The sequence below is a fragment of the Serinus canaria genome, chromosome 2 (assembly GCF_022539315.1).
Source record: "Serinus canaria isolate serCan28SL12 chromosome 2, serCan2020, whole genome shotgun sequence".
Lineage (NCBI taxonomy): Eukaryota > Metazoa > Chordata > Aves > Passeriformes > Fringillidae > Serinus > Serinus canaria.
In genome coordinates this window covers 63,831,019-64,407,734 of record NC_066315.1, presented here as the reverse complement: position 1 = coordinate 64,407,734, position 576,716 = coordinate 63,831,019, and the positions used below count along the sequence as shown (strand labels likewise).

The 576,716-nt window shown below is 41.2% G+C and overlaps 4 protein-coding genes and 1 long non-coding RNA gene across 11 annotated transcripts; 1 reads left to right on the top strand and 4 right to left on the bottom strand.

Annotated features, from left to right (window-relative positions):
• The first annotated feature begins 132,756 nt into the window (after positions 1-132,756).
• PHACTR1 (phosphatase and actin regulator 1) lies at positions 132,757-434,820 on the top strand. Of its 2 annotated transcripts, XM_050970747.1 has the most exons (17): positions 132,757-132,817; positions 143,995-144,141; positions 145,770-145,916; positions 150,480-150,499; positions 160,664-160,745; positions 312,484-312,648; positions 357,898-357,978; positions 364,585-364,764; positions 365,795-366,001; positions 376,099-376,429; positions 383,917-384,125; positions 385,793-385,949; positions 412,819-412,874; positions 417,719-417,780; positions 424,224-424,364; positions 427,665-427,741; positions 429,876-434,820. In XM_050970747.1, exons 1-17 carry the CDS (start codon positions 132,757-132,759, stop codon positions 429,889-429,891), a joined length of 2,139 nt encoding a protein of 712 aa, XP_050826704.1. In that variant the 3' UTR covers positions 429,892-434,820. The 2 variants fall into 2 exon arrangements, with proteins under 2 accessions (XP_050826704.1, XP_050826705.1); XM_050970748.1 differs by lacking the exons at positions 132,757-132,817; positions 143,995-144,141; positions 145,770-145,916; ... (1 more) ...; positions 160,664-160,745; positions 365,795-366,001 and adding an exon at positions 287,148-287,332 and having other exon boundaries at positions 429,876-434,818.
• Positions 371,081-374,321, bottom strand: LOC127059223 (uncharacterized). The gene is made up of 2 exons (XR_007776843.1): positions 374,192-374,321; positions 371,081-371,893 (listed from the first exon to the last, which is right to left on the bottom strand). It is a non-coding gene; the product is annotated as an uncharacterized LOC127059223 (long non-coding RNA).
• Positions 434,821-439,435: 4,615 nt separating the features above from the next.
• TBC1D7 (TBC1 domain family member 7) lies at positions 439,436-457,269 on the bottom strand. Its single transcript, XM_009087629.4, has 9 exons — positions 457,122-457,269; positions 455,611-455,800; positions 455,035-455,158; positions 454,284-454,364; positions 451,269-451,456; positions 449,539-449,676; positions 447,787-447,932; positions 440,500-440,629; positions 439,436-439,692 (listed from the first exon to the last, which is right to left on the bottom strand). Exons 3-9 carry the CDS (start codon positions 455,144-455,146, stop codon positions 439,606-439,608), a joined length of 882 nt encoding a protein of 293 aa, XP_009085877.1. The 5' UTR covers positions 455,147-455,158; positions 455,611-455,800; positions 457,122-457,269; the 3' UTR covers positions 439,436-439,605.
• A 10,494-nt stretch (positions 457,270-467,763) lies between these two features.
• GFOD1 (glucose-fructose oxidoreductase domain containing 1) lies at positions 467,764-545,763 on the bottom strand. 5 transcript variants are annotated; one of them, XM_050970749.1, is made up of 3 exons: positions 523,113-523,310; positions 522,390-522,497; positions 467,764-475,210 (listed from the first exon to the last, which is right to left on the bottom strand). In XM_050970749.1, exon 3 carries the CDS (start codon positions 475,152-475,154, stop codon positions 474,291-474,293), a length of 864 nt encoding a protein of 287 aa, XP_050826706.1. In that variant the 5' UTR covers positions 475,155-475,210; positions 522,390-522,497; positions 523,113-523,310; the 3' UTR covers positions 467,764-474,290. The 5 variants fall into 5 exon arrangements, with proteins under 5 accessions (XP_050826706.1, XP_018776701.1, XP_030088209.1 ...); XM_018921156.3 differs by lacking the exons at positions 522,390-522,497; positions 523,113-523,310 and adding an exon at positions 545,713-545,763; XM_030232349.2 differs by lacking the exons at positions 522,390-522,497; positions 523,113-523,310 and adding an exon at positions 537,915-538,494.
• Positions 545,764-568,297: 22,534 nt separating this feature from the next.
• Positions 568,298-573,971, bottom strand: LOC103813884 (transmembrane protein 14C-like). 2 transcript variants are annotated; one of them, XM_009087293.4, is made up of 5 exons: positions 573,808-573,971; positions 573,612-573,695; positions 570,991-571,092; positions 569,053-569,140; positions 568,298-568,869 (listed from the first exon to the last, which is right to left on the bottom strand). In XM_009087293.4, the coding sequence occupies exons 2-5, from the start codon at positions 573,685-573,687 to the stop codon at positions 568,812-568,814; spliced, it is 324 nt and encodes a 107-aa protein (XP_009085541.1). In that variant the 5' UTR covers positions 573,688-573,695; positions 573,808-573,971; the 3' UTR covers positions 568,298-568,811. The 2 variants fall into 2 exon arrangements, with proteins under 2 accessions (XP_009085541.1, XP_018776518.1); XM_018920973.3 differs by having other exon boundaries at positions 573,804-573,962.
• Positions 573,972-576,716: the final 2,745 nt, after the last annotated feature.

Genomic DNA, 576,716 nt, shown 5'->3' with positions numbered 1-576,716 from the left:
CAAGCAAGTAGTTGAGACGCTGCTTCTCACTCAGCCAAAGTGGCAGGCGAGCAGCTGGTGTGGGATGCTCCTGATAGTGAAGGGGCTGCACATCAACATCTCCATCCCAGTTGTTCCTGTTTTCTCTCCTAGGAAAGACTGTGGGAAGAGGATCAATTCTGGGAGTGGGGGAGCATTGCAGCAATGTCTGGACTGTTATTAAGGCTGGTTATTTGGTTTTTTATGTGGCTGGCCTAAATGATGCTGTGGATGGGCTTTAGTAGCCCAAATTCCTGGCTATCTGCTTAAGAGATTCTTGAGAGACCATCCTAAAAATAAACCTGTTCCTTCTAAGGTTTACTCTGTTCATGCCTGGAGTCAAAAGCTGGCTTCTATTCTCCTTTCCTTCCCAGTAAGCTGCATCTGCTGCTTGCTCATGCTGCAGCTTTGTGCAGCGATGGGCACTCTCTGGCCTTTGGGTGTGCCATGGGTTCAGCTTGGTCCCCAGGGTAGTGCAAAGTAAGAGCCTGAGCCTCGATGCAAAGAGCATGAAGGGGTAAGTTGCCCTGATGTCAGGGGCTTGCAGGCTCTGGGAAGAGTGGCAGGAGATGTTTCATGCTGCCCAGCTGGCTTCAGGGACCCAGTGGTGTGCAGCAAGGGTGAAGGCTGCTTCTGCATGCCACTCTTCCCCCGCTTTGCCTTGTGGCATGGGAGCATAAACTGCAGCTTACCCTGGTTTGCATTAATGAGCTAGGCTGAAAAAGCGGAGTTCAGCAGTCTGTTTGTCTCATTGAACAAGCAACAGGGAACATGAAGCATTTTATCTTAACTCTGGCTCACATACAAGTACCAGGGTCTGTCCCAGAGGTTTGCTCCTTCTCAAAGCTCTGTGTGAGAGAGAGATTCAGTAATTTAGGCTGGAGTCCCTGGTGAGAAAAGAGAGGCATAATATGTGCTGGGATTTTTGGCACCGAACACAGAGCAGTGTAAAAGTACATTCTTACTTATAATAAACGACCTGAGTGAAAAAATATTCTACCTGAAGCCAAAGGAAACATTGTGCTGACTGCAGAGGCAAGGCTGCAGAGTCAAAGCTCTTGGTCTTCTAACTAGACCTAACCTTGGTGCTCTGAAAAAGGGAACCTTTCATGACCATGATCTACCTCCTTTTTAAGTGAGAGGTTCTTCTAATCCAGGATGAAATTTGAGAGGCATAAAAAGAAGTGTATAGGGAAGAGGGACACCACTTTCCAGTGTGGCCCAAAATACACCTGACATATGACTGAAATTCCATCTCACACCAAGAGCAAGGAAAAGCTCCATTCCTGAGCTGTTATCAAAGAGTATCTGCCCCCTCTGATATTTCCTGGGTTCAGTATGGCCATTTCTGGAATTGGAAAAAGTTTCACAGGAAAAAGACAACTATTCTCCAAAATTAGGCTTGCTGCACTTATTTTTATTCAATGCTGACTGTAATTCTTTCTTTCTCAGCTGGTTTATTTTCATTTTCTCTGGATAAAGGCTGTTTTGACTATAGATCAAAACAAGGTATACAATAAAACAAAGCTTTGACGTGTGAGTCAGGCTTCAAGTCAGGAAAATACTACAATGCTACTGAAATTCTTTCCATCTTATCTACATAATTCTGACCTAATTTTTCCAGAAATGGCAACCCTAATCTGTACCACATTATCATGAACTGCCCCCAAATAATTCCTGCAGGATGTCCTAATGCTGCCTATAGAAGTTACCAAATACCAACCTCTTTGTTCTTGTTTCCTTACATTAGGATAAATTTAGCCACCACAACACATTTCTATATTTACAAACACAGAATGACTGGATAAACCACTGTTTGAATGCTATCTGGTGTTTACTCTTTTCACACTCAACTGTTTGCCTCTGTGTATATAAAACCATATCAATTTTTACTTGGCCTGCATCAAGGCACTATTATTAGGCTCCTTGGGTAGAAATCCAGCTCCCATCCTCAGCCAATGTCTTTATTTAATGTACTGTTCTTCCTTCGTGACCTAGGAAACAAAAGGACTGACTTTTTGATTAATTAGAGGAGAATGCTTGGAAGCTGTGGTGCTAAGTGTAAGTATGCAGAGAGACAGAAAGCTGCAGATAAAGTACAAAGATAGTGGCAAGATCGTTTTTCCTGAGGTAAACATCGTGCAAACGGCATTTCAGAACCTTAGCCAGAATGGGTGTTCATGTCTTTCTTTATTTTATATCTCTGATCAAATCTGAGCTAGGTGAAAAATGGTAGGGAAGCCTATTTTGCTCAATATGGTTAAACAATCAGTTGGTATGTCTTAGTGCCTGGGACAGGCTCCTCTGCTCTGATCAGGTCAAGGAGACCTGACTTCTCCATGAAGTCCACTGGGCCAGCCAGCCAGCCAACAATTCCCTCAGCTTTAGAGGCATCACTTCTGGCAGTGCAAATGAGAGCAGAATTTGACCCAGAAAGGCTTCCTTCTTCCTGGTGTTGCCATGCTGGGGACAAACAGACACTGGTTTGCTGATGCTAGCACAGGCCTTTAGTGGCTCTTGGTTTTCTCGGACTGGGTTTGGATGGGTTTTGTTATTGTTTGGTTGGTTTTTTTTTTTTTCCTCCCTGTAAGCATTTGATAGTAATAAATTAGATAAATATCACTTTGGTAAGCGATAGGGCAGTTTGCCTCTGGCTCAAAAAAGCTGCATTCAGAAATGGATGAGCCCTGTGGAGTTTGTGGTTTCATTGACTCCTCCAGCTATTTTGGGGGCTACAGAATTATTTAGTTCATCAACTGTAATTCAAGCCCACACGGTTGTTGTTGTGTTTTTCTCTCCAAGGAAAGAAAGTAAAAAAAACAACCCTAAAACGAACTTTTTTCCTAGCTAAAGGAAAAATGTATGTTTGTGCCAGTCACCAGAAACAAATCTGACTTCTAATCTGGTAAGAATAAAGCAGCACTGTATTTTTGGTCATATAGGTTTGATTTACATTCTCCTCTGCTTTCTCCATCTCTTTTCCCAAACACAATTTAACCCAGGACTTGATGAAGTATCCATCATGAAAAAGAAAAAGGAGTGCTCTAAGGATTTCTTGTGCAGAGGCAGCTGTGTGTATTGAATGTTTTGATGGGCAAGATCTTCTCCTCTTGTCATCGTATCTTCCTGTCAATCCTACTGTTGCAAGAGATTGTTTGTCTTTTGTTTCTTATTTTAATCTTCTCTTATTTCTAACAGGAGTATAAAGCAGTGATATTCACAAACTAGACAGCAAACTAAAGTGGGCAGAGAAGTTGGACAAATGGTGTGTGGCTTATTCTTATGAGAAACGTGCAGGCCTTTAAGGTGTGTATCTGCCTGTGGGAGGATTTCCCTCGAGCAGCATAAACAAGCACAGAACCAGAACCGTGACATTGTACATCCTGGAGAGGTGCCTTGAGAGGGCCCTGTGGGTTTTCCCCTTGTGATTGTACCTCTCATGCCACCTCAGAGGAGACTTTCTTTCCTTGCTCATGGGCTGCCCAGCACATCCATCAGGCAGTTCACCTAATTATGCAGCAGGAATGAAAGAGCCCATGCTGCTGAGAGGAGGGATCAATGCTGGGCTGATCAGAGCCCGCCACGCTCAATGCTGCTGCCAGTGTGCCTTTTGGGGGACAGGAGACAGGGGGGCTGCTGTCACAAGCCTCACCAGCAGCCCTGATCTGGAAACATAAACCTCCTGTCCCACACGGCTGCAGGTTCACCATGGGGGCTGCTTTGCCTTGCCAGCTGCTCTTTCCACGGGCACCATCTCAAAATGACCCCAGTGGTCTTATCAGTACCTCACAGCAGATTTATTTGAGAAAGCATCTCAGCTGGGAGTGCTGTCCATTCATCTCGGCTTCTTTATGGATGGACTTAACTGGCCTTATTCAGGAGGGTTTGGAGGAACAGCACTGACTTCGCCAGCTGAAATGTTTTATTGTATCAGCCATGTAGCAATAGCCTACAGCTATGAAATCCACAGACACCTCAGCACACATCCATGTTTCTTCCATGTTTTCATAAGAAGGACATTTTCTTAGTTTTCCCAGAAATTTTAATCCACTATCTTTCTAAAATCTTATGGCTTTTCCTGAGGACTTGGCCTGCTGTTTTTCCTTCTGGGTCTCTGCTAACCATTATGTCATTCTCGGTACACATCCAGCTGGACACTTTGCAGCTATGTGCTTTCCAATGGCTTCCAAATGTGCATTAAAGCTGTTAATTTAATTTTACTTCACCCTTAGTCTGCTTCATCCTGAGCACAAGGACGTCTTTCACCTGACTGAAAAGCAAATTGTTCGTGAGCACCGTCCTTTGCCCTGAATTGGCAATAGACTATAGATTGCTGCTTCTGGTGTTGACCCTTTAGGCAAGTCAAAAAGTTGGCTAGATATTAATACACAGTAAAAAAATTTATTCTTTGAACTAACCACTTTCTGCCGAGTAATTACTTTTCTCCAAAGATGTTTCTATAAATGTCTATACATGCACAGGGTTCAACTTTCTAAGCAAACTGAAGTCTTGCCTTTATTTTTGTTGACACAAGCCTTTCTGTACTGTCCCTGTTCCCAAATACAACTTTTGTGAGCTGCTTATGACAGGAGCTGGTTTTTTAGCCTGTGTTCTGTGAACATTCGAAGAACCATGACATGTGATTAAGGGATGCAAGTTCATATGTGCTTTAAAACACATATGTGAAATTCCTGGAACAGTTTGCACTTCCACTGGATATTCTTTGGCGGCCCACATTATAAATTAACTAAACTGGTGGTTATACATAGAAAGTAGATTGGGAAAAAAAGCTGCAAAATGAAGCTGTCAGCATAGGAAAGTGCAGGATTGAGTCCCACCACAAAGCAAATAAGAGAGGTACTGTTCTTAAAAGAATGTGATTGTATAAATACATTATCAGATGTACGTGATCAGGTACATCAGGGGAAATTCAAGGCATTTACCAGCCTGGCATGTGTGCTTGTAGGCTGCAAATGTGTTCACATGCAACACAGGCTATTGCAATGAAGGTCTTTTCAATGTTGTACAACACATTTTGGAGCTACTCCCCATTGTCAGAAAAGTCCAGAATCAAAGGGCTCTCTGCCTTGATGTCTGTCTTTTTTATTGCCACTTAAACTATCAGAGTTCTCGTCAGTATAGCCAAATTCCGTAGGTGCCCTTGCAAAGGATGCTTTGCAAAGTGTGCAGCTGCTCTTAGCACCTGCACCGGGCACTGCTACATAGAATGGTTGCTTTTGCTCAGGCTTCTCATCTGTTCAAATCAGCTCTTGCTGTTAACATGGGATTATTTTTACCATGAGGTCTGCAAGGCGAGAGTATATTTGCCCTCAGTTTTCCCTCTCTGGATGGACAGCACAGTTGGGAAGCTCTGAATGGTTTATGGGTTAATTAAAGACAGACCACAGGTTTTGGTTGGGTTTTTTATCTTTTTTCCTTATTTTTTCTGCATTCCAGTTCATTTAGCTGCTCTGCAGGGATTTGACAGGGACATTGTTAAGGAGACAAAGAACCTGTGGCTGGGGTGACATTAGTGTGCTAAGAGAGGCCTCCTTTTCAGCAGAGTGCCCAACCAAATTGGATCAGGTATCGGAAAGACTGATGGAACACTGGAGGACATGAAATATTTAGCAATTGAGTGACCTGCACATCCTACCTGGCCCTGGCTACAGCTACAACTTTGCAAGGGAGCTGATGCAGAACTAGCCTTCTCTCTCCACCTGACAAGCTCAAACATCTGATAAATTACCAGAACTAATTGTTGCCTGACAAGCCTTTGATCCCTGGAAGAGTCAATTTATAAATGATGAGCTCTTTTTACATGCCACCGCTGATGAAGCTGTTGAAATAGCTATAAAATCAATAATCCCTGCTGTCTGGCTATCCTTTAGTTTTCTTCCATTTATTCAAGAGGCAGTTCAAAGTGTCTGCAAATGCTCATTTCCGTCTCTTCCCAGCACCCTGCCCAGAGAACGTCAGGCATTGCTGCAGAAATGAGGTTTGGGAAGGGGAGATGGAAAGCATCTGAGAAGCAGGTCAGTCTAGATGAACACTGAGTAGGAAGTAGGACAGTACCCAGATCTTACTCTCAGCCCCTTGGGATAGTCTCTCCAGGAAGAGCAAGGTGGGAAACTTCTGGATGATAAGCAGCATGGTAGGAAATGGCAGCATCTTAAAGGTGGCAGTGGAATAGAAATCACACTTATGGCTCCGAGTGTCCAACCTCTACAGGGAGCCTAGCTGGCATGTTTCTGAGGATATACTGCCTCTGCCAGAGACAGAGTTCCCCACTGCCAGCACACATGTTCTTCACCTGCTGCCATCTGATTACAGCACAGCAGAGAGCTGGGGTACAAAATTCTGCTATGGCCTCAGCTGCATGTGGCCAAAGGTGGCCAGAGTCCAGCGTACTCAGCAATGATTTTACTTTATGGTCGTGTTCAGTGCAAAGCTGGCTCTGCTGACCCGCAGGAACAAGTCAATGTTTACCCAAATAGAGTCCTTATAGACAGGACCTCATGTACAGAATCTGGTCCTAGACCTGTTCTGCAAGAGCATGTCATGAGCACCACATGATGGAGAATCCTATGAAATCTCATCCTGGGGCTATTAGAGTAGGTTGCAGATGCTTTTACAGCAGACCCCTTTACAGAGCAGTCAGGATGCTCCAGAGCTCACATTTCTCTTGTGCAACCATTTGACAGCTTCTTTTTTATTTCTGATGAGAACCACTAACCAGACTAAAGGGTTTAGAAGCAGATATATTCTCAGATTAGCGTCCAATAAGATGCAATGAGGGTGGAGCAAAGGAGGGTACAGCAAAGGACAGGTACAGGCAGTCTAATTTTATGAGAAATGGTTAAGTGCAAAAGTCTAGGGGATCTTCTCTAAGGAAATGAGATTGTTCCCAAGACATTATGCCCTGTGTAAATGATAAAAGAAGTGGGTATGAGCTCAGAGGACAGGTTGATATGGAGAGGCCAGAAATAGGATGGTGGGAAAAATATGCAAGAATCATCTACTGGCAATCCTCATGGAGTAGCATTTGAGAGATGAAACCATACTAAACAGAGGGAAAGAGGGAAATGTATTCAGTATCTAATTTGCTTAAGAGAATACAAAATTCTCACAGAAGAATAGCAGGACAGTTATTTACCAATTGTTTCCCTATAGATAAATAGCAAACTTCTGATATGTTCCTTGAGGCAAGCAGGAAGAAGATGCACTGTATGAGAGCTGTACAATAAACTGAAGGTGTGGTAAAGAAAATAGCATAAAGGAAGCTCTTGGGAGGAGAAGCTCATCATCTTAAGCTGAGTTCCTTGAACAGTCCTAATTACCACGAATCAACTCTAGGTTATCCTGAGGAGGTAGCAAATCAGAGGGAAGAAAGAAGAGGGTGGAAGCTAGGCTGAGGAGAATTTGATTCCCATGAAATGTTGAATGAGGCTAGCTCCTGCAGCCTGGCCTGCTACCTTCAGATAGCTGGGATGACTCAAGAGGAAGAGATTACCAGTTTCAACTATCATACTGACAAAAGAAAAAAAATAAATTCTTTGTGCTCTTTTCTGACTTAGTCAGCTGTTGAAAAACTTCTCACACCCAGATGTTATTTATATCTCTTCCAGGACAACTTTTCATTGGGAAATCTTCTCTGAAAAAAAGAAAGGGGAAGCGTAGGCAAACTCAAGGAAAATTTCAATAATAGAATTACCAAAAAGGAGAATTTGAGTGTAGTTAAAAAGGATGTAGAAACAGCACTGAGGCTATTGGTTTCAATAGTTTTGGAGTGCATGCCAGGATCTCACTGTAGATCAGTTCTCACTGTACTCACTCCCAGTTTGAAGAAACCTTGTGAATGCATTCCATGTGTGACTCCCTTTAGAAAGCTGGATCATTTAGACAGCACTGGCATTCCTTCACAGAGCTGGTCTAAGACTATTTCTCAGTTTGAGTTTGACTGTTGAGAAAGTCAGGAGGGGTCAGCTGAAGTTTCTTTATGTTATATCAGACATATAGAAAGGAACAGGTCCCAGCCCACAGAGCTCTACCCTGAAATCCACAGGTGACATCAGTGAATAGCTATGCCATCTTTGAGCCAGGTGGGCACTGAGTCAAACCTAATGAGTGGCTTTCTGTGCTGGAGAGAGAGAACAAAGTTGTGCAATGGGGCTACCCTGATTTGCACTGATTTCTCAGAAATGTTTGACAGCAGAGGGAACTGCCTGATGCAAAAAAAACCCTACTGTAATGGCAAAAAATATGTTCTCCTTGGGTCTCTAATATTCACAGCCAATCATATGTGAGATGTGTGTCTATTGTTCCTTTGGGTAAGCTGAAATATTGTTTTTCTCTTTACTGGATCAAGATATAGGTATCTTCTAAATTGATTTTGACCTTTCCCTGCAGAATAAAACAAGGGAGAGGAAAATAACCTCTCTTTTGTACTCTATGAACAACTACACACAAACTTTTGTTGACTTGTCTCCTAATCCAGACCTGTATCCTGCTGCAAAGATGGAGCCAGCTTAGCTTATCTCCTCTTTTATTAATGAACAGATTTACCTGGCAGAGGTGCTGCTCTCAAGTTAGCTCGTGTTTGTGTTTCACAGCATTGCAATGGCGCAAAAAGCTCTGCTGAGGAACAGGGAACTCTGCTGCTCCTTGTTGGGAGTTTTTGTTGGAAAGGCTGAGGCAGCATCTGGGGACTTGAATGAAGAGTGACCGTAAGGATGGCACTGGCTAGAAGTGACTTTACTGGTCCAGCATCAGCTTCCAATACATCCTGGGTAAGTGGTGGCAACTAAAAGCAGCAGAAGGTGGTTAGAGGGATAAAAGACATGGTCAGAATTCATACCCAAGCAGCCCAGCTCCTGCAATGTTTGATACCATGGGTAAGAGCAGAAGAAAGAAGTAGACAGAGATGGTGTGGAAGCTGCAGACTGTGACTCCAGCTGTGTTATGAGATGTCCAAGGTACCTGAGGGACATGATGGCAGTAAATGATGGAACTAAGGCATGTGCCCCTGTTGTATTCTTCAAGCCCAATTGACATCAGCGAGACTTAGGCCTGTGCAAAATAACATCACAGAAGGCTTTTCATATGGCCTTCAAGAATTCATTTAGCTGGGGCACAAAATCATGGGGAGAGCTAGACAGACCCAGTCCCAGCGTTCATTGCTCCCACTGAAATGCAAAATTGCTAAGAATTTATGTCACTTTTTCCCAGCTGCTGGTACCAAGCCTTGCATACTTGACTGAGTAATGCCAACATTTTTTCAGTGTTGTTACATGTCTGTTTCCAAGTTTATTGATTTATCTTTCAAGAACCTAATTCTGCAAACACACTCAGTTTTCCATTCAATTCCAGATACTAACAAGTGAGAGGGATAGTTAAATTGAAAGGGAGATTTCAGTCTTCAGCCTTGGCCCCTAAATGCTTGCAGTGACACCTCAGATGCATATAATCATTTTCTTTTTCTGGTAATATTTCAGTCAAAAAATCTATTTTGGACTAATTTTCTTGACAAATCTGATTTCAAGTTCTCATTCTTCCCCTGTGGTTTCCCTGGGTTGTGTCACAAAAGACACACTTCCCTGTGTCATTTTGCATTCAGACATAAGTGAAAACTGATGTGCACAGCTGAGTGAGCTGAAACACCTCTGTGCTGCACCTCCAACATGCAGCACTGTTAAGGGAGAGAGAGAACTGGTGGGAAATGGGCACTATCATAAAAGAAAGATTTCAGTACCACAGCCCTTAATTTGGAACAAAGTAATGCTGACATAAGACATAAAAATATTTTCCATTGTGAATCAGGTGTCTTGGCCGAGCCTGGAAAGAACTGAATTCTTTCTCTCTTTATGTTTGAAAATGAAAAAATGCGCCGTTATCAGGACTTGACATAAAAATAGACGCATTTTATTTAATGTGTCAGCTCTCGCTTCTTTTACAGCTCTGCAGAATTCTGAGTGTGTTTTTTCTGACTTGCTAACTAAGTTTCCAGTGCAAATGAGTTACAACTCAAGGACTTGATATTCAAGGCTTCTAAAATTTTGCAATTTTGTGGTATATGAATGCACCATCTGTTCTTCCTAATAAGTAGCTATTTTAAAATTATATTTTGTATGGTTTCTGCTGTCCTTTGATGGAGAGTCTATGAAACAGCTTAGTAAATTCTGACACATCAGACAGAAATAACTTCAAAAGAGTATTGATGCATGTTTCTCTCCAAACACAGGAGTATTCAGTCACATTGATTTATTCATATTGTGTGTTGCTTAGCAGATATTGACACATTTACAAGGCACAGAATTCATTTTCAGTGGTTTATTTAACAGAACTGGTGCATGATTTCAAATAAAATACTTGTATTAGGTATTTGATCTTCTAGGGAAATAATTTTTTTTTTAAAAAAAAGATGCCTCAAAATTTGGGTTCCAAAACACTTTTTTGATTTTTTTAATGAAATGGAAAAAACAGGCCTTTGTCTACCCAGACACCCTCCTATGTCATTAGTTTCCTCTACATTCTTTTGTTCTCATTTTCCTCTTTGTTTCCAGTCATTAAATGGTTAAATGTGGGGAGAAGAGAAGAGAAGAGGAAGAAAAGTTGAGAACAGAGAAAGGAGAAGATTTTCATTCCTGGTTTGTTGTTAAAAATAGGACAGCTCGTTACTATTATCATCTCCCTTGTTGCAATTACTGGTGTAGCAACAGCAAGTTGTTAGAGAACTGATAGGAAAAAGTCACTGTATTGCTACCATGCCTCAAGGACTCTACTCCTATTTTAGGCTGCCTTGATAATTTTACCTAAATAGGTAAGTTTGATTTGAAATAGCTGTGCAGCTTTTTGAAGAATTCAATTTTCAGAGAAAATTAGACAAACTAAGGATTCAGTCTTACCTCTCCCTTTTTCTCAGCTGGCTGCACCTCTCTCTTTCAGTCTTTGGGAAGGCACAATTGCTCCCCTACTACATCCTTCATCTTGTGCCTTGTCCATCTGTTTGGGATAGAGTTAACAAATACATGGCAGCTGGATTCCACATGGAGGGAAATTCCTTGCACTCAGGTCCTCAGGGACACCAACAATCAGCTGAGCTGCAGGTAGCCCACCACACCAGGGATGGGACCTGCCCAGGTCGCTCTTTGGGGGTGTCAGAGGAATGGGAAGTGTGTGGAGGAATAAACTGACAGAGCTCAGAGAACTGGAGAAGTGAGGCAGGGGTGCAACACACCCATCCACACATCCAGCTGCAGCACTGATGGGAACCAGAGAGGAGGAACTTGGGAAAATCAGGGCACAGAGCATCTGTCTTTCTCCAGCTTGCCTGGAATATGCAATTTCCTACTCAGCCTGCCATTTCACATCTGGGACTTTTTCACAGTGTTCTTTTCAAAAGGAAACAGGTCTGGCCCTCAAGGAGACTTACCACAGTCCAGCTGCAAGTGCTCCCCTCTAGCTGGTGTCTCCCTCTGTCTCTCTCTCCCCCTCTCTTTTTCTCTCTTCCAGCTACACATCTCTTGGTTTTAATGAACTGAAGCCATAACAAAGTCCAGACAACACAAGGGCAATTCAGTACTGGGTTTCTTTCAACAGTGCTAATTCCTCTGGCCTTTACAGGGGCATTGAACCAGAAACACACCAAATGGGTAGAGGGTAAAACAACCCAAACAAACAAGTAGGGGAAACAAACTGGAAGGTTAAAGAAAAGATAATCTGTGCCTATTCTTGGGAATGTAGAGTGTTTTCTTCCATCTCAATTCACCCCATAGCCAGGCAGGTCAGGACTGCTAGTACTGGGTAGCTCACCTATGAAAACAAATATTCTCTTGTTGGATAAAGTGCCACACTGTTGATATTCAATGCCTTTTCAGTTTTAAGGCTCTCCAGAACAAGTAAAAATCAACCAGGCTAATTAGGATGTGCAAGTCTTTTATCTTGGTTGTGTTTTGTTTACTAATGTACATATAAGAAAGCAGGACCTCCAGGAGGATGCAAGAATATGAGACTGAGAGAGAGAGAGAGAGAGAAGAGGAGACGAGCATGTGAATGTGCAGCAGGCAAATAAATGTGTCTATGTGAGCAACAGAGACCAAGGAGGCATTCCTTATCATTGAAGATATGTTAGAAGATTTGTTCTTTTAAAGAATGACCAGGATGAGACTACCCATTAAGAAATAAGGGTAACAGGGCATTTAACTTCGATGACTCATTCTACTGAGCTGTATAAATCATGTTGCCTGTGCAAGACTTAATCTGGAAATGATGGAGCTAACAGATAAGAACACAAATCAGCAGCTTCTGCAAAGTGACACTCAGGACTGTAGATTTCCTTCCCAGCTGGAAGTCCAGCACACCAAGTGACACTGCATGTGCTCTGTCTTATCCAGAGGAAAAACGCCACCCAACACAGCACATGTTGAGGTACAGCAGCTACCGTGCTCTATCTGCCTGTGTGCAGCAGCTCCTGGCTCCCACCAAATCCAAAGCTGACCAGAGGCTGGGAAATAAAAGCCATGCCTTATGGACACCAGTTGCAAAATACAGTGACTCACATAATGCTGGCCCTGCTGGGTGCTGCTCAAAATCTGGCCAGCCTTTGGCAGCCCTGTGGCAGGTTGCCTGCTGCTGCAGGGCATTATCTTCAGGCTACCCATAATTTTTGGACAAGGACTGACTCAGTGTTCAGATATGCCTCTGTAATCTGTAGGAAATCTGTCTTGCCTGAGATCATCCACGCAGGCTGCACAGTCTGACAAAGAGCTCTTGGGGCAACAGTTTAACTCTCTCAGTTCAGCTGAGACCCAACATAGTATCATGTGAGGAAATTATTTCTAATGCCCCTCCTGGGTTTCCATTGTACTTTCCTGCCAAAAGAGGGATCTTCTGGGTGTACAGGCAGAGATTGCTGTGTAAAGATCGTCAGTTTTTTGGAAAACAGCACAATTCTTCACTGGTGAAAAGTCCTAGTCTCCTTCCCTGGACATAGTCCAAATTTATCTGGACACAATCCTTAATATCATGCTCTAGGAGACTCTGCCAAAGCAGGGAGGTTGGTCTAGGTGACCTCCAGTGGTCCCTTCCAACCTTGCCCATTCTGTGACTCTTTGACTACAAGATTGCCTATGGACTCTTTTATAAGCCTCTAAATCCAGGGAGCCTACATGCAAAACTGTAGGATACAAAAAACTAAAATCACTTTATTGCAGTGCAAGACTACAGCTCAACAAGGGCTCCGATTTCACAGGCAGGAAGATTCATTGATGCCACTTAATTCATTTCTGAAAGGCATGCACTGACCAAGAAAAACCCAAAACCCTCAAAAAATAGGAAGGAAGCGCTTTTTCTAGAATGAAATACACTGCTTTGATGCACCTGAAATTGGTAGGAAAAAGTCAATCAGAGTGCAGAGAATCACCAAGGCAAAACAGGATCCTTGTACTTACTGAGCAAAGCAAACCAAGATGTCTACTGCTTTGTTTCTAGCAGTGAGTGTTTTTTACATTGATAAAATCTTTATTCAAGGCCTATGCCAGAACTGTGACCTCCATGACACTCCAGTTTTACACATTGTGTACTGACAGAGGTCTGCACTAGCAGGGTGAAAAAATAAAGCTTTACTTGCACAGCCACAAGTTCCTACACAGCTGGCTCAGATGGATGGTACCACAAAAACCAAAGGGCCCGGCGAGGGAGACTCAGACGTGTTTCTCTTCACTGTTTCTCCAGAATGTGTTTGATGACCATGTCCCAGATGTGTTTCTACTGAAACACTGGGGCTGGTTGAAGGCCCAGCTCTTTCCTTGCCTCTTGCTGTCTGAAGTGAAGCTGACAAATTCACCATGCCAATCAGGGGAGCTGCAGGGCTGCTTACTGTCAGGACAGGCAAGCGCAGGTTTGGGATGTGCTGGGAAGACAACTCCTAACAACTTCCTCCAATCAGGAGCCTCAAACCCAAAACTCTTCTTGTTTAGGAAGTGAGGACGTATAGCTTTTGTTTTTATTTCCTTTATTATGCAACAGAGATCTGATTCTCCACTAAAAAATCCCCAATTTTACTTTGTTGAAATGCTGCTGTGAAATGGAAACCAACACTGTCAAGAAGATGCACAGAGCATGTACCTAAGCACAAACACATGCATAAATACATTTGCATGCATTTATAGATAGTTATTTGCATGCATATATATATATATATATTATATATATATATATAAATAGATTTATATATATTTATTTTTATATATATGAGTGTGTGAGTGTATATTTCCGTTCTGTAGAAAACCTGGCAGAATTGCAGTATCAGCTAAGCTCACACCTGGCCCACACTCAAAGAGGCTGTTTGTGTTCTGCACCACAAACATGGTAAGAATGCTTTCACCTTCCTGTGTCCAAGCTGGGTTTATTCTTGCAGAAAATACACACATGAAAAACAGAGGCAGAGAAGAAATATGAAAGAACGGAAACAAGATGTTAATTGGGAGAATGGGGATTTGCATGGTTGGCACCCTTCTGGGGCCTCATGACTGCTTTTTTAACCTCCTAATTTTTTTCCCCCCTAAACTGTTGTTATTTCAGCACAAAAGCTCAGTCTGGGCCCTATTAATGACATTGAGCAATTTTGGCTCTGCTTGAACTTCAAATTCTTCACCGGAGGAATTTCGCTCTTTTGCAGAAATGACAAAAAGTCATTCTTGATCAAGGATACAAGTTTCAGCAAATGGAGGTGGGAGTATTATCCAGTGTGAATGGCAAATATGAGAGCCTTGCACACCATCAGAGCTCTGCTGTCATTCTGATCTGTTGCCTTGCTTCTGAGAAAAGTGTTATCTGTCAATAGGTACCTCGGCTACCTTGTTGGCCTCACCTGTGTGGCTGAAACAGCTGCTCTATGTGATCTTCTGCAAGAAAACAGAACATATGTTGAGGGGTTTTTTTTGCTACTTTGCCAGAAACTGAGACTTTTCACCAGCTAACAGTCCCTCCCAAAAAATGTCAGCCTCAATTTCCTTGTGGATAGCTTATGCATACAATCAGGGAACTAGTCAAAGTTTTCTAGTTCTCTGTTTCACCCCCTGAGTAGCCTCTATTCTATTCCAAACTACACCAGCTAGCCAATCCCTCTGCTACTACTTTTCCAGGTATTTTGACACTTTCAAAAATATCTCTTTCTTCCCTATGAAAAGAAGAAAAGGCTCACAATGTAGACATTTCTACTTCCTCCTTGGGGGATTCCCTCATTTTAAGAAGGTTCCCAGAAAACTGCTTTCTTAGCTGGTGTTGCAAGAAAAGCCTTATGGTGCAAAAATAAAAGTGGAGAAGCAAAGGTTGGATCCTTCTTCTCTGTTTCTGGATTTTAATGCAAGAGGTCCACAGTCAATGATTCAGACATCACTTTGTATGATTTTTTAAATTTATATTTGTAATTTTTATTTGCATCACTTTGTATGATTTTTTTAATTTGTATTTGTAATTTTTATTTGCATCACCTTGTATGATATTTATTTGTATGTTTTTTAGTCTTTTAACTAACCTTTGCCTTTCAGTAATTAAAATAAAAAATAAAAGTCAAATTCTTTGTCTGACACACGTGATTTGCTAATCTGGGAAGTATTTGTGACTGTCATGTATGATCTCAGCAAACTGCCTTGGGGAGAGCTACCTGAAGTTATTATGCTGGGTCTTGCACAGGTAAAGAGCCAGCTCTGCTCTCTGTGGGAGGTCTGAAATGTGTTGACTCAAAATCGTGATGCAATAGCCTTGAGGAGGAGCAGAAAGCACCCTGCTTGCCTCCACCCCCCTGCTGTCACCCAGATCAGGTTCCACTCGGACAGCTGAATCCAGAAAGAAAGACATGCAGGTACCCTCAGAGCAATGGGAACAAATGCTATTAGCTGGGACAGCCTGAATTTGAGGTGAGCTTTTTTGCCTACACCCATGATAAAAAGTCTCTGGTTCCCTGGGTTTTTCTGTGCTGCTTCCAAAGTGACACAGATGACACGTGGGTACAGGCTGACTGCCTGTCATTGCACATGGTGACTTATGCTGAATGGGATGTGGTAGCTAAACTGCCTCCCTGCTTTAACAGAGTAACAGGAAGGACTTTTTCCAGCTGAACTTTCTAGGGGAAGCTTGGTATATATGGGTAAAACATGACTGCTTGAGTTGATTTGACATTTAGCCTAAACCCCAACACAATCCTAAGGGGGCCCTGAATAGCACTGCAGTTCTGCTGCCTTCACTCACAGATCACCCTCAAGGCAAGTAATGAGACATCAGCAACAGCAAGAAGCAGTGAGGATCCATTCTGGGTTGTATTTTACCTGAAAGATGGCAATAAAAGAAGGACATGAACTTGTCTTGTGCAGTTAGTTAAATCACTCATGTGGCCAGCAGCAAATTTTCAGGGGAAATGTGCAGAACAAGAAAAGCCCACAGCTGTCTGCCTCCTATGCTGGGATACTTCTACTTTCAATCAATTCAGTTTATAGTGACATAGCAGGATTGATTTCCAATTTTTTTTTTTTAATTTTTATTTGTGAATTACTTTCTCCCTTTGTCTGTCACAAATTCTAGAGTGGTAAAGAGCTCTAGAGCTTGGTTATGCTTGTGCAAGAGAAATACATTCTTTTATTTGTCTTAAAACTTCTGCTTGGTAAATGGTGTAATATCTGGTAGTGTGTCAGATACAACCTTGTCAGGAAGTTTTTTATGGTGGTTGAGACATCATAGATCATTTTTCCAAGTTCTACCCTCAGATCTGCAAAATCTCAACGTGGTTTTGTCATCAGCAGAGTGCATGGTGAATGCCTGAAGTCAGTTTGTTAGTGTGCACACACACAGCTCTACATGCTACACTCCCAGGTGAAGGAAGAAACAAACCCCATTGTATAGTAAATGTAGTGTAGAGGTGATCACAGACAGTGCCTTGCCCAAAGTAATTCCCTGCATGAATTCCTCCTCTGAGCTGCTCCTCCACTGTGCTTTGGAGCCTGGATATGTTGAGATTAATTTCTTTTCCTGGCAGACAACAGGATTGAGCCCACACCTGAGAGGTTTTGGAAAGGTAAGAAGAGGCAACTTTGCTGAAGTGAGTGCTGTGCTCTGAAAAAGTGTTATTCCTTGTACATGGACATCACTGGCACTAAGCACACTGGTTGATAGCTTGTCAAATACCAGACAGGTGCAACCACAGCTGGTTAGAAAAGTTACAAAATACAAAAGTGACTGAGACAGCTCCATTAACTGTTACGCACTAGAAACTTAGAGTAGCTAGGTTAGGGAGTCCAGTGATAGCTCAGCACAGCAAAATATTTGCAGCAGGTGGAGGGGACCCTTGTGCCTAGGCAGAGACAAATATTGCCATTAACATTAGCGCAGCGGCACTTGTGACTTGCAGGGTGCCTGTCCTCACTTTGAAAATTGCCAGTGCCTCATGCACCAGGGCTAGGGAAAGAGTGGTGAGTGACAGCTGATTTCTATGTTCCTATCTTGTCAGACATGATTCTGAGTGCCTAAATTTATATCTTTTATTTGTGCTGCCCATGCAACACTTACCTCTCTGGAGAGAGGGAAGGAGTGCCCACGTTTATTAAAGGTCAATTCCACGGCCCATAAAGACAACACGTGTACTCAGCCATCCCCTCACTGGTATTTCCAGGACCTCCTGCAGCAGAGTTCATCAGAAAGTTTTATGCTGGAGGACAGGGAGCACTGCATTGAGGCTCTGTGCTCTCAGGCTAAGCTGCTCCTCACTAGAAAGGAGGAGTGGTGCCGACAGGGCTGGTTTCCCAGCTGCTGAAATGCAGAGCTTTGCCAGTTTGCATAGGAAGAGAAGACCAGCCAGGTCCCTGTCATCACAAACAAGTCAAGCAGTAAATGTTTAATCTCAACAGGGCCCTAGAGCATCACCTCCACATGCCACTGACTGTTAGAGGCTTCAAAATAGTTTCCTAATACCCTCTGACAAACTAAGACCTACAGTAAAGACTGAGAGCCCGTGCAAACAATGTGAAGGGAGGAGACGCATGGGAAGCCCACATCCAGAAATAATGATGCAGAAGGAAAGTGTTACTTAAAAGTCTGAAAGGGCCCTAGGAAGCAGATCATAGCTTACACACTACAGAAGAAAGCAATATTCCTCTCCCAGCATGGTCTTCCTTGGCCCCCAATAAAGTATTTGGCTTAATCCAGGTACCATGAACAATATGCAAAACACTGATGTTTCTTTCAAAAGAGTGTCTGTCAACAGGTGGCACTTGCAGCAAAGCACTGCCCAAAGGTCCTTTCTGGGACTTGGTTCAGTACCTCCCCACACACACTCAGGACCTTGACTGCAGAGCAGCAGCTGGGGACCTGCACACTGTGCAGCAGGAGGCATCTCTCCATCAGACTGGTCCCAGCTTATAAAGAACCTCTCCCATGTCAGCTAAAATAGCATTCCTACAAGGCTCCCCTCATCTGCAGGGGCAATCTTGTGTTGGAACAAGCAAATAATGGGAAAGGTCTTCCCTTGACTCCTGTGCCCTCTGCCTCATTTCTGTGCTCAGTCTTTTTCTCAGCCAGCCAGGGCCGAAGTAAGTTAACCAAGGGAATGGGATGCACTCTGTGCCCAACCACAGCCATCCTCTTCACCAACCCCTGTCCCTAATGCAGCACCTATGGGGAAAAGAGACACAGACACAGAGCTGATACATTTCTTTTTAAGAATAATCAAAAAGATTAAGCATTTCACAGTGTTATCTACAAAATGCCCGAGCTGGGGGAAAGTTTCAAGTAGTACTTTTTGTCTTTTTGGGTGTAAAGAGAGAGAACAAGCATTCCATTTTTTCCTGCATTCACAGGCCATCTAGATTATCTTGTAGGCCCTGCCTTACAACTTCAGCCTTGGCTACAGCTCTCCCAGATCCCAGTGATGGTCCAGCTAAAGCCTTGGAGACAGAAGGCAGGGGATTGACATCACCTGCCATAGCTGGTGTTTAACATTTGCTTCATTCAGCCCCTACTAACCCCCCTGCCTGCCTTTTTGAGGATACTGGGAATTGTATATACTTCACTTCTGCTCAAGGGTGAGGAGTCAGCCATCCCCAGCCCACCATGTTTTTAAAACCATGGGGTTTTAAAAAGCAAGCAAGCTTTTACCATGCAGTGTTGCTGTGGAATTAGGATCTTTACTCCAATTGAACACAAAGGGAAGCTGAGGCACAGTGGAAGCGTTTATTTTAATGGATGTCTGTTTGCCTAGTGAAGCCTGCCTTATCTTATTCCAGGTTTGACCTAAAGTTCTTATAATGGTGGGTTTTCAAAGTATGCTGGTATCTAGAGGCCAGAGGGAAAAAAAAGCTGATCAGTGGCAAGTTCGGAATGGAAGCTGAAAATCCTTTAAAAGATGCTTTTTTGTCTTTGAAGGGATCTTTGCAGCAATCTTTGTTTCAGACAATTTATAGCACTTTCACAAGGCTGAGCATTTTTGGAAATGTCTTGCTACCTTACAGAAGTGACATTCCCACCTTTGCTGTAAAACAGCAGAGAGGATCCTTAGAACACTGAATCCCCGGGGACATCTTGTCACAGAGCACAGTCTGAGAGAAGGTATCCCTTTGCTCCATATCCATATGGACAATAGGTTATGTTAAAGCACAAGCCATTTTTTTCTCTTAGTTGACTGCTTTTTCAAATTTTAGACTGACCTATATTAAGGAAAGAAAAATTTTAAAAAGTCAAACCACAAAAGCTGGCACACTATCAGTTATAAATAATTCAGAACAAATCTGCATAATTATACTAAAACCATTACTCCTCAAACAAAAATAGGATCAAAAAAGGTAGGTCTGTCTGATCATATTCTATCACAATGACTCTCTGTAGCACATCTTGTACTACAAGTTCTCTCAAATGCATTTTTCAGCGTACTTTATCCAGTGTGCTTTGTCATTTTTTTGATAATTTACTGGTTCATTCCAAGACCTTTCTTTCATCTTTTAATATATATGTGAATCTCCTGGATAAAGGCAAATCACTATTAGATCATCATCTGTCTCCACATCATGAAAGTAAATTCCTTGCCAATGCCAGCATTAGTTTTCCACAAGCCATTAATCCAAAAAGCTTAGAAAAGGTCAGTTTTTAAGCTAATAGTACAAAACCAACATAATATAACATTCAGATAGAAAGTTTAGGAAGTCTCTCTTGCAACTTAATTTAAATCCCCTGTAAACCAAAATGTCTGGATAAAGCCCACAAAAGATTAAAGACACTGGAGGACCTGATTTTCTAACCCATTGCATTTTCTATCCCTGTGCAAATCCCCACAAATCTTTGCCTCTTTGAAGTCACTAGCAAATCTCTTGGTCTTTTCAATAGTACTTACAACTTCACTTCTGGTAATTACATCAGCCTGCCACTGTGGAACATCACTCCTGGGAAATGTTAATAATATAAAGCTGGCCACTGCCAGATCCTCTTTGTACCAAAAGCCATTTAATTTAAGCAGTTTTTCTCTTTTCCTTGTTAAAGACATGAGGATGTTACAGGCTTCACAGTTGCGCAAATTGTTTCAGAAAGGGGCAGGCTGATCCTTTTAATAGGAGTTTGAACCCTTACAATATGTTTCAGAGACCAGAGCATGCCTAGGCAGTCACCCCTGAATGGATCTTTCTTCTCCAAGGTATGGCTTTTCTCATACTCTTGGGCTTGCTTTGCCTCCTTCTGTGCACCCTCTTGGCTCAGCAGTAACTGGAACAAAAACAGGGGAAGAAAGTAGGTGACCTTCTATCAGCACCTGGGCACCCTGATAAATCTTTCCTTCATCAGTTCCTTCAAGCTAATATTATGCAATGGCAGGTGATGTTGGCTAAGGAGCTAATGCTCATCCAGGGGTACTTCCCATTGCTCACTTAATGAAAGGCCATCTTCTCGTGTCAGCTCGATGGAAAAGGAAAGGGAAACACCAGAGGAAAAATGAGCTGCAAGGGAGGGAAACACAGTGTTAAGTCCCCTGGTTTGGCTGATAAAATTTTCAAGCAAAATATTCCAAGCATTGTGAGTTGGGGTTTTTTTGTTTGCTTGCTTGTTATATTTCTCCATTAAATTTAGATACAGTCACAAATGCATAAAGGAAAATCAAGCAAAATTAAAGACAAGGTTTCACTAAACTTTTGAGGTTTCTGGTAAGAATCTTCAGTTGCAAACACTAAACTCTTCCCCATCTGTACCATCAAGCTGTTGTCCAAGATGGAATTCACTGTAATCCCATTGCTGAAGGTTGCCCAGAGGCTATCTTCTCCAGTAACAATGTGCCTTCTTCTTTAAAGTGGCACGTTTTTGTGGCCTGGCAGGTTGCTAAAGCAAAAAGCTTCTTGTGCGCTGGAGGCTGCTTTTACTCTCGCTATTGCAATTCCTTTTCTTTATGGGGGAACTGTTGACAGAGCAGCTGATAAGGCAAAGCCCAGATGATGATCTAGGTCTTGACAGATAAGATCAACAGGTTTGTTGTCTCAACCGAGGCGCTGTTTATCCAGTACAATGGTGGGCTAATTTCACTGGCACGGGCTCCATGCTAATGCCCTGCCATAAAGGAATTATTACAATTCCACCTGAAAGCCAGGGCTGCTCCTCCCTCTCCCCTCTCCCTCCTGCCATTCCTCTCCTCCCTGCCAGGTAAATTCAGCTGGAATGCCAGATGCAGAGATCGAGGCTTTGTAGTTTGCTTTGACCCAAACGGATTTGCTTGGAATATTAAAATGATGCCAGTCTGGCACTGTACCACCTGCAGGAACTCCTCAGTGGACAAGAACCTCTCTTTGTCAAACTTAAGGAGTATCATTCACGAGGCATCAGGAAAAGTACATTGTGATACACTAATATAATTTGAAGCTAGAATTACCCTCAATTACACATTAAATCACATGTTATTCCAACACTTTTGATGATTTTACAGTGGATGTAGGCTTTGCTGCTGAAGGTAAAATCTGGCCTGTTTTCTTCTCTTTAATCCCAAACACAATCTCTTGGGAACTGCAAATCATTTGCATGTCTGCATGACAAAGAATTATTACACAGAAGAGATTATTAACAGCATCGCTTCATAATTCTCATTTGAATCACTCAATTAGTTTTGCTTCCAGGTGCTAAATGAGGGCTTTGCCAGAAAGGAAAAAGTGTTTCCTAATTTATTACCAGAAAGCATTTGCTACATTATGCCAATTCTCTTATTAAAATATTCTTTGATGAGTGTTTGTAATTTCTTCACTTTTTCCAAAGACCCCTTCCTCCCTAAAACTGTTGGTGCAAGATGAGGTCTGCTCCCCAAGGGCCTCCCTCACACCTCTCCATCACATTGCTCTGAGATTTATGTCCTTGGCGATAATCTCAGAAAGATGCTCACCTCTTAATCTCAGCTTCAGAAACACTTCTGAAGCAACATCCAATCATCCCATCAGCAGTGAAATCAGTTAGGAAGTAGCTGCTGGAAAGGGATGAATATGTAGAGATGCTTTCTGTTACAGTAATCAGAGTTGAAAGGAAAGCATGAATAGCTTGCTGAGGAGATGAATTTGCATTTTCTTCATGAAGCCCCTATGAAAGGTATCTGTGCTTCTTTCTAATGTTTGTGTTGCACAAACACTTTAGTGATAAAGAGTTTTGTACCCACACAACCCAAGGTTTGGTGTACCAGCCTCAACACTACTCCTCCTGTCCAAAGAGGCTTAAGGGGAGAGAGGGAAAGTATCAGCCCCTCAGTGATCTATCCTGCCGGAGGGCACTGGGGTTCCAGCCACGTTGGTGGCCAGTGCCAGCTCTGGAAAAGGTACAGCAGTGAGTTATGTATAATCTTGTAGTCTTTGAGGCTACACTGAGTACAGGGGACAATTGTTTGGGCAAGTGCCCCAACAGGTGAGGTGCAGCTCTTCTGTTTCCACTGCTGTGTCCATTCTTGTACAGTTCATGCTAAAAGCAGCAGCCTAATTTTGCAGCCATATGGGAATTATGTCCTTTTTCTTGTATCATCCTGTTTCAGGTTCTGTGAGGCATAATTTTTTTAAACTCTTAAGATAAGAGGTAAAGAATTCTTGTTACTGAATGATTATCATTAATGCTTTTTAATTTATTTATAGAAATATTTAGCAGTAACTTCTGGTAAACCATTTCCCTTCCTTTTTATAACAAAAAAATGGAGATGAAGTCTGCCTATGCTAACAATCGCAAGGGTCAGCTGAGTTGGTTTTCTGTAATAAACATTGTTAACTGAAAACTTAGACTTCTTTTATTTATCAGACTGAGTCAGAACTTTAAAGCAGAAACTAGCTTTGAAGTGGGGCCCAAAGTAAAGAAGAAAAGCACAACAAAACCTTTAATGTTTTATCTGCAGGTTTGCTGACCAAATCCATCTGCTTTATTTGACAACTGATAAAGACTGGCAGGTGCTCTAATGAGATGGTTTTGGCTGCACTTGCAGATCATCCTTTCGAAACCCGCAGCAATGTCACTCTCCAAATAGCTGAAAGACATGATTGACCTCAATGTCAAATGTGTCAGTGGATGTGTGCAGGACCATTCTTGTGGGTTCGTGTAAAACACCCTCCCGCACCCCTCTCGTGGTGCCTTGCTGACCCCTGCTCCTGTCTGCCCTGCAGTTTGGGGTTTTTTCCTTCTTCCATTTTGGGTCTGGCCTTTTCCACAACAGGAATTCAACAGCAACAGCCAGCATCTGAATGAAAACTTGGAAAATGGTCATATCACCCCCTGGCCTGTTCCACAAGGGGAGAAAGGAGCTGGCCAGTCCCCTTCTCTCCAGGTGCTGCTTTACTCAAACAACAGAGTTTGTCATTTAAAAGGAAAGATTTAGGGAAAGAGGTGGCATAAAATCACAGGTCCCCAAGAATAATTGAGACTGGAAGGAATCTCTGAAGGTCATCTGCCCTGTCCTTTGATCAAAGCAGGCCCAGTTTCAAAGTTAATATTTTCAGTATCAATATTGTCTGAGAGCAAAATGTGCACCTTCATCTCTCTGCTTTGTAGGTACCAGCTGGGAATGTCGTTTCTTTCTCATAAACTAAGAGAACAGAATAATCAGGTTAAAATTAGAGCAAGAGTTCCACTTTGTATCTATCTTTTCAGCTTCTATTTTTGACTTGAAGAAGGACTTTTGTGCCCAGACACTTGTTTGCTTTTTAAGATGTATCAGCGAGTCTGAAACATATATTACCCCCTCCTGCAAATCTTGCTGGTATTCTTAGACTTTCCCAGCAAGAACATTATCTTCCGTGAAGTTTTGACTCAGCAGTGTCCACAGAATTTTTGTCCCTGAGATTACATATGAATTATCTCAAACAAGCTGCTGAAGCTGTTATTCAAATAAGCAGACAAATCCAAGAATCAACAGTGCTATCTGAAGGCTTACATGGTACAGAAATTAAAAGAGAAAACTGAAGCAGAATAGCCTGTGCAAAATCAGTGATTCTTTATTTTTAACATAGTTGAAATTCATTTGTCCCTGTTATCCACCCCCTTTTTTGCTGCTAAAGTTGACAATGTCTTTGGTTTGTCGTTCCAAGTGAGGGGTGGGGGGAAATTAGGAGGGCAGGCTAAAAGAAACAGGATTGGGCAGGGATGTCAGTAGGAAGATGTGCTTTGTGTAAAGTTCACTGATCTTAATTATGGTAAAAGATTAAGGGACATTGCTTCATTTTAATTCCTATACTGACAGTTCCCTATTAAAAGTTAAACAGCTGACACAAAAGCAATGCAATCTTCTTCAAATTAGTCTTCACAACCAAAAATAAAACAGGAAAACCTTGTCAATTGTTATTTTTTTTTACTGGGTGTATTATGGGAAGCCTAGAGTAGAGATTTTGCTATACAGTCCAGCTGTTCCTGACATAACTAGGCACATACACCAGATTTTTCACTGCACTATAATCTTGCTCTGTTGAATCAAGTCAGAAACTTAAAAAAGCTCCAACCGTATCACCCTGAGCAATCCTTGACCTTCAAAATTACATTTTCAAATGCTTGGGGAAAGAAAAAAACTAGGATGAGCTGTTCAGGCTGCTCTGAAAGGAATGCAGATTCCATCAGTGTCCATTTGCATCAGTCAGTGGAAATGACCCCAAAAAAATGTTCTCAGAACTAATTCCTCGAGCTTCACTTACTGGATTAACCACACTTTTTCCTGGTGCCATGCTACTATTGGTTATAATTTAGGCTGGTAGATCCATTGTGGACAGTCCATCGTCCAAACAGGTCATAGTGTGACCACAAGAAAAATAACAGATGGGAGAAAGGACTTGTTATTGGCATTTATAGACGGGGACACGAGGCACAAATGGAGATTAGTGTATTGAGGGACAGTTTGTGATGGATTACAAAAATCAAAGAATTAAACAGCTTTGTGTACTGTAATCCCAACCTCCAGAGCTTTGCCTTGTGCCTTGCACTGGGAGTAGCTCAAGGAGCATCTGCCCTTGGAGAGAAGACAAAGCTCCTCCTCAGCCACAGATCTTCCCTCAAGATGACACCTCTTGAAATATCTCATCACAAAAGTGTGAACATCAGCAAGGAAAACGCTTTTGGGGCTTAAGCAGGCCAATAGAGCAGGTGACCTGCAAGTTCACAGAAGGATTGTCAAATAGTGTTTCATTGCCTGTTTCTCTAGCCTCTGCTCCTTCCTCTCCTTTTTGCTCTACTTCTCCCCAGCTAATGCTAATGGGGAGGTTTAGATAGAAGAAACAGGAAAATTATTGTTATTTTTCAGAATAAGGCTGCAGAATTTAGGGAGCTTCTAATTTGAAGAGCAAGCAGGGGAATGGAACTTCTTCCCTTAATTTCCCCTCCCACATATTAAATTTCAATATGCCAAATAAGTGGAAAACTTACAATGCAAGTCAGTTATGATCCTGAAGGACAAGAGAGAACAAAATACCTTGCTGTTCCTGGAAAACCTAAGTCTGAGGGCCAGATAACCCTAAAAACTTCCACTAAGCCATTTGAGTTGTCACATTCAATGTCTAGAAAACTCTTCATCCATGAGGAGAAGAAAACTCCTATCCAGGAAAAATAATTCATCTCAGACAAAGATGGCAACTAATGTGGAAATGAGTGTCTGGAATCCCACCACAATAAAAGTGTGATTATAATGCTATGGCTTTAAGATCTATGAATATGATCATAGACCGTATTTGTTCAAACAATGGTTGGACAAATTGTGTTCTTCCCTTCAGATTGTTGGCTTACAAATCTGTGGCAGGACATTACTGTTTTGTGAATAAAAGACTGAGGTGCTAACCACTTGCAGTGAGCAGGAGGCACAGGCACAGTGCACAGCCACTACCCAGTCACAGACCTTCCTTCAGCAAACACAGCCGGGGCTGAAAGAACTCACTGCAGATCCCACTGATGGTTCCAGCACTGATACAGACTCTAAATGCTGTCCTGGTGATGACTGCACTGCCACAACTGACCTTACTAAATACAGGGGCTGTATTTGATGTGGCTGTCAATAAATACTGTGTGCCCTACTGACAGAACCATGATACCAGCCAGTTGTTAGTTAGTCTTACTTTTCATCTAAAGATGGCAGTGTGCTAAACCTCACATCTGTTAAGTTTGTGAGATACTCTTCTATTTTATATAAAAGCTGTGTTTTAGGAGAATTAGGCTCAACAATCCAGCTGTAACTCAAGAGCAAGAAAATTATAGGCCATGTAAACTTTTATCCGAACAAACAGGCAAACCAAATAAACCTCCTTTTCTTTAACTGAGTAATCAAACTGCAGAAAGAAGTGATAACAGAGTAAAGGTAGCAGAAGAAAAGGTGGCTGCTAAATAATACCTTGTCAAACAAAGAAGGAGACCTGTGAGTGGCTACACTGGAGTTAGGAGAATTGGATGAACAAGTTTGCACACATATATGGAGGAGTAATGTGAACGGTGGTGAGGGCCATTTGCTTTGATGTCTACTGGAACCCTGAACAAAAAGCAAAACAAACAAGAGATGCCAATCTGAATTTCCATACCCCGAAGTAACCTGTTACTATATGATTTGAGCCTTCTGTGGTGTAATTCTGGCAGTAATTACATAGGAACAGCACTTGTGGTAGCGTCAGGACAAATATTGCCTCCATTAGGTCTTGAACAAACATGAATCAAGAAGTGTAGGTGTTCTCCAACTTACTGTGTCCACATAGCACCAGTTCATTGATTTTATTGGGTGCTATGGGCACCCAACCATTTGGGAAACTCTGTGTTTTGAATGCCCTCTGCTGGTCCTTCCTGCTGCAGGAGCCCATCCTTGGGAACCCTCTGTGGTCCCAGAGGGCCATGGAGCAAAGAGAGGGAGAGTTAGCCAGAGCCCAGTGCCAGCTCAGCCACCTCACTGAAGGCACCACGGAGAGGGTAGGGGGCTCAGTCTTGCTTAAAGAAGTTATAGCTGGCTTGCAGTGATTTTTAATAATTCATTAAATGTTTGCATTCATTAAATTTTTTGGAATGTGATTTGTCATAGAGGAGGGCTAAACTCTGACTGGAAGGAGGAGGGGCAAGAGGGGGAAATGCTGTGGGCTGCATCTGAATGTGTCCAGCCCTGGTATTTACTCCTACACCCCCTTGTGTCATTCACCTTGCAGCAATTCTCCTTGGATTTCGTACAGCTCCAATTTAAAGCTTATGCCAGCAAAATTAGCATTTTTGGGGCAAGAAACATTCTCAGTGAAATCTGCTCCTCTCTGGGTTGCACTTGTGTGCAAAGGCACACCCAGCCTGGCTTGGTGCTGCATGCTGGGCATCTTTACTGCACAAAGAAACCAAACCATCCAGGGAAGATGTGCTCAAAGCTTGGACACGGGCATAGCCTTCTAAGCTTTTCAGAGCTGGCCCTATCGACTCCTTCCAGTAGCAGATGCAAAATCAGGCTGTATATTTTAACAATTAACAGCAGTGATAGAAGTCTGCAAGTTCTAAGTTATTTCTAAGTTAATGTAGCTGCTGAAATAAAGTTTGTAAACTAGACCTCTGTTGTTCCATCTGTTTTTTGATCTGATGACTATCTTAATATAGTAATCAGCAACAAGCAGGAGGGTGTGTTAGCATGTTACATTTGTTAGCATTGCTACAGGCGAGAAAATACTTGAACTTTGTGAAAAGAAGCAAAACCAAAACAATAGAGTAAGATCAAAGTGGAATCTCTGATGATTTTTCTTTCGCAGAGAGTTTCCTTCTTTTCCATCTCACATTTTCTGAGAAGTTTCTGCTCTTGGAGGTCACCCTTGGGTATTTTTTATGGAAAGGACAACATTGAAATATCAGCAGAAGCATTAAAGCAATACCCAAAAATCACTTAATATAGACCTGAGGACAAAACTTCTGCCCCAATCAACACCAGTTGTCCCCCTTAGCTTGTTTTGCACACAGGAGCTCCAGTTGTGGAGCCAGTGAGGCAGAAATCGCTCAGCAGGAAAGGCATGTGAGGCATGGGCACTGGAGCCGTGCGTACTGGAGAGCTTTGCTGACGGTTCAATTTTTTTTCTTTGTTCAGGTACTGTACAAATGATTCAAATTTGAAGGAGAGATCACTTCCCAGCCCTGCCTGCTCCTTAGCAAAGCTGATCAATCCAGAAAAGCCACAATTTCCACTAAAGCCAGTTGTTTCCATGCATCTGGACTGGGTGTGTAATCATTCTGAGATTGGGCTCAAAGGCAAATGTGGTCACAAAATCAGTGGATCCTGAGTACCATGCACTAACCATCAAAGCTCTTGATTTTGCTGGAAAAGTGGAACCAGTAAACAGAACTATGTAAAAAAATTTAAGGCAGAAGAAATTGATGGCACTTGTAACTGGGATGCTGACTGGGCAAGAGGAAATCAAAGCTCTTTTTTCTCTGTTCTTGGCTTTACACAAAGGGGAGTCATTCTACTTCTGTGCACCAAACAGGTGCTTTTCTAAAAATGTATACAACAAAACTGTCCCCTTCTGGAAAGGGCATGGAAATTTGCTGAGGAGGCCAGTAGCTAAATGCTAAAGGAGATTATGACTATACAGCAATCTGAGGGCAGGACTTGAGCTGATGCCCTGGGAAACAAAAAATGTGATTGGCCCCATATTTCAGGTCAAAACGTTTGAATGGCTAAATAGCAAATACTTAAGTGCCCACAAGTACTTTCAAATGAGCTGCCATCTCAGAAGCTACAAAGCAAACAACCCCAGTAAAATTAAAGGAAGGACACATTACAGAGTCCAGCAATCTGGTCAAACTATTCTGGAGAGGGCAAGGTAAAAATCAATTAAGTAGGCTGTTAATTACAAGGTGCATGCTTAACTCCAGATACAAAATAATGACGATGGAGCAGTAAATATAGTCCATGTGTGGGCCCTGAGCAGCACCCAGACCAGGTGAGTCACATTGTACCATGCCACAGAAGGTCTTCAGATCAGTGTGGCTGCCAGTAAGAGACCAACCAGTCAAGTTTGTCGACAGTAGCTTTGCCTAAAAAGTGGAGCCTGTTATAGGCAACTCCTGCCCCCTCAACTCTCTGATGACAGAATAGGATGAGCTGGGAGGGACCCACAAGGACCATTAAGTCCAGCTCCTGGCCCTGCACAGCCCCGTGGTGGGCTGCAGTTCTCATGTATCCCAAAGCTTTTCCATGGTCTCTGAAGAGCCAAAAAGGTTGGAAGTGCATTTCTATTGACCAGAGGGAGTTACTTGACATAGGCTGGGATGGAGGAGATGGTGGTGGTTGTTGTTCTGCTATGGATGGAAACACAGGGCTTGAGGGGATGTACCCAGGAATGGGAGTTGTAAAGATGGGAGTCATCCTGGTGCTCCTGTAATGGAAGTGATGGCTGGAAGCCTTGCACATAGCATGGCTCAATTTGTGGTTTCACCTGCATGTCTGCAGGCCTGCATCTGCGTGTTGGAGCTAATGACCACAGTCAGCTCTGATTTACAGAGAACTGATACAGTTTCTTGGCTCTTCCTAAGCTAAAAATGCAGGTTTTGCCTGAGCAAAGCTGTAATTTCTGTGTGCTGTGAAGACTGTAGGAGAACCCTAAGATACAGAGACCATAGAAAACTATATTCTTTCCTACTTTCTACAGGCATTTCCTCTGGTTAATTCAAATTAACATTAGGAAATTTTTTCTTTCCCATCCCTATCACTTATGTGTTTGACTAAAGTATACTGCAAGTTAAAATTATTTCATTCAACTATGACCTAAAAATAATGAATCTCCCCAATATTTCATCACAGAGTTAATCTGAAATTTGTCTTCTAAAATCTCATTGTCTTACTGAGTATCACGGTGAGGTTTCGATTCTCTTGTTAAAATATAGTTGCTAGTACCTGCCATCAGTTTAACTTTTCACAGAATGGGTCAGGGTGGAAGGGACCTCAGAGGGGTCACCTGGTCCAACCTTCTGCTCAAGCAGGGTCATTCTAAAGCACATGGCACAGGATTGCATCCAGACAGTTCTGGAGTCTCTCCACTAAGGGACACCCCAAACCCCCCTTGGGCAGCCACTTCCAGGGCTTGGTCACCTACCCCCAGCCTGCACTGGCACCCAGGGTTATTCCTCCCCAGGTAGAGGAGCCTGACTTCCCCTTTGTTGAACTTCAGACATTTCTTCTCTGCCCGTCTCTCTTTTACAACTTTCTGCTCAGAAATCCTTTATTTCAGAGTTCATTTTAATTGCAGTCTGAGGTTACCTGACAATTGTTGCTAGACTTGTCCTGGCACTGACACAAAGGCCCCACCTCTGGCTGAGGTATGAGACAAAATACAGTAATTCCTAATTCCATTGCAATGGGCTCATGTGAAAATGGTACTGGGGCCTTTTTGCAAGCTTTGGCAAAACATGAGCTCTATGAGTAGGAAAGTCTTGTCTTTTGCCTCTCTTTTGGAATAATATAGTGGAAGGCTTCAGAAAGAGAGAGGGAAAGCACTGTACTGTATTGCAACGTCTGTTTCTTTTATCACTCACAAGGGAAAACCTATATTCACGTGTTGGGGTGCCTAAGGTCACCTCAAAATGAATTAAAAATGATAAATCAACTTGACTTCCCGCAGCCTTTTGACTGCAAGTGTATTTTTGTGGCAGGCAGGCAGACTAGAGGCTCCATTTTTCAGGGTCTTTTCCTTTGCTTCTAGTTAAAACCTGTTTTCCCTTCTCTGGGCTCAATACCTGAGGTGTTACCTGCTGCCCACAAAAAAAAAAAAAAAAAAGTGGATCTTGACTAACCCATCATCATACCTGGAGCCTTAGTAGGGCATTCTCCTGATTCTCAGAAAATCCAAAAATCTCTCTTCTCTCATGTTCCAAATTGTGATAAATAAAATGTAGGTATGTTGCTTGGAAGACAGTAAGCACAGAAAATGATATTTTGTCCTTTTAATGCAGCTTGACATCTCAGCCATTAAAACACCCTTTGGTTGCATATTTTCAGGCTTTGAGCCTCACTGTGAGGGCAAAAAACTCAATTTTCATTTTGAAGTTCAATTAGCACTTTGAAAATAGCATCATAGAATAAGCTGAGGTGGAAGGGAACCAGGATCATAGGTTCCAGCTCCTGGTCCTGCCATGGACAACCCCAAGAACTGCAGCATGTGTATGAGAGCATTGTCCAAACAACACTGACCCCAAGTTTTAATGAAAAATAGCTCCACAAGTATTGTGCAACTTCATAGGATCATTGCAGCCTGTGAGACTGGCTATTTGTATCACAGTCAAAATACCTTCAAGTGCAATATGGGCCCTTCAAACCTACCCACCACTAACCTGTGGGTAGTTTTCATGCTTTTTGCATTGTGTGCTGGGTAGAAGACAGAGAAAGTTTAGGAAACGTTATTGCTTCATGCAATATCTTAATACCCATCTACCACCCACTGTGCCTATCTAATGCACTATCTACCACTTAGCAGAGCCTGATATTGCACAATAACAAAATTTAACAGCAGTTTGGAAGAAGAAAAATAACTTCTCATCTCATGAGTAGGCCTCAGTCTCTCCCCTCCCTCTGCCAGGCAGATCCACTTAAGCCCTGATTGCTCTGCCAGGTTTGAGGTGTTCATTTCTTGTTGATTTATGCTTGTGATTCCTGGACTGATCCGCTCTGATATGCTTTGCATCATCTCTGGAAAGCTAAGGCTTTGTTTTCCCAAGTCACTTGTATTCCCTCAGATGTCAACTGATTTCAGCAGAATAGCATCTGCATGGCTGAAACAATGCCGTGTACAACTGGCAAAAACTAAATTAGGCCATGCAAATGAACCCCTGTGCAGTTGGGTTTATTGTTTATGCTTACAGCTGCCCTGATAAACCATAGGTGTCGGTTGTTCCAAAATTAAGCATAATACTTTGCTCCAGGTAGCAACTTGACGTAAAAAGGCTTGGCAGGTGATTAGTTAATAATATCATTTAATCTGCTTCAGTAATTTACATATTGTCAGCAGCTGAAAAAGTGTCTATTCAAAGTAGCTGCTCTAAGGATGCTTAATGTCTTGTGGACTGCCTTCGAGATCTACAGATGAAAGTTAGGTGGTACTACAATTATTATTGTTGTGTCATAAAATCTGGGTGTATACTACAACATATTTTCTATGAGTACTCATTTGAATCTGGACTTTAAACAGGATGTTCTAGCCAACTTGTGTTTCTTTCAAGCTTGCTTTCAAAACTTTTGCTGATTGGTAACTTTGCAGGGTATATATTTTGAGTCTGAGTTCCGCAAGCATTTGCTGTGTAAGTCCAGCAGCTGAGGTGACTGGGTTGCATGGCCAGAAAACAGCAGCAACATCGCACAAAGTGTGACAGAGCAGAGGAAGGTTGGTCTTTACACAGTGATGAAGTAGCTAACAAACAGGGGTGTCACTTATCTGGTGAGCTTTCCAGTCAGAAGCAAACCTGAGAGCCTCTCCTAGATTAAAGCTGGGCAATCTTTGCTTGCCAATATTTGTTAGACTGCCCCACTGATGAGCTGTGGCTGCTGTTCTTCCTGGAGCACAGCTCCTATGCGTTGCCTCAGCTCCCCATCGTGCTTTGTGCTTTGCATGACTAGGAAAGAGGATCCCGGTCTGTTCAGCAAAGCATTTCTAGTCCTGCACATGCAAACAGGGTAAGACATCATAATTAGTCACATATTTCAAGTCTTTTGCTCTTTAGGGCAACAAAGTCTCCATGGAGAAACCACAAGGGCTTGGCTAGAGCCAAAGAGCTGTGTTTACTGGATATACACAAACGTAGGAGGCTAGAAACCTGCACTGATGAGCTGGTTGGTTTCTGGCATCTTCAGCCACAAAGAGCTGTGGAAAGTCCAACAGACCATTTAAAGGCAGAGCACATGAGTAAGAATGTTATGTATGGGGCTGTACTGGCATTTTTGAAACCCATAGGAGGAGGACACCAACATAATTTAGTCCCATTTTGAAGCTCCACTGTGTTTCCATCATGATACAAAGCAGGTACCTCATAAGCACCCAGAGAGTCTGACACAGTTTCCACTAGAAATGGTTGCCCTGTTCTTACCCAATAATACAAGTCTGCCACAGAAAACCCTCACTGCTCCCTCTTGTACAAACTGTTTGCCTTCCTCCTGTTGTTTCTATTGTTCTGACCTGAACGACCTGAACAGCTCTAAATGGGTAATGATGCTGTGGGAAAACACTGCACTGGGAATGGATGGTTGTGTGCAGGTGCCCCTTCGTAGCTGGATCCAGGAGTGGGCGAGCATTCAGCTCTGCTTTTAGGGCTGTTCTTAAGGTATGTACAGCTGAATGCAATCTGTGTGCTGCAACAATATGTAGAGTAACAGAACACACACACTGCAATTGCAGCATGGGAATTGTTCTGGATGCCCAAGCTATCTGGGAAGGCTCTGCAGGCTGGGGAAGCTGGATGTGGAGCAACGACCAAACCTCAGCAGAAGAACCACCTCAGTGGTGCTGCAGGTACAGGGCTACTTCCTCATCACTTCAAGTTGTCCCATGGGTCAAGTCAAGCCCTGACAATGAGAAAGCGTGTTCCAAGGCTGATGGATGTGTGGAGGAGAGCATGAAAATGCACATGGCACAACAACCCTGTGCAGTCTGGCTTAAGAGCAATGTGAGGAAGAAGCTGGGCTTGCACTGAGCAATGATTCTCCAGGGAACACTCTGTGATGTGTCTCTAATGATGGCTGGAAGGTGAAGGCATCTGTAGCCTACACCCCACCCTGAGAATTCCCCCTGCCTCCTGGGCCCTTCCCTTTCTGTCCACAGAGGCTGTTGGAGCCTCCTAGTAATGAAAACTCAAGGTCTATCAAGTTGAAATGAGCACAACAAGGCAAAGAGGATGCCTCAGTGCTTACTCCTCTCTGTGGCTCTTTGGACTGTGGCTGACTTTGTGAAGGAGCCTCACTGTTCCAGGAAACCAAAAACTGTTTATGTGAGAGGAGAAAAAAAATATGCCAGTAAAGGATTAAAGATTTAATAATCATAAAGGAAAATATGCTCTGTAATGAAGTATCAACACCAATTGACTCGTTTCTCAGATTTGACAATTGCCAGGTGTTCTGCAGCAGTATGATCTGCACCTGCCCCTGTTGTTTCTGTAGCACCTAGGTGCTCTCCTCCCTACCAACCTGCCTCCTGCCTTGAAAATTCCCCCTGAGAAAGGTGGGAGTATTTCATGTTTGGTATGTTGTCATGGAACCAGAAACCCCTTTGGGCAGATAGTTGTCATATTTTCCTGTTTGCACAAGCGCGGGAGTGCGCCTCGGCTGCTTTCTCCAGGGATCTGGTGGACATCTGGGGCTGTGCATGGGCAGGAATCTGCATGGGGGTCCCCCCTGCCCACCCCACACTCCCTGGTCCTAAGGACTCGGCAAACCTGGATCTGGACCAGCCCTCCAAAGACCTGTGTGTGCCTGCTGTACCTTGGCCTGGTCTAAGCTCTCCCACAGAGAGTGTGACTCTTTCTCCGAGGCCAGTGTGTGTGCTGAGCTTCTGAGGGGAACAGGCACGCGGTTTGGGGGTCTCCTCAGTCCCAGAGGGGTTGTAGGGGGAATAGTGCCTTGCTGCTGGTGCTGCAGCTGGTGTTTAGGAGTGACTGTGGCTTCAGTCTCAGAAGTGTATTCGTATTCCGAATGTCCTTCACATTCAAAAAATTAATCTTTCTGATTATACACAAATGTCCTTTCTTTCTGGCACTGACTTCTGCCTACAGACTCTAAGCATTTCTGACACTTTTCATAGAGTTTTCCCCCTTCTATCCCTGCTTCTGTTAAACTTTCCATCAGCTCTATTTTGCCCCAAGGTGCTGAAGCATGGATAAGAAAGAGTAAGGAAAGAAGCTGATGCTGAGTCTGGATTTGGTTGATTGCACAGCTATAGTAGTCCTGTCTTCTGGCAAATTTCCTTACATAACTTGTCTTTGCTCAGATATAATCTCCTGCTCCAGGGCTGATGCTTTCCCCCAGCACAGTACACCCCCTGTGCTCCAGCACACTGACATCCATACATGCTGGTCTACCACAGCCTGGAAGAAGAAACTGTCGTTCCTAGGACACTGTAGGTCACTGTTCCTAGAAGCTGAGGGTGAGGTCAGACAGCAGGGCAAAGCAAACATCAGTGTAGGGGCTGTGTCCCTGTCTTTCTCCCTCCCAGCAACGCAATTTAATTCCTCCTCTGCCCCAGCTTCGGCACGTGTGTCCCTGCACGGGCTTACTCAGCCTCCTAGACTGTCCATGGGTTGTTTCCCCCACTCCTGGGGTTAGTTTCCTGCTGGTTCCCTGGCTTGAATTGGTTTATTGGCCTGCCAGCTGCACAGCAGTGCCAACAGGGAGGGGAGGTGGGCTGGGGTGCATTCCCCCCCAGTCCCGTGGCGTCTGCAAGCCTCGGTATCGGCCCAGCCTTGCCATCTCACCACACCCTCAGACAGAAAAGCAAAGGACACTTCAGCTATTCCCAAGCTAGATGTCTGCAGAGATAACAACAATAGACAATAAGAGCTGTGTACTGCGCACAAGCATTTTTGGCAGATAGCAGCAATTCGGATATTGGTGTCTGAAGAGCAGTGCTAGGTCTGGCTGCAATTGCAAACCCACCGACACAGAGGCATGCATACCTAAGTGCCTTTTCCCCCACCCTTTGCTTTCTGTTGCACTTTACCTTGATGGATAGGGAACTGTCTGAATTAATTGCATCCTATTATCATAAAGGTGGTTACTTCATAACTGCTGGTAATTACCCTTTTGAAATATGCTTCTGAAAGATTGGCACATCTGTTACAATTACAGCTCCTTCCATCACTGCATTTCAAAAATACGTGTATATATTCAAATTGGGGTTTGAAATCAGATTAATTGCTGTATTCTTGAGCCCTGGCCCTCTATTCAGAGAGATACATATGTTCTCAGAGATGTATTTATAAGGAATAAACCTTCCTAGTAAAAACCCAGCTTATCCTTTTACTCTCTTCTTTCCTTCCTGAGCTGGACTGAGTCTAGACTTTCAGAAGTACAAGTTTAAGCAAGATTCAACTAAACTTCTCTAAGTGAATGTAGCAGTAAATGGGATTATGGTTAACAGAGAAGCTAAGTCTGTCTAGGTTTTTGGGGGCACAAAGATTGCCACAGAAGTAGTCAGTTCCTACAAAGATACAAACTGCAAAGAAGTTAGTTCCTACAAACTGCAGTGACTTTTTTAGAGTCCATAAAAATTGGAGCACCCAATAATTTCATTGGCAAGTTCAAGGCTGGATATTCTCTCTCTCTCTCTCCTTGGTTCAGGGAACATAATAAATGGGTAATCTTATTTCTGTTCAGCAGGACGTTTATTTTCAGTAGTGCCAAATGAAAAAAGACTTTACCCTGTGAAGGGTTCTAAGGTGTTTGAGTACATTATGATTTGCAGTTTGGAGTCTCTCCTGTAATGAGCTGAGTTCATGCTTGATTCCAAGGGGCATAAGTCCAAATTTGATTCTCATTTAATATAAATAGTTAAAGCTAAGTTCCAAAAACTTAAGCATCTGTGGGATGAACTTCCTTCACAATTTTCACAAACAGTAAAGTCTCCACAAGTGCTGGGTGTCTGCTCCTGGCAGAGCTGTGTGGCACAGGCACTCTTTAAAAGAATAAATAGGGCTTTATGGCCTATTCTTGGCAATCAGCTGCCAGCTTGGGGAGTCACCTGGCCACCCTGCATGTAGTGCTTCTAGCGGGTTATGGGACAATAAAATACAGCTTGTTATTAAAAGGCTAAAGTCATGATCTGATCTTTTTGAGAGCCTGCCCAAATTGTCCATAATCTTCTGTTTATCAACTATTGCTAAAGTTCATTTATTTATAACCATGACAAATAACCCCCATGTACATTCCTCCAGTGATTTATTGTGCAATTGTTTTGCATTCCTGAAACGTAAAACAAACCATCAAAGTGAGGCAAGATGCAAGATATTAATTTTTAAGAAACAAACAGAGGAGAATAATTCCTTGAAATGGACAATGCAAAACGTAAACCAGCTGCTCATACAGCATGATAAGATTTAAACTGAAAAGTTACAGTTCTGATGAGCTCTCCATGAGAAGTGCAAGCTGTTCCATTGTAGAATAGATAATGGTTATGCCACCTCATCACAATGTACTTAGGTCTCCAATAATTCATCATCTGCTGTAAAGACTGGCCTGTTGCTGGGCAGCCTGGCTCTAGAGCCTGTGTCCCTCACTGACCTGTAGCTGCAGAAAGTGACTCATGTACCCTGAGCCCAGCTTGCTTTAGGGAACAAGAGGGCTGGATCTGGTCTTTTGGGAGTAATATCAATGGTCCTGTCTATCTAATCTCTATTTCTCCATCGTCTGCTCCTGTAACAGTATGTGCACCAGGAAGCTGAGCTGCAATGAGCATACCATAGGAAACACATGGATGTTGGACTCCTACCTCCCAAGGTCTTGGGAGACACGTAAGGCTGGGCTTGCCCAAAGTGTGTCTAGTGTGCAAGGACATGGTGTTTTCTTTACTGCCTCTGCTTATCCTGTTTGTCACAAACAGACTCACGAGACAAGGGAAAGCCCTCCACCTTTTGCATTTAAGTGAGAGCATTGCATTCACCCATGGTCCACCAGTGCCCTGCACTGACAGATTCATCTAAGACAGGGTTGGGACTTTCTTCATAAGTACTAATTTTGGGAACCTTTGAATTAGGGTGACTCTCTCAATCAGAGCTACGTTTTTTGACCAATATTCTATATGGATCTACATCAGATGTTGTATGGGCTGCACACTTACGTGGTCTCCTGGGTAAGCCAGGTCCCGACCACAGGGACAAGTGAGCAAGCAGGTGGTACTGATTGTACCATTGGTTTGCTCAGCTCCACCAGGCTGCAGCAGAGCCCTGGCACACTGGGAAACCTGCTGGGGTTGTTGAGATCTACCTGCGAGCTCCTGGGTTTGTGGCCACTTTGCATCAGGCTCCAAATGAAATTTTTATTGTACTGTCAGGTGCCTTCTCTGGAAAGTTCACCCAGCAGCTTTACCCTTGAGTGGCCCTTTTCTGAAGTGTCTCTTTTGTTTGACTTGCAGGACCTTGGTCTTGTAACCTATACTCCTCTGTCAGGCTGGTGGAGATTGGTCAGAAGCCAAGTGCAGGACACACCTAAGCATCTGCTGGCAAATACAGTCACACACCCATATGAAAATGCACATGAACAGGCTCATTGTGAACACAGACAGGTATTTTCCTAGAAGTCAGGCAAAACCCAATTGTCATTCTCTGCCCACCCTTGCTATTGCGAGCAGAGCCAGCTCCTCAGAGTTCAGGAAGCCCCTAGTGAAAGTGTCCCTGAGTAAAACAAATTAAATGGCTGGCTAACATTAAAGTAATCAAGCTTCATCTCAGCAAGAGCTGAAACAATGTACAGGGCTCTAACATTACTGGAATCTGTGAAACGAGCATGCTGTTTCTTGGTTGTTTTGTTCTGGTTAATACCAATTGTTTAGAAAAGAAAATTCTTCTCAAAAAGGAAATCAAGAGCATTTCTCCAACCCTACCGTTGCTGCAATAACAGGAAGCAAAATTCACATATACAGAGCTTGGCAGATAAGAGCTGAATGGCAGCTTGTTTTTTATAGCTGGTGGCAAGGAATCCAAAAGAAAATCAAATCTCTTGCCCTTCTAATTCACAGTGAGCAGAGCTCGGAGTCTCCTGGGACTCGTGCAGACAGCAGGGTGGATTTACCTAGGGATGAGAGCTGCAGGAGACCTTTCTGGCAAGACTGGCAAGACAGCTCTGAGACAAACAGCTCATGATCATGGTTGGCAGCTGGTAGCAACACCCACACAGGGTGACCTAGGCACTCACAGAGGGAAGGCAAGAGTGGCTCTGAGCAGCTGCATGTGCCTCACCCAGGGGCTCCTCCAGCTTATTATCTCTTGTTTTTTCTGACATGATGTCACAAAATCAGAGGAGGGGAATTTTTATCTGACTGGCTGCAGGAAAAGTTGCAATCCTAGTAGCCTGTCTGCTTGTTGCCTTGGCAGGAAGGTCAGCCAAGAAAATCTTCTTCCCTCGTGTGGCAAAACCCAGCAGCACCTCCTTCTCTGCAACTGGCATCCCACAGCTGACCTCAGCTGAGAGATAAAGGTTTTTGCAGGAGCAGGGCAGGGAGTAGCTGAGGGTGATGCTGGAGTTTGGGTTTTTGGGACAAATGCAACAGCTGCATGGCTCTACCAATGCTGTCAGCAGCAAAGTAATTAATAGACTTATCACTTACGTGTCTTTGGGGGGTTCAAAGTATGTTGTCCCTGTTAGGACACTCACACTTCTTAGGTGATTTCAGCTATCTGCAGAGTCAGGACAAAGGTGTTCTGTTCATGGTTTATATGTATAAATTTTGGATGAGAAAAATTAGAGTTTATGATGTTAGAGCCGCATTTCTACAGTACACCAAAGTTTTATTCCACAACTCTCCCTGTAAGGGGCTGCACAATGCCTGGCAGTTTTTCTTCAGGCTGCTGTGTCTTGTCGCCTTCTTACATTTTCCATCTCATTTCTTAAGTTTGTAAGCAATGTTTTGTTCCACATTCCCATTCTCAGAGCCTGGAATATTACCAGTGGATTTCATTTAATCCTTTCTTTTCACCTAGTCTGAGGGCTAATCCAGGTTTCTGACAGCACGTTATTGTCAGCTGATGCTGGCACCACTGAAGTGCACACGTCTGAGGCAGGGCTTGCTCGTGGCTGGTACCATTTGCTCTCTGTGTATGATACCATGTCAGTGAAAGAAATGCAAGATTACATCTTTAGCAGTGAAAACCAAAGCGTTTTAAACAACTGAAATGCACTCTGACCACTGTGCCTTCTGAGGCTGTAATAGTGCAGGAATCCTTGAATGAGGCCTCTGCAAATAGAGACCTGTAGGAGCTCAGGGTTTCTGCCCCAAAGAATTTACTATTTAAGAAATAATGTACTTCTGTAATGTATGTGTCTCACCCAAAGGTCCAATCACACAAGATATTTTAAAGGCTGAAATTAAGCCTGATGGGGCAGCTTTATTAAATGATTAGTCTGTTGCTGCCTTTAGGCTGGGCTGCATTGCAGACATGTTTGCTGGCTTAAGTGCTTTGAACCAGTTTGCCTGTCTTGACACAGCAGAAAAAGCCTACTGTTTTTTTCAGGGGGTGGTGGAATACTTTGAATAACATCCATTGAGCTGGGATTCCTGTCCATATGAATTGCACAGGGTAAAAAACTTGTCTGTATTTAGAGTGGGCTCTGTGTGTGTATGTATATATATGTATGTACACACAAACTGGCAGCTCCCTGTGACTGGCCCAGACTCTGTGTTCTGTCCACTTGCCCCCTGCACCTCCAGTTTCCTCTGCAGTGTCTTCTGCACTGTTTGATGTGTTTCCCACCTGGGAATGCACCTTTTACCTACTCTTCATTCACCACCAAGGGATAAAATGTTTTTTCTCCCTGATGGACCACAGAAACAAGCTCCACTGAAATGCAGCAATATTGTCACAAGCAGCTTTGCTACTAAAGTTAGGAGTGCAGTACATCTTCGACCACTTGTGAAATGATGGCCAATACTCTGCTTAACACCTGGGTCATCTGAATTTATATCAGGTGGATTGTAGCTCAGAAAGCTGTTTGTTGCTGTGGCACATGGCTGAGCAATTCTTACCACATCTTATCAGGGAAATATCTACAGCCAGGACATTTAGTTGCTGTTGCTTTCTTTTTGAGTTAACTGGAAAATATGTCATCTTTAAATAATCTCTAGGAAGTGCCTGAGTTGGTAGTATTGTTTGTGGAAGGCAGCCACCGCAAATGTTTGGCATTTCCAGTTTGTATTTGTATTGCTCGTGTATGGAATGTGAGAGGTGTATGTGCAAGCTGCCATAGCAAATTGAGGCACAGCGATCTGTACCCCCAGTGTTTTCTGGGAACACACTGAGTTTAAATAGATTTTCACACAGTTGACTCTCTAGCTACCTCCAGCAAAAACTCAAGAAAAATATGAAATGAGCACAAATCCCCACCTCAGGGCTCAGCACACAATTTCAGACCAATACCTGTCTTCTAGTGAATTGTTCTTCTAGAGTAACCGGTTTTTACTCATAGAATGATAGAATGATTTGGGCTGGAAGGGACCCCACAGATTCCAACCCCCCTTGCCATGGGCAGGGACACCTTCCACTAGATCAGGTTGCTCAGGGCTCTATCTAACCTGGCCTTTAACTTCCAGAGATGAGGCATCCGTGACTTCTCTGGGCAACCTGTTCCAGTGCTTCACCATCCTCCAAGAATTTTTTGAATACCCCATCAAAACTGAACTTCTTGTACAATGCCAGCTCTCTCAGTCTGTCTTCATAGGAGAGATGCTCCAGCCCTCTCAGCATCTCTGTGGCCCTCCCATGGGCTTGTTCCAGCAGATCCAGTCCTTCTTGTGCTGGGGGTCTCAGAGCCAGGCAGAGCAACATGGTACATGCTCCTTGCTGTGTGACAGGTGACTGTAAGCTTCAAATGACACCTTCACTGAGACAAGTGCGACTGACTTTTACAGGTCAGGGAGGCTAAAACCTGCCTGGAACTGAGTCACTGAGTCTGTGATGATGCATAAGGTGAGCAAGTGAGCAAGACCCACCATGCTGAGAGATCTCAGCCAAAAAATTCAGGAGTTGACAAGGCCAGAAAACGCTGTTCCATGACAAAAAAATCTCAATTAACAAATCATTGGAAGCTTTCATAGTGCCCAGTTTAATAGAATTTAAAGATGAGAAAGGATTAAGCGAAAAACAGGAAGCATCCTGCAAGAATTTCCCCCAGAGCGATGTGGGCGAGGGAATGAAGAGAGAGGGGGAGCCCAGATGTGTTTGCAGTTGTGGAATGCGTGCCTCTGAGGGGTGGTGCAGCTCCCCAGCCCTCTCCCACTCCTGCAATGCACACCAGCACTGCTGGGAGAACCCAGGGCACACTGAGGAGCAGGTGGGCAGACTGCCTTGGATTCATGAGTCACTGAGATGCATTTTCTCTTATGTCATTCTTTTCCCCTCTCCACCCCCTGCAAAAAACCTCTCCTCTGCAACTCCAAAAGAAAGGCCCTGATTTCTGAGCAGCCTCTGCAAGAGGTGGGATTTTCAGAGCAATGCTCAGAAGCAACAGAACTGAGAAGGAAATACCTTTTATAAAATAAAATATTTTACTGACCTATTTGAAATCATCTTGGTGACAGCACAGCTATTCAGAAAAAAAAAAAAAAAGGAAGTCGTGCCTTTCTTCATGAACCAAATTAGCATTTTTATTTGAAGCATAAAACATTGATGAGAAACAACATCTGTACATATAAAAGGTAGTTCACCAGGGAAAACAAGTGTATTGCTTAAATAGGGAAGCTTGACAGAGAATAAGTTATCAAAGCACAATGATGCTTGAAAAATGCCAGGAGAATGAAAATAGTTTTCTTCAACAGAAGTGGAATTATGATTCTCCTGAGCCACAGAATGTAATAATACAAAGTAAATCATTCCCTCCCTTTTCATACAGGCTCTTTTCACTGCCAAAAAGAGACAACTGTGCTATGGACAGGAGAAAATAATTATTCTGTGAAACTCTGAATATCACTTTGTCTCTAGACATCAACTTGAAATTGCTGTATCAAAGAAGAGTCATACTAACATCTTTTGAATTAATGACCTTGAATCTTGTGACCCTACTGTAGTCCCAAAATAGACAAGTGCATTTTTTTTTTAATTCCCAAAGTGAGAGTGTTGTTACAAAAGTGGTGTGGCAGCTATACACATGGTTCCAAAAGTACAGGAATGAGCAGAATTGCCCTTGTGAACTTGGGACTGTAACTGGCATATCAGTAGGAAAAGGAAAGGGGAAGTGTTTGAATTCTCTTCCCAGCCACTAAAATACTGGAAAACAATGTTAATTCTCTATTATACTAACGTGTTAGAGGCATGGAAAAGACTCAGTTTAAGAACAGCAGCATAGACAAGGGGGCCAGACCTTGAAACACAGGCCACCACTTTTTGCCTGTGTTTGCCAAAAAGTGGTGCAGTCCAGTTTCTTGTCTGTTCCCTCAGCACCTGTAGGTCCTGTTACTCTGTTAAACTGAGTGAGTTTGTGGGGGTTTTTAGTGTTTATCTTTGAAATACCCCTTAAGACAGATGTGTTAGCCTCTACAGGGAACAGGGAAAACACAGACAAAAGGAGTCCTCTAAGGTGAAGGAGAGAAGTTTTTGTTGTGGAATCAAAAACTGAACCTGTATCTACCATGTTTCCAGCCACTGTCTCACCTGATGAATTTCCTCTCCTTTCTCCATTTCTTCCCTTCTTTCAGCAGTTTTTCTTTCCATGTAGTGGTGGGAACTGGGAGCGTTTCTGGTTTCGGCAAGCCTTGAGGAGAAAGCAAAGGTCTGAACTCTGTGAAATGGGTCTGGGCACACTAAATATCCAGGATGTGCCCAGCTCCTTCACACATATACCTTTGATACAGCCTGGGATGCATGCCACAACAAAATAACATGGGAATGTCAGCAAAGGATAGAAGTAATTACTCAAACTCTCCCCTTACCTTCCCCCCTCATCAAAAATATACTCTCACACATTTTAATAGACATAAGTTAATTTTTCTCCACCTAGCAAAATTGTTTTGTTGATTGAAATGACAAAAAGGAGCAAAATATTTGGTGCAAAATGGAAAAATTTGAGGTACTGTAGTAGAAAAGCAAAATATCTCTGCACTGACATAATCCGCTGTTGTGAACTGCAGGGTCCATGTTTCACCCCACAGTCCTTCTTATGCTTCTTGTGAGGCACCACAGCACACAGCCTCAGTTAAGGTGACCTTAGTCAAAATGCCAGTAAGGAGTTAAAATCCTTCATTATTTTCATCTTTTTTTTTTTTTTTTTGGGGGGGGTGGTGAGAAATAAAGGAAAATTGCCAAGGCTTTTTTAACAATTTCCAAGTGAACAGATTTTCAGTAAAAAAAAAAAAAAAAAAATGCTTTGAGTGACTTTCATGAGAAAAAAAAAATCCTATATTTTGTAACCAAAACTTCCTCCTCTACCTCCATCAGATAATGTTTGTGGTCACTTTTAGCTGAAGGGAACTTCCCATTCCCAATACCCCAGCTGAAAGGCAAGTTGATATCAAAGTGAGGTTTTGTTTATTCAGAGATGTCAGGATCAGGCTATAAGTCTGCAGAAACAAGAGACCCTACTACTTTTTTACTTGTAGATCTGCAACTGATGGGTGTTCAGCCTCCAGGAGTTTAGATGACTGAGATAAGGTTTCAGATAAACATCCAAATGTTTAGATTTTTATCTAACCCAAAGCTCTGAACCTTTAAAGGATTACCCACCTCCAGGGATAATCCTGTAGTGATTTCAACACCTGTACTGAGTCAAAGTGAGTTCAGAGTGTCCTGGCCACGAGAAATGGTTCAAGCCCCCATCCTACCACTTGTTTTGGATAGCTAAAACAGTCTGTTTCAGATCTGAACACAATTGTTGGGCACTGTGATTTTAAATCACAGGATACCTCCAAATAGTCATCAATAGGATCACTTCTTACCAAAGAAAAACAACAGGTGACACCCTACTTCTGTGGCCTACAGAGCAGATATGCCCTGAATATTTTTACATTTAATCAGAAGCCTCATAGCTTAACAGATATTTTAACAAGCTGCTTTTCTGTCAGCATTCTGCTTCGGAGGAGGGCTTTGCTGCCCTCTCTTGCAGCTATGGTGGAAATGTGCTCAAGTTGGCAGAGAGCAAAGCTCCACTGTAGGTTAGTGTGACTGGTCCTGCAGGCACAGAGATATGCCTGTGCAGAGATAAACCTGCTCCCAGGTAAAGAACAAGATATCTCACGAGTGGCCTTCTCCCACTGTTACCACAAGAGGGTTAGACACTCTTAGAGGGAGCCTTTTTGATCCAGTTCCAGCACTCACACAGAGCAGAGCCCACAGCAGGATAAGATGGGCACTCCTCTTCTTCCCAGGCATCAGCTTGCCCAGGTGTCCTGAGGAGCAATTGGACTTTGTGCTTCATTCAGGCTTCTCCTAAATGCCACATAACTCTTACCAAGAGAGTTACTAGAACTCTTTGTAAATCTGACAAATTATTCTGGGTTTGGTTTTGGTTTCAGATGCTGAAATCCTGCTTCACGAGGCATCGGGAACAGGGAGGAAACACAAACAATTATGTGAAACACTTTATACATACCTGTGCATAGGCACCATGGATACATGGATGTCACACATTATTGCACCATGGATCTAAAAGTGCTTTGCAAGCACTAACTGAGAATGCCACAAAAATCTCCTTCTCTTTAATGAAAAGCAAATTTTTAAAAAATTAAAGAAAAAACCAATGGGTGTTATTGTGACAACAAAATTATAGACAGAACATGATCTTCCCTGAGGCTTTTGGCAAAGGCTTTAGCCTTATTCAGCCTGAGTCCCCTGTTAACCTGAAAGGAAGACAGAGTTTTTTAATAGAAGGATTGCTCAGTACACTGAACTGTTTGGTTTGGGTTTTTCTTTTTTTCTAAATCTAAGCAAGATAAAGAGGGCCACTCTTCTTCATTTAAGAAGTTTGTGTGCCGTAAATTAGCATATCTCTGAAAGCAACCACTGACTTTGATCACTCTCCTGAAGTACAACGGTATTTAAGGAAAAGCTGATCTTATTTTAATCACTGGTTCTTCAGCTCACCTCTGTAATTAGAAGGAAAGCTTGCCTCAACAGTGCTCAGGTGGAATGCACAGGAAACATATGATTAAATGGTGATTCTAAGTTTAGCATTTCACTTCCACAAAGCAAAACTAGTATCAGGTGTAAATGTTTTCCATAAAGGAACATTGGAAAGATGAATTAACAACATCCTATGTAGTATGCGAAGACAAAGGACAAAAGAAAAGCCTGTTGGGATCTTGTGGTTGCATTCAGCAGGGCGAGACTTTCAACCCTCCGTTTTCACACTGGGTCTTCTCTACAGATTTCATTTGACAGTCATGGTGAGGTGAGTTTCAGAGCACTTTATCAATAAGGAAAACAAGAACAGATTTGGTTTGCTTTCCTCTGCCTCCCCTATCTGGATCAGCCTGAAATAGAAGCTTCTCTGTCCTGCTGTGCATCCTACTGTTTGGTAACTTCAGACAAATGTTTTTAACAGAGTTCTGGTGATTATGGTCTCCTTAATGTGTTGTAAATCCCTGGAAGTGGAGGAGGATGTTTTCCTGGAGAGAACAAACTTGTTTTTCCTTTTAAATAAAACTGTTCTTTTGTAACTATGTAGATCTGGCCACTGGCAAGCAGACCTCTGCAAATGTATGTGTTAGAACTTAGGAAAAATTAAGATACCTTGCACCAAAAGGCTAGCATGTCATTTATGTAAAGATAATGGTCTGTGGATTGTTTTCATCCACATTATTGTTGACATCACAGAATACCTACTGTTTGCATCTCTGGTTCATTGTTTATTTCCCCACCATTCCAGGAAAACTTCCTTCTGGTAGGAATTTAGCAAATGTAAGGGCAGAAGTTGCTTGATGAACAGGAGCACTGCTTTCTTTACATTGCATTCTAGGCAACCAAAATTCAGCTAAGGGTTCCCTGCAGTTTTTTCAGTTTCTTCAGTGAATGCATTCCATTTCTCAGTGATATTCTCACCAGCCTTTTCCACCCTACAATTTCATGTCAAGTGAAGTAGAACCCAGTGTGTGCCATTTGAAGCATGCAAAAGTCCAGAGAACTCAATATTTAGCCATTCACAGCTCTCCTTTCTGAAACTGAGTGAAGTCTTGCCTCATGTTTGCAATTGTAGCTGAAAGGATCATGAAAAAAAGGGAACTGTTCTAAAGTGGATTTTAGAGGCTATGCTACAAAATAGGACACACATGGAGCCAGGCTTTCTTGAATGTGACAGATATTTAAGTCTGCAACATTTTCTTTTACTACTGAAAGGAATAAAATATGCAGTCTCAGAAAATTATGGTTGGACCATGATAGTGGTCTCCAATGGCAAAGCACTGGTAAGAAATTTAATACTAGGTTTTTTCCCACCTCTTTTCAAATCCAGTTTCGAGTAGAAAGTGTTATTAACAGTAAATTCACTGAACAATTATTTATACATTTGATAGATCACTTGATATTTCTAGGGAAATCCAGAGAAAAATTTATAATTTTCTTTGACTCAGAAGTTCTGGGCTAGATGCAGAAGCTACCTGATCTGAGGGAAGAGCTTGAGTACATAGCATATACACCAGATAACTGGGTTTAAAATTTAATGTAGATTAAGTTCTGTTTTTCAGAATAGTTTCTTCTTTTCTTGATTTCTAATTTTGATGTTGGCGTGACAATTTATTTTGAAGACAAGAATCTTTATAAAATTCCCCTCAATTCCATTTATTTTCATTTGCAGAAGAGTTAACTGGGGGTCAGAATGCCCCTGCAGTGCCTGACTCCAGGACAAGGGCGGTCAGCCTGAGATTACAGCATGGGAAAGGGAGGAAGAAAGAACCCCTTGAGTCCAGAGAAGGAGGAGGAACAACTTCCCCCTTACCACCTCTCTGACTCTTCATTTTATTGTGCCCTGAATCTCGTGAAATCATGAAGCTACATCAGCCAGGTGCCTCCCTGAAAGGGCTGGAGATACTGGGTCTGGTCTGCAAGGTAAGGTAGCAGGAATTTACCTGAAAATGCCATGAAACAACACAGCAAACATACATATTTTAGACCTGACAAACCAAGCCTCAGGCTTTGTGGTGAACAGGTTTGGAGGATAAAGTTGACTATTGTTGTCACATGGGTATTTATTACCCAGTGAAACTTCTATAGCTGTTCATTGCATAAGAATGGTTATTTTAAACCTGTCAGTTGGCAGGGACCAAGCACCCCAATGATTGCATTGCTGCAGCATGTTCTTTAGCTGACATTTAACTGAGGGGATTTTTTAGTAAATGCGATTTTTATTTCTGTTTCACTCTGGCTGTTTATAAATTGTGTTACTGCCTGTTGCTCAGACAAGGACAGACATAGCAATGTAAACACTTCTATTCACCCATAATTGATAAATGATAATCATTTTTGCACACCAGTCAGGAAAATCTAAGCTTTCCAGTGCAAAGTATTAAGAAAGTTGCTTTGATACCTGCAGTTCCTTGGCAACCATCATTGAAATGTTTTGATATATAGAACATCACATTTTGTAGATGAGTAACAGGAGCCTCAGAAAGGCCAGTCTTGATTTTTCATTCTCCCAGGCTGAACAGCCAAAGCAAATACAAATGCCACTCTTGTTCAGAAAGGATGTTTGCAGGGCACTTACCTTGCTGACCTGTCTCCTGTGTCATTTGAGTGTAAGAGAACAGCTTACACTTGACCAATTACACATTTTTAGAGCGCTTATAAGGCAACAAGAAGTAAATAAAATCTTGAAAAATAGGTGCAGCTGTAACTTCCTCATTTCCAACTACTGAAGCCAGCACACCAGCCACCTGCACCAGTCTGACAACACTCAGCTCCTCGTACTATGAATGAATTCCAAAACATTCCAACACAGGGGACAGGAAGAGAGGAGAATAGGGAAACAGACAGGAATGGGAGGAAGAGAAGAGTAACAATGCAGAGCTTTGAAAAGGTAGGCTGGACCCCAGTGTAACTTCAAACAGCACAGAGCTGCCCCAATGGCCCAGCAGCCAGCAGGTTTTCCTAATGACTCTGCATTGTGTTGGAGTGGCTGCTGCTGCTGCCACACAGCCATGCTGCTGAAGGCTCCAGGGAATTACCTTGGTATTTAATTTGTTGTTATGAAAACAGTGAGTTTCACTGCAGCAAGAATAGTTTCTTCCCAAACAGTTACCAGAATCCTATTGTTGTTCTCCTTTGGGTTGACCTTTTTGATGGTTTTGCGATTATAATGATTTTCCCGGCTTTGCTATCCTGATTTATATTGTGTCAGGAATTCAGAAGGGGGAAAAGCAGCACATCTCAGGCAGAAGTTCTGATAAATGAAGGAGTTTAAAGAATTAATTTTTTTCAAATGGAATTGTGATGGGAAGAGCAAAATTTTCCTTGCTTTAAGCATTTTACTTGTATATGGCCAATATAAATACAGTGTTCGGTTTCAGCTGCACTATCACGCTGTTACCACAAAAGCTATTCAATTATAGAGTTTTTTAGATTACATTAAGAGCAAATACTACTCCTTTTAGAGTTTAAAGGCTGTGAAAATAATTTTCAGGTCTGTTCTCCTGTGTCTATACAGATTCAGAGTTTAATTTCCAAGAGTGCCCAAGACAGTGGCAATCTTAGGAAGGTGTTTCCCTGGCTGGCCCAGAAATCAAATTATTGTAAAGCTATCTGGCTGCAAAGTATGTCACCAGGTCAGCTGCATGAGCTCCCTCTTGCCCTCTGTTACTGGCCCGTGACACTGGCATGAGGAAGTGTGTGACTGGGTCTCCATCTCATTCAGCCCATGTTCCTTGTCATGTTTTAGAAAGCCTTGTGTGACATCCAATACACAAGCAGCAAGCAATAAGCTGTCCATTAACTAAGATTTGTGCAAATCTATGATGCTCTTTTGAAAATCAATTGTGATAACAAAATAATATGAAATTATTCTTGCATTTCCTACAATAAATGCTCTTTATTGCAGGTAGTTGACTCTATTTGAGGTAACATTTGCATACAAAACTATGCACCACTGTGATAAGATAACATAGTCATTATGATGTTATTTACTGTGCTGATACAATATGCTGGCTCAGCTTCCTGCACATTACTTTTCCTTTACCACTTATGTCTGTGCATAAAAAACACCCAAACAACAAAACCCAGAAATGTACTGATTATTTTTTTAAAAATTTGCATATAAAACTGTCCTCCACAAAGGTTACATTTTAATTGACATTTCTTATCTACAAGGACATACTTTTCTACAATAAGGGCAGTGTGCCATAAGCTACTTATGAAAGTCCTACTAGGAGACAATTATTTTCATTATTTTATATATATATTAAGATTAGAATACTGCTAAAAACATGCTATCCACTTCAGAAGTACAAAAGAACTCTCCATCCTACACCGAGTTCTGGCAAGAGAGCTTACAATCCAGAGACAAGGCCAGCAGGGAATTGAAGAAATATGCAGGAGCTGGGAGAGCAGTGGGGCTTTGAGAAAACACAGACACAGTCTTGAATACAATTTATTAGGGTCTATATAAAGAAATTATAGAATTAACCTGTCTACTGTATGTATTCTGTTCTTAAATGACATTACCGTAAGTGAAAAGGCAAACGTTAATTGCTGGTTTGTCACCTCGTCTTCCAGAACTGGTGACATTTTGACATATTCCCCTAAACAACAGAAATAGCTTTACAGCTATTTCTATTTCTTTCTAGAGAAAGAAGCTCTTACAGAGTCTTTCTTTCTTTCTTGAGTTTTACATGTAGTGGCCATGTGGGCTGTGCCTGCAGCCCCCGCGAAGAAGGACTTCATGTGCCCCATTACAGATTTGGTTTTTAGTTTGTTATCAAAGGTACCAAGTCACATAATTCTCTTTTTTTTTTCCACAGGATTATTTGCAAGGACATTTTCAGTAGTAGGTTTCAGCATAAGACAGGCAAATAGTTCAAGAAGGGCAAGGTCCTGCTGCATTTTAATGAAAGAGTCCAAACTCCACTTGGAGAGCCCACAGAACTGTGCTCTCCCTCGTTTGTTATTTCACTACTATCTCCTTGGCAGCACCATCTAATGAACATCCTTGCTGTGCAGCTGGGGATAACTCAGCAAATTTCTACTTGAGGAATATCAAAATCCAGACAGAGTTGAAATATTGCTGAGAGAGAAAGAGGATGTTAACATAAAATCTGGAAAATTATTCCAATGCTGGAAAAGAGTATTTCTGTCTTTTTCCTTCTCCTTTGCCCTCCCCTGGCTTGCCTGAAACCCACACTGAGCATGGTTGTTTGCTTATTTTAGACTCCTGGAATTTAAGTTCATGTACTGGAAAGTGAGAATGGCTTTATGGAGCCGTGACTCATTCCAATACACAGAAGAAGGTAACACTTTCACCAGCCCTCTGGCCTCACTCAAAGTCCATTTTTTGAGGGTGGTCATGCAATCAACATCTTGGAGGAAAGACTTGGATCCCTCCTGCCAGACCCAGACAGGTGGGCATTGACCCAACCAAACCTCTTCTGGCAAAAGGCTCCATCCTGCAGGACCACTGAGACCTCAGGCTTTGATGAGGTAAATGGTGAGACTAAACCAAACGCTACCCTTCCCAATGGCCTTTTGAATGCTGCCCTTTGCCAGTCAGAAAGGGCCCAAAACACTGTTGGAGGAGGAGGCTACTCTATTGTTGCCAAACAAAACGTTCTTAGGATTTTGGTAAGATTTCTGAGAAAGGATTTTTCTTGTTACAGAAATGTCTTCTTAACACTTTGCAAAGTGACTGTCAGACAGAGCACTGCCTTAATTTTCAGGTTTTTCACCATTTCCTTCCTGTGTGCCCACTGGCACATGGAGAAGGCAGATGCAGATGATCTCCTTAAATATCAGGTGCCACAAGAGGATCAAAGCAGGAGATAGGAAGCTCTTCCCACCACCCTTCACTGTCCTTCAGCCGGGCTTTCTGTACAGCAGTGCACAAGTTAAATGAGATGGGGGAAAGCCAATTGCTTGAGATTGCACAGGTGGGAAAGAGAAGCAAACCCAAACCCCCAGCCCAGCCTGCTGCTTATGTTTTCCTCCCTGTGTGCCAGCACTCAGCTTAGGAGCTGCTCAGCTGCATGGTTGAAGACAAGAGTTATCTTTCAGTTGTGTGTTTGTACAGCACCTAACACAATGAAGCCCTTCTCCTCGACTGCAGCTTGGAAATATTATCACAACACAAATAGTAAATAGTAATCAGGTCAAAGATAGCACTGAATTAAACCAGAGCAATACTCCTGCTGAAGGCCAAAAGGTACACAGTGCCAGCTCAGGCAACTGGCTCTCCAAACTGAAAGAGAACATTCCTCCACAGTAAAATAAACACTATTCTTTTTTTCTCTTGTGCTAGATAAAGCATTGTGTGTTTCTGATAAATCCATATGGTTTGCTTACTTGCAGAGGAAAACATGAAGAACAACAATTCTCCAGATTTCTTCCTCAGAAGTTGCATTATCAATAAATGCCTGTGATATCAGTCGGGCTCTTTAGCCCACACATCCGGCCAGTATCTTAATTGCAACAACTCCACGTCCCAAAAAGTCAATGCAGTGATATACAAGGGACCTGATTCCAACCCCTAACCTCTCAGAGCCCGGAAAGTCTCTCAGCATTCCTGCAAACTTACATAAGAGAGAAGGAGCAGATAACATTGTATGCTTGCAATTAAACATGCAGGATGCTTGTGCCCTCTTGCAGAAAGGAGTGAAAGAATGGCCTCTAAGGAAGTTGTTCTGAATTAGAAAATGGCCTTACAACTGAAGAATTTGGAGTGCAAGACCAAGGACCCATGGGATTGTCTGAATTGTTTTTTTCAAGTCTCCAAAATTACTTCATTGCACTTTTTTCTACAGTCTATGACAAGCTAAAGCCTACTGAATAAACAGACAAAATACTGTTTTTATATATGCTGAGCTAGGCCTTAATAGCAGCATTATATTAATTGGATAGAGGACAGACCTGCCTTATTCTCAAGTGGATAAGGAAATTCTCTTCACTTAAAATGTTTCCTTTAATTTAATTTGTCTTTAGAATTGGGAACTACAGACTAGAACTGGTAAGCCAGGGAGGTCTGACTTGGAATCCTGGGAGGGTGGTAGATGGTCCCACACCCACAAAGGGAAAGTCACCTTTAGAGAAGGGAACCCCTGTATCTGCATCTTTGGGAGGGTGTTGGTAGCAGGAGGATGAAAGCAATCCTATTTCTATAATTTTCAAAACATCTGAATTTTCAGAAGCCATTTACAAGATGCCACCCTGAAGGCTGTTGAAGAAATTCACTGGCCAGAGGATCACAGTCAGCAGTGAACAGTCCCCAGGAATGGCTGCTGTCTTCATTGAGAATAAAGAGGAGACAAGGGAGTGAACAATAAAAAGTGCAAGTTTTCAGGCAATAGTAAGCATTTCTCAACAAAAAAAGGCCATGCCTGGCTTGAAAAGACCATATAAGTGTACCAAAAAAAGGGCAGGAGAAGTCTAGATAGGTAAATGATGTGATGCACCTTCGGAGAAATAATCTAAACTATGAGGCTAAACTCTTGTAGTTCCAGTGCAGGAAAGAGACCTCAACATCATCAGTGACAGCTCTTGGAGATCATCTGCTCAGTGTGCAGTGGGGTCCAGAAGAGCCAGCAAAGCACTGGCCATCGTAAGGAGGGGTATGGATAATGAGAGAAGGAGAGTTATTTTCCTGCTACAGAAAACTGCTGCAGTGACATTCCCTGGAGCACCTTGTGGAGCTCTGCATCTCAAGGAGGATGTGGCAGAACTAGATAAGATCCAGAGAAGGGCAAGGAAAACAAGTTCAGATACTGCTGATTGAATGACAGATTACGAAGAGGGACTAAAAGACTGGAAATTCTTCAATCTAGAGAGAAGAAAGGTCAGGGTGTGAGAGAGGAGATGGTAAAAACTTATACAATCATAAAGGTGGTGGTTTGGGCAAAGGGTTATTTACCAAATTCCTTAATGCTGGAACTAGGGGGTGCTTGGTGAAATTTTGCACATCTGGTAACTCTTCAGTACTGGATTCAATGGGAGCAACCAGCGCCATTTCCTGTCAGGTGAGCATGGTTTACTCCCCTTCCACTTGTTTTTTGCTTCCAGTTACCATGTAGTTAGCAACAAGAGCTACAGGTGACTATTTCTCTGTCTGCTTGCAGCCAGACTGACTTCCTTTGGGGTCATGTGAGTATAAAAAAATTCAAAGTTTGGTTTATTGTTTTTCAAGATTAAGGGAGGTAGAAAGGTGTCAAGTGGCTGACATGCAGCAGCACAGTTATATCCTGGCCTTGTATCAAAGACTTTCTGTTCAGGAGCAAGGGAGAAGTGTTGCTGCACTCAGGTGCCCTTTTGGTTACATTTTCTTGTAATTGATTTTCATGTGTTCATGCCACTGAATTTCATGGTTATGCAAAAGAATAAAGAAGTGAGATGGCATTGCCACATTTCAGTTAGTTGTGAAGGTAATTAATTCTCAATTGTTATTTGAGAAATTTTTGGAAGGAGTTAGGGTGAGGGTGATCTTGGAAGTTTAGTAAGGGTCAAATAATGATAGAGTTTGGTATGGGGGAATACCAGCCTCCACCTCCGAATGTAAAATTCACCTTGGAGTTTTCCCTAGGGCTGTAGCTTTACTCTATTTTTGGTCATCTTTGAGAGTGTTACTAGCACCCAGAGTGACTCCTGCTTGTTGGTGCAGTCCTGGGATGCTCTCATTGTGTGGGGCACCTTATAGTGTAATTCTGCAATTCTCGCATCCTCCCTGTGAAAAGAAATCAAGGGTTGGATTAAAATGCTATTAGAGGCAGGAGGAGGATACTTTGAGTGTCATTTCAGTGCAACAAAATATGTGTATCTAGTTTTGATCAGTCTATGTCTACTGTTAGTAAATGGAAGTATTGCTAGCTTGAAAAGGTTGATTAGCCTACAGGACAGCACTGAGGTTTGTTAAGTCTCAGTCAGCAGAAAGTGGTATCAATGTGGTCAGATCTCCTTCTGAAGGAGAAGAGTTTGATATTTAATTTTCAAGCAGAGAAATTTTTTCCCACTTGTCCTCTAGACAAAGTAATCTTTACCATTATGAAATATTGTCACAGCAGAAGGCAGCAAGTTTTTGAATTTAAATATGCCAAAAATTTGCAATAATTTAGATTTGCTCTATGGTCAATGTTGAGATCTCCTTTCTAGTTACAGTGGCTTGAAAATGTATTAATGATTTCATATTTTTTGTGCTTTATTGTTGTTATTAAGGGTTGGACCTTGTTACCACTGAGGAATCTGCAAACCATTAAGAAAAAGGAATGAAAAGCTTTTTGTTGTTGTTGCTTAAAATAGTCCAATCCTTTGTCATATGAGCAGTGTATCTGGGCCATATATATAAAAATGAGACAAAATAGAAGATTAAACATGCTGACTACCAGGACCGTTCTGAAGGTTTGTAGGAAATGTAGGACAGGCAGATTTGTGGGTTCCATTAAGCCTTTAGTTTTTACACTTCTGGAATTCTAAGAGATACTTCTAGTAGTTGTTAAGAAGGAATTTGCTTCTTCCTGGCAGTTACTCTGATCTACCAGGTGTGTGTGGTCTCTTCCCTTTCTGAGGTTGCCCTTTTGTTCTGACTCCTTTAGCAAAAAAAAAAAAAAAAAAAAAAAGAAAAAAAAAGAGGCAGCTGGACAGCTTTAGTCTGTTAAATAGTCCACATTACTTACAGAGCTACTCTCCTCACTGACCCTTAACAGTTTAGTAGTTATGAACTCTAAGAGGCTCAGTCCTAATCTCCTGTCTTCAAAGAAGCCAGAGCTGCTGCAGAATGTGGCCCTTTGATTGTGGCTTTCCCTGAATTTTAGAAGCCCACCTTTGTTAGCTGGTCAGTTCCATTCTTTTATCTAGATGATGACAACAGTAAAATTAATGTAAATTGCTACACTCGTCCAGGGGCTTTCATTGCTCCTGGATGCTTTGCTCTCCTCTTGGCGTGGGTTCTCTCAAACAGCATGTTAATAGCAGATTGCTACCTAAGGGACAAAACGTTCAGGATCCCTGGATGTGCAGCCAGACTAAATATGCTGGCCAAGGAGTGCTCTGGCTCAAGAGAATGTCTCTTGTGTCTTTTCTCTGAACTGAAAAAAAGTTTCTTTGCATCATGCAAGTGATGTGAAGAAACTGCCTTGACATGGGCTTCGGGGGCTGTCTTTCTGTAATCTGCACAGGTGTCAAGGCTGGACCCAGAGAAAGCTTGTTTTGTAGCAAAACCAGTAATTTTCAGCAAGAAAGAGCAGTTGGGCTGGTGCTCTCTCTTGGGTTTTGGTTTTTCTTCTCCAGGGATTGTAGTGTTCTGTCACAGTTTCACATGGGCACTGCTCTCTGGACTTAAAGCACTGAGAATTGTGGGCATGGTCATGAACCTGGACTGATTCAAAGAACATGCACAATCCTGATATTTAAGGGTTCTGAATTTGACCCTTTCCTATGGCTCTAAGGTGCATGTGAGTATTCCTGGGGCATACAAAGGATGTTCTGGCCTGCTGGGTCTGAGAGCTCTGTACCACAGAATACTTTTCACCCTGGGCTGAAAATTGGACTAAAAACATAAACTCCAGCTTTCCTAGAGGTTTTGTTGCTCTTTTCCACTTCAACAACAACCATCAGGCAACACAAGAATGTTCACTCTCATTGTTCTCTGGACAAGTGGCTAAGATGTCAGCTTTCAAAACCACTTAAAACAACAAACAAACAAAACCCCAAACACACAAACATAGGAAAATAAGGGGGGGGGGGGCAGGGCAGGGGGTGCAGGGGGTGGGAGAAGAGGGAAAAGAGGATCACACAGTCAAGTTATCTGGACTCCAAAACTGGGGACCAAGGCATTAGCTCTTGGTTATGGTCTGCACTGGAATCACACATGGACGCTGCTGTGCTCCTGTCTCCTGGAGCACCAGTGATGCACATCAGCCTTGTGGCTCCCATCAGGCGTCTGCACAAACACTGGCAGCTGCTGTCAGGAAAGGCTTGCAGGATCAAGCTGCAAATGCCTGTGTAGGGCTTCTGTGCACTTGAAAACCAGGACTTGATTGTGCGACATTCCTTTGTATCCTGTACTCTCTGCTTGACCTTTCTTCCGTGTTTTCCATGTGACTGACAACCCTTCAAAACACAAAGCAACAGGATAGTGCTGGATGGTGGGAGGAAACATTGCCATCAGTCTGGGATATCATTATTGAAACAGCTTCAAGTTATCAACAGCTTCAAGGGAGAAAAATGCTGATATTTGTTTTTTGCCTTGCATACTATTCCCCATTCATTAATCGGTTTCTTGACTCTCTGACCCACTTTCCTGCAATAATAGTTACATGGAAATCCTCATATTTCTTATCCTGGTGTCTGGGCTGAAGTTTTTCAGCTCTGTTTGCTGGCTAACCCTTCCAAGATGCTTCTGACTGTAACTAGACAAAATCTTTCCTTCCTAAATGTTTGGGAACCACGTCCCAGTCTTTATTTTTTACTGCCTTTATTCTTTAGTCGTCACAGCTGCTAGAAGAACTAAAACATACTTATGGAGAGAGTACTTCATTTTGCTGAAGTCTTAGGGAACATAGCGGTGACAGAGTATCCAATCCCTGTCTCAAAGCTCATCACACTAATTATCTATATAAAACCCCACCAAAAGCAGTTTTACTGTTGTAATTAGTGTCCCCAAGCCTGCCATTTAGCTAATAATCACAGCGTTTTGCAAACACTCTTTAATTACATTCTCAGCAGCCTGGTCTCTTTAATTTTGCTGTTCTGACATAGTCCTACAATAGCCACTGTTTTTTAATAAGGTAATTAGTAGCCACATTTTAGCCTTGTATAAACTGATAGAGAGATTGCATTCAGAAGCTGTCTGTTTAAACACTGCAAAAGTGGTAGAGAGAGAGAAATTAGGTCTGCATCTGATTCCTTCAATTTTATTTTGACAGCTATGGTAATCCTGCTTTTTGATGCTCTAAGTTCACCTAGGGCTGTCCCCAGTGCTTCCATATGGTACCAGGCTCCTGCTTGCCCTCCCCTTCTAGTGCCTTGCTACACTTTTGTTCCATCCTTTGCACCATCTCTAGTGGTTGTGAAGCCAGTTCTAAAGTACTGAAAGAAGAGCAGTTTTCAGTTAACTCCAAAGCATTGAGTGAGCTGGAATGACCTAGCCAGGGGATGAGCATGCTCCCCTTGGTTTGAAGGGGTGACACACCATCAGATGACAGTCAGGACCATCTAAAGCATCTCTCTCAATTCAGAAATTCCAAGAATTAGCTTTTTCAGGAGCACAGTGATACCTTCACCTATGTCCCTAGAAAATCCTGTTCTTTAACATAAAAGGATTTTATTTGTCGTATTGGATGTTGAAAACTGTGGAGGTGTCTACAACCTGCCCATCAGGTTCCAGTAGCTTGATACAAGCATAGGTGAGAGGGTGGGCTGTCAAAAATAAAATCACAATTACATGCCTTGCCTTCCTGTGATATCCAATAAAATCATGGTCTGACTGGCACTTAAAATTTTTAAAACCTTTATCGTGGAACCTCAGTGGTGGCAGCAAGCTCAGTTTTTAATAACTACAACATGTAGTGCCTTAAAATCAAGGCTCAAATTCCAGTCACTGGCAGGCAGCATTCAAATGGCAGGGGGGAAGAAGGGAAATTATTATTTGCAAAGATGTGAATTATATATTTGAAGATTACAAAAAGGAAACACTGTGGAAGTAACAATTTTTGAAACAGACCTTTAGGCAAGAATCACATACTGGTTTTCCCTTTAAAAAAATACAGTGCATTATCTCTAAAGACTCTAAGATATAAATGTGTGAAGCTGACTGGCAAGGAACTAGTAGTAAGTCAGTTGTAAACCAGCTAGTGAGAGACAAAGTTAAGCTCCAATAGAATGTGCTGGAAAGGTGATGGTCCCTCTTGTAACAGTGAATTCTCAACTGTCTGCACTCAAACAGTACTTTTGGCTACATGTGAAATAATCTAAACCCTACTGACTGTCTTTTACTTCTTGAATAAGCTTCTGTACGATGATGTTTTTATTTAAAAGTGGACCTTGTGCCTATATTCTGCTTCTGTTCCCAGAATCTGATATTTCTCTTGCTACACAGTCTGACACAGATTCCCAGAATCTGATATTTCTCTCGTTACTCAGTTTGACACAGGGTCTTCAACCCTGTGGTGACAACAGACTATAGCTGAGACCTTACCCAAAGCAAGGCCATGGGCCCTTCAAGCTCACAGATTTGTGCAAGTATCAGGCGTAATCTTGACCTGTATATTTTGTGATCTCACAGTGGAGATGACAAGGGCAAAGAAATGCCTTAAAGGCCTAAAAGACTTAACATGATGCTAACAGTGTGTGTAAATTTTCTAGCCTTCAGTATTGACAGGCTGGATGGGAGCAGAAAACTCTGCTTCCCAAATGCTGCACAACAGCCAAAAACTCTTGTAATGGTCAAAAAGTAAACTGGAAAGCCTTGGAAGAGTACATGAGTGTGCTGGAAGAGAGAGTGCATCAGCCAAAAACTCTTGGAAAAAGTTAGGCTAGGGAGTGATGACATGATGATAGCAATATAAATAAGTGAAAGGAAATTGCATGAAAGAAAGGAAGAGAGTTATCTGGATTATCTAGAAAGTGGCTGCACAGATTTTAGCCTAAAATTAAAAATGGAAAAAGAATGAGGCTAGACAGAAGGAAAAAAATTCACAACCTTGAGCATGCCCAGAATAGATTGTCAGACAGCAGAGGCAATGACATGGGTGGGTGAGACCAGATAGGATAAGACAATAGAAATAATAAAGCAAGGAAACAGCCCCTTTGGTGTGAGCAACTGGAGTGGATGACCCAATTTGTGTTTTTCCAGGTCTGGCTGGCTATATATAGTCGAAGGGAGGCAGTAAACAAAGCTCATGCACTGGTCAGTGGTGGGTGGCTACGATGGCACACGAAGTTAAGCTTCCCATGCCTCTGCCTGGAGAGAAGTTTAATGGGGACATGGCTGTGAGGGAGCATCACCACCCCCCGCTTGCCAGAGGCCAGGCTGCACAGAGTTCCATGAAATGGAAAAGATGTGAGCTATCAACCAAAGCTGTGGCTCTCAAATCTTCCAGGCTTTTGGAAATTTCGAGCTACAGCTGAAAGAGTTGTTCTTGGAGGCCTAGGTTGCCTTGAACTGGCCAAGTCTGTTATTTACAGGTTCATCATCCTTGGACCAAGTTCATTGTTTTTCTCGTGCCTTTCAAATCTTTTCACCTCTCTCCATCTCCAGGGTGATAACATGGATTGTGCACCTTGGCATGTGATACTAATGCAGCAGCATCAGGCTCACTAGTATAATTTTGACACAAAAAAATCACATCTGCACCTTCTTCTGTTTTGTTTTATACTCCCTACAGTGGAATGAGAAAGAATAATATGAGAAAATGAAGGTTATGAGAAGCATGAATTTGCCATGCTTCTTTTTCTGGTTTGCTCATGATGTCAGTGTTTGGGAATTGTTTTTCTATTTTTTTTACCCTGAAATATGCATCAATGCAATCTCAAAATGCTTCAGAAGAAGGACATCAAAGGCAAATATCCATTAGAGGACCCGTTGGCCCTCTCTGTTTGCTCTGCATGAGAATTTTTTGTTTAATTTTGTAGTGATAGGCCCACACTTGGCTGGAACAAACCTTTAAAGGAAGTGTCCCTAAATATGCCTTCAGGTCTGTTCTCTCAGCCCAGACAGGAAGACAGATCCTGAAATTCTCCTTCTTGCAAAGAAAGGGGTCTGCATTTCTAAGCCAGCGAGTCACTTTTCCCTTACTTGGCGTTCGGTGAGCGCTTGGGAGAGCTGCAGTTACATGCCAGAGACATACCAAAAGGGAGGTAGGAAGGAAGATTTTGAAGTCTTGCCAAATCCTGTGCATTGTTACGCACCGAGGCGCTCCCTGCACACGCCTTGGGTGGTGGATATTGGTGGGCAAGCGTTCAGGTGGTGACCATGCGTGGAAACACCGACCCTGTCCCCCTAAGAAAGGCATTGAGAGTTTCTGGTTTACTCTCATGTGGACACTGTAGATTTGGAGAAATTTTTCAGGACAGCAAAAAATACCAAACCAAAACAACTGAGGGCTATCTGCAAACCCTGAGGAGGGAAGAAGCTGAAAAGGTGACAAATGCTTCCTTAAAATCAGAAATTAGAAGGACTCAATGTCATGACACCAGGTCAAAAGTTGCTGGGTTTGGGTAATGAGGGAGGAAATGCTGCAGTCTTTGTTTGAGAGCCAAGTGCAGGGAAAGAAATTTTGCAAATTCCTAGAAAATGAGAATTCCACAAAAAATTCAAAACTGAAACAGGGTATCCAGGAAAAGTTTAAACCTCCTTTGAACAGTTGTATATAAACTCCAAGATATCCAGTAGAGAGCAAGGATTCCTAGGGCCTCTGGTCTCCTAGTAGTGGGCAGCCCAGTAATGACCTGCCCTGGAGCAGGGATCCCTGCAGCCTTCAGCTCCCCTGTGTTTTGTTGCTCACCCAGCAGGAAACACCTCTGGGACCCAGTCCTGCCTGTGCTTTATCAGAAGTTTGTCAAACAGAACCATTTCCTGAAGACGTTTTCTCTCTGAATTGCCCTCTTCCAATTTGTTTCACTGGAAAATTCCTAACGTGCCCTAGCTGCTGTCCAAGGACACTGGAAGAAACTAAAAGGTAGCAAGTTCAAAGCTGAAAAAGGGACTATTTTCGCCTGCGTGATATAATTCAACTGTGGGTCTCATTCCTGCAGGCTGTCACGGAGGTCAGGAGTTTATCAAGATTCAGAAAGGGCTGGGAATGCATACTGCTGCTGAGCCTATTTGTAATTCTCTTATGTAATCCTACAAAAGTAGGTGTGGGAAGGCTGCTTAGGTTGAGACCTTCATTGATATCTCATCTTATAATGGGAAGAAGCGTAATTGTGTAACATGCAGGTATGAACTGCAGAGGCAATTTCTTGAGGGTCCCCCACACACATTCAACAAGTTTTGTTGCTGGTATTACAAGTGCAACTATACCATTTTACTGGAATCTCATCCTGATTTGATGGGAGAGGTTTTAATTAAGCCTCCTTATAAAATGTTAAGCCTCATCTTTGAATCATTGAAGGTGTTAAATATGAGAGTTTACTTTCTTGATGTTCTAAGTTGCCTTGAATCCCATTGGAAATGTGTAGGAAGCAAGGATAATTTTCCTTGTAGTGGTTTGGGCCCATTTTGTTGCCACAAAGGAGATGGGGAATGGTCAGCAAAGGTTTTTGGGGTGTCAAATCTGCATAGGGCATTTGCGGGTACAGTAGGTCCCAGGAAGGGAGGGGAGTCTGTAGGAGGAGCTGGATGTTTGGGAGATGACTCTTCAAATTCCTGAACTGCAAAGACATGGTCTGGGTTTTATGCTGACAGATACTGCTGCCTTGCTAATTTTGCTGGGTGGGTAGTGTCTGTGCTTCTAGCATTAAAAAAAGAAAAATCACCTTTGGGTGTGATTCATCTCATCTAATTTTAGCCATTTAAGTCTAGGTCTAGTCATCCAGAGTCCCCATATTCTCAGCAGAGAGAGCGAAGTCTGTCTATAGGGCAATTCATCCCTCTTGTCTCTGATATCTGTCATAAAATGGATTGAATCATTCCCAGAAGAGCTCATCCTTTTCCACTGACTGCAGTGGGAGCCCAGACACACCAGATCATGCCAGTTGCCTAATGCTGAGATACTGCTGTAAAGTGAGATAAATCTCCCTCCCTGGGTAGCTGTACTCATGCTAGCAACAACAAAAGCCTAAATAAACCTGGTTTTAATTAACAAAATAAAAGGCTTGTGTACCAGAGGGAGGAGGTTGCCTTCAAAGGTACTCAGCTGAAGTCAGCAAGGTGCTACAGCATAGACTTTGTCTACTTCTCTCTTTAGAAAAGCAAGTAGCATCAGACAGAGTCTGCCCCAAAGTTTTCATGCTTTTTTTTTCCTGCTGTATCTGTTAGCCAAATAAAAGAGATTGGGTCTGCCTATAAACTTTCCCTGCTTCTTGTCCTCAAACCATAGAGGTAGCTAAAAAGACACTGTTACCTTGCTCCAAGATGATCCTGGGTGAAGAATTTGTGTTAGGCATGTAATGAGATAAACTCGTGTTTTTAACACAGATGCTTGTCTACTGGACCCTTGAGCCAGTAGGACTGCTCATACCTTGTAAAATTAAAATGTGCTTTAGCATCTCATAGCAGCCCTCCATTTCATCTGAAAATTAAAACCTTTGTGACTTTTTCATTTGAAAATGAATTTGTGTAACTTCTTCCATTTGAAGAGGTTACGCACATGCGGAAGAGGCAATTTGTATGCAAATCTTTTTCCAGAACTCTGGAAGCTTGTCTGATAAGAAAATCATAGGAAGCACAAATGAATGACAACAACAAAAAAAAGTATGGGACAATATTACTCATACAATGACTTTGTTGTTTAAAGCCGGGGAAAAAAAACCCCAGCAAAACCTCAGAGGAGAAGCATGAAGGGAATTTCTGTATTTCGCAAATCCCCTGTTTTGGGTGCTATTGTAAAAATGTTTGTCATCTGGGAGGCTTCTTATGCTTAGGTAGATGCTCATTGTCCTTCTATGGAAATATACAGTAGGTTGTGCAAATATAGGCCATGAGGAGACATCCGTCTCCCACCAGCAGGGAATGTGGGTGTGGAACACGTCAGGCCCCAGCCCAGCCCCTCTGGGGCACTGCCCTTGCACGGCCGGAGAACAATAACCACTGGAACATGCCAAGAGACCTCCTTTGAGGAGGGAAGAAAGGAGAAAGAAGAGGGGGGGAAAAAGTTAAATAAATCTTAGCACAGACTGCAATCTTCCAGTGCGTTGTTCGGCGCTATTTCTGGAGAACAAAGGCACGTGGGGACAGGGACACGGGCGTGGCGTTCTCGCACTTGCTCTGGACTCTGGCTGCAGCAGGCAGAGATCATAAATCAAGAAATCATGGTGACTCAGGTGCCTGCTGAGGGTGAATCGTCCTCCCTCTGACCTGTCTTGGTGGGGTCAGCTCCCTGAGCTGTGAGAAAGCGGAGGGCTGGAAACAGAGCTCTTTTAGGGAGCGTGTGGTGGAGAGACTGAGAAATCAGCAGTGGAACTGAAGCTCAGTAACATCTCAAAATGTCCATATGCTTGCTGCCATGTCTCTCTGTTTTGCTGGCCCTCTTGCTCAGATTTCACGTGCACCAAAGTGCTGTGGCGTGTTTCCCTGCTGTGTGTGGCATGTGTGCACCCCCACGCAGGGAGGTGTGCGTGTGCTCCCCGTGCTGGGCTCTGGAACAAACACCTCCTGCCATGGCTTCTTGACTATTGCAAGACTGGATGCTTTCCTATAACATATGGGCCTTCCTCTTCTTAAACACAATAATTCAGGGTCAGGCAGAGGGACCACTGCACTAACCCAACCTTTGGCATCTGTGAGGATTGAACCAGTGCTGTGTTCCGTGTGGCACAGCTGCTGGATATTGGCAGTGTGCTCTGACAGCCAGGACTGCAGTGATGGGGGAAACACCACCTGGTTTGATCCATGGGATCTTATCAGAGGCAGTAGAGAGGAGGGAAAATAGGTCACCAGAAAGGATCTGTTAGTGTGGGAGCTGGGCAATGATGCTAGCTGTTATTTTAAACATGGTTTGTCTGACTCTTGGGCCTCACATCACTGCTTGGTAATGGACACAAGTAGTGGGTTTGATATTTTCAGGCATTGGACACTGCCTGACTGCAGTGACTGCCAATGCTGCAACCCTGGAAAAATCAGTGCAGCCATTGAGCTGTTGATAATGTTTGCCCATGGGCACTCATGCCCGAAAAACATTTCGCTTTTGACAGATGTCACTCAGCCACAACAAACAGACATTGCTTTCTGGTTTTTTCTCCAGTTTCCCCAGGAGAACATTCAGTGGAAGCAACTAAACTGGCTTCCTGTAGCTCTGGGTTTGTACGTCAGATTTAAGCAAATGCAGTGTGAATAAAGTTATTTTCCAGTGTAGATCTTAACTACCACTTTTTCCTATGACCTAAAGATAATTGTATCATAGGTATGACTTTAGTTTACATTTGATTTAAAAGAAAGCTAGTAATGCAGAGGCTTGTTCTAAATGGCAAATCTGAAAAGCTGTGTTTAAAGGAAGAAAAAAAACATTGAAGAAATAGACTGGAGTACAGACAAAGATGATTTCTTACTAGATTTACTTATAACTGTTGTACTGCTGTAAGCATAGGGTAAGGAGTGATATCTGGAACCAGGGATCAACACATCCTTCTGCATGCTGAACCTCTGGCTGGTTGGCTGCATTTGGGCAGGGAGTGGAAGGAGAAATATGAACTGTGCCCAGGATTGGTGTGTTTCACTCACTGTATCTAGTAAGTGTTATTTAATGTAGAAATGAGCCAAAAACACTGCTCCTGGTGCATCAGGTCAGGTTACAAAGCCTAGGAATAGCACGTAGGAGGGATTTCTGGGGCACACCTTAGGTGCCAGCAGCTGTTTTTCATATCGGGGACTACCTGAGTCTGCTTGGCAGAAGGAGAGCTCAGCTGTGGGGGAGTTTGGTTTTGGTGGTTTTGGGGTTGTTTTTGTTGTTTCCCAACTGGAGGTTGAATTGCATGCCAGGAGAAAGATGAGTTGGGCTAGTCAGAAAACACAAGGAAATAGCATTCAAAATTTCATCCTTTTAGAAGCAAAGTGATAAGTATCTGCCAGCTCCAGACAGAAATCTGCTTTTTCATTTCTGGCTCCAGCTCACCTGTGGCTGTGGAGGGAGCAGGGGCTTAGCGGGGCCCTCTCATCAGCTGGTAAGGAGAGGATCTGCTCTGGCACCTGCACAGCTTCATTGACAGGGTAGTCAGGCTCCTTGGTTCTCTCCAGGGACTGCACCCTGCCTTCCTTCATTCCCCAGGTTCTTTGGAGTTTCATCTTACTCTGCTAGTTCTACTTGATGTCTCTGTTGATCCTTCTTTTTCCAAACTCTCCAACTTGACAAACCACAGTGAGAGTTTTGGGAGAAAGAGTTGGACAAAAATACACTGACCCCCGGGCTTGCACATTTATTTAACACTTGCTTTTGAGGCATGCAACCTGCTGACACCCTTCAGAGTGAGTGAATGCCTTTCTCCTGTGCTGGCTGGCAGCCTGGAATGAAGAAGCCACCTTGCCTGGGGGGACACCCATGGCTCTGACTGACAGATCCCCACACAGCCAGCTTCGGCTGCTGCACGGCAATTTGGGACAAACACAAGGGACACCTGCTCTTAGATGGGAGGGATGGGATGGGGGTCCCCATGTGACTGGGTTATGGAAGCAGCGAGCAGCCATGGGGAGCTGGCCATGGGAAGCCAGCAGCAGGCTGCCCAGCTTGAAAAACATTCAAAGTCCACCAGATCCTCACTGGCAGCTGGAGTTCAGCACAGGCATGAAAAGGCCTCCAGCCAAAAGAAAGCACAGCCCAGATGTGAAACAGCTATCATTGCCTGACTTCACCAATTAAATTGGGGCCACTCTCCTATTCATTTGCTTGTTTGTTTATTTTGGGAGGGCAACTTCTTTGTTGTATTCTGTAGCTGTAATTTGATTTGTCCTAGCTTTTCGTGTGCTGTTGAGACAAGCTGAGTGGAAATTCCAGTTACATGCTTTCATTTGTTCCCCCTTGGCATGCAGGCTACGGGAACAGGGCTATGGGCCCATTGGCCTATGTGTCATTAATCTTCTGGGAACAATGAAAAGAGAGCATTTGAATGTGTCTTGGCTCTTCCGGCAGGCTCTCTCTGAAGGACTTCTCCTTTATGTGGTAAGAATAACAAAACAAGGAAAAAAAGGGGAGAACAACAATAAAAGAAATCCTTCAGAGGAGAGTGCATGTGTCCCTGGGTGTCCATCAGCCTCGCTGGATGGGGCTTCATCCCAATACAAGGAATGAAAGTCCATCATCACAGCAAGGGGCAGAGGTGAGGGCTCCCATTCAGGCATTCAGAACCCAAAAAAACTGAATAGATGCAGCTTTTGATGAAGAGTTGTGTATGTAGATAACTGTGCCCTTCCCCTAAAAATGTCCTGGAGGCAAGGCAGAAAGGCTCTATCTGCAAACAGGTGGGTTGCAGCTCATCATGGCTTGTGTTGGAGAACAACCATTAACCTTAGCAGATGAATAAAGAGCTGTGGATTTTGTCTACCTGGAATTTATTCTCTGACACAAAGTTTCTCCCAACGTTCTTCTGGAGGCTCTGGATGTTCATGGCTTAGATGGATGTACTGTTCACTGGATAAAAGACTGGCTGGATGGTTGGGTCCAGAGGGTGGTGGTGAATGGGATTACATCCAGCTGGTGACTGTCACAAGTGGTATCCCCCAAGACTGTGTGGGGGGCCAGCCCTGTTTAATAATTTAACATTGATCTGGATGAGGGAATCAAGTGTACCCTCAGTCAGTTCACAGATGACATGAAGTCAGGCAGGAGTGTTGATCTGCTGGAGGGCAGGAAGGCTCTGTGGAAAGATCTGGACAGGCTGGATTGATGGGCTGAGGCCAATGGTATGAGGTTCAGTAAGGTCACAACAACCTGCCCTGCACTCAAGTCTTGGGCAGAGTGTCTGGAAAGCTGCCAGGAGGAAAAGGGCTTGGGGGCGCAGGTTAACAGTGGCCCAACAGGAGCCAACTTGTGCCCAGGTGGCCAGAAAGGCCAATGGCATCCTGCATATCTGAAAGTCCTGGATCAGGACCAGGACAATTATAATCCTTCTCACTAGTACTCAGCAGTGGTGAGGCCACACCTCAACTGCTGTGCTCAGTTCTGGGCCCCTCGCTACAAGAAGGACATTGAGGGGCTGGAGCATGCCCAGAGAAAGGCAACAAAGCTGGGGAAGGGTCTGGAGCACAAGTCCTATAAGGAGTAGCTGAGGGAGCTGGGGGCGTTTAACCTGGAGAAAAGGAGGCTCAGGGGGGACCTGACCATTCTCTATAATTGCCTTAAAGGAGGCTGTAGCCAGGTAGGGGATGGTCTCTTCTGCCAGGTAACAAATGAAAGGACCAGAAATGGCTTCAAGTTGCACCTGGGAGATCTAGATTCAATATTAGGAAAAATCTTTTCATGGAAAGCATAGTCCAGCATTGGACCGACCACCCGAGGGAGTGAGGGAATCACCATCCCTGGATGTATGTAAAGGGCATGTATATAGATATGGCACTTGGGGACATGGTTTAGTGGTGGACTTGGAAATGCTGTGGTTGGACTCAGTGATCCCAGGGGTCTTCCCCAACTGAAATGATTCTATGCTGTATAGCTGCACATAGGATTTCCCTGCCCTCGCTGCCCCTAACTCATCACACTCGGTTACCTCTCCCATGTGCTCTGTGGTACAGGGTTGCTGTTTGCTTCAACAGTTCCGGGGCTGAATTCACAGGGAGTCAACCAGAACAAGACCTCTAGGACCATGGATTCACCAGGCACTCACAACTTCACTGCCTGAAGAGTTGCTTCCCCACAAAACTGGGGTTTGAGGCACTGTGTGCTAACTTTCCTCTGCAAGTCCATGAATCTTAGCTCATCACTTAGGATAAGGACTTCCAGACTTTCTGCAAAGACTGGTTTCTGAGGAAACCTTGGGGTGTTGATTATAGGACTGAGCGGGCAGCAAGAATTCCATTTTGTGAAATATTTCAAGGTGTTGACACTCGTGTCAAAGTGCAATAAAACCAAGACTCTCTCAATTGCTTTTGCCAAAAATAAAATAAAAATAATAATATGGGGAAAGAAAGGAAAAAAAGAAAAGTACGCACTGCACAATAACCAGCAGCTCAGACTTCACTTGAGAAGTGGTCATTAATCTGGAAGAGGAAGAGCACTCCTTCCACCAGCCCACTCACCATCCTAGGGTGTGCCTCCCTAGGCTAGAGGTTCTTTACTGCACCCAAGGAAAAAAAATGCTTTCTGTGTTCTTCATCAAAAGCAAGCAAAAAACAATAGGTCTCTAAGGAAAGCCTTGGTTTTAATCTACTGCCTTTTCCAAGAAAACTCCCCCTCCTTTTCTTAATCTCCCTTGCCATCTCCAGTTATAACATTCTTTTCGCCTGTTCTCCACCACGCAAAGAATCACAGCAGATCTGGCGCTCTTGAAATTCCTTTTTTTTTTTTTCCAGTAGGGGAAAAAATAATCAGAATTTCAAAAGTATACTAAGAATATTTTGGTGTTCAGATTCCCTGTAAGCAGTGTGTGCCAGTGAACATTAAATTTCTCCTAATCCTGCAGTGGATTAGTAGTGAGCTTCAAGCAAATAACCTTTTCTGGAAAGCTCATGTACAAGCAGGGTTCATCAGGGAGGTAATTTTAAGGTTTTCCCAAGATTTTGGTGGACCTTTTTGAGAGTCAAAGTTAGTAAGTGGTCTGCAAGACAACCTTCAATGGGTTTGTGTATTGTAGTCTGGGTGCTCTGGGAGTGTATTTGCTCTAGCATAAATAGTAAATATTACTGATAAGGAAATAGTAACTAATATGTGCCAGAGATTTAATCGCATGTTATTGGAATTTTCACCCATGAAACAATTAAAGGATTAGACCTTATGAACTGATACTGCCTCACTGAATGGTGCATGAGAAATTTTGTTCAGAGGGGAACTGCTGGGAAAATACCAATTTATGTGTCAGCAGGAAAGCTGGAAAACATAAGTATCTCAAAATAAAAAATGAATGACTTGACAGAAATATGTATTTTTAGGAAAACGGTCATTCATGTGCTCTGCAGATTTAAAATTAATGATGGGATTTTCATTTTATCAGAATTAAAACACTACAGCTTCACAAAGAGAAATCTCATTAGTGAAGCTGCATATCTGAAAGTTCACAGTGAAAGGGCAGCTGCTAAAAAAATCCCTTCTATTTTATCATATCAGTAAGAAGCCAGAAAAAAAAAATCTTTTAAATTCAGTTTAAAGTTTCTTAGGAATTGAACTCAAACACAGTATTTTAGTCGTGCTGTTAAAATGTTCTGAAGAAAATTGGCAGTTTTGGTTCTATCAAGGAAATAAGGTGAAGAGTCCTACTCATGGCCATCAAGTTTTTCACAGGAGCCAGCTTGCAGTTGGAAAAGGACCCCCTCTACAATAAATCTTTCCCTTCCCTTTTCCCCGTTTCCCAGTGAAAGGGGGAGAACCAAGGAGAGGACCTAGCCCAGCGTGGGGCTGTTGGCACCCACCATCATCTCTGGTGCCAGAGTCACACAGGGCAAGAGCCTCTGTGTCTGGAAGAACCTTAGCAGTAGTGATGGTGGCTGAATTGAAGATCTCCCCCCAGTCTATCACCTCCACCTCGTTTTTTGCGGTTTTCTGGAATGTCCAAGCCCTGACAGATCCAGTTGAATCTCATGGTCTGTTTTAGCACCAGATTTAAATCCCTTACTGCCAGCTTTGCAGTGAAGGGTTGGAACAAGGCTTTTTGCCTGCAGTATAAACAGTCAATTGATTTTCTGGGTATGGGAGCTTCTCCTGGTAATTCCCTTTCCCATCAAAATCTTTAGGCAAGGATGGCCATTCCTCATGCCCTTCCATAAGCAACCTCTCAAGAGCTAAAATTTAGCTCTATAAAAAACAGCAGTTCTCAGATAATAGTGCAACCAGGCTTACAGTTTCCTTTTGTTCCTCCCTGCCTTCCTTTCATCCAACTCTGGTATTTCATCTAGCATTCAGCTTGGAAAGCTTTAGGCAGGGCTCCTTCCTTTGTTGTGTGTTTGCACACCTCACACAGACTGGGAAGACCAGAATCATGACTTTGATACTCCTGAAAAACAATTCATTATGCACACACACACACAAACCCCCACCAACAGAAAAATGAGGATTTGTTGGTATTTGAGCTGCCCCTGGCATCCCCAACCTCCCCATGCGGTCCCCAGCTGTGTGCTGATGAGGTTTGGCCCTACAGGTCTGGGAAGAGGTTATCCGGCTTTGGGAAAGTCAGTTAAATCTCAGAGTGTCTCAGCTCCCCAAAGATCTTTTAACTGTGCTTTATGAACTGTTTTCCTGTTTGTGGCAGTGGAGGCACCGTGTGCCAGCTGCCTCAGAGACAAGACACAGTGAGGTTAAACACAGATATCTACTAGGAACTAAATGCAATGGTCCTGCTGCTGTATGATGAGATTTTTCCATCATTCAAGGCTCAGGAGAGTCTGTTAGTGTGTGTGATGTCTGTATGTATTATGTATGGTTTTGAATGAATTCTAAGTACATTCATGTACATATTTTGCATCCCTAATGCTTTATTGATATAATTCATCTCATTGTTTCAGTGACTTCATGTTTCTCTTGTAACTACACCACATGAGGAAATAATTTTGCCTGGTAAATAAGGTCACAAACAGAGAATCTTTTATTTTCTTAGTATTATCAGAGGAGGGCAGAATGGTTTGAAAGGAATGCAGCAGCTTGGAAACAGAAGAATGCTGCTTTTATTTTTTTGCAGGTGTCAGTGTGCATGGGGGAATAGTTGTTAGCAAGAATTTTTGGAATAAATTAACACCTTCCAGAAATACCTTGGGCCTCAGACCAGCAAAGCAATTAAACATGTGCTCAGGTTGGAACACTGCCTATTTTGCAAGTCACTTATGTTCATAATGTTAAACAGAGGCTTAATTACTGTGCAAGATCATACAAAAGCAGAGCTGCAAAGGACCTCAAGAGAGGATCTACAGCAGCCCTGACAGCTGTTTCACTAGCAGTCCTCCAATGACAGGGTTTGTACAGCCTCCTCTGGTACCTTGTTCCAACTATCTTTCAAATGAGAAAGCTTTGAGTTTTATTTTGGGGTTTGGGTTTTGGTTTTCATCCTTTTTTTTTTTCCCTATTCCCCCCAGGCTGCTAGCTCAAAATATCTTTGTGTAAAATAAACAAAACTCTCCTCAACACGGAGAACAACTAAGCTCTTTTCTTCCTTCTTGCATGCTGCAGGACTGACAGCATCTCTCTTGTTTTCCCCAATCCTGTTTCTGTACTGAACAAAGATGGATTCTCCAACCTTCACTTGGACAATGTGTTTTTCCCATCACATACCATCACCATTGCTCCCTTATGAACTTGCTGGGGAATTGATCTCATTTTAAGCAGGGAGCCAAGCTGATGTCTTACCAGTGTCTTTAATTTTTCTCTTTTTAATTTTTTATACACACAGAGCAAGCCAGTTTCCTCGTGTTTCACATCCAGCCCTCTTACTGATACACCTTGAAAAAAAATTCACCTTGTTTTTTGCGTGCACATTGAGTTTCTGGTCCTCTGTATCCCCAAGATCACTTCTTGGTGTGCTGACCCTTCTTTGCTTATTTGGTCTACTTTATCTGGCAATCAAAAATACCTCACCTTTGCTGAATTTGAAGCTGCAGATTTGAGCTCCCTCCTCAGTTTGTATCATCCTCTAGCTTTGCAGCTAGTTCTGCAAGAGCAGAGCTCACTGTCAGTCCCAGCCTCTGATGAATAAGGTGAAGAGGGAAGAGACTAGGATAAGTGCAGGAAGGACTTCCTTAAATGTCATCCTGCCCTGAGAGTGAATGATTGACACCTGGTCTCCAAGTGCAGTTTTTGACACAGTAGCATGTTCAAGGGAATGTGATTTCACCAAGATCATATTTTCCTCTTTTACCTCTCAGAACATGGTGTTGAAAAATGGCATCCTGCCTCTTTTTTAATTACTGGGCTACTTACCAAGTAAATTGGTCTGACATGCCATGTTATTAAAAATAAAAAAAATAGTCAAAAACTCTGCACTGGCTGATATTTGTCAACATATTGTTCTCTTGGGGTTATAACTCGGTCATTTAATTATTCATTCTATTATCTTTCCATTTATCAGAGTTAGGCAGATTAGTTTTGAATTCCCTGGCTCCTTTTTCCTTTCTTTAAAGACAGGTCCTCTCTCTGCCATCTTCCAGCCCTCTGGGACATCCCCCTTAAACCTAGAGTTCTTGCAGATAATCACTAATAGCTTAGTCTGCTCTGGTGAGTTCCTTAATTACACTAGTGTGACTTTCATCAAACCTTTTAGACTTGAAAACATTATCTTTCTAAAACTTGTTTGGGTATCTTTTTTCTTTTTTCTTTTTGGCTTTGGCCTTTATGATTGCTAAATCAATTTCACAGTTAACTTTTTACAAAGATTTAAACAGCCTTCTTTCTTTCAGCTGTAATTTCTCCTCTTTATCCAAGAAGTGATGAGTGTTCCTGTGTTGTCTGGTTGCTTCTGGGTATCTGGGAGGCTTTCATACCACCTCCTGGTTGCTATTCATTTTGTATTTACATGCTTGTGCTATTCCTCTATGTTCATTCACCAGCACAAGTCTGTGCTTCCACTTCTGCACTAACTTTCTTGATAACCTTTCCTTCTTATGGCAATCTTCCATAAGGTGTTGCTGCTGTCCTCTTCAACTATACGTGCTCTTCTCTGCAATTCACACTGCTTTCCAAATGTGGCTGTCCAAATGTAGGCTTGAGTACTGTCCCCCAGAATTTCCTCCAATGAGACCTGACTTACCACTTCTACAGGTGGCCATTTAGTGGTTTTCACTCTTTTCAAGAATGTAAGCATTTTGTGACCATCATCATCCCCCGGCCTTGCATTTTAAAGCTTGAATTCAATTCCTGCCTGCTCAGTGGCACCAAGACTAAAGTATGCACCGCTGCCCCAGACAAGCACTTTCCTTACTTGGAAACAGGCTTTTTTCTATAGTATTTAGAGAACACAATGAACTATGTCCAGCACTCTTTGATTAATTACTCATCTAAAATTTCCCCATCATCAAGCCTTTACTTGCCTAGAGATTTGCAGTAACCTCTGCCTGGTTCTGTCTCTGCGGGTGCTGCCTTGTACACCGAGGTCAGGCTCGGCGCTATTGGTTTCATTATGGGATGCAGGAGTCTGTAAATTAAACCTTTTATGGGGCAATTACACCTCCAACATCTTGTTGATCAGGTACCTTCAAGTATGAAGCAGGGTATTGCTGATGCTTTAGTTCCCCGTTGTGGCAAAGACTGCAAAGCACTGAGGCATCTGTTGATGGCCAGGTGCCTGCTGAGCAGCCCATCAGCTTTTTGTTTGTCAAATGTGCAATTGTGTGCACTCACTCACATGGACTTCTCTGTAAAAACAAAATGTTTGTAATGTTTGGCAGTCCTGAATACACCAGGCAGGTACTGTCTTGGTGTTGTCTGGAAACATGAAACCCCTCCACGGATAGTAAATAAATCAGAGAGTCATTAATAATCTCATCCAGAGCATAAACTGATTAAACTGCCAAGGGTGTACCTTCAGTTACATCTTCTGCGGTTGGACTTCTGTCCAATGCTTTTTTTTTTCCTATATGCAGGGAAATGAAAAGGTGAGTAAGGGGGAGAGAGGTGTGATCCTCCCTGACCTCTGCTCTTGCCTTGTGCAGATGTTGCTGTGAGTATCTCTCTGTTCTTGCAGACATGTGGACCCTCAGGCAGGAGCAAAGGCTTTCTCCAAAGACAGGCAGTGTTCCACCTGAGCAGGGAGGGGACCACTGAGCTCCCACTGTCCTGGCTGACCTAAACATGACTGCAGTTTTACCCAGTAGCTGTTCTTAAAGCACTTCTCTTTTGCATACTTTGCTTGTTTGATCTTCTGAAGCGAATGCTGGCAACTCTGCCTTGTCCAGCCAAGGCTGCTGGCCCCATGCAAATCCTTGGAGTCCTGGATGGCTTTATCACAACTCTCCCTGCTCCTGTTTAATGAGTGCCATGGTTACAAGCACCATTAGACTGATGATATTCACATGCAGGAAACAATGCAGGGAAAACAGGATTTGCACGGCTCCGGCTGCACTGCCCCAAGAATTGCAGGAAGTGATTGTACTTTATGAAACCGTCTGTGCTCCGCTAGATTGTCTATAGCTTTTAAGGTCAAGCCGTAGCACACCGCGTTTGAAATGCCCTTTGTAATAATGAGGACTGTTTATGAGCCGTGGTACAGGCTGTATTGTTTACCCTGGGCCGTGGTTAAAAGGTGCTATAATTCAGCCTGTTTTGCAGGATGGCACGGGGAATCTATCATGGGCCTTTCTGGCATGGGCTTGGGCAGGGTTCAAAGGAGGAATGTCCATCATGTCATCTGAAGTATCCCCCGGCATGTAGAAAGTCACGCAGCACGCGCGGCCGCCTGCCGCCATGCAAAGCCAACAAAAGAGCCAGGGGGAAATCGGGAGGGCCTGTCAGGGACCTGGGACATGGCTCTGGGCACTTCCCTCAGCAGCCCAGCTGCCCCCTTGAAGCAGGGAGTGGCACGAGCTACACAATGAATGTGCTCAACCCGTGCAGAAGAGCAGAGCAGTGATATAGGGCAGTCACCACCCCTGCCAGCTAAGTGGGAAAGTTCTGGGAAGCAGCCATTAATTCAGGGTCTGTTCTCTCCTAATTCCCTGACCCTTTAAATTGCATGAGTGCTGGCCTGTGCCGAGGCAGGTCCATGCAACAGGGCTGTGAACAATGTCATTCTGCAAAGTGTGCCTTAAATTCAGGTCTGACTTCATCAGTAAGGAGACATCTTGGAGGACTTTGCAGTCAAGATGTGATATGCTCATGAGAGGGAAGGAGGGAGCATCCAGCAGGTGTTGGAAGAGGAATAGGGGACACACAGCTGAAATCCTTCAAGGGGTTGGTGTTTTGCTAGCAGGAGTCTGTGCTGTGGGTGTAGAGAATCCCAGACCACTGCATGGGGGGCATGAAACCAGTCCCTGCAGGAGCTGATGAAAAGCCTTAGTATGCTCTTTCTCTGGTTCACCCCCTCGTTCCCCGTGATCATGATCACAAGAAAGAATTTATCCCCTTCCCAAGACATAGCTGGGCTCTAAAATAGGTAAATTGCTTGAAATGTTTAGTGACCTAAACTAAGTTGTCTGCTCTTGGTCCAGTTCAGTTTGCTGTTTCTGCCTCCCAGGGAAGATCTCCTGGCCTCAGAAAAAGGAAAATACTTTGCTCAGGTAGGCTAAATCTACTCTCCCTCCAGGCAGTAAGGAGCCAGTCAGGCATCCTGAAGTACAGTGTTGTTTTCAAATAAATAAAACTTGAGAAGTTAAGGGAACAAAAAATTAACATTTGAAGAAGATGCTGAGGGGTAAAATGCTTGTCTTTGATAGACATCTTTCATGTAGGGGGATACAGCCTGGGTAAATGAAGGCAGTATAGAAGGTAATCTTATCCCCAATGAGTTGCAGCTGGACCAATTACTAAAGATTAGAAGCAGGTGTGATCTTAACAAGCCACACCTGTAGCCAATAAGCACAAGTGGTATAAAAGAGTGGATTGGTGGGAACTGGAGTCAGATGACTGCTGCAAGCACCAGGAGCTGCTAGTGCTTAGAGGAGCTGCCTGTGAGAAACATCAAGGAGGTAAGAAGCTCTGGTGATATGAAATCTTTGCACTGTAATGACATTAGAACTTATGCTAGCTAAGACAACAAATGGTGATCCTGATGTGATTTGGGACTAAACTATATTGCCCTGTGGATTTGGGATGATCTGTGGATTTGGGACTAAACCATACAACTCCGTGAATTCAGGAAAACAGGATTTGACTATACAACCCCGTGGATTTGGGGAAACAGGATTAGAATAATAAACTATTGACAAAATATATAAATTAGAGCTATTGGTGTTTGTTAAATATGAGTGTAGAAGACCTTGAAGTTAATTGCTTTGTAAACTGGGAAAAGCTATTGAACTGAACTAACATTTAGAAATATATATCTGTGCTGTAATATGCTGTTTGAACACTTGTATAACCCTTATTTGTACATTTCATTTAAAACTATGTCATAATGTTAATTTATTTGAATATGTACTTCTGGAAATGTTGCAACTCTGTTAAAAGAAAAGTGGGGGAATTGTAGGGGGGTACAGTATGGGTAAATGAAGGTGGTGTAGAAGGTAATCTTATCCCCCAATGAGTTGCAGCTGGACCAATTACTAAAGATTAGAAGCAGGCCTGATCTTAACAAGCCACACCTGTAGCCAATAAGAACAAGTGGTATAAAAGAGTGGATTGGGGGATCTGGAGTCAGGAGTCAGATGACTGCTGCAAGGACCAGGAACAGTCAGTGCTTAGAGGAGCTGCTAGCGAGAAACATCAAGGAGGTATGAAGCTCTGGTGATATGAAATCCTTGCACTACAATGATGTTAGAACTCATGTGAAGGCAACACTTTCACATTCCCTCTTGCTGCTCTTGTGAGCACTTTCACTCATTTTCTCCACCTGTTGAATCTGGACATTAATTAACCCCATTCAGAGCAGAGTCTTGATTAGGACAGAGTGCTTGCACAGGAGTGTGTTTGCAAGGCTCTAGCTGGGCCTTGCTGTCTTCATTGCAAGATCACTAGTAGCTCCTGCTCCTGAGAAAGAGGTAGGCAGAGGAAAGCACCTACCACAGGCACCAGCACTTTACATACCAGTTTGGCAAAATCCTTTGGTGCAGGCAGTATTCCCTAAGGAGAGAAAGATCTTGGCATCTGCTGCACTCTTTGCAAATCTCCTTGCATCCTCCCTCTCCAAGACCTTCTCTATGGCTCTTCATGTCCAGAAAAATGTAACAGATTCTTTCACTTCTTTTTCCCAATTCTAGTACTTTGTGGCACTGACACTTTTAAGGAGCCCCCCACCAGTCGGTATATATTGAGAAGGAGCTACAGATCTGGACACCACTGGACTATGATAACACCCAAGTGCTGGGAGATATGAGCTCCTAAGAAATCTAAGGGATAGATACCTCAAAGTTTGGGAAGGGGATTGGAGAGTAGTGGCACACATTAAAATAAGTGGGAACCAAAGGTTCTGCAAAGAAGCATTACTCACTTTAAAAAAATCTTGGCATTCATACATCTAGTGTGAGCAAGCATCGGGACTTGAGCTTGTTTTTATTTTTTAACAGCTAGTTGTGGTTAAATTGTTAGATGCTGTTTGGACACAGCACACCATGCCCTCCAGGCTATGTAAAGCAGACAATGAAGAGGTGGACAAAGCAAATCTTTAAAAAGAAAAAAAAATATATACTTTTCTGGGTTCACTTGCATGTGTAGGTTTAGTCGTGAGTGAGCTCTGCTGTACGAAGGAGAAATGCTCAGCTCCTTGCTGGTAGAGCCCCATTTCTACTTAGCCACTGGCTGTCTTTTGGCAGGCACTGAAGAGTTTTGACACCCCAGCATTGTTCATTACAGCAGCTTTTGGGTTTATCAGATGTGATCACTTGCTCCATTTCCTATTGGTTTTCTTCCTGGAAAACTGGAAGTGTGTACCCAGGAAGATGATTAGTGCATTCCTAGAGTGAAAATACAAAACTTATGAGGTTGAGAAATGCTTCTGAGCATGCTGTACATGTGAGTAATGAGGAGAGTGACTTCCAGAAAGCAGCAGAGCAGCTGTCTTTATTTGAAACTTGGGTCTTAGACATTCTTTTTTTCGCTTGATTGCTTTTGCCTGTATTTTAGGTCACACAAGTACATAGGACAAACGTGTGCTAAAACATGGCACTCCCACCCTAAGAGCGTTCTGCAGCCAGTGTTTAATGGCTTGATCCTGTGCAGGAGTTCGCAAACTCTGGCCTACACTAGGTGCACCACTGTTGTTATGATAAATCTGAAATCCCAGGAGCATAGTAGTGGATGCAGACTAGGAGCAAACCATCATGACAAACATCATGATTGCTGTCTGGTTGTCTGTTCATAAAAAGGTCTGATCTTTTCCTCTGTTCGTCCCCTTTGTCCCATCCACAGGGTGAGAAAATTGCCGGTCACCCTTTTCATCACACATTCCCATCCCATCACCCTCCCAGGCAGACAGTGCAGGGACATCCAAAGCTGTAGCTGATGAGTAGATCTTGCTGGCTGATCTGTAGTTCCTACCAGCCACCAGAGCATGGCTCTCTGGAGAACATAAAGTTAAAAAAAAAAAAAAAAGCCAACCTCAGAGCAACCTGACATAAAATACACAGGAAACTTTTGACCAGTTTGGCTCCCTGCTTATAACAACAGCTTTTAAGAACTCTGCTTTACTGGCAATCAAGACTAATACCAAGGTCAGCAGATCATAACCCCTTATTAAATGATAAATATTTGCCTACATAACCTGAGCACAGCTTGTATGACTGGGAAAGGAAGCTAACTTCCACCGAAAGATGTTTGTTTGTTTGTTTATTTGTTTGTAACAAGTGGCTAACACTGGTACCAGTAAGAGCCTGTGCTAACACCCCTAACTACAAGGCTCAGTTTTCCAGTGGAATGCACTTTGTTGCTGTCACAGACAGAGCTGGTTGCCTCTGAAAATCAGCCAGTTCTAATGAGATGCTTACCTAATTCAAGAGCTTCATTCTTTCAAAGCTCTGATTTTCTTTTCTTACAGAATTTAGAGTAATTCAAGCAATTTTAATTTTAAAATGTAAAATTCAGAGTAATATGTTTATGGTTTCAATCTCTTGCCAACTATTTCTTTTCTACTGTTTTTAATTTTTATTATTGTTTCTTATTGTTAATTGTTGTATTTCAATCAGCACTTAAACCTCTAGGGTGTTATGCAATCTCATTCCTGCCAACCCTGGCTTTTCATAAATCTTCTGTGGTGTTATTTTAAATATTATTAAGAATTTGGGGTACTTTTTAACTTATGTTCTGACTTTCCAGGCTCTTGGGTACATTCATGTGGCACTTCCAGGCTTTTCCCTATATCTGTGCAGGCATCTTTTCTCTAAAGGGAAGCTAAATACCCCTCAGTCCCAAGAGCCCAGAGGCTGGGCTTTTAATTAGGCCGTGAACTATTTCCCCACTCACAGTTAAAGCTGGCAATATTGTAGACAATCCAGAAGAGATCAGACCAAATTGAAAAAACATCCTGTAACGTTGAGATGTATTTGCACTTAAACTGCTCTGCAAAGTGCTCGGGTCCCCAGCACAGCGCTTAAAATAAATAAATAACCAGGAAGGGAGGTATTTTTAAGACCTGGCAGGAGTGAAAGTGCTTTTCTCTGTCTTTTATGTGAACAGTTTGCACAGCAGACAAAAAAAGAAAAACCCACCAAAAAACCAAAATCCAAAACCAACCTAACAAAAACAAACTAAAGAAAAAAAAAGTAAAGAAATGGCTGCTAAAACAATCATTTACCTAAGATTCCTCCAACATGAAAGTTTGTGTGTATTTTTAATCAAAGTGTGTGGATGGCTTTAAATAAACTTGAAAGGTTGAAATCCTCTACTGCCAGTATATATCCCTCTGGCTTAACAAGAAAATCCCTAAAGTATGTTTGTTGACAGACTAGTAACAATTGCAGAGTTAATACTGTTATTTGCCACCACCACCCTTTTCTTTTCTTCCTCCTTTTTCCATTGATGGTCTTAAAAGCCTTTACCATATGTATTTTATTTGCTCATTGATTCACCCCAACTCTTGTTTAATCCCAAACAAGGGTAAATGAACAGTTTCTTTTTCATTATGATGGTGTGGGGATTTTTTTGGGTTTTTGTTGTTTTTGGGGAGGTTTGTTTGGTTTGGTTTTGTTGGGTTTTGAGGTTTTTTTTTTTTTTTTTTTTTGCAGGTACTGTTTGTTTGGAGATTGGGGGGCCTGGGGAAAAGGGGCATTTGAAGCATGTCTCCTAGGACTCCTTATTAAAGGATGGCAGTTTCTTATCACTTCTCATCACACAGCTGTGGCCTCTTAATTCCTGTTGTTTCTCAATATGCATTCTTTAAGCATTTCCATGTTGACAGTGATATAATTTGTGGCATGCCCTCCCCCCTTTCCCTTTCTGTTTTCATCTTATCTGATTTGTTGTTGCAATTTTTTTTTTTTTGGCTTGAGCTTTTTCTCTGAACTTGCAGGGAGCTATTTTTAAGTTTTACAAAGTTTTAAAACGGAAGAGAAATAAAAATGAGGTCTGGGTGGAAGAATAAGCAGCAGATTTGGGGAATGCTGGCAGGCAAGAACAGTATGGACTCTGGCTGCTTTTCAAGGAGGACAGGCCTGGTCGTAAATGGCTACTTTTAAGACCAAAATGCAGTGCAAATAGTAGAGCAATTCCAACAGTTCTGAAAACTGGAGGTGGTAAGGTTAAGTGACATAAGAAGTGTATAAAACAGAGGCTCAGAGGACAGACAGCAGCTAGCAACTCCAGCCCAGCAGGGCTCAGACTTCCTTGGAGAGCAAAGCCTCATGGAAATAGGGCTGGCAAACCACAACAGAGAACAAGAGACACAGCAGGAGGGCTAATGAGCTCCCACCTGACACAAAACATGACATTTCCTCCATAGGTGGCTAAACCAGACCTAGGTGCTGGAGCTGCATGATCATTTAACTGGAAAAGAAGACCCTGAAGAGGTGGTAGTCATGGCTAGCACACATCAGTACTCATGGATTAGAGTATCCTTAGCATCCTCCTTGGTCCTCTTCAGCTGAATGAAAAATTGCTGCTATGATTTGCACACAAGGCTGAGAGATGGGCTTTGGAGGTCACAGATTTGTGCTCAAACACAGACTTAATACCCAGTGCCAAGTGTCTGGGATAGTCATGGCAGCTGTTCAGTTAGGGGAAGGAAGCCCCAGGAAGGACACTAATGCTGCAGAACCTTTCAAAGCAAGGGAAGAGGGCAATTTTTCTCTAGGACTGGAAATTTTCCTCCCTCCAGTACTCTGGGAGCTGTTCACCCTTGGAGCTTGGTTCGCATGCAGTTTCTCACCAGCACCACATGGACATTTTGGAGAGTTCTGCAACATCCCTGGTAGGTTATTTTCCTCTTTTTAGTAACTGGTAATGGTTTTAGGAATGGCAAAACTCTCACCTCACCTATTTCTCAGCGTGTGTTCTCCCTCCATACTGCATAGTGCTCACCATGACTCAGTATGAACAGTGGGACTAAGAAAATAAGAGAATGGGGGACCACGAGGAATATAAAAAATGACAGATCAGTTTCTATTATTAAATTAGTGATTCTTGAATAAAAAATAACAAAAATAATCGTTTTCCCCCAAAACTACCTGGTGTTCCTGCAAGCCAGCACAAAAACAATCTGCAGTAGAGCCAATAAAGCTGCTAAAGAAAGCACCCACAGAACGTTTCAGACAAAATAAGGAAGAGTTTTCAATGGCCAAGACATTACAGCACCATCTGAAATTCCCTAATGTGCCTGTCCTTAGAAGGTCAGCGTGAAGAATTAACTGCACAACAGAAACAAACAGGCACACAGAGAAAGGGAGTGACTTGGTGCTTTTGCATTGTGTTCCCGCAGCGTCCCCGTTTTCCTTGGCTTTGCTGATGTTTTCCTTCCTTCTAGGCATTGCTACTCAACTGTGGGGCAGAAGTAGAGCATTTGCCCTCTTGGTGGTCTAGGCTTGCTTGTCTTGCTGGAGTATGGAGCCTTGATTTTTGGTGGGATATCTTCCTTCTTTCCTGCAATTTAGTGACTGAATTCATTCTTTTGAACATCCCAGTGTGACTCAGTCCTGTGATAGGACTAATAAAAATAGAGAAGATCCAGATAACCTGAGAGTGGGCCTGTGCATGTTGATGTTCAGGTTAGTTTTGCTGACACCTTCAATGGGTTACAAGGCAAGCTGAAGACCAGGCTGATGATTATTGTTACCCCAGGCCTTTGCTCTTGCCTTGGCATATTTTCCCTTGTCAGTCCTTCAAGTGTCCTGCTGCTAGAGCCTGGGTTTGCACTGTGAAAACAGAGCAGGGGCTGTAGCTGGGTGACACAGGGATGGCATTGGAGGAAGGAAGAGAAAATTGCATCTCATACATTAAGAAACCTAAGAGTGGCAACTTACATGTATTTAGCCTATGGTACCCAGGCTAAAACTCAATGTGCCTTTGTTTCGTTGCAGGGTTTTTTTGAGAGTTTTCCATTTGAAAACTGCAATACCTCATAGTCAAGGGATTAGGTCCTTGCTTCCAATTTCCTTGACTGTAAAAACCAGATAAAACTATTAGACTGTTTTCTTTGCTGTTCTTGTTACTCTAGACTGATCTCTAAACCTGATATGTCATAGAATTGTATAATGTTACCAAGGAAAAGGGCCTTGGGAGATCTTCCACAGCATCCCTCTGAAATGGGTATTTTTCTACACATTTCACAGAGTTTCTAGGTCAGTTTTCAGTACTCTTCAGTGGTTTTTATTCAGTAAACAGTGCTGAGGTTGCTCCTCACAGACTATATATCTCAGCCTTTTGTCATTCTTCTTGCTCATCTCTGTTTCCAGACCACCTCATCTCTATTCTCCCTGAAGTACAGCTTCCAGGACCAGACCTCATGTCTAGGCTGAGGCCTCAGCAGCATTTGATGGGGTTAGGCTTAAGGAGATTAATATATTGAGTGCCATGGGAAGCTGGATCCAAGGGATCCCCTGGGATGCTGTTACTGCCCCTTTTCCTCCCCCTTGGTACTCATACTTTGGAGAAAAATCCTCCAGGCTTATTAAACATGCAGAGGTGCAGGCTTCAGGATGCTTGTCTAGAAGGCTATGGCCAATTGCTAGTACTCATAAAATGCCAGCTAACCTCATAAGAATCTAGTTGGTTTGGGTTTTTTATGCTTGAGCTTCTGCTGGAGAAGTCTGGATTTTGTTCACATCCACCTGGGCCTGACAACACAGGTCTCCTCCAAGCAGATCCCGCACCTCAGCCATGCCAAGACTTGTAGACCAAGCACTGCCCTGTCTCATTTTACAGGCTGAAAGGCTGTTTTCAGGTGTCCTCTGAATTGTATCTTTTTTCCTTAAACTTTTTGTCTTTTTTCCTTATTTCTCAATCATTTATTGTCAAGACATGTGAGCACAGAGAGATTCCTCTCTCCAAAATGTATCCTTATGACAAAAAAGGACACAGCAGTATAAAGTGTACTGAACTACATTGCCCCAGACACGGGTTTAACCTCTGTCACTACAAGATGTTAGCTCCCCATGTACCATCCAATGTTCAGTCAAGTCATGCAAGCATCAGCTTTCCTGTGAATGTTTTAGAAAGCTGAAAACCAGGATAAAGACCATTGCTGCCAAGTGTGGTTAAAAAGAGATGTTTATATCCTTGAGGGACAAAGCTGAGGCCACATAGTTTTGGATGATTAAATGGCCTTGGTATCTTGTTGACTTCAGGAAAGCCTATTCCTAGGCAGTCTGTTTTGAGCGGGGTTTCAGGGTGGTGAGGACTTTTTAGGACTTAAAGCCGAGGTCATTGGCAGGAGGCTGGACTAACAGGGAGTCCTGGATTGAACAGGTCAGGCTGGCTTGGGGCCTGGCAGAGATTCCTGCAGCATGCCAGGAAGGGCCATCCTGGTGGCACAGCATGCCCCAACCCGTGTCCCCACAGTGCTAAATACCAAACCAGGAGGCACCACGGTACCTGGGTGACCTGCCAGTCACACCATGGTGTGCAACTCCACACCCATGGGGATGGGGCCGTGGGGTGAACTTCCCTGACATTTGTGAAAAGTGTGAAGGTGTTTTTTCTAGACATTAAGGGAAGCAGGTCTCATAACTGAGAGAAACAAGCACCTGCAATATTCCTCTAGGTTCAGGCCGGGCAATTTGAGCTGCTTCACTGTAAAGTGCCCTGAACAACAGCGATATTTTGTCAACTTATTGCTCAGTAGTGACTTCACTTTTTCTGTTGCACCAAGATGTGTATACTGAATTATAATTAGATAATCTATCTATTTTTAAAAATTTATTTGGTTTGTTTATTTTATGTGCTCCAATTTATTTTTCCAGCAGAGTGCATTTGCAGTTGAAGCTCGGCAGGTGTCCAGTTTTTCTTGTTGCCCACAAACTTGGAAACCTAATATTTGACCTGAACTTTTTTCATCAGAGCAACTTTGCTGTTATTATTCGCAATTTTGTATTTCCTTACATACTAGTTCCCAACTATGAACAGGGGGATTTTTTTCCCCAGGAATTCTTGGTTTGCTGGGCACAGTCTGGCGCTAAGCTGAGGTGCTGGTGCCCTCTACTGAGCAATGCTGACAGTCAAGAAAAAAGTGTGTGTTTCAGCAGTTCATTGCTGCTGTGACCATCACCCTCTCGAGCTTGCACTCTTTTTGCGTTTCTATCAAATTTGAAGGATTAAGAAACAGGGGCCTGCACAGGGAGATTGCCCAGAGAATTGCTAGTCCATGTGAGTGGGATATTGCACAAGGGGCAGGAGCTGTTTAACCTCAAATTGGCCAAGATGCTACCAGACAAGGCTAAGATTAGGCATCTTGTGTATCATCTGGACAAGTCATGTTTACAGGTCACTCTGAGACTGGTGAAGCTGGTCTCACAGCTCTCAGGCTAGGATGAGAGGTTTGTGAGAAAAATCAAGAGAGAAATGAGAAGGACCGTGTAATCCGAGGCACAGCTGCCTCCTAGTGACAGTCTATACCACACATAGAAAGTGGCATTAACAAGGCAGAGAGAGATTTGCTCCTCTGTTTCTCGTTCATTTTTAATCAGCACTTCCTAGTGCCTAAACACTTAAGTCTCAATTTTGTGTCATAATATAACTTTATTCTTAGACATCCTGAAACATTCCTGGGACAACAAAAGTAACAAGCATAATACAAATCTGCCTTCTGAATAATTTTATGACCTATTTGTCTAAGAGGATGAGAATAATACACAATTCCAGACATTCCAGCCTATTATACTCTCTCTGTACTGTAATTACTGCAATGTCAGGATGTTTTGTTCTACACTGAGCCTGGCTGATGGTCACATTTACTTACTTACAGACACTGTTTGGTTTTGACAGGGATTTCAAACTAGAACAAACCTAAATCAATGGGAGACTGCTTATGCAGTGACTGTTGAAGTGACATCCGTGAAAAACAGCTGACAAAGTAAATGTACATAATGCATTGAAACTAGCACGTTTTCTACAATGCACTTAGGTTAGCTGCGTGGCTGGGTTAAAAACTGCCTCTTCTGAATATGGATCTCCTCAGCAAATCCAGTCATGATCCTCCCTGTCAAAACACAAGCAAGCGGAGTCTGCAAGTGGAGGAGGAGAATTTTGGCAGAGTTTGGAAAAATTTCAAACCCGACACTAAACTGGCAAAATCTTCAAGTTCAAGAATTACAAAAACACCTTTTGTACAGAAGTTGCAGTATTTTTTAAAAAGCAAGGTCAGTATCTACCTACCTAGCTTCTTTCATAGCGAAAAAGGTAGGATGTTCAAGTCCTGGTAATGTAAGGAAAACTGCAGTACTCAGATGACTCAGTTGGATTCAGCTATAGGCATGCCTGTTTGTGTAAAAGCAATGAAAGCATTTTAGATATTTGAGAAAAGCATGCCTATAAATAGCAACACAATTTTTGCTACAGATGGGCAGAAACTCCAGCCCATCAACTCCACATTTCATGCTTTGGGGCATTTGACATCCAAGTCTGACGTTTGCATCATTAGAATGTTTAGAGTCCACCTACACAAAATTGTAAAACATGCAATTTTCAGCAGACGTTACTTAAGTCACATCTTTTCTCTCCCTGTTCCCCTGCCTCCCCCCCTTCTCCCCGCTTCTGCTGTTCAATCCTATAGATTCTCACAGAAACTTCTTTTTATAGACTCTCTTTATTAGAGCACTATCCCTGCTAAGGGCTTCTATGAAATTGTCTATTAGACTGTAACCACCTACAGTCCCTGTGGTATCCTGTTAGATTTTCAAAGTTGATTTTATACAAGTTTCTCAGTGAGTACATTTTAAATGTCAAATTATAACTTTAAGTCTGTGTTAGTATAAATAGTAATTTCATCCCCTTCCTTCCAGCTTGTGGAGGAAACTTTTCCTTCCTTCTGCACACACAACCTCCACAAGCTGTCTGATGTTTCCTGTCATAGTTCACAGGGAAATTTCTCTTTTGAGAGATGCAAACCATTTTAAAAAATCAGCAATAAAAGGAGATTTTAGAAAGTTACTATTATATAAGGGAAGCTGAACTATTATGTAAGAGTGCGCTGTGGAAAGGAGGAAGTGCAAAGTGTTCTGCAAACTTAACTCCTCAAAGGCCTGACAGATGATTATATCCTTGAGCTTGTCTGTTTTTTCCAAGAGTACCAAGTTGATGAAAAGTATCATCTTAGTCTGCATTTGTTTCCTCAGACACTGGTGAGGCACAGTGGCGCTGCCACTGCATTCATGACTTGTATTACGGCTAGAAGGTGTTCCAGCTCTGTGGTGCTGTTGTGGTGAGGTAATTTTAGCAGACAAGGTTAGGGACTCCTATATTTTTAAACAACAAGCCAGATCAATACTGACCTCTATTCCTCTCTGTTCATACAGTCCCTTCAAGTTGGTGTTCGTGTGATAACTTACAGAAACTCTCTTGCAATCTGAAAGCAGTATCTAGAGCTCTCTCACTGTGAGTCTTCCAGCTGCTCTGTGGATGTTCCACTTGGTCAAAAACTGAAGCAGGACTCCGGGAGAATCATTCTCTTCCTTACACAGCCTTCCTATCTATCTCCATGGAAGTAAGTAAAAGCATTGTGCTGAAATTGCCTGCCTTGGTCTTTGCTTTAATCTGACCCTGATTTTGCTTGTTTGGGGTTTATGATGTGCATACTTCACATGCAGTATTATATGCTGGATTTACAGATCACATGCACAGAAAATGCAGAGTGAAAGAAGACTCCCAGTTCTTTCTTAAGATTCAGGCAAGAAAATCCTCCACAGTGTGAACCACAGGAGTTCTGTTCTTGGATTAATCCTTTCCCAGTGTATTAGGACAAGCATTTAAGGTTCAATGCTGTTGATGTGACCACAGAAGTATTCTTGTTACTACATGCAAACACTGGGTTTATACTGCCCTCTTCTGTAGTACATTGAAAGTGAAAACAGAATTAAGCCCAGGAATGGCTCTATGAAACTAAATCTTACTTAGTACAAAGGTTCCTTCTATGGCAGTTTTTCCCTCCAGGTCAGATTTTCCTTCTGATTTCTATTTGTGAAAACATTGCCCTTAGACAGAACGTAACATTCCATGTTCCTTTTTTCCTTTTTAGTTGGCCTTTGCCAATAGCTCTTCTGCAGAGTAGGTGTTACTTCTTAAAATACCACAGTTACGTAAAGCCTGATTGATATGAGCTAAGGTGGGCAGAAAAAAAGTTATCAAAACCTGACTGTTTGAAAGAGAAGAATGTATTTTTGTTTAAAGCAGTGGGAGGGCATAATTACCTGTGCTGAGGATGGGAAAGATTTGAGCTCACGTTGCTGACATGAAGGGTGTATAGAGAGCAGACTTCCCTCTTTATGTGCTCTCCTGCACCCAGAGGCATCCACCCCACAGCAGGAGGGCTTTGTGAAATCCCGCTGCAGCCACAATGTAACACCACGCTGTTTATCCAGAGACCACGAGTGGTCACACTTATAAAGGTCTCTGGATCTGTTGGCATTGAAGGAGGGTACCACTCCTACCCAAGAGAGGCACAGCAAATCACTGTGGGGCTGCTCTGTGTCCTGCCAGGCTTCCCCCACACGGCCCCAAACTGGCCTGGAAGGGGGTTTGCCTCTCTGACCCTTGTACAAAGAGGCAAATGGGATGAGGACTTCATGGAAGTCTCCCAGATCTGAAGTTGCTGGAGAGTAGGGTAAAACCAAAAAAAAAGCTACAGTGACACCTCAACACCTAGAATGTTTTTTTGTGTTCAAAGCACACTTCCTGTCAAGGGAGAGGAGAGGAGCTGGAAAGATATTAAATAAAGACAGGTGCAAATTTCCACCTTTTTTTTTTTTTTTAGGGGATTTTGTTTGGATTTACCATTAAGTTTGAAGGGTAGCTCTAAAGACCCTCCTTCAAATCCCTAAGCCAGCTATTTGCAGTTTTTAATTCTTTTGAAACCGTGGGAATCCTGTTTTTGCAGTGTCTCCACTGAGCTGTCATGCCTTCAGCAGCTGTACAGAGGTGGTTTTGGCCACAGAGAGCTCTGTTTTAGTTCTGTGATTGGGTCTTTCCATGCAACTTCATTAACTTCAATCTATCAAGAAGCTGTTTTGCTCACTCAGTAAATTCTAGCAGAGCCAGAAGGACTTGCACATTGCAGCATATTGCAGCTCTGAGAAATATTGGAGATGGTCTTCAGAGAAAGAAATCCAATAAAAGGGCCTCTTTGCTGAACAAGTTATTTTAAGACACGTTTTCACATCTTAATGATCCTTCAATTACCAGCTTCCTCACCAATAATGAAAACTGCAGAAGCAATCCAATTTGCAGTAGTGCTACTTTTTTTGTAATTTTGCTTTATAACCAATATTCTCACAAAGAAATAACAAAGCAGTGATGCTGCAGCACAGCTGTTATTGATGTTGGTCTGTACGTGTGTATACATGTGTCAGTCTTTCCAAATCCTTTGTCAACCATTTAGCTGGAGGAAGGGTATACTTTCAAGCATTACTTCAGTCTCTGATATTCCAGTGGCTTTACTGATGCCAACATTTGTTCTGCTGTTTTGTTCCTGAGTTGAAAATACATGTAGTAATTTATCAATTTGTCAGCAAAGATTTCAGCTGGAGGGTTAGCAGGTCTTTTGCTTCTCTCTTTTCTCCTGCACTGAAGACCTTTCCAAAGTACTATGGAAAATTGGAAAATTCTATTAAGGACCTGCAATACATATTCTTTGGACCTGCTTAGCTCTGCTTTTAATGAATTCCTTTTTTAAAAAGTCAGTTTTAGCAACATGTTTTTCACAGGGATTCCCTTGCAAATTGCTCATACACTGTCATCATATTTTTCAAGTTAAATTCAGGTTTCTGTAATGTCATTCTCATCACATTTCCTAGAGAATGTAAATTCTCTTTTGTTCTACTTGGAAGCCAACAAAAATTCCTTTGAAAAGTGAGTTCAAGAAGCAAAGTTCAGCTATAGGTACAACCTTTGTCAAAGTCCAGATGTGGTGCAGTTGGATGCTCATTCCAATAGCTTTGGTGGCAGAGATGACCAGATGTCACTTGGAAATTACAAGGCAGCTGCAACCAGCCAGTCAAGGTCTTGCTCATGTTGAGGTGGCAGGGAAGAGTGTTTGGCCCTCGTGGTCTGTGGCTACTTTTTCTCAACCAGTCTATCTGCTCTGAGAGCTCCAGCCCTGCAGGCAATAAGATTGAAGGGCTGGTAAGGACCTGCTGGTTAAGTTCAGAGGAAGAATGGGATCTCTCTTATGGCGAGGATCCGAGCTGCAGTGCTCTCTCTCTGCAGGGCCAAGCCCCCGACCAGCGCAGCACTCCAGAAAATTCAAGGTATAAACAAGTTTTCACTGTTATTGACCAAAGCACAGTATTTTTCTCCACTGGGAGCCAAAGCTCACTGAGAGCTCCCACTCTGTTTGCGGTGAAAGAAGGGCTTTCACAATAGAAAGGCTCAACAGAAGCAGTTGCTACGTGGGAGGATATTGAAAACAGTGATTGGCATCACACTTTCTTTCTTCTGTCTCATCTATTGTTTGAACCCCAAGAATTGCAGGGACATGGCTGCTCTTGTGACGAAGTCTATTATCTTCTTCTCTTTCTCTTATTTCCCCCACTTCGGTCATTAAGGTTTGAAGAATAACTTGAAGTAATCACGGTGGTGGCAGAGGGGTTGTATTTCCCAGCCCTTCACACTATCACAAGCGTACACCTACATCTCGTGGGCTTCAAACCTGCAGCTGCATCTAGCACACCCCACACCAAGGGCCCTGTGGCCACTCTGCCTCAGCACAGGACAGGGAAAGGTGAGCTATTCCTGTTCTGGGGGTTCATGGCTCACTGCATGTGCCCTGTGGCTCCTTGGGCATTAGGCCAAGGAGCCACATTAGAGTCCTTGCAACATGCCCTGCAGTGCCAGCGCCTGCAACTCTGGACTGATTCCAGCTGATCATACAGATGTACTCCAACTCTGTCCATGAAACACAGTCCATGGGATTGTGCTGGGGAAGAAATCTCTGCTTGAGGGGAAGAAATCTCTGCTTGTTATTTAACTGGCACAGGACAAGTGCCTCATTTATTTTCCAGAGGAGACAGGGACCATAACCCCTCTGTCATGCCACAGCAAATATTGTCTGACCCAAAACGTCAGAACTCCTTGCCTGGAATTTAGGGTAAAGCCATGGGTATGGCTCTTAGAGGCTCCCCAGGCTAAGACATCCTCCTCCTTTATTTCACATCATTGTGAAAACAGAATTAGGGCCCTTTTTGCAACCAATACCTTTTGTTGGCACTTGCTGAAAGATTTGTCTAAAACTTGGCAGTAGTTAAATCCAGTTGCAGTGATAGCAAGAAAAACTATGGCTGCAAAGCTGAGAGTCGTGCAATTCCTCTTCTCTTTGCCAAAGGCAGGCCTGGGAATCTGTGACCAACATCATGCAGAGAATCACATTTTCTCGTGCCCTTGAGAGGGAAACAATTGCTAATGGATCTTGTGCTTTAGCAGCATCTCTCTACCTGCTGAGGTTTCCAGGCATGTAGGCAGAGAAGCAAGCATGTGGAAACCTTTTGTACATTGAAAGAGAACACAGAAGAATGAGAGCCAGAAAGTTATGAGAAAAGAACTCTTAACCTCTGACTTCTGAAACCCTGAAGAAAGAAATTGGACAATAAATGCCAAGGTAATCAAGGAGGCTGAATGCATGATTTTCCAAAGCAAGGGAACTGCACTGGGTAGGGATAAACCTCATCATGTATTTCTGCATGTCTGCATGTGTTTGCTGAGGGGAGAAAGATTTTGAAACTGTTCTGGGATTATGCGTTGTTCTTTATTATAATTACTGGTGCTACAGCAGTGCCTAGCAACTCTAACAAAGTATCAGGGTCTTATTGCAGAAGTTATTGTGTGAAGGAAGAATAAAAAAAATTACTGTCTTAGGCATTTCAGGCAGGAAAGAGTATGAAATGAGCACCCAGATTGGTAGTGTGTCAGCAAGTTTTAAAATATGAGCCCTGTGAGATATAAAATATGTGAAAACCAAAGGTTGGCTTTCATATATTTAACTAATAAGAGGAGTCATGAGGAGATCCTAAGCAAGGAAAAAGAAATTAGGAAGCATTAGACCAGCAGCAAGGGAAATGTCTGAGGCTATTTTTAAAATCCTTGAAGACACCTCTCAGAAGAAATAAGGCAAATTTTACTGTGGGGAGAAAATCCTAGTATTAAGCACTGAAAATATTATTCCCACCTCCATTCCTCATGTTCATATATTTTCTAGCAATCTGGACAAGGTGTATCCATGCCATTTTCCATCTACTTAATATCTAATTGTCACTGGACTATTGATCTCCTGCCTGGCAGTGAGTGGTTACTAAAGACAACATACAAATCATGTAGGGTACTTTGCAATCTTTGTTTGGCTTCAGGATATTTCCAAGTTTTAATTTATTTTTTTTTTACCATAGCGCTCTCAGTGGTTCACCATCACTCACCCCTCTGGCTTACTTTTCCCATCTTATCAAAGAGAAACTTCAGCGGTGAGCTGAAGCCACATCATTTTTTCCACAACTCTGCTGTTCCCCAGCTAGGGCAAATATTTCTGGAGATCAATAATTTTTTTTTTGTGGTCATATTTTCAGTCTTGTTGCTCTTCAGTGTACTTCCTTTTCTGCTTAGTGCTTTGCTGAAGCCTTTGTCACAAAACTAATGCCCTGATTAATCGATATGTAATAAGACTGAGCTGCTTCCAGAGATAAGGGGGGAAATCCCAAGGAAAATCTTTAGCATGCTTCTTTTTAAAAGTCTCTAAGGCCCTCAGCCTCATAAAAGTGCATGGGGGTAATTAAAGCACTTTCCAAAGAGCAAGTGTCAGAGGAATGCATTTTTCCTCTTCGTCTTGATCGTGAGTAACAGATGTTTACTCAGTTCACAACATGACATGAAAATCCATCCCTTGTAGACAAGGCTGTGAGGTAGAGGAGGTTGGGTCCTGTGGTCAAATAATTGCACAGGTGAAGCACAGCCTTTGCAGAAATCAGGAAAATCAATCATCAGAAAAAGATTATGAAGATTCATTTGACTGATGTTGCATTCCTTTGGACCAGATATGGTACAGAGGAGGAGACCTAGCTGAGACCAGGAAAACAGAATTATTCATGGTTGCTACTTCTCACATGAGGAGACTCAAAAGTTATTCAACCCCTGTTTGACTATTCTCCAAGGCTCATGATTTTTTTAGTCCTAAAGTGATACCCACCAAAGTCACATGCCTCTCAGGCTGCAGAGGCCCTGTCCATCCATAGGCTAGTACTAGCCCATTTCCCTCATGCCCTTGGCAGACTTACTGTATCATAATGCATAGGTGCCACCATTTAATACAGACATTGCTGTCTGGTTTTCAACCTGGTCAGTCTAGGTTGAGCTCCTGGAAGGAGGGACATTCCAAGGCCATAGGTGGTGCTCTCATGTGGATCACTGTCTTGTCTGCTTTTAGTCCTTGACAAGGAAGGACCCACAACTATGAAAAGATTTGCAGTCATGAAGGAATCCAACACCTCAGAGCTGTTAAAAAGTTCAGTCCTTGCTGAAACAAAGAGATGGGCAAAAGTTTTTCTGAGTGTCTTGTGAAAGTGCCTCTCCTCAGCCACCCCCAGATCTGAGACGGAAGAACTCAGACCGAGCTAGGAACACGGCTGTTCCCAGCACTCTAGAGAGATACCTTGAGCTGTTTCACTGTGTCCCAAAATAGAAAAATACACATACACAGCTGACATCTAAACACTTACTGCCTCTGTATGCAGTGCATTCACCATAGTTCAATTCTGTACTAAACCACTTTAAAATGTTCATTATGTGGGAGAGGATAAAGCAGGGAGAGCACAACCTTATTCAAGAGCATAAATAGGTTTCTCTGGCAACCATCACAAGCTGCATTACATAGTAACTAAGTGTAGAAGTATCTATATTTAGGTTCTGGGTCTGCTATTGACCTGTCTTTTTTGCTGTAGAAAATTAGCACATATCTCTGCATCTAGTTTGGGGGAATTCACCCATCCACTGCCGGCGAGGTAGAGATGATGGCTTTGAAATTTGAAACCCCATGACTGAACTAATTTTCTTTCCCTTTTTATGTTTGGGGTTTTGTGCATTTCCAGTTCTTCTGTGTTTTTAGCCTGCTCCAGACTTAGCAATTTAATTTTTTTTCAGCTGTGTCTTCACTGGGCAACAGATGCCCTCAGCCTGAAGATGCATGTGGGCAAGCAGAGATCATAGAAAGGTTTGGATTGGAAGGAACCTTAATGATCACCTTGTTCCACCTGCCTGCTGTGAACAGGAACACTTTTCACCAGAGCAGGTTGCTCAGACCCTCATCCAGCCTGGCCTGGAAGATGCAGTGTGCCACAGTGGTCTTCACAAGCTGAGCAGTTTGGAGACTTCCACCATGTGGAAGCCTTAGAGGACCTGGAACTGTTCATTCTATTAATAGCCCATGAGCCCAAGCACAAAAAGGACAGCTTCTGATTCCCATTCAATGACCTCTGAAATACAGAGCCTGGGTCCTTCAGTGTCTGGAAACACTTCAGCCAAAGAATGGAAGTCAGATGTGTGTTTACTGAACGTGCCCAGCACCACTGTAGGTGCTTAATGTGTGGAGAAAGGGTAACAGCTCCATTTATACCTTGGTAGCTTGGACTCCATGAACCACAAGGGATCTGTAACCACTATTTTCAAAATGTCCATGGAATCTGGGAGTGCAAATAGTTGCTAGAGAGTGATAATGATCTTTCAAAAGGCTCCCAGCTTCCAGCAAAATGATTCCATTTCAGCACCTGAAATAATGCTATCTAAATTCACCAGTCCCTTTTCTGAAAGTGTTGGTTTTCTACATAACACAGTGGCATCAAAAAGAATAACACCCAAGGGAGCTAAAAATAATTCTGAAATATTCTGGAAGAAATTAGTTATGAGGAACTGTTCCTTTTGGTTTTGTAACTTTTACTGTTTATATCTTTCCTTAATACCACTTGATTTCTGTGGTCATCCTTTCCCCCACCTTACCATAGAGAGATAATTACAGCAGGTATTCTTAGAAAAGGAACAATGAAACTAATTATTACAAATCACATCGAAAGAACAAGATGTCATATTTCCAAAAATTAAAAAGTAATGCACATACGCTGCAGGGAATATTCCACAAACAGTAACTAAAGACAATAACAACTCTGTTTATACACATTTGGCAGGTGTATATCAAATAATAGTGATGGCTTGACATCCAGAGATTAGCTCATGGATTCATTATCCTTTGAATGAATCTAATGTTTTTAAAATTACTAGGTCGAGTCTCAGTCTGACATAGGAGTTATGTAAGTCTTCTTTCAAGAGCCAGCCTATATGAAGTGCTTTCTATTTCCCCATATTTTTTTTCATGGATTATTTGGCAGATCTCTGTGGGAAATGGCAACAATTTTACAGTCCACAAAATAAGATTGGTGCCATAAATAAATTGTGGTGCCATCTTTGGCATAGGATGGCACCACAATTTATTTATTTATTGCTGAAGCCAATAGAAATGTTTTATATGAACCCAAAGGGTTATTTTAAGTCCTAACTTAGTCCACACCTTCTTCTCAAAATCAAATTTGTAAGGAAATTGGTGAGAGGAGGACTGAATGAGGGGACAAGAAGCTGGTTGGAAAACCCTCTGAACCCTCAGGTTCTAAGGGTGGTGATTATGGGTCTGAAGGGCAAATGGCAGTCCCTTCCTTGTAGAGTACCTCAGAGGTCCCTACCAGCGCCAGTATTGTCTGTATAAGGACCTGGCTAAGGGGAATGGGTGTTCTCTCTGCAGGTTTTAATGCAATGTCAGAACAGGAGGGCAGTCAATATGCTGGAGATCAGGCTGGAGAAATGGGCCAAGGTGAACTTTGTGAAGTTCAACCAAGGGAAGCACCAAGCCCTGCCCTGGTGAGAAGTAACCCCATGCACAGGACAGGCTGAGCTCTGAAAGGAAAGCAGTTTTGCAGGTAAGACCTGGAGGTCCTGGTGAACATCAAACTGAACATGAACCAGCAATGCATCTTTGCAGCAAGGAAGGCCAACTGCATGGCAGGCTGCATTAGCAAGAATGATGACATGATTATTTCCCTGTCCTCTGCAGTTGAGAGACCACAGCTGAGGCGTTATATTCACTTTTGGCCTCTGAAGTACAGGAAAAACATTGACAACCTGGAGCCAGTCTAGCAGAGAGCCACCAGAAGTTTTGAGCACATATTGTAGGAGGAAAAGCTGAGAGAACTGGGCATGTTCAGCCAAAAGGGGAGAGGGTAAGGGTGAGACCTCCTGTCTGCAAATATAGAACAAGGCTCTTCTTGGAACTGCGTGCTCTAAGGACAGGAGGCAGCAGACACAAGCTGAAACATGGGAAATTTTAACGTATTTAAGGAAAACATTTTGTGACTCTGCAACTCTTCCTCTTTCCTCAGCTAGCCTGCTGGGAAACCAGTCCCTTCTCCTAGACACCAGCCAGCTGTAATAACATGAATTATAAATTTACTTACCTGATATCTGGATTCAGGAAAAAAACTACAAAACTTCAGCACTGACCAGACAGCCTTGACAAGAACAAAATTCCTTCCCTGAATCCCAAACAACCATCAGAAAGGCATCAGACCTAATCTCTCCCTAATTACAAAGAGGAAGGGCAAGAGCTCTTCATCTGACTACAAAATGGTACCCAAAGACAGGTTAAAATGCCCAGATGCTTTCAGAGGAAGACAGGGGATGCTTCCAGGTCTGCGTTCCTTTCCTCCTGATGGGCTGTTCCAAAAGGCTTCTGACACAGCCACGTGTCCAACCCACTGCAGCCACCAAAGGCTGAGTTGTCAAAGGAGACAGGAGAACGACAAGACACAAGTTATTATTTTCTACTCATTGCTGAGACAAAATTTCATCCTGATCTTCAGAGTTCTGTAGCCTGAAAGACAAAGTCAAGAGCAAAAAGTAATTTTTTTATTCCTTCAAGACAGCATTGGCTAAACTGGAACTTTCTCCCCCCCTCCCCAACCAAAAAATGCATGCAGAAAACCAAGGTTTTTGTTGGCCAAAAGTTCAAAGTCAAGGGGAAAAATTCAGCCAGCTATTTGCTTCCCAGTCTAGGACTAGGCTGCATTACAAGTGTTTAGGCAACTGATGCTAAGTGGGCTAGGGTTGGCTGTTACTACTGCTTACAGCAGTGGGGGTTTGGAGCTTGTGAGAGACCAACAACATAACAAGCAGATGAAATGTGTGGACTGTTGCCTATAGAGCACCAACATCTTTATAAAAGAAACATCTTTTTTAGGCTTTACATCAGTTCTGTCATAGACTTCCAATAATAAATCGTCCCTCCCCTGCCTTGCTAACATGTCAGCCCAAGCATCAATATGTAGGCTTAAGTCACTTAAAAATGCTGATTCCAAAAGGCTTATTAGTTTACAAAAAAAAAAAATTAACAAAGAGATTAAATTAAACTATATGTTTCCATTCCTTTTAAGAACATACACATCTAATTCTTGCCTCCACTTGGAAAGGGAAAAAAATAAATCAAGAACATCTCCCTTGAATTCCCTCCAAAAGCAATCAGGTAAGAGCTAGCTAACAAATATTCTTAGTTGAATTAAACCAGCTATCACACCTTTAAAAATAAAGTGCACAATAAATTAAACTGTCAATAAGAGATTTATACATGCTATTTTTCATATTATCCCACAAATATCTTGTGAGAGGCTTATATAATAAGGGGTAATTCTGTATAACATTGGAGCTTTTTATCTGCTTTTTTCCTCTGCCTGAGAGGGATGGATGAACCTGAGAGTGGTGCAAAGAAATTAACTGCATGTTTTAAATTATCACTGTCTCTTAATCAAATTATGACATTTTATTAGCTTTTTAATGAAGATCTAGTCAAGAAAAGTAAGGACATAGGAAATCCTAATAGCAGACTTAGATATTTCAAAAGAGAAATCACCAAAACCATTCTGCTGTTGTGTCTTGCAGACCACTGGAGCAAGATCATCCAGCAATTAATACCACAGACATCATCATGAGGGGCTTAGGGTCTTAACCCTTTAATGCTGATCTTACAGCATAAGTTTTTTTGAGGAAACAGGGATGAAAAAAATAAAGGTTCTCCTTTTGGAGAAATTGTGGTTTGATAGCTGGATATATAGGTATCACTCAGAGCTTTGAAGAGAAAGCAGGGAAAAGATGCAGGGCACTTCTCCAGACCAAGCTGAATGCCCACAACTGGTACTTAACACATTCCTCAGGGGGATTGCAGGAAGGTTTTATGCTGTCTTGTAAAGACAGGTGTACAGAAGTGCCTGCAGGGTTTTTTCAAAGCCTGAACAACTTCTCTTATATACTAAGCTGCTGCTTTTGACAAGTTCCAAATCGTTAAAAATGAAACAAGAGTGATAAAACACAACCGGCATATGGTCACGACCCCTGTCACAGCCCCTGCTCCAGGGAGGCTGCACATCGAGCCTCCGCCTACTGCACAGAGGAGCCAGAGATGAGTCAGCTTCACAGCTTCAGAAGCCCTTGGGAGACCAGCCTGGTTAAAATCACTGCATTCCCACAGTATCCACTTTCTTTGCCAGGTTAGAAAATGCAGGAGTCTGAGATTTCAGTTAAACCATTGACAGTAAGGAATTAATCACCTTTTATGTTTGAAGCTACCCTGTAGCCTGCTTGACATCCTGTACCCTCACTACTGTTCCGCAGTAGTTTTCTGCTGTTATTCACTCCCTTCTCACTCTTCAGGGTGAAGCACTAAGGGGGAGACAATGTAGGAGTGGAGGGGTGATTGTGCTTGCTGCACTGAACAACCCTTACCAGAGACTAGCCAGACTGTGATTAGATTCATCCTGAACACAGTTTGACTCTGAAAGGATTACTGTGTAGCTGAGAAGACGTTTTCCTGAATTCCTGTCACATCTTTAAAGAAGTGCCATGTAAGAGGAGGACTGGTCAATGGTCTATACATACTGCACTGGCAGACAAACTTTTTTTGCAGATTTTTTTATAGTGGCTGAAATGCTGCTGTCTCTGTGCCCAACTGCAGCTCCTTCCCTCAGGACTTATCCAGCCGACTGACTAAAGTGGGAGTAACTACCAGGGGACAGGGGTGGGCGCCAGCAGTCTGGGATAGAGAGGAGGGCTGTGGGAGAGGGAGCGGGGCTTGGAGAAGGTGCAAAGGCATGGGACTCCAGGCTGGGCTCTTCCTCCATGGCACCCCACCATGGTAAGGGTTGCTCTGGTTGCAGCTGCCTCTAGAGGGCTCATTGCCTTGTAGGAGAAACAGCAGCCTTTGTTCTCGCCTCTGAAAAGTACTCCATGCATCTCATTCTTTTTCAATCTCCCCTTTATTTCCCCTCAGATCCCCGGGGGCTTGACCTCAGAAGCAGAGGCGCGGTGTCTGAGGGGTCTGTATGCCTGCACTGCCACCACCAGTGTACAGCAGGCACTCCCACCAGGGAGGCTGTAGGGATTTGCTCCCTGTCCACCTCCTGCCTCCCCTTTTCATCCTTCAGCTCTCCAAAAGTTTAAGGTCTTAAATGCTGCACTCCAGTGCACTCAAAGGCTGACAAACATCTGCTCATACCAGCACTTCTTCTGCAGAGCTAAGGCAAGTGTGTGCTGTGATTCTTTGTTCTGCTCCTCAAGATGGGCTGACACAAAAGCGTAGGGTTCCAAGACCAGTGCCACAACCAGGTCTCACATCTGAACAAAATTTCTGATCAGAAAAAGGAGAAGCCCAGACAGAATTTGTACTTAATTAATCCCCTGCTTTCTGATGGCTTTCTCGACTGAAGGACCTCTATTTCCAGACATGTGGAAGATATTAAGGACTGGCTTGTTTCTCAAGGATCAGTTGCTAAGTATGTACTGCATATTTTTAAAGCCTTTTTTTTTTTCCTGTGGGAAGGAACTACACCTGCAAGGCAAACTGTAACCATGCTGCTTTAACACTGTTAGCTCTGTTTAGTCATTCTTGTGACTTTCTTTGTGAACTACACTGCATTTGTCAGTTTTAGATTTCATCTGCAGTTGTGTTGCCCATTTTTTTAGCTTTATCTTACTGCAGGATAACTTTGCAAAGCAAGCAACTTAAAATCTGAAGCCCTTTGTTTTGCCTAAATTTTATAAGCTTCACAAGCCTCTGGAGCTCATCTGCATTTGGTTTAGACTAGTCAAATGAGATGATCTCATCTCACTGTCCTGCACCTCCTTACAAGGAGCTTTTGCCATTTGCTGCCAGAGGCAACAAAAGGGGTCTTCTTGGCAAGTTTGAAACGGGGACAGGGCATCAGTCCCCCAAAAGGCCACATGGTTTAGCAGTGGTGCAGAAATCCTCAGCAAGTCCAGGCCATGAATGTCAAAAGCTGAGTCTGATAGCACAAGTTTGCCAGCATGTCCTTACAGCAAACTGATCTTCCACTTCTGTGAGGAGGGATCTCCACCTGCCCTTCATCCCAGGGTGTATACCCTGTTCCCTCAGGAATATCACTGGTTGGGCTCATTTGTCTTCTCTTTCCAAGGAATGGGAAGAGCTTCTGACAAAGAACAGTCCCTGCAGTGAGGAATGAAGATGAGACCGTGGCTGCTGAGGTTCAGTTCTCTGGCGTGAATCAGTGAACGCTGTGCACAACGACAGTATAGAAAGTCTTTATTGAAGAAAGAGTATGAATCAAAGGAACAGACAAAAAAACAAACACCAATCATCAGAAAGGGAACAAACATTTGACTCGGCAGTGCTGTGTGCCAATTGTCCCAGCAAACAACAGGAGACTGTCATGTTGTTGATGGTATTTTGTCACAATTATGTGCAATTTGCTTACAATGTTGTTCAGCACAGATAAAATAATTATCACTCTTTACTTGGCTTCTTTCTGCAGAATGACTGTTTCAGTCCTGAAATAGTCCTTTTAATCTGTGCTCCTCTGTGCCTCCGTGGTGAGAAGGTGAATATTTGTATGGACATAAGCAACTGGACTGTGTATTTCAGAGGCTGCCAGATTGATTTCACGCATTATTGAAGGATTAATTCTCTGGGGACTGCTCACAATTGCTTTGGTGCCCTTGATTGATAAACTTTGTCTTGTGGCTCCATGCTTTGGAAAGCCAATTTGCTTGTATACTGCCAATGATTATTCACTCATTATTTTTATTAGGGAACCACACACAGGCCTCTCCTGAAAAGCTATCCTAGAGGTGCTATATGAACATGAAGCTTTATGCCACAAAGGTTTTTCTGGTGTCTAAGAGGTGAACAAGATCACTCAGGAGTTTCAGCTGCTGCAGAGCAAAAAGAAGGATTCTTTCTGTAAATGGTGCTTTTTATTTGCACAGTGCTCTTAGGCAGACACATCTCTTGAGAGAGTAGAGAGCAATGCTGTAAAGTCCTCATAAGATAGAACACCTTTCTCCTTTGGGACCATTTGGGATCAGTCTAGATATTTATGAGATAATCTCTGCTTCTCTGCCTCATTTCATCTCAGCATCTGGAGATGCCATCAAGCTGTCAGGAATGTGATGTTCGCTGTGATTTCAGAACATTGTGTTGACTTCCACTGCTTGAAAAGAAAGCTCTACTCAGTCATGGTAAGTTTTCTTGTAGAGGCTCTACTGATTGGGAAAAAAAAAAAAAAGAAAAAAAAAGGAAGAACAAAGTTCTTTGGATAAAAAGAGACAGTTTTGGCTTCCACAGACTTGTCACTATGTTCCAGCACAACTCACTGTAACTGCCTGGAACAAAGAAGGTACAAGGACAGTTGATGTTCTCCTGCTAAAACTCCTCTTCCTGCTCCATTCTCCATCATATTCTGCCTGCAGGGTAAAAGCAGGGATCTGGCCAGAGCATGACTTTGTGCTGTGATTTGGGGTCAGCTCTGACCCTGCAGAGTATTTGCACCTTTCCAGTGGTGCATGGAGGACTGGAGGTGGGCTGCACACTTCAGCTACCCTAGAAGTTGCCTTACTCTGTGATGAAAGCCAAATTCAACAGAAAAGAGGAGAGTCAGTCCTGACCTGAGAAAGTGTGCACATCCCAGGCTGCCAAACCTGCCTAGCCAGCAGCCCATCAGGATTCACTGAACTCAGGGTTTCTCGAGCGAGGTGCTGCAGAATTCATTCCAGTATATGAAACCCCTCACCAGCTTGGCTTAGGGTTACCCAGGTACCCCAGTGCTTATTCACAGTCACTTCCACTTTGAATTGCTTTAAGATTCAAATGCTGTGATCACATCCCACAGCTTTCAATGGATTTCAATGGCCTCAGTCTTCCCACCTGGCTCAGGATGAAATTTTTAATGAAGTCTTAATAGAATTGACCCATCCTGGAGAACCGGTTTATTGCAAAACTGGCTCTTTCATGTTAAAATGAATTATGCAGCCACGAAGATAATTCATATATAAATAGCATACCAAAATAGTCAGACATTTCCTCTGTGTGTTTTTGATTTCACAATTAATTGAGCATTCATCATTCTTTCCCCTTTAAATGGCATCAGGAAAATACTGTATAGCTTAAAAGAATTCCAGGGGGATAATGAGACCTGTACTATGTTATGTTCCTGCTAGTGGTGGGCTTTGAGATTATAACCACCAGCTGAGTTTTCATTGCTCTGTTTCAAGACAAAAGACCTATGGAAAACAATTTGTTTTGTGGCATACCCTTTGTCATAAAAAGAATGCATGAACCCATGTATGGACCAGTTTCCTGTCAAAGAATATGTACTGTCTTACCGCTTACATTTCAGTCTCCTGGTCCCAAAGCTTGCAAGTGTCTGCAGAATGTCCCTTTTTTTTATTAGCCTATCAAAACAAGATGCAGAAGAGTGGCTTTCACAGAAATAGGTCAGTTTACAAGCTTTCAGTATAATGCGAGCTGCTTTAATAAAATACTACAGCAGTGATTTTGTTCCTTCAGCCTTCATAATTCTTTGGATCAGCTGTTAAGACTGTATTAAAGTCACCACCAAAACAGTGTTCTAGCTGCTGAAATAGCTAAAGAAACCTTCTTCAAAACCCATTCTCACATGCCTGATTAGTAAATTCAGTTTTACAGCCTAACTAGATAAACTTCATTACTGTGAATATAAACTCAGAAATCAATTTAGTTGCCAAGTAGAATATAAGCCAAGTTATTGGTACAGTTCATAAAATAAATAGCTTCCAGTAATGCACCAAAGCCTTTTCCCTTCTCCTGGTGGCTGAAATGTTAAAACAGAAACAATGAGCTTTGAAAAGGTTCCTTTCTGGCCCCACATTTATTAAGGGTGGTGGAGTTAAGCTTTCTGTAGCCAGCTCAGTTCCCTTTCCCTGATGGAAATTCTGAGTTTGGTGCAGAGAAACCACTTGGAAAAAAGGGGTTTGGGTAATTTCATCTCAGTATTTCAATGAGACTAAGTTGGGAAAAATATACATTTACTGATTTTTCCTAGAAATGTCTCAGTGTTAAATATATCTATTGGTACCTAGGGTCACTGTAGGTAAAATTTGCTACATTTAGTTCGTGTGTTTGTATGTATATATTTTATATATATAAATAAAACATATATGAACAAATGTATTTGTTAGCTGCTCCTCTATCAGAGGCTCACCTTCCATTTCTGTAGGCTAAAGATGATAGTTAATACTATACAATAAGGAAATCATATTCACTTGGAATTCTAGACATCATCCTAAAACTTATGGATATGATAAATGCAAAATGCTGGGTAGTGTTCTGCTTACATTTCAGAGAGCAAAGCTTTAATTTTTAATGCTGCAGAAGTGCTCTTTATCACTGTCTTCCATCTCTTCAGCATATCAGCATTTCATGCATGTTGCTAAAACAGTTGCCCAAGGTGCTGCTGAACATCTGGATCACTCTCTTTTTCCATGAGGCAGGATTAAATGTGCTCATCCCCAAAAATAAATGTTCTATTTGATGCTAAAAGGGAAGTGAAAGTTTCCTAAACACTTTAAAATTTTGCTTTGAATTTGTATAACAGGGTAGAATTTCCAGTTCCTTCAGCCAGAGAAGCTGATGTCCTCTTCCAGAAACTGCTTGGTGGGCTGTCTCCAGAGGCCAACACTTTTCTCCCTGGCAAAACAAAGTGTGAGCACCTAGGATACAATTATTTCCACTTCAAGGAAGAAGTGTTTTATACAAGCTCTCTGCTTAGAACAACATTTAGTCACTGGTAAACCCTACAGTGAGTCAATGGTCCAATAATGGATGGGTCAGACGGTCCAGATGCCTTAAAAAACAGTAATAAATCACTTGGATAAGAAAAAAAAGGGGAAAAAGGCAGTAAATGGACTGTGTTCTGAGTGTTAACACAAGTATACTTAAAATAACACCATCTTACACAAAATAGTATGATCCAAGGTGTTTCACAACTACACTCAAATTTTGGGCATAGCTCTGCTGGCACCTGGCATTTTTTCTGCAAAAATTGCTTGCCAAAAATATGCTCCCACTTTGCTGAGTTTCCCCATCCCTGAAAAAACAACTGTGTGTCCCTTGCATACATATGTTGTAAAAGAGTACAAGCCAGTTACAAACCACTCTCTACCAAGTGTCAGACCTGAGACATTTCTATTTTTGTATACAAAAGCTATTACAGACCATCTGCAAAGTGTTTTTTTAGTTTCTGTAAGATTTTTAAGTATTATTCAGCACAGACTTGCTAGACTGTCTCTTTCCCACTAATCTTTGTTGCAAAGAGAATCAAGTCAGGTCAGAGGCAAAGCATTCTGCATACTGGGAAGGCACAACCACATGTTCTGCATGGCCTGGCCTCCTGGTGCCAGGTGGAGTGGCTCACCCATAGGAAGAGGACAAAAGTGCAGCAATGAAATCCATCAGGCCAGGGCAGCAGACGCATTTTGCAGATTTTTGTCTTCATATTCAGTCTCCAAGCTTTTCAGTACATTGCCTAACAGGAATAACTCTGTGTATAGAATACCCTTGGGACAGGAAAGAACAGGCATGCTTGCACAGGGAACCTTTTCATAGCACTTTAAAGCTTCCATCAGAAATATTTGACTCAACACATCAAAATGATTTAACTGGGTGTTGGTAAATTATTTGACCCACAAATACCGACCAATGAAAAATGCCTGGCTTTGTCTGCATACTCTCATCCTGACACATATCAACAGGTAGTAAACTATTTTACTCCTGTTTTCACTTCAACAAATGTCCCTTAGAGCATCATTTTAGCTCTTTCAAAAGAACCACTTAGAGTAGATATCTGAAAGTAACTTTATGACTATAAAAGCTTCATTAACTCAGACTTGATTCACATCAACATTTCAAAAGGGAGTCCCTTTTCACTTTCAAATGTTCTTCCAGTCTATCAAATTTTACATCACTCTCAAAGGCTGGCTCTAAGTCAACAGCTTAATTTCCCAAGTCAAGTAGCAGTACGTTCACTTATGCTACTGTATGGTGGCAGTTTGTAAAGCCCTATATTTAAAAGGGTATAGACAAAAATTTGACAATAAGTTGTCCCTGAATACTAAGCACAAGCGAACACATACACAGAGACAGAGAAGGAAAGCATTTTGCAAATAATAGGATTGAAAGCAATAAACACTCTTAGCATTCATGCCCATTTGAAAGGACAGATGGAGCTGTTTGGGCCTATCAGGTCAATAATCCACAAACTAAGAAGGATTTATGTGATAGACCATAATGGCTTAAATTCACTTTGAGAGGGAAGGTTACAATAGCTTGGAACAATGCTCAGTATATTCAGGGGCCTGATGTGATAAATAAGAATTAACACAGTTATTTAAAAATCAAATGAACAGGTGAAATAATGGGTTTTTAAATGCTCTTTTCCAGATCTTCAAACTGCCTAAGCTTTAATACCAGATGTCACAACAGTGAGTCAGAGGCAGGCTGGCAGAGCAGCCTTTCCCCGGGGAGCAGTGCAGGGCCCAACCTCCCTTCTTTTCCCAACTTGAGAAAACCAAATGTTCAACCTTGGGATACAATGGGAAGATGCTTATTGCATATGTTTTTGTCTTTCTCCCTTAGTTGACCTCTCAGCAATCCCTGACCTTTCAGGTCTCACCTGAGAGAAGCAGCACAACCTCAGCTTAAAGGAGGCTGCTCAGCTGCTGATTTCCAAAGGAAAGGGGCAATGGTTTCCACCTGGTCAGAGTGGATCGTCCTTACCTAGCTTGTTACAGGAGCAGGGTGGGCAGGGTTTTTGAAGATTTTGCTTCTTCTGTTTGCTTGTCAGTTTGGCAGCTTGATCCTGGGTTAGGCAAATGTGTGACAGAGATTTCATGTGTTCCTTTCTGACCAAGCAGGAGTACAACTTCTTGGGTGCACTATGAATTGAATTAATGAGGTAGGCATTTATTTTATTGTTATATCTGGGTGTTATTATGAGTTAAAGCCCTCTTCTACTTTGCTGGGTAGTCATCTGTTTCTGTATTCTCTTCTGAAGGGCTTTTCCTGCTTACAGATTCTTGGCTGTGGCCTCCTTAGATTTTCCTACCCCATTTCTTAAATTTTATTTATTCTTCAATTTTTTTTTTACTTCAAACTACACAACATATTTGAAAACTTCTATACTGCAGTCAGGTCAGCAGTAGTTTCCTTTCTTTCTGTGGTCATGCAATAGTTGTTATGACTGTGTTTGTCAATATTGTTACAAGGCACTAGCTGTAGAAGGCTTGCCCTTCCAAGCTAACAAAATAGGTATATTATTTGTGTTTAAAAGCTAGGGTAGTATGAGGAGTACAACCCACACCTCTAACAATGAGGCAGTTCTCCTCCTGCAGGATAGTGGGAAGGTTCTCCTGCATTCTGTTTGAACCAGTCATTTCAATTTTCAACCCAGAGAGCAAAGCTCAAAGTACTTCTCTCCCTCCTGCTGCTGAGTAAAGTTAACTGGGTGTTGTCTGAGGCACAGGGATACTCGGGATCCCATTGTGCATCCTATTGAAATTGATGAACAGTTGCAGAAACAACAGAAAAGCCCCAAGGAATGCTGTGAGCTGCTCACCACACATTCATATTGCTCCTTCTCAAGTTTTGCCTGCAGCCCTGGAAAGCACATGGTTAAACACACTGAGCCACAGTTTTCCCTTTCTTTCAAGTTCAAAAGACTTACACCCACCAGCAGCAGCAATTTGTGGGAGCTGAAGAAAGGAAGGGTGCTAGGAGTTAACTGCTTGGGCTTGGTTGTGTGTGCTTGTTCCCCTGACGTGTGAAATGTATCTGTATGTATAAGATATAAGCAGCTTGGAACATGGAGAGGGTTTTTAATTGAAATGTGTTCTTTCGTTAATATATGTGTATGCAAATGGAGCCTAGTCTGTTCTGAAATGTGTTTGAGCTAGAGAAAAATGAAGCCCTGGACTTCAGTGTGAATTTGATTGTTTATTCTATTTGTATACAGTAAGGCTGGAGGGGGATGGGGAAATAATGGTAATTTAATTGACCAGATGCTTTCTGTAAGGATGATAGCCCATTTTTAAATGTTTGTTCTATTGTTTTTTATGCAGTCCTTGTTTCTGTGTCTTTTGATGAACAATAATACCTGTTTAGGAAGATGGCAGGGAAAGAACCTTTCAGGTGTCCAAGAGAATTTATGTTGCTTCCAAACACTGAAGTTTGGTAGATGTTGCTTTATTTTTTCTCTCTGCTGAACAAAAGGTCGGGAGCAGCATCTTTGAATGTATGAAGCTTCTCCTCAGTTTCTAACACGCTGTCATTCTTCTTCCATTGAGTAGTGAAGACAAGTCCCACATAGAAAAGTTGAAGAGAAGAAAGGGTTGGAGAGCTTTAGCAGTTCAGCATACCTGGCATTCATAGTTATTCAGTGGAGAATCTGAGCAGGTATTTAACTTAGCATCAGAATTAAAGGCATGTTTAAATAATCTTTTAAACTGGGTCCAGGATTACAGCTGAATATGAAGAAGGTTTTCTGACAGACATAGGAAGAAGAAGAGGTGATTTTAATTTGACATGATGAATATTTAAACAGAAAATCATAGAATTAGGGACTAAAAAGAGCCACTTGTGGTTAAGAGTTGTCTTGATTGGTCTGAAATAAGGGGATACATTCAATTTGAGTTTTCTGAATAATTTTAAAATACATTTTGCTAGTAATTTTAATGTGCTTGAAAAGCAAAATAACCCCACTATCAAAAATATCAAAGTACTGTGTTTTTTAACTTTTTTGCATGTATGTCATACACCCCTGATCCCAGTGAAAGCTATTTTTAAGAATAAACATTTTGGTAAAATTGGCCCAAATTAAAAAAAAAATAAAAATCTGTAACTCCATATAGAATCTTTCTCATTTCAAAGAAAAATTTTGTCCAGCTATGATTTGGATGTTGCAGGAGCACTTTATACCTCCATAACCTACTGCCCTGCACATTCCTTCAAATGTCAGGGTTCTTGCTGGCTTAGAAATGTTATTCCAGCAAATGGATAACTGTGAGTGAGCAGAGTAGCAAGAGAGGCAGTGTGTCAGCAGTAAGGCATCAGTCTGTGATGGAGCTGTTCGTCATGTACTAGTGTGGTGATGAACACAGAAGTCTGGATAAGGCTGAAGGTCAAATTTCTGATATGTGCAAGGGGTACAAGTTCATTGGCTGTGGGAGACTGAACATCACTATGCAGGCAAAAGGGTCTTGTGATGAGTTAAGTTCCAAGAAGCAATGACAGAAATATGAAAAGTTCTCAGGGGAACTACTGACCCCACTGAACCAGCCAGGACCTTTGCCATATGATGTACTCCACTCCTTTCTCTGTGTTATAAGATCCAGGGTACCTTGGGGTTTCCATGTCAAAGTCTGCCTCACAGTTGTAAACTGAATAGGAACTTACCTGGGCATGTGCTCTGTTTTCCTCTTCGCCTGAGTTGACTCCCCTGCCCAAGCACAGGCTTTTTCATTCAGAAGCTCAGCTATGAGGGATGTCAAACTTCATCATTTCATAAGAGCTCCCTGTCTGGGTCACAAAGAGATAAAATATTCTGAGATACTATAGTAGAATGCCATCTCCCTAGTGGTTAGGAACTGTGGAACATGAATCTCCTTCCTGCCCCTGTGCAGGATTCCCCAGGTGGTCTTGCTCCATAGGGAAATCTTCTACAGTTCCAGGTCAATAGCGAGGAACTGAACTCCTGTTGATTATCTCATATTTATGACTGCACTCAAAAATTCCATATGTGGGGGGCAGATTATTTTAATCATTAAACTTTAAGCTGCTGTTTATAACAACAAGAGCTAGCTACATCTGGTGCCTCTAAGCTCAGTCCCTTCATGCAAGGGTTCGTGTCTTCACTTGCTGCAGAATATTAATATTTCCATGCCCTCTGAGCCAAATGCTGTGGTACTTCATGAGTCCCTCAGACTGCAGGCACCTGCAGATGTCCTAAAACAATATCACTGGTAGAGAGGAAAACAAGTAGAGAAAATTGACTTTAGGTGTTTTTCCTTGCCAGAATTTTTTTTTCTCTGCAAGGTGTCAAGGGGGCAGGGTGATAGAAGTTCCCTTCAACAGTTGACCCTCTGTGACAACCCACTTGACTTTACAGCATATTATTTTATGAATCCTTTGCATAGTCACTGCAGTTGTTTTAATCTCAGCACTCAAACTGACCAAAAATATTCCAGCAGCTTGCCTGGAGCCCAGAAAAAGGCTCTCCACAGCTGAGAATTCAGGTTTTATCACAAGCTGACCTGAGGGTGTTTATCAGTGGGTAGCTTGTGTTTAATAAGTATTTCAGGCTTTGTCTGTGCCTTCTAATTAAATCAAGCCAACATAATCATACAATCAGCATCATAAAAATGAGGTCAACGTACACTACTCATAAATTATCACAAAGCATCTGTCACATGCTTAATCTGCTTTTTAAAGTAGGGGGCTGCCTTTGCTTAAGCTTGTGTCTTAAGCTACTGCTTTAGCCCCTGGTTGTTTGACAGTGTGTGATAGGAAGGCAAGATTACTTATGCTTGTATGTACAATATGCAGTGTAGAAGCAGCTGACTCACTATCAAGCAGGATCTCTAAACAAGTTGTTTTAATGTTGGAACTGAAAAAATAGGCTCCACATTAGCAGCCCTTCACATTTTTAAGGATAGAGCAGAGGTGGGGATTAAGGAATTGCTCGCTCTTTGGTCTGCAATTGTCATATAGCATTTTAGGACATAGAATTCTCTGTGTTGCTGGACTCAGTACATGTCTCTTCTCCTCAAAGTAAACAGTACAATTTCCCCCTTTACTTTGTTTTCTGCAGCCATGGTAAAGACAAAGTGCTGGGAAAAACTGTGTTTTATGTTGCATGCACTGTTAAGAGAGAAGAAGACGTAAAAACCCTGTGTCTGTCAACCTTTTGCCTTTGTACCTGCATGAGCTACCAAAACCTTGGAGATAAACACTTGTAGAATATAGAATACCAGTTCTTTCTCCTCCGAAGTCCAGTGATGACACAGAATAGCAAAAAAAGCTTTCAGTCCAGCCTCAAGCTCATGTGCTAAAATGTGGCTCTTGGAACAGCTGCAGGAAGGGATAATAACTGAGGTGGTCATTGTTGCAACCAACACTTTGGGCAATGCCTCTTGCTCTAAGCAGTCTAGCTCAGGCTGATCAGCCACTGGAGAGTAATGCATTTCCTCAGCTGTCCTGGTTGGGCCATCACAAACATCTGAACCAGCCCCCTTAACAAGTAGCCAAGAAAGCATCAGTTAGATCACACCCATTTGTCCTTTGCATACCACCATGAGTACAAGTGGAGAGCCAATTTTAATTAAGGGTGTCATTTTAGGATACTTCTTTGGTGTCCCAAACACTGTCTAACCATAATGAGTCTGTTCTTTCTGGTGAATGGCACTATCACTTTAGCTTCATATCACCTTCATTGTCCAAGCCTGATTCCCCTGAGGGCATACATCAGTGCTCTACAACGAAACAGGATCAAGCAAAATGTTACCAGAACTGGGAATTGCTATGTTCACAGTAATACTTCTTGTACTCAAATAATATTCTTCTTTAACAGTAGAAAAAGCAGGCAGCCAGATTCTAAAAAGGCTGTGACAATGGACCTGTCAGTCACCTCAACATTTTTATTCTGATAAAATGAGTTTGTTCAAATCTTCTAGGGACTTCTTTCACTGCAGTTGCATATATTTGCATAGTGATTCTCAGATAAGTGCATGCCAATAGCCACTTCTGTGAACAGATGTTGACAGAAGTATCAACAGAAGTATCAGAGGTACGTGAACAACGATGTCTTTTTGCATGCACAGAGAGAAATGCATAATCGAGTAGTATGCTGGAAATTTGTTAGTTCTGCCTTCCAACATGTCTATCAAGTCCCTGCATGCTAATCAGCCTTTGCAAAAGTATTGATGCTTCGCAGTAATATCAAGCAAGAATTTAGAATAAGCAAGGGAGAAGAGATGTGCTACAGTAATACTGTTAATAGAGACAACGTATGCATATTTTATGGCATCTTTTTTAAAGAAAAGAAACATTCAATTTAAAGTGCTGTATTTGTCAAACAGTGCAGTGGTTGAATGTGTTCTTAGCTGTTACCATAACAATAATGTAACAAATATTGAAATAATTACCTAAAACTTCAGTTGGTATAGGCTGTTTTAATAATAAGTGTCAATGAATCCACTTGGCTATCTAAATCTCCCTGAATGTTGGTGTTATCAAGATGAAGCCCATGAAACAGGGAAGCTTAGTAGAGAGCTGTCACAGGCCAGGATAATAGAATGGAAAAGAGAACAAATTTTAAATAAAGTCTCAGCATACTTCATGCAATAAAAATACTTGTTAGCTAAAAACTAGTGATAACCTACTTTGCTGATGATAAAAGCAAAGAAGGCATATGTTTCCAGATATTAATATATTTTTCAGGCCAAAATGAAATTATGCAGCATGTAACCCAAACTCAGAATCAAACTCAAACTCAGGGAAGGGAAATGCATTTAATTCTCTCTGTTTCTGTTCCTCCTGTTATTCTGAACTAAGTGAAGAGTGGTATTCCAGCAATAGCTCAGTTTCTATAACTAAATACAAAATATGAGATGCACTTAGACTATGATTTTTTTTTTCAGGTTTCTATTGTGACTAATGGGAAATCTATTCACTTTAATTTTTTATTTCTCATTGCTGTTGTTTTTTTTTTTTTTAAGGTTGACCATATCTAGCATTCTCTGAACTTCTTTGTTTCATCCGAGTATATGATACTGGAAATTTTGTTTCTTCTCTTTTGGTTTTGATTTGTGAACAAAAAATCAATTTTTCCATTCCTAGAAACAGTTTAGTAGCATTTTCTTCTTTTTTTCTACATGGCAAATCATTTGAAGCAGACCCTTGCTCCTCTGGAACTCTTTTATTTCTGAAGAGAAGTAGAAGACTTGATGAGAGCACGCTAAAAAGGAAGTAGAAGGGCAAAAAAGAAGAGGCAGGGAAAATTAGATATTCAGTTGTCAGGTCCAGAAGTCCTGTCCTGATGGTTAACTTAACTACTCCAAACATATATTGAGAGTTGCCAGCAGAGGAAACCTTTTGATAGTGGCTGTAAGGCATATTTTTTTAATGTTAAAATGGGTTTCCACATGACACTCTGAATGCTTGTCTGAATTTTTGTCCCAGTTTGCCAGTCTTGGTATTTTGGGGGTGAGAAGGAAGGAGGTATGCACAGTCACAAAAAATTCAAAGGTATAAAATCCCAGTTTGCTTTTTCCCCCCTTTTACTAAAAATTATAGGACCCATTTACAAATATGCTTGCTGTAGATGAACAACAAATTTGCCTAGAAGTCATAGCTAAAGAAGAAAAATAGAGTGAATTGTCACTTTGCTAGAGTGGGTCTGCCCCTACTTCACTATGGGTCTGGCTAACAATTATGTATTTGTGAGAGCCTAAACCTGAAATGCCCTGTGGTTTCTCTTGCAGTTCTCTACATGGAGATCTCTTGAATTTCCTACTAGCAGACAGAGAGTGTTAAAGGTTTTCTCTCTGGTTCTTTATTATGGGCATTTTTTATGATACAGGTACACATTGTTGTCACAAAATCTTACTAGAAGCTGCACTTCACATAAAATTTATCAACCTAATTGTTTCACAGCATGCCTTCCTATTTCAGAAAATTTCTCCAGGAGTAATTTCTATCACTCTTTGTGCAAGAATTTAACGCAGGCTGAAATTTTTTTCTTAGTGACTTTGACCTCTTTCAGAGATGCAAGATTCCCTTGATACTGCTGTAGAAATGTCATTACCAACATTAGATTTCAGTCCATGTTCTTCTTTCTAACTACTTGGGGTTTCAAGACTCTTCCTGTATTTGAAAAGAAGAAGATTGGATTTGGCCATAGAGATTTTGAAAATTTTTCCTTTAACATGATTGTTCATACTGGGTACCACCATTTATTGTAATACCTGAACAAACCTTGAATACCTTGATTTTCTTTCCAATCACTGTGGATTGCCCACTCAGTAAGAGGCTGACAGGCTTTGACAGCATTTATGAGCTTGTAGTTGGCACAGTTGCAAAAAAAAAAAAAAAAAAAAAAAAGAAATCTTTGAGGTCTTGTAATTATATAGGTGCTAACTCATTAATTGCTGAGAATATTATACAGTGAGCTGGCTTGTTTGTGAGATGCTTAGCAATAACTATGGCATAGGCTTAAAGCAGAATCCCAAAAAATTAACTTAGTGACCTTAGCAACTCTGTTGCTGTCATTAAATTACCCCAGTGATTTTGTTCTGTAAAACAATTCTTGTTCTTCTAGGTTTTATAGGACTGGCTTTCATACTTAACACCAAATGCAGTGATGGATAAATGTGCTAGATTGTTTAGTAAAATAATTGCAAAACATTCAGACTGATGATGTAAGCTTTTAGGTCTTGAAGTTTATAGAGTTGCAACATCTTCCTCTGCCAGGGCTCTTATAAATATTCTGCATTTTAGTATATTCAAAGTGCAGCAGTCTGCATCCTTACAGGCATTCAGTCTCATTTACATGGTCTGAGTATCATTTACATGTTCTGAGTATCAATTCAGTTTGTTTAGTCACTTTTCTTTAGAGAAAGAAAATCTCTATATTTTCTTTATATGCGATTCTTTATAGGAGAGATTTGGTAAATGGAGTTGTAGCTAGAGGACTGTTTATCTGACTCAGCCACATATTAGATGAAGCAAGTTGCATCAAGAGAAGGCAAAATAAGCACCTGAGTCTACATAATATAAGAAACAGCTAGAAGGAAAACACAACAAACTACAGAGGAAAAGATGCATGAAGGAGACCTTGAGCCTTTGGCCATAAACATAGTCTGACAGTACCAGGGATTTAGGGGAATCACAAGGACAGTAACTTACCTGCAGGTTTCTCATCCCTGTTGTTTCTGGTTGCCCCTTTAGTAATTTTGTTCTAATAAGCAGAGGACTAAACAGTCAAGAACAGAGCTAAAGTCATCTTAAGACTTGCTGAAGGTGCTAAAACAAGATATGCTTAGCTTGGGGTACAGTGAGTCTGAGCTGGCTGATGTCAGGGAGTGACATTTAGTAGATTCTACTAAAAATATGTGTGTATTCAGTATTTTTAACTGATTAAAAAGCAGGGTTTCAGAAGTCTGATCTCTGGAACTATTTCTCCAATAAACCTATTTTTCTTTTAATAAAAATAAAGTCACTTTTTGGCAGGGCTCTCTATAACCAATTGACAAGTCTATTTAAGTCTGCTTCCCAAAGTTTTATTTTTGTATCCTATTTGTCACCAGCTAATGAGCAGTGCAAAGTATCAGTTGCTGAAGCATGTGGTTTGAACAGCACTGGACTCACTGGGCACTGATTATTAAAACAGAAGTTAGTTGGTAAAGCTCCAAGAATCTGCTGAAACGTGGTTTTGAGTGTTGTTAGAACCACTTCCACATGTTTGCCTATGAATCAAAGGAGACATCATTACTGTCTCTTCAACTACGTTTTTAAAATATACCCTTGGGCCTTTGCCAGGTGTTGTGCTTAGTGATAGTGAGAAAATAACAAGCTGATTAAAACTCTGGTCTTTTATGGTCTATTTATTGGGGGGTTTTAACCTAGCATTTAAAAGCTCCATGTGTGATTTTAGAACTCCATGCACACAGGAAAGAAGTGATCCTGACACAGAGCTGATAATTGAATGTAAGAAGCAAAATGTAAAAATGAGAAAGAAGGAAGAAGCACTGATAGCATCACATAGAGAGACTTTTTTTGTTTGTTAAGATAAATGCTAAGGTAGACATGTTTGTTTGTTTAAGAAAGCAAAAGGAAATTTTGTAACAATAGATGAAAAATAGAACCATGAGGTAACTGAAGGGCAGATTGGTGAAAGTGGAAAACTTTATCTGAAAATCTTGCAGGGCAATAGTGGAAGAAGTGGTATGCTTGAAGGAAATAAACTAGTCAAACACCCATTTTTCTAAGTACCGTCCTAAGCTCATCCTTGTTCTGAAGAACAGTGGAAGTAGATATGACTGAAGTGAGTGCTGCAATGAATAAGAGTTCGGCTGAAGTTTGTAAAGGTCTCATCAAATTGCCACTGCACCCTATGCATCTTCCTGCTCAAACCTGGGATTATTAAAGACTCCTTTGTAACTAAAAGAAGAAGCATTTTGCCTATTACAATGCAAGTGGTGCTTTAGACTAGGTAAATACTTCCTGGTTCTTAACGTGATATTTAAGACCGCAATTCCCATTTCACATTTTATAATTTAGGTATTAATCTTTGACTCATCCCTGACATTCTCCTTCACACCTACAAGTACTTTGGTGTACAGTATGTTTTGGAATTTAACAAAATTAGATATATTGCACTTTTCCAGAGAATGACTAGAGATAGAGTACTTTTTTCCAAACCTAGCCAAGTTAAAAAAAACCACTTCTGCATCCTTAGCAAGACCATGTGTGTCAGGGCAGATATTACACCCTATCGCATTGGACAGGAATTAACTGTGCAAATAGGTTAAAAATGTTTCTCCTATCACTAAATTTTATTTTAATACCTTTCTTGTGTGTGCATCTCTGTATATGTATGTATCTTCTCCCTGAAGAAGTTTTATGCTACAAGTATTTCAGATAGGGACTGTTCCGCCTTATCTATTTCATGGATGAGCTCTCTGTATTTCAGGATCTCTCCCAGTATTTCCTAGCCTTATTTGGTGACCTGTAAGACATAGATCAGACAAAGAAATGTCTCATTCTGTTTTTCTTTTCCAAATTGATTGTATATTTGCTAGTGGAAATCCAAGAAATTTAAATGCTGTGCAGCACATCAACAGCATCTGGTTTGGGAACCAGATGCTGACATTGGCATCCTCCTAATGTGCCACTGCACTTATGTCATAGCTGCTAACCCCTGCTGTAAAGCAGAGGTGGATGTGTGGCAGAGATCAAGATTTCAAACACATTGTCCTACCTGTAATTTGGGTTCCATTCTCTGTGTGCTGGAGCCAGAACAACTATGTCCTGAGGAAATAGCTCTCTGTGCATTTATGCTACTGGCCTTTAGCTTGATGGTTTTTGTCTGCTTGCTTTTTCCCTCCTCATCATCACAAGTTAGTGTCCAAAATCTCGTGTTGTTGGGTCTTTGTGCATGAAGGAACAACTGAATCTAAAAAATTGCAGAAAGGATGAAATGTAAAAAAATTAATCTCAGAAGAACACTGACAATGAAAAAAGTCTTGACAAGGGGGTGAAAGTTGGTGTGGATATACCTTACTAAAATGTATGGAGCACTTAGGTATTGTGCCGGTGAGTTGAAACAATGGCAAGGCACAGAAAGACTGCCCTGCTGCCCCACTAATAGTAATGGTCTGTCCTTTAATCGTGCTCTCTGTTATTCCCCTGTTTGCTTCCATGGAGCAAGGAAGCTCTTCTTCTATCAGCTTTTGCTTCTGATTTCAATGCAGAAATATTTAGATGGTAAATTTTTTCAAGCAGGGACTGTTTCTTCATTGCCTGACACAGTGGGACTTTTGAGTCATGATTGCAGACATTAGGGAATCAGGCAAATTATGAGGAAGAATGGTAATGGAATAGCACAAATTGTAAATGATTTATTTCCTGAAGATTGTTTAAAGCAGATGTACACAATGCTTAGTTGAATCTCTCAGCAAAATCCAGATCTGCAATAGAATAGAGGAATGAATAGAGGAATGAAATGCAGCTGGGATGGAGCTGTCCCTTCTAACCACAGGAGAAAGAATGCATTCAGTTAATTACATCTTAGATATATGATCTTCTCAATCCCAGGTCACGACTGGGCTCCTTCTCCCAGCCAGCTCTAGGTTTAGACAGGGCAGAGTTTCACAGCATAGCAAACTGCTGGGGAGGAAGACAGCAGCAGTGGATACAGAACTCTTTGCCAGAGCTGTTTCAGTTGTTTGCTTTGCCAAGCTGCTGCTGCCAGGGAGTTTCAGTTCCTTCCAGAAGCAGCAGTTGCTGCCTCTCTAATTGCCCCAGAAGCAGTGGAGACACAAGTTCAGCTTCTGTGGCAGAAGAAAACCCAGTGCCCCAAAAGCCACTTTTGGCTGCCACTCTTGGGAGCAGCAGCATTTGCTGCTGCCTTGCAAGGGGGCAACTCAAGCCACTCTCTATTTCTCTGGCCAAGTTTCAGCTTTTAACAGGCTCAGAGTATTTATTAGTCACTCCAATCTGAACACACATTTATTTGGTTACTGTGGAATAAATAATCTTTTTCCAAGGGGGAAGGGTGGATCTTACCACTGTGATTGCCTGTCCTCTTTTAGTCCTACCTTATCCCTTTGGAGTCTACTGCTGAATCTTGGACTCACCACTTTTTCCACCATTCACCAGCTTCATTTAGTGAATGTGATTTAAAGGGACAAATTTAAGTGGTCATTTTTTCAGAGAGAAAAGGTGACAAGAAGTCTATGACTAGAAGATGGGAATTTATGTATTACAGAAACACACATGAGCTGTTGGAGCAAAAAATTCATGGATATGAAAAGGAAGGACATCTTATTGGAATAATAATTGTAATAGTCCTGTCATGCACCTAGGGAGGAATAACCCCATGCATCAGCATAAGTTAAGGATTGATCTACTGGAAAGCAGCTCTGCAGAGAAGGACCTGGTGGACAACAACAAGCTGTCCATGAGCCAGCAGTATGTCCTTGTGGCCAAGAAGACCATTGGTATCCTGAGGTGTGTTAGGAAGAGCATTGCCAGCAGGTCAACAGAGGTGATCCTTCCACTTTACTCAGCCCTAGTGAGGCCACATCTGGAGTACCATGTCCAGTTCTGGGCTCCTCAGGACAAGAAAGACATGGAACTCCTGGAGTGAATCCAGTGGAGAGTTTTAAGGATGCTTAGGGGACTGGAGCGCCTCTTCTATGAAGAAACACTGAGAGAGCTGGGCCCTGTTTATCTGGGAGAAGAGATGACTCCAGATGGAAACAGGGGAAGTTTTACTTCAATATGAGGAAAAAAAACCTCTTTACTTTAAAGGTGATAGTCGAATCTCAGTCTCTGGAGATACTCAAAACCTGTCTGGATATGATCCTGTGCAATGTGCTTCAGCCAGGAGTTTGGACAAGATTTTTGTGACACAAGTAGGCTTTTCTTTTTATACCAATTATAACAATATATGGTTTTGTCACAATTCTCCAGGGGATTGGGAAATCCAGTGGATTATTACTTAGTGAAAAATCTTTGCAGAAGACAGGTCTTGTATACAGAGTGCTTGAGGGGCCAGACAAATAGTTATTTTAAGCTTCTAAATGTATTTCTTCATTATGAAGATGGTGATCAACCATGTTCTCCAAGTGTTCTCACATTTCAGAGTCTCATGGTGGCTTTCTAGTCACCTACAGAGGACTAGAATTCTCCCTTCGGCAAAGTAGCTGAATACATTATTTCTACGTGACATATTCTAGTTACACCATCTTCCTCAATTATTCATGATATGCATAAGAGGAAAAAAAGGGAGAAAATTACAACTTGCATCAGAACAATTGGGAGATTTTAAGGAAAGAAATTCTAATCATAAAGATCTTGTAACACTAGGAAGACATACCAGGGAGGTTGTGCTGTCCTTCAAGGGAAGATTTAAACTGTAGGTTAGAGAAACACCAGTGAAGAATGAGCTTGGTAAAGTTATTTCTGCTGTGGTGCACAGGGATTAGTGAATTTTTTGAGTCTCCTTCTGCCTGGCATTTCTATGAACCTGGGCTTTTGTTGTTGTTTGCTGTGTGTTTATTGATCTATCCCAGTATACTCTTTCCCATTTAAACTGCAATTCTGCATTAAGTACTGCCTTTTTCCTGAAGAGCACACTACATATCTCTTTTATTAAACACACACTATCTGTATGTTCCAGTCCTCACTTCCTCAGGATGTTAGAGTTGTTTCCAGCAAGTTGTGTTTTCTTATAGGCTCCAGGCATTGAGAGAAAAATTCCAGCCTAGAAGCAAACTTCTGTATAACTAAAAAAATGTTAATGTCTCCCAATATGCAGTATTCTCATGGGGCTTGCAGAAGATGGGCATAAAACCCAGACTGATTTCAGTAGTGCCAGCATTTGCCTAGAGGAGCCCATCATACACATTAGAGATGTTATATGCTATAGATACTGTTCAACTAGTCCATTTCATTAGGGATGCTCTAATTCAGTTATACTTCATATCTTATTTTCATGCTAAACCATGTACAGAGCATTTTTACAAGGGCATGTAGTTCTAGGACAAAGGAGAACTACAAATCAAAAGAGTGTGGGTTTAGACATGATTGCAGGAAGAAATGCTAGTTTTTTAGGGAGGTGAAGCACTGGAACAGGTTGCCCAGAGAAGCTGCGTATGCTCCATCCCTGGAAATGTTAGAGGACAGATTGGATGGGACTTTGAACACCCTGGTTTACAGGAAGGTGTCCCTCCCATGGCAGGGGAGTTGGAACTAGATGATTTTAAGGTCCCTTCCAGCCCAAACCATGCTAGGATAGAGTCTCCCTTATTTCTACACCAGACCAGTCATTCTCGTTTGTTCCGAGACCCACTGAAGCCTCACGGGGAGTTGCAGATGTTGAACCACCACAAAGAAGATTCTCACTAAAGACTTTGGTCCTGTGGACTCTTAGTAGAAGAAGTAAGAAGTGGAAGACAGGATTACTCTGAAGTAACCTCTGGAGTAATTGGTGTTTGTTGGCCACTGAGTACATACAGAGCTCAGGGAGAATAGCTTCCCAGCTGAAGTATCTCCTTAGGTGTGAGAAACTGGAGCAGGAGAAGGAGTGGTGGTGGCTCAATTCAAACTGCACTTGTCTCCCTGGTCAAGTCCTGATGATAAGAAATTTATTGTTGTATGATTTTGTGGAAAGTTTTTCATAGAACTCTGTGATAAAGTGTGTTCCTTACATGGTTCATGGGCAGAAGCCCTTTTTAACATAATACTAGAACAATTTGAATACCAAATACTTCCCACAGTTGGTGAATTTCAGTTTAGAACCTGTTTCAAAACAGAGATTGGTTTTATCTGTGCATTTTACATCTTGGAGTGAACTTCTTATATTCCTGTATCTACACAGGTGAGAAATAGATGCCAAATAAGAAATACATGGGAAAATCTGCATCACAGGGTTACAGGCAGGTTTTTATAGCATCCTTCACTATTCACTCCATATAGCAGTTGTCTCCTCCTTTCTCTAAACTCTATCCTATTCCTTTTGGGCACATTGCTCTTTCTACCTACCCACCACTTGTAGTTCCAGATAGAAAACTAAAGTTAAAAGGAATTGACCGTGCCTTTACAAGGTCCAATCCCTGAATCATTGTCTAAGCAGCTCCTTTACTGGAAAAGTTTCTGGTTAGACCTTCATCTAATTAAACCATGTTAGAAGGCTACAGGTATTTTTCAATGGTCTATGACTGCCAAAAGACTAGCACAAGGAATGTGAAAGAGAGCTGATTTAGAGGAAGCAGCTGGTACTGCTTTTAGTCAACATTGTAATGCTGCTGTGCCCACTTACCTCCTCTGCTGAAGTTGTTTCCTTTGCACATTCTTTTTGAGGGAGCTTGGGTTGTTTAGCCTGGAGAAATGGAGGCTTGAGGACACCTTATTGCTTTCTAAAATTGCCTGAAAGGAAATTGTAGCAAGGTGGGTGTCAATCTCTTCTCCCAAGCATATAGCAACAGGAGAAGATGAAATGGCCTTAAGCTCCACCAAAGGAGGTTCAGGTTAGACATCAGGAACAATTTCTTCACTAAAGTGGTGGCAAAGCTTTGGAAGAGACTGCCCAGTGAGGTGGTAGGCTCACCATCCCTGGAGATGTTCAAGAAATATCTAGACATGGAACTTGGTGCTATAGTTTAGTTCAAGTGGTGGCGTTCAATCAAAGGTTGGACTCAATGACCTTGGAGGTCTTTTCCAACCTTGATGATTCTATAATTCTAAAAGAAATACTGTAAAAAGCATTATCCTAAGTAAATTGGTCTCACTTTCTTCTTCATGCTGGGTATCTTTAAGAGGCATAAAATTCTGCATAACTTTTAATGTTTTCTCTAAATCTACTACTTTTTATAAAGATACTCAGCCTAGCCTGCAGGTGATACCTGTCCTTGCCAACTGGTGATTGTTGCAAGACCTCTTGCTTGCAGAGAACTATGATAAAGGATATAAGAACTCAGGCCACAGCAGAGCTACCCTGTCTCTTGAGTTTAATGAAATGGATCCCTTACACACTTGAAATCACTACTTGAGATGCCTGGCAGACATTCTGATAACCTAGGAGTTTCTGTTAGTTTTTGTAACAATGACAGAGACAGTGTATTAGCACACAATAGCTCTCTTCTTGCCTGACTAATTTATAAAAGTATTTATAAATTTATATGTGGATCTATATATTTACATTTCTTTAAAGCTGGCCTACTTGAAATTGAGATGGCTTTTTGTGCATGTCTGACTATTTCAAAGGAGGTAACAGAATTAAGTTATTACCTAGTATCCTTGCATTTAATAATGATTTTACTGCATGGTGTTCAGCTCTGAAACCAGTATAGATAAAAGCTGTAAGGAATAGTGAACAAGTCAGATGATCTGGACAACCAAATAACTGTAAGCATGTTCTCTGTTACAGAAAAGAGAACTGTTCATAACACAGAGCTGTAAGCAATGGATACATCCCTCCCTTCTGAAAAGGAGATTAAAGAAATCTACATTACTTCTATGTTTGCATTATTTTTATTTCAATATTTTAAGCCCCAAGCTCAAGCTGACTTTAAGTAACTTCTAAAGCTGTAAGGGGCTAGGCAGAGGGAGGATTTCCAGACTGCTTCATAACTTTAAAAGCTATTTCTATGACAGGGATTGGAGCCTGCAAAAATGTTAAATACTGTCACTTTTTCTGGTTTAATAATCAATGCTTGATTTCTCCTCTCCCTCCTTCTTTTCCAAAGACATTGTAAGTTTTAATACTGGGCATTCCAAGACTACAAATATTACTGTTTAGACAAGATATTTTTGGCCTTTGCTAATTTTCACCATTGCTTTTTCAAAATCAATATTTTTTAATTGGTCACTTGAGCTTTTTTCAGTGACGTTGAACCTCTGATGCATGTCACTTCAAAAGCATTTTCCAAATATTGTAGGCGTCATGGAGCAATTTTAGCATAAAAAGAAGGGTATAACTAGAGATGGCGGGGGAGCAAATTACATTTTGTATATATAGTATTAAATGCTTCCATTAGTTGCCATAGGGATGGGCAGAAGTTGGTCTGAAATGACAGCTTTTCTGATGCTTGATGTGTTTAAAAGGAAAACACTGGGGGGAGGGGGGTTTATTGTTATTATTACCCTGGGGTACTTTTATAGGGGAAGGGGAAATATTAAAGTCGTAATTCTCAAAAAAGATCCTTGGTGTCTACATTAGCAGACCAGGCATCATCTTCACCTCTGCAGAGACACTGACCTCTACAAAACATGCATGTTTGTAGCTTCAGGGCTGTAATTCCACAGCCGCTCAGAGCTTCTCATTTCCTTTTGCAACACAGCAGCTATAACCACAACCCCTCCTCCTGAGCAGTGACTGTAAATCTGCTGCAGTCGTAACCCGTCCTGCAATTACTGCTGCACACACTCTTATTACAACAGGACCAGAGTGAGATCTGCTTGTCACACCAGGCTTTTTGATTTGCTCACTCTAACGTCCACTAGGCTCAGCTACTGGAAATCACCTGCAAGCAAGCCCTGGGTTTACAGCTACAATTTGAACTTCCATGTGATTGTGTCAAAAAGAGGTGCAAGTCACATATCTCAGTGTGTGTTTTAAACCTGCAGCCATTTGATGTTAAAGCTGTTGTTCATGCCAAGCATGACCAGAAGCAGGATGCCAGCTGTGCAGTTAGCTGGCATTCAGGTCCCTGGAAATTTTGTGTGGATGGTGTGTGTGCCATACAAGGGACACTTGCTGGCTTTGCTAACTGAAAAATGCAAATGCTTTATAAATTACTACTACACAATATGCAGATGAGAGTCAACCAAGAGGCTAAATAATACAACTTTGTGTTTCAGAAGTCTACAAGAGAAGCATCTGCTTCATAAGGATTGAAACTGAGGAAGCGTACTTACTGTCTATAATCTAAGTTCACTTTCCATTGATTTTTAGTAAGTTTTTAAAGAAGCACCATGAAATTATTTTTGTAATCTGACTTCTACACTGTGCCAAAAGTACCTTTTTTCTTAATTCTCCCAAGGGCAATGTTTTATTGCTATTACTCATCACCCCGTGGAGCACTGAGCAGATACTGAATGCTATTTTGAGGAGACCACTCATAGATGGTGAAATGTCATTTGTCAGGGCTGTTTGTAGTCTGCCTGCCACACTGCTGTGTCAGTTCATGGGGATGCACCTCACTGATGTGGCTCTAGTGTCTCTAATAATTAGTAAAACTTGGGCAACAGGAAAAATGCTCAGCTTTTCTTTGCAACAGGGTTGACTGAAAACAAGTGCAACCAACATGAAACACTGGATTGTCCTTGCCTGTAGTGTTTTAGAAACAATCTCCAGTCTCGTGTTCCATTAAAAGATCCCCTCTTTTGTCAAGCTGAAGAAGCTGGAGAAGAGGATGTGCATTAGCTGTTCCATAATGTAATGCAAATTTGGTATTAGTCCTACAAATTCCTGCTGAAGGTGCAAAGGTTTGCTCAAAGGCAAGAAGAAATTCTTTAAAATGAACAACACAAAGTTTTAAGTACTCTTCTGAGCCTGCCATGTATGGTTAAGGAGGAGGAGGATGTGGGCAGAAAGGCATGTCTGAAGAGTCAGGAGAACTCTTGTAGCCCCCATCATGCTAATGGAACATGCAGCTGCAATACATATTCTTGTTTTGAGCCGTACTTGTGATATCAGACAGAACTAACTTGACAGCACTACAGTTTCACTACAATTAAGTAAGAAAGAATTAGGTTCCTCTGGCTTGTTATCATACTTTTCATTTTTGACCCGCATTATGTGGGATCAAGTTCTTCAAAAAAGCACGAACACTGTAATATTGCATAGTTGCATATACTTACATACATAAAATACTCAACTTGTGCACATTAAAAAAAATTGCATCTAAACTACATTACAGGTACAGGTAAGCTTTAGAATAATTTAATAGTGAGGTACAGTAAAATTCGTCCAGACTTCTCAATATCTAGTCAATTTTTTCAGTTATATTCACCTGTTTCATTACAATTCCTGTAAATATTCCCATTGTGAAAGATACAGCTCCTCAGTAGCTCCAGAGCAACATAAGGCAGGAAATATAAGACAGGTGGCTGTTTTCCCTGAAGCTCTCATTGTTGATTGGTCTTACCAAGGAGGTTAATCTTAAAAACCATAGGCCAAACGATAAGAGGAAATGGTGCAGTTTTCTGGAGGATAACACAGTATAAAAACAGGAAAGGAGGTTGGGAGCACCCCACATAAGAAGGACGCAGACTTGTCGGGGCAAGTCCAGAGGACAGCCGTAAAGATGATGAGGCGGCTGGAGCACCTCTCCTATGAAGACGGGCTGAGAGGGTTGGAGTTGTTCAGCCTGGACAAGAGAAGGGTCCATGGAGAATTCTGAACATTCTAGTACCTAAAGGGTGCCTTCAGGAGAGATGGAAAGGGACTTTTTACAAGGGCATGTAGTGATAGGATAGGGGAATTGGCTTTTACCTTAAAGAAGGGAGGTTTAGATTAGATACTAAGAAAAAAATCTTTACTGTGAGGGTGATGAAGCACTGGATGTGGATGACCTATCTCTGGAAATGTTCAAATCCAGGCTGGATGCAACTCTGAGCAAACTGATTTATTGGAAGGTGCCCTGCCCATGGCAGGGGGCTTGGATCTAAATGATCTTTAAGGTCCCTTCTAACCAAACCATTTTATGATTGTACAGTAAATTATTCAGAGACTGGCATTGATATATATTATTTATCTATGTATGAACAGTGCCCTGTGAATATTAAATCAAATTGTATTATCTGAGAACTACACCGTGTAGATTCATTAATACTTCATAGTTATGTCTTTGTTTTACATAAGGGCAGTCGTCAAAAAGTTACTTGATTTTGTTCTAGCCAGAGTGCAAGTCTCAAATTTTTATTGAATGTAATCATGTTACTGAATTTATGTCCAGCTGCTCAGTTACTTTGGAATTGTTTATCCCATTTAAACTACTGATCAACTAAAACCAGGCTTATGAACAATCTGCTTTCAGTGCAATTTCTCAAATGCCACCAGGAGACTCTAAGCATGCACTTGTTTCCAGTTTCCCAGTGCTAGTTTTCCTTTTCTTCCAAGGAAGCTTAAGACTGAGATAGTACCTGTATTAGTGCAAAATAAAGGCATTTCCTCTTATATATTTGGCCAGCCACACTATCTTGTGCAGGGAGATAGCTCAAGCTTTTGTGACTGCTGAGTCTCAGCAGGATGGATGATTTTATCTTTGTTTCCAGCAGGTGATTTAGATCCATTTAAAGTTCCTTTGTCAGAACTCCTTGGAAAGTAAGCAGGAAGTCAAAAGCAATGCCTCCACCTTCTTAACTGCTGAATGCAGGTGGGGCAGTGAAGGCCCACTTATCCAAATCATCTATTATACTAGTTTCCTCTACTTTCCTTGCCACAGATAGCTCTGTGTTTCACTACTTCCACTAAATTGCCTGTGGGAGAGAACTAGATAAAGTTCCTTTTCTTCCATTCCTGTGTAGTTTGTTATAGAAAAAAAAAAAATACAGTCATTTAATTGAGGAAAATGATGAAGGTCTATTAAAGCAGAAGAATTTCTGCCTGTGTAAGGACTAGAGGAATAGGCTTTAATGTACATGCTCTCCCAAATTCTCTCTTCTCTGTTTATCATATAATTATGACTTCAGCTTCTCCTCCCTCGAATGAAGGCGTATCAAACTGCCATACATCATCTTAGAATAGGCTTTTACTATGCAGGATAGCTAACCTTTGTTCTCAATGACAGCACTTTAAAGATTTTCTCAACTTGCCACTTCTTGAACTTCTTGTTCATGACGCGTGATGCTGGAGCTGCCTCCTTTCAAGCTCATCTCTTCTGCTTTGGAATCCATGCAGTTCTTGCTTTGGAGCTAAATAACAAAAATGTGACCTTGATGCTATGAAAGCACTGCCCAAACCTTCCACTGATCTCAATAGCCAGAGCTACCTTTACATTGTCTTTAATGTTTCTGGATATTGATAACTTATGGCAAAAGCATTAAAAGTAAATACTGACACTGGAAGCACCTTCTTCTGGACATCTCTCATTAAATTCCTGTGTGGTTTCAGCCTAAGGATCCCAAAATGGAGTTGTACAAAATTTGTAGAAAGTTCTGAAAGCATCAATGTTAGTCTCTATCTCCATAAAGAATCTGCAAACCTCATTTGAATATTTTTATCTTTTGCTGTTTGTTATGTGCATCATAATATCTGTCTTGCATTGCAAATAAGAAATTGAGAACATATTTGTGTCCTAATTTTGGTAGCAATCCTCTCTTTTTAACATATCTAAGCACAAGACTAATCATTATAATTAAAAAAAACCCCATTCTTCACAGCTTAAGGGCTTAAACTTTTATATTCTTCCTTTATTCTGAATGTATCCCTCAGGAAACAACTCTCTGTAATAATCACCTTGCCTACACTTCTTCAGTCACACATTACATTCTCTCTCCCACTTTCTTTCAGGTTAATATTAGTGTTTGTCAGCAGCAGACTCTTTTTTCAAGGCTCTGAGTCATTACAGTAACAGTTATGTTCTCAATAGAGAGTTCAGGGTAGGAAAAAACCTCAGCCCAATGCCTACAAGTATCTGACTGTTAGAGAACCAGAAGGCTACTCACTCCTTTCTCACTTCTTTTAAATGCCAAGTGTTCAATTACATCCCTCTTGAGATTTGGGAGGGTTTTTTGTTGGCTTTCTTTTTTTAATTTGGGAAAAGTCAAATGTGATGTAGTAGGTTACTAAAGCTCACGATGAGGAATTTTGGCTTCAGATTTTTCCTAAGTGTGATAGGTTTTTTCCAAGTATTTCTTTAGCAGAGTTTGATTGGTTGGTATTATGGTCTAGCTCACAAGGCATTCGGTCTCCATCTAGTCCTATATAGATACCTGGGTATGTTACAAATTCACTTCACCCATTATCCTAAACAGGGACCTATGCTGATAAGGGGTCCAGTCAATAGCAGAAGTTTTGCAAGGAAAGCTTCAGGCCTTGGCAGAGCACAGGGAAAACAGAGAGCTAGAGAGTACAGTTTCTGATTCTGGCTACTGCTGCCCTTCCCTGTCCTGTCCCCTGCGATGCTCTGCTGTTCTTTGGAAACCAAGTCAGAGTACACATCTCAGTGGACTGTGCTTTAGCACAAGAGTTGTGCAGAACTTTCCAACTGAGCCTCAGGGGTATGTGAAGCCTGATCTGGGGGTCATGCTTAAAACAGATCTGTTTCACCTGCACATTCCTCTAGACATGTAATCTTTTCAACTGAACTGGATGTACTGGATTTCTGTTTGTGAGGGCTGAGCTCTTCCAGGACTGTGGGTCAAATCTGAGCCCACCCTACCATCCTAGAGATTTTCTAATCAGGCAGGCAAGGATTTCCCTCATGATGATGAATGCTGCAGAAGCATATAAATACATAGGCACTGTTACCTTTCTTGTTGCTAAGTGCTCCCTAGTCAGAAAGAGCTCTTAGCAGTTGTCAGAAATGCTGCACTGTAATTTAAAATAAACTGTAAATCCCTGAGATGGATGAAAGTATCAAGATGGATGATCTTGCAGTGGTCAGTAGAGAGGCTGCTGGTGATTTCAATGACTTCTCTTGCCAGTCATGATTAAAGATGACCATGCATATTGAAAGGGACACAGCAAAGAGGATCAGGAAGATACATCAAAGGCTAAAGGATAGGTGCTGTTAAACATCCTCCAGCCTGCAAGCTTGTAGTTTTTTCACAGTTTCCTTTGACTGAGAGATTGTGTCCCGAGGAAAAACCATAAGTATTCCATATTGTTTGCAAACAGGCATAATCCTTGGAGTGAGTGATGTTCCTGTCTTCCATTTTCCTTCTAAATCTCTGTGCTGCCAGCCTGTCTCATGGTTTTTTGTTAAAGAAAGACTGGTTTTATGTTAAAGAAAGCCAGCCTCTCTAAACAGGCAACTGGCCCCTGTTCCATATGATAACTATTATCAGAGGCCAGCTTGGAGGGACAGCTGTACAGCTATATAACTCCATAGCTATACAGCTACTGTTCAATAGTCACCATGGCAAATACAAACCCTCCAAAATGCAAAGATGGAGGTGTTAGCAACTCTCCAAAATGCAAAGAAAGCAGCTTGCAGTGTTCATGTGGATTGCTTTTGCTTTAATTTGTCTTTAGGAATAAAAATGTTTGTCACATCTCTGAAAACAGAAAACACAGTTTGGTAAACCACATCTACCACTAAGGTGGCACAGGGAGACACCTACTCAATCCAACTATATTTAGTGGCGTGCCAGTGTAGGAACAGCCATATCAGACTCTACTTGGAGTTTATGCAGCTTATCCTTATCTTTGATACTGTCTGGGTGCTCTGGAAAAGAATATAAGAAGTCTTAGGAATGGGAAGCCATGTAGTAATCTCTTCATGGGGATTCTTACTTTCTAGCATGCTCCAAAAAAATCCCTGTCCTCTGAAGGTTTATTCATCTTCTTGGATTTTTTCTTAAAAACAAACAAAAAATCCTATGCTACTTGACACAGAGTTTTCTGATACTGAAAAGAAAATTATACAAAAAATCCTGTGCTACTTGATAAAGAGTTTTCTCATACTGAAATGTCCCAGTTTTGAGCACCAGTAATGTTTGGTGGCAATGGATTTTAGAAGTTATTTATATCTGGCCTTTTGAGCAAAATATCTGCAGAAATGGGAAGACTAGGTCTGTCTGCTTATTGACACTTCTCTTGACCAGCACTCCTGAGTTTAAATTTAGCAAAGGATCATTTTATCACCACCTTCTTCAATTTCTTACTCACTTCCAAAAAGGCTTTGGGGAACTTCTCAAATACCTGCTGGAAAAATTAGGGTCATGATCCTCTTGTGAGGGATGCCCATGCAACTTAATAGCATGGCCCTTCTTAGCCCCTAGTGCCTGGCTGGATCAGGATTCCAAACTATGTTCAGCTTCAGTAATACTAAACTAGATCAGCTGTAAGCCACAAAGAGATAACTGGTATATTTCAGTTTATTAGCTATGCAAGCTCACTTTTAAACTTTTACAAGGCAAATTATAATTGAAAAGATCTTGGAAGAAATATATTCTGCTTTCACGCTCTATGGAAATGCATGTTTAAACTATCATGCCATGACACTGTGCTCTTTGATTTATATTTTTACTGATGCTTTGACTGAGTAGTTTGTTGCAATGTTCTGCTAAATGAAGGAAAAATCAAAAACTGCATCAGACAACCACTCTGTATTTCATTCTAGAAAATAGCTGGCAATTATAATTACTCACCATGTTTCTGGCTCAGAATAAAAGTGGCATTGCACAAAAAAACCACACTGAACGTTCATCGTGATTAGAAAATGCTCCATACCTTGGAGTGCAGTGGAGACATAAGAATAATTTTAAATGCAAATTAAATTGTGGGGGTAGCAAAGAGAACAGATAAAAGACAGTAAAACAAAGCCTTTCACTTTCCTCAAATTAGCAGGCTAATGTAGTATAAAAAAAAGCAGTTCTACTCAGATCTGTGCTAAGAGCTTTCATTTCATCATAATATAAAACAGCAGATCCGTCACCTTTCTCTATTCAGTACTCTTGATTTCGAGGTTGAAGTGAAAATTAGAAGCTGTTCTTTCTGGCTCACAGGCTGGGTTGCATTTGCTTAGTCTTGTTCCATGACAGTAGGATGGAAAGAGGTCAGTAACACTGGTAAGTACTTCTGCATCTGATTTTATTTATTTATTTTTTAAATCTTTCCGTGCTTTGGCTTTTTGTCAATGTGCATTTCCTAAAAAAAGCTACATTGTGTATTTTGTAAAAGGCTGTATCTTAAGCAGAAATGCAATGATTCCTTGAGAATGCTTATATCAGATGTTAGAGCTCCTTCAAGAATGAATGAATTACTTACAGCAGGAATTCTGTAATAGGAAAGGTTTCTCAATATTCTATATATTTCATAGCATCACTGGAACATTTTGTGTGTTGCTTTTTCTGTCTGCCTTGTCCAACAAGCAATACCAGATAAGAAATGAATCTCTTCTCAAGATGTTATTTGCATTATATTCATAGCAAAACAATCCCATTACCCTTATGGTAAATGATGGAGTAAGCAGATATTTTACTTAGTGAAAGCAAACTATTAGATAAAACACAATGTTATGTTTAAATTTAACCATTACGAAACATTAAAAATATCTCAGAATATGAGATGCAACAAGGAAGATCAATGTGTAAAATAAAATCTTAAGGAAACTTGGTACAGATTTTTTTTTTTCCTTGGGAAAGTTTTTATCAAATCAAAACCAGGGGCTTAAATTTTTAGTACGAAGGGCGAGGGGGAGTGGGGGAGATGAACGTAGTGTCACCTCCTGTTGCTAAGTAACAACATCTCCTGGCCATTTTTATCTGATAAAGGAAGTCCAGTTGACGTTATGCATTATTCATCAGAGTTCCAATCAAACAATCAAAATTGTTTGCTTACACTGGGGACATTTAGTAAGATCAAAGAAACCCTCCTTGAAACTACTGGAGCTTACACCACTGCCAGACAGCCCTTGATACTCTGCAGTAAGTATCATTTTTGGTTTGGGAGTGCTACAGTAAAGTGAATTGCTGTGGAACGTAAAAGTTTTCTCATCAGGACAGACTTCTGAATTTTAAAAGGACTGCATGTTGATTGATGAGAACTGAATCAAAGGAAAAAGGTAAAGCTGTGGAAACCTAGTTTCCTGACTTTTCACAGCAAAATTGAAGGAATTACTTGAAGCAAGAATCGGACTCCCTGCCTCAAATCTTTTTGTTAGGTTTGCACGGAAAAGGACTAGAGGTATTTTTGTCCATCTGTCTTAAAATACATGTTGTTCAGAGTTGTTTGCATGCTTATGATTACATGCTGTGGTGAACTGTGATGTGGGTGAGAGAACGGGGTTGTGTGTTTTCTGCAAATCCTGATTTTTTAATGTGAGTTTTTAAAAGTATAATAAAATGTAGAAGGTAGTAATGAAGCTGGAGAAGGGTCACAATATCTTTCCAGGAACTCTGCCGGGCACAGGCAAACATAATTCAGCATACAGCTTGGAGAGTTGTAATCCAGGATCTCGGCAGATCTACAATTCAAAAGGATGCCAAAAATATGAGCCTTAGCTACAAAACAGTGCCAGGAATAGCCTACCATTTCTTAATGATTGCTCTTACCACATGTTTTAAAACTGATGGTGGAATGTTCTGTTGCTACTTCTGGTCAGCAAGAGGAGAGAGGAAAGGCAAGATTGGCTTCTGGTCCATTTAAGTGGAGTGAAATATTCAGAATATTGTGTCTTCCTTTCTAGTGCAGCATTTTGGCATAAGTGGCAAGAATGCAATCTTTAATGTAGTCTGTTGTTGTAGTACCTGCTTAGAGGCACTGGTTGTGAATCTGGCTAAAGTAGGTCCCTGTCCTGAGCTTTTCTGATTTTCTTTTTAAGGGCAAATGTAACAGGCAGATGAATCCAAATATGAGTCTTATGAAATAGAGACTGTGACTAGAATACAGGTGATTGTACTAGGAAGATACAAGGAATCTTGCTAATACTGCAGTAGCACTTTTCTTTTTTGTCTTTAGACAAGGTTTTGAACCAAACATTCTAAAATAGAAAAGGATGCTTATGAAGTTCTATGAATAGTGACTTGAAAATACTTTGACCCTAATATGCCAGATGAAGTACTTTAGTGACTGCCTACACAGTACTTTCCACAAAGAAACCCACCAGCTTTTTTCTCTGACATCTCTGTAATCTTTTCTAGGAATCTGACTGATCGATCATACCGGAGTATTGTACACAAAGCACCTTCAAAATGGACTACTTTTTGGATGTCGAGTCTGCTCACAGACTGTTTTACAGTCAAGGAGCCCAAGGTAAGAAACTCTGGCACTGACTCAGAAAATTGCTAGTTTAACTGTACAGTTAAAATGTATATGGCCAGATAGGGGCCAGTGACCAACATATTTAAGTGTTGAGAGGGCACGGGGCCTTCAAAATGCATGGGCTTTAAAAGGGACTGCAAGAAGAATGGTGGGGTTGATCTGCCCTCTCAGAGGACAAGGAGGGGCTGTGAGAGCTGTTGCATGTGCTGCGGGAGCAAAAGGAGCTGCCAAGACACAGGTTCTGGTGTTGCAGAACCTAAATGGACAGGACAGAGGAGACAGTAATGGCCTGCAGCTTGCTGAGTAAGTCTGCAGTGTGCTTTCCCTTCCTCCTCTTTCTTCTCAGCACTGACAGGATCATAAGGTGATGTTATGCAGGAAAAACTGGTTTGGGAAAGCCCTGAGGCAGTCCCGCACTGGGTTTGCACAGAGCAGCTCTCACTGGTCATCATCGTCCCCTGTGAAATGCTGGCCCCCACAGAGCAGCAGCAGGATGAGAGGGGAAGGGTAACCAAGATCCACTGCTTTAATGTAGTTGAGACTTGTTCACGACATAGATGATATTTTTAGTAAAGACAGTTCACATTTTTCTCACCAGCTCTATATTTGGAGAAAACTTGCAATTTCAGAGAGAAGGGGATTTTTTTCCTTAAACTTTAAACACCATATTAAATTCAAGAAAATTGTAAGAGCCAAGTAGCTCTATCAGCCATTTTTGTTTCTACATACTGCCTGTTTTTTGAAATGGGATCCATTTTTCTTCCACTGTTAATTTCACTGGTTGCTAATTGAATGCAAAGTCTGGACAACAGAGTTTGGACTTCCCTCTGGAGGCTATTCTCCCAGAGCAATATGTAATCCACCCACAGGATGCCACCATCCCAGGATAATGGGGAGCAGTACCACCTCTGACCTCTGACTCAGCTGAGGTGCTGCTGCCTAATGAATGCTGTGCTGCTTAGCTGCTGTCTCAGTTGTTGTGATACATTTTCATTTGTACCAGCTGCAGAAAGCCTTTCTTGTCACAACACAGCTTCCTGCATTGAACATGAGAAGCAAATACTAAGCACCACAAAATCAGGGAAAAACCACTAAGGGCAATGAGTGATTTTGATGGGTTTTTTTTCCTCCATCTCAAAAATACAACAAACACCTGGGTGTTGCTACAGAAGTAATTTTGAAATATGTTTTTCAACCCTCTTTGAGCAGAGAGGTTGGACTCGATGACCTCCTGTTATCCGTTCTAACCATAACAATTTTGTGATATCTCTATGGGAACAAATCATTTCTATTCCATCGAAACTAAAATTCAGGAATATACATCTCACTGCTTTACAAACTATAGCAAATTATCAACAGCATCCCAATGCCCTGTGCACTGCAACATACAGAGGCAATTGTGGAAGAAAGAATATGTGATCATGCAATGAAAGTCTATTACTGTCATGTGCACAGGGTGACTGGTAAGGGTTGTGCAGGTCACCTTCACTGTAACTATATCCAAACAAGCAAGATTGAAAAAACATTATTATCTTACCCATACTTGGAGGAATTATATTGTTAGCACATATAGAAATGCTTGTACTGATCAGTTATTAAATCCAAAACAAGGAAAAAATTCATTATGCAGAACTGTATTCCTTGATACAAATGTCATCATCAGGGGGCTGACCTCTCTATCTGTCATGTGGACTTCTATCCCTTGGCCAAAATAAATAGGAGCTAGCACTGAGACTTGGAGACTATTTGTTTACCTGCTTGGGAATGTTTTATAAAATTTACCAATTACATGCTTCCCCTGTGCACCAGTGTCCCACACCCTAACTACCTCCACAACTAGAAACATGGACAGAAAAGCCATGCTGTACTTAGGCTCTGTCCCCTTCCACTTTTCACCTTTCTCATTGCTCTTTTTACTGCATTTCCCACAGCTCCTGCCCTTTGCATCTCTTACCTCTACATGCTTGAGGTGAGGCCTCTTCCCCAAACTCTAGTAACCTCCCCTCTCTTCCTATTTCTGTGCTTGAGGTCAGCAGCTCTCCAACAAGCCGAGTGCCAGCAGGGAAATTGCTCTGAGCACAGAAGAGACAATGCTTCTGCTTTACATCTTAAATGCTGCAACACAGCAGCCCCCTGGCAACAGGAGAGATGCTTGAGGGGAAGAACAGATGAACAATTGCAGTGGCAATAGGATGTGAGATGAAATGTGTCCTGTGTACAGAGAATTTTCAGGGGGCTTTCACTGACCCTCTCTGAAGTGCCACAGACAGCTTCAGCAGGCCGAACAATAAGCCTCTGAAAGAATTATGATCATTGAGCTTTTCTGCAGTAAATGCCTTTATGATTACCTTTAGCCCCAAAATTCTAAATATCTCCTTCCTCTCAGCTGCTTTACCCCCAGTACAGAACAAGGAACTCAAACCTATTGAGTGTGTATTCATGCTGCCTATACAGCTCTGCTAACTCCTGTTGCCCTTGTACCTTATGCCAAATTTTAAGGCTGTCTTCCAAAACACAAGCACTTTTATATGAGGTAATGGCATTTCTCCAAACATGGGCAAAATCATCATATTTCTTTCCTTCTCCACCTTCTGAGAAACAGGCTAACTGCATTAGCTTTAACTTTCTGAAGCCACCCCCAAAACACACTGAATGTGAGGCACTCATCCACAATAAATAGCATAGCTCAAGTAGCTAGTATGGAACTGAATAAAAGGTCTGCAAGAAAGCATTGCCAACAGATCTGCCTAATGGGATTGCAAGTAACTATTTGATGTTGATATAATAGCATGACGCTATTAGCAAATCACACTATCTAACAGCATGTGTATATGCATTAAAACTGCAATAAGAACTGAGTGAAAGAAGACTACAGTATTCTGCCATTTAATTAGGAACAACATCAGAAAACAGTATATGTATCATTAGTAGTGTAGTTATTGTTAGCTATTGCATTACAAAGGGCTCTGTTTACAAAATGTAGAATGGGGGTTTATGACCCACTCAACTCTTATTGTGAGATTTGAAGATCTCTGCCCTTTAGTATTCCAGATCAAGAAAAAAATCTTTCCAGTGTTTTCACATTAATGACATGACAGTGTTACAAATGGCAGCTGTAAAGCACTCATTCTCATTTCTAGTCTTTTCTTGTGGGTGGAAGAGGAGGGAAGGAATAGCACTGCAAAATGTTGGGAAGGAACTCAAAGAACTATGTTGTCCTTGACAACTGAGGACATCAAATTCTACCTTGCCTGGGGTCTTGTGTAGTTGAATGTGTGATACTCTGACCTCAACAAATAGACTGAGACAGGGTTTTATCCTCCAGCAACTAACCCACTGGTTCTCTACACTTTACTGCTTGCACTAACACCCTCGCCTTGTCCCTGCTCCTGCAGAAAGATGCAAACTGCCTTTGCTGTTTTAGGGTAGGAGGAGAAAGGTGTTACTTTACGAGCTGCCACCTTTCCCATCCTCTCCTCTGCAGGAGCAGCCATCACCTCACTTCCATGGGCTGAGCACAGAGCAGAGAAATGCTTGCCTGTTCAGGCTGTATCTGCTGTTCAAACAGCTGTTCCCTGTTTCCTTCAAGGAAAGTGAAGCAGGAGGGATGGAAAAGTCACAAAAGCTGGATCTGCCAGTAGGATTAGCTAGATTTAGAAAACTTGGTAAATGAAGCCAGCTGGCTGTAGTCTTCAAACACAAGCCAGAAATATCCTAAGCTCTGCAGCCCTCCTGACTGTCTCTTCTGTACTGTATGTTGGAATCTAGGAGCTGGTGGGATGTCTTTGCCAAGTGCGTAATGCCTGGTGACGCATCTGCAAATCAGAAACAGGAAAGAAAGGACTGTGATCCTTTGGATCCAGCCTCTTGCCCTTGGAAAGCCTGAATCTGAAATCTAAGCATGAAGCTGGACTTTCATTTTCAAAAAAGCCTTCTCCTTCTGAACTGTCTTGAAGATACCAGTTATTCTTGGCTGTGAATGTATTCTAAATGCAAATCTATCATGGCTTTCAGCTGCAATGGCTGAAAGTATGTAATATGACCTGGAATAGGATTTAGCTTACTTATCCCTTAGGTGACCTCAATGAAGATGTTTCCACCTAAGAGTTCTAGGTAGCTTAGCATGTATCCGAAAAAACATCATTTTAAAAGCAGGGTTCACCTAATCTTATATATCTTCCTTGGGTTAATGTAAGTCTTGCCTCTATACTGATTATGAAAGCTTAGACAGTGAAGTTGAGTGAAAGATGCCTGTGCTAATGACATTTGTTTGCATAGAGGAATGGCAAGATAGAATCTAATATAGAAAAGGGAGTAACTTCCCCAAAAATGGGTAAAGCTGTAATTCAAAGCTCTATATGTGAAGATTTCATCTTGGCTGTAGCCTGCTTTGGAGAGGCATCATTGATCTTGAAGTTCTATATAAAAACTATGCTCTTGGGCATGCAAAGAAAGACTTCACATTTGACAGAGCTGAGCAGGCAGGCACTGAGAAGCAGCAGAAGTGAGGAGCTCCGTAAGGGAAAATAAAATCAGGGTCACCAAAACAGGCAGAGGCAGCAGCCTCACCTATGAGAGGTAAAGCACAGCAGCACACAAGCCAAGCAAGTCTGGTGACAGTCCCCAGGTTTAGTCAGGAGTCCAGACCATCAGACAAGTCCATGGATGATGAGGCAGGCATGAGACTAAGCAGGACATGAAGTCAGCAGTCTGGATGTGGATCAGTGAGGAATGTAGCCAGCCACAGGCATAGCTGAAGCCTTGCTCAGCAAATGAGCAGTGGCCGCAGTGTAAGTGTAACTCCAAAATCAGGGAGAAAGCGGATGTTGAGGCTTCTTCTTCTTTCTCAAGAAGATCCAAAGCTGGTCAGGGCCTCTTAAACCACTCTCTCTAACAGCTGTACCATGTCAAAGAGCCTGCCTTGAGCCACAGCCAACTAAACTCTGTGCAGGGAGTGCACACAGAGCTGTTGGTACCTGGCTTTCACCTAGGCTCCATCGGGATTAAGAACTGAGGAACCCCTCCTTCCTTGCCATTGTATACAAGGGGGTTGAGCACCTGGATGAACTCCAAGAGGGAAGAACAATTCCTGCCCAGTATATCGCAAGTGAAGGCTTTAGGTACTGCCTTCAAAGGGGTTTGCCCATCATAGACAGCACATAGCACTTTTCTGCAGGCATGATCTGATGGAATGGGGGCCTAAGACTCACTCTCTCTTGTGCCTCTAGCAGCAGCACACCAGTCTGTCAGCATGGGCTGCACAGTGCGGTGTCAGGATGCCACTCTGGGCTGCAGGCGTCCACCTTTGCACTGCAGTGCGACTCTCAGGTCCCTGCTGGGAGTTTGGGTTCAGCTCTCACATGACTCCTGACTCAATAAAATACTTTCTAATTTCCTGGAGAGCTGTGCATCCACTTATATCCTATAACCTTATATCTTATATCCTTTTGCACCAGCAGGGCACACCAACTTAAAATTAACTGTGTTAATTATTTTGAAGATTCTGCTACATTCCTTGAAGTTGCTTGCTAGGCCATTTGATAAGATACATTGCGCCTATTTCAATATCTGAACAAAACTCTCTTGCAAGTTTATTTTAAGCTATCCATTGCATCTATAAATAAGTTACCGACAGACTTACATTAGGTATGCTTTTATTGGTTGCAACATTAATGTAATTTACTTGATTAATTTACATTCATCAGGAGCATGAATGAATAAAAAAATTGAAAGTAAAAAAAATACAGAAATAAAAATATAGTACCTACCACCAGGGGTAAAAAGTTTGTATAGACACATAGGCCATGATTGCTCAAAAGATTTCAGGAAATCATTCTTGATAAGGTTTAATAAAGTACTCTCAGGTAGAGTTTTAATTCCACATTTTTCTGTTACTCTTTGTTTCCACAATATTTATTTCACTGTGCTTCATTTTTTGCTCATTTATTTTAATTCAGTCAGTGCTGATTCATTCTAGATGTTTGATTTAATCACTGCTGACTCTTCATTGCTACTTTCCTTCTGCTTTTGCACATTAAATTGGGTCCAGTGTTTTATAAAAACAGATTACTGCAGAATCCTCAGATCCTAATCCAGAATTATTCCACTCTGGATGTCTCTCTATCTACCAAAATGTTATGACTAATCCATCCAATATGTTAACATATTTTCAAAGTTACGGTAGCTTCCAGGTCTGTTTTATGTGCTATCACTATTTCTTAGACTGACATCAATATCAGAAGAATTAGTAACATCAAATGTGCATTCTTAATAAAATGTCCCTATCTTTAAATAACATTAAGTAACTGATCAATATCAACCTTTTCCTCATCCTTTTTAGAATTCTTTTCCCACTTGGGGAAAAATGGGGATATTCTGGCATATCCCCATTACTGAGAATTTCAGAACAGCCTACGCCTTTGGACACAGAGAAACAAGCAAGCTTCACCTAAAATGTTAAAAAATGCTAGTTAGGTTTGTTGTGCATACTTTTTACCCAAATTCCACAGACCAGCATGTGCCATAAATGTGGATATCCTTTCTCATGGGTACTGTTGTTTGCAACCCTTGGGCCTGTGGTTAAATATGATGAATCCATGTACTTTGTTTCAGATTCCTGATGTCCATCAAGACAGATTTCAACAGCTTTGCTTTAGAGACATGGAGCAATCCATATGCATGTGCTTCTGTGTTTATGTGGGAGACACAAGCCTAAAAAACTTTCTTCATAAATGACAAATTATGTCCTCTCCACATGTTCCACTCTCTGCCTCTCCTGCAACTCATACTCAGTTTCCCAAATCTAATCCTCCAAATGTTGTCCTTTCACCTTCTTTTAAATGCAACTGATAAAGTGAAGTGGCATTAAACCAGACCAAAAGATTTTTTTTTCCTGGTAAACATTCAATTGAACCCGCTGCCTGGTTTGTCTTTAAGGAAGAATATTCACAGCCTAATAATGTTTCTTTAGCACAAAAGGAGTATCATGTGTTAGATGAATCAAAATGTACCCGAACTCATATTTTTAAAGCTTCCATTTAGCCAAAAATATATTTCTGCATGCATTATCCACATGCAGATATTTTATGCCATGGTGAGCCCTCTCCACAGAAGCATGAAGGAGAACTGAGTAAGATCCCATATGTTTCTCTAGCAGAAAAAAGTAGCAAGGAAGAAGAATCCTATTCAATCAGCAATAGTAGGGCTGCAATTAAAAGATTTTTACAGAGATTTTACAAAGTTGTTAAAAATTTGCCCTGAGAAACAAGGTTTTCCTCAGAAAAGCCTTTAAGATTTCTGATGTAAACCAGCATCCCCCTTGTGGCTATTTCAGTGTTATTTGAAACTGCTTGTGATTCTATGCATCAGGAACACAGCATTTTTACATCCAGACATTTGCAAGAAACGTTTTAGCACTTCACTTGTACTAAGCTAAAAATCATCATATTTCAAAGATTTGCCATTTTGAGGTCAAACTGTACTCTGCAAATTAGGGTTTCTAGGTGAAGACCCTATTGAGTCAAAAATGACCAAGGTACTTGTGTCACCAATGAGCTATTTTAAGAAAGGCTGATTGGTAAAAGTGGGTGGAAAAATAGAAATGAATGTTACATGTTTTCTCCAATTAATTTTTAGGAAGATGCCATTGCATCTTTGAAATTTTTCCAAGTATTTTTTTTTTCTAAATAACACAACTCTTTAAAAATCAATACTATAACTCTTCAAAACATAAAGGTAGTTCTTGGCAAACAAAAATTACTACTAACATTTATTAAAAAATAATTGGAAAAGTATCTTAATGAAAAAAATGCAAGGCATCAAAAATTCTTTGCAAACCACCCTTCATGTTTTCAGTAATTTCAAGGAGTATTCAAAAATTGGAACCAGCTATAGATCTAACTAAACATATCGAAATTATATGTTAAAAATGCCTCTAAACTTGTAATACAAAAATTTACATATTTTACTTTCCCTTCTCCCAAAGACATACTTTTGTTGCACTTCAGTAACATATGATATTTTAAGACAAACAAATGGGAGATTATATGTAATCAATTCTAACATGCCACATGATTTACATTACAGCATTTATAGTTTTAAGGTATTTTTCTCTTCATAAGCAACTTTTTCCCTTTCTAGCAAATACCAGACGAGACATTGCCGCAATGAGCCAATTGGAAAGTCAGCCTATGAGGAACAATGAAAACAGAATGAAAGAATTTAACAAAATGACTTATTTCCCTTCCACATGCTGTTACAGTGGCTCCTTAAACTGAGCTTTTTGACATTGGTCTCAAATCCATTTGCAGAGTAAGCAGGTCCCTTAATGTGTATTGTAATGTCATTCCATTGCTCCAAGACCTTCAAGAGGATGCCTCCTAATTTTCCTGAAAACTATCTCCTAAAAGTGTGTCCCAGAGACTGAGTTGGTCTGGGGAGAGCAGCTGAAGCTAGAGATACTGGTGGGTTATCTGTGATGGACTCAAGAGTCACAATGGGCATAAATTGACAGCTTTACTAAAAAATGTATGGTGAGTCATTCTTGAAATAAAGACTGCTGTGGATTAGGAAAAGAGTGTGTACAGTTATATTCATGGCAGGCATAAACATTCACTGTCACTCTGTGGATACCAGAATGTGATCAGCTATACTTTTCAGTTCTAGAATTGATCTTAGGTTTTTATTGCAAAATGTTTTAATACTTATTAGCCTACTCTGAAATGTTTTCAATGTTTACTTAAAATTTCCAGTCATTCTTGAAAACTCCTTTTGGTAATATACACAAAGGGTAGATAATGATGGTTGTCAAAGTAATACATAATGATTACTCCAAGAAACATTTCCTAGCATCCACCTACCTGCAGTCAAAATGAATACAAGCCAGATCCCAATATTTTGACCCAAAAGGTAAAAATGATTTATAAACAATTATATAGAAAAGCTTACTCTTATTCTCTGTTTACTAAAAATGTATATGTAGTTTGGTGTTGGGATTTTTTTCAGATATATTTCTGTGCTGTGATCCAGCTGAAATGCACGGGTGCCCTTTCACTGACTTAAACTACAGCTAGCTCATGCCAATTTTAAAAGACAAATCTTTTACATGGTTGTTTTATGACATGACTTTTACAATGCTAACTTCCTGTGTAGAAAAATCTTCCTTAAGTGTAAATTTGAAGATGCAGTACACAAAATTTTCCATAGCAGAAATTTTCCATTCTCTTTTATCTTCATTACTGTACTTCCCTATTACAAGGGAGGAATGGTTTACAGCCTACTTGCAGTGTTTACTTTAGCTTAATCTAAACAGTTGACCCCATTAAATCAATTTCAACTCCTGCCCTTTGCTTTTACTTCAAATTCAAATGCTAGGTTAGAAATAAGCAAAAACCAAAAAAAAAAAAAAGAAAAAGAAATCTCTTTAAAAACAGAAAATAAGTAAGTTAGACCAGAAATAAACTCTACATCCAGCAGCAGAGATTTACTTATTTAGTACACTACATAATACTGCAAATTGAAAAATAGAGCATGACAGCTTTTGTTAACTCATACTAATTATATGCTATCATACCTAACACCTTAGTCAGATCTTAGGCATCTGAAAGCTACTGATTGACAGGTCTCATTTGAAACTCTAAAAAACTTTTAAAATAAAGAATCACAGTTAGTAGGTTGCAGAATATGCTCTTAGTCACTATCACTCATGCTCTCCAGTCCCAATGGGAGAATATAATTCATTGTTAGTTATTTGAAGTGTGATGCTTTACAAAAGCCCTGAGATAAAGTCTCTTATGCTAGATAATGTCTCAACAGCAAGAAACATTTAGGGTTTAGGCTCCTAGGCTCTAACTGGGTCCCACACGTTGGTTAATGTTTATAGGCCCATATTGTGGGTTAGGATGAGCTTTCAAGCAGAAATTCTCTTTCCAATTACATATGAGGTGGAGGAGAAAGTACTTGTGCATGGTCCTCATGATTTCAGTGATCAGCCACATCCCAACTAGCATTTGTAATAATCTTTATTTACTCAGAGACAGAGTTTACGTGGATATATTTATAGAGGCTCTTCTCTTTGTGATTTGTAATTTATAGGCTCAGTGCCCAAAGCATTCAACAGACACTCATAATTACATTTCACATATAAAAAACCTACATTTAGGGGACATTATCAAATCTATAAGGTCCAGAGCTAAATACCTAGGCAATGCCCAAATGAAGGTTGCCTCTTCAACATTAATTGTCTCCTTATATATGTGGATTATAGTAGGGCTTCTAATTGCATGATGACAGCAATTTTTTACTATCCTACCATTTGCTTCATCAGTGCATGGAGTGGGCAGTGCTCACTTAATGAGCCAGTATTAAATATTTTGCTTTCTCCTCCTTGAATGCATGGCCCCAAGCCATTTAAATCCTGCTCAGAAGATACTTTCCTCATGGGTTTTTTATTGGTGCTTCACTAAAGTATATGAATACTTTACAATATTAATGAAATTATATGTTCACAAAATTCCTACTGAATGAAAATTATGTTTCTGCCTGCTCCACAACTAAGAAATTAAGAAATAAAGTGATCAAGAGCAAAAAAAGTAGCTGTTAATTTTAAATGCTCAAGATGAGACAACAAGAAACTGAGTTTTGGAATAGTTTGCATCTTGTCAAGAATAATAATTACATCATGTGTTCCACTGATATCTGCAAATATCGGCTTCCACCGATATCTGCAAATTAATCAACCACTTAAATATTTTCACTCCTCAGGTATCACAGCCTCAAAAACTGCATTCAGGAAAAGAGAGACTGCAGCTATTGAGAAGTTGAGAAAAGGATTGTTTTAGTGGTGTAACTAGGAACTTTGAACAAGCAATCTGCAGCAGCAACAGAGCTATAACCTGTGTCTTTGAGACACAAAAAACAGCAATCTTTTCTTGGTACCATTCAGTCCAGCCCTTAAATTCTGCAGCATGTGTAATATAAGGCAATGACCTTACAGCAAACAGCCTGTTCTACTACCTGCTACAGATCATCTCTTCTATTGAGTGATATTCTTTCTCTTTTTTTTCCTAGTCTTTATTATTATTATTATTATTCTTTTTCTACCTCTTTCTTCCCCTTTTTATTTCTCTGTTCTCCTCCTATTCTCATCTTCATTTATTTCTTCTTACCAGCTCGTCGGGCAACTCTTCTTACTGTGCCCACTCTGGTGACAGCAACTTCTGAGGATGACATAGACCGGAGACCCATCAGAAGGCTCCGGTCTAAGAGTGACACCCCTTACTTGGAAGAAGCTCGGATCTGCTTCAACCTTGATAATGGTAAGACCACACCTTCCCTAAACAGCACATGATGTTAATTAAAGACTTCTTTTTGAGATGCAGATGGACCAGATGGTACCTCCTCGTTCACAAGCGATGTGGTGGTTCACCAGACATCCAAAGATGCCAAGGCTGTCTAACTACAAGCACCTGCATATGCATGAACAGGGATCGTTTTCAAAATTCTCCTGCAAGTGCTAACTAAAACTTTTTTTCTGTTTTAGCCAGGGTGAGCTAGTGAGATCACACCAAAATAGAATTGATTTGCAAAGAAAATATATCTTATCCATTCCAGGCATCCAGAAATATGAAAGTTCTTGAGAACATTTAAGGAGGGATTACAGCTAACAGTAGACTTGAGCTAAACCCAATGTTACAGCCATTGAAGAACATGCAGCACAACCCAGAAACTCAAAAGGACTAACTGGCAAACATGTAACAGAAAATTCTTGACTCTGCAGGAAGGAATAAGAGAGCTGTCCTTCAAAATTCAGACTAACTAGTGTTATTATCACTGCCTTCAGAGTTTGTGAGATACAACATTCCTTCCTTGGTCTTTCTTTCTCATTGAAGCTGACCAGCACAAAAGAGTTTGGAAGTACAGACAGCTTAGTGACTTTAAGCAGGGTGGGTTTTGGTATTTTTTTCTAAAAAGCCCTGAATTAAATGACATGAGCTAGTACACTCTAAGGCACATATTTTAACTGTCTAACTTTTACTTTACTTTTAGTAAAGCAGAACTTTTGTGCTGCCCGCATGTTTTAATAGCATTTTTAATTATTTATATTACACTAGCCTAAATTGGAGCCCTAATGTGGCAGGCAGCCTATAAACCACAGGGTAAGAACGTCTACATAAAGAGCTGATTACTAAACAGAGAAACAGATTTTCTACAAAACACCAAGCCCAGTTTGCAGCTAGAGAACGGAGTTAATGGTTTTTGCAGATGGTCACATTTTTCTCAAAGACCTGCCGAAGTGACTTAGTAAGGCGAGCCCCGGGCTTTGAGGGATGGTCAGTTTCAAACGTTGAGTGCAGGCTCCTCTCCCCTTGGCATTTTAAACTGTCAAGGTGTGGCACACCATCCCACTTTACGCAATGGGTTTGCCCAAGGAACGAGGGTAAGGAGGTGAAGGCATGCACCGTTAGACATCCCACCAAGTCCCAATGAAGCAATGCTGTGTGTTCCCGAGGCCCTGGGCTAGAAGTGAGCATTAGGGTCTCCGGGCTTGCTGCGGGGCGCCACCTCTGCCGGCCAGGCCCATCGGCGGCGTTCGGCACCTCAGCCGGGACCTCCCCTGGGGGCGGGAAAGGCGCTCGGCCGGACCCTGCCCGGGGCGGGGGCCGGCAGCGCCGGGGCCGGGGACAGCGCTCCGTGCCCCGCAGCGGAGGCGGGCGGGACTCGGCAGGGGCAGCGGGCAGGGCCGCCGCGGCCGCTCCCGTCCGTAGATCCTTGACGGGTTTTCTCTGTCTCTCCCCCTCCCTCCCTGCGCTCCTTTCTCCCTTTCCCTCTCTCCTTCCCCGTCCTCCCCTCCCCCTCCCGCGCCTCTCTCCTTCCTCCCTTCCCCTCTCTCCCCCTCCGCCCCCTCCTCGCCCGGCCGCCCCGCGCCGCCGCTCGCCCTCGCCAGCTCGCCGGGCCACGCTGCTCACCGTGCCCACATTAATGGCGGCATCTTCCGAGGAGGACATCGACCGCAGACCCATCCGCCGCGTCCGCTCCAAGAGCGACACCCCCTACCTCGCCGAGGCCCGCATCTCCTTAAACCTCGACACAGGTGAGAGGCGGCCCGGCCCGGCGCGACCCGCGGCGGGGGAAGCAGGGAGGGAAGGGGCCGCCCCCGCCCTCCGCCCCTGCCTGCGCCCGCGGGCTCCCCGGGCGCCGCCGCCCGGCCCTGCCCCGGTGCCCGCGCCTTCGCACCTCGCCGGCCTCCCCTGGCCCGCAGACCGCAGACCGGCTCCCCCTGCCCCGCGCATCTCACCTGGGTGAGCCGGGACCGGCTGCCCTTCTCCGTTCAGCCCCTCGAAGCTTCCCCTCTCCCAGAGCGCCGCCCTCTCGCCCTGCACAGCGTCGTGGCGCATCCCCTCAAGGCTTCTGCACTGTCCCTCCTCGCCAGGTGCTGGCATCCCTCCTGGAGATGCTGCCCTTGGCATTTTGCAAGTCTCTCCCTGGCTTGCTTTTTGCCTTCTTCCCCTGATGGGTCTGTGCCTTGGAAGTGCAAGGAAACTTGCACCTGCGTTGTCCACTTAGTTTCATGAGGTCCCTGGTTGTCTCAGCGTTGCCTTTTGGGACTCTCAATGGGTTTACAGCCTGATGGTTTGTACCAACACATCTCCAGCTCCCTGCATTCACCTCCTCCTGCCTATTATTGGGATGAACCTCCTGCAGTTCTCCACCTGACCCTTCCTTTCCCTTTCTCTACTACTGTGCCTTCCTCTTTGCTACCTCTTCCTCATGACTCCCTTGAGATTTAAGCTGTCTCCATCAGTTCATCCTGTACATGATGAAACTATCCTGTTTCTTTCCTACTAGGCCTCTGGTTTTCCCTCCTTTCTTGACCTTTTCTTATGAGCTCTATGAACAGCAAACTAACTACAGCAGAGGTTACTTGCTCTCAAAAACAAAAGAAAAGAAAGTTCTTTCTGCTGATTCTCTGCACCAAACCAGACTTCCTCTATTTGGGAAGGGGGACAGCATGAGGGAAGATCTGTAGCCAGCACTACTGCAGCCTCCCTTCATGTCCCAGCAGTAGCACACAAAATGACCCAACTGTGTAACATTCTTTGATGCTGAGCCTGTGAGCTCACTGCCAGCTGTAAAGGGAAAAAAGCTGCCTTGGAGTTGCTGCTTGCCCTGCTGCAGGCTCTCCCATCCCTCCTCCCCCTTTCAGCTGGCAGAAAGTTGGAGATGGCAGAGATGGATTTTCTTCTCCATTTGGGGATGGAACAGATTCCCCTCCCCCCTCCTGTTATCCCTGCTGCAATTACACCCTTGGCAATGGCTGATGCGCAGTTTGGTTTTACCACTGGCAGAACGGTTGGTTGCATTGTATGGCGTGTCATTATTTCTCTCTGATCACGGCTTCCAATTGCCAAACCATGGGTAAGATGGGTGCCATTCCAAGGCACAGGCTAGAAGACTGTGCCAAGTGCCAGGTTTCAGCTCTATAAAGACCTGGAAGTGAAAACAGAAAGAGCATCGCTGTAAGGTGTAAATAAAAAAAGGCTGTGTATGGTTATTTGACTGCTGAAATAACACTGTGCTGACTTGTGTTCTCTCAGGTAATGTTATGACATGTAGTTATAAATAGATAAACCAGCTAAGAGCAAGGCACCTTCAGGTCACCTGGTGCCCCCCATGTCTATGCTGAGCTAGACATGCTGTCTTTGCTACAAGTCCCAGAGGATGTACAAGTCTCAAGGTACCTCTTTCCTGCAATCCACCAAATAATTTGGTAATTACACTTAGCTTCTTTCTGTTCCTCCCCTCCCCCTAGTTCTCTATAAATTGGGTCTTTACTTGCAAACCTGGGAATGGAATTCCTTAAAATAGAAATAATTAAAAGAAACCGTACTGGTGTATCAAGAAATATAAATGAAAAATGTTGTTAGCAGTGCAAGTGTGTGTTTTCATTAATCCATCTGGCAGTGAGTAGTAAAAAAAATAAAATTGCTTAGCAACCAGTATTGAGTGAGTGAGCCAAAAAGCAAGTGAAACATGCCGCTGATACCCACTTCATTTCTGAGCTGTTGAGTTTACTCTTCGGTTTGCTCAGAAAGCACAAACCAAGCTGCCTGGGTATGAGAACTCTCTAGTCTGAGGGAAAAGCCACTAGAAAATGTGTTTGGCCACTTTTGCTCTTACTTGAAAATGCCTCGCAGCTCGAGCCTTCCTTTTGAAACTTGCTTTGCTTGTGACGTGCAGTGTTCTTGCCGTTATTTTTTTGCCTCTGTGTGTGGGGAGGGGGGCGAAAACACCCTGTTTCTAAGCCGACCGAGTTTCCATTTGCAGTCTCGTTGTGGGTGTCCCTGCCCTTGTGCCACAGAGGGTACCGGGTCGCCCTTGGTGTCCCGGTGCCCTGAGGGCGGAGGGGCCCGACAGCCTGCCCAGGGCGCTGTCCGCCGCCCCCGGTGCTGAAGCCGCTCCGCCGTGGGTGGAGGACGCCTGTCCCGCCGTGCCCTGTTCTCCCTGTCTGTCCGTGGGCTGGCAGCGCATGTGTGTGCACAGGGGTGTGTGTATCTCTTTGCCTGTGCAGGGGGAAGGTGGTAGGAAGGAAGTAAAGCTGTTTCTTCAACCCACGGATGCAGTTGAAGCTAAAGTGATGCTCGGGGCACAGGAAGGAACCTTTTCCTTGTGTGCTCATTGCTTGCTTTCCATTTAGTGCATTCCATATCTGCACTTGCTGCTCAACCACTGCTTACAGAGCTATTTTTCCTACAGCTGTTATGAGTCAAGCTTCATTCCCCAGTCACTGTCTTCTGTCATGACATGGTCAAAGTTCGGCCACAGCATGCAGGATCTGCTTTGCAGTATTGGAACTTCAAATCCACTTTCATTAAAGAACCATAACCGGATACAGTGAATACTGCTTTTCTCCACCCTTAATTGCAACCATTAGTTAAGAACTATCAGGTTTTTATCTACTTCAGCTGTGAGTTATAATTATACCATTACTGCTGTTATCTGTATTGTTGAACAACTGAGACTGCAAACACAGAGTCAATTATACAGTTTGGTTGTAACATGTATTTGGTCTGGGTCTTTAAAAAACACAATTTGCAAGTGATTAACAGTGCAGCTTCTATCTCCCCTTGTCTTTTGATTATATTAACAGCTTTGCATTGTTTGATTTTCCAAAACATACCAGTTTATTATGTTTGTTTCTAAATATTGATCAATTAACTCACAATTATTACCTAGCATGAGTTGACAAATGCTGTTCGATTAGTTGTGCCTGGTATGGTTTTTTGTCTGGTGTTCCCAAACTGATTAAAATACCCTGTTGTTTTCCAAACCCAGGGTTATTCTCTCTATTATTATACATATGCAAATCCTATTAATCTAAGTTATGTGCTCATATCAAGAGGATAATACTTCCCAAAGGATTAAAATTACCTCTTCTGCCAAAATTAATGTAGCTACATAACATTGTAAAGCTATAGGCAGCTATAAATTCTTCTTCCATATTTGATAGTAAATCAGTTCCATACAGAAATTAATTTTTTATTTTCTCAACAGCTTCCTCCAGTGCAACATTAGAGGAATGTGGAATGTGTTCTCACTTTTAGGTGGTGGTCTTTCATTTTCTTTATTATGATTAGCAATCTGGCATTTCTCCATCTCTTAACATCCATCTTTGGCTTTTCCTACACATCTTCTTAAAAGCAGTTTTCAAATTGTCTTTCTGACTTTCTCATTCAGGCATCTAAAGGCTAATCCCAAATTACTTCTGAAAACTTGTTCATCTGTGACAGTTGCCCAATAGCATAATCACTTTCCTGGTCCTGTGCCAGCTGATAAGTTCAAGTGGTTTTTATCAGTTTTGACCTATTACAGGTTTTGGCTGATTTCTATTCTTCCTGTTGCAAAATACTGTACTTTTTAAATAGCAATGCATGGTAGGTAGCTTTCAAGTTTGATAAATTGGCAGAGGTGATGCCTGATAAGGAAATAGACTGCTTAAAAGTCACTAAGTGATCCAAGATGTATGAGCTTTTCTCCTCCTTCTCCCTTCACGAAACTGCTTGGGGAATCCCTGTCAGAATTTTATTGGTGTTTGTTAGGGAAGGGGGCGGGGGGGGGCTTCTGCACTGAGTTGATCTGGTCAGGTTCTTTTAGGCTTTCAAGTGTTAGCCTGTATATAGTCTGTATTTCTATATACAGGTACTCTTACTCCTCCCTAGCCAAAAAAGAGTGAGCTTCACACTGCAATCCTCTGCAAAGCTGATTCTAACAGACTGACTTCTTGTTTAGTGGTGCAAGAGGCTGTCTTTGTTTCAGCTCCTCAGTCATTCAGGGAAGTCACCAAATGTCGGCTTTCATTTGAGCAAGGCTGATTGTCTACTTGTTTAACCTGGGAATGGAGACTCAGGGAGAAAGCAAGCCAATGCCTTGGAGAAGGTGTAAGGCCAGAATGACTAGAGTAGCTGTGCTAGGGGTCAGCAAAGAGGGGATGTTCCTTCAGAAAGAATTAGCTTCCATGCTGTGAAGTGGGGAGAGGGGAGATTTTGAAGGTGAATATATTCCTCCCACCCTGACTTCAAAGTGTGTACCAGCGATGCAACCAAACAGAAGCCAGAGGAGCAGCAGGAGGAGTGCAAGAGCTGGCCTCTGAAGAGAGAGGAGAGAAGGGGCAAAGACGTGGTGACAGACAGAACTCGATAGAGATGGGGCAGCCTGTGCAAGCTATGGAGCCCAGCTGGCTCACTCAGCCCTGGAGCGCAGCACAGATTTTTAGTGCACTGAAGTCACTCAGTAATCTCACTGAAGTAGCTGGATCCTCAAGTGATTTAAGTCATTTGTTGACTTCAGCCAGGGATCTGAGCCAGACTGTAGAAATATACATCTCTGCTCCCTTTTAATAATACAGGATCTGTTTTATCTCTTTGTGGTGTGGAGCCACATGTTGGCTTGGAATGTGTTCTGGGAAAGCAAAGCTGAGAGGGAAAGGATTAAGTGGTTGTGCATAATTTTGCCATGGGTAGAAGAAGGGTCCTCGTGTCTAGAAAGGCAAGTGAACTCGGTACCATTTACTGCTCTTAAGCAGTGACGAATAAATCACACTGGGGAGATGAAAAAAATCTACATCAGCCTGTGTTAGTGCTGCTGCAAGCAGAATTAATTCACAGGGTGTAAAGAGGGAGGAGGATCCTGGCAGAAACTGCTGAATGGCTGAGACAAATGTTCGCAAGCTGGGAAATGTTCATGGTCGGCTGTTTCTGTCATGCAGAGCTGGTGGGGGAAAGCCAGGACACAAAGGGTGACTGTTAGTTTTAGGTGTGGGAATTTATTCGTTCTGGACCAGGCACAAAGTTGAAATCTAAAGTGTCTTACATTTTCAGTGTCCTGGCACCTTCCAGACTCTGTTTGGGCCCTAGGGTTTCTTACAGCCTTCATGGTAGCCTGCTTTACTGTTCCTGTTTGTACTGCTGTATTCACTGCATTGTATAGCTCTAGAGCTATGCAGAATAGTTTTCAGGGATCAAAATGATGTATGATTTTGCATTCTAATGGAAAGATAATTTTGTTTGTGTGTAAGCCTCATACATGTTGATTTCTCTGGAAGAATATGATACATTTTGCTGCAGTGAACAAGGAGGAGCTTGTGAACTTAATTTTATTACTTTGTAAAATAAGAAAGAATATTTATATAGCTCACTGACGTGGGTAAATTGTAAATAGGTGAAAATAATGTGAAATTACTTGACTGGATTTTCTGCAGGAAATTTCCATCCCATTAATTTTTAATTTTCTCTAAATCCCATAATTTTATTTTAAAGTCTGTTTTAAAGTTTCTGAGTTTGCCCCTGGTCATCCTTACAAATGATTTAACACAGTTAATCATCTCTGCAGTCATTTGAAATGCTATCACATTTGGAGTTGAGTTATTTCTTTCCTGTTTATTCAGTATATGTTTCAATATATTCATAATAAAATACTCAGCATGGTTTCATGGTATAGGAATAAATGCTCCCTAAAACTATATACAAATTTCAATGACTTTGGATATATGGACCTCACAGATTAGAAACAATGTGGAAAAGCTAATCGGAAGGACATAATAGTGTTTTAAAAATATTTTTAAATTATGGTGGCTTTAGGATTTCAGGTAGAAAAGATTGGTCTCAGCAGAACAGTGGAGAGAGAAATAGGCAGTAGTAGGCTTTCTAATATGTGTGGGAGGTTTTATTTCTTTTTGGAGAAAGATTAGTAAAAATGCATGCCTGGAAAATTTCCACTTTTTGCTCTGCTCTAATCACTCCCTCAGATTATTGTCATGGAGATCCTGTCATACTTAGGAACCCAAATCACAGATTTTAGCAAAGCATTTCTTAATACCTTTACAAAGGGGCCTGGAGAACTGGTCTCCTTTGCCATCAGGTGTTGCCTTAAAAAACCTTAGGCCTGCCCTTTAACTGACTGATGACTGATAGTCTTAATGGTGCTTAATTTGGAGTATAGCTGGAGATCAGATGTGTGCCTGTTATTCATTTCCTGGCTGTTTCCCAGCCCTCTGAGCATGAGTACAAATACCGGGAAGAATGAGCATCCAAGCTGAAAGCGACCCTTCATGTGGCAAGGATAGGCCATTTGAGATAGCCTGCCCTTCCCAGGGCTAAGTGCAGTGGCTGAATGCACCTCTGTATCAACAAGCAGTTTAGAGGGGAAGAGGTCTTATCAGCAACTGGGGTTTTAACTCTTGTACTTTGGAGACTTAAGACTGTGACCTTCACTGTGTGCTGGATAGGAATGAGTTTACATGTTCCCCAAGTCTTGTTAAAGAGGAGAGATGTCCCTGCTTCACCAGCTGTCATCTATAGGAATTTTTGATGCAGACTTGAATGAACAAATATGACTGAGGACAGTTTGAAGGGAAGGGCAAAGTTAGTTAAATTGATGGAACTGGCAAGAGTAAAGTGATAGAAGATCCATTTCTCTGAATGCTGGAAATGTTCTCATGTTATGATGTTCTTGTGGCACTGCACATATGCATCACCTTTCTGTGTCAGGAGACAGCTGATACACATGCAGTCAATGGCATCAACAGTGCTGTGAAACAGCTGTGACAGGAGATGGAAGGAAGGAAGGAAGGAAGGTATGTGCTTGCTTTGGGATCAGAAGAGGCAGGGCTGATGCCTTGTAAAACTATCTGCAGTATGTGTGACTTTAAGGCTGCTGTAGTGCTTTGGTATTAATCTGGCCCTTCAAGAAAATTTATGTTACAGAATCTGCCTGGATAAGAAGTCATCTCTGTGTTTTGCTTGATGAGCTTTTTGGGTTAACACAACCAATATATTCCTGCAAGCTGGGATGATGCAAAATCATGTTACTTTTTGTTTTATCAGGAACCGTGATTTTCATCTTGGAACTAGGTCTTTAAGGAAACTGCATTTTTCCAAAACTTCAAAACTGACAGCCCTGTTCAGAATTGTTAGCTATGGAATCTAATAAAATGAAAAGGCCTAATCCTCAGTAATAGGTATAATTAGTTTTAATACTTAATTACTCTGAGTCAACTAATTGGTTTCCTTGGGACTACTCAGAGTAATTCTCAGAGCTAGGCATCTAAGTGTCTTCAGAATCAATCTTAAAGTTGTTTGTAAGTTTTTGCAATGTGACAAAAGTCATTAGTCCAGAAAGAATGTCTTGTGCTGTCTGTTTTCAAATATAAAATGTCAATTTTAATGAAATTTTGTGTTATTAGAAGTTATTTCTTGTGCTTCTGCTTTAGACCATAGAGTTGGTGTGAAATGTTATATTTCCATAGTGAAATAAAACTTGGCTGCCTTCATGCTTTCTTGGTGCTGAATATTTGTGGCAATGTATCTCTTGTGGATAAGGTGCAAAAAATGTGACTTTTAACATTTTAATCATATTAATGTGATGTATTTTACATAGTAATAGAGCTTCTTGATGTAGTCCACTAAAATATTTTCTTCATTCAGAATACTGTTAGGGTCAAATTATTTATAAACATGCAATAACCATTTTTAATCATGCAATTCTGTTGCCTTCAGTTACAATGCATTGGTGATCTTATTTTATATTGATATGCTGAAGCCATAGCTGGACCCTCAGTATATGGTCACTATTGCTAGCTTTCATTGTAGAGACAATGTTCCTGAATATTTTAAATAAAATAATTAGTGCCTTTACTGCAAACTTTATAATAATTTTCTTACCTTGAAATTCCAGTTCAGTGTATAAGAATGTGAAGATGATGTCCAAACAAGAATTTAATGAGTAGCAAATTCAGCAAGAAAACAGAGAGGCAGAGTTGAAAAATCAAGTGCTCATGTTTCTTCTGCATTCCATATTCACTGTGGTTTCATTCTGGTTATGAAGTACGTAAGACTAGGGAAGCATGTGACAAGAGTTTGCATATACTTGTATTTTTATATACTGTATGAACACATGCCATTTTAACTGTGATTGATAAGAACTGCAGTGCATATTTTGGTTAATCAGAACATTCTTGCTATGCATAATTTATGTTGCAATATCATTTTTACAGTTAGTGAAAACAGTACTTGGACAGACAGACATCTGGTTAATAGTTTATAAGCAAATTAAATACTTGATGTATTATTGAAATGAAAGAGAAATTTCATCAGGGCTAAATCTAATTCTATGCTAGAATGTTGGAAAGTTGTTTAAAGCCTGACTCAAGCTTGATGTCCCAAATTTGGGAGGACCTGTTTTGACTGTGGCACTTATCTACCTACCAGTGTGTGCTTACTTCTCTTCTATGGGTGAAAGGACAAGGAGTCTACTGACAGATTTGATTACTGACTGGGGTGCATGTCCTTGGGAAGAATGTTCCTATGTTCCCTCAGTCAGTCAAGTGTTGCAATGGTGTTAAGCCATCAGAAACAGCGTCAGAATACTCCCTTTAAGCTAGTCCCATTTTGCTACAGCTTTGCAATAAGCAATAGAAATCCCTCTCAGAACAGAAAATGTCCCCCCAGTTGAGAAGAAAAGGGAAATTATTAGTTAGATTGCAATATTCCTTGAGAAAGTGATTACTCCCGTCTGACATCTGTAATGGTCCTTTGTTTTCCTTGCTGAGATCACTGGTGGTGCAGTTTTCATACATCATTTTTTCCTTCTATTTTCTTTGTTTTCTTGCACTGGAGAAGTGCTAGAAACAAATGTGGAGACCTTGACAAGGCTGTGCTTGATGCATGAGGAATCTGTAAGGTTTGGAGGAGAATGGCTCTTCCCCATGCCCAGCCTCAGTTGCAGGAGCACATGGGTGTAAAGTCATGTTGTGCTGTGTGCTGGTGAAGAGGTAGGTAGCTGACTCTCTCATGTGAGTTCTCAGCTCCTGGCTTCTCTGGAGTTGTGTCATTTTTGGCATCTCTTTTCCTGTTGCCTTTTCCATTCTCTGGTGTTTATCAGGGCTATGTATGTGGGTAGCTGCAATATGTTGGCCTGCAGTTTCTTGAGGGCTGTGCCTGCTGTCTTGGCAGAGATGCCATATCAGCATTTGGTAAGTTGGGAACTATGACTTTAAAAGGTCACCGTGCATCCTTAGGAGCTCTGATAAAGAGCTATTAAACTACATGGTGCTTCCATGAACCCAGTTAAGCCAATCATTCCCTGGAGCAGTGATCACTCCTGCTCTCTGCATAGAGATTGCTCTTCTGGTGGTGGCTAGAGGTAGAGAGTTAGGAATAAACTGCATTAAGCTGCTAATGAGTAGTCATTGTTTATATATAAAGCAGTTTAGCATGTTCATCCATTCATGAAAAATTTAATTTTGTTTTAACACTTTCTTTGTTCATCATCCTATATTACTTACACTACACATCAAGGCTCTTTTTAGATGAGCTAAATGTTTTTCCAAAAATTGTTAAAATATTTTTTCAAAAATTAATTTTTTCAATTTTTTTTTTCCACAATGACTTACTAGGTTGAAATAGCAAATTAAAAAAATGAAAAGTAAATGATCATTTTAATTTTCTCTGTGTGGAAGAACAGCAAAATCTTTCAAAACTAATAATAAAAAATTAGCTGGGGCTAAATAATTACATGTAAAATGATAGCCTATAATTATAAGGCAAGAAGAAATCAATATAAAGCTCAATTTGTAATTTAGTCTTATCTCAAGGCACAGAAGAACAAACCATTATGTGAGATAAATTTTACAAGATTGCTTCAAATAATATTTTTTCTGAGCTAATTAGTTGATAAATTTTATTTACTTTTAAAGAAAACAAGATAGGCATCACTGAATAACCTTGGGGTTTGACCTTGCAAGCTTCCCCCTCTGGAAGCAGTTGGTCTAAATCTTTGTCAATATTAAAGGAGACCCAAGGAGAGAGCGGTAAAAATATTTGGTTGAGAAATACCATTACACAGATGGAATACAGCTTTTTGTTAACATGCTTTATGACATAATAGTAGGAAACCAGGAGAAACAATCACCAGAATTAAGGCAATGCAGGACATGTGTTGTCATTAAAACATGTCAGGGCTTACTAAACTTAACTGCTCGCCACTAGTGCAGCCCTAGGCAGCAGAAACATGATGTTAGCAGGTACCCACCAAAGTGGCTCTATGTATACCTAGAGGTATGTGTCAGCAGCCCGAGGAGCGTGCAGGGACCATCTGTTCATCAGCAGGAGTCTAAAAGGCTTAAAGTGGGCAGCAGAGGGATGGCTCTAGAAGTTGTGCAACTTACTCTCTCAATTACACAAGTCAGTGGCAAGTAGACAGGTCCCAAGCAGTGACAGGTGTTCCTTCCTGCATCGTAGCTGTTTCAGGAGATGTTTCTTCTGTGGCTTTTGGCAAGGCTTACTGACATTTGTAGCCAATTGTCTTTTAAAGAAGCGCCTAGGGTTGAGAAGGAGGAAAATGCAGGGCCTGCTTCTTTATCATTTTGGAGATACATTTCACTTTTAAATCTCAATCTTCCCTCTGTGGCTAAAATAAAACATTGTATCAGCTATATATCAGTGCGTTTAATAAGGCAGCACTTTGCTTTCATTACCGCTCCCAATAGAAAGAAAAAGATTGTTATCAGCAAGAGGTAGAGGAATATACTGAGGAAGTGAATGTGGTGACAGTATTAGCCATACATAAAATCCAGAGCTGTTCTAGCAGAACATCATCCAAAACATTTGACTCCCATGCAACTTTCTGTTACTGTGTTAGAAAACATTTGGTCCTGTTGGTTGACTTACATGGGACAATGGGATTATGTGTGCAAGCAAGCTTTAGTGTACTGCAGTCACTCATGTACAGCCAATTTCCCTCGTTGAATGGTACGTTGTGGGTGGTTTGCCTGTGGAAACTGACTGTTTTACCCCTTTTAGGATTTTACACTGAATTTAAGGCAGAATTTGAAAGTGGATTAATCAAGGAAATGTAGGTTGGATCTTGAAGAAGGTATTCTTAGTAGTTTGGACTGACTTTCATGTTTTGGTTTAGCTGGTTTGCTGCCTTAGAAAAAGATCCAGGACTGTATATGAAGGTGGCCCTCATGTGTTTGTTTTAGTAGGTGGGAGGGGTAATATTCTTGCTGCTCACAGCATTACCTAGCATGACCCCAAGAGCATGTTTGTTGTCTTTCCCCTGTCTTCAAATGTGCCCTGGAGACTCCAGGATATGCAATTTCCAACCTCCATGTACATCTTTCCATGGGGAGGAAGCTCAGAAGACCTAGAAAGGATACAGAAGGAAAGGATTAGGATGGTGAAGAGGACCTGTATTGTGTCTTTCTTCAGTCACAGGGGCTTTAATAACTAAGCTTAATAATTGTATTTGCTACTGATTTTTCCTTTCCAAGTTTTGATTGAGACATTTTCTGGGAAGATCAGGTATTTGCGGGGTAAGGGAGAGAATGGCCAAAGTGGTTTCAACCATTCAGATACACTTTTTTCCCTGCAAAGGATTTTTGGACTGAAGAAAGATGTTCCTCTGTGCTAGAATCCAATCTGTTGGTTTTTGTTTTTTCTGCCTAGAGGACTGTTTTTTAAATGTAATATCTCACATTGCTTCCCATAGGACATTACCAAACAAGTTTCTATAAATCTCTGTGCACAGAGTGTTTTATGTGAGACAAAGATATTTTTTCTTGATATATTTTTTGCACCTTGCTGTCCAGCTGCATGGATATTTATAGATATCCTTAGAAGTTTTTATTCTCATCTGCAAATGAAAACCTTGAGTGCTAATTTCTTTCTTCTGACAAAATCCTGTGATGCTCTTCCCTTAGGAATCCCCTTCCTTAATTCTGTGCCGTTCTGTGTGGTAAGGGGGATGCTGACTCTGAAGGGCTTATCCTCCCTTCTGAAGTCTGTGTCACAGTCATCTTTCTTTTGAGATTGGAGAACTAACATGTTTGTAACAGAGTTTTTCTGTATTGGTATCCATACTGGATAAAGAAGTGACTACAAAATCCAGTAAAGGTTCCTTTTCAACCCTTTGTGTACTGGCTCAACAATACCCTGACACTACACTGGCCTCAGAGCAGAGGATGATGCATACATTTTGTGCACAGAAGTTTCTTGTCATTGCCGTATCTTGTTGCTGCATTTACATGGTTTATCCTGTGAGGATTTGTGTTGTGTTTGCCATTACATGCACCTTGCCTTAGAAACTTTTTCTGGCATCTTCAAAATTAAGTAAAAAATATGTATTTGGAAATCTTTTCAGTCTTCTTTCTCCTCTCTCTCCCCTCAGGAAAAGGATAGAAAATATGAGCAGGTAAGTTTCCTTTTAAAGAAGTTTTTGAGTAGTTCACAGTGCCTTGAAAACAAATGAAAAGTGTTCAGAAAAGTATGTCTGGCTGTCCTCCTGTTCTTTTAAATAATGTGTCTATACTACGGCCCTCTTATATAATAAGATTTTTAGTCCCAGATGGGTAGGGAATAGTTATCTGCAGCTCTGCTTACTTTTTACACTCTATGAGTGTAATGAGTCTCCCAAAACAACCCTTAAATGGTTGTAGGGTAATTAAGGCTCATTGGTACAACAGTAACTAGATTTTATATTGAATTAGTCTCTCTGTAAAGTAGAGTTGCTGCATCATATTTGAAATACTCTTTGATGATATTAATGAAATGCCTTACAGGAACTTTAGCTTGATGATCAGTGTGGTTAGTATTTAAATTTTCTGCAAATTAAGCTTCTATTGCACAGATAATATAGCTTCTGATAGATCAACATTACAGCATCCTTGTTCAAATAGATACATCTATTACAGTTCTGTAGCCATGGGAAAGAACTGCTGCCTCACAAATTGCTTACTGTGACTCCGGAAGGACCCAGTTCAGGAAAACACTGATGCATCAAGATTTGTCATTAATAAACATTAGAAATATGTTCTGAATTCTTCTCTAGGTTGCAGAGGAAAATCTCTGTCTCTCTGGAGACTAACATAGAATCATAGAATTGTTTTGGTTGGAAGGGACCTTTAAATATCAATTAGTCTAATGCCTCCACAAAGAACAGGGAAATCTTAAACTAGGCCAGGTTGCTCAGAGCCCCATCCAGTCTTACCTTGAATGTTTTGAGGGACAGGGCATCGATCTATCACTTTTCTGGTCAACCTGTTTCAGTGTTTCACCCTCCTTATTGTAAAGGCTTTCTTCCTTTTATCTAGTCTAAATCAACCCTCTTTTAGTATAAAACCATTGCTCCTTGTCCTACCACAACCGGCCCTGCTGAAAAGTATGTCCCTACCTTTCTTGTGAGCTCTCTTTAAGTACCAAAAGTCTGCCATTAGACCTCCCCATAGCCTTCTCTTCCCCAGGCTGAAGAACCCCATCTATCTCTGCCTTTCCTCATAGGAGAGCCATTCCATCCCTCTGACTAATTTTGTAGGCTACCTCTGGACACACTCTAAAAAGTCTGTGTCTTTCTTGTACTGAGGACCCCAGAGCTGGGTACAGTATTCCAGATAAGGTCTCATGGGAGTGGAGAAGAGAAGGAGAATCACCTTCCTTGACCTGCTGGCCACACTGCTTTGATGCAGCTCAGGATGCAGTTAGCTTTCTCAGCTGTGAGTGCACATTGCTGGGTCATTCGTAGTTTTTCACCCACCTGTACCCCTAGTCCTTCTCCCTGCCTCCCCCAGCCTGTATTAATATTTGGGGTTGCCCTAACCCAAGTGCAGCACCTTTCACTGGGCCTTGTTGGACCTTGTGAGGTTCCCGTGAATCCACTTTACAAGCTTGTCCAGGTGCCTAATATTTTCAGCAGCTTCTTGCTTTGTCTGTATGTTTCAGAAAACAGTAAACCAGCACCAGTCTTGGTAGAAGTGTTGGCAGGATGTGGAGTAGATGAGGTTCTTCTCATACCTTGCTGTTAGGACTTCTGTGTTGCCTTGGGAGGCACAGACCCTGAGATGCTGGCACACCTGTTCAGAACTGTTTGTGATTCTACAAAGTATCGTGTTTAGAGCCATGCTGTGTCCATGCACAGAAGCCTGTAGGGATCAGACATTGGAGAGAAAGGGGAAGACTTCATCACATCAACTCAAATAGTGCTTCCTGCTCTTACTCATAAATATTCTTCAGAACCTCATGCTTTCCCTGCTTGCACAATTAGTTACAGGTGGGTCAAATTTGGTTTACTAATATTTGGCTGGATTGTACCAGTTTTAGGAGTGCAGGAGTGTTCCTCAGGTCCCTCATCATGGAATGTCACTGATTTTGCTGGTGTCTTCCACCTGTCTTGAGCTGCTGGCCCACACAGCCTTATAACAGCTCTTAAGTTAGAGAGACTTGTGGTTGCCAGATGTGCTGGACTGCTTGTGATTTCTGCCCATACACAATTTCTCTATGGGCATGAAAGCCAAATCTGCCAAACACTTGCCAGATCATTCCAGATCTGAAGCAACCCAGTCAGAGCAGTATAAGCCTGTCCCTGGATATCTGTAAGTCTGTGTACTTTTATTTGCATTCACAGAGCATCTCCACAGAACATGCATGACCCATCTGGCACATCCTAGAAATGTGTGTATTTCTATCTAAGAAAAACTATACCCCAAGGAAAGTGACACATCCCGCATTATTATTGTGCTTGGGATGCTCTCCGGGAAGCAATTTGCAGCCAACCTCATGGTGCATGCACTAGAAGTGTAGAGGTATAGAATGTAAGAAAATAAAGGTAGAGCAGAAGGTAATCTCACTCCTGAGGAGCTGCAGCTGTGCTAATTAGCAAAGATTAGGAACAGGCCTGCCCTTAGCAAGCCACAGCTGTGTCTAATAAGGATGAGTGATATAAAAGGGACGGTCAGCTGGGTGAGAAGGGACTTGGAGATTCTTGGCTGTGCTGTGAAGAAGAAGGAGTCCGTGCTGTGAGGAGCTGCCCATGAGAAATCACCAAGAAGGTATGGAACTTTTGCAATAAGATGACAATACTAGAAGGAGAATTTTCTGGCCTGAGAAGGGTGCTGATGTGCTATATATTTCATTGTGTTTTCATGCTAGTGCACCAGCAAGGTGAAAAAAAAACCACTTTTTAGCGTTTCTCATCTTAGAAGTGCTAGCTAATAATAATTTGAGGTGCTGCTCTGAAGCATTGAGATTTTGTTCTTTTGTAGTGTCGGTGTCTTAGGGACAGATGGAGTGTTGTTACTGTTGTAGTTCTTAATTGTTGCAGAAAATATTGGTCATACTCATTGGAAGGTCAGCAGACTAATTGAACAACGTGATCTCTATGGGTCATCAAAACAGTTCCTTGTGGTCTTTTGGAGTTTAGGATGATTACTTCATTGCTGATCAACCTCTTTAAAACATTGGGTCTTATGAATTTATGGAGGGGAGTAAAAGAAATGGATGTGACAGCTAGTGGCGATTCTGTTTCATTGGGCAAATCAAGAGCCTGGAAGCTTAAACTTGTATAGCAGTGAAAAGTGGGTTTGGATTCTCCTAGATCAAGCTTACCAGTGATGGATTCAGTTTTCACTGCTTCTGTATTTTTTAGAATAATGTGGCCTGCATGATGTCAAAAAATCCAAAAGCTCCTAGCAAGAAGCTTATTTGAAATACATGCAAAGGTGAATTTTTCTCCTGATGGATGGTTGGTTGCTTCAATTTGGACTTGGTACCAAATGCTTAGAACCTCCACTGCAGCCTTAGTGTGGCAGAGAGCTTACTTTGATGTATGGTGGCTTTTCAAAATCTTATGGAAGAGTGTATCCTGCGTTCAAATTCAACACTGCTCTTCTCTGGGTGACCTGCATGTAGTTTTATTAATTGCATACTTTCATGGAAGCATACTAATATCTTGGAGGTTTTGCCATGGCCAGTTGGTTTGCTTGGCAGAATTTGATAGAAAATCAGCAGAAAGTTAGACAGTTGCATTCACATTTGTGTTTTTCTGCTTGGTGCCATGGATCTGAACTGGGATGGCTACTGGGAAGTGAGCTTTGTGGGCAGAAGGATTTGGAGGGGTGAGGGAGGAATCTAGCACAAAGATTTGTCACTGAAGTATTGAATGGAAAAGCCAGTCTATGAAATATGGAATATCTTCTGTCTTAAGCTCCTTTTTTTTAAAAGACACATTCTAAAAGCTTTTAAGCCTCAAATATTGATGCATATTCAAAACTATATTTATTATGGAGAAAATAATAGTGGAGGTCAGAATTCTAGCAGGGTTCCTTTAAAAAAGTAATGACTGTCACATGATTCATTACCTGGCAGTTAATGGAGTAGCAGGGGGCCTAGTACTAGAATCTTAAATGCCAAGAAGTGAAAAAGCCAAATGTTGTCATAAATACTCTGCACACTCTTAAAAGATGAAGGTGAAACTGAAGATCCAAGCATTGCCTTTGTACTCAGAATCTCCTTTTTCAGAGAGATGGGAGTTAGTGGTGGAATGTGAAGGGTAAGGTGATGTTCTATCTAAAGAATAACAGATGCTAAACTTAAGTAATTATGAATAATAAAGAAATTACAAGATATATTTTAATTCATGTTTTCTTTTTGTCTGCTTTTAAGATTTTTAATATGCTTCTGCTCTTTTGTTCATAAAACAACTTAGGATCTAAAGACCTAGAACAGTACTGAGAAGAAAAAAAAACCAAACCTCTAATCATCAGATTTGTATTTACAGTTATCTTCATTTAATGTGATGTAAACATTAAAAAAAAAACCCCAAAACCGTTCATGGGGAAAAAGAGGGAAGAAAGATTTCACCTAAACCTGAGAATGTTTGGCTTTTTGCTTTAACACTGTTTAAAACAAAAAAAGAAAAAAGAGCTAAAGAAGAATTTTCATATTGCTACTGCACAGACTGGTTATTATATGAATCATCACAAAACTGGTAATCCTTGAAATCTGAGGCTTTATGCTGAGTCCAAAGGTAACACGCTCCAAGTAGCAAGTAGTGGCTGGAGCAGCCCTGCTTGTGGCATTGAGACAAAATAAGGAGGGGCTGCAGAACTGAGCTCTGCTTCGAAACCCAGCTCTCTTGTGCTGCTGGTCTTTCTTGGGGAGAGTGGGAGGGAAAGACACTCAGCAATATGCCTCCCAGAGCAAAAGGTCGCTGTTTCACCTTCTTTCACAGGATGAGAAGACCTGTTTTGCCCATGTGGTCAGTCCTGACCTTGCTGAGCAGTTGTGCTCCTGCTGGGATGTGTGTCCAGCTGGGATAGATGTTTAGTCCAAGGAGAACTGAGGTCACTTATGTCTCTGCACCAGCCATGCTCTACTCATGTGTCAGGGAAGAAATCTGCCCTTCAGGGATTCCCTGCTGTGATGCCATTCTGTGCTGCTGCCAGTGTGGAGCTATCCCCTGAAGTCACAAGAATATGTGTCCCTCAATATTTGTCTGAAAAGCACTGATACTTCCTTTCCTGTTTAGATCTGTGTCAATGAAAAGGAATGCCTGTGAGCTAAGTGATTGTAAACCCAGTGTGAAGGAGATGTAAATAATGCAAGCCCTCATGTTAGAATTATCTGGTTTTTTTTCCACCCTTTGCCTTGCTGGTCTGTAGGTAAGATTTCTTAGTGGGTGAGGTGATTGATAGATCTGGTTGGTCTTTTACTGAGTAATCCAGAATGGGGGTTAGCAATGCATCAGTTCTACTCAAAGCTGAAAGAGAATGAAGTTCATGCATTTTTCAGTGTGCTGTAAATATTGTCTAGTAAATATCAGTGGTCCTGAACCCCACAGACTTTGGCATCAGCAGGAGTCTGCTCTGGCTTTCTTGTGAGTGAGATTTTTAAGCTGTCTCCAGGGAGTTTTTTAGTCTTGGCAAGTAAAGTGACTGAAAATCCAGTAAGGGATCTTTATGAGCATTATTTAAATTCTCTGTATTGTATCTGAATACTAATCCTTGGCCAGGCCTGTGCTGTTCTTTCTACTTCCTAGTTCTCAGCTAGTGCATTCATAGTTTCATGTTGCTCTGCCCCCTTTCAACTCTTTTGACTGGAGGCAGAAAGCTGAAGTGATGAAGACCCCAATCACACTCAGCTGCTGCTGTGCTGGAAGAGGTCAGTGTAACAAAAGAGTCAGAACATGTTTATTCTTCGTACTGCAGAAATCAGTGATGTCCCAGGAGAGCCCTCGTGTGCACGCACAGAATTAAGTTTTGATGATTTAGTCAAGGGTAATCTGAGGTGAGGAGAGAGAAGATGGAGTTTCAGGCCAGTCATAGAGCGCCATCTCTCAGGCCAGTAGGGTTGCCGGTTAAGAGAGGTACTTTTATTTATATTTCAACAGCCTTGTGAATGAAATATGAGTATTTACCCTAAAGATAAGCTTAAAAAATACTCAAAGGATTAGGCTTGTGATTATTTTATTTGAAGGTAAAACAATGTTGGCTTTTAGGGTTTCCTTTGGTCTTGGTGGCGTATGGTTCAGCTAAAACAGAAACATTGTGCTGTGTCCTATGGATCTTTACAACTTGGTAAAGTATAATTATCCTTGTCCTTTATTAATTGCTTGCTTTTCTTTTGATGCTGCTTCATAAGATAGCTAATGCTGGATTCCACTCCATTGCCATGGAACAGTCATATTCAACCAGACAAGAGAAACACAGCATCCCTTAGACCTGGGATTTAATCTGCTGATTTGCTCTACTAGGCCTGGGATTTAATCTGCTGATTTGCTGTACAAGTATATCTTTAATATGTGAAAAAACACACTCTCATTCATACATTCACACACACCCCCAAATCCTTCCCAATCTACAACCCTGTTCTTGAAATGCCATTTCTAGCCTTGATTGTAGTTTTTAAAAGAGAGTCTTTGAGACATCATTCCAGCAATGTCTGCTGAAAGGCCCTTGCTAGCTAAAGGTTCATTTCATCTTGCTGCAGTGTTTCAACCTTGCATTGCATCTGAAGCTCAAGTACCTGTGTGCAGTGGGGAGGGGAGTGTGCAGTTTCCACCCTTTTTGTTATTCTGGGGTTTGGTTCATCAGAGTCCAATAAGAACATGGACTTCCAGGAAATTCTTATTCTTTCTGAGGGAGAGATTTGGAAATTAATACTCAGACAGGTACTCTCTTTTATTATTTCAATTGTGTAGATTTAACCAGATTTAGTCACTGGATGTGACTGCAGGGGAAGAACCACTGGAATGGTTTGGAGAACCATTCTAGAGATGGAAAAGGGAAACATGATTCTCTTCACAAAGCCTCTTTTTAGAAAATAGATACTTTCCTGTTACCAAATGCAAACAAGTTAGGTACCACCATCTGCTGTCAGTATAGCAGATCCTGTGTTAAGGAATGCCTGTGTGGCCATTCCATCAAATAAGAAATTAGTAATATATTTAGTGTAATTGAATATTTGTGATAATGTGTATTGCTGATAATTCATACTGACAGTAAGCTCTGAAAATATCAACCTGAATATTTTCTGACAAAACTTTCCATGTGGCAAAGCATACATTTGCCTGTAGTCATTTAAAAATTGATGTGATGTCCTTGAGTGGTTTTCTGAAGCATAGTGCTGATTTATGAGCTAGTCATCTAAAGAAAAAATAGATGCATCTCTTGTGAAATGAGCGTTGAATACCTTCTATATACTTAGATTTCTATGTATATATATATTTTTTTAGTGCTTGTTGAACCTCCAAGGGTGTCTTTGAGTCTTTTTTTTTTTCTTAATCTAAAAGAATACAGCTGGTTTCCATGCATCCCTCACTTTTCCTTTCAAGTGGCTTTTAGAGTTTGGTTTTCAAGGTAATTCTGTATATGAGTAATCTTGAGGTAGACTGTAGAATAACAGAGTGGTTGGGGTTGGAATGGACCTCTGGAGATCATCCAGTTCACCCCCCTTTTAAGGCAGAGTAACACAGGAACACATCCAGATGGGTTTTGAATGTCTCTGGAGAGGGACACTCCACAACCTCCCTGGGCAGCTTGTTCCAGTGCTTTGACACCTTCAATGTAGGAAAGTTCTTCCTCATGTTGAGGTGGAAGTTCTGTTTCAGTTTATGGCCATTGCTCCTCCTCCTGTCACTGGGCACCACTGAAAAGAGTCTGTCACCATCCTCTTGGCACCTGCCTCTGAGATACTGGTATGCATCAATGAGATCCCCTCTCAGTCTTCTCTTCTCCAGACTAAACACGCCCAGCTTCCGCAGTCTCTCCTCGTAAGAGAGATGCTCCAGACCTCTAATTATTTTTGTGACCATCCACTGGACCCTCTCCAGGAGCTGCTGGTCTCTCTTGTACTGAGGAGCCAGACACAGCACTCCACATGTGGCCTCACCAGGGATGAGTAGAGATTCATAGAGATTTGATAAAGGGGAAAGGAGATGATACCAGCCAATGCATAAAACAGAAGTCCACCATCACCAAAAGAAACCTCCAAGAAATGGTGACCACCCTGTCAATTTAAATTCTTTCCATGTGGAAGCTTGAATAAAAAGTATTCAAATGCTGCCTGGAGCTTGCATTTTGCCTGTTACTTCAGTTGCTACGAATCAGCTGTGCTTTATGTGTACTTGTGTGTCATCCTATCAGATGGGTTCCCTCTTGTCTGAGAGAAGACACTTAAATCTAAACTTAACTATGTACCTTTTTTTCTGAAACAATAAATTTTGAAATTATTTTATAGACTGTGCCGAAACTTTCATTTTAACAAGTTTGCCTTTCTTTTCATGAAATTTTATTTTCTGAGCAAACCAAGGAGGTTTATTTGCATTTGCTAGCAAATGCAGGAGGCAATTGTGATTTCTATACATTTCCAAAAAAGCCAGAGGCACAACTTTTGAACAAGAATTGGTAGAATTGTCAGGCAGAAAATCTGACCTGATTCACAAACAGCTCTTTAAATTTCTTTTTCTTTCTTTCCTTTTTTTCCCCACAAATCTGGGTTTATCACTATGTGCATTTATGTCTTATCTGTCAGACAGGACATTTCTAGATGCAAAAGTGAAATTAACTATTTTTTAAACTAACAAATGGGAATAAAGTAGTGTTGCTGATATCTAAGGGAAACATTCAGTAATGGATGCTAAAAAACAATACTGAGGCTGCTTCCATGGTCAGTGGAGAGCTTACATTTTTCAAGTCCATTGGACTTCTTCCTGAAGAATCCCAGCCTTTGCAGAGAAACTCCTTAATCTTCTGTTGAAGTGGCAGGAATTTTGTGCTTTGGAAATGTACTTGATCAAAGAAGCTTGCTTAGGCAATTATATTTTCAGTCAACTTGTGTTTTGCAGGCCTCAGGCAGCTCTGGATTCATCAAAACAATATGCTTTGCAGTTCAATATTATCAGTTTCTGGACATTATCTCTTCTCCCTCTACCCACAGTCTAAATTCCAGATATTTTGAAAGCTGCTCAGTGATGAAAGTGCCTACTCTCCCATTGTCTTTTTACATTCTGGTGTTATACATGTACTTTGTTGCACTTGTCACTGGGCATGAGACATCTGTTATTTTAATTGACATGGAAAGCTCGAAGTTGGCTAGCTTTAAAAATTATTTTTCTATGCTTGCAGGAAATTCTCTCCTTTGAAGTTCGTTTGCCATACTGCTTCTAAATCTGAGAAAATGCTGTTTTGCTCTTTTGCAGTTTGATTAACATTTATGAAAATTTTAGGACTGTAAGACCTTCCAGAATATGGGGGGAGAAGCAGAGTAGCCAAAATATGGGGAGGCTGTAATGAAAAGCTTTTGACTTAGAGTGCTGATGAACTGGAAATACATGCTGCTTGTACTTTGACCAAAAACATGTATCTGATAAAGGCTTTTATATGAGAGAGGGTGATGGCTGTAGAAGAGAGCCTTCCAGATTGTGGAAAGAAGGTTTCAGGAATATGATTGCCTTCTATGGTCAGACATCATTGCACGAAGTCTACCCATTTCCTCACTCTAAATGGAGCTAGGGCTTGCACAGAAAACCATCTTGTAAAATAATAGGGGTAAAATAATAGGGGTTTCCCAACTGGGTGTGCCGCATCAGTTTTCTGGACCACCTAGAGAGCATAGGGATGTTACAGCTAGGAGGGAAAAATCCTGTATCATGCTGTATTTAAATTGGATTACCTTACTGTGGAACCACACCTAAAGCCACAGCAAGGTCAACATGAGAATGGCTGCTCTGACATCTAATTTTGAAGAGTTGTCAGCATCAACAAAATTCATACTTGTGTTCTTCAATAAAGAATCATTATTCAGGACCAGGAGGGGCTTTGAGATCCCAAGTGCCCAACTCTCTGCTCATGTAGCCTGTCTGATGTATGACCTATTCATTCCCTGCTTAGTTCAAGAACGATGAGCTCTTCTATATTTCAGAAGTGCTACTGGCAGCATTACAGGGGATTAAAGGTGTATGAGTGTTTTTGTTTGTATTGCATTTGTTTTCCCAAACATATGTAAAAGCATGACTCATACAGTGGGACACTGTTATTAATGTATAAACATTGTTTCCCAAAACTGAAACAAGCTGTATTTGCAGCTTTTACACTTTTTTTTGTACATCCATATCCCCACTCAAGAGAATTTTGTTGCTTTTATCCATTGACTCTGTCCCAGTTAGAGCAACTAAAGTCATAAATGTAAGGTTAAAAGCTTGTCTGTACTTTAGTATTTCAGTGAACTGTGACCTAAGGAATGCTCTTGGAACAGTCCCTGCTTCAGTTAATTGTGACTGTTCTCACCCGTGATAGCAAGTTGGTTTAAGATTTCAGCAGCTGGATTTCAACCATAGCAATTTCTCTTGTACAAAAGTTAGAACAGTAACCATGCAAAGGAAATCCTGAAAATCAGCTCTTCAGGCACTGAGCATTTAATTTGCTTGCTGAACTGTCACTTCCCTCTTCTTTTACAGTATCTATTCAACCATATTTTTTTTCTTCTGGGTATTCTTTATTGTAGCAATTTGGTGTTGAATGTATACTATTATTTTTTTTGTTGTTACTTAAGGGATGGGTTTTCAAATTCGTGGTTTTCAAAAGTAGGCATGAGCCTAACAAAACTTCTATTCACTTAAGTAGTATCAGCTAGGTCTATGATTAGTGCTTTAGAAAATACTCAAAAGAAGCTGTAATAGGAACTATTTCTCAGTATGTCAGAGCTGTAAGGATAGAAGATTTAAAAAGAGTTTCCAATTAAGTTTTTATAAAGGTAGTATTTTCATTTATATTTATTTGGACTTGTATAATTGGCAAAGTTGACTTGATGTTGTTTAGAAAATATGCTGCAGACATGCTGTTCAGAATAGAAATAATTGATTAGCCTGGCTCCTTTTCATGTGCTCCTGGTGCTTCTAAAAACTGTCTCTGACCACTGTTGTTTTGCTCTACCTGTACAAGGTGCCTCCTGAAGACAGGTCACTTGCCTGAGTGAACTTTAAGATTGTTTTTGTCTCTATATATTCCCTGACCTGCAAAGTTATTTAACTGGAAAACCCGTAGACAAAAATACCATGGTATAAACTTTTCTAACAATTAATAATCATTAACAAGCCAGGCTTTACTCAGGTTTCCACTTCAGGAAGCTGAAGACAAAGAGGTTTTGCTACTTTGTCTTCCCATGTGTAGAAGCATGGAGAATTCAACTGGTAGTGAAGCTTCAGTACGTAAAAGATGATGTGGTGCTTTTTGTAGCTATCGTGGTGTGGAGACTGAGCAGAAGACCAAAGATTGTGCTTGTGTGTACAAAGGGGTCTCCTACAATGCTCTGTACAGCAAAGGGATACAAGTGACTCTCCTTCTCTTCTCTACTCTCATCAGACTCCATCTAGACTACTGTGTTCAATTCTGGGATCCCCAGCATAATAAGGACATGGATTTAATGCCCTGTTGGATTGAATCCAACCAAAAGGGATCCTTCAGGATAGCTAGAGAGGGACTTTTTATGAGGGTATATAGTGGTAAGACATGGGGGAATGGCTTAAAACTGTCAGAGAGTGGTTTAGATGGGATATAAGGGAGAAATTCTTCACTGTGCAGCAGGAACTGGAACAGAGAAGCTGTGGATGCCCCATCCCTGGAAGTGTTCAAGGCTGGGTTGGATGAGACTTTTAGCAGCCTGGTCTAGTGCAAATTGCCCCTGCAGTGAAGGGGGATTGGAACTGAATGATCTTTAAAGTCTATTACAACACAAATCATTCTTGAAAAGAAAAGGATAAGAGAGATCTGCTCCCTTCACTCTTGGCAGAGTTCCCTAAACTCAGCTTGCCCAGTTATTGCCACTGATGAGAGCAATGGCTTCTGACTTTCCACACAATATAGCAATATTCTGCAATTTTACAGCCACTGAAGTAACACTGTGAAATAATTAGTGCTCTGCTAATGATATGAGAACTGTTATTTTGGTAATTCTTTCTATAAATTATCCCTCTCTCCTCCTTCCACGTCTCCCTTTTTTTTCTCTGGACTCATCTCTTCATTCTAACACATGCCCACAAGTAAATCCTGACCCTTGCCAGTATTTGAGAGGGATAATATCCTGCCAAGTCTCTTTTGGGTTATAAAACCAAACACTGTTTGCACGTTTTTCATTGCTTGCAAATGAAAAATGCAAGCAAATGTTAGCCTTGCACTTAGTTTTTATTTTAACACCATACTGAAAACAACTGTGAGAGGATTATGGGAAACTTTTGAGACATTCCCACTGTTTAATAAAGTTAATAACTTAAAAATAGGAGCCATTAGCTAGCTCTCCAGTCCTTAAATATGACCATCACTATTTAGAGTTGAGCAGCAAGACAAAGGAAAGAAGTAGGGTTACTGTGTTCTTATAACAGTCTTTAGCTAGGTTAAATTTATACAGTTTATCCCTGGAAAGGATAAACTGTCTGTTGAAATCAGTGCTTTCATTTTTGAAATCAGTTCATTTTTGTCTAGGGAAAAGACCACAGGACAAAGGTAACACATCCTCCAATTACTGAAAGTCTCTTCTTGCTATCCTGTTTTGAAATATGTCACAAAATATACCCAATAGGATTGAAATACAGTCTGTAGTGCCAGCTGCCAAACCAAACCAAGTAGTTCCTTAGTGTTTCATTTAAGTATGTTTGTGGTTTTTTGAAATTTAAGAAATCCTGAGTCAAACCAAGAGATTGTAGAAGCTGAAATTTTTGATATAACTATAAATATATAACTGGGGAGGGATGCTGGCCATTTGTTAGGAGCTGGAAGACTCCTGCTGAGTTGCTGACAGAAGCTACTGATACCTTTGACAATTAAGTACTGCTCCTGAAGACTTTGAAATGTGTTTGCATGTGGTATTCTCGAGGCATTGTATGCAGGGGGCAATGGTCTACTTGTGTGCTCTATGTAAGTTATTCTCAGAGAAGAGGTGAAGTGGGAAGGGCCCTCTGGAGATAACTCACCTTGTTCAAAGGACAGTCAACTACAGCAGGTTGCTCAAGGCTTGAGCAACCAAAAAAACCTGTTGAGTTGGGGTTTGAGCTGCTCTGTGCATGGAGACTCCACAGCATCTTGTACATGTATTATCAAGTAACCACAAAGATGCATAGCAGTAGGTTTCAGGGTGCTAAAAGCACATGTATCTCCTGAATATTTATAGCTGCCCCTCCACCTACTTCACTTCTTGTTTCCAGGTGGCCTTCTTGAGCCTAGCTGCTGGCTCCCTAAACCAGCCCATCTGGGCTGACCTAACCCCCCACTGCTGCCATTACACCAGGCATGTATACTCAATGCTTTCCTTAAAAAGAGCTTGATGGGTGCAGATGGATGCCTGGCTCCACCTCCCAGATACTTTGATGCAACTTTCAGCCTCTACAGGTTAAAAAAATGTCTCTATCATCAGAGAAGGATTAATTAATGTGTTTATCTTGGTCTCAGACAGTGTCACCAAAGACAAACCTTTGATATGTGCTTAAATTTGGGAGGAGACTACCATCTTCCTGGTGTGAAAGCAAAGGAGCTTAGATGTCATTTCTGTATATTTACTTCTTTCCCACTTTTGCCCTGAAGATATGAAACAAGGAGGCAGTAAGCCTTACCGTAAGTGGGGAGTTTACAGTGCTCCTCTGCAATGTTTTGAAGTGCCCCTCTTGGGCTTAGGTTATTGTTGGTCTCTGAAAACGGTTTGCAAGCATCAGCTTTGAATCCCTTGTGGTGGCAATGAGAATTTCTCATGACCATTTCTGCAGTGCTTTGAAACAATCAGGTGGAAAGTTGCTTTTTTTTTTTTCTGTGTGCATGTAAAGGATCTGGATTTTTTTTGTTGTGTTAATAGAAATCACTTATTTAAATTATTTTTTTTGTATAGTGAAGACATGTTAGCACTAAGAAGTGCTAAGAAGAGAAATTTAATGATGCAGAAGCCAGAAAATCATAGGGCTGCTGCTGGCTGTCACTCAGATGGTTTTGTGTGACTTAAAATTAATGTGATGTATATCGAGTGGCAGGAGTGAGTCACCAGAATGGCGATGACTCAAGCTGTTGCTATGAATTCTGTGAGGAATGTTAAATGATGGGCTCCCACAGAGGCAGTGCTTAAGTCTCTAGGTGACAAGAAAGGAGTTTAAATATTAGCAGTAAGGCAAAATTAAATTTAAAATTATATTGTGATACACTGAAAACAATAAGACCTTTGCCGTTTGTCCGGTTTCACTGCTTTGGAACATAATTTAGCAATGGAACTGTATCTTCTCATGTAATACTGTCAGTAAGGATAAGAGTAAGAAGAGTGATGTTTAATGCAGTCCTTTTGATAGTAGCAAGTTGTTTATATAAATGATTTAACTCTCTTTAAACATCAGCCTTTCTACAATGAAGACTTTTATTAATATACTGGAAAACTGGCCTGGAACTCAGGTTACTGAGGGCGTGAAGTGAGAGCTGCTCAGTGGAGCATCATGGTTCCTGCACCTAAAAATCCTTTTATGTTTTGGGAGCTGAAGATCTGAGCATTATCCATGGTACCATCGTGCTTTCAAGTAGCTACGTTTCAGAGCAGAAATACAGCTGGAAAATCTACAAACTCTTGAGTTCTTGCAGTATTTTATTTATCATGGACAGGGTAATCAGTTGTTTAAGTAAAGGAAAGGTGAGGGCCTGAAAAGGGAAAAAAAACCAGCCCTTCTGACATATTTTCAATGGAAAAGAAGGCAATTTGGACTAATGTATGAAAGCAAAGCTGCAGGAAGCTGTAAACTAGTTACCCAGAATGAAAAGAAAGATAAATCCCCACCTACTCCAGCTTTTATTATTTCCAGTCTAAAATAATAATCCTCAAAAAATTGCCTTTCTTATGTTTTGTTGCCAATTCTGAACAGGTGAACAGGTTCTGTTCAGCAGTCAGCTGTATGGCATGCAGGCCCAGGGTCCATTCATGTGATATTGTGGGTGCCTTCATTCCTGAATTTTGTGAAACAGGATTATGTAGAAAATGTATTTGCTGGTCTTCAGGGTGGTAGTGATGTGTGACAGCCCTAGGATGCTGCAGCTTCACAGAGGTCTTCAAGTTATAGTCATAATGTTATAAGATATTTAGCTCCAAGTGCAAATTTTTGCCGCAGAAAAGGATATAGGAGGAGGAGATCTATTCCAGATGGAAATCTGTGGTGTTGAGAACAAGGGCAATAGTGTTAAAATAAAACAACTTTACTGCTTTTCTAAAGTTAATGACTATCAAGCGATTACTCTCAGTGATCTAAGAGCTGTTCAAGACCACAGTGTTAATACAGCTACATAAACTGCCCTCGTGAGCTTATTTTTGCAGTACTTGCAAATACAAACACCCTTTTCTTCCAAAGAGCACATGATTCCCTACTGTTCTTACCTGTTCCATTCCTGTGGTCCTTATGTCAAGTCCACTTTTTTCATTTTCCCTCTAAACCTTCTGTCAATGTAGAATCCCACCTCCCTTTTATCTATCCAAAAACAAGTATTATGTACAGGCCAGGTAATAATGTCCTTCTCAAAAAGAGAGTTAGGCACTGGTCTTTAGGTAGTGTCAGAGTCCTGGTGCCCATGGTGTTAGTGTTGGCTTGTCTTTGAAAAGGCTCAGAATTTGAAACTCTGCTGTAGTTCTGACCTAGTAAGTTCTTAGGGCCAGCTCTAGATTTGATCACTCCAAAGTTTAATCAAAAAGTTTTACTGGGAACTTTCTTATGTCGAAATTTGTCTGACTATGAAATGCAGTTTCTGAAATAATATGTATATTCTTCTGGAGAACAGAGATTCTGGTTGAGCTGTGTCAAAAAAGGTTTTGACTCATCTAACCAAGCATTCTGTTTTTTACCTGCCTAGGAAAGGTTGAGTTTTTTGTGGGATTGGGGTTTCTTTAATCCTTCTGTTATGCATCTCTCAAACTGTGCAGTGCTGTGCATGGGGAGAGAGACACTTCACAGGTGTCTTTTGGCCTTGGCTCTAACATTTCACCATGTCTCTTTGTTAAAATAATTCCTATAGCCAGAGCAACTCTCTGTTGACCAATCCAAGACACTTACTGTTCTTACTGGTGTTTTGGCTGTCCACTGAATGACATGCGAGCCAGAACTAGGTGTTTCCTAACTACCTTTCAACACACTGAAGCTCCACAAAGTATTTAACCTTCTCACATAAGAGGTAGCCTGATTAAGAGCTTCATAAAGAAATTGGCAATCAAAACACTTTAGAAACTTTTCAGCCTCAACTACTCCTACTCTTTCGCTATTCTTAGTGCACTCTCTATTGCCGTCAAGAATCTAGCTCAAAGCTCTGAGATTCTTCTCACTTCATCAGTATCGTAAGACTCCTTTTTTTGTGTCTTTATTTTTAGGCATACAGTTCCTGGCAATTAATGTGCAACCTCCTTTCCTGGGGAGGAATGTGTTTGTTAAGTACTGTGGAAACAGACCGTGTTTTGCGGATGTTCGAGGGTAGAAATTAACTTTTTCCTACATTCTTATTCTGCATTGTGGGCAGATGTTGATAGTGCAGCTGATTCTCCTTTAATTCTTTCAATAGAATCATCCACACTCCTAAAATTATGTTCTGCACTTGCTTAAATGTTTCAATGGCCTGGAGATTAGTCTGATACAATGACTAGGAAGCCTGTTCTGAAGTAATGAAATATTCATCAATGGACATGTGAATAAACACAGCAGATTGCAGAGTCAGAAACATGCTGTTTAAGGAAATGAACTTTGCTCATTTAATAAATGCTGTTTGTTTTTTGTTATAACTTGTGATTAGACTCATGTAAAGTACTAGCACAGAGTGATCCTGTGTAGGACAGAAAAAGAACTGCATGTATGAGCAGAGGATGAAAGAAGCTGAGAGTTGAACAAGGGAACCCCAGGGAACTTGATCCTGCCTGAATAAAAAGAGTGCTGCTGGCTGCCAAATTCCCTTTCCTCAGCATCCAGAGCAGGTCTGAAGAGAGTACAATGACATTTATTATTGGTTAGTGTGTGGCCATTATTTAAGATATAAAGAGCTTGTGATTGGAATAGTAACTAGAGAATACCACAGACCCCAAGGAAGAATCACTTAATATGCTTGTGTTTTAGTTTTTGCAGCAGCAGAATATTTTTTGAACTCTTGAAAAGTAGTAATGGTTACTCAGAAAGATGAATCAGAGAGGAGCTTGGGGACAGCAATGATGGTAGTTCAATGTATCATGTTTGTCAAGAGCTGACTATTTCCAGGAGAGAGAGTCCATTGCTCTCTTTTTTCCTTCTTCCTTCCCACTAAGAAATAGTGGTAAAACTATTATATATTAAAGGATCTATTTAGAAATATGTGCTGACCTCAGTGCCTTTAAAGATTCCTTCTTGACCTTTAAAGGTCCCTTCCAACTCAAACTATTGTGATTCAGTGCTGCTGGAGTAGTGCGGAGAAGCAGTCAATCTTTGCAAATGCTCAGCCAAAACTTTCCCCTATAGAAGACACGGTTTTGCTGTGCCAAGTCCCAGTTAGTGCAAGTTTTCAAGGTATTTATGCTGATGCTCTCCCTGCAGGAGCAAAACAAAGATTGCTAAAGTGACTTCCAGGTGGAGAGTGCATCCCTGATCATGCATAACTACCAGCAGACCAAGTCAGGGCAGTCCTGGGGCTGCTTTTGCTTGAACTAAGGGGGGGATAATCATCGTGGAACTCAAAGGGAGGAAGAAGGCTAAGTGAAAATCACCTACTTTAATTGAGTAGCTAATTAGCAGGAACCAGAAGACTGTCATGATAATGGGGAAGCCATAGAAAAAATTGTTGCTGTGGAATTGATTGGGTCCCATTCAACTCAGGATATTTTATGATTCTATGAATTTTGTCTTTTGAAAAGTATTGCACAGGAAACACCAGGTATAAGCATAACATCTGCTGTGATTCTGGCAGTCTAAGTGTGTCCTCCTGGGTTGCTGTTTTACCTTGAAGTGTTAGTAAATATGATTAAAAATAGGAATGAGGAAATGTGGGTGTCATCCATCTGATGCTACAGAGTAAACACATTCTGTGAAAATGAGTTGTCTGGTAGGACAATTCCCCAGCTGATGATTAAAAGTTTCAGTTGTGTAGGGAGCAGAAGCCTTTCAACTGGATAACCAGCATCTGAAGCTGTCAGTAGAAAATGAAGGAAATGCAGTGGTGGAAAGAGAGTAGATTCATCCTTTGGATTTTTTCAACATACTTTTGTAGTTTTGAGGGATAATTGAAAGTTTGGGATAAGTCTCTGTTCTTCTCAAAGTGTTACAAAGCTTACCTGAGGAGCCCTATCTAGAGCCATAGCCTGCATACTACATGTAGGTCAGCCTGTTTGAAAATCATCTTTGCATCTGTCTTTAACTGATCTGCTGGGAAGCCATGCAGAAAAACACAGACTGATTACAAAAATGCTAGAATTAAGCTGAGAGGAGAAAAGCCAGACTAACCTGCTGGAGTCCTTTGAAGATCTTACTACAAAGATACAGTGCGTGTCAATGTGCTTAGCGATTTGTCTCCAGCTGCTAAAATCAAAGGACTCGGTGCTCCAGTATAGAAACCAAATGATCACAGCTGTACTGCACAAATATTTGCCATATCACCCACCAGACCCTTCAGAGCTTGAGCCTCTAAGACTACAGCCAGGCATAAAAAACTGTGGGTCAGACCATCGTTTTTGTTGTCTTTGCTATCATCCTCATTATCATTATAATCATATTTTTAGTCCTTCTCACAGGGAGTATGACAGTGATAGTTTACTTAAAAACACTTCTGAGAGCCTTCCCCCTCCATGTGTGACTCAACAAACAGATTTCAGAGAATTGGGAATGCTTTTGTTGTCTGCTCCCACAGTCACCTCTGCTAGAAAATGTGCATATAATTGTTACTTAAAATTAATATTCCTGTCATGTTCTTCCCAGAAAATTTTTGTATACTTAAAATTGCTGCGTCTGATCCCACTGGGCATTTTATGCCTGGAAGAAATCAGGAAGCAGCATACAGCATGTGCTTGATTTAAAACAAAAGAAAAACCCAACTCAAACCAGTGTGGTTGTTCAAAATCACGGACCTAGAAAAGGAGACTTTCTTTCTCAGCAGAGCAGAGAAGTGATGGTCTGATTCCTTAGTGGTGTGATGCCTCAGTTCCAACCAGGAAAAATTGCCTGTAGTGTTATTTTATGTCTTTGCCTGTTCAGTTTGTGGCATCTCTCTTGTGGATTTCATGATGCAGCATCCCTCAGGCAATGTAGTACCTGTTCGTCACCACCACCAGAGCGCTCTGTATGAGATTTGGGCATGCAGAGCTCAAAAGCTCCGAGCAGTGTTCACTGAACAAGATGTTCATCTCTTCACACAACCTTGCCATCAAGAATCCCACATAAAAGTTCAGCTAGATTATCAGTTTTAGAACTGAACTGGCTCCTAGCTCTGGTCTAGTCAGGCTTTGATAAAACATTGAGTTTTCTCACTGCACTAAAAAAGCAGGAGGAGTTGGCCACATGTGTCTTAAGTTGAGTTTTGCCCGTGTACAAACACACACAGATGTCCTAAATTTGTGTGTAAAATGGCAGCTTTCTTAGAAATTACATCTGTCTGAGATATCAAGTGTGCACAGGCATCTTAATGGTCTAACAGTCTGAGATATATTGGATAGAAATATTTGCCTGCTTTGCTTTATGACAAGTAAAATAAGAGTGTGGAATAATTCAACTACCACCAGAAGCCATGGTGCTGGCCCAGCAGCACTATTTTTGGGTTGATGGTAGCTGTCATCGCTGGTTTTCCAAGTGGCACAGCAGCTACTGACCTACCTGTGCTCCAGCCCTGCCTAAGCCACAAGAGCTATTTCATGCAAAATTGCTCTCTAATTAAGTTGCACAGTGGTAGAGCTAGCACAAACTGTACTGAAAAGGGGATGCGACTTTCCTGTAGGTACCAGAAGCTCAGCATGTCATTAAGCAAATAGAATAAATGGCTCTTCACAGCTCAGTGCTTACTGTATTTGACCTTGCACTGCCAGCTGTTGTATGTTGGCTAGCAGTGCCCTGGCTATACTGTTAACAGGACCCTGATAGTGACTCCAGTTACAGTAGGCTAATGACCCAGCTGTGTTAAAAAGTGAGTTTTGTTTTGAATGGAAGGCAGGGGTGCACAGTGATGTTTCATAACCTGGTGCTGCTCTCTCAGGGTACAATTACCTGAAGAATCTTGAGGAGCTGGAAAGAAAATAAGTTTGTAGATACATACATCCCTTTGCCTTCACTGTTACTAGCAGATGTTACATAATTTCCAATAGAAAAATGTACTCTTTTACTGCTGATCTTGGCATTCTGAAATGCAGGCTATTACATGTAAATTGAGAGGAGGTTTCATAAGAAATTGAAGATGGAAGATGTCTTAAATCTTCTGCTAAATGAAGTAAAAATTATGTTGGGGAGACAGATCATCCAACTGCAGAAACTATGCACCTCAGAGTGAAAGAGAATTAAAGCCATTAATCTGGTAGACTAGATGAATTATCTAGGCTGGTTAGAAACCAAAACATAATTAGATATGGTTGGTTGCTTGGAGTTACTTTAGACATCAAAGATGAGGGAAATGGGAGGGACAGAATGGTTACTGAAGTAGGGGTGGGGAAGAGCTTCCTCAGACCCAGTGACTACACGAGCATTGCCTTGACATTCTGTGCACTGTGCTCCCAGCTGCTCTGCTATGTACATGCCCATTCCCACTGTTTCCTGCCCACCTAGGAGTTATTTGTAATAAAAACTAAAAGCTTTTGGGGTCTTTCTCTTAGGAAAAGAAAACAGTGTGACACTCATGGAAGGTGTGGAAATAGATCCAAAAGGATTCGTGCAAGTACAGAAAATGTACATGTGGACAAGTTATGGGTGGCTTGGCATTTTGCTGTGGGAGAAGGTGGCCATGGAGCTGCTGTACAGGCAACCCCAGAGAATGATAACCTCTTTGGTGATACAGGTGGAAACAACCAGAAGACAAGCATCAGCCTCCACCTTGCAGGAAAAGTCGTGTTCACTTTTTACAGCTGTGTTTCATATTTTTTTCTGGAGCATTTGTTAGTGGAATGTGACTTGTATTGCTTCCATTGAAACCCCATTGCTGCTAAGTCTCTATACAGATGACTCATTTTGAAGGGGTAACCATTTGCTGTGGCCTTAGGTGCTTCTCTCTGTGTTTGCTTTTTTCATTGTAAATCCCTATTGTAAATGCTTACTTGTAAGTGTGTCCTTGTGAAGGCTTCATCTGCTGCAATCATTTTTTGTTCCTTATTTTAACAGTTTAGGAAATTCAGTCTCCTGTAAGTAATAAAGTATAAAATATTACTTGTAGCACTAGTTTGGTCTCTTAAAATTAACTGGAATTGCAACTTCTCACACTGCTCGAACCAAAGATAGCAATCCCATGATGCTACAACAGGAGTGGAGGAAACTCTCCTCTTTTTCACACCATTGTTTCACATTGATTCATGTCTACTATTTGTTCAGGGATGGGATTAAGTAATTTCCATGATGTTCTATGATGCTGGCACACAGGGTGTTACTTTAGTCAGCCAGCATGGACCTGGAGCTGAGACACTACAATCTTCTTTTACATGTTTCCCCTTGCCTGTTTACCCATCTCTGGGGAGATACAGGAAGGCTAATGAATGTTCACAGATTTCCCATTTCCATCTCATCCTGTTGCTAGTCAGAATTTGAGAAAAGGTGGGTAAGCCAGCTCTTTCATAGGTTTGCCCTGCTTGATACAGGTAATAAATAACCTCTGCTAACATAGTCACGACTTTACTCACGACTTTTACTTTAAAGACTGACTTCTTTCTCTAAAGTCCTCAAGTCACAGCCTACTATCCATCATAGCCTCTTGTAGGGAAGCAGAGGGATTTATGATTTCAGTGTTCGTGCCTAGCAAAATCCTTAGGGCTTGCTCAGTCTCAAGCCCTAAGGAATTTTTTCCCCTTTAGATTTGAAAGGAAGAGGGGGAGGATGTGAGCGTGAATGTACCTGCAGCAGGTGTAGAGACAGAATCAAGATACTGGCTGTCATCATTGTGTTTAGACTGCCAAATAAAATAATGATTGAAAATTAAGATTAAAATTGGAAATCTTCTTTCATATCTAATGAAAAACAGTAATCTTGGCATAACATATGGTGCTGCATTCAACTCCTAGTGCTGTAGGAGTAGTTTGCAGCTGACAGCGCATATGTCCGTACAGTATGCTTCAGAATCCCCAAATTTAGACATTTGATTGAATCAGTAATTTTTAAGCTTGAAACGTAAGCATATTCCTCATCCCCTTTCTTTTCCTGCTCCACCTTCTACACTCCCAGAAAGCACCTTGAAAAGTTAAACATCTCTAATGCTTTGGCATTTTCTTCTGTGGTCATTGGGAGCAATCTCTGCTCATTCAGAGTGATCCTTGCTCTCATGCTTCCAGTATTCTTTTGGGGAAAAAAAAAAAAAAAAAAAAGGTTTGCATTTCCATTAAGGAGAGCAAAAGTCTTTAGAGAGTCTCAGGTGCCATCTCAGAGCTCATATATTACCTGCCAGGAAAGCTTCCTGCTGTGACTGCCAATATGGGTTTGAGCATAGAGGACATAAATTAAAAGTACAGTGTGATACTGTGTGTCTTCCCTGACTGACATGGTAAAGCTTTTGGGATCTCTGCGCTTCCCTTTGCAGGAGATTCATTAATCCTGTTTCCACGTTCATCTCCATTCATTCACCGTGCATAAACTCTCACTAATTCATCAAAGTGTGCAGAGAATTGTATTCTCCAAGAAGAAAGAATACAGAGTTCTCTCATTAACTCATTCCTCTTACTTTGCTTGGATTCCTTCATGGTAAAATGTCAGATTTTTTTTTCTTGTACATTTGATTTTGTTTGTGTTTCATTACCAGAAGAACTTGTAACAAAATTTTGGTAAATTTATATTCTGGCAGTTGAAATCTGCAGCAGAAGACCATGTGTACATAAATTAAAATTAATTTTTAAAAAAGTGGTTTAATGAACACAAAAGTAACACCTCCTTAGTCTGAATCAGAGGCTGGGGATAGCACGCCTTTGCAAATTCCTGTACTCTAGCCCACTCTTCTTAAAGGCAAAAATCTTTTCTTCACTGAGTAGTGAAGAAAAGATAACAGTTCAGCATGAAGTCAAGCTTAGGGAGGAGGTCTCATGACTGCTTAGGTTAATAAGATAGGGGGAAATATTTGAAGAATATTTGGCTGCAAACATTTGCATCTTAAAGGAGAGCCCGTATCAAGATAGACAAATGCAAACTTGAATGTACTGCAAAAGTTCAGCCTAGGTGCACTTTCTACTTTATGCATTTTGATGCTTAAAAATTGAGGTTTTCTCTTTGAATATGCAATCAGACTGCAGGAGGTTGGGATTCATTTGCTGTATTCATTTGCCTACACCCATCCTTTGCAGAGCTGTGGCACACAGGCACTGCGCAGTTGTGTTACCAGCATATGAGATGGCCCCCTTTCAACATGTTTTATCCCATCTGAGAGCTCTTTGGCTCCCATCACCCTGCCCTATGTTACTTAATTCCCCTTTACTTCCAGTCTCTCACTGACCTGCAGGCTATTCTCAGTGTCCCCACATGTACCCAGCTTAAAATTCTCTGTGCTGGACAAGCCTTTTGGCAAAGGTGCTTTTACCCTACTTTGTCAAATGGATTCTATCTCTCAGCTCTTCTTCCTTAAAGAGGGATCCTGGGCTATGAAAGCCAAAGCTCAGGTTGCAACACTGCCTGCAGAGCTTGTTGTTCATTCTCAATGTACATCCACACCTATCCAGGCTTTTCCCATCAATGAGGTCATCCCATGGGCTCTCATGTTCTCTGCTTTTCCCTCAAAGCTCTGTAGTTATTCTTGTTCTAGTTATTCACACTAGTTGCCTACCAAAAAAAGATATAAAAATCTATTTCAGAAACTCTGTTTCCTTGATATTTCACAGCTTCCCAATACCCGTTCTGTGACTTTTAAAAGACCAAACAGACTATACTAATAGTTCTAATTATGTCAAGTAAATAACTTGAAGTATGATATTGCATCATTGATTATTGGCTTGAATAACCTGGATATGTAAGATTTGTTTTCCAGCAAAGCTGTCTACATATATTCACTTTTTTTGAGGAAAAAAAAATATATCTATTAAACTGTACAGACTGCTATCAGTCAAAAATGATTTGGGGAAATGAGGTTGAGTATGGAATGGAACATGTTAAAAATCATCATGAAAACAGGAGCCAGAACACGTTGATGGTATTCATGAACTCTTTCATTCATTTTTCATGAGCAGTGACAGAAGCAATGTTTTCTTAGCAAGAATGTTTGCAAAAATCCACCTTCTCTGGCAGTTCTTCAGTAATCTTTTCAATATAATAATAATTTATGATTTAAGTAAATTTAGATTTTTACATTTAGCTTTATAAAAAGTTTCAGCAGGGAAGCAGAGGAATACCACAAAAAACTAAATCACATAGGTAAGCAGCTTTTGCACAGTGTATATGAGCAAAGTTGTTTGCTCAGGATATTGGATAAACTTAAGCAAATTAAGAAATATCAGTGTAAAGTGAAAAGAACTTCTTGGCAATATCTCTGTGGTTTAGTTCATGCTGGGTTTATTTTTGGATCTTAATATTTCAGTCTTCCATTCCTCTACCCCTGAGAGTTAATGTTTTTGCTACCTGTGACAAAAATTACTTGCTCCTCCTAATGTCATGTTCTGAGAGAGCTGGCTGCTATAATCTGTCTTCCTTTCAGCATTCATCCGCTCATCTTGGATTCTTGTCATGATCCACCTTATCAGGGTCTTAGTACAGTCCAGGAACATATGGTATATCATGAAGAAACCGTTTATATTTCTGGTGCAATCTCCAGCAAAGGTGATTAAAAACTAAATAAAGCTCAGGTGATATTTAATAACCAAGGCGTTTTACCTTTTCCATGTGATTTTCTTGGCAGCTTTTAGGAGTGTGTGTATGTGCTGCCCTCTAGCAGGACATCCTCTCGCACAGCTGTTGTTTCTGTCACTCAATTTTGTACCTGTTGCCACTGTCACTTGAGAAATTCTGATGGTCTCTGACTCCTCATTAGTGTGTTAGTTTTTTGATGGGTGTTACACGCAGATGAGTAGTTGAGAGGATATTTCCATGCACTCCTTGTCCCAGAGCTGGGCAGTTCTGTCTGGATGTCATGACAATTACCCGTGCTGCCTTTCCTGAAGAGCTCAAGAGCTGCCCCAAGGGCTGTCCTTGAAGAGGAAGTTTGAGTTCCTTAAAAAGAACTAACTACATTTGGACACCAACCTATTTCTGCTGGGACCAGTCCTTTACTGCTGTGAAGTCTGCTACAAGTTGTGCCAGGGAAGGTTTATGTTGGGTATTAGGAAAAGGTTTTTCACCCAGAGGGTGGATGGGCATTGGAATTGGGCATTGTCTCCCCAGGACAGTGGTCACCGCACCAAGCCTGACAGAGTTCAAGAACCTTTTGGACAATGCTTTCACATTGTCCCCATGTGAGAATCTCATGGTGTGATTCTTGGGGATGGTGCTGTGCAGGGCTAAGGGTTGGACTCAGTGATCCCTGTGGGTCCATTCCAGCTGAGCATATTCTGTGATTCTGTGAAGTATGGAAGGGATCATCATCAATATGTGTTTTATCAAAATGAAAATGATCACTTGAACCAAAATACCAGAGCAGAAATGCCAGCGTGGCCCTTCTCAGAGACAGAAGCGTTCTCTGCATGTCTTAAATAATACAGGAGAACTGAAACATTATGTGAATGTCATTAAAAATGCCAGGGAAATATGTGATTGCCTCTATATAGATTTAAGGATGATGTAATACAGCTTTCATTAGGGAAAGGTTAGAGGCTCAAACACTGTCATTTTTTTCACATGGAAAGTTGTAATTTCATGCCAAATTTTAATTTATTTCTCTCTGGAATATGAAAAAAATGCTGTTTAATTACATCCAATTTTGACAGGGAACATCCTGGAAAATGAACCTTCACTGAGGAAAACTTGTAATTTATGCCATTTATAATTGCACAGATAAACTTTGTTTAAAGTCCCACAGAGAGGAACCAATCACTAACTTTTTTCCCCTTTTTCTGAATTTGTGTTAGATTTCTAAGAGTGCTTTCAAGTGAAAGCAAAAAATCATCCTCAAGATGTTAGTACAAGTACTCCTCCCCTCCATTAACATTCATTTCAGGTTTTCGTAAGGATATGATAATTCATGAAAATAAGTATTTCTCTCCTGGGATTTTTGGGTGGGTTTTTGTTTGGTTGGTTTTTGGTTTATTGTACAGGGAGATTACCTCTTATTTTTCTTTAACACCACACAAAAGGTAGAAATGTTGATTACAAATAAAAGAAGAGGCTGGGATCATTCAGCCAAGAGAGAGAGGCCAAGTGACAGGTCACTCAGGTTTGTAGGCAGGTGTAGGAGGACAGGAAAAAGCCTTTTTTCTGTTAACTGCATCTGCTTGGGAAGCAATCATCGTCAGGGGCAGGGTGTGTAGCTAATGCTGCAAGCCATCAAGTGACATGGGGATTCTAATGCTTCCTCCTAATACTACCCAATACTACCCAAGTCCCATCATGGGACTTCCTGTCAGAAGGTTGCTCTGGTTTTGGGCTTATCCCCCTACAGTATTTTGGGAGGGGGAAGAGAGAGAGAGAGCATGCATTTTAATGTCTGCAGCTGCTGTTCTGACACATCTCAGCCTCTGCAGAGACATAATGGCACGCTAAGCCTTCAGAGGCACTGTAAAGCATAGCTGCAGACTTTTGACAAACTGTTTAAATGGCTGAAAGTTGTCTTCATTTATTCATTTATTCCTATTACTTTGTCAGTTATTTGGGGTTTTTTTCCTTGCCTTGAAGTTGTGTGGGGGGTTTGGTTGGTTGGTTGGTTTGAGTTTTCTTTTTTTTTCCTAATCCTTCCCTCTTATTTGATGTTATGTATGGAAATGGAGAGTAAGGTACCTGTTTATCAAGCAGTGCATTTTGGATATGATACTGAGGGACCCTACCCAGGAGGGACAGTGTATTTCTGTTGCCAGTACCCTACCTGCACTTAGCAAGACTGGGGGGAGACCAAATGAAATAAGTGCAAGCTCCACATAAAACAAGCAAAACAAAATGTAGGTTCTTAGTGCTGTGAAGACGTGTTTGAGTAAATCTTGTTTGTTGAGAGAGAGGCTTAACAGTGTATTTAGAATAAACTTTTAGGTAAATTGCCCTGTGGCAGGACTTGGTAGTGTTTTTTAGATGTCTTTAAACATACTCAGGAAAACTTTATTTTTAATAACTGTGAGTGTATCCTGCATCCGCAAGACTTGACGGTCATCTTTGAACTTTGTTTTTCTTCTTTATTCTGAGTATTTTGCCATTACCTTGGAGAATATGGAAGGACAACTGGCTCAATTCCTGAACCAGTTCACAGTTTTCAAGTTCCATGATAACTTTCTTTAAAGATTTAATTCAGAGTGAAATGGAAAACATCTAGTTCAGATCTACAAAAAATTACAGCATGCTCCCAGATAAACTTTGAAGCCTTTAGTATGAAAGGCAAAAAGTTTTAGACTTCAACAATATATAGGGGAAAGTTCACAGAAATAAGAGTAGAATTATGTATTGATAAAGCCATTTAGTTCTGCATAGGTGTTGGAGCTCTTGCTTTCCAAATGCATGTTTTGTGCAATCTGCTTTGAACAGGGGTCGTAATACTTGAAACTCAGTGCATGGACTTGTTGTATAGTGGAATGGACAAGAATATTATTCACAAAGAGCTACTAACAGGCCTGCAGGCAACCTAAGCAAAGCTGCAGGAGGTACTGAAGAAAGGGTTGGGGCCAGTTGAATGGTTGTCTCTGCTGTCATAGTTTACAATATTTCTCCTCTCCTACAGCTGTAAAAAAAACAGCAGTCTTGCTGGGAATAATAAGAATGTGGATGAAATGGTAATCAGAATAATAATGTGAATAATTTGAACTTTAATTTGATTACATAGCAACTGAATTCAGTGTAGGTCTTTTTAGTTACAGCAGTTTGCATCCAAGTCTGAATTTAATGGTGAAGTATACCTGCACCCTAGTTTAATAAATGTTGCATAGTAATTCCACTAGTGTTAGAAAACTTTCAAGTGTCCTTATCATAAAACCCATTCTTGAACAGTTTGAGGAACTCTAGATTTCTTGATAGCAGTGGTATAATTGCTGTTGATTGGGGTGTGTGATTATCAGTCATGTAATTGTGTTCTTGTGTGCCACCACTATTGATGTGCACAGACCCAGCTGAGCCAAGGCTGAGATCAGAGAGCTCAGTTTAAATAACTGATTCTATGGGTTTGGCATGAAATGTTTTCCAGAAACACAATACATAATTTAACTTACTGTAAGATTTTAGTATATCTACTTACCTTTCCCAAGATCATATTGCCATTTGACCACAGTCCCTATGAGTTGGGCAGAGGGAGGGGATATTTGCACTAGAGTTCCTTTCAGTGCTACTGCCTGAGGTGATGCACAGCAAGAAGCAAATTTTCTTGTGCTCAAGGTCAAATGCCAGAAGAATCCTTAGGTGTGCTGCAGTTCCTGTGTCTCTAAAAATGCACCTTCTGGCAGGAAGTCCCATCATGATGGTGCTCTTGTTGCTTTTGCTGGGGGGACCCCTATGCCACAGGGTGGCATAGTCAGAGTGGGAGAAAACTGTGAAGATGCAGCATGTTTGTGTGGGATAGAGCCAAACTAGGGCCGTGTGGAGGAAGTGTCACGCTCTGAGCAGAGAGCATGACATATTTTTTTTAAAAATGAGTAAGTATGTGCCCTCTGTTTTGCCTGATAGGTGAAAAAGGGGAGAAAGAAAACACTCTCCTGAGCTTGTTCCCATGATCCTGCCCATGTTGCTAGTAAGTTGTACCAGCCTCCTCCTTTTCCAGCCAAAGTAAGAACAAGGTGTCATTTAGCTGTGTAATTCCCCATTGCAGCAATCAAGTTACCACTAGATTAGCTAAAAAGGAATAATTTGTATAGTAGCAATTTTCTCTTTTTTCTGGAAACATTCTACAAATGCCTTCTAGGTCAGCCTAGCAAGGTCTATTGCCTGTGGTGACAGGTAGGCAGGTTCAGAAAGTACAGTTTGATATCTGATAGCTGCTTCTCTTAATTTTTCTCCTTGTCAATGGAATATTTTTCTTTACAGGAAAAAAAAAAAAAAAGAATTAATGTGTTTTAGTTTGAGGAAAATTCTATGGGTTTTTTCTGTTATTTGGATTCTTCCAGCAATTTTGTGAGCAGCTACTGCTTGGGGCTCATTCTCAGCCTGCTCAAGTGAGCTGTAATGTATGTTCTATTTCAATAAAAAAAGCTTGTCTCCCTACATACTCCTTCTTTGGAAACATGTACTTTATGTTCGATTTTAGTTTGCTAGTTTAGTTGGTTTTTTGCCAACATGGATAACCAAAAAAGTGCTAAGCTTATTTACAGTGGTGAAAAACTGCCTTGTAAGTCACACACAGAGGGAGGACTGGCTTGGTATAGAGTTGGGATTGTGCTATGCATGCACAAAAGTTGAATTCTCTGCATTTTGACTTCTGAAAGCTTCTTCTTGCTCAATGTAAGTACCTATTTTGTTTGTTTTTAACAAGTAATAAACATTCTGGTGTCTTAATTCCACCTCCCATAACTCTCCAACTCACGAGTAACCTTAAATGTGAGAAATCTGAGCAGATTTTTAAGCCTGTTTTCCAGTATTCAGGTACAGATATTTCTGGTCTAATACAACACTTGCAAAAGCCTTTCTTGCACTCCTGTCACAGCGGGCATGGACTGGGAACAGACGCTTGGGCTGTAGCTCAAAAAATTTGCCATTAGTTGTAAAACAACTGTTCCTATTTTGAGCACATAAACTTAAAATACCATATCAGCTTCTCTTTTTTATTTCTTTTCCTGCTACCTGATATGCCATAAATGAAACGGAAGCACAAGAGCCGTGTACTGGGCAGCTTACCATTGATACCTCCACCCATGTTGCTTTGCCCTGAGACCTGAATGTGTTGGCCCACATCTCAGATGGCTGTTGATACTCCACCTGGTTGCTCTTGGGCAGGAATGAGATCTAGATACAGCTGAAAATTGGCTGCAGTCAAGGGGGCCACCAGACCTGAATGGCTCTGTAATCTGACTGGAAGCAAGTAGACTGTGTTTAGATTTTGTGATAAGCCACATATGCACTGGTAATATCAGAAATTAGATAAGATGCATTTCCCAGAGCGTTACTAATTCAAACATGCAATTTGATTTATTAAATAAAGAGAAAACATAAAAGAAAAAAAAAAGGAGGAGGAGAGGGAATAAGCTGCCTGATTCTTAGATACTGCTGTGAAAAGATGCCGAAAAAATTAGATACAGATACTAAATTTAATGTAATACGGTCCTTTGTGATCTAATTACACAAGAATTGCTAGGGTTTATTTTGTAAATTAAGCTATTGAGGAACTTTAAAAAAAGTATTTAAGTCAGCATAAGATATAAAAACAATTTCCTTTAAACTGGAAAAACAAGAAATCACAGTACTGTGCATTCATTCCACATAATAAATCATATCATATTGAATGCTCAGGATCTGAGGTGACATTGAACACTGGAAACTTTCCAGGAATCAGCAGTAGCTAAATTGGTGCCAGTAGGCAAGATATCAGTCTTTTGTTTCTTGTTCTAGCCCCTAAAAAAAAATTACAGGATTTCCCTGACCTGTGTTCAATCCATCTAAATACAAAGAAAATTGATTTTTTTTTCAGTTGAATTCTCAAAAAAGTAAAGAAAATTGTGTCTAGAACTGTATTGCACAAATTTTGCCAGTTTTAATTGTAGAAGGCCTGTTTTGAAGCAGTATGATGTGTATGATTGAAGCACATGGCTCTTAATGTTGTATTTTTACTCCCTGTCTAGCTTAAATTTTGTACATTTCATAATTCAATCAATGTTTCCTATTCCTTTCTCCGGTGCATACCTATGGTTTATGTGAAGCAGAGGATTGCTTGTTCTTGGAAGCTCACCAGGGCAAGCCCTTACAAGCACAGGACAGGGTCTCAGGGCATTTTTCTGCCTCAGGTGGGAAGTGGACAGAGCCAGCCTCACCTGTATTTCCCTCAAAGCATAACCTCTTTTTTCTGAAGTGCTCTTTAGGTCACACAGAAGTGATGATATTAAAAGCTGTGTAAAGCTTCCTGCAGGAATATATCATCTCATTTTAGAACAGAGTGTGTCCTGTAAACTAACAAGCATAGGCTTATTTGAAAAAATGTATCCATCTGAACTCAACTGGGTATCCTAGCAGGATTTAGAACTAGTTTAATTCTATTGATACAAAATTATACCATTTAATTCCTCCAGTGTAATGTTCTACAGAGGTGTAAAATCACACCCATAATTAGGCTGTAATTAGCAGGTGTTCCAGTGTTGGTGTAGATAAGTCAGGCAGTTTTGAAACAGATCTTCTGGTCCATGTTTCCCATGGGGGTGTTGTGTGGGAGCCTTGGAAAATCCAGAAGGGAGGTTCTTGAGAAGGCAGAGCCAGACTTTGGGTGAAGGAGCACAGAAGCAGGACAAGTGACAATAGTCTTGAAATGAGCAGGAAAGGGCCTGATTTGCCAAAGGGAAGTTAAAAAAAATAGTAATAAATTGCTGTCGCCATGACAGCAATAAGGCCTGGACCAGCCTGCCTGGAAAAGCTGTGCAGCCTCCCCTGTTGGAGGCTTTCAATACCCAGTTGTACAAAACTCTAAGCACTCTAGTCTGTGATCCTGAGTCCTGGGCTCATCTCAGATTAAATTATACCAAATAATGTAGTCTAGGAGTAACTAACACACACCAGCCACTGGGGGCTCTTCTTACTGGGGTCTTTAGAGGAGACTTGAAAGAGATCAGAGGAGCATGGATGGAGTATGGGGGCATTGAAAGTTGTCTGGGTATGTAGAGCAGAACAGGAGAGAGTGCTAACTTATTTGTGAAGGGCAGACATGGAGATCACTGAAGGGTAACGCAGTGAAGGACGCTTTACGCTTCATGCCTGTGACACTATGTGATCGCCAGGGCATACAGGGTATACTGCTTTGCTAAACTGAGCATTTGTATTCAAACACAATAATAGAACGCTTAAAATTGTTCCTTCATCACCATCCTTCTCACACCCACTTAATTGTGTTGGGCACCTGTCTCCAAAATTAGAAAAGTCATCATCTTATATGATCAGTCTTCCTTAAAGGGAAACAGTAGGGTACGCAGAATACTTTCTTGGCAAGCAGTTCTTCTCAATATAAGCATGTTTACTCGGATTTATCTGGCCTTTCCCTTCTGGGTGCTGATAGACATGGAATTTCTGTTTGCTTTCAGAACATGCTACCTCTGTTCATGGTCCTGTCCTGGTTTCAGTGTTAGAGAAAGAGCTAGTATATGTATTTCTGTGGTACAGACTTCTGTGGTACTTGTCTGAGAGTTTTGCACTGGTACCTTTTGTAGTCTCATTATGACAATTTAGAGTGCAGAACATCTGTGCAAAACATGTTGACTCTGGCATCTGAATGACACTTAGTGCAAGTCATTAATTTTACAGAAAAACTTCCAGTTATTATATGGGATGAGGTATCTCATCTGGTATTATCAAGCTTTTATGTTCCCAAAATAATAGCTACCTGAATTTCTAGCCGTGTGCTTTTTCCATTTCACTGACCAACAGTGCCCTTCGTGGGTTTTCCCCCATTTTCTGTAGCAGATAAATATTGAAGGCCAAAAAAAAAAATTACTGTTCTTCATGGAGGATCATAATTAGATTTTGCAACTACAGTGCCAGTGTTTTGGGAAGATCGTGGTGGGAGCTCTCCTTTTCTCAAAACGGCTGCCTCTATATACAAGATTTCTAGTCTAAGAGACAGTTAACAAAATCTAGCTTTTTCAGGTTTCCAAATTAGATTTTACATGTACACATCACTACATCTATGAAATGCTTTTGAATTGCCCTGATTACAAAATACTTCTTGTAATCAGATCAAGTTGAACAGGAAATCCCAACTAAGTGCAGCATCTCGTGAGTAATTGCTGTACAAATACTTTAAATAAATTGTGAGCAATTTCTTATGCAGTGGCTTTAGCTAATGTTATTAGGATGCTTAATTGACTTTTCTGTGTGTCAGGTTTAGCCATAATGCTGAAATGTAAAGAGAAGAAAGCATCTGAAACCAAGGTGCAGTGCCTCATTTACATTGAGGCATGAGTGACAATTTTTCTTTCACAGATCTGTACGAAAATGCTTTGAGGAAGAAAAAAGCTTGAAGCAAAATTTGGGGCCTGTTTGGAAATACCTGTTTTTGTAAGAAGGAAATTCTTACAAATTCTTGAAGAAGAAAAAAAGATTCAGGGGATGTGATGGGGGAGCATGTGCAAGAGAAGGGGATTTTCTGTAGACAGAAAATTGTTATTGATTTTTTCATTATGTGGGCCAAGTCCACACAACTGGCAAAACCATTCCTGAGACAGGGAGATGCACATTCAAGTTGGTCCTGAGTTCCCAGTAACAAATTTTAAAGTAATAATCTCTATCCTGAAGTATATATCATTATATGGTGAGAAGAGTCTATTTTTTTAAGTTATCATTCTTTTACTCTGTTAAAGCATTTTAAAAGTTTTATTTTGTCTTTGTGTGGCATAAGAAAATTTCCCACCCTACCTCCAAGTGTTTGTACAATACAGGCTTGTCTTTTTTACAAGTTTTACCAAAGTGTCCTGAAGATTTCTGCTGAGTTGGCTTTGAGTTGGAGGATTAGAGGGACTGGGGGGATTGTGGGTTTTTTTTAGTACACTCCAAGCTGAGTGAGAATTTTTGGTTGATAGGAAAGTCAGCTTTTTTGGTTTGTGTTTAAGAGATCTTGTGGTACATCATTGATTACAATGTCAGCACCTGGAGTCAATGTTGCACACAAAGTTGATTTAATGTCATTGTGGTTTCTTTTGTCATTTTGATTTAGTTATTGAATTTACATCTTACTCACCACTTGAATATTTAGTTATACAGACCGATTTATATCAGTTATATATTTTCTTAACAAACTAGATTGCTTAGTTCTGGTATAATACAGGAGTACTTGTCCAAAGATAAGGGCAAAGACTCAAGCCAGTACACATTGCTGCAGCTATACAAAGATGTCGTATTTCTATGAAGTGAAAGTGAAATCAGTAATGTTATTCAGTAGGTTTTTGTAATGTTGGCATCAGTGAATGGTCAATGATTATTTCAATTTAAAACATGACGATATTCAAATAAAAGGAGCTACTTGGATTCAACTATCAGTGTTTAGAGAGATGTAGAATTTTGCAAGCTTTTAATTGAATCAAGTTAGTTTATTTTAAAATTCAAATTATGTGGTTTATTTTTATATCATTGCAATGTGAATCTTTCACATAATATTAATAGGCACTGCAACTTGTTCTACAAGATAGCACAGCAGTTATTTACATAAAACATTAAGTAAAGAGATAAAACCAAGGGACTTCTCTTACATTTGCTGTTCTAAATTATTTCCACTTTATAAGCAAAAGTAATATATATGCTGAGAATTGCTGTGAGGAGAAAAAAAACCCTCTTTTTAACATCGCCCACCCCCATCTCCCCTGTCTCTTCACCATTAAGTTTATTGATGATAAACTATTTGGAATATGCATGATTATTGTTAAGGAGCTGCAGCAGAGACAGATTTAATAATTTATGCACAGAAATTATTTATTTGCCCAATATATAGTAAAGCTTCATCTTTTCAGTAATGATAAACACTCTTGATGGTGCTGGAGCATTGAAAACACAAAGGAAAATGAAAACAGTCTCTGAGATTTGTTTATCATTTGAATATATGGTTTTAATATTTTTAAATTAAATGCTAAACCTTTTTTATATATTTGATACATACATATTTTTTATTAATGGCCATTTGTTAGATTTCAGCGAGACCTTACAGAAATAGTGATCAAAGTGAGATCTTTCTTTTATCAGGAGCTTGTTCCTTTAATTGAAAGAATCTGTTGAAGAAAGCTGTCCTGGATTTGTCATGCATTTTTATGAAGCTCATGCTTACAAGTATATAACATATTCAAATATAAACATTATTCCAATTGTCTATCAGTTACTTATTTTTTGCAATTTAGCCAGTTACTCCAGTGTTCATTTTCTGCATTTGGGTTTCTCTTTCTGCAGTGTAGTGCTTTTAGTTTTCTTAATTTTGTGTTATTGGTATGGGGCTGTGTTGTAAATTTATCAGGCTTGTTTCTAATTCTAATCTCATTCTTTAAACTGCTTGCTTCTCTTCCAATCCAAAGCAATCCACAAACTTTTAGGAGACTTCTCCAATTTTGAAATCAGAGTAACTGCTGAAAATATCTAATGCACCCAAGCCCAGGAAACACTTCACCCCAGGGATCCTACGTAAAACATGTTATTGGTCTGTGCTGCATGATTAGTAGTTACTTCTGTAGGTAGATGTTGCCAACAATTTGGTCAATCCAACAGTGATTTAAGGGAACAAAGTCAGCAGGCTTAATGAAATACAACACTTGACAATCACGTCTTCTGCTTCCATTCTCCTTTCATTCTGCCGTTCCCTCCAACCCATAAGGTCAAGAAGGAAATTAAATTGATTAGGCTTAACCTTATTCTTGAAACGTCTGTGGCATCTGGAGGTTGGGGTGAAGGAAGGTGTCATACAGCTGTTTGTTTAATAATTTAATATCATTCCTGCAGACAATCAAGCTGACTTGCCTGTAATTCTTTTTCTTCCCTTCTTTTTTGAACACTAAACACTATTTGGTTTTTACCCAGAAATAACACTTGCCTTTTTTCCACAACTTTTTTCCACCTTGTTCCTAAATAATACTGGGGTAAACATTTTTACTCACGTCATCTCAGTGACGTGAGTAAAACTAACTTAGCTAAATATTTCTTGACCTGTTCTTTCTGTATTTTGACCTGTATTCCTCCTGCATTGTTAGAGCTAATTTAAGTACTTAATTATAACTAACCTTTTTATGATGAGGAGTCTTGGAATACTTTAGTCTCATTGTAGGCTCTCCTTGCCCCTTGATTAAAGGCCTTGTTAATTAACTGGAATAATAGACTTCCTCTTGTTCCTGGTGTACTTAGAGAATCTTCATGACTTGTAAACTGTTTTGCCTCTTTACCTTTCTGATTTTACTTGATTTTTTTTCCTTCATGTGGATGGTGAGCTATATGGGTTTTTTTACTCCGTGTTTTTTATTAGTTCCTCCTGCTTTCTAAGTCTTTGAAGTGTCTCATTGCTCCTAATTAGTGTAATTGTTAGTTTGCTACAGCTTTTAAAAGAATAAAATATATTTGTCCCTATTTTGTATTTGTTTTCTTGCTGATAAATTCTGCTCATGCTTCCTTTTAGGATGATACTTGGTTTCTAGCTTTACAGATGTTATCTTGCTGGAGAATGCGTTAAAGGCATCAAAGGACACGTGCATTAAAGGTCAATGACTATGAAAGAGACATGGACATGCTGGAGGCAGGCCAATGAAGGGCCTTGCAAATGGTTAAAAGCCTAGAGCATCCCTCCACTGAGTAAAGGCTGAAACAGCTGGGAAAGCTCTCTTGAGCTATAAAAAGAGGACTCAGGGGGATTCTATCAATGTCTATAAATACCTGAATGGAGGGCATAAAGAAGATGGTGCCTGGCTGTTTTCTGTGGTGCCCAGAGGCAGGACCAAAGGCAATTGCACTGACTGAAACATAGGAGGTTCCCTCTGAACATCAGGGAACAATTTTTCACTGTGAGGATGACCAGAAGGTTGTGAGGTCTCCATCCATGGAGACGTTCCAAACTCAGTGGAACATGGTCCTAGACAACCAGCTCTAGGTCACACTGTTTGTTTTGGGGTGTTGAACCAGAAGGACTCCAGAGGTCCTTTCTAACCTCAGTCCTTCTGCAATTCTGTGATAGCTTGACACATCAAGATTGTGGCATATTCTTGTTCTCTTAAAGCTGTGGCTGTCACTGCAAACACTTCTGAAGTGTTGGCTTAGTGAACTACAGTTTAGTATAATACTTCAGAGGCTAATAAATTATTAAACTACAGTAATTTTGGAGATTACCAGGCATATTTTGGGTAGAGATAAGATGATGGGATGCACTGATACTGCCACCTAAAAGATTATGTTTGCAGTTTTTTTTTTTTTCTTTAGAGCATCTTGTTGAGTTTTTGGTGTTTTGTGGTTTTGTTTTTTGGCATTTATGTGTTATTCTTTGTTCATTTGGGGTTTTTGTTTTCATTGTCACAAAGAAAATACCTGCATGATTTGGGTCTAAGCTCAGCACAGTGGGTCAGACTTGTGTCAGGAACACAGGCTTAAAAGGGCACTTTTGTTCATCAAGTCCAACTGCTATCCTGGACATCACATCCAAGATCTCTCCTAATAAGCAGTCATTTTCCCACCATATCCTTTCAGTGGGAGAGAGAAGCAGCAGGCAACTGTTTCACTGACAGCTGTTAGTGACAAAAACAGTGTTCCTGGTTTACTCTAACTTCAGTTATTTATGGAAGATCAAAATTAGTCACTTGGAGTGGCATTAAATGTGACTATCATTGGTGAGAATTTTTATGTAGTGCAGTTCCAAGACCTATTTTCTTTCCTCTTTTACTTGCTATGTGCAGCATCCCAATATGTAATGATGCTTTTTGCTGATCTCCCTTCTAAGTGTAGTGTGTTGTCAGGTAAGTATCCATCTCTTATCTCAGGGGTCCTAGGATTCATTTGGTTTATCTTTTTTGGTTTATCCAATTGACAGTCAATCACAGAAACTTCATTATAACTCCCAGAAATCTCTTGCTTTTCAGCACTTTAGGCTAAAGTTGCTCAGGGAACAGGTATTTTCTGTTTCCTGATGAACTGGCAACAAGTCCTCTTGGAAAGCTGACATTAGGTCAGTAGTTTCTTCCTTTGTAATTCTGTTTCAATTGAATTGATTCAGAGACTAATCATACATACTCAAAACATGGGGTTTTGTCGGTAGCTTAGATGGCCTGTTGTGGTTTTCAGAGCACCCCTCTGGCAGACATGATTTTATGGTTCTGTTCCTGTGTTTGTAGAAACTAACTCATATAGACTTCAGACAACTTGTATTTCATTTTCCCTTTAACCCTATGAGTGTTCTCTTAGGCAATCCATAATATCCTTGAAGATGCAGGCCATCATGACAGGGGAAGCTATGCTCAGTGGCCTTTCAAGAAGCCCCACAGTATATTTACCATTATCTTTATCTTGTTTTGGATGAAGCAGTGAATTACTGGGTGAGACCTCCTTGGTCAAGGACCTGAAAGATACCTATGCTCATGTGCCATCTACCTTCTCATGATTACACTGCAGTGCCTTGGGTCAGCATGTGAGGTTTTTGCTGTCGTGGCCTCAGTATATCTGTGCTCTTCTCCACTCTTTCAACTTTAGGATTCTTTTTGGTGTGAACAGCAAAGCCCACAATTGGTGCCTTTTTTATTCTGTTATCAGCTGTTTTCCTTCTACAGACTTTAGAGGGTTTATTTTTTTAATTTTTTTGTTCCATGTGTGGAAGAGTTGCAAGGAGAGAGTGAGAAATATCTCCTTATTTCATTACTCTAGCCTGTCATAAAACACAAGTTTAGGAAGCGCAAAGCTTCCATTATGAAGGTGTTTTGACAACATTGGATGTAAAATATGACTACTTTGTCTATTGTAATATAAACAGGTTACATTTTCTTAATGAATGTTTAGCTTTTCTTATTTTTGTACATAAAGTCATTCAATATGTAGGGCAGAACATATTCTATACTGCAAAAAAGGTTGAAATTTTTCTATTGTGTGTGTATAAACTTTACTTGTTCCTTTATTAAATAAAGGAAATAATGCATCTGTTGAGGGGAGGGTGAACCTGCATACCTCAGACATTTCAAGGATCACTGAATAGACCTGGAAGCCTACCTCTGTTAAAGGAAAAAACTGAGTAAACAGTATTGTTATTGCTCAGCTGTAGCACAGTAAAAAGATTTTAAGATGCACAGAAAGAAAAAGTTATCACATGCACAGATTTTACTCAAGTTGAACAGTGCAAGTGGTTTTGTCCTCAATACTGCTGTAAGGTGTGTGTTGCTGTTGTATTACTTGCCCAAGATGTCCAAACATTGATAGCTACAGTTGGAGACCCACACCCACACTGCTACCTTCCCAGGAAGGGCATTCCCCACTTTTGCCCTAATGCACCAATTAGTTTTTTCTCTATCCTCTTTTCATCACTGTCTATGCTGCCTACGGCCCTTGTAGTCTAACACAGAGTGGGGCAGACCCTGCTAGCTCTGTGGAGAGGAATGGACATTTCATCTGCTGCAGTTTGGGATGGGATCCAGGTTTCTGCAGGAGAGGGATGAAGAATAAGCTCCTTGCCTACCATCAAGACAGGAGCACTTTCAGCTCAGCTGCAGATGCTCCAAGCCAGATCAGAAAGGAGGAGGCATTCAGCCGATTAGGTTGTTTCCTCCTCAGGCATGGTTGCCTGCTTCTGGGACAAAGGCAATGGACTGGATGGAAGCAAGCTGCCTGCTGATCTGGCTCCAGGCCTCCCACTGGGCTGCCCTAATATACAGACTTGCTGGCTTATTTTGGAATTAAATTTGCATGTTTGGAGTTAATGTATTGTGAGCATATATGAGTGGCTTTCTTTTCCACTGAGAGATATTTGTGGAGTCGTATCTTCAGGTGGTTCCAAGCATGCAGAACAAATGATCCCAACTAGGGACTTCAGGGACTACATTGCAGTAAAGTTTTAGGTCATTCTTTTTGCTCAGAAAGAGCTTATTTTAGTTTTTAATCTCTATTTAATTTTTTTTCTTACTTTCAAAGTTCAGCTAACGAGGTCTACAGCTCTAGTTTTGCATGGGTGAACAGCCCACACTGCTTGCCACGGTAGGTGTTCTGGACCAGCAGCGTATCACATTAGCCTGAACTGCATGGAACTGCTTGAGGGTGTATTGAAGAGTAAGCAAGCCTAAAACTTTTCATTTCTCAGCCATCTATCCTGAAAAGTTTGAAAACTGAGAGAAAATGCTTATTCAGGAGCAGATACTTTTTTAAAGGGCTTTAACAATTGTGAGTTGGTGATTCAAGAAACAATTGATTGATTGATTGAATCATTATGGATGGCGTCTCTAATTCTACCTTTTAGCTTCTTGAAGAATTTCTATGTGATAGACTGTCATTAGTATTTTCTCTCACACTGTATTGGCCAAATGAGATTGTCTTCACTCTAGAGGGGCACTGAAACAAAATCTGCTCTTAAATGAGTGAAACCTCTGTCAAAGCTAATAGAAGAAATCCCTGTTTTAGGGGAATGATGGACTTTTCATTTAAATATTTAATGATAAAAAAAAATCACTCTCCTAGCTTCAGTGCTAAGATGACTAAGGTTTAGAGAAGCAGCATGGGTTGCCAAAATGATACAGTGGGTTAATGGCAGGGCAGGAGGTAAAACCAAGTCTCTGACTCACAGCATGGCTATTTGATATTTTGAACCCTATTGTCTTGAGTGAGTTCTTGGAGGCCATTGAGGAAGTATTTTGCAGAGCAAGAAATAGCTCCCATTTATGCATATTTCTAAGATCATTTCCTTAGGAGTGTTTTCTTATCTTCTCTTATTCTATAGTCTCATTTGTTTTCCACTGGTTCTAATGAGCTTAATCTTTTTCCCTGAATCATGTGTTTGGCTGCTGTCTTTGCCAGCTAATGTTTTTGACAACAGATTTTTTCTCTTCTTCTTTTCCTTCTTTACCTGAAAAAAATTAATTGCACTAAAAGTAGCCTTACTTTTCTTGCCTATTAAATCTACAAACTGGTGAGACGCCAAGTTATTCTTCTAGGTCTATTAGCACAATCTGTGCAATGGAAGAGGGCTCCTTCAGGTTCATAAGGAAAGATTTATTAAGCCTAAGGCTTGATGTAGAGAACAGATAATTTTCATCAATCCAGTGGATATACCTCTGTGGTGGCATTTTTATGTTAAAATAAAAAGCAAACACTCCATCCCCCAAACAACCCCAGGTGTAGGTTGATTTTTACTTGGCTCCTTGACAGTGTTCAGCTTCTTATCTGTGGTCAATATTAGCAGAATTGACTCTCTGTTCTATGGTTTTTCAGATTTATGTGTGAGTAAAAATAATGTTTCATGTGTCAAGTTCCCTGTGTATCTATTAATATCCCCAGTCATTCATGTTATACAAGTAAGGAGATGTTGAAAAAGTTTCTTCTATGTTAGATACATCTATTTACACCCTCCTTGGCTCTGTAACAGAGAAGGTGTTATCCTGTCTCTCTGTGAGGTTGTTCAAATTTAGTCTGTTATGAAAACAAGTTTAAGACAGCCACTGGGGTTTTCATGGTGAGCAAATGCTTCATATAAAGGAATGAAAAATGCACTTCATTGCTATTAGAGTTCTTAGTATTCTGAAGCTTTATTATCAGTGTCCCTGTAATTTTTTTGTTTTCATTTAATAAAGTGGAAAACTTGAAATGCTATAAGAGAAACTGGCCTTGTAAACAGGCAGAGTTTAAAACACACCCAGTTTAATCTGGGGTGTTCAGGAACTTCCTGTGCAAAGTTGTCCTACAGCTTGTGGCTGTTGGATGGTTGGCACTGTTTGCACAGTGTAATAGGTAAAGCATATTCTGGTTTGTGTTTGCAGCAGCTGGATGGCAATGACAGGTTGAGTGAAATGTTCAAGTACTTCCAAAAGGTTTCAGACTGAAGCATGAGCAGTGAACTTTGAGCTGTGAAATACAAGTGGTCACTTCAAGTTTCGCATGTATTTCTATCCATGCCTATAATTTGTTTTAGGAAATTTCAGAAGGGGTAGGAGGGAATCTCTTCTATGTGAAATGAATGCTTTCTTGACTTCTGTCTTGTGTGAAGGAGAACCTAGACTTGTAGTTTATCAGGCACTTAAAGGAACTTGCAGTACTCTGACATTTGTCCAGTGGCAGAGAATTTAATCTGATAAATGATTAATACAGTCACAAACAGAACTTTGTGAATAGCAAAAGTTCTAAGAAAAAAAAATTAAACAGCCACAGGAAAGACAGCTAATTAAAACTACCTGTCAGCTGTTCCTTTTTTCTGATTTAAAAATAGTTGTATTTGAAGTGTTATAAGAAGAAATTTTGAGTCTGAGCATGTAAATCCAAGTGATTATTGCCATCAGATCTTTATACCTTGTATAACAGCACGTGGGAACTGCTTAACAGCTCCTTAATGGGCCAATATCTTGTTCCCATTCGTGTCTACAATTGTCATGCACTCTCCATATTTTCTCATAGGTCTCTGTGCATGTGGTTTCCCTGGTCTGTGGCAGACTTAAATCACTGAGAGTAGGTATATTCTCAAACAAAAGAATGAGGAATCAAGGAGTTTCTGTCTTTTAATTTGCTATTTACACCAAAACACTTCATTGGATAAAGGGATGAACAACAGATGATTTTGCAGTGCAAATTATAAAACAGGGAATGTGCATGGCAATTGTAGGGGGATAGAATATAAGAAAATAAAGATAGTGTAGAAAATAATCTTACCCCTAAGAAGTTGCAGCTGGGCCAATTCACAAAGACTAGGAACAGGCCGCAGCTGTAACCAGTGAGAAGAAGAGTGCTATGAAAGAGTGGGGTGGGTGGTTGAGAAGGGAGCTGGAGTCAGTTGGCTACTTTGAGAAGATGAAAGAGTCAGTGCTCTGAGGAGCAGCCCACGAGAAACACCAAGAAGATATGAAACTTTTGTGATAGGAGATAACAGTATGGAACCCCTGCAATAAGATGGCAACAGCCAACCTTTATGGTTTTGAACGTTCATTTTTAGAATAGTAAAATTATATAGGCACTATATAGTAGGGTCAAGCCCAGGAACTACCAATTTTGTGGAACACCCTGCAATGGCATAAAAAATTTGGGCTTGCTTCCACCAGGAACTTTGTAATCTAGCTGAAACACTGATGTTTGAGAGCATTTCTCTGCCACAGAGGGAGCTTTGTTGCTCATTCTTCCTCTTTTTTGCCAGTCTGTCAGGTTGACTCTTTTTGTGACCTTTCTGACAGATGGAAATCACTTAGGAAGGATCAAATTGAATAATTACATTTTTAGTGAACTTCTCTCTTCCAAATAAAAAAATCATTTACATTTTTAAAATACAATATTAATAACTCAAGTTGATGCAGAAAAATATTAACTAGGAGCAGTTGTCTCTTCCCTTCTGCTAGCCAATTCCTAGAAAGCCCACAGAAGTGTCTCCTTTACTCTGAAGGCAGTAGTGCTTCTCCTCCCAGTGACATTACTGACTAGACCTGGATCTATAATGGATCCTGAAACTGCTGTCTTGGTGGTGAACAGATATTGCTACCCCATCATCTTTTATTTTCTGAATATTCCCTGTGCTTTTGTACCCATTACAATTATGATGTTGAATTTTGTCTTTGTTACCCCTACAGACTGCAAACTTGTGTCCTATACTCAGAATTCTTCAGTAAAATTTGAATAAAGTAGCAATGTAATATAAATCCTCCACTTTGACCTCATGGATACCACCTGATATCCTGATCATATTAGTCAGTCCTGTTGCTAACTATATTGCTCATCTGATGTCCTAAGTGTTTTAAGGTTGAAGGGACTTTAAAAAACTCATTTGGGACACCTGACTACTCTCTTGATCAGTATTAAACAGGTCTTTCCCTTTTCCAAAGAGATGTAGCTTCAGCCTACTCTGTACTGGCACATTCTCAATTGAGTGTCCCTTCTTGATGTGACAAGAGACTGGTTTACTTTTCTGCTTTTAATTCCTTCTAACTTTGTAGTCAAGCTACACTGAGTCCAGTAATACCAAAACCAAAAAAAAAAAAAAAAATCAATTGGCTTAACCTGGAGGCTGATGTTTGGATTTGGTTTTTAAATGGTTTTGTTCAAGCAAGATGTATATAATTGTTCCATTTAGGAAGAATTGCAAATGGTATAGTAAGCTGATATTTTTGTCTTGTGTAACGTTTTCATCTATGTCCTAGAATTGGCATTAATGTAAATAATTATAAATGAACTTGTCTATTGGGTTCCCAGTGTAGAAGATTATTTTCCTTAGATTAATGCTTCTGTTGGAAAGAGTGAATATTCAAGTTTCCGCTTTTTTTTTCAAAATTGTATGTCACTTTGCATAATAGAACTTTTGTGATAGGTATGTTTCCTAATAACATGTTTTTAGGAACCACAGTGAAACTGATAGCTCTCCAAGTGCTATGTAATTTCAAGTTGTATAATAAAGCCAATATATTTGGGAACTAAATCCAGGAATCTACACACTGCAAGAATACCTTTCATTTTTTAATCCATAGCCATGTCTGTTACCAACATGTTTTTATATCTTATGAGAATTGATATGTTATCTTCCCATTTTCCAATCACAGACAGTTTCTTTTTAAAAGCTATTTGGCACTGGCCTGCCTTTAAGGGCAGTAAGATAACAATAATGTATAAATTGTTTTCACTATTCATCCAGGGCTTTTAAGCTTTTGTAAAAGAACTGGGTTTCCCAGTGCAGTTAGTGAGTGTGATAACCACTCACTAACAGCCCTGCTGGATGGGCTGTTCCAATGCACCTAATCCCTCATGGGGAAGCTGCAAATGCAAATCCAGCTCTAGACCTAAAGACGTTAAATTGAGAATTAATATCAGGGAAGAAAGGCTTAAAGGGGATTTTTTTCATTCACGCGAAATAAATCCTCCATGCAGTGGCTGATCCAGCTTGATACCCTTAGCAGAAGGGCTGTTGAACAAGCACACTCACTGCTGAGACATCTCTAAAGCTATTTAATTTTATCACAAGGCCTTTGGAATTAAAGGCCAGGAGACAGCTATTAGCTGCTGCTTGTCTGAGTCCAAGCATCATCAGGAATTATGTCCTGCCACAGCTTGCCTGAGCTCTGTAAAGGTATGTCAACTTACAGGTGAAAATAATTTTATCCTAAAGAATGATGGTGTAGGATTTGGTGACTTATTATTTTTGTGTAGTCCTTCACAGCTGGAAAGAGAAGAAGGGATGCTTTTTGATGGCATCAGGACATTGACAAGCCATCACAAGCGGGAACAATAGTTGGCACTTTTGCTATGCTTTTCAGCATTAAAGTACCTCACACGCATCAGTTAATGTTATTCACCTCTCTTGATTCAGCAGCCATTAATTTTCCTCTCCTTCTGAAACGGGAACAATTGCCGGATGTGATTGACAGTTTATTCAGAGCTAGAATTATCTGTACAAAGAGGGAGCTGTGGGTTGGGGTTACTTAACTAAACCTCTCCAATCGCAGAGGGCTGAGTGGGCCGCGGGTGCCGAGGCAGCTCCCTGGCACCTGCAACCAACCGTGATGGAACTGTGGCAGAGGCACAGGAGAACTTTGTCAGCGGCTGGTGAAGAGAGATTTCAATGCTGTGCTTGACTTTTGGAGTTCAAATGGAAAATGCAGTTATATTTCAAGTAGGCAACATGAGCTGACCACATGTCTTTACATATAGAGTTCAACTCTGGATATGAACCTTTTTTGTGTGTGACACACCTGATGATAAATGTGGGCTTTAGCAGGGTTTGGGTGCTGTCTGGAGGCCAAGTGTGCATCCAATAATCTGTATGAGCAGTGATGGGGGAGACTGCAGGAAAATTGAAATGTGTGGCACTCTTTACTAACAAAACTCTTGGAAAATTCAGGAGAGGGGAAACCTTTTTATAGGATTATTCTGTTGTGGTTTTTGCTGTTTAAACCGTCCACTACAGCTGAATGCAGAATAGTAATCCTTCTAACAAATGTGCGTAGTTGAGAATTTAATTAGTCTTATGTGTTAAATTATCTGAATAGATAACTAATTGTTTTATTGGGTTTGGGGTTTTTTGGTCAGATGTTGTGTTTTATTTATTTGGGCTTTTTCAAGGCATAAGCTGAGTTTATGTTCAGCTATCCTATTAGATCATCATTTATTATTCAAACAAGTGATTTTTTAGAGTAATTTTTGACTTCCACTATAGCAGTTTCACTCTGTCCCTTTCTTTCATTTTCCTTTGTGGATTTTATCCATATGGAAAAGTACCTGCAGGAAAAATGATCAACAGCGTAGCGAAAATGTTTCTTGGCAGCATTCTCCTCCCTCCTGAGTTTTGCAAGAGGCAGTATTTTTCTACCATGTCATGAAAATTCATGTCACCTGATGATTTCATCTCTTAAACAACCTGAATTCTGCTTGATCAGCATGAGGAAGAGAAGATGGTATGGCAGAGCGTTTGCTTATACATGTTCAAAGCTCTTAAGAGAAACAGAAGTTAACTTGGGTTGACACAATCCTTTGCCACGTTCTTTCTTCGTAGTGAAAGTTTTTGTCCCTGGAGGTTTGACTTTACAGAGGGATGGGATTTGACTCTTGACTTTTGTGGGCTCAGAGATGAGAGAAGGAAATTCTTGCAGTGTAAGAAAATATGTAGCAGCTATGTAACCATGAAAAATCGATTTTTGCTCTCAATATTTAACACACCATTAGAAAACAGTCTGCCTCAGAGGCTCTGGTTCCCAAGTGAGTAGACTGAATCAATGAGGACTAATCAGTTTATTCGAATCAGAAAATCAAGGTACTCTGCAAAACCAGATAGAACATTCTTCCTGATATTGTGATAACTAATAAATATTTCACACTTTTTTTTCCCTTTACTTGAATTTGTCACATTAAAAAGACTAGATAGTTATCTGAACCATATAACATCATTGGTGGGATTACTAGCCTAATGTTTTAATTAGAAAATTGAGAGTTCCAGGAATAGTCAACAGCTAGCCAAAATCACAGTAACAGCTATGGCCACCAGGTAGTAATACTGTTGTTTTCCTAGTTTACTTTGCTTTTGGCCTCCTTAAACCTTAAGCTCAATAGTTTCCTGAAAAACAAGCAGGTGTGAAAATCAGTGGAGTTCATTCTTTTCAGAAATGTGCTGAACCTGAGAGTTTATTTGCTTTCTAAAATTTTCCATTTAAACCCACTCATCAGAAGGCTTTTTATCAAAAGACATAGTGCCCTGCATTTCACCATTTCCATTGCTTTCTGTTTTGATACTAGTTTATAAAATCATGTCCTGTTTTCCTCTCTCCACTCAATTCAGTTTATCTTTGTACTTTATCATGGAGCATCTTGGAATAAAGTCAATTAATTGCATGCCAGTAAATTAGCTATGACATCTGTTACTTTCAAACCTTTTACTGGAAGAAGTCCCTTAAAGTTCAGGGAAATAGGGAGCAATTTGCTCCTTTCTGTTAGATGCTTTCTCTTTCAGCAAGGTCTAACTGTGCTACTCCAAGCTTTCTCTACCCTGTGACCTCTGAAGTCTGAGGCAAGTCCTGCCCAACTCCAGCTGATGTCCACTGTCCCTCCTGCTTCAAAATATCTGCTGACTTAGTGTTGTTTTCTCTGGCTTGTTTCCACCCTCCTTCAGTGTCCCTTCTCCCGGGGCCTGTCAGTCTCTGCCTGGCATATGTCCCTTTTTCATTTGTGTAGTGGCAAAACAAAATACAATTTTCTATTTTGTTGTTGTCGTTGGGGTTGTTTTGGTTTTTTTTTGTTTGGAGTGCTAATAATTATTTTTTCATCATTCCCTGCCTTTTGTCAATAAATGGTCCTCACTGGGTTTTAAAGGCATTCTTGTAGCCTTGAAATTGTACAGTCTCTTTCTATTAAGGGAGGGAGTTTTAGCTTTAGAGGTCCTAATACTGTTCAGTAAAATTCACCTACTGTGTGGCAATTGTACCTCTGGGCAGGAGTGATTGTTCTCCCTGCAGGAAGTGTGCCATTGCTTTCAGAATCTGTTCTTTATTGATATATCCAGCAGCAGTTCCTCTGACAGCTTAGATGGGCACGTGAGCTTACAGCCACAAAACAGAACCGGCACTAATCAGGTAACGCCTTTTAAGACAGCAGTCTGGCTTTGCCAAAAATGTAACCTTGCCATCCATCTAGGTTTAGGCTAGATGGGAAAGGCCTAGCAGGGAGGCCTCTTTTGTTTCTTTTCATTACTGCTTTGAACACTTTGCTTAATTCGTTTTGACCTTACGCACAACTTTGTTTTACTCATGTTTTCTTGACTCTTCATCCTTTGAAGGTGGTTCATAATATAGTGGCGAAGTTGCTTGCTGGCTGGAATCTCTTTAAGTTGCCTGTTTGCAAGATTGAAGACTTGATTTTGCTCTCACATGACTGTTTTCCAAAGCCAGATTCTGTCACTCTACCACTCCTCTCCTCCTCCTTCTGCAGCCAAACCGCCCATCATTTTGAGGATGCTGAGGATATCAGTTTGCCTCTGATGTCTGTTGTACTTGCCTTATAAATGCTCTTTGTGGTTCTGGTGGGCCTGTATTGGAAGAAATATAGTACAATGAAAATGTCACAGGGGTGGTAAGGGTGATCAAAACTAGGAAAATAATTTTGAGAAAGAACTGCTTATGCTAGGAGTTTTCAGCCTGAAAATGATGCTGCTGAGGGGAGGTACAATTCAGGCATATAAAAGGGGTTGGGTGCAAAGCAGAATTAGTGATCAGTTGTCCAGCACCTTTTCCAGTATGAGAGATGGGGATTTAAGTGTGGTTCATGTGGTGCAGAGTTAAAACAAACAGAAAGGGAGATGGTTCTTCACACAGTATGCTGTCAAGTTGTGAATTCCTTAAGAAGATGTTGATGCTAAAACTGTAAGTGTTTTTAAGTGAGATTGAAGATATTCATGGAGAAAAAAATCTACCAGAGGTGATAACCACAAAAACATTTCCTTTTGGATTGGGTAGTCCCTAGCCTCCATGTATTCAAGCCTTGAAGAATACTCAGGAAAAGAGTAATTTCTTGCTTGCTCTATTCTTGAGCTGTCCTGTAGGCTTCTATTTTTGTCAGTTATTAAAGCCAGGATATTGTGTGAGATTGCTCTTAGTTTTGTCCTCTTGTGCTTCTATGTTTTAAAGCGTCTCAGCAGTGATATTCAGGAATATAAAACAGAGAAAATAATTGTGGCATCTTTCTATAGGATCATGGCAAATGCAAGGGTGGTATAGTTAATTTTATAGTATTGCAGTGTTTCAGTATCTCAAATAAAAGTCCACTGGGTTGAGTGTTGTCCTGATAGATGAGAAATCCTTCACACTAGCAAGGGGAGCAAACCCAAATCTCTCAACAGTCCTCCAGTTTCTGTATTACAAGAAAGGTGGGCAGCACCATCTGTTTGGGATTTTTTTGTTGTTTTTTAAGAGGCTAAATGTTACAGTATTTGACTAGCTTGTTCAATAAGAGCCTGCCAGATGGGAAGCTTTGGGGGGAAGATGCTTATGATCAAGTGTCCGGTCAGTAAGAGTGGAGGGCTGTGGTACGTCTGGCTGTGCAGTTCACACCAGAAGGTTAAGGTTCAAAAACAGGTGTAAGTTCTTTTTTAGTTCCACTGACAGCTAAATCTACTCTCACTTTTTACTTTCTTCATATTCCATTAACATAATTGGTCCGTCTCCATACTCTACTTGCATTTAGTTAAATTTTGTCTAGCATTTCTCCTAATCCCATTTTACCTGTACTCTTATATATATTTTGTACAATTATTTTAGCTTAAATGCAGTTTGCAGTGTTTGCAAAACTGCTTTGAAATCTGATGGAAATTTTCTACTATCTGATGGAAGTTTTCTACTTGTATTCAGAACATTATTTTACAGTTAGTTGTATAAGTTATGATGTTACTTTTGAATGTCAGCCACTATCCTGCTAGCTGAAGAGGTCAATATGAGCTAAATATAGAGAAAAAAACACCAAGAAAAAGATGTTCTGTGAGACAAATTGAACCATTTATGGTTAAATATACTTTGGTGTAGATGATATTCACTTAAAATAAATTTCAGGTGATGGAACTTATGTTAACATACTACTTGTCATTTTGCAGTGTTCCTTTATGACAAGTTAGAGAAACCATTAGAGTTGTCTCAAATTATTATTTTATTGCTAGCTATTTAACTGTTCATTAATAATCTAGAACTTCCTGCCATAAAGAAATACTTTAATTTTAGAAAATGTCAAAGGATTGAAATTTGAAGCAAGTTCTTTTACAAGAAATGGCTTTCTACATGGCAGTTGGCAAATGATATTGTGGAGTAATTGTTTTATATATATCATGGAAGTTAAAATCATTCATAAATATCTTTGGGAGATTATTCTCATTTAGGATATTTAAATTCTTCAGTCAAATTCAGAGTGCTCTTTTAAAATACTATCTTGAACAGTAATACATCTGAGGTTTTAATAGGGCATATCCATTTATGCACTTCATATGAATATGTTCTTCTGTCTCTTAGCATTTAAAAACGGCAGGCAGAGAAAAGGACTGCAGAGGTCACTTATGTATATATCATAACCTGTTCATGATACACCTTGCAATATGGTGTCAGTCAGAAATCCTGCCTCCACAAATTTCACCTGGCACAGTTACAAGGAGTCATTGGCCTGCCACTGTGTCATAGGTGCTACAGACAAATTGCAGGGTGTTGTTTGGGGGGGTCTTGAGGGGGCTTGGTGTTTTTTTGGTGTGCTTTTGTTGGGTTTTGGGGGTTTTTTGGTTGGTTAGTGTTTGTTGGTTAGTTTGGGGGTTTTTGTGTGATTTCTTTTTTTCTTTCACTCTTTGATTGGAGCTGATCAGAAGACAGCAATTTTGTTCTGTGGCTATTATAAGACTTAGGAATTTTACTTTTTTTCTGCAGTGAGAAACCCATTTGAAGAATTCATGCCTTTGAATGTGTCATACACTTCTCCCTCTTCCAGAAAATTAGCAGGAGAATTTGAACTATCTAGTTTTAATGGTGCTATGTTTTCACTATATGGTTCCAAGACAGAATCATTTCACCTACAGTTCCTGATGGTCTCTAGTCTATAATTCTAAAACCCTTGCATGTGAAGAAAAGAAAATACACGTAAGAAGGAATGGAAAGAGATGAAGTTTGGCTACCTGAAGTTTTTATTAAGACACCACTAAACTGGGCACGTTTTCCTTCTTTTAATGCGTATTTCATTAACTACTTCATTGACTCACTGTAATCCTTTGCTCACTAGGAGACTTTTTTTAAAATAAATTTTCAAGATGACTGCATAATTACTCTGGAAAATAAAGATGTGCCTCTGTAGAAATGAAGCAATGGTACAGCTGTCATTCCATACTAAAATCCTGTAGATGTGAAATTGCACTAAGATGAAAAATACAGACCCTATTTCAAAGAATTCTAGTCACTTATGTGATTTCTTAAGATCTGTATTAATACATCCTTTCTAGTCATACTAAAGCTGAGACCACAAAAGTTTGTCATACAAGTGGGGAATTTTTATTCTTTTTACTCAGTGAAAATGTGCAAAGTTGAACTATTATGATGATGAATATTGAATTTTTTATTTCTGCAGTACCATCCAAAATAGGCATAACTTAAATTGCTGGAATCAAGCCTAAGAGTGTCATGGCAGATTGTAACTTAGGTATTTTGAAACATTAGTTGCAAGTTTCATTCTGGAAATAACTGGCCTCTTTTCTACTGATCTCTTTTACCAAACATGCTGAAAGACTCCTTTCCTTCTGCCTAGTATTATTAAAATAAAAGCTTTAGAAGCACTGAAGGTAAAAATTAATATGTGTATGCATGTTGTTCAGTAAATTACTTTGTCCAAGTAAAAGACTTGTCTGAAGCCAAATAATTTCCATTAGAAATCTCTGGAAATCTATGCCTTTTTCCTTAGAGTTGAATTAATTCCAAGTCGTACATTTGCAAAATGCCCCTAACTTATTTTTCAAGTTCAAAATCAAACCAAGATGTGGCAGAAGAAACCAGCTGGAATGTTGGTAAGTGTAGCAAAACATGCCTACTCAACTAGCCAGTGCTTGATTTGTCATTCTGCCAGAAATTTCTCCAATATTAATGCTGATAACCAGGTGACAGAAGAACATTTGTGATGTGTATATTCAAAATTTTTAGGCAACTGCCTCCTTTTTGTTCTACATCTCTGTTCCATATTGAGGATCACAGCCAGAACCTAAGAAGAGTTGAGATTCCACTGGAGGAAATAGTTACATACTCATACAGTAGAAAAGAGTTAATGCATCATCTTTGCAGTAAATTTCATTCATAATCATACTGTAATTTCATCACATCACTGCAATGAAAACAACAATTTACCAATTTAGGAGATAACCCATAAAAATTCAAAGGATCAAACAAGATGTTTCATGTGTTGCTTCACTGCCTTTGCTCTTATCAAAAGTTTCTTCAGAGTTAAATTATGGTATGAGAATGAGAGAAGAAGCATATTTAGCATAGAGTTGAAGATTATTCATGTTTCAGCTGAACAATTCTACTGCCCAAGAAAGTATTCTATTCCCAAGAATATAAGGTAAGGCTGGTGATTGCCTAGCATCATTGAAGACAGTGTGGTGTGAAGCAGTAGAGGAATTGTAATAATTGCAGTATTTTCTGAACTTCAGGGCAGAATTCTTTTTTAGCCATTACTTACCACGAGCAGAAGTGAGTATCCTGCTTCCTCTTGGTTGGATTGCCTATTGAGCAATAAGCTGACAAGAACAATAATCAACGTACTGGTTTATTCCCTTTTTTGACTTTCACTGGAAAGAGCTAACAGAGCCATGTTGTCATGTCCTCTTGAGTTGTGTACAATGAAGGCATGTATTTTTTTAAAAAATACTTTAAATATTGAAATGCAAAGAAAGACTTCCATAATAATTATTGAAAGTAATACTTTTAAGATGCTTTTTGCTTTAAATCATGCCAGCCTTGAAATATAACCATCTCAAACAGAATATTGCTGCTCTGTGTCTGGCCCAGTGTATAACAGCACATTCTGTCCATTCTTTAAAAGAAGCTTTCTATACACACGCTTCTTCTATGAAAGTTGCTGGCAAATTTCAAGTTTCATTTTCAAATCTGGAGAATTGAAACTAGTAACTCCATCTCCCATCTGGATATTGTGTGGGACTGAGAAGTGAAATCTGATAATCCTAAACAATAGGTACTATAATGAATAGGAGGATTTTTAATTTCCCTAATCTTGAAAATTTAGAAAGGCTACAATTTCCCACATACCCAAGTCTTTAAATACAGCATCAACAGTAGAGTTGAAGTCGTTGACAGCTGGGAAAATAATGTCTTCCTCAACAGGCTGGAAGCTGTCAAGTGATGTGGAGATTTCCAGTGTGGAGATTTCTATGTGGAGTCTCTCCATGGGTTGCTCTTGCCTTGGCAGAGAGCTGTGTCAGAGAAGTTATTGTCAGCACCTTGTATGACAGGAGGGAGGAAAAATATAGCACCCATCCCTCGGGAGGGTAAATGAGCAGAGTTCTCTGTGGCATTTAACTACAAAATGAAATAAAAAAGAAACACCCAAAAAAACCCACACAACCCACACCAGACCTAACAGTGGTTTCTGTCTCGCCTACTTGAACTTTTTATCTGTGAAATATAAAAGTGACAGGAAAACATAACATGTTAATTACAGAGTAACTCAAGAAGAACAAAGCACCTTTATATCTAGAATTACCTTCAGGTATAAAGTCTGTCTTTATAAATAAATCAGTGATATTTTCATTAAGCCTAAATTTTATACCCAAGATGATGGCCAATCCTATAAATATTTTCCATTTATGCTGTCTAAAGTTAGGAAGAACCATATGTTGTGGGCTGCTTCCTAGAAGTTCTGAGCTCTGCAACTCTCATCAGATTGGTCAAATGCACAATTTCAGCATTCTGTGCCACTCAAAACTCACTCTATTCAGAACCTGATTTGAAGAAACACTAGAATGTAGCTTGCAGATGTAAGTTAGTGAGGAGGAAAAATAGGATAAGAATCTGCTAGACATATCTAGAAATTACTGACTCTGTTTCTCATACATCTGTTTTAATTATTCTGTGGGAACCTTCAGAACCAATGGTTGTATATATGTTGTCCCTGAAAGTTAATTTTATTTAAATGTCTTTCTAAGTAGACCCAGGATTAAATAAATAATGAGATGCCAAATAAAGCAAATATAACTGTATAGATTTTGCTCAGTCATAAATTTACCTTGAAAGATACACAATTTTTTAATTGTGCTTCACTTTTCATTCCTGTCTACAGATTTCTGGAAAATTTCCTGTAGTAATCAGAGGTGAGTCAAATAAAACACTTGATCAGAAGGTATGGTTAATTAGTGAATTCTGGTATCTTCACTTGAATAATTCTAACCTCAGTTAAGGCTTAGAGATGCAAAGTATCTGAGAATAATGTAATATTGAAGCAGCAAGGCTTGTATTTTACTTTTTTTCTGGATAATGCTGCATTCACTATCAGCTTTCAGTTCCTTTTAGGGAATGGATTTACACTGAGTACAGGGCAGAGCCCAAAAGTGTTGCATCGATCTGCAGCGCTCCCACCAGAAGTGTACACAGAGACAAAGTCTAAAAACTGAAATCAGATTCTGTACTTGTCTGCGTTACTAGAACAAATTCTACATTCGTAAATCCTCATCTCCTAAGTGCCCTGTGTGGTCTTCCAACCCTTGTTCCTGCCTCCTGTGTTGCTTTCGTGTCTTCTGTAAGCTTCTGTTTGATGGTGGGAAGGGAGGTTGGGCTTGTTTGCATGGTGCTGGTAAAGCCTGGCCCAGAAAAGCGTGAGATTAAAGGAGAGTCTTCTGTTTGCTGCTTCAAAACATGTAACAGCTACTCTTTTATTATTTGTTTGCACAGATCTATGGTCTCAGATCAGAGCCTGTTTGAGCTTGCTGCTGTGTAGTACAGAACAATTCAATGGGTGTAGCTTTCTTAGCAGAAGGGTTGTTTAAGTGGAAATGCAGCTTTTGCAAAGTTTAGCTCCAGGTTGTTCCTCACCACTTAAGCTCAATGGATGGGGAACAATTCTAAACTGCAAGGAAACTATTTACACAGAAGTGATGCACTGATTCAACTAAATCACTTTTACGTAAGTTAATACAACTTTATTGAGCCTTTGGTTTCCCATTAAAAAAAAAAAAGAAAAACAAAAACAACCACACAACCCAAAAACCCTGAAAACCAGAACAACAACTAAAAAAAAACACCCCAACCTATTTTGACACACTGTATCCTTTGGGGATGTTGATATCCAGGGCAGTAAGTCATTGAATGCTACCTCGGGCTGGGAAAGAAACAAATTTATCTGGAATGTGTCCAGATGTCAGGAGAAACATTTCTGGTTTGCATTGGTGTTTTGTTTGATAAATGATCTGCCTTAACTTCCCATTCTTCTATCGGTAGGAAATCATTGTTTAATGAAAATGTGTTCTTCCACTGACATGGCTTAAAAAAGCTGGAATTCACTTCAGTTAGCTTTGGCATTTATTGCTGTTTTTTACAGAAGTGAAAAAACTGTTTTCGAACCAGTTGTTTTGTTGAGATGCACTTGAAGTCTCAGCCTCTGATAAGAGATTGTGATTTAAACTGCCCCTGAAGCATTTAGTCTACGTTTTTCTTCTTACTACTTTAGGAAACTTTGGTATTTAAAGTGGGGTAACTGTTAGACTTGCTTTGCACCAGAGGTCCACTTCACCCACTGTTCTGCCCAGCTGTGTCTCTATCACATGTTTCATGAAGGTTTTTCTAGAGTTCTCTTTCCCTAGCATATATCTAAGGCATGTGTTGAAGAGGGACAGACCAGAGAGGAATAAGTTTAGGATAAACTGGACATTTTACTGAGAAAATGTATTTGTTTTTCAGACTGAAGGAAATAGCATAATCTTACTAGAAGTATTGGTCTCAATGTGACATTTAGCAAGGGACTGTCTCTTATGCTAATGAAAGGTACTGGACAGAGCTAATTTCCTGCAGTATTACAATAATAGAAGCCTTGGTGATGTTTTCATCATGTTGTACCCTAATTTAGGGAAAGTTCAGAGTTTCCTCTAAAACAATTAAAAGCTAATCATGTCAAGGAATTTACAAGTCTGTATTGTAGTGTGAGCCTACTTTGCTGGGTTCATTTCTGCGTCTGAATATGAAATAATTTTGTAATTTTGCTGTTTATAAGAAAATAACTTTTGTTCTGTATAGATTTTTTTTTTTTTTACCTTTACTCACATAGGTTCGTGTTTGGTGAAGTGAGATGAGTTGTTTTCATGTAACAGCAAAAAATGCATGTGTTCAAGAAAAGAACATTGTTGCTTCTTGTCTGTAGATAAAATGAGAACCAGCAGCATTTTGTACTCATTGGGTGTAAAAGAGTTTTAGCATCACAAACTCCAAAGCCAAGATCTTCTCACTTGTGGAGGAAAGTACAAGGCTTAATTCCACCCCTTCCTGCATTCAGGGAAAACTGTTGTACCTTAGCACAGCCTTAAAAAATGTGCAAAAAGAGCAATACAGATGCTTGAATATGTAAGACCTAATTTTAACATTGACCCATGGAGACAAGCTTTCTACTCAGCCTTGCCAGCTGTACATATTCTTATGTTGCCTGAGCATGAGGGAACTGAGTCTGCAGTAAAACTAATAAAAATCAATTCTCCTTGATTGTGCTGTGTTGATTCCAGAGCTGGCAAAGCCTTAAAAGGTGGCCTTTATGCATGCAAGAGTTTTCTTTTGGCTCCTAGAGGAATACCAAAGTGAGAATATAAAGGCTGCAATGCATTCTTTACCAGTTATGAGTGTTTTTCAAAGACTGAGGAGAAGCTGAGTGCTAATTTACCTTTTGAAGAAGGGGAGAAAAGAGTACTTGCCTGGGTAAAAAAGGAATAGGGGCACTAGGGCCTTGTTTTCTGATTGTAACTATGAATTTCACATCAGGTAAGACCATTAGAAAGTGTCCCAATCACAATTAAAGAAATAGTGTAAATTACTCTTGTTGCTTTCCTTTTTGTGTGTTTTTAGCCTTTCTGTCATTATGTAAGCCCCTAGAATGATTATAGGTCAAGTTTAGACCTCAGTCTCTCCCACTTGGGAATGCTGATCCAGCAGTCCAGGTCAGGGTCCTGGTGATCCTTCCTATACTCTGGAGTGGTAAATAGCAGTCAGGTCCTGAGTGGGGCATCACTCCGCACAAAGAATTCCCACAGCCATCCCCTTCCATCCTGCTCCTCTGTAAAAATAACTCAAATAAGTCTGTAGCTGGGGTTCTGCTGTTTCACAGTTCTGATTCTTTTAGCAGAACTGTTTGGGTGTTTTTCATCTTCACCATTGCATTTGCTGACAAGTATTCCACCCCAGTCTGGCTGCTCAAAACAGAGTCCAAATATGCAAAGGATATTATCTTGAAAAACCTTATTTCTATCAGCAAACCCATGAGGTATTTGGTGAGCAGATTACTGGGGGTTTTTCCTCTGTTCTCTGTCATGTGAATTCACTGCAGGTGGTGAAGGAAAACAGGAGTGCACCCTTTGCTTTCTTAAAATATCCAGATGCCCAGCATGCTGGCTACTTCTCTATAAAAGAGTAATGCAATGACTGTCACAAGTAATAGAAGGTAAGGATGTTTCATGTGCTCTTGGTTTAAAAAGAAAAAAAAAGAAGTTTAAAACATGATTAGAAATTACTTGAAGGTTGGGGGAAACTGACAGGAAATAGGAAATAGTTAATTGTGGAGAATGAAAATAGTCCCATTTTGTTAGAGAAATAAGTTGACAGGTGGGCCCTAGAGTAGCACTATCCAAACAACCAGATACATGAATTTTGGGAGCAAAAGGGATGGACGCAAAGCTCCTATAAGTCTTTCAAGCATATGTGGTAATCATGCTGTCTGCATTTCAGTGATTCTGCAGAAATTCATCTTAAGTGGTAAAAAATAAAACAATAAAAGAGCAGGGACATATCAGTCTGACCTAAAGAAGAAAACAGCATGACAGATTGGCACAAGTTTAATGAGATATTGAGGATCCCCTGTGGTAATCACAGAGCTACAAAATTGGTGAAATATAAATCTAATGCTGTTATTAACATTTCAGTAATTCTCACAGGGAACAGAACTTGGTTATTTAGTGGTGCACTTGTGAAATAGTAAAATCTTTTAAGCCCTCACTTTTGTCAAATCCTTCTAGGTAAAGCCTGGAACACTTTTTGGAGAAATTGGCCTCTTAAATTTATGGCAGAAACAAATCACAAAAAATTGGCCTCACTACTACCATGCACATTAACTGTGTTATGAATCAAAGTCGCTAGCAGTTTCTTTTTGAAATATGAAGGATGCTGTTGTAATACTGTGCCTAATTCTATTTTTCTAAGTTGAAAAGATTCCTCCCTGTGGGGATGTGGCATTGGGACGAATGGTTTGCTGAGACAGGTTTTACAAATTCTCACCAGGTCAGTAATAATGGGTTGGAATGAACTCTGTAGGGCTCCTGTGAGGTACTCATAAGATACCATCAATTTTTAAAATAAATATTTTGAGTACTTCGTTCCCTGAGGTGTGGATGGACTTCTTTTACATCTTAGCTGTAGAGTGCTGGAGCATCCTCAGCAGAGATTGCATCCTTAAACTTCAGTCTTGGCAGAACAGCTGATTGCCTTCAATGACTTGGAGGTACCACGAGTTGCAGTGGAAAAAACACCAAGCAATGAGTCCTCTAGGTTTGTGTCTGTTGCTGTTGAAGAGTATCACAGAGAAATCATTACAGTCTGAGCCACTGCTTACATTAGAATGTTAATCCTAAAGGATGAACAGAATGGAAAAACAAAACAACAAAAGAAAACGGTGCCCTCCCTTCTTCCCCCAAACTGCATTTGTGCGGTACTTCACATGCCTGGCACATGGCCAGAATATTTGGGCAGACTTCAGGGGGTTTTGCTCTGTGTGGATATTTTGACTGCCTAAACTAGGGAGGGTGAGAAGAGGTTTGCAGGAATAGGCAGACAGATCCAGGGGGAGGTTAAATTGCTTCCTTGTTATTAAGAGTTTTTGAGACAGCCTATTGACACTCAGGATACATAGTTGTCTTTCTACTGCATGTTTTAGGCAAAGAAGGCTAATAGGAAATATTTGTTTCCAGCTCTGAAAGTGTTTGGCACTTGCTGAAGTCTCTCACTTATGCAAACCCTACAGTTCTTAAAATTTCATTCTCTTTATAGTGATATGAACCTCTTCACAGTGACTCTTCTCTACATTATTTTGTCCCTGCATAGTTTGTCCCAAACAAGAATCCACAAGTTAAGTAGATTTTCCACCTCAGTGGGGACTGGTGAAGGGTCTTCTGTACACTTGGGAGGAATTTTCTGATTCTGCCCTTGAGGCCACTGTGTACAGCAGGACCTGTGCTGCAATGGCTGAAACAAAACAGGCTTGAGGGAATGAACCCTAAGGGCTGAGTGTTTCTGTCCCCACAAAGCACCTGAGAAAAGTGCAGCACTGCTTTCTCATTGCTGAGAACAGCTTGAAAAGGTTTCTCTTTCCCTCAAACTTACAGCCAGAAAAATTAAGACTTACATTATCTAAAAACCAACATTGGTTTCGCTCAAATTGTTTTTACTCTAAAGCTTGAATATTTTTCCCCTTTCCTTAACACATTGTGTTTGCAGGCCCAGGATTTACTCCTGATTTAATATTTCTGTAACAGGGAATAGGATTAAATCCTCCAGATCAAATATTTCTGTTAAATAGCCTAGCAGAGGTGCAGAGCTCTTGGTTCTGCTTATTAGGATTTGTATTTGTTTTGTAGCAGCTCATGGGATAACATGGGAAGGAAGGCCCAGCAGATCTGGATGCATAACAAAAAGATAGTTTGGGTAGGATTCACATCCCTTAACAAGGGGTATTTTCAAGGGAGGTATCTAAATCTGACCTAATCCTCTTAGGCCCCATATTCAGACAAAAGAACTAAAGAGACACTTCAAGGCTTTAAAGGAGAAACACAGTTTCCATATTATATGGTTACTGTAAGGGTGGATGAACTACTGTCATCTCTTTTCTGCACTGACTTTGAAGAGGATTTAGAGCAAGTACCTCAGATGTAGATGCTTATACTCTACAGTGGGGTGACATGAATACATGCAAAAGAAATTTTTTTTTAAATCTTTGTAACCCTACTGCTGTTGTGTTATTTGGGATTCATAGCACTTTAAATGAGAGTATAATGTGGCTTTCTAGCTCAATTCTTAGTTAAAGAATTCTCTGTCCTTACTGCACTTACCATACGCAATCCTAACCTGTGGTTTGAGACCTTGATTCTTCAGTGGTCTTACAACCATGCAATAACAAAAAGCTTTCCAAAAATCTGACAAGCATTATGTGAAATACCTTCACTCTTTGTGAATTTTTGAAACATTAAGAAAATTTTAGGGTTTTTTTTATAATATTTAGAATAAGAGACTACAGAATTAAATTATCTGTCTTGGTTTTCTTAGCCCTTTGTTTTGAATCAAAAGATAACCTTTTATTTTAAAAGTAATAAAAAGAAAAAAATGTGGCTGTCAGAGTTCAGGCTGCTAATGAAGTGCTTGATTAAAGTCCCATTTTTACTTCAGTTTGACACCCAAGCAGCTGCATATGTCCCTGGGACAAAAAAAGAGAGACTATCAGCCCTCAGCTGAATTGCAGGGTGCTTCTCCACCTTGTAACTGTCAAAATCTGAAGATGGAAAACAAAAAAGATAGGTTTGATCATGGTTTTGTTTTTCTTGTGGACTTTGCACTTTTCTTCAGTGCTTGTACTGATGAATGAATTATTAGATACTGTGTTTTCCTTCTGTTCCCTAGTGAGCGCTGTGATTTTGCTGGTTTTAATGAAGCAAAATGTGTGTTTGTTTACTTGTTACTTTGTTTCATAACAATTTTCTTGTTTCAATGTTGGAAATAAAATGCAGTTTCATTGTATTCTTTAAAATGTGTTCCCAGAATTAAGTGTTGTTCTGCTCTGACAGTCAGGAAGATGTACATTTCAAATAGTCCAGGAAGGGAGCCTATGAAATACCACTGCAAATTCTTGTAAGTCAAAGCTTTCCTGAGGAAATAGGTAAAAAGTTTTGAGGTCTTCAGTGGTTGATGCAGGGGTAGAGGAAGATCCAGGTTCTGAGTGGCTATGCACACAAAAGATGTGACCGCATCTTTTGTTCTACCAATTGGAGAGTGGTCTAGTTCACGGCCTGGAGAAATGAGAAGGCTAAAGTAAATTTTAGTCATTCTGAATATCAGAAGGCATTCTCATTCAATGAGTACTTGACTAAAATTTGAGCAAATACATAGAAACAGCAAATTGTTAAGCACAGCCCTGCAGTGGTTTATGTATGAAGAGATGGCTTTTATGGGCGTAAACAGTGTGAGAATTAAATGCCTGCCCAACTGTGTGTGTTAGAGACAAAGATGTACATCAAGGGTCAACTCAGTTAGAAACTGTTGCACCTCTTGTTCCAGTTTCGCTTGCTTGTGGGTTATGCTGGGTAAGGATTTGTTGGGTGTTATACACATATTTAACCTGATGTCCTAGTGAGGTGAGCAGATGGTGATACTTGAAGGTGGGTGAAAATTGTTCCAATGTATAATCATCTTTAAGCCCTGTGGATTAGCACAGAAGAGGTGCTGCAATGATCTGGCAATCAGTGGATTCAGTTATATGTAGGTAGATCCTTGCAGATGTGTGTATTGGGTATGTGCACAATGGTTTCAGGAGAGCCTCTTCACTGTAGCCACCTGAGTGCTTAAGGTGTGGATTTACTCACATTACTGTTGTGTAGCATGAAAGTCAGATGCTGTAAATAGTAATTACACTCCCATGCATCTTTTCCTCGTGCTCTATTTTCCACTTCATCAATACACTCAAGTAATGATATCTCAAGTTGTCATTTCTTTAGTATCTCTGCCTGTACAGCATGTCTTGATTCCATGTCCTGCATACAAAAATCTGGTGAGCACCTATTGCATTTTCATCTAAATTGTTTCATCTACATTATTAAATAACAAGGTGCCTGCAAACCATAATTCATTGTAATGAAACTTCAGTTCAGTACCATTCTTATGAGCAAACTCCTACCTTGGAGGACTATTTTAAGCTGTCTCTGTTTATTCCTGTGAAAATCTGCATGACCTTTACTTGGAGAGTACCCTTACCATAAAACCTGATGCAGTCAGGGGGAGTCCTGTGAGAAGTCACACTCCTCAGAGCATGCATCTGTGGTGAGCCATTAATTCACACCCTTTCTTCAGCAAACAAATCAGTTCATCTGGAATGTGCCAGACCAATCCACAAATTTTGGGTGGATTTCTAGACATACTGAAATCAAAGGCTAAGTTTCTTCCACTAACTTCTGTAGGGCCAGATTTTTATCCCTGTGTGTTCTTAAGAGAACGCTTATTTTAGGTACATGATACCAGTGACATTTAAACACCTGATGTTAAGATTTCCTTCTGAGTTCTTCAGCCCAACCAACTCCTTTCCCCAGCCAAAGAAAGCATGTCATAGAAGTTAATTAAATATTTAAAGAATAAATGGCTGGAATAACTTGTTGTGGAGTAAGTTTCAGACAGATCGTGAATCCTAGTTCATATGCTGAGATGCTGCTATTATTTCTGATTTTCAAATGGAAGATGATTAGCTTCTGTGGTTCTTAAGAGCACTGAGAAATCCTGAAGTGTCTGAATGAATGAATGATGGAGTTGTGCAGTATTGTACTGTATTCATTACTCAGCTGCAACTCAAAACCAGCTTGATTATTTATTTTCTTACTTTCTTCAAGCAGGGGAGAATATGAAATTATTGCTTATACTTTGGAAGTTACTAGTGGTCTTGCTTGATCAGAAGACTGTAAGGAGTTCTGAGATTCAGCTGTGTCATTTATGGCAGGCAAATTTCTTGCTTTTCTGTGACTTTAGCAAAATCAATGACTACAACATATTCTACTGTTTTTTCCACACTGTATTTTTTTCTCCTGAAGTTCATATGAAAGGATATGCAGTTGACCAAACCTCACACCAAGCTGCAGTTTTAAAGCAATATTTAAACTGTCACTTGTCTTTCTTTACTTAAGCTGATCTCAAACCCAGGATAACAAGAGGGGTCAATCAAAAAACTCCTAATGATAAAGCAATCTTTATTCAGCTCATTGGGAAATCTTATGTCAGTTTAGGACAGTTTTTCAGCAGAATTATTTCTTCTGTTGCAATCTCTCTAGAAGTTGTTTATCAGTACTAGTCAGGGAAAGTAATTTAGGATTTCCTTTTGTGAAGCATTTATATTTAAATATACATTATCTGATGATTTCTGTTATCCAACGAGAAATGTTGCTGCTGTTTGATGTGAAATTGGGTGTACTATGATCTGCTGAAGATAAAAGGTCAGTTGCATCACTTATTTAGATCAGCACAGTTGTATCAGTCCAATCTGCATAAGCTGAAGGTACAGCTGAAGCATTTGCTTGCCAAGTGACACTTTTTTCATTGAAACACCCACAAATAAGTTCCTTTTTGATGCTTTTTTTGGTTATGAACACACACACAAATATTACATGTTCTTCTGCATTCAACAGTAGAAGTGACTGGCTAGAATGGCCCTGAATTGTAAATCCAAACAGTTGGTCACAATAATGACCAAGGTCAAGACATGAGTAGGCATTATTTGCTAGCTAATTATCTCCTGAGGCTCTCTAGTCAGGGGAAGCTTTAGTCTGGAGTCCTTCTGATGCTAGGGGTGAATAGCTCATCCTTTAGCAACTTCTGTCTCAGTAGCAGGCACAATTTATGTCGGTCTGACAGCTTTCTTCATTAAATGTGTGGTTACTGATTTACCAACAAGGCGTGATTTCTTCCCCCTCACTCCAGCATCCTCCCTCCATAAGCTTTGTAGATCTCATAGTTATTTGGAGGTACAACAGAAGGTCAGCAGGGACAGATACACAGTCAGGAAACTGGATCATGCTAGCCAGGGAAACTTTATGTTCTTCTGATGGCATTTCAGTAGAAAATGTAAAGATGGAGGAGATGCTGAAGATATGTTTATTGCTACTAGTTTTGGTTCTCATCTTCTGACTTTTTGCTGGTTTTAGAGACAGTTAATTTCAAATAGATTTACTCAAATAGAGTTACCCAGGGTTTTGTATTAACTTGATTTGAAAAGTTGATGAGGACCCTATTGAAAATAAAAGCTAGCATAAATTACACAAGTCTGTGGTGTGTAGGCAGCTGAAATTTATTTTAAGTCCTGTCCCTGAACAGTCTTTCTGTTGCTTAAGCAAAGACATCACTAAAGGAGAGCCCAGCTTTGTTCATAGGTGATACAGCTGTGCTGGGCAGCCAGACGTGAGAGAGAAAAAGAGACCAGTTTGGGTAAACAAGATCTGTGCTGATCTCAAATTCATATGCTTGCACTGAAGCGGATGGGGCTGTACTGATGTCCCATCAATGTAAGAGGGCAACTGCCCCTCAGGGCACTACCAAAGCTCAATCAGGTGCTTTTTTCCACAGCAGTTTATTGCAAAATGCATTTCCTGATGTGGTCAAAACACACTGGCACATCTCCTTGATAGCTTGGAGGAGGCTTCTTCCAGATTAAAGTATAGTGTTTACACTTTGCAGAGTGGCTCAGAAAATTGATAATGCTTTTGGAGACCTTTTGTCTTCTGGACTGCTCCTTGTTTGCTTCTCCAAGGTGCTGAAAAATGCAACCGTTCATCTATATTTTAATGTTCTCTCTGGTTGCTTTGTTACTTAGTGTTCAAGAAAATGGCTCATTGCACTTACATGTCCCTTTCTCCTTTCCACATCCATATTACTTAACACTCTGAACCTTCTTCCTCAAATCTCTCTCTGATTTGAAAAAATTCCCACAGTGCAAGAGTAGCTTTTCTTTCTTTTTATTTCTTTTGAGTTAGAAATCTTTGTGACTATATTTATGCTTGTTTCGCTGTGTTCCCACTTTGTGCAAATGTTACTGCTTGCAAGTGCATAGGCCATTGACTGCCTCCCTGTTTTTGCCCAGTGATTAGAGCAGTCCCAAAATAGATTTCTTCGTGCTGGTGGAGCCGTGTGCACACGGAATGCTTGTTTGAAAAATTGGAGTTAACAGCACACATGGGAAAAGACAGCAGCACACTTGACTCTATTTTTGTGATTGTGCAGATGCTGTTCTAAATAATGGCGCTAATGAGACTAGGAGAAAAAAATGGTAATGACGGAAAATACAAGGTCAGTCCCTCGTGTGCTCCCAGAGTAACACTCTTCCTAACACTTCTAGTGTTAGTCAGTCTCATTACGATACTGTCCCTTCAGAGCAGCAGCCTCATACCCCTTTGCTGCAAGAAAACACCGGTAGTTTATCATGATCTAGTCTTCATCTATCAGGAGTGTCAGTGTTTGCCTATTTTCTTCAACAAATATTCTTCAGAGAGGAATTTACTGCTGTCTGCTCTGGGGTGCTGGTGCTCAGTAGCTAATAGCTTGGTCACAGTCTAAAGTGAGATTTAGTTTCTCAGCTCTTACTGAGCACTAGAGAGAGCTGGACACCCATTTGCTTCTTTTTTACCTTGTAATATTCCGTCTTGTTAAGTTATCTCTCATCTTTATTCTTTTTGGTAGGTTCTAATTGGTACTGGATTTTCCTAAAGATGATAGCAATGGAGCAAGGCAGGGAATAGGGGCAGAATGAGTCCTGTGTTAATCATTTTGTGTGGTCCCACAGCAGAAAAACGGAGATGTCAGTTTTTCTGTAGGCTTGCTCCCTGTCACTGAAATCTTCACTGTTGAAGGAGGAATATAGAATGGAATCTTTCCTCACAGTTCTCTCACTCCTTGTGCTTTCTGTGGCTGGATCTATAGAGGTGGCTTGAAAAGGACTCATTTCTGAGCACTTGACCCCTATGGTCCTTGAAGGAATTCCCTTTTGTGTTCGTGACTATGACCAACAGAAGCTCTCTCAGACAACCTCTGGACTTTATTTAGAGTGCAGTACAGGGATTGTTCCCACTGGGCTGTTCACTTGTGGGTGCTCTGTATAAGGATAAGGTAGCTAAACAGAGCAAATGAAAGCTGTCCCATGCCCACAAGGTTGGAGGAGAGACCCAGTGGTGGCTGTGCAGGGCAGCCTGCTCTCTTTCTCTGCAGAGCCCATTCAATGGGTCTGTGTGCTAGAGCCAAAGCCTGAAGCCAAACAAATTATCCTAGTTTTCTTTTTTTCCTTCCCTCTAGAAGCACTACTGCTACCAGGATTGTTAGCCAGTGGCAGCTTTGGCCACCAGATTTTTAAGTTACTGGGAAGGACAGGGAGAAGGAAACACAAAGACAGTATATTAAGTAAACTTCATTTTTCTCAGGCCACTGGTAAAACTAGCTGATTCTGCTGATTTATCTTTTAGAAGCTCCAATAACAGTTGCTGGTGAAAATGTGCTGACAACTCGTGTTTTTTTGTCTATAATTGATTAGTACCTAAGAACATTGTATTATTTTTGACAGTCTGATGAAGTTCTTGAATTGATATTTCTTGCAAATAGCTTCTAAGCTGAAGGAATGTATTTACAGCCAGAGCTGATGGATTTGAAATCGTGATTAAAATAGATATTTTAATCAGCCAGTAGAAATCCTTTACATAGATCATTCATTTTTGTTTTCTATTTCATTTGTACTTGCTAGTTATTTTCCAGGAGCAGTATGCATTCTTAGGGCATGCAGGACCATTTAAAACATGCTGATTTACAAAATGATAAAGCTTTTGTAGTAAAAGCCAGTGTTACTTTGCTAAACTAGCAAAAGCACAATATATAATTGTCTACATGCTTTAATTCCAAATGAATGCATACTAAGTATTCTTAGCTTTTAGTGTTTTTCATAGTTGCATTCTGCAACTTTTTTCTATTTTTTAACCTTCTCTTGTCAGACAATCTGTGTGAATGAGAACTAATAAGAGTGCAGTTGAGATTCATGTCAGCGTTTTGAATTGGTTTTGTTTTATAAACTTAATAAAATGCATTCTGCTACTAAGTCCATTTAGCCTAGTTTTTGCTACCACCTGATAGCTGATGCCCAGGAAAGAGCACAATGAGGTAAGTATAAAATAATACTTCCCCAGTGCACTATAGTGGTCTCTGGAGATCTGTAGCTTATGCTCTATGTGAGCCAAAAAAGCTTCTCCATGTTTATTAGCCCCTGATAAATCCTTTTTTTCTCTCCTTACATTTATTTTCCTGAATGCTTTATGAAGCTGGTAGGATTTTTAGCATGTCTTCCCACAGCATGTGGTTCCACTGCTGAACTGTGTGTTGCATAAAAAAAAAGCCTCCTTTTGCTGTTTTTATCCTGCCACGTGCTGATCTTATTGATTTCATTTTATTTCTATTAGGAGAAACAGTGAATAGTCATTTCCTACTCACTTTCTGCAAGCTAATGAGGATTTTAGTCATCACTCATTTCTCTAGATCCTGAAGAGTCCTGCTCTGTTTAAATGCTCTTTATGTGCAATCTGCTCTGTGTCTTTGATTGTCTCTTTGTCTTTTTCTCTGGTTGTCCTGAATCTGTTAACATGTAGAGGGAAACAGTTTGGCCGCTGTTCAAGTGTAGCATGCATTCATATAGAAAGCATTCTCTCTAGTTGCCTCTTCCTTGCTAAAGATAGCTTTATTTAATATTAGAGTGCTAGAATTATTGCAGTGCTTTACAGACAGGAGAAAAATAAGTTTGCCAAAACACATTTTATGTTCAAAACTAACTGATCCATTGAAGAACTCAGTGAGTTCTTGTAGTTAATGAACAGGTTTAGGCCATACACTGCTCATATTTTTAAAACTAAAAGTTCTATAAATTAAATTTCTGCTCTGTTGTTTTTATATGGTTAGGGTTTTTTTAATTTCTTCAAATCCTGGTTGATTTTGTTCATAGCAGAATGACTTCGCTTGACACCAGTAAAGGTACATATGATTTTATTTGTGTCAGGATTTGTGTTGGATTTGTCAGAATTAACTGTTTTCCTCCTTGATCTTTCTGGGAAACAAATGATGTCAAGTACCATTGGAGAGAAGATGCTGGGGTAGTAAGAATCTTATTATAAAATAAAATGGAACATTTCTTACAGGTCTATTTGGACTCATTTTTCATAAAGGTTAAGAGTGTGACAATTTATTCTAGCTCAGCCCTGATGAGTGTCTATAGACTTTCTTAACAGAACATTGTTAGCCTATTTTCTAATAATTTAGCCCCTTTTAATTTATCCTCCAAACCATTAAAGTTTGATACACGTGTCATAATGTCCCACATCATTACTTTTTTACTTTTTTCATTACAGAAGTCACCAGTGTCTGGACACTGTTTAAACAGAACAGTAGATACATGAAAGAATTTTTTGCTTTAATATTCAGTCTTACCAGAGTGGGGGGGTGGGAAGTGGCATAACAGTGTTCCCCTTGGCAAAGTTTGATTCATCTGTTCTGCCATAAAATATTTTGCAGGGGCACACAAGAGGTTCAGTCATCTTGTTTTCTTAATGTTTTTGGCTTAGCAATGACATTAGTTTTGGCAGGACTTTGGACTGACAGAGCTGTGGCCAGTGTATGATCTGTCACTAAGAGGAGCTGATCTCTTGCATGCTGAGTGGTGCAGTACTTATGGATCTGACACTTTCTGCTTTGTTTCCTTAAGGCAGCCGTGGCTCAGTGTTGTAATCAGGGATGGTGTGACAGTCTCTTCATCTAGGGAAATGAGTGCCAGATGTATTGTTTTTCAAGATATTGTGGTGGTTTAGTAATGATAGCCATGATAAAGCTATGATAAGGATACAAATTTTTTTGTGCCATAACATTTCAATGATGGGTTTGCAGCACTGATAGCAGCCTAAGGCTTAACTGACACCTAAGTAATAGCTGTAATAATTTATAGCTATTAAAAGGTGTAATTTACATAGTTTCTGGATTTTTGCATTGTGCAGTGTTCCATCATGCACAGTTAACAGCCCAGATACCTGCCTTTCAGGAGTACATCCTTTCCTTTAAACACCACAATTCAAATATGAGTTTGCTACTGTCAGATGGTAGAAAGCATAAAATCAACACTCAATTTTGACTATGTGCAAGGTAATATCTTCACAGAGGGAAAAAATTTTTATTAGTCGAATATAAATAGTTGGAAGAAACAGGAAATCTCTCATGCCCACAGACTTCTCATCTCCTTTTTCAATATAGGAACCTATTGCTCCAAAAACCTCATCCAGAAAGACGTATTACAAGCTGTTACCAATAAGCATGTTTAAAATGAAAAGCAAGCAATATTTCGTGTTTTCTGAAAGAAAATTTTAGTGATGCATTTCCTTTCCAAGGCAAAAGCTTTGTAAAGTCTGATGAATTTTTATCCCTGTGGCAAACCTTCACTGTGCTGTATTTAACTAATAGTTTCTCTTTGAATGCTGGCCTTTCTTCCTATTTAGGCTGTGTTGTGGATGTTAGCCTCAGCTGGGGATTTGAGCTTTGATTGTAGCTGTGGAGTGAACTGGGATCTACATTTCATCAACTCTAGGTCACCCTGTTTAATGAGGGCATTTAGCTGGAGGGTGAATAGAAAAGAGGAACAATGGAAAGCAGCTTCACTAACCTATTGAATCAAATTGCAAATAAATATCAGATGTTTGCAGTTGTTTTCTTAAGAAATGTTGTTGTAAGAACATGAAGTGTTTTATATCCTGATGAAAAGGTTTTAAAGACAAAGACTGCTGGTGCAATAACGGATGAAATACCTGATTTTGTTTCAGTCCTTTCCTGTTCTGGTCTTTGTGATTACAACCCTGGGCTTTGTGTAGAGAATCTGCCCATTTTCAGGACAAGCTGATGCATCCTTTTAGGCATAATAGTGAAACTTGGTGCAGCATGAGAGATGGATATTAATTATAATATAGCGGTAGAAATTTTGATCAGTATGATGGCTTACAGTTGTCAAGAATGGCAGGCAAAGCTAGGTAAGAAAAGCTATAGCCACTCTATTCTGAAATCTGTAGACATCTGCTTTGAAGAATCTTGCAGAAACATCTCAGACTTGTCGAACTTGCTGTAATGAACCACATTTCAAGACTACTCTGTTGAAGTGAGGTTCTGATCATTAGAGAGAGTTACATGAATCTTAGTGGTCCAAATAGGTCTTACGGTATTGTCCAAAACTGCCTGAAATATAAATCTCCCTTTTGGCTGTCCTTCCTTCTTAAATTTTTCCCATTCTTCTTCATAGCCTAGGGAGCATAGTCAGCAGGATGAAGAGAACGGATAAGTATTTAAGATCAGTGAGACTGTTTTCCATCACCATACTTGTTCTTCACCTTCCCACTCACACTTTGAACACTGTTTCCCAAGAAGATGTGGCACTTCTGGCCACTTTGGGATCCTGTCCCACGACCAGGGTGTTGCTTTAGCCAGAGAGGTTAATCCATGTGTTACACAATATGGGAAATGAGTGAGCAGTGACGTGCTTCAAGCTGCTCAGTGGGTCAGATTGATCCCAGCTGTTCCTCTGGGCTCAGGGGAATGAATTCAGCCCTTTGCTTGCATTTAAAGTCATCAGCTGTTGCTCAGGGGCTGCAAATGTATCTACTCCTAGCCATTTCAGTGGCATTTTCTTCCCCTTACATCAAAGATTCATTAGCACATACTAAGACTCAGCCTGGTCCTCTTGCCCACATAAACGATGTCAGTAATTAACAAGCTTGTGCCTTTAAAGTGAAAAGAAAAATGAGAGGGAAGTACTACATTAATTAAGTACCTGAACAATCAATGTTGTCAGAAAGTTGAGTACTAAGGATTTATAGTTTTGGCTAGCACCTTCAAGGCTTTCAAAACAAAGTGATGATGCAAAATGAGAGGGACTGTCACAGGGTACAATTAAAGGGATATAAAAGAATTTTGGTGAGTTTGTATGTACAAAATATAAAAGCTGTGATGCAGTAACAGGTCTCAGTGTGAATGCTGGTCTTTGAAGATGGAGTTCACTCTCAGTCAAGTTTTTTAGGGAAAATATGTAATAGGAGTCTGGACTTGCTACTGCATCGTGCATGTGTTATGCTTTCAGGCAGAAATCACAGCCCCAGCTTAGGTGTCTCTTCCATCTGCTCTGTTACCAGGAGCTTCTTGGCACCTGAAAATGAGATGCACCAAAGTTCTTGTTTTATTATATATTTCACATAATATGCTTAAAGCTTAGCTAAGTGAGTGCTGTGGCAGTGAGGTAATCTGCTTATTCTTGTATTTCCTCAATAGATATCTAATGATGCCATTGAAGTGGAACAGTATGAATTGCAATTCAGTAGTGCTATTGCAGAATATAGTGTACTCTTTGTCCAAGACAGATCATGTGCTGTTATTTCCTACTGTTTCTATCTGCTAAGAGTTCATTTGAAATGTTGCTTTATCATTCTTCCTATTAAAAAAAAATAGTACTTCATACTATTTAATTGATAGGTGCTTTTACTCTGGTTTCCAGACCATACTGAATATGATAATATGTTCCAGGTGACTTCACACAGTTCATATCAGTTGGACAGGACAGGAAAACTGTCAATCTGCTCATCTCAATGCAGTTATATTAAATTTGGGATATAAAATCTGTGTTTCCTGTTGCACAAGGTATTCTACATTTCTACATGAATCTAAATTTTGCCTCACTTTTTTTTTTCTTTTTTTTTTTTTTTTTTTTTTTTTTTTTTTGGTCCAGCTGAGCAGCATTAACCTATGACAGGCAGTAACACCAGGTTGCAGAGGCCCACTGCAAAAGGGCTTTGATTAAAATGTGGAGTTTTTCATATCCTCTTTGCAAGAGTATGTGAAGAAAAGGAACCACCAGAGGCCTAAGGATACAGGTTACCAGCTAGCAGCTTGTTGGCTACAAGAGGGAGATTTAGTGAAATACAAGGTTATATTTCAGGTTCAGTTCAAACTGCAGCCTTTCTGAATCTTGCATATAGTCTTGAAGAAGCAATACCACAGAGAGGCAATAAACTTGCAAAGTAAAGTCAGAAGATATGTACAACTTCCCACATCCTGAAAAAAAATCCTTCCATAGGTTTGTGTATTATTTTCTCATACAGCTAAGGAGGGAAGTTAGACGACTGTAGAACTCAAACAACTGTGGATATAGCAGAAACAGGGAAGTCAAGCCAATTGCAGAGATAAAGAATTCATCTGAAAAGCCCCCTCACCAACAGCTGATAATGCTGTAGTTTAAGGGTCTCTCTCCCCTTCCTCAGTAGCTCTAGTGGTTACTGAGAAGGGTAGCTGTCATTTGTCAGTGTGGCACAAGGCCACATTCAAAAGTTAATTTATGGTCCCTTTCAACACACCTATGTTAGCTCCTTCTAATTTTATATTTTAATTGTCACTCTTGCTGGTAGTTTTACCAGAGAAACCAAACTAAGTGAACATGGACAACAATATTTTTTGTCCTGGGAACATTTACTCATATTTTGGTCATAAGAGAGCTTTAAAGTTTGGGTTAAGATGTGGTCACTAACTGGACAGATGTTTACTTGTGAAGGATTTGGTGCATATAACGCACTCTGTACTTGTGCATAAGTGGATGTTTTAACATGACTCCTTAGGTAGTTGTGAGCTGCACCAGATGTTGCATTAGTTACATTTCACTTTCCATGCCTGCATTCTGCATGGTCTCTGTGCCGTGGCTGGTAGTGCAAAGTTCCTTTCCTGTTCAGCATATGATGGCAAGCCCAGGCTCTCAACCAACCACTGTTTGCTGAAGTTCTCCAAGTACTTAATTTCTCCTCTTTTCTTTCAAGTTTTGAGCTAGAGTGCAAATGTGTGAACATGTCAAGTGAAAAAAACTATTTTTGTATAACTTCACACCTAAGTAAAACTAGGAAGAACTAGCAAATCTCTCGCATGCACACACCCACATCCATGCTTTCCCTCTCATGCCTTGTGCGCACACTCCTCCTTCGTTCTTGCATAATGCTCTTGCACCAAGAAGAGTGGGTGGCCTGAAATAAACTGCTTGATGCTCATCTGGCCTAAAGAACTGAATCTTTCAAGAATTTGCTTCCCCACTGCTTAATCACTTCACCATTGTCTGTACAGCATGCGATCGTGTACACATCTGTTTTTTTCAAACTGTCCTCGGAATGGTTTCATCAAATAATCAAGCCTTATCTGGTAAAGGAATGCAGTAATCCTTCTGCAGTAATACTGATCTGTTTTCTTTGTATTGTGAAGCCTTTCAAATTCCTCTCAAAACTGCCTAGGTATGGAGATTTTCTCACTCTGGTTAGTATGTTTGCTCTCAGGCAATGCAGGTTTAGCAGTTATCTTAAAGTTTGAAATAAAGCGAGGTGAGCGCTTTCTCTTACCTTATCAGAACTTTTCAGCACTTAATAATATGGGCCTATTTAAGACCATCAGCAGAGTGCTTAATACTTCACTAGCACTGTTGTCTCTTTGATGCCATCACAAGGAACTACAGCAACTAGATGATGTGGGGCATCACAACTAGCATTCTGTATGACAGTTGCTTTTGCAGAATTTTAAGACTTTCTTTCTCAGTGATGGATTCCAGATACAGGTCCTAAATACCTCATTACATCTCTAGCAGTCCCTTGCTCTCTGTCTAATCCAGTGGCCAACATTGACAGGTGCAAGGAAATGCCCAGAGTACTTCAGGATGTGTAATCAGAAATTTATTCTTCTCATAGTCTTTGAAAGAAACACCACCTTGCTGTAGCCTCCTAACAGAGAAGCTGCTCATTCTTCCACCATGTGCAAGTACGTGTCATACTGATTGTCACAGCCAAAACTTGCCGCTTACCCTCAGCACGTTTGCCTGGGAATCTCAGACAACTTCTATAAATGTAGGTATCCATTTACCAGAGAGTTAAATCAACTCAACATACATTTGGCTGTCAAGTCTTGTGCCGACCAAAGGAAAACATGAATGAGCAGTCTGTGTGTACATAAACAGCTTAGAAGGCAATATTTTCACAGAGAACATAATTGTTAGACTTCTGTGGCCTCCTAGCTCTGGAAAACACTGGTAGTGTTTCTGAGGTTTCCTCCTACTTGCTGCTATTTTTCAGTCTGTAGTCTAATTCGTATGATACCTGTAACATCTGAGGTTTCACTTTATCTTCCTTATTACGCCCACTCTTCATCAGTCATGGGGGCCTCAACCATTCTGTTCTGAAACTTACTGCAAATACAGTGCAAATTTGAGGATACCTAGTTAAATAAAAGTAGGGCTTGCACTGAGCCTTGACAAACAGAACAGATGTGTTTCTTTCTAAAAAAGAAAATGCATATAGCCTGTTTAGAATCTTCAAAATGTGTTGAAAGCTGTGGAACTTTCTTCTGTGTTAACAATGGAAAATGTTTTTATCAAAATCATTAATAATTTTTGAGTGAATGTAACCTGTGGAAAAGTTAATAGTGTCCTAGTTCTGGAAATGAAAAGCCTCTCTGGGAAACAGGAACACAGACTTTGACTGATTTCTGAGGTGCTCAAATGAAGGATTTCCTGAAGTTAAAAGCTAATTCTTCCTGGTTCAGAGTTTTAACTTCCTATTGAAACTGCTACTAAGTCATGATAAACAGCCCATTTTCATGGTGGTTTGGGACTTTTCATCCATAAGAAGAGGAAAGAGGGGTAGGAGAGGGCTGGCATTTCTACAGCTATTAAATACATGAGTGATTTAGATAAGTGCATATTTGTATTTATAAATAAGGATGATGTGAAAATCAGAATTGAAATAGTAACAGAGAGTGTAAACAGAGAGCTGGAAATTACAGGCAGGGAAAGAAATACAAAGGCACGGTTAAAACTAATAAAAATCCCCATAACTACACATTAACCATGCTTCTATGGTTCAGAGCACACCATCACCTTGCAAATGATAGCATCTTATAAATTTTCCTGTTAAAATAATGCCTTTCCAACCATGGCATTTCTCAGTTTAATGTCTAACAAGACTATCAATTGTATTGTGTGTGCAAAAAAATGAAACTCCAAAGCTGAAAAATTTAATGATTGGATCTTATTTGTTTTCTTAGGAAGCCTGTATGACAGAATGGCTATTGATGAGAGCTGGAAGTGTGTAATAATCAGTCATATCTTAAAGTGTGAAAGGCTGCTATTTTTACCTCCCATGCATGGCATTCAAAGCCTGTTTAGTTTTCTCCCCTGCCATGCCCTGCATGGTGATCAGCCAAACAGGAGGGGTGGGGCACTCTGGGTACAGGCATAAACATTTTGGGCATATGCACAGTCATTAGGATTGGGGTTTTTCCTCTCTAAACATTACAGATTTTTAGAAATTCCAGTTTACAGAAGATGCTGAAGCACAGTGTCTGGTTTAAAGCAGGAATAACTGCAGAACTCTCTCTCTGACCAATTATTTTTCTTTAATGACAACACTCACTTGTCCACCCTGCTGTCCTTCCATAACACAATAATCATCAAAGTGGCTCAGAAGACAGAGTATCCACTGTTTTTTCTGGTTAATTGGATCAGATTTTCCCTCTACTTGGTGTTTTGTTGTGGTTACTTTTTTTATGTATGTTTAATTCATCAGACCTGACAGAGCGTGTTTAGTAATAGAGTTCAGTTCAGACAAAATTGCAATAATCATACAGAAATTCTGCAGTGTTGGCAAAAAAATCTTTAAAAAAGTATTTAAAGGATTAAGTTGGCTTGTGACAGATGTAATGGCTTCTTGTGAGCCTGGGAAGCCTGCCAGGCACTCATCATAACAAATACCCTGACAGGTCACTGTGGTTTTATGTCACAAGTTTAAAATTACTTAAAGTTGTCTGTCTCTGCTCAAGTCTCTGATTAATTCCTTCTCCTCTGTTATTTTCTTCCCAATCTGAAGATAGGGAACAAACCTGTGAATTTTCATTTGATGTAGTATACAGAAAGATTGTCTTTTCTTGAAAGAGAAAATAGAAAAAAATCAGCTATTAAATTCATCCCAGAAAATCATTTTTTATGGACATGGACAGAAAAATTTAACTATTAATTTCTTTGTCTGTGTCATGATGAAAATTACCTAAGTGTACTTCTTCTGTGGGACTTTTAATTTTTGCACCAATAAAATTCTATTTTGTATTCTCTCCCATCTTTGCTACTCCACCTTCATCCTTAAAAATACTGTCTTGGCCATCCACATTTCTTTCTTGTAACAAAGAAACAAAGCTTTTTTTCTAGATGAGGTTTTCAGTGCTGCCATTGCATTCTGCCATTGCTGCCATAGATCCTTTCTACTCAGCAAGTTATATATTATTTTTGAAGCTACTTTTTATGTTTTATTAAGAACCTAACAGGCCTCTCACAACATGTGCTGTTAGCCATGCTTACATGAGTCCAAAAGCCCATGGGCATGTAGTCTTAAGTATGGTCAGGACTTGCAACACAGAATAACCCAAGGGGCATCTGGGTTAAATGGTAATATGGATGCTGAGAGGAGGAGTGGGTTAGTGTAGTGAACAATGTGATGGCACTAATGGAGATGGTTTTGATGTGTTTTGTTTGAAGCAGAGCTGCTTAGATTTAGTAGTCAGTTCTGCTTTGAAGAAGCAAGGAAGGGTAACAGAAGGAAGTGAAATGGAGAGGAACAAGAAGGCAGAAGGGAAGGAGCCAGCACCCACCAGAGAAAAGTAGGCAAACCCAGGGGGAGCACTTGGAATTTTCACCCTCCCTTCCTGGCTGCTTTTGCAACTGTGCTTCCCTTGGCTGTCCTCTGCAGCCAGACTTCCTCTCTCATCTCTCCCCTCTCTATCAAACACCCTCCCTGCTTTCTCCTCTCTTCTTTGTGCTAAGGAATACTTTCCACACAGCTTTGCAAAACTATTAGTGCTCTCTTTCATATTTCTCTCTCAAACTTGGCTTTTGCTAGGGGCCTACAAAATTCTTGCTGATCATCTGGCCTTTGGGGGTGGGCATGTGTGCTCCCATGTGTATGCATTGAAGGAACAGGGTCTCTTCTTGACATGAAATTTATGGTGTTTATTTTAGGCACATTATCTGCAATTGCTTTGTGTATCTGCACGTCATCTGAGCTTTGCAGTTGCACTGTGAGCACCTGTGTGCATGGACAGTGCTATAAAGCTCCTCTGCAGCACTTTTCAAAATATCTCTCTAGGCACCAACATACTGCTGTACCTTTAAAGGCTAATAATTGCAGTGGTTTTTGTCTCCAATGAAACAACTAAGATCTCCAATGCTTTTATAATTCTAATGTATTACACAGGGCAGCTAATCCCTACATGATGTGGATTGAGCTTCTTTTTTATTCTCTGCAGAAGCAAATAATCCCTCACTTTCCTGATTTTACTACACAGCTTTTTCTGTCTTTCCTTCTCCTTTTTGTCTCTAATATTTGTCCCACTTCATGCCTTTACCCTCTTTTCCATCGCTGCAGCCTTCCGGGTTTGAGGAAGAGATGTTTTTTTAGGACTCTTCTGTGATAAATATGTTGTGTTTGTCTTCACTTTAACTTCCATTCACACCAGCCCCCCTGCCTGCAGTGTCACAGTGCTCCATCATCACACTGAGGCCCATTTTGGTGGTCCTTATGTATAACTGATGCTACAGTGTTGGGTGTAGTGCTGTCTTCAGCCTGCACTCATTAAACTGGGAGTACCTTCCATAGCATCTCTCACATCCAGAGGAGGAGGATAACTGAATAATCTGCTCACCCCACACTAGTGAAGCCTTTCTGATGTAGGTGTTGGGTTTTAAGGGCTTTATATGAGAATTCCCCAGTGGATTTTTTCCTCTCTATGAAAATCTCTTTCAAATTCCTCAATTGCTAATGAATGTTATTTGCTTCCCATCATTCCATTCTGTTTTGATTTCAACTAGGTGCATTCCTCAGCATTAGTCCCTGTATCTCTCCATGATAAAAGAACCTGCATTATATGAGAGCTTGCCATTAAATCACATTGTTTGCATTCAAAAGTTGTTTCTATAAATCTTTCCTCACTGGTTAGCAGATGTCACTCACATCTTACAAAAATTAAGTAAACAAGCCCTCCCTGCTTATGGCAAGAAGAAAGGAAAATCAGAGACTACTCAGAATTCCCCTGGTTCAGGCTCTCCTTTCATTTCATCCCCATTGAAGAGCGAGTTGACAGTGGAAATGCACAAAACAGGTGGACAGCATGTGCTGCAAGCCTTTGTATGTGCCTGACTTCTCTATTCTTCATTACTCCCACACAAAGCCAGATTTTCCCCCACTGCAATTTCATACCAGCATAATTCTGCTTCTTTCACAGGATGTGACCAATTTATGGGAGAAGGGGATAAATAACTGCATCAATTAGGTTGTATTCTTAACCAAACTAAATGAACCAGAAATTTCAGGTGACCAAATGAGTTTATTCTTGATGATTAGGTTGCTTTAATATGGGATTTGAAAACAGTTTTATTTTATTTTGAATGCACTGTACAGCAGTTCTGTGTTGGGTTTTTTTACTGGGATATAAAGCCAGGTGGAACAGTCTGTCAGAATGGACAGATTCATCATTGAATCTCACCTGTTCTCTCCTGTACAAATTTTGTCTCTAGCTTCAGATACCTTCACCAGGGGAAAACAAAAAAAAAACAAAAAAACAAAAAAAAAAAAAAAAAACAAACAAACAAAAAAAACCACCAACAACAAAAAAAACCAAGCCCTTTCTGACACCAGGACTGAAATTCTGAAATTGAAGCTCCAGGGACAGGGAGCAGACCCAGGGCACTAAGCTGTCTGTAATGAGCTATTATATCTGTATCAAGTAAGTGCTCTATATTTGTTATACATTGAAAGAAATAGAAAGAAAGTCAAGTCTAAATTATCAAGACTTGATTTATATGCATTTTTTATGTACTATATGTAGTCAGTGAGAGGTCACATCAAGCCACACTGTTCATCCTGTTACTGAGTTACAATAAATATTTCTATGGTATTATGATAAATAGAAGGAGTCTTAGCTTACACTACATAGCACTTAAATTTGCATATTTAACAGTATACAGTACATCTTGATCACATTAGCTTTGTGTCCTGGTTCTGTCCAGATCAGGCTTATATTTTGCAGTAGCCAGCAGGGGGCTTGGCTAGGACTCAGCAATTATTCTATCAGCTCATTTTCCAGGGATGGGGAAAGGCCTCTCTTCAGGGTCCTGGGGTAGCTTGGTAGGTGGGAGTAGCTGGGTCTTGTAAGACTCACAGTAAATGCTCTCTGTAGGTGAATCATTCCCCTCTCATACACTTTTGTTATTAAAATTTTGGCTCTTACTGTTCATTTGCTTATCCCTTCACTGTTTCCACTAACTCGTTCTTATCTCAACTTAAGATCTTTACCTTTTGTACCTTCAGTTCTCTTCTCCAGCCCACCACAGGGAAGTGGGAGGGGAAGGAGGGAGGCATGAGCATGATCAGAAGTGGTTCCAGTGGGAACACTAAATTGGAGAATAATATTCCTAAACTATAACACTTTGCATTAAGTATTTTTCTTTGAAGTGTTTTGTTGGTTTGGGGGATTTGTTGGTTGGGGTTCGTTTCAATGATCTCGCCTGTGAAGTTAAAGATGTATTCCTAGATTCAGCATAAGAAACTGCATTTGAAAATTCTTGAAATTTGAAGACATTCACAGCTGAATAGGAGCCTTCTAGCCCAGGCTCATTGCCACCAAATTAGATCTCGTGTTAGCTTTGAAGATGTACAACACCTTTTAGTTCTGTAAAGCTTCTATACTTTCATGTTGCTTGTAAAACCTGGACTACTGTATTTAGGGAATTCAGCTTTTTCTCATTAACTAGTTATAAAAATTCACAAAAGTCTTCATGCTAACAATGTTATAAATTGCACGTATGCCTGGCTTGCCTTAATGAAAACCTCATGTGCTTTTTTCTCTAGATTTTCAGTTCAGTAATGGCTGCATTTAACATCTCTTTTTCATCCACAAAAGTATCCCTGTTGTGTGAGTGTGAGCTGGCCTCATCTCTCATAGAGAAACACAACTTCCATGCAAAACATGAACTGTGATCTGACAGGGAGATAAACTGCATGCAAAGAGAATTCTGATGATTTTGATTCTACATAAAACTTGTAGATCAAATCCAGCATGATTTTCATGCTCATCAAATCCAGCTGATGATTTTCAGACTCATCTTTTGGTTAAAAAAAGGTTAAATTTATCTTCTTCCCTTCTCTCCTCTGCCCCCATCTCCCCCTGCCCCTCTGCGTCGCCGGTTGTCTGTTTCAGCACCTGGCTCTTAAATGCAGTGTATCAAACATCTTTTGAAGGGCTCAGAGATTAAAGATTGTAAGTTACAATTAGAACAGCTATAATGATGATCAGCTTTTAGTTCCTGCATAATGAACAGGAAAATGAGTTACAGAAGACTCAAAGCTTTAGCCAAGATTTGAAGACTGTGATTTTGGTTAAAAGAAAAAAAAAAAAAAAAGAAAGAAGAAGAAGGAAACAGCCTGTGGTCTATTTTTTGCACGCTTGAGATTCAGATGGTTCAGGCCCAGGGTTTCAGGTACTTGCACACCACGGAACATTTCAGAGCTTTGTATTTTATTACCTGAGACACCTTCAGACTTAAAGCCTTCTGTCAAGGCGTGCTTATGTGCTCAAGTGACTGAAATGCATTAATTAGGCATTCAGTTAGGGTCTGGGGTGGGATGTGGGGAAAGATGGCACTTTTTTTTTCCCCTACTGTGAGTGATGGCTGATTCAGACATGTCAGGTGAGGTGGTTATTGTGAATTAGGATTGATGTGTGTCAGTCTCTGTGATTATCTGCACCTATATGCAGAAACATGTGTTTTCCTTTAAATAGCAAAGGAGAGCCTGCATTTTCACAGGAAAAATGATTTTAATCAAATTATGCAGGTGTGTGAGCTTTTAAAGTATTTTTTCTCTCAGAAAAGGGAGCATGCATGTAGTGTTTTAATGTTATATAGCAGCCTAGAGATTTCTTTAGCAAGAACTTCAGTTGGTGGCAGTGCTGTGGTGTCCTTCTCATAAGGAAGGACACAAAACAAATAAGCTTGCAAACAATTTGAGTGTAGCTCTGCACATGGGAAGCAGTAGGTTTTAAAAACTTTAAAAATTTTGGTGTTTGCCAAAGGCTTGCAGATGAATCAGCATCCCTGGCTGGAGGTGGGGCAGCAGAAAGCACTGAGGGAGGATCCAGGACCAGTTCTGAGTTCAAAAGTGATCCTAACCATTGAGCCAAGACCTATTTCTTATGAGAGTAACCAAGGAGCTGTTGTCATCTCTCATCAGTAAAAATAAGCACCCTTTGCTCTTTCAGTGTATTTATCCAAGCCACCTGAGGGTTTGATATCCCAGTGTTGGGATCTCTTTTTCTTACTTAGAACTACTTATGACTTGCATACTTGATCAGTGATAGCATAAAATGGCACTCCCTGTCTGCCCTCAGGAACTAAAATTATTCCAGAGCATTCTGGGTATGCTCTGTTTATTGTGCTATCTCAGCCCATATTTATTAGGGAAAAAATGCAGACCAAGTGTTTAATATGAAAAAGGATTGTCCAGCTTTATTACTTGCCAACTATTTGCTCATTATGTGTATTTCCAGCTAGAGCGGGAACAAAATTATGTGAGGAAATTATTTACCAACTTTCTGTTAGCATTTTCATCACCTGCCAACTTAGAGAAATGTTTAGAGCAACAACTCAGCAGTTTTGAGAGAAAAAAATTGTGTGGGTCCAAAAGCAACTTTATCTGATCATTGTTCCACCCAGTTTCACCTACAATGAGGAAAACAATTCTCTGCATTGTTCCCAAAGCATATTGCATTTTTGGTCAGAGTTTTGATAAATGTAACCAGGTTATTGTGTACAAAGTTTTTGAAGTGTGAGCAGCAGGCATCTTAGGAATCCCTGCTCTGGGTTGTGTCTAGCCTTGTATATTTACACATCATGAACCAAAATAATCTTGGTCTTAGAAGGTGATTTTAAACGTGTACCTGTGAAAGACAGTCCTTATGTATTGTGCAGGGAGAGTTTCCACTTTGTTCACTGCCTTCCTATACTAGAAGAGAATTTGCCATATCCTCAAGAAATTCCCTTTCTCCATTACTGAGTCCACATTTCCATTCATGCATCCTAGTTCTTGTACATCTCAGTGATGGTTAGCAGGAAGGCAAACATGAGAACACATCAATGGGAACACCTACAAGGATTTCTCTGAAAAGTAGTTTAGGCCCAGGGACATAATGAGTCAGTATGTGGTCCTCCATCTGCAAAAGCATGCAGTTAGAATGTTGTGCTGTTTGAACACCCTCTAAACAGCTTAAGGCAGTTTAATACTTTTCATACCTCTGCCTGTTTATGCCCATGTTTTCTGGTCTGATAGCTTCAGTCTTCACTGCATGTAATTAATATGATTCAGCCTCACTTCTGAGCTGAATATAAAGGGTACTATAGTAAAAAAACAGAGGGTTTGTTGTTGTTTTGGGGTTGTTTTCAGATTCAAAATACCATATCAGTACTTGAAATCACCAGGTGTTCCAAAGGTAGGCCAATGCCTAGGAAAGGCCTTGAAGTCATCACTTCTTAGTTCTGCTGGCGTTAAATAGTGTGGTAGGAGCCCATCACAGACCAGGCTCCCACCACGGAACTAGAGTATGTGCAAGTGCAAACCTGGCACCAAGGAACCACTTTCAGGGCATGTGATTTTAGGCACAGCCTGTACATCTTGGAAAATCACCTTAATGCATTGGAGTACCTGAGTCTTAACCCTTCTCTGTCTCAGTTTTCCTGCCTGCTCAGTATGTGCCCTACCACCTCTTTCCTGTGTGTGAGGGAGCTATCTCGATTCTGGAGTCTTAGTTCTCCATCAAAGAAGAAAATCTTGCAGTGTTTCTGAAAGAGCTACCCACAGCAATGTGGGCCATTCCTGCTCTAACCCTAAGCTTTTATCTTTCACAAAAAGGATACAAAATAGGGGAAACCTGTTTCCTCTGCAGTGCCTTTCTGTTGCTAAAGGTGCGTCAGCATCTGCAGCTCTCAGGGTTTTGCACAGCAATAATCTTCATCGTGTTCAACTCCAATTCTGTGCACAGCAACTTGTTGACTAATTACTCCTGAACTAGTTTGAGATTTCTAGTGCACAATTTAAAACAAAGGAGATCTTTGCTTTTCTTGTCTACCAAATAATTTTTTCAGGAATAATCATCCCCTGGAGTTGGGAGGGGGAAAACAACCAATCACAGCTTGACGTGCTGTATGGGTCAAGAATCCAAGGCAAGAGTCAAAAGCTGTGTTTTATTCTACCCCAAATGAAATCCCACTGTAACATGTTAGCACAATATTTACTTTGTACTGATTGCATCCCAGGCAGCCGAGCAGAGAGCAAGGAGCTAAGAAATCCCCATGCTGATAAGAACCCTCACTTGTCAATTCGATGGCCTTAGCGGCGACTGCACAGTCGCACAATTCTGCTCTGGTCAGATTTTAGCTTGGTTTAATTTTTAAACTTCACTTCCATCTCGTGGCCAAGTCAGGAATTGCATACAAGAGGGATTGCTGGCTGTCTTGGCGCTTATTAAGTCCTGATTTTTCAGGCCTTCTCATAAGGCAGCTTGTGTCATGGTGTAACTGTATCTATTATAAACACATATCACTGGGTTTGGGTTTTTCCTTCTTTTCCTAGAGGTGGCTGGCTGGGACTATTTTAGACTAAAGATTGTCCCAGTGTGATACAGCATCTTTCAGCAAATCTGGTTTTTTGTTGTTTTGTTCTGTATTGTGGGGAGGTTGTTTGTTTGTTTATTGGTTGTTTTATGGATTTGGGGGGTTGTTTTGTTTGCTTGCTTATTTTGAGGGGGGTTTTTTTGTTGGCTTTTTTTCAGATAAAATGAAGCAAACCATCACACAGCAGGGGGAGATCTTGTGGTGCAGCACAGCTAACCTAATGATTCTTTCCCGCCCAAGCAGCATTCACAATCTTTCTTATTTCCAGCTCTAAGGCAGAAAGCCCTGCCCTCTTCATTTGTGATACCTTGGCTACTTGTAAGTTATTAAATTTTGCGATTGTAGCAGTAATTTTTTTCCAGATTAATGACCCGTGCAAGGGAAGCAGCACAAGGGAGCTGCCATGAGAGAGAGGGAGGAGGAAAGAGATGGATGCCTTCTTAGACAGTAGAAAGACATTGTACTGATTCGACTCTTAAATGAGATCCCCTTTTCAAACCAAATCTCCTTGAGTCGCCCCTGTCCAGTGTTTGCTTTCCTCCAGCACAGCTCTCCTCTTCTTAAGGCCTATCAGCCTTCTAAGGGCTTCTGAAGGCAGAGGGAAACTCACTTTCACACACGTAAAAACATCTATCCCTGTTCTACAATAATTCATGCCTTAACCATGGGTTAAGAAATAATGCAGGGGAAAAAAAGAGTAAAAAAACATAAATTTTGTGACTAGAGAGCCTTCATGCTAAAGAACTACCCGCATGGCAGTCATGAAAATCTACAAAGAGACATCTTTTTCCATTAAGAGATGAGTTAGTGTCAGTGAGAATCCCATTTCTGCTGCCTTTCTGTTTGATTAAAATAAAAGTGTGCCTTTCCCTCTAGTAAGATGGTGTAGTTAATAATTTGTGACTCAAGTTTAAAAAAGTTTTATTTCTCATCAGAAGGCTTGATAATGTAGGAAAAGTTCATTTCCTGATGCTTTAATGATCCTGAAAATGAAATTTAATCAGATCAGTTTATCTTGTCCATGAGCCCTAACCCTGCACCATTGAAACAAATGAGTCTTGTTAATGATCTAAAGATGTTCAAGTTAAAATGTAAATATAAAAGGATGCCTTATAAACAGATATTAAATCTGTGGACAACTCACACCAAGTCAATTGCTACAATTGTTAAACTTTTCTATTTTGACTGTTTTCTTAATTGGGGGATTGCAAGTCATGGCCTGATAGCTCAGTTTATGTCCTAGAAAATAAACTCTAAGAGAAACAGTGTGAAGATGCCTATGGGTGGTTGTATTGAATTTGGATTTATCTCCTCATTGTAGTCTGTGACTTATACTTCTTGTATTGTCTGCATGTGCCTTCTGCAGTACCTGTTCTATGCTTTCACTAGTCATGGTTTAAGTTGCTTTAGCCTGGTTTTCCACAAATTGGAGGTGATTGTCTCCCTTCTAAGAGGCATCTCTACTTCTGAGAAAGGCCAGGCTTGTAGTAAAGTTCCAAAGAATGAGCCACATACTCTGTTGCCTTTCTCTATTAGTTTGTCCAGTTTACCACACTAAGAGGAAAGAACCTGAAAGGATTCTGTGAAACTTATGATGTGTAGTGCAGAGGCCAGAGGAAATCACTTTATCAGTAATGTTTGTGCATCATTTCGTCATGATATTTTCAACAATACTTACAGAAGAAAACACTGTTCAACTTTAATATACTCAGCTTTTGAATCCGGTAGGGCTCCTTCACCTTAAACTTATAAGATTGCTCTAAGACTGAGCTCTGGTGCTCACATTATCATTTAATTATCCTGAAATAACAATTTTGTTACTAATTACATAATAACACCATCCACCCTTTACTGCAATTAAATTTGCAGTGGCTGACTACTAGAAACTGTGTTGTCATAATAAGGGTAGTTTCCTTTATTTGCTTATGCTGAGTTGCAGAATCTATAATTATATGCACAGATCATCAATTTCAGACTTGTTTGTATAATTATAAGTAATTAAACATGAAAGCAATTTAGAAATGTCTATAAAGTACTCTGTCTATTGTGGAATTGGAATAATTAGTAGATTAGAGGGATGATCATCAGTTAAGAAAGAGCTTTAGAATTTCATAGTAATTTGAATAGAAATAAAAAAAACACTTCACAAGTTCAGCAGCAGCTTTCCTTGCTTACAATCGGGGTAGTAAGATTTTCAAAGTTGTGTGCAAATTCAGAATGATTTTGGGTTGGTCTAATGTGTTCATAAATTAGCACAGTAAATTTGCCCACTAATATTTTATGGACTGCATTCATTGTTGGGAATACAGGCATTATAAATAGCATCATTAAATTTAGTGACAATAGATTTTATTTCTAAACAAATGAGAGGCCTATTAAATATAAAGTGAGCATATGTCAGTTCTCAGTGTTTGCTGTGGATAGAATAGAGCTTCTAGTGATTGTAAACTTGCTGAAAAGCTGGGTGCAAAGGGAAACAACCATTCTTCACAGGAGTATCAAAGAAATACAGGTGTGTGAGAGTACAGACACTTAAATGGTCTCAGATGAGGCTGCTGGGATTGATTTTCTGTCTCCCAGGAGAGCAAGTGCTCTGAATTTTGGCAGGGGCATAGTTGGGTGTGTCAGAAAGCTGTGCTGGTGGGTCGTGCTCCCCACAGGACTTCCACAGTGTAACCTCCAGGGTCCCACAGCAGCCAGCCACTGGTGCTAATTTTGGCTGCAGAAAGGAGTTTCACCCAGGGCTGACTTCACTTTCCCCACTGCTGAGGGCAGGGATGAAGGGAGAGGTGGTGTCCTCTGCTGAGCTGTGGAAGGCAGGCAGGAACTCTACCAGTGCCACTCCACGTGAGTTGTGTTAGTGTTGAAATATTTTCATGCATCTCTTCAAAAGGATTTTTGTCCTTTATGATAGAGTGGTGATCAGCTCATTTCTTCTGATGGGGATCAGGGGAAAAAGACCTGCCTAGATTCTCTGGGCCCTGAAGGGAAAATAAACTCAAGATTCAGGGATAGATCATCTTGGCTATGGGTAGTTGGGTCTTCAGAGTGCTTCCCCACCAAAGGGTAGTGCTTGTAGCACTTTTGTCTCTCTTCCTCATAAAAACTCAAGTCCGCTGCTTATTTTGGGGATCTCACAAATGTCTCTGATCACAGGAGATGGATATCTGCGACCAGATTACAAAACTGTTTGAAAAAATGATGGTTTCTGTAACTCCCACCTCCAAAGGGTACTAGCTGAGAACAAAGTACTTCACTGAATTTCTTGTTATTCTTCCCCCAAAAGAAACCATCTTCTATAATCTTACATCATCTTTATTTTGCTTGTGTTTTATTTCTCTTATCTCAACATAAAAGTAAAACGTTTTTAAAAATAAGCAAACTTCCTGAGATCAATAGCATTTTCTACTAACTCAGCTGAAAGTTGAAAGGAGCAAAGTGAGCCAAACTCAACAAAACCTCTAGAACATGGGCAAGCATTGCACCACCACCTCAGCACGTAAAAGGAAATTTGTTTGCAGTGCAATCCATGACTGTTTTTTGTCGATACTGAAGTTTCAAGCCTAGATATGTTATTGCCCAGCTCTGCATGGTTTGGAAGTGCCACCACGTGCTGATGTGCCACACATACATAGATTTTATAGCACTGACACCTGGTGGCAGGAGGCGATGTGAGCTCCTGTCACCGACATGTTTTATGAAAAATCCTTTCCTTAGGATTTTTCCCCTCGTGAGAAACTGAGAGGCCTCAGGAACAAACTGTAAACAATTCTTATCTGCTGCTGTGGAATGCAATGGGGGAATCTGTGATTGGCCTCACCAGGCTGTTTCCAATTAAGAGCCAATCACAGATCACCTGTCCGGCCAGTCTGGGTCTGGGAGACCTTTGTTATTCATTCCTTTTCTATTCTTAGCTTAGCCTTGTAGTGAGATCCTTTCCTCTATTCTTTTAGTGTAGTTTTAATATATTATCTATCATATAATAATAAATCAAGCTTTCTGATACATGGAGTCAACTTTCTAGTCTCTTCCCTCATCCTGGGACCCTTGTGGAAAACACCACAAACTCCAAGTGACAGTCTGGCAAACAGGGCTCCAACAGTCCACACACTCTTCTCATCCCATGTATTTTCCAGTAAGTGCAGTACTTGGTTAAACTAAATGATCATGGAAGATTTGGGTCTTACTAATGCTGCTACAGTATAATATTAAGTAATAATCAAAACTTGGTAACAAAAATCAACTAGCAGCTGTTAAGTGGTAATTAAAGTTGACAAGATGGAAAAACAAAAAGATGAGGATGCAAATTCACAGTATTCCTTTCATATTGAGAAAAAAATGTTTTGTGTGGCCTAATAAAGTTATTAAACACGCACTGATACAAATTTTGGAAAGGCTGCAAAGGAGAATTCTCTTTCTTGTTGGGATTCAAAAGTGTTAAGCAGGTCATAATTTTTCTTTTCCATCTATGTTATTCCCCTCCTCTTTTCTTCCACATTGCCTCCAGTGAGTTTCAGGCTTGCATCTGGCTGTGATCAGAGCAGTCGGATGATTCCAATAGCAGTGCCAGAAGCAGGAGCTTGAAGTCATGAGACATGCCCCAAAAGACAATACAACTTCATGAGATATTTTTAAATTAAATTTGCAGTGCTTTGTACTTGTGTTCTGGAGCTTGAAATATAAGGGGTCACGTTTTCAGGACTATCCTTACAATTCTTAGGACTGAGGCTTTGTCTTGTGAACTTTCTTTCCTTTTTTACCCTCAATAAAATCTGGTCCTGTTTCCATGAGCTCGGACCTCCGGAGGGCTCCCAGTTCCTGGGAGAGTCACAGGAGAGCTGGAGCTTGGCTGCAGTAAGCATCTGTGGAACTGTAAGTTTCCACAAAGCCAAAGTCTGACCATGTCTGTGTCACCGACATGTTTTATGAAAAATCCTTTACTTAGGATTTTTCCTCTCCTGAGAGCTGAGAGGCCTCAGGAACAAATTGTAAACAATTCTTATCTGCTACTGTGGAATGCAACAGGGGGCATCTGTGATTGATCTCGTCAGACTGTTTGCAATTAAGAGCCTATCACAGAACACCTGTCCGGCCAGTCTCGGTCTGAGAAGAGTTTAGTTTACAGATTCCTATTCTATTCTTAGCATAGCTTAGTAGTGGAATCCTTCTCTCTATTCTTTTAGTATAGTTTTTATATATTATCTATCATATAATAATAAATCAAGCCTTCTGATACATGGAGTCAACTTTGTCGTCTCTTCCCTCATCATGGGACCCCTCTGAACGGGGTAACATGTCTGTATCTCTGTACTTAACCAGACCTTGGATTCCCCTAGGAGTCAGTCACATCCCTCGTGGCCCAAGGTAACAGTGACCATCAATAGCATCTCTCTTTTCTTGAGCATATGCATTCAGATTTGTAGAAAAATCATTCTCAGGGTAATGTTTTTTATTATTAGTATCAATAAGCAATAGCTGAAATTCTCAGTTAACTCACCAGATTTTTAAAAGCCAAAAGCTGTTTCCTGACAGGCAGCACTTGTAATTCTTTGTTATTTGCTAGGGGGCAACATCTGTTAAATTATGTTTTCCTGATCTGTGTGATTAATGCCAAGATCTGTAACAGCAATACAGTGAAGAGGGTGCACATAATAATTACATGCAGAATTTCTGTGCTTGGAAGTGTTAAATAATAAATAATACTGAGATGCAAAGTAAGCAAAAGAACAGCATTGCCCAGAGATGCTGATTGTATTTAAATGAAAAGACTCTAGCTTATAGGTTCACGTAGACAAGTGTTGCTCTGGTAGGTATAAGCACAGACAAGTATTTAACTTCCTCATACAGGCTGTGAATGGTCCAAGCAGGTAAGTCACATTTTGCACAAATGTAGTGTTCACACCACAGGCACTGCTGTCAACACTGCTGTGCTGCTGCTGCTCAGTGAAGTCTGGTGACTGGCTAAGGCTTTTGCAGAAATTTAGTCTCTTTGCACTCTGTCTTGTTGTCATACTTTGAAGGCATAAAATAATTCATATTAAATGGTTCTAAGGATTTCAGTATGACACCTGAAAACACTGCAGGTAAAAAGGTGTTTCATGTTAATTGACCAAGACAGAGAGAGAGAGAGGGGATTTGTTCCCAGGAAGTATAGGTCTGATCACAAATTCAAGATGGAAAAAAAAAAAGACTGCAAGTCTTCAGAATTCATAAACTTTATGCAACCAATGCATGTTAGGTAGTGTACATCTTTTCTATGTTTATTAGCATCTTTGACCATTTTCTTATGCCAAGCCTATCCTTGTGTTTGGCTGATGGCAGCTGTTACTGTATTACATTCCTGCTCATGCTGGACTCGGGTGCATGTCACTCAGGAGAAACTCATAGATGAGAAGTTTTTTTGGAGTGGTTAGATAGGCAGATAGCACTGCTTTTATGTTATTTGTTGGTGAAATTCAGGAACACATATTCATGTATTTGTTCTAGGACAGGCCTACATGCTGGCAGATGGTTAATATACCCACTGGGGACATGTATTTATGAGCACTAAACTGCACTTGCAAGAAAGAAAGAAATTCATCATAGAAATACTTCAAGAGAGAAGTAATTCAAGAGAGAAATGATAGGAATAATTCAGTTGATTTTTATTAAAAACACCTGAATCCTTTTAAAACTAATATACAAGGGTGGGTGCATTTAGCAAAGCATGAACTTGGTAAAATATAAAACAGGCAGAGGCATAACAAAGTGAGGTTTTTTTCTTACCCAAGTAGTCCAGTTGAATTCTTAACAGGACATACAGGCCCTTGGGAGTGTGATGAGTGGTTTAATTAATTTCAAACCATCATATTTAATCAAGCACTGTGCATTTTCAAAAGGCTACATTCATCCCACTTCTAGGAAGACTTAGCGATCTTTTTATCATTAGTTGTTTATGGGACTTTGGAGCTCTATATTCAGTGTGAAGCAAATCTCTTTAATTGACATCACTATGCTGTAAAGCTAAAATTTTAATTGGGATATCACTCTTCTGCAAAGCAGCCAGAGTTCATTCTATTTATCTCTATGATAAGACACTCCAAAATGCATACGTGATAGGACAGTGGACTAAAAAAAAAAAGGAATATACCCATTACAATTAATTTCATTTTGCTGGACAAATTTTTCAATCAGAGCTTCTGTGGGACAACTGAAATGTTTGGTTTGCATTTTTATAAGCTTCACTCATCAAACAAACATCAAAGCAAGATAATGACATCTTAACCTCTCACTGTACTAAATAAGCTTTAGTTAATTTAAGTGAACAAAAGAAAGGAGCATAAAAGCACTTGTGATTTTTGATTGGATTCAAAGGAAAGTACAGAAATTACAGCTTTATTAGCTCTATGTGTGGAAATATGCTCGCAAAGAAAGCAGCTGGATTGCACTGTGGTTGTTGTTTGGGGGTTTTTTGCTGTGTTTAAGCAGGTTTGAGCTTTGCTGATGCTGCAAAACCAGTGGGGCAAAGTCCGATGCTTACTTGGACTCAGACTCTGCTAGAAGCTCCCCACAAGATGTTGAGAGGATCAGTAGCAGGTTCTGTGCCCAAGATTAGGCTGCAGCTGTGTGAGGAAAGGTAGCCCATTGCTCCTGCAGCCTTGCCAGCTTCCTTTCTTAGATGTGTACCTGTTCTTCAGCCCCTCTGTGCAGCATCCCTTGGGGGTTTCCAGCTGGGTCCTGGAAATAATCTCTTTTATTGATATGATCTGGACATGTCACATGTCTTAGTGCCACTGTGGTGCTGTTCACAGACTTGCAAAAATGTGTTGGGCAGTTGAGGGTGGTTTCGACATTTTTCTATGAAACTGCATTCTTTTTGAACAGTTTAGAGTTAATATTAAAAATAACTTCATTTGCATTTTCCACAAAAAGTTTGCATAGTGGATTCCAGAAAAGGTCTTTCAGGGAAATTTCTCCCTGTTAAACAATGACTGCCATGAGATTTTCAAGCATGGACTCGTATTTTTTTCCCTGATATTTATTACAATTGTAAAGGGAGAATTAGGTTTTAAGAGTCTGTACGCTCTGTTAGAGAAAACAAGAGACAAGTGTTTTTCTTTACCTGACAGATGGCACCACTGTGCCTTAGTGCTTTAGAATAGTGTACAGTTATGATCCTCCAGTCTTCATTGATTGCACTGGTAATATTACAATAAAACACAGAGATTCTGGCAAACTGGAGCCTCTTTAAGTATCCCTAGTGCAAGCACAGTCCTTCCCCTAAAAAGTTTGTCATCTAAATAGAGAAGATTGCCAAGGAGATGAAGGGAAGTGCTTGCTGAGAGGAAAGGTAAAGTGACTTGCACAAAGCTGCCCAATTAATTTATAAGAGAGCTAAAAAGGTACTTCTCTGTGTCCTTAGAACTTAGGTGGCAGTTTTTCTTGCTGGTGGCAGATTTAAAGTTTGCTGTCTCACAGTCTTTCTGATCTAGTCCCAGGATTTACAACACCACAGTAAAGTTTATAGCAAAATATGGGGTATCAGATTTGATAACTGCAGGAGTCTTATATATGGGAAAGTTTTGTTGGATCACTTTTACATGCTTCTAAAATTGTATCAGTCAATCTTTTACCTTGTACATAAAATAGGATGAGTAATTCCCCCAAAAAAACTTACACCACTCTGGGTTTTCTGTATATGTGAAATATCCAATACACGATTTAGCCTGAGGGCAAAATGTTTTACTGACTTTTATTAAAAGTAGTAGCAACTGGAAACATCCCAAGTTCATGACCTCATGATGGACTAGTGAGAAGCTCTCCAGCAAACTGGTTTCTTTTTTTCCTATCTGCAAATGCTGATGCATCAGAATGACAATGATTACAATGTTCTTTGGAAAGAATTCAAAGCATACAAGAAATTACAATGTTCTTTGGACAGAATTCAAAACAGAAAAGAAAGCAAGTGAACTTTTGTTGGAAATCTCTCAAAGTCCCTTTGCCTGGTTTATCAGCATCCTGTGGTCTGCCTTTTTAAGGAACTGAGTGTGGAGCACTGGCAGTGCTGATGTCCCAGCTCTCAGGCAGTCACATCTTCAGTGAGTACCTCTTGTTTAGGCAACAATTTATCCTTTCAGCTGAGGGTGAGGATGAAGAGTACACAGGAGAAGAGTGGACCCCCCTGGCCCTCCTGACTGGGGGAAGAAGAGCTTCACTTGCCTTAAACATGTGTCTGTAAACAAGGAGATACAGATGTGCACAGCAAAATTCTGGCCCACAATCCTTTTGGTTTTTTCCTGAATTGCCTGCATTCACTAATGCAAAACACCCTTTTTAACAGAGAATTGCAGTTTGGGAAATGGAATATTGGTTTTTGTCTTCTGTGGCACATCAAAAGCATTCATGAGATACCTCCACAGGGTGAAATTAGCTCTCCCTCCATACCCCCTGGGCTCCGCTCAGTGATACAGTTACACATGAGAAATGGAGAAGAAGTGATGCTCCAATATTCTTCACTCAGTTGCAGTTCTGCTAAGTGCTGGCTAGGGGAAGCCTTTCACTGTAAGAGATGCTCTGCAGCAGGAAGGTCTGAGACTTGCAGTCAACCACAGAACAATGCAGGCTTTCAAAACACCCAGAATCTCCAGGATAGGGCCTGGATGTTTCATGCTAGCTGCAGAAAGAGGCTTTCCTGAAATGCAGGCACTATGGAGCATAGATATAGAGAATTATATCCTCATGAGGCTGTCTGAAGTGCTGACCAAAAGAACAAAAGATTGCCGAGACCAAGACTACAGCCTGCAGTGCTATAGAGATTTCAAGACTTAAAAAATCATGTTTTGTTGCTGTGAGCTCTCCATCCACTGCTATGGAGGTACTTTAACTTTACCCTGTGTTAACTGCACAATCCGTTCTCTGCCCCTTTAAAGCACAGTTCAGAACCCAAAACCTTTTTGATCTTTTTGATGTGGTTTCCTTTGTAGTCCCTTAATTTTATTTCTCTCTGAATGGGAAAGGAGAGGGTTTTATTTTCTTGATATGTTTTTCTTCCTCCAGGTACTGTGGTATGATAATTTTCTATTACCCAGTTTTGGCAACCACCTTGGATTATGCGTCACTTTGGTTGCTAAAAAAAACCCAATTATGTTTTATGAGAAACAAAGGGATCCTGTGGCAATGAGTGCAGGAATTCTTAAAGCTGAAGTTTTGCTGCGAGCAAAGGAAGGTTATTCTTTGAGTTGACATGGCTGCAGAACCAATCTCATTGAGTACAGAGCTCTCAGCTGTGAATACTTACAAGAGAATGGAGGTTGGGAGCTGAGATTATAAACTAATTCAGGCTTTGCCAAAAGACCCAAATAACTTACTACTCTTCCTTGATTTAAGTGTTCCTGAGGACTTCTCTGAAGGATTTGAGAGTCCATATTCCTCCTATGTCTGGATGTGCAAATGTATGGCAAAGTTGCCAGGCAAGAAATTTCTTTACGACAAGGCTGCAAAGGCCAAAGTCCTTACTGTTACTGTTCTTTTGAAACAGAAATTTGGTACATCTCAAATTCTTGTTTTGTTTGATTTATCTGGTTGGCTGCTTGTTTTCATGTGAATTCTCTCTTGTCCTTAATAATTGTGACTTCTCTCCTTGGTTCCAGACGGGGATGTTACTTGGGAAGGTTGATGCACAAGAAGCTTTGGTTTGTTCTATAGCAGCTACTGTTGGATCACACAGTTCTGCAACATGTGAAATCCCCCTTCAGAGCAGAATAAAATCCCATGGAAATCCCTAAGGGAGGTTTCTAGAGCACCTTCTTGCACCTCCTGTAGAGATGTGACTTGTTTTTATTGACACTTTGGGAATTGTTCACATGTCTTGTCATTGTATTGTGACATATTAGACATAAGCTCTGAAGATTAATTTAGCTGACTGGCCTTTTTTGTGTGAGTTCAATTTAGTTTTGGATTTTTTATTTGATTTCTTTGAATAAGCTTAAGAAACCAAAAGCAAAAAGGCTGCTAATTGCTAGGATACCGAAGACAAGATGGTCTCATTGCATTGCAAAGGTAGCTTTATGGACAAATTTATGATGTCTGAGTATAGGTCAAGCTAGTCAGCTTTGACATTTTCCAAAGTGCTGTACCATTCCTAAGAGGGATCCTTGCTGTGATGAGTACAGTCCCACTGACACTGGAGCAATAAATGCTTTTTGACACAGTATTTCAAAAGAGTTACAGCAGTAGTTTCTGCAGTGTGCTCTGTCTGATTGTACATAGCAGATAAGGGAGGCTGGATGGCTTTCAACACCTAGTAAGGGATGCTGGATGACTTTCAACACCTAAACAAGGGTCCACAGAATCATAGAATGATTTGGGTTGGAAGGAACCTTTGAAGTTCATCTAGTCTAACCGCCCTGCAATAAGCAGGAACATGTTCAACTGGATTAGGTCACTCAGATTGCCATCAAGCCTGTCCATAGATTCACAGAATCACAGAATTGTTGGGGTGACACAGAACACATCCAGGTGTGTTTTGAATCTCCAGATGAATCATTAAAACTAAAATCACGGACAAAGACTCTTTAACTAGTCAAAGTTAGAAAGTGGTATGGTTATTATGCCGGTGGGCGGCACAGGGGGTCATCCCTGAAATGCATGACTGCACCACACAAGGTTCTTTGCCTTCTGTTTAGTTCCCAAAATAATACATATGCATAAGCCCAGCACCTCCCATCCCCCTTCGTATTAAAATGAGGTTATTAGTCCTTGACACATGTGCAGTTCTTCTCTTGAATTGGGTCGGTGGTCTCGAATTGGGTCAGTGGTCCCAGGGATGAAGTCAGGAAGGTCTTTGTCAGATCTCTATGACCCTCTGTCACGATCCAAGGCCTTCTGCTTTGTGATGGATTAACACAGAGTCCAGATGCTGAGCATTGTTCTACTGGTTTCAATATGTTCCTATCATGGTTCATTTGCTCCACTTCTTATGGAACCTTTTTCTTATGTGGAAGAAGAGGAAAAGTGAACCTTTTCTTCTTCTTATATTAAGAGAATATAACATATTCTCATAATATAACGAATAGCTTTAGCTTAAGCATCTAATAATCAACACCTATTTCTGGTGTATCTGACTTACATATGAATTGGTTCTAACCCTCAGCTAAAATCTTAACCCTTTAAAATCATGAGTCACAGAGAGGGAAAGTCCGCAACTTCCCTGAGCAGCCTGTTCCAGTGTTCTGCTACCTTCAATGTAAAAAGGTTCTTCCTCGTGTTGAGGTGGAAGAAATTGTGTTTCAGTTTATGGCCATTACTCCTCATCCTGTCCCTGGGCACCACTGAAAAGAGTCTGGCACCTTCCTCTTGGCACCTGCCTTCAAGATATTTATATACATTAATGAGATCTCCTCTTAGTCTTCTCTTCTCTGGACTAAAATCCCCAGTTCCCTCAGTCTCTCCTATAAGAGAGATGCTCCAGACCCCAAAACATCTTTGTGTCCGTCCACTGGACCGTCTCCAGTAGCTCCTTGTCTCTCTTGCATGGAGAGTCCCAAATGCGGACACAGCACTCCAGATGTGACCTCACTACCTGAGCAGAGGAGGAGGATCAGCTCCCTCAACCTGCTGGCCACACTTTTCCTGATGCACCCCAGGATACCATTGGCCCTCCTGGCCACAATGGCACACTGTCAGCTCATGGTCAACTTGTCACCCATCAAGGCCCCCAGGTCCTTGGTTGAATCCATGCTGACTATTCCAAATGACCTTCTTTTGTTTTATATGCATGGTGATGATCTTCAGAATGATCTGTTCCATCGCCTTTTCAGGGATGGAGGTGAGGCTGACTGAGTCCTCCTTCTTGTCATTTTTGAAGATGGGAATAACACTGGATTTAAGATGGCAAAAAGGCCTCTATGATCATCAAGTCCAGCCATTCAATGTGATACTAAAGGTCTACCACTAATCCCTAAATCTTTCCAGGATTTACAACCTCTCTAGACACCCTTGTTATAAAAATTTCTTCCTTTTATGTAGCCTGAATCTACCCTTGTTTAGTTAAAAAACATTATTCCTTGTCCTATCACTACAGGCCCTACCAAAATGTCTGCCCCCATCTTTCTTATAAGCCTCTTTTAGATCTTCCCAAGGCCTTCTCTTTTCCAGGCTAAACAAGCCCAGCTCTCTCAGCCTGTCTTTACAGGAGATGTGCTTCAGCCCTCTGATCATCTTTGTGGCCTCTGGGTTTGCTCCAGCCCGTCCAGGATTTTCCTGTGTTGGGGGCTCCAGAGCTGGATGCAGCACTCCAAGTCTCACCAGAGCAGAGTGGAGGGACAGAATCATCTCCTTCAACCTCCTGGCCACACTGCTTTTGTTGCAGCCCAGGATGACACCATTAATGCTTTCTGGGCTGTGAGCACATATTGGCAGTTCATATCCAGTATTTTAGTTACCAGCACCTCTAAATCTGAAGACTCGCTCTCAATCCATTCATCCCCTAGCCTGTATTGATAGTGTGGCTGCATGCAATTAAACAGTGTGACTGCACATCGAAGGTGTATGGACCAAAGAACATGGTAGAGCAGGACAAAAGAGGAGCTCCATCTCCCCCTGTTCAGACCCAAAAGCAGTATTTGTCTCCTTGAGGTGGTTTATAAACACCTAAAAGGAAGATATTTATAAAGTTGATGCCTCCAACATGAATTGGATCCCTTATATTGTATTTATCTTAGGTGAGCTGTTGGTATTGTGACAGATTTTTGTATTTACTGTGGGAAAAAACTGTGTGGGTTCTTTTAAGCATCACTTTTGAAATGTACAAACATTGAGGGGTTTTTTCATTAATGCTTTGCAAGTACCGAGTCTATGCTCTCTCACATGTTGAATAAGATAATAAAAGCATTTGTCTGAAAACATGGAAAGCAAAAATGTATCAAAAATGCTGCAGTAAGAATTCAGTTTAGATCTTGGTTCTAAGAGATCAAAATTTTCATTTTCTGCTTGATAATGTCAATTGCTAGTTCAGCTTCTTCCACCTAGTGTCTCAAGGCTTACTCTTTTTTCTAAGATTTTTAGATCTTTTTCACAATCCACAGCACATAGCTGGACAGGATTTTTGTGATGATTATTAATCTTGGTAGTTTCCCATTTCTTTGCTGATACGGTAAATTATTTAAAGTGGCCATGTGGTCATTCATTTCAGAGATGAGTCTTTCAGATGGCTCCTTGGTAGGATGATGAAAAGTGTCTGCTTGATGTTACCCTGACTATAGTGGAGATTACTTATGACCATTTATTGATAGTTTCACACAGTTTAAGACGTACATACAATGGAAATAGTGAGGGTACTAGGAGATGGATTTAGCTCTAGGGAGTTGAATCCAACTGAGCAAAATGGTAGAGGAGCCTGCAGGCTTTTTTCAAAACCCCACCTACATGCTTATGCTTCCCCCTCTGCCTACAGATTTATAGGATAAGATGGAGGCTCTGGATATAATACTCATGTATTCAGGAAATCCACACCTTCTGGAACAGGAGTTTAGATCCAGCTCTTTGGGTTTGTTTGTGACGACAAACTCAGCCAGTACAACACTCAAATACATTTCCATTGGTTCTAACTGCTCCAAAAGCTGGAACAAAGACTGGATCTCTAAAATCTCCCATGTCTATGCTCAGCTACCTATTTTTGTCCAATTAACGATTGGGTTTTGGCTTTTGGTAACTTCTGTTCATGAATTTGCTAGAAAGAATAAAAAAATTGTTTGCACAAACATTTTTCATGAACAACCTAGATGTCCCCCAGGTACTTTCTATGTTTAAGAAGCTCAGAATGGTTCAAGTTAGGCATCTTCTGCATATGTCTTCTGACAGTCTTCTTAAATGTGTGGCTAAAAAAAAAAAAATTCCTTTGGTCTCTGTCAGTTCTTTAAAAAAACCTTAGAGAACAGTAATTTTGCAGTGCACCCACCAGAGATTCCAGCTCTGTGATACACTGATGCTTTTAATGCCAGCAGCTCTTTGTCAAGTTGCTTAGACCACAGTTCACAAGCAGCTCTCCCCAGGGGTGGGAGATGTATGCAGGTACTAAATATTAAGGTTGTCTGGGTGCCACACTGAGCACACAACCTAAAACCTGTATTGGAGTCTTATTTGTCTCTGTGGCTTCCTAAGTCCTAAGGACAGAGCTTTCCCTAACACACGAGGCTGTGTGCTTTGCAGACATGTGCATTATGCAGCTCCTCTCCCCAGTCTTGCCTAGAATAGAGGTTGCCCTAAATGCAATGCGGGCATGATGGAAGACCATGACAACCACAAGCCTACTAGTCTAACCTCAGTTTCTGGAATAACTATGGAGAAGATTAAACTGGATTGTACTGAAGGCATTTAAAGACCAATGCAGTAATCAGACACAAGGGTTCACAAAAGGAAAGTCCCATTTCACTGGTTTGATATCCTTCTACAATAAGTTCACCTGCCTGGTGTGTGGAAGGAAGGTGGCAGATGTAGTTTACTGGATTGTTGTAAGGCTTTTGATACCATCCCTTACAGCATCTTTCTGGGCAAGATGCCCATCTCTGGGATGGGCACACTGAAGAACACACTGAAGAACTGGCTGAGCAGCAGGATGCAAAGGGTTTTGATTAATGAGGCTTCATCTGGCTGGTGACCAGTCACCAGTGGTGTTCCTCAGGATCAGTTCAAGGGCCAGTGCTGTTCAAATACCTCTCAGTGATCTGGAGGCAGGAATTGAGTGCCCCCTTAGCAGGTTTGCTGATGGTGTGAAACAGGGAGGTGCTGCTGACTCTTTTGAGGGACAAGAGTCCTTGCAGAGAGGTAGAGTGGAGCATTGGGCAGTCATCAGTGGGATGAAATTTAACAAATCCAAATGCTGGATCTGGCTCTTGGGATGGAGTGTCATGGGCAGAAGTATGAACTGGGGGAGGAATGGCTGGAGAGCAGCCCTGTGGAAGGGGATCTGGGAGTGCAGGTTGGCAGCAGCTCCCTGTGAGCCATTGTGTGCCCTGGCAGCCCCAAGGGCAAACCTCATCCCGAGATGCATCGAGCATGGCATACCCAGCCAGGAGAGGGGATTGTCCCACTGCAAAAGCCTCACGCTGAGTACTGTGTGCAGGTCTGGACCCACCATTTAAGAAGGCTGTGGAGATCCTTGAACATATAAGGAGTGAAACAAAGGTGGTGAGAGGGCTAGAAGCAGGTCCTATGAGGAGCAACTGAGGACTTTGGGCTTGTCTAACTTGGAGAGAAGGAGGCTGAGGGGGTGATCTCATTGTTCTCTACAGCTTCCTGAGGAGGGGAAGGGAGGAGAGAGGTGCTGAGCTCTTCTCCCTGGGATGCAGTGGTAGGATGTCTGGGAAAGGTTCCAAGCTGCACCTAGAGAGATTTAGACTAGGTATTAGGAAGCAATTCCTTACTGAGAGGGTGCTGAAACCCTGGAAAAAGCTTCCTAGAGAGGTGGCTGATGCTCCCAGCCAGTCAGTGTTTAAGAGGCATTTGGTCAGTGCCCTTAACAGCATGCTTTAACTTTTAGTCAGCCCTCAAATGATCAGACAGCTGGATTATAGATGACCATTTTAGGTCCCTTCCAACTAAAATAGTCTGTTCCATTCTTTTCCTAGGAATAGCATGAAATTCTATTCTGTTTGACTTCAGGGGAGCTGTATTAGGCAAAATGTGAGCCCTTCATGGTATGATCTCTAAGCTGTATTGACATTTCATTTCCTATTCTCACCTGTTACCATTGCCTTTTGAAGTAGATCATTTTCACGGGGTTGGATTGCCACGATTCAAAAGTATGAGCACCTCTCTTCAGCTGCTTCATTTTACCCTTGATCCCATTTAAAACCTTTCCTCTTTGACATGTAGTAAGTTCTAAAAATACGAATACTTTTAAAGGATGTGGGAGCTAAGGAAGTGAAAACCACCAGTACTGTCATTTAAGATGTTCCAGATGACCACTACATTCACCTTCATGTTACTGTGTCCTGGTAATCCTGCTTAGCTATTCTCTCACTCACTCATTCACTCACTCACTATTCTCTCACTCACTCATGGTAATCCTGCTTAGCTATTCTCTCACTCACTCATTCACTACCTTGACAGCCCAAAATCTTGTGGAACTACTTGCCAGCTAAGGCAAGAAAGTTTAATAAGGGTTTTGGCATAGGCAGTTCCTGACCTTCAGTGAGATAAGAAGAAACTAACCTAGTCTATATTTTGATTCACTGTTAGGGTAATGTGGATTTTCTTGAAATGCCTCTCACTACCAAGAGTTTTAGGTAGCCATCCCAGAGATTTTTAAGAAATTTGTTCAGGAAAGATTCCACACAAGTCAGTAGATGTACAAAAGGTTGAATTTGATTTCAGATGCTGGCCAGAATTCCTTGCAAAGTTACTGAGATACCCATGGAGTAATGAATTCTCTCTGTGGCTTGAACTGCTTTCTACCGCTGTGTTTAGATTTGACTTTAAAGCCAAATCTCATCATGTTTTCTTCTTCCTCCTGGTTTTAATGAAAGCCACTTGTTTGGCCCTTGTGAGTCTACAGCCTGTCTTTTTATTGTGGTAGACAGAGCTGTTAGTTACATTTGTTGCCCTTGTCTGAAAGGGTACTGAGGAGCAGCAATTTTCATTCTCCAGCTTTTGTTATGGCTCTGGCTACAGCATCCAGATTGATTGGGTGGGGGAAGACTCAAACATTGTGAAGCTAAGTTTTTCTGACTGTATTTTTCCCCTAGGACAGCCGTCTCTGTATTAAAAAGGATGTTATGCACATTTATGATTGAACTATGTACTTATTCTTCACTTAGGCACAGAGCTATTTTGCTTCTTACAGAATTATGTGGCCTTTCGATATAGGGAGAGATACTACCCTCCTTATTTTTTAAAATGATGGGGTATTCATTAAGAAGAACGTAAGATGTGGGTCTGGATTATGTGAGACGTAATGTAAGATGTGGTTATCTGTCAATATTCCTTTAACTTTTAGCCTTAGTTTTCCAAATGTCTTTAGCCAAACAATTTTACTATCCTACCTCAGTGGGCCTTATCTGTAAAAGAAGAATTAGTTATCTTGAATTTCAAAGGAGTGTTGGAAAGATTAATTTGCTACGCTTTCTGTTGAATGTTTTGCAAGAAGATAGATGCTAAGAAAGTGTTATTATTGTTTCAAAAGCATTTTTGTTTTGTGAATTTTCTTTAAAATACCACATTTTTATGCTAGGAATATTTATATTGTGGATATTTTTTAAAAACAACATGCATTTAATTTGCCGCTGTGAAACCCTGCATAATATGAATGTCATTAATAAATTGCTTGAAGTATTACGGACAAAAGACTGAATTCAGAAACCCTCAGTATCTTGCAGCCCCTGAAATGCCTCATTATTTAGTGATACTTAAACTAATCTGCAGTAACTCTCTCTGTGTCATTAAAATTCTGCTAGGCATTCACATTATTTCTAGGGACTTTGAAGTAGACAAGGTTTTGGATTTGTTGGTGTTTTGGCATTTTTTATGTGTTATACTGAGGAAAGAAAAAATAATTCGATAGACATGTTTCACAGAGATGCAGCATTTAAAAATAAGTCTGTCTAGCAAAACTGTAATAATGTATTGGTGTCTCTGTTTCACACTTAGCTTGTGCTTGACACAAGATAGCTTTGCCCATTTCCCACTTTGATGGGTCTTAAAACTTTTTTTTTACATTTTTGATGAAATTAGATTTTTTTTCATAATTATCTCTACCATGCAGAAACAAAAGACAGTTAGTTTGGACACACTCTACTGAGTTCAGTGAACCTGGTGGAGCTGCACCAAGGATTGATGGCTACCCAAAATAGTCAGACTTTCTATGTGGAGCACAGAATCACAACTTCATGGCTTCTCATGGAATCCCAGCTCCCCACATCGTGTGAACATGCTAGAATCACAGCTGTTTGATGAGGTTTGCTTTTAAAGCACAGCAAGAAATAGACCAACCACACATAGCGAATCAAAGAACAGTTGCACAGAATGTTCTTCCATATTTATTACTGGGTTTAAAATATTGAAATCTAAATCTGGGAGGGTTTTTTTTACCATGCATGGGATGAAACTAGCTAGAGAAAGAACCTGATTCTTCAGTAAATGTCAATCCTCTTAATGAGAGTCCACCATGCATTTCTAAACTGTTGTTACAAGCAGCAGCTTGACATAACCTGGGTCACAACCTAGATGAGGCTGGAGAGTGAAAAATTCAGTTGAGGGGAGAACTCTTTACTGGAGCAGACAGTTCAAGATGAAACTGTGAGATGCTTTGTGTCAGGTTACCAAGGATGTTCATGAGATGACCATTAGGTGTTGCTTTCCTAAACTGTTCAGAGAGTTCTCAGGATTAGCAGTCTGCTTGACTTGCTGCTTCCCGTTCAGATGGTGATTTATAGGGGGTAACTGTGGTGCACACTGCTGTCTTTTTCACAAGACCAGTAATGGATTTGATCCAGATCTCCACTGGGTGGACTTTTTACTCTGGTTTTAAGCTCCCCTTTTTCTCTTTATTGTAAAGGTTTCTGTTGAAAAATGAGATACAAAGTTAAACAAGTACTATATGTCCCTTCCAGAGGCTAATAGTTTTAGGACAGTAAAATCACAGAAATCAGTATATTCTGCCAGCGTTCTGCTTTATGTCTTTTCGTACATGTCAGTTTTCATTCAGATGAGAGTCCAATACCAAATCCATCCCATCACTGAATATCCCCTGAGTTTTGGGACTCACACATTAAATTATTCAGCAACCAAAGTGGACTTCAACAGCATTTTCTTTTCTCTGTTTTTGTTGTGAATGTTAACTTCCTGTAGGGTTCTCTGAATGTGCTTTGCAGGGGATAAGTGGAATGGGTAAGGAAAGGGCAGCTTGCTGGAGAGACAAGTATGTCAGCATGGTGTCATAGCCAAAGTGGAAAGGTTTTCAGAGGGAAAAAAAGATGCAGCAATCTCAAGAGACAGCCAGGCCCCTGCTTAATTGCTGTGTGCTGGGAGATCAGCTCACATTTGTATCACTGTGTCCACAAAGAGCACCAGCTCAGAATGAGCAAAAACCTCACATGAATGACAGGGCAAGGTATGCACCTGTCCTTCCAGTAGCTCTTTTTCCTGAGCTTATTTTCCAGAGTATGATATGATACTTTTAGAGAGCATCCAAAGAAGGGAAACAAGGAGGGTGAAGGGCCTTGAGGAGAATCCATATGAGGAGCAGCTGAGGTCCCTTAATCTGTTCAGCCTGGAAAAGGGGAAACTTCACGAGGGAAAGAGAAGAGACAGACACTGAGCTCTTCCCTGTGGTGCCCAGTGACAGGACCCAAGGGAATGGCCTGAAATTGTGTCAGAGAAGGCTTAGGTTGAGTATCAGGAAAAGGTTCTTCACCCAGAGGCTGGTTGTGCACTGGAACAGGCTCCCAGGGAAGTGGTCACAGCACCAAGCCTGACAGAGTTCAAGAAGCTTTTGGAAAGTGCCCTTGGGCACATGGTGTGACTCTTGGGGTGTCCTGTGCAGGGCCAGGGATTGGAGTTGATGATCCCTGTGGATCCCTTCCAGCTCAGCATATTCTGTGATTCTATGGTCACACCTGTCAGCCACCTCTCAGCTCCCTCCTCAGTGAGGGTGGCAGTACACAGGGATTGGGGAAGCATGGTGGAAAGCTGAAAGATTTGTATTTGGAAGTGCTCCAGGCTGGATGGATCAGGAGGAAAGTTTCAGAAGGACACATACCACAGATCTGAGAAGCTGCCCATTCCCACTGTGGGTCTGCACACCTCTGTCAGCGCCTCTTCCATCAAGATTCTGGTCTTTGTCTGGCTCTTTGCATGCATTTTGGAAGCATCAGTGATAGTCCTGACCATAAGGAGAATTACAAACAAGAGCTGTGTAATACAGAAACTTGACTGCAGAGACAAGGTTGCTGGTAGCTATACATACTTGGTGTGAGGCATGAAGGAAGGGAAATACTGGGAAAAAAGAAGTACCAATTACGCAAATTGGTTATGTTACACTGTAAAGTCAGTGGAGTGGTAAGAATGAAACTGGCTGCCTCACTACACAACTGAAATAGAAAGAAAAATAATAATAAGCAAAAGTATGATCAGGAAAGAAATATGACAAGCAATTTGTGAAAGAAGTTGAAAGTAATCCAGAAGCAGTTTATCCACTGAAGCAAGAAAGCATATTTGTTCCTGAGGATTTAGGGGGCCCTAAGGAATATGCCTAACCCCATGGGAGCATCCACCAAAGATGGGGATCTTTTTGTTGGGCCTCACATCCTAGCACCACACCTGGCCATGCAGGTGGAACTTCCAAGCCATTAGCTGCAGAGTCTTTCATTGTGCACCATTCATATGCACCACAGCAATTAATTAAATGCTCCTTAAGCTTAGACAGGGCAGACAAAGAACCATCTTGGGCTAGGTCTTAAATCAAGTGTAAATTCCATTGTTGATCCCATTTTGACAAAGTCCGAGAGCTCTCTGTGCTTCACTTGCATTTATAAATAACATTATTCTAATTTTCTTATGCCCTGCATGATACTTTCCCAAACATTATGATGGAGCTGGTCTAACCCAAAATCTCATATACAAATATTTGTATCAGATTCTGTTAAACTTTATGAAACTCTGAAATGTTCTCCTTTGACCCTTGGAGAAGACTTGTATTGGACCTGAATTTGAATTTAAAATTTTCTACTATTTTGTTACTATTTGAACTGCTGGCCCCCCAAATCTGATTCACTCACATTCATACATATTTTCTCTTCCCTGGACCCATTTCCTACTTAAAGGGCATGTTGTAGCCTGTTTGCCTGCTCGTTTTGAACTCTGTGTACTGATGGGTTTCTCTCAAATTTAGGTGGAGTTTACATTACTCTGTAACTCATAGAGTTTTTCTGTGACCGAAAGCCCTGGGAGAGTGCACACTGGGGAAGTTACAAGCTGCTACTTGCACAGAGATAGTAGTTCCTTCTCATCATTTGGGTTTGTTTATCTCCCCACCTCATATGATTTCCCGATGAGCTTAGCACGCTTTGAATCCTCTAATTATGCTGCTGCAGCCATGTGACTTCCTGGCTGAGTAATTCCCTGCAGAAGGAGACAAAACTGCATGTAACAAAGCTCAACAAACAGCATTCAAAATGTGAACGAGTCACAGGAGTATAAAATACCATGCCACTTTGCCTGAAATCTCCTACTGGTGCCACAGCCGTGTGGAGGCTGGATGTATGGTAGCAAGCCTAGTGATCTGCATGGAAGAGCAGGGTGGGGAAGAGAAGGCTAGCTAGACCTTTGGCTTGTTTCCTTATCACCTTCCTCAGAGGTCTCAGTGAGGAGGCAGGGTTCCCTACCTCGGGGAGGTGAGGAGCAGTTGTCTTCTGCACCACCAGGGAGCTCAAATGCATTCTGGCTGTTCTGCAATGGTGTAAGATAGAATGAGAAAAACAGAGCAGTTGGCATCAAATATGCATCAATCTGCTGAAGACCTTCTTGATTTATAGGTAATATATGAGAGGAGGGGAAAGGGCAGATAAAACCCAATTGTTCCCATTTTACAAAAAGCCTTGCGCTGTTTTCAGAACGGCTAATTGCATTGATTGTTCTGACCTCTGTATCTTCCTTTCATTTGGGAGCTGGTCACTGAATTGCAACTTGTTTTTCGGCTGGCTGACGGCGGAGAAGGGGCTGTCTGGCACGGCAAGGCTGGATGGGTGTGTGTAGAGCGTGAGCGTTTTCAGAGCATGACACTTAGGAAGGCTGTTGTTTAGCTGCCAAAAGCACAGCTGTTACAGAGCAAGGGAGGGAGCCTGGCAGCAGCCTTGTAATCAGGTAGGCAAACGTGCAAACCGTATGCTTATTCCTGCCTAATTTTATTGCTCCAAGTGGCAGTATTATTAGCGGGTAGTGTCTGGGTTCACCAAGTCCTCTTTTCTGCCGGTGGCAGTCAGGCGGGGCTGATGGGAGCAGCTGGGTGTGTTTGCCCAGAAGCCGGGATCTGTGAATGAAGAGATCAATAGCTGCGCTAAAAATCACTGAGCCATCTGGGACTTACAGATAGAGGATTGACTTGCAAATTCTCCTGAAACGGAGATCTGCAGTAACTGCTGAATAACAGCACAAGCAGTGGAGGTGGTATAGAAAGTTATCTAGAAGACCTGAAATGATCTAGTGGTACTTTTCTCAGCCCTTGGTCACAAAGAAGCTCAGGAAAGGGTGAGAAGATGCTAAAGTAGGGGAAAAATATGTTCTGCTGCTATTTTTTTTTATTTTTAACCCTATTGTGATTTTAAAGATACTGCAAGAGGGTAGAAAATGCAGCTATATTTAGCCAATATCTGATGGCTACCAAAATCAGTGTCTGTACATCAACATGAAAACAGGATAAGCCTACAACCAAGTGGGAGAGGGGGAGAAAAAGGTGGAAACAAAAGAAAAGGCTTGTTCAGAAAAGTGCCAGAGGATGCACTTGGAAATGGAGTTTAGACTTTGAGCCAGTGATATGCTTATTCTGCGCTCTGTGGTTAAGCAGCTGTCAGGCTGCAAAGAGGAGGTAGGGACAAACTGAGACTTGAGAGTTAAAAGAAAATGTGCGGAAACAACTTCTACTGTAGGTGAAGAAAGCCATGCATTCATAGCAGAGACCAGTCATTTTTCTAGTACCTTTCAGCATGGATTTAAAGTATGGACTTGGTGTTCCATTGATTAGCAAGGATATCTGCCTGACTTACTTAGCACAAAGAAATTGAAGTATGAGAAGTGTCCTGTGGGCTTCTGGTTAAACTGTTCTCAAGCACAGCCTGTTTGCTGTCATGGGGTGCTGTGATTATAAACCTGTGTTACAGTCAGGTGAATAGATATGTTCATGGCATGGAGCAAAATGGGTATTCTGCTCTGCATACTTCTCTGCTGTCTTTTAAAGGGGACACAAACAGATGCTGAAACTCAGGCATCCATGATGAAGCTAGACATCTAAAGACATCTAAGTAGGAAAATAGTAACATGTGGAGACTACAAAGGCTAAACAACTCTGCTGATGTTGTAGACGTTTGGGAAAGAAGTGGAAAAGTAAACTAAACCCCCAGCATTTTATCTACTAATACATTCCAGTAAAGTAAAATAACAGCTTTTCTCTTTTCATTGTTTCTTTTTTTTCCTGGCAGGGTATGACCTTGACCTTAGCTTAGCCTAGATAGTTGCACTGTCCTGTGCTGTTCTAGTTTCTATTTAAGAAGTGGTTATAGTGTTTGTTTTATGGTGTTGTTTGTGTAAACCTTAAATCTAAGGGGGCAAGATTTTAGTGGTGGGTAATGCCATCTTTGTTATAAGTTTGTAAAATATATGATTATTGGTCCTCCCTAATAGTAGCATTGCTAAGTGTGCTGCATATTGAGAGGTTTGTCAGTGCTAGCAGCATTTGTCTAATCTTTTTCCTGAGTTTCTTTCTCAATGGAAGCAACAACAGTAAAAAGACTTCAGGTAAAACATTGATAAGTATAAGGCATCTGTCATGTCTGGTTTTCACTGGAATCATACAATAGATAGAGTATTGTGACTTTAACTAGCAGCAGTCTAATTCCACTGCCCTCTGTGTTAGCAGGGCTTCACTTCCTGCACTGGCCTTCCTAAGAAGCAGAGCTGGGTCTTTGTAACTCATTTCTGTTATTGAGACTGCAGCCCGGCTTGTTCTGCTCCCAAAATACAGATCCATGGCTGCTTGAAATTAAGAAGTAATTTATCTTGTCTTGAGGTGCAGCTACAGGAGAATGTCTCTTCTGGAACCTAGACCACTGAATGTTGTCTCTCTGCAGGGCAATCTCCCCAGGTGGCACTAAAAGGTTATAGTCATAATTTCTGTAATGCCATTGCTCCATGATATTATAGGGGACGTCTGTGTAGTTAAATACATTCACAGCTATCAAGAGAGCTCACTAGATAATCCTCTATCACAGCATATCACTACAGTATCCTTCAAAGATATTGAAGAAAAAAAATACAATTCAGATGTCTTCTGACAAAATCTTTCTCTGTGCTCTGCAATCTCAGGAGATCAGAAGTTGAATGAACTGAAACTTCTTTCAGCATAGTCACTTATTTCTATGCATTACCTTCATGAGAGCAGTAAGTGTGGGGATTAGATAGGTAGGAAAGCACAGACCTATTAATTTTCATAAGGGGTGTCAGTCTTACTGAAGATTAGATTTTTAATCTCTGAAGGAGTCATCATGCTTTCTTGGATAAATGATCTGCAAATGAAAACTTTTCTGAGGAAACTCCATGTGATGGGTGACAAAGAAATAAAATGGCCTAACACAATCTTTAAACGTTGCTTAGAAGAAAAGTTCTAGCTCAACAGTGAAGCTAGGATTTGATTTATCAAATTGAGAAGCAGTCTCAAACTTTGTTACTTTGGCCTTGATTTTCAAGCAATAGACTGCTGTAGGTATGTGAGTAAAGTCCAGATGCCTCAAACTTTCTAAGCCTACCGCTCTCAGACAGTAGAACAGAAGGTGTCTGGCATTTTTAACAGCCTATCAAGCTGATAAAGGAGCAAATCTGTCTGTTAGAAATTCTGTGGTTTATTGACCTGAGAGGGTAAAACAAGCAAAAAACCAAATAAAACTGAAACAAACAAAAACCCAAAGAAAACAAACCCAAACAAACAAAAAAAACCAACAGAAATCCACAAACAAAAAAAACCCAAAAGACAACCAAAAAGAACCACTGCAAACAAACCCGAACTACAAACAAACAAAAAGACCCCAAAACCAACCTGGAAAAATCCGTGCAAGGTTGTATATCTGAAATACAATGACTGGGGGAAACAGAATCCACTACAAGTGAAGTACAGAGCAAACTGAAGCTGAAGCTGTGACTTAGACCACCATTGCAGTATTTCTGCCTCTAAGTAATTCTTGTTTCACACAATCTTGGCCTGATAGACCCATGGAAAAGTCTGTAAGAAATGGCAAAATTTACTTGGTTTTCTGGTTCTCTTAACCAGTGGTCAGATCCACACAGATTCACAGTGTAGGCAAACTAAGAACATGCTGGAAACTTTTGGAAGTGCAGCTGTAGTGAAAAAAACTGTTCTGTTTTCAGAAAGAGAGAGCAATATTTAGAGAGTCTCTAAAGGACTTTAAGAGTTGTTTCCTCTTCCTCATGACAGATGCAAAGAACAAGGAAGGAAGCCCACATGGAATAAACAATATTCTTGGAGTAAACAATATGGAGTAAACAATATTTTTTCTTGAAAATAATTTTTGTCACAGTTTGAATTGTTTCAGAGCAGTGAAATAGAAACAGAAAGTCAAATGTGATTGCTGAGAATTTCATCACTACCAAAATAAATTGTAGCATTGTTCTCAATTTTTCATGCTATCTTTTTCAAAGTTTAGTTTTTTATGTATCTGAATTTGAGTTAGACAACTTTTTCCAAAATTGTTTTCCAGTTTACCAAAATTCAATTTTGAATATACCAATGCTACTTAGCATCAGAGGATAATTTAGATCAGAAGGGATTTCAGGATGTCAGGGCAGGAAATTCAGTGGTATAATGTTAAAATGGTCCTTCATTCTGTAGTAGTTCAGTATAAGAGTAAGCAAAACTGAAAGATATTCATATTGTGAGTATTTTAAGCTGTAGAAGAGATTTGGGAGGTTCCGTATGAGTAAGAACTTTATGTAAAAGCTTTGGGTTTCTGGTTGGAGTTAGTTTTCTGAAAATTACGCAATGGAAAATTCAGTTTTGCTGAGCATGGCAAAACCAGGCATTCCTGAAAACAACCCCCCAAATACTGCACCTTTTCCAGATGTAATGGTAGTCTAGGCTTCAAGCCCACCACACACTTTTCTGTGGTGTATTTTGCCCTCAGGTGTGACTCTTCAGATGTGAACCTAACCAAAATATTTTGAAGCATTTGTCTTTTTCATTTTGCCAATTTATATACATTTAGAAATATATTGGGAAAACTTAAAAAGCAATAATGCTTCAATATTCTACCAGGAAGTTATGATCAGGAGATTCCCTCTGAGGTGCCTGGATTTGATATCAAGTCAGAGCCTTTTCAAGAATGAAAGGAGTCTGCTTTTGGGTCAGCGCAATTACACAAAAGATGAATCTGTCTCCCTTTGTACCTATCCCACCTTTTGCTTAGTGTGGTGCAGTGAACTAAAACTTGAAACCTGTAGAGCACCATTTTCAGTGATAGGAGTATCTGCTGATTAATCAGGCTGCAGTACTTAACATTAAATCTTGCTTACTATAATTGACTGTTATGTCATGCTAATGAGATTTCTTTTAGTTTTACTGCCTGCATGCTGCTGATGTAGACAGCTAAGGATTTTGTATTATTTTATGTTCACTTATGCCTTACTGGCTTTTTTGCCTTTTTTTTTCCCCAGTGTGGGGGGTAGGTGTGCAGAGGGAACGGTAGATTACTTCTCTGCTAAGTATTTTGTCTCTATCTGAAACAAGTGAAAACAAGTGAATAGGTGTGTGCTTAAGCATATGAGGCTTCTGAGCCATCTTTATTTTAATTTTTAAAGATCAAACAGAACCTGAAAATAGTACTGTATCTTTGTTAAATATCCAAAATAAAAAATTACCAAGAATAGAGAATAAGCATGGGAAGTGGAAGGAGGAATGAATTAAATAAAGAAGAAATGGCTTTTCTCCTTTCATTTCTGCACTCTAAGCAGTTACAGAGTAGAGTGAAAAGATCTAAATGATGTTACTAGCCAAATGTACTTTTTCTGTTTCCCAAAGGCAAAGCAAATCTATTCATTGGAGACCTGACCCAGATGAGAGTTAAATCTCCTAGGGAAAACTTTGGTTCTTGAAATGAGCATTGAAAGAAAGTTGGTGGGATTGTTAGCATTGAGAGGCCAGTCCACTCTGCTGCTGTGCCCAAGCTGTGACCACACATACTTTAAATTTACCTGTTTTGCTCTAGTTCTTCATGGACATGGCATAACTGCTGATACTGTATAACCAGTACAAGCTGGTTGGAGGGTCTGGAGAGTAAGTCATATGCAGAGCAGCTGAGGGAGCTGGTGTTTAGCCCCAAGAAAAGAGTCAGAGAAGACTTCATCACTCTCTACAGCTGCCTGAAAGGAGGGTGTGGCCAGGTGGGGGTCAGTCTCTTCTCCCAGGCAGTCAGCAACAGGACAAGAAGATACCACCTTGTGTTGTGCTGGGGGAGGTTTAGGTTGGAGATGAAGAAGAGTATCTTCACTGAAATGGTGAAGACTGCATTGGAGCAGACTTCCCAGGGAGGTGGTGGAATCACTTCACTGCCCAGGGAAGTGGTGGAAGTGTTTGAGAAGTGACTGGACATGACACTGGGTGCTGTGGATTAGTTGCCATGGTGGCATTTGGTCAAAGGCTGGACTTGATCTTGGAGGTCTTTTCAAACCTTAATATTTCTATGACTCAGTGTTCACCTCACATGGAGGAGATGACCCAGGGATGTTTAATCTGCACAGGATGTGGAGCAAGTGTAGTTTTTTGAGGGGAGAGACAGATTTAGCATTCAGGTGACTGTTATTTATTACTCCTACTTGTAAGTCACATCACAAATGAGAGTAAAAGATTTAGCCATGTTGAACTTGATAGACTTTATGCTATCTGACATTAGCAGTGTACTCAGCTAATTATTGTGGTGCTCTGCGTATTTATCACAGTGAGAAAGAAGCTTTGGCTCATTCACAAGCCATGGAGATGCAGTAGCTCCAAGGTTTGAGCATAGTCATGAGCAGCAGGAGTGACTAACCTCCACTTAAGAATCCTCCTTTAGGCTGGAGGTGATGGGTTTTCCTCCTGCCAAAACATAAGCCATCTGAAGAGGTAAGCAATCCTTATCAGTTATTTACAGATGCCTTAAAGAGCAGAAGCAAGTAGAGACATTTAGTCTGGATGCCATCGTGTTGAACAGTGATTTGTTGGGATTTTTGGTCAAAGAAAAAGGGCATTAACAAAATGAACCCAGCACTACCAATCCATAATGGCCACTAAAACATCTGATCTTGGAAAGCTGACAGGCTGAGGAGGGTGAGGGGAAGCCATCTGATAAAAAAAAATCAAATCAGCAGTGACTGAACACAGACATTTCTTGCAGGGACCAAACCAAAATGAAGAAACCATGGTTGAGTCTCTGATGGCTTTCACTGCAGGCACCAACACTAATTATCAAGTCCAGAGACCAACCCAACATGTCCTAAGGGATGGACTGCAAATCAGAAGCTGCAAATTCAGGTTTAAATGGGACACAGTCTGTGCTGGATGCCACACTCTCTCCTTGTTAGATCAGGCTTGTGTCCATCCACAGTGTAGGTTACCCAGGAATTTTTTTGTAACAGTGAGTAATTGGAAATCAGCCCTGCTTGTGTTCTTCCTTTTGTTTCTGTTGCATAACTTCTCAGAAGAACAGCACTGGAATTTTTGCAGCCATTAAAATTGACCTGTTGTTTTCAGCCTTGAGACCTCTTAGTCATTTTGGAGTGGTTTTGACCTGTTTTGTGCCTGAGTTTTCTTGCTTACAAGCTGGTTTTCCCTGAAGAAGTGCTGTTACAATTGCTGCACTTGCAGCACTGCTTTGTGGCATGTGTGACTGTGTCTGCAGGAGTCATTCTCTGCTGTTTCTCTGCTCTCTGCTTCTACAGTCCATGCTGTCATTTCAGAAATTGTATTTAAAGATGGTATTAAAATTGGTGGTGTTTTGGCTTACGTTTCCCAAACAATTGTGCTTTTGTTTGTTTGGAAATGTGGCTGGCTGGACACATTTTAAAGGGGACTGCCTTTTAGAACATTCTCACCCCTTGCTTTTGAAAGTCTTCAGTGCATATTAAGCTAGGCCCACGTAGTCACCAGTCATATTTGAAAACATGAACCTTCAGACTGGCCTTTATTATTTGGTTTGGGTTATTTTTAAATCTTCTTTCTTTGAGACCTCAAGGGAGAGACAAATTAATCATCATCTAGTGACACTCCATTAGGGAAACAAAATTCTTTTTGAAGTCTCTGTGCAATTATTACAAGGAACCTTTCATTGTGTCAAAACCTCAGAGATTAAATGTGGTAAGACAATGAAAAACAATACCCAATTCAAGAATGCAACAAAATATTTCTTCTGTGAACTAGTTTGTGATATACTTTATCATCCTTAAAAGAGAGGCAAATGATCTAGAATGGAGTACTGTGTCAGGTGTGTGTCTTTGTTTCTCAGGCCAACTTTGTGCATGATGTGAATGTCCATGTTTGCATAAGGACATACTCTCAGTGCCTTCCTTACCTCCCAGCATCTGTAGGTTGTAGTTGGCAAAGCACTGGGGAAGATAATTCATTCCAACTAATCTTGGAAACTGAAGCAGTAGCTCAGGGGAGTGGGATACCAAGTTTAGCACTGAAGGTTGGCAAAGATGGAGTGTGTGTGGCTGATAGTCAGCAAGTTTGAAGGGAGGGGACCGGTTGCTGCTGGCTTGCTTTCATCTCATTCCTTCCAAGAAAGCAGTAGCATACCTGAAGGCCACTTCCAAAGCAGAGCAATGGCATGCCATTACTCAGCCTTCTTGAGGGCTAGGAAGAGAGAAACACTACAGTTATAGCTTTCCTAATGCATGCCCTGGCTGCTTCCTGTGCTGGCTTGCCTTTTATTGAGAGACTCAGAGAATATACATTCTCTGAGCAACAGGCTTGCCTTTTGGGGTTCCAAAATAGAATGCATTTGCTGCATCTGAATGAGGTGGCTCTTTCCTTGGTGAAGGCCCTTGGTCCATCCAGCCTGGAAACTGAGTCCAGAATGCATGTATGCAGTTGCTTTTTTATCAAAGCAGCAGTGATTTTCTGAAAGCAGTAAGTCCTTCCACATGTGTCCCAGCAATGCAGATTTCTGTCACTTGTAATGAAATGCCCAATTGCTGGCAGGACAACGAGCCAGGCACCAGTTGAAACTTGACAGGAATATTTTTGTTGGCTTTAGTGGGCAGAATCTAGAAGTCTACAATCACTGCATGAAACTAAAACTGCATTCTGGAAGCATGTAATTGAATGCAGACCTGGGCACTCTTGAGATGATAATGAACCACAGAAGCTCAAGGTACTAGATTATGATGCCAGCCCTTATGGTAAGCATCAATTTATCAATTGCTTTGATGCAAATGAGTATCTCATACCAAGCTAAAATTGTGTTTCTGCAGCAAATCAAAGCTAAGCAGTAGGATTTATATATAGATAGATAAATCGTAGCTGTGCTTAGCAGTGCTTCCCTCACCATTTTTCACAGGGATAGTGTAGTCATTAATCTTTGCTAGTAAGAAGCTTTTAAAAAAAGAGACAAAAAGGCTTAGGAACATATCAACAATTTAGTGTTGAAAGAGAAAAGTGGTTACTGACAGGAGTCCTGTCTTACTTAAGCCAGGTCTGAATGTGTCACCTAGAGTAAGAGAGTTGTAGATGGCAGTTGCACTGCTAGATTGTGTGTGCTGTACCACCAAGTGTGCTTTTTTGGGTGAGTAGGTGAGACTCTGCGTGCGGGAAGAGATACATTTTGAGCCTGACTGGGGCTTCAGGTCTCATTTGGTGAAGAAAAAGTGTGCCCCAAAAGGAAAAGAGCCACTGGCACTGCAGAGAGGAATGCTGCTGCGAAGTCGTGTAGGACTCAGGCATACACTGCTTACCCTGGTATTCTTTCTGCTTGTGTTTTAAATGAAAGTACTGCTTTATATTTCTTATGCACCCCACCAAATAATACATTCCCTGTGAAATGTAATGGGAAGTTACTGCTGTAATTAACTCATTGATTGTTTAAAACAATTGCTAATTGTACGTGGTTGGAAAGCTGGGAGGATCTCACTGTCACTAATGTGACTGGATAATTATAGATTTTTCTTTTCATATTTTTTTTCTGTAAAACATGTTTTCTTTGCAGTAGCTTTTATTTTTGGCCACCTAACTTTCGGTTCCCATGACTGACAGATGCAGGCTAGCAATCAGCCCCAGGGCAGGAAAAAGGATGGAGATATCTCAGACCTCAATAATTCGGCCCCCTTAGGGACACTAGGTAAACAAAGTATTCATTCTTACACGTAATGCACGTATGCTGCTGTAAACACATAAAAACAAAGGTCTGTGCAATAGCAAAAAAGTCTATATACCACTGGAAGCATTACCTTTGGGAGGCTTCTAAGTGCCAGAATATGGTTCAGTAGTTCTTCTTTTAGAAGAGAAAACAAAAAAGGAAAACAAATAGCTTAGAAAGCCACCTCTGAGATGCTGCTTCTGCATCTTGGCATGAGAGCCTGTGCACTGCCCACGCACATTCGCTATTTCTTTTCAATGAGCAGTGCGGTTGCTAGCTTTTACCACAAATCCTGGGGAACTGAAAAATCCAGCTCTTCCCTGTTGTTCTTCTTCTCACAGCCAGTTAACAGAGCATCTACATGGCATGGCACAATGTGTTGGCACAGAGCTTCTTCCAGATAATATGTTATGCTTCATGCATCCTTTTGCAGCAATGCATTGCTCTCTGTGGATATATCTCTTCTGAAGCAAATGCCAGTCCCAGGCCTAGGTGTAGCAGTAACTTGCAGCCACTTCTTCCCAAGATATTGGGAGATTTTTAAGTGAATGTGTCTACAAGGACTGACTGGAGCCATCATTAAAAGGAAGCTCCTCTCTTCTGATGTGTGTCTTGCAGCCCTACTTCAGACATGCAGTGAATTTGTGCAAGACATTGCTGTATCTCAGTTACTTATCTACAGGATAAGTACATTTGCATGTAATGAAACAGGAGCTCCTTCTGAGTCTTTTCTTTAGTGACTAAGCCTTGTATCTTTACAGAGGCTTCCAGAACTCAGTGTGGTACAATTACAAGCTAGGATTTTCTTCTGGTGCTCTGTGTTTGTTTATGCAGTTTAGCTCTGCTTTAGCTCTTGGTATATCTGGGGAGATCTTGCTATGTCAGTGATGCCCTAATAATCACCACCATAATGGGCTCATACTGTATAAGGACTGAATTCTGCTAGACTTACTAGTACTGAGTAATAGATTTTCCTCACTCTGCATCTGTAAAACAATATTGATATCTAATGTAAGACATACAAGAGGTCATTTTGCAATATAGACTGCAAGGAAATCATTCTCTTTGAAGGGAACTTTCCATAGTGTGGCCAGAGAGGCTTTAAGTGTGTTTTTTCCTTTTAAAATTACATCTGTAGTCATGGGTTCGCTTGCCTTATACTGAGCAATGCAAAAGACATTTTACAGCAATATTTGCATGAATTTGCATTCAGTTTAGCATGGCGGGGGAGTTTAATTCCGCATTAATCTGTGCATTGATTTTATAGGAGTTTTTCATAGCTTTATGGGGGAAGATAAAGCCGCTGAAGAGTTGACACAGATTCAGTGGGATGTTCTTCCCATAAGACAAGGCAAAAATGAAATTTCAGTGTATACAGGAGGAAAGTTATCAAACAGAAATTAGTCTGGAATTTCTTTTTTAGGAAAGTTCTTGAAGTATTATGGTTAATTTTAAAAAAAACACCTAAAATCACATTTCTGAGGAATGAAGGTGCTCAGCTTGTTTGTCTGCTTTACAGAGTGAATGGGCTAACAGCATAGCCTGAGAGACATAGATTTTCTTGAACCTTTAGGCTGAGAATGCAGCTGCAGTTGGGGCCTGTTTGGCTCAGGAGAAATATTATTTGGTTGCATTTTTTCCATGAGAAAGAAGGGGCAAAAGGGGAGGGTGTGGAATCTTTGTACAATATCCTGTGGCCAGAATCAGGTAGCGTAAGGTTTTTAACAAGAAAGTGCTTTCTTCAAAGATGCCCCGTTTCACTTGGTTGAATACATATATATAAAAGACAAAATCTGTTGAATGCTTATTTAAATAACTCTTTATCAGTTTGGTGGGTTGGAAGTACTTGCATTTCAATTCTGATATCAATGACTCCCTTTAAAAAGTCTCAAGAAGCAATGAAGATTGACTTTCTCAGCTTAGATCTGTATCTAGCCTTAAATACCCTAAGCGTTTCTTTCAATCCAGCTCTAAGAAGAAAAAGGCAGGGGAAGGTATGACTGAATTATAAAACCTTCAGACCATATACCAACATTAGAATTCTGTATTTAGATCAAAAATTAGTGCTAATGAACAGAAATTAAGATTTTAATGTGCTGCTCTGAGAAGCTATCTGGAAGAGAATGAGAGAAAATCGTAATTTTAATGGTTAATGGGGAAAGTAGCACAGGAAATTATTTTTGCAAAATGGCATTGATCAGGACTGTAATTAAAAGGCATCTTAAAGAAATGAAGAGAAGCTCAGCATAGATTTAGATTTTAAAGCATGCTGGATTTAGAGTGCTCCAGATGTTTTCTTAGATCAAGCTTCATTGACCTGGAATATCAAAGTGTGCCAGCGTACTCACTGGAGCATTGTTAATGCCTCTGGCTGGGTTTGTTTCAGGATCCTTGGTTTGAATTTCAGTGTATTTAATTTTGTCAGCACAGTAAACTACAGAGAATGATTAATCTACAGAGATTAAATTTATAAAGTTATACCAACCATCCAAACACAAAGCTTTGCATTGCGACATCTCTCTATTCTATTTTGGTTTTAACTAAGTCATCCCAAGTGTGCAGATCCATTGTTCACTCAAAACCTATTTTTGCAAGTCTTGCATTATCAAAAATCTTTATCAGCACAGCTGTGCTTGAAGTATGTTTTCACATTTTTTAAAGACCTGTGTCTTATCTGACCTGTCATTCCAGGCACCTTTTATAGCCAACAATACCAGCAAGTGATGCCCAAAACAATTGAAAAAATTCCAAAAAACCTCTATAATCTTCGTGGAAATTATAGACAACTACCCATCCTCCCAAGCAGCAGACCACTGGAAGGTATTACTTTACAGAATGTTGACATACAGTTTTAGACCTTAGAACTAAAAGACACTGATATTACAGTGTCTCTCATCTCAAACAGTGCCATGCTTCATGTCAACAGAGGCGAATGAGTCAGGCTTGCAGCACCTCCTGTGTCTACTGAGACGTAGAAGAACCACCCTAATCTTTACAAGTATCTATTATGCAGAGGCAAAGTGTATTTTCTAAATTGCTTCTGTGAAGCAGTTGAGACCTGTGTTCTATATCTGAATAACCACCATCAATTTCAAAAACAAAACAAAAACCAAAAGTTACAGGCCTTGTCCTTCTTGCCTCAGGACCCTCAGAACCATGACTGTTCCCTAATATTTTCCAAAAGCTTAGCATTCCTTTGGTAAGTGTCCCTGAATGATGTCATTCTGTCAAACCTGGCTTGACCAACTCTGACACTGGACAGCTGTAAGCCTTTGGACATCTGGGGCTATGCACTGGAAATCTCAATGTCTGTAAAATTGTCCCAGTGTTACCATCACTGTGCAGCAAAAATGCTGTGTTACATGTTCAGGGTCAAATGTGCCAGGAGACAGCATGTAAAGACAATAGATTTATTCAGTCCATAGACTTTTAACAATGAAAGAAAACATCAGAAGAATAATTAATAGTACACAGTAGTTTAAGTGAGAGTAAGGAATTTTCTTGACTAAACTACCTCCTCAGCTAGCTCCTAATTTTTTTCTCCTGAATCAATCTGCAGTCCTTCCCCCTTTCTTTGTTGTCCAAAGTGTCTGCTTCTATCTGTTCTCAGAGGATGGGGAGAAGGCACAGAAAGAAATGAAGGAAAGAGATTACCCCCTGTGCCATCCAAAGCTAGAACCCCTTTGTCTCCCCTTACAAAGCTGTACTTTTTTCTTCCCAGCCATGAAGACACTGCCTTCCACCTCCTCTCTAAGATGCCTCAATTTAATATTACTTGATTGTACCTCAAAAAGCACATTCCTGCCTTGGAGGCATTCACAGCTCCAGAAGTCCTAGCCCTAAACTTCACGCTTCAAACTTCATGCAACTGTAATTACTTTAACTCTGGTACAATTGTCAAAATACAAAATCTAATTGCATTAACAGCGCAGCCTAGAGTGGGAAACTGATGACTGGTTAATCTCCCATTCACTCTCCTCCACACCATTAGTTTTGTACTAGTCCTTCTGTGGACTTGAGGAAACTGACGTTTCAAAAGTTTGTGCAGTCCAATTATTCAATGTGATTATACTGCTGCAAATGCCAAATGTGGTCCCATTGCACAGACTCAAAGTAGAACATGCAGCAGAGTAGCATTGCTTAGCAGTGTGCTAGATGAAGCACTGTAGTGCATGGAATTTTAAATCCATGCTAAATCAGTGACAATGACAATGGACTCTATCCGTATAACCCCACTGATGGGTCAGATCATTGCAGTTTCTCTGGGGTCTCTGTGTATTAGCTCTTTGTATTTTGTACTTGTTTAATTTTTTTCCTCCTTCCAGGATCAACTTAATTTCCTTGATTCCTTCTCTCCTCCCTCTCTCCTACCTCTTTTTGTCCCTCAACTAAGTCTCTGTTGGCCAATACCTCTCATCTCATCTCATGTATTTATTTACTATTCCCAAATGTAAAAAATAGAGGATTCATAATTCTGAACTGCCAAAAATTTCGGGAGAGGATCTGAGCTACAAGTTGTGACCTGCAAACCCCAGTGCTGCTCTGACAGTGACCCAGTAGAAGAGGAGTTGTGCATTGTGTAAATATAATGTTGTTTATAGCCCTTGCTAGCAAGTCAGAAGCTGACGCCATTCCTTGGTACTAATTAACACGCCTTCTCTTTCTCACCGGCGAGATTTGTGAGAGCAGAAGCAGACTCTTGAAAGATGCTGATGAGCATGGTGGCTAGTAAAGGACACCTTATGTTCTTTGCTTCTTTATATAGACTGCAGTTTTGCCCAACAGGCACTGTGCAATTTCTAAATGCCCAGGCAGGAAGAACTGGCTCATAATTGAATGTAGATTCAAATGAAGCTCCAGCACATCAGTTCTGTAACACATTGGACAAACAATGCCATCTCTCTCTTTGTCATATTTAAGTAATACTTTTACAATTTTATCTACTTGAATTGTAAACTTTTCAAAGCCTGGCTGTTTGAACAGTACCTTGTTTAAAGCCCTGCCTCATGCAAGTGGAGGTGCTTATTGCAGATAATTACTTATGAATAAGCCTTTGTCCCAAACATCTTACAAGGGACCAAGCTCATTCCACAGAACCTGATGAAATAAATCAGATGACATTCATGTTCTGCTGGTACTGACTTGACCTGAATTCAACCTGTCTGATATAAAGATGAAAATCATTCCATATCATTATAAAGCCCCTTCAACCATTCATCATCTCTAATTGCTAACTTCATTATCCCCTAGCTAAGCATCATGCTTAATAGCATAATAGCTTTATAATAAGCTGCTTCATTCTCTAGAACTTATATTCTTTGTTTTCTCACCTTGTCTCCCTTCTAAGTCCTGCTTTGGTCAGAAGAACAAGAGAAAGAGCAAAGCAAGCACTTGTTCCCGATTAACAGTCCCTGCATTTCCACTTGTAAGCCAGATTGGCCTCACAGAATTCCTATTCCTCTCCCATGTGCTGCTGCAGCCAGTGCCCTACATTGTCAGCACTGGTAGCCTTTTCATTTCCCCCTCAGCATGTTTCTGTACAGACATCAAAAGAGTGATGCCTCAGGCAGGCAGAGCAGTCCTTTGTCCCTTAACACATTGCATTTCCCAGGATAGCAGTTTTCTGGCAACCACCTCAGATGGAGGTGGCTAGGAAGTGATGGAGGAACCTTTATCAGAAAGATTATGAGACAAAATTACAAAATACACATAATTCTGGATTTTTTGAAACTTCTAGAAAAATCACAAAGTATGGGGGGGTGGGGGGGGGTGTTGTGGAAATAGTGCCTTGGTATGAAAAGCTTATTTGCAGCTTATAGTGCATTAGATCTCTCAAGAAAAAAAGCTGCAGGTTCCCTGAGGAAGAAGGCCAAATGACTTCTCTGGAGAAAACTGAAAAGCTGTGTAAATTCCCATGAGCACAACTTACCAGCTTCTTACCAAAGGGCTGTAGTATGGTCACATCCCACTCAAATATCCTGTCTGAGTGGCTGAAAACTGTTAACCTGACAAGAAAGCTTGGAACTTGCAGCTGCAGTGTGCAGAAGTGCACTCACACACTCTCATAGAGAGTGAGACTGCTTTTGGTTGTTACCTCAAAGGTGTACAAGTCAGAGGAAGATACAATTGACTGAATGTTTTAGAATCATAGAATAACTTCAGCTGGATGAGACAGAGCTCAAAACAGATTGAATTAGATCAGATTGCTTGGGGACTTAACCCCTTTCAGCCTTGAAAACCAACAGAGACAGACAACCTTCCTGGGCAACTTGGTCTTATGCTTGGCTGTAAGTAATTAGTAGTCTCACCTTTAAACTTTGAACTGTTGTGGGGAGGGGAAAATACTTTTTTTTTTTTTCAGAAATGTGTGCTTCAGTTTGCATTCTTGTGATGCAAGAATGCAAACTGTTCTCTTGTGAACCTTTTCTCAGCATGCTCTTCAAGTACTGCCTATGAACACCAAGTTCTTAGTTGTTCACGTTGATGTGAGGAACATAGATGTGTTTGACCTCTTAGTATACATTTTGGTGATGTATTTCCAGCAATAACCCATAAAGTGATTGAAAATTTCTATCTGCTATTGGCCTCATGATGCAGTTAGAGCTTTCCCAAAGTCTTGAACCAACAAAGTCTTGAAGCTGGGATGCTTTAAGCCCAGAGGATGACTGCTCTAGAGGAAACTTGAAGATCATTAGGACAAAAAGTCTGTTAAAATGTCAGAGTACATTGTATACTGCAGTCCTGAGCTCTGCTGGGGCCCCTTGGAAATTTTTGTAATACAAAGTAATAAAAAAAGATCTGCAGTGGGTTTTGCCACTATTTTGCTGCATTCACTCCACTGTGAATGAAATGTGTATTGTACTGCAGTCCTACTAGTTCAGCCTTCAGTTACATTCGTCTCTAGTTTAAACCTCTGGGAAAGTGAAATCCTGCCCTTTGTGCTACTATGTTACCTGGGGACTAAGGTTTTGACAGATAGACATCATGGATCATACAGGTGAAGCAGTTGAATCTATAAAACCTCCAAAAATTAGCATATATTAGGATTAGGTTTTTATTTCTGGTGAATAATTTATGCACATGAAGGCTAAGATTGTGAAAAGTACTACAGGTGTGTTATATATTATGGCAATGCATCACTGAAAAAGCTAAATTAGATTTTAGCTGTTAATATTTCCTGCTTTTATAAAAGCCCCTAAGAAATTACTAAAATCTAGCCTGGATATTGAGGCTTTAGCCAATGGGCAGACATTAAAGAGCTTGGCAAGATTCACATTAAAATATGTTCCAGGATTTCAGCAAAAACTGATTATACAACTATTTCTTAAGATCCTTCAGCACACTGCAGCTTCTTTGTGTTGACTGCTTTTCAAGGTTTTAAAGAGGTAAAAAAAGCTTAATATGGCTTTTTGTCAGTAAGACTTGTTGATGGTGTGTGTATTGTCTGTTGGTGTTGTAAAGCCTGGTTGTGTTAAACTCTGGGGAACACTAGAATGATGATATGAGGCTGATGCAAAGCCAAACTTCTCCCTCCGTGCTTGTGCTTCACACCAGTCCACAGTGAAAGTACAAGGAGCAACTGAGGGATAGAGGCCTGATGATGAAAAATGACTGGCCTGTAGCAAGCAGGGGCTAAAAAGAGGTGAGTAAAAACCTTTTTTTCTGCTTCTTTTTGTGGAAAAAAAAAAAGTTCCTCGTGCAGATTTCTGTACCATTCGAAGGACCCCATGTTTGTGCTGAAGGAGGAAAGACTGAAAAAGATGCTTGTGATAATGTCAGAAGCTTCTTGCTTCACTTCAGTGCTGCTAGCTCACTGGGTGGTATGTATAGAAACTGTATGCTATTCCTAGGGATTTGTGTTGTCTTAATTTCTAATTTGAGAAAACTGTGAGCACTTATTGAAGTGAGGTGATTGGCAGTGTGTGCTGCTGTCAGGCCCAGTGGAGGCAGATGCTTATGAAAGCTTCCTCCTACAGCTTTGCCAGCGTTTGTACCTTAATCGGCCTTTACAGCTACCTCATTACTCTTGGTTCCTGCACTGTTCATGTCTTATTGCAAAGTGTTTTTCAGTGATGGGGGAAGCCTCTGAAGGTTGGGAGGGTCTGTTGTTTCAAAGGCAACCTGGAAGGGTTAGGGAGGAGTTCATAGGTTTGCTGATCTCCTCTCTTTTCCTTCTCTTTCCCTTTATCTTCTTTCTCTTATGGCTGAATGTTGCTTCCCCACATCTCATGTTCCCACTTGATTATGCCTGCCTGCTTGTTCACTTATACTTCTGTAGACCTCATGAACCTTTAGCTTGTTCTGACAGCTCAGCCTCTCATCCTCTGTCTGAACTTGGTCAGAGTTTGACTTTACTGGACTTGCTGTGTGGCTTTCCCCGTGTCTCCAGCCTCCACAGCTTTTGCACTTTGTGGCTTTCTCGGATTGCTTTAAACACACTGGTACTGGAAATCACAGGAACCATAGTGAGCTGAAAAACTGAAATGAAAACCTGTTAGTTTTGTGTGGCTGCCCCAGAGGCACACAGGAAATGTGGCAAGTCCCAGACCATTGACCTGGAAACTTTGGGTAAGAGTCTATAACTGCGTTACTGCAAATGAGCTCTTTGGGGCCAAGTCTGTCAAACGTATCCTTCTTCATTTGCTGTTTCCTTTTGTGTGTGAAAGTGTTCCCTAAATGAATGTGCTTCATGCACAGTCATATCCCTGACCTTCAAGTAAACTGTTCTGAACTGCAAGCAACAGACTTAATATGAGTCATTTATAAAGGCAAAAAATCCAGTCATCCCTATTATGTGCTGATTGTAACTTTGTCTGCTGTAGGCTGGTGATCTCAGTAGCCAATAGAGAGTTTCTGAGATAATAACTATCTATTTAATTGCCTGGAAATAAATCTTTGGTCTGTTTACCAATTTCAAGCCACGCTCTTACTTTGGATGTATTACTTCAACAAAGATTCCTGCAGTGTGATCCTTCTCCATAGCTTTACCTGAGAAGCAGCTTTTATAAGTGAGGATTATCAGCAGGGACTGTTAGTCTGTACATTCTTGGGGAAGTCATGCTATTTGATATGATCAGGAATTAATTTAATTAGTTATGTAGACAGAAATATGAGGGCAGTTTGTGCTGAGAGCAATGCTTTTGTGAGCTGATTGACTTCAGTGCAATTGTCTGTGATGGGAAGTTCAGTTTGACCTATTTTCTTACATTTTCCTTAAAGCCAGATGACTCAGACCTTTCTGGAGCCAGGGCAGACAGAGCACTGTGTATGGCTCAGTCCTTGAGGGGTTGTGACAGGAAGCCCTAGACTTCTGTGATTTTGTGATATTCGTGTCTGTCCCACACACTCTCAAAGGGATAGAGATTCAGGATATCCCAAGTGGCAGTTCTAGAAAGACTGATGTTTTCTCAGGTGTCTGAAGTTGATCACCCAGGATTTCCAGGCACTAGCAATGAAAAGTAGATTTTTTTTTCTCGGCATTGTTTCTTTTATTCTTGTCTTGAGATGTGTAATTTTTGAGAAGACATGGAGAAAACCATAGTGGCATCCTGAAAGATGATGACTGTGACTTACTTTACTGAGTTTTCTTTCCATTCAAGAGTGTCTAGAAAAGGCTGTTCCAAGTCATAAGTTTATCACAGTAGAACCTTGCTAGATTCCACCAAGTTTCAAGTTTCCTTATTGCATGTTATAAATCCAGGGCTTCTGCTCTGTTTTCCTTGTTACTTTAACTGAAACACTTGATTTTGTCCACATTAAGGTTCTTCTTATGAAACAATTGTAATGCACAGCTCTGGAATGCTCATATTGCCTTCTTTGCTTTTCTTTTCAAACATGTAGTTTTACTTGGAGCCAACAAAACCATTAGTGCCTGGTTTTCTAAATCCGTAGGAAGCAGTAAAAAACTAACCCATGATGTGGGACCAGTACTGCCAGTTGGTCAGCCAGAGGTGACCAGTGCTTAACTTTATTTACTCTAGAGGCTTGAACTCCTCCTCTGGACCTTCCCCCTCCCTTTTTTGCTATCTAGGAGCATTTGTGACAGGAATAAGTCATATTCAGATTTTTTCCCCCAGGGGCTTGCTAGACACACAGGTACACACAGGCACACTGACTTCTCCCGCTGCTGCGCTTTTTTTAGCAGGCTGTGGGGGAGCAGAACCTTGTGAGGAATTATAGATGCAGCCTGATACCTGACTGTGGGTTTAGTTTTGTGAGGTTTTTAAAAATATTTTTCTACATGTATATGTAAGACAGCTCTGGGCTTGATGGAAAGAAAGCAGAGGGTGGAGAGCTGTTTCTTTATTTATGCACAGAAAGAAAAAGGTATTTTGGGGTGGTATGGTGTGTGAAAATCCATGATATATCATACTTTATTCTCTCAGTGTCAAGCAAGGAGTAACTAGCAAGGAGGCTACTGCAATGATGTGAGTCTTCAAGTCACCAGTGCAGTTGCATTTTGGTATATGTTAAAGTGTGCGGCCAATGTCATGGAAAAATTCCAATTAACTTGAATAAGCACTGGGTCAGGCCCATATTTTGTAGTGCATCTTACTAGTAGAATCTATTCCCCCAGTTGCAACCACATGGGGCAAAGCAATTACCAGTGTCAGACTGCAGTCTGTATGCTCACATCAATGCTAAATATGATCCTTTCTAAATGGATTGACCACACAGGACTTAATTCAGATTCCTCCTTGTTTTCAATCTCGTAATTGTAGTGAGGTTTTTGGAACTAATTTTTGTTAATTTTAGGATGGCAACTAAACTCTCAGTTCAGAGCATGCAGGGGTGCTACCAAGTCCTGATTCATGCCTCTGCTCTATCCTGTGTCTGCTGTCAAGGCAAAAAAGGTTTCCATTCCTCTGAAAGCTATGCAGGATGCACAAAGTGCTCCAAACCGATCATAAAACTTCAGGGCATGCCATATCAAAATTAGATAGGAAAACTGAGAGTGGATTTTCTAAGATGGGAGGTAATGACCTTGTTAGGACTGTAGTGACTAATGGCTCTGGTGCTAAGACTTGCAGTAAGCTCTGCTACAGCAAGAGCTTCAGCTATGATTTCAGCATAAAGACCGTCTTCCTTTCAGCATCATCTAATGCTAATGGTTGCTTGCTCGGCTCTTTTAGAACTCCAGACCCCTCATTTTTTCACTGCTGATGTTTACCCTTAGCTTCATCAGGCCTTTTGACATTAATTTCACATAGATGTTTGGGCATTCAAATGGCAGCTCAGCAACTTTCCATCTGTCCTGCAAGGTGGGATGACATCTTCCTTTTTATCCTTAGAAGGCCTTTGCCATCAGCAGTTCTTCACTTTTGCAGCAAACAGGTGTTCCTAAGCTTATGTGGTTTTTATGTGTAACCTTTTCTGTTCACTTTCTTCACACCATATGGCATCACATTGAAATAAAGCAGGGCTTCTCCTAAATAAGGAGAGGACTCCATCATGGCAAAGCATATGCACAGGATGTTGAGAGCCCTGCAGGTAGAGCAAGAATGAGACGTGTGATGCTTCGGCAGTATTGCTGAACGTAGGAAAGTCAGGGAGGGGCATTTTCTTTCCTTCCTTCTTCCTTCAGTTTGCACTTGTTTGTGCAGCACTCATCACCTGGGTGATGGCAGTCTCTGTCTCTCTTGGGCCGAAGACTGCCAGGAGTAGCTGGGATTGTTACTTAAGAATGTGTTTACAGCTGCAAAACTAAAAAGGTCATATTCTATTTTGGCCTGCTGTAGTCTCTGGCTGATTCTCCCTCCTCCTTGCCCTCCCATTTTTGCTGATGTGCCACGTAGTAAGCAGAAATACTGTCAGCCTAGCACCCTGGAGCCCCTGCCATGGCCCAGAGTCTTCCAGCTGCAGTAACTGCCTGGAAAACAGAAATAATTTGCGTAGCCAGGTTTGAATTGCAACTAGAAAGATTCTCCACCTGGCGTCAAACTCCTTTGACAAATGTCAGCCATCCTGAGGTGGTTTTGAGGGCATTTATTTTGATAGTAAATTGAAGACATTACCAAAGGAAGTACAGTGCTAGGGGCTGATTCCTGTGTTGTAGTCAGTGATCAAATTGCACTTATTTCCCTCTTTACTCCAAGCTGATCAGTTTGTATCACTATGTGTAGTACAACATTGATGTATGCATTAATCACCAGAGCAGCTGGTAATTAATTTATTTATCTTTTATCTCTTTTTTATTCTCACTGGGATGTTTAGTACCATGAACAGAGGAAATAAGAAGGAAAGTAAAATATATATAAAAAACTGCCAAATACTGGGGCATCCCTGTGAAAACATCATTGCCTAAATAGACTGTAAAACATGAATCATGGTGTTTTGGTTAGAAAGACTAAACTCCTGAGAAGTGGTGCTGCCTTGTTAGACTTTCATTTGTCTAGCATTTTTACATGAACAGTGCCGTAGCTTGTTCAGGGGAACACTACAGATCTCCAAGACAAAATTTGTACTGAAGAAAAAGAAGGATCAGCAGCTTCCACACAGTTTCTCTTATGCACCTCTTTGTGCTGTAAGAGAGAGCTTGTCCAGCCCACACAGAAACCTCCCTGTTTTTCAGCTGAGCGCTGTAAGGCACACCTCAGAGATGTCCTAACTGGCATTTTGCACAATGCCACAGCTTAGAGAAAGAAGAGGGAATCTTCTTTTCTGTAGAGTGGAGAATGCAGCTGAAAACTTGCCTGCTCTTTAAGGGCACAGTGTCCCAAAAAAGACTCTTCACCAAGTGATCTATGGCATGGGAAGACATGATGAAGCAAGGAAAAAAATGGTATGAGAGTGTCAAGCCTCAGAGATTTTGGTGCAGGTAAGAACCAGTATCTCAGTACTCATTTGTTTGAAGGGGATGCTGCTTCCATTTCTACTTTAGGGACAATGGAACTGCCACTCTCCTTAATGGCAAAGGCTGCAGGGGTGAAAGAACTGAAGGTACAAGTGGTTTCCCAAGCTTATAGAAGAAGCAAATGTGGCCTGGGAATAGGATGCAAGTTTGTTGATTCACTATCAAATAACGAATTATCTGACAGTGTTCATTGATTTTTGTTGTCCACTGTGCAATCAAATTATGCCAAAGTTTGTAGCTGTGTACTGAGGCAGTGAAAGAGTTATTAGACCTTTTTTTTCACTTATCTTTACAAAGGCAAAGCAAGTCCTTTTCTGCAGGACTACTGTAGTACATTCATTTTACATTATTTGTCCTGGAACTGATTAGCAGAGGCAGCTTTCACCATAATTAAAGAGATCATAATTAAACTTATTTTTGTTTTATAAGCTGTGGCAAATTCAGATTCTCTGTAAGGCAGCTCTTAGGAATGAAGGCAATTTGCATGTTATAGCAAAGAGCATGTTACAGGAGACATACTAGCAGATAGCTGCAGGGCTTGTTTGCATTCAAAATACATAGCACCTGAAAGCAAAAATGTACTGGGCTTTCTCTGTGGTAATTTGGAGCTCTTATTCACCAGTTATTTAATTCCCAATTGTCCACAAACATGTCAGAGCAGCTGGGCTTCTTCAGTCTCCCAGGATCTGCTTGTAAAACTCAGTCCATTCTGGTAGTATTTGCTGGTTCTTTCACAGAATGGAGTACATGTGAGGCTCGACTAGAATGTAGGTGGTAATCTTCTAGTCTCTGTCTGAGAAAGAAGTTGCTTCTGTCCCTCTCTAAAAGTTGTTTGGGTTAGGGAGATAATACCAGAGTCAGTAAAAATGCAGTGTTTGGATATGAAGTCTACTTTCAGATCCAAGTTGAATTTTATAGCTTTAGAATCAAATGAGTAGCAAGAGGAGGGATAAATACTGTCAAAATAAAATCAAGTGGAACAAAAAAAAAATATTAAGTCTGGAGTGAGTGAATTGTTTGGGCTAAGCCTGATGCAACATGTTCCCCCTCTCATTTTGCTATAAACAGTAAACCTCTCTCTCTCAGTAAATTTGAAAAGTCTGTTGGTATTCTCTGTGATATACAAACACCTTCAGAGAACCTTAGATTATGATTTCATAAAATTTGTCCGGAAAACTGAAACATCAACATCACTGTTCTTTGGGCAAAGAGCTGAAATATCAAGAGGTTGTAAATAAATTGTCTGAGGTCATAGTGGGAGGTTGCAAAAGACTGATGACTTGAGCCAGTTTTTCATGTTCTAAGTCTTACCCCATTCCTGAACTACAAGACAATTTGCCTTACAAGACCAGCTCTGCTGAATGTATGACTCTAGTTTTCTTTCTTAAGACAGGTGAGGCACAACACCCCAAAACTGCCCTGAGACAACAGATATGATATTCCAGTTTTGAGTTCACCCTGCATTTCATTAACACTCATATTTCCCAGATTCAGGGAAGCTGGCATTTGAATGTGCTTTCCTCTCCTGACCCATTTCCATAATGCAGCAGTACTGAGTACCAGTGACAATGTGAACTCTAAGCAAGTTCAAAAGGTGAATTATGATCATGTCTTCCACTCACCTAATTATTTTCTGAATCACAACCAAACTGAAGGTGTTCTCAAAGACAGTGAATAAGTTAGAGGGAATTCCACTGCAAGTGTCTGAACTGCTGTCTGACTGCTGGGGGAATCAAACTCTTCTCAGCCTTTACTTTCCAAATGTGTAACAGCAAACAGCATCTCAGCATCAGGCCTTCAAAGGGATGGCTTTTCAGTGCATTAACTCAGAACTACACACTGTGCACATTTGGGGAATTCACCTGCTTATTCCTGAATAATTGTGCATTCCCTGTTCTCCTACCACTTATATGAAACAGGTGGGAATTTTAGATGAGCAACACATGCAAAATCAAGTCCTTTGGGGCAATACATCACCTGAGGTGACCGACTCTGTTCAGCAAAAACCCACATACATAGCCCAGTGTGTAGGATGCTTGTGTGGCTTGGTGACCAACATAATTCTGCTGAATGCCTGCTTCAGTCTGTATTTCTGTGAGATCTGATAGCACCTAGGCTGATTTGTGAACTCTGCTGAGAAAAGTAAAGCCTTGCATTTGATTTCAACTCCCAGGAGGGCCAGGTGAGAAGTCAGACCTGCATCAGAACAATGCAGAGCAAGTAGGTCAGCAGTTTCATTGTATGCATCTTGTGTGTGTGTGTGTGTGTGTGTGTGTGTGTGTGTGAGAGAGAGAGAGAGACTTGAGAAAATGGAAAACCATGGCACTGAATTAAGTTTCTGCTCTGTCTTCTTTAGGCAAAAGTCTCACTGACTGTTTCATGTGTAGTTTAAGAGAATCAAAGCTGTTTTGCCCTCATTTTGCAGTAAAACATGGGGCAACAATATGTGGAGAGGATAAAGAATTGCAGAATGAGTGGATTTCTTCTAACAGTGAGTGAGGGCTTTGGCTAAAAATAAGGAGAATGGTGTTGTTCTTTGCCGTATTTCATCTGCCCCAATTGCACTCTCTCTGCTTAGTGCCTGCCAGACTGATAGCTTGCTGAACATTTAAAGAACCAGCACTCACATTCCTGTAATAGCAGCTAGAATAGCTGAGGTTATCATCTCTTCTTCAGGCTTTCCTTCCCAGAACCTGCAAGAAGCAAGCATCTTCACCCCCAGTCCTCTAATTCTCTATATCACAGGCACTGTCCTGAGCTGCTGCTTTGGCAGGTTGGGCAGCTTGGGCTGTTTACCGTGCCGTGAAAACACACAGCATTTTGGGGGCAGCTGGACAGTAAGGGATTGCCAGCGTGTCTGGCCGGGGATTATAATCCCTTTCAGGCAGGGGGAGTTTTGGAAATGCAGGCTGCCTGGAATGATTAGGCTGTTCTCTGGAGCAGCTGCAGCTACGGGCAGGAGGCAAGGGAGACAAAGAAGTTCACCGCCTAGATAAGCAGTCACCAAGTGTGGCTCAGCCCTTGCGGCTGAGGAGCAGTGCCCCTGCAGGGGCTCTTGGGCCGAAGTCCCCAGGCGGTGCCAACCCTTGTCCGTGGCCGCCCTCTTAAGCCCGGCACGAGCCGGACCAAGCACCTTATCTGGCTTTTATCAGAAGCAAAGGGGGGGAAAAAATCAAGAATGAAAAGCGGGTGGGGTTTGGTTTTGCTGGGGCAGCTGAAGCGGAGTGCCCCTATCCCCCCTTGAGCCGCGGCCGATGATGGAGAGCCGGGGAGGAAGGTTTGCAGCCCGCTGCCGGACAGTTCTTTGTGTGTACATCGTTCATTCCGTGGGACGGGCTGCGCTGCCGGGCCTGTTGCCGTGTTCTCCAGGCCGGAGGACGGCGGCGCTGGCAGAGCCGGGCTGTGCCCGCCATCCCGCCGGGCCGCGGCCCGGGGCGCTCGGGCGCCTGCGGGAATGAGGGAGGGCGTGGGAGAAGGGGATGCAGAGGGAGCGGGAAGCGAAGGGAGGCTCTGCCTCCTGGATGTTCGCAGGCGGCAAGGTAGCCAAAGGTGTGCCAGGCTCCCGCGGCTAAGGGAGAGGCTCGGAGCGGGGACACGCTGAGCATCCTCCAGCCCTGCCCGGGGGATTGGTTAAGGAGCGGGGTCGCGGAGGGCAAGCAGCAAGGCTCAGGCAGCGCTTCTGCCTGCTCTGCCTCCCGCCTCCCCCTCTCCCCCAGCCCTCCCCTTCATCCCTGTTGTGTGTGGCAGCTAAACACCGAGGCGAGCGGGAGCGGATGGCGGATTGCACGCACGCCTGGCAGCCTGGGATGCTGGCTTTTCCTTCTGCTGGCTGCAGGCAGGGCTCGGTTTCGGACATGAGTGGAGAGAAACCTAAAAAGAAAGCTTTCTATCTAGTGAGGATGAAGCCACTGAAGGAGCCCACCAGCACCACTAACAACGTCTCGTTTGTGATACAGTATCACATAGGCAAGGAGATCAAACACATTTGCAGCAACTGCAGTCGCGGGGAGGAAGCCCGTGACGGTGAGTGCTGAGATCCTGTGGGTGTAGGAGCGAGGCAGGGAGCGCGTGTGCTTGCTTGGGGGGTGCGCGGACATGTGTGCGCTCCCGTCGGAGCCTGGGATGCTCGGCTTGCTCCTCCACAGATCCCAGGGAAAGAGGAAAGGAGGCGCGGGAGGAATACGCTGGGCATTGATTCAGCCTGTCGATCAGGGAGATGCCAAAAGGGACGGGTCCCTTCATTTGCCACAGAAGCTTTGTGCTAACAGTTAAGGCACCAACTCTTCTCCTTTTTCCCCTTCCCTTTTCTCCCCAGTTGCTATAGAAATTGCTGTTTGTATTGATTGTGTTTTGTTCCCATTCCTATGAATTTTAGATCAGGGGTTTTTGCCTTGATACATCAACTTTTTCCTTGTCGTACTGCAATAGAGTTTGCTTGACTCAACTGAGTATCTGGAAGATCTGGTTTATCAGGAATACCACTAGTGTGATTTTCATCGTGCTGTCAAATGCATGGGGGAAATTGTATTTTTATTGGAATTAAAACAGTGCTCTTCAGACAACTGTTCTCATCCCTTCCCCCTCTCCTTTTGGGACTGAGCAAAACCTCTAGAGGGTATTCAGAGTGACGGTGTAATCAATCACAGGTGTTGCTACAGGTAAGTATATGCTTTTTATGTTTCTAGGAATCCAAATGTTTGAAGGCAACAATGACAAATTCTCTGGATTTTGCCGAAGTAAGCTATTAGGAGAAGCTGAGAACTAGGAGCAGCATACAAGCATTCAGGCAAAAAATAGCCTCACAGATGTTACCCCACATTCTTGTTCAATGTTGTATTACTTTGCTTTGCTGTGTGGATTTGCATGTTACTTAGGACTGAAGGCACTCGACTTAGGTCCCTGTTAACTGATGTGGTATACAGATCTCATTTTCTGAAGGTCAGGGAAAGACTTTTTTTGATGATAAATGTGAATTTGAAATTGTTATCGTTTTCTGAGCTGAGGTTCTTAATAGTTGTTGGCACTCTATTTTTCAGCTTTTGACATTAAACTTAATATTATTACTATGATTAATAATAATAATATTTTAATTAACCAACTCTGCTTTCATTTGCTCTATGCAAAAGAAGAAAATATTATTTGGGAACTCATGGTTCCTTTTCAACCACAGGTCTGCTGTTTAACAAAGTAACCATGCATTTGCTAATGTCTCTTCAGAATAAGCATCCTGCTAATGTGATTATAATTTCTTTGATTAAAAAACAGCTAAAGCTGAACAGAATTGCTTTTAGTGAATAGGGAGAAGATAGCCTGAGAAGCCTGGAAACCCACAGTGGGTTAAGCACTCTTTCTGCTTATGCCACTACAGCTGAGGGAAGAATCTGATGAATGCTATGTAAATTGTTGAGTGTTTCCTTTCCTGTTATGTGCTGCTACTGACAGCAAGCCCTACAGATATTAAAGGAAGGGCTTTGTCCATCAGTAGTATTTACTTTACACTACTAGTGTAGTTTTTTTGTCCTTAAAAGCCAATGAAGCCATTTATAAAAATATGCTTTCCTAGTTTAATTGAATTGACCTAAAACTCAATTGCACCAACATCTTTTGCTGAGGTTTTTTTGGAACCCTGTACTTGAAATCTTAGCACAGTAAGAGAAGAATATGCTTTTCTCCCTTTTAAGGCACACGTGTACACATGGATGCATATGAATGTATAGCTCCAGTCACTTGTACCTCTTAGCAGACTAATAGGTTTGTATTTCAGGGGTTTTCTTCCTTTTCTATGTTTGGTTTTTTAGCTTCAAACCATTACATACTCTGAGGGCAGGCTATGCCTCTTGGCAGGAGCTAATCTAGTAACCCTAGAGAGGCAAAGAATAGAGCAGAGAGGCTCACAGCCAGCAGGCTTCCAGAGCATGTCATCGGTCTGGTTTTGCCCCCTCTTTCTGTGGGGTAGGATTTCATTATGCATCATGTAAATGACTTTTAAGATCATAATTTAGAAAGTAACTAATTCCAGTACAGCCTTAATCTTTTATTTCCCACAGCATGCACAGCTATGAGTTTCTTTCAGAAAGTAAAGAAACTGTGGTCCCAGCTATGCTGCCTGGGGACACTCACTGATTTGACTTTGACACATTTTTCACATTGAAAAATACCAGGGTTTGGGGGTTTTTTCTGGTGAATACCAGTTCTGGACCTTTTGGTGTTTGGAGGGAAAGGATGATATAATGAACTGAAATTACCTGATGATCATATCAGACAGATCAGATAAAAATCTATGAGCAGCTCAGATACAGAGAAACCTGTCGGGGTCTCGAGATGTCCATGCATTCTCACAATTGCACAGCCTAAAGAGCACTTAGAAAGGGGACCACTTACTACTTTTTATAAGGGAAATGCACAGCAATTTGCAATGTGAGCACCCCCATCCTCCTATTCAAATTATGTATAGTTTATACAATGTCTTGCAGGTCTATAGCTGCTCTAGTGTACCCAAATGTCCTGTGTGGATCCTGTGATCTGAGCAGCTATTGTATTTGCTGGAACCATGTACAAAGACTAGTATTCAGTCCCTATGGTACAGGCAGATCAGTTGGACTCATTGATTTAATGCTGAAATATCCTCCAAATCCAGTTATGAGTCCTGGTTTCTAGTCATTACTAGTCTAGTCTTACCCTACATTTTCATTTTCTACTACTCTAGAAGGAAAATTTATGCTGAAACAGAGGGAAATCCTTCAGATACCACCAGCTAATCTGGCAAAAGTCGTGACTAGGAGAATACTAAAAGAGATAGCCATGAAACTGAAGGAAAATATGAAAGCAGATACTGACTCGTATGATATCTTGGAAGAGAGGTCCTGTAATTTGGAGAGAAGTTGGTGAAGGAATTTGGCAATGCAGATGGGCACACAGAAGTAGGGATAAAAGGAGTTGGTGTGGATGCTGCATTTTGATGAGGTAAAAAATAAGAAGTGAGGAGTAGGAGGGTACAGTAATAAGATGGACATGGAAGATGCTTTAACCATCGGACTGAAAAGAATGGATATATTTAATGCTAATTTAGTTGAAAAATAGAAAACAATGAAAGAGGTCTATAAAAGCACCAATACTGAAAGGCTGGGTGATAGAATAACAGAAACGGTGTTGAAAATGGAGTGGTGAAACTGTATGTGAGTGAAGAATGAGATATTCAGGACAGGATGCCAGAGAGGCAATCAGACATGGTGGACTGAACCGAGAGGGAGAGGTCAAGTGAAGAAAGATATGAGTCACCTCCAGGAATACAGGAGCAATCAGGGCTGAGCTCTGAATGCTAAGGGCTGTGAGGCAGATGTTGGGAGAAGCAGAATGGAGAAGAGTTGCAAAAGTCTCAAGAAAAAAGATACAAGAATTGAGGAGACAACACAGATTGCTCCAGAATCTTGAAGAGGAAGGAAAATGTTTTCTGAATGTAAATGTGGAGAAGTGACTGATAATCTAGTAGAGGAGAAGGAGCTAGAACTACAAGAGATCAAGGCATGCTGCAATGCTAAACATCTGGTATGTACAGAGCACTTCTCAGTGGGCTGACTTTGGTGGTCTCTATGAGAGCTATGATAGTGCTGGGTCATAGCAGATGACATGATTGATGAACAACAGTAGTCAGAGAAACAAGTAAAGGAAGAGGCTTGGCTGGTTTTTATTTATTTTATACTGAAAACTGACTGCAAATCTCAATGTCCTACTGAATTCTGAGCCTGGCTCTGGAACATGCTTTAGAGAGATCTCTACTTCAGTGTGGCTAGAAAGAACTGTAGAGACTTCAAAGACACTCAGAGATGACCTAACAGAAAGAGTGAGTGGAACAATTGAAGTGGGATACTTTGAGTTTTTATGCAAAGGATCCGACATGAAAACTGAAGTTGGAAGAAGTTAACTTGAGTGTATTGGAAGAGAAGGAATTCACAGAGCAAAGTGTTTTTTTATCACTGACAAATTAGGGTTCTCAGCTCAAGGGTTCTCTGTAGAGTATCTCTGGGCAACTTCAGACATGTCCATCATATATCACTCTGTACCCAAGCTCCTTGTCTGTAAAATGGAGGTAGTGGAATTTCCTTCCACTTGCTGCTGGTCTATAAATAGATTGAGTCCTTTACTGGGGAGGGGAGGAAAGGGCTGCCTCTTTCCATTTGCATTCCTAGTTCCAAGAACTGTGGGGCTCAAGGTTTTTAGGGTCTTTACGTTCAAGTATAGTGGAAGTACAAATAATATTAAGAATTAACATATCCGAAAGGTTTCATTCAGAGCTGATAGTCAGTCTATTTATTATGTGTTCCTATACTTCGTGGTTCTGCTATTTAAGCAGAAGTTATTCTAAGGTCTTTTATATGCATGAAAATCAGCGTGGATTGAGATACTGTTGCTGTAGAAATTCTGACACTTGTTTTTCTGACACTGCCCATCCTCTAGAGCTTCCAGATAAATATCTTTTCCAAATAGAAAGGGAAGGGTTTTGTATGGGGGCATGAGCATGTGTGTCTGTGCATATGCATGTGTGATTCCCCCCTGGAACTGAAGACTTATTTCTTTTAACTGGGAACTTTTAAAACATTTACTTTAGCATCACTTAAGAGATTGTCTCTGAGGTGATTGCATTGCTTCCCACAAAAGTAATTACTAAATTAAATAGTTATCTTCTAGACAAACTGTAAGCCATGCAAGAGATGTGTATAGAAATAGGTTTTACTTCACTAATTCTCACATAATTTCAGACAGTAACTGCTTTTCCATTACCATCTTCAGAGTGAGCAAAATATGTTGCTATGAGGCATTGCAGTCTTTTACAGTGGTACCTGTCAAAAAACGTAAAATATTTTGGAGTGAAAAAATTAGACTTCATAGAATAGAAAAGTAGGTAAAAAACCAGTGTACCTGGTCCTATTGTGAAGTGTGGGAAGCTGAAAAACGTGTTTGAGGTTTGGACAGCTGATACAATTATGCAATGTGTGTCTTTAGTCCCTGAGGGATAGTTACCCTAAAGAAAGAGGCAGAGAGGGAAAGGCATGGGCTTCATTGCTGAGTGAAATATTTCAGAACAGATCATAGAACCAAATTAGTTTATTTTTGTGAGTTGAGCTCTGTAGTATTTGATTTGGGTGAATATGGTGCTATGCTAGAGAAAGTTGATGGGATCAAGCAAAGATGCTCTACATCCCAACTGGTTGCTGGTGAGCTGGGTGGCCCAGTTTGTTTCCACCAGCATTACTTTCTGCTCTGGAAGATACAAGCCCTTGGTGTTTGGCAGGATGTGAATAAATGAGCCTTCTAGGAGGAAGGTGTGATGTCTACTCGTGGTAACTTCCAGACAGCAAGAGCCCAAGACTGCCAAGACATGATCCTTTACCTTTCCTTTACCAAGGATTGGAGGGGGCAAAGTCCTAGCACTCTGCTTCTGCCACTTTGTCTTGCACATTGGGGACTAACAAAAACTCATCCACAACCTCTGGGTGTGACCTGAAATCAGAGGCTAACTGGGATCTGTTAGTGCTGCTGCGGATGGGCATGGCCTGCAAGCAGGAGGACAGTGAGGAGGAAGAGGAACAAAAAGGTCCATTTAGGCTGTAAGAGGCTGTCCCCCTGGCTTACACATTTGCCAAGACTAGCAAATGTGAGTGGCTGACCCATGAGATGTGAGATTTTCCTTGAACAGTGGCAATTCTTTCAGTTGGCTAGTCTGCAGCTGAAGAAAAGAGATGGGGGAAGAGAGGAAGTGACATTTATGTCCCAAAATAAACCTGAAGAAATATCATGAATCCTGGAGCAGGTCATTAACTGCTCACATGCATCTCTGTAGTGACTAACACTCATCCTGTTAAACTGCCTGCAGCAAAAGCTGCTGGCCACAAAACAAGCCAGTTGTGTATCATTCCAGGTGACACTGTGCTGGCAATAGGAAATTCACAGCCCAAGTTTGCATGGGCTGTCACCCAGCAGAGCTCCAGGCTTACTTTGAAGTGCCCTGGAAGATGTCTTGTCCAAAATTGCAATATAATTTACATTATTAACAGAAACTGTGAGAAAAATATAGGTAGTAAGCAAGTTCTTCACTTTGGTAAATTAGATAGTATGAGGAGAAAAGGTGTACGCAAGATTGGGTCAAGCTTATGCAACCAGATGACTAAGTTCTTTGTTTTTTAGTGAAATCTCCTGTGTCCTTACAGGGAAAATGTTTGCCACCTTTTCTGGGAACTCTATATGTCTTTGTCATTGATTTGAGGAGTTTTAAAAACAAAACCAACAAAGACGATGGAATTGGTCACTATGGCTCAGCACCCCCTCGTTTTTATTGCACATTGCTGACATAATGACACGGATAAGAGGATACCTCTATTCTTTGGGTCTTTAGAGAGCAGACAGCTTGTCTGTTTCAGTTAAGTCTCCTTTTGTTGTTTTCTCCCCTTTCCAATGCTGTAAGTTGTCATCTTTTGATAGCATTTTACCATCCTGCTTTCTGTCTGACAACCAAGTTTGTAGTCTTGGTATATGTAAGCGTCTTAAATGAAAAGATTGGGGCAACACCAAACAAGCTGTAAAAATTCATTTCCTTGTGGGAATTTCAAAAAAGCACTTAAAATGCCATCAAGTATGATGAGAACAATACAGTGGTTTTCCTGTATTTAACAGTAATTACATGCTCTGAGTATTTGTTGCCATCCTAATTAATATGCCTGGTTTTGATTCTTCTGTATCAGGTTACATACATCAGAAATGTAATACAGAACTATTTGATAAACCATAAAAGGCCACAGATTTTCCATGTGTGAAGTATGGAGCAATTTGTAGACAAAGGGCAAGATGTGGATGGTGGCACAGATCATGAGGGGCATGTTCTTGTTGCATGCTGTTATTACCAGAGCACTTCAAACCTAGTATCAACCTGGCTGAATAAGTTTGGCTTTCTGTGCCTTTTTTTTACTTCCACCACCCCTATGTCCTATTCTATTCTTTGGTCCCTGCCCAGGTGGGCAGCTGGATTCCATTTCTGTGTTGTGTGTTTTCTTATTCTCTTACTTGCTTAAAGATGTTTCTCTTAAGCTCATTTGGCTTCTTAGTTTTTTGAAACTTGCAATTCTTTGAAAGAAAATGAGATAGATGGAAGTACTTCACTTTCCAACCATTATTGAAATTTTATTCATTAATATTTTCATGCCTGACAAAGCTAAAGAGCAGAGAAATACTGGATATGGGGAGAAGAGATCAGAAGGCTCAGTATTCTGCCATGTGATGTCCCTTCCTTTCTTCCCTTTTTTTTTTTTTGGCTTTTCTTTATATATCATATCATTAAAAGCATCAGAGTTTATTTATGAGCTCCTTGACTGATGTGCAAAACCTATCCTTTAAGTATACTGTTACATTTATGATATTTTCATTCATTTCTGCTCCCTCAGCAGAGGAGGTAGGCTTTCTACATCAGTTTTGTATTGTAAGATTTTGTTTCTTGATCTATTTCAGTGACTGGTAGTAAATGCATAACTATTCCTTTGTATCCTCTAAGATCTTCTTGTTTGTAATCAGACAATACCAAATTTGACTTCCTGTTGTTGACACCTTACTCAGCCCACAATTAGCCAGAATCTAATTTCAAGAGCACAGTATAAATATCTGCAGTGCCATCTTGCTAATAGTCTGCCAGGATGTCTAAGATTAATTGGATATATTTGTAGTCTCTTTAATGGATCACGCCAGGTCTCACACACCATCCCAAATCCATTAGCCAAACCCCAGCCTCAGGGGACTGGTATAACTGAAGGGCAGCACCAGAGTGTGCAGTGGTTAAGCCAGCTTTGTCTGTGTGTTTTAGTGGCTTTCTTAAAAACTGAAGGGTACTGTGATGTTTGCCATTATCTAAATGAATGCAGCAAAGCTGCAAAGGGGTGAAGTTGGGACACATTTGGAGGCCCTGTTTCTCCTTTGTGACTTTGATTTGCATGCTTCTCAGAAAATAATGATGTTCTTGCCATCCCTATGAGGTAGAAAACTGTCCTCTTGCTGGTTTTTTGCTCTTGTGAAGTGACATGAATCTTCACTGGTCTGTTGCTTTTAGTCTCCTTGTCTCAGAAAGGATTGGGTGGAGAGGAATAAGATAATGTTTGATCATGTCACTGTCATCTCTCACTGACTCTTCTGGCTTTGAGTTGAGCTTACTGAAGATGAGGCAAATCTAGCAGAGCCTTTGCCTTTGGATGAGACTCTTAGATTCAAAAGATGAGTTATTTCTGTTGCTCTGAGAAACAATGAGCACATGGTATAATTTAAATCAAAGATAAAATCAGCCACTATAAAATCACCTGCTGCAGCTTCTTTGGAACGACTAGACATAGCATTCTGGCTTGGTAATGTGCAGGCTATCCTGCCTGAAACATGCCCAAAATTACAGTGCCCATAGCCATCATTAAGCTGTGCTGTTGAAAGGGCTCTCATGGACAAGCAGTGTTCCTCCCTGAAAGGAAGCTCTGCATCCCCAGTGAGAGAAACCACAAATGAGAGATGGCCAGACCTGACTGACAGCCTCTGCATATTTCCTCTGCATAGACAGTGGAAATTTTTAAGGTCTGAAGATAACAACTCAAGAATAAAAGACAAACGTTTCCCCAGGTTTCCCCAACACTCCCCACCCTTGCCCAAAAATAAAATTGGGTCCAAAATGTCCGAAGAGAAGAGGAGGGCAGGTTTCTGCATATTTATGATTTAGAGTGTGCTAGTCACAACATAAACTGGGGCAAGAGACCTGCAGGCTCCAAGCCCTCGGTTTGTGTAACTTTGTTATTACCATGCCCATTTCTTTGCCCCTAACCAGGAGAAGTGTTCAGAGTCTGTGACTTACTGAATCTCCGAATCCCAAGGGTTTCAATTTTGGATGTACAGCCTCTTGTGCAGGGAGAGCCCAGCGTATGTATTGATTTGGTCATTTTGAAAAGGATGTAAGATGTACTTCAAATCTTCCCTTTCCTTCCTCCTGCCCTGAGCTGTGCAGCCCAAAGCTAGGATGACAGGTTTAGTGCTGCAGTTCAGTAGCCACCCTCCCCTATCACTGCTTAGGAGAGGGATCTTGCCCTCTGTCATCTTTTGCATGACATCTTTCAGGCCATTAGTCTAATGGCTTCATGCAATAGAAGTGCAGGGGATAAAATTAAAATGGATCCAATTGTTTAATTTATCTTGGGAGATTTAGCTAGTAGAGAATGATTTTTATTTCCCCTCCTAAGAGAAGTTGATTATCTTTTTGAAAAAAGCAGAGACTACTGGTATCTTAAATCTTCTGGAAGCACAGAAGTGTAATGATGGAACTACTGAGACTATTGAGTCAGGGCACGAAACAGGAGTCTAAGTGTAAGCACAGTGGGTCCCCGGACGGGTGATAAATTACATAGACTCTCAAGACATTTACAGAAGGCTGATCATTTTTATTAAGAAACCCATACTTTTATATCCTAGTTCACTACAGGTGGACCTAATTGGTCCTCCAATCCAAACACCATCACCATTGGCTAATTAAGAAACCACCCTTTGGTAAACAAATCTCCATAACACATTCCACACCTTCACAATACCAGGTGCAGCAAGTTAAGATAAGAATTGTTTCTCATTCTTTTCTCTGATCCTCTCACAGACTTTCCCCGAACAAAACAACAACAACAACAACAACAACAACAGACAACTTGCCTAGAAATGTTGTCTGTTTCTCTCTGTGGTCAGAGAGCTGCTGCCACATCTAAGTTTTGTTAAAATTTTCATAACTATTTTTTATCTTCAGTTGTAGGCTAAGGGGTGTTCAGCTGCAACACAATTAGTGTTATCTTGGTGTTTGTTGTCCTTTTAGTACGGATTCAAGAATAAACAGATGGAAATGTTGGTAAGCAGACTTGAATGCATTGGAGGTCTTAGGATAAATAATTAGAATACTCATTAACTACATCCTGACAAATGAGCCAGGCCTGGAAATGTCACTGTTGTCTATTGCATCCACAGTCTATGTATTAGCAAGTTTCTCCAAAGTATTGATGATCCATATATTCACATCCATACTGACTGTAGACATGGTCCCTAATCTCCGCAGTCCATGTCATAAGGATTAGGGCACCGGCTTTTTCTCTCTTTACCCCATGCATTGGCTGCAGTTACTTTGATGTTTCTGATGTTATCTAAAACTGTGTGCAGCTCCAATGTTATTTTTAACATGGTGACTCTATCAACCTCGATTTTGGTAAAATAAGTAAATAAATAAAATAAATAGAAATGTTATTTCTTCTGTATCATCTGAAATTGAACTCATATAAAGGGTATGTGTGTCATGCTGCTGTAGTGCTTTATAGAATCTTATCTTTCCCATTTTACTTTCCAAGCTGCTTAAAATGTCAACACTGATAAAAATTCAGATGCACAGACAGAACAGTCAGCAGGGTAGGTGCACAGACATGTGGTTGTAGGTGCATGGATGGATGGAGGGATGGATGGACAGACAGACGGTGGAAACTATTTGAACCAGAGGTGAAACCAGAATTTGAAAGACCTCATCCCTCTCCCATACATCAGCAAAACAGGATGCTTTCCTTATGCTAGCACACTGGTTTTATTGGATGAATAGTTTTGAAATTTGGGTTCGCCCTGAAGGGAGAGCCAGGTGTTGAGGCTTATGTGGAACTTCGACTATTTGAATCTGAATTGCACCCTGTTGAGAAGTAGAAGAGTGAGATGAGTAAAGCTTTCATTAATATTCACAGCCCCAAAATAATTGTCTGTGGGTTTATAGTCATGAGAGTGAGAAGTTGTTTTCCAGCGATCTGCTGTGGCACTTAAGACAGAATGTGCTGCCTGCTCCAGCATCTGAATAGAGAAGAACAGTTTCTGACTGTCTGCTCTCTGTAGCTGGCAAACTTGGGCTCCTCTAGCAACATTTGAAGAGAATTAGACATGATACCCAAATGGTAAAGAAAGGAGGGGCTCATGAGGTTCAGCTGTGTAGCTTCCTCTCCTTCAAGTCACATGCATTAGCAAGCTAGAACTCCGGAGATGTTTCCTTCTTTCTTTCTTGTGTGTCTCATTTAAATAAGGACAGCATTTTCCCTGCATTATTTGACTCTAGTTACTAATGTGCATTTGCTTTTCTATGCATTTTTGTCATCTGAGTCAAATGCTATTTTCCTTGTGAACTCAATGTGCTCGTGCTGAGCATAGAAATCCATGAGCCTAAAAGAAAGCAGGGAGATCTGTGTAGTTCCAGTGAACTGATGCTTCTTTCTCTTATTAATCTCAAGTTGGCAGAACAGGCAGTTCACTGAACAGCAAGACAGGCATCACTTCATTAATACATCTGCTGGCATTGCATAGAGGCTCAAGAAGGACGCTTTTTGGTGGTATTTTTCTTTGAGGTTGTTTTAATTTCTTTTTAATTTTGTCAGCTTTCTTTGGCCATTGGGCTCAGTGAGATAAATGATTTTTTAAGAAATACAGACCTATATAAAGAATTACTACGTTACTTGTAGAATTCAGCAGCTCTGAGCTAGCACATCTGTTCCCTGTGCTTACCAAGCAAATGGTGTTCTTCACCTGCTATGATTGATTTGGTTCAGATTTTTGCATTATTATGGCACGTAGACCAGGTTCAATTTTTGTATGTTTGTGTGTTAGTACCTGCAGTCACATACCTGTTTTGTTTCTTGTTTCCTCCCTTTTTAACTAAATGCTTGGGAAATTTTTCAATCTGAACACCACCATAAACCTTCTAAAACTTGGTATACATAGCCAGATGTCATAGTTCAAGATAGTCTCTGACTTGTGAATTCAAACAAAAATTCTGTTTAACTAAAGAGATTTTTGAACATTGGGTTTGTGGGGCAAATACTCCAGTTCAGCTGGAAGAGCATATAACATTTGACTTGACAGAAAGGGATTTGTGAGACTTGTAGGATGCCATATAGATACTTCTTCTAAAAGAGAACAGTACTTAAAATTGAGAACCTGTTCCCCATAGGTTATATAGAAAAAGGCAGTTTATATTGCCAAGAAATGCTCAAAAAAAGCTTATGTTGTACTTGTTGTGGTTTGTTGTTTTGGTTTGGTGGTTTTTGTGTTTGTTTTTTTTTTTTTTGTCATCTGCTTGGTAGCAGAATCTTGATGATTTTGAAAGGAAACTTTCAGCATGAAGGCAAAATAGATTTCATCAGTTTGTTGCTTTGTCCAGTATCATGAGTGAAGGGGTGAAAAGAGATCCCTTTAAGAAATGTCAGGATTTGGTTTAATTTCATCCTTCTTCTGGGCTGAAATGAACCTTTGTGCAGGTGCCTTTCACAGTTACCTTCATGATGTTGAAAATGAACTTTGCTGCCAATTTCATGGCCAAGTGACTCTGTATAGGTGTATCCCAGTGTACTGCTGAATGCTCTGCTTCCATTTGCAGCTCACAACATGCCACTGGTTCCTCTCTCAAACACCACAAAAAGGCATCATTCCCATCAATACAGCGGAAAGCACTCAGTCACACACCATGTCCTAATGCCTTCTCTGCCAATTTCTTTAAGGTAAATTTTAGCATTCTGGAAAGGACCCTTTAGCAGCTTTGGCCAGTTACTAGATGGTTTGGGGAAAGTAATTTGACTCCTTGTAATCTTTGTCGTTCACTATGCTACAATAAGGATTTCATTAATTTATTTCTTCTAACATTATTTCAGAGCTTTTGCTGAAAGCTTTGTTTTCTTGGTTCCCCATAGTATCTTTTTCCTTAGCCCTGATCTAAACCCATTCTCATTTTTTGAGCTATTTCTTAGTGCTGGATTTGGAATAATTCATGAGCTTGAAGCTACATGCATAAGCCCTTCCTTTGACTGTAACATTTCTTAGGAAGATATACCAATTTGATTACTTGATGGGCACAGCCTTTTTTTTCAAGGCAGCAGCAGCTTTTTAGGAACCAGATATTTTCCTATAAATATCCTGAGCAAGAGCAATATCCTGTAGAGCTCAGCAACCATGAGACGCCCTAGAACTTTATGATAATAAAGATGGTAGAAAAAAAGTGAAATCATAGCTATGAAAAACACGCAGAAAAACTCAGTGTGTTTTAGCCAACAACTTGCCATGCTTTATTCATGATCTTAAAGGAATCATGGATGTTTTTGTCCCCTTTGAGTGTTCATCTTTGAAACTCAAGCCTCTACTGTAAGGGCCTAAACTAAACTGTCATTTGAATAAAGAAAAAAGTTCTCATTATAACCATACTGCTGCACTCAAAGCAAAAGTATTTAGTACTTATTGTAAATTCCTGAACATGGATACAGACTGTGTCCTTTCAGAGAACATATGAATTAATTTTTTTTTTTTTTTTTGCTAGGCTGTTACTGAGGGAGGTTTTAAAACTCATATTTAGGCTCATTATCAATGTGCCATTTGGTAAAATTTTTCCTTTCCTCTTGGCCAGCTTTGTATCAACTTCTTTAAAGAACAGAAACAGAGTTTCTTTTTCCTAAGGGAAGGAATGCAGAGTTTACAAGGGAATGGTTTGAACTTTCTAGCTCTCAATAAGGTGGTTTTTTTTCCTCTCCTCCCAGCCATTGCAGTAATTAAAACTTAATTTTTTGTCTTTATGGTGATAGTGGTGAGATGGAACCATTGTATTTAGGAAGTTTAATGTTTGCAATGCCATTTTCTGAATAGGATTACTTTTAAAAAGAGGACATGCCTCTCTCAAGTTTCTGAAAAATATTAATATGTGCCTTCTAAAACACACATATTTAGTAAAATAAAATATTGGATATGCCTACTTCCAATAACATCAAAAGAAAAAGATCAGAAATTGTTTAGTCCATCAGAAATCCCCTAAGAAATTTAGGAGCATTCAAATTTTTTTTCTGGGATTTCTAAAAATAAACACCTAGCATTTTGCACTACTGGTTTATTTTTAGATGGGTGGAGAACTTCCCTGATTCCCAGTGAGGACTGGTAGAGCCAAGGTGCTCTGCTATGTGAGCAACTGTGTCTTCCTCTGTCCACGTGGCAAATAGGAAAATTGTCACTCACTAAGAGAAACCTAGCAAAAAATGTGAGCAACAAACCCATGGGCTTTTGTGGACTCAATCCTTTTTTGGATTGCTTTGTGTTTTGCAGCTGAGTACAATTTGTAATTCAGGCTGGTTTAAGAAAGAAATCCAACCATGAAAATGCAGTCATTACCAGCTCCTTCAAGAAGACAGTTTCAATCACTAGCAAGCTGAAGCAAGCACAGGAAAAAATTTTGTGCACTGTTTCTTCATCAGGATATATTTAGGAGTTGAAGATACCTGGGCTTTAATTTCTGTTTTTTCTTGTTGAATGACATCTTGTCTGTTGGCCTTAGCTTTGGCTTTCAGGAAGAACTTGAGCTGTTATGGATGAGACTTAACTGTAGTTGATAAGTTTGAGTATGACTGAAAGAGTAGTAGTGTTCCCTGGGAAAATCAGAGATGTGGGCTTAAGCCTTTTCAAGGGGAAGATGAAAGTGACCCCATGATTCTCCTTTCTCTCGAGTTCTCTGCCTGCTCTAACAGAAAAGTCCTTGCATCTACTCTTACTTCCTCTGCTTTCTTAAAAGTGCAAACTGTTCATCTCCTCCCTGCTTGTCAATTAGGAAGGGTAAAATATCCCTTTCTTTCAAGATGAAGTTTTTTTTCTGGAGCAATTCCTGGTACCTATGGAACTGTAAACCCAAGAGCAGTGTGAGATCTCTTCTGCTTTTGCTGCCCTCTTTTTCTCTTGGTTGGTTTTTGGATGTATTCCACTTGTAGTGACTGCTCTGAGTCCTATTTTGGAGCTGCTGAGTCTCCAGACTTTGTGTGCGATGCCCAGGATAGACCTGTGGTGTCTGCTCCAGTGTCTGGGCATGTGGCAGTGATGAGCTACAGTACTGTTTATTTGATTTAATCTTGAATCTATATGAAATAAATGCATAAAAGACAGAAAACCTAGTGAGTAATAAGGGAAATAAAGGATACACATAACAGTTGATATCAAAGAAATCTAAAAATCCTAATTTTCTATAGTTATATATAGGTTTTTTAGAAAGAGATTATATAGCTATTGGTGACATAACATGACAAAGTGCTTTTGTTGCAAGTGAAAATCTTATGTACTATCTTATGATACAGAAAAAAACCTGGTGTTTTGAGAGAATTCATATCTATAAAGACATGTTTAGAGTGATGCATTCAGTGCAGTGTAGTTTGCAGAGGTTAAAAAAGCGGCTTTCAGATTGCAATCAGCATGAATAATTTACGTTTTACGTCAAAATGGGGATGAGTCAAAAGCAGGGTCCTAGAGGGATTAGACCTCCAAAACTATTCTCTGCACTTCTGTGCCAACAAGAGAAATAAATAGCCTGTGATAGAGAGATTGTAGCTGAGAGTAGGGCTGTACCATGGTACGGTACCTGTGCTGAAACAGGCAAGGTTAAGAGATGAGAGACTCCATTCATGGACACAGTGCGAAGTGCTGCACCTGGGGAGCAGGAATAACTGGCAGGGGTTTGGAACATGTGAGTGCTGCTTAACATGCAGAGGAAAGCTTCTGACAGGCTCTTCATGGCTCATAAAATCACTGTGCCAGCTCACTGCCACTGCAAATGCATAGGTCCAGTGGGAGCTGTTCTCCACCAGACAGGTAATCATCCTCATTTGGCAAGACTGCGTTTAGACTGCAGCGTGGCATGCCTTGTCTTTCATTGGAAAACAGACCTTTGTGGAGTTAGGAAAAGTTTAAATGGGTAATTCACATAGCAAAGGCAAGGCTGATGGAAATTAATTCCAGGTGCAAAAGGAAATTAAAGGGAAACAACTGAACATAAGAGAATAGAAGAGCAGAAAATAAACCATTTTCCTGAAAGAAAAACAAGGTGTTTTTTTAATTGAAAGTGTTCCCATTTGGGTAAAGAGTAGACATAAGTGCTGAGCAATTAGAGGAGTTTTTCAGGTTTCCTGTCATTTCAAGAAGACATATGGTGTGTCTGCATCTTGTGTTGAACAATGCTGCTAGGATAAGGTCCTTGCAGTCTGAAGTGAAGGATATTTGGGGTGCAAGTTCAAAAGAAACCTTGCAACAGGAGCTTGTTGGAAACTTAATCTGCAGAATAAAGGCTGGTTGGATGTTTATTAGAAATGAGTAGTATTATGTTAGGGGGTTTTATTTATATAGAGTTCTTGTCATTGAATAATATGACACATTTAGTTAATTGCATCTTTAGGGCCTAGATAATTTTCAGCCTGTTACTACAGGCTTGTGCAAATGCATGAGAAAGCTCAAAGTAGCCACTAGAGCTTCCTAGGAAGAATTAAAATCTAACTTTGTGAAGTAAATTTCCCTTTGATTAAGATAATCATGTGTCTGATTATGAAAAATGAGTGTTAAGAAAAGGTCTAAGAGAGAACTTGGTGTGCTTACCAGTGAGGAAGGTAATATTAAAGACCACCAGTGTCATGGGTGGGCTTCAGCCTTCAGCAATGAAATTTCTCTTTGTACCCAAATTCTGTAATAGTGGGGTTTTCTTCTAAAACAGAAGCTGGATATTATGGTATTACATATCAGCAACATTAATAGATCAAGTGATTCCCAGACAGTGGTGGGAATGAAAAAACTGGCTGTCATTCTCCAGGAAAACATAAGTTATCTTGTGGGAGGGCTTTGGATCTGCATGCTGTGCTTCTCAAATCCAAAAAGTAGGCGACCGCTATGTTGTCTCTTATTGGACTTTCTGGAAATCAACACCCTACTGAAAGATGTGGGAAAATCATAAGAACATACAGAACAGGTTCAAGATGGCCTGGCCTCTTCTTTTCTTTGTAATTTATTTCAAACATGTACTTTTTTTTTTTTATATTACTTGGATGCAAATTATTTCAGTTTGTGGTGGGGTTTTTTCATTAAAACCCCATGTCTTGCTTAAGCCATATATAAAGTCTATATGAACTTCAGGATTATTAAGAACTACAGTAAAATCTTGAAAGCTGTCTCACAGCCAAACAGCCTATGAAAAACTCTAAGGTTTAGTTTCCCCATTGCTAGCTCTGAAATGACAGCTTGGACAGAAGAAAGTGAGAGGGGAGTGCATCACCCTCTTACCATAAGAGCAGGATCCAGTATTTCTTTGTGTCTCAGAAAGATCTCTCATATCCTGGAAAAAAAAACAGAACAAGTTCCCAAAAGCACTGAGTATCAGCAGTGCCTCTGACCCATAAACATCACATTTGTGGCACCAGCGTCAAGATGAGATCTCCACAATGTGACTACAGGTACTAATGCACACAGCAGTTCCCTCTCCCAGTTCAGCAGAATGATCAGGCTGGGACTGCAGGGACTGCTTTCCTCTTTGAAGATTAAAAAAAATAGAAAAAGAGTGCAAGGTCTGGGTTACTTTCCATTCCTGCAAGTACCAGCTTTTTTGGGAACAGCAAAGGTGTGAAATCAGCCTACGGAGCCTGCTGTCAGCAGTGGGTGTCGCAGCCCACAGCCAGTCAATAGCTATTATGAGCCAAAAAGGCAGAGAAATCCGGCCAACTTCAGCAAAAGATGCAGCAGCAGAGAAGAGCGCAGAATTCTGGCATTCGCTTCTTGCATCGTGGTCTGCTTTTATTCCTGCTGTATTAAAACTGTCATGGCTTTATGCTAATGTGGTTTATTCCTAGCCAGTGATTATTATGCTTTGAATTAGCAGTGCTCTTGAGAGCATTTCTCATGAAAAAAAATCATGTCCTTCTGAGAAATGCGAATGAGAAGGAAAAAGAGCGGTTACTTGCATTAGCTTGGAGCTGTGTGTCTGTTTGGAGAGGGTGAAGGAGAAGGGGAACTTTCATGACTGATGCCAGGCACTGCAGGACTCTGAGGCCACAGATTTGTGTGTAAGACAATACTGAAATTCAGAGAAGAGCAGTCAAAATATGGAAATGGTTTTGACACTGTGTTTGGTTTTCAGTGAACCCACCCTCTAGGTAAATTTTTTTCTACTCCAGTGTTAGTTTTGCCTGACTGTAAATCCATACTCATTTACCCTGAGTGGGAAAAGCTTCCCCAGGGGCAGTGAGAGCGCAGCTGGTGTGAGACAGAGTTGTGTTGGGAAAGAAGAGTGTCTTTAAGGGGTGTTGGTTCTCCAGGAAATGGCCTCAGCAATAACAGTTAGGACCAGCTAGCAAAGAGAAGTTGTTGCAGCTCAGAGATTGCATAACAAAGGTACCTGGTAGCAGAGATCTTGGCTCAGTGATGGTGGAAAAGAGAGAGGGTTAGCAGCAAGAGGAATTTCAGTGTTTCAGCTGTAGGTTTGTTAGCAGGAAGTCTAATTCAGCAGCAGCAGCAGTAGCATGTCATTCCCAGTTTGCCCAATGGGCCACTTCCTCTATCCCCTAAATAAGACACCAAAGACAATACCAGCCCACTGCTTTTAGCAGCATCTCTAAAAAAATCACAGCAGTGGAACACAGTGGCATCTTACTTGCTTGATCTAGAGGCATCTCAAAAATGGAGGAAGGGGAAAAGGAGTGGTCCCTTTGGACCTGCATAGAGAGTGCAGTGGTCTGTACCCTGTGCTGGGTCTTCAAGGCCCAGCAGGTTCCAATGAAATCAGAAAGTATAAGGAAATCTCTGTTTCTCTTCTTTTCACCCATATGGTTTATTAAGCATAACCAGGCAATTCCCAGCTTGATACAGCATGTCCCAGCCCCTGTACAGGACAGAGCCTTCTAATGGGTTCTTTGGATAAGAAGGTATTTCTCCAGGCAGTCAGGCCCAAAGAGCTGGAACAGAATGAAATGCTTTGGCCGAATTATCTTTTATCCCCTCTGCTTTAAATTGAAAAGAGATGTTCTCATAAAGGTCTGTCTTTCTCTTTATTACCCCAAAGAATAGCAGTTTTTAACCATTTCCACTGAAATATCTGGGTTCACTCTATCTTGCTGGCTAGCTTTTTCTTCTTTGGAAAGTTACAGGCACCTGTATCTGGCATTGATATTTTACAGGAAAAAGGATTATGTTGCATGATAACATTCAAAACAAACAAAAGAGCAATAACAAAATAACCAACCTTCTTGCAAAAACCTGAGGGACTCAAATAGTAGTTCAGTTGGAGTTCTGATAATGAAACCTCCTTTGTGTTAGAAATGCATCTCTGGCTGTTCCCATGAAAACCAACCTAAATTTGGCTCACTTAAAGCCTTGAAAAAATTTCCATTGAGATACATAAGAATTTGCCAGCCAGAATCTCTGGTGAATGTGGAGTGGGTGTGCTCATCCCTTCAAAGCAGTGTTCTTGCTGAGGTTCCTGAGCTCAAGCTCATGCCTGAGGTTAATATTTAAAATATGAGATGTGAATAGAAACACTGGGTCATTGTCTTCAGAGCAGGAGAGGTGACAATGTGCATCCTGTCTTTATGGATCTGAACTGTGTGTGCAAACCACTCAAATCAGTGTTAGTGGCAGTGTCACATTACAACACAAGTCCGGGAAATGGTATCCCTTAAAAAAAAAAAATTAAAAAAAACCACCAACAACAACTTAAAAAATAAACAGATAGAAATAACAGCAACAAACCACACAAAACCCCTGCTTGTATGCTGACTGAACCAAGCAGCTGTGGCATAGAGACAACCTCTCATGTTGCTGGTACCTTCCCCCTGTTGGTGCTTTCTTTGTGGTCCTGGCTTTCCATTCTCTGTGCCTCTAATGACAGAGATGTTATTTCTCAAAACTATCAGCATTAATTTTATCTTGCAAATGTGGGACAGAGGGACCATGCAATATAACTACGTCAAGTAACCATCCCCAGACTTCTCTTGTTCTCATCAAGTAGGAAGGGTAATTTAAGTTCTTCAGGGTTTTTTTTTTTCAGTGTGGAGACTATCATAATGTATTACAGGGTAAAGGTAGCAGATAACTCAAATCTTAAGAACAGAAGCTCAGTAAAAACCTCTATCCCCTTCAAGGGAATTCGGCCCTAAGTGAGGACTGTATTAAAATCTAAAATTAAAAGTTTAAATGTTAAAAACTAAGAATTAAGAATTGGAGGGCAGTGAGTGGGCAGAAAAATGGGACTAGACTTGGGCCCCACGCTACAAGAAAGACAACAGGGTACTGGAGAAGGGCTGGTAGAGGTTCTGGAGCACAGGTCTTATCATGAGTATCTAAGGCAGGAGAGATTCTGAGGAGAAAAAGAAGGCTTGGGGGGACCTTAAAGGTCTCTAGAACTACCTAAAAGGAGGGTGTAGCCAGGTGGGTGTCAGCCTCTTCTCTCAGGTAACCAGCGGTAGGACTAGAGGAAATGGCCTCAAGTAGCACCAGGGAGATTTTAGATTGCATATTAGGACAAATTTCTTCATGGAAATGGTTGTAAAGCATTGGAACAGGCTTGCCAGGGAAGTAGTGCAGTCACCATCTTTAGAAGAATTTAAAAGATGTGTAAATCTGACACTTGAGGATGTTTAGGGGTGGACTTGGCAGTGCTAGGTTAACAGCTGGACCCAGTCTTAGAGGTTTTTTTCATCACAAATAATTCTATGATTTTTTTAGCACCCTCTCTCTCATCAGGAAGTTCTAATGTGGCCCCTTTTTATAACCCAAGCAATTTTAATGGACACAGTAATGGTACCAAAGGCTCATTATTTATGCGGGTCCTTACTATTAATAAATATTAGTAAAACAAAATGTTTCTTTCCATTGCAATTAAAAAAGAAAAACCCTTGTAATATTTCTTTTAAATTATATTGCATCCTTTTTTTTTTTTGGCTTTCCCTTCCCCATTCTCTGTCACACTTCCCCAGGAATGGCTGATGGCTGAACTGCCAGCTGTCTAGAGCTATGTAGAAAAATTTGTTAAAAGCCATGGCTTTTATAACATAATAACCCATATTTGTGTTGAATCTTTTTGTTACTAATGTTCTTTACAGTAGAGTAACAGTTTCACTAAAAGAAAAGAAAATAACATTAAAAATTTTTTTCCCTTTGTATTCTTCTCCATGTCCATGAAAAATTTTTGCCATCTGTGTGGTTTTCTGATAACTTATTAAAGCATTTATTTCACTTCCCACCTTCCTTGTGTTTTTCTCTTTTTCTTGCCGAAATTACAGCTGAAGAGGTGGAAAGACTGGCTGCAATGCGTTCAGATTCTCTAGTACCTGGGACTCACACGCCTCCAATCAGAAGAAGGAGCAAATTTGCCACTCTTGGGAGAATTTTTAAGCCATGGAAATGGAGGAAGAAGAAGAGTGAAAAATTTAAGCACACTTCAGCAGGTAACAGTCGCGTTGGGGTCGGTTTATTAATCTGGAACTTTTTGCTCATCAAGGCTGAAAATACAGCCTTTGTAATACAGCCTCAGTTTATAGGTATTTCAACTCTTGAAGCTTGGCTTGGAAAGATTAATCAGATTCTAAGAGAAGATCTTTAACTTTGTTACAAACTTTTTCTTTAAAAGCCCCAAAGTGACACATTGGGTGCACTGCAGTTAAATCAGCAGCTCACCAAAGCTGTATTTTCAGGTTCTGCTACTAGAGCTAGAGCCTAACTCAGAAGAAATCTTTGAATATTGATTCCACAGATTATGAATAAAGGAAAAGGCAGTATGAAAAGATAATGCTAGAGGTTGATTTAGCCACATTTAAGCTCCTGTGAGTGCGAATAAAGGAGTGAGAAAAATACAGGATAAAGAAGTTGACATTGTGTTGAGTAACTTGCATAACCAGAAATTACTCATTCCATTGGGCAGGAATGATGTGTCCTTTGTTTTTTTCAGAAAACTGAATCTCAGTTCCTGCCACACTTCTCCTTTTGCCATTGCTTTCTTGCACTTTTAGTTCAAGACCCTTTTTATTAAAAAAAAAGAGAAACAGAAAAAATGTGGGTTTATAATGTAAATTGATCTGAGCAAGAATCCCAGATGCAGACATTGATGCATGTGATGAAAGCTCTGCAATTTATTTAGAAGGTTTATTTTCTTTGTTCTTTCATGATGGCAAATAATTACTACATTTGGTTCTGCAAGTCTTTAGCCTGGATTATCTATGAGAAAACATGGAGTTCCTCCAAATTTCTTATTGTTTTCACTAGAACTAGAAAGAAAGCTCCTTCAAGTGTTAGAAGAGGCTTGAGCTACAATCAGTTGCTTTTCTGCCCTGTGTATTGCACAGTGGAAGGTTTTAGGCACTACTTGGGTGTACCTGTGGCACCCCAAATCCTGTACTTCTGAAAGTGGCCCACAATGGGGTGAGACATCTCATTTAACTAAGTGTGAATTCTTGAATGGGTTTAAATGCAGAATAAGTATTTTCAGGGTTTGTACCTGAATGAGTTCTTTACTGTGTGCTGTTTAGGCTCCTTTCTGATTCATCAGCCAGAAACTAATGAACTGGAATTAGATGGCTATATCACTCTGAGTGATGATCATATTTTTTGGCTTGACAGATGAGAATCTATTGTCACCAAAAATGACATCTTTCTGCAAAAAAAAAAAAGACTTGTCTTTCATATTCTGCATCAGTCATAACCATAGTGTAGTGTAGTAGGATTTCCATGAAAACCATGTAGCTCTTAGGGATATGTGGACACTGTGGTAACAATTGCTTTGAATCTAGTTTCAGCATGCTGCCTTGGTTGGTTACAACTAGGAGAATAACCATGGCTGTTCAGGAGGCACTATGGGTTGCCAAAGCTTGCCTACTGTTGATTTTTATGGTTTCTGCAGCTCCATCTGATGAGGCTGAGCTGCATACTGCTGTGTTTAGACTGACTGGTTTGAAGCTGAATAGAATATGGCTCCATAGCCTGCTCTGGGCATTACAAAAAGTATTGCTAAGATTTGCCCCATTACCAAAATATTTGGAAAGTACACAGTGATTAAAACCAGACTGAGCACATGTATTTTCTCTTCTCAGAAGAATAAGAAGTTGAACCAGACATGCCAGCATATCTTCTCCCCTAGTAAGAGTGAGTTAAGTGTCTGAAAAACCAATTTAAAAGCTGGGTCTCCAGGAACATTTGTCAGTCACAGTACCGGGTTTGATCTCAGTTGAATCCAAAACCTTTCTTTTTTTTTTTGGAAAAAAAATTATTTCTAGTAAGTTAACAGTATCCTGCAGCTGCTCTGCCAAATTGGTATTCCTGTCAGCGCTCCTGCTACTAACTGCAGCAAAATTGACAAGGATGTCAAATTTGCTGAGCACCTCGTAGAATGCAGGGATAGAGATTTGCTTCTGGACTGTGAGAGAGCTGGGACCTCACAGTTTCCATCATCCCCAACCCTGGAGAACAAGAATCGACCAGCACCCTACAAGACCCCCCAGTTAAGCAATTAAGAAGCATTGATTGAACCTGGGAAGTGTAGTACAAAAGATTTGACACATGGAAAACTAGCATTTTTCTGCCAGCATATGCATGACCTCGTCTAGTACCTCTGATCTCACTGAGGAAATAGATTTAATCTTTATAATAAATCAAAGGACAAGCTTGTGAGATGGCATAATGAGAGCCAGCATGAAACTTCATAATACAGGCTTGTTTTCTTCTAGTGCACTGATAAATGTGACACTTGGAAAAAAAGCATTCCCATTAGTGTCCTACAGGCACGCACCCAAGCTTTCCCACCTGCACTGAACATCAGTAATTATCAAAAAATAGATACTAATACAAGTATTTTATTAGGCCCTTATTTGCTGCAACAATGGATTCAATTATTTTTAATGTCAAAAGTGGTAAGGGTCAAAACACATGGCCTAATCTGATGAAATTTCCTCTGAAATTAATGAGAGATTTTTTTCTGGGAGAGGACAGAAAGAAAGAGAGAGTCAAGCTGATATGCAAAGTTGAAAGGTTGCCTTTTTCTTGGTATTTCCAAGTGCTAACATTTTGTATCCATATCTTTATCAGACTGAAAGCTCTGTTTAGTTATTCAGGGATGAATGTTTTAAAATACAGTTCAGCAGTCAATGAGCAAAAAATCCTTTTAGGTGATTGAAAAAGTTATTTTCTGACACCTGGTAATTGCATGAGGCGAGACACTATGTAATTTGATTGATGGAGGACCTCAGTGTTAGGCTTACTATATATGACTCCTCTCAGCACATCAATACTCAAATTGTGGTGTTTGAGCATAAGTCCCCCATCCTCCATCTTTGTTGCTGTATTGTCACTGACAAGCAGAGCGTCAAAAGGATGTTCATGTTTCGTAGAATTTATATGTTTATAGGTTACATTGGTTTTGGTGTCCGTGTAGTGACATTGCAGAAGGGCATAAAGTCTGACATTGCCTTGGTGCTGACTTGGTAACAAAGGTAAGAGTCAGGGGTTTGATGCAGCCATCTCATGCCTTTGCCTCGCAGCTGTGAGGTCTCTGTGAGATCATCATTAGGTATTTTGTAAAGCAGCCAGAGCAGGTAGAGAAGATTATGGGTAGGGTGATCTGTGTGCAGATGGGAAGCACCAGATGAGCCATTGGGTTTGATCTGAGCAGCCTCTTCTGCTGGAAGGTGGTGTGCTAAGGAGGTATGTAAGGAATGTGCCCTGTGAATGAAAGATGGGCTTTGGCTAGGCATAATCTCAGAAAATAGGGATATTACACTCTGTGAGGGACACCAGTGTACCACAGCAGGAGCAGAAACAAGTTAATTCTCACAGTATTGTATTCGTAGGGAAGCCCCACCGAAGGTAGGAATGGTGCATCTGACTCCATCTTCTCAGAAGGCTAGTTTATTACTTTATAATACCATATTACATTAAAGAATACTATACTATACTAAACTGAAGAATACAGAAAAATACTTACTGAATGCTAAAAAGAAAATAATGAAAACTTGTGACTCTTTCCAGAGTTCCGACACAGCTTGGCCCTGGTTGGCCAATGAGTGAAAACAACTCCCAGCAGAATCTAATCAGGCAGTCACCTTTGGGTAAAAAAATCTCCAAACACATTCTACATGAGCCAACACAGGAGAAGCAAATGAGATAAGAATTGCTTTCCTTTTTTCTGAAGCTTCTCAGCTTCCCCAGGAAAAAAATCCTGGGGGAAGGAATTTTTTCAGAGAATGTGAATGCCACATCACAGTAATTCTCCTCCTGAACAGAAGTGAAGTTCCCACCAGCACAATGTGGTTTTCAGTGTCAGGTCTGCAAATCATTTTATCACAGAACATCTATTGGAAGTTCCTTGATGGGTGATGAGACTCCCACAGTACAGCATCAACTCTCTGGACACTGAAGTTCCATATACAGGGACTTCGACAAAGAAACCAAATTCGACCACACTGTTATTCATGCTACAGTCAAAGATTTGCTATATATTTTTTAAATTAGTGAAGATTTTTGCATGAAGTGTGGAAACCTTTACTTTCATGCAGGGCCAAGGCCTCCTCAACAAAAATGTGAGGTATTATAAAGCTGGGAGAACAGGCAAACTTCTAAATGGCAAAATTCTGTCTCTTGAGAGGATGATTTCTTATTGCTGACAAGGAGCAGTCTCATGGCAGAAGAAGCCAGGAAGAAACATAATTTTCTATACTCAAGCACATTTCCTTGGCTGGATGCAGCTGAGATGGCTCTAGAAGACTAGTCAAGATTTTTAAAGCCAAATGGGGCTCTCTGAGAATCAGCAAAGCAGATAGCAAGAGAGCAAGCTGACTGTTTCCTCTCCTAAACCTTTGTAATTTTTTTAATAGCTTGATCTTCTTCTGCTTGCCTTGCTGTGAACTTGAAAAATGTTCCTGGGTGTGTTGCTGTTTTATTGCAGTGCTGTACACATGCTGAAATGTCATTTCCTGGAGATGTTTTGGAGAAGGAACTGCTTCTGAAAGAAAGAAGCTTGAGGGGAAATAGATTCTGCACTTACTTGAAATATTATTGAAGGTTTTTTATCGCTACTTTCGTCAAAAGCCAACTGTTTGCAACCTTTCAGAAAAAAAGTGTTTCAGCCGCTTGGAGGATTTTGAGTAGAGAAAAATGTCTTGTTTTGTCATTTCCCATTTCTGGTGTCCTTCATTTTAAAGAATTGGTACATCTGTCTTCTACCATCCTTGCTTCCTGAATCCCAGTGCTCAGGCAAAAGAGAGAAAGAAGCGTGTAACTTGTACTTGAAGGACACTAGCTGGAATGACAAGAGAAAAGCAGGAAAGGAAATCTTTTGAACTCAGCCGTTCCTCCTAGGTACATTGAAACCTCCTTTTATTTGTGTCCCAGTTTCTCTTCCTAGAAATACTTGCAGTCCTCCTCCACAGGGCAGTAATCACATATCGGTCCTCTGGTGCCACAGTTCCCATCCCAAAACCCATGGGTGAGCTAGTGAGCCACATCTTGGTCTGTGACCAGGGAAGACACGACTGTGATTTTCTAGCCTCATGCTTGGGATACCCTCCTGAGAATAGGGAAGATCTGCTCCTGTTTGATTTAAGGCTTCGTTGGTTTAGGTTACATTGTAGAGATTGGTGTTCAAAACCTGTCTCAAGGTATAGGACTAGGGAGTTGGAAAGGATGAAGACTGGGGCTGAAGTAGACCACAGAATATCAAAGAGCCAAAAGGCAAACCATTGTGAGCCAAGCATCATCAGTTGGCTTGGTGGAAAAGGACATTCAGGGCAGGTCTGTGGATTTATCTGCTGCCTAAAGGCCTTAAGACTCTTTTAATACTTATCTGTACAGAGGATGCAAAGCTTCTCTTGCTAGAAGTTACTCTGTTAGGTAGGAATAGAGGAGGTCTGCACTCTCAATCTAAAGATTTAAGCCAAATAGTGTCGACAGTGCCACAAAAGAGGGAGCATGTAGATTTTTTCAGTTTACTTTTTGGGGAGAGTGTAACATGCTCTTCCATTTGCTTTCAGTCTCACTCAAGCCATTAAAAGATACTAAGTGAGCCTCAACAAAGCTGACTCCTCCAGCCTTTAGCTGCCCCACACCCAAAATTTGCTTTAAAACAGATATTAATTTTGTGCCTGAATCTTTTTTTTTTTCCCTCTTGTTAATCCTTGGTGCTTTTTCCAACCAGATTTTTTTAAAGATACACTATTAAAAAAATCATATGTCAGTGTGTTTATGTAAGTTAAGTCTCCCAGTCAGCAGAGGGGATTGCTTAAATTGGCAACATTTACAGGCAAGAATTTTTCAGTGTTTCTGATAAATAACAAGAAGAAAACAAAATGTGATAAAGCTGTTCAATTTAAGAAACTGTTATTCATAAACCATACCCAGATAATTTGATTCCTACTGCTGATTATTTCTAACTACAACAGGTAAATATTTTAAACTTTTCTTTCCAGAGTATTCCAGATGGGAGACATTCAATTATATGTTGCCAGTGCTTCTCTTAAACCTTCTGCTTTGCCAGTAATTGCCTCTTGTGTTCTCTCATATAAAACCCTTAGGGTATTAAACTGGTCATGCAATTTAGGTAAGACCTTTGCCTGGGGAAAGGAAGGAGAAGCACAGGCTGCAGACATGCTGGCCTCACCCCTGCCTGTACTTCTGGGGACGTGGTCTATGGGGTGAGAGACTTGGTGTGGTTTTCCCAAGTGCCAGGTTATTGACATCTATCTGCAGAGGTTCTATTTTTGTTGAAAAGAGTTGTTTTGTTTGGGTTACTGTCTAACAAGGATAACTGTTTTATAGCACTTTATGGTCCCATTCTGTTCTTCTGAATTTTATTTAATATCTGCTGTGATCCCATGTGAAAAGTATAAATATTTCAGTTAAAATTCCTCTTATACTTTCAAGCCAGACTGTCTCTACGTTTAGATATGGAGAACAGAAGTAATTATGGGTTTTTTTCTTCCCTGATGTTCATATTCTAATAAGTTGGAAATATAATTCTGAATTCTGAATCAGGGCTCAGAGAGAGAGCTCAGTGTCCCCTCCAGGCTAGCTGGGTCTGAAGCCACCCTGAAGCCTGAAATACCTCAGAGTCCTTCCTGTTCTCCTACATGACAAAGCCTGTTAATATTTCTGTGTAAAACCCCTAGGGGCCCTTTTGAAGTGAAACAGCAAGGAGGTGATACAGATGCTGGTCCAAGCCAGGTATTTTTGCTGTGCTGAGGCAGCTCATACAGCATTAAGGCATCGCTAAAAATCACTGATCACTTCCAAGATTTTGGGAGAAGAGAGAAAAATGGCACTTTTATAAAACTAAGTCCCAACTTGCAAAAAAAAGAGCTCTGGTTTTATTAAAAACCAGCAGTACAACCACTTTTCAGGGTTAGAAAAGGCTGCTATGTTCACCATGTTGTGATTATTTGAGGGAAGCACAAGCTGTCATTGTCTGAAGAAAAGCAGCATTTTGCAGGAACTTAGGCTGTTCCTGAATGCACACTGAATAAAGCAAATATTTTTACACAAATAGAAATTAAAAAAATAAGATTGTTGTATTTCAGTGTTTTCTAGATTAATCTTAGAAGAGTTTTATGCAAATTTACATTTCTGTTTGAAATTGGAACTAGATATTATTTAGTATAGTTAAAAACCTGAATTTCAAATATGTAATGGCCTGGTAGACAGGAAACCATTCGTATCTTAGGTCTGTTGAAGTATTCCACTGCTTGCATCCAGGGACTGAATAAAAATTAAAATCCATAGACAGTTCTATTTTTGCATTGATCCAAAACTGCACACTTAATGTATTCTGAATTTTGAAAGTGAAAAAAAAATTCTAGGATTGCATTTAACTTTTTTTTGTATGCACTGACATTTTCTTAATGTCTTTTGAGAAATTGACAGAAAAATGTACCAGAATTCATGCAAAACTGTAGGCAACTTTTTAAAATTTTCATCTTTTGCCATTCTAGAGAGGGAGAAAACTATCTCGTGTATCTGCTTACTGCAGTGGAACCAAAGATTCAAAGAGATTTTTAAATCCAGTGGTCATTTTCAGCCTCACAATTAGATAAACGGCCCAAAGCTAGGGTGGCAGAAGAAACTTAATAGCAAGGGAAAGTGATGGCCGATGTTTGTCTCTATTGCTGGTATTTTAAATTGTCAGCATTTTCCGATTCGTCATTTTAAGGAGATTAAAAGAAGGGAAATGCATTCGGAAGTTGCAGATCTGATTTGTACAAGGAAGGCGGTGAAAGCATTTGTCTATTTTTATACTTGAATTGCCAACTGGAAGCTCCTAGTTCAAAATTGGAGGAAACAATCACTCCTCTGGGAGCATGTATTCCACTACAGAGCAGTATCACTGTGTCTTCTTGAGCTGTGCTGCAGAACATTTTCAGGGTTTAAGAAGTGGGCTTTGCTTAGCTGGGCTGAAAAATGCGTTTTGGGATTGTTCTACCCCCGTGCCAGCTGTAATGGAACGTGTGAAACGAGGCCTCTAAATGTGTCCCGTCTTACAGGAAAGAGATGTTTAATGAGGCTGTTTGGTTTTTATGCTAATTACATTTCCAGCTGCTGTGTGAAGATTATATGAGGCCACCCAAACTGTAATGCTGCAACATAATTCTACAACAGTGCATTTGTGTTAAAATAATATGATACAATTAATCCATTAGAAAAAGTACAAATTGTGATGATTGAAAATAGATGCTGTTCATAGTATAAGCTTCTTCATGGCATATGGATTAGAGAACAATGTCCATTGGAAATGTTTTAGGTGTTTTAGCAACAAATCAGCAATAATGGGATATATGGCTCTGGGGAGAGAGAATGTGTGTTTGGAATAAGCTCATTCTTGTGTAAAAAGTTGTTGTACATCCTCAGTTTTTATTGCTATGACTCATAAATGGAGGGTCTTCATCAGACTGTGTCCTTACAGGTTATTTTAGAATGATTTCGCTTAACAAAATGTGTTGAAGCTGCATTTTATGTCTAGATTGCATGTGAAGCGTGGATGTTAATTCGTATTTCTCCGACCTCTGGCTTTTGTTCTTTGGGTTTTCACTGCCTATATGAAGGCACAGAAAAAACTCACCTCTCACAGTGACATGAAGCCATGAGGAAATTTGTCTTCACAATGGTGCTTTCACTGAGAAGTGCTGTTGAGGAAGCTTTATTCCTAGAATACAGTTTTTTCTCTCTTTACTGTTTTGGTGTTTCCCGCAGGGGGGAAATGAAGCAGGAATCCCTGAGGGCAGCATGGCAGTACCTCCAGCAAGTCCTGCTGTGACATGTGACCCGTGTTGTGATTGGGAAATGGGTCGGTTTGGTCATGTGAGCATGCAGCCCAGTGGGTCTAATCTGATGGGACTTTTTAATCACAGTAGTTGCCCTTTATTTCCCTGTCCATGGGCTGCATTAAAAAGGCATGTACAGTTAGATGTATAGGGTATTGGCAGCAGGGATGAGAATTCCAGGTCTGTGGGGATCTGAAACATGGATGGCAATCACCCAGACAAAACCATTAACTTCATCAGCTCTTTCCAGGGATGCCAGGGCTAGTATGTTGAGGAATAATAAATAGTTGCTAGAAAGGGAAACTGAATTGCCCTATATACAGAGGTTTAATAGGAAAATACAGATTATGAATTAGAAATAAAAGATAGCTTGATGAAGAACAGTTCCATAGAAACCTTGGTCTAAGTTTTTTTTATTCTAAGTCTTGTTTGTACATTGTAACTTGAATTATTTAAACCATAAATATGAAACAGATTAGTTATAACATCATAAATCCTTGGGTGGAAGTTTATGCAGTTCATAAACTCATTCATTTTATTTTAATTCATTAAGGCAAATTTAGTTCTGAATTAAAGTGTCCACATAAGTTTTTAATGTGGCATTGGTGATCCTCCTTGAATCTCCAATTCAGATTGCTCTTCCTGAGCACCCATGTAAGTCATCACAGGAGCTAATGTGCAGGAAAGAGTAGATCAGACAACCTGAGGTGTCACAAGAGGTGGGTTCTCGAGGCTCTTTTTGGTAAAAGCTGCACCTGGCTACTTGGACTGCTTGAGGGACTGGGCAAAGGAAGTCCAAGGTGGTGATTAGAACATTTAACGAAGAGAGAAAGCTGTTGGTTCTCTTCCAAATTCTGCTGCTAACCCATCCCAGTCTTGTTGCAAACAACACCTGTAGATACTGGACTCTTAAGTATTGCAGGACTTGACTGCAGTTTGACCAGGTCTCTTTTTTTTTTTTTTTTTTTTTGGGTCTCTTTCCATCTGTAGGGTTTCTTCAGACATGCAGCTCACAAAGTCAAGTAATTCAGAGAGACTTTAGAATTACGGTAATAAAAAGGATTTCTAAAATGTAGAAGAAAATTTTGAAAGCCAAAAGCATGGGGAAAAAGTACTCATTCCTTTTAGAAGTTAAACTCCCTATTTGGAGAAACATACAGATTTTCTGAATACTAAAAATTTGCTTTATTGATACACTTCCAGATGAATGTTTCAGTTCCACAGTAAGATGTCTATATAAAGAAGTAGTTAAAAATAAGACTTAATTTGGTTACTATTTGTTTGTGTAGGCTGAAGACATATTACTATCTGTTGTTAACTGCATCTGAATTGCTTATTATCTGCAGAATATTCCACACTTTTAGATAAAATAGTGGTAGAATAGACCCATGATGCTGAACATGACTCACTATTCCTTTTATTCTTACTGAATTAGCACGTATATGTTTCTAGGTTGAAAAATGAAGTTTCTCAGTCTCTTATTTTGCAGATAAGTATGTGTATGTGAATTTTTGAAGGACAGACCTTAGTTTCTCTTTAAATGCTTTTAATTTGGCAATTAACACTATTGGTCCTTAATATCCTCAGAGTTCTATTTATATCTCTTCAAGGTAAACTGGCATTCCCAAACAATTCTATTTATCAAAACAGGCACTAAAAAGCATCCTTTTGCTGTGGTGAATCACACTTTTTAAATTTAACCAACAGCATTGTTTGCCTATTCTAAAAGAATAGTTACAGGGAATTTGACAGCCACTAGCTACCACTTGAATCTGAAAACATCAATTGCTCACTTCCCTGTGTCTTGCAGGAAGCTCTTGGTCTCCATGTGCTCTTTGTTAATTCCTTAGTTAAAGTAGCATGGGGCTGACAGCTGAATGCATGCAGATAAGCAGTAGTCTGAGGAAGGACCAAAGAAGGTCCAGATATGCTTCTACCTGAAGGCAGTGACATATATTTGTGCTGAAAATGGTTGACAATGAGTTTGATTTTCTTCCTGCTGAAGCTGATGAATTCTGCTGCTGTCCTCGCTGAGCGCAGGGTGACTGGCAGGCAGTTGCTGAATACCAAAAGCCTTTGCTCATATGGACTGGCCAGGAAGGCTTCTGCCAGCTGCACAGTCACCTTTCTCAGGTCCTCTGTACCCAAAAGAAGACTGTGGGTCTTGGTGGGTGCTCAGATCTTTGCAGTAATAAACAATATCTGCAGGCAGAATGTTTCCAGGGTATGCACATGTATTTAGAAAGCACCCTTGCAACCTTTTATAGTTGAGTTCTGCCTCAAGACCGTTTGAAGCCCGTGATTTCTATCACTGTCATCAAGAATCAATACTGCATTTACACTTCTGTACTGGCACTTACATTTTCAAAACTGTACATGTACATCTAATAGCCTGTGTGCTTTATGGACCTGATCAAAAGCCCATAAACACGATAATTTGATTCTTTCTTTTTTTTTTATGGGTGTAGGATCAAGTCTGTATTAAGTAGTCAAAGTAGCATTCCTCCCATTTTCCCATCTAATAAGAAAATATGCTACAGATAGATAAAACATCAGTTAAGAAAAAAGATGTAGTTGACTGTGAGTGAAATATTAGATGACATTTGGGCTACAGTTTGCGTACCTGAGTGGTAGTGTTTTTTCTCACCACTTAGTTGCTTCCTGTACACCCTCTCAGTCCTCAATCTGAAGGATTCTAGTTTATAATTGTGGAAAAAATCCAACTCAGAAATTCCATGAGAGACAGAACTTTTGAAACACAATTTTTTATGGGTTGCTCCTTCCTGACTCTTTTGCCGTCTGATCATAAGCCTAGGAATGGCAGTTTGGGTCAAGTTTTCCTAACCAGCCTTCCAGAACTTCACAAACACTCCAAATTTATGATCTTTTGTCCTGATGGAAGTTTGCCTAAACTGGAAGGAGGTAGTGGAATTACCAATGAAGGCATTTAAAGACAAAGAAGCCACAGCTGCTGGTAAAAATATGCAGGAAGGTATGGGAGAAAACAAGGCATTGGCTGGGTGCTATAGAAAAGAATACTTTGGCTCTTCTTGTTTTAGGCTGGCCAATGAGTTTAGAAGAGTGGCAGCACATATGGCATCCTTTTACAACCTCAGTATTAACTTGAAAATATCGGCAACACCTCTCATCAGATGTACTTCTGTAAGGAAGATAAGCATCAGAATAAGAAGCTTCTGAGAAATTGTTTATGGAAATTATTTTGGATTTTATGATAAGTGGAGAATCCTTGGGTGTCCTCATGCTTCCATTTGCTTTGGCAAGAGCCAGGGTGTGAAGACATTTGCAGGGTTTTGATCAGACCCCTGGGAGAGATCAGGAGGTTACTCTGCAGGCAGACAAATGCAGAACAGTCATGGGAAGATTATTACAGAAAATCTATGTGTATTGGTTTATAAATTAAAATAATGAAATCAGCAACAGCTGCTCTTAATTAGTGATGGATCTGAACTGACCACACAGTCAGCCAGGCATCCATTGTTGATCTCCATAACACAGAACTCTCATGCTGGCTGCAGTGATGCAGGAGCCCTGGCACATGTACTCATCCCTGCTAGTAACCAAGTCCATGCACTATCTTTTATTTAGATGTGATGTTTACGCCCCAGAAAACTTCCAGTTTGGAATGGCTACCTCTAAATATTGATGTTGGTTTTTTGCATCTGAATCTGCAAAGGCATTGTGCTGAAACGAGAGGCCAGTGACGCTGTGGTATTTCTGGCATTAATGTGCAGACAACATTCCTGCAGGCTAAAATGCACCGCAAGAAGCTGACAAAACCAATCAAAATCCCCCCATTTGTTAGTCTGGCAGATTAGTCCATTTTCTGATTTCACTGCAAGGATTGTGAGACTGGCTTAACTCAGCTGCCCTCATTTGAGTGACTGCACTTAGATCAAGCCAAGTCTCAGCTGTGTCATTCATGCTGTTATACCTTCTGAATGCAGGCAGCTGAGGCTTGAAGTGGGGCAACTGAATTAACAAAATTAATGCCAATTCACATTTTAGTCAGGGCATTATTTGTAGTATTCTTTGATCTGTTGAGAAGGCATTACCTGAGCTGCTCTTGTAGAAGGCCATGAGCTCACCCCTGGCCACTGCCTCCCATCAGTCAGGAGCCATTAACAGCAGCCCATTGGCGAGCCCATGTGCTGACACCTGAACAGTGATTTCCAGAGGCCTGGAGCCCCTGTTGCTATTGAAGACATAACTGTTTTACAATTTAGTTGTCTTCTGGCACTGGTTCATTTATTGAATTGAGCTGACTGTGAGCTCTTCAGCATAGTCATGACATCTTTGTCCTATTGTCCTTATCAGCAAAATGACCACTGAGAGAAAGAACTTGTATTTGACCAGGATCTTCAGAATTTGTCTGTGGAATTATGTGCCCCGAGGAAGAGTGGCTTTTGCCTGTGATATCTGTTGTCTTGGCAACATCATTTCATCCAGGAAATACTGTGTATATTGGAGTAACCTTGTTGCCCCATGAGTTATATTGGTCTGTTTTCTTTCCTGCATCCCTAGAAGGAAAGGTTATAAAAGTGAACATTGCAAATACACAGGATAGAAAAGCCACAGGGGAAGAGAGCTGAGACGCTCCCCTTCTGTGCTAATTGAAAGTAGGCCAAATCATAGTTCACTGCACAGCTAAATGAGAGAAACAGAAGAGGGGCTTTGAGGTTTGCATTATCTAATAAATCCAGCAGTATCTCCAGAAGAGCAGAGCTCTCTCTTAGCCACTGTCAGAGCAAACAAGGTACCAGTATGCATATTGTGAATAAATTGGTGTGTGTCCTTGGTCAGAAACTCCCTTTAGGTTAAGGTGAGCAAAGCAATAGCTTTTTCAAGCATATGTGGCAAGGTATGGGCTAAGCCAAGTACTTCTGCTTCTGGTCTAATGACGCCTCTTGTGCTGCAGAGAAGCTGGATAAAAAGAGAGCTAATATTTAGGAGCCCTAGATCCATATTATAGTTGGTTTGCTGGTAGGGCAGAGTCTCCCTATTTATCTAACACCTGCTATTTCTGTAAAACCTTTATGTATATATGCTTATGTCCTACTTTTTTCCCCTGGAATCTATACTCATGTTCAAGCTCACTACATTGCCTGCCTGCAGCAGATGATATAGGCCATCCTTTTGTCTGTTAAACTTGGTTGTAAAATCTCATCGCCTTCAGTGACAACAGGCCTGACCCTCTGTAAAAATGTAGTGAAGGCTTTCTGCTGGAAGCTTTTTGCTGTGTATCTAAGGCACTCCAAATAGTGAGAACACTATTTTAAGTAATGTTCACAAGGCAAAAATAGCACAAAAAATGCACACACATTTATTAGAGGAGATAACAGTGGAACAAAATTATATTGATGAATAACAAATAGGAGATTGTTTACAAAATGCTGATTTCTGGCTCATTGTTTACCTAATTTTTCCTGTTTCATTTTTCTTGAATAATGTAAGTGCATTGGTCCCATTAGTCTCCAGGAGATCTTTAGGCATTTTCAGTTGCTCATGAGAATGTTTCCCAAAGCCTTTTGAAGTGGGACTACCTCTGTGTAGGAAGAGACTCTCAAAAGCCACCCTCTCATCCTGTTCCTGACTCCTTGGCATCCCCTTGGTAGTCAAACCAACTGCTTATGTGGAAAAGTAATATGAGGAAACCACTGAGGCAGTTTTAGCTGTCTCTTAATGAAATGTGCCAGCTGGAAAGCAGGAGGAGCATGATCATCATGGGACCAATCAGCCCTCGGTGGAGAAGCAGCAAGTACTGTGTAAACTCCAGTCAATATGTCTGTGATGAGAGCAGTGTTGTACTGAGTGGGTAGCTGATATTATGGTGAAATACTTAAATTCAAGCACCACTTTAATTAAATTTCACTCAGTATTAGGCTAGGAAATCGATAAGATTTTAAAAAATTGGAATCAGTCCTGAGCTAACATGAGCACACTAACCTGTCTCTTTTTGCCAACTGCCTGCAATCATTTTTGTGCCACAGGATATTCTCTGCAGCCAGTGGGCCACTGCATTTTACTAAAACCTGAGCTGTTTTTTATCCTTTTAATACTGTCTGCTTTGAGATTACTCAGAGTGCACCTCTGGAGAATTTTGTTTCCTTTTTCCATGCTGCATATCATGGGAGAATCCTTAAATGAGATAGCAGCTTCCTCAATACAATGTAAGTTGTGGCTCCAGCTCTTTCTGCCAGAAGCATCCCAAGCAGATGTTGACAGCATCACATTCCCTGCAGGAATAACTGACAGCAGCAGACCTTACCCATGGTGGGAGCAGAGCATGCCCAAGAGGAGTGCTGTGACTCACCACTCCCGTTTCAGCCCTTTTCCATCAGGTGCAATGCCTGCGCAAGTCCTGGCTCTGCCCAGGCAGTAACTCCCACAGAGAAACTGCAGGAGACAACCAGCAGCACCTCGGCCAAAGCTAAGCTTGCCTTTAGGTATCTCAGGCAGCCATCTAGGCCAGCTCCTTGGCTCACAGTATTTTCTCAGCTTGTCTTCTGTCCTGCAGCCCAGTGGGAAGGCAAGGAGAGGATAAACAAAGCACAGATTGCCTTAAAGTCATGCTAGCCGCAGATCAGTGCTAGGCTAAGATTTCACTTCATTTTATATTCGGACTGTGATCTTCCCCAGTTTTTTTTAATAGTTACCACTAGTGTCACTTGGATAACACAAAGTAGCAATTGACTTTTGCTTACATAAGATCAAGTTGTACTTTGCTTTACACCTCTGTTTCAGATATTTCAGATCAAATTTTACTTTCAGTTATGTCTAGGTACTTCCTATTAAATCCATCAGGTTAGGTAACACTGGCATTGTAAAGAAAAGCATAAATTTTGCCCTGAAGTGCATTGTTCAACCAGTCCATTTTATTCTGTGTAGGTACAGGTCTTTTAATTATTAAGCTGATTCCTAATTTGGAGTGAACTTCTGCTCAGTGTTTGAACATGAAAGGTATGAGGCAGACAATATGATACCTGAGGAACAAAGTAGAGGCTGAATCTAGATGGTAGGAAGACAAACAAGCATGAGTAGCTGTGATTATTGCACATTTACGCATGCTCACATGCATTCATTCTTACTTTCCCCTTGCTAGTCTTAAAAACCTAGTCAAAATCCAGATACTGAAGAGATGTGGCCCATAAATTATGTTTTCACAGAATGTGCTATGTGTGGATCGATGTGAGCAGCTACTCTGTGAGATTAAGTGTATTAAGAAATGTGTAATAACTCAACTTAGGGCCTGAACCTTCCAGAGCAGCTTATTCAAGTGCAATACATATAGATATATAGAGATATATAAATAAAAGATATTGTACAAGTCAGCAAGCTGGAACGAGTTGGAGAGGCACAAAGTGGTATCTGTTCTAGTTCTTACTATTCATGTTTTATTTTAATTTGTTACTTTTGCTATATAATTTAAAAACCATTCCCATTCTTGCCATTTGTATAACATTTTTAGCCTTTATGTAAACATATGCATATTTTATGTTACTTTGGAATTGAATTTATGGATTGGATGACCCTGAGCAGAAGGAAAAGTGGAACACATTAAAATAGTAGGTTTCTGTTTTCAGCTTCTTCTAGCTTTGAAATGAGACATGAGTAATTTAGGCTCTTTTTTCTTATGCCATTAATACTTCTCAAAAACACAGACACTGAGAAGTCTCTAAAAGTAAAATATTTTACTAGATTTGCAGGGCTCTCAGTGATACAGTTGTGATAATACCAGTAAGATGGAAAGTGAGTGTGTAGTGTCTGGACCTGTATAAGAAGGTGCCTTATTTTTTCCATCTCCACTTATTTCAGTGTGAGAGATTCAGGAGGGATACCATGTTTCTTTCATCAGTACAGGAATACACACCGGCATATGCTCTTTCCTCCACTCTGGAATTGTCAGAGCTCATCAGGAGTTTCAGATGAAGAATTCCTACTGGATTTGGTTGCAACTGAAAAGCTTAGTGGCCAGCAAGCTTAGGAGAAGTGAAAATTTTCACCCTAATTCCCAGTGTTTTGTGTGCCTGGATGTTGCTTCACACCACAGTGTTCAGAGAGGCTCAGGACACTCTTGGGCATTCTTGAGCATTACTGAGTGAAGTGCCAGGCCAATGCAATGAATTGGGTTGTGAACGAGTTCAGATCTTGGTGGGAACATTCAACCAGGTGAAACTGCACAAACTGGATCTGACAGAATAGCTTGTCAGCCTTGCACAGAGTGCATTAAGCTCAAGGAGGCTACAAAATGTGGAGCAGCATGGTGGAAATGGAGTAAATTCTTTGAGAAGAGTCAATATAAAAAACCAGTCAGGCACCAATCTATTTTACAGACACACTAAAGAAACTCTTAAATAGTGAATACCTGGGAAATATATGTCCTGATAAAACTCTTTTAGTGCACCTCGGATGTCTTGTTGATGTGTGTGTGTTTGCCTATCCCACTTCTGCTGGCTGTTGTGGGCTGCTTACAGCCATGGGCCAGTTTGAAGAAATTCTGTTTGTAGTGAAGGTATGGCTGTCTGGACCCATTGTTCCTGGTGATTCCAAGGAAGGGGAATAAAATAACAGTGTGCTTTTGCCTCAGTGAGCACAACAGTAGGATTTAAGGAGCTAACAACCCTTTGGTAATATTAATATTTGGGCTGCCTTCCTGTTTGAGAATAGCAGGTCCTTAAAAATATACCATCAGTGTGGTTTTGTGGCATCAGTTTTTAGAGGTATATAATGTAAATGGAGTTAATTAGATCACTTTGGTGTTATTGAAGTGCTTTTGAGATTCTTGGAGAGCTTTCCGTATGACAGTTCTCATCAAAGCCACGTTCCATGTGTACCCAAACCTCAGGCAAACGTATGTGAGATGAGAATAGGCAAATTGGATGCTCCATCAAAAAATCCATAATGCTCTTTCTGAGTTGATTTTATCCCAATGCTAGCAAAACAGTTTCAGGGTTTCAAACATTTTAACAGTGGTCTTGTAGTTGTCATGTGGTTTCCCCGCTCTGTTCTGCTTAATTAAAGGAGAGTAAAGAGGAAATACTGTCATTGATTACATCTCCGTGACCCGCTTGAGAATAAAGGGATTGCTCTGGTGTACTGAGAGCAGTATCTGACTGACAATGGCTGTAATACCATCTGCTAATTAAAGGATTTGGCAAAATAATTGCAATTTTCTACTTAAATTAGAAAAATACTTAATAGAATCTGTGCTTCTTCTTCAGCTTGGGCAATATATAGAGTGCTTGCATCAGGACAGGCAAATAACCACTTAGTAACAAAATAGACTGGCACTGCAAAGACAAAACCACTGTTCTTTAAAAGCAAAAAAATGCAACACTTCGCACCTACAAAACTTGGTTCTCTCCACCTCTTTATCTCTACCCATCTGTGTATGCACACACTTCATAACTCTTGCCTGTTAACTCTATTATTTTAATACTAGTCAATAGTTATCCACAGCACCAGCAATTAGGTTATTTGAGAAAAGGACAAAATATATTGCAGCATTTTATGAAGAACAGCAGAAGATCAGGAACCACTTAAGTTGCCCTGACACAAAAACGATTATGTATTTATAAAGATTAATTTTTAATAATGCTGTTAGCTGCAAATGTGCCTAGGTCACGTGCTTGGGTACAAACATTCCTTGAACTCTGGTGCAGTTCACATCTAAGCCAATAGCAATGAAATACATACAACATTTCAACTAGGTATCTACAAAAATGCTACTATTAAGTTTTCATACCTGATTGAATATTACTGGAAAGTCTCAGGTTTGTGTTATGACTATGCCCATCATTCATTTATTTTGATAAATAGTCAGAATATTGCAGATACTGCAAAGAAAACTGTAGTCCTCTTGTTCTTCTTTGATGTGCAGCTCATGACAGTGCAGAATTGGTATTGAACAGACCTGGAAAACAAATAATCATAAATTCATATACTGGGCATTATCCATTTAAGTACAGTCTCAGATAAAAGTGTTATAATCTGGGGACTGAAAACCTAGCAGCAATACCATGATTTGACTCTGTAATATCTTCATCTAAGCTTCTGGAAGCTAATGTGCATTTGCATATTAAAACTGCTCTGAATCTTGTGTGGAAAAATCTGCATGAAATTCAGAGCCAGGAGAACCAGCGCTGCAGAACTTGCCTTTCTCAAAGAATAAATGGAGAAAAAAGGTTACAATCAGTGGACACTGCTCCCTCTTGCTTTTCACTTTCAAGAGTAAGTCCTCTGCAAGGATTTTCATTACTGAAGCCTCATGCTTTAGATGTCTTCTCTGTATAAGTTGTTGGTTTGGGATGGGCAGCTTGGCTCACTGCTTTTTACAGAGACTCCTGGTGGGAGCTTGGACAAGCCATGTTCTCTAGCAGCTGTCCCACACACAGCTGCTATGGCTGAAGCCATAAAGAAGGGTGTTAAAATGTGCTCTGTTTAGATATGGGTTAGTCTTTTTCATGTAATAGTTTCAAAGTATTAGACATTTCTCAAACAACACACTGAAGTGCAAAGCTTTTGGGAGATTTCAGAGCCATAAATGGAGCAAAGTTGGAGTGTGAGGGGAGAAGCATTTCTGCACTGGGAAAAATATTTGATCCAAACTTATCAAGAGGCTTTGAAATTGTTTTGGAGTTACAAATGGCAATAGTCCCCTGTATCTTTAAGTAATTTACAATGAACAGAAAATTAAAGAGCACCCCATGTCATAGACTTGAGATGCCCATGCTTTAGTATATTTTCTTGCTATCATATTTTCCTGTAGCAGAAGCATAGATATGTTACTTTAGAATTAAAGCTTTGCGTACCTGGCTTTCATAATGATTAGTCTGGAAAAGCATCTCTTTATTTGAATTTTCATATATTTCAGTCATGCATATCTGACTACTGGTATTTTTTTTACATAAATATTTGGACAGTCAAGTTTCACTCACATGATTACTTATAAAAAAGCACTTAGCTGGCTGGATAATAATTTTATATGAGAAGAGATATTTGACTTAACATAAATGGACAGGATTTACCAAATCCTGACACCAGAGCCTTAGCCTCATTTCACAAAGGTCTGATTCACACCTAATATAATGCAGGCCATTTGAAACAAAATGAAGTCAAAACTGTTACTGACCTAATTCATATCTTGTCGGTGTCTCTAGCTGGTCAGAGTGACCCCAAGAAAAGTTCAAAAGTCCCTTTTCCCAGCCCGGTGCTTGAAGAAGGAGTCAGGGCTCTTCATTTCTCAGTCTCAAGGTTGTTTATTGTATCTTATCTATAAAATTCTTTCTCCTGTCCATCTGAGATCTGCTCAGCAGGACAGTCAGAGGCACTCTGCCTGCCCCCTGGGCAGTGTTATCTTTATATACTACAATATTTACAATTTACTACTTCCAATACCTATCACCTATGTTAGACAGTGAGCTTCTACTCTAAACCAATCTAAAAGTGCCAACATCACCACCGAAGATGGAGGTAGAGAAGAAGAAGAAGAAAGGCGAGACACACCCAAAACCCTCCATCTTGTCCCCAAAAACCTCTATACTAAAAATCTTAAAATTTACATTTACACCCTGTGATAACTTTATTCTTACACTATTTAAACTGCTGTGGCTTTTATCTCTTCATGTAAAGGTGGCAATTTGCTCCATGGTTCGTAATCGAACCCACTGGTGTTCCGGGCTCTGTGCCAGGGTCTCTGAGCCCCCTGGCAAGGGTCCTCCCAAAGGGATGTCCTGAGTTCTGACAATATCTCAGCCTCATTTTTGTAATAGCCCCTTTGCTAATGATTGTGTGACTAACCAGCTTTTGGGTGATGGGATCAATCACAGCTGACTACCACCCAGCACAGCCCCTTCAACACACACATGTGCACTGCTCTGGGTGAGCTCCTCCATTATTTACTTCAATGGAGAATGAAGATAGTGAGGGCAGGGGAAAGATTTGTTGAGCTTCAGTCATACTAGTTCAAGGATGTTAGAGTGCTTCAATAAATGTATTAAAAAATCAGTGTGCTTATTTTGTTTACTCTGTTGGAATATGTAGGAAATATATGTAAGTTGTAGAAATAATAGTGACAGGCAAGGCTTTCTAAATCACTGGAGGTATTTTTATTTCCATTTCCAAATTCATTTTCTTTTGCAGGTTTTACCTAGGCAGTGCATGATAAGTGCACAGCTTTCTGTATTTAAGAAGGGCTCAATACAGAATATAGCTCTTGAGAAGCTATTCATCTTAACCACACAAATTTCATGTAGATTAAATTCAGCAAGGAATTCTCCCTCGGGTGGCTACACTAGTCATTAATATTGCTAGTTCTAAAGGGAGCCCAGGAGAGCAGTAGACTAGAAGAGCAGTCAAAGCCAATGTTGGAACCCTGCTAATGCAAATGGAGAGTAGTCAAGACCCCTCCTGTATTGTCTGAGATCTCCTTCCTCTTCAGCTGAGCTCGGTTATTCTCATGCATAAGTTTAAGGTGATGATCTAAAGCATATTTGTTTGCTCCCAGTCTGGTCTCTGGTCAGTAGGTGCTACCTACACCCACACAAATCAGTAAGAGGGTTCTTTCACTAGTCATTCTCTCCTCTTTCTGCAGAGTTTGCACTGTCTGCTCCAAAGGCTTTTTACCACACTTACACAACGGCTTAAATTTGTAGCAGAAGGTCATTTTTGGCAGAAATTGCAGCAAGGGTGGGACTTATTTCTGAATTTTGTTCACGGTTGTACTTTGAAGTTGATTAAAGTCAGAGTGATGACTAAGCAGCAGGGCTGGGAATCAGAAAACCACGTTATGCTCTGAGCTCTGCTGCCAACCTCCCATGCAGTGCAGAGCAGCTCTTCATTTCTGCAGATCCCCACATGTGCAGCCTGCCCAAGGCAGGCTGGGCCCTTGCCATAGTGCTGTTCAGTGGGGTGTTATCCTGGGAATGCTCACTTGCTGCTGCCAGTGACGTGTTCTGGGTGTGCTTGTAGATCACCATGCCTCTCTGCAGAGCAAGACCCCAGCATTCACATTAGCCTTTCCAGCCTTTCAGGACTTGTTCAGTAAACCTTGCTCCTCAGCCTTGCTGCCCTGAACATTAATGTAAGCCTTCACCCAGTGATTTCAGCATGCCCTAGAACTGAAAATAGCCATGTGACCTCCTCTGTCAAAAAGGCAAAACCTGGTCAGCCTCTGTTGAAGCTGGTTAAGTTGCTCAGTCACTGAACAAGTCTTTGAAGGCCCAAGGTCCTCTCTGTGATGGAATTATTATTGGCAAAAAACTAGCTATAGGCAGCTGGCTATAAGAAATATGAAGAACGTGCCTGTGTAATCAAAAGCTATTTCTACCTGGTGTCATTAGTAACTAATTTAAATGGAGATTTTTTGAACCTAAAATTTATGTCAAAATATGAGTATAAAATGAGTTAAGGCTAAAATATTTGACATGACGAAGTTCAGTGCTTGAGCCCTAGACAGAAAGAGAGAAGCACGCAGGCTCTGGGAACCCTGACTGCAAAAACCTTCTTAACTTCCCCCAGCCTAGTTTTATTAGTAAGGCATATGAAAAGTCAAGCAGATTTCTCACAACAGCCTAGTTATGTTATTTATCTTAGGAGTCTAATTTCTATCATTAAAGTAGCTGTAGTGCGAATAAGTATAGACAGACAATTATTTGTAACCCACCTCTATCTTGTCATATGTCTGCTTAGTCTTACAAAGAGACAACTTTTATTTGCTGTGTTCCCAAAAGAGAATTATAAACTGGTAGTCACAAAAGGTGACACAAAAGATAAATTAAAACCTGTGATAAAGCCCACTGTTCAAAATGTTTGCCATGTAAAACAGACTTGACTTTCAAATTCAGATTTTTAGACTCAATTGTTGTCTAGCATCTGACAAAAATTAGCCGACAATTTTATTTTGACTTCAAATTCAAGCCAGGCAATTGCCTCCCCCATCCTGGGGTTGGCAACACACATAGGTCAAAGGTGAAAAGCGGAAAAATAAATTGGAACTTCTTTTTTTAGAGTATTAATAGCTAAGTTGTGTTTACTATAAATTGAGGCTTTCCTTTCTCTGAAAAGAACATTAATATTATTGGTATTGCCTGTGACAGAGCACCTACAAGGATGTTACTTGTAGAAATACATGGTAAAAAAAAATGTTTTGAAATGCCTTACTTCTTCCACTGTAATAGCTCAGATTTCTTATCTGCCTGACTAGAGAACCAGGAAGGCACACGAATGATTTACTGTAGGCATCTCACCAATTTCTGTTGCTTTATTCATTAGCTCTTCAAGGAATCCACAGTATGGCAGTGATGTGTGCTCTTCCTTAATGTAAAATGCAGACATCATAGGATTAGAAATTTGTACACAAACATTCTAACCAAATCTAACCTGAGAAAGCTTTTCCTTCATTTCATATAAAACCTAGCTGTCCTTAAAAAACTACATTAAAAGTTTGTGCAAAGCTAGAGGTTTCCTGTGGAACCTTTGTGTGAGCTTAGAGCAGAGTAATGCTTTGGACAGGGTCTTGTGCTGGTGAGTGAGTTAACTGCATATTACCTCACCATTTCAAACTTGACTATGAATTTCCCTTTGGTTCTTGCTCTTTTTTGTTTTCTCCTCTTCATTTATGTGTGATTCCTCAAGCAGTTTCTCCCTCCCTTTCCTCCTTTATCCACAAAAATGCCTGCAACCCTTATCACACCAGTGCTGCCAATGGCATGAAACCAGCAGCAGCAGGGAGGTGCCAGCCTAGATCGGGGCATGCAGCTGGGTCATCCCTCCGTGCCTGTGCCCTGCAGGCACATCCTGAATTGGTGTCACTCACAGCTGAGCCCCCATACTCAGAGGTGTAGGCTTATTTGAGTATGATATTCTCCATGCAAGCTAAGTTTAGAGAGCAGCAAACTTGACTGCTCTAGGCATGCTCTTAGCAGACAGTTTTTGCCATGCATCCATAGAAGGACAAAGTGAATTCAAGAGGACAGTTTTGTCCTCTTAGAGCACTTTCACTCCCTTAAGGCCAGTAACACTTAGATTTTGAATTCAAAGAGCTGGACACAGCCCCTGCAGCTACTTTTCTGGGCAATAATGCACTCACCCCAATGGACAATAAACCAGGCAAATATTCCTCTGTTACTCCCTGCTGCAGACATCCAAAATCTCTTTTGGTAGATCCACATCTCCAACCGTGATTGTCATTCACAGAATAACATCAAGCTCAACTTTTGTCAATACTTTTTTTTTTGAACTCCTGTCTGGTTTATAAAGAAAAAGCTGGCATACTGGAAGAGAAATTATACATCTGCTGCTTCATTTCCTCTGGTTCTGTTCTGGCTGTGATCTTAGATTGTTGCAGGCAAAGAGCTGGGTCTTCCTGAGTGCCCTAAGGCATCTGTAGGGGACTAAAGTGTTTCCCTGACAGTTACAATAATTCTGTCACTCTTACCAAAATTACTGTGTCTGCAGCACCCCACAGGGAGAGCATGGTGTTGAGAGCTAGCTTTGGATGCAATTCCATGACATTTTTCTTCACTTCCTAAAAATAAAACTGAAATGTATTTTCTCTGGAGTGTTGTTGTATAGGTTTTCTGCAGAAGTGTTTTTCAGCACTCATATTTTGTGAGATGGCTTATTCTCATTAAATATCTGCAGAATAAGACTCTGTAGATATTTAATACTTTTTGAAAATTAAGACCTTTTAAGTTGAACTCTAGAATCAAGAAGCACAGGCTGTGTGTTATATCACTGTATTTTAATGTACTGAACAGCACTGAAGTAAGTCTTGATTTTAGGTAGTAGCTTTCAAACTGCAAACACAGTGACAGCACTACAGTAGCAAATACTAAAATGAGATTTCTCTGAGGGAATGTAGTTGTATCTTATATATGGAAAACTATTGGCTAAAAATAAACCTTAAAAATAATTCTTAAACAGACCCACAAGGACACTGTGTATATTTTTCTCTCATTAGAATTTCCTGTTGTCTAAAATTGTCTTTAATTAGGATTGCATAACCTAACAATAAAACTCTGAGGATTAGAACCAGCAGACGCATTCAGCTGAAGGCTTTAATTAGATTAAACTCTTCATTGCCAGAAGTAAGAGATGGAGCATTAGACCTCTTTAACATTTAATCTGGAGAATGCTTTATAATTGTATTTAATATTATGTGGCAAAAGTTTACAGGGATAAAGAAAAGCAGCCTGCCAACATCTTTTTATGTAATACTTGCTTAGCTGTTTGTCATATTTTAAAGGCAGATTGTTTCAGGAAGGTGGTGGGGGGAGGTGGGTCTCACATGTATGTACAGTCTCCAAAAAGTAGGGATTGCCTCTAAAGTAGCTTTGTAAGTAGCTACCCCCTTTCATCCCTATTTAATCCTGTTTTCCTCAAAACCCATGGAAAACATCTGAAAAAGTGTAAGTCTAGTAGTATTTCTAGTAAATCATCAAGTCCATGATCTGTCATCCCAATGGGCGGATCACCAGTGCATTGTGCTTTATGTTGGAATACATTTCTACTCAGAATATGATGTTAGGTTGCCAACAAACAATTTTACTAGCCTTTTCAGAGCTACAGAGTGCAAATTCCCAGTGCAAGGATTGGAGATTCAAACTTACAGCTCCAAATACGAGGCCCTCATGATACAGTTGCAGAGACAACAGTATTTTACCAAGCTTTGTTGTAATCAGCATTTTTCATCTTCCAGCTGCTTCTCTTAGACTCTCAAGAGTATGGGACAGAGCTTATCTCCACTTTCTTAGCAGCAGATTCCCAATATGGGGCATGGAGCAGATTATTAGGGTTTATTTTATTTGCTTCACCAACACAACCATGTAAGATGTAGTCACTTCTATCCTTTCTGTGCCTGTACTGCAACAATGTCCTGGAGCTGAATCAGGTCTGTGACCTCCTGCAGGCAATGAACACACATTAGTTTTTTCATCCTCACCCATAAAGCATACAAGACTAGAGAAGAGGAGGCAGCTCTAGCAGGCACCAGCCAGCACTGAAAAGGCAAAAGGAGCATCTTTGTATACAGGCAGTCTAAAACTTCAGACAGGCTCAACCTGGCTGATGAAGTTTCAGGTTCTTTTTGTTCTCTTCAGTGTTCTTTCCCTGTTGTCCAAGCTTCAGTGCAGATATGCACATCCCAGGCCAAAAGATAAATGCTGTGGTGTTTAACTAAAAGATACCATTTATATTTAAAATGTGAAAGCAAGTTCCCGAGTCCTTAAATGCCTTTATCCCAGAGATGTTTTGGTAAGAATTTTGGGAAACATTCTCTCTGGATTTCAAAACATTCTGTTTTCCTGAATTCTTTTATTTCAACAGAAAAAGGGATTGCAACAGTTGATGTGAACTGTGTGGCTTCATTCTATCAGGAAAAATAATAATAAATTTATTCAAAATAGCATAGGTTTAAGTTTATAAGTTAAAGATATTTTTACTAATAGGTACTAGAGCAAGGGAAGGGGCTGTAGCTAATAATCAGCAAGATCTGTTGTTTCTAAGTGAAAAAAATCATAGGTGACATGAGGTGAAAGCTGGGCTTTGTTATTTTTATCTTCGTGGACTTGGATCCTGGTGCAGCTCAGAATATTTCTGTTACCCACCCCAATAATAGTTCTACAGACAGGGAAATCATCAGTGCTTTCTTCCCAGTGAAAGGAGGTTGCCTTTAAGAAGTTTGACCTTCTACCACTTTACAAAATGTCCTTGAGGAACAGAGTTCAGCTAACTAAACCTGTCTAAAGGTTGTTCTGCTGGACTAATAAAATCTGCCATTATTCGGTTCCTTAAATTCAATAGTAAATTACACTGTGGGAGCATTTGCCCTGAGCATTCATACTCAGACAGGGATACGTGACAGGGTCTTTTTAAATAAAAATGTTAGATGAAGGCAATGTAATCTTAAAGGAAAGCAATTCATATTATGACAATACCTTATCTCTTGTCTCATTTAAACTGGGTTCCTCTTAAGTGAACCTCTCATCACAAACCTATCTGAGGGTATCACTGTAATATGCTTGCTTATTTCCAAGCAGAAAGGTTAATATTTCTAATTAAAAAGAGGCTTGCTAAGGTATTTCTTAAATCAACTCTTTGATGATAAGAGCTTCTTAGACATTTTAAACTTTTTATTTATTTATGTTGAAGCCATTTCTTCCTCATTTAAATTCTACTGGAGAAAGCAAAGTCATCACAAATGTTAAAGTCTGTAGAGAAGATGATAGTTTTCAACTAGCTGCAACAGAAGTTATTAAGGCTAAAGGGTTATTTTCCTCCCTTAAATGAGTACTCATGTGAAAAATATCGTGTTTCAGTTTTCCCAACAAGATTTGTGGTTTACTTGTACATTTGAAGATGGCATTTATAATATTTTCAGAGTGAGCCTGATATTTTTACTTACCCAAGTTCAATTAAATTCAAATGAAACAGTGCTTTCAGTGCAAAAGAGTAACTCCTGCTAACCCATAGTTTCCAGGGTGTATATGAAACTAGTTTAGTTGGAGATGTAGGTCCTTTGTTTTTTAGTTATTGGCCAGCTTTATGGATCCAACCTACAAAGTGATCAGATAATGGTGGTGACCTCTCCACCAGTACAAGCAATTCCTTCCTCCACAGGAAATTATGGGAGTCAAAACTCAGATTGTCAGCTGGGAGTAGTAGTAAAATATGAGTTGTATTCCCACTTTCTAAGGAACAGAGGCCTTTGGGGGGGGGGCAGACTTGTTGTGTTGTCATCCTGGTGCTTATTGCTATGAGATCTATGGGGCAGAGAGCAATGATGCTCCATCCTACAAGTGGGGCAGGAGAGCAGGTTTCTCCATCCTCTGGCATTAGCTGCTGAAGAGTGGTGAGGGAGCTTCCTCTGTGGATCAAGCACAGATGTGGAGTTTGCCTTAGATTTCCCATAGGAATAATGTGAGAGAGAGAAGATGTTAACACACTACTCTCATATTTGGGCTCTTTGATCTTCCTTGACAGAAGCTACTGTTGAAATTCAAATTATTTATTAATTACAGTGCAGCACCTCACAGAATAAGAGAATTGGGTTGTTCTGTAATTTATGAGTCCAGCAAAACAACCCCATGGAACTTTATAAAAACTGGAGAGTCTGGGGAAAAAAAAAAAGAGTACTCAAACCCAGATTTAAGAAAGCTAATAAGCAACTACTTTTATCAGCCTGGTAAGGCAATTTCCTCCCCTCTTCTCCAGTCAGCCTGTATGTAGTTACTGCATTTTTTCAGGAACTGAAGGAGAGGAAAAGAATCAAAGAATGAGAAAGGAACACCTTCCTGAAAAAAAATCAGCAAAGAAAGAAGAAGCAATGATTCTTCTTGGGTGTGGTCTTCCTGGTAAAAAGATCCTAGCTCACCTGGGATTTGAAAATTTTGTTTGGATACAATCAGCCTTTAAGACAGATTCATCCTCTTCTCAGGTTCCAAAGCTTCAGGATTTTACAGTTTAAATGAAGCATTTTATTTTATTATATTTATAAAAACTGGCTTGAGGAACTATTCTTCAGCAAAATGTTAAAATAATTTCTTTTTTTTAAAAGCCATAATAACCATTGTGATACTGTGAAAAACATCACCTGTCCCCTCTGGGAAGTGTGGTTTAAAGTCTGCCAGTGTTGGTGGTGTAGGAAAGGCTGGCCCTATGCCATGCCTTTGTCATTAAGTTAATGAGCAGCTCTTTCATATTCATTTTGCACCCTGCAATATAAGCAGACTCATGTTTCTCCTATAAAAAATTAGTGCTCAGTCAATGAACTCCCACTGATGCTGGTGCTCTTCATTACTCACTTTGAGTAAAGCTACAGTACACAGTTCCATGTGACTATGAGGATATGTTTAAAGGACTATAGCAGTATGCAAAGCAAAAATAGTCTATTAGCAAAATTGGCCAGAAGGAAAATTCCCATATTTATATATTTATTTATTCATAGTTTCTAGAAAGCTGAACTCTTATCATATTTTCCTACACACACACTTTGGGAAAAGCTTGAAAATCTTTCTTGCATTATCAAGACGTTCGTTTTCCAAGCATGATAAGCTGATGAATTCTATCAAGGGCAAATTCACAAATAATCAAGATTTCACCAGACAGGCTTTCCTCATCTCTTTTCTCCATCAAAATTCATATACAGCTTTTATTTAAGAAAGCTCTTAAAAATATCTAAGCTAGTCCTTTTTTTCTCCCAACTTCTCGTACCTGTTCTGTGCACTTACCTTTGCACTTCATGAAAGTAAAGACTTCCTTTGCAGCCACTACCAGTGTACATGTCCAGTCCTAGACTGGTTTTGTTCAGGTCCAAGCCAGAGGGAGGAGGAGCATGGTCTCCTACTTCAGCACAGGGATACTGTAATGCACTGTCTATGCTTCTCCAAAAGGTTTTGCTCTTACTGCATAGTGAAGGCTAGGTTCTGCATGTTTCTTTCTCCCTTGAGACTTACTTTCTTTCTAGGGAAACCATCAGAGCTCTGGAATGTGTCTACTGCAACTAGCTACAGGATCCAGTGTACTCTCTAATTAAACTAAGAACTAAGGAAAATCATTCTTCCAAGGATTATGTTTCAGAGGAAGGCATGCTTCAAGAACTACTTGAGTCAAGGAAGATAACTTTGAAATTTCCTCAAAAAGAAGAACACTAACTTAGTCTTTAGATCAATTTCAACCTGGGGCAATTATTTCAGCCTTCCCCATTTCTACTTTGCCCCTGAAATTTCAGCTGATGATGGTTTTTTCCCCTCCCTCAAGAGTCACAGTGCTGTGTTTGCTAGCACATCACAATTATTGCTTCCCACCCCAGTACTGGCTGCACTTCAGGGGTGGTTGAGTAATCTGTTTATATAGGCTCCGGATGTATTACTGTCCTTCTGATGAAAGATAATATCAAAAGCAATATTAATGTGTCAATTGAATTTTTTTTTGAGTTTGATTTGGTTGTCAGAGCCTGTACCTAACGCTTATGTTACTGTGATTGTTCTTCTTGCAATGCGTCAGGCCCAAAGAAAAGGATAGAACAGAACAAAAAGTCACTTAAAAAAAAAAGAAAAAAAGCCTCTTCTTTATAAAGGATGTGGGAAATCAAATGCATCATAGATTTTCCTTTGAGCTCTGGTGTCGGATCTTTGGTAAAAGTGACCTTCAAAGGGTAGAGGACTTCTGTTTCAATTTTCTTACATTTACAAGGAAGATGGAGGCAATTATGTATTTATGTTTGCATTTTCTCATGCATATAAAAACTACCAATTTTTATCTGCTCTAGAAGACAATTATTCTGCGAAGTTCATCTTATGTCCTCTCCAGAAAAGAGTGGCAAAAAATGTTACCCAATCTGTGCAAAAGTTTGGTTTTCATAGCATCTATCACATAAATACATATGATTGACTCTTTGGGGAAAGAGAACAAATTTACAAAGTCCAGTTACATTACACAACAAATATAAATTCAATTCCTTAAAAGGTCATTAATAAAACCAGAGGTAATCAAGCACTTTTTTAGTGGATATTTCTGAGATGGAATGAAAACAACAGTATGAAACTATTGATTGCCTCTATCTTTTCTCAGACCTTTTTATGTGCTAAGAAAAAATTCAAATAAGATAAGCAACTGAAATTGATTTATTTTTTTTTAAAGCAGAGGCTCTTGTTCTGTAAATTATTTTTTAAACTGTCAACTACGCTATTGTTTAGAGTAAATTAAGTAATGCAAAAATATGGGCACCCTGCTGCATCAATTTATATCTGCAGTAAGCACATGAACTCTAGTGAATAATTTCATCTAAGATTTAAAAAGGTAATGAGAGCAGGATTTGGTTCTGTGATTGTAGTAATTAATTACCTGAGTCAGTTTTTTTCTTGAAACAAAGTCAGGACTCACTATAATATGTTGAGATAGGGGAAGCCAGCTGGCATATCCCTATCCATCAATTGACTAAATAAATGCAGAGTCATTAAATATAAAATCACAATTATTTATTTCTCTTCTGTCCCTTGCCAAGGCAGTAAAACTGTTCTAAATATGTCCAATTCCACTCCATATATAATGCTGACTGAATATTTTCCTTCAGTGGTACCTGGAACTCTGAGTAACCTGATGTAGTGGAAGATGTCCCTGCCCATGGCAAGGGAGCTGGAACTAAATGATATTTTAAGGTCTCTTCCAACCCAAACCATTCAACAGTTCTGTGATTAACAGAACGCTTTCCTGACTCCTCCTTGAGGTCTAAAAAACAACATGAAAAAGGGTATTTGAGCTCCAGAATATTTAAGATAATCCCTCAGAGCTGTCTCAATGTGTAATACTGCAGCGTGCAGCTGTGTGTTATGGTTTTATTTGCCATGTAGAAGTAAAAAGTAGACACTGCACATCCTACCCAGCCTTTATGAGAGGGTGGGAGATTTGCAGTCTTTACTTTGACCAACACAGAGAAGAGAATTTCCAAACCAGCTGCATTTTCACTTTTATATTTATTTGTTTATTAACTGCTGAGTTTAAAAGGAAGAGATTTCACATCAAGACTATTGCATCAGCAACAGTGTCTTGTAAAGGTGCAATAGATGGATAAGATAGCAGTGCAGTGTGTTTCAGATTTTGCCTTGTTAAGAGGCTGATCAGAACTCATCTCTGAACATGGGGTGGGTCAGAATGGAATATGCTCATTCACCCTCACAGAATCCATTGCAGTGTCTTTGAAGTGAGGAGTTTTGTTGATATCAAAACCACTTGGTGTTTGGTTACTCAATCAGTAAAAACACATTGATATTCTGGAACTCAACCATCTATAGGTCAATGCATATCATCTTCATAAGATGCTAGGAGACTAGTTTGGTGTTTAAAAAGCTATCCAAATAATGGCATGGAAATCTTGGGAATACAGTTCTGATATCTGACACTTTGCTGTGCTCAGAAAGGAGAAGAAATCTTGTCTTACAGAGAGCTGCTTCTCAGTTTCCCTTAATGCTTCTCACTTTGCCTTCATATTTCAGAATGCAACAACTTAGCTCTGAACAGAAACACAGAAGAGAGTGTTTAATTCAGTTTTTAGCTCAGTCAAGCTTTTAAAAGTTTGTATCTTCATAAAAGCATCATTTGGGGATTTTTTTTTTTCAAATTAGGACAATTGCTTCATGCTACCGAGGCAGAAAAGGTGAAGATTTAATAATGCTGTCATTTTGGGAGTGCACAGTGTCTGTTTGAAGGCAGCATCATTACACTTTGCAGTCACTTAATGCAGCTCTGAGGTGAGATTGGACTGCCAGACAGCTCTGCAACAAAAGACCACACGATGTAAAGTAGTTCTGCTATAAAAAAGTACATCAGGAATTTTATTTTTGTCTACTTAGTCCTTTCTCCCTCCGAGAGGTTCATTAGTCTGCAGTGGAAGATAGAGTATGATTCCTGCCTTTTAAAGAACGATGTCAAAGGAATCATTCTAGCTGCTTTTCATGCAGATACTTGAACACCTGTTTCTCCTTCATTTATCTGCCAAAGAAGATTAGTTCAGAATAACACCTACTGATTTTATGGATTGCTGCTGTGGTGTTTTTGCCTCATAGTAATAAAGGTGAATACCACAAATGGCTTTTCTTTAGGCCTTCAGCAAAATTATATGCAACAAAATCAGAAGATGTGTGGGTTGTATGATAATTTTGTTTTAATGTTAAGCTAAATTTAAGATGCCATCATATGTAACTGTCCTGTTTCTTCAGAGTGTATTCATCTGAAATGTACACCACCCCCTTATTCTGTAAGCCTCCTCATTATTATGGCAAATTCAAATACCTTGTAGTCAACTAGTTTCAAGGAACCTTGCAATATTTGCACATTATCAATGTCATCTTTTCCTACTGCTTATTCCTCATTTGCAATTATAATAATTCATGATATTTCAGTCATCTCCACAGCAACTAATTATGATGGTAGAAATAGACTGACATCTATTGCTATTATGCAGCAGAAATAAGTGAAAGTTCACCAAAAAAATCATACAAGTCTTACTGATGTAAAAAAAGGCCAGGATAAAGTTAGAACAGAAGAATATTTAGGTAGAGTTATCCACGAAATTGGGGGGTTTTTTTCTGTGACTTATTTCTGAAATTTGAAGCTACAGCAGTAATATTTTAATTAATTTATTAATAGTATTTATAGCAACATAACAGCATTTTGATTATCTTCAAAAAATATTTAAAGGTACCGTCATTTTGAATAGACTTATAATTGCCACAGAGCAGTGATTTGCATTACCTTTGTGGTTATTTTGTGAAGTATTTGTCAAAATCTGCAGAACAAGTTGACTTTATTCTCTGCTAATAAAAAAACATTTACAGTCAGGTCATTACCCAACACTGGGCAGAATTTCAGATTTCAGGTTCACATTCCACTGTCACTTCACATACTGTATTGCCAGAAAGCAATTAATAATAATTAAGATTTGTCCAACATGAAATACAGCACACAGTCTTGTACTTCCTAGAACTGAAAGAAAAAATGTAAAAGTCTTAGTAGTCTTTGAAATTAATGAGTGAAAATTCCTGAAGCCTGTGTTGACAAAGGGTTCTAAGCCTGGATGCTGTGCTAGCTAGTAAGCTGCTTTTGCAACCAGCACTACACAGGCCATGAAACCTGAATCAATTTTTGTAATTTTAGATGTCAGTATGTTGAACTCTGTATTACTTAAGAGGTCTGACTTAATCATGCAAGAAAAATCCCCTGACTTGCATGATAAAGGAGATAAAATTCGAGTTTCTTTCAAAGGCAAATGAGCTGCCTTTGCACATTTCCTGACATTTAGATAATGGTATAGTTTTGTGTGTTGGGATCAAGGGTGTTTTCTCCTGACTCATTAACTGCATGTTTTAAAAATAAATATACTCCAGGGCAGACACAGTAGGTCAAACCAAAGTCCATGGTAGTCCAGTATCTTTTCTTGTACTCAACAGTTGTGTTACGTGCAAGAAGCAGGGTAAGCAACTATTTATCTGACTCCTGGCTTAAGAAATCAGACTGCAGCACTCAGAAATATCCAAATCAAGCCATGTGGATTTATCCTTTATGTTGATGGAACCAAATTTAGCTTTAATGGATATCTCATACAGACAATTCCACAATGAAAAAAGGCATTGTGCACAAAAGCATCTTTTTCTCAGTTGCACCCTGACCATTTTGTTGGGTGCTCTTTATCTCTGGCATTTTGTGAATGAGTCAGTGACTGTGCATGGTGTTGCAGACCTCTTGTGTTCCCTGTTGACTTCTGTCCTTGCTGTAGCATCTCTGTGCTGGTAATGGCCCCACCTGGAGCAATGGGTCGTGACCACACTGCAGGAGAGCAGGAGCTCAGAGCGCTGCCAAAGGCCACCTCATGCATTCAGAGGGCAAAAGCCATTGTGCTGTGGGTTTCCTCTTATCTCTGGGTCTGGAAGCATGCCAGGGCTGTGGGCATGCTTTGAAGGGCTATGCCAGGCCAAGGAAGACCTGTCTGGTGTAACTCCCAGCAGAGGATGTGTAGGATACGTGTACTGATGTTGTCTGTCCTGTTTTGTACTTGATTTTCCTCCAAGAGAACAGCCTGCTTTACACAGTGCGGAGCTAGATGACACTTACTGTGTATTTTTGTGAATATCAGGGGAACCAGAACCTTGCTGTAAAAGAATAGATGACCAAAAAAAATGTGGTTCTGCTATTATTCTTTAATTCTCTGCAAACCCCATTTCTTTAGTCATTCTTTTTTCATTTTTTCATAACTTTTTTAGTTCTGATGTATCTATTTGGAGATGGATACCCAAACTTGTGTTAGTTGTAGAATATTACACTAGCACAAATTGGCTGTATATATTTCCTCGTAATTTCAGATTTCTGTTGCCTTTTTTCACTGTCCCAAGCTTTAGGATGATGTTTTCAGATAATTCTCTGCAGAGTTGTCCAAGCACTATCTTCTGAGAGGGAATGACTAATACAGCTGTTAAGTGTGTACACTTAGGGCTGCCTTTTCCCAAATGCATTTTTTGCTCTTATCAATGTTGAATTTTGTCACGTGTCATTTAGTATCATAAGAAATCTTGTAGCTCTTTGCAGTCAGCCTTAGTTTTGACTGCAGTCAGCAAATTTTGTCATCTTCCTATGGTCAACCTTTCTTAACTGTGTTTTTGTGAGAAGACAAAGGGTAGTGCTAAATCCCTCTCTTTATGTATGGGGCATTCCTTTTTGATTTCTACATGTTGTTATTCCACTAGAGAATAATCACATCTAATTATGTAATGCAATTTTAATTATTCTAATGACCTTAACATAGAAGTTTTGGAACTTTGAAGAGGACAACTTGGAACAAACATCTTCATTCATCGACTTCAAACCCAGGATGATTCTTCTCTCCTCTCCCTTCTGTTCTAGGTCTTCAATTTCTAGCTTTATTCTATGTGACTGTTCCTAGACTGGTGTGTGGGAACAAGGCTTACTGGTCTGTAATTCCCAGATGACTTTCAGACTCTAGAGAATAGCAACCTTCTATTTGCCATTTCCCACTTTTCTATCTTTTCTGGATTACATATCACACTTACTGTGTTCATATTTGATTTCCTGAGGAAATCAAGGAAGAAACCTGTCTGGTCTTGGCAGTTTGCTGCTCTCCATTTTATTGATTTCTTTTAAAAGTTATCCAAGTGACACTTCACTTAGAAAGACTTCCACAGCTCCTTGTAAGGAAGAGTTTCACTTTGCAATTCTGCTGAAGCTCTTCAGGATTAGCACTGCTGTGAAAAATATTTGGCTTGTTTACCATGGCCTTTATCCTTCAGTACCCTTTGTTTTAACCTTAGAGCATCTATAATTCCACCCATTTTCTGTTTGGTTTTCTACACAATGGACAGAAAAACTGTATTAGGTTCTGGAAAGCAAGGACACTTACACTGGAATACTAAGATATGACACTGACAATATTATCTACATTTATAATGTGGTTATACTGTAAGAAATGTCCAGAGTATTAATAATATCTCCTTCACTTCACTGTCCTTCTGTCCTATTATTTTTGAAATTTGCTTCTCATATCAGTACTTCAGTTCAAAATTGTTACTATCTAAACATGTTTCATATCTTCATCTCTGTCTCCCCATCCCAGACAAACATCAGAGCTATGTTTCTGCACACACAAAAAGCATTAAAGTAAGATAAGAGGAAAAAAATGCCTTATTTTCCCAGATAGCTTCAACATTTTCTGGAGAGGAGCATAAAACAATTTCATCATTGGTGGTCTTTTTAAAAATATCTCCCATTAAAATAATGGAATAATTAGTATTAAAAGCAGGATGGTGCTTTTAATTCTCATGCCAAAATCTCATGAAGCTGTTCTGCCTTCATGTTACTGTAACTGAAATCACAGTCTGGTCTCTTTTCAGTCTGTTGATTCCAGAGGACTGCCATGTATAATGGAAAGTTTTTCTCCATCTGGGAATGTTATCTTTTCACCCCAAAGAGGCAAAAAAAAAAAAAAAAAAAAAAAAAAGTCAGACCAAGACTCTGAATGCGTAAAACATGCTGAAATTGCATGGTGGGCCTTTACTGTAGCTTGAACTGCTATCAGCTACCAAGCCAGAAAGCAGACTGCACTATTTTGGGAGATAAGATGCTGGCATTAAAGACACTTTGGGGTTTTTTCAGCATTATGTACCAGCCAGCCAGTGCCATTGCACAAGCTGGAAATATCATCCAAATATAATTGCTGGATGGTGTGACAGCTGCAATTCAAGAATCTTCTTATTTTGGAGGAAGTGTTTGTTGCTTTGTGATTAAGTCATTCCTATAATCAAGCATTAAATGAATGATTTCCTGTTTGGCTCCTAACAGAGGTCTGTGTTGAAGGGTTGATGCCGGTTCATTTCAATAACAAATGCATTTTTAATTTGTGTGTGCTTAGTAAAGATTTTCTGGGTGTACAACAGAAGTGATGGTTTCTGAGAAGTATATGAAATATTCATAACATCTTTCTCAAAATGGTGCTAAACCAACTTTAGATTTAAGTAGGTATTTCTTAGTCATAAGCTGTGCTTTGTATTTATTTTTAGTAGGGGTACGTGTGGACACAGATAAACAAGTCCCCATCTATTTTGCATGTCAGTTTGGGAGGCTACAGTGTACTAATTATTCCAGTGTAAGTGGAAAACTGTAATTTACTTCAACAGTGTTTGAGTCATGTGTGAATATATTTTAAATGATCTCAAATCCCTTTCTGGTGAAATAGGAGCATCCAGCAGAGCAGGCTTTTTCATTGTAGCCAAAATAGGATGTTGTTAGGGAGTAAAACACTGGATTTACACATCTGTTTGGCAGTGGGTACCAGGCAATATATGTTTGTAAAGTTACAGCTGTGAGGTGAACTCAAGCTGTAAAACTACACAGCAGCTGGCTGTTGCTATAGAGAGTTGTGCTGCTTGTCTTACTGAGTACAGGGCTCTCTTCTTTCAGCAAGATGATTCTCCCAACCAGCAAATGAGGGGACCAAATACTGACCAGTAGCTTGGTTGTTATTTCCAGGTAGTCTGTCCAAATATTCTTTCTGCCTTCTTATCATCAGCCTGCCATTGCTTTGGTTTTATCTCTAAATTTTTCCCCATTTTTCCATCCCAGAAAAGCTGACTCCTTCACCTTTAAAAGTTACTCTGGAAAATCCAGTTTCCTGACATCTGCTAGGCTTTTTTATGCAAACTGTGCTCTGTATTTTGCCATCTGGAAATGATGTCTGATGAGGAGCAAATCCAAAAGCAGCAGCTTGCCCAGGTAGTTACATGCCATGTGTAAACTCTTCATAGAGAGAACTCTCCAGAGCGTCACAGGAGTTGTTATCTTATTGAAGCAATGTCCACTGTGGTTTTTGCTTTGAGGAAGGTCCCTTGAACTATTATGCTGCAGAATATTGCAAATAGGTATTTCTGCTGTTAGAGATGGCGCTGCAGATCCCTTCTGCTGTATCATCATTGTGAGGACCACCTTCTCAGGGTAAAGGAAACACCTTGCAGATATGTCACCCAGCTCTTCACCCATTTGCTTTTAGCATAGTTTTTGTCTGTTGTACGTACAGAATTCTGAGACTGCAGTTACCTAAGGGAAGTTGAGTTGCTTGTGAAAATCAGCCATTCCTTGGCATGTACAACTGCTTTCTGATGCTGCCACGTATCTTTTTCAGATGGCATCACTCATCTTGTCCAGTTGCAGAAGTTTGACATGTAGAACCCATATTCTTAGTTTTTCTTTGGTACTACAACCTCTGCATGTTGTTACATGGAAGCCTGTAGGGGAAACCATCATTGGTGAAATTGTAAATGGATGTCCTACCATAAGGATTGCATCAGCTAGTGCTTAGGAGATAACCTCATTGCAGTAAGAACTGTGGTGGTGATCACTATGGTCAATTTAGCTTTAGGACAGCTATAGCTACATAGGCTGCTGGTAGCAGTATGGACATAAGCAGAGGCTGTTCTAGTCTGCCAGGTTTCTTGCTTGGACAAAAGCCTTCTAAGCCAGTACCACCCCCTCACTACTGTTTTTTATGCCTAAATGAAGAAGTCTCTGAGTGCCAGGCTTTCCACTCTGCTCTCACACTGTATTTGCAGAGCAGGTGTGCATTAAGATACACTATGTTACCTTGTTGCAAATTTCATTAATTAAAATGCAGAATCTCCTTTTTCATTAAGCTGCGGAAAGCAATACCTGTTGCTGGCTCAGCTTTCCAGTACAAGCTACTTGACCTAGTACTACCTAGGAACTCATGAAAACACTGTACAGCAATTCAGAGGGAAGAACAGAAGAAATGTATTTTCTTCATTTTTCCAATATGCTGATCTGCTTTCTGAATTTCTCCATAACTTCTCAAGTGTGACTAGAAAAGCAGTTATGTACAAAAAGTATAAAAATGCAAGTCTTTCAAAAATCCTTTTGATAGATTATCACAGTTTGCTGACACAGTGGAGTTCTGTTTTGTTCTTTATTAGCTAGGCAGCTGAGGGTGGTAACATTTTTCTTAAGGCATCTACAATCTTGTTTTCTTTTCAAACCTACTTTCTTAGGGTTGTTTTTTTTTTTCCCCAAACACACAGCTTTTGTTATGTTTGTCAAGATTTCTTGTTGTATCTCCTGCTTTCATGCATTCATCTTCTGCCAGGCTCTCTCAGCTTGGCCTGTGAAATCCATTATGTTGGGTTTCTTTGGATCTAACTTGAAGTGTAGTTCTTTCCCTATGAAGACACCCTCTCTGATAGATTTTTAAAGTCCTTCTGTATGAAAAAAATACAGGTCATCTGTTCTTAGGTTTCTGATTTCTTTGGTTCAGAAAGAATTAAGAACTATTGTGGTAGAGTTGTTCAGATGTAATATCTCTGCCTTTCCTTGTGTGTGCTGAATTTCTGGTTGTATGCTCTGTTTCTGAGGTGTGTTACTGTATTGTGATCTCACTTAGAATGCTTTGTAGTATTTTGATTAGCTTCTGCAATTCTGTATTTGCAGATTTGACTTTGCATCCACTCTCCTCCTGAGTCTGTCCTCTGGCAGTTTACAGGTAGTAATGGTCAGTACAAGTCTAGAGTTTTCTTAAAGCTGCTTTCATTTCTTCCCCAGTTTTACTTTCTGTCTCAATCAGTAAGGAAGAGAAGATTGAATTTTTATCTGTAGTTACCAGGTGTGCCAACTGTTTCACCTCCTAAAGTCTTCCAGTGAGTAACCAGGAATTTTAGATTTGAACCTGCACTCTCAAAGGAATGTGTATATTTTTACTGTGTTATTTCAAAGGCTTACCTGTCACAAATGATGATTTATCATGTTCCCAGTCTAGTGCTTCTAACTGGAAATGGACCATCGTCTTGAGCTGGTCTGAATTAGAGCGGAAGCAAGATGCCTTGACGTCATCTTCTCTATGCTTTTACACAGTCACAATCTAAAATAAGTCCAGTTGTACTTGCAAGACTGGAAATGAAATAATATAAAATTAATTGGGGATGAGATGTTAATTTTAGTTTTTCCTCTTTTTTCTGTTATTTTATTTGCTTTGATTGCAGTACCAAATTTTGAGTCTAGAAGGGTCATTTCCTAGCCTAGAGTGTTGGCCCATGGTCACAGAGCAGGTGCTGGTAATGCTTTGCTACTGATGTAGCAGGTGACATGTCAAGTTGCTGCAGCTTGTCTGTACCTCACTTTTCCACTCCTGTAATGGTGATCCGGGTTTGCTTGAAGAATGCTTTGAGTTACTCTTTAGTGTGGCATCAGTGCTGTGGGGTTTTCTGAGTTATTAGTTTATCTCATAGCACATGCCAGAGAAGTTTTCCAAGTGATTCACATACTGAAGGGGGTTTGTTTGGTCAGCTGATTTGGAGAGGTACTTCTATACACTTTTTAAAATCAAGCTTACATTTTTATACCAGCCTATTTTTCTCCTTCAAATGCTCACTTACTTCTTAGAATGTGAGTGCTAGGCTACAGTCACAACAAGGAATGTCATGGGCAGACACACAGACAAAAAGAGGCTCCCAATCTTTTCTAGGCAGTAATCTGTCTGAATAAGGTTTTGTAGCTGGTATTGTTGCAGGAAAACCTAGGCTGATATTAGAGATGCTCAAAACTTCTGTAAGGAACTTTAAATCTCAAAGATTCAGAAACCTGTTGGAATATTTTTACTTTCCTCAAGCTTCAAGAGACCTATGCATGTTTGAGGCCAAGCAAAATTCATATTTAGCAATGAGCAGAGCAATACAGTTGTTTCAACCAAACTACGTTTTGATATTGGTCATACCCCAGGCTCACAGCAGCAGTGCTGGCTGCCATGCCACAGCTATTAAAACAATCCCAAAATTAATGGAGCTCTCTCTACATTTCCCTCAATGATGTCTAAGACTTGCATCTATAACAGTGTTTCTTTTCTTTAAACTACTCTCTTCAGTTAATTTTGATTTCAGGAGTATATTCAGCCTTATTTTTATGCATCTTTATCTCAGCTACTCACCCTTAGCTTCTTTTACAGTCAGTGAAGCCTAACAGGCACTTCCAAGGTGCAGCTCAGTCTTGTTTAGATTCTTACATTAGTCTGAGATTAAACATGTCCAAGACTTGCTCTTAATATATGAGGAGACCAACTCACAGGCAGAAGCCCACACCATAAAAAATTGTATCAACTGAATCCTCCTCCACTTGATTGCTAAGAAACTCTACATAGTTGGGAAAATTTCAAGATGATGCAACATTTTAATACATAATCCATCACATTTGAAAATCTCTTCTTCTTTATAAATCTAAAGAAAACATTGCTGGTTTTTTATCTAAACATTGTGCAAAGCAATTGCTTTGCTTGTTTCTAATTATTCAGATCTGAATTATTAGCGTAGCAGATTCCTATTGAAAGCAAGTATAATTGATGCACCAGAAAGCTTCTGCTCTCAGCCTCCTACTATAACAACCTTTGCTTTCTAAAATCATCATTAAATTATAGTGGCCTTTGAAAGGAAGAATTCATGCAAAGCATCCCCCTGTGCTTTTTAAAACAAAAGCCAAGGACAACCTCAGAAAAAAGCAAGGTTAAGATCCAACTGGCCAGCACAGACTGGGATTTTGTTTCAGTTGTCAGATGAAAAGGGCAGGACTTGTTTATTTAGTCCACCCTTTGGTTAAGCAGAAACATGACAATTGCTGCAAAGGAGGACAATTTATTGTTATCTTGTATAATAATATTTATTATTCATTTATTATTGTCTCGTATAGATGCAGGTTGGAATAGTTCATCTGAGATGTTTTAGCTTTGGAGGGAAGGACAGGAGGACAGGAAGGCTGTGTGTCCTGACGGCATAAATGCCGCTTTGGCTGGTTAATGGAGCAGCAGGAGCGCTTGGCTCAGAGCAGCGCGGAGCTTCGCCTCCTCAGCTGGAGGAGCAGCCCTCAACCACTGCCATCACGGAGCACAGCAGCCTGTTCAAGGGATAAAGACAAAACTGTGTTTGATTTTCAGAATGGAGGGGCAGGAACTTCTCCTGACCCTGTGAAGGCTTTACTGATCTTAATGGGTCTGCCACAGAGAAAAACTCTGCTTGAGCAGCAGAGGGGGGCTGCTCCTCAGGGACGAGTCCAAAAATACCAGCTCAGAAACATTAATAAAAACATTTCCCACTGTTTCTTCATCAAAGCATAAAAGAAACAGCATACTGCAGAGCACACTGGCAAAATCTGTATGCTTCTACCATAAAATACTCATAGGCTCATTTCTATAAACTAGTCACTGAGAGTTTCTTGTAGAGTGGATGAATTTGTTACAGTAACTAGTTTCTGGCATAAGTAGATCCCACAAAGAGGGCTTAATGCTTATTTCTAATCTCCTGGAAGGTTGTACAAATGAAAAAAAATGAGGTTAATCACCAAGGAAAATCACTAATGAAGTAATACATCTTTTCTTAAATATTAATTATAATTCATTTTTTCCCATCACAGAATTTACACGGTTCTCATGAATCAAGGATTAATTCAAAGGTTTACATTTATCCTCTGCTGTGAATGGATTCCTTCTCAGTGGAGAGTGAATGAATTTATTTTGTACCAGCTTTCTGCTTGAAAAGAAAATCCTTCATAAAAGAACTGGCAATCTTAGCCAGAGAAATCCAGAACAAGTAAAGCATTTCATTGTTCAAGGGGTTAGACCCTAATGAGTTCTGCATCTAGATGCTTATATTTTTTTTCCCATCTGATCAGCAGTAGCATAGCAGGTTATGCACCTAAATGTACGACACTTGTTTGGGAGGAAGATTTGAATTGAAGAAAGGCAGCATGTTCCACAGTTTTAGTATAACATCTGTTATCATTCAGTGCTGCTCTTAGCCCAGCATGCCCTTCCTCTAAATATCTTATTAATTAAACTGGCTTAGTAGGAGAATAATTAATACTCTAAGTCCTGTACCTACTTAGAAAGGATTTAGAAACTGAAAAAATTGGTTTTGTCTGAGCTTCAGCTCCAGGGTTGTAGGTTTTTTCCTTCTTGAACACAAACAGATTACGATAGGGAATATCTGAGAAATCTATATCTCTACAGTCTTCAAAATGCATATATTCTATCTTTGAAATTCTGCAACTGCAAAAAGTCCACTACTTTGAGATGTCTTGGTCACTACTGGAGGGTCTTCCTTAGCAATTGGTTTGGAAGAGACGCTCCTGCACTTCTTCTAAATGTCCTGATAGCCCTTTTTAGTGCCTGATTCCCCAAAAGCCTTAATTCTAGTCTGCAAGATGACTGTGTTTCTTACCAGTACAATGAAAATGATGTGGGACCTCCTAGCCATCAAGTCGTACGCTGCCCCCTTGCATAACCAGCTCTTGACCGGGCAAGAGGGTGAAACAGGGCACCCAGGTGAATGCCAATGAATTTGTGTGCAAAATGTGGATCTGTTACTTAGCTCTCTGTGGTTAGATAGAGTACAGAAATAGAATTTGCCTGTGTCTTTGTTCTGTGTGCAGTGCTGCTGTCTATGTGCAGAAACTGCTATCTTGCTGCTGATTGACCCAGCTTGGTTTCCCACTGAAGAGCAAGTTCAGTTTATTCTAACAGAAAATTACACTTTTTGAGACCTATTGGAAAAGGTGCTGGGTGCCACCAAATTGCTCTTTAAACTCAGTCAGATTTTTAACAATTTCTTTGGTGGGAGAAGGCTCAGGAATTAGTTGCAGCTTGTTCTGGCTCTTCTTGGAAGGTCTGAGAGCAGCTATTCTTAAGGAGGAAAAGAAAAAAGCTTTAAATGCTGTACCAGAACAAGACCCATCACAGGGAAAAGGCAGCTTGGAGAGCAGTCTGCAGTGTGACTCCAGAGTTTTATAGCTGAGCCTTTCTTTCCAAAAGCATATTAGAAACATAGAAATCAGTGTTTCATTGCACGTCAGCTGGGATGCCTAAAGCACTTCTTCACATGGGTGTAAAGCACTCTAGAAAATGCTGTGGCTGTTAGGTGAACAACCTCCATGTTAGGTTAACAACTGCACCATGTGGCTGGTTAATGGGTATGGGGTCTTGTGCTTCAGCAGAGGGACCTGCCTTTAATTTTCATCCATGCTGAAGTTCAGAGAGTATGTCTCTACCTGGGGAGACCAGGGTTTTTAACTAGTTTCTGACTCTACATATTGGGCATCTTTGTCCCAAAGAATACGTGCTCAAAACTGATTTTAAAAACAGGGAAGCCTGTATTTATCCTATGGAGAAAAGGGAAGCAGAGCTGGCCTTGTTCATATTAGCCTAAGTATCTGGCACCAAATAAGTTGCAATAAGCACAGTGTGCCAGTAGAAGCATAGCTAATTCACCAGACCCTGTGGGAACAGTCAACACACAGCAGTACCAAGAAAGGTTGGACCTTCCTGTTTTCAGAGTAGAAGAGGGGGTTTCCAAGCCTCTTTTGCTTTAAATCTGCCTTGGGCAGGCTGAGGATTCTAAGTCCCAGTTCATTTGTATGTGTGTATGCATCAGTGCTGGGTCTGATAGAGGAGCATATGGCAGAAGCCATTTGCCCTTGACTGTGCCTCTCTTTTGGCAGGCACAGGCTTGTTTCTCACAGAGCGGGTTCAGTCGCAGCCACTCCTTCACATCACTTCTTGAGCCCCCAGCTTGCTAGCTTTCAGCTCTTTGCCTGTGTGTGTCCTTTGTGGTGTTTTGGTTAATTGGGCATTGTTTTGATTACTACTGCACTAAAGAAACATGTATTTTCTATCTGTCGTTTTGCTGCCTCAATGACTGCAGTCTCCAAGCAGCCAATACAGAATTTGGGCTGTTCAGATCTAGTGTAAATTGCAGTGGCACTCTCAGACTTTCCCTCCTTTATATCTCTTTAGGGGAAAAAACTCCTCCAGGAAAGAGAAGGCTCTATTATACAGCTCATTTTTTGCACTGTCCCAAACACCATAACCTGCCCTCACTGGAACAAGTGGCAAAGAAGCCTTGGCTTTCATTCTCTTCCACAGCCTGGACACAGTCCATGGCCATGTTCTGTGGCCACATCTTTCCTTGGTTTGAGCCTTTGTGTTGCCTTCTTTTTTACCTTTCCCTCTCCAGCTCCTGGAATAATCTCCTTTTTCTCCCTTTGCTGTCTCTAATTCTCCACAAAAATCAGAAATGTTTGGCTTATGTGTCAAAACCAAGCAATGGCTGTGCAGACATGCCATCAAATCAGTCAGTCTACCACCCTTTCTGTCAATAACAGCCACACTGCAGTAGCAGACAGATTCTTTGGACTACCAGTAGTAGCCTTTATTTCAAGATGCTAAACTGTGCTGACCTGAAGAGGAAAAAGAGCGTTTTAAAATGCCTTTAAAAGGCCTAGAGCCTTTTAAAACAATAATTTCCCTTCCTTTCCATTTCTATTGACCCTTATCCTTTGTTACAGCTTTGGAAAGAAAAATGTCAATGAGACAAAGCAGAGAGGAGCTTATAAAACGAGGAGTGCTGAAAGAAATTTTTGATAAAGGTAAGTGTTCTTCTTTTCACAACAGTAAATTGACATCCCATAAAGCTTTATGGCCAGACATTGCATAATTGTAACACTAGGAACCGGAATAGGGAGTTCTGAATTGCAAGACTGTAAAAAATAAGATCTCTGAGAGCTCTTTGCTGTGGTCTGGCCCTCTCTGTTGGATACATGTGGTGGTTACTTAGCAAATAAAAATGAAAACTGATCAGAAATGTAAAGCAATAGAAATAAAAATCACAGCAATAGGCAGTAGTTGCTGACTGCAAAAGAGCAAAGCATCCAGGCTGTGGAGAAATGTAGTGGGTTCGTGCCTCTGTGTGTTGCCATTGTCTGGTTGAGTCACTTTGGGATTAACTGTTGTAGAAAAGGGAAATATTTAAAGGTTTTGGATCCTGATGAGCACAGAAAAATATACTTTCCCTTGAAACAGCTCAGAAGAGATAATAATTCCTTGTTCAGGATAATTAATTTGTTGAGTTTTTAATGTCTTGTTTATGTAAAATGCCATTGTTTTACAAACCACATTGTTTTACACTGGTAACACAATACGTAGTTGACATCTGCTACATACATGTTAGTATTTGAGTACATCTTCTATTTGTTTTGCTGCTTCCCTTGTCAATTACTAAGGCAATTAATTCAACAAATTACATAAAAACATAATAAAATTACTTCTTAATCACAATAGAACTTGCATATGCTTTAAAACCTCATTAATTCAAAGTCTAAAGGTTTTTGACAATAGCAGTACAAAATCTCATAGAAATCAATAGAAATGAGAAGTTTTCACAGATATTAGAAGTACACATTCAGGAGCATTTAAATCTGTTGCCTATTTTTTACTGTAGCTTATTAGGAATTTAAAAGTTTACTAACCCAGGCTGCTAATTTTTTTAAGCTAAAAACAGACAGCAGCAAAAATGTGCTTATCATTAAATTTCACAGTTTCTACCACTGATGTGTAGTAGTGTGCTCTCACTATGACCTGCTGGCTTATAAACCATCCTAGATGCAACTTGAGAGTGAAAACAAGTCCTGCCAATAGGTTTGCCCTTCTCACTGCTTTGTGTTGTCCACCTATTGTAGTGTGACTCAGACCGGACTCGCAGCCAGTGAGGCGTGGTCCAGGCTGTCACACCAAGAGATCAGTGCTTCAGCCAGCTCAGAAGGCAGCCTTCAGTCACACCTCCGTCCCAGGTGTGACCTCCTTCATCCCTGCCTCATATCCCACATGTAGCCACCTTCTGAACCACCCCTACACAAACCTAAAGGCCACCCCAGGAAAAATCTTTTCTGTGAAGTCTGACTCCACCTTCCATGTTGAAACCTCTTCTATTGCTACCAAAGAACAACAGCTTTTTACCTAATGATCAAATAATGATGTAGTTTGCAAACTTCTGTGTCATCTTGTGAAGCAGATTCTAAGTTGTCTATAGGTATTTGAAAGAAAGAAATTAATTCCTCTTTATAGTAATTTTTCACCTTTACAAAGCTGATATGAAAAGAAAGAGGTAGGGCAGATAGGAAAGTGGTAATACAAGAATAGCAGCAGCACTCATACAGCTATGATGAAACAAGAATATGAATAAGGCAAGATGTGTAGAGCAAAAGCATTATTTCCTTCAGTGGTGTATTAATCTGAGAGTAATTCTAATGAAGGATTTATTTCATTGACAACCTTAAGTAGAAGTTACATTTCCTTTATAATTCCTGTTAGGTAACCTCTAATCCTTCAAGAAAACAACCGACCTTTAGCATTTCCTGGCAGAACGCTTATTTGATTGTGGCAGCACCTTCCATGCCAAGAGGCATCTTGCACAAATGGGTGTAAATCTCTTTGTCTCCCTTTCCTAAGAGGTGGGCAAAGCAGGCCTGTCAGTAACTATGGCTTTTTCTTTCTTTAAAAACCCATACCAATTAAAGGAAATCATGCAGACAGACTGACCCAAGAACAAGAATTTTTGCCTTGTGCTTAGTGCTGGTTTTGTGATATCTTCTACTTTGAAGAAAAGCATAATTAGTTGGTTTGTTTGCCTGCTGTTTAAAGTAATGCTCTGACCTGTTTGCTTCAGGATTTGCTGTCTTTTCAGAGGACTTTGTGTCACCCAGCAGGTGAAAATTATCAGAGTGCAGTAAGTCACAGTAGTCACACATAGGAGAGTCACTGCAGTCCAGCTGCTATATTTGGGAAACAAGATTTGCTGTTATCATTTCTGTGACCCCCACACTTAAATTAGTCACCTGAAGCTGCTCCTGACTGAACTGCAGAGAGCTCTTTCCTTGCTAAGGGCCAACTCATGACAGAATCAGTTTCTGTTATCTTCCATTTCCAGGGCTCTGTAACTTGAGTATTCTGAAAATGTAGGCAAAGGCTGTAATTTTTTCAATTACTCTGTACTTTTGGAAAATAGTAAGTTGGAGAAGTATCTGATTAAGCTCCTGCTGTTCTTATAATTTGTGGGCAGATAGTCCTGAGAGGTTAAAAACACCTCTTCCACCAGCATCACAGAACATAGTTAGAAGAACTCATATTTTTGCCATCGCTCCTACACATAGGAATAGACCTTGATTTCCACATGAAGGTGTAACCATCCCAGAAACATCTGTCATTAGAATTGCCCACTGCTTCATGCTGCTGGTCAAAGAACTAAATCTACTTGTAGTATTTTGAAACCTCTTCTTTCTGAATGTAGATGAGATTGCCTGTAGTGAGAAATTTCTGAATATGAGTGTGCACCAATTACTTACTCCAAAGGCAATGGTGCAATGGTTTTCCAAGGAAACATGGGCTGTCTTCATTTTTTTATATTCTTATACTTTAATATGCTCTATCTAATTAAAATGATGGATTTAGACTTAAGTTTCAGGTAACCTAAGTCCTGCCAGGACTTGGACATGTTGCAGTTATGCACTAAAGTAGATTTTGTGACAGTATGTGAAGATAAACTTGAAGTGGCTTTGGTAAAGCAGCAGGAAGTCATGGCAGCCACTGGAGAGCCAGTTGTGCTGCAGTGAAATTGAAAAGTTTTGAACTTCTCCAGAAGTAGCCTGTCTCAAACTCTATGTGATCCCACAAAATCAGGGGTCTGCTTAGGAGCTGAAATTGTGCAGGATTCCAGCTACTGTTCTAAGCCACCAAGGCTAGGAAAGAGTTCCAGGGACAGGTCTTGACCACATGCAAGAACACTTAATTTTCCATTCACCCACCCTTGGGGTCATGGCAGAGAATGACAAGGAATTTTACTCTGCCCTTCCTAGTCTTTGTCATCAAGAATTTCTTGCTTGGACAGTCTACTTGAGAGCAGACAAGTGTTGAAGGAGATAACCCAATCTAAAAATTAACCCAGGATTTCAGCTTTCCATTTTGACTTCCACAGCCAGTCTTCCATAGAAGGAATGCAAGAGCGTGGCACTTTTCTGATATGCAAAAAGTTGCGTAGTCCAAGATAGTTCTACAACAGGGGGAACACAACAGGACTGGTTTGTGTCAGTCAGTGTGATGCACTGTGGGCTGCTTCACACCAGGCAACGTTTTAGTAGTACCTGAGAGTGGAAAATGCGGGTGTGTTCAGGAGTACAAACCATGCTTAGGAGCCGCAGGTTTTGAAGACATCCTCTCTGTATCTCTGGGCCTTCATCCTATGCTGTTGTTTTCACATGCTGAGGTGAATCAAAGTGTCTGGGCAGAGTCCTCTGCATAAGAGAATTACCTGTGAGGTCCTATTTCTTCGGTGTCTTCAGGTGTGCTGCGTAAGAGAAGAGCAGCCTTCATGTGCTCTCTTGCTGCAGAAGTCAAGCTACTCCCTCATGGACCTGTCCAGTTTCATGCTCAGCTGATGTTATTAAAGCTCATGGACTTAGTCATTTTCCACTAAGTAGCACCAGACAGTGTGAAAACAGCAAAGGATTTAGCAGGTCTGAGAACAAAAAATTACATATGTTATCACCGTGCAAAGTTAACTTTAAACTCATAGCCAGTTCCTGAAAACAGATAAGTTCATCCATGTATATGTAATAATTGCAATACCAGGATTCTTTTCATTTGTATATCAGCCAACTGGAATAGCTTTAATACTTTGAAAGTAATAAGTAATTTGCCTTTTGTATCTGGTTGTCAAGCATATCTCCGATGCAGGATCAATTCACACTGAGATACTCTTTCCTCTGCAAATTATTTTTTCCGCATCTTTGATCTGTTTGCTGTACTTGAGCAACTCTCCAGGTTCCTCTTTTTTAAGCAATACCTGATTTAGGGTGTATATTTCAGTCATGATTCTGTGCCATGTCTGACAATTTCATTCAAATCCAAGGACAAGCTTTAGACTCTAAATCAAGATTAAAGATATTCAGTAAGATTAAAAAAGGTTATGCTGTCAGTACAGAAAGATGCCATGCTTAGTATTATGACAAAAGGTAAAAGCCAAAATTTTATCTTGCATTTTACTTTTTTTGCAATTGTAAGTCTTCATGGGTCATTCAAATGCTGTTTTTTTGAATCATGCTAATATACCTTGAGGAATACATAGCACACTTAAGACAGTAGGATTTCAAGAGGCTCAGCATATTACAATAGGCATCTCACTTCATGAAGAATGTGTAGTCATCCTTCCAAAAAACAAACATTACTGGATTTGTTATGCATACTTTTCTCACAGTTACAGTCAGATTTAGTCTGAATTAATGCACTGAATTAATGAATATATTGCTGGACACAGTCGCTGCCTTTCATTGAAGAAGCAGATGCTCTACATAAGAAACAGTTACACTCTTTCATGAAACCAGGTAACTGAGAGAACATTAATCCTTATCCCAAACATGTGTAAACATATGTGTCTTTATAAAAGGGAGACAGAGCCAGCACAGAGTACACAGCATTTCTACCCAGCTAAGTCAAAAAATGTTCAGCTTAATGCTGGCTGAATTGTTTTTTGATTCTTGCTGCCTAGGGAAGCAAACAGCTTTGAATAGAATGGCCACAGCGGTTAGAAAGGAGGCTGTGCTACAAACACTTGGCCCAAGCCTTTAGCTTTAATACATGTTGCCACCTTTTAGCCAGCTCAGTTGATCTCTCAATGCCATAGGTCAGGTTTCAGTCTAGTATGATGTGACTGCACTACCATAATAGCTCTCAGGGTCTCCAAAAAGCCTCCAACAAAAGCAAGAAAGTCAAGGCCTTGGTATTTATAATAATTCCAAAATAAATGGGAGACCATCTTCACTCGCTGTAGAGAAGGTTTAAATGGCAGAAACATAATTCTGAATAGTTATCAGCTAATGTATTTTCAGACCTGTCAATTGCTGTGTATGAGCACCAAAATGAGAGTTTTTTATCTTTTCAGTATTATTTTCCAAAGTGATTTGTTAGTCCTATGAAGGGAAAATGTGCACTCATTTGACTGAGGTACATCTCCACTCAGTACATTGAGCAGTAATATTGGTGCCCAAAAATCTAAAAGCATATTCTGAAATCCTGAGTTTCACTCTTAGAAGTAATTTAAATGGCTAGTAAAATCAAGTTCTGCATATTTGCCTGCTGGTTTTTAGTTTTACAGGTCACATTTCAGTTACATTTTCAGGCTTCCATTTGTAACCATGGGGGCTGAACACTTTGCTTTATAAAAATCTAATTGTGATGTCCATGTAGTCACTGCCTCCAGGTACCAGAGTGCTGTGCTTAACAAGTTTGGAGATAAAAATCATGCAGGTTGACACTATAGAGAATAATCTGAATCCTTTCTTCTGCTCTTTATTATTTCTGATGTGAAGTGATATTTGATAGGAAAGAAAATGCCAGCTGCTGTCACAGAAATTTTGCTCAGATAGAGGAGATATTATTAGTAACTAAAAAAACAGACTTTCTAAATGGAATCTGATATATCCCAGTATCAAGACCTTACATCAGGCAAATATAAAAATTATTCTCTTCTTTACATAAAATTTGTATGTAAAATAGGGACATATCCCTGTGATTTTGCTTGTGTCCCTTATAGCAAAAAAGTTGGCATGGGGAAAGCTAAGAATTCTTGTTATTAATATTAAAATATTGTTAATAATCTTGTTATTAATATTAAAATATTATATACAATATGTATTAATATTCTTTAGTTCCAGCCTACTATGATTCCTGACTTCCCAGATTCAACAGAGAGAGGGAAAACAGATTTTTTTTTGGCATTGGATTGGACTGCATGTCCGTGTAGGTCAAGGGTGGTCAGGAATCACCAACTTAGACCACGGTTCATAATGACCATTCCAGGGTAGAGCAGAAGATGAATACAGATATTTGACTTAAATTATATATTACCCAGAGCTGCTACCACCATCACTGATAGGCTCAGCCTTGGCCAGCAGTGGGTCCAGCTTGGAACTGGTTTCATCAGACATGGGGGAAACTTCTGGCAGCTATTCACAGAAGTCACCCATGTAGACCCCGTGCTATCAAAACCTTTCCACGTAAACCCAGTGCATGTGTATGTAGAAGATCTCAGTCCAAGTTCCTCATTTGAAAACAATCTAAATGGAAATAGATTTAATTTAAAATTCTGTCTGCATTTTATTTATGTCTCTTTTTTTGCCATTCTTCTTTCCTCCGACTATAAACAGATGGGGAACTTTCCATACCAAATGAAGAAGGATCTTTGGAGAATGGACAGCCTCTGGGCTCTGGGCTGAGCTCCAGCCAGGTGTCCCTGCCAGCCCTAGCAGAATTGGAGTCAGTCCCAGCATCTGTGGAACCCTGCTCATATGAGGTGCTCCCAACCACAGAGATCATGGATGGGACAGGTAACATCTCGTTTATGTTATGGTGTAGATACTTTAAGCTGTTTGAAACAAGTTTTTGACTTCTAACATTTGGTGTTTAGCCCTGAGAAATCCTTGTCAAAATGAAGGTCTTCTGGTGTAGAAGGAAGTGACAGTGTAGAGATTGTTACTGAATGCTCCACGAGAAATTTTGACTGACATGATGTAGAAGTAGCCGCTACTTCTAGGCAAATAACCTCTCTCGGAGTGAGGCAAAACCCCTGCACTTTGTGTATATGTAAAAGTAGGTTTCCAGCTCTCTGTCTGCATCTCAGATGTACCAATGAGCTCTAGAGCAGAGAGCTCACAACACTTTTGAGCCCTGGGGTACAACATCGTGCCCTCTACCTGCCACGTGTTTCTGTGTGGTGTTCCCACACAGAAATCACCAACTAACACAGTCCACTGCCCTACCCTGGGTGGGGCTGGCTGCTCTTCTTCCCCAGCCTGTGCAGGGAGACAACAATGCTCTACGTCTAGGTTAGCTCCTCTTTCTGCATCAGGCTGTGCTGCTGAGAGTTGTGGTGGACAAAGGTCAAGTGAGGAAAAGTGAGCAGGAGAAGTTGTCATCCATGATCTTGCGCAGCTATGCGGCCTTTTCAAAAGAGAGAAGGCCCTGTGAGGTGCTTTTTACTTTTAACAGAGTGAGTTTACAGACCACCTGCTCACATATCTGGTCCTAGGCAAGCTGTGGTGACAGACCATCAGAGACATGACATTATAAAACCTGATTTGTGTTCCTGATGTGGAAGTACAACCCAGCCTGGATGGGAGCTGGCTTCTGTCAGAAGTAATGGGAAATTTGGCTGTTGTGTAGATGTGTGTTACTCTTTCTCTTTTACTTTCTTTCTTTCCTTCTTTCCTCCTTTCTACGTTATACGATGTTTGAGTGAAATCTATGAGTCATTCCTAATCTGCATTGCTGTGCCGCTTTTCTTGTCTGACTTCGGCTCTATCTGCTGCTGCTTTGCTCGTAACGTCGTTGCGTCTATGATGTGGTTGTGTCCTCCAGTGTCTGAAGAGAGCCCCACATCCAATGAATCCGGCGTCCTCCTGTCCCAAGATCCTACAGCTAAGCCAGTCCTGCTACTTCCCCCAAAAAAATCTGCCGCTTTCCCTGGAGACCATGAGGACACCCCAGTGAAACAGTTGTCCCTCCTCAAACAGCCCCCTGCCCTGCCTCCTAAACCTATTGCCAGGATTGCCAGCCACTTAACTGGTAAGTAGGTATTCCTGGACCCTCAGCCCCACCGTTTCCCTTACAGGAAAAGCTGCCTTTGTAGCAAGGTTCTCAATGTTCTTCCTCTTTCTGTAACTCTGTTGGCACTTGTGTGTGTGCTGGCGATGTACGTGCTGTACCTAAGGCAGGGATCGCAAATCTTCAGCCTGCACCTTCATCAAGGTTGCTCCAGGGGCACTTCCCCTCTCAGCTCTAATTGCCTAAGACTGCTGTGGCATTTCCTAACCCTCCTCACCCTTATTCATCAAGACTTACCATCACCACTGAAATTGCAGGATGTGCTTTGATGGGAAAGGAAGTATCACAAAAATGCTAGGATATCTTTAAATGCCCTTAATGAGGAAAGGCGTGAGAGTTGAGGGGAAAGGGAGAGTTTTGATTTCTCCTTTTGCTGTTTGTTGCCTGTCCCCTCCACTGCCATATGGGCAGGTCCCCCTCCACACACCGTGTATCTTTCCATATGTTTGGCTTTGACTTGCTCCCGCTCCTTACACATGTCCCATGACTTCTTGCCATTTTGCCTCAGAACTTACATTGTCTGCCAAACTGGTCCCCCTTTCCATCCCCGCTCTGATTACTCCCCTCCCACTGGTGAGTCCAGCTCCAATTCCCAATGACCAGGATTTTGATGTCCTGTGCTTTTTCCTGCAGTTTAGCTCTCACTGCATGGAAGGTAGCAACAGTAAACAACACAGGCTCTGTTTTGTGTTCCACATGTTTTCACAAATGTCCAGGCTCTTTGGACATTTGTGAGAAGTTCTTTGGGATTCAAAGTTCTAGGTGGATGTGGAAGGAGGGTGGGTGTATCTCCTCCTCCCAGTCTCTCATTTCAGCTGCTGAAGCAAAGGATGGCTATATCTATGCTGACCAAAATAGATTCCCTAAACACTTGCCTGTACCTTTTGAACAGTCTGCTCATAATTGCAGCTGCTGCACAGCAGGCAGCACCTCAAAATCCTGAGTTGAATATGAAGTGTGGTTCATCTTTGTAGTGGGGCAGAAACCAGTTTTCCCCTGGGTTGATCTTGTGTTAATCCTGCCCTGATATTTTCAGAACTGATGTGAGAAATGCTCTGCCCACATTTATGTATTGTGGATTTTTTTTTTCCAGACAGTTAATACCCATTTTATTCAGGTTTAACATCTATATCAGGAACGTGCTCATTAGGAAAGAACATGCTCTGTTTTTCTCTCATCTCTACGTAGTCTCTTCATGTTTCTGTTTGGATGACCACACTTTTTTGTCCTGTATAGTTTTGTACATTTTATGTGAAACCTCTTTACTTTCTTACCTGCCAAAATCTGCACATAATGCTTAATATCTTACCCTTTGCTACAAACTGAATGGGCAGTCCTGCAGCCTGCAAGGCCAGGTAGCAGTATTCATGGCTTCACCTAAGGACAAAACCAGCTTCCTATGATCTCCCATAAAACTCTGTCCCAATTACGAGAAGTTGTTCAGAAATGAGGCCAACATGGAAAAAATAAAAATATAGGAAGGGCATAGGAAAAAAACTCAGGTCCTTTGTTCATAAGCCATTATTTTGTAAGAGATAACAGAAGAATCAAAGGATGAGGGCTTCTGGAGTAGTTTTGTTTTTTCTGCAGTTGCAAATTTTGTGTGAAGTAGAATCAGGCTCAAGTTATCAGAATAAGTGAGTTGCTTGATGGTGATGACTTTCCAATGAAAGTGGAACAGAACTGTGACTCCTCTGGTGTGGCATCTTGTGGTGGCCTTCAGTGATGTCTCATCTAGTCCTATATAAAGTCTTGTATGTGTGTATAGATTGACTCTTGTACATGCATATACAAAACCTTCAGGGTAAAGGAACAGAGACTCAAATTCCTGCTGGAACTGAAACCCTCAGTTATACATTCCTTATAAATAAAAGTATTCAGCTTGTTCTAAAGGGTCCATTTACTTTGGTGGTCCAAAGGATATAAGTGTTGCTCAGTGCCTTGTGTTCTCCAGTGGTAATTATATTAGCCATGTACAATCTTTGGAAATGAGCAATCAATCCTAATGAAGCATCCTCCTCAGTGAGAAGCAGAATTAATGCTATTCTTTTTCTAATTACTCCAGAGACATCCTCCGCTTGTGAGTGAGAAAACAAGAAAAATCTGAACTCTGGCATTCAAAATGAAAACTTTTCATTTCTTGCTGGATACACATTTTTCTACTGAAGAATTTTTGAAAAGGTTGAAGGACAAATTAAAACATACCAGGCATGGCTAGTGGAGAGTGACAGAGGTTTAATGGTCTGGTAGCTCTCTTCAAAAGACTATGAGAGAAGATGTGATCCTGTGAAGGGTTCAGGTAGACATGTGAAAAGGCAGAAGCAACTCAACTTCTGTCTACATATATATAATATGCATGTATATGTGTACATAAGTGTATCTATTTAATAGAAACATGTTTTGTACAAACATATATTAATAAATTGCTACCAACATGGTCAGAGGCAAAAAAAAAAAAAAAAAAAGGAGAAATATTTTAAATACAAACCTTAAGGGAAAAAAGTCAGACCACCTCTTGCTGTGAAAATATTCCTAAGTTCTTCAAAAAGTTATGCAGGCTGACTTGCAGGGCTTGACAAAGAACTCATTACAGGTTTTAGAAATGGAAAAGAAACATTCCTTTCCTCGGAAAGCATTTCAAGCCATCTCAAATATCTATCCGCCTGTGCCAAGACAAAGATTGGCCTCTCAATTGATAAGAAATGCACATAAAACAGCAGAACCTAAATAAACACATAAGAGCACATTTAATTTTGTGGAGAATGAAAAGGAAAAAAAAATCCATTTAAAGGTGGAAGGAAGAGAGAATTGCCTCTAGCAAATATAAATCACCCAGCCTTGGCATGCTTCTTCTCAATGCTTAGGCTCTGTAGGGATGGGACAGTATAGAAACAGTGCCAGGGCCAAGAGCAGACTGCAGGGCAGCCACTGGGAGTGGTACCAACACTGCTGCAGAAGATACACCATGCTTTTCTTCATGCCATGTCCTGTGGTCGTGATGGTGCTGTCTCCACGGGGAATATCCCAGTCACAGCACAGGGTGTGGAAGTGCCCGCATAGCCCTAGAAGACAGGCAACTCCAGGAGAAAAACATGAGCCTTAACTATTGTGTTACCACTGTTTCACTGATGTCCTGTTGGCCAGTCACCTCCTGGTAAGCCTTGTACTGCTTGTCAAACATAATTAACATTAGACTGATTAGTATTAGACAATGTTCACAAGATAGAATTACTTTAGTTGTTTTATTTCTCTGATATTCACATGCAGAACCCAGGCATTTAGGACACTTCTAGTTTCCTTCACCAAAAATCTAGGAAGAGTTGAAATAATTACCTGGGACCAAATTTAATTGGGGTTCTGGTGTTCAAGTCCCCAGTTTATCATAAAATCTTTAATGGTCAAGTGAGAGGAAGACTATTCATGTCTGATTTGATAGACCCCAGTGTTGTAAAGTTCCCTTTGATCTTTATTTATTAAGCTGTTAATTTTCACCAGCGCAGATAATGCTTTCTGAACTTAATTAGATATTTTTCAACTGAATCACCAGTAACCCATAAAGCTCCTAAAACACCACAGAACAAAATATGTGCCATTAAGATGGGATCTCAGGAGCACCTGAGTCTGTTTGAGCCCAAATTCAGCCTAATATTAGAATAGGATGTAGCTTTGCTTATATCTGGCCACTTATATATTCCATTTAAGCTTTCTGCATTCTTTTGCTCTTTTCATTCAAGATTTTGAAGAGATGCACCGCACAATTTTAGTTCTGATACTGGGCTTTCTAGTTATATCTGTGTAGATTCAGAACTAATTTATAATTAGAGGCAAACATTTAATAGGGTACAAAATATTAAAAGTCTTCAAAAGTTGCTTCTGACAATGCAGACAAGACAAGAATGTTCTCATGTGTTGAGAACATGAATGGCTGGGATCCTGCTGCCTTGCCAATACACAGCTGGATATTAGTGACAACTTTGTAAAGGTTTTTATGACTACAATTTGTCCAATAAATACTCTGGAATATTTTATAATGCAGTAGTCACATATACATCAGAAGACTCCTCGGTAGATGAGCCCAAGGCATAATCCAGAAGACTCCTCCACAGTGATGTAATCTCCAGCTGCCTGCTCTGGCTGGCTACATTCATGAAGGGAGGCTACATTCACATGGAGGCAATGGACAGTTCTCTCACTGTGTGTCAAGGGAGATGCAGCAGAGCAAAAGCAGTTCTCCTTTACCAGGTTTTCATGGAAACTGGACCCTAGTGCAGTTTCTCCCTCTATAATTCCTCTCTGTGCTTCTTCCTGGAAAGGAGTATCTATAACACACAGGCATCAGGAAATCTTCTCATCTTTGAAACCCTTTACAAGGCTCTGCACAGGATTTCATGCAGAGCTATACTTTTCAACCTTTAGGGCTAATCATGCCTTGCTTTTGTTCTCCAAATTCAACTCAAATCTTGCATGAATATGTGGTACAGAAGAACAGCAAAGAATTTCTGTCTCAAATCTTCCCCAAAAGGCATGACTGCAGATCTTGCTATATTCAGCAGGAGATGCATGGCAAACCTTTGAGAACAGTTTTTGACTTCTCAAAAACTCATTGAAACAAGAAAAGAGACTCTCACCATTTCGGCACAAGTGATTACAGGAGAAAAGACCTGAAAAAGCAAAAGCTACTTGTCCAAATGGTGCCAGCAAATATCAGGCACATCACCCCATGGAGCTTCCTCAACAGGCCACACTCTTTTTTGCACTGTTTGTTGGTTTGGGGGAGTTTTTTGCACATTATTTTACAGAATTAACTACTTATAAGGAATTCAAAGAGTGTCTCATTAACTTTATGACAAGGTGTATTACTTGTATACAGTACAGCAAAGGTCACACTATAAGGTCCTTCAGATGAGGAAAAGGACTTCAGCAGGTCTTTAATCCCACCTCCTGCTCAAAGCAGAGCCAAGTATGGGATCAGACCGGGTTGCTCAGGCCTTTGACCAGCTGGGTGTTGAAAACTTCAGAGGATGCCAGCTGTACAACCTGTCTGGATGAACCTGCTTCACTAATTACCTCTCCTCATGGCAGGGAAGACACTTCCCTTATAATCCAGTCTTGAACATCTTTCTTTTCACTTTTATCCACTGTCTTTCCTCCTCCCACCACACACCACTGAAGAGTATCACCTTATTGATAACTTGTAGGTACTGGGAGGCTGCTTGGAAGTGTTCCACCCACAAGCTGTTTTTACTCCAAGCTGAACACACCTCAGTACCTCAGGTGCTCTAGCCCTCAGCCACTGCAGTGACCCTGTGCTCAACTCATTCTGGTTTTTTGATATCTTTCCTGGTGGATACTAAGCTTGCACTGTAGTCTAGATACAGTCTAAGGACCGGTGAATAGAAGGGGATCCTTCTATCAGTAGAAGAATCCTTTGATCTCCTGGCTGTGTTTCTTCTTGTACCACCTAGGTGTCTGTTGTCCTTCCTTGCTGTCAGGCTACAGCGCTGGCTTAGGAGCAAGGAGCCCAGAAAGAGCATTTCTGCCACTGGCAGTATAGCAAACACAGACAGCTCTGCCACAAGCCCAGGATCCCCAGGCATGCCCTCTTTCTCCATGCAGTAGTTGAGCTGGGGCAGAATTTGAAGATTTTGACGAGCCTTTCTACAAGCCCTGCTGCAGCAACCCTTGCTGCCGTACATCCAGAAGTTCTTCGCACCCCATCTGCAGCAGTTGTGTCTTCAGTGTGTGCTGACCAATTCTCCAGCCATGTTCAGGGACTAAGCATCAGACTTGGTGTATATGGTACTCAGCTCCAGTGCACCACTAACACTTCAGAAGAACCATATAGTAGCAAACCTGTGCAACAAATAAACATTTATTTATCTCATGAAAACCCTAAAAGAAATACAGTAACTACAGATGTTAGCAAAATTATCTGTATGGAAAGGGTAGGGGATGGCCTGCTTGTCAAAGGTCTGACGTGTAGCAAATATTGCGGCATCCACAACTGTCTTTTAAGTAATTGATTGTCATCAAGAGTGGAGAGGTTGATGTCTTTTTCATCAACTCTAGTATACAAGTTATTACACACTGCTGAGTGGTCACAACCCCACTGGGAACCAACATCTTGCAAAATTGCTCATTATTCTCTTGAGCATGAAAAGCCTCAGCTAGAAGAGATTAATCAGACTTGCACACCTGGCTTCACACAGTTTGCTTCTTTTCAGTTACGAGCGCTTTGTGCAATGATTTAATACTCTGATAATGTTTCACTGAGAAGATACATCATAGATTCCTTGTTCTTATTTCCCCTGTCCAGCTTCTTACTCATCCACTGATGCCCATGTCTGATGTATATTCCATGGGGGAGACAGTAATTGTTACTAGCCCTGGTTCATAAGTCATGTACATTGTGAAATTGAAACAAACAGAGGAAAGAACTGTAAAGCTCGGTCACCTCACTCTTATATGCAGGGAGAAGTTGTTCTTTAGTGTAGATGATGGTAGCACAGTTCCCAACAGCATGCCCAGAGCCCATGGATTTGGGCAAGGCCACTTGTTCAGCACAGTCAGTGATCAAACCACACATTAAAACTTGCATTATTGAGGTCTCCATTACTGGTGTCAGTGAAGATACACAGTTACATTTCCCAGCAAATGGATTGAACTTGGTTCCCATTGTACTCATTCTCCTTTTAACCATTTTATTTAAACAAAGTAGAATTCTCCTGCAGGTGGAGGACAGACAAGTAGATTTAATGCCTCTGGTCATTTCCAAGAGTCTGGTTTGGTATTAGGACCATATTCAGACAAGCTCAAGAACCTGGGTGTAACACAGTCAGCCTGAATGAGGACATTAAAAATAATGGGCAAGATTTTTGGCAGGTGTCCAGTGGAGTCACCCAGCCCTGGTACCATTGAAAACAAGTTGATGTGAAGCATTTGTTAAAATTTAAGTGGAAACTGAAGGTCCATAGTCAAACCAAAGTGTGTGCATCTGATTCTTGATGGAATGAATATGTGGCTGCTCAGCATAATTAAGCTAGACTTGTTCTCCTGTTCAATTCCAGAGCTGCAGTGCCAGTGCCACAACTCTACTGCATGAATACTTGCATGAGAAAAGAAATTTTCACTGTATTTAGAAGAAAGAGGGAGGGATTCCTGTTTGCTTTATATCTGAACTATTTGACATGTCATGCTCACTTTCAACATACAATATTGCTCTGATCTTCAGGATCACAAAAAGCAGAAAACCCGAATGATACTTCCCGTTATTCTTTTGTCAAAAGACAGAGATGCCTGCAGTTGGGATCTCTTTGAATTCACCATGAAGGAGGGCTGCCACAGAGTGATGGTGCATCCAGGCACAGGCACTGTCAAATGAAGACTTTAATTGACATACTGCAGAAAAGGATATTAAACCAACCTGTATTTGTCAAAATGGAAGTGCAGATCTCAGTGTAGCCTTTGTAATTCAGGACAAGCTCTAGAAGTAAAATTGCCTGAAGCATAAATGTGTGAAAAAACCCATGCTTTTTACTACAAATCCCATAGGAGCATTATTCTCAGGGCTCTATACAATTTACTCTTTCTGTTATTTACCTTTAATTGAAGAGTGTGTTCTTTTATGCAAGATACACAGAGGAAATGCATGCAGATAACATGTTTGTAAGAAAAACAAACCCATGAGTTAAATTTCAGCCTTGGTAGAGCCATCAGAAGAATTTTTGCCTGCAAGAGACAGGCTAAGTGGATTTAGTATTACATTCCAAACCAAAAGACCTGGATTCTACTCTCTGTAGCTCTTCCACTCTGCAGTGTGGAACGGCCACTTTTTCTCCATGGCCCTACATCATGGTGTAACCCCAGCCAGCAGCCAAGCCCCACTTAGCCACTCACTCCCCCACCAGTGGGATCAGGGAGAGAATCAGAAGGGTAGCAGTGAGAAAATGACTGAGTTGAGATAAAGACAGTTTAATAGGGAAAGCAAAAGCCATGCACACAAGCAAAGTGAAACAAGGAATTTGTTCACTGTTTCCCATGGGCAGGCAGGTGTTCAGCCATCTCCAGGAGGGCAGGGCCCCATCACATGTAATGGCTACTTGGGAAGACAAACACCATCCCTCCAAACATCCTCTGCTTCCTCCTTCTTACCTTCACTTTATGTGCTGAGCATGATGCTGTATGGTCTGGAATATTCCTTTGGTCACTTAGGATCACCTGTCCTGGCTTCCCATGCATCCCAGGTTTCCCTCCACTGTGTTGCAGTTCAAAAGGCAGAAAAGGCCTTGGCTCTGTGCAAGCCCTGCTCAGCAATAACAAAAACATCTTTATATTATCAACTCAAACTTTGTTCAGCACAAATACAAAAAGCCCCATACGAGACACTGTAAGAAATTAACTCTATCCCCTCCAAAACCATCATGCAGTATTTCATCTTTGCACTCCCTTGGACCCCTCTGTGTTTTTAGCCTATAAACACTCTGGAGAGGGGGAAGGCTTACACTGTCAATGTGTTGTTCCTAGCATAGCAAAACCACTAATATCAAGTAGATGCTGTGGAAGATGTGACTAGCACTAAAATAACTCAAGAGATATATCTGAACTTAGCTCATGGTCTTTTTTTACCTTACAATCTGTAATCATTTTCAAGAAGTGTTACTGCTTGCTAGTCCTAAAATCAGCCTGTGTACCCTGGCTATTAGATATGGATGGAAGTCCAGGCAATACCCAGAACAAGCCAGAAAGAAGGAAAGAATGAAGAGAACGGGAGGAAGGATAGTTTAAACCAAAAAGAACCAGTTTGTATAGTCTGGAAAAGGACTAGAGAAATCTGATAGCATTCAGAATAGTGATGACCTTTGGAGAGCAGCATCTAACTCCCAAGCTTCTTCAGGTCAAAAGAAGATTCTGACCCTGCAATTCCCTTACCATGTTGTAGCAAGAGGAGTGGACAGAAGCAGCAAGAGACCAAAGGTCATGCAAGCCTTGCCCACAGAGCTACAGTACAGAGACAAATATGTGCAGTATTTCAGGCTGGAAAGGGCTTGGCCTTCCTCCTAGAGGCAAACTTAGAGTTGTTGCTCACAGTGTATATATTTTCTCTCTCTTTCACTCTTAGCATGGTTTGTGACCATTTCCCCCATCCATGTTGGCAACTACTAGCCCTCATGTTACTTCTTTTCCCTTCTGAAAATATTTCACAATGCAACTCCAAAAATCTCTATTCTGCAGTTGAGTTCTGGAAGAGAGGTTTGCATGTGGACCTCTCACTGATTTCTCATTGAAGTCACTGAAGTCTTTTCCTGTCTGATCAACTATGGGCTTCAGTGAATATTTTAAGTAGAGTTAAAAAGGTAAAATTCAGTGCTTGAGTCCAGAGAAAAATGCCTGCCACTTCTGTAAAAGAATGCATTAGTCCTAACAACCCAGTGCCCTTTAACTTTTCTCCTCATGTACCCTTCATTTATCCAAACCCATCCTGTTTTGTATTCAAGCCTTATTTCTTTTCTCTTTTGCCCTATAATGTAATTTTTTTACACCAGATGTTTTGCACATCACAAAACTGTAAGAAGTGTGACTTTTAGTAATTGTACTGCGCTGGCTGAGATAGATCAGGAATCCCTGAGCTTTTGCTCTGGCAATGATGCTGGTGAGTCATCCTGTAACTTCAGACACTGAATTGCTCTCATCCTAATTGCTCTCCCCCTACTTGTGTGCCTGTTGAGTGGAAGAGGTTGCATCTACCTCACAGGGCTATTTTGGAGGATTAGGGCTTTAAAGTGTGCCACAAGCCTTGTTAAGTATTGCTTAATGTGTTTATTAAGGGGCATGTACAGCCCTGGGATGTTTTTTTGTGAGACTCAGGAGTGCTGCAAAACAACAGTGTTTTTTCTGGAGACCATGCTGAGCATACAATAGGAGTTGTCTGTCACAACAGGGAAGATGTGCACTCTCCTATGTTGAGTAGTAACCTCAGTGCCTGCTCACCCAGGCAGATACTCTCATCTCCTTCTTACTGACATGAAAATTAACACCTGTGCTCTCTTTCTTTCTTTTAGATCCTGGCGCTCCTGTGAAACTGCCTTGTATGCCAGTTAAACTGTCACCTCCACTACCTCCAAAGAAAGTCATGATCTGCATGCCTTTAGGGGGGCCAGACCTCTCTCTCTCATCCTATTCCACGCAGAAGAGCTCCCAGCAGCCTTTGACCCAGCAGCATCACACTGTCCTGCCATCCCAGTTAGCAGCTCACCAGCACCAGCTCCAGTACGGCAGCCACAGCCAGCACCATCCTTCTGGCTCCAGCACATTGCCCATCCACCCTTCAGGGTGCCGGATGATCGAGGAACTGAACAAAACACTAGCCATGACCATGCACAGGCTAGAAAGGTAATGCACCAACTGTTAGCATTCCATACTGGTGGGCACTGATTCCTGCTAACTCAGTGTCGATCCCATCACTTGAGTTACATTCATAGGACTTGAATGAGGTGTCTCCTCTGGGGTCTAACAACTTCAGGACAGAGTCATTTCTGGAGAAACAGAGGCAGAGGAAGAGCCTTTCCAGACTTGTTTGACAAGTTTGTGGCAGAAAGGAAATAAAGGAATAAAGGAAATAAAGGAAAGGAAATAATAAAGGAAATTTCCTGAAGCCCATCGTCCTGTTCAAGGAAGTAGATAATACAGCCAATGGAGATTTTAATAGGATGTGCCTGGCTTGCAGTATGTACTGCTGAGGCATAACTGCAGAGCTCCAGTTGTGTGGAGGATTGCTAAATGCAAGGAGAGGAGCATTCATAAAAGAGCAATTAGAATCCAATGTGCCACTCCAGCAGGGCATCTGATTAGTATTACCTATTAGCTCGAAACAACTTATGTGGACTTCCTACAAGTCACTTAGAAGGGTTTTAATACAGTATTTAAATTACTTAAATTAATTTAAATTAAATTATGTGTTTGATCTTAAAATAAGTATTTAACTCATTCCACAGGAGCTACCTTCTTAGCCATTTGCATCTGGCAAGAGGTAGAGCATTTGATCAGAAATGCCTTACCCACCTTGGGGCTGTTTTTTGTTATTGTCACTTATGAGTATCTCTGAGTGTTTCTCCAAGTAGTCTGAGTAAGTGAAGCATGTTGTATAAATGCAAGCTGCCCTCATAGACTGCAACATCAGCAAGCTTTGGAAAATTTATTTCACCTTGCGGAGCAAAACTGAAAAAGTCCCAGAACAGGGAAGATGGATGAAAAATTACATGTTTTATTTAGTACCAAGGACAGCTTTGTAGCCAGCTTGTTCTAGGAGCATCAGATCATCCTGTTATACAGGAAGGCAAAACATTTGCTCTAACAGACAAAATGCTTAATGATTTACCCCAGTATTTCTGTCTGATAACACTACCTTCAATATATTCCATAGCTGGAAACAGCTGGATTATTGATGGCAGTTTCTCCTTACTGCCTGAAAAAGAGTCAGGAGACCAGAGGCTGCCTCACACTGCCAGCTTATTTTAGTACCAGAATAGTGACACATCTGTGGTTACATGGGGCTAATCTTTTTACAGCATGGGGGAACTCTTAGCTGGGGAAAAACTAGTCGGGCTGTGAAGGAGATACTTATTCCTGTCTGTGAAAGAGCTGTAGAGGTAGGATAGAGTATCCACATTGTCCCCTACTGCCATACCCAGTGACTACCCATTTACCTCTCGCATTGCCAGCATGGTTGGTCTGGTGCCTCTACACCATCCCAAAATTCAGTGCACCGGGCACAGTGCATAGCTGTTGTCTCCCAAAGGCTCCCTTGGGGCTGCACTGCCCATGCTGTCCCCAGCTTAGGTTGGATGTCTTAATGTCTGGCTCACACTGTGTGCAGAAGGCCCTTTGTCATCCTGAGCCCACTGACATCTCTCAGAGTATGACTTCATTGTGGCATCTGTTGCCCCACAGCAATGAATGCTCCAGTTTCTAGTCATCCATCATGTTTATGTCTACAAATACAAATATGTTTAGCTGATTTAAAGAAGGTGATGCTGTTTGGGTTTAACTATTACTTTGAAGCTGAAGCTCTGCTGCTTGTTCAAAACTGAATAAGCAAGCATTCATGTCCCAGTGTGAAGCAATTGTTTCCCTTTGCAATTAATAAGAAGAAAATAAGAAAAAAGTTGTGGTACTGATATTTCACATTTAAAATGAATACAAATCCTAGTTTATGATATTGCAGGCAGATTTTTCATACCCTTTTTTAAGTGGATTAACTGTTAAATCATAGATTAATGTATTGAGTGCTTTGTTTGTGCTCCTTGTCAAAGCAAATCAATAACTTCTGCATTCACAAGGGAGAAAATAGGTCATGATCATTTCCTCTGCAACAGCAATTGTTATTTTTATAGTATATAGAGGTAAAAGTATTTCAAACCATTTACAGTTCTGTGGAGCTGATCTTGCTCTTAAATTCTTCATCTGCTTTTTTCAAGCCACATTGTGATCTAGATAAATTTGCCGAGTTTGCTTGAAGATTTGTGCAGATTTTTTAAATATATTTATTTAGCTTGGCAGACAATTATTTGCACTGAATGCCGCTGTTTTCTACTATTTTTGACAGTACTTACTTTCCCTTATTATAAAAATCTTCATTAAACCCCCGAGAAATAATACTGCAGTATTTGTCATTGAACACTTCAGCCCAAAACTCTTGAGGGCCTGTTAAAACTGCTTAGATCCTAGATCTCCTTCCTCTGTTTGGAGCTTGCAGCCTGCACAGGATATGGAGTGACATCCTGCACTTTGCTGTTCCTTGCAACTTAGCAAAGTAGTGGGCCACTGCTGTTGGGTCAATAAACCTGAAGAGAAGAGAGAGCCTGATAAGTCTCTGAGAGCTTCTGGAGAATACTAAGGGGTTTTTCCCTCTGATCTCAGACATTATCTCAAAATTATCCTACAACTTTACAGAATAATTACCATGGTGCTGCAGTAATAATGCTGCCAAGGTTGGTAATTTGGGAGATTTTTTAGAATAGTGTTTTGATTTTAATAAGATATGATCATTTGGACAAGCACAGATCAAGCTTTAGCTCTAAATTTTTTTTTCCTTCCATAATTTTTCCTTTTCTTCATTGTATCTAGTTTCTTTGGTCCTGGTGCAGTGGAAGCTCTTCAAGGTCATTTAAGCTCTAATGATATTTGGTGAATCAGTTTGTATCAAATTCACATTTTGTCCAGTAAACTTTCTTAGACCTTACAACTCTCCTGTTCACCAGGTGTCTGAATGTGGACAGGAACAAAAAATGAAAGGCTAAAACCTTCCCTTCCTCTAGCAATCTGGACTCTTTGCTTATGCAGATAAGATCTCTGGAATTCAGGTATAGTCTAACAACATCTGAAGAATGATAGTTGAAATCAGTGCTTTGCCAGTGAGCCACAGGCTTGCCAGAGAAAAATGAGCTTTCCCTCTGTACAGACCTGGAAGCCAGATTTTTCTGTCTTTGACCTTGAGAAAGTTACTGAGTCTCTCTCTCTCTATTTTCCCCTCTGTCGGAGTGATTGCATGTAACTGCCTCACCTAGATCTAGTGCATATTAATAAGTTAATGTCTTAAGGTGCATTAAAAGGCATGCAATAGCTATTAAAGTCCCAGTTGTTCTTATGAGTTAAAATGGGAGCTAATTCCTGGGTTTTTTTATTAAATTTTATTACAGACATTATAGAAGATTAAGTTCATTTGTGCACTTAACGCTTTTGATTGCAAACATTTTCTGGTACTCATAATGTCTATTCATAACCTATTCTCAGAAGGGCAATCTGCCCCTTGTCATAGTATGACTATTATGACATGTCATTTGTGCTGCCAGTTTGCCTCTATTTTCCCTGATAAATTACCAGTTTTCTGGTAGATAAAGTTGAAACAGAGATATGTGTAATTTCCATGTAACCTTTTTTCTGCAACCTCTGTTGCTAATTTGCGTCTTACTGCAAATGACTTTCCTCTTCAGTCCAAAGGGTGTTTGTCAAGCATAAGCAAAACTCTAGATTTGGACATCATTTTTTACCATTGCATTTTAGGAGCTGATGAAAATCTGGTAAGCCCTGCCACCAAAATACGCAGATTTCATCCTCCTAACCAAAATGAATTTGAGAAGAAAGGCCATGCCTCAAAGCTGTGCATTACACACCATGGCTAAGGAATCCTTAGAGACTCTCTAGTGACACCGAAATGTGTCTTTAATTTTGACTTAGTGAGGCAGTTTCTTCATCTGAAACAGCCTGGTTTTCTGCCTTGCCTGTATAATTCTCAGCCTGTCTGGAAAGGTGACAATTCATTTCATTTACTCTGTGGGCTCATGTACAGGAGCAGGCACAGATGAATCCAGGCCTCAGTTTGTTCAATGTACGTACTAAAGAGCTGTTAAGTGGCAATATCTCACTCCAGGCTAGAATTACCTCTGTGGCAGAGCACTGAAAAATCACTGTGTCCAAAAAGACTGTGTGTGAGACCAGTTCCTCTGGGACACCCAGCTCAGTTCAGACTGTAGATTTATGAAATGAAATGCATTAGACATCACCACCAGTGTCTTGTAAATCTTACAAAACATATTTGAGTCAGAAAACATTTATCTTCCATAAAACTTGTCAAGAGAATTGCATCTTGTCTAAATTTTAGCATTGCCTAAGGATATAAATACTTAATATTTATAGCTCTGCCTTCTCTCTGTTTCTCACACACATTGCTGTAGTAGAAACATATATACAGTGGTTTGAAGTTTTTTCAGACCTTTTGTTTTAGCTGGTAAGTACATAAAAGTACCGTGGATCTGAAAACCTTCTGATAAAAATGTAATCCTCTGTTCCAAAATCAAAGGGTCTGGCATGACAGACAAGAAGTGTGCAGGTTTTTCCCACAAGATTTTACAGGAAGTATTTCACTTTTTTGGTTTTTTTAATTATGTCTGTACCATGAGTCACTCATATGCTTAAATTGTGATTTCTCATTTAAGTATTTTCTCACTAGAACCATTGTAAGCTATAGTGGTGTAACTTTTTTTCTGTTTTGATCATGTACAGATGATGCAGCAGTAATTGCAAGTTCTTGTACTGGGGAGCTATGAATTGTTCACATCCATGCACGAAGATCTTCTTAAAACAAGTACTTGCTAAACTGTAGCTTTTTCTTTGATTTTGTTGCAAAACACAAAACTGGTTTAAAATGGGCTTTTTGAAACAATAGTGTGCTTTTTGGTGAATAAAGCTAAATATTTTGTGGTGTAGTCACCTGACCATGTGGGAGCTTTGCTAATGACCCAGAGTCATTTATACACAATTGACATATCCAGTGACCTTGATTTGTCCTTTTTAAGTATATTGCAGTACTGCATTTCATAAGCACTTTGCTTAGACAGCTGACTTAGTCAAATTGCTGTGGAAAGGGCTGATTTTAATCAAGAACAACACAAAACACTAGGAAAAATGAGGGGCTTAAAATAGAAAGCAGTATTATCAAGAAAGTGGATGATTCAGAAAGCTTACAATGAGATGAGAAGCTGCCTATTTCTAGATCACTAGTTCAAATAAAAATCCTCTGTGATAACTTGTAAATCTTGTTGCCATCCTATATCTGCTCAATAACCTAAATTGATGGATCACTTTGATATCTGCTACCCATAAGGGGACACACCCATAAGGTTGCATCCCTAAGGTTGCATACATTCATCCTTCACAGAACAGGGAAGCACCAAATAGTTCTGGATGCTAAACTACTTCTTGCTCCTTTCATTTGTACTTACTCTCTGTGTATGTATTGTTTTAAAATTAAATTAATCATCCAGTGGTTGTGTGGTGCAATTGGAAGGTTTGGGGTGTTTTTTTAGCAATATTAACAGAATTTCACAATATAATGGTTTTTCTCAGAAATTTGATTCCAGGCTTTTGAATTTCCTTCCTTTCCTCTTTAAGACTTACTCAAAAATTAGCTTACAGAGAAAACAGATTTAATGAAGTTCATTAATATAAAACTTCTGAAAGCATTTCAGTAAATTAAAAGTTAGTTCAAACTTTTTAAAGACTAATGTGTTGATGTGTCATTATGAGAATTCAGTTGATGAATTCTAAAACTGTATTTGGGATAAAGTTTTTTTGTGTCAAAATCATTGAAGTCCAATACAAAAATCTGCAAGCCAGTTTTTCATGAATCTCTTTTACTTTATGATACAAAACATGGGTTATCACTAAGAAAATTGAGTTTCTCTCTTCAAGGCATCTAGTAAAGCTCTGCATCTCATTATTGGTTTGTCTGCAATAATACATGTTGGAATTAAAAAATTTAGTTCTTTGAAGCTGAAGATGATGATAACAGCATGGTATGGTTTGTTCACAGGATCTGAAGCCTTTTCTTGTCTTTAATCCCTAATCATATTTGGAGTAGCATTATATCCCTAGAACTACATTTTTTAAAGACTCTGGAATATTATCTCAAAGCCATTTAAGAGTCCATTCTAACTTTTGGGTTAGAAGAAAGTAAAATGTTTCAAGTTGAAGATAGTAGATTCAGTAGATTTCTGTAGAAAATCTTTTCAAGAGAAGAATACATTTTATTCAAGATGTAGAACACCTCTGGTATTCAGGCTAAAATATTCAAGGCAATTGATGGCACTCAATACTTGTCAGATCCACGTTTATGTGCCTCAAGGTCAACTTGGCCAGCACATCTGCTTTCACAGCTGTGTTCTTCTGAAAAGTGGAATGGGAGTTTGACATAGAGAGGGTGTCCCACAGGCAAATGCTGCCTGTTTTTCATAGAGCTGTTGCATCAGCCAGGACTTCAGAGAGAGGGAAATTTCTGGTGTCTCACAAATAATCCTGAGCTGCCACCATTTTTGCCTGGCAGTCTCTCATTCTGATTTCATACTGGAAAAGCAACATGAGCTATTTTGATAAAAACTGGTTGGGAAACATGCTTCTGTTCCTGGCTTTTCCTTTCACTTTTTGTTTGACTTTGATCTTCACCTCCTCATGTTCCCATTTCCCTACTTGATATGTTATTTGGTAAAGGGCTTTGAATTCAACACATAAACAGGGTAAGATAGTAGCAGTCCTCACCACAGGTCTTAATCTCATAAGATGCTGAAAATAATCAATCACACCTGTGACAAAAGTATGATGTTAATGCCGGTTCTGATTGATCTTCAGCACCTGGCTGGATAAAAAGCTGGGACAGGACAAGTGTCCACCCCCCAATATATAATTGTGCCGTTAGCAAACAAACCCCCCAGGTTTTAGCTTCTTCCCTGCTTACTCTCACCTGCTCCCAAAGTCTCTTTTCTCCAAGCCCATTTTCACATGCTCGCTCCCCTGCACGTCAGAGAGTTGTGCACTTGCCATCCCCTCAAGTCACTCATCACTAGTGCAAGCCACTGGTTTTCCCTCTGCTTTTCTTCTTATCCCCTACAGTCCATCCTTCCTTCCTCCCACTCTTACTCCACCTGGTGCACTCAGGTGAGACATGTTCTCATTGCTGCCTGCACACCACTGGAAAGGTCACACAGACACCAGGCTGAAGGTGTGCTTACCACTGAGTAGCTGGTGCTTTCCACTCTGAGTAGCAGCTGGTCACTGAGTATTAGCCACAGATCTTTAGTGCTTCATCCTGGTTGACAGTATTTCTGCCTGCATGCTGTCCTAACTCTCCTTTTTAAGTGTTGTACCCTAAATCTAATAAGTACTCTGTTTAAACCCCTTAGATGTCTTGCTGTTCTTGAAAATCTTTCTGTTCTCATTTCTTCTCAAAAAGGGATGAAAGACCACTACTTTCCTATATACAGCAAGAGAAGCAACTCTGCCCTTCGTTGAGCTGTTTCCTTTATTTATTTGCTTTTCTTTCCCAACAGCTCTGGTTTACACACAAGTGACAGTGTTGCAAAAGCAGGACCTTCAGGCCTTCCAGACATGAGACAAGTGCCAACTGTTGTGATCGAATGCGATGACAATAAAGAAAATGTGCCTCATGAAACTGACTATGAAGATTCTTCCTGCCTTTATCCAAGGCAGGAAGAGGAAGAAGAGGAAGATGAAGAGGAGGATAACTCATTATTTACAAGTAAGACTCATTCCATTTTTCCTTTCTCACTTATGTAATTTTTACCCTGAACTCGCAATACACAGAGGAAACACAAGGCCTGTGTATTTTCTTTCTTGGGTGTGGCTTTTTCATCTCTCAGGGCTTGACTACATGGAGATGTTAATCCAAAATAACAAACAGTATGAATTTATAGAGATTTCACTAATATTCATGAATCTCTGTCTGGGTAGTGCTCAGACGAAACTCAAATGACAGGTTTGGGCTTACATTGGTTCAGTTACAAATTGGATTTTGGATTCACTTTCCCAAATGCCCTTTGTGAAGAGAAGCCCTGCCTTTGGCTTAAGTCAAGATCATCTCAATAGTTGCTTCAGGAGAATGAAATAAGTGCCACACGTAGAGAATCAGAGCTTTTATATAAAGTCAATAGTAAATCATTTTGGAATCATAAATGTGCACATGCTTTTAAAGGGGTCACAATCAGAGGATTGGGCTCACAAAAGAAGAGGTTAATTGATAACCATATGTCCTGGTTTAGGGCAGTTTTGGAGAAAAACCTCTAAAGGGGTTTCCTCTAGAAAAATTCAAGTGCCCCTCCCCCAGCGAACTCCACGCTTCTTCTCCCCCCTTTGCTCTCAGAGCAAGTCTTAAAGGTGCAAAATTTATTATCCAGCTAAACAGAACAGATTGGGGATACAAGCATCATATAGCCAATCCAGGACACCATATTGCAATTACAGACTGGGAAAGGACCTGTGGCCTTCCTGACCTCTGGAAGGAAACCCAATTCCTGCCTCAGTCTAGCATCATAGGACTGTCCCATGAAGAAAAGATACAGTACTTCATGTATGACAACTGCTTGTCATCTTAGACATTGAAGTTCCAGGCCCTTGCCTTTCTTTTCTTCTGAAAACTGGAGGCAGTACAATCAAACAACACCCCTTTTAAAACACACAGAAAGTAGATTCTAAACCGTGAATATTTCATCTCTTCATCACCCCACCTTACCCTGCAGGTGAAATTAAGCAGTGTTTGCTCTTATACTAAAAACAGAACAGAACTGCACTATCTTACACTCTCCTACAAACTCTTATGTGTTTGTGTCTCTCTGTGTCTGTCTTCTTGCTCAAACTGCTTTGGACACAAGCCTAAGAAAGCAAATTTGAGCCATAAAAGGCCACTGGTTTTTAGTGTCTGCCACTGCCGCTGCCCTGGAAGCAGTCAGTTAATGTGCATAGAGATTTGTTCTGCCTCTGATTCCTTCTAGTGCTGGCTTGGATGTCTTGGTATTACTTTGCAAGGGACGTTCAGATACCCCTTTCTTTTCACATGCTATAGCTCTGCTGCCTGCCCAGATTCTGAGGCTGAATTTTTCATTCCATTATTTGGAAACAGTGTGCTAGAAAAAGCTACAGATGTTACTAGCAATTCTGAAACAAGCCCTTCTTCTCCATTCCCTTCTATGGACCAATATATTGATTTCTATTTCCTCTATACCTACCAATTCCAGCTTTTCCTTATTATGATAGGAATTGAGGTTAATTGAGCACATGAAGTTAATGACACCCCTTTTCCCATAGTCCATACCAGTGTAAAGGAGCCTCATATCCTCCCTTGGCTAGTAGGTGCATGCTGTAATGAAATGATGACACCTCTTTTGGCAGAACCTCTCCTCTCCCCCACAGGCCCCCTGGCAAGGAAACTCTGCAGGAAGGACTCTTTAGCAATCAAACTGAGCAACAGGCCTTCCAAGCGAGAGCTGGAGGAAAAGAACATCCTCCCTATGCAGACTGATGAAGAGAGGCTTGAACTTAGGCAGCAGATTGGGACAAAGCTAACAAGGTAAGAGACAAACATTTTTTTAACTCTTGCTTTTGGAAATACATGGTGGGATGTAGTTTTTTAGTCTTTAAACATTTGAGATCTCTTTGGTTACAATGTTTAAGAGGCAAAGCCATGGAGAGAAAAAAAATGGCTCTATATGTTATTTCTGGTCCAATAAAGCTTCCCATATAACTCCCCATTTCATTTTCCTGGCATATGCTATGGGAACTTTAGTTAAGTATCAGCATGAGCTATATGAATTTGGTTCTTTTTGTCACATCATTGGAAAATGTTCAGCTTTGATAGCATGTCAGACTGTAGCTGTAAATGCCTTTTTATGGGCTATTAGTTTGGCCAAAGATCACAGGTATAACTTTCTCTTCTGACAGCATCACCTGTGAATAGCTGAGACTTTTCCTGGTGCAAAATAGTTTAAGTCCTTCAGTAGTTGCCTTCATTGGGTCAGGTTGGACAGATTTACCCTGTCTAGACACTTTCTTCTTCATAACAGTGTTACTCACCAGCTGTTCTGGTTTTCTGTATTGAATAGGGTATAAAGGGGTGGCCATTAAATATGGAGGATTTCTGACAAGAATTACTAAACTGAGGTCAGACAGAACTGTCTAAGAACCTTCTATGTGCATGCCATGATTTCTGTAATCAATTGAATAATCTTACATTGTCAGCTTGGTAGTATGCAGAGCTGGTGAATGCTGTTAGTTGCTCTCCAGTGAGAAAACCACAAGGAGATGACCAGTTATTGGGAATTTTCTTGCACATTTTCATTTTTTTATTTTGGGAGTGGGTGGATAAAGGAGAAACACTGCTACTATGTTGTGGGGACAGGAAGAATAGGAGCTCCTGGTAAATACCACTTTCAGCATTTTATTTACTTTTCTTTCATGGCCTTGTTTATCACCTCCTTGGAATAAACTAACCACACCTTTCCAAACTGTCTTTGAAAGTTTTTGTACTGGATCATGTTCAGCCTACTCCAAAACCTGTCTAATTTTTCAGTATTCTTGTTAAGAGACGTCAGCAAACATGCCCAAAATATGTAAGATGGTGCTGCACTGTTGCTGGTACTGTGATTTTTTCAGTTCAGTCTTTATTCAGCTTTATTCCAACCTTGTTAGACTGTAGCTGCACTGGAGCTCTAGGTCCCAAAGAACAGCACAGGATAGCAAGGTCCCAGTGCTTATATGATTAAATTTGAACCCTTTTGAAGCATCTGAAGAATTTAAATTTTTGTCTCTCACTGCTTGACCTTGCAATGGCATTGAACAGCATTTCCACTATCTTGCCCGTTTGCCTAAATTACTTAGGTCTTTCTGAAGTTTACCAGTTATGGCTGATGAAGGAAACTAGTGTCATTTACAAACACTGACTCTGCACAGCTCACTGTGCACCAGATCTTTTTCATTATAAGTATTTTATTTTTCACCTATCCAAATCCAGCTTTTCTCCTCGCTAAACAGCATTTTTTCAGCAAATGCCTTTTTAACAAGGGAAACTATTTTTGGCCATATGCAAAGCCCTTCCTGTTTAAGCCCCATATTCTCATAACGTTGTTTTTTGTTTCCCCAATTGTATCTCTGCTAATCTGAGTTTAATAGTTTGAACTATAATGCCTGATCTTATCTTAGGGGCAATCACAAATCATTCAAATAACTAAAACTGTGTACATATGAGTTCAAAAAATAGCTGAGCTGAATGAAACTGCTGTTTCATTCCTGCTGTGTCAGTGTAACATCACTGAAAATGGTAGAATTTCACAAGCCTTAACTAGAGTGATATAGTTGCCAGTCTGACCTTTTAATTACTACTGTTTACAACTTAGTATCTCATCCTTTTGAGCAGTTGAAAAAAATCAAGAAATATGAGGAGAAAACTATTTTGCTCAAATCTAATATGTAAGAAGCCACAGGCATTTCAGCAGCAAAAAGGAAAGGTGCTTGTCTTACCAGTGCTCTGTATCCAAACGTGACATATCCATGTGCACAAACTGATGAATATGAGATTAAAATAGAGAGAATATTTCAATTTGGACAGTATTTCCTTACTGTCCAGACTTTATTACTGAATCCATCCTTTGCTGTTGCTTGGTAATTGTCACACAGTGATGCAAATGCCAAGCAAATTTGAAGTAGTGAAGCATTTATAGTCCTTAGAGAAGATGCTAGATGCAGACTATAATTGCAGCTGGCAATTTTGGATTTCAGAGGGATTTGTACTGCTCCACCAATGGTCCCCTAGGGTTTAAAATATCCAGCCAATCAAATCACATATGCTACTTACAGAAGTAAAAAATGCAGGATAAAAACTTCAGCATATAGTTATTGTCTGTAATGGATCAATTAATTTTCACCAAGAGGCTGATTAGGATACTTCAGTATTTATGCATAATCCTCACAGTATTTAGTTTGGAAGAGCTCATTGGCTGCCACATTTGGCAGATCAGAATTTAGTACTATAAAGAGAATGTCTTTTTCAAAGATGCCTCTATCCAGGCATATTGAGATTGGCCACTGACATATTGTGTGGGACCAAAATCATCCCAGGTGCAGTTCTTCCAGCCTTATTAGAGTTGCACTGGGAATCAGTTTGGCTCAGAAAGGTCTGTTCAGATCCTGTTTAAATGTAGCTTGGAACCTCTGAACCTCCTGTTATTGCCAGAAAATTGTTATGACTTCACTGTTACATCAGCCAACGGGAAGAGAGACTCGAGAGCAGAATTCACTGTTTCCCATGCTGGTAGAATAGTGCCTTGACTTACACCAGGCCAGCTGCAAGGATGAGGCTGCAGGGACTGCATCTTATAGCAGGACCTGGCCCACTACACACCTTGGTGCTCTCTGAGCCAGGAGAGAAATTCTTTGTGCCTGTCATAAAACACTTCACATGAATGTTGTGCTTCCCTGGTCTGTACCCTGTATCATGGCTCAGCACATGCAGGCCCCAGCAAAAATAGAGCTTCTTGCCTGAGGTGGCAAAATATGTCCTAGCAAAGGCAGGAGATTCCACATCATATGAATTCCAGCCACATGAACAGGCTGGTGCACCATAAACCATTTCTGAGGAGTCCTTACATAGCAATTATGGCAATTGATTATAGGGATTAATTAGAAGACCTCTTCCTCTAACCAAACCAGAATGGATTGCTCCAAAATGTGACATCTCCTATGAAACAAGGAGCAAAAATAGTGAATTAAGATGCAAAACTCTCAGCTCAAAACCACATGTGGCATGGGGATAGGAAATGGATGCTGGAGAGCATATTCTTGGCTGCTAAAAACCCTTACACCATTATCTTCTACTCTGAAATGCAAACCTTCTGTGCGAAGTAAATCTTTAAGTGAGCATGGTGTTCTTTTTTTTTTTTTTTTCCTGTTCAGCTTCTCCCAGACTTCTCCAGTGTTTTATCCCTCTAGTGCCTGTGCAGCTTCACAGCTGCTCAAAAGTGTGCATGTGTGACTGTAAGACAGAAAGGAGAACACAGGAGGAAAAACAGGGCTCTGAAAGTTAAAAGGGAGAGGGAAGGAAAAGACAGACATCTCTGTTCCGCCTGTCTCAATGGCTGTGTTGGACCTGCTGGGAAGCACAGGTTCCCTATTATTCCAGCTGGAAAAGCAGCCAGGAAGATTTGGATTTAGCTTTCAGTGGCTGTCAGAGTAAGAGGAATGGGATATATCCAGGCTGTGACAGTGATCTTGGAGGTTTTCCTGGGGCAATGATAAAGGCCTGTCAGGAAGCCCTGGTGAGAAGGAGGGCCAGCACTGTTGGGTGATGGACAGTAGAACTGCACACCCAGAGACTGCAGGAATGTCCCATGGTACTGAGACAGGTGCTTCAGTGCTAGTCCTTGCCCTTCTCTTTCACCACAAAATCATAATGGTGGTCATAAGAGACCCCACAGACTTTCTCAGTCAACAGATTTAGTAAACACAAGAGCCCTTTACGGGGCTCCTGTCACAGCATCTCTGTAGTCAATGTTACAAACACCAGACTTTGCACTTTCTTGGGATGGGAAGACCTGGTTTCTTTGTGTGTCTTTCACAAAATCTTCCCCCATACTCTGAGAAAATGTGTCTTTAGACCAACTGATCTGCCACACGTCCTACAAGGAGGGCTTTCTAAAGCATTCAAGTATTTTTGAGTCTCATAACCCACCAACTCTGGTGAAGGTACTCATTAGCAATTAGATACAGGAGTATTAAAGCTGAGGTTTTAGTCCACTGCCTTTCAAGAACATGGTGTATTTATTTGTTTCCCCTGATTGTTTCCATCCTGGCTTCTCCCACCTGCTGGAATTGGATGATCTAATAGCACAAAATGTCTGGTAATCCAGTGTGCTATCATCATGTTGTTAATAATCAATGTCAAGGGAACTTTTTGATATTCACAGTATTATTACTGGTCAGCATAATGTCTGTCTGATCAGAACACTCCTACCCACTGTCTGCAGATCTGGAGGCAGTGAGACACATAAAGGCTGCTCACTGGCAGTAGTGCTTGTCAGGGGACTGCTGCCCTTCACTGGAAGGTGCCACAAGCACACCAGTAAGATCTTGCAATCCAATAAGAGTTTGTGCTGTGCTGCTGCCAAAAGCTGTTAGTTGTAGGGGTCATATCTATCATGCCCAGTGTAAAAGCAGAGAGATGAGGTGGGGGAGTACCCTTCTGCACATTAGCTAACTAGTAAAATGTGAAACAAATGAAGAAGAAAGTAACAAACTGCTATTGCCTCTTTCCTGACTTTGAGAAATGCTCTGATTGCTCAACTGTGTGTTTGAATCCTCTGTGTGTCACTATATATATGTTCTGCTGGCTTTAAAGCTCCTCTGCCAGATATACAGTAATGCTCTGCATTGGTTTTTGTGTAGCCCTAGATTTATTCACTACAATGCCTTATGGGGTACTGTCCTTACACCAGCAAGTGGAAAATCGTGATCTGAAGCAATACAAATAGTATATTGCAAGGATTGTGAGGCAGTAGATCACAGACTCTGTCTGTGTGCATATGGCTGTAAATAAGTACGCTTGAGATCTGGACATGCACACCTGCTAGATGTGTTTTTATAGTCCCATTGATGTTTTGGAAATAGTATTGGGATGTCTGTGACTGAGAAACACCGCATGAGAAGTCATTAAACTTTATGAAATGGCAGGTTTGACAGATGGTGGTCACCTACTATCTTGTTGAGAAAGGTAATCTACACATTCCCTGGTCAATACCACGTATTCCTCAGCTGTTTGCTGCTTAGAAGCAGAAATCCTGTGATTGAATGAAGTTGTGAATTCCCACAAGTATAAAAAATTGTCATTGATTTTTAAAATGTCTTGAGGCTGCTGCGAAGTTTTTGGTCTCGTTCATATCAGATACTAGAAAGACAAGAAAAAATGGACAGTTTGGGAAGAGGATTGGATTGTCAGCACCACCATGAAGGTGACAAATACTACCAGTACTGAGGAAGGGTCAGTCTGCAAGGCTTGCACAGTCATTGAAATGCACAGCAGTTCCTTCAGAGGTCTGAGGAGACTGAATAGCTTGAAGCAATCATTTTTATTTACTAAAATATAGGCTGTGAAGAGATCCAGCTTTTTGAAATGGTTAATTCTTTAAGCAGTGCTGCAGTCTCACTAGGGAAGGGTTTATTCAGCCAGTGGATGGCAGCATGATGGATCCCGTTGAGCATGGCTGAATCTCCTCGTGGCTGCTCCCCATCCGGTGCTGTGGAGGGCATTTTGCACCCTCCCTGTCTCCGAGTCATTTAGGGATAAAAAGAATGGGCAGACAGCAGGATTAGGCTTTATTCAAAGACCTCATTTTGTTGGGTAACGTGAAATAATTTCTTCCTAATTACGTTTGACGTCTGCAATTCTCACGCTTATTGTTAGCATCCACTAATGAGAGCAAAGCAAGCGCCTAAAGCAAGAGCTCATCCCTGACGGCAGCACGCAGGCGCGGGTGTGCACAGAGCTTGCCTCTTCACATGCAGGGTGCTGGGGATAAATCTCACGGAAAATGGGATTGTGGTAAACAAACTCATCTAAATCCTGGATTAGGGACGATGTGACAGCGCTAGATACATGAATGGGGGTGACAGAGAAAAACTGCAAAGGGCTGAGCCTCAGTTTTAGCTGCAGTAGTACCTAGGGAGATTGGCAGTTTTTCCCTTTTAGTTTAGCTATTCATTTGCAGAAACCCCAAGGGAGCTGTTGAAATTGCCCTTAGCATCAGGAGGAAGGCAGGAAAAGCAGGTGATTATTTATGGGTGACGAGCTGAAACTGAGCTACCACTACACATTTGGGCTCAATTGCTGGGAATAAATATTCTGAGCTGACCTGGTCTGGATTCTGTGCATGGGTGCTGATGGGAGATGGGTGTTCATGGCCCTTGTCAGCCCTCTTTTCTGTGATCAGTGTCCTGGTGGGCTTTGCTCTGCTGAAAGGAAAGGTGGCTTTGTAGTTACAATACTCTGAGAAGGCTGCCTCTTCCACCAGCTTTCCAGCCTCAGGGAAGCCACTGAAAGAGATCCACACACATATTTATTTGTTTGTTTGTTTAAGGTGTGTTGGGGTCTCAAAAAGTACATCCATGCCTATGAACTTTGGAACATTGCATTAGTTGACAAACTCTCATTGACAGCAACATTTGTGTGCTTTCAAAAAATCACCCCAATACCAAGATCTCTTTAGACATCTAACTCTGTCTTTCAGTAGGACAGGGATCCTCATTTCAGAGCATGGTTTGCACTTACTTCTTTGTATGAGGAATTTCCATGGCTAACATCATCATTCATTACAGAAAAAGGCATGTCTCGCATCATGATGCTATTACTATTGTTTTGATAGTTGATGGTTGTTTTGCATTTCATAGCTAGCAGCATGAGTTTGCTTTGTCTGATAATGTGCTATGGCAAAAGGTCAGTGGAGCAATCAAGGGATGACAGTGTCACCACAAAACACATCACCTCTACACACTCCTTGGTTTGGAGAATGAACAGTGTCCTTAACCTTTCCAGCTCCACCTTGGGATAGGATGAAACCCTGCCCCCATCAATTTTGCTCAACTAGGGCCAGCAGATGTTTTGTTATTTATGGAAGCAAAGTCTTGCAGAGTAGATATAGTCTGTCCTTGGGCAGATGTGTCTCTCCATGTTAGACAATGGAGCTCCAAATGTACAGAGACATTTTATTTATGCTGCTATAAAGGAGAAACATTGTTCTGAGGAGAGGGATGATTTTAATGGTAGGCAGCAGGGAGTGGCCTTTGAGGGCAAGGTCTCCCCAGAGGCACCTGTGTGACCACTGATGAAATGAAAAGTGTTTTCATCATGTCCAAAGTTCATTTCAATCAGAAATGTCACCAGCCCAGAAAGGAATTTGTTATTGCTGGGGTCTGTTACTGTTCCTGTTTCTGCTCTCGTGGAAGCAGGGCAAGTCACACTGCCCTGTCATTGCAACATCTGTTTCTCCCATCCTTTCTCTATGGAAGTTGAGGCAAAATGTGTGTCATGGTTTGAGCCTGGTGCAATGCCAGTGCCCCCATGAAAATGCTTCCTCCCTGGTGTCTGCTGTGAGATGTGATCAGAAATAGAGCAAAGCAGGCTCCAGCTTAGGAATAAAAGGGAAAAAATTTATTAACTTACAACTATAAAAGAAACACACAGAACTCAGGATGAAAACCTTCCAAAAACATTCCTCCCCCCCATCAAATTTCCAATATATTCATCCCTCAGATCACCCACTCTCAGTCCAGCACCACCCTTCAGATAATCAATTCTCAGTTCATCAAGGAGAGAGGAGTCCCTCTTGTACCATAGGCTTCTCCAGGATACACAGTTGAAACCTCTTGTGTTTCCGTGTCACACGTGGCACCGCCCGGAGATCATTTTGCCATCGTGACCTCTTCCTTCCATGCCCAGTGCTCTCACCACTGTGCATGGACCAGAGCTGCTTCTGGGGTTTTCTTTTTAAAGGGTGCTTTGCCCAGTTCCAAAAAGAGCACAGTCTCTCACTTTTGGGACACCTGTCCCCCCCCAAATTTCACCCCCTGGGGCCAAGGGGTCTCGAGAACAGAGATCATCTTCCTCTTCTTTTTCCCTGAAGACAGAGGGCACCACCACCACCCTCCTCACCCATCATCTCTGTTCACACACTCCTTCACATCACATCACTGCACTCTCTTAGCTCCAAGCCATTGCCTCCTCCCTAAATGCAGTCTCTGTGTCAAAGGAAAAATGGTTCTGTCCATGGCCCTACAAGAAAAGTCCAGCCAAAGGCCACTCCATCACCTCCTCTCACCTAAGATCTTTTCAGCTTCTCTCATGGCCCATTTCCTCTTATCTCATCTCTGTCTCTCTTCTCATTCAACTCCAGGAAGAATCAGCATTTGCAAGGTTTCCAGCATCCAATAAAAGGGTTAAAAGTCTCAGGCTCTGCCTGTCCAGAACTCCCAAAGCATCCCAAAAAACTCACTTCCTCTCAAACCACGACAATGCATTAAAGGGGTTACAATTTCCCCCCCCCATGTTTCCCATCCTCTTCAGCCCCCTGACACAGTCTGTATTTGAGGTCTAATTCAGGCTGTCAACACAGCTGAGACAAATATATTAAATCAACCTTAATTTCCTTTGCAGTTTCAGTGGGGTGTGGTATCATTCATTTTCTGCCCCGAGTTGATTGCAGTTTTGCTTTTAGTTGTCAAACTACTGGCAGCTTTTATATAAGAGGAAGCCACATTTCTCTGCTGGGCAAAATAATTCATGGTGATATAAATAAAGCTTGTGGCAGTAACATATTTTGGTAATAGAAATAGTCTTATTTCTCCAGTAAACAAGAGACCACATGGAGTGTGTGCAATACTCTCTTTTGAGTAAAAGAATGGCATTAATAAAACAGGTGAAACAAACACAAGCAGGGAAGTAGCTGCTTCAAAATGTTATATTCTGGCTTTAAAAACAAAGGTGGTTTATTTGTTGGGTTTGTCTTTTGCTGGTTAATACTGACAAATTTAGGGCAGCTCCACAAAGAACTAGCTCATAGATTTCCACCTCTAAAAAATCCAACCATGAATCTTCATATTTTGTACTCCCTGATTGTAGGTAGTTAATCACAAGCACAACAGTTGCTCAGCTTGGATGACCTTGTAATTTCTGTAAAGGAAACAAATCAGGTGGGAGTACAAGATAAAAGCAGACTGGCAGGAATAAATTTCTCTTTATAGTTGGCTGATTGTAAAATGGAGAAATTGCTCTTTGAGCAAAATATTTAACCTCTCAGAAGTTACAGTTTGCATTTCCCCTCCACTTCAGTGTATTATGGCCTATTTAGCAACACATGAGCAGGAGATTTAACAGAGGTAATCCTTGTAAAACAGTCAAACATGTATTTAAAAGCTGATCTGTCAGGATTTTAAAATTGTGTTTGTATAAATGCTTGTATATGTTCCCTGTGGCTATTACTGAGTACAAGGAGAGCTGCTAGTGGAGGAAGTCTGAGTTGAGTGCATGGTCATCCCTCTACATCCAGAAACTCTGGAGTTTCACATGCAGTCTATTGCATGTGAAACTCATATTGTATATGAGTAAACAGAGGTGAAGAGGAGTCAGTAAGATGTTATGTTTGTGTTTGTTTTGTGTAGGACTGTCTTTTGGATAAATGTATCAAAAAAGCAATATCCCTACCGTTACACCTGGTACAATTAGGTAATGTTAATATTTTCTCTAAGAAGTAGTGTTAACAAAAGGATTGCTTAGAGGTGAATTTTTCATATGTGCAGAAAAATTGCAACTAGTCCTTTAGAGGCAGGTTTGGATAAGAATTGTTTCCTGTCCTGTTTCAATGCATTGGGATTCACAAGCACTGTACAGACCATATGGGGAAATTAAACTAAGTCCTTAGCCTCAGATTTGACCATGTGAAATTACCCTTTGTGTTAATAACTTTAGTGAAGAGGAAGTGTGAGGTATGAGAAATGTGTGAGGAAGAGGAAGTGTGGGTGTGAGAAATGTGTGGTAGATCACATCAATGTGTCTCTAAGTGTGCAGCCTATAATATTCATTACTTGCCTTTCTGATAATAAATAACAAACCAGCAAACTACAGGGAGAGCACATTAGCGCCAAGATTAATTCAGTAACCTGGTTCTTCACTGACATCCCTGAATTCAGGAGGTAGCAACATTACTGGTTAATGAATAATTAATAAAATAAGCATTCAATATATTGTATTTGCTCAGTGAGCAAGCATCTATAATGTCAGGCTAGACTATTTATCCTGCAGATTATTGGAGTTTTTCAGCATGCTGGAAAAGTCTTCAAGATTTCCTTTATTGCAGTAATCAAGACAGAAATGGTCTTCCTGCCTCCCTGCAATCAGCTGGCTTTGATTTAAAAGCCTTGCAAGCAGGGACCCTGATCTCAAACATCAGAGGCTGCAGAGGAGCCAGCCTGCTTCTTCACTGGGAGCAGCCATGGCTCCTGGACAGGGAGAGACAGGGTCCTGTCTCTTCTAAAAGCTCAGGGACATCAGTTACCTGGTGGGCTGGCAGATGGCACCTTGGGTGCACCCAGACCCCTTAGGGAGCATGCAGGGAGGTCACAGATTCATGTCACCAGAGAATGGAAGGGACCTTGAAGACTACCTGATTTTAACTTCCCTGCCACAGGCTGAGACACTTCCCGCTAGACCAGAGTGATCAAAGCCCCATCCAACCTGACCTTGAACACTTCCAGGGATGGGGCATTCACCACTTTTCTGGAGAGTTTGTTTCAGTGCCTCACCATCCCCACAGCAAATAATTTTTTCCTAATACCTTATCTAAACCCCCTCTCTGTCAGCTTAAAGCCATTTCCCCATTGTCCTGTGACAATGCCCTTGTGAGAAGTCCCTCTCCATCTCTTTTGTGGGCCCTCTTAAGGTACTGGAAGGCTGCTCAGTGTAAAGTGTGAGTAAACTCCCTCCTTGGGAGCCCCCCACAGAAGGTGCAGAGAAAGATCTCTGGTCATCTTCCATGAAGGTGTTTTCATAGCCCCATCAGCTGGTCCACCTCCAATTAAACCTGCAAGCAGCATGGGAAACAAGCTCCTTCAGCCTCTGGCTGCACTGGGAAGTTGGATTACCCAAACTGTGCTCCAATTCTGGCTTTGCCAGAGCACCCTGTGCCACTGTATGAGGACTTCCCTGGCCTGGGGAAACTTTAATATCCAAGGTTCAGCTATAAAAGAAAGAGAGCAGGCTGCCCCTCTGACAGGAAGTGGTTTGTTTGGAGCTGCACATCAGTCTCCAAGTGCAGAGAAATGTCTCTGACAAGAGTTTGGCGCCTTTACATCTCTCCATCATGGGATTCCCCAGCTGATCCCAAAACCTCCCTCTGCTACTTTCAGGAAAAGGAGTGGCTGATGTTCCAAAGCCAGAACATCCCCTGAGACTCTACCTTTTCCTGGTCAACAGCTGAGAGTAAATGCCTGGTGTCCTTCACCCTCAGGTTGTGCCAGAACCATTCACCCTTCCCTTGTTTGAGCAGACATAAAAGACAAGATAGGCAGACCTGGGCAATTGCAAGCATTATAGAGCCATGTGATATTCCACCATCCAGTTCATCTTTGCCTTCAGACTAGACTAGCAAAGAAACACTCTAATACCCTACTGCAGTTAAAAGAACTGCCAATATTTTGCACTGCACTGTTTAATGCCAGAAAAGGGCTCCATCATGTTTTCTAATGTGACATGACAGATTAAAAAAGGCTAGGGTGGAAAGATGATTTTTGCCTCTGAAAACCATCGTATAGGACAGTTTTTTGGGAGGCACTTTTATTTCCCTTTGTCTTGATTTCCCTTTTATTTCCCTTTGCCTCGTCCCTAATTCTTCTCTTTGGAATCTTTATTCTGTCTTGTTTCTGGTTGTATTTCAGAAATGCTAGTAGCCCCTGCCACCCCACCTTGGTTCAAGATGTTGTGCAGCACTTGGCCTGAGTCTGAAGGATTTTGGAGCAGATAGCAAAACAGTGATGGGGAAATGCAAAGCATCAGTAGAGGAATACCAGGCATGACAATTCATTTGTCTCAGCATCCTTCCTGATGGTTGCACACTTGACTGCCTCAGATTTGATTTTCTCACCTGCCCATCACTGTACCTTGCCTTTCTCTCAGTTCTGTGAACTTGTCACTAGTCATGTCATGTTTTAACAATTAGGGCACGTGTTAAAATCTTCCAGAGAGCAGTGCTGCCTCACTAGTCAGCATAAAAGTATAAATGAAAGGCTGAACTTGACCCAGCATTACTGAAGATTCAGTGCCATCCATATTTTCTGTAATATTTCTTTGACTGATCGTGTCAGCTGGGAGAAGGGCTCAAAGACAAGAAAGAAAGCAAATGTCATTCCTGTATTCAAAGAGGAGTCAGGGAATTATAGGCCAGGTGACCTCACATTCATCACTAGGAAGGTGATAGAGAAGCTAATCCTGGAAACCATATTCAGGCATGTAAAGGACAAAAAAAGTCAGCAATAGTCAATGTGGATTCACAAGAGCAAGTCACGCTTGATTAATGTGATGAACTTGTGAAATTACTGACCTGGTGGACAACAGGGAGTAATGGATAATGTCTGTGTAGATTTCAGTAAGGCTTTCAACACTGTCTCCCGTAAAATTCCTCAGGTGTCCAAGAATGGCCCCAGCCACTCAGACTTTTCAATCCATTTACCCATCCAGTCCAGAGGCTACTGTTCAGTGGCACAGAGTCTAGCTGGACTCCAGTACCTAACAGCATACCCCAAGGGGTCAGCACTGGGTCCAGTACTCTTTAACAACCTTCATTAATGGTCTGGATGACGGGCAGAGCGTATCCTCAGCAAACTTGTCACAAAACTGGTGACACCCAAATGGGAGGTGTTGGTGATGCACTGCAGGATAGTGCTGCCACACAGAGGGATCTTGACAAGCTGGAGAAATGGGCTGGCAAAAATCTCATGAAGTTCATCAAAGGCAAGCACTAATTGCTGCTCCTAGGAAGGAACAGCCCCATGCACCAGCATATCTTGGGAGCCACCCAGCTGGAGAGCAGCTTGGCAGAAAAGGATCTGGGGGTCCTGATGGGCATGTAGTTGGACATCAGCCAGCAGCTTGGTGGGGGGGGTGGGGGGATGGCTAATAGTATTCTGGGCTGCATTAGAAAAAGTATTGCCAGCAGGCCAAGGGATGTGATCTTTCCCCTCTATTGAGCACTGGTGAGGCCACATCTGGAGTGCTGGGTCAACTTGTGGCTCAGAATCACAGAATATTCTGAGTTGGAAGGGATCTGCAAGGATCATCAAGATTCCTCTGTAAAAAAGAGATATGGGCATATGAGAGAGAGTCCAATGAAGGGCCACAAAGATGATGGAGATGATGAACTATGGCATCCTCCCTGTCGAGACCACCTGAGAGAGTTGGGACTGTTGAGCCTAGATAAAAGGCTTAGGAGATCTTATGAATGTGTATAAATACCTGAAGGAAGGGTACAGTGGGGACAGAGCCAGGCACTCCTCAGTGGGGCCCAGTGACAGGACCAGAGGCAACAGGCACAAACAAAACAAGGAGGTTCCCCCTGAACATCAGTAACATTATTTCTACTCTGAGGGTGACCAAACACTGCCACAGGTTGGCCAGGGTAATTGTGAGATTTCTCTCTGTGGAGACATTCAAAAGTCATTTGGACACAGTCTTAGCTCTAGGCAGAGGGGTTGGATCAGATGGGCTGCAGAGATCCCTGCCAGACTCACCATTCTGCAATAACACAGGTATCAAAAGATCAGACAATGTCAATGTGTATTAGCAACATCTTTGGGTTTTGAAATGTATGACACTGTTGGCTGATTTTTTTGGGTGCCTTTGGCCAAATTCTGTCTCAGACTTCCTCAAATCCTGCTTCCCTTCACTCTCTGCAGCCTAAGGTTTCTATTAATATGTTGCATAAAGCTATTCTGCTGCAATGCTTGACTAATTTCTTCTGATTGGGTTATTGCACAATGGCTGTGCCAGCACAGACAGTTTAGCCAGGTCACAAGCTTTGACAAATGCCTGTCTATGACATGTAGACTGTGGAGGTCTCTTGCTTCAGTCCCAAGAGAGTGTGGGATTAGCTCTTGCAACCAAACTCCTTCTGTTCTGCTCTATGGAAAAAGGACTCAGTTTTTAAACAACAGCATCTCACAGACATGCTGCATTCACAAGGAAATCAACTCCAGACACCCAGCTTCCTTCAACAAGCGTTTCTCTCAGCCCTGCACTTCCCCATCCCCTCAGTCCATCTCTGCCATAGCAAAAAAAAAAAAAAAAAAAGAGTCCCAGTTTCCTTTCAAGAGTTTTCAGTGTCCCTGCACCCTTGAATAGCTCTTTTCTGCTTTTCTAACAATCTGAAGCAAAACCTTAAGATCTGCCTTCAACATTTTCTACCTGTGGGTGAATCCAGAGGCAGCAATCAGCAAATTATTGTTCTTGCTCACTTTGGAGAATTGGGAGCTTGGTCTCTCACAAGCATCCCAGACAGCCTACAGTGGTGCTGGTATCTATACAGCAGCAGGGATCTCCAGTAAAGCATTGTACAGCAGTGTTCTGATGTCCCTAAAGAAAACAGAGTGGAAGTGCGTATTTAATGTACATTTTGCTAAAAACACTGCTCAGAGGAGTTTGAAAAGCTGACAGAGTTGTAGTAGTTGTGAGATATTCCCCCCACTCACTCTGGTCCCAGGAGAGCAAAGTTGTTATTAGCATTAGATAATCTCCAATCATAAGGGCAGGCTTACCACCCAATTAGCTATAGCATACAGATATAAATTCAATTTGCCTGTAAAGCAAAACACAAGTCCACATGACTGTGGCCATTGGGGCTGGAAGGAGGGCCTGAGAGGGTGGATCCTTTTACTTCTGCTCAGTGTGGATGAATGAGAAATTGCATGTTTTAAACTAATAAAGAAGGTGAGCACAACTGGGAAGCAGGCATTGTGCCTGTTTGCCCAGGCCATCCTAGCCAGCATGCTTTAGTCCAGTCTGCAGCCTCTCATAGCAGTAGGTGCAGTTTCCAGCTTTATGAACACTTGGTGCATCATCAGTAAATACTCAGAAGGGATTTTTGTCAGGGTGACTGTGATTATTTCCTTTGCTGCCTTTTTCCAAGCCCCCTGTCCTTGCCATCACTGCAGCTAGATATGCAGAAAACAAGTGTGTGCCACAAAACCAGGGCACTGAATGCCCAGGACAGAGGTGTTTCAGTCTTGGCATTTGAGTGTGCCCTGCAGGGAAATCCAGGCTTCTCCTATGGCATGTCAGCAGCCATGAACAAACATACTGTGCTCGGCTTGAGTACAAAGTATTTTAAATATTCATTCTCTTCAGCCTTTCTGCCTGAATGCCAGCTGCAAAGCTATTCAGTAAGGAGCTCAAAAACCAGTCAGCAATGTAAGGCAGTGTTTCTTTAGAGGGCAAACAATTGCAAGAAATGTGGACTTTGATAGCACCCTCTTTTGAAATATCACAGAGAAGATATCTACAACACTTTCCCAATGAGATTTAAGAAGTAAAGTGGCTGAAGTGTAAAGGAAAAATTATTCTTTAGGCAACAGAGCCAGGAATAGTTTTCTCTCCCATTTTATATAAGGAAGATATTATTGGGCATTCCCTCCCCCTCCATAGTTCAACATCACCTCTAGTTAGTGAAAAAAAAATAATGTTAAGAATACTGGTACCAAATACTCATCCCAGCAGCTAGACTGTGGTAATGAAGCAGCTTTTCACATTAATGAAGTGCCAGGTGGAACAGGGGGAGGTACAGGCACCTGATAGTAGTCAGAAAACTGAGTGTGGAGAAACTTCAGTAGGTGCAGAACTGAGCTCTCAAAACTTGAGAGAGAAAGTGTAAAAAGCTGATGTCACACTATGCAGGGGACAAACAGAAAGCCTGCAGCCTGCCCAACATAGCACAGAGGGTTTGAATGTCCCTCTGGAAGTCTTTTGTTTCTCAAGGGGGGGTTGTTTATTTTGAAGTTAAGAGTCTTTGCCTGGAAATAGGATCTTTGTTACTTTGGAGATTATTGATTCCCACTGCTAATTCCCTATTTGATGTGATAAGCCTCTTTATAGCATTTCATTTGGTTTGCTGTGGAAATATGTACAAAGCAACAACAGAAAAAAAGCTTATCACTTTGTAGTCCAAATTTAGCCTCCAGGTAATTATGTGTATCTCAGTAAATTCAAGAGAAGAAAAGGCAGATGGGACAAGAATTCTCCTGGGTAAAAAATATTTTGTCATGCTTTTAGACCACTAGATTTGAACCTAAAGGTGATGATACAATTATTCCACAGTTATATCTAATATCTTTTCAAAATACAAATATAACTGTGGAATAATTGTATCTAATATCTTTTCAAAATACAAATATGCTGTTTCCTAAGGCATGGGGTTTTTTTATTTTAACCAGGTAAAATAATTTCATCTGTGTTTCTTTTTAAAGCTAGACATTTTTGCTATTTTCTGTCCCTGGTGCTGCATGTTTTCATTGACGTTCCATGAGATGCTAGGATTTTTTAAAAAATTGGTTTTGACCTTTGCTAATGCATGGAGGCAGAAGTAGGCTCTGGCAGTGAAGGTGTTAAATACACACCAGCCGGGAATTTGTACAATGGGCAAATCTCTGGATAGGGCGGTGAAACATGACAATCTCTAGAAAGATGAGAAATTATTGTGCAGCTGGTGATGCAGATACAAAAGAATCAATGTTGTAAAACGTGCAAAGACCTGGTCTGACCAGCAGGTATCCCCTTAAATGTTGAGGAATGACCAAGGCACCTGCACTGAAGTTTGCAATGCAGGTGCTGGAGATAGTTCTTCTTGTAATCCACCTCAGTAGATTTGTGCTTGGAATGACTGTAGCAGTTATTGGAAGGAGAATTGTGCCTACTGGACTTGGCTGAATAATGGATTTTTTTTTGCATTTGGTACTCAAATGGAACTAAGTAATTAACAAGTGGAGTAGGGAAACTGACTAAAAATAGCAAGTACAGGCATCATTAATTTTTTTATTACACACTGAAAGCTAGCATTTCAGGTCAGAATTAAATATTGTCTAGTGTGTTTTTAATGCTTTTTAAATTTTATTGTTTTTGAGAAAAGTGTGTCTAGTGAGTTGGTTTTTTTCAGCTGAACCTACTCACTAGGTTTGACCTCACCTTGCAGATAGTTTCTGACCTTCTAGAACTCAATTTTCCAGCAATTTTAGTTTGTCACAAACATTTCAGACAGCCCTAATTCTTAATCTTCAAGTGAAAATTTTAGGCACAGCCCTTTGCAAAAAGTCACTGCTGTGTATCACCTGCCTTTCATGAAGTCTGGGGATCTGAAATCCCACAATCTGGGGAACTGAAATCCCTCTGTCACAAAATAGTTAATTGCTCTTAAAGCTCTCAAATTTGTTTACTTCCAGGAATTTTCCACTTCAGTAAGAAGACAAAGTATGGGCACCATGCTATTTCCTATGCATCTTTTCTACTAAAAACTGAATTATTGTGGTTTTGAATTGCTAACACTGCCAACTTCTGTTATAAAAACCTTTATTTAGAGTTCCTATATTGTGGCTGTTCCAAGTCACTGAGTATTTTAGCTTTTGATTCATTTAGCAGAAAGGGTGTGAGTTCCTTTTTTTTTTTACATTACCAGTATAAAGTGCCTTCTTGGAGATGAATTTTGTTCTTGCACTATTGTTCATTTGCCTTTCTTCATGATGGCACTGGTAAAATGGTCTACACCAAACTAATATGGTGAGGGGGTATATGTGATACAGGCTGAGAGAGTTGGGGTTGTTCAGCCTGGAGAAGAGAAGGCCCCAGGATGACCTTAGAGCAGCCCTACATTGCCTAAATGGGCGTCTCAAGAGAGATGGACAGGCACTTTTTACCAGGGTATGTAAAAAAGGGGACAAGGAGGAATGGCTTTACACTGAAAGACAGTGGGTTTGGATTAAATATTAGTGAGAAATTCTTTTCTGTGAGGCTAGTGAGACACTGGAAGAGGTTGCCCAGAGAAGCCAGGGTACCCTCATCTCTGGAAGTGTTCAAGGCCAGGTTGGATGGGGCTTTGAGCAACCTGTTCTAGTGGAAGGTGTCCCTGCCCGTGGCAGGGGAGTTGGAACTAGATAATCTTAAGGTCCTTTCCAACCCAAACCATTCTATGGTAATTCCTCTCTCTGTACTTTGAGTGGTCTGTAGCTGCTGTAGTAACAGAGGAGACTTTATTAAGTTGGTGTATATGTTGAGATTGACATCAGCTTGCTGGTGAAGCTCCCCATCCATATTTCCTTCCTTAAAATGAACAGCTTTTTATACTTTGGATAGAGATTTTCCATGATGGTCGCAGATTACTTGGACTGCCAAGCAAAGTTGGTTTATTTGATTACATGTTTAAAATGTCTCTGGCTTGATATTTTAGGGTTACAGTTGTGTTAGCGCATATGTGAATAAGATAAGGCGCTGCTGCTTTTTTCATTAACCAAATTCCATATTGGCAGTGCTGGAAGTGTTACATACCTGCTAATGCACAGGTGATGTCAGTACTGTGGTCACAGAGGCCCATCAGGGGGTCTGATCTTCAAGCTAACTAACCATAGGGAAGATGGTTCCTCCATCATGTGTTTCAGCCCTCAGCCCTTCCTCAGAGCCAGCAGCTGCTTCTCAGGGTAGGTTGCATTTAAGTTTGTGGCAGCAGATTTCTCAGAAGAGGATCTTTAGCAGAGAGTGTTGCTGGGAAAGATCACTGGGGCTTTAAAAGGTGAAGAGCTTTGGAGAGTTGGGCTGTACTTTCGTTGTCACCCCTCAGCCTTCCTCCGTGTTTTCTTCACTGGTCCCACAGAACTGCTTCCCACCTAAAGTCTCCATCCCAAGGCCATGCCACTTACACAGAGCAATAACTGCTTTATTCCTATATCAAATATGTTCCAACATCCAAGCTTCCCTGAGCATCAGAAGCTAGGATAGGCAAAATTCCAATAGAGAAGGAGATTCTGCTCTTCTGGCTCATACTTGGAGATGGCTTTGGTTTTAAGAGTGTAACTAACTTTTATTCAATGCTGTAAGTATATTTGTTCACAGAGACAAATATTACTGTAGAGAGATTTTAAAACAAACCATTCAGTAATGCATATAGACAGCAAGCATATCTGTTCAGCTCAGATTGATTATTTTTGGTGCCATTTTACTCAAGTCATTTATAGATTGACCTTGAACTGTAAATTATGATATCTGTAGCTTTGTAAAATCAGCTTTTAATTCAATATTATCACATGTGGTGAAGCAAGTGTCTTCTCACAATGCTGTATAGACAACAGAAGGACAATCACTAACAGTTTAGAACATTTTTTTTCTCTATTACAATGGGTCCTAACATCCATCTGGTTTTTCTGGCATGCTTTAGATTTCAACCAGCATTTAGTACATTTTTCACTCTGGATTTCTAGCACTCAAAAATATCCCATTCTTATTGTTCCAAAAATACATTCTTGAATTAGATACATAATAAATTCCCTCTTCTAAAAAAGATTGGTTTTGTTTCCTACTGCAGTTGTTGGATATTTTGTTCTTGGGACTAGGGACAAGAGATTTGAGAAGTAATGCTGCAAAACTTGTGTGGTATAACTATCTTAATTCAGTTGTGCTTTTTTTTTTTAATCATTTAAACTTACATGATCATATTTTATGTGAACAGCCAGCATTTGGCTGAGAGCTTTGATGTTAATGGAACAGCACAGTAATTGAATGGAGGAGGCTCCATTTTAGAGGTTGAGGTGTGAGGCATGGTCTTGCAATGTTCCACAAACCAGTAGGCATCTCCCAGTTAGTACTATTGAACATGGGGACAAAGTCTGGATTTGTGTGTCTATCACTGCTTGGCATTATCTTTAGAAAAGAAATGAAGTAATTCCTTTGGAAAATGCAATTATCTGCATTATTATAGTGGTCTAATGGAAGAGTGATGACCTGGGTATGTCATTATCCACAGTGTTTCTAGTCAGAGTTATAGGGCTATCTAGTCATTGCTTCATTTATTTTAACGAAATACCGACCCAAAATATTTCTGCTTTATTTGGGTATTTTAATGAAATTTGTTCCATATGATGAACAAGATTGTAACCTTATGCAAACATAATGAATTGTTAAAATCTACATTTTGAAAATTCTATTCTTTTCCCAGGAGACCTGCTCTGGGCAGGCAGTTCTTTCTCAGGAAGCCTGTAACTTTCCAAAGAATAAATCAAAATCATAATTCAATCCCTCAGTGAGCTGAACCAGAAAAAATGGCATTATTTGAGGCATGACTCAAGAATAGATTCACATGATCTAAAGAATGGGAAAACAAATTGGTCAGTTGTAAGAGTTTTAAACAAAGAGCCAGCTTGGTTATATTTCTCACTATACACAGATGCTTGAGCAAGCAGAAAATTTGCTGATTAGTTTTCCCAAAAATCCTCACTGCAATCTAGACTAATCGGAGCTTTAAAATCTGTATTGAAGCTGTTTCTCAACACAAAATCAAGTCTGGGATAAGGATAATTTTGGGGGGTAGTAAATGACTGCTTAGAGCCTGAATTAAAGTCTGAATAATTTCAGTTGTAAATCTGATTTTCCTGTAGAGCCCAGCTGGAAACACAACTGCAGATGTGTTATGGGAAATATAATTTGGTTGGCTCACATTCCAGATTGTTCTGTACTTCTTGCAGTACACTAATGCTGAGCAAAAGCATTGCCTCTCTCCTCAGGGTTATGGGACTGTTGTAGCCATCCTGGATCAAATGTCAAGGGAACACAATCATAAGTCCAGGGAACACACTGGGATACTAAGGCAGAAGTAGTACCTTGCCAGTAAAAGGGACTGTCAGAAAGTACATTTATCTTCAACTGAAGATATCTTAGCAGTTTTTTAGACTTTCACCAAAAGCAAACTCTTCCTACCAAAATTATCTAACTGGTTTTCTGCTAAACCATCCCAGTGGTGTTTCACCCATTTTCCTAGGGATGAACAGGCATCTTTGCCCACGTTGGTCTGCTTTAGTCATTGCCACAGGCTTCTTTATAGCTGCAGAAGCATCACCATCTCCCAGAGGCTGAATATTTTAAATCAACAGGGAAGTAGAGAGCAGTCATTACATGATAACTGAGTCGTGGCAAACACTCCTTATGGTTTTATTGCCCTAATTTCTCAGGAAAAGGAGTTATAAAGTGTATTATCATGACTGATACCAGGAGACTTGTCAGGTTTACCTGTGAGTGAGCTTAAAGAAAGTAATAATCCTACAGATTAGCGAACATCTAATGGAGTCTAGTACAAGAATTTTATTGGTATTGTTACACTTGCTTCTTTGGGTAGGGATTTTCTATTTAATATGCCCTCAGTTTATTCACTCATTGATAAAACTGCATTTAATCCCATTTTATAAATCCTGTTCAGGAGAATGATAGTCCTCTGTAGACTCTACAGTCTGGCTGGCAAAACCAAGGCTGTCACTGCAGAGAAAGTGAACCTCCAGGCTTACAATGATTTTTTGCTCATTGTACAGTGATGTAAGGAAAGGAGGTTGTTCATTCCTGCCCTCTGCAAACAGAGACTGCTAGAAACAAACACAAGATTTTCTTCTCCTCCGCTTTTCTCTGAATTTTCTGTGCATGGCATGGGAGTGCAAAGAGCCCCTGACAGCCTTTACTTGGTTAATTCTGCTTTGCTATCAGCATTATTATCGTCGGAAAAGGCAAGGTAAATTAAAATTCTTTATTCAGATTGAATTTTCCTCATATGGAATTATTTTTCTGATGTAAATCAGTGCAGTTCTACTGGCTTCAGTCATGATTATTTATGTCAATTAAAGAACAACATGACAAGTAGTTCTTTGTAGCAGCTGGCTTCTCATGTGCCCAGCTCAGATTTACTGCTCTGTTAGAGCAGTGTCTAGGGTAGTATGAGCCCAGTTGCTGCTGATTAAGGATTTTTGCACATACAGAATAAATTCAGGAGTTGATCCAGAGGTTATGCCCCACTGTGCTCAGAAGTTATTTTACATCAGGGTGACTAAAGTCATGAGGAACAGCTGTGTGAACATGACTTGGCTCAGAGATGCCTTGGGGATATTCTGGACATCTCACCATCCTGCTGTGTGCCCTGTCATGTCCACCAGGCCCTGTTCATGGGTCCCACACACCAGATGTCACCATTCAAGCCCTGGAGAGCTGCTAAGTTCTGCCTTCCGTGTCTGCAAACACTCACAGTTAATAAGCCTGGCAAGTGGGTGGGGAATCATTTTCCAGCCAGCCCTGTATTATATCCAGCCATTATACTTGCGTGTGACCCACACTAGGCTCTTAAATCCTCTTGTCCTCTGGACAGAGGCAAAGATGAATTCCTGGTACACAGAAAACACATATCCCACATCATCCTGTTCACGCAACAGCAAGCTGGATGGCATAAACCAGCTTTTCCTTGGAGCTCATCCACAGCTAAACAAGAGATCAAGGCGAGAAAACCCATGACTCCTGGTAGGGGACAGCCTAGGCAGCCAGGAGCATCTCACCTCAAAGGTGCTGCCAGACAAAAAGGCTGCAAAAATCTGAGCCAAGGCCCCAGAATGGGTTGGCTGCTGGCCCAAGAGACCTCAGGGAGTGGCCACACTGCAGAGCAGGGTAAGCAGCACTGTGTACTTCATTTAAGTGTTTTGTCATGAGCAAGGACATGTTTTTCCTTTTATTGCTCCTGCAGAATACTGACAAATGGAGCAGCAACTTTTCTCAGTTTCTGAGTTCTCAGTTTGCTGGGGAGGGTCCAAACAGTAGCATCCATCACTGAAAATGCTGCCTTTTTTTCCTGTTGGTCCCTGAGGAGATTACACCCACACCAGCCAATATTTTAGATCTACAGCAATTGATTTTGCCTGATTGTCCCTTCTGGCCCCAAACTCCTACTTATCTGCCATAATGTGACCAGCCAAGCCCAGAGCAAATTCAAAGCAAGCAAACAAGCAAAAAAAATTATAAAAACACCCAACAAAATAAGCCTCACTACACAGTCCTTATGAAGAACTGCTCAGCTCTTATTGTCTAGCACAAAGAGTGTGATGCATTTGATCATACAGAGAATTAATTCAGAAAATTGCTTTGCTGTCAAGTTTATCTTTGTAAATGTGAGTGGTTTTTACTGACAAACTCATTTGGATATTATTTTTTCAGTGAAATCCCAGCAAGGCTTTCCTTATGTCACCATAAATCTTAGGAAACTTTCCTTTGTAGTAAAACCTTTATCACAGTATATTTGCAAAACTGTTGTAATCAATATTGCAGAAATGTATGAAGTATAAACCAAACAATACATTGTAAAGCACAAATTACAAAACATTTCCTGTCCTCTTGAATGCCTGAAGCATATGGATGGCTCAGTGAAGGTCAGGCATGTTCACACATGAACATTTTAGTTACAGAAAGGGCTGTTAGAGGTGGTTACTTGTTGAGGTCTGTCTCCCCTGTTCCTTGGTCACACACCTGCACTTACACCATTTGATGAAACAACTGAAGTTACCTTTCTGATCAACAGCAGCACCACACATCTCCCTCCATCCTTACCCTTTGCACAGGCAGATCCATTCTTTGCTGTGGCACCAGGTTCCTCCCTCACCTCCATTTTCTCCCATTTATTCTGATTGTGCTGCTAATGAGACACCTTTTTCCTGACCTGTGGCCTCCCAACTGCCTCATGCAGCCCCTGTGATGTTAAATTAAATAAGGCACAGCAGCAAGCCAGCAATCAAACTGCTGAAATCAACCTGTGCTAGCTAGGTGGGCTTCATTAACAACTTTTTATTCTGGGCAGGGCAGGAAGGAAGGCAGAAGTGGGGAGCTATCACCACTGATGTTTGCCAAGGTCAGGGCTCTATGCTAGAGATGGTGTACTGAAAGTAAGTGGGGGGGAAAAAAACTGTGTCTTTGCAGCCATAGTAATAAAGCAAGAGCTGCTTGTGTTTCTTGATTTACATTATCTGTAACTAGTATCAAGATTTTCAAAGATTAACAGAGATGTTAACAGCTGTTCAACATCTGGCAAGCCTAGAAATTAGGTGGCAAGAAACAAGAGCTTAAATGGTGCTGTGCTGAGGAGCTGGTGGAGGCGTTTGTGTGGCCCAATAGTCTGGGGGCAGAAGTCACTGTAACAGCATGAGAAGGAATTAAGTTAAATGAGCAAGAGACCATGAAAAGAGATAATTGAGAGAGCTTGGAAGGGAAGGGCTGTGGAAGGGGCTAGGTTTATTTGAAGAGCTCATCAAGGAGGGACTTACAATGAAGGAGCAGGAGCAGACTCAGTCAGTCCCAAAGGATGATGGAAATGGGAATGTAACAGCAGTTCATGGAGATGAAAGTACTGGAGGCCAGGAACCTCCATGGCTTCTATTCATGACCCTGTTCATCCTCCAGTGCTGCTTTACTACTTGCACTGTAAGGACTAATTAAGATTTTGTTCCACTACAAGAATACCTTAGCTTTTCCTAAGTCACATTATTAGAAACTTGGGTTATAAAACTCCAGAAGTGTTTACTAATCCATGAATGAATCTATCCAAAGTGGCATGGCTTTTTCTGCTGTGCATCACTTAAAAGTGGCAGTCACCATTCAGGCAGGAGCAGTCTGCAGACTGAAAAGGGTGGATAATGGGATCCACAAAGTTATTTGACCCTTGATAGGGAACGTGGGTATCCTTGGCTGGCTTTCACTTGGGGCCCTACCAGACAGTGTGGGGAAGAATCCCATGGCCTGTAGGTCCTGAGCAGCACAGAAGTAGAGGGGGCAGATAACAACAAGGTCATACTTGAAGGAAATCTTTGTCCTCTTGTGTGGAAGCAATATGCAAGGTAACATGCAGTGAAAGCTTAGTTTAAATGCATCTACTTCATGGCAGGTACCTCACTAAACACATGGAAGATGTGATCCTTGTAAATCACTTCTGTAGGTAGATAAAACTTCTTCCTACTGTTAGAAATGTCCTAATGTGAACTGTTCATGACAGAACAGTTATCTGAGTCCTTCAATCCCTGTTTTCCTGGAAATGGGAGGACTTTTGGGGAGGGTTTTTTTCTTTCTCCTTTTATTATGATGACTGTTTCCATAGAAGCCATCCACATGCTGGATGGCTGGAGTTCATCCTGAGCATCCCTCTGATGCATCCTTTTGAAAAGCATCATGGCATGGGTGAATAAAAACATTTATATTACAGTTCCTACAGACACATGTGGCGGGGCTAAAAGTGGCAACTTCTTTTTTTTTTTTTTTATTTTCATTTGATGCTAGAAATAAAGTAGCTTTAATTGCTTCACAGTCCTAAGGCTAAGTCTCCCATTAGTTGCAGCTGCTGTGTATTAAAGATGGTAATGGCAAGCACTTGAATAGCACTTTCTCTCTTCAAAGTACTTTGCATTCTTTACTTCTGAATTAAGGGTCAGTTTCTGTCCCTTTTAACACTTTTCTGATGAGATAAATGTTCAATCTGCTATGAGAAAGGGACAAAGCTTCTGCCTCCAAATTCTACACTTGAAATAGAGCTGTGTTCTGCTGGTTTGTTTTCATGGTGTAAAGTGCTCCCAAAGGACATACAGCTGGTATCGCCTCTGCTGGTGGAAATCTTCAGACTGTAAAATCAGGTGCCTGTAAAGCTTCTGCCTCCAAACAGCTGGTGTGGGAGGTGGGCTCCTACCCAGTGCTTGTTCTCTGAGCCCTGTGCTCTGCACACAGTGTGAGGGGCAGGGGTCTTGAACTGGCAAACACATGAGCTCCTGGCCCTGGAGAAGGCTGGGAATGCATGTGCACCAGCAGCTTAGTCTCTGTGTGGTGAGGAGCCAATGTCAGACATTTCTTATCCAGCCTTGCAGAGCCAGCTCCATTTCAGGGAGCTACTGTGCCCAGGGTCAGGGGAAAATTCCTTGCAGAAAATGAAGCCATGTAGCATTCTTATCACTTCCTATCAGTGTCCAGTAACCAGTAACTCACAGGGAAGCTGGTCCAGTTGACAGAGACTGGGACCCTCAAGTTGGAAACATCTCTGAGTGACCAAGTCTGAAGGAAGAGAAGGCTCTGTCATGTCATTGGTATCATTGACAAAACATCCATTGACTTGGATAAAAGTATGAGGATGCCCAACAGTGCTGACTTCTGATGTCATCTCTGGTTTATTTTGTTTTGCAAAGACCCTTTTGTGCTTGTTCTGTATTCTGAATATTCAGGTCATTCCTATGTACAGAGCCCCCATTTGTAATTAGATTGTGAGGTTTGTTGACCCTATTACAGACAGATTGACTAGCAAGCCACATTGATCCTTCAATATAGGATTTAATAAAAGCCACAAGAGGAGGAGGAGGGTTGCTATTGTTCTGCTCTCAGTGCTGCCAAACAGTCCCTTGTTTTTCTGTGTCTGTGTGTTCAAACGCTGTGTGAACCAACGGGGCGCAGTCGGGAGGCTGGCGAGAGGGCAGTGAGAGGGTTAGCTGGATCCTAGCTAGAAATACTTGTGCAAGTCAGGAAGAAGGCATGGAGGGAAGGAAATTAAGTGGAGACATCTGTGTGGCTTAGCTTTCAGCAGCTCTGCCTGGGGTAGGGGTGGGAGAGTCATGCCTAAGATGACATAACATATTTTGTCTTTCGTGGGTTGGAAACAGAGGAAACTGCGAAAGCGGAGCATGGTGTGTGTCACGCATGGTCCAGGCATACCAAGTACATAATGGAGCAGTGTCAGTGCTTTCTGTTCTGCCTTTCACACCCCAAAGTGACTCTTCAAGGCAGAGAACTGAGGAGAATATGATATGGTCCAAAAACTGATCTTGGACTTTTTTCGCAGACGACTGAGCCAGAGGCCGACTGCTGAAGAATTGGAGCAGAGGAACATACTGAAACGTAAGTCCTGATTCTGCTGACATTTTACCAAAGCCAGATAATTTGAATTAGGTTTCATATACATTTGGTGGTTTTTATAAACATCAACTATTCTCTGTAAACATCACTGATAATAATTAAAAATAATAAAGGGCATCATAAGTGCAAATAAGTCTGAAGGTCTGTAACAACATCTAGATCTGCAAACAGTTCTTTCAAATCAGAGTCAGTAAATTTACAAGAATAAACAACCTAAGGGGAAAAAATCCCAGGTCTTGAATGACATTCCAGACATGGGGTCAGGCATCCTGAAAAACCGCCTTTGTGCAGACCTTATATAGATGAGCATCCCATTGTAAGTTAGTAAAGACATTAGGGCATAGCTTGATTAGCTTTCCTAAAAATCTTCACAGCAATCTATGCTAGCTGGAGCTTTTATTCAATTTAAAAAAGAATCCAGTGTGACTCAGGGTTATTTCCCTGAAACTCTCCCTTTAAATCAGCCAAAAATTTGCTGGTAGATCCTCAGCCCATGTTATTTTAAAGGGACAAAATACCACTCAGAAATCCTGAACCAAGTTAGTAGATACATTGCCACTGATTTCAAGGGAAGCTGGACTGAGTCCAACTTTCATAACCTCCTGAATGAACAGGAAGAAAATTACAGTTTCTTTACTTGCATGGAAGTGTTTTGAATATTAAAAACAAAAACAAAAAAAAGCTGTTTATCTAATTGATGTTGTTACTTTGGGAACAGACCAACCCCCAAAAAAAAAAAAAAACAAAAAAAAAAAAAAAAAAAAACAAGTTTTTCCCTTTTTAAGTTAGTAAATGCATATTTCCAGGAAAATTTTTAAAAATTACTACAGAAAAAAGTATTCCAAAATGGTACCTTATACATAATGTCTCCTTAGGTAGGTCCTTATTCACCTTCTCTTGTTCGAATAGCTGCATTGTATAGAATCATGAAAATGTGGTAGCAGAAGATTAATTCTCTGAAAATCAGCAGAATTAATTTTTCAAATACTTCAAAATCAAATTCTTAGCAGATTAATGATACTGTTAGTGCCCAGCAGGGTCATTTCATCTGCTGATGTTATTACACATGGCAGTCAGAGAGAGAGAGACACCACTGTGAATGCAAAGAGGAGAAAAGACCGGACAACAGAGCGGCGTGGGCAAGCCTGAGGCTGCTGGAAAAGCCATTTGTTTGGGACCAGCCCTCTCTTAATAACTGTACTCCTTCTGTCTGCTCCTAACTCTGGTGACTGGCTGCTGGAGGAAGGCAGGGGCAGAACCTGGGGAAATATTTGGCACATCCAGCTGTGCTTGTCTCCCAGGGGCGTAGCAGAACAGCTGGAGAAGGGGGAACCTGCGACGTGACTGATGTCAGGCTCGGGCACAGAGAGACAGAGGCCAATTTTTTGGCAGCACATGTTGTCATCCTGGGACCTCTGAACAAACACATATCAGGCACCACCTGGCACTGGTGCATGACCAGCAAACACTGCCCTGGCACTGGAGGAGGTGCCATCTTGGGCACCTGCTTTGAACCAGCATCAGCAGAGAGCAGCATCTCCAAGGCTGGATGCCTTGCAGACATTCCTAAAGGTCACATAGCCAAGCACAGCAGTCACAGAAGGCCCTAAAGGTGTCTTACATTTCAGAGGAATTACCCCTTGAGTAACACCAGTTTCTTTTTTAATTGAATAAAGGCTCTTAAATTACATGGATGTTTGAAAATAATACCCTGATTCCAGAACCACATTGTATTTCTTAAATTGAATTTTTTTGGGGCAGATCTGCCCCAAATATCTGTGTCTTGGTAAACTAACAGCTTCCTAATTACAGAAAAGAGTAATGTGGTATTTCCAAGGCATTCCAACTTTTGGTGAACAACAGCAGGAAAGAAAAAAAATTAAATTTGTTACATAATTTAAAAAAGAAAGTATAAACATACTCTACGCTTAAACAAGTAAATATAAATAATTTCTGATTTGTATGTCATTTTGTGTCATTTCTCTAGACTTCTGAGAAGGAGCATTATGATAAATACAATGGAGTGTAGGGAGAAAGGAAGTGCTAAAAAAAGACTGTAAATTCTCTGCATAAGCAGGTCAAGCAATTTGTGAAAGCCCAGCCCAGAGCACACACAAACACAAAAGAAAACCTACCAAGTTCTCAAGTATGCTAAACAGGACTTTCTCTGCAGTTAAAGGTGAAATCTCCCTGATGAAAATGTTGTGTCTGGTACCATGATGTTCCTATTACACCTGTAACTGCATTACTGCCCATGCTGATGGGGAAAAATGAGGCAAAATGTGGTTGGACAGGGAGTCTTTATACATGAATTGAATGCTTCCTAGGTCTGTGCTACTGCAATAATTATGAGTTATCTTTACTAGGGCAAAGCATCCATTGCCAAGTTCTGCTTCTTGCTGATAGCAACAGTGGAATCACAGCAGCCACAGCAAGGAAACAGCAGAGACAGACAACTGTTTCTTGTAGGATCTCCTTCACTGAAGTATACCCCATTCACTGACTCATATTTAGGTCAAGGGCATGGAGTGGGAGGAGTCCAGGCCTGCAGGGTTAGTTTGAAGACTAAAGAACACTTTGCAGCTGTACTTGCTGTCCAAGGGTATAGGGAAAGATGCCTCCATCCCCCATCGTGCACCACCCCTGTGCCACTTCACAGGTGGATAAAAGCAATCCAGTTGTCAGCCTGGCACATTCAAAGCTGCATAAATACCTCACAAAAATTATGGTTAGGTGGGTTCTGAATGCCTCAAACAGTATTGGGGGACATTTCACACTCGCACGGAGATCAGGTGTGAAAATTGCACCTATATCACCCTGACACACAGGGTTAGAGAAACAGAGAATCTCCTGAACACATTAGATGAAGTAGAGCATCAGTTCTGTACTTCAAATGATTGGCATGACTTAACTTCAAAGAAATAGGGTAAAACAAAGTCACTTTCTAGTTTTGAAGAAGAATGTATTCCTATTTTACAGCTTTTACCTGCCTGAAGTCTTAAGCCCACCTGGCTCTCTGAAAGTGGGTGGCTGGGCTGAGAGTGAGGAGAAGAGAAAAACATCAGATGCCAAAGACAAAAATTAATAGCCATTACTAAATTTTATATATGAAACTCCTTGGCTGCTTGCAGTTCTACCCTAACTCTGTGTGGACTCTCTTTAGTTAGTGCTGTGTCTGAAAGCAAGCATTTGCAGAATCAGCTCCTCAAAATTTGAGACACAAAGGGAAGAAAAGAATAGCTAGAGGATCAATTGCTGGAGGAGTATCCAGCCCAGTAGGGACAGAAACCACTGAAAGAGGAAAATCATATTTATCAGTATAGGTACTCCAGTGATTGCTTAAAAAGACAGTTGTAACTCCCTGCTGTCTTGTGTTCTTTTTAGTCCCTACTGGTTTCCTTCCTTCTGAAAATATAAGCAGTGTTTTTGGTAAAATGGCACTTAAAGATCAGAAGTGTAGTCTGAAACATCATCAAATTGACAGGTTCTTTGTCCACTTTGGTGGAGATTTCCCAGACCTGCTGAAGTCAGTGAGCAGTTGTGATACCACTGTCTGTCCTGAGCAGCAAGAAACCTGGTTTCCAACTTAGCCCTCCTCACCTGCTCAGAGGCTTCTGTGGGCTCTGAACTTTAGATCTCATTTCTGTGTGGGGAAAGCCCCAGTTTTCTAGTGAGAGTGCTGGCTTGTGCTCTCACAGCTGAGGAAGCTACGGCTGGTGGGTTGTTCCTGCTGCTCTGCAGGAGGTGCCTGCTCCATCTGCAGGATCAGCAGAGAGGAACCTGGGATGCCCCCTTGAGTTTAGTGCAGTCCAACGTTTAACAATTTAAATTGAGACACCTATCCTCAGCTGGCCTTTGAGGTCCATAATGTCCCCTGCAGAGAGTTATTCCTGCCTGAACTAGTCCTAGCTGAGCAAAAACTGGATCCCAGCAGGGGCACAGAGTACTGACTGGAAAAGCTGATGAGTTGTGTTTGCTCTCACCTGTTATGTGCTGGCATTATTGGAGTAAAGAGCATTTCAGCCATCAGTGAAGCACTGGAGACAGATCCTAAATGATCAAGAAGCTGAGTACCTGGAAGCCTGGGATTTTAGTGACTTTTGGTAAAAGTCAATGCAGAGACAATGCATGTCAGCCTGCTCCTAAGTTGAAGAAGAGTTTGTGTACTCAAATGTGATTGAACTCTTGAGGGAGAAGAGTTGAGGCATGCCCTGGTGAGAACTTGTAGCACGTGATCTTTTGGCTTAATGTTGAAATTTAATTGACCTGGGATTAGTTTTTATGCTGCAGTATGATACTTTGAAGGCTCATGATGGAAGGACACACTCTCCTTAACTCTGCTCGTGCCATGGGAAGTTGCACAATTTGCCTGGCACCTCTGTTCCAAAGGTTTTTTTTTTTCTTTTATCTCCAAAAAGTAGCTGCAAAAATTATTCTGCAGATGGAAAAGAAATGCATGTGTTTATTTTCCAACCACTGACCTTGCAGAATCCAGCCCTATCGTAGCTGAGCCCCCTGAGGCCACCAGGCCTGTGGGCAGGGAGATAACATTTTTTGAAGAGCTGGCTTGCTGCCCAGCCCTTCTAGAAAGTGACACACATGAAGAGGTGCCAACACAGGGAAAGGAAGGAGCTGTAGATGTTTTATGAGGCGTGTGAAGAAGCACAGGAGCTACGGATCGAGGACGTTCACCAGCCCCAGAGGGGCAGACTGCATCAGGGAGGTCCTGAAACATTAATACACTTACTGATGGAAAGGCTTATTTTGTTGCAAACGGTGCATGCCTGATGAGTCCACAGTCTGAGATCCTTGTAAATCTTTTACAGCCCGGAATGAGCAAGAGGAGCAGGAGGAAAAACGAGAGATTAAGAGAAGATTAACACGTAAGGTGAGAAGCAACTTTGATCCTGTTATGACACTACTGCAACTTTCTCCCTACTGCACGGTTGTTTGCCTTTTTCCTTTCTTCAGCACCATTTTCAAAAGTAGAGTGTGAAAAAAGTCTTACAAAAAAATCTTTAAAAGAAATCAACGATATTGCAGGGTGTAAGTCCACAGAGAGCAAAGGAAACCACTTTGCAGGCTACTGCTGGTAACATTTCAAACAGGAAAAAAGAAAATCTAGTCTTCAAAACTGGAGGAGTTTTGAACAGGGAAGGATAGAGATCAGCATTTACAAGGACCAGTGCTTCTTGTAAATGTAATGGCTTCTGTAGTCATTACAGAGAACAAACTTAAAGCAATGCTGATTTGAAAATTCCACCAAAAAAAACCCTCATGAAACTGGAAGCTAAACATTTTCTGGAAAGGGAGGTTGTCAATTGAGGCATTTATACTAAATAAAGACAAGCATTTATGAAAAAGCATATAGTGCAGAAAACAATCTTGTATTGGCAGGGAAGGACAAACAAAACAGCATCGCTTGATTCAAAAGTCATTACTCTTAAAACTGAGGAACAGTCATTTCAGATGCACACATTCAGTTTTGCATAAATGCCTACAGATGCCCAAACATACACAGTGAACAATCCATCCTGCTATTGCAGATTAACTTTCTTCCAGCACTTACATATTTCCTATCTCCAAGGGTAAAGAAAGCCCTCTAAAAACTCACATACTTGTGAAGCAGCACCATTCCCTTTCTGTGCAATTTTAGATGGCTTAGGATTTTGACCTATGTGATCAAAGCTTTCATGGTATAAATAATAACAAGGAAAGGTCTCTAAATGTTTGTGGAAAGGTTACATTCTGAGAACTGAATTGCTTTCCACCGCGGTTAAAAATCTCATTCCTTATTCTCAGTTCATTTAAATAGGTAGAATTCTTGGTGACCAGTGGGGGGATGCTGCTGTTGTCTGCAGGAGCTAGAGAGCCACAATATTGTTTGTAAAACACTTCTATTCCTCACCACGATGACAGGGATGATTTTGCATTCCCTCATAGCACTGCCTGAAAGAAAAGATCCTAGCTGCATTGCAGATGTTTCATGGGATTGAGGCTCTGCGCAAAGGCTGGAAATGCCATTTTACCAGGCTTTCAATTTCCCTGTACATTGAAGGGTAAACATGTACAGGAATCCAGTGCAGAGCTTGATGCCATTTGAGGAGCAGCTGTAATAGATAGAGAGCAAAGCTCCCCACTCCCAATGTGCTGCCTAAGAAGTGAGGGAGGACTCGCTGACTGAGCCGGTACCATCGCCACACGGTTCCCATCCTTCTCTATCCTGTAGGAAAGGTGCAGAGCACAGGAATCAGCTGTCACAGGCAGAGGCCACAGCTCAGCTAAAGCATCCAGGCTGTCACTGCTTCACAACAGTGTCTGCTCCCTAAAACCTCAGCAGCTTTCTAGGAGATTTCTTCCTTTGTTTGCACTTTTACGTAGGAGCAACAGGGAAAGCAACATCAGTCCAAGGCCCTGGCATTTGGCTCTTTAATGTTCATACCCTTGTTCATGGTCCTTTCAGTCTTTTTTTTTGGCTTCCTCTCTAGTCAGATTTTTCTCCCCCACATTTCTGAGGTTGATAGCAACACGACTTAACACTGTTTGAGTGGATCACCTTTTTAAACTGTAAATTGTTCTAGTGACACATGCAATTTTAATTAAAGGACTGCAGGGCTGATCTAACAACAGATTTTGTTCTCACCTACCAAACATATCATCTTAAAGCTCAGAAATCACTTGAGAAAAGAAGTGAATATAGTGTGCAAGTGTTTTAGATAACAACTAGAAATGCCAACCACTGAGTGAATCCTGCAAAAATAGTTGTTATTCCCCAGCTGTGTCTTTCATGAGCCTGTCCCAGATGTGTCGTGTTTACAGCAGAGTGGCAAGCTCCTTCTGTCAGCTGGTACTGAAGTCTTAGTACCAAAGGATTTTAAACCCCAGATCAAGAAGAAGTTTAATTGAGCACAGCAAGTGTGTTGCCCAGCAGCCCTTTCTGTTTGCACTGAATTTTCAAGCACACACGTGCCCGCAGGATAAATTCAACATGAGGAAACTCTGCCATGTTGCCTCTTTTGGAAACGTGTGTAGTTGGGATATAAGAAGGGAAATGGGTTCTGTAGAAGCCACCGATGAGACTTTTGACCTTGCACTGCAGAAACTGCTACTGTCCCCAGTTTTTTTGGTGGCAACATTCCAATTCCAAGGGAAGAACCCACTCCATCCATAACAAAGCTATTCTTAAAGTTCTGTCAGCACAGACATTTTGTTACAGTGTTATGATGATAAGTTGTAACATGACATGCTGTAATAAGTAAGATTACCTTGCTAGGTCTAGATGCCTTATTAAAGTCAGCAATAAATATCCAGTTGAATTCATCATCTGGACAGGCAATTTCTAAAAAAAACCCAACATTATAAAGAAATCAGGTGACCTATAGCAAGCTGCACCTTGTAGCATTTTCCATCCTCTCCGACTCATCTAGTTCCACATTAACTGGGGTGAGGAATAGCTGCCATTCAAATAACAAAGTGAAGGACATGTTGTTGGCTAAGTTTCTCAGCCACTCGGGTCCCTCCTGCCCAAGGAAGGAGAGTGGAAGCATGTTTGCTGGTCACCTGGGATGCCCAGCCCCTCGTCCTCTCTCTCCCTGCCCCTCGGGCCCACCGAGCACCTTTGGGCACACGAGCTTGCGTCGTTTGAGTGGAGGGACATGTGGATTAGGAAGGTTTTTTCTCTGAGCACTGGTCTTGACCTCCAGCCCATTCAAAGAATATTAATGTGCAGAAGCCCTCTGGAAGTGTTGCAGATGGGTCACATCCACAGGGAGATCTGGGCCCCCGTGAATTACTACCAAGAACGTATCTTCTCTGAACCATGGCAAACTTGGCCAAGGACCAAGGCAATTAACACAAGCCTGATTCTCCCCTGAGGACTTCCATTACAGAGAGAGAATTGTAGCCTGGCTTAACAGAACATGCTACAAATCACTTGCAAGGTAGAATAGAACTCTTCCTACCTTTTCTTCTCTTAAATGGCACCATACTTCCCAATCCCCAGAGCTGTTTACTGCTTCCTATCCCCCCACTGCCAATAGCTTATTTTTCTCAAAGGTCTAGCTCCAAAAGGAAATCTCTCAGAGCTGTAATACTGACTATCAAATTGAAGAGGTGTGGATGTTTCTTAAAATTGGTGCCATAATCTGAAATCTTTGCTCCTGTTAAATTCTTGCCCCAGTCCAATTTAAATGCTCTCTTCACTAGTGCCTCTCTGGGAAATGTCTCCCCTGCTTGATGTTCAAGCGTTTCTTTAACTGACCTTCACTGGCTTGCATCAGCAAAGGCTGTTGAAAATAATGAACTCTTGAGAGAGGTGGGACTCATCAGAAAGAGGTGAGAGAAAGGCAGCAGGGAGCAGAAAGGTCAGGGAAGAAGAAAAGGTTAGTGGCTAATTTGGATAAACTGCATTTATAGTCAGAAGTAAAGGTCATCAGGGCATTTTCATCACATCCTGCTCCTAAGTCTTTACTGCAGAAGGTGGGGGACAAAGGAGGGGGAGCGGTGCTGCTGGTTAGGGTTTGTAATTTTTCAGTTGGCTTTCTTCTTTAAATAACAACTGTAACATTTTAATGAGGAAACAGAGCAGGCAATGATGACATGCTAAGATAAGCTTCCTTGTGACTGAAGTGGGGCAAACTTAGCCTTTTGCATTTGACTAAATCCCAAGACCAGACCGGCAACAGTAAGTCCCCCTCCACTTTACCTGGTGGGAGTGCTTGGGTGTGCTTCATTTCATATGCCACAAACAACAGGGGATGTGTTAAACCTTCCCTTTCAAATTGCCTTAGTATCAAAGCCTGGGAAATGCCCATTAATATCTACAGTGCTCCAGAATATACAGAAGAAAATCTGACCTCCTGTGACAAGGCATGAGAGGTCCTGTCCTCATTTACTGCTCTTGCATTAATACAAATCCATTTATTTTGAAAGGGAATTTTACCCTGGTTCACACTCATATAATTAGTCACTCAACATAGAATTACCCTGCTCCCTCAGCTCCCAGATCTTCTCAAATAGGTAAATAGAAATGTAAAAGGTATTGCACACAGAAAAAGTCCTGACACGCTCATGCACGTACATCCCTTTGACATTAACTGAAGCAAATTTAAAGGGATCAGTAAGAACCCCTCTCCCTGCTTGGAGCACCACACCTTGTGCAGACAATTGCATGGTGCCCTTGGCCATGTCCTTGTCCTGTAATTTTTGAATGTGCCCTATTCTTTCTGCCTGTTAGAAGAGCTTGTTCTCAGGTGTTGCTTGATGAGGACTCTGCAGCGTTAAGCAGTTTAGACCCAAGAGACCAAAGCTCACAGGCCATAAAAATAAACTGCAAGGTGAGATCTCAGATGAGCTGTGCCCTCAGCGTGGACACATTTTGAACTGACACCTGCAGTGGGGCTGCTTACAGTCTGTCCTGCAAAGTTGGTTTCCCAGCTATTCAAGAGTTAAGGGAGCTCTGGGCAGCCGAAACATACTGCAAGACTCTCACACCTAGAAGGTCATAAGAAATCTCTGCAATGCTATGAGAAGAAGGCAGAGAAAGTTGTTAACCATTCAAATAATGTAGCCATTAATTAATGGCTTCTAGAAAATGACTTAGTGTGGTTGTCTCTCTCGTTACACTTAGCATGATCAGATTGGCACTTTGGTTTAATGTACTGAATATATTTTGTGTGCATGTATTTATATATGGAAATATATGTAGATTTATGGCTACACATGAACTATGTGATACCAGCCATGGATTTCAGGAATCTTTCACAGTAGGAGCACTGACACAAGAGTGAGTGCATCTTTTTTCCATCCTCATTCCTGTTCTCCTGAGCATCTCACAGGCAGGACATTAGTGCAGCTCTGCAGACTCTCCACATGAGGTGTTTGAACCCAATTCGTGTGTGCATGCTCAGCGATGCTCGTGTAAGGAGAGCAACCCCGAGGCTGCCTCCCATCACAATCATCTTTTCTAAACAAAGAGGAAGACAACCAACCGTGCCAAGAGCAAGCACACAGGCTTACAGCCAGATGCAGAATAGGGTAGTGGAGCTCCACCCAAGTGCTGAAGAAAGGAGGGATTTTTCACCCTTCACTTAGTAACCTGGCTATTTTAAATCTTAATTCTCCCTGGAAGATGAAATACAGGGAACTGAGATACTTAATTTGGAAGAAAGGTGGATTCAGGGGCATAAAGTTGCAGAATAGAATCTCAAGCATTTTATTAAATATTTAGATCCTTCACCCTTCACAAGGGTAAAGTATTTCAAACACATCTATTTCTAGTGAGTGGGAAGAGCATGATGCACTGTAGGAAATCGTTATCAAGATATTATTTTTCCTGATGTATCCTGGTTACAAATGTTCTACTCTAACAGTGAAACTTTTCCACTAATCTACAGCCACATGCACACATTTATGTAGCACCTTCAGAAACGATTGTGTAATTGCTTTTGACATTCACCAGCATGCTGTGCATCCAAGGAGAATTGATCCCTGAAAGCCAACTGCTGTCCCTGCCCATGTAACTGGCTGTGTGACACATGTGCTATCAGGACACTAATCTAAGAGGAGTTTTTTACTGTAGCTGCCTATTCTGCTGTGGAATTTGAAAGAAATGCTTGAAACAATGAAGATGCTTTCCTGACGTGATACAATCCACCACTGCCATTTCTTTTGGCTTGTAGTATGCAACATAAAATTTTAATAATCAAATATGCTGTGATACAAACCACAGCTGTCAATAGATACAGTTAAAAGTTCCATGAGCACTAATCATCCTGCCTGCCTTTTCTGGAGGTAAGGACAGGTCTGCAGAATATCAGAATGGTAAAGAAAGTCAGTTTTCACCTTTTGCATGGAATTCAGGGTGGGAGCCACTCCATGCCTTGGCCTGACTATTCCCAGGCAGTACAAAAGTACAGACAACAGCAGCAGAAGGATGAAAGTGCACAGCCTGTGCAGGTCATTTTAGAGTAGTGTTGTGTTCTTTGTCTCTTCCTGGAGCATCAGTGCACTAGGAGACTTTCTTGCCTTACATCTCATTTCTGCCAAGGGTGATCAAGCTCAGCTGGGAATTGTGGTCTCCAGCCACAGCAGCTTCCCAAAGAACCGTGGGCTGCTCTGGCAGCAAGGTGAGATGACATTCAAGGCTTTATAACAAGAGGGCATTTCCCACGTAGCGATTCCATGAAAGGCTGACGAAAACAAAGCACTGGGAATGTCCAAACCCTCTTATTACTATCATGGCGGTTGCAGTAAAATAAATCCTCTAGAGGCACTCTGCAGGGAAAAAGCAAAGTCCTGATGTCTTTTTCCACTGCTTCCTCAAACCTGCAGCTGAGTCAAAGGCCCACAGTAGAAGAGCTACGTGAGAGGAAGATCCTCATCCGCTTCAGCGACTATGTGGAAGTGGCAGACGCGCAGGACTACGACAGGAGGGCAGACAAACCCTGGACACGACTCACAGCCGCTGATAAAGTAAGGGGGGCAACTCTGGGAGAGCCATGGCCTAAACAGCCAGAGTATGTCCTGGCAAATAGCATCCCTTGGGTCCCACAGGTCCCATGGCTGTCAAGGAATAAACATCTACCATCCCTTTCCAAGACACCTGGGTTTTTTTCCCATTCATGAGGTTTGTTTGTTTGTTTGTTTGTTTGAAGCTTAAATCTTTGGCAAGAAAATTTCTATATGCATGGAAACCAGGAGGGAAGGAATCCCAAGCCCCTTGAGGAAAGGTCTTGATGACAGCCCTGTTATTTGTTTGTTGGTTTTGGTCTTACCACATTATGCTGCCAGCTGAGAGCTCTGGCAAGACTTAGCAGAGCAGTGAGACAGGAATGTGTGCCAGAACGGCTGTGCCAGGACAGGACAGGCTTGGGTGTGAAAATGCCAGCAGGTCAATTTGGCAAAGATACCTCCATCCCTCCAAAGCCAGAGTCACTTCTCTCTAGTGTGTTACAACAGGGGTATTTGCTCAGGATTTCTGCCACAGAGTATTTTAAGCACTGAACTGAAATCACAGAAGACCTGCAGATGCAAAAAAGGGCACACTTTGGTATTGATGGCACTGCCCTCTGAGCACTGGTGAAACTTCCACTAAGTAGTGTCTCTGGTGTTGACATTGATGGCATTAATACCTATTAAGTTGGAGGCAAATTATATCAGTCATATATAATAAGCCATATATAAGCCATTCTGAGGATCTTAATGGGACCTCAGGAAAATTATTTAAAACATTTTTTTTTATTGTAAGAAGCAAGGACTATGAGGCTCAGTGATTCACTCATGAATCCTCTAGTCACTCTATGATGCCCTTTTAACTTTAAAGACTTTCAGATACTATTCAGGCCTTGACTACTTCTTTGCCATGGAACTTGTTCATTCAGCAATGGAGAACATGATGTCCAATGTTTAAAGCTTTAGCAGAGTTTCCAGCCACACATTTGTGATGCATTTTTGGTACTCTTGGTTTTATTCACAGAGGACAGCCTGTTATACTTCTATAATACAGCCAAAGGATTTGTACAGTTTTTTTGACATTGTTCTCCCCTTGAAAGAGGGGTTTTTTCAGTTTAGCTTTGGTGAAGTTAATGTATCATAAACTGATCTAAAAAAAAAGAAAAACTTTCTCAGGACTGTGCATAGACCATAATATACTGGGTTAAACTAGCTTTTCTTATTTTACCTCACCATGTTTCACAAGATATTAGTCAACTGACTTAGCTTTATTCTCTTAATTATTAGATGAGGGAGGGAATAAATCTCCCAACTGGTTATACAGCCTTTGAGAGATCCCTGTCTGGATGAAAGGCATGGAGGAACTTCAGCTGGGCATGGAGATTTGATCTCTCATCCTATGTCTCTGAAAAGAACAAGCATTAACTACCACTATTAAATGTAACCTAGCAAAGAGTTTAGTATTAAGGCAGAGTATTTGTCACTTTTTCTTTTTTAATAATGCATGTGCAACTTCAGTAGTCAGAAAAAAAGGGTTAAGCCCTTCAAATTAACCTTTTCTCAGCAAAGCACCATCAGAAGAAGAGATGTTTGTCATTCTAATATTAATGCCTTTTATGGCATAAGGAAGCAGATGGATTGGGGTTTTTTGGGTCCTGTGGACAGTATTTTGATTTCTGTCATACAGGTGACCTGTTTTTCCTCAACACTATGTCCACTGTTGGAAAAAATAGCCAGACAAATTGAAACAAAGCTGCATCATCCTGGATAGGATTATTTTCTTCCAGAGCTGTGATTCAGTAGCTGTCTTCGTTGGTCAGCACAGACTAGATTTACTGCAAAAACAGATTTTAGCAATAGGTTTTTCTGTTTGCCAGTAAATCTTGCTCTGTGTGCTGTGTGGAGGGAGCTGCCTTCAGTCAGAGTTTGTCTTTAGCAGGTCTGACTGTTAGGGGAAGAAAAGGGCATTTCTGCATCTCTCCAAGAGATGAGGAATGGAGGGGGGAATAGATCTCAGTCCCTGTGGGAGTCAACCACCCCTGTGGCTTCTTCACAGTCACTTCAGTAGCAGATTGCTCTGCTGAAGGCAGCTCAGGAGCTGCTGCATAGCCATCACTCTGTCCTGATGGATGAGGCAGCACCTGACAGGAACTTAGAAGGGAAATAAGAAACCAAAGCTGTGGAGAAGGAGCAGAAAGGCCATTTCTGTACAAAAACACTTGCAAAATCCATCACTTAAGGTTTGTCAAAGCAAAGGTAGTTGCTGAATGCAGCAGTGGCTGTTGCAAAAGTCATGTTTTGGGCTTGTGCTACTCATACTGGTTTAGATTTCCTTCACTGAGAAAAATTCCTGACAGACATGAGTACCACTCACTGGAGCACCCCCTTTCCACCTTTGATCCTAATGTTTTCAGCATCACACAGAAAGGCAGTGCAGACACCTCAGACCTATGGGAGAGTTTGGCCACAGCAGACACCTTGTACATCCCCTCCAAATGCTCACAGTGAAACCACTCGTGAGCAATAAATATCACAGAGCTGTCAGAGGTCTTGACTCTGAGCTTGGGACTTGAGCCAATTCTGCTGAGCACCATCTCTACCTTGCAGCTGAGTCCCTCCAAGTCACCCCCTCTGGTTTTTATTCTTCAGTATTTTTCTTCCTGCCAGTGCCCCCTGGTTTTCTTTCCCCTCACAGACAAGCCACAGAGGCTGAATGCCACCATGCCACGGCAGGTTTTCTGCTGAGTTAGTGTGTCAAATCTCTTCAATAAACAGCACAGCTGGGTCAGAAGGGAGGAGCAGGGCAGAGGGGCACAGCCCAAGGCAGAGTAGAGGGCAGGGAGCCTCTTTCCTTCCCAAGTAAGATCAGTTGCTTTAGGTAACATCACCTGAGGAACTTCAGGACCAATAAAGGCAGAAGACATCTCAAACACAAGTCTGTCTAGTCACAGTCCAGCTGTGGAACAGATCACAGTGCTTCACAAACTGCACTGCTTTTTTTTTTTTCTCATGCTTGTGCTAATTTGGATTTTTTACATGTAAATGTTCACATAATAAGCCAGAATTGGGTTCTGTACCTGCATTGTCTGTGATACATTTTCAAATTGAGCCATTCCACCAAAGCATTTCTCTCTTCCCTTTATGTGATTTAGAACATGCTTATCTCTGTTCCTTTTCACATTTTAAAGTCTTTGTGTTTGTCTTTGTCTCTCTGATAATGTTATCTCTCTGTTTTACTTTTAATATACTGTTTTGAGAACAAAGTGACCTTAATTTGATCTCTCTCATTTATACATTTATGAGTTTCTTTGTCCTTTGCAGGCAGCCATTCGAAAAGAGCTTAATGAATTTAAAAGCTCTGAAATGGAAGTTCATGAATTAAGTAGGCATCTAACAAGGTAAGCTGAGAGATTAATTTTTTAAGACTATAAATGAATACTGTTGTTTTCAAAAGAAAATCAAAACCGGCAGCCGTTTCTCCAACATGCGCTGAACACACCATGAGGTCTAGACAACATTTAGAATTACAGGCTGTAAAAGCAACTCACACAGACAAACACGTGCTGCCCCATTATGTGGAGTTATGCAGGCACGTGCCATTTAATGAAGTATAACCTGGTGGGGTTTTATTTGAACCCTGGTATTTTTAAATCATCATGCTGCATATCTGTTCTTCTGAGATCAAAAATTTGAAAAAGAGTTGGTGTCAGAAGGAGGATGGAACCTTGTAGAGCACGTAGCAAAGACTGAATGAGTGCACACTGAGCCCTGCTGTGTGTGCAGCTGTTCCACACCACAGAGATCCCACCCACAGATCTCTGAGTCTTGTCCTACACACCTGGCCACTCATGATGCAGTGAGGCATGGCAAGATCCACACTGTAAGACAGGCACTGTTATTTACACCTTGGACTTCTTCTCAGTTTTGAAAATAGAGACTGAATGAATTATCCATGAGCCCAAACCAGCCACTTTCCTCTCCGATGGGCTAGGGCTGAAGTCAGGTCTTTGCAAATCAACACTTTAGACTTTAAAGACAAGTGTTGGGTACTGCAGACAAGTGACAGTGAGATCTGGTGAAAAACTGGAGCTGCCCTTGTATTAATGTGTTCATCAGTTCAGTGCTCATGAAAAATGCAGGCGGTACTTTTAGGAAAAATACAGAGAAGCTTAAGGCAAAATTAATTTTGTATTAGAAGATTTTTATGTGTATAAATTAATAATTATATTAAAATTCACTGCATGTATTATGCATATATTACCTTGCAGAAACGATCACCCTTCTCCATCCTATCATGAGCTAGGCTGGTTGCACTGGGGTTTGTAGTGACAGAGTGCTGCTAGAGACAAGCCAGCTGCTCCTGAGCCACAAGGTCTGGGAGAAGCCTTAGGATGTACAGTTGACCTAGATCTGTTGACCCCAGTGACTGAGCCTTTGAGGCTCCTCCAGGGCAAGGTGACAAATGTAGAAAGGATGAGGTTGTTTTAAAGGGGGTGTTGCTACAAGTAGTCAAGGTCCATTGAGAGCTCCTTTGAATTCCATGAAACCTTCAGCATCCCACAACATACAGACTGGTTTAGTTTTCCAGAAGTCTCTCCAGCTGCTTGGCTTTCACAGGTTTCTGCACAGTATTTTCCTTCTCTTCCAGTGTTGGAGTAAGCAGTGACCCTTTAAAGTTTGTATCTGAAAACCACTGAGCAGCTTGGACTCAGTAATTCTGGGCCAGGCAGAGAGCCACAGCTCGTATAACAGACCCTGGAATAAGGCCTTGCCTGCAGAACAGCAGGACTTACTGGTTCGACAAGTGGCTTTGGGAAAACGCACTTGAAGGAAGCATGCTTAAACAAAAGAGAGTATTTCCCTTAAATAAACTTAGATAAATCACCATTATAAAGTCATTAGCAAAGTAATGAGCTCTTCATGCCATTAAGCAGTGGCAAGAGCAAAGAATGTGAGTGTCACTTTACTAGTGGGACACACTAATTAATTCATAATAGAGTGAAAAATCAAAGCTTAAAAAATGTGCACTTGCAGATCTGACAAACCAAGGCCTTCTGACACAAGGTGCCTTACAGGAAGGGTGGCCATTTTAGCTCCATTTGTCTCTTTAGCCTCCAGCATTAAGGAATAATCATGGTTAAACTGCATGTAAATCTTTCTGGCAGAATAGCATAAGGCTTGTCTAAACCAGACCATTTTTGTGGAGTCAGGCCTTGTATGGAGGGCGAGCTGATCTGCTGTTGCCCACTCAGGGATCCCATAGCATGGACCCAAAGTGTATGAATGCCTCTGGTAGATTTTGGTGCAAACAGCTTATGCCTATGAGCTGTGAGTCTGGCAAGGGCCAAGGAAGTGTGAGTGTCTGTCTGGTTTGGGTCCTCTTGCTGGCACGGCTGATGTCAATGCTGCAGGAACTGAACTGCCTAATGGTGTCACTGCAGCAGTTAGTTCTCCTACTTTTTTTAATGCGCAATGTGCATGCGAGGATATTATCTTACTGTTCCTCTTTTTTTTTTTCCCCTTGGGTTTTAGGTTTCATAGACCGTAGCAGATCAATTCTACCTGACTACTATGCCATCTTCAAAACATAACTAAAAGGAACCATAAGTGCTGGTATTATTCACTTCCCTGTTACGTACAATGTAAATCTTCCAAACTGCCTTTTTAAAAAAGAAAAAGAAAAAGAAAAAAAAAAGTAGAAAAATAAATATTAAAAAAAGGAGAATTGTATTTACATGTGATGAGTACTGCAGCATCATCAGACCTGCTGGTTCAAGCTTCAGTAACAGAAAATACCCCTGGTGGGAAATCATGCCAAGACTTGGCATCTATGTATAGGACTTTTCCGGCATGTGGATTTGCCATACATGTTCAAGCCCAGCTGGTGGTGCAACCATTGTTGTCTTCAGGCACCCCTCATCCCGACAAGCCTCTGTCATCAACCCTAGAGAGCCCCTGAGACGTGTTCAGGGAATCACCTGGCCTGGTGAAGCCTCCAAACGATGAGCCCCTACGGCACTAAAGCACTTACACCAAACACTCCTTTCCAGCTGAAGCTGAGAGCACCTTATGAGGACAGTGAAGGAGCAAAACTCTCCGTGGGCCGGCCCATCTGTGAATATCATCTGACTAGAAAGGCATTTCTTTCCCTGGAGAAGTTTTCAGCCAGTCAGTAGACATTATCAGCTTCCAAGCAGAAAAATCCTCTGAAGAACAGGACTCCCTGCTGAAGGCTGCTTCACTTCTAGCAACTGTTTGTTTTCCATCTCTTTCAAGTGTAATTTTCTAAACCCGGTTGTGAGCCCATTAGCAGTAAATGACAAGAACACTGAGAACCAGCAAGCAAAAGCCCATCTCTTCATGGTCACTGCATGGCATCTGCTCCACTTGTAGTTTGTCTTACACCCAAACCTTGTGACTGTGTGAGAGCCAGCACGCCCCTGGCAGCAGGAAAGGCTGGGATTGCCCTCCGGCTCTGCAGAGGGACACGCAACAGGAGGGGTGGGAGGTTCCATGGAGGATATCTATTGTCTCTCTATCAGGTGTCTCAAGAACTGATCCTATGCTCACGCTGAGCAAAGCATGACAAGGTGTGTTACCCGGCCTAACAAAAGGAGTCTGGGGCATTCTTATGGATGGTGGGACTTGTCACTGGTACCCACAGCTGGGGCATAAGGACAGCAATTCAGAGGTGTTCTGAATTTATTGGTTCTAACTTTGGTTTTAATTTATTTTTATTATAGTGGTTTAACACACAAACTGACCAAGCAGAGCTCGGAGAGCTGGTCACTCTGGGCCTGGTTTACTTGCCAACTTAAGTGTGTGCTCTACAGTAAGGAAGCACACACAGCCTCACTGCTTTCAAGAATATGTCTAAGAGGCTTAATTGAACCTGAACACAATTAAGTGCTTTTTTGAACTTAGGCCATCACCTTCCAGAATTAAGTCCTTAACTAGTATAATGCCAGCAAACTGGGGCAGACATTGTCAGGATTCCTTTCAAGCACTTGGAGGATACTACTATGCCATGTTTTGGGACAGTGGCTGAAAGCACTGTAGCAGCATGACTGTAAGAAGTTCCAGATTATTATTCCAGGACACCTTTTCTTCCACAAGAGCCATTTTCCTTTCACAGTTTGAACAGAGAGGCCAAAGTTTTTTACTACAGAATAGTTATTTCTGTTATTCTTTTACTAATTTTTCTTTTCTCACTGTCTTCCATGTATCTATCCTCTCTTCCGTGCTCCCTGTCCAGCTCCCCCTGTTCCATGCTAACATTGCCCTTCACTGATTGCAGGCCCAGACGCCTCTCACCCTTGAGCATTTAATGCTCAAGTGCAGTGCAGTGTAGTGCCAACACTCCTGCCTCTTCTCAGGCCTCACCTCACTCCTCTGGATGCAGGAGTACGGCCAAAGGACCCGCACAGAGCCCGTGGAGTGGCTCTCGCACCCAGCCTGCCCCAACAACCCCAGCAGAGAGGGTGACGCCCTCCATCTGTGCTTGGTGGTGGCACTCAGTGCCTCGCAGATTGACCCTCCAGCAGAGAGAAGCAAAAGCTTTTCATTCTCATCCATTGCCATCCTTGCAATGCTGTGGATTATTAGTTATTAAATGAGGATTGGCTGTTGTAAGATGGAACATCAAAGGAAAGTAAAAACCAGGTGGTTTCTGGTTCTTCCCAGACTGGGTGATGATTCCTGAGGAAACACATTGTGATCCCTGTATCACCAGCTCACACTTGCTTTAGATAGATGTTTACTGGTAGTGAAAGCCTTCAGTGTGCAGTGTTATTAGCTCAGTGCAGCAGAGGCAGAGCACTACCAGCCAGGAATACACAGCTTTGGGGTTATTGTCATGAAAACCTCCATTCTTGTTCATACATACATATGCACACAAGGTACAAGACTGCATCAGAGCTTTAAAACAAGGAAAGAAAGCCTTTATGCTTTTAACTGTACAGGCTGCACTGCATTAGCACAGAGCTCTGGAACAGAGCTGTTCTGAACAACAAATCCTTGTGTTCCCAGCATGGATCTCACACCTGCCCTGGCATCTCTAGCATAGAGGATCACTGTGAAATGGAAGGGGCACTGTTTAAGGAGCAGTGGCGACAGGAATCACAGGACTTGGTAGGCTAGTGGGAGGGAAAGGTGAGGGTTTGTTTCATTTTTATTAACAAAATTAAGAGGAAGGAGGTGGAAGTCGCAGGCTGATGCTGTCTGTCTGTTGTTAGTGCTGGAGTCCCCAGGGCAATGATCACTCTGGGCACTGCCACTGTCCCTCACGGGCATAGCCCCAAGCAGTGCCCACACTGCCAGTCTGACAACCAAAATAAACCCTTGAGCACTGTCTGAGATACATAACAGACAAGTCCTGGGTGATGGCCAAACATTCCCCAGCACCTTCATCCCAGTGAGCCCATGGCACGTCCCTGCTGACCACTCAGTAAGTTGCCACACTCAGCCTTGCCCCATGATTTTGTGCTGTCCCCAGGGCAGTTCCATGCAGCCATGCTTTTTTTTTTATTTCTTATTTCTTTTGGGTTTATTTACTTAACTCCTAGCTGAGCAGATACCAGAAAGAAGTGGAAGAATTGCCTTATTTCTCCCCAGATGGAAACAGAGCTTATTCCTGAAAAGGGGTAAGGGGAGGAAAAAGAAGCCATACAAGGTGTTGGCAGTATCACCAAACTGACACTTCATCTGCTTTTAGCTTCAGTGGGTCTGGGTGGGTTGCAAAGTTAACCTTTGCCAAGGCATTCCGCAGCAGGACTCTTCCTTTCAGGGCCTGAACACAGCACTGCATCCTCGGTGTGCACACCCGCCTCTGGCATCCCTGGGAAGTTGCACACAGACTGGGGAACTGCTGGTCCCTTTTTTTTACAAATCTGGTTTCTTAAGAATTGTTTTCTGATCTGTGAAAGCATCTCTATCATGGCAAAGGAGCTGTGATTCTGTTGGTAGTAAAGGGAAAAAACCAAACAACAAACCGTGATGATTTCTCTCCTTTGACCTGGATTATGTGTAGGACAGAATGATGGCATTCCTGCTAAGACTGCATTAGCAGAGTCATCCCTGTTCTGACTGGAAGGAGATAATAGTGGTAATAAAGAAATTACACCAGGTTTAGAGAATGGAAAAGTCAACACAGAATAAAAATTATTATTCCAGTGGTAATCCATCTCCAGAGGTAATAATCAAGGAATAGAAGCATTTTTGTTATATCTACCAAATTCTGAATATTTAAAGTGTGAAAGTATTTTGACATCTGCTGTATTCAGCAGCCTGCAGAATAATGAAGTAGAAATGGGGACTAAGGGGTGGCTGGGGAGGTGATGGGGATTGGAAAAGCAGTTCCAAAACATCTAGACAAAAAAGTTTTGATTGTTTGGGAAAAGTGATGGTGAGGAAGCCCAACAGTGGCACACCTTCACCAGAAGAGGGTTGCAGGGACCTGGTGACACCATTCTGACTCAGAGGGAATGTGGGCATTGTGGCTTTTGCCCATCCTACACCCCACTGGGTGGGTATTTGCAGGCTGAAGAAGTTTCAGGCTGCAGGTTTGCTGGGAAGGAGCTCAGGCCAACTTTTGGGTCTAGGCAATTCCTAGTGAACACATTGGGCATTATCAGAAGAGAAGGAAGAGTCAGGGAAAAGAACATGATATACTTTTAGCTATTTTAACTGAAACCATTTAGTGAGGCCATTACACAAATAAATCTCATCCTAATACATGTGTAACCACTGAATTCTGTCATCACTGCAGCCACTCACCAAATTAACTCTTCCTTATTTCTACAGCACCACCTGTGCAATGCAAACACTATAAACCAAGAGAGGGGGGAGCACTTCCAACATGCCTAGTGAAGCTTGCACTCATAAACATAGATGGGCAAGGTGGAAACCCATAGTTATACATGAATGGGGGCTCCCTAACGTGCCTGCAAATAAAATAACTTTGTATAAATAGCCATGGGAGATGACTAGGCTAATAAAGAAATCAGGAAAGAAAAAGGGGACAAATTATTTTTCCCAGGTGTTCAGTCTGCTCGAGCTTGGAACAACTTCTGTAAACAAAGAGGAGGTGACGGGCACATACCCTGTGTTCCTGTGTGTCCCAGTTACTCCTGCACCAGTTGCATTTTCCAGTTGATATCCAAGTGTATGTATATAGATTGTCTTTGTATAGGAGTGAGTGTGGTGGCTGTCAATCGTGATCTTCCAGTATTGTAATTTAACAGATTATGGCTGTATGAAAATGATGTAAATAACTAGAAAAAATTAAACTGGATCTCTATGTCCTAGTTTTTGTACATACTGAAACTGCATGGTATTTAAATTATTGTTTGTCTCTGATGTATGCAGTTTCTTAAAAAAATTAATTTAAAAAAAGCTTTCTGGTGCCTGTGTATTTTATCACCCTCTGTCCCAGTGACTGAAAATGTAACACACAGAGGCAGTCAAGGATACCAGCCAGGCTCTCCCACACCTCCGTGGGAGCAAAGCAGGAAAGGGAGACTTTCCCAGAGCAGATGGATGAGACAGATCAGCTGAGCCCCAAGCACCATGGCTGGGCTGATGCAGCTCAGCAAAGGAGAAGTGGTACCTCAGCTGCTGAAAGGGTACCTGGCACCACCCTAGTGAAGAGCAAACCCAACAGTCTGCACTAGACACACACAGGCATCCAAAAATCCCACAAACTCCATCTGTCACCACAATGCTGCTGGTGCAAGCTGTGCTCTGCCGGGGCCAGCTGCCAGAGTCAACCAAGCAGCACCAGCAAGTGCTGCTGCTGTTCAGCAGAGGGGCCCTTCCTGCATAGCCATATAATGAATTCCTATTTTTTGTTACCCTTCTTCCCCAAGTAGCTTCAGTGGGTACTTCCCCAAGTAGCTTCGACAAGTCGAAGCCCCTGTGTAGTGAAAAGAGGAGGAAAAGCTTTCACAAGAATAAGTACATACCTTTAAACAAGCTCACTGGCCCCCTGCAAGGGTGACAGCTCTGCTGAGGCTCTTCAGTGTTTGGAACTGATGGTGAAAACATTCTGACCCTGAGGAGATGAGAGACACCCAGCATCCTCACTCTAAGTAGCAGCTAGAAGCAGCTCCCCTCCCTTGACACACAGATGCTTCTAATTACACAAAAATTAAAGACCCATCTTCTTTAACTGCCCAAATTCTGTTCCTTTCCCTTGCTGTTAGGGAAACACAACATGATCAAACCTCTGGCTTTTTTTAGTTTGCATCCATGTGGGCAACTTTTCACCTACCTCACAATCCTTATTTGCGTGTGTTTGTATGTATTTCCATTCTGACAGCCGATGAGTTTTGTGGCTATCCTGTGAGATGCGGATAAATAAACAAAATTGTAGGTTGTGACTAAAGATCCCCTTCCCTCACATCGAGCTATGGCTTCCACAGCAGCATATTTAGTTGTTGGGTTATATACAGTAATTTCTGTGCTTTAACAAGAAAATTATTGCTGAGAATACATTGTACAGGGAATGTCAGAACACAGTCTCTTACATTGAGACCTCTACAAAAGGGATGGGTTATGTTTTAATGGAAGCATTTCATAAAACCAGTCTAAGTGAAGGGATGTGTGTGTCTTCAGTGAAGTCCATGTAATTACTAGCAATCAAATTGCAATCCAATGCCATCTGTAGGCAGGAAACAGAGGAGCTGGAAAAAAAATCAAGTCTCCCTTTAACAGACACACCTGCACACACACATTCTGCTGCTTGGCAGTGCCTCGCTAAGAGTTCAGTGCCCTTAGCACAGGTGCAGGGCTGGATTGCTTTGCCATCATCTTCCTCACCTTTATTTCTCCCCTTTGCTCCTCAGATCAAGTTTCCCAGACAACCAAGCCCAAAAACAACAGTGTGGCCATGCCCTGGTCACACAGTCGAGCTGGTCTGTGTGGGACAAAGCAGCTGCCCTGCTCCTGAGCAGTGGGAGCTTCTGGTGCAGCTGTCAGGGCAAGGTGCAGGCGGTGCAACAGCACCCTCAGGCCACACGGGCCAGCAGTGCCTTCAAATGGTACAAAGCTGCCCACAGGAGTCTTCCCTGAATAGCAGAATGAACAAAAGTTTGGCTTTTAGCTAAATTTGTGCCACAGGAGCTGTGGTGTTCAGAAGGAGATCTTTGGCTGAAGCTGTCCCATGTGGAGATGACAGCTCCTCTGACAGCTTCTGTGGATCTCCTCTCCACAGAAGCTGCTCTGGATTGCTCTTACTTTATGAGCCTTTGAATTACTATATTTCAGCTACTTTTGTCTCCATGCTCTCCTGCTTTCCTTTCCATGCAGTCAGGCCCCTTATTAAAATCCAAACCACTCATCACTTTTCAAGCATCATCCTCTGACATCTGCCATTACTTTGCTTATCTGGAGTTTCCATAACATTTGGACATCAGCTGGAAAAGAACAGGTGTGTGCAGCACAGGAGAGCACAGACATGTGGCACCACTCTAAACCTCTCTGGAGAGAAAGCATGGCTTGAGGGGAGAAATGAATCAAATTAAGCTTATTTTTCTTGTTTGCAAAGCCCATGAAGATATTTGGCAGGGTGAAGCTTGAGGAAGATAGCTTTCACTCTCCGAAGTCCAAAGTGAATGCTTCAGTGCTGTCTATGGGGGGGAAAAAGCATAAAGGAAAAAAACAACAACCTAACACTTGTTGGGTTCCAAATGAACAAGCAAGAATGCAGCAAGCAGTTACATACTCAGCCAGTCAAAGAGAAATTGTGTAAATTAAGAAAAAAATACCTCATTTTCAAGCTTCTCAGGAAAAATGAACATCAGGTAACTTCTTTTGTTCCTGCTGTATGACACAGGGGTTAACAGAAAATAAATAACAAAGATAACCCCTTCCTCACCTTACTCAGCCAAAGATTTCAGTGGGAGACTCAACTATGTGCAACTTCAAACATTCTCTGTTAGGCACTACTACATTTATCTACATAGTAGATAAATGACCAAACTTGGACTTTCCATTAGAAGTGCCAAGTTGGACACCACAACTACTGCACTGGTTTAGTTCAAGAGGTCCAAGAATGGTCACCACCAACCCCAGGCTGGTGACAATGTCTGCAGGGACAGCACCTTCTTCAGCATAGCCCACAATAAATAATGACCTCTGCAATAAAGAAACACTCCTGATCTTTCTTGGTACACGCAACTGAAAAGCTACACACAAACTTCAGCTGGACATTACAGTGGAGCAGCATTTGGGGATCCATCCCACATAAAATGGGATGTTTAAGTAAAATTGCTGTTGCTTGTGTGGAAACACCAAGTTTTTTACTGTGAGGATTACCAAGTACAGGTTGCCAAAAGAGGTGTTAGGCTTCCTCTCCTTGGTGTCAGAAGCCACACAGACGTGCTTGGTCCTGGGCAACCAGCTCGAGGTGGCCTGGCTTGGGCAGGGGGGTCAGACCATGTGGACTCCATACATCCCTGCCAACTTCAACCTTTCTAAGGTTCTGTAAAAGTTGATCTCTCTCTTCTGTGCAGCTCCAGGCCTGCCTACTGATAGAGAAAGGCCTCTTTAAATTTAAAAAATAAAGACTTCTGGAGCCTTCAGTCAAACAGTAATTGGAGGAACACTTACTGGTAAGCCTGGAAGCAGTAACACTGACTGGCATTTCTAATCCCGATTCATTGCACCTCTCTTCACAGAATATGAGTTATTGATTCCCTTTCAGGACTGAAACAGCTGAACACCTTCAGTGTCATTGCTGCTTGTTTTTAAATGACCAAGTAACCTCCGTGTGAAGGCACCAGTAACACACCCGCACCTTTGGGGAGGTGTCAAGTGGCTGTGCAGCCAGGGGGGATCCTTCACACCAGCAACCCCTCAGATTGCACCCGTGGCCATTATTTGAAACACTTGTGCACTGCAGGTTACAGGATGCAGGGCTGTTGTTAACAGAACTTGTGTCTTTCCTGTGCACCTTGCCCAGCTCCCGTGCCTGCACTAGGAAAAGAAGCACCCATCCAAAATGAACTCCATGGATTACACCACAGTGCAGGCACAACAATGGATTCCAAAGCAGACACAAACACGCTTTTCCTGAACAGGGGCATTCCAGCAGCACCAACAGCAATGTCTCAGCATCCAGCAGAGATCATCTCGCCAGGATTTTAGGGGTAACCCCAGCCAAGTCCCAGGCTTCCCCACTAAATGTGCTGCAAGGTAAACCTGACCCAGTTTAAAACAAAAGCTTCTAAAGCATTTCAAGTCTGCACAACACCAAGTGCAAGCTAAACACACTCTCTCAAGTGCAGCAAGCATCCTTGGCACTCAGCACTCTAAGCACCAGTTTGAGTCAAATAACAGCTAAGCAACACATTCTTATGTACAATTCCCTGGTCTATGCAAGAGAGAGAAATAGAATTTTACACTTCTACAAGAAAAGATCAGCTCCCCAGTAAATCTCTATCTATGGCTAAGCCACTCCACTTTTACTTACACCATGAATTACATTTCTGCATTGAATTAATTCTGAAATCTAAACCAAGTAAGAATCAAATTGCAACAGCTTCTAGCCAAGCACTCAGCAAAGACATTGGTTATTACTGGGCTGTAATTCTGAATTATATTGGCTCATCCCACTGATTTTCTTCATACATGCACAGATCCACTTCTCTAGAGTATCTTCCATGAAGAACAAAGGAGATACAGCCATAGAGAGCTTCTGACAGATAAAAAGAAAATATTTTAAAACACTTCAGAAAAGGATTTCACCCCTGGTCTTTGGATGTCCTGTATCTCAGATTTGGGAAGTTTCATTCATATGAAAATTTACGGTGTTAAAAGAGTACAATTACATTTCTAGCAAAAGCATGCTTGTTCACCACCCAGCAGGCTGACATTCAGTAAATTCACCGTACAAATACCTCCAAGTCATAACTGGTTATATTAAGTATAAGATGGCATACTGAAACATTTTTAAATTACAAGTAAATCTATTTACCTTGCTTCAAGAGTTAAGCTTACTTCTGCAAAAGCAAGACAGCACACTGTGAAATCAACATGGTGTAGCTGGATGAACACGTAACACTTCAGATGTCATCACCCCACCACTAAGTACCTTCATTCCATCTGATTTATTGAAAATTATTTACACATTGGTCACCATGCTTTAACAGCATCTTTACACAAAAGGGTTAATGAAGAACATCACACTAGGATGGGGGAAGGGTGGTAAAATGTCTTTTCAAAAGTCAGTTTTTTCCCAAGCTGTCACAAGCCAAGAGAGTTATCAGACTGAGTGTGCCGGAGTCCCGCAGTGCGTGCGCCACAGATCCACAGCTTTGCTGACAATGGCGTCGGTGTTGTCCTGAGGAATCTGCAAAAGACCAGGGCAAGGCGCCTGCTCAGAGCACTCCATTCAGAATGTTTTGTTTAAAATAAAGACTTTGAATTTCCAGTTCAGATTTTATGACTTTATAAAAAAGAAAACAAAACTAGAATCCCATCTCCCTGTCCTCTCATGCCACCATCCCTCTCCTCTGTCCTGCACACACCATATTACATCCAGGTTTTGGACAAACAGCTTTTATTTCCAAAATGCTGACAAGCAGCCAGGCACCTCACACTTCACACATCCCTGACACCAGGCATGGCTCACACTGCCTATCCATGACCACAGACTGTGTCTCATATAACTCACCTGGCTTACACTGGGACCCTACAGCCCTGCTGTGCTGCCTCATTACTATTCAGGGTCAGGTTCATGATCCCATTCTCACATCAACAGAAAACACACACTGAGTCTACAGATTTGCACACAGGCAAGACACAAAAAAAGGTGCCAGAAACCAGCCCTTCTAAGAAGCCTCCAGAAAAATTAACCAAACCTGACCTGCACTTACTTTCACAGAAAAACCCTTTAGTATCACCCAGAAATGTTAATTCTGTACAAACATAGACAATACATTCCCCAAGCTTAAAAATCACTTTATTCTATGGAAGCCTTAACTCCTGATAGAAAAAGTTATTATTCTCATTGCTGAGCATTCTCCCTTCACCTTGGTACTGCTACACTGTTCTCAGCAATGTAATAACTTTTGGTACATCTGCAGCAGGCAAGCAATTCAGGCTGAAACAGTTACAAGCTATAAAAGGTAATGCAAAGCATAATTAGAGTACTCACATTTTCCAAAAACTGTGTGATCTTTTCTGCAGAATTCAGTGCTATTATCTTCATTTTAAAGGTTAATAATATCTCCACAGCAACAAACGCAAGAATCTTGCAGGATCCACTTATAACTTTGTCCCAAACTCTACAAGAAAGTGAAAAGGAATAACTAAACATTACTGCAGAGTTTATCTGCTTATTTCTCTGCTAGAACAGCCTTTGTACAACCATCTATATCCAGAATATTTTTCTGAACAGCAGCAATGTATTGAATTATTTGGGTCAGGATAAATAGAAGACATTTTATCAACTCCTCAATCTGTACAGAGCAGAGGGATGGCAAGCAGTAATTGGAATGTACTGATATGGTGTGTTGCTGTTTTGAGATTGAACTGTTTACAAGCTCAAGTGCAAAAAGCAAACCTTGGCTTAATAGCCTGGACTGTAACAACTACTCTACTGGACTACACAGGTACCAGAGTATGTGGCAAAGATGAGAAATTTTCCTAGTGCAAAAAAAAAAAAGAAATTAACTTCATTAGCATGCTTAATAGTGATACTCTTCAATCAGCTAAGTTGCTAAAAATTCAAAGAGATGTTATAGCAAACTACTACATCTCAAGCAGGTCATTGCTGTATGAGATACAAATATGATCTATCAGCAGGATACAGTCCATGATGTTTAAATTAGGCACAAAGAACAACTATTAAGTCTTCTAATCCATCCCACTGCGCACAGGCACTCTCAGAATATGTAGGCACTCCTGCCTCTTGTGTGAAATCATACCTGGACCTCCTTGGGCAGGTGTCCAAAGACTTCAGCAACAGAACTTGGATGAATATTAAAATGGATCATCACTACCAAAACCTACTATTAGCCTGCAACAATTTGAAATCATCCTTCACCCAGCAGCTCTCTCTTAGGCCCAGCTCAAGAGACTCGGGATAAAAGATTACACAAAACAGCGTGAAACCATCTGTCAGATGGCAGCTTTTATGGGCTCACATTATTTTTAGTTCTTGAATTTTAAGAGCTGTGTCAGAAAGAGTTTCTGAGGATTACAGTTCTTGCTCCTTCTGGGCACTTGTTCAATGTAGTTCTCCTTCCAAATAAAAACATGGGGCAATAAAGACACCCACTGTCCTCCATAATTTCTGAATATAGTAACACTGACTGAAAAATAACTTCTGCAGCCCATCTACAAATTTGGATCTATGGGTGTGCTCCTTCCAGGGACAACTCAATTTTTGTATGACCTCTCTCAGAAGAATTTGCCCTTCAGCCCAGAGTGCCAGGAGAGCACAACACAGGCATGACATGAACTTTGACAGCTGAACTGAAGTGTAGGATCACACTTTTACACAAGGAATTAAGAGGGGAGAGCCCAGACAAAAGCAATTAAGGTGATGAAAGGAGAAGAAAGGTGAGAGAGCTTGGACTGCTCAGCCTGTAGAAGAGAGGGATCTGGGGAATCTAATAAATGTAAACTGGAAGGGAGAGTGCAAAAAGGGTGGAACCAAGGCACTTTCCAATCATGCCCAGTGAAGGGATCTGAGGCAACAGGCACAAACTCGAAACACAGGACTAGATTGTAACTTATAACAAAGAAAGGAGAAAAACAAATGTGTAGATCCTCAGGACTATTCTCAAAGTAGAAGGAAATAAAAAACCCCCAAGGACAGATGGTGGGGGGGGAAGGCACAGCCAATTTCTTTCCCCTTTGCAATTTAGTTTTAATTCCCTGTCTTGCTATGATTAAACAATTAGTATAATCCCCACAAGGACAGAAACAACACACAATCCAAGATCAAAATCTTATTGCTTCATTTGTGGTTCAAGCATCCCAGGACAAATGATCAATGCAAATATTACTTTGCTGTTGAAGTCAGGTCTAGGAAGCTTTAAGCAAGGATATGAGAAAACTGAGACTACAGCTCTGTTCCACACTGTACAGGTCATTCCTGTTTACTTCTACAGCATTTTCCTTCACAAACACATCTGTTTAGAGCACAAGAAAAACTTCCCCATGTGTTCCATGTGCATCAGAACTGTAATTACAAGTGACAATTACAGAGAGTAGCAGATCTCAAAAACAGGAAATCATTTTTAAAGTTCATATCAAAGCTCATGCTAATTTGAAAACAAACTTACTAATCCTATTATAAAATACCCAGTCTTCTTTCACTATTTTGCTTCCAATTCTTCTGACTTCAGTCTCCATAATTACATTAGGTTACATGCTATGCTCAGAAAACACTATTGTTTTCCTGCATTATTTAGTCTGATTCCAGAACAAATGTTTTAACAATGACAAAACAGATGCAGTATCTAAATCACCAGTATCGTCACAAATTTTGGAAGATTGTGCACAGAAAAGTGAGTGAGATGTCAGCACTAACCAGCTGTGTCTGCTGCAGTATTTTTTCCTTAATGTTTCCAGCTATTGCTACACTCAAGACAACTCCATCAGTGACAGTAATTGGGAATGACTGTGCAACACTGTGATCAGCAGTCAGCACCTTGTCTCTACCAGCAGAGCCAGGAACAACAACATTAAAAAAGTGGAAAAAAACACAGCAGTTTCAAGGAAATATGTTTTCTGATGATCCTATTCTAATACAGCAATCTTCATACATTGTGTATACACAGGTGTCTTGCTTTCACTTTTTTAGTAGCAATCATTTAAGGTCAACTTTACTGCAACTTTTTACTTGTTCTTTGATAATCCTGGAGAGGGAGAAAGTATAAGAGAAACATCATGCAACTGTGCCTACAGCCCTACACAGGAATGCAGAAAAAGAAATACATATTCTGAACAAAATTCACTATGTTTTGTGTGACTATCATCCACTGTAAAATACAACTGTTCAATTAACCACAGGAACACTCTTGCAGGTGTTTCTTGAACAGCAAAGCAGTATTGACAACCGCAAAGAAAAATAAAAAGAAATGGGAAGCTATAAAGGCAAAGAGCATGCCAAGGATTATGCAAATGAAACAAATTACTTTAACTGAGCCTCTGTATAGACAAGATAGGACACTCTGTGTGCACCTGTGTGTGAAGGGATGCCATTCTCCAGGGATGCCATTCTCCAGGCACTCTCTGAGGTTCCTGCAGCACTACAGTGCAGTAAAATACACAAGAGGCATCACAGCACTGCTGCTCTCTCTTTTTCTGATACATTACCACTAACCTCAGTTTTTCCCTATGCTTCAGGGTAAACACACTCAACCTTATTTCCTGGTTCTGCTCCTCCAGCCATCCAGACAAGAGACATTTAAAAAGAACAAATGCTTTTTCCTCTGCCTGCACTTCTGGGTGTCCTTCCAGAGGTAACTGGGCATGGAGGGACACGATGAGGGTCACACAAATCTCACCCTGATCTATCATGATCTTGTGCCCTTACATTTGCAGACCTGGGAAGCAGCTCAGTGAGACAAAGGCAAACTGAATTAAGTTTCTCTGTAGTAGCAGCCCGCATGCACATTCTTATGCCCCCCTGCTCCACAGTAAAATTGAGGCATTTTCCATATTTCTGTTATTTCTATAAACAAATTACTTACATTTTTACAACAAAATGTAATTTATGCTGGGCATGGAGATCACAGATGTAAAAAAACAGAATTATGTTAATACATTAGTTAGTGCCAGTTTGAAAGTTGTAAGATTTCAGGAGAATGATGAAATACTTTGCCACTAGCAAGTTGCCAGAGACTAATAACCTACCACCACCCAGCCAATGCCAAGCCTTCAGTACAGAGTACAAACAACATTAGGCAGGGGCCTGATACGTGAGTGGCATCATTAGGCCATAAAAAATGCCTGACTCATTCACACTTACAACTGCAAAAGGGCACTGCTTCTGCTGGATCATCCTGGCTGACAGTGCCAGAATAAACTGGAAGGCAAAGTGCTGTTCTGCCTGTTGAGATGAAGCCACAAACAGGACCCCAAGGCTTAAGAGCAGGGATCTCCAGCTGAGGGCCCTCACAGCACCATTGGAAAGCTTTCCACACATGGGCTTACCAAACAGATGAGCAAATATGTTGCTGCACAAATCAAACAAACAGGGCAATGGGGCAATGATGAGTATGAAAACAAAGGTGTGATCCAGTTCTCTCCCTGTCTCAGAGAGAAACACACCTTTCTGTGTCTCTCAAACCTCTGCTACAGGCTGGTTCATATTCCAGAAAGCACCCTGTCTATATTCCAGGTGGGATACAGAGTCTTTGGAATGGTCTGCTCCTCCCTTTCACCAATCTGACATCTTTAAGAAGTTTGTTAAGAAGCTCATCACGTAATATGCCAAGTGTATTAGACACTGCACAAGCTCAAAGAAAAAGCTTCCAGGTGAAACCTGTCCGTAAGTGTTTTCCAAGCCCACTTAAATTAAACTGATGCACAAATTTTACCTATGGTGTAACTTGAAGTGTGCTATAAAACAGTATTTATATCAAGTGCCAATGCTTGTCAGGCACTGGCATTGTGCAACTTCATCTCACCATTACCAGGTAAAATTTCTGCACAGCATGAACAAGTCTTGTACACCTTAGAGAAAAACAAACAAACAAACAAACAAACCCATTAATTTTAGATTTATCTGCGTGACGGAGAAGACTACAGTTCATAGAAAGCAAGCAGCCTGTCTAAGAAATGCAGTGCAAAATCATAAGTGAAAAGAACTCCTAAAAGACTGTGTTCAGATAATCTCTCACTTGACAAGAAAGTAAGTAAAATTCATGGGAGAACTGGAGACCTTCAAACCTCAGCAGTTTCAACACTGACATCTGGATGCATTTCAGATAAGCACTAGGGCTTCTAGATCCTAATCTAAACTGAATCTCCAAGCATTAATTAAGTTCATCTGTCACACACTACCCATGAAGTATGTTATTTCCTCAGCGAATAAGGCCATTATGATTACCACTGAATAATTCACAAACCTAAACTGCCAAGAAAAAGTGCACTTTCATCATGTTCCCACAAGAACTGCAGGGAAAAGGGATTGTTCTGCCATCAGAAATACCAACACTGAAATTTGGTTTTATTCCAGAGTGATACAAAAAGCCAGTATTTTGACCTTTTCCAGGGGAAAAAAGTATTAAAAAATTTCAGGTAACCAAAATATTCTATTTCAATTAGGTAAAACAGCATATGTAAATGTTAAAAATGCATACCAATTAGACAAAAATATTTCCCTTAAATAAAACTAATTCAAAATGGCAGACATTTGAAGCCAAATATTCTTGCAAGATGAAATATGAAATCAAAATTCTTCATCTAGATTTCTCCTTTTACACCATCAGGATGACACAGATCTATTAAAGTTTCAATTTTCAGCAGCAATTTTAAAAAACCCCTTCATCTTCTGAGAGCAAATCTGCTCTGATACAAATGCCTCCCTCAGCTCTTGTCCACAGCCATAAGATCCAGTAGCAAAATTGAATCACGTGAGCTCTAAGCTCTAAACTGTAACAAACATCCTATACTATGCATGCTTACATAATTTCTGCAGTCACAGAAGTAGTAAAAGCTTTCAATCACCACATCACACAATCACTAAGCAGACAAGACTATTTTGGAGCCTTACAGGTGCTTGATGAGAAGAACTTGCCATGTAACAATAACCCTGTTGCACCTAGTGGTCTCAATCCTTCACAAAATGTTTTTTTCCCTCAAACATTATCCTTGACAACAATAAAATCTACAGAACCTCAAAGACCATGGTCCAACAAGAGCAGAAAGCACGATTTCTAATCTTACAGCTTGTTCCCTAAGATCTTCTTATTCTTATAAGGGTAAATAAAACATTTTTAAGAACAGCCATTTTCCACTTTCCTCAACGGAACATGAAGTACCAGATAAACACTGCATCCACTATTCAGATTATTACCAACTTTACCACCACATAAGCATTTTCTACAAAGCACTGCATGCTAGGTTCCTATTCTAGCCACTGAAGTCCTGTGATTGCCTTGAAGTAAAGTTTCTCTTGAACATTGTTACTTCTCCAAGTTTTTAGACAGCTGCAAATGACACCATTGTTTTCTCTGTGCCACATCCTGCTCAGCTCTTAACAAGCAACTGCTCATTAACAAGCAACTCTTGTTAATGCAGAAAGATGTTTCTCTACACTGAGCTTGAATTTCCTGCTTTCCAAGAGTTCTCAGGCAGCAGAATTAGGGAAATCATACAAGCTTCATTTCAAATGCCCTTCAGTGAAGTGTCACACACAAGAATTTTTCCCTTTTAAAAACTCAACAACCTATTTGTAACTGTAGAATCCTGATATATTCCACAATTTCATTAACTTTGTAATATTCAACTTGCCCTAGTACTTTTTAAAATAAACATTCTGTCATGGTTTAACCCCAGCCAGCAACTGAGCACAGCAGCAGACAGCCACTCATTTACTACCTCCACCAGTGGAATGGGGGAAAAAACGGAAGGGTAGAATTAAGAAACAAATTTGCGCGTGGAGAAAAAAAGTTTCATAATTAAAAAGAAGTAATAATTTCCAAAAAATTGTAAGGAAGAGAAGAAAAACATAACAAAGAGAGGAAAATAAAACCTGAGACAAGTGATGCAACTGAGAACAGTTGCCCACACCCCAACTGATGGCCAGCAAGTCCCACCTGCCAAGCTCCTCCTCAGCTTAACTGCTGAGCATGACTCCAGAATGGGATATCCCTTGGGTCAGCTGGAGTCAGCAGTCTTGGCTGTGTCCCCTCCCAGCCATGCTCTTGTGCACCCCCAGCCTCCTTGCTGGTGAGGAGCAGAATGACGCTGTGTGAGCACTGCTCTGCAGGAATTAAAACAACCCTGTGTTCCAACACACAGCCCTATCACCAGCTACTCTGAAGAAATCTAACTCTATCCCAGCCAAAACCCGTACACATTCCCAAAATCTTTTTCATCTAACACTAATGCAATACTACAATCACTCCCTAAGCACAGATTTTTGTCAAAAAGCCCAAAAACCGACTACCACTCAGCTATGTAACACTGACAGAGGGTTTGGAGTTCTGCATCCTAGGAGGCACTAAGTGTCCAACAGAATCAGCTGGTATACTTAGCTCCATTCTTTTTATTTTCAGTAGGTGAAACAATCCCACAGAGATTGATTATCTTGCATCAGTAACAAGAGGAATTAAATCCAATTTTATCATTTCCAAGTTAGCAATAAAGCTAACGCCATAATCTTACAGATAAAGTATGGAAAGCTCTTTGCCTGCTAGTGATGACAGAAAGCTGAAATTACTATGCAGTTACAAACAGAAAGAAAAGAAAAAGAACTCACCTCTGTAAACTGGACTCAGGTAAACATCCTGCAAAACACTTTTTAAACCAGAGATCATAGGGGAGTTTGCTCATTGCAGCACATGCCTTCAGATGCATCAGCAGTCTGTTATCTTCAATGTTCAAATACTGCTCCAGAACTTTTGGCTGAGAAAGGATTAGAAAATTTTAGGTAACTCACATCAGAATACCTTCATAGTTAATGCACACTGTAAGACAAGCACTGTCTTAACAATTCAATTAAGGTAATGGAGCAATGTAACATATTAAAATAATGTACCTTCATTGTTTTAGCTGCTCCAAAATGCAGGTGTTACCGACTTTTGCAATCAACTAATTATGTCCTTAACCAAAGAAACAACCTCAGCTTCCTGAAATTGCTGACCACTAGCAGAATTTCCAAGATATGCAGTATTCCCTAGTGCAAGGACATGCTTCAGAGCTTCAAGCAACGCAGAGATTAAACGTGCACTAATTACTGCTACCTTCACAAGTAAAATCGAGTTGCATTCACCTCACACCTAATCGCCTTAGCACACATCAAAAAATATCTACACACAATGCAGCAAAACCCAAAAAAATCAATTCTGAGAGCAAGTCCCTGTGCAACCCATTAAAAGTTGGACATTGATTTATTGTTTAAAAACCCTAAGTATTTAAGGCATAAACATGTGGATAATTTTCTCATCTTGTTTAAATTTTAATATAACAATACACATTTTCTTAAATTCTTGACTACCTTTATGCTTTGTCATAGTTAGGCAAACTGCTAAGAAATTCAACTGTCAAAGGCAGAAAACACTCCCTTTGCCAATATTCTCACCTGCTAAGTCTTGGCACATTGATTGTGTTACAAAAAAAAAATTAGGGAGGGAGAGACTTGACACTCTTTACGTCTCACTGTACACACACTTTGAAAATACTCCTTTCTCCTTTGAACTGGTATAGCTGAATGTACCACCCACATAAACAGAAGATACGTTTAAAAATTATTTCTTGGTTCCAAAAGAACTAAAAAGGGCAGGCATAACTTTCCACAGCAAATTTCTATTCAGTAATTGCTGGTGCTCATGTATTCAATATTTTTACTTTTTAGGAAGTTAACTAAAAGCTCCTTAACTGTTATGGCTATTTGATGAATTACAAGAACTTTCATCACTTTGGTAAGTGCACATTAAAATCAAACTTTCATTTCATCAATCAGTAAGACAGAAATTCAGAATGAATATTCTATGATAGCATTTAAATTGTCAGGGCTACAAAAAACTAACTTTTTATTATAACTTGATTTGCAACATACTGTTTTTCTGAAGATTGAGTACTCTGCTCCCTTTATAAAGCAAAACTGTGCTTTGTCTATCATCCAATGAGCAGCATATGAATGCCAGAGATGCAGCTTAAAAGCTGGCAGACATATATCAAGATGTTCTTCACTTTTGACATTTTCAATTGTTTAAAGAAAAATTTTAAGTGACCAATTTGTGAGACATATACTTCAACTAGATACAATGTAACCTTTAGACAAAAAAGGTAATTTAAAGTTACCACGTACCAAACAAAAACTATTTCTAATGTTACATTAAACAGGGCAGCACAATCACAATGCAAAAAGCACTCCTCTAATATTTTCTAAGTAGCTGGTGGAACAGAATCCAAGGGTGTCACTTCTGATTCTCCAGCTGTCTCCCTGTGTTAATTCCTTCTATGACTGCTTCTCCTTGCAAAAAGAAAAAAAAAATTCCTATTTCCTTACCAGCTGTTGTAATGAATCTTTGTGCTTGCTGTTCAGCTGATTCACAAAGCAACTGACAAGCCAATAGCATTCTATAGGATCCTCTACCATTTCCTCCATTGCTTTAGCAATAGCAAGAAACACTTCATCTTCAGGTTCCTGAAAAACAAAGCGAAAAAAGTGATCTACAGAGAAGTACTGGACTATTCTGATTTAAATTTAATTTTCTCTGCTATTCAGGGAAAAAAAACAGGAATCAACATACACAAAAAGCTGTTCTGACGTTCCTAAACAAGACATCGGGCAGCAGCTGCACGATGATGACAGATATCTATTAAAAGAGAGCAAGTAAGACTTGTCTTGCTTTTAAATCCAAAACATGTTTCAGTGTATAGAGAGTCCAAAATACTACTGGGTTTATGTCTCTGCCACACAGACTGCTCCAATACACACATATCCTTACTTGAACTCTCCGCATTCGGATGCACAAAACACTCAGCAGACTTCTGTTTGTTACTCAAACGTTTTAAAATATTTAGATCAATCTGACATCTCTTTTATCTCCCTCTGCCTCTACAATAAAACACCTGCATTACCATCAAGAGTAACCTCTCATAAGTTTAAGGGGACAGTGACTGCACCGAAAAGAGAACAAATGCTTTCTGCAGCAGCAAAACAAACCTGAGTTACAGGACTAATGACTCGGGCTCTGCTAAACACCATCGCTATGAAACCTCACCACAGTCCTGAGAGCAGCTCTGGGATGCACTGACAAAACACTTACTCAGAAGGAAATATTGCTCTAGAAGGGAGGAATTTTCAGTCCACTGCATCATTTGCCAAAATCAAGGAAATTCCTCTACTGGAAATTTGCAGGGTAGGATGGCCACATTCCTAGGAAATGGTAAGGGCATGAAAACATTCCCTCCTCTGACAAGAGAATGCTGCAGGCAATCCTCTAATTCTAAATATTACTGACTTTTCCATATTACCTTGAACCTTTTTTTATTTTGAACTTTTCTTTAAGTATTTATGTCAAAATTTGTGATTACAGATGAAAAATTACAAATTAAGCTGGGCTAGAGTGAATACGGATAAATTAACTACAGGACGAAATCCACTTAGAAAGCTCTGCGGCTCCTTTCCTCATCTCCTACTTCATGGAGAAAAGAACCACTCACTGTTTTTATCATCACACTACTAATTTACCATCACAACACAGCCTAGTTTAGCCATATGGGTGTACACTCTGAACAGCAGAGTATGTGCATTACCAGGTCAGTTTAGACTAAGAAAAAAAGGAGGACAGTACACTGAAGTCTAGATTTAAAAACAAATAATTTAAGTATTTGCTGCAACTTGCATTAAATCACTGCTTGTACAGGCTCTGAATTACCCTTGTTTCAGGAACATAAGAACCTATGAGCTACAATGAGGTCATGTCATTTTCATGTCAGTGCTATAAAGAAACTGAAGTGCCCTGGAGTACAAAAGGCTTGAAACCTAGGAGGAAAAATGCACAAAAGAGATTTTAAGGCCTAAAATCTTACGTAAGTACTTAGGGGAAGGAAAAGAGACAATCACTTTGACTAAAATTCTTTATTATACTAGTACTTCTCTGTTTTCCATTCACCTTACTTGGTCTATCTACAAGCATTTCTGGGGTGACCCACAGTTCTGCTTCTCACTGATTTATAGTTTCAAGTTCAATAAAGTACTGTATTTAAAAGACTGTTGCGATCATCACTGACCAATGGAAAAGCTACGTTTCGAGGCAGTTTTCCTGATTCCAGTTGATGTATGCGGAGGAAAACATCAACCAGTGGGGTAGAATCATTAATAAAGCGAATCACACGAAGAGCGTGGTGAATATCCCAGTACTGCTCCTTCCGGTACTTCATCACCAAAGCATGAGACTCATGGTGAGGAGGAATAATTCCTAAAAAAAAAAAAAAAAAAGAATAAATTTTAAAAATTAAAAGAAAAAATATAAGCAATTGTAATGAGGAGTCCTACTTGTTACTTTTTATATCTGTCTAGTTTTCAGTACAGTACTAGTTGTATATTTCTGCCCAGCTTCCATTTATTTTGAAAAAAAAGTCAGTGTAGAATGATTTTTATATACATTAGCTGTTCATTTTCTCAAATTCTACACCTTGCCTGAGATGACAGAGAATATATACATGCAACTAACTCATGCAAAGATACTGCAGTATTAATTACTTTACTGCCAGAAAAGTCTTTACTCACTGTATCAGAGATTAATTCTCCCTAAAATGACATTCAAAAACCAAAATCAATCAGCTGAATCAATTAAAGATTAAAACTTAAAATGCCACATGATCACTGGTAAAGTAACATTTGTTATTTTCTTAGCAGAACACAAATATCTTTTCTAGATTTCTGGGAGAAAAAAAAAAGTATCTAAGTAGAAAGGCAAAGAAAATTACACAGCATCTACAGCACAGATACTTACCATTTCACTCAGTCCTTCCTCCTACTTGAGAGTCTTGCCATGCACTGATTTTCACAACAAAACTGTCACTGACTTCAACAGAAATAAAAACATACATACATCTAGGCAAAAAACGCCATTTCCCTATTGCTAGTGAAGCAGAATTTTTCCCAGTGTAGAAACCCATGAGAACAAAGTATTCTTCAAAAGTCAGTTCTAAATCAAGCTACCTGTTCCTTTTACCTCTCATTTAAAGAAAAAAACATTCCTGCCAAGTGTTGCACCACAAAATGTCTGAGTTGAGGAATAAGCACATCAGACAGAAAATTATCTTTTCTTTTCCAGCTGCAAACCTGTCTGCATTTCAAAAGCTGGAAGAAAGCAAGACATTTTTCACTATATGCCAAAAGAGAGTCAACATCATAACTGTATGTACATACTGCCAACCGCTCTCCTCAAACAGAGGACAATCTTAGGCAGGCAAAACGAAGCTGAAACAACAGAGGGGTGCCTGGAAACCATCATGAGTCATCGCTGAACAGGAAGGTAACAGAGGCATTGCTGACACACCACATCACCTGGGACATCAGCAAGCCTTGGCACATGTCAAAGAGAGTTTTGTTGACAGGTCAGACTTCATTTTCTTAACTTATTAACATTATTTAGAGGTCACATAACACCTCCCACCAGAAATGGACTAGGCTGCAGTTCCAGCCATTTAGGTGGAGATATTTTGCACTGTCCTTCACAATATCAGCTTTTCTAACAACTGCTAACACTGAAATGCAGTGTAAGAAAGGTCCCTGAACCTCTGTTCACCCAAGGCATGTCACAGAATGACAGTACGGATACTTGAAATCAGAATATCGTGAGTTTGGAGGGACCCACAAGGACCACTGAGTCCCCCTCCTGGCCCTTCACAAGACTACTCCAAAAAATCTCACTATGTGCCTAAGAGCAGAGCTCACTTCTTGAACTCTGCCAGGCTTGGTGCTGTGACCACTTCCCTGGGGACCCTGTTCCATTGCCAAACCGCCCCTTATTCTGATATCCAACTCAAACTTCCCCTGAAACTTCATGCTGTGAAAAAAATCACTCTGGGTTTAAAATACAAAATACTTTTTAGAACCAGTATAACTTTTGATGCAGTTGATTCAGAAGGTGTTTTGTGTTAATCATATGATTCACAGATCCTTTATCTAAAACAGCCCAAGACCTGGCTCTGCAGTAAGCCACAATTTTGAAAGACGAATTTTGCTATTATAATGTTGGCTGAAGGATTCTATACTGAGTTGCTTGTCCAAAACTCCTATGCTGTATTTCCCACTACTAATATTTTAAAGGATGCTGACTCTTCATTGGTGCCCAGAATACAATAATATTTTTAATGGCAGAGCCTTTTTTCAAGTAGGACGACTCTGTAAATTCAACTCCAAGAACTTCAAGTTTCGTAATTAGATCTTGCCCCTTCTGTGCACTGTTCATTTACTACCTTTGCCAAAAAAAAAAAAAAAAAAAAACAGGAATAAAAATTATATTCCACATAATCAGGAATATGAAGCCAAAACTTTCAAAATGTAAAAAACTGGAAGGGGAAAAAATAAATTTAAAAATTAAGATTTTTTTTTTTAAACCCCTCCTGTCTCCAAGTGGACATTATCTCACATCTAGTCAATTAATGTACTTGATCAGTTAGTGCAAAGCCATTAGTACTCTTGAATTAGTCATCTGATTAGTGCACTTCTAGGAAAATATAATTTATGGTTTTTACAGTTTCTGGGGATACTATTAACTTGTTTTCAGCCTTGTATCTTCTTCAATGACAAATACAATTCAAAGCCAGCAGCAAAACCATAAGAAACCAATATTGTGCAGAACACAAAGCTTCTCTTTAGAATAAACATGTATTCCATGCTTCACCCAGTTTAAAATTAATCACAACTTTACTTCAGCTTCATTGTCTGTTATTTCAGGAGCACAACTGAATATCTTATCAGATATCGATGACTTCTTATAATCCAATTTCAAATTAATTTCATAAATGTACTTGGATAGTGTCACAAAGTTAAATATAGAAACACACTCTCCTAGGCACATTTCAGCAAAGTTCTCAAAAATTTGTTTTATAGTTGCCATTGGGCATCCAAGGTGGATACAAAAGTAGGCTAAATCTCTATCAGTAGGCAAAGTAATACAGAATAATCCTGTCATTACTTCTTCAAAGACAAAAAAAAAAAATGCACCTTCCTACATTTTATATTCCATGTTATACGTATACATATAGAATATACATTCGATATTCCATTCATACCTAGAAGCACTTTCCACACCAGTATACGATACATGGACGGAAGAGGAAACCTTTGACTAAATGTGCAAAGCTTCTCAATATCTGTAAAGAAATGAAAAGAAAAAAAATTCAGGACAAATTTAAATATGGTTATAAGTAGATTTGCATCTCTGACCCAGAAAAGTATGACAAACTTTAGCTGCAGATTGAAATTCCCTATTTCACCACGTACTATCAACAAATGCTTTCACTGCTTTCACACTGGCCTGACTTAAAGTAAAACTACTCCAGGTTTCATATGGAGGAAACTGGACCATTTTTATAGGCATTTTGTAAAGCATGTCACTGTCAAAATAATTAAGCCCTTTTTTAAAGGGACAACATTTATCTTTCTGTTCTGCCAGAGATGTGGCACTCCTCTGGGACCAACAGCAATAACATCTTCATTGCTTTGAAGTTAGATAGAATTGACAGCATGAGACGATGCATTCTCAGATTAAAATTGCTTTCCCTAAAAATATTTCAGTTTCTTGGGCACAGAGAATGAAAGAAGGAAAAAAGAAGAAAAAGTAAGCTGAAAAATCTTTAATAGTTCTAAAAATCAAATTTCCAGGTCTTTGAAAATCAAAGGTCTGCTAGCACTAATTGAGGGATTATTGGTAAAAGATGCAAAACTGAAAAAACTATTAAGCACAGCAGGTAAGCATTATCTATTACTCCCTCCCTAGCCCCTAATCACCAAGAAATAGAGCAAACAGTAAAATCAACTTGCCCAGACGATCATCCTTTAGCAGAATTTCCAGCGACTTCTTTTCTTCAACTCCACGAAACCCCACTTTTTCATAATACACTGAACGGAAGTTTCTCTGAGAGTCATCAGCCATGACTGACTCCTCCTGGAGAAACAATGAATTCCTCTCAAGACTTACAGGAATACATTCCTATTGCTTTAAGGTCAAGTAATTCTGCACACTGATAGAAGTTTACTTCCTATGTCTCTACAGTATTAATAAACCCTACAGAATATTAAAATCTTCTAAGATGTTTTCTGTCACATACTAAGATAAAGAATTATAAACATAATTTATCTTAAACAAGAGCTAAAGATGCCAACTCTACAAACAAAATTAAGGGATTTTAAAAAATTATCCATATAGTATATTATGCTAAATTCTAAAAAGTTTTTTTAAAATTGCGGGAGAAACACTTGAGTATTTTATGCCATACCCTGTACTTCAAAACCAACATAAAAAATACAGTTACAAGTCTGACAAAATTTTGACTACAAAAACCCTACTCAAGTAGAACTATTGCCCACATAAGTAAAATTATTAGGTTTCTTACTCACCAGCTAAGGTAATCAGAAGCCAGAGTTGGCCTCAGTGGCACAGGGGGGACAGGGAAGAATAAGGCTAGGTGTGTAGCTTTCTTCTTAAGTTGCAGATATGAATTAAATGCTCATGTTGTTACCAGCTGCTGTAACAGCCACAGCCTTGAGCTTGTTATTCCAGCACTAAAACCAAACAAATGTCTCATTCCTGCAGTGGAAACAAAGGTAAATTCCAGTGAGTGCTCTGTGTATCATAAGAACTGTAAATGACATTTCAATCTAGCTCACCCATCTAACTATCAATTTTCTCTCCTCTGCAAGCTTGCAAACATGAGAAAATTCTGTTTCCTAACTCCAAGGACTAAGAACAATCTTAACTTTTACGTCCAGTGAGGGCAGCAATACTTTGAGAAAAAGAATTTATGTTGACTAAAGAGTGGTGAATGATTGAGAAGCATTTTGATGAACATTGAGAAGCTTTTATAGTTATATTCTTCTTTTCCTTGCAAAAACAAAATACACATCAGGAGCAAAGCAATTACAGATATAAACAAAGACCACAATTTTATAGAGAGTAAACACATTAAAATTTGTATATCCAGAAGGCCTACTTGTGTTTCAAATTATGTCTGGTTTTAGTGCTTTGTAGGATCAGGGCCAAGACGAGACAGCAAAATACAAACCAACAAATGACTGAATTAGTCCTTTCTGAGACAGGCCAAATATTATTTTAAAACCAGAGAAAAAATAAATAAATATTACTTGCAACACATTCCAGTCCTGCACTATCCTTAAGAAAATGACTGGGATATTCATGTCTGGTGCATTTAAGGGTCCACTGCTCAGAGTGCCCACTGTTTACATTACAACAATGTCTAAAAGCAGACTCCAGATGTGATAGACAGTCAACTACTTTTGAAAATGTTCAGATTTTTTAAAAATTTTTCAGATTTTCAAATTTTTAGTAAGCATTATTTAGAAAAATAGCTAAAAAAAAACCAAAACCAAAACGTCTAGCCCATACTGCTTGTGGGAAAATGACAAGAAAGACAAAGAACAGGAACATTAAACATAATTTGAAAACTAACAGGAGGGCCTATTAGCCAGGAATACTATTTTAATAATTTTAAACTAGCACTATACCAGAAGTACATTTTATTTATTCAGTGGTGATAGTTTGTTTCCTCCCTCGCAACTTAGGATTTGTATTTTCATGTACTACAAATGACCAGTATTCCAATCTTTACATCCGTCTTCAATAAACTGGAAAAAGAAAGGGGGAAAACAAATCCTTAGCCAGCTCATTAGAAGTGTGCTGTACAGAAGTGTGTAATTAACTCGTCCTATCCTCAATTACAGCATTTTCGGCTGCATCTGCGCTGAACATCGGCTTTCCCGGCATCATTAAGTGTCACTCCAGGGGGGCAGCAGCGCCGCACAGGCCCGGGGCGCGGAGCCACCGCGCTCTGCCCCCACCGAGCACCCTTCCCTCGCAGGCCCTGCCGGAGGCTCCCCCCACGCGGCCGTACCTCGGGACTCGATTCCCGGCCTCCGTCACAGTCCCACAGGAAAACAAGGGCACATTTGGGCACGGAATCAACGCACCCCGGGAATTCGGGCCACGCCGGGCCCTCCCGCCGCCCCCCGGCACCTCGGGCAGGCGGGCGCGGCCCGGGCGCGGCGCATGCGCGCGCCCGTCCCGCCTCGGTGGCGGGCGGAGCGCTGGGGCCACCGTGCTGGGGACGCCTCGGGGTCGCCGTTTCTGCTGTGGGCGTCCCGCAGCTTCTTGGGATCACCCGGTTCATCACGCACCCCGCCTGTGCTTCCCGCCACCCCTCAGCTCCATCCCTCTGCCCTCAGAGAACATCCGTCCCTCAGAGTCCGCTGCCCGCCTGGCGCGGGGGCGCTGAGGGCTGCACGGCGTTGTTTGCTGTAATGGTGGGTGTGCTCGGCGCTTTTGCCCCCTCCGCGGAGACTCCAAGGACGCGTTACTTAGCGAGACCTCTGGGAAGCGAAGTGCATGTCGCAAAACCGAGATATACTCAGGCGCTTCTGATCAAAGTACTGGGTGCTAAATATCCCGCCCCTCAGAACAGATAAAGGGCCTGCATCTCGCTGCTGAAAGCCTCAAAAATCAACCTGTCTTGCCAAAACTGGGGGACATCAAACTAGTAGTGTGATTTTCATTCGGGGTTAGGGTTCTTTCGTAGTTGTTGGTGATTGTGTCAGGACCTTGCCAGCCCCTCTGTGGAGTTGCAAGGATGGGGCAGCTGCTCTCCCCAGAAGTGGGGTTTTCAGCTCGGAGCCCCTTTCCAGGAGCAGAAACTTGAGCGAGGCCATCGAGTGCCTGAGTTAGCTGCAGCAAGATTTTGAAGTGCTAGAATCACAGGGTCAATTAGGTTGGAAAAGACCTTTGAGATTGTCTAGTCCAACCTTTGACCAAACACCACCTTGTCAACTTAGACCAGAGTGCCAAGTTCAGCCTTTCCTTAAACGCTTCCAGGAACAGTGACTCCACCACCTCTCTGGGCAGCCCATTCCAATGTTTAGACACCCCTTCTGTGAAGAAATTCTTCCTTATGTCCAACCTGAAACTCGGGAGAGGAGGCTGACCCCTATTTAGGAGGCCACAGCCTCCTTGAAGGCAATTGTAGAGGATGATCAGGTCCCCCCGAGCCTCCTTTTCTCCAGGTTAAACACCCCCAGCTCCCTCAGCTGCTCCTCACAGGATTTGTGCTCCAGAGCCTTGCCCATCTTCGTTTCCCTTCTCTGGACCTGCTCCGGCACCTCAGCATCATTCCTGAATTGAGGGTCCCAGGACTGGGCACAGAGCTCAAGCTGTGGCCTCCTCCTCTGGTGCCAGAGAGAGAAGATAAGGCAGCTGCTGAGGTTATGGGGCCTGTTTCCAAATGCACAGGACATCCCATTATTTTAATCTTGCCCTACACTTTCGAAGTAGCCGTGGAGAAAGCACAATCTTGCAGAATGGGCAAGGCTTTTGTCAAACCCAGCTCACACAGGAGTGTGTTTTTTGTTGGGTGTGTACAAGTCCTTGCAAATCCTGGAATAATTCCTCTCAGCAGCAGGTGGCAGGCTGGTTCCATTTTTGGTCACTTGGGGCTTCCTCAACTCAAATACGTCTTTTATCGATAGATGGCACTTGTCTCGGGATGAGAGCTGTTCGGTGGTGTTGGGAGCTGACCAGTATCACACGGTTCAGGAAACAGCTACCGAAATTAAATCTCGTGTAATTTTCAATCATTAATTCGTGCCCTTGTCAAGACTTATTACATAGCTATAGTGGTGCTCTGAAGAAGCCTGAAGCTACAATTTATTTTAGAACGCAATTTATTTTAGCGCTAATTTATAGTACAGGAGATACAGAATGTTAACAGAATGGTATGCCATTGCTAAAAATGCCTAAACAAAATTAGGTTCTGAAAGATTTAGCTGCCTAAAAATACAGCATAAAATCAACACCAGTCCTGAAAAACAATAAAATGAATGTTCTTCCCCTAGTAAAGTTTCTAAACCCCATATATAGAAAGCTTCTTATACACAGAGATTTTCTTAATGGTGCTTGTTTCTGACATAATAGATTATCATGAGATCAGTTGTAAATATTACATAAATATTTAGGTGAGTGGGAAATGAATTAAAGAATTTAATTTGAGATTTTTCAAAACACAAATGAAATTAAAAGCATAGGTTGAGCATGAACTGCTATTGACTACAACAATTATTATGTGGTGACACATCCACAGCAAACAAAAGATGACTAACCTATTTTTTGAGTTGGACTTTCTTACTCTAACAGCATTTTTATCTTTTAACTGCCCTTCTACATCCACCTGCACTTGCCAAGTGACTCTGTAACTCGGTGTTGTAAAGCACACAAGTGACTCATGACTTAAATATTTAATTTAAAACATTTTATATTTTCATAAACTGAATAATAACCTTATTTTCCTTTGTCTAGGGACATAAAGTGTCTTCATTACCATCGACAGAATCTCTTTCTTACCACTGAAAATGAAAACAGAATTTAATCATTTATAGCTGCTAGTGTCAGTCAGCCAAGTGGAAGACTGTGCCTATAATAAAATTGATTATTACATCATTAAACAGTAATACATAACTAGGCATTTATCCAAACCATGATAACCTAAACATTTAATTCTTTTAAACTATAATAACATCAGAAAAGGTAGCACACATACAAGATAAAAGGGAAGCAGTTTTGGAATTGGCTTGGGATTATCTGAGATAGCAGAGCCGAATGAATTAGTACCCTGCTAGCATACTGCATCTCTTGCTTTTATCTGTGACTATGAGTATCACTGTGCTTGCATTTTGTACTGATATCTTTATAGTGCTCAAGTGAATTACTCACTGCCATAAAGGGTCACAGGGGAAGGAAGCCAAACAGGCATTGTTAACGTATTTTATTGCAAAATATGAACTGTGTTGTGCCTGTGTTTCTTCATGAATGCTTTTGCTGTTAAAGCTGCACTAATATTCTGTGAACAATGTGCTGCTCTTGGAAAGTCAGTTCAGTCTGTCCTGTATGACTGACCTGTAAATGAATCAGAATTACAAATCAGAAGCACACCTCATTATGTGAATTTCTCAAAAAAAGGGGAAAATGCAAAACAATGAAATGTCAATTTCACACAGCGTGGAGGTCCATATTTGTATCGCATTATGACACAAGAATGTAACATACAGAGAATAACTGGTTTTCATGTGGGTTTCATTTGCTCTAAACTCAAAGAAGATGTACTTAAAAAAAAAAAAAAAAGAGACTTGTCTCATAATATCTTCACAGTGTATCAGATTCAGTGATTCCAGCTTGCTAATGCACCATCCCTTGTTCCTGTCATAATAGGAAATGAGTGATGCTCAGGAAAGGAGTTACAAGTTGGGTCATTTCAGCTTTTCTAAGATATCATCTCATGTTTTTTCAGAAGCATGAATATTTCCAGTTGGAGAGTAGGGCTGTGTATTAATGGAAAGGACAATTTACTTACACATTCACATAACCTTTTCATTATGAAGATCAGCAGATGTGGAAAAGCTTGGCCCCATTTCCTGGTCAAAACAGCATCACCCTGCTGTTTACATTCTACCTGAGAGAAGAATGCAAATGTTGGCACTATTAATGTTCACAACTTAATTCCTTGTTGAAGTCAGATGGAAAAATATAACACTCCGAGGTAAAAATTTATAAAGCTGTTTAGTATCGAAGGGGAATTCAGCCTTTCTTTTTAGCATGGAGGCACACCAGGCAAGTCTGTCTCCAAGCAGACAGACACTGTCCCTGTAATCATGAGCAGGCATCCCCCCATGAACATCAAGGAAAAGGCTTATGGGGCTGAAAATAGCAAGAGGAGCGGCTGAACTTGGAAATCTGAGTTCAAATGTGTCCTACTTCTGTGCTTTCTCATCCTGCTAAAGAAAGAGTGTTCTTCAGAGGTGGCATGGTTTTGTCTGCCAAGATATACAGAAACTGCAAGACAATTATGAAGGAAATAACCAACTGCTGTTGCTTGCTCCAAATGTAAAGGGGTTTTTATAAGATTATGCTAGTGATTTTTTTAGGATGATGTCTTCTGGATTCTAGTCATAACTTTGATTTGTTGTGTGATCTCATCTGTGCTTGCCCTAATTATTCTTCTATCAACCTGATAAGTTGCTGTGTTAAGACTGACATTTTTGCCTGAAAAAGGCTTGCAAGTTTTTAAATAGCATCAAACACATGCTTTGTGCTGTCACTGAGCATGGCACATTTGGGGCACTACACAGTAGCTAATAAACAGTTCCAAATAACATTATCTCGGGTTTGTTACTCTTTAATTAAGAACGGACAATGAGGTAGGTGACAATGAGACAAAGGTTCATCAGTTTAAGGACAGTGGGAAAATTAAATAGGACATCTTGAGCAGCCTAATCAAGAGTTGTGGTGTTTGGATGAGGTATAGTTATCATGATCCCTATATATGATTAGAGGCAAGGCAAAAATATGCAGATATCTGCAAAAAAATGCAAAACCAAGTAGAAATTAGGAATGGGTTTCAGTCTTTGCAATTTTTCTCTTTGTACCGAAGCCACAAATGTGCCCAGAAGCCAGTTCAAGGTCACAAGCTGCATATGGCAATTAAACTCTCTTTTCCTCACTCAACCAAGTATCCCTGGTTACAGGGGTGGCGGATACCCCATCACTGAAAACACTGATTGTCAGGTTGGATGGGGGACTGAGTTACCTGATCTAGTTGAAGGTGTCCCTGCTCTTTGTGGGAAAGTTGGGCTAGATGAGCTTTACAGGCCCCTTCCAACCCAAACTATTTTATGATTAATCTTTGCACCCCATTTCTACCTTCCTCCCCCACAGCCTGTGCCAAGAACAGCACCCAAGTAGCTGCCAGCACGTTTAGTCACAGAAACAAATTCCTATCTCCACCCTGCTGCCTAGGTTCAAAGGCAGGAGGCCAAACCAGCAGTTTCACTGGGACCACTGATGGAAGGGTGAAAGGATTGGATCGAACCAAAGCAACCCAGCAGACACAGCACTTGTACCTCCAAAGAATAATTTGTCACTTAATCGTTTTCTTTCAGGAGGCCTGCCTGCCCAAGGGGAGGGCAGCCCTGTGTACAAGCTGGCTCTTGATCTCAGTGAAGCTCAGAGGGCTTTGCTAGCACATTCATAAAGGATTGAGCAGCAACTAATTAATGACTTGAAATTTTATCAGTCATGGTTTGCAGGCTTGTTTTAAATATAGGAAGACAAGCTGTAAAGCTGGAATGGTGAATGGCTGTTTATTTTGTGACAGGACAAAATAGTCCCCCTGTCTCTACTGATGGTGATTTTCTGTCAGCCTTCTAGGTCTGCATTCCTGTACTTTTTAGAGGTATTGTCAGTGTCCTGCTTTAATGCAAAGTTGTAAAAATCACAGGACAATTTACCCCACCAATTTCTGAATTTCACCAGGATGATTGTCATCTGCCTCTACAGGCAGTGATTTGCAGCCACTATCATTGAGAGCTTGCTGTTGGGAACTGAAAGCAATGTTCCCCGAAGCATTTGAGGCCAGAAATCCTTGTTAAGCTGAACACTGTGAGCTATAGAGTGCAGGCAGATACACCCCTCTAACATCCTTTCTCAAAACACACAATAGAAAGTGCAGATTTGTGCTATCTGATCGGTTATTTTAGTGGTTTTCTCATCAGCAGATGGATGTGGTGCTGCTTTTATCAGCTTGGTTTTAAAATCAGTTCATGAAGAGTGCAGTCTCATCTTCCTCTCCATAGATGGAACTACACAACGTGTATTCACATAGCTGTGAAGCTGTTGGTGTAGGCTTTGGTGCTGCTAGCACTGTTCTAAATAGAGTAATTTGAACACAGACTGTGCAGCCAACCCCAGGTTATTTGGTATTCACAAACTGCAACAGCATATTAGGCATTAATTAACTTATTATATTAATTATTATGAATTAGAATTATATTAGGGTTGAGAACTATTTAAAGGCAACTAGAAATTAAAGCAGCAGGATGTGGATCTGGCTGTCATAGACTTGTTCTGCATGGCCTTGAGCAACATGGGTTGCCATTCATCTCTGATTTTCAAAAGACAAGGTGAGGGTAATGGTATCTACCTTCTGTGGGACACCAGTGAGATCCTGTTATAAATAGAAAAATTAACTGTAATTTCAAATCTTCCAGTACTAGTGTTAAAATTTCAAATCTTCACAGTATTAGTGTTAAAATCATAGACTCATGGAATGGTTTGGGTTGGAAGGGACCTTAAAGATCATCTAATTCCAACTCCCTGCCATGGGCAGGAACACCTTACACTAGAACAGGTTGCTCCATATCCCATCCCATCCAACCTAGCCTTGCATAGTGACAGGGATGGGGCATCCACAACTTCTCTGGGCAACCTGTGACCCGTGCCAGTGTCTCACCATCCTCACAGTAAAGAAAGAGAATATAAAAATCATTTGATAAAGCTAAGTAGTTCTGACCACTTCACCCATGAAAGGAGGAAAATCCTACCAAAATCTGCCTTAAAAACAGGTTAGAAGCTACAAGTCAAAAAAAAAAAAAAAAAAGAAGAAATTCACTAGAGAGTGATCTCACCAATTTCACTTCTGCCTTCACTTTGCCAGCTGCAAAATCGGAATAATCACAACAGCTCATTTTGAGGGAATTTGTTAATAAGACACTTCATATGTATGAAGCAGTGCAGACAGTTTGCCAAACATGGGTGGATAACTGGGAGCTTTGTCAATTGAGCAAGTGACTTAATCCTTTCTTCTTCACAGACGCCCTGGTCCCACAGTTGGCCTACACAGAATGCCAGGTATCAAGGTCTGAAAGCCAAAAGGGCAGGACATCTCCCAGAAAGCTGTTTATGCTGTCCATTGATCTGCATGCAAAAGGCATAGAAAAGCGAATGGAAAAAATTATCCATTTTAACAAGAAATCTTGTGCTGAAAGAGCACAGGTTATACCTGCATTTCCTCACACTGCAACACAGACAGACTCATTTCTTAACACACAAGTTTTGTAACCCCAACATCCTTCCATTCTGCCAATCAGTCCTCAACACCCAGCTGCATCCACAGCAGCAGAGGAAGCACCAAGGCCCACCCTCTGCCGCTAGGGCCTATTGGCACAGAATGCCCATTATTAATTTCATCATCACCAAAAAAGAGGGTGGTTTCAAGAGTTTGCTTAGTGAGAATCGTGTCTGCTGTGTGCTAACTTCCTAACAGTGCCACAGAAAGGATCTAGACAAATACAAGTTTATCTAAGCCAGAAATCACGATTGGGATGTTCCTAATAATTAACAGAATAGAGTCAATCATCTGAGCCCAGGAAAGTTCTGGTTTTTTCTGAATCTGCTTCTTATCCTGATTCTGATTACCTTATCTTACATTCTGATTACCTTCCTTCTTGAGCTGGAGAGCTTGTCACAACTAGTAATGGAAGGCATTTTTCATCGCAGGTACTTCCATAAGATGCATAGCTAGCACCACAGAAAAGGAGTGTTAAAATATAAAATCTAGCAATTTAGGGATACCATTGGGAAAGCAAAGAAGTCTGGCAAGCACCATTTCCATTTCCAACTATGTCTGCCTTCTCAAGGTCTGAAAAGTGGGTCTTGGCTTTTCCAGGTTTGGCTGCAACACCATGTAAAACTTACTTGCACAAGTGACAACACTGGTTGCATTCAGAGGCTGTTGTCATTGCCTGGATGGGATCTGATAATCTGCAAAAGCCTTTCGTCTGCAAGATGTGATTAACTGTGAAAGGCAGAGTTATTAAAACAGACTGAAGAAGGATGTGAAACATTTCTCTAGAATCTGTATACACACCACTTCCATGACTGGAGGAAGGGCCACTGCAGAAACACTTGCTTACATGTAAATCCTTTCATAGGGACATGCAGAACTTAAAATTGTTTTCCTCTATTAGCTTTTCTTTTGGACATGTTTATTATTCTATAATTACTCTACCAACTCTTTGATCTGATGAAAATTTCTGGCAGTCAGCAGAACTGGTTTCTATTTACATTCTGCTGTTAGAGTGATTTGGCATAAATTTCTGTAGACAATGACTCAGACCAGGGAATTGTTCTGCCTGAAAACTAACCTAATAACAACCTCACAATGTTTGTTTTCAGCTAAATCTATGACTGTGTTAACCAGGTGGCCACACACATTCTCCCCAGTGCCTGTACCCAGGGAAGGCAGGAACAAGCAGGAGTGGTGCCCTGGGCTTGGCAGCAGCCCTGCCTCATCCCTCAGGAACTGTTTGCGGAGCTGCAATGATTAATTTTAAAGCAAAGATGTGATGCACACCAAGATTTGTGGTGCTAAATGCAGTAGCTGGAGCACTCCCAAGGGGAAAATACATTAGAAAGGGCATTATGTGCAGGACACGAGTTGTAGCTTGGACTAGGCCAGTGCTGTGGGACAGGTGACAAGTCTGTTGACTCCAAGGGCAGCCTGCTGGGGATGCCTGGTGGAAATTTCCTCTTTCCATGTTGAATATGGCGACTGCAGCTGTGACCAGCACAAGCACATTGGCCCCAGCAGACTGAGCAGAGAGGTACCTTCTCCCAGCCTCCAACCCAGGAAAGGCTGCCCTAGCAAGAGCCTTGCTGTGTCACCCTATTGGAGCTGTGCTGAGGTAAAGACCTGTTGTGCAGGGAATCACCTGTGTCAGCTCTGAAACACAGGCTTTCCACCGGCCTCACAAAAGACCTCCACAGCTTTCCACTGCCCAAGAGGAATAAATAGCAAAAGCATTAAGTGCGTCTTCTCTTTGGCACAGCAGCGTGTTTCAATAACCCCTGCCCCTGCAAACTCTTCATTGCCAAAGAGAACAATGCAATGCATTTAACATTCTTCTGATTAATATTTATGGCTACAAGCCACCCATTGTTTTTACTGCATAGCTGGTAATCAATAGGGACTCCAGAAAAAAGCAGGACAAGCCAGGGTAAACTGTGGAAGCCTTGGTTCTTCAAAAACTAGGGAAAATGGCAAGAGGTCTTGCCCCTCACCTATATTTTTGCAGTTTGTTTTAAAGGCAAAGTTTCACTTGGGTTCATAAATCTGCACTTAAGTGTCTCAGTGTGCTGACACAGGTTTGGAAATGTTTATCTTAGCACTTGTGCAGCCTCATTAGTGTGGAATGTTTATACTCGCTCTTGCATTTTCACTTACCTGTACAGTTATATATTGTGCACTGGAATGCTGTACTAATAACCCCACTGTACCTCCAACACTGTTTCACAGAAATGGCTCCCCCAGGTGCTGTTTTCCAGAGATTTCTACGCTTTAGCTCTTTAAAGACAAGTAGGCCTTGTTTTACTCTGAAGTTGATGGGAAAGGATATACCGTGAAACTTGGCCCTATTCTAATTCAGGGCCTAATTGATTGGTTCGGGATGGTGATCTGGAAATCTGAGCAAGGTTATACATTTACTCATGAGGACAAGGACAACATTAAACTGTAATTCCTGAAGACCTGGGCACTGATGCTTCCTTGTCTTGTGCTTTTCTTGTCTTCAGACTACGAAAATGATGTGTATTAAAACTGATAAAGAGTATTTTATGTGCATATAAATATCAGTACATCTTTACAGTATGATAATTGCCGTGGTACTAACAGAATTTGCTAACGTGTTACATTTCTGTGATGAAACCACACTGTAAATTTTATAAAAAATATACCAACTCAGTAAATTTTTTTATATATGAGAAATATACAGTTTATAAGATTATGTGATCTGAGGGTAGTGTGCATTGTAAGTGATGATGATTTCCCATCCCTTCACAGATTTGTGCCTCGGATTTACATACTCTCATAGTTCTTGGGAATGGAGTGTGCACTGATATAAGTAAAATTCACCATCTTTCTGTGTGCTCTGCTCTAAAAGGCAGTGTAGGAAATGCTCTATCCTTTTTACACATCAATCACAGAGGTAGCAAATCTTCCCTCAGATCTCAGAATTTCTTCTCCTTCATACCCAAGTGAGGTTTTATTCAGCAACAGAGGGGATGGAATAAGAAGATCCTTACAAGACTTCAGGTACTCCCACATACAGGGGAGAAAAGGAGCACCAGACAAGCAGACAGCTCCTGGCAGATGAAAGCAAGGATGGAGGTAAGCATGGGGAAGTCACTGGAGGGAGCTGGGGACTGGGAAGGTAAAAACATTCCCCAGTGCCAATGGTCAGGTACGAAGAGGATCTCCAGGCTGTGCTGAAAAAGAAGGAGTGAAAGGATCCAGAAGAAAGAGAAAATTCAGGAGAAAGGATCTCCAGGCGGCAGGGGTGGGGGTGTCCCAATTTTGCAGTGACATTGGACTTGCATCTTTTGGCATCAAAAGCAGCTGTCCCCTCGAGACACATCCCCCCAAGAGGCACTAGTGCAGTCTTTGCCATACATAAAATCTTCAGTGAGTGTTAAATGAGTGTTAAACTTCATTCTTCCTCTCCCTCCATTGAAATCCCCACCTCCAAGCACAAAGCCCATGTGTTTTACTCTGCTATGCTGAACTTAACAGGCAGGCCAGAAGCCAGGCAGAGGTGATGGTTATTACACACACATATGCCCCCCAAAATACAAGTGTGGGGAAAGACTACAGACAGCTGGGATCACAACCTTTTACATCTTTATTTGCCATTTAAGATCCTTTTATTCCATCAATGCAAGTAAGGAGAACAGCAAGAAACCATGTTTTAAGCAGCACATACCAATTGGCTGAGAATAAACTAACTACATTCCCCAAGCAATGTAAAAGTAACAATGCACATCATCTTCTAAAAGAAGAAACAAACAGATGTTGCAGCGGAGAGGCACAGCAGGCAGCTTCCGTACAAAGTAGTTTGGCTGTTTAAAATGCTAGAACCAGTCCTTGCCCATTTCTCCAACCCCACCCCCGAAAGTCCTAGTATAATTTAACCACTTTTTTTTCTTTTGCTATCTACATAATATATAAAATATAAACTCTGTTTACTTATAACACTTACTTTTCTTGATAAATAGCTCTTTAAAATATCTACTGTACATATGTCCATGCGTTGACATTATATATATAGCATTTATATATATGTATGTATGTCTGAAAAACAATAAATATATACTTAATATTGACACAGCAACAAACTGAACATTTTCTCATTTTCAAAATCAAATAAAAGCAAACCAGTGGGAGAGGAACAGTGAGTGCTGCTCGTGAAGCACAGCACAGCAGGGAGCTTTGATTCCTGCCCTGGCTGGGCACTCGGGATGCCCCGTACTCGAGCAGTCGTGGTGGTCACCTATCCTGTAATGGACTGTATAAAAGTCACTGCGAGTTGTAGTCAGCCCCCCTGTATGCCATGTGTAACACAGACTGAGCAGGAGCTCAGGGGGTAACGAGGGAGGCTCGCCTCCAGGTTTGCAATGGAATGAGAAACAGAGGGGGCAGGGAAGTGAGTCCAATGGCTGATATAAAAAAAGGAAAACAAATAATGGACAGCACATGGCTGGAAGGTCATAAATAACCAAGGTAAACAAGTCAATAGAGTTAAGTGCTTTTAAAGACAATGGCTGGCATTGCTGCAAAAAGTGTCTTGATGATCTGTTGCCAGCTCCATGGAATGAATCAGTTTTCCCACTGCCACAAGAAGACACAAAGGAAATTCAGAAGGCCAAATTCAGATATTAAAAATGGGGTCACTCTAAGATACTGTGAGGGTCCAGGTTCAGAGCTGAACCTGCCCAAGGGCAGCTGAATTCACTGAACATCCTTAAACCAAACGGATGAGATTTTTAAAGTATGGATTAAAAAAAAAAACAAAAACAACCCCCCCAGCCCCAAACAATTTATTTCACACATGCCAAAACATAATAAAAGATTTTAAAAACCTTTCATTTCAAAAAAACATTCTTTAAATTGGAACTTAAGCCCAAAATTTAAAAAAATGTAAATAAATACCCTTATACAAACATGTGTTCAGTTTTGGATTGACCATAGCCATTCTGTTTATTCATTTTATTCAAAAAGCTGAATAAAAGCTATTTCAGTCTGACCTGTGCTGATACCCTTCTTTCCCCAACCCCAAGGCCTCGATCTGGCAGCTTCAAAAAAGACATTACTTGTTGACTGTGGCTTCATACACTCATTAAGTCATGAGGTTTTGACATCAGTTCATGAATGCAGCATTTTGTGTAGTCCTATTTACTTTAAAATTTCTTCTTTTCATGAGCAAATGGAAGTGGGTAGTTAAGAGGAAATTATTTTTGTTGGACAGACTTCACCCAGTGGCTCAAAAAAGAGGAAATTTTAAAGCAGATAAGACTGCCAAATATTATTCAGTCACACTTCATCTCTTTACAAACTTTGCTCCCCACAAAGAACAACTTCAACAACAACAAAAAGAAACTGCTGTCCTGAATAATCCTGCCATTTCACAATTAGCTCCAGATCCCCAGAGATCACTGCAGAGGTCAGAAGCCCAGTGCTGTGTTTCATACATACTAAGGGTACATCACTGGGCCACTGGAACACCAAACCAGTGTGGAGTATCTGCACAAAGCCACAACTCTGGCTTGTAAACACAGAACTTATCAGTGAATAGACTTCATAATGAGTGATATTTTATGCTGAAAAACATAAAGTCAAATACAAAAATTCCCAGCAACAAGAAGTTCTGTCATCACTCCTTTCTGATTCTCTGCAAAAACAACATCAAGATAGTATGTTTACCTTTACCTAAATAAAATATGCCTTTTCTTGGCAGAACAGTGAGTAATTTTAAATTGTCTGAGTCTATTCCACATTTGTATGGACACAAAACTAAAGAAGAAATTGAACTGTCATTGTGCTGTGCGCACATGCAGCAGAAAAGCCTCCTTTTTTTCAATGGCTGAACTTCCAGGACAGCTGTTCATTTGTACAGTCACAATTTTTTGACAGTTGTGGAAAAGAAGGGAACACTTAGTACAAAGTGGATAGTGCCTCTGATTGCCCAAGCCTGGCTGGGCAGGGATTCCAATCAAATCTGGCTGCTTTGCTTCAGCCAAAGCAAAGGATGAACTCCAGAGCAGCCCTTCCTGAGCCGAAACTCATCAAGGCATGGCCCAATTCTCTGTGTTGGCTGCATGGGTAAGGTCCCCTCATCTCTACTGGGTATTTTCCCACTGCACAGCTGAAGTACTACAGATTTACCACATGCATGGTACTCGATGTAGGAAAGCCCAAGCTCCCGCAGAGTTCTTACACTTCCATGTAGGACTCCACTGAGATCAGCACTGAGGATGTGCCTATCCAGCAGGAGTATGGGACAGATTCTGCTTCCCCAAGGGCAAGGTCCCTTCTTGGGCTCCCACACACAGAGGTGAAGCAAGGCTGCTGCTGTCACCCTCAGGAAGTGCAGCCCTCACCCTCCACACCACCAGCATATCCTCCCTGCAGGGCAGGCACAGAAGTACCAGCCTGCAGACACCTTCCTGCTGTTCCCTGCTGCAATCACCACCTTCCCTTTGGGCACATTTAAGGAGTTCAGTTGTGCCCTGCTGTCACGCAGTGCAGGGTTGCCCTACCCCTGGTGTGAATCCTAATGCAATTCCAATGGGAAATAAGATACCCTCTCCCAGCTGACTGTCCCAGCACCAGAACAGAGCCCTGCAGAGCATCAAAGCTCACCCTTTGGCTCTTTCTGTCTTTGGCAACAGACCATAATGATCAATATCTTATGTGCAGGGGCTGGATGGCAAAGGAAAGAGCCTCTCTAATAGCAGCCCTGGGAAAGAGGAATGAAATTTCTTATCTAGTGTATGAACAAGTTAGTTTGGGGGCTACTGTAAATTCCAGCAGTAGCTGCAGTTTGGCTCCTAGGCCTGCACCAACTTAGCAGCATTCATCTCAAACCTTGTGGCACAGCATTAGAAGTGCAATTCCAAATACATGTTTCCAGGGATGGTACCGCTTCTGAGTTCAATCAAGTACATCTCTGCTATGTGCTGCCCAAATTCCTAAACCCAACTTGAACTCCAGAGGCTACTTAGGGCAAATTCAATGTACTTTCAACTGCACCAAAGGAGCAGAGGGCTGGATGCTGCCAAGAAAAGATCCCAGACTACAAATAAACTATTTGTCAGAATAACAATACACAGTCAATAAATACACCAATTCTTTCCTCCTCCAAGCCAGGTGGAAGTTTAGTATGTTTACACTTGACACTGCAGCACCTTCACCTCCTAGAGAATGGAAAAACTGCCACACAATCCTGAATGTATGCAGCTCCTGCTGCCATCCCAGTTAGGTAACATAAATGTAGCATCATCTCTGCTACCATTAGAAGAGGAGGTCCCACTCTGTCCCTGCTCTCTCTGGGCCAGCACAAAGAGCTGGCGTAGAGATTCGACCCGTTTGCAAGCCAGTACAGACAGCAGCATCCAATGTCTGTGTAACCAAAGCATTGGATTTTCTTTCTGCTGCATCAGTAGGTCTGCACAGAGGACAGATGATGCCTGTCACCTAAACTTTTGTGTCTGAGGCAGAAAGTTTGAGCTCAGTAGTACTACCCTTACTCACTGTGTCTTGCCTGTTCACTGCAGGGACAGGGGAAAGGCATCTAACTGGTATCACAAAACCCAGAAAGACAGGGAAAAGATGAAAATACAGAGAGGAAACAAGGCCAACATTTGTGAACCATAAAGAAGGACCATAAAGACATGAACAGCAACTCCAGCACAATCCCCAAACCACTGAGAAGCAAGAGTCACAAACATTTTGGTCCATGTTTGGTTCCACTTTTGGATGATGTTTAACTAGACATGGTTAATTATCCACCAGGCTTGCATTCATGACTTGAACTAGCCACTCTTTTCAGTAAATGGGTTTTGCTTCACTGTATGAAAACTCTCTTGATATCCTTGGGGGCAGTTCTATTTTTCAGGAGACGGGTGATTTCTTGATCAAATCCTCTCTTCCGTGTTACTTACTTTTCAGGGCAGGAACTGGATAGCACAGTATATACCATGACAGTTGCAGTGGGAGATTCCTATTGGCACAGATACTACCTCTGGAATTCTCAGAGAAACACATTTTAAAGAAAAACAACCAATCTTGTCAAGGGCTGCTTCCAAGAAGGAATGATGAAGCCTTGCCCGAGGTTTTAGCCGAAACAGCCCCAGAGAGAGTTGCTAGAACTGGCAGAACAACATGGATAGAAACAATTCTCCCCTTGGGTGCGGTTTTGCAGTATTGCATTATTCCTCCATCAGTCACACTACCACACTTTGGGGACTACTTAACGAAAGGTCATATATATGCTCTTGAAATATTAAGCAAACATGAATAATTTTGGGCTGGGAGTCAAGTTTCCTAACTTCAGCCACACCAAAATTTAGAAGCCAAAATTCTCTGCAAAGGAGGAAGACAGGCATTTCCAGTGGGCACCTCTTTCTATATTAATCCTAGGGTGAACTGAGTCAGCCTTTGGAGAGCTCTCTCTGTATCGACTGCAGTGCTCTTGCTGATCAGAAGACATCCAACTCTGAGCTGACTAAAGCCAGATAAGATGAACAACACTACTGATGCCCTCCTGTTCAAAAACATATTTTCTCTTTATATTTGCTGCTCACCCCAGTGTCCTCTTATTTCCCCTAGTCAAAATTTACAAAAAACCCTGAAAAGGTTTTTCTCAAGTTTAATATGATTTAGTGCTATATGCTTGTGTTCTACTTTTTTACTATCTGAAGACCTAGCGCTGTAAACACATCAGCACTGGAGCAGCTTTACACAGAAAAATAGTATCCCTATTTACTGGGATAAATCATGTGCCTTTCACTATATTCTTTCAAGAAGATATTCTCAAAAGAATAATTATTTCAAGACTGCAATCTAAAATATTAAAAAGAAGAACAGGACAAACATAGCAAAAGAGTTTGTCCACCCCTGCACTGGTGACAGGGAATGATTAACACAGTACCAGTAGCTGGCCACTTTAAGGAGGTGAGAAGGCTGGGGGTCCTATGTAATTTTTTTTTCCTTGTAAATAGATGGAAAATTTTCTCATCCCTTTTGTTTTTCACTCACACTTACCACTTGGTGGAGGTGAGCACTTCTGGGTTGTGGGATGTGAAATTACTTGTTGGTGTGCATCTTTCTGGTGTGCATCTTTCAAATGTGAGTTCACAGTGGTTTGAAAGAACACCACTCATCTAAACATCATATGACTTTGGGTTATATTCCTATTGTTTCCCACCTAAAACCAAAATGCATGATGAATTCACTCAAAAGTCAGTCCCAAACACAGGAAATTTTGTGCAAATCTTTGTAGGACTAGCCTGAGTTTGGCTATATAATAAACCCCATTATCGTTATTGGGTCGTGCCACCTGCCATCCATGAGGGTTTTCCATCACCCATTTTAATCGGAAAACCCATAACACTGATACTTACAAGGAGCTCACAGAAGAGCTTCCCTCCCCAAATACCCAGGCATATGCACTGTGGTCGAGGACTACTTTGTTTTAAAAGCCAGAAATTTTCCTATTTAATTGTGCTTTAAAAAAAACCCCAACAAAACAAAAAACCAAAACTAAACAAAACAAAAACAACTACTAAACCAACACAGAGAAGCTCATAACAGGCTGTATGAAAAGTGAACTGCCAAGATTTTCTGAATCCTGCAACACTTTCACATCAAGTCCTGTTATTCTGTGTGTTGGTTGGAGGTGTAGTAATACAACACGGTGGTGTCAGCTGTCATGGTAGGAAACATTCATGTCAGACACTACAGAAAATTTAACGACATGACAGTACCTTCACAGCCCTCTGGGAGGTAAGGAAAATCTAAAAGGATCTTCCCAACCTTTCACAGTAAACACAATTGGATAATCTAAAGCACCTGCAAGCAGGGGATGAGTCCATGATACATCTTTGCAATCAGCCAGCTAATACTGTTATTAAAACAGTTAAGTTTATCAGCTCTTACGTCTCCTGTCTGTTCTGGGCATTTTGAAGGACCACATCAGTTTGACATTTAGATGCCAACAGATTTAACTAATCCAGACACTGTATTTCCTTCTCCTGTAATCCTCAGCTAAGACACCCAAGCCCTTCACAGGGGCTGAATTACCATCTCCTTCAAGAGCTGTCTGGTTCCTATTAATTCCTCAGCTCAGAGGAGCTAGCAGTACAGAGACATCCTGCTCTTCCGCATGGCTTCGCTGATCAAGTATGCCGGGCTCAGTTCTGGCTCCTCAGTCATGATTGAAATGTTCTGCCACTCCCCCAGCTGGTTGGACTTTTTAATGGTGTCCACCACACACAGGGCGTACAGACAGTCATCAAAGGTGGCGGCCATCGTAAGGGGCCTCCCATCCCAGGTCCTCCTGTCATCCTGGTCCTCAAAGGCCTGCCGGACAGCCTGGACCATCTTAATGGTGCCCCGCAGGTAGGGGGATGGGATGTCACTGAAGGCCTTCTCCGGAAGCAAGGAGTTGCTGACTGGCGTGGAGTCCTTCAGCAGGAGCTCTCGCTGAGGAGAGCTGTTGCTCTGTCCGTAGAGGTCAGTGCCTATCACGGTGAGCCGTCCTGCCGAGCCCACCACGATGATGTCCTGTTTGAACTCCCCCGGGATGTTGAAGTTGAGCGTCACCGTGCAGCACACGCCCCCTTCCAGGACCATCTGAAAGGTGCAGAAGTCATCACTGGTGATCTGCCGGATGCCCTTGATGTGGTCCGTCTGCTTCACAAAGGTCTTGAGCAAGCCATGCACCTTCACGGCCTTCTGGCTGGTGAGGAAGGTCAGCAGGTCGATGATGTAGGTGCCCACCGAGTGCAAGCCCCCGCCTCCCATCAGGTCATCACAGCTCCAGTTGTACTTCTTGCCCAGGAGGCTCCCGCTGTGCACCTGCACCTCGCACACCAGCAGCTCCCCCACGTAACCCTCCTGGATCAGCTGCTTCATCTTCACGAAAGCAGGCAGGAAGCGCAGAACGTTCCCCATGATGCTCATGAGCTTTGGGTAATAATGAGCCGCAGTCATCATCCTAAAGGCATCCAGGGGAGTCGCCGTTCGGTCACAGATGACGTTCTTCCCAATGCCTGAAACGGTGAAAAAAAAAATCATCAACAAAGTTTTATCAATAGAGTAAGCTGAAAGCCTCAAGGCTATTCTTAGAGTAAGCCAAGGAGAAAGACCTTAAAAAAATAACACCATATTGAAATGTTTTCAAGGCATAAAGACTCACTACTGGCATGCTTCCAAAATACATGTAAGAATTTTTTAAGCACCACAGAGAAAATGTGATCCTTTTTATTTTCAAAAAGCATTCCTGTCTAAAAAGAGCTAAAGGTGAGAGCCTGAACAGAAAAAATAAGCTCCCTTCTGGGAGCAGGGATGAAACCAATCACCCACCTCAGCCATCTCATAGACATCTCTTCTGTGACAACCTGCCCATGAGCAGGGGTTTCTGTGAGCTGAATCTGAGGTTCAGACTCAAATCCCTGAAGGGTATGAATGACACAAGTGCATGTATTCAGTAACTTAACAAAGGTACACTGAAAAGCCTGGCTTTGTCTTCTCAGTACTCTTGTCTCTCCCTCTTTCCTGCTCAGACTGTTTTAAGAGGCTCTGAGGAGAGAAGTACTGGGCTTGATGCTCAATTTAAAATGAAGAAATTGCTTCTCACCTATAAAATACCCCACTATTCTGACAATGGCACTCAAGTGTTTTTTGAAGCAGATCTGCTGAAATGTCAGCAGTGCATCCATGGTGCCAAGGGAGAGTCAGGATTGCTCTAAAACAGGTCAAATGTAGCTGTGACAATCTGCTCCCTCGTGGAATTGTCCATATGGCACACTGTTTACTGAAGCTTGCATGACAGTCCCCTTTCATCTGGTCATCAAGGTGTGCAACTGAATGCAGTGAAGGCTAAATAATGGGCTTATTACTGATTTCTCCTCCTCAAATACTTCTATTCTGTATCCACACACACATATAGTGACAGAATCTCCAGTTTCCTACTTAGTTGCATGCAGACTTTTTTATGCTTAATGATCAATATTAGGTGAGCTGTGGAACACTTTGGATATAAACTATGACACTAAATATGACCTTTACCTGGAGAGCCTTGGGCTACAGCTGGGCGTAGCACTTAAAAGAGCGGAATTTGGGTCCTTGCTGATGGAGTCCAGATGAATAAATTTACTTGCTAAATCACATTGTATTTTCATTCCTGTTCCCTTCAGGTAGTTTTAAAAAAATCTCTTTTTCGTTTAAGAGCTGTTCAGAGTATAAAATTTTACATGTTTTGGAGCTGTTTGGATGAAGTCATATAAGTATGGACAGATGGCAGGGATCTATCCGAGCCCTCTTACATGAATATTTAACAGCCTGACTGGAAGAAGAAGGGGGTCACAGTCCAAACATTCAAAAACCAGCTTATCCACACTGCCTATTCCCAGTCTTTGTCTGCTGCTATTTGAGTAGCTGAAACTGGAGGGAGTGAGGGCTGTCATTGCTGAAGTGGCAGTCACATCCAGGTAACAGACAAGAAGGGAGAGACCTTTCTTCAACTTGCTCCTATTTACCTTCTCCTTAATGACAAGTAGAGATATACTCATTTTTCCTCTTAAATTAGGCAAGAATCTTCTATTCAGTGGCCATGGTCTTTTCTTCTTACTTCTCTCTCTCATCTTTATGGATGGCTATTGGTAACTGAGTTGACATTTTCAATAATGTCAACTAATAGCTCTCCTTTTCCTGCCCCTAAATAATTTTTTGCTGCATCTGTTTGATATTGGAGAAAGCCAATATATCCTCTAACTGGTAGCTCCAGCTATGCCACTTGATACAAATCACTAATGTAATAGTCCTTGAGTTACAGGACTCTTTGCAGAGAGATTTTAGTCTAGCAAATTAGTTATCAAAATAAGGGAAATCTTAGATAAAACATCCCTAGAGTCAAACCTTCCTGATACAGCAGTTTTCCCCCCAAAGAACCAATATATACTACCTCACCACTGATCCACAAAAACATCACATTCTGCTCCAGTTCAGCTTGCATCATTCTGCCTCACAGACACCTGCCACATTTTATCTGAGGTCTGTCCAGGCATTGAGTCTCATATTATGCAGCTCCACACATGTGCTTGCTAGGACAAGGATCTGTGTTCATGAGGAATTGCAGCCTGGGGACAATCTTTTTGCGGCGTGTTCCATGCCATGCATGGTGGGAGTCAGTCCTTCACCATGGGGGGCAAAGAATAATTGGGATTGTCAACACCCGAGTATGAAATTATGATTATTAATATGAAAGAGAAGCCTATGGGCTTTTAGATTCCATACATTCCAGAAAAATTGCCAGTGGGATCAGTGTAACTCAGACATGTGTGCAGAGGAAAGGGAAGAGCTCTAAATATTTATATGGGACAGGGAGAAATTGAAGTCTTAAAATTACTCCTTCCACCATTTTCAACCTTTTTGGAAAGGTTGCAACCTCCCAATTTCAGCAAATCCAAAATGCAAATGCTCTGAGAGACTTTCTGTCTCTGTGCATATGCTGATAAATACGTGCTGTTCTCTCATCCCTGTCAAGGATTTAAACAGCTTTTTGCTTGATGCCCAGAAAGCTTTTATATGCTATTAAAGCTTGTGCAGTTCTTTCAGCACAACACTGCTCAGCACTTGAGTCTGTGTGCACTACAGATCTTTGTCTCCTCCATAGCTGCAAATCTGCAAGCAGCCACATTAGCTTTCTGGAAGCAGGGAGAGAACATGAAAGGTTTGCTTAATTTAATTTAGAGAAATACTCTGGTGTGTTTATGCAACCAGAATGAGAAAAAGGTGGATCAAAACACCATTTTTCTGCTCTCTTCCCTCCGCTCCCTTCTCAAAAGGAGAAGGAAGAAAAGGCATCTTCCCTTTGAGCCATTCTCTACAGCAGCATCAGGCAGAACAGAGAGCAGAGTGCAAGGAAAATCTCCCTTCCCAACACTAAATCTCATGGAATGGCGTGCTCTGACTGCAGGTGCAGCAGGGGGCTTCTCTGGGAACTGACCCCCTTCTCCTCTACTCTGGGGCTGTAGTCTAATCCTCTCCACTGCTGGACAAGAGTCTAAGAAAGGATGAATTGTGACTGTTTGTCTTTCTACCAGCGTGTTTTGCTGTTTCACATGTCTTTGAAAAATCGCACCACAACAGACAGCAAAAGCTTCATTAATTACATAAAAGCAGGGAAATGCAGCCAGCTTGTTTCAGCAAGAAAGTGAAATATATCTGTCCATGCTGATAAGCAACACAGTTGGATAAATCTCATCCTATGAAAGAACACACACCCCTTCCACCTGCATCAAGAAATCTGGTATACAGTGCTACAGTTCTTAACCAGGCAACTAATGAGCATTGATTTCTTGACTTCTCAGGTAAAATGACAAATACAAATATTTTAAATACATGTCAGTCTTTTTCAGGGCTCCACACAGGCTCCACTCCAGCCTCCCAGCTTGGCTCTGCTCTAGAGAGTGGTGCCAGCATTGGAGAAGGCTCACTCCTGGGCAGCCCAAGTCCAAAGCTGAAGGTGAGGAACAAATGTCCTACCAAGGCTCGTAAAGTGCATCCCCCAAGCCAAACCCTAACAACTTTGGTACCAGTCTGCCTTTTTTTAAGAAGGTTATTGAAGAACACTGATCTTCTCTGAAGAAAAAGATGTCTAACCAACTCTACAGAAGCAGTTAGAAAAAAATTGTCTGTGCTACCATTCAAGTGAAGATCTCTCTAGCACTTTATGTTGGAAAGTCAAATCATAACCATGCTCTAATGGCTTGTCACCCACCTAAGAGTATTTAATTCTCTCAGGAAGCCATGTGATTTATTTGCAATCCTCAGCCTTCATTTTAAAAAAGGGAAGTCCTTGTGAACTGGAGATAAGCCCAGAGGTGAGTGGTGAGTAGATACAATCCAGGGTAGCAGTATTTACATTTTTTTCCATATAAGTGCAGGGAAAGAGTGAGGAGCTACAGTAAGAATTTAACTACTGACTCTGCAGTTCCTGGAATTTGCATCTCTTCATTTTACAGACAAAGCTCCTTTCAAGCTCCTTGGCTACCACCAGCCCAAGTTTCTTTGTCCCTGTATCATCCCTGTGCTACACAGCTGAAAATGAGCAGAACTCAAAGCACAGGGAAGGTAGAATGGCTGTAACCAGCACAGGCATCATCAACTCTGAAACCTTCAACGTCAGCTTTTTCTCCCCATCTGCTCTGATTGTTTCAAATAAGGAGAGAAATATTTTCACATTAAAAAACTCCAACTAATTAAAGAAACAAGTGTCTGTCTCTGAACTGAAGTAAGATTAGTCCTCTATATGTTCTGCTTAAAACATGAGGCCCCAGTACAATATTTTCTCTTCTTCCTATTCACAAGAAAATAAAAAAGGGCTCTATTGAAGTCTGGGCATATGATCAAATCCTTCACTGGCACCAGAAAGATTTTACCTATTGCTCTTGTCAGGATGGGAGAGTGAGACAGAGAGAAATAAAAAATAAGCTTTTGGTGAACTGAGCTAAATTTGTCAGCAGAAAAAAAAGTGATAAAATCTTTCTAAAAGCAAAGAGGAACTGTCAACATTCAAAGGGCAGTCTGAGGGTTTCAGAAAATACTGGAGTAGTGAAAAGAGCACGCTTACCAGATTACTTCAAATGGATGACTTAAACTTATTATAGTATGTTTTCCAAACACATTTTTTTAAAAAAAGAAACCAATACAAAACTATATTCCAAATGGTAACAATCCACATTATAATCAATAAGCATACAGTAAATAAATACAGGCAAGTTTTTCTTCTCAGATTTCCACCACTGCAGTTGCTCTTGCTGTCTTAGGATCCTATGCACTATCAGAGGAAGACCCTTCCCTGGGAATTTATCAAAAATCATGGTCAAAATAAATGGCCTAAATCAAAATACACTACTTCTCATTTAAATAATTGATTTAAATTATTTGCAGCAGTTTGTTCTTCTGCACATATGTAAACACACTGTCAGCTCTGGTGCTGTGCACAAAAACCATCTTAGAAACTAAGTAAAGCACCTGGAGTCAGCCTGTGGTTCCCTACAGCTAAACTGATCTTTGACACAAACTGTGTATCAGTAGAGAGAGCTAACAATGACCTCAGAAATCCTCACAGTTATTTGAACCATTCCCTTCTATCCCTTTCTTTGGAATTTGCAAAAAATACAACATTTGGAGGCTTTACTTTGCCAAGACCTGTAAAAAACTTTCTCAGTTATCTTATCAACTCATTCCAGTATTTAAACAGTCTGAAGAAAATCAGAGACTGGTAATAAAGTTCTCTTTTCTTTCCAAGTTCATCCCTCCCTGGAAAACCCAGAAGACTATTGAAGGGATGTGAGCTGTAACCATGCTAAACCATTGACTACAAAGGAGACACACAGACCTAAAAGAAGGTGACATTATTTTTTCTGTTTCAAAAGTGTCTTCATTTGGGTCTGTTGACACAAAACTGCTGTAAGGACAGGAGGGATATTGTGCTCATTGACACAAAGCTCATCTGCATGCTGGAGCAGTGGAAAGGGACTGGCAAAATGAGCATTAGGAGGACCCAGGTGAAGTCCATAGTCCTTCTTCCCTCCTGGGACTCCCTAGGGAATCCAAGGCAGCCACTGAAGTCACTCCAGATGAGCAAGCATCAGCAGAAATCCAGCAGAGAAAAGCAGGAGGGTGGCTGAGTAAATGAAGAAAGGGAAAGGAGAGGGAGCTGGAAGTAAAAACACTCCCAAGGTGGAAAGAAAGGCACTGCAAGGGGCTGGTGCAAAAACCCAGAGGTGCTCCTGCCACTCAGAAGCTCCACAGCCAGCCCTAATGGGAACATCCCCACTGTTTCAAGGCTCATCATGAAAGGATCACCTTGAGTCCAATTTTTTGTATGCCCTGCTAGCATCTTTTCTGCACAAGAAAGAAATACTGGAGGAGAAAGAAATAGATTTCAGAGAAAATTAGCACCCTTCTCCACCCAAAGACTGGACAGGAAGAAGGGACAATTAAGAAGAAGTATCTGTGTTAAAGTATGATATGCGTAAGAATTAAGCTGTTGCGCAACAGTACAGTAGCCTAGAGAAATGCAATACAGGGACAGGCTGTTCTATGGGGCTGATACTATTTCTGATGCATTACGTGTGGAGATGTGTGAATCACATACTGCACAGTGGCTAAAAGCTTTTGAATCCTTCACAAAATAACAGATATGCAGGAAGAGTGGAAAACTGGATAGAAGGCTGCTCCGTTCTGGGAAATGAGGAATGATGGCTGGGCCATCTCAAAAAAACAATCACTCAGGTGATTTGAAAATCTTTTTTAGGGTTTTTCTTAATATATAGATGTGTTTCTTTTCTTATGAGATGCTGCTGCCATCAATCTTGTGATATAGTAATGATCATAGTAACAATAAAAACAATAGTTACGTTTATTGTATTTGGTGACTGAACTGTCATTCAGTTCTTGAGTGGCATGAAAAAATACATTTATTTCAATCAGTACACCTGCCAGGGAAAATTGATAGCATGACAATGTTTCTTCAAAGAAACCTTATTTAAGAAACCTTTTGACAAGGAAATAAATCAAGATGATGAATGCTTACCAAGATTGGCTTTAGTCACAGCTCTAACGTTGGCCAAGACAATCTTTGTTATTCACAGATATGCATATCTGCTGCAAAAAATCAAGTTACTACAACATAGTGAATCACAGCTCACGATCTGATTTGTATTAACAGGCCATGTGTGTGTTCCTAGTCTGCTGTAAGTGTGAAGGAAAATACCAGTGACTGAAGGAATGTGTTTTCCTTTGCGACTAGAACAGACAGCGAATGCACACAGGCAGTGATACACTGCCCTGCTGATGAGCAACAGTTCATTTGGCCCCAGCAAACCAATGGCTTACAGAGATTTTACAAACCCTGCACCTCTTCCTCTGCATCAAAATATTATCAAGTTAAAGAACATATATACACTGTTATATTCTACAGTCAACTGGGACAAACTGCACTTCACAAATATTAGATGAGAAATAGCTCTACAGTAAAAACACACAGACCTGAACTGTACACCCCTAAAGCCAGGGCCTCAGTTCATTTATGGCTCTGGTCCATCACACTGATTCCAGTTTTTATCCTCACTGATATAACTAATTTTTTACACAACTCCTTTGAAAACGAAACTTAAACATTCAAATACACTGGGGAAGAAAAGCTGTTTGTGAGTGTCTCTGCCTTGGTTGTCCTGTAATCATAGGCTAAAATAAACTTAAGCAGCTGTATGTATGATGAGAAAAAACCTGCTGCTGGTGACACATGAGCATCATCTCCAGTGACAGTTTAGGTGTCACTCACTAGCAAGACACACGCAGCTCACACGTGCAGTGCCACAGCTGCAATCAGGCTCAAGAGGTAAGAGGGTTACCATGAGCTGGGAACTCACACCAGTGATTGCAGCAGGGCTAGCAGTCTGTAAACCCCTTCCAACAAACAGAAAAACAAGGAACTGCTTTGTCTTGGAAAAAAATGAAAAAAGAAGAAAAAGCTATGCTGGGTTCTTTTTGTACAGAGCTCCTGATGTATGGTGCCTAGGCTGGGAAAATAGCCCTGCTGACTCCAAAAAGATTATAATAATGCCTGCAGGTAAGGAAGTGCCACCTAAGCAGAACCAGGACAGTTCATCAGAATGAGAGAAGACTGTAATGATGATATCAATTTTCATTATGTACTAATATTACATTAATTTTATTTGCACAGAGGTAGTCATTAGGGTTTATGGACTGGGGCCATGTCTGTGCATATATTAGAGCAGATATAAATGTTGCTGTAGCAGTGTTCATGGAATTTGAAATAGATACATTTCTTCTGTGCTTGACACTGGATCCACATTTGTTCATAGGAAAGCTTCAGGTAGTCGTGCAAGGAACAGGGATTTGGACTCAATGTTCCTTAAGTCCCTTTCAACTTAGAGATATTCTAAGATTCTAATGATAAAGAACCTCTTCTGCAAAGACCACATGTGCTGACTTGAAGGTAACTTTCCTACTAAGTTCTTAAAAAATTTCTGAGTGTTTATTCTGTTACTTTGGTCAGTTGGCACTATAAATTTGGCACTATAAAGTTGCTGCATCACTCAATCCATGGGCAATGTGCTTAAGAGCAAGCCAAGCAAGCAAGACTTGCATTCCTGTGTATGCCAGCACACTTTGCAAGGCAAAGCAAAATTCTCTAACCCTTTCCTAATACAGGCTAGAGCTTGATTCCTTGTTTATAGCCCACCTGGCATGTCATTCTCATCTCTTGTCTGTAGGCACTTATGCAAATAACAGCACCAGAGCCTGAAATATATTAAGCACATGGTAATTTTTTAACTATTTAAAACCTTTAACTGCTGGGAAATCTAGAGAAGAAGCAAATACACCTTGACAAACCAGCTACTTGGGCACACCACAGGGAAATGTTTTAGGGGTCCAAGCTTGAGATTATCCGCTCAGGCATCTGAAACATGCTCAGACTTACATTCCCTGGGCCCTACTTGGATGCCTTCCGTGCTCTCATACATGCTTGGGAAAAAGTATATGGGACAAACCATGCTGGCTTTCCCAAATTTCTGTTTGATTTTTTTTTATTTTCAAATCCCCATAAAAACAGCATGATCACATCCCTTCTGAGTACTTCCCCATACAGGAAAAAAAATCAAAACACCTGTACTAAGTATTCAGATCATCTGGGAAAAAAAAAATCCCCCAGACAGTCTACTTAGACCTTATTCAAGAAAACACTTATTGATTTCAAGGTGATTTTAATTGTTTTAGGACAAAATTGAATTCAGGACTCAATGTAAATCTCTGTCTCTGGTCAGTTATTTCTTCTAACTACTCTCATTTCCTTTATTCAACTTCTAGTGCAAAATGCATGTCATCAGTCCAGTATATTACAATACCTTTCTCTTCCTCAGAAAAGAAGTCACAGAGCAATCACAGTCTGTGATCAATCTCTATTCTCCTGAGGCATTGTTATCTGTATTTAAATGTGTTTCTTTTTGTGTTGGCTGACAACAACTAAATGCCCAGCTGTTGTAAAGGCTTTGGGAGGATTAGGAAATCAGGCAGTTCAATTTTCTTTCAGCTTGCTTTTCCATCACGGAATTGTTTACGCTTCCTGAGTCAGAGAAATTTATGACTGTTAATTAGAGTTAATTTTCTTTATATTTCTCTTGCCTACCCTTTCTACCCATTAAAACTAGAAAGCTGTAATCTGGTACTAAATAAAAAACTGACAAAAGATAAACATCAGACTACAGCTGGTGAGTGGTTAATGCACTCATTTGTACAGGATTCATGAAGCTTTACAAACACTGAAAAATTACATCTCGCTAGCCAAGTGACAGGGACAGTGAAAAAAAACCCCACTGGCCTTACAAGTAGCAGTGTCAGATCCCTATCTGCATCTCCCATGGCATCACTATGCAGAGCAGCACCAGTACTCCCCCTGCACTTTATACTTCAGGATTTTCTTCAGCAAACATCCAGCCATGCAATCTCTTTGGAGGAGAAGCACTAAAGTTTCCAGTATGATCCCTTCTATGTGATGATTGTATGAAACATCAGCTTCAATACCCACTTAGCCCAGACCCTACTGCAAATGTTTTTCTTAATCTTATCTCTCTGCAATATTTTCAGCTGGGGTATTTCTACTTCTTTTCCTGCCCAGTGAAGTCTGAAGGACTGCTGTGCTGAAAAAAATGTGTGTCACCCCTGCAGTGCTGGATGAATGGAGCATGCACTTGACCTAATTTTCTGATATGAGTGGTTAAAATAAATTCTAAGATCATTACTCATGTTCCCAAATACTGTATTGACTACAGATACCAAAGCACCCAGCTATGCACTGGGACACACTAACATAACTGGGCTCATTTGAAAACTGTGCCCACAAACAAAATTTTGACTTCAGTACAGAAGCACATAGACACAGACAAGTGCCAAGGAGCAGGAGAGTCCCTTTCACACACACACAGAGACAAGTACATGGCAGGGGGAGGTGAGCAGTGCCATTCCTGTCATGCAGTAGTGAGTGCACAAACACCTTGTGTGTCCCTGTGTGCACCCTGTGGTCACACTTTCTCTTTCACAAAGAGAGCTGCAAAAGTTGCAAACATCTATTTATAATCACTAGGCAAACCCTACTAGAGCCCTTAAGGCTGTGCCCAGCAGTGGAACTGGATTTTCCAGCATGCAAGGCAGGAATGGACAAACACTGGCTTCACAATGCATCTTGGAGAGAATGTTCTGTCAGTGGTTTCCTACTCATTGTGTCAGCAGGTCCCCTCTCTGCTCACTGAGGGGCAGCAGCAGAGCTGGAGATGCTGGCATGACTGCTCTGCCCTCAGGAAAGGCTGCAGCAGAGGGGAAAAGCTGTGCCACAAAAGATGTCACAATGAAACCAGGCAGTTGGTCCAACCTCCCCAGACTTACTCAGAGGGTTCAAGGCTGCCTTTCCCATCTGTTCATTTCTGGTGTACCCCTTCCCCAGGACCAGGGAGACTACAAAACCATGGATCCGCAGAACAATATTCTCCCACCTGCCTAGCTCATCAGAGTGTGCCTAAGCCCATGGCATGGATTGGTGAGCCCATGGCATGGATTCTTCATGGCTTCTCATTTCCTCTTCACAGTCTAAGTTAGTCCTCTGCCCAGATAGAGATGGTTTCATGTCTTGCCAACACCATCAAGGATCAGGACCACAGAACACACAGCTAAGAAAATAAGGTAGCTTGGCCTATGCAAGAAAAATCAAGCCAGCTAAATGAAAATCCTGATCAAAATAAAATCCCTTTATTGGGATCCTTTCAAGACAAAATGCATCCTTCTTACAGAGGACCTCCACTTCTCTGAGTCAGTGTTGAGTAGTGCAGTTCTACCCTACCCATAACCAAGCTGGGTTCCTTCAGTCCAGCCCCCCTCCCATTTTGAAGTTAGTGTTAATTCTGGTAACAGAGTTTTCCAGGGAGCTGGCATCAGGCCTTTGCCAACCTGAAGCCAAATTTACTTCAGCTGTAATCCCATGAATTAAAGCAGTCACACTGGCCATTGGTCTGGCTCTTCAAGCAACGTGGTCAATAGAACAGTGAACAGATGACAAGCAAATGAGGATTTAAACTAACTGTACTTTTGTTAACTTCTCATCCAACAGTATTTTATGATTCTCAGGTCCTTAGAGAAACTTCTAAATAAATTATTAAGTGCTCCCCTCAAGGCAGTCATCTTAGAACTGGTGTGCTTTCTTAGGTAGTATTTTATATTCCTGTCAATGAGCGCTAAGTGCCGCTAAAGAGGAGCCATAAACCCATTCTGAAAAGCAGCAGCAAGAATGAATCAAATGAATCAGCAATTCTGCCTATGTGAGACGCTGACATCATGTTTCCCTGGCTCCAGCCCTGGGTCCATAAGAACGATGGAGGTCTGATTAATTACTCCCCAGGCTGCAAAGCTTTACTCAAGAGCCAAGGACTAAGCAGCAGCCCAACCAGCTGACTCAGAGAGCAGTAACTCATCAGGTGCAATCTGCCTGGATGCCAGATTGTCCTGCCTGCAGTCAATCTGCAAACTAACCCTCCCAAAAAGGTTTTTGGAAAATGCCATTCACACTCACACTGGCTAAGTGTGCAGCAGACAAGATGCAGCTACGATACAGTAGCAGCTGAAGTAGTATTTTTATTATGCTTTTCTGCTTGCTCTGAAGGACACTGGGAATCTTTCCCCACCACTGAAAAACTGCTGGAAAACAGATCAACACTGAAATATTACCCCATTATGCTCATCAGGCTAGATATAGTTAATTATGGCAGCCCAATCTGCTGTTCTTCGTCAGCCCCAACGCCTGATTTTGTTGCATTTATATGGTAATCCCAAGACCCTCTTGTGCCAGGTGTTCCACAAATGTGCAATGGAAAATGAGCCCCTATTCACAGCAGGCTTTGTTTTATCATCTGCACCCTGGATAGCTGGGATGGAAAGACAGGTCAACATGGGCAGTTCCTCTTACTGTGCCACCTACTGCTGCGGCAGAAGTGCAGCTCAGGTTGCCTTACTTTATGCTGTTCTGAGCTCACTGCAAAGCTCTGTTTGGACCTCATCCCTTTGAAGCCCCAGGTGAACCTAAAGTAATATTCCAGGGGTAGAAACTTCAAGGGTAAGAGCTCTCCTGCACTTGACCTGTGCCACAGTGGGTGAAAGAAATGTAATTTTTATCCACCAATCCTGTTGTGGGTACGTATCTGATTCAATGAAGAGTAAAACACCTGTAAAGTAGGTCAGCAATTCTTAGACAGCACTTGCACTTGTGTTTCCTTTCAGAAGCTGCTTAGCACTCTGATCTCCAAGGGAAAGGGGGGCACAAAGGACGAGGCATTTTCAAGGGAATAAGAATTGCTTTATTTCTGAACAACACTATGCAGTTAGAATCCCAAAGCTCTTCAACTGCTCCATTTTTCAGTCACAGATTTGGCTCAGATTCCTATGCAAAACAACCCTAGAAAGCTTATTTTTCAACCCAATAACACTGTTTTCCCCAAATATAAGCTATTTTCTACCTGTAACCCCTATAAGAGAAGAATGAGCAAGAACTTGTGAGGAGAAATCTCACAGTAAGCACAGACAGTTTTCAATTTAAGTTCTATTGAGATGCTAACTCTGATCTCACAGAGCACCTCTTCACTCAAACATGGCAACCCAGGAGGTGCTGGGCTGGGATGCTAGAAAGAAGCTTAGGCTAATTAATTGCATTTCTTTTTCTGACTTCAGTGTTTTCCTGCCCTGCTGGATACTCAGAGGCCAGCACTGGTTCTTCTGATTAAAAGTACCTCATCATGAATTCAAAGGAAAAGCTGCAGGCTAAAGAAAACTGGATTTTTGTTAGCAAGGATTTGCTCTTGGCAAATAATTATAATTGCCAGTGTTAAAAGGAGATAGTGAATTAACTACAGCAGACATGAAAAATAAATTTGGGAAAAAGCTTTCAATAATTACAGTGCATATGTCAAATGGAAATTATGCCAATTTGCATACATCTGCAGTCACATTGTACAATATCTCAAGTGGCTTCACGGTAACAAGCTTGTATATTTAAAATCATTTAATATAGCCCAGGGTTTTCATAGCCCAAAAGACACTTCAATAAGTACAGACCAAAAGTTATCCTGGAATTTTTATGCCCCATCTACAAAGAGTTCATTACTATTTTATAACCATTCATTAAGAAATATACCATCCCCACCCCCAAGTACACACGTGGTTTTCCTGATTAAAAGCATGTTATAGGTTTTTTTGGTTCATTTCAATAGGTCATCATTATTCCAGTATAACCAGCCACATGGGAAGCCACACTACTACAACTCTGTATAAAACATAATTTCCTACATCTTACACCGGGGCTAATGTCCAGGCAGGACAGACAGTTCATTGGGAGCTCTGCATTATTTCATGTGCTTCAGTCTGGATGAAGTTTCCAGTCAGAAACCTGAACACGAGTGTGTGTGGGTGGATTTGGACAAGAGCCTTGCTCTGGACTCCGGTCAAGGATCACACACTCATGGGCCACTGGAGAGGATACTCCTGAACAGCCTCAGAAGGGTGCCACACCTGTCTGGAGGTTGATTCCAAATCCACCTGCTTGTTGCTGCTTAGGAATGGGGGAAATTTATTAAAACCACCCTCTTATTTTCCCTTTCATTTAAGACACCAGTCTATTTAAACTTGAACTAGGAATCACCACATCCCAAGAAAAAACACTCCCGAGGACATTTGGGAGATAAGCTTTTTGACCCTTCAGTGTCATTACCTCCTTTCAACTAACTGTGAGTTTTTACCTGCACCCACCACAGAAAACTCTGAGAGTCAGACTATCCCTTTGGAGGAACAAGGATAACTAACAGGTAATCACAGTATTACTGAAAGTCGCCACCAGTCACTTATGGTTCACTCACAGATCTCAAAGCACTCAACAAAGCCAAGCAGGTATTACCCTCACACTGCAAAGACAGAGGAAAGAGGAGTCAAGAAGTTTGATGATTTCTCCTGGTACAGATATTGCCAAAGTGGCAAAAGCAGTAACCTTATCTACCTATCTACCTTATCTATCTATCTATCTACCCCCTTCCTCACTAGTAACCTCTCTGCATCTGCAGAAATTAAACCATCCTTTTAGCTTTTCCATCCCATTTTGCCATGACTTACTCTTTTCTTTAAAAAAAGCACCATATCTGCTCTTTGAAGATTGTTGGAATATCTCAACTTTAGCTGAAAGTGAAAAGACCAAACCTCAGCTGTAGGAGTGTTGGTTGAACTACCTCAGGGCAGAGATTTTTTGTGAAGCAAAACTGCCAGGCTCTTGTTTTCCTGCTTTCACACACTTTACAATGGGTGCCTTGCAGGCAGGGCAAAATACCAGCTTTAGGCGAGATTCACCCTTGGGCATTTTCCAACAGGTAGAGAAAAATGAGAAGGGTGTTGAGACAAGAGCACTCCCTAAAATCATGGCAAGAACAGCACCTGGCTGTGGTTATACCATCAGCAGCAATAGGCCCACGTGGAAAAATGCCACTCAGTCATACAAGCCCTGCAGAAAGCTAAGCTAAGGGTTAATATTTACCCCACCTAACTAGAAATGAACAGAGTGCCAAATCTGGGAAAGGATAATTTCTCCACAGGCAACTCACTGCCTGCAAAGACTCACCCTCATGAGTCAGTGCAGCAAGAGGGGGATGCCAAAACAACTATTTGTGATTTCTCGGGAGGAAAGCCTGGTCCGACTGCAGCACCGCAGGGCACTCGGTGGCTCAGAGCAACTGCTGCAGTAATGTGTTCCTCCTCCAAGCCCAAATTCATCTCAGTAATGGCCAACTGCATGGTTTTAGGCCTGACAAAAATGTGGTGGCCTGGGTGAAATGAGAGGCTCACCTTGCCTCCAGATGCCAGTCATGAAGCATCACTGTCACCAGAATTATTCTTGACAAGACCACCGAGTCCCCTCAGGGCCCTTCCAGCAGGATGGCCGGGGCAAAAGCAAGAGGCCAGCAGCCAGCCTCAAACTCCAGGCACATGCTGGATGCTCACATCACCATACCCTGCACCAGAGGCTGTCCTCATCACGAGTATTTTAGTTTCCCAGGTTTATTCAGCCTGTAAGCAAGCTTTTTACAAGTAGCAGCATGTGCTGAAGAGGTGTTCCTATTGCAGCAGTAAGCATGTCCTACCAAACGCTGCATTGTTCCACACTCCCATGTGCTTCTGTCAGGGGACATTACAACAGCTGGATTTGCCCTGAGGCAGAAGGCAAGGGAAGTGCCCAAACAAGTCAAAGTTAGTTTCCCATGGCATGGCCACCTCAGCTGTTTTACTGAAGGCATCCTTACCTTCCAAGGGCACGTCGGCACAAGATGCACGCAGAATGCACGTACCCCTTCCTTCCCTTTCTTTGAAAAAGCATCTGCACACCAGCCTCCTATTTTCTTAAGGATGATTTAGGAATGAATGGGCAAGGTCAGACAGACCTTGTGGTCTATCTGGAGCTGGATGAGTCTTTGCCACAGGGAAATACAGCTGACGTACCTTGGCACAGCACTGCTACCTTGGGAGAGACATGACTTACTGAGAGTGTCCTGCTGCCAGGGCTGGGGAGTGCTGCAGCAGAGGCTGTAGCAAACTGCTCTCATCTCCAGAAACTCCAGAATACCAGGAAACAACATATTGCTCAGTCTTTAAAGGTTTCTTGTATGTGCTGCAAAAATCCAACATGAATTTTGTAAGCTGCCTGCATATTTAGACTCCTTAAGTGAGGTTTTTGTTCACTGCAAATGTGTTTAGCTTCAAAAATGCTTTTTTTAAACTGTGCAGCTTGTATTTGTCCTTGAGGCTTGACAGGACATAAAATGTGGCAACATGCTGGAGCAGCCTCTCAGCTTGCAAGCTGTTTTGCACTACAGCAGCACATTTGACAGAGGAGTTTTCCAGCTGTAGGGAATGTCATCACAGCAATACAAACTGCTTTACCTTGGACAAGCCTTAACAATACTGTTATGCTATAGGTGTGGCTTTCCTTTAAAAAATTTATTTTTAATGCTACAATATTCAAGGGTGAACAAAGCACACGCCTATGCTGATGCCAGTGTTTTCACAATGCAGCAGGTTTCAGTTGGCTCAGTGACACCAGAAAGGAACTGGGCTTCACAGAAATTTGGATGGTTCCCTTCTGAGTCACATCCAGTTGGATTATCCTTTTGAAAAAATTCGTGGTGTTTGTTTGCAACAAAACTAGCCCTCTAAGTCTACAGAGTGTATTTTGCTCTCCAACTGTATGGTTCATCACTTCTGTTGTTGTCATCTTTGGTTTGGCTCATCTAAAATTGTCCTTTCCACAGAGAGAATTGACAAAACACAGAGATCTGGTCACCTGTTCACAATATTGTGCTGAGGGGAAGCGATGCCATATCCCAGCTCATTTCTCATTCTTCTGCTTCTATGTCAGAAAAGACTCTAGTGCACCCCTTCATTTCCAGAAAGCCAACATTCCCAGCGTGCATGTTCACTATGTTACTGAGGAGTTTTCACTGCCATGCAAATAACCCTGCAAGGCACTGCAGGCAGTGAACACATCCAGACGGAGTATCGGGCTGCAACCCACCTTCATTCATCCACATCTGGTCCTCAGTTGACTCAGCTGCCCAGAACATGAGGGTAAGCAATGAAACATTAGTTTCAGAGAAGGGAACAAGGCAAGAAAGAAGGTGGCTTTCTGATTTCTAGCATTGTTGTATGAAGCTAGGAAAAAAGGTGACATTACTACACAAAATAGAGAAAGTGAAGAAAGGACTGACTAGAGAGAAGTAGAAGCATAATAACACCTGCAACCTAACAGGATTTTTTTTTTTTATCCAAAAAGTCTTGGACATTTTCACTAGTCACTGAAAAAAGCTAAAAGGATGCAAGCAAGAGCTGTAATTCACAGCAAGTATCCACCACAGGCTCAGCTTTCCAGCACATCCTTTCACAGTGGCAAGAGCAGAGGAACACACCTCCAGCTCTCATATGGAAGCAATTACTACTGTGAAAACAGCTCTTCCTCGGAGGAAACAAATGAACCTCATGCACACTGTGATTAGTGACTACTCCCATGCAGATATGTAAACAGCCAATTTGTTGCTACCTTAACTTTAAAATTTTGCCAAGCTATGTGATTTTTTCAATTCACTTGTTTGTGCTGTCCTGCCAAGCACAGGGTGTTTGGAGGGGATCCCATACAGAGGACAGAGGGTGGCTGTGGAAATGAAGAGCACGGAGCTCTGCTGTCCAATTCTCCCCTCTCACTGTATGAAAACACAGATCTTTCAGCTTTCTTTTCTAATTGCCAGATAGAGTGGTTTATTCCCTCCAGCTAAAATAGTAGATCAGAATGTTAATGCTTTCTCTACAGTGAATATTTAAGAATATATTTTGGTGGTTTCTGCCTTAAAAAAAATTAATTTTATTGACTGTGGTTACAGAAAAGGTCTCTGCAAGAACTGTGTCCTGCCCATCTCCAGCCATCTTTATACAGAGATGCTCTTGTGCACAGGTGAAGGCACTGCTATCCTGGCTCTCCAGAAGTACAACAGGACAAGCTTTTCTCATCAGGTATCGAACAGGTGTGAATCCAGCACACCCCACTACTCCCAGGAGGATGTCAAAACTCCAGAGTGCAGACCATGCCTTTGATTGTCCAAGGGGGCAGCTGCTGGTACCTCCATTGCATACTGCAAGCACTTCTCATCTCAGACCTTTCCCCCTCTTCCAAGGAAACCCCATTCACTCAGGTATGGAAGCATGCAATGGGACATAACAGCTGGTGACACTGGTAAGAGTCTGAACTCCACTGTCTCCTGAGCCAAAACACCAAAGGCAGCAAACCAACCTCCAACTCTTTTGTGAAAGGCCTATGCAGGACACAAATTCACCTCCAGTTGCTGTGACTGGCTGGGAAAGACCTCCCCACAGAGCAGCAGGAGGAGCATGGGGTACACCTGGATTACAAAAGGGTGATCACATTAGTAAGGCAGGCACAGGCAGCCTGGCATGGCTTTGCTGCAAGAATGCTTCCACACATGCTGATGACACTGGGGTCTGAGTGCCAGATATCTGTGTCAACCACCAAGCACCAACACGGCCAGGCTGCAAGGGCAGGAGCCCCTGCTGCTGTCTAGGAAAGGAAGAGGAACTGCCATATCAAATTAAAACTGAAATGACTCTGACTGTCCCCCGAACAACGAGAGATGACTTCCCCCTGGCTGAGTTCAGCTAAGGCTTCTCAGCCATTAATCTGCAGTCCCTTTAGGGGAGTGGACCTGCACTGGAAGCGCTTCTTGTTATCCCAAAGGAATTATGCAATTAAGTCCTGTCTGTCAGGCCGGGCTTTGTCTCCCTATAAAACATTTCAATAGGATCTGGCAGTTTTAGCAAAGGGAGCTGGGTAGCCCCTCTCTCCTCTGTGACTATTCATTTCCCACTGCAACTCATGTGACATCTCCACTGAGGCTCACAAGGAAGATCACCCCTGCATAACATGCTCAAAATGTCCTTGGGAAAGAACATGATTCCCAAGTGTCACAGAGGCAGGGGAGCAGGAGGGGATGCCTTCCTCCACCTTGGATAAGACCCTGCTTCACTTGCCTCACTAGGGCTTAATTAAATTTCCACACAAAATCATTCCCAGCTTCTTCTCTTCACTTCTCTCTGCAAGAACTGCTTGTCCCCATTTGCCCCTCTCTACTGTCACTTCACAGTGGGATCAAAAGAAGTGACAGTAAGAAGAAACCCGACGCATACAAATGTGAATTTTGGCTGTGCACAGCTCCTGTGCAGCCAGTTGAGACGGGCTAAAGCCTTCACTGACCACTTCAGTGCATACAAATGGAAGGAGAAAGGGGACAAAGCTTTTCTCCAGCATTAGTGAGCAGAGCACTGAGAAAGGGCAGCTTGACTCTCTGCCACCTGAATGTCTAAGAAGCCCAGAGGACACAGGTCAGGGAGACTCCTGAGGAACACCCAAGTGTGCCTGGCCCACCTTGAGAAGGTGCTTCAAATACTGATTTGTCTTGGAAGCCAGATCCTGTCAATGGATGCAATTAAATCCTGTCTTGGCATGCAATAAATTATCACTGATATCATGCTGGGTTTCTAGGCAGGTTTTAACTACATGGAACCCAAATCTCGTAATAAATCATTACACTGGGCCATTTTTCATGTTGGACCCTAAAAACTAGTGAGGCTGGTGTCTACACTGTAAAAGCTGTATTCCACTTCTGTGACTGACACTGGAGACAGGACGTAACATCTTGAAAGCACAGATCCTAAAAATAATTTCAACTTGCAATTAAATAAGTGTACAGTATCTCATATAAGATTTTGGAGTGGGTTTTTCCCCTTTTTTGGCGGGGGGGAGGGAAGACAGGTCTGTTTATTTTTAAGTGTTTTGTTGATTTTTGTTGTTTTGGGTTTTTTGAAAATCCTGTTGAGAACATTTAGGATAAAACATTTCTGAGTCTACTATTGAGTTATATGGCAGATTTTTTTGTAAACTTTCATTTATTCAAATCCCTAAGGTTTAGCCATGAATCAGGGACTAAAGAAACTAACACAATAGCACAGGAGGGATGATAAAGCTCCCATTTCCTTACAGCTTGTGAACAACCTGCAAACTAGTTTCAGCAGGAGAAAGCTTCAGAGGTTCAATTCTCTGTATTTTTTTTACCAAAGACACTCTTTTCTAGAAAATGCAGTTATTCTGACCAGGAAGGGATTTAAATTCAGATTGCAGAGAAGCTGAGCAATACACAAGGTAGTGAGCAGAGAAGATATATAAGTGGGAAACCAAAAACTGTGCCAACATATGGCCTTTCCCTGGCCCATCCTGAGTAATGCAAGAAGGGCTTAAGAGTATCCCAGCCAGCAAAGCTTGTCAGAGGAACTCAGTGAGCAGTGTTTAGCTGCAGGGAGCTCGACCATCATCTGGATACAATAGTCAAGCCCTGCTTACAGACACAGTTGAAAGCCAACCCTAGTAGGATGAAAAGAAACAATTGGCAACCTCTGTAGGCTGGCAAGGGAACTCACACCATCGTCTGACACGAGACACTGACCCTTGAGCTAAAGAAGAAAAAGTGTCACTACATATTTAAAGAAGGACTTCAAAAAGAGACCCAGTTACATAAGAAAAAAAAAAACCCAAACCAAACAATGTTATTTAACAGCAATTTTTTTTCAGCTTGGCCTAAATCCTCTTTCAGGAACTCTGTCTCCTTACACATCACAGTTTCAGGAATACAATACACAATAACACAAAAAATGACGATCAGAGGCCAAATGCTAGAGCTGATTTATGCAATTACAGGGTGACAGCAGGGCAGACAGGGTTTCAATCTGTGGACAGATGCCAAAATGTGAGATCCGTGAGCATTCAGTCAGAGAAATGGGAGCATATCTGAGGGCTCAGAGTCCACATTCACCAGCTCCATGCCCCAGATAAAGACTCAGCACTGCCATAAAGAAATGGAGCAAAACGGGTAAACATCGTGGAGGTGCAGGCACACAGTCTCAGATCAGACCAGGTCATAATCTGCAACTTTAATGACAAAAGGAGCTCCAAGTGTCCCTTAATGTACATTTGTGTGTGGGTCTGAAGGGGATGCAAAGGGGAACAAGTTAAAGATCGGGCTCTCTTCAATTCACACCAGACTGTCAACTCACCCGGTGTGCCACAGGGCTTTGTTTTGCAAGGGGCAGCTCCCTAGAGGAAGATGAAGTGCAAAACACCTAAGAGCCAGACACCCACAAAGGTCTCACATGCACGGCACACAGCTTCAAAACAACCCCAGCTGTGCGAGGGCCACAACATCTGCCAGCCTCCCTAAAGGCAGCTCTTACAACACCAGCACAATGAGCACCTACAAGGGAAAAGGCTCTTCTTGTCACCCAGCTCATGGTGGGGATGTGCCACCAGGAGTCCCACACCTCCTGCTCACCGTGAGGAAAGCAGTGCTGCTCAGGGGATCAAGGACAGCACCATGTGCAAGCTGCCTGGTGGGAAGTGAGGTACTGGTGTCACAACTGAAAGCTAGCATAGCAGGTTTCTAGGAAAAAGCATTTAAGTCTTTATTCCATTCCCCAGGTTCCTCACTAAGTGCAGGCACAAAGGAGTGGGAAAATGTTTTCAGCAATTCCTAGCAGCCATGCATCATGTCTTGCTGGGTTTAGAGCTGTGCAAATACACAAGCCTTTGTGTGTCTTCTAAAGTCTTTGGTGGCTTCCACATCCAACCAGGAATTTTTTAACAAAATCATTTTTGTGACGAAAGTGGATAATGTGAGCAAAAACCCATTCATCATTTACACACTGTATCTCACACTAAAATTTTAATTTGTTTTCAAACAGTTCCTCAGAGGTGTTAATGAATACAGCATCTGGCTCTAGGGGGTCAGTTTGTGCTAAGCCAACATGAATCTGGTCTAGAAGGAAACACCAAGTCATTGTAACCAAGCAGGTCTTACCTGGCATGTGAGGCATCATGGACTGCAACTTCCTTGAAGCCTTTCCAGGTGGCATGAAACACATAGCCAAAGCCCATGAGGCAATGCTGTAATGCCTTCCTGCTCCTTTCAGTGATGGGTACTGAGCTAAACCACCTGGTGGGGTATCTTTATTCCCCCCTGGTGGGCTGAGGGATGCCAAACACAAAGCCTGAGAGCCTCACAACTCCCACCACTGTGCAGAAGGCACCAAGTGCTCCATGTCCTATGGGGCAACTCATCCTCTGCCCATGTGGCCAGCTCCAGCCAAGGAGACTCACCTGACAGCTGGGAACAATGAACTCGACCATGTTCCCACAAGAAAGACAACAGTGTCTTCTTCACAAACTCCAGAGGACCAGGGTGTGAGATTCTCTCACAGGAAGGGTTATTTCAATGCCAAAAGGGTCAGAAGAATGTGGCACTTCTGCCCAGCAGTCTATTCTATTGACACACAATGACTTGTCCAACCATAAAAGCAATTGCTAACCTTTTTCTGCCTGGAAGATGAGCCAAAGGCCCAAAAAGCAGACAGAAGTCCTGGGCAAAGCAACCCAACAATGTGCACAGGGCTCCTCAGAGCCTTCCACGTGCCTGTACAGAAAAATAGAAAGAAAGAAAGAAAGAAATCAAAAAAAGTGGCATCTGGAGTCTGTCTGCAATGAAATCACCCATCAGAGAATCAAGAGACTCCGCTGTTGAAATTTATCCTCTTAGTGCCCAAAACTACCACTCACATCAGAGAAGAGAAAGAACAGAAGAAAAAAAAAGAAAGAAAAAAGAAGGAATTCATTCACTCCCAACACCTGAGTGAAGGCAGAGGATTTGTGAACAGTGTATGTACAGAAATATGTACATCTATGAAAGACTTCAAGTGTAGAGGAGCAGGAAATGGATCCAACATTGCCACAAAAGCTGCTTATGCTTTTGGCTTTATAAATTTCATAAAGCTAGCTATTTAGGAAGAGGATAAAAGTCTTTTTTTTTTTTTTTTTAATTCCTATTCAAAAGAAGCCACTGTCACTTCATTCAGGTCACCTCTGCCTACATAGGGGCATGTTTCCCTTTTGCGTAACTTAGTTACTTATAAAATCTCTGGGCACTTTCATCTTTACCAACCACAACATCCTGTGAAACACCAGATAATCATTAATGACTTCTACATACAGCCTGTGAAAAGAGGCAAAGAGAGACTACAAGCCCTGGATTAATTTCTGCTCCTTTCTACCATCACAAAATCAAGCATCTAGTCTAAAATATAATCTGGGACTTACAAACAGATAAAAATACACATCAGCACAAGGCTATTTACCTTAACAAACTTAGGCAACCATTTTAAGATGGTGCCTGTCTTTCTACCATTTACAGAGCATCTTGGTAACCAGCCAACACTAGATAAGTAACTTTTAGACCAGACATCTGAACAGAGACTGTCTAAAGTTAATCGATTAAGACAGGCCTCCACTAAAAAGGGAAGCAGAAAATCAGTAGCAAAACAGAAAAGTTAATTTGCTTCTCCCAGATATCAGAGTAATGGGCAAACTACTGGAGTGACCCTTCCTACACCACATTATTTCGTAACACCTCACTTGGCACATCTGTCCCTGCTAACAGAGGACACTTGTAAGAGAAACACTGTAGGAAAGTCACTCACACTGGGCCTGTTTTTAAAAGCACAGGTTTTTCACTCATGCTGAACAAGATGCCTGTGTCCCAAAGCACACAGCACTAGTGCCAGTCCCTTGTGCCCTGTGGGACTCACTGCAGGGCTCCGAAGTGCTGGGGTGCCACAAACTGGACAGCTCAGATTTGCAGGGGTTCGGGAGGATGCTCATTTGGACAGCTGGAAAGCAGATGTCTGGCAAGTCTAAGAATAAACAGAGATTATCAGTTCAAGCTCAAGCCTAAAAAAAGAACTTAAAAATGCTAATCCATGTGAAACAGCAAATTCCCGTATCTTTGCCAATGTTTTAATTTGAGTTAGCCAAGCCAAGCTAAAAACACAACTCAGCAGGCACAGAAAGATGCTCACTGCAAGTGGAGGCCATGAAAAAGGCATCTGGTGTGAGCTACCACATGACTTGCCTCTCTGCCTGGAGACGGATCAAGAAGAAACCTGAAGGCTGGATCAGGCAGAACATGCAACGGGGATTTCATTAATTGGGGAAATGAAGTTCTGACAGAGCGAGCTGAAGGCAACAACAGCACTGCAGTCAGGCTATGTTGTTCTCCTCTGTGACATCCCCACATCTGACTTATTATCAGTGGGCAGCTGCTGCAGAAACTGAAGCGATGCTGAAATAACAACTCTATTAAAGGGGCAGATGGTCCTAGGAGCAAATGTTTCACCAAGGACTGGGTAGGTACCATCAAACACATTTCTCAATGACTTGAAAATGACAGCTGATGTCCCAAGAGATGAAATTTCAAAGTGTTACTGTACTGTGTAGCCAAGGGCCAGGAATATTCTTGAATGTGACCTGACTTAAAAATATAATGACTCTGACTGAAACAGATCAGTATGGTTAGAATCCTTGCTAGCAGCTTTTATGGCAGTCATGGTTGAAATGTGCCATTTTGGGAAGGCAGCCAAACTGCTTATATGTGAGGTACAGCTGTACCATAAAGCCATTCTAGCTTTTTGGATGGATTATAATTCATAATGAAATGGGAAAAGGCAGAAAAATAAAGGAAAGAGATGCCAAAGTAAACCATATTTATACTAGAAACTGTTTTGGGGTTTTTTTAAAACACTGGAAATCAGATTCATAAGACAAAGCTTAGTGGACAAAATGCTGACTGTAAATTAGTTTTCCTGTTACCATCACAGAAAATGAAATTCAAATTTACATATACTGTCACTTCACCTTATGCACAAAGGACTGTGAAAGCCAACAAGCAATGCTTCTTTCAATTTTCTCCCTGTCCATTAGTAAATCAAACCTAATATACCCATGAATATCCTTGGAGCATGGACCAATAAGGTAAAACTTCTCAGCTGATCTCTGACAAGAGCAGAGATCTCTAAGGCTTTCAAAAAAGCATCTACCAAAACCAAGATACAACTAACCAGGTTGAAAGCATAAAAAACAATATTTAGAGTATAAATAGTTAAAAATCACATGAAGCTGATAACGCAGCAAGAACATGGGATATTCCTTCACTGTTGCAGTGGGCAATGCCAAGAAATGCACTTGTTCTTACTACACAGTCACCTCCTCAGGGTTAACCCTCCATCTGCAGGCAACAACCACACAACAAAGTTTGGCAAAAAAAAAAAAATCTCACTATAAAATAGATCACCAGATTTAAGCTTGACCATACGGGAAAGGATTTTAGGGACCTCCAGATCCACACACTAAGCTTAGACTGTGTAAAATATTACCTCAGTCAGCTATCAGTTTTGTAGACAAAGGGGAAATTCCTGTAGTCATTCTATACAATTCAGCCAACTTTCATTCTGCATTTTTAAGGCACTGGCATTTATATTGGAAAAATAAAACAAGGAGTAAAAAAGGCCCTTGCCTATATATGCACATATGTATGAACCTACACACCTAGGCACCATGGGCTCAGAGGCCACAGTGCTGCTTGCTGCCATGAACAGTTCCTGCAAATTCATGTGATTGTTCTTGGCAGCACTACAGCTGGAAATGCGTGCAGGGCTGGGACCATGTGGTAAACATTCTGTTCACAAAGCATGACGTAGTGCTGTGTTATTCCGACCCACCCTACCTCTGTTTTCCTGAGAAGTGCCATGAATGTATACAGTACTTAACATCAAATATAAAATAATAACAGCAGTTTGTAACTGTGTTTTATATTTCCCATCTCTATGCACAGCGAATTTTCAAACTGGCATCTGTATTAGTTCTTGTTTGCAGTGAATGCTGCAGGTCTGTGGTTCCATCTCCCAAGTTCAATCTGCACAAAGGCATCCAGAGCACTGGGGGCATTTCTGGTTTCTGCATTTAAAGGACAAAGTGCACATGAAAAGGTACATACACAGGCAACCTCAATGCTTAAGGGAACAGAGGAGCTGCTTTACCAAGAGGGCCCTGAAAGTCCACGAGTCTTCAAGCTTAAAAAGTCTGGTGGGAAATATGATCAACGTTTACAAAATAATGAAGTCAGTGGGCAAGATACTTATAGAACTGTTTTAAACTAAATTCAGTATTATTAGCTGTGGGAGGCACTCACTGAAACGAGCAGGAAATAATTTAAAATTAATAAAAGAAGATACATTTCTAGTGAGACAGCAGTGAATTTCTGGAATTTGTTGCCACAGTGATGACCTGGAACATCTGCCACAGGCAGACAGTATCAGCAGGTTCAAAAAGGGATTAGACAAATCCAGGGACAATAGGTCCATAAACAAACAGTACAGGGAACAGGCAATAATGCTTCTCCTAACACTCCCAATACAAGAATGGTGGATGTAGGAATGTGCAAGGGAGCAGACTACAGACATGGGCCAGGCTCCTGTGCTCTACCTGATCAGAACATCTAGGCACTGATGAAGAAGAATCCAGGGCCAGATATGAACATGGGTGTGACCCAATGGGTATGTCCCTCATCCTTTTATGCCTGATTGCTAGGTGACTGCTAGTTTTAGGGACTTAACCTGGGATTGATTTCCACAGAGTCCATTGCCTCACTTGAAGCTCTGAGTGCCCTAACAGGCTCTGGTAATGATTGGGCATCCAAAAGAGGCAGCAGCCAAAATACATGAAGCCTACTAAATAGGAAGGCTGTAAACATTTTCTTCCTTTACCCTGTCCCAGGGGAATTACTTCTCTGGCACATAAGCACTATTTTATAGAACCAAGTATTTGTAGCATTGTAACCAAGTGTTTTCACAGCATTAAGAATCCTGGTAACTCCCTTCATGGATCAACCTGGCAGGCCGGTGCCCTTCCCCCTTCAAACCTGCTTTTACCCTAGGAATTCCAGCTCATCCATTTCTCTAGCAAGGCTTGGTTTTATTACTCTGCACAGAGACCAGCTTATAATGCAGGAGCCTGGTGAAAGCTCAGCACTGCCCTTGAGCAGCCCACATGGCAGCCCAGCTTCATGGGAGCACATTCTCCATGGCACAGCAGGCAGCACCAGGGTGATGCTGGAAACATTAATTACAAACATGCCTGCCAGGCCTGGAGCTCACATGCTCTGAACAAAAAGAGCAGAAGGGCACTGAGATGGGACTTCAACAGATGTCAGAGGATGGGTTGCTCCCTTGCTGACTCCATCACTGTGGCTTATCTATTGTAATGATTATCTGTCATGCAAGGCCTCTGTACATGCACTGTATGAACCCAGCATTTTCTGTCCTTTAAAGGAACCACTTTAAGTTTAGTGGTTATCTAGTGATGACTGACACAGGAGCAGGAAAAATTTATCTGGCTCCTCTCTTATTCTATCTTTCACTTGCATCTAATCTTCTAGCACACTGTTAGGGGCACAGAAATAGGTCAGCAAGACTCCAGTTGACTGCAAAAGACCAAGTCAATATTAGGGGGGAGGGAGAAATTACTTTGAGTCTTACTTCTTGCTTTTTGATCTTGAAACTTCAGCTCCACGTCATTTGGTCACATGAACATTCATGTGAAACACTGATCACAATGACAAACTTTACTGCCAAATCCAGCAAGACCTTGAGCCTCAGGAAAGCATGAGACAGACTTCTGAGTCAGTGAAAAGAGCGTGATCTGCGAAACTTAAAAATTCTGATTCATCCTAGTCTGAAGTGTCCTAAACTCTGTGGTTTACTGGCTTGCAGTTTTTTTTCATGGTTGTGATAAAAATGAATAAAGAAACATCTCATTTTAGGGAACAGAGAAAGTTATTTAAAGTGGAGTCAGCAGCTGTTATGTGGGAACATTCCTAAAACCAGGACAGAGTCCTGTCCTGAAGTTAGGAAAGTTTGCAACTTGCTACATAGCTAAAACATCCCTCAGGCAGCTCAAATCCACTTGTAAAGACAGTAAGATTTTTTTTGTAAAGCACTGATGTTTCAAGAAGTTTCTGGCAATCGCAGTACAAATCCAAGATCAAGTCCCTTTCCTTTGCTGTCTCATTGGTCACACAACTGCACCTTCCCTGGCAAAAGGTGACAAAATATAGGCCATTCCCTTCAAGAGCAATTTAATAAACATATACAGCAAAAGTGTAACTGGACTGCACAGGGCCACCTCTGTGCAACTTTGGAATCATCAGCTGCAGAAGTTACAGCAGACTCCATCACAGGGAGCAGCAAGGGTACAAGTCTCCTTAGGGACCTGGATATGTATCAGCTACCTGCCACCTGAGCAAAATAAGCCCACGCTACTCTGACTTGACTTTACCACCTGCAATGACTAGGACTAGGGAGGTGCCAGGACCCAGGACATTCCTCTGGCTGCCCTGGGTGATTCAAGACCCTGGCAAGGGGCTCAGAGACCTAGGCACAGAGTCAAAAACACCTGTGCCTTCAATTTTAGCCCATGGAAAAAATTACCAACTTTGTGTGAAGATTTACAAGCTACAAGAGTTTGAGTAGAATGACAGTTAATTTGTCACAGGATGAAAAAGTAGAATTTTGGGGTTTTGGAATGGGGGTTCAAGAAGCAAGATGGAGGAATCTGGGCTTATCCCATCCTTCTTCTTCTTCTTGTCCTCCATCTTCTGCTGGGATGGTGACACTTTTTGATTGGTTTAGAGTAGAGACAGACAGTGCCTAACATAGGTGATAGGTATTGGAAAGGTATTGTAAATAAAGTACACATAGTTCTTAGTATAAAAAGTCAACACCACCCCAAGGGCGGAAGCTGTGCCACAACCCGACCTGCTAGACAGATCTCAGCAGGTCAGAGAGAGAATGTAATAGATAAGAGAAAATAAACAACCTTGAAAAGCAAAACTGACGAATCTCGACTTCTTTAGTCGCGGGGTTGGGGGAAAAAAAAGCCTTTCTAATACCTCGGGGGTCACCTATCTCAATCACAGAAACCCGAGAGGGAGGCACCCACCAGCCATGCAGCATCAACCCAGCCCATTCCAGGGAACCAGCAGCACACATGCTAGTGCTTAACAAAAACACCCTGCCCCAACTGGCAGCTTCTGCCACCAACAAACAGAGCCCTGGCAGGACAGCTCCTTTTAGAAATTCCGTCATACGGGAAGTTCCCACATCTGCCTGAAGAAGCGGTGACTCATTACTGTCATCATCATCCGTAGCTGAAACATTCAGTGCTCTGCTTGGGATAGGAGGAAAAGAAAGCAAGAAAAACTAGAAAATTTTACCCCCTCATTGCTCCTCCTGTTTGCTGTTTCTGCATCTCAGCCCACTGCATGCGTGTCTCCCCAACGTTTGCACAGGATTTTCACACAACACCACTGGCAAGAAAGTAATCTTAAAAACAACAGAGAAACACGACAAATAAGGCTGTGAGCCATCTGACAACAGAACTACTCTCTTGTTCCATATTTACAGCATACACCGAGTTCACACTGGACTCCTGTGTGCTAACACAGAGCACGTGTAATAGTTGGTAACCAAAAAATGCCAGCCAAGGGCAAGGCTTTTAACTTGTTTTTTCCAACTTGGGTTAAGTGCAAGGAGATCACACCCCTTCGGAAACAGGACAAGAAACTTCTTCCCTTCAGACTACTACTCTCCTATACCAGGTAAAGGTTGTCACCAATTACTCTTCCCATCCTACAGCTTCCACAGTAATTTGTTTCTGTTCCCAGAATGTATCTTCCAGACAGAATCAAAAGTGATTTACATCTCAGCAGGAAGTCTTAATCCTTCCAGGCACTAATGGCTGTTCCCTTTGTCTAAACGAAAGATTTTCCCCAAAAACTACAAGGAAAAAGGGGATCTCTAGCTGTTTTCTTCTGTGGTTTCCTTGCAGCAGTCTCTTGCTGGAAGCATGCAGGGCTCATGCTGACACTGCTCCAGTTGGAAATACAGGAAGAAGATATTTCCTGATGATTTAGCACATACTGTCTGCATGGATATGAGGTGGTAAGCACTTTAGTAGTGCTCCACTCCATAGAGTCTCTCAAATGTCCTGCCCCAAAAATACTCCAATGATAAAACTCTGCCACAAAAGCAGCTGGGAAGTTTCCTGATATTTCCTTCTTCCAGCACAGGGATATGTGTTTGCTTGTTAAAATTTAAGCAATTTTGTTTAACTCACAATTTCCTCCTGGCCTGTCTCTGTGCCCAATATGGTCATAAACTCTCAGAGGCAAGTATATATACACACACAAATATATACAAACAAACAAACAAATAAATAAATTTGTGTGTGTATGTGTATTTACACCCTTCAAATATCCTTGTTTTGGCCTCGAAAGGTGCCCATAATGCTACAGGAAAACCAGTAACACTCTTGTTTAGATCATTGACCTGAATCTGGTCTGGTGGGTGGCAAAACTCCCTGCTCCTTGCATCCAGTGGAGGCAAGAGAATTAATGTCACTCAAGGCTAAAACACTTTACAAAAGATAGCATAATCCAGGGCTGACCACATCATATGCTTCCACATCCTGCCAGTCCCTCTATCCTACAAAAGCTTCCAAAGAACAAAAACCAAAAGAAACAGGGCTAGCTATAAGAATCTTAAATATTCGTGTTCCCTGAGCCCATGCCAGATGCTGTCTCCTTTTATGAGTGGTGTCTTGGAAACAGAGAAGGTACATACCAGGGGAATGCCACGTGCTGAAATGCAAAAGCTGGAAGCACAGCCTGATTTAGCTTAATGAGATAGAGGAAATTAATGCCATCCTCCTCGAATCCCTTCTGGACACAGATCAGACATCAGCACAGAGCATCCCTCAGTTACGGCGGCGTTCCCTGGGTCAGAGGGCAAGGGCACCGGCAAGGAAACAATAAACATTTCTTCCTTGAGAGACTGAGCTGAACACATCAATGCTGAATTTACACTAACATTAACTTCCCTCTGTTGTTTCTATAGCAGAGTCTTTCTCGGCAATTCACAAGAAGCTTTTCCAGCCTCTCTGTGCCTGAAGTGTTCAGCTGATGCCTCACACACAGCAGAACTCTACGTGCAGCACAAAGACTAGTTACTGATAGAGGGAGAGTAACCTATGTGGGGAGAAGGACACTCTCCCTGCAATACTGAGATAACACACAAATACTGGTGAGGCCTCTCTAAGCAAGAGCAAACTATAGGCAGACATTGATGTTTGCTTTTCCCCAACTTGCTTCCTGCTGGGTCTCAGAGACAGCAAATCACTATGCCCAGTAACAGCTACAGTCTTTTTGTTCCAGGGAAAAAATATATTAGTTTTACAGTGCCAAATTCTGGTTTGGAAAATTACCACCTACAAACTTCCTCGTAATGACAGCAAGAGTACAACTCCCTCCCTTGGCTCAGCTAGCACGGGCAGCACTTCTTTGTGCTGCTTGACAAAGAGGCACTTTTCAGCACTGAAAAGCCAAAACATTTAAGAAATTGGTGATTGAGCCCCCACTGTGAGTGGAAAAAAAAATAATCAGAGATCAGAAATGCCATGATAAATCAGAACATATGCTTTACCTAACATGTATTTGCCAGATCCAAATGAATTAGAACAGGGATTCATACTGGATGGAAATCACCAAAGAACAAATTGTAACTGCAGGATGCATTTGGTTCTTGCTAGAAAGGACACAAGGAAATGGCCTCAAACTGCCTCAGGGTAGGTTTAGACTGGAAATTAGGATAAAATTTCTTCACCAAAAGGGTTTCAAGCACTGGGACAGACTGTCCACAGTCTGTGGTTGAGTCACCATCCCTGGAGATTTTAAAGATTTGTAGACATGACACTTAGGGACACAGTTTAGTGGTGGAATTGGCAAGGCTTAGTTAATGGTTGGGCTTCACGATCTTAAAGCATCTTTTCCAAACGAAACAATTCCATGATTCTGAAGACTTAAGCAGCACCTGCAAGTTATCTGTCCCACAAATATTTGTCTTTGCAAGCTAAGGTGCAAAACTTCACAAGCAGCCTTCCATTTCTGCACATTCAGATTATATGACCATATGATTAAAAGAATACAAGCCTTTGACATAAAAAAAAAAGCCTTTGGGCAGTGGGTTTCTCCAATTCTTCTGATTAGAAGACTGCCCAGCTCACTGTCCCAAATGTCAGCTAGACTCCCAGATAACCACTCCTCCCAAACACATCTGGGGCCTCAGAAATCCACTGTCTCAAAGGACAGCAAGGCATGCTAGAGTGAAATGGTGCTCCTTTTGAGGCTTACAGGTGGGTTTAGAGCTATACTTTTCTCCCAAGTCTCTTCTTGAAGCTTCATATGACTTCTTCCTTTTTTGAAGAAGGATTTAATTCTCTCAAAATAACAGCCAAAAATATTGCATTTAAGTACCATTTAGAAATCTGTGGAAAGCCAGCTATAAAGAGAGATCTTGGCATTCCTATTTGGAAAGCATATGACAAAGAAACATGTTCTCTGCTCACCTGGCATGCCTTTCTTTTCCTAGTGCCTCAAACAGCAGTATTTTTGTGAAAAGGCAGCAGAGCAGAAAAGCATTCCGGATATCAACACAAAACCAAGCATGCTGATTAGTTTAGCCTGATGATTTTGTACCCGAAGTGGAAGTTCTTCTTTAACCCTCTCCTCCTTTTAAGAGTGAAAAAACTGTCCTCACCCTGGTTCTCAATTAAAGTCCAGTGTGGAGCATGGCCTTCCTCTCCAGGCTTTGGTGGCAGTGCTGTCAGTCTTGCAGAGCTTCGATCTCTCCAGATTATCAGCTCCTTGGCCATCTGGCAAATGGCAGCCTGTACAATCCCGTTCTTTCTGTATTTCTACATTCAAAAACTGGAAGGGAACCATCCCTTCAGTCTGAAGTGATGTCTATGTAGAGTGATTACTGCTTGCCTTCTGATGTTGAACTGCACTACAAGAACAGCTAGCATGACACCACCACAGTCAGTAAGAGAAGAAGATATAAGGCAGGGGAATGAGCAGTTACAACCCTGGAAGAGTTAGGTATTAGGAGATTTGCTCACTGACATTAGTTCTTTTGACCTAATTAAAGCTACTGACTTTTGCATAGGGCCTAAATTCTTGATCAGATTATATTTCATTCTCTCTGTAATACTATTTACCCAGTGTGTCTTTTTAAGTGAAAGAGAACATCTGAAGTCAACACTTTCAGCACTGGCCACCGATTTTAATGATTCTGATTTTGAGAGCTGACCATGGAAGCCTGCAGCACAGTTGTTTCAGGAGTTTTGAGTGATGAAATGACTGCAAGGGCTCAGCAGTCCTCAAAATCAGGCTCAAAGGATGCCTCTTCTTCCTCACTAGTCCCTTCAAAGGCAATGACAGCGGAGCTTAGCTTGTAACCTTAGCTTTTCTTGATTACCAGAAGTGCCAAGAAGCTGCCTGGGGATCTGCAAAGTTCTCCAGGCGTCAGGTACCCAGATGTCCCATTGATGGGCAGCATTTAGTAAGTCTAAGATCAACTGGATGGACAAACAGAATCACTGTGCAAAGCCATAATGAACCACTGAGCTCCAGACTTAGATTTTGGAATCAAAACCACACCTCCCTTTTTTACTAATGACACTGAAGCCACCCTGTATTACTGTCAGGGATCTATGACACAGCACATCCTCTGATTCTCCAGGGTCCTAAACTGCTCAACCACTTAAGTTGGTAAGAGCAGAGACACTTTCTATGACTATATTTAGTTTTAGAGAGGGTCTGGAAAAGTGATATCACCACGGGAATGAGGAAGTATTTATCCTCCGACTGGAAACACATGATGGTGATGTAAAGGTACTATTTGGAGAGCTCTATTTATATGGTTGTTTCCTGAATCTTAACATGACTCAGAAAATCTCGGGATGCAGCACGGTGCCACTGCCATAGTCTGTGGGAACCACTGCCAAAGTTTTGCAAAAGCTTTGGCAAAACAAACTAACAGTGAGTTACCACAGCTCTGCAAACAAGACTGAGGAATAGATACTGAATTTAATGACTTGACCAGTTTGTTACCAATGGATTTAAAACTGATTTATTAATGGGAGACCTGTGACAAAATTATGTGGGAAAGAGCCAACAACTGCAGTGTAATAAATATGCAAGGGCAGCCAATGTAGAGTGAAATCTGATTTTGCTAATTACTGCTTGTTGCAATTATTCTGCTTTTCTGGATCAATAAGTGCTTTCCCAAAGCCAATTGCTTCTGCTTCTTGACAGCTTGGGAATTTCTGTGATGAGCAGTTGATTAGAAATATTTTCTGTAAGATTTACAAAGGCATGGGCAGATCCAGCTGCTGAAGAAGCTCCCAGAAGCAAGTCTTGTGAACTCAGTCTGAATGTTTCCAGAAAGCACCACAAACCTTTCTTCTCAGAAAAGAGGACACTTCTCCATTAAAGAGAAAGGGAAGTGGATTAATATCTTTCTTTTTACCTTTAAAAACCGAACTAGAACACAACTCTCTGGGAGAACATAGCCAGAAGCCCTGTGACTACAACCAATCTGACGTAGCAGGCTGAGGAAGAATAAGGCTAAGGTTATTAAAAATAGGAAGGAAAATAAGAATGAAATTGTCATACCTTCCAAGTGCCAGTGATTGCACTGGATTACACCAAGCTCATTAGAAACAGCAGTAAGGCAACCTGGCACTAGCATTGCTCACTGGGTATTTAACATATCTTGATCACTCTTGCAAAGTCAAGGCAAAAAACAGTAGAAAACACAGGTTCATCTAAGATGAGAATCTCCTTGGGCACGATCCTCTGTTCCTGCCCCAGCCTTTTTTTCTGGAACGCAACCATATCTGTAACAACTTGGACTACACCAAACACTGTGCTGCTGTGTGTACCAGCACAGAGATGAAGTAGAATACAAACTGCTATCCCAGCAAAATGGCAGGAGCTTTACACCTGCTTCAAATGAAGCAGACAAACAGAATAGTGAATTCATGCCATGTTTATAGTTTATATTTGACTAACAGATTGTTCATTTCTTGGGAAGTTTAATATTTAATGCAATCACAGTGTAACAAAAGAATGCTAAATTGCTTGGTTCTTGAGGGCAGAAATTCCTATTGATTACAGCTGAAATCTTTCACAGGATCAGAAAAAAAAACCCCTGCACTTTTCCCTAGCTGAGCAGAAGAACAGGCACTGAGCAATCAATCACTGCTTAAGGTTCTTGTCTCATTACTCTCACACACGATGCTAATTCAATTGTTTGCCAAGATTAGACTGCTAATATAACCCCTGATTGCTGATATTCCTTATCACACAAACATTATAGCAGCATTAACCATATAGCATTCAGCATCACTAATGTGACCTTACAATACTACAACAGTACTAATACAATTGCTCATGCTTTCTCTCAGGACATGTAAAAGCCATAATTTTATGACTCTTTCCTGCCTTACTCATGCTCTCCTCAACACTCTCTTCCATGTTCTGTGGTTCTGTTACATACAATACTCTGACTAGATTTTCTTTTCCACCTCTGCATCTTATCCCTGGAAAATTTTATCTACAGTTTCAACTGCACCCAAACTGATGACACCCTCATGTATGACTACTTCCAGACTACCCCCTTTCAGCACTCAGTAAATGCTTGGCCTGTCTTTTGGACAGCATATCCACAATATCTAGCCTTCAGCTCAAGTACAACACAGAGGAGGCTTATTTTGCCTCCTCTTGCCTAAGGACAACACAGCTCATCCCTGTACCATTAGCTGTCAGCTTGGATATGCACTGCATTTATGTCTACAAATCTGGATTATGCTGAAGCTCTTGCTGAGACAGAGCTTACCCTAATAGCCTCTCCTGATTTCCTCAGTTCTCTGCAGGAGGATACTTTTCTTCCAGACCAGAAACATGACTCTCTGCAGTTTCACGTGAAAAGGGTTAAGCTAAATAGAAAAATGGGTCTGTTGCTCCCAAACAGAGCTACTTGCATGCAGTGCAGTTAGTAACAGAAAACTCCCTTTAAATTCACCTATTTTTTTCACCTACGTTAACACAGAGGGGTAGACAGCACGTCCTGAATGTATTTTTTACAGTGTTTGTACAGTCCTTCCTTTCTCAGGCATCTGGTGCCAAACATCTCAGCAACTCCAACATCATTTCCTCCAGTCCTGATAAGAAGCTTGCTCTCTTCCCAAATGGCTTTGGCAAATATCACAGCCCAAACCTGTCACTATCAGCAGGTCTCTCTCAGAGATGCATTCTTGCAACAAATTTACATTTGGTTTCAAGCCTTCCCATCTCTTACCCTCCCCCTTTCTGTCATTCCCCACTGCTGAGCCATTGATTCCTGCTTCTGATCACTCTCTGAAGGCTCCTACTATCACCCAAATATCTGGTTTTCCAACAAATCTTTTCATGCTTTCCTTCATTCTGCCTTTCCCATTGCTAGTGCTTCTCTCCTGCATTTTATTTTCTGTGTCAGAACTGATATCTGGCTTCAGAAAAATATCATGCCCTTGCCTTCTCTGCACTCCCCTATGTACCCTCTATACTGATTTCTGTAAAGATGGAAAGCTCATCAGACAGAATCAGCTTTCTGCTCCGTGTTGATACAATGCTTAGCACAGTACAGTCTTGCTCGTGTGCCAAAAATGGTCTATGGCATTATAATATGTAAAATGACAATATGTTGTATGTATGTTCCACGTGCAGATCTAATATATGGTCACGTGCATCTTCACTTGTTCTGGATACAAGTACCAAAACAGTCAAGTGATAGAAGTGAGTGAACAAAACACACCACTACTTTTGCTATTTGAATGTAAATCTGGAATTTTAAAGTAAGATAAATATTTTAGAGGAAAAGTACTATTTTAGTTCAGTAGCCACCCACAGAATTGGGAAACAATTGGTCTAAATCGTTGACTAATTTTTAAACTGTTTCCCAAGTACCCACAGATTCTCTAGATTGTCTGTTGTAGAAACAGTTTTATCTGCACTACGCTTTATTTTAGGATAGCTTATTCCACTCTTCTTAAAGGAAGAAAATCCACTGGTGTAAACCACCTTTATGATTACACAGCTGTAGCACTACTGTTTCTGTTCTTGTAACTATTTCAGCATAGTTTTACAAGTGAAAGCCAAGCCTGAGTTTAGCCCATCCAGTCAGTCATAAACTTGTATACAATATCATCACGTGGAATCACCACCCTGAATGAGAACAATCAAGAAAGCCTACATGGATATTCCTACCTTTAATCTACCTTATTATAAGTTTTGTCCCCATTTTGAAGGTCAGATGTTGTAACACATTCTGGAGTGACAGACCCATAGAAAAATATGGGTTGCAAAGGCCTTACAGACCATCTAGTTCCACCCTCTCTGCCATGGGCAGGGACACCTTCCACTACATCAGGTTGCTCCAAGCCCCATCCAATCTGGCCCTTGAACACTTCAAGGGATGGGGCATCCACAACTTCTCTGGGTAACCTGTTCCAGTACTTCATCACCCTCACAGTAAAGAATTCTTCAATATATCTAACAACACATCCTCTTTCAGTTTAAAGCACAACCTCTTGTTCTGTCACTACATGCCCTTGTAAAAAGTCCCCCTCCAGGTCATGGGAGTCATGCTTGGTGTTTCCCTTACATAGGAGACAGCATCAGACGCTGCTCTCCAAGCTCATGTCTACACTGTCAGCACAGTAGGACTGCTGCATGTGCAGACACACTAGAGTGAGTTTTCCTCTAGCAGCAAAAGCAGTGAAACCACAGCAGCATGGAGTTTCACAGACCACAGGATGCCTGGTGACTTTGCACAGGGTGTGCTGCTGTCTGCGCTACCGCAGCTTCAATCGTCAGCCTGGCTCGGTTAGGGCACGCAGGGCACCAACTAGACATCTTTGTATCTGGGACAGTTTTGAGTTGCCAGGGCAGGAAAATAAACTCCCACCCTAGTTTTGTTCTTGTTCTTGCTGTGCTTCCACCTTCCTTACTTGAAAGCCTGAGCCCTCAGCTGCTGTGGTCTCGAATGCTTGAGATGGAAGGCCATGTCTCCTGCCTGAAAAAAATCTTGTCCTCTGTGTGTGTTGAAGGGATGGAACCACACTTATACGTGGTCAAATCTATGTCCCTAAAATGAGGCAATGGCAAAAAGCATATCCAAATCACCAATGAGAACCTTTTGTTTGTCCAGACATACAAACCAAGCACGGATTACCAGCTCTGACTGTGCAAGATATTTTTAATCCAGCATTTTAGGTGACTTGGCATGATTGGCAAAAGCCTGAAAGGCAAAAAAGGGTCAGAAGGGAATTTTACTGCAGTGTCTGCTCAAAACTACATACTGCTCTTAGTTACACTTTTGTGGCATGCACCAGTGAAGTGGAAAGAGCTTTAGCACAGTTCACTGCCAGAACGCAAAATTAAACTAAAGAACAGAAAGTCTGCTGAAGTTTAGCATGTCTGTCTCACTCACTAAGGCTCCTGTAACACTCAAAAACCCCACAAAACAGCAACAAAAATCTCAACACACAATGCAAATGTTTTTTGAAAGCTTGGAGTTTTTCTCAAACTTCATCAGTCCATCAGATAAAAGACATTGTGCTTTTCTATATACCTTAAGTCACCCTTAAGCACCATGACTGCACACTGCCAATAAAACAAAGCATTTGCAGTAGAACAGATTAAAATTTACCCAAAAGCTGTGAGCAATTCTTAAAGGGTGATGTTCCTCTTTTTTATCTACACATACTTATTTGTATTTTCTAAAGAAAGATCACAAAGTTACTACTTTGTTATAAAAATGCTTTTTTTGTGAGACAAATTAGCCATTATGTACTTTAGAATCACTCCTTTGGTTTAGCATGAAGCTCTTAGGAACCTGTGTGTGAAATGAAGCTGCCAACATACATGCTATTAAGCATTTAATTCTTGTGTTTAACCAGGAAATAATAAGCATTTATTTTCTGAAGGTCATTAGAATGTGGGAGACACCACACATGTGACAAAGTTCATCCACTGTACAAAGACAAGCTGGATCACATAATGCCACTTGATCTAAACAATAGCAGAAAGGGCAATAAATGCTGAAATGATCTAAAATTGAACTGAAAAAAAATTAAAAAGAGGCTCTGCCAAAGTCTTTCATGTGTCTCCTGGAGGGCAAAGACAGCAGCAGGAGTGGGGAAGCTTTACTTGTTCAGGCTACAAGCACTGAATGATGACCTTGTCCCTATACCAAAAGTTCAGCCAGCTGACAGAGTTAAGCCTGCAATGCTCACTGAAAAAGAAACTCCCTATAAATTGGAGCATATTATCAGATGGCAGTAGAACAATCCCCTTCAGACACAATAGAGTCTGATTCTTAAGAGCACAGAGGTCACTTCACTACATTCCCTTAACTTTAAAACCACTCTAAAATATTTATATACTTATTAAAGAAGGATTTTAAAGCTTTTTTAGCTTAGGAGGAAATGCAGTAGCATAAATAAGATTCATACCCTCATATTCTACCAGTGAAATCATTGGGTATTTTATGCAAAAACTTTGAATAAGCAAGGAGTCTAATAATAAAAAATCCCATTACAAGCTGCCCTACTGAGTTCAGTACTGGGACTGGTGGAGACTTCGTCTTCAAACACTGATCACAAATTTCACATTTTATCATTTGCTAGGGCTTGTGTACCCAGTAGAGGCTCAGCAGAAGGCAATGATAGCACATCTGTCTGTCCCTGACAAGAAATACTCCTGGAGCTCTCCATAGGAAGAAGAGAAGCATGGGCATTAAAAGGTTGCTTAGGGTTTCATAAAATGCAAAAGGCTTAAACCTGCAAACCTCAATTGCCAAAGTCAAAGGTACAACACCATTTATTGAATGCATGTATGATCTGGGTTACTCTGATTACCTCGACTTTCAGGGCACTTTCACCTAAGACTTTTCCCAAGTCACTTGTCTATGAAGAACCATCTACATAAGCTCAAAAACTCTGTTGGGTTTTTTCTCCCAGTTTTGATCTTCCTATGTTATTGACCTCCTTGCCATTGTGCAGTTTGTTATTAGTATTTCTTAATTAGATTAACATGCAGCTGTTAGTGATAATTTCACAGCAATCATCATGAACAGCAGTAGGATCCTGCACTGAAAGTCTCTACCATGCACATCTGTACCACTGTTAACCATCCTGTCAGGATCTCTTCTGAAAGACCAAACACTTTCTTCAGCTGTGTCTGCAGTGGCATTTATTCCCACTCTTCAAGTCAAGAGTGAATCTAAGACTACGCACCCTGAGAAATAAATCCGTATAAATGCCAAAATTACTTACAACAGAGCAGGAGTCACTGTTTCAGCCCAGGCTGTGGGTAACTCACACATCTTTCAAGCTCCAGAGTCACGTGAACTGGAAGGACTATGAGAAAAATTGGAAGGAAAATAATTCTTCTATCCCACCACCACTACCTCCAGTTTGTAATTTGACCCAGCTCAAAAAGCAAATCTAGCAGTATCCCTTATTTTACAAAAATATGCTAATTAGCACAGTAATACCCTCTCTATTACCCTTGCCTCAGCCCATTTTAATTACTCTGTAACCTAAGCAGACCTGACTAAACACCTAAATGTGGGTATGTCATCAATGGAAGTGTTTGATCCAGGTAGGTGTTTTGAGCAAATTGATATAGTGGAATGTGTCCCTGCCATGGCAGGAGGGTTGGACTAGCTGAGATTTAAAGGTCCATTCCAACCCATACCATTCTGTGATTCTACCAAAGAGGAACAGTTTTCCACATGTTGATGATTACACGGCAAAATTCCTACTGAAGACAAAGCAAATTTGTATGTTAACATACAGAGGTAAAAACATACAAGGTGAAAACAGGAACTCCTAGCAAGGTGTCAGGTAACTCTGACAACTTGTACTCACTATAAAGTTTTAAATTCTGTGCTCTTTACTTTAAATGTTAGCATTGTTTTTCAGCCTGACATTTCCAAGCTTAGGTCTGTGCTTGAGGAGGTCAGTCTTCAAGATTAAAAAAAAAAAAAAAAAGTGGTTTACCTCAGAACAAAAGGTCATTTTTTACCACCTCATTAAAATGTACGTACTTCCACCCCAAAATCCAGCTAGTTTTCTCTAAGACAAATGCAATTCTAAAAATCAGGCTATTTTTTGTGGTTCATCAAGCCCATTGTTTCCAAAAGTAAATAGCCATTATCCTTAATAATTCAGTAATCACTCCCTTCCCTTAAATGAAGGGCTTTGAAGGTGATAGGGGAAAGGCTGCTTGGGTCAGATAGCCTCACTGGGAAAGAGCAGCCAGCTTTTGTGCTGTTGTACTTGCAGGAAGACTTGCTCTTGTTTTTATTATAGACAGGTTTTGTTTTGTTTCCCAAAGAGAGCGATTACAGTAATTCAAGAAAGAATTAAGAATTACCATGACACCCTTCAACAGAGTAGGAAGGTAGCCACACAACTTCCATTAGCTGTTAGAATGTGATAACTGACAGCATGAAACTGGGTAAGAAACAAGAGCTCAGGAAAACAAAGTTTAAGATGTGCCTTGGGAGGGCTTCCAGATGTTAAAGCCTCTTGTTCCAGCTCCCTTCACATGGATACACATTAAATTTCCGGAAGAGGGGTCCCAGCTCCCACCAAAAAGCTGTTTAGCAATGCAGACTCACACCTTTCACTGCCCCAGTATGACTCATCTGTGTGCAGGAAAATAACTCACACTGACCATGTGGTAAAGCGAGCTTTTTAACTTGTATAGTCACTAGTAAAACCAGATCTTGAGAGAATTGATACTGTATCTGTCTTGAAAATGCAGATTATTTTTCCTCCCTTCGGTGCCTTTGAGTCACTCAAAGATGATGTTAAATCCAGTAGGATTTAACAGTAGGAAAACTCAGCATTGGCTCTCCACTCCCACTGAAGTTAGGGTCATGGAGTTGAGCACTGCTGACTGCTTCTGAAAATCTCATCCAAAGAACCCAGTCCAAAGCAGGCTAATTCCCTGGACAACTAACTCATTTAGATTTGTACAGACTTTGGCTTCAGCCCAGGCTGCATTAGCATCCTGCAGAGCAATGTGTTTTAACAATTTACCATGCAACAGCTCTTATAAAATTCTCAGCATCTCTGAGTGAGCCACAATACAACACGTTGTTATTTAACATTATTTTCATAGTGCATACAGTGCATTTCAGATTGTTTTCTGAGGAGCAGTGACTAAACCAAGCTGTTACTTACTATGGGCTACCTAAGAGACCAGTGCTGTCACTTACAAGGAGGGCTTGCAAGCACCAAACACATAAAATCATGCATTCTCACAGGCTCTACAAAAGCACAAGTCAATTTATCCATGGTTACAGGCAATTCAGTTAATAAGAAGAAGGTACACATCACACCAGTCACCAAGAGCCTTGTGGCTTGGCACATTTCTGTCACAGGTTAGCAAGTGACTCTTATTCAGGAGCTACAGTCTACAAGAAAATATTCTATGACTTAAACTACAAATAAGTATCTGAAAGAACTCTAAGATGACCAACAACTGCATTATGTTACATTTCTTGATGCTGGTGGAATGTGTCCAGGGAAGAATAATCAAAGCTTGGTTACTGCTGGTACAATCTTGCTCTTCTAAGAGAGTAAAGGGTTCCTCCATCATAAGAAGGATGAAGTCTTAAAATTCCCCTAAGGAGACAATGAGGAACTTTAATTAATGGGTTTGACTGTAGGATTTTTTTTCTGAATTTGAAATTAGTTGTTATTCAGCAATATTCGAAGTTCAGCACCATTTGTCACACAATTCAGGGTCCAGTTTCCTAAGCTGTCAGGTCTGACTAACCCATGGGAGACAGAGCTTTGTTGATAGGTGCAGAGAAGCATTAAACTGACATATTTACAAAAACTGTGAATTATACATTAGTTTCTGTATGAACCAGACAGGTTTAATGTGCCACACATTCTTCATGTATTACAGCTGGGTCTCTTAGTACAACAATTGCATTTTATCATTCTGTGAATTTAAAGCTGGTGGAAGCATGAGACTGACATCTCCAGAGACTTTTATGTGATCCTGAACAGAGGAGCAACCATGATTTCTTCCACAGCATTCACACCAGTGCATCCAACCCAGAAGGGCCAAATGCCCAAGAGAATGGGGGTTTCAGCTTCCATCCTCATGCAGCTCTCAGCCATTCTGAGAAGACAACTGAGGGCATTGAGGTGGGATGGGTAACCTAGCTTCATGATGTTACGAGACTGGTCTCCCATAGCACATGACAGAGACTGAAGAAACTGTCCCTCAAAACTCAGCATGCAAAAAGGAACTTGTTTCAGGGAACTGCACCCATCATGAGGTATCACCTCAGCTACAACTTTACATATATTTTATAATGAGTTGATACAATCTGGGGAGTAAAGGTACAAATCCCCAGGGTCTAATACTACCATACTGCTGTTTAACATAATCCCATCCACTCTAGCTATGCTGCTGTAACACCCACAGCACTAACAAGACCTCTGTGCTCAGCAGGCTGCATCCACTTCTGGGTTTCCTGATGCAGCAAAATCCTTGACCTTCTTAATGCAGAGCTGACATGTCATCTCAGTCCATCTAATATTTAAGTAAGCTTCCCAAAAGGCCACCCTTTCCCCTGTAAGACTGTTCTGCCTTGACGCTGTGAAGTTCCATCTTCAGCTCAGGCATACAGAACAAATGTTCCTGTAAAGCATATGCTTGGATTTTTAACTGTCTGCATCTGATCATCACTCTTTTTTGCCAGCTCTGAGATGCTGCTAGAAATCACCCACTTGAATGGCAAGAGCTGCTGGCAGGCTTGCAATGAATAGCCTGAGCTGCTCACTGAAGAGCTGAAAAAGAAAAATCACAGTCCCTGTCTACCCACCTATCTGACACAGCCAAGATCTACAGGCACATCAGACCCAACATCCTTGTGCAGCCTGCCTTCACAGAGAGCAGAGCAGTGGGAAATCACACCAACCACATCCTGCAGACCACTCGTAGGGGTACGGAGGGAAAACACAACCCCTTGGTAACAGCCATTGCAAAAGGTCTGGGAAAACATAATTCTCTTGTGCATGCTTCTCTGATCCAGACAGCTCCACAGTAGTGACATCTTACACATTCAGCATTGATTCCACAGGCCTTAAGTAGTTTAGAGGCTCCCAGGGATCATCTGACCACACACCAGAAGATGGACTGTGACCACAGCATTATTTTTGCTTTTTACTGCACCACTGGGATATGGTTTCAGCTGGAAACTGATCTGGGGAATATTTAGTTCCAACCTTTTCTGTCACAGTGGTCTAACCCCCAACCCATTTTAATGGCATCTGAATGCAGTTCTGTGGATTATGTAAGGCATTAACTGAGTTAATTTCCTCAATCACACCAACAGACAATATGACATCAATGAAAAAGTACAGGTATATGTACAACAAGGATTGAAGAGAACTCATTAAGGTATTAAAAACTGAGTTACATGCAAATAATGTGAATAAATTAATAAAGGACAGTATAACCTGACTGCAAAGTACCTCTTTCAGCAGAGAGGTCACTGTGATGGAATCCCCATAAATGAAAATATTTAAAATCAAATATATCACAAAAATATGCTGTAGAGAAAACTCTTCTCTGTCCAGGAGATTAGTTAGGTGACCTCAACAGTTTTGCCTGTCTCAAATGACCTGTGACTATAACACAAGACTGCAGTCCTACTGTACATCTGTACCAGCTAAAATATCCACCTCTACACACATAACACTAAATAAAACTTGGCAGAATACATTCAAATGACAACATTCATCTGCTCCCTGTCACATCACAGTATTTTAGTAGGTTTTGCTCATGGCACATTAATGTTACAATTGCTGGAGACCAGTGCTTAGATGGCAAAATAAGCAGTGGGGGATGGGAGAGGAGCAAAATGTCATTTTAGTATTGTTCCTAGAATAAAATCAGAGAGGAGAGAAGCTACTAAGGTAGTAGTCAGATGTGGAACTTGCAAGACTGACAAACATAGCATGAAGGGAAAGGACAATAGCCACCAACCAGATTCCTTTTTCTGTGGCCACTTCAACTGCTTCAAGTCCAGCTTGTTTCTATGTCTACTTAGCTTCCCTGTGACAAGATGCTTCAAGGAGAAATTACACACAACACCCAGTTCTCCCACAAACACATCCCACATGAACACCATAGCTATGGACAAAATGTCCAGTTTATGGTCAGCTGAGCCAAAACCTCTCATGCCAGATCCAGCACCATAAGCCTGTTATTGGATTTGCTGAATTCCTGCTGGGTGAGGTATGCTTTCTACAAGATTATGATTCCGAAATACAGGAATCATAATTCCAGGAGGAATTATGGAAGGAGGCCACGTTCAACTGCTGCTAATGAACATTACCTTTGTTTTTGTTTTCTGCAAATGAGTGCAGGAGGAACAAGGATGGGATGTGCTTGAGCCCATGGGGCTAGCACACAGCTACACTGGTACCTAGGCAATCTTTCCCTCCTGCATCGTTTTCGTGCACCCCAGACTTCTGATCCCCCTTGACTGCTGTCTGACAAACACAGCAGTAACAAGTAGGAAGTGAATTCATATGGCTTTCCCATAACTGCTCCTAAGTCATGGTGCAAATCAGCCTAATTGTATCAGCAGCCTTCTCTGCTCTCCACTCCACTCTGCAAAGAGCCTTCCCAGAGGGCCAGTCAACCAGGTGAAGGAAGCAAGCACATTTCTGCTTGTCCCAGGCTGCTGGAGAAGGGCAAAGGCTCAGTTACCTCATGAATAATGCACTGTCTGTTTATGCAACTCCAGGGATCCACTTCAAATCAGCCAGTGGTCTCCGGAATTACTTTCAGCATACTTGGCCAGACTCTTTGGTAGGGAAATAAAAAAGCTGCTTTCAAAATTTTCTCTGCTCACTTGAAGCTTTCCTCCCTCTCTGCTATACATAATCCAGAAGAAAGGAGACATGATTTTCTGGTCACTCCAGTTTCACACTGGTACCACTTGGCTGACTTCAGTAGTTTTACTCATTGCTGCTGTGACACAGCGAGCTTCAAAGGTGGCTTAACAGCATACAGGGATGTACCAGCAATTCAGAAACGAGTCAGGAGGAGATCAAGCTGCATGCAGTATCATCAGTGCCTCCTAAGCAGATGGTTAAGCATGAATTATCATATAAAGGGCTAACAGAGTCTTTTCTTACTTGTTGTAGAGGTGGAATCTGAAATACAAGCAGTGTAAGAGGGAGAGGTTGAACTCATAGGGGGTGAAACTGCAAGATATTCCTCCACCCTGCAAAAAAATCTTTTTAAATACTGGCTCTCATCCCAGAGGTTTGACCCCAGGGGATATGATGTCAGTATGCCAGTGCAATAGCAGAAGCAAACCTTGAAATATAATGTCAACTCCTCCTTGTAAACCTCATCTAATCCAAAATATTTCACATGAGAAAAACTTGCATAAAGAGGAGCCAGGAGGAGAAAAACATAGCTCAACTATACAAAGTCATGCATAATGCAGACATACCCATGTTAGGAAAAGGCTGAGTTGTTCATGGGGCCAAGTCAAGCAAGTCACTCTAACAGCTACTTACTTTAGCTTCCCCTTCCAAGCCCAGTGTTTAAAAATGTGCCACTACAGGCTGTGAACCTAGTGAAGAATGGACAACACTTTGTTTGCTTTCCCTCTACACTGGGTGTGACTGAAGCACTGATCAGTCTGCAGACTCTCACAAGCAATTTCTTGCCTGCAAGCCACTGGTTGGAACTGCCTGGAGAATACTCAAGTACTCCATGCACTAGGAAAGTGCCTCAGTGAAGAAGGCTGCAGGGATAACAGCATCATTGGGGCATTTAACTCTATTCAAACAACAGCAAGTAACTTTGAGCCCACCTAACCATGCCATGCACGGGAACCACTGCCAAATCAGCAGCATCATAGCACAGGCCAGGCTAACACACAGATCCTTTACAGGCCCTCGCTATGAGGAGCTGGGTGGCTTCAACAAAACAAGGCAGATGGCAGGGTTGTGACACAGAGCTAAAAGCAGCAACCAAGAGCAAGCTCTGACGGAGCTTGGACCAGTGCTGGTCCCTTTCCAGAACTCCAGAACATGAAGAAAAGCATTGGTCTGGAGGGCCTCCTCACAAAAAAAAAAAAAAAAAAAAAAAAAAAAAAAAAAAAAAAAAAAATTTCAAATTTTTACAGACTTTTTAACCTATTTTCTACACACAGGTTCCAGGTTGAGTTCAGGCTAGGTGACACTGGCCATCTGCCCACAGCACATTTCAGCAATCATCTTGGGAGGACAGCTCATAAGCTCATCCACCTGAAAGTATGGGAGGCTGTGGCACACACAGATACATACCAGGTCACTTCAAACAGACCTTACCGTGTTTGGCAAAAACTTCTGGAGTTACTCAACAAGCTCTTATCAAATGTCTCAAGGCTTATTGATGCTGAAACACCTATTCATCACCTCTGTTTAATAAACAAGAATTTCTAACTGTGCCTGACTTCTTTGCCTTCCTAATCTTCTAAAGGAAGGCTAACTTTCCATCCTTCGCCATCACAGCAATGTTATCAGTAACCTGCTGCACTTGGTGCCCAAAGCATTTTCTGCCTGACCAGAATAGTTCTTGGTACCTCAGTGGGGAGTTTTCAGTGCCAGACAGGTTGCTTTATTCCTTCACTAAGCAGTCTTGATCTTTGAAGTTCACCTCCACAGGGAGAGAGCCTTTACAGAGTCTTTCCCTGGAAAGTTCAAGACAACTTGAAAAAAAGAAAGTAAAGGTAACACACTTAGTTTAACCTTTTTCACCACCAAAGCATATGGCTAGCATTTTCACTTCCAGGGAAGGTTCATTAATTCACTGCATCTTCGTATTGGAGATGTGTGACAGTTCTCCTTGAAGTCAATGATGCCTTCCTCCCTCTCAGTTTACCCTTTCCCAGAGTAATGCAAACCTCACTTCAGGTCCTGCTCCAGCCCTCTCCTCCCAGCTGCATCTCACTGTCCACCATCACCACCTGAGCCCCTGCAGCACATCCTAGGGGCAACTGGTGCACAGCCCTTTCCAGGCAAGCAGCCCACAGCCTGTAATGGGAGGGAGGGAGACAGGGAACAGCTCCCAGGCAAGAGGCAGGGCAGACAAAGGAATTTCAAAGTAACAAGAGCTACATCCCTCTTTCCCCTTTTATTTTTTAGGAGCCTAGTCCCAGAAGCACAGCCTGCTGTATTCCCTCCTGCTCCAAGACTCTCCCATCCTGAGAGATATAATAAAGCCTGCTAGCCTTTATTCAGCTGGCTTCCTCAGGCCAAATTTGTCAGCATGACGAGGTGCCTTTCCATTTTGTGTTTTCACCTACTTTTCCAATTTCTTACAAGGGAGATGTCTCACACTCTGCCCTGAGAGCAGCCCCTCCCCTCTTATCATTTGACTGAAACACATCCTCCTCTTCCAGGCAAATGTTATCTGAAGTTTCCAAGTGGTTTGTTTTCAAAGACAAGAAATGCCAAAGAACACTGCTAAGCCTTTTCACCACTTCCCATGAGGCTGGGCATGGCTTGCCACGTTGCTGTGACATTCAGGGAACCTGCAGCAAGTGCTTGTCTCCTGCAAAAGAGGCAGAAGGAAGACTTAAGGATTTCTACTCCTAATACAGGACTTTAACCTCAACAGCCCATGCTACTCCCCACCCCTCCTAAGTCACTTCTTTTTTTGGCACTGTTTCTAACAAGCCAAACACAGACCACCAAATGTAAGAAAGTCAGCCACGCAGAAAGAAATACAATATTATCTAATCTGATTAAATTTGCTGCTGTTTAGACAGCAGTTGCAGTCTGGCCCAATTATGGCCCCCTGCACATTTCCATCACAAATTCCATTCTCTTTATCCCACCCTCAGTATTTACAGCTTTTTACTCTCTGATATAAAACCCAGCAAAAAGGCATCAGCCATAAAACAAGCTTTGCAGTAGGAAAAAAAAAGTGTTTGTTTGTAAAGAAAAACAACTTGGTCTGGGCACTTCTTTCAATCTCACGGAAATGCTGAAACAATGCAAGCAACTGGGTTTGGCTTTCCATCTCTTGTAATGCTGCTTTCAGTAGAAGACCAGTTTCTTTGGAATTTTGGACAAAACAACAACTGCTAAACAGAAAGCAACTTCAAACAGATGACTTTTTGCCAACAGCAGATCAGAAGGCTTTCAAGTCTTTGGGCTTCAGGCATATGGAAGTTCCATTAGGGTCACGCCTGAGGCACTCCTGATCAAGCTCTCAGGGGCGAAGTCTGCAGGATTTTGAATGGCCAAAGATTTCCAAGATAGTGAGCTCTTCAGGGCTGTGAATCTTTTAGCATTTGACCTTGAATGCAATTCTGCGTGATTTTTGACAGCTAGCCTCCCACTAAGTGACAGACACTGCTGCACTGGTGCCCAACAAACCCACTACCTAGAGGACAACTGCATCTATTCCACTGCTTTACACAAATAGAGGGACAAGCTGCCCAGGGGTCCAATCCAGGTGAATAACCCCCTTCTCCCAGTTTAACCCAAAACACCCACTGCTGTACTGAGGCACTCTGGAATACAGCTGATTCTGCCTGTGATCACTCACTGCTGCTGATGTGCTTCAGATAAATGGGCTCCAACACCTCCAGCTACCAACAGAGGTGAGAGTTTTCCTATCATTGTAAAACTTCTCATGGGAGATGTAATAAGAACAGGAAAAAAGGAATGCCACAGATGTGTTAAAGGCTATAGGATCTGCAAAACTGAGAACCACAGACACAAAGAAGTCCCATCCCCAACTGCTCTTCACCTGCTCCACCTCTAACCCCAAGGAGGAATAAAGAATAACTGCATCCATATTTTTGTGGGAAAGAATCTGAGTTACATGAGCACAGGGGGATATTGACATGAAAAAAAAGATGAAATTCCCCTAGGAAATGTAGAGGTAGATCTCAGATTGCTCCATACAGGCTTTTTTTTCTGGTTTCCATGTCTGAAAAGCAATAGGCTGGTTGAAATCACTTTAATCCTACCAAAATGAACATTTCACCATAAACACCTGAATTTTCACTATCTTGTGCTTTGTGAAGCAATTTAAAGTTACTTGAGCATCCAAAAGAAGAAGAAACAAGAGCCAGAACTGAAAATTACAGGCATTTTGAATGATATATTTGCCAGTTTCTCTATTTAAAGCACATAAGGCTTGATGTTCCTCACATCATCCACGGCATTTTAAGTAATATCCTAACTATTGTCCACACCAATTAATCTCTCACAGTCTTGTAAATGACAGGTTTAGAGATTGGGACAGTACAGCTGCATTAAAACAGAACAGAGGCTCATGCTACACAATGCTCCCAACAGAGTTACACAGTTTGTCCCAGTCCAAGACTAATTTTCTGACTTCTCTTCCTCTCTGGCCATATTTTAATTTTTTTTCCCAACCAAGAAACTGCCCCCACTGTTTGCTACCAGAAAACTGAAGCAGCACAATTACCCACACTAACTTCCCTAAAACTAGTTTCAGGCCCTGACAGGCTTTATGGTGCCAGATCAGCCTGGGAATAAAAGAACAGATAATGAGAAAAAGACAGACTGCCAAGGTGATCTTATTACTACAGATATATATTCTGTAAACAATACTAATTTACAAATTAATATATTTTATTTGCTGGCAGGATTGGAAGAATGTGACACTCTCATTTTTTCCTGCAGCAACAGCTGCAGCAATTTCATGAGCCTATTGCTACAGCACAAACCCATCTGAAGTTTGTTCTAGAGGTTTTTCATACAGGGATGAAGAATATATCTCATTACACTCATGAGAGTACAGTCCATATGATCTGCTTGCTTCCTACAGACTTCCTAGCTGCAAGCACCACATAATGCACATGGAATGCAGGCTAACGTACTAAGACCAGCAAGACAATTATAAAAACCTAGATGTGTCCATCATCCTAGTCCAGAGCTGCAGTTCAAGTAAAACTAATATTCTCTAGGAGTAAAAAAACAGTTTCCTGTACTTCTCTGCTGCTAATTCTTTGATGCAGCCTTTTCAATAAAGAAATGTAAAAGCAATTCCTCCCCAAAGTAAGCAAAAGCCTCAAAATCCAGCGCTTTGTCAGTAACCCAAAGAGCACACAAGGCCAATTAATAACTCACTTGTTGCATTACATTCAAGACTCTTCAAGAAAGCCTTAAATTATTTGCCAAAACCTGATTTAGTAGTTCGAGCATCATTGCAGAGTTTTCTGTCAGGCACCATGGAAAGGAAATGTTTTCTAATGCCTATTTATCTATTTACCAGCTTGTTGAAAAGCACTAACACTCATATCTTCTAGAAAGACATCATTCATGACTCTTACAGTGCAATTCCATCTAGTGCAAATTCCCTGTGAGCACAGGGAATAGTACATGCAGCTCCAGTAACTTTCAGCACCCTACTCACTTTCACCCAGCACTATCAAATGATTCTGCACAAGGCAAGAGGCCATACACAAGCATGCTACAGGCTGAAAAAATGCCCAGATGTGAAATTACAGATATTTTTTGATAATTCATTCAAGCACTCCTAACAACAGCTGCAAATCTGAATTTGCTCATATCAGCTTGAGCTGATGCTCAAGGTTGTATTTGCAACCAACATTACAGATGTCTGTGCTTCTCTCTGTCTTCCAAAACAGCAGTTGCTCCAGCCAGCCCAAAAAGGCCCTGCCTGTTTGCTGAAGAAGGGGGTTTCCCAGCGTGCAGAGAGCCATAACAAATACTAAAGAGAAATTCCATACTTCATTAAAAATAAATACACAAGTCTCCCAGCTGCTGAGCCATCGCTGCTCATAGTAAGCTGCCTTATTAAGATTTGGGATTTTTTGTAGCACCTGTTAGATAAAGCTCCAACACTGGAAAGCTGATTACTGACATTAATAACCCACAAAACATTCAGTGCCTCAAACAGTCCTTGCAACCTGGGTTATGAGCTGCCCTGTATACACTAAAAAGGGACACCAACAAAAATAACAGTAGAGGTTATTCTCCACTGTGAACCAAGTTACTCTGCACTCTCCCCAATCCTATCTTCCCACCCTGATTTTAAAGTCCCTGCACAACCATCCAGGGAAAAGCCCCAACCAGAGTGACAGCGACTGATCCTCCTCCAGCAGCTCAGATGTGCTTCCTGCGATGATCATCCTCTCAAGAGCATTCAGCTGCAGCAGATCCCACAGTGAAAGAGAAGAGCAGACCTCAGAGGCCTCACCTTCTGTCCCTGCCACCAGCTTCCACACAAACTTCAGCCAGTCTCTTCCTTTCCCTATGCCCTCTCATCCCTGGTCTGTAGCTCTGGGCATCCTGGAGGATGAAACCACCTTCAGGAAGGCAGGTAAGTGTGATCTAATTAAAACACACAACCTGTGTTACAGAGAATGGAAGCTCAGGACAGCAATTCTGAGGCTTAATTCTCATCAGACCACTCTTGCTCAGAGCAAACAGGAGTCTCACCAAACACACAACAAGGGTATAGTGGAACAATTTTATCCCCACCTGACATGTAAAGGGTCAGGTCCCTCTACACACAGATGGAAGCAGGTGTGGTCTCAGCAGCTGCCAAAATATCTGTGTACATCATCAGGCTTTGTGAATAAATCACCTTCAGCTACGTGAACAAATCTGTAATTTCAAACAACGACAACCACAGTACCATCACAATTAAATTCGTATGACAAGCTGAGAGACAGCACTATAATCAAAGGCATAAATAAGTCTGCTAGACAGCATCAAATCTCACAAGCAAACAGAACAGCATTCATGAGACAGAAGCAAGATGGCTTGTGAACACAATTTCCTCATTTCAGGCATACAGTGTGTCGAAGTATTTTTTTCCTAATGGCTATGTGGCAGAGTAAAAATTATGTTCAGAATTACATTTCAGGTCCATGGTTCTCTCAAGCTACGCCAATAGTCACAGGCCATGTCCACACATACTTTGGCTAGTTTAGCAAAGATGTCCCCCCTGCAAAACAAGCATCTCATGACACAGATTTTTAAACAGAATTCTTCAGCAACATGAATTTAAAATTCAGGACACCTTCTCATGTATTCAGATAACACTGAATCCACAAACTAGTCTCAGGGAGTGTTGCTTAGCACTCTGCCTGAGAAGAAAGTCTTTATCAAAGCATCTCATACTGTTTAACCACAAAGCATCTTTCCCAGCACTAAACTGTCAAGTTCCTCCAATGCAAGCAGCAAGTCACAAAAGAGTTCTGCAAGCTCTGTCACACTCATTTAGCGATAGATTCTTGTAGGCTATGGCTAAGGTATCTATGCACCTCTGCTCCAAACATTTTCCATCTTATTTTTCATTCCTGCAGACGTGCTGCCATAAATGCTATAGAAACACCACTACGTAGAGCTATAGAACTGCAGAGACATAGCTATATCTTCAGATTTTTTGATAAACTGGTACAAAAGCTGTTTGCAAGCAAATTCCTACCTACATGAATTACTGTGCCTTACAAATATTCTCTATAAGGAATCAGTGATTTTTATCTTCAAGAAGACTACTTGTAATCAAAGGTTTGCAGAACTGTGACCCAAGACTCCCACCAATAATTTCCTTAATTGACACAGATGTCTTTGCTGAGAGGACATAGATCTGCAAGACCAGGCCCCTCTCCCTGAGGCACACTTGGTTTTTCTTTTGGGCCACAATGTGCTCTCAATAATGTCATCATAAATTTCAACTATTTCCTTTGATCCAGTAGAGCTTTAATTGCATTTACAGTGGAGCAAGCATGATCAGAATCAAAGCTTTTACATACAACTTTCAGGCACATTTCTGGAATTTATTTTGATGCACACAAGCTTAGCTGCAATTGTTTCAGATGTTCTCCCAGCTATTTTCTTTCCCCTTTCCTATCCCCACATGAAACACTAACAGTTGCATTGTCTTTTATGGGCTGAGGAAGTGAAGGAAGGGAAGGGACTTCCAGGAATTTTTAATTTATATATTTTTCACTTTAACAGGTTTTTTAGATTTTTATACATATATGAAACTATATGTACAGACACCAAGAGAAAGAATTTAGAGTACTGAGCCCAGCCCTTGGTTACACATTTTTAAGCAACATCACTCCAGCACATCAAGGGTAATTACTATTTTATAGTTCTCTCTCCTTGCTTGACTCCATTTGGATTTTGAAAAGCTCTCTATATTAAAGCTTCTCATTAGCCATGTGAAGCCCAGTACCCTAGAAACAGTATTTAATTCAACCATGCCCTCCCTTCTGGGCATTTCCTGGCAAAAAAATTGCCAGTTGGAATAGCTGAAGACAGCCAAACATTCACTGCAAGGAAGTGCCAAAACAAGGGTCTTTATTGCTAATAAAAGCCATGGAAACATCAGAATGCAAAACAAAGGTGCTGCCTTTTTTTCACTTCCATCTGCTTCACTAAAGCTGTGACTGCTGCTGCGATGGAATTGAAGGCACCAGTTTTCACCCTGAGATAAACTCTAGCACGGTAGCAAATGACAGAAGCAATTTTACTCCCAGTGTTAAATCACTATGTTTACTCTTACATTACCAGCAAGTTGCTCACACCATGTTCTCATTTTCTGTGCTCTTCACCATGCTCATACTCAGGAGTTAGGCCTGATAAAAACCAAACTTTTATCATTAGCCCTGGCTATGCTAAAACAAAGCATGCTATGGTCTATTTCTAAAGGAGAAAAGGGATAAACTCTCAGCCTCCACAATTCTCTATGACTCCTGCTACTCTGAGAGTCAAACCTGGGTATAAATAAGATCTGGTGTTTATGATAGCCTGGATGTCAGTTCCACCACCTGGAAGCGCAGCTATGCCAGGCACCCAGAGCACCCAAGGACAATTACACTTACACTTGCCAGGTGGATGAGCCTTGTCTGACACGGGTGGTCATGGCCAGCTGTGCAGGGCAGCAAGGCTCATCCTCCTCTGCTCTTCACCACATTTTCAGCATAGCCAGCTCTTGAACAAGCACAGAAGTCTGGAGACCTTTGGGAGAGTTTTGTTCAAAGGTCTCCAAACTCAGAGTGACCCAAAAGCTGAACTGAATTCTTCACAGTGTCCATGACCCATCTTTATGCAGAGCACAGCCAGACCCACACACCTAGAGCTGGACTGTACCCGTAACACCGATACACCAGTGCCAGCTGAGCACTCAAAAGATGGATGCAAGTGACCACTTATGCCTGCACAGGAGCAGGAATAACCTGTACCACAGACAGGTGCCACTGTGCTGGCAGAACAGTGCTCATGCCAAATCTGCACTTCTAATGACCACACAGCAGTTACTGTATTAAAGAAATCATACCCCCTTGCAGTCAAAATTACACTGGTACAAAAATCTACCTGCAGACCAGGCCTTAAATCAATTTAGGAAACCTACACAAGGGATTGTGCCTCTTTAATTATATAGGCATTTAAATAAATTTGTTTAAATCAAGATTTAAGACCTGAAATAATTTTATTAAGGACTATGGTTTTGTTACCTGCATGCATGCTGACCTTGCAAATGAAGTCACTGACTTTGACAGCTCACTCTTAGGAGCTCAGAGTTTGTTACATGGAAAATAAACAAAAAACAGAAGGGTAAACATTTCTGCTTCAGTGGTTTGAAGCAACAAGAACAATTCATAACCACTAGAAATAGTGCTGTGGCAAACAGACATTAACAGTGGAGGGGTTGTTGCACTGCAGTGGCCTGTGAAAAACACCCATCTTGGCCATCCTGGAAATTTAACTCCATTTTCACTCCTGGCGCTCTGCCATCACTACAGCACAATGGACAAAATCTACTGCACATATGAAGAAAAGGACAGTAAGCTGCAATATGCTCTAACACAATTTACCTAGTTTTCAAACAAAAGCAGAGAGAACAATGTGTTTAGTATCTCGCAGAGCTTTTACTCTGCCTCCATCAGGTGTTGTGTTCAACTATCCATGTCTGGAGCACACAGCAAACCTCAGTCACCTCAGGCATGAGAGGGCTTTAAGAAAAAAAAACCCAAACAAACAAAAGAGAGAAAAGAGGCAACTCTGGAAGTTTGAAAATCCAGTCATTTTATTTGTTCTTTTTCCCTATTTGTTATTTTCACTTCTCTGCATTTACCTACATATTCTTCCTTTATTTATTATTTAATATTCTTTCAAAATCTGGAATAACAGAAGCAGCTTGCAAGTCCTTCCTTTTATCTACCTGCACCACTGAACACTCAGCAACTCAAGCCCATAAAACCAAGCAACAAGACAAAGACACAGGGATCAGAGAGCTCAGTACCACAGCAGGCCATCACAGTGGTCCCTCTCTGTCAAGAATGAAGGCACAAAGCAATGCAAGAAAGAATAACAACAACATCAACAATAATAAAATCTGTCTTTTGATGTTTCCCATGTGAGCCAAGTGCAATAATTTACTCTACAACTTAAATAATTACAATACTTAGCCTGGGCATAGCTCTAGCAGTATAAATACAGCTTTTATCAATACCTTCTCACATCTTCTCATAGAATCAAGCTATGTGGCACATTTTCTGTTTGTGCAACAGCACAGATGTGCCATTTTAACAAAAATTTTAAAAACAGCTGCACAAGATATTGTCTATGTGATAATCACTCAAGTGAAAAATAGAAAGAGATCCTCACTAGCACAGCCACAAGGCTAGACATGCACTCTACACCTTCAGCACCAACACCTGCTTCATTCATGGGAGGTATTTTACAACTCCCAGCCCTTTTTTACTTAACTCACACTAGTCAAGTCTTCCTCAGCCATGCCAGAAGCCACGCCCCAGAGAGCTACTTACCTGTTTGTAACACCAAATAGCAGTGCAAGATATTATTGTGCTGCTAATGCTGGTTTGTCACTGTTAGCACTGACAAGGGTGCCCTGAGAGGACCTGTGCTGGACACAGCCCTAGTGTGCACCACTCTTTGAACAGATGAGTTTTCCCACCACCAGTGATAGTAAAGAAAAAAAAAAAAAAAGCTGCATTTACCACCACTGTTAACACAATGTAAGAGCAGAATAGCACAATAGTGTTCAAAGCACACTGAAATGATAAAGGTCATAAGGACTTGTCTACATAAAGATTTACCAAAAAAAGAAAAACAGACAGCAGCAGCCCTGACACACGCATTAAAAGGAAAATTTCTTTTCCAAGTATCACCCCCGACTATGGGCTCTGCCTAACAAAGCGTGACAGATCAAATCAAACACTGGCAGAGGTCAGCATTGCTCTCATTTTCTTCACTTCACCATGCCAAAGGTCCAAGCCCCCAGCAGTCAAGCAGATTAAGAAGGGTGTCTGTGCTCTGGCACATTTTGCCATTTAAATCACAGGGAGAAGTGGGGCTGCTGAGGAACTGGGCTGCCATTTGTTTCAACCCAACACCTACAGAGCACAGTGAAATCTGACTGAGGACAGTAACCTACCTACAGACTTGAGAGGCTGCTTTCCACATCTGCCCTCCTCCTGCTCCATGGGCCAAGGCTACACCTGCAGGCAACCTGAGGAGATTCAGTCCAACCCACTTCAGTTGCCCACACTGGTCTGAGACAGCATCCTGGGATCCCCAAGGCCAAGCACTCTGTTTAAATAGGGAAAAAATGCAGCAACACACACTGACCTGACTGGACACAGGATCACAGTGGGATCTTCATATCTAGCACTGTTTAAAACAACCTCTTCCATCACGACTGGCTGGTTTCTAGGCTAGGCAAATTTGAATGTGTCATCATGGCACGAGTTCAGTGCCCCAGTATTCCAGGTCTGGTCCATTCTGGGCTCCCAACCTTCCTACCAGTGTAACAACAGAACTGGTGGCTACTTTCACACAGAAGAGAGCAACTGGGAAAAAAAATGAAAACACACCTTTGATTTGAAGGTCATGAAGGAATCAAGAGGTTGGGGGTTTTCTGGTTTTTTATTATTATTTTTATTAGTTTTGTTGTGAAACCTGAACACTGGTCTTTTTATCTCAGCTGTCTCAGAGGCCCAATATCTCTGAAGGAATTTTACAGGAATAATACTGGCATTAAAGGTCTGCTGTACTGAGAGAAAAAGGTCAATGGAAGAGTTAGATGATATTTTCTGTGGTATACCTTCCTCACTTGAGTAGAAAGATGAATCCAGCCAACTGCCAGCAGGATCTTTGGACTGCCTTTACAATAAATGTAAAAAAAAAGGCATCACAGCCTTTGCCAGCTCTGCTGATTAAAGATAGACAGCACTTCATCTGACTTCTTTTGCACTAAGATGACCATAATTCACATTTAATATGCCGCAAAGTCATCTGCCTTCCAAGCACAGGAGCTGAAAGGAGCTGTTCTGCTGAAAGTCACTGCTGTTAGGTCAAATTTAAACTCAATATTACAGGACAGAAATTACATTGCTATTAATAATAAATAGTCATGATAATGTTTTCCCTTAATAGAGCATCTCTTCCCCAAGAATCCTAATGCTTTATAAACTCTGGACTGAGTTTTATCCACTGCTACAACCCTAACTTCTGCCTGATTTGTATGGGTGCAGAGCAGTGTAGAAATTAATTAGAATTGCATCAGATCTGTAAATTACTTTACTGCAGCTTGATGTTCCTCCCACCTCAGAGACAGACACAGCAATAATATGGTCAGTGCTTTAACAAGGAGCTCTCACAAACACATTTTGGACAGCAGGCCTATACTGCACGCCAGTATACTGTGGTGGCAGTGCTTCCTGTGAAGGGGTGGGAAGGTAAGGATCTGAGCAGTACTATTTATGTTCCTCTCTAAATAAAGATGCTCCCTCATGACCACGATCAAGTATAGAAGAACTACCAATCAGCAAAAAACTTTAAGTGCTCCTTAAGAGGAGCAGCTTCTGGAGGGCTGGGAAAATCTTACTCTGCGTAGTCCCCAGGCAGAATGGACTCCTACCATCCACTACTACAACATAAACATTTTAAAAACTAATACTACATAGACATGGCTGCAAACACACGCAGTAAAAACTCAACACACAGCTCAGTGTTCATGTCCTTAACTTGGGATGAAAGAGTAAGCAAAACAACTGTAAATAGAATCAAGGATAACATCTCCAGAGATATGCTAAACATCTGGTACTTGAGTCTTCTCAAAAGCAAAACATTTGCTCCCCAGAAACACTGCATGTGGAGCTCAGGAATAAGTTCTCTTTATCCAAGCTGACTTGAGGCAAACACCAAGAGGACCAGGCACATAGAAACATCTGTGCCTTCAAGATGAAATGTCACCAAGGTCTTCTCAGAACCACACACAATAAATCACTTCAGCTGATGTGGCAGCTACTCAGTCTCACAAAGCAAGTGTTTCAGTCAGGATCTGAAGAATGTCATATCTAATTGACTGAGGAGGAATTACACCGAGAAAAGTCATGTGCTGACAGTTTTGAACTAGGTGGAGGCTCAAATCATACTGTCTGTACTAGCAGCTCTTCTGATGCTGGGCACAAATAGGCACTCCATAGGTGACATACTTCATCCCTCTATGCAAACACATCTCCCCTGCCTGATCGGGCTTGGGATAAGACTGAACTACTGAAGCGTGCAGGGAGGGGAAAAGAGGACAACTTCTAGCAAACACACTGAATGTTTCAGTTCAGTGAGAAGGGAAACCACCCCTATTCAACAGCAGCATTATTCTCAATGCTTACCTTAATAATCACCCACTGATCTTTCTTGACCGGAAGTAGCAAGTCAGTCAGGACATCAGTTTTGTATTATGCTCCAAGGAGCAAATATAAAGCAATAATATAAAAAAAGAGCTCCTAAGTGAGCAGGACAGACCAGGAACAAGAAAGGGAAAGGGTCAATCAGGCCCATTTTGTAGAAGCAAACAAGGAATTTGATTACTTTTATCCAGAAGTGACAGAGGTCATCAGCATATTTCACATGAAACACCACTGGTTTTATTTGTGCTTTTGGTCACTGTTCAAACCAGCCTGGTTTCCAATTCTCTCCTGATTTCCCAGTTGGTTCCAAAGGCTTGCCCGACATTGATCCTACTCCTAAAAAAATCTACCATAGAGTCAGATGCAGCTCAGGAACCTGTTTCTAATAGAGATAGGCAGCAGAGGTTTAGAGGAAAAACTAAGAGGGCTAGTTTGAAGCTTTATTTCTCCCATTTTCTCCCCTCAACAGCTGCCAGGAAGCCACCTTTTGGAGACTTCCTCAGCTGGGGCATGTATTCATACATTTCTGTTTGAACAGAAGTTGATGGGCCACTGTGCCAAAAACACATTTCAAGCAGCAAAACATCTCCATGTCAGGTGCATCAGTGAAAACAAAACAACTGAGTCCTTCCTGCTGAGTGGCCAGAGTTAAACACAGCTGTGGGGACACCTGTTTCACCCCACCTTCACCTCTGGAGTCTGCATCAGGAATAGACCAGACAGGACTTAATGTGCTGCACATTCACAGGGTAAACTCAGCTCTAGATGGGTGATTGAAACACCACCAAATGCTTCCTTGGGCTTTCACTTTTTAATACTGAAACTTCACCAAATGAGAACACAGCTTTGGGAAACAAGACTATTTAAAATAAAACATGGGCTCCAAAGAAAAGTTGGTCCCTGTCTCTTCCCAGGCCAGACATTCACTCTGTAATAGAGAAGCCAGATACACATGTTATTAACAAGCAACTCATGATTTCTCAACCTCTTCTACTGCAATGCAGGACATGATGTTTAGACCTCCTGAAATCTCTATCTGCAAAGCCTCTGGTATCCCCATCTACGTCCTAACACTAGCTGCTACAAAATATTTTTTGTGGGAAATTTCAAGAGTAAGGAATGTTTTCCCATCATTTGTTTTCCTCAGTCTATATAACATTGCCCCTCTTTACCACAGATTTCTGAACCTCCCACTTAATTGCAGTCTCTCCCACAAACCAGAAAATCCATTGATTAAAGCAAAATAATCACTCCAGGGCACAGCAGTTCCCAAGCCATGAAAGGCAAGCAGGACCAGCAGACAGAGCTGCCAGCAGAGAGATATTCCTCTCAGCAGTTTGGGAAATGCTCTCTGGCTCCCTGTTTGCACCTATAAAAACATGCAAAAACTTTCTTTGTTATAGACCCAATGTCTGTATTAAAAAAAATTAAGAAAATTTACCTCTGAGATAACTGTGAGAGGAGTTATTTGTAGCCCAAGATATATTTCTTTTAATAATCTTTTAAGTAAAACACTATTAAAAGATTATCAGATCTTGCACATTATCATCTTGTAACCTGTTTTGTTCCTGTTTAATGACCATTCCATGCATTTTTACACAAACTTTATCACCCCTACAACATACAAATAACGCCTGCTGGGGAAAGGGAGGAACCCCTTTAACAAGAGGTGAAAGGGAACCAGGAACGGTGATGTTCTAATAAACAGAGAGAAAACACCTTTTTTTCCTGCTCTGGTCTGTTGCTAGCAGATTGCATCAGCAAGTTACCATTAACATCTCAGCTACATCAATTCATAGAACCATTCATGAATTCAACTCATGTTTGAGAACAGACTCTTTTTTTTCTTCTTTAATCTGCAAATATTCAGAGAAGGACAAAACATTATGTTAGGTATGTGTCTGGCCCTCTGAGAGAAAGCACACCAATTGTGTTTCTTTATTATTTCAGAAATGTTGTTCTTCTAACAGATGCTTTGTGTCTGCCTGAAATCTCATGGGACTCTACCTCTAAGAGCACAAGGCAAGCCTGGACGCTTCCATGAGCAACACCTGCAGGAAGAGTGTGTCACAGGAGAACTGACACAATTGTCACCACATTAATGTATGTCAAATGTGGAACCTTGTTAACTTATACTGTCCTTTATTTTTGTTCCGTGGGATATGTACTTCTACATTACAAATTCATTCACATATCATTCTGGCAAGCAAGTCAGGCTTCTGGTGCAAGTGTAGCATCTTCAGGAAAAAGTCAAGTGTATTATAATAGAAAAGCAAATGTTCTGATTTAAAGAATAAGCATTTCCAAGTACAGAAAGTAACACTGAGCAAAGATTCCAGACAAATGCTTACGCTGTACTTGAGGCAGGATTCTTTTCTTTAGGTACTGACTTAATTTCCTTAATTGCATCATTTCAAATGTTGAAAACACTAGCTGGCTGCAATATTAGCAGCATTTAAATGGTGACTAATTCTAATGAGTATGCTAGTAGCAATTTAACACTACGACACACCACACACATTTATGAGGCTGAGAGCAACAGCAATCACCCTGGCTCATAAACCTCCAGCTCTCTGCGATGACACCTCACAGCTTTTTCCTCTCATTTTCACCTTTTGTCACCTACATTTGAGGGGACAAATTAAAATTCCTTTACTGCAGAGGATGCTTCCACTTAAATCCATGGGAAAGACAGTGTCTGAGGACCACAGATCCCGAAGCTGGCAGAGTAAAGCCCAGACTTGCACTCACACAGGAGAAAGCAAGAGATGCGGCCCTCTTTCGCACGCCTGAAACCAGAGCAGCTCACCACAGTGCATGCCTACTTTTTCAGTCCCTCCTTCCCTTTGTACGTGAGCTTCACTAAGCGTTTCCTCTGCTGTCACCGCTTCCTGCCTCCCTCTCTGGCTCGCAGCTGGGGTCCCGGGGGCAGCGCGGACACCCGCGCCCCCCGAGCAGCGCGGGCGCGATGCTCGGATCCCCGCGCCCCTGCCAGGCGCGGATGGGAACCGGCGGGCGGGATGGTTATTTCCTCCCTTTTACCGCGACTTTCTCCTTTTTACCACGACAAGGGTGACACCTGCTCCCTCCTCCCGCACCCTCGGGTGTCAGGCCCGGCTCTGCACAGGCTTGCCCGAGCATCGCGGAGGGGCGGGTCCCCGGTGTAGAGGGACCTCGCCGGCGAGGACCGGGGATACGGGATGTCACACCGAGCTGCCGCAGCGCCATCCCCAGTGCCCCGCCGGTCCTCGGCCTGCACCCGCGGCTTGGCCAGCCCCTTCCCGGAGACACAGGGCATAGGGAGGAGGGCTGAAGAGTAAAGCGAACGCAAAACTCCGCGCTGAGGGGGGAGGTTCAATTCCATTCAGCGCGAAGCGAGCGCGAATCCCGAGCCCGAGGCGGGGTCGCCCCCCGGCTGCCCGCGCTTACCCAGAGTCTTGACGGCGACCTGCCGGGTGAGCGGCGGCGGCAGGTTGACGCAGACCAGGTCGACGTCCTGGTGCAGCAGCACCTCGTCGATGCGGCTGGTGTAGAAAGGGACGCTCATCTCCTTGGCCAGCTCCTCCGCCTCCTCGGGCGTGCGGCCCCACAGCGCCTTCACGGCGAAGCCCTCCGCCTTCAGCAGCGGCACGATCACCCGCGCCGTCAGCCCGGTGCCGAACACCCCCACCCCGGGCAGCATGGCGGCGGCGAGGCGGGTGGCACGGCGAAGAGAGGCGCTCCCTCCTTCTCTCAGCGGGGAGAGGGAGGCAGCCCCCACTCGATACCGCTACTGCTGCTGCTGCCGCCGCCGGGGCCGGGACCGGGACCGGCCGCCCCCCGCCTCAGCAGCGCCGCGGCCGCCGGCTGCCCCGCCATGCCCCCACCATCACACAGAGCCCCGCGGCGGCGCCGGCGCTGCGCTCCCTTCGGCGAACGCGGGGCGCGCAGGGCCGACCGCCCTTCCCCGGGCGGCGGCACGGGCTCAGCGCCGCTCCTCTGCCATGTTCGCCGGCGCCCGCTCGCCGCCGGGAGGGCGGCGCGTCGCTGTCACCTCCCGGGTGTTCCTGCACCGCCCGCACCGCCCCCGCCCCACCATTGGCGGCCGCCCGCTCCGGCACCGCCCTGCTGCCGGCACCGGCGCCGCAGGGCGCGCCCTGGCAGCGGCGGGAGCGCCCGCCCGGCCGCGCGGAGCTGCCCGGGATGTGGGGATGAGGTGCGCACATCGCCCACAGGTGCGCTCCGCGGCACCGCCGGGACTTGCCGTTCGCCCGGCGGGTCGGTATCAGGGCATCTCCGGAGACTTCCCTCCTTCCCCCAACCTCTTCCCCCACGGGCGGAGTTCTGAGGGGTCGTGGCGATGGGGAGTCGTCGGAGTCACGCCCCGGTGAAGGCACAGGAGAGCTGGGAGAGCAACAGTGGCAGCCTGGCGTGAGCCGGTCGTGCCTATCGCCCTGCGGTCCGTCTCCTCCTGGGACGATCCTCCAGAACGGAGATGTCGCAGAGCAGGAGGGGAGCTTCCCTGAACCCCGAAAAGTGCCCTGCACCGGGTCGGATTCCAGCTCCACCACCTGTGCTTCCCACCACATCCACTCGCCGGGGATGCCCAGCCAATATCTCCACAACCCATCCCACACTGAACTGTTGTACATTCATTTCCCTTAGAAATACCAAGGCTCTTCAGCTTTACTGGCACTTACTTTACTCTTCAGCTTTTCAGTTCTCCTTTTTTTCCTTGCAAAGCATCAATATGACAAACCCCTTCTCCATGGGTCTACTTACAAAGTTCAAAAACCATGAATTTGCTAAGGTGGCTTAGGAAGCTTTAGCTACTGTTGCTCAGTCCACAGCATTTGTCCAGAGTTTCTGGAGGCCTGCAAGAAGCCCAGGGCAGTAAACAGACCAGGCACACAAATTTCATGTGGGCAGGAATCATGCCTCCTTTGCAGACCCAATACATGGTGCTGTGCTCTAGGTCTGTCTCAGGAATGCCAGGTTTGCTGAAGGCGTGCCAGGGATTTCATAAGCAGGTACAAAGCTTGCAACACATCAAATAATAGAATCATAAAATTATAGAATGGCTTCAGTTGGAAAAGACCTTGAAGGGCATCTAGTTCCAGCCCCCCTGCCATAGGCAGGGACACCTTCCACTACATCAGGGTGCTCAAAGCCCCACCCAACCTGGCCTTGAACACCTCCAGAGAGGGGACAGCCACAACTTCTCTGGGCAACCTGTTCCACTGCCTCACCCCTCTCATAGTGCAGAATTTCTTCCTAATGTGAAATCTAAGCCAATCTTCTCTCAATTTAAAACCAATGCCCTTGTCCTATGACTACATGCCCTTGTAAAAAACTCTTTCCATAAGACGAAACCTTCCAGCACCACTGGCATAGTGCCCTGCGCCAGCTCCTGCTCATCCCTGTCTGGGCTGAATGCTGGGCCTCCAGAGCCACCCTCCCACCAACCTGGAGGCTGCAGGTGGGCCTGTGAGCAGGTGAGGTGGTGCCCATTGGCCTCATGCAGGTCTGTGCAGACCTCGTTCCCACAGAGGTGAATCTCTGCCCTGCTCTGCGCACAGATTAGCCAGTGTGAGAGCAGAGCAGCTCTCATGAGTGCCACACAGTTACCTTGCTGCCTTTCTGAGCCTTTAACAGAAAAATGACAAAACATCCTGCTTCCAATTAGAGGATAAGAATAAAGATGTTTTTCCACATGTTGTTTTATTTACCAGTTCCTAGGAGAAGGGAAGAGAAGGGGATGGAAGGAAAGGGAAGAAAGAATGAGAAGAAAGTAAAGGGAAAAGCAAAGTAAGATGAAAGAAATTAAAAAATCTTTCCTATATGAGACTCCTGGAAATGTGCCAGGGACAATGTAGGAAATATAATCCACTCATGTTCAAAAAAACTAGGCTTGGAAGGCAGCACTCTTCTCTCATACTCTGTAAAGAGGTGGAGTGGGTTTTTTTTTTCCTGCCACCATCTCACAGCACTTCTTTATAACAAAAAAGCAGAGACACTGAGAGGCTTGATGCAAGTTAAACATGTTTTGCTTTCCACGCCCTATTAGCACTGAAGTGAAGGAGGTGGATACTCTTTGGCTTCTGACAATTGAAATACAATCCAGATCTATTTGTCAGAGAACCACAGAGATATTACCTTTCTTTAAAATACTAAGACGGCTTTTGGGCTCTCCATCAAACATCCAAACCTGCTGATAGGGGTTGTTCCCAGGATGAGAATTTGGGATAGCTGTCTTAATTGCTTCTCTGTGGAAAAAACCTGGAAAAGTAGCTAGGCTACAGTAACAGGCTGAATATGTGATGGTTGAAGAGAAGTAGATGCTATGTGCCTATTTAGTCAATATATAGCTTTTATTTTAGTAGGCACCAGGCACTTTATGAAGTTCTTATGAAGGTCCTTGTTTTGGGAAATATTCAGTAATGCATTTCAAACTGGGAATTGAGGACTAGACAATGAAATTATTACATTAGGCAATGAAATCATTACATTCTGCTATGTTCACTGTTGTTAGCTAAAACTTTACAAAAGGAAGGCCTCGTAAAATCATGGCTCAGGCCAGGTACTTTGGCTAAGTAGAAAAGGACTATGGGAAAGAGACTCAGCTGAATTAGGGGTAGAAAAACAAGTTCTAGCTATGTAACTGATAAAGACCTGACTGCTTAAAAAGGCCTGGTTTTTGCAATACAGCAGCTCTCCTTTGCACCTGCCTGGGGACTCTGCATCACTATGGATCCTCACCCACACACTATATCCCTAGAAAGAATTTTTCCTTGTTTTACTTTTTAATTTATTTTCTCCATTTAAGTTCATATAACTTTGAAGAGTTAAACTGGGTAGATGCAGATGGCACCTAGCCCTCAGCACTGCAGCAGCCCTGTGTTTGCCCTCATTTTCAGGGGGGACATTTGGGGACATACTGCAGACCGATTGTATTGAGCAGGGTCAAATCTTCCTCAATTAATTGCATGAAATAGGGCCACCTATTGCCACGCTCTCCTGTCCTCATGAGCACCCAGAGAGGGAAGGCAGTGAAGGACAATTGGCCTTCCAGGATACAGGTCGTGTCCTCACTATGCTGTAGGCAACTGCAAACATGAGTGAAAGCAGAATCTTTGCTCAAATCCACATCACTGATGCTGCCAGTTACTTCTGACTTGAAATCAGAAATCTGGGCAAGACTTTTTTTTTGTGCAAAACAAAAGAGATAAGGATCACAACTAAGTGCCTCACGTTGAAGGTTCTGTCTAACCAGGACCAAGGCTCCCTGGGTTGAGTGTACTGAACTACAAAGCCTCTCATACTCCATATATCATACCTTCACTCTTCTAAACACGTCAATCTTGTCAAGAGTGCCAGCATTTGGTTCTTAAGCTTGCTAAAGCTTCCTTCAATGAAAACACACACCCAAAGATTTCTCACACAGAGACAGTGGTTTTGTTCATTCTTGATTTTTCTTCTAGAAACAGAAGTTGTTAGAATAAAATTGCACATAGAAAAAGAAAACTGTGAAAGTCTCATACATCCTTTTTCTGTTTTTAAGTTCTGTAATGAATCCTACAGGAAACGAATAAAATGTGTCATTCTCAATTCTATTTCTTTTACTTATTTCAGCTGAGTTTTGTAGCTCCAGGTCACTACACTGTACAATGTCTGTAATAGGTATATTACCAACTTTTCACGAGAAATCCCAGCCCAACTGCGCTTTTACAGAATTTTCATACAGCTGTTTGCAAAACTTCAAAACTGTTCTACTTAACTACCAAAAAAAATGTTTTATTTAGCTTTCATATTTAGCTTTAGTATTATTAAGGTAGTTTTAGGTTGAAATTATTAGATGAAAGAGGATAAATAAAAGGTATATGAATCAATCAAGCATTAAATAAGCATTATCTTTTAGCATAAGTAAAATGCAGAAAGTTGGTGGTCTCACACATACAGATAGCACTTAGTCAATAAACATTCTCAATTTACTTTCCAAATGTGTGAATGCGTCTTCCCAAGTACTGCAAGAGCTTTCAACTCCAAAGTCTGCTCAACTCAAGACAAATATAAGATCCACCTGATGGAATACCAGGAACACACACTGCTTTTTTGCTTCTCTGTGCTTAAGGATCTATTCTTTTTCAGGTTTTTAAACATTCATCTAGTCAGACTCCTCAGCTGTGTTTCCCAAACCTCTTATACATCCATCTGAACAAGAAGGGAAAGAGCTGAATAAGACATAGCTTTAGAGAAACCCTGAAACAGAACGTGCTGTCTCTTTAGATACTTCTCAATTTCCAGGATTTTAAGATTAATTAGCTCATTTCCTTTTACATAGATCAGTGTCTTTAAACATGAAACAGCTGTGCATTTTCATTAACCAGTCAATTCCTTCTGGGGTATGAGGTTAGTAATCACCACTACTGGGCTTCTTTTATAACTCTGAGGTTGAAATTATTTGCATGGAAACAGTATTGCTTCAGAGATGGGGAAAAAGTGGTGATTCAAACCTGTCTGGTTCTCCTACTCAGCTGAACTGACTCATCCACAGCTTTAATGTGCAGCATGAGAAAGGATGTCTGAGATGAGTTGCTCAAGTCCTCTTTTATATCTAATGCCACACAACTGGCAGTTTCCCAAGCTGACAGGAATTTGTTCTTGTGAAGAGCAAGTTTGTTTTAGCGTCTCTTGGAATGCATTTCCACTGAGAATCCACAGAAGTTCCCGCTCTGAGTTCTGAAGGCAGAAATTGCTTTAACATTTGTAGTATTAAATGGTCTAACACGTAACAGAAAAAACTAGAGTAGACCACATTGCTAGCAAAGGGTTCATAATACATTCAGCCCTTCTGTTCTGATCAGTGAGAATTGTGACCATGCCTGGGGTCTCTGAGCCTTTTTAGGATGATTTTTACATTTATTCCTTCCCACTTTCCAGAGCCTTTCTTTAGAAGAGGTGTATGCCAAGTGTGGTTGGGCTGTGAGGAAGCCACCAAAGCTTCCAGAAACCACATCACTATAACAAGAGAGTTGTGAATACATTGCTGCTCTTTTCACTAAGGAACAGAGGAGGACCTAAACAAGCACAATTTCCACTCTTTGATAACCTGTGACATCCTATGAAGACAAGAGTGTGTATTCTCACTTTATGTGTGGAGAAATTAAGGCTCGGAGAAAATGAGCACAATGTTCTGTGTTGGGTCTTTTTGGGTGTTTGAGGAGAGCTAGGCACCCAAAATGGGACATTCAGCTGGTGCACATTTACAGTTCTGGTCTGGCTGGCTTTCCTAAGCTCCTGTCTATCACAGCTCAGAAACACGAGGAAGCAGGTGGAGAACCTGTTAGCAGAGCTGTACATGGGATCAGCTGATGAAAGCAGGGAGTAGACACACAGCTACATGGGTGCAGCCAGGACCCATAATGGTGTAAATTGGTGCTTAAAGCTCCCATCAGTCATTCCCTCCTGACAGAAACATGGGCAGATGCAAGAGCCAGCAAAGGTGCAAGCACAGCATCATCAGATGTGTTGCATGCTATGTACCTGCTTATGAAATCCCTGACACACCTTCAGCAAACCAGCCACTCCTGAGAAAGACCTAGAGCACAGCACCAGGTACTGGCCTGCAGAGGAGGCATGATTCCTGCCCACAACATATTTAACTTTATGTGCCTGGTCAGTTTACTGCCCTGCCTGGGCTTCTTGCAGGCCTCCAGAGACCCTGGACAAACTCCATGGACTGGGCAGCAGTAGCTAAAGCTCCCTAAGCAACCTCAGCAAATCCAGGGTTGTTGAACTATGTGAGTAGATCCGTGGAGAAGGGGATTGTCATATTAGGACTTGACTGGGGGAAAAAAAAATAACAGTGGGAATGAGTCATATAGAAATTCTTAATTCTGAAATACGCTTTGGAGCCTAAGCAGCAGTTTGTGTCATATCACACTTGTTAAGTGCTGCGCAAATAGCTGTAATATGCAGCCAAAATGGTTACTACTTTAGCAATATTGTATTGCACATTGCTTGCAGGATATCTGAGATGTTACTTTGGGATGAAAATAGCAGAGAATCATCACTTTATAACTCATGCAGGAGTGAATGAAAGCGAGCACATATTGTGATTTCTAGATGTCCAAGCCTGTCCATGCAGGGTGATATTTGAAAGAGTTTGGTTTCTTAGAAAGCCCTCTTTTATCCTGAAGTCATGGAATCATAAAATGGTTTGGCTTGGAAGGCACCTTGAAGGGCATTTAGTTCCAACACCCCTACCATGGGCAGAGACACCTTCCACTAGATAATGTCGCTCAAAGCCCCATCCAACCCAGCCTCAAACACTTCCAGGGATGGGGCAGCCACAGCTTCCCTGGGTAACCTGTTCCAGTGCTTTACATGAATTTCTTCCTGATACCTAATCTAAACCTGCCCTCATTAAATTTAAAACCATTGTTCTTTTTGCTGTCACTATCTGCCCATGCAAAAAGTACCTCTCTGTTGTCTTAGCTAGCTCGAGTTCTAACATCATTATAGTGCAAGGATTTCATATCACCAGAGCTTCATACCTCCTCCATGTTTCTCAGAGGCAGCTCCTCTATGCACTGACTGTTCCTGGTCCTTGCAGTAGTCATCTGACCCCAGATCCCACCAATCCACTCTTTTATACCACTTGTTCTTATTGGCTACAGGTGTGGCTTGTTAAGATCACACCTGCTTCTAATCATTAGTAATTGGTCCAGCTGCAACTCATTGGGGGATAAGATTACCTTCTACACCACCTTCATTTACCCATACTGTACCCCCCTACAATTCCCCCTTTTTTCTTTTAACCACAGTTGCAGCATTTCCAGAAGTACATATTCAAATAAATTAACATTATGACATATTTGTACATTTCATTTAGAACTAAGAGTTACACAAGTGTTCAAACAGCATGTTACAGCACAGATATATATTTCTAAATGTTAGTTCAGTTCTACAGCTTCTCCCACTTTACAAAGCACTTATCTTCAAGGTCCTTTACACCCATATTTAAGAAACACCAATAGCTGTAATTAATACATTTTGCCAATAGCTTAGTATTCAAATCCTGTTTCCCTGAATCCACAGCTTTCTATGGTCAAATCCTGTTTCCCCGAATCCACAGGGTTGCATGGTTTAGTCCCAAATCACATCAGGATCACCATTTGTTGTCTTAGCTACCATGAGTTCTAACATCATTATAGTGCAAGGATTTCATATCATCAGAGCTTCTTACCTCCTCAATGTTTCTCGCAGGCAGCTCCTCTAAGCCCTGACTGTTCCCGCTCCTTGCAGCAGTCATCTGACTCCAGAGCCCACCAATCCACTCTTTTATACTCTTGTTCTAATTGGCTACAGGTGTGGCTTGTTAAGATCAGGCCTGCTTCTAATCTTTAGTAATTTGTCCAGCTGCAACTCATTAGGGGATAAGATTACCTTCTATACTGCCTTCATTTACCCATACTGTCTCCCCCTACACCTCTCCCTCTTTTTTATAAACCCCCTTAATACAACAGAAGGCTGCAAAGAGGTCTCACTGAAGCCTTCTTTTCTCCAGGCTGGTCAGCTCCAGCTCTCTGAGTCTTGTCTTCACAGGGGAGGGGCTCCAGCCCTCTCATTATCCTTATAGCCTCCTCTGGGCCTGCACCATATGACTTAGCATATCTCCTAGGAGAATCCACTCCTTGATCTTCCAAAGCAGAGGGGTGAGGGTCACTATTCTGTTGTTTCGTAGATCCTCCTTTCTCACCTTTTAAAAAATTGGAGCGATCTTTCCCTTTATCCAGTTACCAGGAACTTCATCTGAATGCTGCGACCTTTCAGATGCGATAGAGAGTCAGTTCCCTCAGGACTCTGGGATGCATTTCTTCCAATCCCACAGACTTGTGATTATTCAGCTTCATCAAGTGATCCTGAATCTGCTTTTTGCTTATAGTGGAAGGGACTCCACTTCCCCCACACCCACCCAGAGGATCAGGGACTTTAGGGAAGGAGAAAGCCTTCACTGGCAGTCAGTCTGAGGTAAAGAATTCATTGACTATCTCAGCTTTCTTCATATCACTTGCCACCAGCTCACCCCTCTTGCTTCTAAGGAGGTTATACTCTTCTCAGCCTTTCTGACCTGAATACTTACTGAATCCCTTCTTGTTATTCTTCACATTCCTTGCCGAGTCCTGTTCCAGCTTTGTCTTAGCTTTCCTGACCCAATCCCTACACATTCAAACCCTATCCCTGTACTCTTCCACCAGGTCACCTACCACTGCTTCCACTGCTTGTGCATTTATTCTTACTCCTCAGTGTGAGGAGCAGATCTGTGCTCAGCCATGCCATTTTCCAGCCTTCCTTGCTCTATTTCCTACACACTGGGATAAAGAGCTCTTGTGCTCTAAGGAAAGTGGCCAAGGAGTGTAACTCAAGACTGCTCCATGCTGGAATCCCTCCTCAAGTGTCCTGTTTCAGAAAGTAGTTGGGATTTCAATGTGACTTACAAGAAACCTTAATGGAAAGAGCTATGGAACAGGTTCTAAAAGAAAATGTATCTGTTACATTAATAATTTTTTAATTGTCAGGTATGCTAAATACTGCAGACTTGTACAGCCTTCCAGGGTGCTGCAAATCAGTTCCATTTCACAATGGAAAACCTGCTGCTCTTTAACAAAAGCTCAGTTATTCAGGCAGAGAAGGAAGGAATGTCTGTCTACTTGCTGAAACAAGCCCATGTCCTGTGCTTACTGGAAAGATACTGAAACCTAGGTGCTGATACTGAATCCCAGTCTCTTTCTTGGAAACAGATAATTGCAGCTAATTGCCTCTGGAGAGTGCTGCTCTCATCTAATGAATGCTTGTGTCCTGCTACTGGTCTTTACATATATATATTTTAATGATATTCAGTACTGAAATTTGTATTTTTCCTGTTATCTGTCCAAAGGTCTGGATTTGTTAGCTTCCTGGACACAATGAAATGCCAGCCTTCTCTTTCCCTGCTAGCAAGGGAAATGTACTGAGGCAGTGGTATTTACTGCATTATCTACTGAACTCCCTTCCAGCCTGAAGTATGATCCTGTGATCCTAGGCAGCATTCCCCATTTGCTTCCATTTCAATTTTCAATTTATGGCACAAGGAATTGGAGCTGTGCATTGTTCCTGAGATTATTTTTAATCTGAAAAAAAAAAAAAAAAAAAAAAGGAAGTTAATTAACTTTCTTTTTTATGCATTGAGAAAATAAAATAGAGAAAACCCATTAGCTAGGTTCATGCTAGGACTGTAGCACAATCAAGGTTAGTGCAGTTTGCTTTCAGACATTTTCAGATATTGGTGTGCCTCTGCACAGATATTGCTCCCTTAAAATCATGCTCTTTAAGACTGTTAAACTGTTAAATCTCAGGCCTTAGATTTGCTAACTGTACTGATGTTATTGTGTTGAAGTCTGGCCTGCATTACCTGCTCTGTGACCTTGCTTCATTAAATCAATAATGGTCAGTCATGTCTTGTTTAATTATACAAAGGGTAAATTCAGTCCAGCCCAGTTTCTAGGCTTGTGGCTCTTTGCTATTTCTCCTTTATCTGCAATAGTAAATCCCTTATTTTCTGTTATTTCTGGAGGATCTTTCTTCAATCCAGGCAAATATTGAACCTTTGAAATGTCTGCAGTGAAGAAGTTGAGCATTGTCATTCTCAGGAAAGCAGCAATGTCTGCTGGGCAGGGGAGGAAGGCCTGTCCATTCCTGGGGTCCCTCGGGTCCCCATCCACAATGGGGTGAGGACAGTACGTAGTCAAGTGTTTCAGGGGATCACAAACTTGGAGCACTGGTTTCCTGCTAACAAAGAAACCATCAGATGGTTTTTCTATTCTCTCTCTCCTAAGAGCCAAAGGTATTTCTTGGCTTTTTCGAAGCTGGAGACTTCCTTCTTGAAATCAGGCTTAATTGCTTCCTCTTCCTCTTTCTGCCTTGCCCTGTGTCTGCCTCGTTCAGAACAGGTCCTGACTGCCCTTGTGTGCCCAAATGAACACAATGGTGAAATGATTTCTGGTATCCAGGCCTGAGTCACCAACCTCCAAATGAACAGGAGAGAGTGACTCTCATGAAATCTGCATACTGAGGCAGGCAGCCAGGCACCTATTTTAATGAGGTTATACTTTTGAGATGGTCTTTGAAATCACAACTGCTAGAGACTGACTCCCAATTCAAGATAAACAGATAAAATTTCCACACCAGAATTCCCTGTTAATATTTAAGCAAGGCTTAATCTTCATCTTGCAATTAAAATGCATCCTTCAAAGGAACTTTATTTAATAGAAGAATGTTCCTTCCAAAGTATTTTAATACCTCAGATAAGTATATATATCATCATCATCCTTCAAGCATTAATCATTAGGAATAAAATGTATACTTAGCATTTTAGAAACTGGTGTAGCAACTGTGGTTTATTAAATAAACCCTCATGAAAGGACTTCATCATTTCTCATCCAAGTGAAGGCTATGGAAGGGAACTTCCAGTTGTGCCATGTCTTACCTGTAGTACACAGGATAATGTTCCAGCTGCATGCCTGTCTTCTAATGCTTAAGGACACATCACCTTTCAGTGTAGGACAAATGACCAAAAGTGGATGAATGAGGATCTCTCAGTAATAGGAGAATATTTTTTTTAATATTAATAAGGCTACGTGATAGCACTCAGCACTTCTAATATTAGAAAATCACAGACACAAGGAAAGTAGGGCAGCTTTGTTAAGGACAGTATGGAATCACTAATCTAGTGCAGTACACATTGGGCTGTGTCCCACATATACCCTATGTGGGACACTGTCAAATGTGTGACTGTGCTCCTATTGTTCTAAAAAAAGACAAAGGAGAGTGCTGAATACAGCAACGCAATCACTGGCAGTGCTCAGGTTAATATCTCTGTCAGATGCATAATTTATAATTTATCATGAAAAGCTAGGCTGGTTTTAATCACATTTGCAAATCATCTTAGAAATCCGGGTTAGAGCCTTTACCCTTAGACTTTAGACTTAACCAGGTTTGATTGCACAGAGAAATAGTTTCCAGTGTCATGAACTTTGTGATTTGGCAAGGCTCAAAGGCAAGTCAAAAATGTGCATGAAGCACTTGCAATGAAATCATGCTCATCTCAAAAGGAGAGATGCTCACATTTTATTCATTAATTTCGCATTTGAAAATCTGCAGACATTTCAGATACCAACTGAGGGAAGGAGAATCTCTGTGATTTAAGAACTGAAATTTGATGTTCTCATCCTTGCATTGTTTTATCGTTTCAGATATCTGAACAAAGAATCACTGTGCTGTTCATCTGGCACAGAAAATGGTCCAGAATTAAGTTGTGACTCATTTTCATGACAATTAAGGAGGAGGAAATATCAACTCTTTTCTCACAGAACATGTCCTAAGCCTAGATTCAAAGCAGTTTCATGTGGGTGCAAATCCTGCTTCTCTCTGCATTAAACTCCCAAAATATGCATGGTCCCAAGGCTTTAGAATCCTGCAGTTATGCCTTTCAGTCAAGGCAGACAAACCTGCCTTGAGTCAGTTCTCTGCCATCAGACTTGCAGTGGAGCTGAGCAGTAGATAACAAGTTTTAGCAGCACCCAATGTCATCTCCTGTTTCTCTTTATCCCCCAGGCAGCACATCACACAATGGTATTTGATCTGAATATTGATGGCTGCCAGCACGCTACACTCAGAATGTTTATTTTAAAAAAACAAACAAAAACAACACAAAACCAAAACAAAACAACACAACCCAGAAGGAATGGCAAAGAGTCTTGGACTAATTCAGAGGCAGCAGCTGACATAGGGAATTTGGTAACCTGTGTGCACAGCAACGTAGCAACAGAAGGACGTGGCTGCCCTTGGAAATGCCCCAGAGCTCACTTCCTATTCCTGGAAGGAGGTATAATTGCAGTGAGTGGTTTGGTGGCATTTTGAAACTCTCCCACAGGCATCCAGGGGAGTTATGCTGCATTTGGGCTGGGCTGGTTTAGTAGAAAATGTGGGCAGGATGTGCAGTGATGGAGTGACTCTGAGAGTCAGACAGGAGGGAAGAAAGAAGTGGATAAATCCCAGGTAAGCAGCAGCATAGCAAACAGCCTCTTTCCCTGGGGCGAACCAATGCATCAAGGCTGCTTTACTTTTCATCTCCTCACTTCCCAGGATGCCAAACCCCATTTCTCTGGTTTTCTCCCTTCAGATGCAGTAAGTCCCAGTTTCCTGCATGTCTTAGAAGTCTGACCTGTTGTGACTTGCCTCTCTGTAGAAATCTCAGGTTCCTTCAAGCATTTGTGGTCAGACCTGTCTGCTGGTCCCAGAGGTACCTCTCCATCACCAGAGATGTGTGGGAAGCATAAACAGGACAAGGGCAGGGAGATGTGTGTTTGGAGAGGTGAAAGGCCAGGCAGGAAACACAAGTGCCTTCCTCCTGGGAAAGGCAATAGAGAGCAAGGTGAGACAAGTGCATTTTCTGGAAGCTGTTTGTGAGGGAGGGCTGGGAGGGAGAGGAGGTGCAGTGAAAGGCAGCCAGCAGTGACACAGTTAGCAGCCTGCCACCTTCCTCCTCCTCCTCCTCCTCGACCACAGAGGCACGAAAACTCGCTGCCTCCTGTTGTGAAAAATGAGCTTGGGTGGAGTGATTCATGTGTGTGGGACTTCAACAATCTATTTTAACTGTCACTTAAAGGAGAAAGCAAGTGAACTCAGCTAATGTAGTCAGACTTTATTCCTGTTTTGAATTTGTATTTCATCATTTTTCCAAAGGGCAGTTGATGCTTAGTAGTTGGTGATCCACTGAGATTTCTTCTGCAGCACCTGAAGACTTTTGCTGTATTTCATACTTTCTTGTTTTGCTAACTCAAAATGTGATATATACCTGTGTTCAAATACTGAAACAAATGACATTTTTATTCAAATTCTTATGTTTTTACCTTTAAAATATTTAATATTTACCTTTTATTATATTAGAAGAGGATTAATTATGTTTTGTACTTACTAGGTAATTAAATTTTTTTTCTTAGTAGTTATGCTGAATTGCCTTTGGATAGAAAGTAGGCTGTAATAACATACCAAAAGACAGCATTGCTTTCCATTATCAAATAAAGTAATATCAAATGATTTGAATATGAAATAAGAAGATGTCAAAAGATGTATGTATTTAAAATTGACTGTATTATCATACAAGGAAAACACATGCTTATGAAATAACTGCTAACTAGTGCTTAAACAGCCTGGAATGGGTAGGTCTCTAGTAGTCCTGCTGTCTCAGCTGATTCAAAGACTGGTGTGTAGGAAAAATAAATTTACAGGTCTTTTAAACTATAAATAATTCCTCAGTTCTAATAAACAAGTTGCTGATCAAGCTAAACTGAAGAAACTGAAATACAGGAAGTACACTTTCTTCACTTGCAATAAAGGCTCCAAGTGAAAAATGCTTTTTTATCACTTCCATGAATGGTTGTCCCAGTTCACTTCATGCCTTGGCTCCCCATTTCCATGCTCTGCCTTTCTTTAGAGCATTGTTAGCAAACATTACTGAAATGCTGAGCTTTTCATTTGAGCAAACACTGAGCCTCAGGTGTGCCCACCTCCTCACAAGCAAGGGCCTTCTCTTGTGAGCTGCAAGGTCATACCTGGCTTAGGAGGGATGGAAATACTCCCTAAGAAGTGGGAGGGAGAGACTGAGAGCTGCTGGGAACCTGAATGCAAGGACAACTTTCCAAAAGGTCAGAGATGGGATTCCCTCAGGGCAGATGGGGGGTTTGAATTTGGTTTTTCTACAACTTGAACTAATGCCTTAAGCACAGAGTTCATGCATAAAAAGGAACGAAACTGTCACCTCCAGATTTGCTGTCAGGGGAGATGAGATGAACTTTGGCTCCAAATGCAGAACAGGGTGAGAAACACAAGTTTGGGCATGATGGTGACAAAGGCACGCTCTGAAAGTGATGCTCCTCAAACCCACAGCAACTTACATCTTTTAGAACACAAATCAAGAGGCTGTTTTGTGCAGACACTATCACAGCAGCTTCTCTTTTACAGCCAAATACAACTCGGGATGTTCAGTATTTGTATTTTCCCCACTCTGACTGTTCATGATGCCTTTGGCAATATTTTAATTTTGTTTTTAAACTATGGCACTTCCCACCAATTGCCTTCTGATATCTTGCAGACTGTTAGTAGCTTCCAGACTGGAGGGTAAAGAGCTTTGACCGTGGAGATTCAACCCTGGAAAACTAACTGCACAGAAAGATTGGGAGCACAGAAGGATTAACGTGGATTTGTTACTGCCAAAAATATTAAACTTTCCTAAATCTAACATAAAGTATTTTTCCATGTCACAGTCAGCACATCCCAAAACAGAAACCAGATCTTCTGAGTTCCAGCCCACAGCCTCTCCACTGAGCCATGGTTACTGTATCTGCATTAATTTTGCATTCCCACACCTGGTAGAAAAGCACAGTTTTAAAGCCTTAATTCCCAGTGAAACCTTCATTAACACCAAGAAACTCCCTAGGCCTCCTTAACACTGCTGACTGACTCCCAATTTACTGCCCTTGAGTTAGGCTTGTCACCCAGCATATGTTGATCATTTTCAAGAAAGAAGTTCCTCTAGTTTTTTGTAACATGTTGATTAGAACCATCCTGTTTCCACCAGGGGAAGTAGATTATTCACACCATGCAACCTTCTCTTCCACATCATTCATATGCATTGGCTACCTTCCTACCACTGGAGGGAACTTAAACTCATTCTGGCCAGGCTGTCCAGCCTCCAGAGAGATCCCTCTCAAGGGAGGTCAAGGAGATCTCCAGAGGTGTCAGTCAGGCCATGTTCAGTGCTTGATACTGTGGAGTGCTTGTAAATTAGATCCCAGCACAGGATAAAGCAAGAACCATGATTGTGGATTTGGACTATGCAAACCAAGATGCTGACACCTTTATTTCCAGAAACCACATTTTCTGGTCTGTTATCACATGAAGATTGAGCCCCACCACCCCTGGAAAAGATTTTCAATCTTTCTGCTGTGCTTGCTTTCTTTATTAAATACAGAAGCTGCTGATGCTCATAAACCTCCAGGGGAGGAGAAGCACTGCTGAGTTTTAAAGAGCTTTAAAAGCAAAAAATTCCCTGATTTCCTCTCATGACTCTCAAAACTATCTTCTGATTTCTAGTCAAAAAGCTGCCAAATTAATCAAATTTCAGCTTGCATTGCAAAACAGTGATCCCGGCAGGTTCCTGCCTGTAACTGTTCAGTGCTCCTTCAACTGACTTCTGGAAGTCTGGTTTAAATGGATAAATTTTTTACCTTCATTTCCTATTCATGGCTGGAAGAACTTTGCCTTGCTCAATATATTTGTATAGAAAAATCTTCTCAGTAGAAAGAGATACAAGCCTCATACAGACATTACCTTTTAATCACACAAGATTGATGGATTGCCTGAGACAAAACAGAAATTACTGGTGCAGGAATATCTGCTTAATATGTGGAAGAAATTTCTCTGTGCTCTTCACAGGAGACACAAGAGAAGGGGAGAGACAAAACAGAACAGAGAGGCAGAATTTGTTGCCTTACAAAGCGAATATGAAGATGTTCTAGAGAAATGTCAAGCTAGACAGGGAAAGAAGAGGATTTGAAAAAAACCCTCTGTTTAGAAGAGGTGCCCAAAAGAGACAGCACAAAACAAGCACTGAACTGTGCAGTTGCTTGGATGACTGGTTTGGCATTTGCTCACTTTTTGTTTGCAGGGAGCAAAACTTTAAACAGTTTTTGTCAGGAACAAAAAGTTTGGAGCATCTTGTCTCTCTCCAGGAATTTATGGTTGCTTCAGAGTTTCAAAAGTAGCTCTTCCAGTTACCCAAATAGCAATGGAAAAATGCTAGAAGAGTCTGCCTGCCCTTACCCCTTTTTAATTGCTCCCTGGGAACTTTCCACACCATCTGTCACGCAAGTCCTGTCAAACCTTCCTTCCAAACAAAGCTGGACTCCCTGCAACTCCCCTGGAAAGAGGCTTGTCTAATGTTTGCTGCCAGTGAGCTGGACTGCAGAGTATTTTGGTAAGCCCCCCTCCCTGATGTATCCCTCTTTGATCTGCAAGGAGCTCCCCACAGCACTTCCATGCAAAGGGGCTGGAGATAACTGCACACCTGGTAATTGCTCTCCTCCCTTACCCCCAGAATCTAAACCCAACTCTTTGCCATGACAGAGGCTCCTGAGAGGCAAGGGGGGGACCAGGGTTCCTGCCCTTCATGAGCAGGTTGGGTGCCAGTGGTGATGGCCTGGCTATGGTGCCACAGGGCTGTGTGAGAGCTGGGTCACCTGCCTGGGGGCAACTGTGAGCCCACACAGCCATGGCCCAGCCTGTAATGCTACCTGCCCACCCATCTGAGGAGCAGCTCACAATGCCCAGAAGCCTCCCAAACCCCCAGCAGAGGTTTAGCCATGCAGCTCTTCCCTTGAATGTGAAGCCCAACATAGTGTGTTATTTTCAGGTGGGCAACTCATACACGCATAACAAAACTCTCCTTGGGGAGGAGAGAGCCCAGAAGGCACCAACAGCCAAGTAAGAGCAGGAGAAGAGGAGCCACAGATCAGGTGCATAGGTATCTCCTGTTGCCTTTGCATGGACACTATGCCAAGTTGCATCTGATTTTTAGGTTTTTACTTTTATCCAGGATCATCTTCTTGGTTGTCTGAGACCAGGCATCCACTGGATGCCCAGTAAACACAGCCTTTCACACGTGTAGGCACAGCATCACCACAGGTTCAAAATTTGCTGGTGCCCTACACGTGCCCAACACACAAAACCATGTACAGCACACACCCATGGCCTTCCAGAAAGTGGGGGGTTACAAAGGAGGCATTTTGTCACATATGTGGGCATTTGTGTACCCAGAATCTCCCAGGGAGAAAAGTGACAGACCTCAGCAGGGATCTTCCTTTATCTGCAGATATCAACAGGCTTCTCTGTCCCTGCTGAAAGACCCCCCTGTACCCATAACTCATCTCTGTGCAGGCTGGGCTCCAACAGGCTGCATGTGGTGCCTCTTTTCAGCCAAGACAGTGGGAGCTCTGCTGATCTTTACTTAGCTCTGACTGCAACTTCACCTATTTGTTATATATATGTTAGTGCCTTTTCACTCCACAGAAATCATTTTTATGTGCCCATAGGGCACATCACTTCAAAGGATGTTTTTCATCAGCAGGTTCCAAAGCACTTTATATAGGAGTCTGGCATTTTTATCTCTGATTCAACTATGAGGCAGAGCAAGGTGGAAGTCTAGAGTCAGTCTCAGCCCAGCAGTGAATCCCGGGATAGAAACAATTTCTACTCCATTCAATATTGTATAAAAAAGAGGTTCCTGGGTTTGGGTAATGGCGTTTTAAGCTCCTACATACCCCTTACTTTTACGTAACCCATGTATCTCACAGTTTTTCTCTCTTCAGTTGCAGAAGTCCTGTGTTGTGCACCTCACCCTTCCCTCCATGGCAAAACAGACGGGAGCCAGCTGACAGCAATGCACTGCTTCTTTCTGGAGCACGTGTGCTAAACAGCCAGCAGCTTGCTTGGCAGGAAAAGACTGAAAAATATCATTGCAATTAATGTGGAGAAACTTGAAGCTACAACACCATCAGCAATTCTGCAGAATGAAGCATAACAGTGCAAAAAGACCAAGTGATGCTTTGCAAGCCATATGGGTGGGTTTTTTCAGGGAATGCTGGCTAATTTTTAATAGATCAGCTGGATGGGCAAATTTCTGAGTTCTAATGGCAGGGAATGGAATGAAAGCAAGTCTGTTGGATGGACATCTCTGGTGTTTCAGAAGGTGGATATGAGAACATCTGAGGGCTTAACATTTCTGGTTTAATAGAGAAAAAACTCTTTAATGGCAACCTGCCTGAGCTGGGGTTACAGAATCTCAGTCAAATTCAGGAGCAGAGGAGTGAGATCAATACAGAGCAGAGTACCAATTAACAGCCCTGGTTTTCAAGAGTATCCTTAATTTGTCCTCTGAAATTTCCTTTGTCACAACCCAGTTGAGAGCACTGACATTTCCCTTATAAGTTATGAAGCAGATTGCAGCAAGCTGGAGAAGTGACACCATATACATTAGAAATCAGTGTTAATCATACATAGAAAAACAACTTCCAGATTTAAATATGTATGGTTCCTTGCCTTAGATCAGAGGCTTACTTGAGAAACAAACATGATTTGTTAAGTAAATGCTTTTTTAATTCTCCTCAGAAATACATTTTCTTAAAATATAGTGTATATCCTTGTGTATATAATACAGTCACATTAGGGAAAATACAAACTGCATTGAATATGCTTAGATCAGTATTTTCCTCTGAGACCCAGTTTCCCCTCCCCCTAGCATCCCAGCAAATGCCAAAAAGCAACTCAGCCTGGACTCAGAATTTCACAATTTCGATTGGTTGGGTTTAGCTGGTCCCTTTTTCAGGGCAGGTCTCCACTGGGAACCAACCAGCCAAGCTAGGTTTTATCCCTTATCTCCCTTCCTTCCATTTTTATAAAATTGTGGTTTTGTTGCCAGCAGGGAACAGTGGCAAAACACTACAAACCCCCCAGTGGGGCTGGCAGTGACTGGCCCACAGGCAGGGCAGGAAGCCAACTGCACCACAAACAGGTGCCACACTCTGCCATCACTGAGATCCACTTGCTGCTCCCTCGTGGGTCAGGTGTCCCATGGCAGCCACACTCACCAGCCTGGAGGGTGCGACACAGCCAGCCCCAGCCTGGAGGGAGCCACCAGCCCCTTCCTAGCTGTGCACAGCTCTCCCCTGACTCACCCGTGTGCTGCCTTCAGCTGCACAGGTGATGGACAGATCCTTGCCGTGCACAAGTGATGCACATTCACACTGATGGCAGAAATAATGAGGGGTAACACCCGGGAGCATTTAACAACCTGTTTGCTGCCAGAAGCACCGCAGGAAATTCACTTTGCTCCAGGACTGGGTGCTTTAGAGTTCTTTATGTAGCCTCCCAGAGCGATTTCACCTAAGCACTGGCCTCCTTCAAACAATCCCCTTCCTCTCACCTAATGAACACATCAGGTCACTCTGGAGGAGAAATGAATTATTTCCCCGAGGGAAATAGAGAACATCCCAGCCATGGATAGGTCACCCAACAGCTGGCTTCAGGAAGATGGTAATGCTAATTGATCTGTATTCATTTAATTCATTTTAGTCAATTACTCTGGAGAGAACAGGCTGCTGTCAGCTCTACCTCCTCCCTGTGAGGGGCTAAATCTGCAGTGTTTGCTCTGAGCAGGGACCAGAGATATCCATTGTCTTGAGCATTGTCTTCAGGGGTGGCTGAAGTGGCCAGGGTGACACCAGGGCTGGTGGTACCCCCAGGAAGCAGCACAATGAAGGTGTCCAGGGGTACCCACCCAGCAAGCCCCCATCCATTGCTGCCCTGGGATGGTTTTAGGGCTGATGTTTTCTCTGGAGCTGCAACTGCCCACCATTGTGGGTTTTCAGTCATGGTGTGCAGGAATCAATGGGTGGTCCATGAGACTTGCATGTGGGGACTGAGCTTTGCCTCTGCAGCTCCTCCTCTCCATCGCTCTGTGCCCTGCTGAGGCATTTGAGTACAAGCTCACACAGCCCCTCCCACGTTTCCATGAGAGGGGGTCCTTTACCTGGCTTTTTACTTGGCAGGGCTCCAGCTGGGCACAATCTTACACACCTGTGCAGTCCCAGCTATGCATCTGGGCAGCCAAAGGCACCAAACTACAGATATGAGAGACTACATAAGGGAAACACATGCTTGTTTCCCTTTCCAAACTCTCTGTTTGGAGAGCATGAGAGTTTTCTGCAAGCTATCACATTGCTGCTTCTTTGGGAAAGAGGCCTGACTGCCTAAAAAATGGCAACAATAACTTAAGGGAGGGTAGCAGGAATGGAAAAAAAAATTAGTTGCCATCTTCATTTCCAAATCCAGCCCATTCTGCCCACCAGCCAGATTCCACTTTACACTGGGTTAACATTGGGAGTCAGCACAGTCTTGGTAATGTAGGCAGAACAATTCAGCTGGAAATCTAAAATGTGATCAAATCTGGTGTTGGGGATTGATGCTGGCCAGATCCAAGCACCCACCAAAGGCACTCACTCACTCCCCTCTTCAGTAAAGAGAAAATTTAACAAAGGGTTCATGAGTTGAGATAAGGACTGGGAGAGTGTTGTCATCTTATTGCAGGGATTCCATACCATTATCTCCTATCACAAAAGTTTCTTACCTTCTTGGTGTTTCCCCTGGGTAGCTCCTCAGAGTACTGACTCTTTCTTCTTCACAAAGCAGCCAACTGACTCCAGTTCCCTTCTCAACCACCCACCCCACTCTTTTATAGCACTCTTCTTCTCACTGGTTACAGCTGTGGCCTGTTAGAGTCAGGCCTGTTCCTAATCTTTGTGAATTGGCCCAGCTGCAACTCCTTAGGGGTAAGATTACTTTCTACACTATCTTTATTTTCTTATATTCTATCCCCCTACAGGAGAGAGCTCTCATCAATTACAATCCTGGGCAAAACAGGCTCAGCTTAGAGATATTAGGTGAATTTATTATTAACAAAATCAGATCAGGATAATGAGAAGTAAAACAAGTCCTTAAAAACACCATACCCCTCTCTCCTTCTAGCTCTACCTCCTACCCCAGTGGTGCAGGGAGACAGGGAATGGGGGTTATGGTCAGTTCATCACCCATGGCTTCTCCCAGTGCTCAGGGAGTCGTTCCCCTGATGCACTGTGGGGTCCCTCCCACAGGAGACAGCTCTCCATGAGCTTTTCCAGTGTGAGTCCACCTCACAAGCAGCAGTTCCCTGTGAACTGCTGCAGTGTGAGTCCATGCCATGGGCAGCAGTACCCCTCAAACTGCTGCAGCCTGGGTCACTCTTCCATGGACAGCAAGGACAGGCTGCTCTAGCCTAGGAACAGGGTCCATCTCTCCACAGCTGTTCCATGGGGTTACAACCTCCTCTCAAGCATCCACCTGCTCTGGCATGGGACTCCCCCAAGGGCTTCAGGTGGATCTCTGCATCCCCCATGGATCCCCAAGGGCTGCAGGGACACAGCTGCCTCACCATGGTCTGTCTTACCATGGCCTGCAGAAGAATCTCAGCTCTGGCACCTGGAGCACCTCCTGCCCTCCTTCTCCATGGATCTCAGTGTCTGCAGAGTTGTTCTTCTCACATGTTTTCACTCTGCTGTTCTCTGGTTGAAGTTACAACTGCACCATATTTGTTTTGATTTCTTCTTAAACGTGTTATCATGGAGGCATTATCACCCGTTCTAATTGGCCCAGCCTTGGCCAGCAGCACATCCATTTGTGAAGCTGGGATTGGCTCTGCTGGACATGATGGAATCTTCTAGCAGCTTCTCACAGAAGCTGCCCCTGTAGACACCCCCTGCTTCCAAATCCAAGCCATACAAAACCGATACAGCTGGCAAAAACAAGCTTACTGGTATTTGGGTGTCATTGAGTCCATAACCCAGATAAAGCCATATTTCCTCTTCTTGCCATACCATCTGTTGTTTTCAGCTTATAGTGTGCTCTACCATGCTGCACCCACCATATCATTTTATGATTCTGAAGAAATAAATTGTATTTGTTTTTTACCTGAATTTCATTTATTACCAGAGACAGATTGCTGGCATTTGTGTACTTTGTTGTAGGCTTATATGAGAAAGACTTTTGAGGTGAGGAATAATGAAGGTTTGGGATTTCTATCTGAAGTCATATTTCTAGAGCATTTAATCATTTATAAAGATTCACTCCAGACAGAAAGCAATTATTTTACTTATTGATACAATCACTCGATATTGTATTTCAGAAGTATAAAGGAAAATTTCATCTTAAATTTATCTTCTGCTCACATCCATTGCAAGAACATGGATGAGCAGGGAAACAGTTGAGGAAACAAACAAAAGATTGGGTAGAACACATAGAAGGATGGTCTGCCTGGAGTGGGGTGAAAGAACAATGCCCTGTTTGCTACACCGTCAGGTCAAGCCCATCAGAGACAGCAGTAGCAGTATGTACTGAATAATGTACATAAGGAGGGGAAATAAGTTACTGCACAAGAGCAACTTCAAGTGGAGAGAGGAGTGAGAACATGTGAGAGAAACAGCCCTGCAGACAGCCAGGTCAGTGAAGAAGGAGATGAGGGAGATGCTCCAGGTGCAGCATCTGCAGGCCCTGGTGAAACAGCTGTCCCCCAGCAGCCCATAGAGGTCCACAGTGGAGCAGAGATCCACCTCCAGCCCATGAAAGACCAGGTGGATGTGCCTGAAGAAGCCTGTGATCCTTTGGGAAGTCTATCCTAGAGCAGGCTCCTGTCAAGACCTAGGGACCTGTGGAGAAAGAAGCTCAGCCTGGAGCAGGTTTGCTGGCAGGACTTGTGACCCCATGGGGGACCCACACTGGAGCATTCTGTTCCTAAAGGACTGCACCCTGTGTAAGGAACACCTATTGGAGGAGTCCATGAAGAGATACAGCCCATGGGAAGGACTCACTTTGCAAAAATTCATGGAGGTCCATCTCCCATGGGAAAGAACCCATACTGGAGCAGGGAATGTGTGTGAGGAGTCCTACCTCTGAGGAGCAGGGAGCAGCAGAGACAATGTGTGATGAACTGACCTCAAACCCCTCTCCACATCAACCTGGGCCACTGTGGGGAGGAGGTGGAGAAAATCAGGAGTGAAGTTGGAAGGTGTTTTTAAGATTTAGTTTAATTTCTCACTGTTCTACTCTGACTTGATTGGTAATAAATCAAATTAATTTTCCCCATGTCCAATCTGTTCTGCTCATTATGTTAATTGGTGAGTGATCTCTCCTTGTCCTTAAATCCTTTCATTATATTTTCTCTCCCCTGTGCAGCTGAGAAGGGAGTGATAAGAGTGGCTTCAGTGGGCATCTGACATCCAGCCAGGGTCAACGTGACTCAGATTCGAATGAGGTCAACTGCAGTGATCCAGCTAAACAAAAAGCAATTAACAGTAGGCTGACCCCTCTTACCCTTCCTCCCCAAAACCTTCACTGCTCCTGGGGACAAAAAAAACCAAAAAAAACCAAAACACACACACACAAAAAAAAAAAAAAAAAAACCACAACAAAAACCAAACAACCCTCCCCCCAAAAAAGAGAGAAAATTGAGATTAGCACTAGTTCATTAATTAGGTGTCACTCAACATGGTTTTTTAAAACTTAAACAGTTAACTCTTCTCTTTCCTGCTGCTGCATTTTTAGCATATGCACCTAAAACAAAAACCTTGTTTGTGGTTGATAAGGGAGGATTTGAAAGTGTTTACCACAATCTTTTAGCTCATCTTTTGGTGCATTGTTATGGAGAGCCCCGACTAAAGCAGAGTGTCTATAGGTGAAAGGAATAGTCTTGAGGAAAGTCCTGATCCTTGAGGATTGAGATGCCCTGAAAGGATGCTCTGTGGGATATATTCTGTAAATCAATATATCCTAATAAAATCTGTGGATTTTCTCTGGCTCCATGCAGCACACTGTTCCCTAAAGAAGCTGGTGGTCTAAAGGTTGACAGCTAAGAAGAACAGGAATAATTGCAGGCTGCTGCCACCTCTGTCTCAGAAAGTCACAATGCCTTCTAATACTGGGCATATTTACTTGCTTGACAGTATGGGAAGAGGATATGCAGAAGACAATGTAATTTGTTTTTTATCATTGTTATTCGGTATTTATCACTAGTAAAAAGCAAAACCATAGATAAGCAAACAAAATGCTTTAAAAAGTGTAAATAAAACTCCTGTGCAATCATGGTACTGTCTGTTGCTGTGCAGAAGGATGAATGTGTGTGTTAATTCCTCACCTGGCCATAAGGAGAACGTGGGTGAAGTCGGGTCTGTGTTGATCAGTGACTCTGTGCTGCCCGAGAAACTGCATGCTAAACAACCTACTGTCCTTCACATAAATAAATGAATTTATACAAAAATAAATTCATATGGATGATATTTATGGGTATAAGTTGAACAGAGTGTCCTGGTTTTTTGGTAGGGATGAGACAGCAGTGGCACATGGAGGAGAAAGTCTGGCGACAGGCCCCAAGCTGATGTAAATGCTGCAGGGTTGCCAGGTGAGGTAGTGTCTGGGAGCTGAAGATTTGCTGTATATAGGACAAACAATGCAGACTGGAGCATCTAGCACACTGCTAAACACCAGGGATATGTAACCACACAGAGAACCAGAATGATCATTTTCACAACAGATTTACGGATTAAAATACTTTCAGAAAATTTTAGGATTGTTGCTCTGTGTCCGTTGACAATTTTTGGATTCCTAGCCCTATCATGAAAATTTTTTCTGCCTCCCAGGCTAGGCTTCATTTTTTAAACAGAAACAGAACCTGAGTAAATGGACGTCTCACCTCAGAATATTTTACATCTTGTCATGACACCACAGACCTGCAGGAATCTCAGTGGAGGGAAGTTTCTGTCCAGAATATAAAAGCGTTTACTTTGCTCCTGCTGCTTTTCATCTCTTTTCTCTCCTTCTGGTGTGTATTTTCCTACCCTGCTGACTGTGGTGTTGCATACTAATGGAGCAATACTTGGCCCATCCCCAGAGGAAGTTGTGTGCAGGTTTATTGAGGAACAGAGGGGTCAGGAGGAATTTCAGCGCATCCAATAACTCTTCTACTGGTGGGATGCCTTCAGGTAACAGCACATGATTTGATGCAAGCCATTTTCTATTGTTATAGCACTGCTGAAAAGCACGTATACAAAGAAACTTAGCCGACACCCTCTCCCTCATTATATATATATTTATTCCAACAGCTTACAAAACTATAACGCTTATGTGTTTTCTAAAAGTGCTTAGAGAAGGAGGCCTGTCCTGCTAAATCTCTTCTGCTTGTGAATCAGGCTGACAACCGGCAGATTTTGTTTCTTGCTGTAAATAGGTGAGAAAGACCGGGCTGATCTTCCAGTACAGATAAGTGATTTCCTTCAGGGGGTGTGAGAAGGGTGCCAGAAGGGTTTTATTTTCATTCCTCGCGCGATTATTATCAGCTCCTTAGCAGCACGACCATCGGATTGCACAGGATGCTTGGTGAGAAAAGCCTTTTGCCCCAGGATCATTTCCTTTCATTCCTCAGGCCAGCACAAAGGTAGTAAAGAAGCTAAAGACCTATTCAGCTGAGAGAGCCAAGCACTGGTGTTCCAGCATTTGCCGTTCCAGGTCAGATAGCGACAAGTGGGCAAACCCTAAATTGGAATTAGGTTGATTATTATTTATCCTCGTCTCCACGTCTCGGAGTGGGTGGGGTGTTTTTCTCCCCACGGCTGACAGCGGCCGCATCGGAGCCGCGCTGCCGCCCTCTCCCGGCTCTGCGCGCTGCAAAGCTGCCAAACCCTCTGCATTGCCAGCACAGGCAGCCACCGCCTGGCAGGCAAACAAGGGGGAAATAAACCAGGGAAAACAAACAAACAAACAAGCACCGAGGAGAAAATGGGAAAAAAATTACAAAAAAAGGTTGGGGGGGGGGGGGAGGAAAAAAGGGGGAAAAAAAGGGGGGGGGGAAGGGGGAAAAGAATAAAAGGGGGGAACCAGAAGAAAAAAGGAAAAGCAGAATAAACAAAGAGAAAAAAGGAAAAAGAAAAATGAAAAAGAGATAAAAGAAAAAAAGGGAGGAGAGGGAGAGGGAGAGGGAGAGGGAGAGGGAGAGGGAGAGGGAGAGGGAGAGGGAGAGGAGATTGTTCTTCAATGAGGGGGTGGCCAAGCACTGGAACAAGATCTCAGGCAAGTGGTGATGGTCCCAAAGCTGTTGCTGTTCAATAAGCACTTGTACAGTGATATATAGTTTCACTTTTCGGTTGTTCTTTGTGGAGTCAGGAGTTGTACTCAATGATCCTCATGGGTCTCCTCCAACTGAGAATATTCTGTGATTCTAAATATTAGTGCTAAGGCTCAATCCCACTTAGTTACCATGCTTGCAGGACAGGATCTCAAAATACAATAGCAATATATTAGCAAATGCTAACATTTGATGAAATAAGGCAAATAGACTTTAGCTGTACCATATTTTTTTCTCGTTAGGGTTTTTCTAAAAGAGTATCAAACCACTGTATGAACTACCAGTGCTGAAACAGTATCAGTTCCAGCTACCAATTCTTGCTCCTGGGGCAGAGAACATTTTATGCCACACACAGTGTAAGACAGCAATGTAAAAGACAGACAGGGAAGGGATACAGAAAACATTATCTCAATTTCAGAGTTCAGAAGAGAAGCACAAAAAGACTAAAGGGAGGAGCACCCAAAGTCACTTGTGCACTGGACTGATCTGGGGATATTGCATAAAAACATAAGCACTTTGATCTGTTCCATCACGGCATTTCAAGGAAGCAGGAGAGGAGATGAGGGCAGATGCTTCTGTGCTATTACTGACACAACATTCTTCCATTCTTACTTGTAGGGATTGTGGAGAAACAAAGACTTTCCTCTTCATGTCATAACTGCTTAGAGGTTCTCCTGACCTTTGTTTCCCCCTCCCATTTTTCCAGGTGATTAAGCTGTGCAGTCAGAAAGCATGACTATAATGCCAAGAAGCCAGCAATTTTAACACCACAAAAGGATAATTGTGTAATACTTCAGGCCATATTAGTTTCAGCACAGACTGACCCTCAGCTGGTGATGACAGAGTGCCAACAGCTCCCAGCACAATGACTGACAGAACTGGGACATGGCAAATTCCACTTTCAAAGCTTGCAGCAGAACAAGAGTTAGGGGACTCGCTTTGCATTAAAACAGGCTTGTGCCATATTCTTAGAACAAGTGATAAAGTAGGACAGCACATGACTCCTTCCCTTCTAAACCATTCCACTTGAAACATCTTTCATCCACCTCTCATTCTCCTTTGCTAGTTTATGAAAGACAGTTGCCCATACTACTAATGTAACATTGCCTGAATTCTTAACTATGCCACACATTTGTACTAAATTAAAGAGATTTTTGCTACCTGCAAATGTCACATCAATTGGGAAGAGCAGCTTAGGTTGTGACATCCATCACAACCTAAGTAACCTCAACGCAGTGGTGCACTTGAGCCTGAGTATGTTACTGCTAAACTAGAGGTCTCAGTGTTGTACCTGTAAAGATTAAGACATAACTGAGACACTCAATTGTCCATTCGTTTGACCCTGGCTCCAAAATATTTGCTCACATTTTCATTAATTGGGTGCTCTGTAACATTCCAAACCTGAGTGTATGTGATGCTGCCTCAGTGTCAGCAATTGGAGCACCAGAGGGAAGATCCTGACTTAGACACCCTGGAGTTAATCAGAAGTAAATATATAGGTGAAATCTAGGTTGTCTGCTCTGGGCAGAGAGGAATCTGAGTTGCATCGCTCAGCTTCAGGATGTTTCTGCATTTTTGCCAGTTAGTATCTAGCTTTAAAAGAAGACTTAAAAAAAAATAGTTGATCCTTTTCTCACAGATCCCAGGAGCTTTGCCAACTGTTCTCAGCTGTAGCGTGACTTCCCCTGTTAACATTCTCCCTGCAGGATACCCGGCAGTCTGAGGCAAGGAGCCCTTCCTTGGGAAGGGAACTTGAACCCATCCAGAGCAGGAACTGAAGGGAGTCCAATATCTCTCACTTTCCAGGACTTAAGGTAAGCAACTCCTGTTACAAAGACAGGACTACACAAAAATTACAAAATTTAGGGCAAATTCCTACTTTCAAGAGATTACTTACCTATCAAAGTAATTAGAAAATTCCCTCCTCTGGTCCTGAGCAAGCCACTCAAGAGAGGGGTACCTGACAACTCCTCTTGCCACCCAGTTTCTATCAGGCATGTAGATGTGGAATGGAGGACCTGGGCCCTTACTCTAGGAACGAGGATTTGACAACTCAAATTCTTTTCTTCTCTCAGTTCTGTAATGTTCTGGATGTGTGATTAAACTCTGAGTTGTTGAGTCCTGGTGACTCAGTATGTGTATAGTAAAACTAGTTTCCTGTTCCTGGATCTTTTTAAAAAAATCACTATTCATTTCAGCTTGGGCTGACAGTTGAAACTGTAAGAAATATTAAACTAATATTTTTTTCCTTCAGAGTGTGCTTTGAACAAGCAGCCTTAATTTAAGAGTTATTTTAGCAGTTCATTTCCCAAAAATAACTAAATCATTCTTTCCAAAATCCATGTACAAGCTGACTCATAACATGAAGCTCCACTCAAGCCATGGCATAGCCACAGTGGAATTAATGCAAAAGTAATTATCTCAATTTACATGGAAACTACTCTCAGTTAGAAAAAAACCCAGAAAGAAATCTTTTAGAAGTAGCTAACAATCAGACTAAAAGCAGGGGCAGCCTGGAGAAAGGATATTTATGTCTTTAATTCTTGAATGGCTCAAGAAAATTCTGTATCAATGACATAATTTTCCATTCAATTACATGGGGTGATTTAAATACATAAAAAAGGTAATTACAAAACTTCTGTTAGATTTTGCTTAAAGTATAGTCAAAAGAGACTATGATTTAACTGAGACTAGAATTTCAGACATGCTTTAACATGTTTTCAGTGTTGTTCCCTGGAGATTCATCCTGTACAGATCAGGTTATTTAGAGATTAAGTGCCTGGAAACAAGAGAGGTTACAATATGAAATAGATTCAAAAACCTGGAATTAATTTTATAACTTTTGCTAAGAAAATTGATAACACACAGCACAACTGGCCCAACATCTATAGGTCTGCTTGTAATTACTACTTTCTACTACAATAGCTTCCTGTCTACTACCATGTGGGCAACCATTGACTCACATCAATGAGTCAATAGAAATGTCACTCTGACTCAATACTACTAAATGCCATTTTCAGAAAAGGAAATACAAGCACTGAAGTGACCACCAAAATGGAGAAATTATGTAGTTTGGTATCTACTTTATGCAGTTTGAGGCAATTTTTACAAATTCCTTTAAACACTACAAAATGGAAAGTGTGTAAGATGTAAGCTAATTTAAACCTGCTTTGCCATTATCATGTTAAGCAGTTGACAAGGTTCTGATATAATCAGTGGTATAAAAGTCCCAAAGTAAAATCCTAAATAGTCACTACATAAAATGTAATTTTAAAATAGAGTTACACTCAGTAAGAATCCTAATTTATCAATAATTATGTATCACTAAAGAATAGGCTGATAAAGGATTTTCTTTCACACATTTCTTGCCTCTCCCTTCCATCACAGTGCTAAGCCCATGTGAGCTGTGCCTGCACTAACAGAACTGCAAGACTCAGTGCAGGAGAAGCAATCAAGGATGGAGTGACAACAAAAGCACCAGATGCCACTGATGCCTCTTCCACACTTCAGTCCTCAGGCATCACAGCACAACAAGGAACTCTCCTGACTCCAGGGTTTCCTAGTAAAGACAGATTTGAAGAGGCACAGCCACTCTCCTAAGAGATAAAAATAAAATACTGATACATTCTATTGTCAAATAAGCCTGTATGATCAGAATTACATAGTGTGAGGGTATTTTATTACAGTTGTACAGTCTAGATCACATTCAACTGTTCATTTAATCTAGCACAAATCTTAATTAATCCTCAGGTTAAGTTCCTTCTAAACAACTTCTTAAATGAAATGTTAACGGAGGCCCATAATTTAATCTTCTGTCCCTCCATTTAGAAAGTGATTTTTAAATATCATTGAAAGACAGCACTTGGACACTAACAGTCCACTGCAAGGACTGTCACTGAGAAAACAAGGTGAAAAAAATAGCCCTGTCCCCCAACACAGAAATTGTAAAAAAAAAAAAAAAAAAAAGGCCAAATAAAAGTTTGTAACAAATTTTACTTATAGAAAAGCATTGTTTTAGCATCATTTCACAATAAAAAGGCAAGATCTGTTGGACATTATAAAGACACGGTATATCAATTCAGAATGCAACAGGTAAAGCACACCATAATACTCAGTGTAAAAGGTTTGAGACACACTACTGTATTTAGCCAGTTACTCCTGGTGCCTCTTTGTGGATATTTTCTTAATTACAGGATATTTTCTCTCTGCTTCATACATGTCAGAAGTATATTTTGTGATATAAAAACCTGGAAGTGTTAAAATACATTGAAACATTCCAGAAAAATCAAACCCAGGACCCATTTCTCTCTATACACAAACAGCTCTACCTCATATATAAACTATCTGTCCCATCATTGTACTCCCCCTTAAAAAAAAAGATTAAAAAATGTCTTGATGCAGGAAATTTTTCCATCTTCTCACTTCTGCATTCATGCAATTTCATGATCAGGTTTCCTTTTCCAAATACTAAGATGTAAAATTAACAGTTACTTTTCCTGGGGCTTTTCCAACATCTTCAGTGCTAATCTTCCAACCATTAGCAAACTGTATAAGGGGAAAAAAACATATAATTTAACAATAAAAACAACAATTCGTCAATTCATTTTCAGATGCTTCATCCAAGTGATGCATGGGAACAAAAATAATACACAAAATATGATTCACTCCATCTCAGTTTAATGAAGTGAGTAAGAAATCACACACAGGAGGTTAAAAAAAGTATTGTACCTGACACCAGCAATTAGCCCTGCAGGCATGAATTTTCTGGAATGGTAAAATCTTGTTCCCATGACAGCAGTCAGTGCTCCAGATGTAACTTAAATGAGAGATTGTACAGTCCAGTCAGCAGAGATGCATGTGTGGGAGAAACATAATTAAAAACTAACAGAACAGAGAGAAGAAGTAGCAGCATCAAGTAAAAAGAGAAACAGGGTTACTTCACTTAATGGACTAATAGAGTCAATAAATTGTGTAAATTTTAAAATGCCTCAGTTTGTAAAGAGTAAGTATTCTATATCAAGTTCTAGCAGATAGCGCACTCCATATCCTTCTGCACATACTTCTCAAATTTGTTTTCCAAAATGTGCTCTTTTTGAGACTGGAAAAAATTTACGATACAGTGCTCTAGAACTCACTCCTTCCACACACAGGCTAATCACTAAACTTGTGCACATAATTCCCTCACTTCTCAAAAAAGGGAGAGAGAATTTGTCTAACTTGTAGTAATAATGTCTAATATGTAGCATCATATTTATTTTGTAGTAATGTTCTGAGAATTAACTAATTTGTTATCAAAAGACTTCAAAAGGGAAGTGTGCTAAGCATTACTAAGGTGAGAATTAATTATCCCTGACCACTTGACACAGAGACAGGAGCCAGGTACTTTCACTGTCTCAGTAAGACAGAAAGGACAGTCCCTGAACATGGTATCTCAAATAAAGACTGAATGCTAAAAACTATAAGGAAAACATACACTTAGCATCCTTATCCTTAGTATGAATCTGCATCCAGTGGTAACATCTACACACATGCTGTTCCAACAACTCTTTTATCCCCTGCCGTTGCTTCTATGTGATGACTGGTCCTGCAGGATCCAGTGCATCTTCAGTCCTAGCCATGACATCCTTCCTCCCTAACACCAGACAAAATATTGTCACTTACTAATCTCACATAATGAGATATGTAAGAGACTGGGACCATAGTCCAACACACAGTAAAACAAAAATATTTCAGTATTAAAATGCTTCAAGCTCTAGTTAATAGCCTGTCTTCAAAATATGCACATCTCAAAATGAAATTTTGTTTCAAACAGTAGCAGAACACATCTTCAAAAACTTTAAAGCATGAAAAGACTCCATATGCTACTGAGCTACAGAAATGCATCTGTCTCTCACATTTGGGAAAACACTTGACCTCACACTTCTTCAGCTTGCTGTATCAGTAGTTTATTAAGTTATAAAGGCTTGACCATGCACAGCTTTTGGTCTGGCCAGTAGGTGTGGAAGTGGACTGCCTGTAAGCAAAGCTGAAGTGGAGAGAAATACTGGGCCTTCCCCTTTCACTTCTGACTTTCACATGTCAAAGAGCCAGATGCTCTGTCACTGCTTCAGAGAAAAAATGCAGTAGTCAGTGATAGCTCTTTAAACACTGACTAAGCAGTAACTCTTCACAGTTACCTTCTCAAATCATGGGGAAGGGAAGCTCCAATTCTGAGAAGGAAGAAACAACATTGCTGAAGCTTGCTTCTCTCTAAAATCTCCCCAGGCATCAATACCTTTGCAATTTCACATATTTGTCATTTATAAAAATAAGGCAATCTCTGCCATTTTCTGTGATAATAAAATAGTCTCCTAGGGGTATGGTCAGTCTGAAGGGGAATCCCACTTCCCAAAATGTTACAGCTTCCTGCAGGATGCTCAAAGTACAAGGATCCAGCCAAAAATAGGTCAGAAATCTATTTATTAGCATTTCCCTTGCACTGTGATCCTTCAAACACATCAGTATAGGCCACATGCATGTTGGGAGCCACCAGTTCAGTTTAGACAGCACTGAATTTAGATTTGTAACACTATCTGTGTTTAACTCTTCTGCAAAGACTTTTAGGTGCTCATATTAAATATATAGGGTAAATATAATCTTTTTCAAATAAAATTTTAAATTACTTACTCAGAGAAACCCAAATGTTATTTGGATTCTGTGAGACCTGATAAGCACCCAGTCCAGCCAAACTCCCAAAGAATAGGCCAGCAGCTAGTGATGGAACACTACCTGAATAAACAGAAGATAATGCATTTCTTAGAAACTTAAAGATTACTTTGTTCAGCAGCTGACCTGTTTTGTAAAACACCAATAATTATAAAAATAAAAAAAAAATGGGCTTTCATCATTCATTGACATAAAGAAGATTAGAGAAGGGGGTTTTTAAAATAATGAGACCATGCTGATCAGCACCATGCTGATCAGCACTGTATCTTGCATAAGATACATACAGAATTAGTATTTAGTTCTCTAACAGCAAAGCCATTAATACATCCATGATTGAAAGAACAGTGAGGAAAGCAAAAGAATTGGTGTTTTCCTTGCACAAACTGAAGCATGTTGCTTCAAAACAGTATTATGAACATTCGTTGAGAGGCAGTAAAATAGAATGACTAAATTGTAAGGATTTAAGATCAGAAAAATGGACATGTGAGTGGAATTGGGCAGGAGGGCATTTAAAGAATTGCCAAGGAGCAGTAGCTGAACAAGAGAGGTCATATGTCCTAAATTCACCTGAGATTTGATCCAAAGGTAGCTGCAGCCTTTGGAAGAAGGTACCCTGAATGCACCTAAACTTTGAATCAGGTCCTCAGTATAAATGACAATCCCAAGCTACCAGAAAATAAAGGATACCACATCTAAATTGGTGATTTATTGAGTACATCAAGTAATGAAGTAGCATGATCACTGTGAGTGGTGAATGCCCTCCATAAGGCCAACAGAGAATTTAGGACTTAATGCTACTGAAGGTGGTTCTTTATACATTCCACTTCTAGGTCACCTTTCAAAGACTTGAGATTGAAAAACTAAGTTGATAAAGATCTCCTCTCAATGTTAAGGTAGGACTGCATATTGCTTCCAGAAAGTAATAATTTTAAATCATCAACAAGGTTGCTGTAATATTGCTTTGTATCCTGCTTTTGGTATAAAAAGCAAGAGACAAAGATGATAGAAAACGCCTGATATACTTGCACATGTGCAAGGAAAAGGTGCACACTCTACTAGGCGGCTACTTTGCACAGAATACGAGTTTAAAGCAAATCTGTGGTAGCTACAATGCTTTCCACAAGACTGGGAGCTGAGAAACATCCATCATTTCCTTGAATTTTACCTCAAGGCATTGTTTAAGTAGATAGGACACACACACACACTTATAGGACAACCACATCACCTCTGGTTCCAGAAGTTCCTACATCTCAAAACGCAGGGACCTAGAGAACATGCTAAATGAAGACAGAAAAATCAATCAATAACTCACCCACTCACTCACTCACTCACTCACTCACTCACTCACTCACTCACTCACTCACTCACTCACTCACTCACTCACTCACTCACTCACTCACTCACCCTTTGATTGCCATGCTCTCATACTGTTCCAAAGGCACCTACTACTGCCCCCTGTCTGTGTGGGTAGATAGATAAGGTTGTGAAAGAACAGATCAGATCAACTTCGCTCTACGCATGAAAGTTCCATTGGTTTCTCCAAGTTATTAGTAAGGATATAATGGCTCCTTTGTATGGTTGGTTTGTTTTTTTTTTCCTCTTCTGCAGTTACCATACAAGTTTCTGTTCCTCTTCAATAATCCTGTGACCTGGATTCCCTTTCCTGAGCATAACCATGCCCTCCCAATCAGGTTCCAGAGGACAAGAAAGACACCCATCATTTCATAATGGCCTTGGAGAAATACAGATGCAATTAGTTACTTAAGTTCTCAGCATTGTCCCTTCAGTCCTAAACTCCACTCACAACCCAAAGGATAAATCTAGGCCAATGGAAAACAAACTGGAATAGGCACTAGCATCTATCTAGTCAAATGCACTGGTAAGAGTCTTACTGACTTCAGCAATGCCCCTTCCTATCATAAAAACCAAGAAGGATTAAGGATTTTCAAAGCTGAAGAGAGACAGTGTTGCAGCAGGAATGAATCCACAGTTCTGTCTGGAGGAGGGGAAACTCAGAAAAAGGACAGGAAATGAAAGCAGTAGGTCAGAGGGTAAGCTTACAATGCATAGCCCAGAAGAAAAAATAGTTTAAGGACTGATTTGCAGTGTTCAGCTCTACTTGGAGAAAAGATAGTTCTGAAAGCTCTCTGCAGCTTGCAATATACTGTTATCATCAAAGATTAAAATGGGAATAAATCTCTTAAGGAGGAAAAGTGGTGATTTATGTCATTTGAAGATACAGAACACTTATAGAATGCTTGTATTTTAAACAGCAAGGAAAAAGCCTTTCTGAAGCAAACTTATGACAGTTCACCCAAAGAGCACAGAGCAGATATCAGCATCCACCAGAAAGCAGATTATGGCCTTATCAGCACCAGTTCAACTCAAAATCCAGCACACCCCACCAGCAGCAAGTTATCAGTACATGGCACAAACCGATAAAATTTACATAGGGGTCATCTTCGAGATAGGAGGCTTTCGTAAAAAGCTGCCCAGCTCACACCAAGTTATTGGGGAGAGGGAGGAGGGGGTGGGGGGGTGGGGAGGAAGGAGGGAGACAGAAGCACCTTTCAGCATCCTACCTGCTTTTGCATAGCCAATGATCCCTCCTGATGCCACCAGGGCGGCGTAGCCAAAGCCGAGCCAGTCCACTGCCATGCTGAAAACTGGAAGAGAAATTTGGGATGAAGATCAGCACCTCTTAACCTTTTTCCGGGAGGAAAAATTTAAAAAGCAAAGCATTTTGCAATGGCAAGCTTTTCCACGAGCTAGACCTGCCTAAAGCCTATGCCCTGAGGCGAGCCCAAGGGATGCAGGCGGCTTTGTTGGGAAGGCAGCCCCGGGGGTACAGGGACACTGCCGGGTCCCAGCTGCGCGGCGGCCCCGCTCCGCAGCAACCGGGGCGGAGCAGGCGGCGGAAGGGGAGGCGAGGCAGCCACGCACCGCCCAAAGCTTCCCTTTTCCGGCTGTTCTGGGGAAGGAAAGAAAAGCTCCAAATACGAAACCTAAGCAGAAGCTCACTCAAGAGGCAGGGCAGGGCAGGGCGAGGCCTGCAGCCAGGGGTTGCGGAGAAGGAGGCGCTGGTGTCTTTGCACCTAGGTGCAGAGCTCCCGGGAATCCCCTGGCTCGGCGGGAGGCGGGTATCGGAGATGCCCGAGCAAGCCCTGGTGCCTACAAATGACTCATTCCAGACCAGGTTTTGTGCTCGTGTTCAGTGAGGGGCAAAGCTCCTGCGGAACTGCAGTCGTGTGCACCTAATCCGTCCCGGTCCTCATCCAAAAGTGGGGTTACGTGGTACAACTGAGAATTTGGGCTTGGGTTTTGGTGTAGCATGAGCTACAACTCTGGGCAGCCTACAGGCTGCTTCCAGCTTTAATCGGTAATTTCAGTATAGCTCTTGTACGGAACACGTAGAGGATTTCTAGGACCTCCAAATTACAAACTAGTGCACCAGAAAAAGCAGTCTTCTGCTGTAGAAATTATTCAACAGTGGGAGATGGAAAACATCTTGTAAAGAAAATGTTTGGCTTTTTTTTTTAGCCTGGAAAAATGTAGAGATGTTTGCTGCCTACAAAGCTAAACTCTCTTTTCTGAGTGCTGAAATGGATTTTCTTCATATGAATTGATGATATTACTCCAATTGTCCCATGGACGTTTCACCATATAGAAAGAAAAAGTACTCCTGTAGCCAGATCCCTAAACTGAAGGAGTTCGAGTCCTCTTCATAATAGAAGGCATAAAACATAAGAGGCCTGTACTTTCTGCAAAATGCAGCCTTCCTTAGCTGCATTCAGATTTTGCCATCTTTATGAATTAGTGTAATGGTCAGAAAGTGCACTTTCTGACCATTACGCTAATTCCTTTGTTGGCCTCAGTGGTTTAAGTAGGAATCTCTTCCCTCCATGCAAACTGCCATAACCAACACCTATCTAAGCTATAGTGGATGGTATTCCCTTTTTAATTCAAGCTATATAATAGCTACGATGTTCAAGCTTCACTGGGCTCTGCTTTGTGATCCAGCACAGGGATTCTCCAATAGGGGAAGCAGGAAAACTGGAAGAAATCCACAGCTGCTGGAGCTGTTGAACTCACCTGGGCCCTGAGCTGTTGTTGTTCCTTGCAGCTATGGCTCCATCAACTCTCCCAGTGTCATGCTCACCCACCCCTTCTGACAGGAACAGCTTTGCACTGCTGACATCTCCTCTCTGCACTGCTGCCTCCCCTCTAAGCAGTTCCCTGAAAACTAGAATGGAAAATGTGCTGAAAAGGAAGATGTACACAAAGATACGACAACAAACTGCAAATTACTCATTAGTAGAAGAGTATTCACTCAAGGTATAAAAATGGGTTTTCCCCTAAGGACTGTTCTCTGTCTCCAGTTCATATATTGTTCTGAGTCTCATGAGATGCATAATTCTTTGTTACTACACAGGGGATTTAGATTTTTACAAATGTGTAATATTTACTTTTAAGCCCATACTTTAGAATCCAAATTCTGTGGAATTTTTGCTTTTTAATCTTAAAATTACATGTAGACTGGATTTTTTTCCTAGTGCTTCTGCAATTGTGATCACTGTGTCCATGAGCTCATGTGTTTAAAAATTCAAACAATTAAAACAGTTTAGCAGTGGCAGACATTTTGTCAAGGACATAAGATAAGCACTATCAAATAGACATAAGAGTTTACAAGTGAAATCGCTGTACACTTATTTAATCTTACACTTTTTAATTCTTATATTTACTGTAGAAGCCTTAGGAATTAAAAATCTGGCATCTTTATGGCACCTTTCTGTCAAGTCAACAAACCATTTGAAGTTCTGCATTATTTGCGTGTGTCTGTGAACACAAACTTTTAGGGTACCATTAAAATTAAAATCTGTGTAAACTCAAACTTTATCTCTTTAATGTTGAATTAAACCAAATCAACGATGTTGAATATCCAAACAAGGGGCTCTGTTCATTTATCTAAGTAAGGGAAACAGTTACAGAAGGTAAATATGGAGACCCACTTCCAAGAGAATACTGCTACTGCCACATGAATGATTCTGTAACAGCACTGATGATGCTCATTTTGTTTCAGTGTCAGAGCACAGAGCTGAAATGGAGTTACATCCTGTTTTATATCTCTAAACCAGCCAGCATTCCTGTCTCCAGATTTGGCTCAATCCTTTTTCTGATTTTCTCTACTTTTTTTCTTGCTACACAAATAAGGAGGAATGGATGAAGTGAATCAGAACAAAGCATAATTCCAATTACTCTTTGAAAACAGAAATAGTAATGGTTACTCCAGTAGTGCAGAAAACATTAACATGCCTTACACCTTAAAATAAAGAAAGGAAACACTGAGTTCAACTCTTCGACCTTGCTCAACTTTGTTTTTCCCACTGTATTTTTGTAATAAGGCTTAGGATGAATTCCTGATGCCATGGACTGAGAAGGTCAGGAATTTACTTTTTGTTTAAGTGCTAACAAAAGAGGTGACATTTTATCAGCATGCTAAAATTTCAGGTGTTATAGAATTCTTTTTTAACAACATGGCTCAGATCAAGAACTTGAAAAAATACATTGGGAAGGGGAAGGAAAAGGAAAAACCTTATTGATATAAACTCTTCTGCCTAAAATTATGTATCATATTCTGAACAAAATGTTTCAGTGATGTGAACCATGAATGCAAATATTTTTTAAAA

What these genes read in the sequence shown, in the direction of transcription:
- PHACTR1 (XM_050970747.1), top strand. Translation starts at nt 132,757, where the DNA reads ATGGACTACTTTTTGGATGTCGAGTCTGCTCACAGACTGTTTTACAGT. An exon ending in GAAAGAAATTTTTGATAAAG is followed by an intron (nt 357,979 to 364,584) that starts GTAAGTGTTCTT and finishes GACTATAAACAG; the next exon opens with ATGGGGAACTTTCCATACCA. An exon ending in GACTCACAGCCGCTGATAAA is followed by an intron (nt 424,365 to 427,664) that starts GTAAGGGGGGCA and finishes TGTCCTTTGCAG; the next exon opens with GCAGCCATTCGAAAAGAGCT.
- GFOD1 (XM_030232349.2), bottom strand. Translation starts at nt 538,167, where the DNA reads ATGCTGCCCGGGGTGGGGGTGTTCGGCACCGGGCTGACGGCGCGGGTG. An exon ending in GGTCGCCGTCAAGACTCTGG is followed by an intron (nt 475,211 to 537,914) that starts GTAAGCGCGGGC and finishes TCACCGTTTCAG; the next exon opens with GCATTGGGAAGAACGTCATC.
- LOC103813884 (XM_009087293.4), bottom strand. Translation starts at nt 573,687, where the DNA reads ATGGCAGTGGACTGGCTCGGCTTTGGCTACGCCGCCCTGGTGGCATCA. An exon ending in TAACATTTGGGTTTCTCTGA is followed by an intron (nt 569,141 to 570,990) that starts GTAAGTAATTTA and finishes CTCTCATTTAAG; the next exon opens with TTACATCTGGAGCACTGACT. An exon ending in GGGCTAATTGCTGGTGTCAG is followed by an intron (nt 568,870 to 569,052) that starts GTACAATACTTT and finishes CCCCTTATACAG; the next exon opens with TTTGCTAATGGTTGGAAGAT.
- TBC1D7 (XM_009087629.4), bottom strand. Translation starts at nt 455,146, where the DNA reads ATGGCTGATGACTCTCAGAGAAACTTCCGTTCAGTGTATTATGAAAAA. An exon ending in GCTAAAGGATGATCGTCTGG is followed by an intron (nt 454,365 to 455,034) that starts GCAAGTTGATTT and finishes ATTTCTTTACAG; the next exon opens with ATATTGAGAAGCTTTGCACA. An exon ending in AAGATTCATTACAACAGCTG is followed by an intron (nt 447,933 to 449,538) that starts GTAAGGAAATAG and finishes ATCCTTTCTCAG; the next exon opens with CCAAAAGTTCTGGAGCAGTA.